This window comes from Peromyscus maniculatus, chromosome 1, assembly GCF_049852395.1.
Source record: "Peromyscus maniculatus bairdii isolate BWxNUB_F1_BW_parent chromosome 1, HU_Pman_BW_mat_3.1, whole genome shotgun sequence".
Classification (NCBI taxonomy): Eukaryota; Metazoa; Chordata; class Mammalia; order Rodentia; family Cricetidae; genus Peromyscus; species Peromyscus maniculatus.
Genome location: NC_134852.1, coordinates 89286839 through 89783670, shown reverse-complemented (window position 1 = coordinate 89783670; position 496832 = coordinate 89286839). Strand labels below are relative to the sequence as shown.

The window sequence follows — 496832 nt, the reverse complement described above, 5'->3', positions numbered from 1 at the left end:
GGGAGGGAGAGGGTCCCGGGGACTTGCTGGCCAGAACTTGCCAGAACTGTGAACTCTGGGCTCTGTGCTTAATGATCTTTCTAGTGCAGAAGCAGCCAGCACACTCCAGCTTCCTGCCTCTGGCTGCTGGCAGAAGAGTTGACCACCAGACGTGACGATGCTCACCCAGGAGTGGGGCAGACAGACGTGACCTCTGAAGGGAGGACAGGTTCCACTTTTGACTTCAGAGGGGGACAGCGGTGGAGTCTCCTGAGTGACCAGTCAATTTCTACCCTGTATTTCCTTTCCTCCACTGTCCTGCACATTCCTTTCATTCTACCCTTGGCCCCACTTTCTCCGGGAAGTCTTCCCACACCGCCTCAGCCACCTGGTACTTCTCCAAGGACTGACTTCATGGGATCGTAGTCTGTGCAGAGATCTATTCCTACTTTGAATATACTCCATAGATGACCAGAAGAAGGCATGTTAGAGAGCAATTTGTTATTAATTATTTACATTGACCACATGCTCAGGGTGCTATCGTTGGCTTGCCAGTAGTGATTGTTTTAAAGCTACCACTCACTGTGTGCTGAGTAGCTCAATATATTATGTCTAGTTGCGCTCCTCTCTCTCTCTCTCTCTCTCTCTCTCTCTCTCTCTCTCTCTCTCTCTCTCTCTCTCTCTCTCTCTCTCTCCCCCTCTCCCTCTCTTTCTTTCTTTTTCTCCCTCCTCCCTTTCTGGTGGAATAGAGTTATAGAGCTGTCATGATTGTCTTTTCAAATGATCATCTTGTGGTTGGAAGAGCAATGATAGTGAACCACACTGAATGTGTTAAGTTCGGGGGCTCTTCCATCTGAAGGCCCCTGAACATGTAAGCCATGAGGGAAGGGTTTGTTTGTTTGTTTGTTTGTTTGTTTTGAGACAGGGTTTCTCTGGCTGTCCTGGAACTCAATCTGTAGACCAGGCTAGCCTCAAACTCACAAAGATCCGCCTGCCTCTGCCTCCCAAGTGCTGGGATTAAAGGCATGTACCACCACAGCCTGGTTTGGGAAGGTTTGATAAGGCATTCAGCTCTCTACAGCTCTAGGCAATCTGCAGAGCACTAGGGGCTGGAGAACCTACATTTAAGGTTTCTTTTCTTTTTTTAAAATTAATTTTTAAAAAAATATTCATCTATTTATTTTACATCCCAGCCACAGCTCCACCCATCCTTCCCTGTTCTCACCTCCAATTCCCTCCCTTTCCAGGCAGGTCTCCCATGAGTATCAATAAAACATGACATATCAAGTTGCAATAAGACTGAATACCTCCCCCAAGTATTAAGGCTGGGCAAGGCGATCCAGTATGAGGAATTAGGGTCCCAAAAGCCCATAAAAGAGTCGGAGACAGGCCCTGTTCCCACTGTTAGGAGTCTTGAGTGGACAAAGAGACTGCTGAGCAAATGCTATTGCGCTGTGGTCTTCCAGCCCATAGGTGGAGCTGTTGGACCCCAGGAAGTCTCAGGGCCCAGTTGCTAATGATGGAGATAGCCTGGGAGGCAGGTCCCAGTTCACATCTATGAATGAGAAGGCTCAGCAGTGTTCATACAAAAGGACCCTGGAAACAACCTAAATGACCACTAAGATGGGTTTGGCTAAATAAATTATGATACACCCATATAATAGAATGCCATGTAGCCATTAAATGTTATGGCATAGATTTATGTCGACTGACAGAGAAAGATATCTCTCCATATATTTTGTTGAAGGGAAAGCATGCCTCAGGACCATATATATATATAATTATCCCAGAGATATAAAATTGTGAGAGAGAGAGACAGAGGTGGATAGATAGTAGGTTATCACCAACACTATTAACATCGACTCTTTAGATAGTGTGAATTTTGCTTTAACCTTAACAGAAATGTGTGAGTTTTTAAAATAACAGGTTTGTATTATCTTTACCATTGGGAAAAATAAGGTTGATTTCCATTGGATGATTCATAAACCAAAGCATGCTGAAGGTCTCCCTAGTGTCCCCCAAAGATAGACCCTTCAGAATGTAGCCTTCTCTGAGGTCTCATGCATGTATCAGTGGCCAAAGGAGTAAGGACATTTGTCGCCAGCGTTAGAGGCATATAAGGCTGATGAGAGCTGTGCTGAGATAGTCCCAGGCTGCACTTCTCAGCCCTGGGTGCATCCTAAGAGGTCCAGCCGAGCCTTGGCTACACATCCACTACATCCCCCCCCCTTCCTGCTCTCCCTCCCCATCCTCACCCTCCTCCTGGTGTCTCAGCCTTCATCTCCACAAATTCTATTCAGCCACCAGTCCCTGAACTTTCTAATTGAGATCAGGGATAAATATAGTGGGGAAGGCAGGCGGGAGAGGGAGGAGGCTTCGTTTTAATTTGCCACATTTCCCATTAATAACAACTTCTAATTAAAAAGTCTCCATCTCCCAAGCCCAAGTCCAAGAGAAACGTCTCCTCAGGTCTGTCTGACTGGGACCTTTGTGCCAGTGAGTTCACCGTGCAGTTTTCTGGACCAGCTGAGCCCTCATTGTCAAAAGCCATAATTAATCTGGGTGGGGGGGATATATCCCTAAAGACCCTAGTCCGTTGCTATAGTCCTCCAAAAGGGGCCACATGCCTTTTTACTGGGCCGTGGTATCTGCTGATATTTTTGCTGGAGCAGATCTGGCAAGGATGAGCCACAGGGCAGATGTTCAGGGGAGAAGGGAGTATTTCAATGTGGTTGAAGCTTCACATTTAGAGCGTCTACAGGGGCAGAAGCAGAACTACGGAAGAGGCACCTTGTTCTGTATTATTCTAGGATGCATCAATGTCATGTTCTCTTTTTCTCTTTTCCCAGAATCTCCTCTTCAGAGACTCATGTATGTGGTGTGTGTGTGTGTGTGTGTGTGTGTGTGTGTGTGTGTGTGTGTGTGTAGAACTGGCTGTGTTGCTGATGGAGAGCGATGGCCGTTAATAGTCTAAGACAGTGGGACATGCCACTTAGTATTGATCTAAACACACTTTTTTTTTTCCTCAAGAAATATTTTAATGTCTTGGTTACTTGCTGAACTGAAGGAAACACTCTGAACAAACCACTGTGAATAAATGAAGGCTGAATGAACAGAAAGATCCTTGGTGAGCTTTCAGTCACTTGCACCCTCCTGGCTCCTCAGCATCTCCACCTAGTAGGGGGTGGGTAGCATGATCTCATATCTAATGCACCCAAACACAACTTATGACCTGTCCCTTCTACAGCCTCTTCCATCTTCGTTCAGAAGTCTTAGCATGCTTCTCTGGTCTTCATCTTGCATGCTGCCTGCCTCAGCCACGGGGCATCAGGTGGGCTCTACATTCAAGATACATCCAGAATCCAGCAGGAGTCTCCCTTCCTGTGTTGCTGGGACCCCAATCAGCATGGCACGGCCATCATCTTTCTGCTCTGGTCCAGCCGGGCATTGCTGAGTGACAAGGACACAATCTGAGAGATGCATCACGGGGAGATTTTGTCATGAGTTTTCAGTTACACAATCCTAGACGGTATAGATCAATCACTCAATGCGGCATCTTGATGCAGTCGAGAGATGTGCTAAACACAAGATGGATGAGGCTGCGACGCACGCCAGGACTCTCCTACAGTAAACTCTTTATACACATGCATCCATGTGTATACAAGGAGCATGCTAAATGGATATAAAGAGTACGATGTAGTAAAAACAAAACCAGTAACAGGGGTAGATGACTATTATTGTTGTGACTTATGTACTGTATATCACTGTCTATTCATGAATGACAGTGTGGTGGGTATATTTCTACCAGCATCACCATATACATACATCACCTTGTGCTATGACATTCAGTTAGTGACAACATCATTAGGTGGTAGGAATAATTCAGATCCATTATAATGCTCTAGGACACCCACAGAATATATGCTTGTTCTTGATCAGAATGATACACGGTGAACCCTGCATTTCATAGATTCCTAGCTGTACTGTTTGCTTCCACATTCGTTCTTGAAAGTCCAATTTTAACCCAGCAGTGGGAGGGAGCCATGTAAAGCATAATCAGGTGGTGTTCCTCTTTTGCTCAGACCCCCCCCCCCAGCAGCATCCCTCCTCACTAGAGTGAAGCCTGACAATTCAGCAGGCCTGGGGGTGAACCCTGAAGCCTGATGGCACCTCACTTTCTCCTACTCATCCTCTAGCCTGTGTTCAGCCAGCTGGTCTACCTGCCATTCCTTCACTTGGGCCAGACACATCCCTGCCTCAGGGTTCTGGTACTTTCTCCACCTCTGCTTGGCAGACTCTTCCTCCAGTGTGTATCTCCTACAGGCGACCTTCCAGTCAAGGTCACTCTGATCACCCCACTTAGCATTACAGCTCTGTTCTACTCCCCCAAGCGATCCTTCCCCTGCTTTATTTTTCAAAGCCCTTGACCTTGCTGATTTTTTTCTTTTCTTGTCTATGCCTCTCTCTAAAACCACTGGAAGGTATGTGACATGAGGGCAGAGATTTTTAATTTTTTTTTACATCTACTTTGTTCAGCACCAAGAACAAGGCCTGGGGTACATGTAGATACATGTAGAGTCATTTGTTGAATAAAAGAACAGAAGTAAGCTCAAATCAAGGCTTGCCTTCCTGGGAAGCCAAGCAAATGAGTCCTGGCACCCGGGAAGGGAACAGTCCCCCTTAAAAAAGGACAGGGGTGCGATCAGTGGGACTAGAGTCCCACTGAAATCTAGCTTTGTCGTTTATGAACCACATGACCCTGGGTGTTTACAACTCGTCTAAGCTTCCACTTGCTTCATTTAGAAAATGGGGATGATAATAGTGTCTCCCTTGGAGGACAGCAAGCTGGAGGCAACTGGAGCAATGGCACACGGTACTTACCAACAGCCCGATTTATAGAAAGTGAGCAGGAAATGTTAGCTACAAGTAGAGCGATGATTTTGTTGTCAGCTGAAATAGTCAGTGGATCAGCAGAGCCTGTTGATGGTGAGGAGATGAGTGTAATCCTTCTCTGTGGAAAGTGGACTTAGTATAAAGAAGAAGAAGGAGGAGATTCTGGTCCAGGCCTTGCAGTAGTGCCATTTTGGAATCACTCTTAATAAACGAGTATCAGAGAACCCCAGCATTCATCTCGCTCTGCTTCCGGACTACAGAAACAATGTGAGCATCTCATGGTGGACTGTATTTCCCTCAAACTATGAATCAAAATTAATCTCTCTTCCTCCCACCTCTCTCTCTCTCTCTCTCTCTCTCTCTCTCTCTCTCTCTCTCTCACACACACACACACACACACACACACATACACACACACACACACCAGAAAAAAGAAGTGAGCATTAGTTAATGAGAACTGTTAAGTGCTATTCCTCATGGTGATCATTGGTGAGAGCTGGTTTGTTTGGCAAAGCTCTGAAGAAGTTTGGCATAGTGTGGACTGGCAAACTTATCGGCACATAGTCAGCTATGTAAATATTTTGGGCTTTGCAGGTCTCTGCTGTAGCTACTTAACCATTGTAGTTTGAATGCTTCCAAGAGCAAATAGGTGTATTTGTGTTTTGGTAAAAATGTATTTATAAAACAGTTTGGAGGGCCAGATTTGTCCCCAGGGCTGTGGGCTGCTGACCTCTGGTTCATGGAATCCTTTCTAGCAGTTGTTAAAGGAACAGGTGAAATATGTGAAAGAGGAGCGGAAGTGGGGGTGAGGGATGCAAATCTCTCTCTATCTGGATGTTGTTCTCTTTAAAGATGTTTAACCAGCCAGGGCTTCTGGATGAGCCTAGTGGAAATGACTGCATTGAGTAGAAAACTATGAGTCTTCACCCACAGATTTGTTTGAACAATTCTAGGGCAACTTGGCAGAAACATGAGAGGGTATGTTCACATGTTGGATAAGTGGTTGATTCAGTTTGTAGGGACCTTTAAAATCCCTGTTTATTGGGATATTCTAAGGTATGAGCCTATTGACATTCAGGAAAACAAAGTCACAGATCTGGCATGTCTCCAATACTGGGTCATTGAAATTTGCACACCCGAGGACAATTTTACTTTCTAATTTTATCACTAAGCCTATAGTGTCTATACAGCCACAGGTGAAAGCCAACAAGGATGCACTGTCAACTTCACTTAGGGTGTAATCCATCTCTGTACTCATCTGGGTCTCTCATATAGACCAGACACTCACTGTCAGCTGCAGCCACCATCCTACTAATCAAATAGCACGAAGAATGTATAATTCATTTTCCATTTAGACAATAATGGCAAACATCTGGCACAGCAGCCTCTACTCCGCTCACCTTTGTGTATCTGAGAACACTGCTAATTGATCTTGACTGTCGTTCTTTCTGAACCTTGGCCTCACATAGGTAAGGCTTTGGGATATTTATAGTAGTAGGTACTGGGTCGGCTGCTTAGTTAGAATAAGATTGAATGTGATATCTTAGTATGGAGGGAAGTCATTAGGAATGCTAAGACCTGAACCCTATCCTACATCCCAGCATCTCAGAATCCCAGCTTTCTTCACAATGTATTGCTCCAGGTAACAATCAGTTTGCTGGAGTTTACTAGTTGATTTAGAACATTCAAGTGCAACAGTGTACATTTTTATAACCTTCTAGAAGTTTACTGGAGGACCATAAGCAGACTGTTGGTGATAGAAATTCCCAGCATGCTGCCACAGTTGGGCATGGTCCTGCATACCCGGTGGGACACCTAGTCATTTCCAGGTCAAACGTCTTGTGTGACCCAGTACCCTGTGGCTTTATGTGGTTGCATAAAGTGCACAGCACAACCATGTGATCTATGCGCATGTGTAGAGTAGCCACGTGGGCCTGTGTGCACAGGTGCAGCTCAGCCTTTATAAACCAGTGCCATGATTCCCTGGCCCCCTTCACACACGTGTCTTTCCACAGGCTTGTGCACATCTGTCTCTCTCCTCATCTTAATAAAACTCATTAGTGGATTCTGTCGTGTTTCGTGACTTTTCCTGGCAGGGTAAGAGCGCCGTTAAAACCCCACAGTTGGTAGCCAGGGAATCTCTACTTTGTACCCTGATCAAAAAGACTCAATAGGATGAGATTTCTTACCATCTTTGACATCATAATTGATGATGTAGTTCAGTGGTGGAGCACTTGCCTAGTATATGGGAGGCCTTGGCTTTCATCCTAAGTATCCCCAAATCTACTACGACATTGTAAAAAGATACATACCGGAAGTGACTCAGATCATCTAGGTATAAGCACACCCTAATCCAGGTGCTAGAAATTGTGGTGTGACTGCCTCTTTCTGAATGAAGGAGGAGTGGAGGGGGAGGGGAGTAGATGGGAAGCAGGGGGTGAGGATCCTAGGAGGAGAGAAGGGAGAGGAAACTACAGTTGGTATGTAAAAAATAAATGAAAAAAGTGATATTTAAATAAAATAAAAAATAAGATATCCTATTTAAAAAAAAAAAGAAGAAAATACGGTGTGATAAGTTGGTGACAGGGATTCACCAGACATTCTCCTGAATACCTGGTCCTGCCCATCTGTGTTTACAATCAAGTGGAGCCGGAAGGCTGAAAGCTTGGGGGTGGGGGTGGAATTCCTGTGACAGCAGGAGAGTGGCTGTATTAGCCACGTGACCATAGAACACACTGGACGCGGGATGGAGGAGGCAGAGCAAGGACAGGCTGTGCAGTGTTGGTTGAGCTCGGCTGAGTCCATCTGGAACATCCTTCCGGAGAGCAGAGCAGGCCCCAGATATGAAGACTCGTGCAGTAGCATGGGAACAGTCAAGGTCCTGTCACGGAAAATGGTGCATAACATCAAACCCCAGAGGTCAAGGTAACAATATCAGTGGCAGAGCAGGCAGGTAGACCAGCCATTGGTAGGTGGTGTTCGTATGGTGGAAACCAGGAACAGCATGCTGATTAAGGAGTGCAGTCCAGGAGGAAGGCAAGAAACAGGGAAGGTCTATGTCTGCCTCTCACTCAGTTCCAATGTGAAGACAGGACTCTAGCCTGGGGTTTCTCAACCTGGCTTGCTGATGTGCTGGACCAGATCACTCTCCGTGTGGGGCTGCCCTGTGTATGAGCATTCCTGGCTTCTATCCTGATGACCAAGAACCCCAGGCATTACAAATATCTCTGGGGAGCAAATCACCCCAAATTGGAAATCACAATATAGTTTCTTGGACTGTGGTACACAGTGCATGTTATGGATTCAGACAGTAATGGGGGAACCTGTAACAAGTGGAAGAGGCATTTGGCTTTAAATGCCCCAGGCCCAGAAGATACTCTCTGGTCTTCGAACTCAAGATCCAGGATAACCCTAGCAATCAGAACTTGCTTGGGATGCACACCTGCATGGATGAAGCAGTGATTTCAGGACCAGCCCTTGGACCTCTAGTTTCACAGGTGGATGAGAAAGTGTGGACCATGAATCCCCAATATGGAAGAAGGAACTGGAAAAATGACAGTTTTTCTTCTGGAAAAAACAAGCCAGCTTGGGAGTTAAGTCCCTGAGTCATAGAGGCAAAAGACATTCAGGCTTGGATCAAGGGGGATGGACTTGTATTTGAGCTGGGTCCTGGAGGCCAAGCTGCTTGGATCTCCTCATCCATAGTGTGACCAACCTCACATCCTGCTCTTCTCTGCACAGATGAGGACAGACCACTTTTGCAGCTCCCCTTCTCTGAGGCCAACAGCTAGGAGCACACCCACCAGCTAATGGAGCTTTTCAAGGAGGTACCCAGCACAGTTCCTTACCAAGCAAGTGGGTGATTTCAATTAAAGGACCATTACCCTGAAACTCTATCCAGCCCCAGCTCCCAGCTGCCAGCAGGAGGCCTTTCTTTTCAGGTCTCAGGCCCTATTCTGTGGTTACAGAACAGACCTTTCACTGGGACCCATTGCCTTCGCTAAAACACAGCAGATGCTGCTAATAAACAAACATATTGATCATACAGATATGGGATGTCAGGGACTTAATTCATGAATGAAGTGAGCTTTAAGAGTGCCCAGAGGGAGCTGGCTCCATTTAAAGGGCCAGCAGCTGCTTGAGTCTTCTTGAAGTATGCCCTGAGACAGGCCAGGCGAGGATCCTTTTCTCTGCACTTTGTCTGTCCTGTGGCAGTGAACCGGAAAGTTCTGCCCATGGATGCCACCTTACCTGGCATGCTACCTTTCTCCCTGGGGATCTTCTCTGCAACATGGAGCTTGTTAGATGAAAGACTGGAGTGGACTGGTTTTCCTGCAGAGTTCGAGCTGACCTAATGTAGTGGAAGAGAAAAAGGAAGGGACTTTCTCTAGCTTCCCAACCAGGCTCCTTACCCGACAGATAGTATAGCAGCCCTCCATCCTAGCAACCAATCTCCACCAGAAGCAAATAGCCACATGTGGTATTTAAATTCTAGTGAAATAAAATGAAAGAGAATTGAAAATTTCTACTCTTGGTCACTTAGCTGCATGCAGCCACCATATGACTATAGAACATTTCCAGGTCTGCAGAAAGTCTTGTTAGTTCTATCGTTGGGGCTGTATGAAAAGAGGAAAGGAAACCCACTTCCATGCAGTTCTTGAAGTCCTTGCCGTTCAGTGAATATCCATGGGTATCACAAAGAAGACTCCTAGGCACAAAGACTCTAAAGCCCTAACCTAGACCAACTGAGTCTGAGTTTACAATTGGACAAGATCCTTGAGTGATCTGTGTGCACTCTATAGTTTGGAAAGCACTGCTTTAGACCTGTGTTAGAGAAACTTGAAATAATGCTTGAGAATTAAATGAGGCAATCCATGAAAAGTGATTGACAGGACAAGTCAAGAGTGCCTGATAAGGATGACTCCTTCATCAATGTCTCTGCAGAAAGATGGAAAGACAGAAGTCTGCTTTTGTTGCAGGTCCAGTGTTTTCTGGGTACCCAAGGGTGGAACTTGCTGTTTGTTAGTATTGTGGAGACAACATATGAGGTCTAGAAGGGGACCTGCCTCTGCTCTGGGCCCGTGTACATCTTATGCTTTTCCTCAAAGCATGAGCTGGAAAATCCTTAAAGCCAATAGCTCAGAGATGCTCATCAGCTGATTTAAGTTCCACATGTGAGCAAGGAGGAGCTGGGAATCTGCATTAAAACCTTGTATAGGGTCCGTGGTAAAGGTGTACATACACAGACGAGTGTGAAGACAGCTTAGTTTCATGCACTGTGGTGAGGAAAATGGTATCTAATGGTGGGAACCAAGGGGCACCTGCCCAAGGGTGGGAGGGTGCCAGGAAGGCTACGTCAGATGAGAGGGTTACTTGGCAAAGGCTAGGAGGCAAGGTTCTGGTGTGCATAGTGGGCAGAAGTGACTTGTGAAGTGAGAAGGGGTGAAGTTACAGGATGAATTGGACCTGCGGGGAACCATTCATTGTTAGGTTCTGCTGGAGTACAAAGGATGAGGGAGGGTTGAGTGGGAAGTGGGGGTGGCTGAGGTTAGGAGTGGACAGGAGTTCAGACTCAGGATTGTATCTGTCATGGTAAAAAGCTATCCTGTTTGGAGGAAGTTACCAAGGGGGTTTAGGCAGAGGAACTGGGAGACTCGATGTGTAAATCAGAAAAAATGCAGGAGTCACTTTGTGGTGGAGGCGCTGGGAAAGAGTTTCTCACTAGTCCAAGGAGAAAGGGTGCGAGCATGCACCCTACAGAGGAGTTGATGGGAGAGCCTACACTCTTAGGAAAAGCAGCCCTGTATCAACATGTCCCCTATGTGTCCCCTTAGTTTTCAACTGGGGTTATATTCAAAGGCTGGAGTTCAAGTTTACTTGTTCTTAAGTCTTTCTTCACACGGTGTGAAAGTCCTCCAATCCGTGAGATAGAGTGAAAACAGCTTTTGAGGACATTTTGTTGACTGATGTGCCTTCCTTATTACTTAAGTCAGAGCTCCCTACTTTTCTCAAAAGGCCAATTTTAAGAGCTTGTCTGAAGAAATTGGAATAGGAACAACTGAATAAACAAACCTAAAGAAAAGTAGAATAGTATTAATAAAGATAAAAGAAGTAATGAATAAAATGAAACACCAACATACACTAGGGAGTATAAATAAACCCTAAAGACTGTTCTTTGGAAAGACTTGTAAAGTATATGAATCTGCGTTGAGTGTCTGATTAAGGGAAAGGAGAGATATTAATAAGAGAGAAATCAGTGATGGTGTAAATTAATTTCCTTAGCAAGATCATTGGGAATAAATTATAAACACAGTACTTGAGACTCAAGAGCCTCCAGTCTCCTTCCTACACTGGTAATGAATCTGGAGACTCCAATCTACACTTAATCCTCCATTCCCTCAAGCTGGAGGGCACCAGCAATCTTTCATTATTCTCGTTCTTCTTCCCAGACTCAAAGTTAATTTGTATTTTTATCATTATTATCGACTCATATTTAATAAGTGTTTCCTCTATATGCCAGACACTGCTAACTATTTTGTATAGATTTTATTTTAATCCTTCCCCAAGTCAAACAGGTGAGAAAAGTCAAATTTACTATGATGAATTGATTTGGACCAGACCCCCATATTTCCAAGGGAGGGGTCGCTTTTGTATGTGTGGAGATTACTTCTTGGGCTGGTACATTTCTGTATGGTTTTACTTACAACTCCCCCTGCACAATGCCATCCTGTTCCCGAGTGTGTGCAAAACTCTTAAAGGTGCAAGCATAGGACCAGGGCTTCCACTTTGGTCCTAGTATTGCCATGGCATTCTAGTAATGACCTTGTCCCTTAGATGCCAACTCAGGGAATTACAGTTGTTCCCATCATCTGGAGTTTGTCTTTCAGTTACTTGCTGTTGACTGTGGCCAAAAACTATTGAATGGAAAATTCCAGAAATAAATTAATCAATTTTAACTTGTACACTATTTTTAGTAGTATAAAGAAATCTTGCTCTAGCTTGCTAATATCACATTCAGAACGTAAGTGACCCCTCTGACCAGTGTATTCACACTGTGTATGCTACCCACCTGTGAATCCCTGAGTAGCTCTCTTGGTTGTTACATGGGCTACTGAGGTTTCTCAGTTCATACATAAGTAACTATTATCAGAGTCACCTAATATGACACTCCAATCTCTGTGTCACTCATCTCATTTCATCTCATCACAGAGACATCATCACAGGAAGGGTGAATACAGTACAATACAATATTTTGAAAGTAAATAAAGACTACATTCATATGATTTTTATGATTGCAGTGAACTGATCTAGTCTTTTACTTGGTTTAGATATTAAACTTTATCATAGGATGTCTCCTGAAGAATGACACCCAAGGTTGGCCTTTGGCCTGCATACACATATACCTTCACACGTGTGCACATACCTCCTGAACACACACACACACACACACACACACACACACACACACACACACGCACACGCACACGCACACGCACACGCACACGCACACGCACACGCACACGCACACACACCATTATAAAATACATTAACATAAGGAGGTTGGATTGAGCCCACTTTGTTATGTCTTTGTACATGCTTGTTTTCGGCCCTCACCCCTAGGTCAGACAGCCTTGGCACTCAGTGTCAGTAGGCCTGGGTACTGCTGTACTGTGCTTCCCACTTGCTTGCATGGGAGCTCTGTGTCTCCCTAAATAAGCAGAGCAGGATGCGAACTACCATTGCAGGAAAGCATGCATTAAAGGTATATTGCAACCCTGGTGTCTGTTCTAACCCTCACCCCATTCCGGCCTTCTCTGCCATGGCCCTCTCCACGGGGTCAAAGTGGACACACCTACGGGGATATAATCTCTTGCCTCACCGGATGGATGTTCAGAGCCCACTTCTAAGGAGCATTCATTTATATGCCCTTCATCCTTCCCTCCCCAGATTGCACCCAGCAGTATGGGCACACTCGGCCCCAAAGGGTGCTCTGGGTGTGAGAGAGAAATAGAGTTTGTTTGAATTTGTTCATTCAGATCACACACACACACACACACACACACACACACACACACACACACACACACAGAGAGAGAGAGAGAGAGAGAGAGAGAGAGAGAGAGAGAGAGAGAGAGAGAGAGAGAGGTTTAGAATCTTTTTTTTTTTTTTTTGGTTTTGTTTTTGATTTTTTCAAGACAGGGTTTCTCTGTGTAGCTTTGCGCCTTCCCTGGAACTCACTCTGTAGTCCAGGCTGGCCTCGAACTCACAGAGATTCGCCTGCCTCTGCCTCCCGAGTGCTGGGATTAAAGGCGTGCGCCACCACCGCCCGGCCTGAGAGGTTTAGAATCTTATGAGAGACTTGTAAACTGCTTTCCAAAGTGTCCACACCGATGTGTTTCTGCTGGTAACAGAGGAGTATCAGCATCAGCTGACCCTAGACTCTGCTGGCACTGGGGTTGTTAGATTTCTACATTGAACCTAGAATCTTGTACATTCTAGGCAGTACTCTTTCACGGAGCTGCTTGCCCAGCTCAGCCATTTTAATTTTAGCCATTTCAACAGGTGTGAGGCGGCATCTCGTTGTGATTGTGTTTTGTGTTTTCCTAATGACTAATGATGTTGAGGATATTTTCCATTCTCTCTTTGCCATCTGTATATCTGCTTAGGTAAAATGCGTGTGTAAATATTTTGCCAGTCACAAATTGTGTTTGGTTTCTTACTATTGAGTGTTGGCAGTCTGAAAAATATATATTCTAGATCTATTCTAGTCTGTATCAGGTGTGTTTTTTATAACGGCAGGCAGGCCCTCCATATATCTGCAGAGTCAACCCCTCTAGGATTGAAATGTCAGGAAAAATTATATCTGTATTAAACATGTACAGATGTGTTTCCTTGTCACTTCCCCTAAACAATAGAGTGTAGCAGATATTCCTGTAACATTTATGTTCTGTGAGATGTTGTAAGTAATCTAGAGATGGCTTACAGTACATGGAAAGATATGTGTGGGTTCTGCACAGACTTTACATCACTCGCTTGATACAGAGCCTCTTTGGATTTTGGTATCTGCAAGGGATCTTGGAACCCATCCTTCATGGACACTGGGGGACAGCTCTACCTCCTCCCAAATACTTTTGGGACATGCAAGTGGCTAAAGATAAAAGCAGAAAGTTCTAGGCAGCTGATATCAAATGTGGCTTCACTGGCACATGAATTGAAATGGAAGACATGGAAATGTGTACAATTATGAAAGAAGAATGAATAGCATAAAACCATGGTTCTCAACCCATGGATCATGACCTCTATGGGGGGGCTGATCAACACTTTCACAGGGGTTGCATCTATGATATTTACATTATGATTCATAATAGTAGCAAAATGATAGTTATGACGTGGCATCAAAAGTAATTTTGTGGTTGGGGGTCACCCCAACACGAGGAACTGTATTAAAGGGTTGCAACATCAGGAAGGCTGAGAACCACTTGCATAAAAGGAGGAGATGGCTTAAGATTGGGCATATAGGAAGCACAAGCCAGGCAGACCAGGGCGTCCTAAGTGATTAAGAGGTAGCTGACAAAATTGTAGAAGAAATTCCAGGAAGGTTCTAGGACAGGAAAGAAAAGGGGAAAAAATGGTGGTGGTGGTGGTGCGGGGGAGGGGACATTTCAGGAAGGGAATGGCCAAGAGCTTCAGCTACTCTCAGGAAGATGAAGACAGAAGAATATCTTTCCCAGACTTAGCAGCCTGGAAGTCATCATCAACCTTAGCAAGAGCTGCTGACAAAGAGTGGGAGCGAGCCTGGAATTCACATCACAAGGAATAATACAGCCACATGGGCGTTAAAAGACAGAAATTCGGAAGCACTGGGTAGTGAGTAACTACCACAACAACCTCCACGGAAGAACTCTCACTGTCTGTCCATTGCCCTCCTTCATTAGCTCACTCAGGGACCTCTCCATGGTCCATTAGCCAAAGACAACCTTTCAGTCAGCAAAGGACTCTAGCACACTCTCAGAACTCAATCAACAGTTGGTTGGTTGCTCAGTCTGCAGAACATATTGGCAACTGAGTGTCACTGCTAGAGAGGAAACCATCTTGGAATGAGTTAAGAAAGGTTTGGTAAGACAATGATAAACAACAGTTTACTATAGAGCCTGACTTCCAGAAGGAAGAAGAGAAAGCTAGGGCAAAATCTGGATGCCATGTCTGGGGGACTTAGCTCATATTTGTTCCTTTTGTAGCTGAAGGAGATACTTGAGTTTGTTTCAATGTGAGTGGAAGAATCTCCATCAAGCAAGCTTGCACCAGACAGACAAATCTAGTTTCTGTATGCATTGTGTTTATAAGATCTTCAGTCAAATCAGTGAGTCTAATTAATTTGCACATCCATCTGAAGAACTCAATTAATGCACATTGTTTCCAAGTGAAAGATTGACTCTGAGTGTCTTAACGTTGAGTTTCTAAGTCTCTCAGTTTGAGGACCAGATTCTAGACTCCAATGAAGTTATTGATCTATTTGCTCCCTTGGGATACCCACTGACCTTCAGTTAACCCTCCCTGGCCATATTCCGACTTTCCATCTGCTGTATCATCTAAGCATCCCAATTTAGATTACTGCACAATTTCCACACCATGATAGCTAGTATGTTAATTTGACAAGATCTCTTCCAGGCATGTCTATGAAGTCATTTCTAGAGTCACCAAGGTGGGAAGACTTGTCTTAAATGTGGGAGACACCATCTCATGGGCTGGAGTCCTGGACTGAAAGAAAATGAGAGAGTAGACTGAGCACCAGCATTCATCTCTCTCCACTTCCTGGTATCAGATGCCATGTGACCATCCAGCTCATGCTCCCGAAGCCATGCCTTCCCTACCATACATGATGGATTGTATTCTCAAACTGTGAGCTAAAATAAAACTATCTTTCTTTATGTTGTCCTTGTCAGGCATTCTGTCACAGCAATGGCAAATTATAAGCAAGGAAGGAACACACAGAGAAAACTACAATTTCTCCCTGCTGACCCTGGAGATGGCCTTGTAGGTCAGTAAGCATCAATAGGTCACAGACTCTACCCTCAAGGACTCATCCTGTAAGATATAGACAAGACAGTGTTCAACCAACATGAGCAAATACAAAAGCAGACTGCAACACACACCATCATAAGTATGAACAGTACATTGGGAGCTCAGAGCAGAGTAGACAGATTCTTCAGGGGTGACAGTCACTATCCACAACGTAATCTGACATCCACCTCCCTGTCACTTCATGCACCTTTACTCACAGTTCACATCCAAGAAAGCTGCATCTGGAAAAAAGCATCTCTGGACATCTCTTTTCACCTATCCAGCTGCACTGGGCTGGGATTGGGCCAAGAAAGTACTGATCCTAGAACTTTAGAACCCAGCTGTATCCTCTTTCCTTTAGATCAGGATTTCTTTTTTTTTTTTTTTTTTTTTTTTTTTTTTTTTGGTTTTTCGAGACAGGGTTTCTCTGTATAGCTTTGCGCCTTTCCTGGAACTCACTTGGTAGCCCAGGCTGGCCTCGAACTCACAGAGATCCGCCTGCCTCTGCCTCCCGAGTGCTGGGATTAAAGGCGTGCGCCACCACCGCCCAGCTAGATCAGGATTTCTTAAACTTTTACTGTGAGACCTCTTTATGCCTGCAAAGTCTTTGTATGACCTTGGGCATGTAGGCATGTAAAACAGGCATACAAATAAGACATTTACTGATTGTAAGTCATAAATACATTTATTTAAGTAATTCTTTGATAAGCATGCATTTTTACCATTTTAAGAAAACAGGAACAAATTTGTAGATTAACAAGATGATGTGTTTGTTTATTTTTGCATAGAGAATTAAATCCTGGTTGAATTTTTCATGGTGCTGGCTATAGAGTACCTTCAGTGGTTTTTGTTTTGTTTTGTTTTGAAATGATCAATAGTTCTATTTTATAGTCACCAATGCTGAGAACACTACTTTATGTGACTACATAGTACAAAATGGTATATTTAGATCTATTTTAGAAATGATTGAAAATTCTATCCTAATTCCAAGCCAAAATCCATTGGATGATTTTTATTAGATGGAACTCAAGTCAGCAGCGGTCCTAACAATTAAACATTCTAATACAATACAATCCAAAGACATACAAATGTGATATTTAGATACTGTGAGATGGTGGTAGGAAACTATTAAAAGACATTGCTTTCCACAATTAAATCATTATGTTTCTCTAAGATCAGAAAATTTCTCTGTACAGTAAAGACACTGTGATTCATAGCATACAATATCTCAAAGCTGAACCTACGTGCTTCAGGTAGCATCTATTGGTGCTGAGTGGCATGGTGGCTTGTGTAGTACATGGAACGCATGTGTGTGTTCAAAACCAAGACTGTAGTGAAGTCACAGAAGCAATATGGGTAAGGGCTGCCAGAAACATCTCAGATTCATTATGTGTTCTATTTTGAGTTATTAATTTTTTGGGGGTTGTTGATACTCAAGAAACTTTGTACTGTTGCCAAATTCTTCACAACCCCCAAATTCAGTAATGTGAATGGGGTCATGACCCTCACTTAAGAAGCAGGGCTTCAGTCTCTCAAAACAGAAAAGGCCCAGCTGCCCAGCCTCTGAGGAAAAATTCCTTTGCATTATGAGGTTCTACATTATTGACTATGGGCTTGTTAATTACTGCAGTTGTATCTGGAATGTTCCTCAAAGGTCTGTGTGTTAAAGGCTTGGTCCTGATCGTGGCACTCTTGAAAAGCAGTGGAATATTTAAGAGGCAGGGCTTAGTGGGAGGTCTTGGGTCCTTGGAACTGTGTTCTCCAAGGAGATTGTGAGATGCTGGCATCTTTCTTTTTTGTCCATGTCTCAGCCACGAGGTGAGGGTTTGTTCCACTATGTGCTCCCAGCCTTGATGCACTGCCTTACCATTGGGTCAAAAGCAATGGGGGCCAATTGACTATGGACTGATACCTACAATACTGTGAGCCAAAATAAACTGCCCAGCTTCTAAAGGTGACTGTCTCAAGTACTTTGTAACAGGAAGCTGATTGACACGTTTTCTATTCCAGGATTCATTTTCTAGCTCCTCTCAGAAAGTCTTTCCACTACTTCACTTACTAGAAATGGAAACATGTGAGCTTAATTCCTAGCAGGGCATTTTGATACAGAAAAAAAAAAATGTTCTTTGTCCCAAAGGGAGCCACAGGCACTTTTTAACTGAATTTTCTCTGGACTTCTTTGTAGCTTTCTGCTTATGTTGACTCACAAATTCTCGAGGTTTCCTTCATTTTTAGGATGGAATTACCATCATGTTCCTCAGAGAACAAAGAAAGCTGCTGTACTTCATAGAGACAAAGGCATCTTCCAGCTCTGTGGACTTAAGGGTCTGTCCTTTGTGGTTTGGCCTGAGCCAAGGGACACCCAGAAACTGCCATATCCATCACCCACATGAAATAGCTGTCCATACATGATGCCATCAGGGAGGGAGGCTACCATGGTCTTACAATGTTTCAGATGCAAGTTTACAAAATGAGCGTTCTGAAGACTAATGCTTCCTCGACATTTTTAACCTTTCTGTATAATGCTTCTGCACACAATTTAGAGATTTTCATTTTATAATCAACTGTTCTTATTGTGCTCTTTGTGAAAAAACAAAACAACAACAGGAAGCTACAGAGAAAGAAGTGGGATCCGGCATTTATTAACACAAAGAGTTTGGGGTAGGGTGTAGGAACAGCCCTGCCTTGCCTAGATTGCTATTGTCCTGGAGGATGGGGTTAGCAATTGAAAACCCCAAGTGGTTGCTATGGAAGAGGAGTGCTTCTCATGCTACAAATATGTACCAGATATATGTGGGCAAAGCAGCTGTCTTCGATTACCCTTGTATGCCCTGAGAACCTCCATTGCCAGTCCAGGGGAAATGGGGAACCTCCTCCCACACCAGAGTTTTAAGTCAGAGAAGCTAGACATTAAGTCCAAGTTCAGTCAGTTACCTGGTGTCTCATGTAGAAAGGAGGGTACAGCACCTGTGTAGTACTCAGAGGTCAGAGACTCATGGGAACTGTACACATCAAGTTGATGTAGTTCATGGTTGTGTGGGGGCTTGTGGCCAGGAAAGTTCCATGTAGGGCTCCATGCAGCGCATATGGTGGAAATGTGGGGTGCTGAGGTTGCGGGGCTGGTAACCCGAGGGAACCAAATCCAATGTAGCAGGTGCACTAGGTGCCATGATTGCAGTTGAGACCCCCAAGTGCTTCTTCAGCTGCCTTGGGCAACTGTAGCCTTATGTGACCACACTTGGATGAGTGAGATGTCCAGTCTTGGCTTTGAGGTGTCCATGATCAGTTTTACCAAGCTACAGCAAGTATGCATGTGTGCACCCCCCCCTCCTCCAACATACCCCCAAACACTTGTATTCAGCCTTACCTCACACTGTTTTTCAAAACTCCAGAGCAGGGAACTTAAACCATCTCCAGGGGAAAACATGGAGATCAGGGGTCAGGGTCCTCACTGCAGTACTGAAGCTCGTTCCTTTCCACTAGTCACACCACAGTCCACCAACACCCCCTGGTGTGAGGGACAGAGCAGGCTGAGAGACCCTGCCCTCCCTGGCTAAACTCCTGGTACAGTGGTTTCTCTTTTGGCTCCTACAGACCTGGACAGGAGTAGGGCGAGTAACTTGTCTACCGGGTCCCTGGTGATGGCCAGGAGTTATCACTAGAGATCCTCAGTTTTCTTCTGCTGATCTGTGTCTCCTGCCGCTTTTTACATCTTATTTGTAACCCGTGTCTCAAGAGAACCAAAAACAGAAGAGACGCGTGAAGGAAGAATGCTGTGAAAATAGTGGCCGCTTCTTGCTGACCAGAGATTATTCATGAGGTTTGAGCCGTTGGACTCAGGATTATTTTCATTTCCTACCTGCTATAAGGAGGTGAGGATAGGGTAGGATTAGGTACTGGGGGTAGGGTGGGGACAAGGACCTGCAGGGAGACCTCAGAAACCTGGGACAGCATTGAATGCTCCACAGAGGCCTCTATTTGCCCTGGGAAGCATGCTCTTCTTCTTACATGCTTTGCTGGTGGGCATGGGAGTACATCCTCTATGGTGCCATCGTTGTGTCTTCATGGATGGTGTCCTCTGACCTGGGCCATGACACTCATTACTGTTCAAGCTCCAGCTGTGGTCTGCATCACTGTGTATCTGTCATGCCTGCCTGCGGTGGGGGTAAATTTTATGCCTAGGTAGCCTTTCATGTTCCTTATCAGAATTTACATTCAATCTTTATGCAATCCTAAAACTTTAAACTCATTGTAGAAGTATTTTCATGTGTCTAAAAAAAAAGGCACTCATGCTCAATTTTACATGGGTAAATGTCCATTTTACCAGGTATGACAGACATTGATGGTTGCCCACATAACAGACATCTTTGTACCTCAAATATTTCCTTGTTGGCCTTTTACTCTAAGTATTAAAGATGACATTTACCCACCTTCCCAGGGTCTCTCACAGACAATAGGATCTAGCTTTTGCCAATAGGAAAATTTGCAGGGGGTTGGTGGTGCTGAGCAAGAGTTGCCTCTTCGGTTAACTCACACTTAAGGAGAAAAGGTCTTAGTCTTAGAATGAGTGCGGTTGTGTGAGGATATGATACCTCAGTCATCCTGGGACCATGAACAGACACGTCTTAAGAAATCTGATGGTGAGAGGAAAGTAGAAGGACTGAGGAGCCTGGTTGCTTGGTAACACTGTTGAACCACTGTGTGGGGACACCTGAACCTAAGGCCATCACCTTAGACTATTTGCTGTTGCCCTGACTGAATGTTACAAACTGGGTAATTATAAAGAAAAGGAATTATTTGCTACAGTTATGGAGGCTCGAAAGCAGAGGATCTGCATCTTAGAGGGCCTTCTGGATGATGTAGACTTTTAAGAATTGCAAGGTGGTGCTGGGCATCATGTGCTAAGGCAGGGGTCCTTGGTTAGCTCTCCCCTTTTTATGTAAAGCCACAATTCCATTGGATTAGGGCTCTACCATTACGACCTCCTTTAGCCTTAATCACTGGCCAAAGGGTCCACTCTCCCATATCATGGTTGGATTAAGCTTCTTCCCTATTAATACCTACTGTGATGATTACATTTCACCATGTGGAGTTTTGGTGAAGATGTTCAAACCACAGCAGTGGTTAATGCTGCGCTTGGTTAATTTTTATCAGCTGCTCTACTCTATGCAGATGAAAAACATCTTCGCTGCTGCATTTATCCTTCCACCTACCATCAAAAGTGCAGTCCCGAGTGCTGATGCGAAAGGCAAACTGAGCATTCCCTTGGGCTCTTGTGCTACTTTCTTGCAGAGAATTGGGGACCAAAAAGAAAAAGCCTGGAGGGTTAACTCAGTTCTTGAAGAGAAGTGGAATGGGTTCACACAACCAGGTTGTTGGACCTAAAGTTATTCCTGTGTGCTGGGCACCATGGGGGTGGTGTGGGGTGGTGCTGGTGGGGTGTTACAGGACTATTTTCTTAAAAAGTGACCAGAGAGTACCCCATGCTCATCTAGAAGGTACCCTCAGAGTTTTAAAACACCTATGAGATTCCTTTGGTCTGGATCAGCTGGCTGGCTGGCTGTTTTTGGCTCAGGTTCCAGCCAGGATGAAGTTGCAGTTGGCAGAGTTCAGAACCCACACAGGACCCAGCGGAAGTCTGCAAAGGCTTAGCTGAGGTGTGGCCTGACACCATTGGCTAAATTTTGATCTCTGCTTTTTAAATATTTTATGCTGTCCCTGACTTCATTCCACCTGGCTAAGAAAAGTTGCCTGCGCTGTGCTTCATCTGCCTGGGCTCAAATTACCCTTTGTGGAAATACCCTTGGCCAGGACAGGTACCCGTCCTGCCCCCGTGTCAAGTGGGGAGCACAGTTATTGGAACTGCAGCATCGTAACTGAAGACACTGAGGCTAGATAGGGGCAGGTGACTTCTCAAGGTCACTGTTTACCCAAAGAGTCTGCTTAGAACCAAGGTCCAATTTAGTACACCCGATATCGCCCCAATCCATGGACTGATTTCACAGAGGCCCTCAAATATGTGCGAGTGTACTCATTGAAAGGAGGGGTGAAGGCAGGCACACTCAACCAACCCTATTTTTTTTTAACCTTCCAAAATCTGGACTGAAGTTATTAGGATAAGGCTTTAAGAGCTTGGAGGTTCTCAGGCAGAGCTAGAAGAGGTCTTCACATTTTCATGAGTTTATCTGTCTTAGGACCCATTTTTATAAGATGATAGTGGGTCTAGGTTGGTTGATGGAAGAGTAATTAACCTCTTGTGGGTTTGGAAAATCAGACCTGGTGGATGGTGTACATCTAAAGCTGTGCCAACCTCATGATTAATTCTGGGGTGATTTTCTTTTTCAAGAGCCAGGCCACAGGGGGGCTTATCGAATCTTCTTTCCTGTTTGAGTGGTTTACAGGCTCAAATAATTCAAGGCCCACTGTCATTCTCTGTGTTTTGTAGGTCATTCACGTGAAAATTTAAAGGCCAGTGAAGCAATCTGTTTGCTAGGGAAAGAGTGGGCTCCATACTGTGGACCCTCTCCTTAAAGAGTCCTCAGGGGACAGGCTGAATGCTGAGCCACTATAATAACTTACTCCAGTGTGCTCTGAATACAGACGGCCCCCATTTCCCTGGGCAGTGTGTATGTTTACCCCTCCGAACAAGCGTGTTCTATGACAGCACAGTGCTAGCCACAAACTCACCTGGAGCCGGGTGGTGGTGGGAAGTGCAGACTGTGCACTTGGGTCAACCTGGGCTCTAGCTGTAACTATCAGCTGATTGTCTAGAACTAATCACTTGCCCTTTCTGGGGCTCAGTTTTCACATCTGAAAAATGAAAATAGATATCTCAGTCTCTCTACGTTTTATTAAATAGTAAGTGAGATCATGGGCCTGTCACAGTACCTTCACGAACTCCGAGTCCCGTTCTTTGTTTCCTTTTCTTTATCATCTACTAACCACGAGGGGAGAATTTGGTTCTAGCTTCTAGCAGTCAGTCTGAACTTCTGCTGTCCGCCTTCGGGGAAGACTCCGCACAGAAAATAGGGAAGAGCTGGTGAGATAACTCAGGGGCAGAAGCTTGCGGCCAAGCCTGACAACATAAGTTCAATCCCTGGGACCCACATTCTAGTATGAGAGACTATCTCCTGTAAATTATTGTCTGACACACACACACACACACACACACACACACACACACACACACACACACACGAATAAAATGTATTAAAAAAAAAAGATGCAGGGAGCCAGGAGCTTCCTCAGTACCCTGTTTAACCCTTAAACAGACACATCTGCTTCGCAGCAATCAGCAATCACATGGCTTTCTTTCCCCAAAGGGAACCTGCCTTCTGAGACCTTTCTAGGTATTAGGTAAGGATAGTAATAGCTTCCAGTTTTACTACGTGCCAACTCGAGTTCAGCATTTTATGATCATTCTTACCACAAGGCTATCTAGGAGGTGGGAGAGAGAATCCTCTGAAGGCTAAGGGTCGGGCCTGAGGAAGCTAGTTTAGGCATCCATAGTTGCACAGTGGGAGAGCAGGACACAGAATGGAACCTGGAAACAGAGCTCGCTCTTAATCAAGGGTCTTGGTAAGTCAGAAGGTCTAGGTTCCCTTCTCCACTGACCAAGCACATAGACATAGGTCGCAGTTACTGTCAATACTGTCATGGCATCGATAAGGTATGTTTTAAAATTTTATAATACAGCACAAATTCACCCAGAAGCCCGTTAGGAATGTAAATTCTCAGGCCTTCCCCTAGACCTGAAGGATCAGGCTGGTGGGTAGGCTGGAGGGGACTCTGTTTCAGCAGGGCTCCTGGCGACTGCAGAGGGAGGGAAACATTGGTGTGGGAGTTTCTGTGAGATGCTGAGCATGTAGCCTTGTGGGGCGGGGTGTTCCCTGATTGGCTCAGCCCACCGGCAGCTGCAGGAGGGTCTGCAGCACTGAGAATTTTACAAGGCCTCTGCTTCTTAGAACTCCAGGTAGACCTGCTATCTTGATGAAAGCTGTTGTTTGAAGGAAGAACCAGGAGCTTCATATTTGACTGGGATACTCCTCTACCCCTTTCATGCAGTGACGCTGGCAGCCGGCACCGCCACGTTCTGAAAGATTTAAATACTCAATTAATCAATGGAATATTCCATTAGTGGGGTAATCAGTTGCCGTTGCCCTGATCTATAGTTACATCTCAGCTGGGCCTCACAAATTGATTCCTGATGAAGTTCTAATTGACTGGACCATCTGATAAAAGGCCAGTTGGAGTTTATTGAAATGGCCAGTGAGCAGTCCCTAGGGCTGGGGCCTTCCTTAAGGAGAGGCAGGGGTGGGAAACAGGGTGGAAGGGCGTGATTTACGCTGGGGTCTCGCTCCATCTTCCCTCTGACACAGGGTTTATGGGTCCCAGGTGAGGGATGAGCGCTCGCTCACAGCTGGAGTGTAGGGAGCAGATAGCTGCCTTGAGCCCATCCCAGCTTGGTGGCAGGTGGCCAGAACAGGATTTACCCAGAAATCCTTAGGGCTACGAGAGTTGAATGTGCTTAAGAATGACCCAAAGAACTTCTGAAAAATGTACCCAAGTCTCAGATACTGACTCCCTGGGTCTGGGGGAAGGACTCAGAAGTCTGCATTTGAACACATGCTCCAGAAGTTCTTACGTGAGTGGCCTCCAGACTTCACTTTCAGGAACATTGCAACAGGAGCTGGAGTGTTAAGACACTTTCTGAGGATCCTGGAATGTTTTAGGCTTTGTACAGGGACAAAGCCTGTATGTGCATGTGCCCTGTCAAAGAATCCAGTTCTGAGTGCCCACAGTTCGTTTCGCAGAACTTTTGACTCCTAAACGATCTGCATTCACAACTAATGATTCTGTCTCCACATTTTGATTAGTCACAGACTTGTATAGCACAGCATGCAATTAAGACAGTGTTTGTTTGCTCCATGCATTCAGTTGCTCATTCATTTATCAGATATCTTTTTAAGATGTGCCAGGATGTGAGGATATTAAAAAAAAAATCGAGTGACACCAGGCAAACCCATGGATCCCAATTTTAAGGAGCTTATACTCGTGGGAGAAGAGAGGCAGAAAAACAATGTGGTGTTAGAGGTAGGTACAGGATCCTACAGCAGGCCAGTTAGTACATCTGCTGCAAGAAATATATGATACCCATTAGCTTTTTAAAAATTGAATATAGTATCTGGAGTCCTAGATTTCTCTCTCTCTCTCTCTCTCTCTCTCTCTCTCTCTCTCTCTCTCTCTCTCTCTCTCTCTCTCTCTCTCTCTGTGTATGTGCAAGATGTGTGTGTGTATGCATGTTCATGTGGGGACCAGAGGTCCATCTCAGACAACGTCATTTCTTAGGCTCCATCCATTTTTTAATAGGGTCTTTCACTGTCCCTAAGGCTCTTCAAGTAGGCATCTTCGGCATCCTCCTGTCTCAGCAACTTCAGTGCTGGGGTTACAAGTGTGTACTTCCATGTCCTGCTTTTTTTTGGTGGGTTATGGCAAGTGCTTTACTGGCTGAGCTATCTCCCTGACTCCGAAGGCTTGCACACACTTTGAAGAACTTCCTTCCCTAGCCCACAGAGTCCTAGGTGTCATTTGGGACTCCCAGCTAAGGATAGCCCTGGATAACCCCTGTGTAGGGAAATGGCTTTTATTAGCTTTTCTTGCAGGACCCGTAGACAGTGAGCATTCTTAGGGAGACTAGATTTAGATATAAATAACCCAAAATTTAGTGTGTCTGAAAAAGAGGTTGAGCGTGTTCTTATTATGAGGATAAGTTCACTGGTGAGTGTCCCACAAGGGAGGGCCATGATCCAGTTCCAGACAGGCCATTTTCTTTTCCTTTCTCCTCTCTTCTCTCTCTTCACCATTTCCTACTCCTCCTTTGCCTTCTTCCTCCCCATCTCTCTCCCCTTTTTCTTCCCTTTTAATACACCATGTTTTGTTTACACGCAGCTTTAATTTCTGTTTAGATACAAATGCCCAATGTTCTCTCTTTGAAAATACATTCTGGTGTTGTGGATGATGTGGAAAATACTTCAGAGCCTCAGAATGTCCTGCCCTGGCCCTGGAGCTATTGGATGTTTTAATTCCTTTAGACGTAGTCCTGCCCTTCAGTGCCACAGCAGCATTTGGGCAGATGGAACTCGTCGTGTGGTTTAGTGTTTAGGTCCCACATCCTTTGTCATGATGCTTTGCTTCTGACCAAACCTGCCAACTGGGTCAGAGCAGGGCTCCAGCCATGCTTTCTCCCTCATTCACCATTTATTAAGTGGCTCCTGGGTAAAACCAAGGGAGGTATGATTCATACTAGGAGTTGGATCAGCCTTCAGAGACCCCATAGTCTAGAATAATGGCACCCCCTCCCCATGCCCCTCAAGTGGCCATAGGTTTCACCTGTGGCCATCAGCATAACTAGAGGGGGGATCTGGCTATGCACTGAAGAGACAATCTGGAACAGAGTAGGAAGGACTTCCTTTGGATTCTCTTCTGATTTTCTTTTATTCCTACCCCTTTTCTTTTAGGCAGGGTTTCCCTACCTAGCCCAAGCTGGCCTTAAACTCCCTGCCTCAGCCTCCCCTGTGCTAGAGCTATAGGCTTGCACCACCATGTCTGGTTCTCCTCTGATTATCTTAAAGTGGAAGTGTCCGTGTGGAATCAACTCACTTTTAACATCCCCCCCCCCACCATGGCTCTTCTCCCTCTTAAGGAATAATAGCAGATCCCAAGCTCAGAGCCTGGCATGAGCTAATGAGTTTTGCTGGACTTACTAATATAGCAAGCTTTTCATTGTATTTATTTTCTATTTACATCAAGTGTGATATTTTATATTTCAACCTGGCTGGCCATGAGGTGCCTGGACTTGCAGTCAAATACTAATCTGAGTGGTTTTATTTGGGGGGGGGTGGTATTTCTATAGAAGACTAATTTTATTTGTTTGTTATTATTTACTTGTTCATTTAAGACAGGATCTTGCTAAGTTGCCTGGGTTAACTTCAAACTCTCTTTGTGGCCTAGGTTAGCTCCAAACTCATAATCTTCCTTCCTTGGTCTTCCAAATGCTGGAATTACAGGCATGCACCATTTTGTCCAGCTCTAATATGGACACTGAAATCAGTGAGGGGACCCAGCAGAGCAGATGGCCCTCTCACACGAAGGTGGGCCTTCCTCAGCTGTCTGGAGGCATGAGGAGAACAGCAGGCTTACCCTTTCAGGAGGAGAGGGTATCCCTGTGCAGTGGCCCCCAGCTGGGGTGCTGGTTTGTCCTGCCCCCCTGCTTTGAACTGAGTCTCCAGCCTTCTGGCCTTCAAATTGGAATATCCCCATTGGCTCTTATGGGTCTCAGGCATTTGAACTTGGATGAGAACTATCTTATCAGGTTTCCGGCAGCTTGCTGGCTGATGACCTGGGCACTTGTCCCTCTCCATAATTATGGAAGCCAATTCCTTAGAAGAAAAATTTTAAGCATGCGTGTTATTGATTCTGTTTCTCAGAAGGACCCCTGATCGTACAAAATAATGTAGTGCTCATTCATCTATTCACCGTACTTAGTCACAGAAAGAGGGGCCTCCTTAAGGAAAGACAGTCAGTAAATGACCATGGAGGTCGTGTATGATTTGGGTGAGATGGGCTTGGGAAAGACACAGGTTCCAGGAAGTGAGCCACAGACCTGTCCACAGTGAGGAAGCCAAGGAGAGAGGCAAGGGTTTGGGGGCTCAGTAGCGTGCTTGTCTAATAGGCACAGGGCCCCAGGTTTGGCCTCCAGGGGAAAAACAGACAGAAACAGAACAGCGGCCCTTCGTTCTCCCAGACCAAGAAGTGAGTGGGGCACAGTGGACAAGGCCTAGCGGCCAGCACTGCGTCTCAAGTGTTTGGGACAGCTAAGTGACTGGTGTCAGGATGTCCTGACCACTGTCCTCAATGGCCTCAAAATCTCAGCAGTTTAATCCAATTAAAGGTCATTGCTTGTTCACTCACATTTTGTTCTTCGTGGCCTGGGAGGGGCCCACTCTGCTCTACGTCTGGGCTGTGGTCATCAAGCTCCGAAGATGTGGTTAGTACAACTAGCCCTGGATTTTAAGTTCTCTTTTATCCTAAGTAATTTAGATTTAAGTAACTGCTGTGGCCAGTAGCTACCAGATTAAACGGAGCTGCCTAGAGCCCCATTCTCATTAAGGATGAGTGGGGGAGGGAGGGAGTCAGAGGGAGGGGAGCAAAGAGGGGAGGGGGAGAAGAGAGGGAGGAAGGATGGGAGGAGAGGAGAGGAGGGGAGGGGAGGGGAAGGGAGGGGAGGAGGGGTGGGGAGAGAAGGGGAGGGGAGAGGAGAGGGGAGGAGGGGAGGGGAGGAGAGAGGGAGGAAGGATGGGAGGAGAGGAGGGGAAGGGAGGGGAGGGGAGGGGAGGAGAGGGAGGAGGGGAGGGGAGGGGAGGGGAGGAGAGGGAGGAGGGGAGAGGAGGGGAGGGGGAGGAGAGAGGGAGGAAGGATGGGAGGAGAGGAGGGGAGGGGAAGGGAGGGGAGGGGAAGGGAGGGGAGAGGCGAGGAGAGGGGAGGGGAGATCTGCCCAGGAGGATGTGGCCTAGATGTGAAGTACAGACATTCTCCACTTGTTCCCATACACTTATACACTTTTGGGTTTTTTGTTTTGTTTTGTTCTTTGGTTGTTTGTTTTGCTGGCTCCGAATCCAATCAATGGCTGTACCATGTTCCCCTAGAATAAGTCCAGATGAGTGCTAAGAGGATAGAGGTTAGGGGTCTGATGAGAGTCTGGCAGAAGAGACGGACAGCGGTGTCTAGTGATGAGCCACCTAGAGCCACACAGGCAGGTGCCATAGGACAGGTCTGGGCTACTGGCCGCTGAGTCCTAGTCCTGTCACTGGGGTTCTCAGAGAGGACTCTTTGCTCTGGGTAAAGGAAGTTGAAGTGTGGAGGAACTGGACAGGGAATACAGCTTCACCAGGAGCTTGGAGAAAGGTCAGGGTTTCAGAATCCAGCCAAGCAGAAAGATCCCTCAGGGAGCTGCTGCATATGGGTGTGGGTGGGTCACTACAGGCTCCATATACCTCCCCTCCCTTTGCAGTGATCCAAGATGAAAAGGTGCTTAGAGGGCAGAGGGCAGAGGGTGGCCTGGAGGGAGGTACAGTAGGGAATCACACGCATTACCCCACAGTGAACCCAGCAGCCAGGAAACTACTGTGAGCTCTGGGACAGTCGGCCACTCATTTGCCTGACGACTGACTCAGCAGGCATTTGCAGGACCTGCCACCATGGGGCAGGTAGACAACAGGAGATTTGAATGCAGTCACTTCCATGGTGAGACAATCTGACACCCTGAAAAGCCACTTCACTCTTGGCTATTTTTAAGCTAACAGGTGTATAAACCAGATCACGTCATCCCATCTGCCTAGCCATCCCCGGGACAAGTCTCACCCCTCAGTGAGAATCAGGGATGGGATGGGAGTTGGAGGAAGGCAGGATGTGAGTTTTTTTTTTTTTTTCTGGGTTGAGGGGGATGAGTTTAATCAGCTTTACCACCAAGACCGCAATCAAGGTAGCTGCCTGAAATGTCCGCTTTGTGCCTGTCATTGTGTGGGCAGTTCTGTGGAGGAGGTGGCACCTGAGCTGGGCTTTGAAGGCAAGGTGAGATTTGACAGGTAGAGAGGGGGTGGGGAGGGCAGCCAGGGCAAAGGATGCAGGATGAGTAAACTTGAAGGGAGGAGGCATGTGGGTGTGTGCACAGGGTGGGCATAGGAGACCGACTGGCTAGGGAACATGTGGGTGCTGCAGAAACTGCAGTTCCACGGGCTTGCTGGGGCCAGATCAGGGGAGGTCTTGATGGCTGAGGGAAATTATCCTGAGGCAAGATGCCCCTGGAGGTGTTTCATGCACGGCGCTGACTCCTTCAGCTCTGAAGAGTTAAGGGCTGGGATGTGGAAAGCCAAGTGGTGTGAGACACGACAGGCTGGCCAATCTGGACCAATTATACTGGTCAAGGGAATGGAGAGGGCTATTTGTGTATATGTGTGTGCACATATTGTGTGGTATATCTGCATTTGTACAGTTAAGCGTATGCATGTATCTGCGTGCACTTATGTGTGTGCATGTATCTGCTCATGTTTCTCTGTGTGTACATGTGTGAGCAATGTCAGTATGGGCATGTGTGCACTTGTTTGTATGCAAGGGTCTTTGCATGTGCCTCTGTGTGCATGTGTGTGAACACACAGGGGAAGTTGGGAAAGGCACTAGGCATAAAAGACTGCAGTGCAGGATTTGATTTAATAACTCAGCAGACATATCTTTATGTCTGCTCTGGGCCCGCTCAGACATGCCTGGCTCTCAACTGCGCGGATGGGTCAGGAAGGGGCAATCTTGTCACCATCTTTCTCTATCAGAAAACTCAAGGTGTCTGCTGCTGCCTTGGGGGCAGAGGTAGATATTATTGATTTCTTCTAAAACAGCAACCTCCCTCTGAGAGACTGGCTGCATGCAGCTGGGATGGAAGTTGCATGATTCTTGGGCCAGGACAAAAGGTTCACCTCAGGTTGGTCTCCCTGGAAGCCACCAGTAGGCCTGCAGAGTTGAGGAGGGGCTGGGGAGAACCCAGAGGCAGCCTCAGTGCCAGCCTGCTGAACACACAGCGGGGAGCAGGGCAGGCTCCAGCAGCTGCCGCCGCGCCTGGATGCCCCATCTGCAGCATAAGCCCTATGGAGCTGGGGTTAGGGTATATTACAGCCCCACCTGGGGCAGTTGTGCTTTTCAAGGGGTGCTTGGTGGTTCAACTTGAGTCTACGACAGCACCCCGTTTCTTTACTATTACCAGCTGGGGGCTTGGGGAGGGAGATTTCTTTTCTCAGTCAAGCCTTTCCGTCTGGAAACAGCATAATTTCAGCACCGAGTAATAGATTCCCACATAGGACTGAGGAGCTGACATTTCCTCATTGAGCGTGTTTCTGTAATGGTTACAAAAATCTCTCATTCCCACCCTAGCTAAAAGCCCAATTAGAGAGAGAGAGAGAGAGAGAGAGAGAGAGAGAGAGAGAGAGAGAGAGAGAGAGAGACCAATTAAAGAGATTTCAAAGAGGGGGGGTCTTCAAAGTATTTGGTTTTCAGAATCTTGATTTGTGTGTGTGTGCTTGTGTGTGTGTGTGTGTGTGTGTGTGTGTGTGTGTGTGTGTGTGTGTGTGTGTGTAGGACGGCAGGAAAAGGCAGTGTTATCTCCAAAGGGTTTGTCTCCTTGCTCGTTATATCATTATACACAGGGAGACAGTAACAGAGCCTCCTGCGTTCCCTGCCTGCTTCCACGTGAGGGGTAACAAATGTGGGGGCTGGGCTAGAGCAGCCGTTCTCAGCCTAGCCCGTGGGTCACGACTCCTCTCAGGGTCTATTGACCCTTTCCCAGGGGTCCCATATCAGTTATTCTGCATATCAGATATTTACATTACGATTCATAGCAGTAGCAAAATTGCAGTTATGAAGTAGCAACGAAATAATTTTATGGTTGGGGGTCACCACACCATGGGGAACTGTATTAAAGGGTCACAGCGTTAGGAAGGTTGAGAACCACAGGGCTCGAGCTACCCAGGTACCTATCCCTAGACTTTCAGTGGTGTGGACTACCCACTGATGAGCAGGGAACGCTTTGCCTCCTGTCTCAGCAGCAACCCCTCTGCCTCCGAGTCACGACAATAAACCTACATCTCCACGCCAGTTCTCACCAAGGACCTGAGTGCCTCTCCCAAGGCTCCCTTTGGTTTTCTGCACCCGTTTCTCACTAGGTGGCCTAATAAAAACATGAAAATTGTGCTTTGACAGTTTCCCCCTAGCCTAGCGCTGCCCTGCCTTGCTGAGAATCTTGCCCAGCCCCTCGCAGCTTCAGGAACTCGTCTGTAAAATGGGAGAATAATGGACATTCAGTTCCAAGAGTTGCTTCAAAGGCCAGTGGGTCTCCCTGGGGCAAATGACCTTGGAAACGGTGGTCCAGTGAGGCAAGGACACTTCTCTGGTCTGAAAGAACACGATGGATCGAGCAGGGCCGACACCAGCTGGGTTTAACACCGAGGAGTTATGGGCCATGGAGCAAGTTATTTCAGCTATAGGCACTTCGTTTTTTTCTGCCTTTAAGGAATGGGGGTAAGAAAAGCACCTAAGGCGCAGGGTGGTGGTGGTGGTGGTGGTGGTGGTGAACGAGACAGTCAGTGTGCAAGAACAAGAACTAACACTCTCAGGGCACTTCGTACGTGGGAGGTGGGGTTCTCCCTCTTTCCACGTGGGCCAGTTGGCTAGGCTGACAGCCAACATTTACGGTGCACCTGTGGCCAGACAGTTGGAACCAAAGGGGGAAGGGGGCGGATTTGGTCTCAGTCTGCCCAAGTTACGGCGTGCAGGAGGAGGTGGGATGACCAGACACCCTGTGAAGCGGGCTGTACGCTTCGGGAGTGGGGCACACGCTGGGGGGAGGGCTTGTGGTCTCTGTGAGGCTCCGAGTCCAGAAGGAATAAGGAGGGGTTAGCTTCTTCGCGGGGCTGGAAGCAGCTGTCAATCACCTGTGGGACTCAAGGCCCTGAGCAGGGAGGCTAGACCGCAGGGGTGAGATGAGGCTGTCTTTTGAGGGGAGTCTGAATGGAGAGGCAGGAGCATACATTTGAGAACTGTTTCCTTGGCTACAGCTTCCAGCACAGAGGCTCTCCTAAGGAGCTGCTGGCTGCCCATGGCTTGCAGGTCCCGGAGAAGGGCAGGTGGAAGGGATTCCTCTGCCAGGGCCGCTGGGCTGGGCCTCCCCAGTTACCCTCAGACAGACCTTTTGTTGTGGGTATCTCCTTCCCTTAACTCCCCCTCCCCAGATCTGCATTCCAGAGCAGCCTGGCATATGGATAGTCTGCAGGAAGTGTGTGTGAGGGGGAGTGGGGAGGGTGTCCAGCTCGATGCATGTCACAGATGCCCACAGAGAGCTGGGGAGGATTAGAGCGAATCATTAATTGTCATTAATATGCCGGGGCTTGACAGCCTTGGGTTTATTTTTGCACTGAAGCCCAGACGTGCTTTGCACATGTCCCCAGGTTCCGGACTCTAGGGGAAAAGAGAAAACTGGGTGCAGTTAGCATCTGTCAGGTTCTCTGGGGCCTTCCAGGACTGGGGAAAACCATGGCTTCTGGGGCCCCTTGGTCTCCTTGGCTTTCTGCTCTATTAGATCTTTGCAGAGCTGAGATCTCCATGGCTGGTTAACTTGTCTGCCAAGAACCTTGGAGGGGTGTGTATGTGTGTGTGGGGGGGGTGTGGTGGTAGTGTGCGGTAGGGGGCAGTCCAGAAAGAATATGAATGGTGTCAAGAGGCAGGTCATTATCTGAAGGGTTAAAGTGCTATCAAGAAAAACACTGTGTCCAAAAGAAGATGTTTACGGCAGGTCATTTGTACAGACTGCTTTCTAAAGGGCTTCATGGGTCCTGGTGGAGTTCTGGATCAACTTTCCCTTCAGAAAGTTGTTGACAACCTGGATTATTTTCTTGTTGCTGGTTTTTGGTGGGTTGTTTGTTTGGAGGCAGGGTCTCAAGCAGCTCAGGCTGTCCTCAAATCTTTGATGTCATTGAGGATGACCTTGAACTCTAATCCTCTTGCTTCCACCTCCCAAGTGCTGGGATTGCAGGCATGCACCACCAAGCCTGATTTCGGGGCTTGCCTGTAAGATTGATTTTGTAATTCTTGCAAGAGGCTGACATCTCTGGCAAGAAGATCTGACTGAGTGCTGATGAGGAACCCATATTAGCCAAGGTTGTCCTAGGGGGTGACAGGTTGCACGAGGTCAGTGAAGTTCAGGGAGCCATGAGGGCTGGTGCTTTGCTCTGTGTTGGCACCCATGAACGAACCACGGTCCACACAATCGGAGCCTCTACAAACTGCTCTATTAACAGAAGCAGCCAGGACAGCTCTCCCAAGTGACATAGACCCTGATGTCCCTCGTTTTCAATGCTTGTGCTGGCGTTCCCCACATCTACCTTCAAAGCGGCAGTATTGCATCTCTCCATAGCTTTCTTCCACGGCACACCTCTCTGTTCTCTTCACCACAGCGGGGCTGAAAAGCCACCATTTGGATGTGTCGTTAGTTCTTTCTTTCACACACTTGCATTTGTTCGGATGCAGAGGTTCTGTTGGGGCAGAGACTTGACGGGAGCTGGTGCCCTCTGAGATCCCTCTAGGCTCTAAGGCTCTCAACTGATGGTGTTGTGTTCTGGACCAAATTGTCAACCTCCACTCAACGTCCCTACCCACCATCTGCTTACGTTCAAGGCTTAGCCTCCAGTGTGACTATATTTGGAGATAAGGTGTTCAAAGAGATAATTGACATTAATAGGAATCCTTAAGGTGGGCTATAATTCATTATGGCCCATATAAGAAGAGATTAGGATAAAAAATAACACACACAAGGGGTGGGGGCATATTTCCATATTGGTGTGACAGGCCATAGGAAAAACCAACCCTGCTGACACCTTGGTCTTGGACTGTGGCCACTAAAACTGTGAGGAAATAAATTTCCATTGTCTAAATACCAGTGACTGGTATTTTGTTATGGGAGCCCTGGCTATGAAGACACAGTGACCAAGACATTGGAATAGCATTGAGGTTGGTGGCCATTGCCATCTCACCTGGCCCAGGTGGAGAAAGTTGCTTAGTAATGTGAGATGTAATGGTTGCATTGATCTTCCCTTTCCTCTGAGCTATATGCTTAGCTTTTCCTCCTTTCAAGTATGATGCTTACACTCAAATGCCACTTTTTTTTTTGCTTGCATTCCTGGAGAGAGTCTTTTCCATACACTGGGATGAGTTTACTGTGACTCATTTGAAGATGAGCGCCGATGAAGCCAAGCCCTACAGATATCTGGAAGTCCCCGCACGCATGTGGTTTGCGGTGGAGAGTCATGAGACCTCTACGAGGGTCACTGAAAGTACTAAAACTACATGACTTTATCTTGGGTCTCACTTTTCTTATCTTGAACCAAAAAGGCAGGACTAGACCCAGGGATGTCAAGGAGGTTTGCCAGTTGTAATTAATTTATTGTGGTTGCCTGATATCCACAGGGGAAAATGCTGCTTTGAAGGGTCCCGGAGAAGGGAGGGAGGACGTGGGTTGAGTATTTGTCCTCTTAGAATGAGATGGCTTGTAATGTCTCCTTTGCCTTTGAGTTCCCCAGATGCCTTGCTGATCCGAAGTTCCCCTACACCTTGGATCAAAATGTGCCCTGGTGCTGGATCTGGCTGCTGTTTTTCTGCTGCTGTCTTGGACCCCCCCACTCCCACCCCCGAGTTTTCCATTGGCTCTTCCTCCTTACAACTTCACCTAGGCCTGTGCACATCCAAGCTGCCCTCTTACTGCTGTGTCTCTTCTGAGCTCTATTATTTAGCAACCCATATATGCCTGCATCCGGTGACCCCTGGCTGGGATCTAGCTCTCGAAATTGGCTTGCTCTGTGGCCAATGGTCAGCAGCCCACATCAGATTGTGAACTAGAAAGCTATTTAAACCCACTTGAAGTTCATTCTCCCTGCAGTCCAATAGAGAGGAGGAGCCTGGAGGTTGGAGTTTCTGTTTCAAAGAAAAGAATGTGTGTGTGTGTGTGTGTGTGTGTGTGTGTGTGTGTGTGTGTGTGTGTGTGTGTTCCCCTAAAGAAAGCATTTCAGATGCTCATGAGGTGAGCGTATCTATTTTGCATGCACTATAATTGTTCTACCTAAGATGAAATATGTTATTTTCTTAAATAAAGCTACAGGCAGTTTATTAGCAGGGCTAATTAACCCACAATCAGGCACCGACTCACCTCTAATCACAACCTGCCTGCATTCTTCACAGGCAATGTGCGGGTGCTACAGCACTTATATTTATAAATATGTGCAATGCAATATGAACTATATTTATGGGGACAGCATCAATTTTTTTAGCCACAAAATCTGACCTACCTAAAACAGATGGCGAGAGAACTGGACTGCTGGGCAGGGGAATGGAGGTGGAGGCCCCTCATCTCTACCACAAGTCTTTTTTTTTCCTTCAACTATTCTTTCTTTCTTTCTTTCTTTCTTTCTTTCTTTCTTTCTTTCTTTCTTTCTTTCTTTCTTTCTTTCTTTCTTTCTTCCTTCCTTCCTTCCTTCCTTCCTTCCTTCCTTCCTTCCTTCCTTCCTTCCTTCCTTCCTTTCTTTCTTTCTTTCTTTCTTTCTTTCTTTCTTTCTTTCTTTCTTTCTTTCTTTCTTTCTTTCTTTCTTTCTTAACTTTCCAGCCTGTTAGGTGGTGTTTCCTCCTGGGAAACATTCCTGGATGAAAGGTTGCTTTGTGCATTGTATGTTGCAGTCTGGCTCCTTCTAGAATTCTCTCAATTTCTCCCTAAAAGGGGAAAAGGAGGTAGTGAAGTTGAGGGATGTCTTGTCCATGGGGAGATTGATTGTGGAAAGTGGACAGCTCTTCTGGGGCTTTGGCAAGGTCAGAGTTGAGGGTTCTTCAAGTGTGTAGGAGACTCTGCCAGTACTGGCAGAAGTGGTCTCATTGGTGGTAGATGGCACAGATAAGATTACAGTGTGGTGGTCAGAGACTCAGGGATGAACATGTCTTGACCTGACAATTGTGAATCTTCAGGCTTCAACATACTGAATGGGAATAAGGAGCCAAATGGAATGAAGAGCTGCTTTATTTGTAACAGAGGGGATTATGCCAGAGTCCATGGCAAAGACTGACTTACGGTCTAAGTGAAAATTTTAGGTGTTTACTGTGGCCCGCAGAACAGAGAGGGAATCAAGAAAGGGCAGCCAAGTCCCAATGGGATCTTCTGCCTAGAGTGGATGGAAGAGAGAGCTGAGTGTAAATGTACAGGAACCCAGTGTGCCTGGCTCAACTGATACTCTAACTGATGTCTGGACCAGTTAGATTTGGGACAGTTGTGAGGCAAGTAGGGAGGAAAATGCTGGAGGAGTAGAGTCTTCCAGGAAACAGCTGCTGATTTGAGGAAATGTGGGGAGGAAAGAGGAGGAGGCAGGCCAGAATCAAGGAAATCTGGAAAGAGAGAAAAGGAGAGGAGGAAAAACAAAAAGAAGAGGAAGATGGGAGGGGAAGAGGAGGAGGCGGAAAGAGAGAAAGGACAGAAGAGATTCAATATGTGTCAGGCAGTAGGCCAGACACTTCACACACACTGATTCAATCAACTCTTCAGTTATTTATCATAGAACATGTATTTATTTTACGGAAATGGAATTAGGACAAAAACTCTTTTAAAAAATCAGTATATGAGCTCAGCATGGTGGGACATACCTGAAATGGTAGTACTCAGGATGCTGAGGCAGGAGGCTGATGACCAGCCTGGGCTATATGGAAAGTTTCAAGCAGGCTGGGCACATAACAAGAAATCAAACGGCAGGTCCATGTCAAATCAAAACAGAACAAAACACAGTTCAGCATGTGGACCCAGGTTCATCCGACTCTTTCCACCTGCCATTTTTTCAGGTGTCCACTTAGGTGGGCCATGTCTGCTTGATTGGTGAATAATGAGGGACTGGTTCTTAATGCAGTTCTAACTCATATTCTTGTTCTTCACATCAGTGGGGGGAAACTGACCTGTCCATTCATCCAGGAGAGCCTCCAAGGTCATGGAATCTTGCTATCCAAGCTGAGTCCTTTATATGAGACCCAGTTAACATGACCCACGTTAAAGAGGAATGTCAGATGTCCTTGTTTATCACGTACTAAGCATAAGCACACTCTGTCCATGGCTGGCTTTAGTCAAGAGGTGTTCTTGTGGGGACAGGTGAGAGGGTGTGATCTCCAGCCTGTGCTAGAAAGGGAGGCTCGGTCTTGGTCCATTTATATCAGATGTTTGTGCCAGGTTTTCCCTTTGTCTTCTGATAAGCTTGGATTGATATATTGAGAAGCAGGGTAAAGACCTCTTTCCTTCATGTGGTTCATTTGTTTTCAAGGTCAGGACTGGAAGCTTGGATTAAAGCTAGGTGAGGGTAAGCTTGGAGCTAGAGGGTGAGCCTCAGATGTTGGGGAAGCATCTGCAAAATTCTCACCCCAAAGACAAAGGCTAGGCAGTCACACAGTCATGCAGGTCAGTCACACAGTCACACAGGTAAGACTAGGTAAGCCACTCAGAACCCAGGCATGGCTAGAACAAGAAGTATCTTGTCAGACTAAGTATCTGAAATGGGAACTGGTCCCTCAGGAAGAAGCTGTGACTATTCCCCTTGCCATACCTGCTTCACATTTTTGTTTGTTTGTTTGTTTGTTTTGTAGGAGAGTCAGGAAAAGAAGCTCAATTTTTAAGACCAATTTTATGCCAATAAGACTTTATTTTCTGAGCCAAAGATTTTCTGGGCAGCACAAACACGAATGATGAAGTGTTCCAAATGACCATACTCCAAACTTAAAATTTCATTAGTTGGAAATGTGAAGTAAGGGAAGTGAATTGCAACCATATTAATTTTGGGGTCCTTTTGAATATATGGTGGTTTGAATGGCTTCCTCATTTTCAGTTGGTGAAGCTGTTTGGGGAGGTTTCAAAGGTGCAGCCTTGTTGGAGAAAGCATGTCCTGGGGGTGGGCTTTGAGTTCATAATCTCACTCTACTTCCTCTCTCTCTCTCTCTCTCTCTCTCTCTCTCTCTCTCTCTCTCTCTCTTTCTCTCATTTACAGTTGAGAATCTGAGGATCTTGTCTCTCTCTTGCTGTCATGCTTACCTTTCTTGGCCACAATGGACTCTTACCCCCTGGAACTGTTAGTACAAACAAATTCTTCCTTCCATAAGTTGTCTTGGTCATGTTTGTCACAGCAGCAGAAAAGTAACTAATACAGACCATTTATGTCTACTTGTTTTTTTTGCTGGATAGGATTAGCATCTGATTCCTGGTTGCCTATCAGAAGACTTTTCAGAGGGACCCTTACCAGATGTATGAGGAATGAGTAACCCAGAGGGGTTTTTGTTGTTGTTGGGTTTGGGTTTGTTTTTTGGAGACAAGATCCTATGTAATTCAGGATGGCTTATATCTTACTATGTAGCAAAGGATGACCTTGAACTTCTGATTCTCCTGACTCCACTTCCAGAGTGCTGAGGTTACAGGTATGCACTAATCAATGGTAACTGATTTATGAAGTGCTGGGGATCTTATCCAGGGCTTCTTGATTTCTAGGCAAGCACCCAGTCAACTGAGCTGAATGCTCAGGCCTAGCCCAGGACTATTAATTGACTCAGGGTGGCTAGTAGGGTGCTGGGCTTATCCCTAAAAACACAGATCTCTTCTTTCATCTTCACCCACTTGTGAAGTGAAGCAGACAAGCTGGCCATCTCAGGAAGAAATGAAACACTCCAGTGAGTAGGTGTGCCCACAGAATTGTCCCAAAGGCTAGGATGGGGAGGTGGAACTTGAAGACATTATAGTGTGTAAAATCCACCACCACAAAGGTGCAGTTGCTGTGACTTTGCTCAAACTCACAGACAGTGGGACAGTGACTGCCGGGGCTGGGGGGAGGGAGGAAGTGGAATCAGTGCATGGGAGTGGAGTTCCTTTGCAAGGTAAGAACATTCTTAGCATGGATAGTATAGTAGAGAGGGATGGCACAGCAGTGTGAGTATATTTAACACCACAGATCTGCACGCTTAAATACCGTTAAAATTGGAACTTAAAAAAAAAAGAAACAACTATGTTGCCTAGAATAGAGCCATAAGATCAAGAAATCCTACTGTTGGGTACACAGAGGAATCTGTTCTAGATGCGCCTGACCATAGGATAATGATGATTTTTAGGGGCCTGATTCTTAAATTTGAAAAGTGCTGGTGAAATAGTTTCTTTTTTTAGAAAACAAAAAAAAGAAACCCCCAAACTTTCTCCCAGTTCCCCGATACAAAATAGAAAACAGAGAGATCCCAACTTAAGGGGGAAATACACCAGGCGAAGTCACAGGTGTGCAAAGCATGGCCTTCTGTGTCTCCCCTACAGCTACAGATGTGTGTATCAAAGGGGAAGCCAATGGCACCAGATGAGGCCGGACACCTGAATGGTCACAAGAGCATGCTGGGAAGAGACATCCATGAGATGTGTGTCTCTGTCCCTTTTGCAGAATGGGTTTCATTAAGTCCGTGTCTTTGGCCACCAGGAGGCAAGACTATGATGCCTAAGTTGCAGGCCCCTTTGGCTTTCTGAAAGATGTTCTTGGCATCAGCCCTGACCCAAGTCATCTTGGAACTTTCTGTCTGGCCAGTGTCTTCCCTGCTTCCTATATAAAGAACGAGGCTGGAATGTGCCAGGGAAGAGCTCCTGTTCATTGGGTAGATCTGGAACATCTAGACGGATCAAGATCCTACTGGTTTCATGTGCCTGAAATCAAACTTGAAATGCTTTACACCCAAATAAAACATATTAGTTTATATAGACTAGAGTGTCAGCTTGCTCGAGTGGCTCCAACCATGCTACCTGCCCCCTTTTCTCCTCCATTCTCTTCCTCCACAACATAGTCCCATTCACTTGCTCTTTGTGGAAGGTCCTTTTCTTATGGTGGTCCTTGGCACCATTCTGCCACAGCATCCTTCTGTCTAGAGATCAATCCCAAGTTTCTTTGTCTCAATAGGCATTGTCCTCAAGCCCATTCCTAAGTTACCAACATGCCCAGGGCTGAGATACCCTGGAAGAGTTGTCTATTTCTGAGCATGAGGGATCTATCATCCAGAGCCATGGGCTGAGCAGGATAGAGGAGTTGGTCCTGGGAGAGAAAGCAGGTACTGTTACCAGATAGGAAGTGCAGGTAAGTTGCCCAACACACCTTTTGTAGGAGCAGCTTATAGATAGAGGGTTTATTCTTACTTATCATTGGAGAGTATAATTCATCATGACAGGAAAAGAATGAGGTGGCTGGTTGCAGTGAATCTGGAGTCAGGAAGCAGAGGTGAGCGCTGACACTCGGCTTGCTTCCTTCTTTTTATTCAGCCTGGAGACCTTGAGAGACTGCTGCCAATATTTGAGATGGATCATCCCTCCTCAGTCAAACATTTTTGGAAATGCCCTCACAGACATGCTCAAAGATGTGTCTTTGAGATGTGAGAAAGGCATGGGAAACTACCCTGGGTTTAGGACCCTGCTGAACCACCCTTTCCCATGCTCAGTACCCCCGGAGTTGGTGACCCCATTTCAGATCATTTAGTATGTGGCCTGTGACTGATACTCTCTGCGGATGGGACCTCCAACATCTTTCCCTTTGAATCCACTTGTATGCCCTGGCCCACCAGTCTCTCACACAGAGGCTACAGGGATGGTGCCCTATTTTGGAAAGCTCACCCTTTGGAGATTTCTATCTCACTTCCTTCCCCTTGCCAAGATTCCAGGCCTTCACCTTTTTTATTCCCTTCCAAATTATTTTCTTCGTTTGTCAGGGTCCCTGTGGTGATGTGTGGTGCTTGTCGTTGGATGGTGTTGGTTTGTTATTTTCACCCTGTTCTGTGCCCTGACACTTCCCAGAGGTGCGGGCACATTCTAAAATAATGATCTCCCTCCAGCCTAAGGAGCATGCCCCTCTGCTGTGGTGTGAGCAGCTTTGGGCTGGAGGAGGGGCTGGAGATTTTTTTTTCCCCTCCCAGGGGCTAATGAAGGTGGAAAAGGTCTGAGGGAGCAAGTCAAGTAGAGGTGTCTACACCTCAGAGGTCCTGGCCTGAGTGGCAGCATCAGGTTTCACCCAGGTGAGCTTGAGGTCACAGTAGGTCACTGACGAGTCCTTCTGGACCCCGCACAGTGAAGCGGGGCCTGTGTCCACCTCTTCCTTGGGGCTACTATTGGCAGAAAGTCATGCCCATTTTTAGCCTCATGTTTCCTCTTCACCTGTGCTGTCCGATTGTTCCACATCCAGGACCTCACTCCGGGGGTTAAAGTCTCTAAATTCCCTTCTTTAAGGAGAATAGTTGAGATACTAAGGGATGAAGGAGAAGTCTCCAGGCAATGACAAGGGGCAGGAGCATTGCTCTCTTGAGATAAATTTTTTTCCTGTGTGTCCCTGGAGGGGACCTGTTTGACCCTGGACCAGTAGCCTCTTCCATGGTCAGGCCTCTCCCACTGACAGCCTTGGCTTTTCTCCACCAGAGCCAGAAATGTAATTTGCAATGATTTCCCCTGGCCTGAGCTGAGGCTCTCTTGCCTTGTGTTTCTGGCTGCTGCCAAAGTGGGCCCTCCCCTTCCAGTCTCCTTTCAGATTCCTTGGATAAAATTGATTCTCTGTGAGTCTCTCACTGTGGTACAGCTCAGAGGAACGGGGCCAGCAAACTGTCTCCCTCATCTGATGAGCTGTGTACATTAAGCCCGGAGATCTATGTGTGCACCTGTGAGTGTGATGTACATGGTCAAGGAAGGTATGGGTGCTGGGGGGGGGGCGCAGGGGAGACCGCTCCCCTAACAGAGAAGAACTGAGGTTGCCTTTAAAGACACCTGCTGAGTTCCTCCTAGTGCAGGTGACAGCCCCCTGTCCTGGGGCTTCTGTGTGACTCTCCCTCTCCCCTGGGTACCGAGGGGGCTGTTTCTCTAGTCAGAAGGGTCAGGAATAGTGGTAAGACTTGGATTCCAAACGGAAGTCTTCTCCTCTCTTCCTCTGCATTCTTCGGTGGCTTCAGCTGAGTGTTACAGTGTCCATGTTTTAGCTTCCTTTCTGTTGTGTGCCTGTGTACACCTTCCCTGCAGTGGGATCCTCTCCCTCCTTCTCTCCCACCCACCTGTCCCCTGTCCAGAACCTGACACAGCCTGCTGCTTGTCTGGTTACTTTTCATTCAAGGCCAAGTGGTCGTCTTTTCTCCAGGAACTCTGTGCATTTCCCTCTCCAGCAAAGTCCCTACTACTAATATGAGTCTACCATCTCAAGTCATTGGGCTGGGTGGTGAGGATTTGGTGGGGTTATCACTCACTCAGGATGTGATCTAGAGCCAGGTTGTATTTTGTTGTCACTTTGCTTGTTAGCCTGGTTTCAATAAAAAAAATCAGATGGCCAACTGTATTTGGTCAAGGTTCATGTAAACCAGTAAAAGTCAACAACCTTATTTTTAGCCTCAGTACTCTTCTTTCTGAAAAATGGAACATGAAGCAATATGTCTAAAGTGACAGGTACAGTGACAGGCATATAGTAATATCCTTGTTCCTAGATATTTCTCTTCCTTCATTGAAGTGTACCATTTCCCAGTGGGACTCCAAAACTCCGGAGAGTAGTGACTGGATTCAGTTATCATCTGGTCCCTAGTTCCCAGCCTAGAGCTTCCTTCAGGTTAATGTTCACCAGTGTGATTTGCAACCTTTAATCTAGCTCCTGCTAACTTCAAAGGGGCTTTTTTTCTCATTGCTTCCTCTTCTATTGATAACATCTGCCCCAAACATCTGGTGTCCTAGAGCAGTGTCTCAGTTTCTCATACTCGCCACTGCTGCCATCTTGGGCTGGGTAGTCCTTTGCTTTGGAATGTGGGCAGTGCTGTGCACTGTAAGACACGGAACAACTTCCCTGGGCTCCGGGAGAGTACAAGTGGTACTTGTCTCCCTTCCCCCAGTTGAGACACTAAATAGTTTTTAGACATTGCCAGGTATATCCTGAAGGATAAAATCACACCAGGTTTGAACTACTTCCTCCTTTTCACCTTACTACATCCTCACCACCCACTGGAACACAGATCAGCCATTAGCTTCTTGGAGAAGCCTTCTCCAGTCCCCATAATCTGGTCTCCATGGGACTCCCCCGATAAATCCCATCTCTTTCTGCATGTCTTGTTCTCCCGTTCCTCATCAGACTCCATTACAGTCGCCTGTTTCTATGTCACTATGATCTGTTGTAATATGACCTCAAAGACAGAACTAGATGGTTCTAGATAGTTATTCACCTCTTCATCTTCAGTACACACTGTAGAGCCTGGAATATAGTAGGTTGTCAAAACATGGTGGAGAATGAATGGCAAACTGCATGGACAGAGGAACAGGCAGGCAAGCTGACAGATACATTGTATATGTAGGTAGATGGGAGAGTAGTTGCAAGGACAGGTGAATAGAAGGATGGATGAAAATTATGGATGAATTAATACATAGAGGAATGAATAGCTGCATATTTTGATGGGTGGGTGGGAGGGTAGATAGGTAAGTGAGTGAATGCAGAAATAACTGGGTGGATAAATAAGTGGGGCAGATGGGTAAATGGATGAATCATTTGATGAGTAGGTGGATGGATGAACTGGTAGAAGATGTATATATGATTTTTTGAGTATATGGATGTATAAAATGGAAGGTGGAGGGATTAAATTTATGACTGAGTCAATAAATGACTAAATGGATGAACTTGTGGTCTGATGAATGGATAGGAGGATAGATAGTGAATGGGTGAATGGATAGATGGATGTATCTGTTATATTAATAAATTGGTGGGTGGATGAATGGGTGTGTAGGTGAATGGAGGTATAGGTTGGTAGATTTTTTTAAATAAGTTAACCCTCTCAAAGGGTGAAAAGAGTTTGTGCACAGATAAATGAGCAGACAGAATACAGATGAATCGAAGAATGTGTAAACAGCCAGTGGGGGAGCGTGCATCTTCCTGAGTTTGTGTCCTCACTTGCACAACCTGGAGGGAGAAACTGAGTCAGTGTGTGTGGGTGTTCTGAGGATCTGGATTTATGAGAAGTCCAAAATTCCAACTTCACATTTATAAATGATCCTTCCATGAGGATCATTTGTTCCTTGATCCCTCTGCTGTGGTTTGACTGAAATGTCCCTCACAGGTCCCATGTTTGAGTACTTGGTGGCTGGTTTGTCGTGATGTTGGAGGAAGTTGGGTGATGTGGGGTCCTTGCTATAGTCAAGCCCTGCTTTCAGTTTCCTGGTTGATTTCACTTAATAAGCAACCGCCACGTGCTTCCTCCTCCCTAGACGAAGCCCTCTTCCATGCCTTTCCCATCATGATGAACTGTAAATCTTGCATCATGAGTTCAAATCAACCTCTCCTTCCTGAAGTTGTTTCCATTGTGTATTGATGATAGCCACAAAATGTAACTAATACATTTTTTTCTTACATGGGGCTAAGATGGGCTCTTATAGATTTTTGTTGTTGTTGTTTTTATTTTTCATTTTTTTGTTCCATTTTAGGGATAGAAATTGAGCCATGGAACATATAAAAAAAATCAATGGATATGGGATGCTTTCCCCTGCGCAAAACATGTACCAGTCCTTTGAAGATAGAGTTCAAGACAGCCTGGCTAGGGTCTGGCCAAGTCTTATGTGTAGTATCATAGACAAAGGCTTCTTGAGGTGACTATGAGCCCAGTTCTCAGGGTCCAAAAGTTTTGCTGGGATTTCTGATTCTACAATATCTAGCTGGTGGTTCTGGGAAAAATACACAAGCATCTGTACTTTAGTTTCCTCGTCTGTGAAATGGGTATAAGACTAGTTCTTACATGATTGATGTAATAGTGAAATAAGATAGCATATAACACATGAACAACATAATGTCTGTATCTGCCTTTCACTTCGTGTCTTCCTTCTTCTTCTTATTGCTCTCATTAGCATCTTGGTCATCCATGGTCATGTTCATCATCTCATCCCCTTCTTATATAGAGGACCTGTGCTTGCTTGCAGAAGAGCAGAATTTAGGGACATGTGAAGGAGCACAGTTCTATCCTCCCCACAATGCAGACAAGGATTAGAAGATAAAATGATTCCCCAAGACATTTCAGGTGAGGAGTGAGGCTCTTATGTCTTGAGGGCCCATATGTCCCTATCTATGGTTCTATCCCTCCTGTCCTGAGAGTCTTTGTTGTAGTGCTCTGCCTGGGAACTACTTCTCCCCAGGGGGAGTGTTTATTCTGGAGCCAAAGACCCTGATGGAACCCTTTGGGGCCTCTATGGAAGTGCTAGGTGAGGTCTTAGCTTGTTTATTTCTAGATCATGCTGTCAGCCTTCCAAGCTATCAGCACTCAGTTGCTCATTATTCCTGAATTGAATGAGGTAGCAAAGTCTACAGGACACTGGTGATCTATTGAGCCTACCACAGTCACGAATGCCTGATCTATAGAACGATGTCAATAGGTTGACTTGAGAACTGAAGTCCTGGGCACAGTTCTTGATTCCATCATGGAAGTGGTTCAGCAAGTGTTCACTTCCTTTGCTGTTTTGAGAGGCAGGGCCTTGGAGCCAGGGGTGGTAGGCCAAGGACAGTCTCATCTTTTATTGAGGGGACAACAAACAAACAAACAACAACAACAACAACAACAACAACAACAACAACAACAAAAAACGAGTGCTGAGGGCTGATCACAAAGAGGAAAGACAGTGACTAGGTGGGTTCTGGAAAGGCCAGCAGCTCAGAACACTGCCCAGAGCTGTATCCAGAGTGCCACTGCCAGTTCCTGGGTGCTATTGCTGCTGGAGACAGTGTACCTGAATAACCAGGCTGAGGACTGGAGGTGGTGTTAATCTGTTGGAATCAGCAATGCGAGGCTCATGTCCTTGTGCTGTGCAGAGCTGGGCAAGGAGATGTTCTTAAATTAGATTCGGAATGCAAAGCTGGGGTCACACCTCAGAGGATGGAGTCAAGCAAGGGAGTCCCTTCAGCTGGCATGCGGGGTGGCTCTCAGGGTTGCCAGGGAGCTGTCAACTCTGCCTCCATTTACAGAAAGCAGACAGGAGACCTGTGACCTGGAAGGGACCCATGATTCAGCCAGGGACCTCAGCCCCTGGGGCTCTGGGGCTTGGAGCAAAGGCCCATTTATCTTCTTGGGGAGGGGCAGGGTGAATGAATGAGTCCGGGGAGGGGACGACCAGGCTGGGGACAGGCAATTAAAGCCTCCTGAACTGCCAGGCTCACTGATGCGCATCCTGTCCTCGCTGCATCGTGTCCCTTCTTTCATTGGCTGCTGAGTTATAGCAATTCCAGCACCTTCAAGTGGCCTGGAGAAGTGGAATGCACAGGCAGCTTCAGGTAGCATGGGAGCAGCTTAATAATACACGTGGAGGAGAGCCGTGTCTGCTCCCACTCACGGCCATTTCAGACAGCCAGGACTCCTCCAGGGCCTTCTCCTGAGCATACTGTCTTGGCCTAGGGCTTTTCTCACCTGCCAAAGATGTTCCTTTATGCATCCGTATGGCCAGAGCGTGACAACCTGAGGAGGGGCTTGACGCTGGCAGTTTTAATTCAATTGCTGAAAGTGTCTGATTGGTGGGGCCCGTTTGAGAGCGCGAAGATAATTTTGACTTACGGCTTCCAATCTTGAAGGTGATCTAGGTCCGTTTCTCTTGCAGCCATGCGCATGCTATTTTGTAGGTAACTGAATTCAAACAACAGAGGCCCCTGGTTGGTGCACTGATGCTGTGGAAGGTTGGACCATGGGAGGCAGGCAAAACACAGAGAGTTCTTGCGACCCCGATTGCTGATCACAGGAACTGTTGTTGACTCTTTGTGCGAGGCATTGGTCACTTGAAGGGGATAAAACACAACTTGCCATAATCCTGCAGAGTATGGCCAGATCCGAGATGGTTGGTCTGATATATGGGGACACTATGGCTGCAGGCTAAACCTGCAACCGAGGAGAGGCCTGGGAACCCTCTATGTGGACAGATCCCAAAGATGGACATGCGGCCCCTCATCTATTAAAAGAAGGGTGTGAGAGGCTGAGCCGCTGGTCCCCTCATTGGAGGTAGCTGTCTATCCACCTAAGGGTCCCCACTCTCTGGGCTGTGTTGACACACACAGAACCGGGCCTTGGGGGGCTCGGCTTGAGCTGTAGAGACTCCCAGAGTTGGCAGAGAGTTTAGAGATGGCTGGCTTTCCCCCTCTAGCCTCTAAGTGAGGAACATGGATGCCTAGTGTGGAAACACAGGATGACGAGCCAGCCAAACTGAATGCAGACATCTTATCTTGAATATGAGGCTTTAAAGGGTCTTTGGAAGCCATGAAAACAGCATGTGGATTTTCTTGGGAAATGGCGTTGTGACTGTGTACACACCAGTGAGGCGCTAGTTGGAGGGATTCATCTCACAATGGCACACAGGTCTGAGGTCCAGCTATCCCCAGCATGAGGATGGTGAGATGAGTTCAGGATCACCATCTGCCAGAGTGGGAAAGGAAGCCCCGCAGCTGATGTGAGCCCCATCTATACAGCTCTCCAACCTCTGCCCCCCCCCACTCCTGCCTTGAAGACATACAAGGCCCCAGATGAGGAGATATGTTTGTGGGTAGACCAGAGCTCTTTTGTTAAGCAAACACAGTAGCCCTCCATTTAGCAGAAATAGCTCCGGAGCGAAGAGACATAGGGAGTGTGTCCACAAAGCCATTTGCTGTTTAGGTGTCAGAAATAAATTTTACCACTGGAGTCTGCAGCATCTGATTAGTGAATTATTCAGTTGGGATATTGCGTTCCCTCTGACCTCATTAGTAACCCTGAGGTGAGAGGGGTGCATTAGAGTAACCACCAGGCTGTCACGGAGGAGCAGAGTAGAGGCATTAAAGTGGATTAAAGTGCTTTACCAAGAACTACGGCACAACTCATAAAAACAGTGCATTGTTAAACCAGGGCTCAGCAAATAAACAGGCAGACGCCACCGCTGTGGGGGAGGGGAAGACATCAGAATGGTGGGGAGGGGAGCCAGCAAGGCGAGGCTCTGTAGCAAGGTGGGCAGTTCTTCCTGCCAGGCTCACGGCATCCTGAGGGTACCTGGAGAGTAGGCAGAGGTATCTTTTGTCTCCCTTCTGTTACCCGATTCCCTGTCCCCTTTGTCCTCTTGGACTGGAGAGTTGGCACATCCAGAGTCAAAGTCTTGATGAACATCTACTGTGTTTTAGCTTCCAACTAAAAAATTCTTAATGAGACTGCTTGCCTCTCCAGATGAGAAATAGACGCAGCTAAAGGAATGAGAGAGATTGATTCCTGGTACCCACAAAGCTGCAGCTTTCCTATCTACCTTCCAAAATGAGTGACTCTCCCACCCAACTGTAGCCCCTGCGTCTGGAAGATGAGCCAGAAGTGTCGAGTGGACCATGGCTTAAAGCAGGCATGGCGTGATAGGTGGTTGTAATGTTCAGTTGTTGTTCCTGTTACTTCCAATGAGTTGACGTCTCTTTCCATGACATGGGATGTTGCCCGTTCCAGTTGCTGTTCTCAGACCAAAACGAGGCTAACTAAGCTACCTCTGGGTCTGGTACCCTAGTGAGTGAGAGTGAGAGAGAGAGAGAGAGAGAGAGAGAGAGAGAGAGAGAGAGAGAGAGAGAGAGAGAGAGAGGGAAAGGATGGTTCTACTCCTGCCTCTGTAAGTGTAGGTCTCTCTAAGCAGCCTGTCCTTTGCTGTCCCCTGCTTTAGGGGAGCAGAACCTGGTGCAGAGGAACCCTGTCTTCCCTCAACAAGAACGGTTGGGCTTGATAATCAGGGCATAATGCTGCAAGCTGCTATCTAAGCAATTGTTATCAAGACAGGAGAGCCCAGAAACTCATGTCCACTCATCACAGAGCCGCCCTGGCTGGACCACGGCTCACTGAGCTAAAGATGTTGGGGTCTGCTCCTTGCTGACACAAACGGAGAAAGCCAGGGGGGATGGAGAGCTGCCATGTTCCAGGTCTGGAAGGAGCTGCAGAGATCAAGGTGGGGCTGAGGGCACCTCATCTTTCCTTTGTTTGGGGATGGGGCTCCTGGCTGGAGTTCAAGGCTGTCCCCGGAGACACAAGCCCCCAGTTAGTGGCTGGTGGGTTTGTTTGCTCAGCATCCATTGCAAATGGATGCTAAAAGGCTTTGTGGTTCACTGATGGTCATGCTCCTTTCCAGACCATCCTTCATCCACTTCTTAGTCCAGCCACAAACTCTGCTGGCAGCTCCCACTGCTGCCCTCACTGGACGCTGGGTCCTAAACCCTATCTGCTCACAGCTCTCCAATCCTGTGATGTTGAGAATTAGAGCCCTTGCCCTAGACACTGTTTTGGAGATCCTCTTCAAGGTAGGGTGCTTCCTGGCCTTCCCTCTGAGTTCATGGTAACTGGATAGAACACATCCATGTGGGAGCTTGTAGGGTTCAAAGGAAAAGTGTAACACACACACACACACACACACACACACACACACACACACACACACACACGAGGTTAATCGCAGAGGAAAAGCAGACACACACCCAAACACGGGGAGGGTGCCATTGGGACGTTGGGAGCTCCATTGTCATTTAACTTTGGATTTGTGACTGACATGTGGTATCTGGTGTCCGTTCTCATTGCAAACAAAGGTCAAACATGGAACGACTATGTCCTTTTACAAACAAAGAGTGTACTTTCTGCAGTTTGAAATAAAGGTGGAGGAAGCCGAAAGGATTTCTTAGATTAAGATACTCATCTGCATATTTGATACAGCACAGATAAATGTCACAGATGGTCACTTTTGTTATCGTTGTGACAGGGTACCTGATAGAGGCAACATCAGGAAAGGAGGCCTGATTTGGGGGTTTGAGAGCACAGTCCACGGTGGGGATGGCATCACAGCAAGAGCCAGTCTATGTGTGGCTGGCGGCGAGAGTGTGAGTCAGCTGATCACATGGAGTCACATCAGCAAGCAGAGAGAGAGGCATGCTGATGCTCAGCTGTCGTCCTCTTTTTCATATCTGGTCCAGGCCCCCGGTGTATAGATGATGTTACCTTCATTCAGGGTAGGTCTTCCCTTTCTCAGTTAGAACCTCACTGGAAACACCCTCACAGGTATACCCAGAGGTGTGTCTCCTAGGTGATTTCAAAGCCAGCCAAGTTGACAATGGAGATTAATCATCACAAGGAACCTTGGGTATTTTGTTCAGTGACAGAACCCTGTCACAAAGGACCATGTGTTACACAATTCCATCTGTATGAAATATCCAGATGACACAGATTCAGAGACAGATGTGGCTGTCAGACAGCAGGGAGGGGACTTGGGGATGTTCTCAAAGGTGATGACTAAGGAATGTAAAGTTTCTTTTTGAGTGATGAACATGTTCTAAATTGACCACCGATGGTTGCCCATCTCTGTGATTAGACTAAAAGTCACCGAATTGTATACTTTAGATCGCTGCCTTGAGTGGTGTGTAAATTATATCTTGATAAAGCTGTCAAAAATCATCTACACATTTTTGTCCCCTGCCAACTGGTATTTTTTCTTTTTACCCTCTCCCACTGAAATGGGTACCTTTTCAATGACTCCTGGTGCTCTCCCCTGTATGGGAAAAGCCCGTACAATACATTCACTTTTGTGCTTCAAATGCCCACAAACCACCAGGCAAGTTATAGAAGAAATGAAAGAAAAGAGGAAGGAAAAGATGCCTGGGTACAAACCCAGTGCCACAGAAAGGTTAGAATTTGAAAGTCAGGCTCTTCACGTAGTACCGAAAAGTGACGCCTGGGCAGGAAGAGAGGAGAGATGCATGCAGGTTCTTGACCAGTGTGGACTCATACCTGGGTCTCTTCTCTAGAGACCTCTTGCAGGAGTGTCTGAAAGTCAGGCATGTGGGCAGACAGGAATTCCACCTGCCATTGATGCATCACAGCCCACTCCAAGTATAGAACAGTAATTTTACTGTGCTCATGGACCTGGAGGGTTAGGAATGAGGAAAGAGCATCTTAGGGCTGCTTCATGTCTACCCGACAACATCTGAGAGCAGACAGAGGCTGAGGGTGAGGAGCTGACCAGTGACAGACTGGGATTACCCCAAAGCTTGTTGTTTCCATGCTCCATCTACTCAGATCTCAGCTGGGACACCTGTATGTTTCCTCCTGTGTCATTTATTGGGCTTCCTTATAGAGTATGGGACTTAGGACCAGGGAACAAGCATACCAAGACACGAGCTGGTCTCTAGGTCATTTTAGAGCCACACGGTGTCACTTCTGCTGTAGGCACAAGATTTCATCTTTGGAAGGGAGGCGTTTCAAAGGCTTATTATGAAGGGTATGTGGGGTAAAAGATATTGCTGTGGCCCTCTTTGGAAACTACAGGATACTATTGGGGTGATAGGTAGCTTTGTCTTAAGCACTGTGCAGAAGTAGTAAGCCATCAGACCTAAACGGTCCAGACAGAGTAACACTGAATGCTTTGGTAGCAATCCAAATGGACAGATGGCTGACAGCATCCCACACTGTCTGTCCCTGCGTCATGTCTTGACTTAACTTAAGGCCCAGGATCTTATGGAGAACGGTGGTCAGGAAAGGCCCCAGAAGGACTAAGGTTATATGTCTGCCAACTAGGCAGAAGGGAACTCAAGATTGGAAATGATAGGGAGCTTTATGTTTGCAAGTGTCTTGCACTCTTGGACTCCGGGGCCTCTGTGCTCATTCTGCATTCACTCATCTCTACAGAGAAGGAGCTGAGAGATGAATACCTAAAAGTGGGGGTAGGATGAAGGGCAGTCAGGTTCTTCCTCTGGCATGGTAACATGACTGCACGGGGGTGCACACTGTGGCTCTGTGCCTGGAAAATGCTGAAGCCCAATGCACACGAGTTGTCATTCTCATTCTTGAGGCCAAGTGACAAAATCCTGGGTCCGGAGCTGGAAAATGGCCCAGTCGAATCCAAGAGAGTGGTCCTCCAGGCCCAAAGCTTTTCAAGGTTGTCTGGAGTTGCCAATCTGTTCCTCGGTGCATAAAGACAATCTGTGTTCACTTCAGTGTTCTCAATGAAGTGTTATTTGGAAGAGACATTTGGCGGAATCTGGTGACATTTTTCATGGTCACTTCAGGTGGAGGAGGAGCTGCTAACATGTAGAAGGTAAGGTCCATGGATGTTGTTAAAGTTGTCCTGTGATGGGCAGGGCAGCTGACCACAGAGATTCATCCTGCTCCAAATGTCAATAGTGCCAAGGTTGCCATGCCCCAGGCTAGATGTTCCTAACAAAAACTGACATACAAAGGTAATTTTGGAAACGAGTGTCCACTTGTACTTTCTCTGTCAAAATGGTATCTCTGCCCTCACATTGGGGCAGTGACAGTTTTTTGCTGTGTTCTGGAGGGAAGTCTGGCCAGACAAAGGAGTAAGTGGGTGATAGTTTTTGCTTTTTGCAATCCTGTGATGTGTGTGTGTGTGTGTGTGTGTGTGTGTGTGTGTGTGTGTGTGTGTATCACCATAAAATCTGTGATTTATAGACTAAAAAAACCCAGTATAAAAGTGAGCTTCATGTACTGGAAAGATATGGTTTCTTGACAGGCGAAAGGATGGTGGGACTCATATCCAGGTTACTCACCTTGGAGCCGTGATAATGACTTTGGAGAACCTGAAAAAAGAAAGTTCTAGCATGAGCCATTGATGTTGACTCAGAATGGAGTTTCAAAAGAGATCAAAGACCAAGAGTGGGCAGAAGCTGCAGGCAAGGAAACAAGACAGTAGTGTGTGTTGGGGACAGGGTGGGGGGTGGGCAGCCAGGGCTGTTCTATGCCCCAAATGGGAGCTGGTAGAAAGGACTGGTCCCCATTGCAGATGGGAGCCAGGAGGTGAGAGGTGAATGATGGGTAGCTTTGTGGAGTTCAGCTTAGACCTACAAGTTGGGAATAGACTTGGTTTTCCTGGGACCTATGAAGAAAGACAAAGAAGCCTGGGGAAAGGATGTAAGGGGGGAGGGAGAGACAAGGCAGATAAGAGAGAGAGCCACTGCAGACGGACAGGAGGAAGAAGGGGTGACTGATGGCTTAGCAGAACTTGCTTGCATGGAAGATTCTGTTTTGTTTTGTTACAGTCCTCTGCACAGACCCAGTCAAGTAGCTTTGTACCCTAGACTGGCTGGCATAGGCAGGTTGGCGTGCCTGTTGGGTCTCCTTCAAGACAGGACATGGGAGGAAGTACAGGGTAAAGCAAAGTCATGAGGACAAGACCTGGCAGAGTGCATGGAGCAGGGCTCCCAGCCGCCAGCAACCCGAGTCCATCAGGCAGACTGCAGGAGCACCCCACCAGATAACCCTTCTGAGTTCAAGGTTATTGCTGTTTCCCTGTGTGGCTGACACACACGTCTGAGGCACACACGCCACCCTGACCTCCCTAGGAAAGAGGCTGCAGACACCCCTGTTGGTCCCTTGTCAGGACTGGGAGCCTGTGCATGGGTCGGGAGGGGGCTGGGGAAAAGGGGATGGCGGCTCTTGTTCCTGCATGGCACTTGCTATTTCGGACCTACTAAAAGTCTGTTCCTCATGGATCTCCGCTCTGATGAGAGTGACAAGACTTCTCACAGCGAGCTCTTTACTTAACCCCTTTTGCTGGGCCATCTGTTCAGTACTCTGAGGAATGCTTCTCCTCGGAGGAGCCATCAAATTATTCAGGCTCCTTCCCTGGCGCAGACACTGCTCTCCTCCCAGCTGCCCCTACCCCACACAACCGAAACGAAGCCACTTGCCCACATCCTGAGTGACACGGATACTTGTGTGTGTGGTGTGTGTGTGTGTGTGGGGGTTGTCCGTGGGCGAGCAGATCATGGTTGAGCAAAAAACACGGGAGGTTCGGTTTGGTGCTCCTCCTCACTGTAGATTCCAGCTTATGCTTCAACTCCAACGCCTCTCCTAAGACTGGCTTTCAAAAAATACCCTCTTCCGAGAGCCGTGGTGCCTCCTGCTCTCTCTCGTTATCAGCGAGGAGGACCTGCGACAACCACTTGCTACCTCATAGTACACCCTGGGCCTTCTGGAGCTTGGTGTGGAGTGTGGTGGTACAGAAGACTTTCCCCTCATACGTTGTCAAGTTCTTATAATTTCTAAAGCTTCCTGAAGCTTTAGCTTGGCCATGTTTCTCTCGATATGGCTAGCGCTCCGAGCAGACCTAGAGCAGCGCAGCAGATGAAGAAGGCACTTCCATCTGCATCATCCAACATGATGGTCACCAGCCACCATGCCTACTGAGTTCTCCAGACCTGGTTTGTGCTAGAGGGCTTGTAGTTTCAATTTAAGTTGAACTCAGTTGCAGGAGACTTAAACTTAGCCTCTGAGCAGCGGCCGCTGCTGCTGCTGCTGAGACACCTAGGAACAAGCTAGAGGGGTAAGGTCTGAGGATCCACACCAGAATGAGCCCTTGGGTGGTTTCCAGGCAGAACAATAGGTGATAAGTAATGATCCCGAGCCAGGTCTTGGGAAAGCCCCAGCCCCTCTTTAGACACCTGGCCATCTCTATCGCCTGGACTTAATGGGAACCAGAGTTCTTCATGGCCCAATCTTCCCTTCAGGTCTGGGCCCCTTGCATCTCAGGCAGGGAACCTGCTTGGTGCTTGACTGGAGCATCGTCCCACACCCTCCAGTGCAGGCATCAGGCTGTGGGAAGTTTTGAATAATGAATGCAGCCAAGAGGGGGTGCTGGCTTTTTCCATTCACTCACTGAGCGCCTTCCCCAGTGGGTGAGGCACACAGTCATCACCCACTCCAAGAGCAATCTTCCCTGGGTGAGAACAGGCCCCCTGCCCCCCCGCCTTTCTTCCCTCGCCTACAGGAGGCTGAGAACTGGCTGGGGGAGGGCTGCTGAGCCATGCCTTGGAATTCCAAGCAAGGAGCCACAGTGACAGCGGCTAAGGTCTTTCTCTTCTTGTTTTCTAGCCAATATTTATTGAACTCATCTTCCAGGTGCTGTGCTAAGGGGCATGTGTGCTTATTTTCCACTGGTCCTAGGAGGTGATAGCAGCCCCGGGTTTTAGAGGAGAAGTCCAAGGCTCAGAAAAGCTATGTGACTTGTTCCAAGCCAGCAGCCCATCTGTTTGATCTCAAAGCCCGGACTTTTACCAGAAGTACTGTCCTCTCCTGGGTTTGCAGAAGGGATGGGTGCCTTTGGGATGCTTTTGGAGGAAGTTAAGAGGGAGTAGGGGCCAGGAGGCCTGTTGGCTTCTGCTAGTGCTCAGGAAACTGTCATTGAGTAGACATTCGTGAGCCAATGACTCAAAACCGAAGGATGCTTAATCAAAGTTTAGTCTGACATATGCGGAACTCGGGGGAGACTCATTTAATATCACCTCATGCTGAAGCCCTCACCCCCGTTCCTTCCCTCTTGGTCTCTTTCCAATCTGCCTTCACCGCCATCTTCAACCAGGAGGAGCCAGAAGCAAGCTAAGCACCAAGAAAGGCATTTATTTCCTTATTCCAGCTGTGATCGCGGAGCCAATGCAGGCTCCCTGAGACCAGAGGAATGCCAGCCACTGCCCAGAAGCACCTGGGTGCAGAGTTGGGACCTGGTCTAGAATGAAGGTGGTCTCAGCCCTTGCCCTGCATGTGACTGCTTCCTGGGACCTTGAATCCGTCTCTAGTAAGGCTCAATGCAAGCCTCCAGCACACACCCTCCTATGCCCATTGTGAGTGGTTGTGACCCTCATTCGCTGGCCTGTGCTTCTTGTCTGCTCCCTCCCTCTCCTCTGCCCTCTCGCTGTCTCCTGCACACAGGTTCCGGCCTGGATCTTACTGTTCACGTTAGTTCTATGTTTGTTTTTTGCCCCTGCTGGGGCATTCTTGTCACCTTTGGAGGTGTCCTTCTGTCTTTAGGTGGAGAAATGAAGGTCCTGTAGCTGAGGAGTACGCAAACAGCCAGGCAGCCCTGACAAAGGGCCCTAAGGAGTCCTAGGGAAAAGGTGGCCGCTTGGCCTCTGCTCTTCTTTTTGTGGCCAGTAGGTGGTGCTAGATGCTAGCCCAGGCCCAGCTGGGGCCTTGGAGGAGCTAACTGCTGTTCTGGCTTACAGGAAGACCACTTCTGCCAGACGTGAAGAAGCTCTGACTGTATGGACTCGGGAGCTGATTCAGGACACTGGAGATGCTACCAGTACACAGTTATTTCTTGTCACCAAGCCTGGCCGCCCCTAGCAGTTGGTGTCCCTTTAGGAGCTGGAAAGCAGGAGGAGGGTGGAACTGGGTAATAGACTTTTTCGTTTATCCTCGCTAAAACATGACCGCTTCCAAGGAGGAATAAAGATCCCTTCCCTCAGGAGCTCGGGACAGGCTTTATTCAACCCATTTGAGCAGTTAGGAAGGATAGAGAGACAAACAGACAGTTGTTCCCGGGGCTGCCCTTATCAACAAGGTGAGTGGGTTCTTACAGGTCATTCTACAGTCTGCTCCTGAATCCTGCACGCCTACTGGAGGTCTGGCACACAGTGTGTGCTCATTAAACGAATGAATGATGGAGTAAATGAGTCCGTGGGTGGATGAATTCAGATTTTTCTCCTGGATTTATCCTCTCGATAGTTAGGAATGCAACCAGTCCCTCTGCCTAGGGATTTTAGGAGTGGCCTGATGGGGACAATCAACCTCGGAGGCCATATGTAGCTGTAGCTCTGACCTTCACAGCTCTCTGTTGAAGGGACCTCTTTCTATTCACTTCCTGAACATCTATTGAATGCGCACTATGTACTCGGTACATCTTTCTAAACCCCCAAAATCTCCTGTCTACACATATGCCTCCTCAGGTCACAAAAAAACGAGGCGTGGTATCTGGCTGTAGAGTTCTGGGGTGTTGGCTTAGCTCCGCGGGCATGCAGAGCTTGGGAAAAATGGGTGGACTTTTGGGCTTGGCCAGTGAGAAAATGGAAAGACAGCTCTGTCTGGCAGGCCCCGGCCTGGCGGGTCTCAGTGCACATAGCCAGTGTAGACAGAAGGGAATATTATCTAAGCAGGCACACGAACAAGCATTGAAATGGCTTTGCTGGTATTTTTTCCTTGGGCCAAGACTCAAACTCTGTGGAGTGCGTGGTTTTACTGAGGGCTTGAAGGAGGCAAGGGGGTCAGCACTGTGGCTGACGGAAGTGGGAGGGGCCAGGTAATCTGTGTGGTCCTTAAACACCTGGAGGCCAGTAGACTGAAGAGATGAACCAGTGAAGCGCGGCGTAGCTGGGATAAAAGCAAAGTTCTGTCAAAAAGCCAACGGTGGGAGGGAGGTGAGGCTTCCCAGCTGCCCATGCGAAGACCCCAGAGAGAACCGAGCTTCAACCGTGAGAACCGAGCACCACAGATATAAATGAGCGATGGGGGAGCTCAGAGAAGAGCTGCGCTCCGGGCTACTCTGGTCACCCACTCTTGGAATGTTCTAGAGAACTTCCTCGGGATTTATCTAGTAACAGCTCATCCTGAAAACCTTCACCTTGTCCCTTCTCCCTCTGTTTATTTCCAATCTTTATGGCTATCCCCCAGCTTCAGAGCTGTCTTTTAAATGGCACGGTGTGCTGAGATGAACGCCACCGCCGAGGGGAGCAAACAGGACAAGGAGAGAGTCACAACCAGCTCACGGGAGAAGCCACCCGAGAGCCCAAGCTCATTATTCCAGAGAAAACAAGACCTGGAGCAATTCCGCTCATGTCGAGATGAGCACTGAGCAGATGCCATGTGGTTGGAGAGGGTGAGGTTCCCCAGAGATCTGCAAGTCCAGGATGGGGGTAGGGGAGGGATTTGAAGTTCCCACATTTCCTTCCCAGCCTCACAGACCCAGAGCAAGGGCTTCTCTCTCTTCTGTAGGCTGGAGCTTCCTCAGGGCCACTTAGCTGTAAATTCAAACAGCTGTAAGGGTCAGTGGCCTTATAGCCCCGCCTCTCCCCCTGGCCCTGTGGGGCTGTACCTAAGCTCTTCACTGAGCTCTGATGGCTCATTAAGCTGGATTCCCTTAGGCCTCTGAATAAGAGCAAGGCCAGCAGCAGAGCTCCAGTGCTCTTGGCCCACAGAAGGCTACAGCTATGTTTCCCTCCTAATCCCTTCCCAAGAAGAAGGCAGGCATCCCGGGTGAGCTGTGTTACCTTGAGTGAGTTAGCCAGCTTCTCCAAGACTCAGCGTAGATCCCTGCAAACGAGTGACAGGTCACTTCCTATGCCATTGGTGGGAACCATCCTCTCCTATCGCAGTATGAGGCCCCGACAACCAGAGGGTACAGAGGCTTAACCCACCATGGGCCTATAACCTTCCTCTCGGCAGAGAAGGTCCCTGGATGTGGGACCTTCAGTACTGGAATATAGAAAGTAATGGGCAACCCAGGACAAGTTGGTTACTTTAGCTAGGGTCCCATCTTTCTCCCGCCTTGTCTCCTGGCCAGGCTCGAAGTTGACCTTAAGCTAAAGACATCTGAAGACAGATGTTGAGGATGAGTGCTGGGATTAAAGGCATGCGTCAACACCGCCCGGCTCTCCTCTGGAATTTCTTATCAGTCTTTAAATTAACCTGGCATTTCCTATCTGTTTATACTACAGTGGAATCCAGAACCCTGGGCTGTGCACTGCAGGGCCGAGGAGGAGGAGGAGGAGGAGGAGGAGGAGGAGGAGGAGGAGGAGAAGCTGCTATATGCTCAGGCTGAGTCTGCAGTCCCTGTAAATACTCTTGCACCTGTGGTCTCTAGGTACCTAGGTCATGTTCTCACAAACACCCTTTCCACTAGGATAAAGCTGGCGTTGAGCTTAGTACATTCCCATTGACAATGTCGGATGGCATCCGGAGACAAGGACCATTCTGCCACACAGGCCTTCACTTGAAGACTGGATCCAAAGCTCATCCTGCTTGTTTTGCAACGTCTACCTCTGGGACCCAATGAAAAACTTATCTGGGAAGGAAGTGGGGGGTGGGAAGGGAAAGAATAGGAAACAGTCTTTTCTGGTTTAATTTTTTGGGTTTTATGCAATGTCTGTGAGATAGACACACCCAGGGAACAGTGCTGGTTTCTGAGCTCTGTGGAAATGCAGCTCCAAGAAACTAACATTTTTTGAAGGGTGAGAAGCAAAAATACACACTATTATCTTCTGAGCCCAGGGAGGTCTAAACTCTAGAAGGCAGCGAGGCGGGCAGGAGAATCTGGGATGAGGGAGTGCTTGTCCAGGAGATGAGATAGCCCGGGCTCTTTTAGAGGTGGGATTCTGAGAGGTGGTGACTGTGGGGGCCCAAGTGCAATGATGTGTAAAGGTGAGGACAGAGGGACATGAGTGGCTAGGTCCCAAGTGTTTTGCACAAGGGTGAGTCTGTTGGCAGAGAAGGCTGTTCAAGGGAGTGAAGCTGAGTCCTGGAAAGTGCTGGCATTGGTACTGGGGCTCAGTTTGGAAGTCTTAGTGGTTTTGAAGCAGGAAAGGGTCAAGGATTCCAGGCACGTTTTGACAAAATGTCAGTCCCCAGACTTCTACCTCTTGCTGTCATTCCATTTTCCTTCTTTCACAAGGAGCTGGACTGCTATGGATATCATTCTATATAAATAAAACACTGATGGCCAGTGACCAGGCAGGAAGTATAGGCGGGACAAAAAGAGAGGAGAATTGGGGAAACAGGAAGAAGGAGGAGAGACACTGCAGCCACCGCCAGGACAAGCAGCATGTAAAGACTCCAGTAAGCCACCAGCCACGTGGCAAGGAATAGATTTATATAAATGGGTTAATTTAAGATAAAAGAACAGTTAACAAGAAGTCTGTCACGGCCATACAGTTTGTGAGCAATATAAGTCTCTGTGTTTACTTGGTTGGGTCTGAGCATCTGTGGGACTGGCAGGTGAGAGAGATTTGTCCTGACTGTGGGCAAGGCAGGAAAACTCTAGCTGGACCAATCTTCCCCCATCAGAACAGCCTTGTCCTTCCACACCTGGAGGAGGAAGTCCTGACTTGGCCCACGGGAGGCTTTAGCCATTGGCTCCCCTCCACTCCCAGGCTGGGAGCAGCTGAGCCCCAGGCCAGGGCCAAGGCTAGAGTTGGCTGTTCTGTTCTCTGTTTTGGAAAGAGTCTGCTTGTCCATAGCCCTAGAGCAGAAAGCTCAACCTGGCATCTTGGTCCAGGAGCATCACCTCCCACGTCCTCCTGTATCTTCCTCCCCCTTGATGGTGCCTGTCTTCCTTTGTGCTCCTCCCTGCCTGTCTCTGCTCTCTCCTGGGCATCACCCATCATCCTTCCTGTTTCTCCCCACTCGTGTGTGTGTGTGTGTGTGTGTGTGTGTGTGTGTGTGTGTGTGTGTGTATGCATGCATCTGTGCATCTGTGTAAGTGTACATTTGTGTGCACATGTATACGGATGCCAGAGGTCAACTTTGAGTGTTGTTTCTCAGGAGCCATTCACTTTTTTTTTTTTTTTTGGTTTTTCGAGACAGGGTTTCTCTGTGTAGCTTTGCGCCTTTCCTGGGACTCACTTGGTAGCCCAGGCTGGCCTCGAACTCACAGAGATCCGCCTGCCTCTGCCTCCCGAGTGCTGGGATTAAAGGCATGCGCCACCACCGCCCGGCTCACTTTTTTTTTTTTTTTTTTAAGCCAGAATTGTCCATTAGCCTAGAGCTAGGTTGGCTGCCTGGACAATGAGCCGGGGGATCTATCGTCCCTGCCTCCCCATAGCTGAGATTACAAGCATGCATCACCATGTCTAGCCTTTTACATGGGTTCTGGGCATCAAACTTAGGGCCCCATATCACATGGCAAATGCTCTGCCCTCTGGACTATCTCTCCATCCCCCAACTTGCTTTTTAAACCTGATAACAGAGGTCCTTCTCTCCCCACCCTGCCTCTGCTGGGTCTCACTGCTCCTGGGCCATCGGAGAGGTGAGACTTTGAGTTCCAACAGACCCTTCTTGCTGTGTAACCTCAGGCAGGCAGCTAATCCTCTCCAGGGATCTTGTTCTTCACCTAGGAAAGAAGGGTGACAATAGGGACCTCACCACACAGGAAATGGAGTCTCTTAGCACTGTGTCCCCATCAGCATAGAGGACTGAGCTGTCTTTGTTCTGGGCTTTCCTTTCCTTTTCCCCCTCTCAGTTGTGGGTGAGAGGAGGGTCTCTGGGACTTCTGAGGAGGCCAAGAGCTTCGGCTAGGAAGTAGGGGGTGGCTTAGTGGTGTGATGCCCCTTGCTGGGCCTCCTTGGATGCTGCTAGGTTTTCACATTGCTTCTGTGTCTCCCTTCCAGAATAACAAGGGCATAAATCAGTAACTGTCAGGCCTCGTTTTCACCCTTAGGCGGATAGCTGTCCGGCAGACAGGCTCCATAAAGCCAGGGTGGGTGATGGACTGGGACTGATGGGAGCCATAGCGCTGTGTGAGAAAGGGCCAGCATTTGCTATGGAGCCTATGTGTGGCCATCTGTGTCCCCCCTGGTCCACCTGGCTTGAAACTAGACACTAGCAGGCAGGTGGGTCCCAGGGTTTTCTTCCTAGGATGGCAGGCTTCCAGGGAGAGACTACACACAGTGGGGGCTGTCCCTTGTCCTCTTCTTTCTGTGGACTTGCATTAAACAAAGCTAGCGGTAAGAGAGTCGGCTAAGAAACCAAGTGGTGTCACGGGATGCAGACGAGGTAGTCCTCCATTGCAGCCATTGCCTGGCGAACTTGGGTGTCTCAGAAGGGAGGAACCTTCAGAATGGCCCAGCTTAATCCCAGCTGTTTAATTAATTACAGAAAGGTTCTCGCACTTCAGCTTAGGCCAGCCTGGAACTCACTATGTAGCCCAGGCTAACCTCAGCTTCCCTAGTGCTCCAGATGGTTTACTGGAATGAGCTAACACTTCCAGCTAAAGCCGATTATGGTATAGTTAAGAAAAATGCCACCCATATGAGAGCAGACTTAGCCACCAGGGTCTTAACCCAAGGTGGCTGGCACAGGATAAGGAGCCTAGCAGATGAAGGAATTAATGAAAGAAATGAATGAATGAACGAAGAAGGTTGCAACCCTCTTGGCTGTTCCCAGTGACAATAGGTCTCTCCATATCAGAGGTGATGACCTTCTGGTCTCCTATGCTGAGTCAGTAGAACCCACTTCATTTTTGAGACAGGGTCTCATGTTGGCCTGGAACTCACTATGTGGTCAAGGATGACCTTGAGGTTTGATCCTCTATCGACCAAGGGCAGGGATGACAGTGAAGTACCCACCACACCTGATTTGTACAGTGCAGGTTGGAACCCAGGGTCTCAGGCATGCCAGGCAAGCACCGTACCGACTGAGCCACACTCCTAGCACCCCAGTCTGAGTTCTACCTGGCCTTTGTAGTTGCCTGGGCTGTTACACATTCCCCTCTGGTCCTCACTGGGTCCATCTGAGAGGAGAGTTGCTGAAACTGAAAGGATATTCCAGTCCTGCCTCAGTTCAGCTCCAGAGTCAGCTGCCGGGAAATGGGAAACGGGAAGCTTTTCTGCCCATTGGTCCTCAGCACGCAGTCAGCAAATTGGCCATCCTTAGGAAAGGTCAGCTGAATCAGGCCCCCCCCCCCAACCTGCCCCCACCAAGAAACGTGCTTGGTATTTTTAGAAGCCTTTCAAGCTCCTGAGCTCAGCAGGACACACTTCGAGCCTTTGCCCATCCAACCCCAGCTCCCGCTCAACCCCAGGGCAGCCTGGCCCAGGCCAGGCTAGCCCCTGCCCAGTTCAGCCCAGACATACTTTCTCACAGTTCAGGCAAGTTAGCAGAGCCCGCTGTGTGAGAGGAGAAGCTCAATCCGGAGAGGCCAGGGGGGCAAAACCTGGTATCCTTTAGACAGTACGATATGACCTGAGATCCCATCTACTTCAGTTTTATCTCAGTTTGTCACCTGGTCCCGAGAAAGCCCTGTCCCCCCCCATATTATTCCCAGCTGTGCCGTGGATAAGTCATACCTGCAGAGCCATTTAGAAGAGAAGCAGGATAAACAGAAATTCAACCAACAGTCAAAAGTGCTGTACTCTGCTGAATTCTGGGGAAATTCTTGTAAGGCCTGGGCGAGGTTGTGTTAGAGAATTTTGTGTTCCCTTGAAAAGAGATACTTAGAGGGATGATGTCATAAAAACCTGTCGTGTCATAAGGCTGTTTTTAAAGGAGGTGGCTTTCCATTTGAGGAGGGAGGTGTGTGGTCTGGGAGGAGCTGGGAGGGCTTGGGACATGAGGTTCTGAAAACTCTAGCCAGACTCTGTTACTTCTCCTTTTTAATAGGTGGGAGGGATACTGGAATAGAAAGAAGTTTTTTTGGCTCTGGTCCTCCCTAGCTGGCCTTCAGGACATCACTTAGTCATCTTGGGCCTAATTGTTTACCTATAAAATGGCAGGGATGGAGGAGAAGTTTGAACTAAACATACTCAGAAATTGGTCAGTTTCCACGGAGGAATGTGTGGCAGTTTCCCAGAGTTCTTCAAAGGCACTGGGATCCTAAACATGGCTTACAGCTTTCAGGGGATCCTGTTTTGTCCCATGAAGAGGTTTCAAAACATTAAGTTAGGTCAAAACAAAATGATCATATTTTACAATGGAAGGAAACACTTTTATACATCTAAAAAAGAAAATATGAAGCTTTAGAGACGTTTAATGGCCGCTGCCGTCCCTCCCTAACCCCTATGTCCTTTTCGACCATTGGAGGCTTCTGGTTGGAAGAGTCGGAGAACCATAGGGTTTGATTAATCTCTAAGGCCTTTGAAATGTTACTGTTGTATACTTATGAGATATGTAGTATTATTATTCCTGTTATTTTTGATATGTGTGTGGGCAGGCAGGGCTTGTAATAAACTGACCTCTTAGAAAGGTTTAATACTTTCTTGGCTCTTCTTGGCATCTCGGGCCTGGGAACCGCCAGTCCTTAGAAATTGAAAAGGAAGTGGAGGGTGGGGATGGGAATGAGAAAAGTGGGTGTCAAGGAAGTGGGGTTGGTGTTTAAGTGTTCTGTTCTGTAATCCTTGTATCAGTTAATGGGTTAAAAATCATAGCTTCTAATTCAGTCTGGCGGAGGGAAATGAATATTCCCTGATCCTGACAGCCTCTCCTAAGTGTTTCTCTTGCCCCCCCCCCTGTGCTGGTTAATTTTCTTTCTACGGTCATAACATGCTTGACAAAAGCAACTTGGGACATAACTAATGCTTTATTTTTATTTTGGTTCGTGGATGGAGACAGTACTGTCCACAATGGTGGGGAAGACACGGCAGTGGGCAGGTGAGGTGCCTGGTCACATTGTGTCCACAGCCCAGAAGTGGAATATGATGAACGCTGGTTTCTGCTGACTTCCTCCTGTTTTCATTCATATTAATTCTGGGCTGCCAGCCCATGGGATGGTGCTGCCCAAATTCAGGGTGCGTCTTTCCCTCTCAGTTATATCTCTTTAGCAAAGCTTCTGCAGACATGCCCAGAGGCCTGTCGTCTAGAAGATTCCGAATCCAAACAAGTTGCCCATGAAGACTATCACACCTCCAGTGGTCATTGTCTTGACCCTGCACACCTCTTGTACACCTCTCGGCCTGCGTCTTCCTCCCTGACCTGCACCTCCAAATGTGCACCCAGCCCCGTGTGGGTGCCCCTGCCCTTGTATACAGCTTCCTCCATACCTGCTCTCTCATGCTCACCTGCCCTGCCCCACACTTGCAGAGTGTCCTAAGGCCGGAGGCTCCCAACACTCTCAGTGCATGGCCCAATGGGCCACAGGTGTTGAATTCGCTCCCTCCCACCCCCATATTCACCATCTCCCTGTCACTGCCCAGAGCCTCCCCCGGGCTTCAAGCACACACTTGTTCACCTCGAGTAAGAGCAAAAATAAGCTCTCTCTGGAACCTGTTCAAAGGCTAATGCGCCTCCTCTCTTCATTATTGATTTGTTTATTACAGAAGCTTGGGTAGGATATTCGATGTGGCTGCTGTGCCAGGGCTACTTCAACGACCCTTGTCCTTTGCTGAGAGCAAACTGGACCGCTGGGATCTTGGGAAGGACTTGCTGGGGCGCTAGGGAAGACCCACCCATGGAAAAATCTAGCTTGTGTTCCTGGCTTAAGCCTACACTAGCCCTGGTTCCATCTGGAGATCACAGCCAGTCTCCCCATCTTCCCGCCTGCCTTTTCTTCCCTCTACCAAAATACTTGCCGTGGGGATACAAAGAGACAGTGCCCCTGAAAATCAAGCCGGTGCCCCTTTTCCTTCCTACCTCACTAGGGGGCAGTTTAATATAGGAAGTGATTCTACTGTCTACAAAGACCTAGGCTACAGCCTCCTCTGATAGCACATCAGCTGTGTGACTCTGGACAAGTGACCAAGCCCCTCTGAATTCACTTCATTACCCATAAAGCAAAGCATCTACGTGGATTCAGTGACATCGTGCACATAAGGAGTGCACATATAGGAAATGTTGCACACAGAAGTCTGTCACTGCTTTGTGATTACCATTGTCACCATATTCAGTGTCACCCATCATCCTGCCCATCTCCATCTCTGAGGCCTCAGGATCATAGGGATGATTTGCTAGACCTATGGCCTAGGTCACCTCTGGATGACCCCACTATATAAAACACAGCAGAGCAGTGAGCCCCAGGGAAACTATGAACTCCGAATGCAAATCACTAGCTATGAGTAGCTGGTAGAGCTGTTTGGACATGGGTCTCCCTGTTCCTCCAGCAAGGGCTGGACAGGGGAAAGGTAGCTTGTGTCGAGGGCAACAGAGAAAGTGTCTGTCAGAGGGCACGGTGACAGTGGGGGAAATCACTCCTGGACTGTCTTTCTTGAGTCCTGAGACTGATTTTTGTTTTTCAAACCTGGAAGAGGGTATCCAAGAGGAACATGCAGCGTCCTCAGCTCTGAACTGTCACCTGGCTTCCGCTTGTTGGACGAACCCATGGTGCCTGCAGCGTATGTTTCCAGGCTGGGTATCTGTGGCCTCCTTCTCAAACTACACATCTACCAGCAACCCTGGGCACTGACCAGGCTCCGGCCAGAGCTCAGCAGGGCGGGTTCACACCTTCTCCAACTGACACCTTCTCTCCCTTCCCCATCCCCATCCCCGAACTCCCTGGGCTGGGCTTTTTGTTCCCTGGTTCTCAGGCTGTGCAGCTGGTGCTGTAGGCTGGGGAGGGGGTGGAGGACGCAGCAGAAAGTCTGTGGGAGGGAGCTGTCTCTTAGTTCCAAAGGCAAGCATGGCTGTAGCTGCCCCCTCCTCCCAATATGATGCTTCCCCTAATTCCCACACTGGTGTCTCAGCAAATAAGGTTAATTCCTCCCCCTGACTTGCTCATGATAGCTACTTAAATGTGCGTACGCTGCTCCTAGTAATTGTCAGAGCTGAAAGAAAATTAGAGCAGATTTGGTGTGTTCATATTTTTGAGTCCCCGATCTGTTGGCAAATATCTGGTCTCTGTTTCTCTGAGCCTGAAGACCTTGGGCGTCATCTCTTCAGTCCTCAGAAAGCTTGGATTCCTTTTCTGCTTGTAGAGGCAGAAGCCAGGATGGTTCACAGTGAGGAGGAAGGGTGGTTTGGGAATACCCTGGTATGGGGGCCACAAAAAATAGTAAAAAGAAGGGAAGAGAGGGCTTTGATGTGTGGGATTCTGAGTCGGGCTGATTATGCATCCTTTGCTATGCAGCTTCTAAACTACATTGCAAGGAAGTATCTGTGAATGATAGCTGTGGGCATGCTCATCAGGTGGGAAAAGGTCCAGGTCATCAGCTAGCAGGCTCAAGAGCTGCAGTTTGGACTGGATTCGCCTCGGGCTGCACACACTGGAGCTCTTCTCAGAGGGAAGAGGGGTGAAGCCTGGTGAACCGAAGCCTTTTCTTTGGCTCTCCCTGCCTGAGCAATCATCGGGTACATGAAGAGGTGGGAAGTGGTTAAGGAGCAACAGGCTAACGGAATGTGCCGAGGTCTTAGTGTCCACGGCCTGTAAGCTGGGATCCGCAGCTGCCATGTGGCTAGGGCTCATTTTCATGTGTTAACATCTTGATCCTTGCCGTCACTGGTCCCCCCCATGTTACAGAGAGAGGGGAGTGTCAGATCAGAGAAACAAAGTTGCATGCTCAGGGTGACAAGACCCAATATGTTTGTGCCCAGGGCTAAGTGAGCGGATTAGTGTAGAGCTGGGCCTGAAAGCCAGTGTTCTATAGCCTGAGCCAAAGGCTCAGGGCCAGGTCAGGGGGAAGGTGTGATACAGACTTCTCAGTGGGGAGCAGGTGCAGAGAAGGTCAGTTGTGGGAGGTGGTGATGGCAGAGCAGGAGCCTGGGAGCTAGGCAGGGGTGGGTAGGGTTGGCAGAGGAGCACAGCAGGGTGCCGTGAGGACCCCAGGAGTCAGTCGGGGAGGGCTGAACTGGAATGCATGGTTCAGAAGAAAGCGTGGTCTGTTTGCAGCGGGTGAGGCGATTGCGGTAAGGATGCTGCACCTGGGCTGTGACTCAGGATCAGCCAGGGAATGACCAAGGGTACTGTTCCCGAAGCTGCTCTCGCCAGCCTTCTCCTGGCTCTGAGAACAGAGCCCCTGAGCTTTCTGATTCCAGAAGCCCCTTCACCTCGTCATGGTGAAGTCTGTCATTCTAGGGTGAGGGAAGGGATGGGTTCAAGGCATGCTACACTTTTCAGCTCCTAATTGCTCATGTAGACCTACACGAGGTTTCAGGCAACTAAAGCTTCCATCCCATCAATGTCTATTCCCTTCCCAAATGCCCATTCTGGGGATAACAACAAGGTAGGTCCTGAGAAGACACAGGAAGCCACGGGTCCTGCCCCTCCTGATACTTAATGTCCAGAAGTTACAGAACCCTCCTCACAGGTGTGTGGAGAGATGGAGACATGCAGGGGTGCAGAGCAATTGTCCACTTATCTATGCCTGCAGACTCCCCTAGCCTGCTTTGAGGGGCTTGGCCAGGCAGAGATTTTGGCAAGATTGTGAACCCCAGGAAACTTACATGTCCAAGTCTGGAGTAGAAGGCATATTCCTTCGGGGGTCAGGAGGGCACCCAGACTTCTATTTTTCTCTTGGTTTCCTCCTCTGAAGAGTAAAGACTTTATACCCCTGGATGCCCTTGAATCGAATCAACGAAGAGGTAAATTGCTGGATGCTCCTAGGCAAGCAGCATGTCTATAACAGAGAGTGGGTAATAGTTACTGAAGCTTCTGGACTGGCGTAGTAAAGCCCTTAGGAGCCCTCAAAAGGGGCATGCAAAAGTCTGCACAGTATGTAGGGCAGGCATTGTTCAAAGCACCTTACTGCATTATCGCATGACCACCTCGTGAGTTAAAGATGATTACAGAAGTGGAAACTGAGGCATAGAGCCTATGCTCCAGACACTTAGGGGAGGTAAGTTCAACTCTCATGCAGTGACATGATGCTATATTTAGTCTCTTTATAGATTTCGCCTAATTGGGTCCCCAGAGTCAGATCACTTGAACTAAGCCTGTGGGACTTAAAGCCATTGAAGAACTTGAATGCATTGCCACATCCAGAGTGGGGAAGATCTCGAAAGCTGTGATTTTGAAGGAGAGGGAAATAACTGAGGTACTCTGCTCAGATCAGAGGCAGGTGGGAGGCAGTCAGTCCTGTGTCTTGTAGAAAAGATGGTGGGTTCAGCATCAGTACCAGAGTGGAGGCTTGAGAGAGGTTGGCTTCATCATTTCAAAATGAAGACCATCCAAGGATATGGCTGATTGAAACCAAGTGGGAGGTAAAAGTTTGGGTAATACTGAACTTCCGGTCCCTGTGGATGTTCAAAGCCAAGCAGGGGTGGTCTGGGAATGGGAGTATGCTGCTGGGGAAATCCTTGTACCAAGTGGGGTGGCTCAGGGTGATGTGGAGGTCAGTAACCAAGATAGGCTGTTGGTCTGACCTTCAGGGTAGGCAGACCAGTGGTACAGGCTCACCCCAGACTTTATAGCTGAAGTTCTCTCCTTGACCTCTGACCTTATGGATAGCATTGCATGTTCTCAGCCTCCCGCCACTGGCATCTTGAGTAGCCCTCATCTTCTGGCACAAGATGAGTTCAGTTACTTCCACACAGCTCTTGGGAATAGCAAGTTCTTCAGAACTCAGTCTCCCACTGTCTTCTCAGATGCTCCTCACTGAAGCATCTCTAGCCAGCTCTCACGGTTGCCACTCAGGACCACAGTTCCTTTCCCAGCTCCCACTTAGAAACTGGGTCCTAAATCTGCTCAAGCTAGAAAATTATGCAGCATAGCTCCTCGATTCAGACAATATCGTAGGAGTAAGACATAGTGGGTGGATCCGCAATACTTAGGGTCTGGCCTGCATCCCAGAAATATGGCCACTGACCCAGAAGCGTGGGTCCCTTGGAAAAAAGGATGCGGCAAGGTGAAAAAGGTGACCAGTAGGCCACAGGTGTCTGCAGTGAATGGAAGTCCTGGAAAGCAGCAGTTGGTGGGGCCAGCGTGCCATGTCCTTTGCTTCCTGGATTTCTGCTCCCTTCCTAGGTACAGGGGCTTTGAGACCCTGTGAATCCCTCCTTGACTGTCAAGCAGAAGTTTCAGGCATTCACACCTCTGGAGCAGGTTCCTTTAAGAAAGAGCCATACTCTTGATTTCTGTAGGTTTATGGAAAGTAGAACTGCTGTGCCCTATTAGGCAGTCCTGCCTGGCCTATGTGTTTGAAGACTTCCTTGGAGCCTTTGGAAGCCCTTGGGATCTCCTTTAGGCCCTTGCATCTGCCTGGATGTAAAAGCTTTCCAGAGCTTTATATTTTGTACAGGGCAACAAACAAGCAAACTTTGTTCTTGTCTCTTCTTGGTCAGCGGGGGGTGCACTGGTGAGCTTCCTCATTTAGGAAACTCCATCTGGCAGCAGAGAAGATGGGGACAGATTAGCCTGATTGTCTGGATGCTGAGATGAGTCATATTTCCAAGACACAGAGGCCACACACTGGGAATTCAGGATGATATGACAAGTCATCCTTCGTTGTCAACCAGGACATTCTTTTTTTTTTTTTTTTTTTTTTTTTTTTTTTGGTTTTTTCGAGACAGGGTTTCTCTGTGTAGCTTTGCGCCTTTCCTGGAACTCACTTGGTAGCCCAGGCTGGCCTTGAACTCACAGAGATCCGCCTGCCTCTGCCTCCCGAGTGCTGGGATTAAAGGCGTGCGCCACCAACGCCCGGCAACCAGGACATTCTTAGCAAGATGATGAGATACTCCAAATGCTCTGGGTACCTGTTGACTGAGAGTCGGGCATCTATGCCAGAGACCTTGTCCTAGTCCCTTGCCTGACTCTGGCTTTCTTGGGCTGCTTTTCTGTGGGCTATGGGAGGTGCACGGGCAGTGAAAGTTCAAAGGTCTCTGTGTGTGCACACGTTTATGTGTGTGCACAGAGTGTGGGTGCATGTGGAGTCCAGAAGTTGACGTCTCATGTTTTCCTTGATTGCTCTCTACCTTAGTTTTGAGACAGGGTCTCTCATTGAATCTCTCTGGCCAGCATTCATCAGAGATCCTCTTGACCCTTAAAATCCATTTTTTTTTTTAAAATATGGGTGCTGAGCCTTCATCTTTGTGTGGTCAGCCCTTTATTGATGACAGCCATCTTGCCAGCCCCAAAGTTCTGTTTCTGCGAGCACCCCAGATACTCAGCTCATTTTATTCTAATTGGATGCTACTGTGAAGCCACATGGAATCCTTCTTCCTTTCCAATGTCCCTTCACCCAAGGCTCATGTAGAACCAGAGATGACTCAAGCTGATGACTCTGAAGCCCCTCCCCTCATGCTGTCAATCACCTGGGGAACTTCTTAAAATGTTCCCTTCACAAAGTCTCTGGTGGGGCCTAAGCAGCAGTATTATCTCAGTTTTTCAGGGACTGTGGGTGCACCAGTTAGAGGAGAGCAAAGATCTGGTTCATTGTGGTCATTTCATGGATGTGATAGCTGAGCCTCAGAGTGTAAGTCCATTTGTCCAGGGTCATAAGTAGAACCCCACTTGAAGTACATCTACATTTTTTTTTAAAAAAGAGTCTTTTTCATTTTATGCGTTACTTCCGGAGCAGGCTCAAAGCTCCTGCAAGACCCTAGCACCCTACCTTAATCTCACCCACTGTCAAGAAGGAAAGACCTCTTGTCCAGTCAGGGTCCCTTACTTCACAGCCTGAATTTTCCTCCTCTGAAGAGGTTTCTAAAGTTTTGTTTTTAATCCTGACTTATGGACATCTACCCTTCTTTGAAAGAAGCGTTAAAAACTATCTCTGTCTAAAAAAAAAAATGGATAGGGCACTCTTTATAATACAACCATGTTTTGCTCCAAGCTGGAACTCAGTTAGAGCCCCTTGGGGAGTCCCTTCTCTGTCTTGCCTGCCTGGGGTGTTCTGGAAAATGCTCCCTGGTCCTCCTCTGCTATGTCCCGATAGAGGTCAAGCTCCAGTGTGTTGGCTACCCCTTAGTCTCCCTGCTTCCCAGAGAATCCCAAAGTCACTCAGAAAGGCACTTGGAGTGTCAGGGAGAGTCCCTGTGGACAAGGACACCAGGGACTGGCTTGGGGCCAGTAGGAACTGGTTTGAGAGTCTAAGGCTGTCTCCACTCTGTCCCCTCCTGCTGGCGGGAGGGCAAAATGCCATTCTGGGGACAAGGCCATCATGGCGACAGGGTGTAAAAGTCTCTTTGAGGCCAAAGGAAGGCAGAATGTAACGGGAAGTCGGGGAAACTGCCTTTTATAGGCATGTTCTTTTCGTTCCCCCCTTTTCATCCAAGTTTACTCCCTGCAAAGAGTGCCAAGCAAGACATCGGGTCCTTCGGTCGGTGGCACCAGGGGCAGGCTGGTGGCACCGCAATACCCCTTCCCCCATCTTGCCTGCAAGTTGCATGACCTGCATCGGAATCCACAGGGGGGCGGGGGAGAATCCTTTCAGATCCTGGATGCAGTTGAATTCAATGTATTTTGCTTCCTCGCCTGCCCTCACCCAAGCTTGGGGAGGAGAGCGCCGCTTTCTTCTGCGTGTGAATGCTGTAGTGTGTCTGCCTGCTCGGACTCCCCTAACCCTTTCTTCTCCTTCCCCACCGCAAAAATCTCAGGCTTTCTCAGGAAATAGCTCCCATTTGGCATATTTACATTTTATTTTTATTAAAAAAAAAATCCTATAAGGCTAAAAGCAGGGAATATACTTCTCTCCGGACCGGGTCTAAACTTGCCTCGAAGGCTGCACCTGTTTTGCGCCCCTACCAGGAAGGGGTGTTTGTGGGGAGGGAAAGAGGGAGGTTCTGCGCCCCCAAATCCGGAGAAAGCAGCCCGCCCGCCCCCTCACCCGGCTGCCAGCTCAGCGCACCCGAGGGCTGAGCCCAAGAAGCCGGCCTCTGACGGTGCTGGCGCGGCGCTTGCCAAAAAATGCCCTTTGCATCTCAATTTCCCGGCCGTTTCTTTGGCTTGTACCGCTCGCCCAGGGCCACCTCGGTTCTCCAGCACAGTCCTGCAGGCACTCCTTCCCCCCTTCCCTCCTTCTCCGCTCCCTGCTTGCCCAAGGCGGAACCCAAAACGCACCGCCAAGAAGGAGCAGTGGGCACGGGGGCACTCAGCGTGCCATGTCCCGCAGTCCCCTCCCAAGCCGAGCCCAGCTCCCGGGACTCTCGATTACCCAAATGAGTGTCATTCAGATCTAGGCACGTCTGTGGCCGGCGTCCCTGGCTGCCTCCCTCGGGTTCCTGTGCGCTCCTGTCCCCCGTCACTGTTCGCAAGCCTGCGCCCCTCACCCAAGCTGGGGAGCACCCAGGGTCACCTCGGCCGCGCTCATTTCGCTTCCTCCCGCGGAGGAGATTGCAGCAAAACCGGGCAGCACGAGGGCCAAAAAGTGGAAGGGAGAACGCCTTTCGTGTCGCGCATCCAGCTTGCCAACTCTCCCTCCCCAGCGCCGACCCTCGGAATCCCAACTGCAACTTTTTCCCTTCCGTCTTGGTTTCCCCTCGGCTGCGGCGAGCGGTCGCGGGGCCGCTAGGCGTGGAGCGGGCGGGCAGCGGCGCGGCTGCGGGTGGCGGTACCGGCGAGAGCCGAAAGCCGGCGAGTGGGTGGGTGGGTGGGGAAGCAGGAGGGAGAGGACGGGCGGGGAGAGAGAGGGGTGTGGGGAGGGGAGGGAGGGGGAGATTCCGCTCTCCTGCCTCTCCCAGCCCGGGCGGGGGGCGGGGGAGGAGGCCGCGAGGAGGGAGGGGAGGAGGGAGGGGAAGAGGGAGGGAGGGAGCCGAGGAAGACGCTCCGATAACCCGTGCGTTTCGTAAGGCTCGGAGCACTTGTACATTTCTGCAGGCGCGTAGCGAGCCATTCGCGGCGGCTGCTGCAGCTCTGACTGCATCTTCCTCCTTCTCCCTCCCTCCAGCTCCGCGCGTGTGTATGTGAGTGTGTGCGAGTGTGTTTTGCAGGTGTGTCCGTTTTAATTCTGCCCAGGAGGTGGGACTTGGTGACTTTAGCACCATTTTTTCTCCTTTTTATTATTATTATTTTTGCCTTCCCACCGTCCGTTGTTGCAACCCTGCAAAGTCTCGGAGTCGGAGAGCGCGCCTCATTTCCAGAGCTCCTGGACCCCGCAAGACGGCGAGCGCCGAGCCGGCCACCATGCCCGGCAGACCGCGCCACTAGGCGCTCCCCGCGGCTCCCACCCGGCGGCGGCGGCGGCGGCGGCCGCGATGGTTTCCGACGCTGAAGGATTTTGCATCTGATCGCTCGGCGTTTCAAAGGCAGAGGCCCCCCTCCCCCTTCCCCCCTCCCTCGTCGTCTTTGTTTCCTTCCCCCCCTGCTCTCCCCACTCCCCCCACCCCACCCCCCTCTCCTCTCCTCCTCCTCCTCTTTTTTAGAAGCAGCGATCGGAGATGGATGTCTCTCTTTGCCCAGCCAAGTGTAGTTTCTGGCGGATTTTCTTGCTGGGAAGCGTCTGGCTGGACTATGTGGGCTCGGTGCTGGCTTGCCCTGCAAATTGTGTCTGCAGCAAGACTGAGATCAATTGCCGGCGGCCCGACGATGGGAACCTCTTCCCCCTCCTGGAAGGGCAGGATTCAGGGAACAGCAATGGGAACGCCAGCATCAACATCACGGACATCTCAAGGAATATCACTTCCATGTAAGTCAGGCGGCCGCTGCCCAGCCCGCCCCCCCCCCTCCACTCCACGCCCCAGCTCCGCGTCTCCCTCTTGCCCGCCCGCGGCCGGGGAACCGGCCCTGCGCTCCCCAGCTCGCCTCTGCTCGCAGCCTGCCGGGCGCGCGTCAGGCTCGCCCTGGCTCGGGAGATGCTGTAGGGCTGCGTGTTCCAGGTGACTCCTGCCCTAGCCAGGCGTGATCGGATGATGCTGGTGGGTACCTCTCCCTGGAGAGGACCCTTCCGGGCGGAGGGCACCCAGGGCCCAGCTCCTGTCCCCGCCTCCACCCTCTTGCCGGCTCGGCTCGTTGTTTCGAGGGTGCGAATTGGGTTCTTTGCCCCCCACTAAATAGCAACAGTTTGGCCACGCTCAAGTGGAATAAAGTAGAGGCGGCTCGGTTTCCTGACAGGCGGTGGCAGATAGCGGCGGCAGAGGCAATGCTTAGCTGAGGAGAGGTGACAGATAGGGACTGCTCGAGAACCAGTCGAGATTTTTTTTTTTAACTCTTTCTTTTTGGAGACAGCAAAACATGCCAATAAGTAAACAAGTTGGGAGCTGGCTGCTCCCGAGGAGACTTCGGACGTGTTCAGGCCGTCATGGACGTCTACCTCTTTGCTTTTCCTTTCCCCCGCCGCCCTCTCCAACCCCATTTTGGGCATTTCCGAGACATCCCCCCCTTTTCCCACCCTCATCTGCATCTGGGCGCCTACAGACCCTTTCCTGGCTTGGGCTTCCGTAACTGCCCAGGATAATTCTGAGACAAGCTGCTGGAGGGAGAAGAGAGGAGGACCCGTGTTTTGGGAAGGGGATTTCTTCCACAATTCTGCGGTTCTGTTTGTTTCAAAAATTGAACTCTGCCTGGTGTTTGTCTGGTTTGCCCCGTGTGAGTGGGACCTGCGGTGGCAGTGGCGGCCTGCTCTTTTCTTGTTGTGTTTCTTTGGTAGGGATAGGGGCCAGAGGCCTGGGAGGGAGAGAACGGAAGAGCTCAGGCACCGGGAGCCTGCACAGCCTTTCTTGCATCCCTCAGCCAGGTGACCACCACCCCTCCTACCCTGCTGCCCTCACTCCCACCCCCCTCCCCCAAGGGTGTGGATGGTCCTGGGATGTTCAGAGGACACCTCATTGCTTTTTGCCCCAGGGCTCCTAAAGGATGGGTAGGATGGTGGCCAGGCTCTGAGGGAGGCATTTAGGGTAGCTCTTTGCCTTGGGGACAGATGAGAGTGAGAAGGGACTCAGTGTGCTATGGACACTGCCCTCTCAGTGTCCACCTTCTCTTTGCTCCAGCCATTGCCTCAGCGCTACAAGCCAGAAGGATTTGCGGTCTTGTTCCCTCCAGAGCCCAGCAGCCTTCCTGGTTTAAGGGAGAGAGCTTGGGTTCTTCCAGCTTACACTTTGAGGGAGATGAACAGCCCCAGGAGATGTCCCTGACTCCCGGTCCAGGAGACGAGCCTGACCCATATCTTAGCTCTGCTTTTCACTCCTTACCACCTCCAGCCTGGCCAAGGATGACCAGATAGACAAACAAGGGGCAAGGGGAAGGGAGAGGAGGACCAGGGACTTCCAACATCTCAGAGGATGCCTCGGGCAGGCAAGGTCTGGAGGGGGATTGTCAGGGAAGCTGGGACCTGGAAGTGCACCCTCTGGGGGCCCCTGGGTGGAGGGAGTTCAGTGGCTTGTGCTCAGAAGCTGGGCATCGGGATTTTAAGGTAATTGGATGTGCCAAGGGCTGGAGAGTTTGGGAGCCGGTGAGCTGTGTCTGGTTTGTTCTCTGCTCCAAGGATGTGTATATCTCTGGGAACCCTCAGGGAGGCAGGGTTGATCACAATCACATAGGCTCTTTATGGTCACACAGAGGTGTCACATCTCTAAAAATGAGGCTTGGGGAAGCAGTTCCGTAGGGAAGGGTGGGATTGGATTTTCCTGGAGACACTGGTGGCAGGAGGGGACACAGGTGGCCCCTTGCTCCCTTCCGGCATTAGAGGATCCCAGGAAAGTGTCTGTGGCAACAGGCGCAGGGAGTGGATCAGGAGCCTCTCTCTGTGTGTGTTGGACTCTAGCAGGCCATCAGGACTCTCCGAAATCCACCTGACACCACAGAGTGAGTGGTAAGGGAGGTCAGAGGTCAGGGGTTGGATGACCCCTTCTCACCCCATCTTTCCCCTAGTGTCCTATTATGTGTGTGTCTGGTATTGACTAAACTCAAGGACCTAGACTCCCAGTCCAGAGGCAGAGAGCCTGGAGGTGGGAGAGGAGTCAATGCTCGTCCAGGAACAGACATGCCCTTGTTCCTATCTTACCCCTTAAGAAATGGAGGAATAAGGGAAAAGGCAGCCTTTCCCAGGCCTATGATCTGACTCTGGCACTGAATACTGGTATGCCCAACATATATCCCAGGCCCCCAATCCGAGGCCTACTGGAAGGGGGGGGTGCTTGAAGACAGGAGCACAGGGCAGGGGAGGACCCAACCTTAGTGTGGCCTGGGAAGGTGTCCTTCAGATATATGTTTCTAGAGATACAGGGTCAGGAAGGGCACCGCCTGTTAGCCTGGAGCTCTGGGTGATGGCATGAAGCTGGACAGATTCTGAGCCCGGACAGACAATGTCTCTGACTGTTCTAAGGTATCCTTCCTCAGATAGTGAACTCTTTGTGTTGAGTTTTTAGACAGACAGGGTTTGTTTCCTAGCAGTCCTAGTTCTCCTGTGGTGCCCATTGGAGTGGTGGCTGTACCCATCCAGAGCTTTGGGTAGAAGAGACCCTACCCCCTTGACCATCCTGTTAATATGGGGAGGAAACCAGCTGCAAGGCGTCGGGGAAGAAGTGTGGCTTTTGCCTCCATCCGGTCATAGTCCAGCTGCTCCAAAGAACGCCCTCCCCCCCCCCCCCCCGACCCCCTTCCTCCCTTCGGGTCCCTTGCTGTTCAGAAGGGCAATCTCTTTGCTGCTGTTGCTCTTAATACACCATAGACGCATCCAGAAGGGTCCATGGGCGGCCACACCCAATCAGGCTCTGACAACACAAAGGCGGGAGGCGGGGTGGTGGCCAAGATGATGGGTTGCCGAGGCTGCCTCCTTAGGCCAGGCCTACAAGATTGCTTTGATTTGGGATAGCGTAGCCTTTGGATGGTGGAAAGAAGATGGAGGTAGAGAGAGTGGTATTGTTGGGTCAGATGTTCTTGGGATTGGATGCCTGGGCTTGCAAAGACCATGGACTCTTGGCTGGGGCACTGAGCCGCCATTTGTATGTCCGCCTCAACTGCCACATGGTTCCAGGTGTTTGGAAGGTTTTTAGGTCCTGTATTTCCCTTTCTCTTGGAGACTGTATGCTGACCGAAGGGTCATCTGGGGGCTCTTCTCTTTAAGCTCCTTGGTCTTAAGGACTGAGGTTGGTGACCCAGCCTTGACAAAGGCCAGTGAGAACTGGAATCCTAGCTGAAGCATGAACCAGGCCCTAAAGGCTCCAAGGCCCCAGTAGTTGGGCAAAATGTTCAGAGACCAAGGACTGAGGTTAAGCCTGAGAGAGATTAGGCAGAGTTGAAGCAGGCCTTGGAGGTGCGATTTGCAAGAGAAGAGTTATAGAGTGATTTCCGGGGCGGAAGCTGGAGCCTGGGCTTTGTTGGTGGTAGGATTTCATACTGAGGTCAGGCTGTTGGTGGGTGTCAGCATTTCCCATGACCTAGAAACCTCGACTCCAGTATGCCCAGCAAGCTAAGCTTTCATAGTACACTCTGGGGCCAAGGACATCAGTTCTGAGGCTACCTGGAAGCTGAGGACATGATAGTTTGGACAAATCCAGTGGAACCTTGGCTGCGGCTTTAAGAGTGCTTGTGTGGTGGTCCCAGGAGGGCTGAGCTGAAGTCTTGGAGACTCCTTAGGGTCCTGCAGCTGCTTTCTTTGTCTTGAAACCCTGATCCTGGCCCTGCCAGACTCTGCCAGCTGATCCTTTATGTCTGGAAAGGATGATGGTCCCACTCCAGATGAGTCTTGGGTATGTGGTATGTGAGTATCTATGACCCTTACCATTAGGGTCATGCCATTTCCACTGTGACCTGGGGTTCCCATCTCAGCCATCCATCAAGTGGCTCTTGCAGGAATCGTGTGCCTTTGGGGAACAGTGACAGGCTAGGAGTAAGAAAAGAGCAGGATGCAGTGAGTTATAACCTGACTTTTCCCCATCTGCCTTGAGATGTCCTGGAGGGCTGCAACCACTCAGAGCCTGTAAATCTAACCATGAATCCAGGCCATGGGTCAGAGTGTCCCTTCCAACTCGGACATCTGCCATCTCAGCGCCAGGAAACATCCCCCAGGAGGCTTAACCGGGCCTCTTTTAAGGATCCCTCGTGTGGGACTGTAGTGACTCTGTGATACCACCAAGAGGAGGGCATAGGCCAGTTCACACTGGCTGTGAGCCACTGTTATTTCCCCACCTTCCTTTCCCACTTCTAGAAAAGTCAGGTTACCCAGAATGTGCCAGAATTTGTGACACAGGATGCATTTTGTCATCAGGTCCCTAGTCCAAATGCCACACTTCAGACTGTTTTAGGGTCCCTGGCCTTTCCTCAGAGGTTGGACAACTGACCCTATGATTCCCATTCCCACCCCTGGGCTCAGGCCTAGGGGAGATGTCCTTGCAAAGATATCATCCTTTCATTGGAGAGAGGCCGCCACTGTGTGTGGGAAAATATTACAACGTCTATCTCAAATTATTCTTGCCTACAACAGGAGATATTTAATATTTAATACATGGATTGGAGATATCTAAGCATATAATAATTTAATAAATATGAGTGTTTGGGGGTTGCAAGATAAATTTTTTATCGCTAAATCACGCATAATCAGAACAACATGGCGCCCTGGTTGTGAGTGGAGGGCTCAGAGCTGGAGAGAGGCTTGGACAGGAGAGGTGATTTGGCTCTTCCACTCAGTGCTTTGATGAAGGGGTTTGTTAACTGGTATGGATAGATGGGACGTGAGATAGGACCTGGCTCAGTGTGCACAGGGCTCCTCCGCTCCCTATCTCCATTTCCAATGCTGCCAACACCCTTCCCGTCGATGCCCTTTGCAGTGGCCTCCGCTCCATGAAGAGTCCCACTAGCCATTTTCATCAGAGACCCCAGTTTGCTGTTGTCGGCTTGTTTGGCCAGAGCTATCTGAGTTATATAAGCAGAGCTGATTATTCCCATTTTACAGATCCGTCCAACAAAAACAAGGACAGAACCAGAGTCTTAGGTGATTGAGTTACCATGGAGTTTCCAATGGAAAGAATCAGAGGCGTTGGAAGACCCCACAGCTGTTGCTCAGTGTACCTCTACTGCCGGTCTGGTTCCCATGGCTCCATTGCCCTTGTGCTGAACCTTTAGCTGGGTATCCTATGCCCATTTCTCTAAAGGGAAATGCGGAGGATTTTCCTCCAGAAAGCTCTTTTGACCAAAGAGCAGCATTACAGAACCACTCTGCCCTGAGGGACTTGAAGAGGGTAGCTGAGTGGCATGCATCTGCCTGATGGAGATTATGTCACCCAAATCTGTTGGTGATCGGCTAGGATGGCTCAGCCAGAGTCCATGGTCATTCTCTGAGCCATACTCTGGTCTCTGCTTTGGAAAATATAAACACTTTCTGGTGGCTGGGCATGGGACAGGCTTTTTACTGATGGTTGTCAAGAGGGAGAATTCAAGCGGTCCCCTCCAGCAAGAGTTCTCAGGAGTCCTCCCTAGGGGAGCCTCAGAGTTTCTGCTCCTCTTGAGTGTGAGGTAAGGCTCTGTAGAACTCCGAGCTGAGGGGCCTAGAAGGCTGTAAGCAGGCCTTCCTCGTGTTCTCAGGGGTTCATGGGCTTGAGAACCAGGGACTCAGCTGAGTTTCCCAGAATGTGGGGGACACTTCTTTTCCCAGTGACGCTCCCAAGTGCTGGTATGGCCTCCTGTACTACCTTGCCTCTTGTTTGGGGGACTTTGTCAAAGCCAGACCCTCCTCCATGCCTGTGTCTCCCTCTGGGGCAGTGTTTCCAAATTCAGGGTCCCCAGAGACAGCAACTATGTGAAGCTGGCAGCCCTAGGGCTCCTTGCTGCCCGCAGCCCACGCCAATTAGAAATAAACTCAAGGAGGGCTCCACTGAGCTATCCATGTAATAGCTGGGGTACAGGGCTCTCAGCAGGTTTGGGGGGTCTCTTTCCCTGGCCTTGACTCCTGTCTCTGGTGCCTTTGCCTGGCTAGTTCCACCACAAAGGGCCTGGTTTAGGGTGGTTGAAGACTCAGGATTCTAACTCCACGCAGGCATCATCAGACATGGAGGTCTGGGCAATTTCTCTTTCCCACTGCTCTTCTCAGCCTGGCTTCTCTCTAGCCCTGGACAAGTCCCTTTGCTCCCCTGGGCCTCAGTTTCCTTATCTCCAAGATAAAGATAATAAAAATTAACCTAGGATAGCATTGTTAAAACTCAGGGTCCTGTGTCAGCCTGATGACGAGAAAGCTGTCAATGCACTATCACTAACAAGAGCCAGCTCTTACTGAGTGTTCAGTAACTGACCACAGCGTTAAGTACTTGATGACTGATTATAGTTACCATTTATTCAACGCTTACTCGCTGTTCCAACCCTGTGAATTAAATATACATCAGTCCTGTTTACAGATGGGAAAACTGAGTCTAAAGAAGGACCTCGGTTTCACACAGCCAGTACATGTTTAAGCAGCCTGCCATTTAAATATTAAGTTTATTGTCTATATTCTTCTGTATGCTACGTGTACATACATGTATGTGATTATATCATAGATATACAAATACCCATATGTGCATATTTTACTATTGTGAGAAACTAATAATAAAATAAGAGGATTGACATGGGGGGTCAAGGAGATCCTCAAGGCTTTATTTCATATCCTTCTAGTTACCTGGGTGGGAACTGTCCTGGCTGGTATTGCAGGGAAGACCAGTGGAATATAATGAGGATGATATTTCAACAACAAAGCCAGACAGAACTCTAATAATGGAAATGGAGGCTTTGGTTTCTCCTGGTCTGTTCCCAAAGTTCTGCCCTCTCTGGAGGTTGTGTCCTGACCCACCCTTCTTCCAGGCATCCTTGGCTTCCCCACATTGTCCTGGCCTCTGAGGTCTACCAAATGCCACAGTAGCCCAGGTGCAAACTGAGGCTGGCAGGGATTCAGGAAGCTGCTTGCTGGACAGTAACCATCCTCTCTCTGAGTTGAAGCCTGTCATCAGGACAATATTCAAGATGCTCATGGCCAGAGAGCCTGGCTAGGGGCAGAGAGGGCTAGGTAACTTCTCCTAGTCCGAGCTTTGGGGTATCAGAGCTGTCTTTGGAGGCAAGCAGAAGGTGCTTGGTGGGGAATCTGAAGGACTGGTCAGCTGGAGTTGGAAAGCTGATGTTGGGAGTGTCATTCCTGGAGGGGGGATTCTGGGTGTTCCTGGGCCTTCATCTTGCTGCTTCCACGAGAGTCTTCACTCCCTTCAGCTCCTTCCTCTTGCTGGACTCTCCACTGTTCTCATTCATAGATGTGGCGTCTGTCCCCGCTAGGGATAAGCCATGACTGTGAGAGATGACTACCACTGTCCCCATGGAGACAAGCTGGAGGGTCCTGCCAAAGCATTGCTGGGCAAACCCTTGCTGCTGCCTCTTGCTTGCACGGATTTGCCATGTCATAGAACATCTCTAGCCTCAGTTTCTACCCTTGCTCTGGGGTCATCTAACTCTCTCTTTCCCATAAGGTCACCGGGCATCATTAAATGGGTAGTGTGACTGACCTCCTTTACAGGCTCTATGATCAGACTAGTGCCCTGCTGGTTGTTTCTATTTCTAGATGACTCGGGGGGAGGGATTTGAATTAGGGAGAAGATCAAGACTTTGAACCATAAATCAGGGAAAAGGAGGTGGGGAATAATTTGGGCTAAATCCAATTTTTCAGGGGAAGAACTTGGCAGACAGATGAATTGATATGCTGCAGCCCAGTGAGCTAGGAGCACAAAGCAGACAGGGATGCCGGGCCTTGCTGCCCATTGGTCTCCTCCCCTTGCCGCCTGATGTCTCTGCACCAGAGGCTCAGGGATTGCAGAGGCAGGAAAGATCCTGAGTTTCCCTGGAGCAGGAGAAAGGCAGGGAGCAGTTTTAGACTCGAAGTCCTAACGGCGGCTGCGTGTAGCAGTAAATTGTGCTGTGCGTGCGTATCTGGGGGCGTCTTTGTACACGCACAAGTGCCTCTTCTGAGCGCTCCCTGCACATCACGTCTGAGGTTTCTGTAAACAAACGTTAAAGCCGCCCTCTTCCTGCTTTGCCGAGATTGTCTGTGTGTGTAGACTCCTGATGGCCACCAGAGGGCAGCATGATGCACGTGTCGATCCTTGGCTGGTGGTTTCACTGGGAGAGAGCCGGAGCTGGGATGGTGGTGGCCAGTGGATTGCCAGCCTGGGCTTTTGGAACCTGCCAGGAGTCAAGGGGTGAGCTTCTGGCTGGGAGGGCTTCTCTGTATAGCCCGCCCTATTCTCGCTCTATCTGTGTGGTCCAAAGATGTGAGGCTCCCAATCTGGGTATTTTGGCTCAGGAGTCACAAGCTCCCTGGGAGGAGGCTGTAGGGAGCCTAGACTAGAAGGAACATCCTCTTCCCACCTTATCCAGTGTCAGAAGCAGCAGCAGCAGCAGCAGGGAGCATGGTTTTTGTTTGGGCGATGGAAATGAACTAAAGGGACATATGTTCCTGCCCAGGAAAATCCCGGGCTTGATGGGGACACAGAAAGCTGGCAGAGACACAGGAGTCAGTGTCTTGGAAGAAATAAGCTTCACACACCCCTTCCCTCAGGCTGCTTGATCTGCTGGCCTGAGTGTGAGCACAGCTTTCACCCTTCCCTGCCCTCCAGCTTGAATTCGGCAATTACTGAATGCCAAGTTGGTGCTCAGTAAACATGACACTCTCTCTGGTGTTTTCCAGAGATGGGAGCTTGGAGTTGTTTGTGAACCCCTCTGGATCTTGGGTGTGCTTTTCCTGGATACAGGAGTGGGTATGAAAACATCCCTTTGTTAGTGTTTGCCTGCTGTGAGTGAGACCCCCTGGTCCTTCTCCATTCCAGGCAGTCCTGTATTTGAGCAGGAAGCTTGGTTTCCTGTGCTCACAAGTCTGTCAGTGGACCTTGTCCCCGGCTCTAGAAGCTCTAGATTGTCTGTGCTGAACTTGTGGGCCCAGGGCCTGTCTGTGTCCCAAAGGCCAGCCCATAGCTGCCTGACCCAGGGACACAGATGAGGTCCTCTTTCTTGTGACCCATCTTTGCCCAGCAACTTCTTTTTGACTGTTTTTTTTTTTTTTTCAAGGCAGAGCCACTGAAAAGCAGGAAAGGGGTGAACGTTTATAACATGCTAACCTAGCTGGAGTCCTTTACGCGGACAGCCGTGCATGGATGGCAGTTACAAAATGAAGCTCCTGATTGTGACCTTGCCACTTATCAATGGTGACCTGCACTGGTTATTTACACTTTTTTTTTTTGACCCTTGGTTTCCTTATATGAAAGTGGTGCTAATCAGAAGAGCCCAGAGTGGCTGTAAGATTGCCGTGAGCACGTGGATGGGGCGGGTAAGGCTCCGAATGCGCTTTCTTCGCTCCCATTTTCTCCCTCTTCCAGCATAGCATTTCCAGAGCGGCATCTTCACAAGCAAGGATATTTTCATGCCCTTCATCTGTTCTTCCTACTTCTGGTATTTCCCACATCCTGTTCATTTTACATTCCCGAACAGATTCATCTTCTCTTCGGGGTTCAGTTAGAAGGGTTCCCATGCCCCCAGCTTTTCAGCTGTTCTTTTTCCCCTGAGAGGCAGCTCAGGGTAGCTGATCCAGGAGATTAGGGGCTTCGCTCAGTGGACTTTCCCCCTTGTGTTGCCTTTGGACCCAGGCAAGTCACTCAGGTGTTGTGAGACCGTGTCCTTAGCTAAAAGTTGGGCCAGGTGGGTTGTGAGGTGCCGCTGACTGGCACGTGGAACGGGTGGGAACTCGCAGGAGGTGGGGAGCAGTGACATTTGGGGGGCTCTGGGAAACATGGGTTAAAGGATGTTGAGGGCAGCCGGCACGTGTAAATGGCTGCAGGAGGCAGTAGGAGAGAGCCACCATGGCGTACATTTTAGGAAGGGGACAAAGTAGCTGAAGCTTGTGTCTGTCACCAGGACGAGGAGAATATGGTTCCTACTGATACGTCACCTATCTGACCTATGGAGTGTCAGAGTGTGCCAGGCAGAGTCTTTCCCCCTGCCTACCTTCTCCATCTTTAACCCCAGGAGTTTGGATGACAGAAATGGTCGGCCAGATTAAGTTAGGAGTCCCTAGCCTCTGGCAGATATCGCCCCACACGGCTTCGTTGCTGTTCTTGCCCTATATATCATTTGGCATTCACTTATGGATTCCCTTTTGATTACTGTAATGAAATCAGCTTGCCAGCCACGGAGGGGCTCCAGGACTTGCTCTGGTAGGAAGAGTTTAGGTATTCAGTGTGGTAGGAGTAACCCTAAATCCCAACCATTATCCGTCAAGTATATTCGCTCCAGTTCCATGTTGAGCCACAAGAGGGCACTAGACCACGATTTCTGCTGTGTAGGTGCTATGTAGTCTATTGTGATTGCTCCTTTGAGAAAAGTCTGCACTGCACCTGGTCTCTTCCCAGATGCCAGCAGCTCTGAGGTCATGACCAATCAGCTCGATTTAACCACAGGTCACTGCACTGACAGAGGTCTCAAGGGAGGTCTATTTGTGCAGTGCAAAAAGGTCACTGAATTTGGTGTCAAACTAAAGGTTCCAATTTGTGCTCTCTTTGCTTGTTTAAATGATGAGTAAAGTTAGTTAGTTTTTTTGTGTACCATTTTTTTTTCCCATGTGAAAGGTAAGGTGTTACCGGGAGGTGTGCTTGGGAGCAGCTGCCGCAGGAATTAAATTGCACGATGTGTGGAAAGTCTGGAACATGGTGAATTCTCAGTGACTGACCTGTCTTTTTCTGGAAGAAGGATGAAGTTAGGTCATAACCCAGAAATCCCGTGGGCCTGATGGGGTCATTTTATCCCCTCTTTCACAAATATTCCGTGGTTCTAATATGCTGGGGGGAAGCAGCGCTACCCAGTGGCTGGAATGGAGAACAGCAAGTATTGGGTAGGTGTTGGGTTTTGTGGTGATATAGGATCCAGAGGATCCATCACTGGGATTTGTATTGCTTTAATTACTGGGTTCTGTGGGTGATATGCTGAGGATGTTAGTAGCATGTCGACAGCTGTTAGTGGTGTTTCTTGCCTGGACCTGTAGGAGGAAGTCACAACTGGACTAATTTTATTGTCACCAATCAATCCTGGTACTAATGTTCAGACCTTTCTTGGTATTTCCTAGGGTCTCTCTCTCTCTCTCTCTCTCTCTCTCTCTCTCTCTCTCTCTCTCTCTCTCTCTCTCTCTCTTTCCTCCCTCTCCCTGACCCCTCAATAGTGAGTGTTCATATTTTTGAGGCGTTTTAATATGTCTGGTTGGCCTTGGCTAAGAGATTGGAGGTCCTGTGGTCAGTGACTCTATCTGGAAAATGGGGGCTGCTCTGGTTGGCTAGAAGGTGCTTCTAGGCTGTCTGTATATCCTTTGCTGGGAGTGTGTATGGGGTGAGATGGGGTCAAGTAAAAACTGTGTATTGATCACAGCTAAATCTCAGGTTCTGCAGGTGGTGCATACAGCCTGGAGAAGGTAGGGCCTTCTCTTAGTAAAGGAATGGCCCCGAGGCTGGAACTGGGGTGTCTCTGGATTCTTACCCCTCTTCACCTCTTTATGTATGCACCTGAGACTCAGGAGGGAACGTTGGCAGGCAGGCAGGCGCAGGAAGTTATTTAATATCAGCTTTGCTCCAGATTGTGTTTCTGACTCCCTGCCACCTCTTAAGTGGCAGTCATTTTAACAAATGTGGCGAGAAGACACTGAGTGGGAAATAACATGAGGGGAGGGGGGGAGGGGCAAGGCTACGGGGGAGAAGGAGTCATATTCCCTTGGCAGACACGTTGTCTCAAATGCACTCTGGAGAGAGTAGCATGGTCGAGGAGGGAGGGCCCCTCATAGCCCCTAGGAGTAAAAGGAGGACTATCTGGAAGTGTCTGGGTTTTAGGATCAAGGGTCCCGGGCTGTAGCTCTCCCTTTTTCACGGAAGGTCCCTGTGTACTATGGAGGCTTCTGGCTTTTGTCCTTGGGGTAGATGTTGACAGACAGGGATCATTTTCCCAAGGACAGTTTTCAAAGTACATGGCAGACTCAGCTGATGGCACCCGATGTTGACACTTGGGCCCACTGTGTGGACACTGAGCTGGGGCTGGGCACAGACTGGGTGGTACCCAGGTGCCTGGCACTGACCTTGTTGCCCTAGCAACTGGGCTATGGAGGAAGAGTGGACAGATGTGCCAATAGAGCGCGCTCTGCTCTTCCAGTGGCAGGAAACAGAAAGGAGGGAGTCCACTATTTGTCACCCCAGCCGCTGGCACCGGTCACAGGCCTGACAGGACGCAAAGCCCTGGGGTGCAGCTCTGAGGAAATAAGCATTATTTTTCCCTCTTGGATCTTAAAATTAGACAGATGATCTGTGGCTCTTCAGAAGGAGGATCACATCTAATGAAAAGTTCAAAGGAAAGTGTGTGTGTGTGTGTGTGTGTGTGTGTGTGTGTGTAAATATGCATTCCCTGAGGTAGAGAGGGCATAATGTTCCTAAATGGAGATTTAGACATTCTCCACTTACTTGCCGCTGGTCCTTTGAGTGTTGGCTATCAGTGTTGTGAGATACCAGGTTGGGACCTCTTGGCTGTTAAGTTGGTCCATGGCCCCGCTGTTACCCACAGAAGCCCCATGGCATTTTAGGAGGACAAGGAAGGTGGGTTCCGTTTCTACTGTTGTACTCTGTATATGTGAAACAAAGTCTAGAGACAAGAGGTTTGCTTAGAAGGCAAACCCCACCCAGGAACCTAGAAGGAGAGAGGGGACATGACACCAAAGACCTGTGTGCTCTCCGGTGCACAGACGTCCCTGGTGCCTGTTTATTCACTTGTCTGTATGGGTATTTTCTCAGCAGGGGCTATTTGAGGGCCCGTGAGGGGCCAGCTGTTTCTGTGGAAGCCATGAGGAAGCAATGCAAGGGATGAGCAGACACAGTCGGAACTGTCCCTGCCATTTTAGGACGTGCAGGACTGAGCATCAACTCTCTAGGTCCCGTGCCTTTAACCCCTCGACCCTGCCACTCTGGATCTACCTTAGAGGATAGGAGATGGCCAGAGGTGGCACAGCACATCCTCTCTGACCCCCAGGGCCAGGTTCCTGAAGGAAATTCCATCAGAGAGTGTGTGGAGTCGGAAAACCAGATGGGTGGAGGTGAGTCTGGGTGGGAGGGAGTAAGAGATGGGTCTCGTGTGCTCTTGAAGAATAGGACTCCAGCTTCCTCTTCTAGCACCCAGGTACACTCTGTAGCCTGAATGAACCTGACCAGTCCCCACTGTCCTCCAAATCTTAGTCCCAGGGGAACGGGTCTCCCGACCTCTATCTAAGATTATCTGTGGACTTATTTCCCATCCTTGTGGACATAACTGTCTAGTCTTTCCTGATCCCAGAGCCCCATGCCAGGACTGTGACTGCCAGGCCACCAGTCCAACTCCTGTCCTTGGTACAGGCTAGGCCACTGTGTCAGGCTCCACTCCAACACCCTCTGTGGCACATCCTTGTCTACCCAGGGGGATCATGGGACAGCTGATGTTGACATGGCTCCTTCTGCCCTGTCCCTGAGGAGTAAAGACCTAGAGACTAGAGCAGGCTCATTGCATGTCTCCAAGCTCTGCAGAAGACTTCTCAGGTTGGTGATGGCTCATGGACCTGACCCTGGATGTTGGGCGTACCATTTTCATTGCTTTCCATACTTCCGTGGGTCTTCAGTTCTATTCTCCACTTACTGGAAAAATCTTCTACGAAAACTTGAATTTGTGCATAGTGGGAGTGACCGTGTTCCATGAGCAGTTCTAAGGCCAAGGGTCCTCTTAGTTCAAGCCCTCTTCATGACCATGAGAGCCCCCTGAGACAGGTGTTATTACAGATGTGCACCCCTCCTCTGAATAGCTTGGGATCTCAAGTGCTTTGGATCTCAGGCTGCTTTCAGATTTTGGAATATTTGCATTTCCATAACGAGATATCCTGGGGCTGAGACTCAAGTCTGAACATGAAATACATTTATGTTTCATATATGCCTACTACACATAGCCTGAGGGTTATTTATACTACATTTTTAATAATTTTGTTCACGGCCCAAAGTTTCATCTTGCAGAATTTTCCACAGCTGGTGTCAGGTTAGTGCTCAAAAAGTTTAAGACTTTGGAGCATTTTATACTTTACATTTTTAGATTAGGAGAGAGAGAGAGAGAGAGAGAGAGAGAGAGAGAGAGAGAGAGAGAGAGAGAGAGAGAGAGAGAGAGAGAGAACATATGCACATCTTTGTACATAGGCATGCAGGCTTTCTGATTCCGAACATTAGCTGCTGGCCTTTGCATTGTGGGGGAGCACAGGCTGCTGGGCCATGGCCCCACTTGGACTGTGACTGTTCACTCACATGGCTCTCAAGCTCTACATTCCAGAGTGGCTCAATGGTGGGTTTACATTTTACCTAAGACTTTCATGAATAGTTTCTCAAACTGTTAGAAGTCTTAATGCCTCCCTCGTCAAAGAACACCAGCCTGCTTCCCAACACATCCTGACACGACTTGACATGATGCCAGGTTCCTTCACTTCTTTTCCTTTCTCTTGCACCCTGAACATTGTACCTGGCTCCATCTTGACCTTGGCCCACATTCACTCACCTTTTCCCACAGGACGACACTTGACCTGAACTCCCTTAGACCTATGTGGTCCGATGTGTGTAGCTGAGGAATAAAAGAATCACTGCATTTTACAGAATGCCCCTCCTCATTTGAGAAGCAGGCCAAGTCACCGTGTAACTGCAGTTCAAGGGGCTCTGTTGACTCCAAATTGTCCCCAAGATAAAGACTGGAGTTCTGCCTGCATTTGGAGCCTTTTGGGCTTGAGCACATCTCTCCAGTGTTTGCCTCCCATGATCCTCTCACCGGAGTCCTTGGAGCGCTTGACCAACCTGACCATTCCTTCTCTATTCCCAAACATTTTCTACCCAAAGTCTTTGGGTCTGGATGCTTCTCTTGACTAATTGGTTCTCTGGCCTTCCTTCTGCTCTCTGGGCTCTTCCCATCAGTCTGGTCTCACCTTCAAGAATCTCTTTGTTCTCCAGCCCCTGTTTGTGGGTTAGTTTTTCCCTCTGGTCCCCGGAGCACAGAGTAAGAACAGCTGCTGTTTGTCGACCGCTTTCTGTGCACCTGGCACGGTTCATGTAGTAGCTCACTTAATCAACGTCGTAACCACACGTGTGAGGATTGTTCTCACGTTACAGATGAGGAAGCAGGGACCAAGAGAGACCCCCACTGCTGGAAGGCTACAGGTGTGGGTGGCTGTGGAGGTTCCGAGCCAGGCTTGTTGTAGAACCTGGGCTCCCACATTTATTGTAGCAGCAAATGTGAAAGCAAAGTGGTGGGAAATAAGCTGAGACATCACCAGGTGACATTTGAATCCAGACGTGAGGCATGTCACAGTGAAATGATGGACTTCCGTAGTAAAGAGAAAACTTCATTGTCCATAGAGTAACACAGCAGTCTTTCACAAACAATGCTGATTAAAAACCACTACCTACTGTATATGTGTGCTGGCTACTTTTATGCCAACTTGACACAAACTAGAGTCATTGGAAAGGAGAGGACCTTAATTGAGAAAATGCCTCAATAAGATCAGGCTGTAGATAAGCCTGTAGGGCATTTTATTAATTAGTGTAGTAATCAATGGGGGCAGGGTCCAGCCCATTGTGGGTGGAGCCACCCCTGGGCAAGTGGTCCTGGATTCTATAAAAAAAAAAAAAAAAAGCAGGCTGAGCAAGCCATGGGAAACAAATCAATAAGCAGCTCCTCTCCATGCCCCTGCATCAGCTCCTGCCTCCAGAATCCTGCCCTGTTTGAATTCCTGTCCTGACTTCCTTTAGTGATGAGCAGTGATGTGGAAGTGTAAGCCAAAGAAACACCTTTCTCCTCAATTTGCTTTTGGTCGTGGTGTTTCATCATAGCAATAGTAGCCCTAACTAAGACAATATATAAAAGGTGATGACTGACAGCTACCATGTGCTACTGCTTGTGACCACAGTTACATGGTAAAAGGATACACTCACTAACTCAGGAGAAAACAGTTTCACAGCTGCCTTGGTCTCCAGCCAAAGAGAGGAAAGCAGGCTATACTCAGGGTCTGAAAGTAATTTTGCCATGTTTTCTTTTAATTTTGTGGTGCTGGGAACAGAACCTAGGGTTTTGAGCATGCTAGGCAAGCATGCTGCCATGGTAGCTCTATCCTCAAGCCCACTTTTCATTTTTTATTTTGGAACCAGGTCTTACTCAGTTGTCCAGGCTGGCCTGAAATTCACACTGTAAGGCTGGCCTTGAACCTGGAATCTTCTTTCTTAGCCTCTTGAGTAACTGAGATTACTTTTATGCTGAAAAACCTGCCTTTTCATTATGCATATTTTATCTTATTTTTTCCTAGCACCCAACAAATGGCGATGTTCTAGGTGATAGGTAGGTAATGCTTTCAATGTATAATCCTTCCTTTTGCATATCTATTAAAATAAAACCATAGAACCTCTAAGCAATAAAAATATTACACCCATTGCATTTGAAATTTAAAACAAAAGTAATATTGAAATCAGTTATTGCTGACAGCACAAAATTCTACTGCCTAAGTAAGTTAAATGACAGAAATGTGTTTTCCCACGGTTCTGGAGGCCAGACGACCAAGATCAAGGTGTTAGCAGTGCCATTTCTTCCCCAGGTCTCTGTCCTTGACTTGTACACAGTCACCTTAATATTCTCTCTCTCTCTCTCTCTCTCTCTCTCTCTCTCTCTCTCTCTCTCTCTCTCTCTCTCTCTCTCTCTCGTTTTTTTTTTCTTCCAGGCAGGGTTTCTTTGTGTAGCTCTGGCTGTCCTGGAACTTGCTCTAGACGAGGCTGGCCTCGAACTCATAGATCCTCCTGCCTCTGCCTCCCGAGTGCTGGGATTAAAGGCGCGCACCACCATACCTGCCCAGTGCATGGTCTCCTCTTGTGTGTCTGTGGCCCGAGAAGGAGGGAACAGGCATATCGGCATATCGCGTAAAGCCCAATGAACTTGGACTTCTCCTAGAGTTGATGATATGAGTGTCAGCTCCGGCAGGACATACCTCTAATCCTCTAATACCTCTAAGCAGGGTGCTCAGGTGTTCAAGGCTAGCTTTGGCTACATAAGGAATTTACGGATGGCCTAAACTATATGACAGAGTTTTGTTTTGTATCCCAGTAATCATCTTGCCTCAGCCTCCCATATCTGTCTTTATTCTACTTCCCTGATGTATTTCAGAGAAATGGTAGATGTCAGTGAATGCTGCCTAAAATTTGAGCATGTATATGTCATTCAACTAGAGCCCAATAGTGTTGGTGGGACCCACATCCTTCCAGATCAAGGACATTACTAAACCCCCAGAAAGTTCCTTCATGTCCCTCCCAAGTCTGTCTCTGCCACTAGTTTCTCAGAGGTGACCACTATTTTGAGCTTGTCAGCAATAGATTACTTATGTCTGACCCATAGCTTCATACAAGTAGAATCACATACTTCACATTTAGCAAGAATGTGGTGTTGAGATTCACCCACGTGCTGTAGATAACAGTATTGAATTGCTTTTTATGGCTTCATAGTATTATACTGTGTGACCAACCTGAGTTTATCTGTTCTGTTTTTGGAACCCGTGGGCTGCTTCTAGTTTTGGACTCGTGGCTAGATCCACTGTGAATATTCTTGCGTGAGCCTTTTGGTGAACATATGTTTTTTGTCTCTCCCAGGTCATTTTCCAGGCATGGGAATCTCCAGGATGTATGATGAATGTGTTTCACTTTCTAAGACACATTTCTAAGGCCTGGCTTGGCCTCTTTCCACAGGAGTCCTCCCAGTTGACATACAGGACAGCTTGTGGTTGAACTGGGTTAGGAGAGGCTCCTTCATGCGACTCCCAGTGACTCTCTCTGACTTGCAGATAAGCTGAGGAAGGCAACTCTGCTCAAATTCACCCATCTGTAAGGTGGCCGAGCTGGGATCCATTCTGATAAAATTCTGAAAGTATTGGGAGCACCTTTCAGACTCCCAGCCCAAGATACACTGGTGTTCTTGGAGCCCATTGGTATGCTCTGACGCTGGGAAGCCAGGGCCAGGCTGGCAGTGGGCGCTCCTTGAGGGCTGTTCCCATGGGGAGGAGTGTTCTAGCCTGGAAGTGCACATCTCCACTTGGAGACCAAAGCTGGATCCCTTATGTATCCCAGAGGGAAGTCAGACGGCTCCCCTGGGCTAGTGTCTCCTTCTTCAGTAATTTAGTTGGGAGTCCTGTGGGAAGGGCTGGGAAGCCTCAAAGGGCTTTTCCTGTTAAACAGGAGGTGGTTTCCTTTTTATCCTAGGAGATGGGTATCACACACACAGGCTGAGGAGAGAAGGGCAAGGTGGGAGGGATTCCTAATGAAGGTCCTCGTCCTCGGGTAGGAATGTTTCTGGATGAAGAGACAGCTAAGCCAAGACCTGGAAAATGAGCAGATGTTAGCCACACAGAGAAGTCAGGTGAGATGGGTGTTATTTTAGGTAGAAGGACCAACAGGAATAAAGAGAACCCTGAGGAGCTGAAGGCAGTCCATCCTGGATGGAGAAGAAGGGAGCAGGCAGATCATGCAAAGCCTGCTGAATATGGGCTTCTCATAGAGATGGTGGGAATGCCAGGTTTGGTGGCACTTGCTGTAACCCAACAGTTGGAAAGTAGGGGGAGAATGATCAGGAGTTTAAGGCTAGCCTCAGCTACATAAAGGGTCAGGCACCAGTCTGAGCTTCATGAAATTTCTAAACAAAAAGCAAAAGAAATGATTGTGAGACATTTGGTGCATGGGGTGGGCTCTTGTTCTGTCTGTCTCTAGCCCTCTAGCACTTAGATGGACCTGGTTAAGGAAGTGAGAGGATAAACCATAACTGACCAGAGCACCTGCTGGGCATAGGAGGCTGGGGGCCCTTTGGAAGGTCAGGGAGGCTGAGGGACATCCTGGAGTCCCTAGAGGTGATGTGCTAAGGGGTGATGCCTATTTCCTCTTGGCTGGAAGACCAGGCCATGTGGGATAGTCAGCGGTCCCTACCTGGTTTGTCAACGCATGGATGTAGTTTAGAAAGACTTAGCTCCATCTGAAAGGTACCTAGGGGCATGGTGACAGAATTCCAGCTCAGGAACACTACTTGCTAAAATATATTTGTTTATTCAGAGATTTAATTAACATGTTTAAATATTAAAGAGTAAACACCGTGTGTCTAGTGGGACTCAACATTTACCAACAGGAGTTCTGGCTTATTTAATTATTTGTGTTTTCCCTGCCCTAAGACTCAGGTTTCTGGCTTTGTTCTAGGGAGGCAGTGGCCAGTGCAGGTCTCTCCCAGGGAGCCCAGGGAGTGGGAAACTGTCAGGGGTTTGGGGAGGGAGAGGAGGAGGGAAAGCAAGAGATGTTCTCAAGAAGTGGAGCTGTCCAGACAAAGAAACTAACATCCTGTATTAACTGTATAACAAAGAGAGAATACGCTTTGAGGTCTCCAGAGCAGGTCCAAGGTGCAAATTCTAGAGAGCTGGAGACAGCTGGGCATCCTCTGTTCAGGGCAAATCTCTACAGCAGGGGAACTGGAAGGTCTTGAGATAGTCTGATGAGATGCCAAGTTGAGTTTGTGTGGATTTTGTGGAGGCATCTTCTCCCCGTGATCCCTAAGGAACCTGCAGGCTGGACAGTGGCAGGCTGGACAGTGGCAGGCTGGACAGTGGCTGGCTGGACAGTGGGCTGGCTGGACAGTGGCTGGTTGGACAGTGGGCTGGCTGGACAGTGGCTGGCTGGACAGTGGGCTGGCTGGACAGTGGGCTGGCTGGACAGTGGCAGGCTGGACAGTGGCTGCCAGGCTGGTGCCTGGAGAGTAAATAGCATTGCATCATCCCTTGCAGACACAGGGAGGGAAGGACCCCAGCCAGAACTGCAGGTAGAACTCTGAACTGGAGGTGCTTTGCGACAGATCTGCATTATAATATCACCGCGGATGAGGTCCTAGCCGCGGAGAGATTACACCCGGGGTTATTTATTGGCAATGTGCTCTATGGTTTTAATTTTTTCTTTTTGCTTATTCAGGCTTTAGCTCCAGAGGAAAATAGCCTGGGGTGGCTCCGAAATAGATTCTCTCTGCCCCATTAACTTATTCAGTGAGTTTAATGGTCCTTTTTCCCCTCAGCCTTGAAGCCATCATTAAGAGGCAGAGATTTATAAAGCAAAGACTGAGCTTTAGTCAAACTTTGATTCTGGGCCGGGGGAGGGCAAGGGGTTCAGGCAGCCCGGCACCCTCTGCCCTGATGCTGTGGGAGGACCATGACTCTGGGCTTAGTAAGGGTTAATGGCCTTAACTTTCCTGAACTCTCAAAGGGCAGGGTTGCCATGGATTACTCTGAAATGGCTCCGCAGGGCTTGGAGTTGAGTGTCTTCTGGTCCTTATCAGGATTCTGGTCCATTTCTTGGGATGTTCCGTAACTCGTCTCAAAGCTTTGGGTCACCATCTGCCAAGGGTCAGTGTAGAGAAAATCGACTCCTCAGAAGTTACTCATGGAGGGACTTAGCTTGTTAGCAGAAAGTTCCTTTCAAATGAAGTGACTAAAGACTAGATTCCTACCTTACCACTGAGAAAATGGCCAGCTAGTCAACCTATTAACCAACCAACCAACCAGCAAAAAACAAGCAAAAACACAATAGACTAAAACCCTGAGTACTGCATGGTTTGCCAAATTTCTCCAAACTTTGGTTCAAGGCATGTAATTATTGAATGAAGGTCAAGTCAAATTAGCCCAACTCGCAGATGGTCAATCCAGTTCAGTCCAGTTCACTGCACTTAACTTCCTCTATATTTGTGCATCTGTAGGGTGCAAAGCACCCTGCTGAGGACACAGCGCAGGGGTGGGGTGGGGTGGTCCAGGCTGATGAGACAGGTGCACCTGCAAGGGAAGAGATTGCCATAGAGCAATACACAGTAAGGTGAGGTGGCAGCTTGGGAAACCGAGGCAAGAGGTGATGTCGCTGTGAACCTCGGTGGGTAGGTGGGGTCTGGGTAGGGAGGGAGGTGAAGGAAGGCTGTTTTAGGGGTAGGCTGGGTGGGATTGAGGAGATGCAAGGTCCCTGTTTACCTGAGAGTAGGGAACCTGGAGGAACTAAGAGAGCTGACAATAAGTCCCCAGATTCACTTGAGGATGGGCCGAGAACACCAGGCTTAGCCTCTGTACCTTGCTGGCTTAATGACGGGCGTCATCAGCGAGTTGGCAGATAAATCTTAACATTCAAGCAGTTTTGTTTTGATAGTTTGTGAATGAAAACAAACAAACCCAGTGGTGAAAAGTAGAAAATAGGAAAAGAAATCACTCATATGTTCAGAAACACACACACACACACACACACACACACACACACACACACACACAGAGAGAGAGAGAGAGAGAGAGAGAGAGAGAGAGAGAGAGCGCTTTGTGTACTCATTCTAGAATCAACTTTACTATGAAATTTAATGGAAATCTATTAGTTTGTGCGTGTGTGTGTGTGTGTGTGTGTGTGTGTGTGTGTGTGTGTGTGTGTTTACATGCATCCAAGCAGATGTTTTTAGTTTGTATTCTCAGGATAATCTGTAGCACCCCGTGGACTGAGGAGGGGGGATGTAGATACAAGTGGAAGAAAGCTGCAGGCCATTGCAAACCCCACGGCTGGGTTATGTGGGCGGGGGCAAGGTGAACAGAGCAATCAATCAGTCAATTCAAACAATGCTGATTGTATGTTGATGTAACAAAAAGCAGCATCATGGAGGGCTGTAATGAAAGAAAAGAGGAGCCATCAAGCCTAGAGCATATGGAGAGAACTGTGCCTTCTGCTTTTGCGACCCTGAGTTGCTGGTATTTGGGGGAGAGGATTAGCATGAAGCCTAGGCATGGCTTGAGCAAGGTGTATTGTTTCTGATTGGAGACCTTCTTAGTGAAGTGAAGGGTCACCACAAAGAATCACCAGGGTCGGCTTGTTTGAGAAGAGGCGAAAGACTTGGCCTTGTTCTGGGAGCTCCTGGCAGCCTTCTTCACGGCTGCCCAGTCAGCTAGTCTTTCCGAGGCCACGGGCTTCTCTTGTGGGAGCTGCATTAACATCAGCTACAAACACTTCTCACCTTCATCTGTATTTGTAAGTCCCTTCTGCTTCTGTGTCCACTCTCCTCTGGCCCGTCCTACAGGTAATTCCTGCCTCTCTTTTGCTGCAGGCTTATCTCAGTACAATTGCATTGTCAGGTAGTATGAAGAACCACGGTGTCAGTGCTGAGGAGAGCGGAAAGAAGACTGGGTGATACATATCACCCATAACTCCAGCTCCAGGGGATCCGATGCCCTCCTCTGGACTTTGAAAGCATCTGCACTCTTGTGTAGTGTACATACCCCCACACAGACATACACACATATCCATAATTAAAAATAACAAAAAAACTTGATCTTCAACAAAGAAGACTAGGTGTCACCTAGTTACTAATAATGCCCAGGAAAATTAAAAGGATAGTTATTTACCTATAGTCACATGATTTTCGAGGTAGCTGTTTACCACCTTAGGAGGAAGGCTGGCAAAACTGGATTGGTTCATGGTATGAAGAAGGTAATATCTGCCTGCCTATTAGTGGGTTAACAGGGTTATTTCCATATTAGTCAATCTTCCATGGTCATGTTCTCTGAATCCAAAATGACTCATATTTTGGAGAGGAGATATACTTTGGAAGGATCAGGGTTCCGGCAATAGTCTTTGAGTTATCATGGAAAACAGAGCATCATCTACGGGGATCCTCCTCATGAAGAGTGACTTACAGTGTGGGGATGACTATGACACTGGAAGGGACGATGTAACTAACAGCAGCATCACTTTACACCGGGTGCTGTGTACCTAGAGCTATGCTGGGCATCTGCCATTCTGTGGCTTCGCGAATTTAATGAAATCACAACCGATTTCCCATTTTATAGTCTTGCATGCCCAAAGCCACCCAGCCAACATCGATAGGAGAAAGGGAGCTTAGGCAGTCTGTATCCAAAATCTGTGATTCCGCCCGCACACTGCCAGTCTGGGCTCTCTCTGTCCTCCTCATCCCGTGTACTCTTGGAGGTGGAGGAGCCAGTGCATGCTACCCAATTCTGCACCCCAGCTGCGTTATAATGTGGTTAGATTTTCTAAGCTGGAACAAATGTTCCCGATGTCGGTTCAATGAGAAATTCTGCTCCATGCTCCCTGGGCTACATTGATTTATTCACCTCGAATAGAATAACCATGTGGTGAACTAGATAAAATATTTGTACCATTGATTGCTTGATTTCGTGCAGATGGGAGGTGGGAGTGAATAAGTGCCCTAGGCAGGTGTGTAGAGACCAGCTAGGGCAGGAATGCAGGGCTGCCAGTTCCACCAGGGTATTGTCTGTTATTTGCAGGTCTGACCCTGACTAGCCACTGGCTGACCCCCTGGGGTTCCTTTTGACAGTTCTGGTTACAGTTTGTGTTAGCCATGAACCAGGGTGTTCTCTTTTGGCTGGAGAGTGCCCAGGACGTCTCAGTGGAGAAGGATATAGCCCTTCCAAACATTGTTGCAAGGTCACATGGAAAATGTTACAATAAAATGAGTGGATGGCACATGCCTTTAGTCCCAGCAGTTGGGAGGCAGATGCAGGTGGATCTCTGTGAGTTCGAGGCCAGCCTGGTTTTCAGAGTCAGTTCCAGGAAAGGCTCCAAAGCTACACAGAGAAAACCTGTCAAAAAAAAAAATGGGTGGCTTTCTGATTACCAAACCACTCGATAACATCATAATAAAATATAGGGAAACATAAGGAGGGCAGACCAGCTTAAGATCAGGCAGATTCTGGCGCATGCGTGTGTGTGTGTGTGTGTGTGTGTGTGTGTGTGTGTGTGTGTGTGTATGTTTACATGTATCCAATCAGATATTTTTTTCCCATTGATAGACTGCGAAGTTGGGTAAGCCTATATAATCTCACTAAATGTTAGTTTCTCATCTGAAAAGTTAGAGGTGAATGTGACATGGAGTGTACAGACAGGCTTGTTTTTCCACTGCAGGTAACTGAAAACTGACTCTGATGGTTGAAATGTGTAAGGGCTTATTATTGCTTTTTTGTGATGAAAATTGGACAATGTGGGTTTGCTGATGCTGGTCCAGCAGCTCAACCATGTCATGAGCAGTGTCAGTGATTTTCTTGGTTTTTCTCCCATCGTTGCCAAGTGGCTGCACCTAGTATGTCCTGGTAACAAGCAGGCAAGAAGGGGGAGAGGTAAGGAGTGAGTCCCCTCCGAAGGTAAGAAGCTCCTGGAGGTGACCCAAGAGCATCTGCCCCCCGGATGTCTGCACACGAGCCTCGTGGTCCACGCTTGGTTACCTCTAGCTGCCTGAAGGGTTGAGTGGATGGCCACGTTGCTTTTAATGTCAGTAGTGAGGCAGGGGGATGCGAGGTGAGAGAATGGAAGTGGGAGGGGTCTGTGCAGGTGCTGCCCCATGGGATGGAGGGCTTATTGGCTGGTGTGCAGGCTCTCCTTTTGATGATTTCGTGGAAGTCACGCAGAGTAAAAGTCCATTCTAATGACTTCATTTTAGTTAATGACCATTGCCAAGGTCCCATTCCCAAAGTTACATGCTGAGCTTCTGGGGCTTGGAGTTCCGCACAAGAAGGTCAGTGAGAGGTTGATAGGGAAGCAGTGTGTTTTGTTGTTTGTTTGGTTTTTGTTTTGGTTGTTGAGACAGGGTCTCACTCGGTAGTCCAGCCTGGCCTCAGTCTTTCAACCTTCCTGCTTCCGCTTCTTAGGTGAGTGTCACCATACCATTTGGAAATGAAGTGTTTTTTTTGTTTTTGTTTTTTTTTTTTTTTTGTTGTTGTTGTTTTTTTTTAAAGTATGCTGGAGACATAGATGTGTTTGCGATTGAGGGAAGAAGGCATGTTAGGAGAGAGCTAGAAGGAACAGAGTCAACTGGATGAGGGGGGCAACATGTTATAAAGGAGCTGGAAGAGAGGGTGAGGGCCACACACTGAAGCTGGTATTTCCTGGAAGGCCAGGACAGGCTGCACAGCTGTGAGGCTAATGGTAGGTTTTGAATGAATGAAAGGGGCAGCTATTATCTCTGTAGAAGGGAGGAAAGTGGGAAAGGTACGTGTTTGTACTTTAGACAGAAGAGGCATCTCATGCTCCATGTCCCAGGTCTTTTCAGTGACCTGGATGGGAGATCTCCCCAGGTGAGGCAAGATAATAGTGGAACAGAAAAGATGGCCATCTGCTCACATGAGTGTGGGCCAAGGCATGGGATTCAGTGGAGGTTTCCATCAGCTGCAGGTGCAGCACAGCCCAGGGTCGGCTCAGTGCCCCCAGAGTGTGTCGGTCAGGATAAGGTAGGCAGACAACAGAGGAGGAACTTCTGAAGATGGATAGAGCCCTTGGCTCTAGACCAGTCTGTGCCCTAAACCATGAGACTCAGATGGCTTTCTGAGAAGTGGAGGTTGTGAGTGAGGGTCAGCCCACCTTGTGGGCTGTTCTACTGCATGTCCATCCAGCCCCCATTGCTGAGCATCAGGGGGCTGCCTTGCAGCCTGCTCGTGGCCTGCTCTTTTTTTATAAAGCCACACTATCTAGTAGGCACCTCTGAGGTCCTACCTTGGTGGTACTCCTTTGGTTGTGGCCCCTCTGCCTGAGCCCAGTGTTTACTAGTGGCTATATGTGTGCATATGGTGTCTAGAGATCTATGTATGTCTTCCCGGACTGCTCTTCATTTTCCTGTTTGAGACAGGTTCGTCTCCTGAACCAGGAGCTTACCATTATGGCTTCCTAGCAAGCCCCAGGGATCTAGCTGTCTCCAATTCCCCACTGCTGGGATTACAGACACTCCCTTTGCTTTTAATTTTGGCACTAGAGGATCAAACTCGGCTTTTCATGCTGGTGAGGAGAGCACTTTACCAAAGGAGCCATCTCCCCAGCCAAGGTTTTGTTTTTGTTTGTGGTTTTTTTTTTTTTTTTTTTTTTTTTGGTGTGTATACAAAGATGGTGTCTCTCAGGCAAAATCCTGACTCATATTGAAAGGCATGGCAGTGGGCTCAGAGACAGACATCTAGTAGGGTGTCTTGATGGAGCCCCTTCAGTTTATCATGAGTCATTTCTCTTGGTCCCTGCTGGCATTGCCCCCTGCCCCAAGGGCATGGTCAGCTGACCACTGCCTTGTGCCAAATACTATCTTTCTCGTATCTTTTTGCATTTAAGTGAAAAGAATCCCCTAACTACCAAGGAGGAATAAAATGGAGATAATTACGGGAAAATTAAAAAGCAAACATGATCAAAATCGTCAGCTTTTCAGAGTCCCTGTGCTGGTGACGCCCTGTTCCCCAGAGGGTCGGTTTAATTCTCCACCTCACTCCACAGAGCCCCTCTTTGCTCCCAAGACAGGACTGTGCACACCTTTGCTGCCCTGACTGCTTCTGTGGTGCTGGCATAATTGATGTAGCGGCCTCTTTAAAGAGACTGGGGCACCTCAAGGTCAGCGCCAAGTTGAGCTTATCAGACTCACCGTTTCAGCTCCGAGTCACTTCTGGTGGGCACCTGTGCTGTGTGTTCCTGGGCCTCAGGGTAGATAGCAGGCTGGAAGTCATGGTGACATTTGTGGTGGTTGCTGATTATTGGAGTCTTAGTATGCTCCAGGCCATGCTGGGCACTGTATGGAGAGGATCCTCAGGAATAATTACACATGTCAGAATTTAACCTCACTATTAACTCCAGTGGGCTGATAAGGAAATTGAGGCTCAGAGGTTTGTTAGTCCTTTAGCTGGGTGGTAATAGAGTATTTGGACCCAGCTTGTTCTGGCCCCAAAGAACGGACTATAGTGAGCTTGTCTATGTGCACTGGGTGTGTTATCTTGTGCTGGGAAGTAGAACCTTTAAGATTCCTCACCATTTGGAATCCAGCCTCAGAGTCTGCTGGCCAGCTTTCCTTCTGGCCTCAACTTGCCCTCTAGGTTAAGGTCTGGGCTCTGGGATTGCAGGAATCACCCTCACTTTGCAGTGAGAATCACACTCTGCATCTGGGTTCTTATCCTCAGACCCAGTGCTCATACAGGGCCCTTCTCACCCTGTCCCACTTAAGGCCGAGAATCCAAGACTATGCTTTACAGTTCCGACCACCAACTCTGCAGGAGCATCTTTGATCACCCCAGGTCAGACCACAGCAATCTCCAGCTTCAAGGTGCCCTGTGAGCCTCCTGGCTCATGTGAGCATGGCCTGGTGGCCAGTTTTGTGTCCTATTGAACTTGCATCTCCAAGGAGTAAGGGGATGAGTGCCACCTGGTTGTGTCTATCTGGTCTGCAGTTTCACCCCGTGATGCCTTGCCTGGCTCCCTTGGTGTTCTTTCTGTTTTTGCAGGTGCCATTTTTTTCTCTGGTCCCCACTCTACTGAGTCTTAACGCCTGCTTTGCTAATGCCAGTGCCACTTTCAATAGCCCATCTAATTCTTCTATTCTTCCTATCCTACGATCCAACAAAGTTGTACTATCAACTTTTCCTGTCCCTGTGACCAGATTCCTAACCAGAAGCATCTTAAGGGAGGAAGGGCTGATTTTAGCTCACAGTCTGAAGAGAGGCAGTCCATCATGGCCAAGAAGGTGCAGCCTCAGAGCGCTCCATGGCAGCAGAAGCGTGTAGCTGGGATTCCTTACATCTTCTCACCTTGGAGGACCAGGAGCAGAGATGGGACAGGCAGCCAGACTAGACTATAAAACACATCTGTCCCTTTCCCTCCAGCAGCCCACTTCCTTTGGCTAGAGTCCATTTCCCAAAAACCACACATTCATACACGTGAGCCTGCTGGGGAGATGGGCTCCCCTGTCCGAGACCATGGCTATAAGGTGGTGGTACTGCCCTCGTCCTAGGTGCCCTGACGCAAGTCGGCCTCAGTCCTGCTTCAAGGCACCAGGGTGTACCCAGGTCCTGCTTTGGGAAACACGCTGTGCATCTGCCTTCATTTCCATGGCTTTTTACTGTCCCGTCCCTGATGCGGTCTTTTGCCTGCCAGCTGCTCCTTCAACCTCACGTCACGTGGGTAGAGATGAGCTTCAGGGAAGAAGGGAGCGATGAGGCAGCAGGGAGCGCAGCTGTGGCCAGCACTCATGCTTGGCCACTCAGGCCCCTGAGCCCTCCCTGGTGGCTTTGATACGACACTTTGCCCTGACAAGCTGGTCAAGGACGTTCTACTGGGTTGAACATGGGGAAGGTCACTGTGGGCCCCTGGGCCCATGTGCTGGGGGTGTTCTGGGAGCTGCTAACATCTGCTTTGTGCTGAGCCCCAACCGCTCCCCACCTGCAGCTCTGGCCTGGCGCGCACGGTGGGGGGGGGGGTATTAAGGGAGGCAAGTGATTTCTCTCTGCAGCTGCCTGCCCTCCTGCCGGTCTCCATCTCCTCTCCCCCTGTTCTTCCCACTTCCTCTTCCTGCTGGTGTCACAAACTGGATGTGAGCTCAGCAGACGCTGCTCGCTGCTCGGTGAGGTATCCCGGCATCCCATCCTCAAAGGATCCCGGGCGTCTCACTGCAGCCCGTTAGTCTCACTCAGCTGCTACCTGATGGTGGGATGTCTGCTGAGCCGTGAAGCCTCTCTTGTCTGTCCTCAATATGATCATCGGTCATTGCTGAGGCTTGAATGTGAACCCCAGAGTTCATGGGTTGCAAAGTTAATGCCATATGCAGCAGTGTTAGAGGTGGGACCTTTAAGAAATGATAATGTCATGAAGGATCTGCTCTCATGAATGGATTAATACTGTTATCAAGGAAGTGAGTTAGTTATCTTTGGAGTGGGTTCCTTGTAACAGGGTGGGTTTGGCCCTTTCTGCCCCCCCCATCATTGTCTCTTTTTGTCCTTCCGCCTTCTGTCATGGGATGACCCTATCAAGTGACACTTCCCAGATGCTGCTGGTACCTTGATATTGGACTTTCCAGATTCCAGAGTAGTGAGACATCAATGCTTTCCTAAATTACCCAATTGTGGTCTTGAGTCACAACAATGCCGAGTGATGAAGACAGCTGTCAATAACGGCAGTTAGCTCACAGGGCAGTTGTGCACAGCATCTGGCACCCCATTCCTAGGATGGGGGAGCTCTGGTTACTGCTTAGAATGACTCTTTCCAGGAGCCGTAAACTATGCCCAAGAGCCCATATGCAGCTACCTTTGGCTAGCGGTAATGGCAGCCTTACACAGTTAAGCCTGACAGCTGTTCATCTTAAACAACCTAAACATCTCAGGCAAGTCTTTGAGCTCTATGTGTATTGGTTTTCTTACCTATCTGAAGCATAGTTCACAGAATGGCTACCTGGAGTCTATACCAAACAGGACAAGAGTATGCCTTGTAGATGAAAGTGATAGGTAAAAATGGGGGGTACTGTTTAAAAAAGCCTCATAATTGTACTGTTGAAAATTGGTTTCAGGTTTGTATGTACAGCTTGTAGAGTTTGCTTTAGCTTGATTTCTCTGGCTGTGGTTTGCTGATGGCAGATTTCTGTTGCTGTTTCCTGATCTGTAACATGAGGACAGTCATGGAGCCTATCTTGAAGGCTTCCTGTGAGGCTTGAGGATGAGTTTCATGGCAGGCAGGCCCAGAAGGAACATGGAATGTAGTCACATGTCAGAGTTGGGAGGCAGGGTCTCTACTGCCTCCTGGATTACAGTCTCTAGAGTTCAGCTCTGTGTTCCAGTTGGTTAAGTCAGCCCTGGCAGCTCCCCACCCTCCATGGGGTGAAAAGTTGACTTTCTGGGACTCCTAGAGAGAAGAGATTCAGATATAAAATAAGGTGTGCAAGAAACCCTCCTTCACCGAGGGACCTTATCTCTCTAGTACCACATAAGCCATATTGATAAATTAATCTCATAGTGTTGGGACCAAACAGCCCTGCAATTTTTCTATTGTTCAGCTTAATTGGTCTCTACAGCTGTGCCATTAGCTTGAGTTTGCTGTAATCTAGTCAGAGCCTGGGGAGCCGTCAGATAAGATGCTCCCTGACTTCTCCATCCCCGATCCCTGGGTTGAGACTCGGTGATCCCCATCTTACCCCTCCTCCCCGTTAAGATTGTGAGCTTTAGTGTGGTGAGCTCCTCATTGAAAAAGCGAGCACCACACCTGGGTCAGGCCTTGGGCGTTCATTCTTACTTTTGGCCTTTCTGACATGTGTTCAATCTCTTACGTTTTCTTTTTCTTTTTTTTTTAATTTGTTTAAAAAAATAAAATTCTAGTGACATCAGAAGATATTTAAGATAAAATAATAAGTGAAGATAAGCTAGCTTCCAGGTGTCCACCCACCCACATCTTATTCAGCAGGAATGAAGATGAAGATGGGTATATATATATATATATATATATATATATATCCCCAGTGCCTATCCTCAGGGTGGTTAACTTGGGGAAAGATGATTGCTAGTGACTTGAACTTTTTTAATATATATTTTCATTTCCGTAAACTTCCTATGAGCCTGTCTGATTTTAAAGCTAGGAAAGGTGTAATTGAAATCAACCACCTGGAGTCCGCCAACTATCCCTGATAGTTTCTTTATTTGTAAAAAGAAATGGCCGGACTAACTTCTGACCTCCGTTTTGGTATCTAGAGGAGAACTGATTAAAAACACCCTAGCCCAGGGGTAGGACGACATTCTTGGTCTAGACTGGGGTCCAGGGGCTGCCCAATGTCCCACAGGTAAGTGTCAGAGCCTGGATTCCACTCCGTCTCTATGTGCACACCATGGTATTTCCTTGCCAGGTTGGTGGCCTTTGAAGTCCCTGGTGCCCTACTGGATAGAAGGAGCCAGATCTCTTTTGCTCCTTCTACCAAGGAGTCATTCCTCCTTGTCTCCAGCAGGAACCCTGACACAGGCTTCTCCTGAGTGCCCGCCCAAACACTGTCCCTTTCCTGGAGTAGCTCCTGTAGCCCCGCATGTGGCCTGGAGTCACGGCCCTTCCTGCCACCGTGGCAATCACTCCGTGTCTTCTTTTCCTTTCATTCCTTTTATCTTATTGCATTTTGGTCTTCTGATTATATCTTCCTTTAAAGCGAAGCAGATTTAACTGTGGTCTGACTTACTCAGGGATCTCTGCAGGCATTTGAAGCGCTCTCCTCTGGATAGTAAATACCTTTTCAACCTGGCTGGTGGGAGCAAGGCACGGGTAGAGGAAGGTCCTCCAGGCTTGGCATGCAGGTTTGCTAGCCGGAGCTGCATGACCTTGGGTTTGGCTTCATTGTAGCACAGGTATAGAGACTATGTCCCAGACTGATGCGATTGATATACCTGCTGCCTGGCTGGGTCTCAGATGGCCTCAGTGTGTTATATACCACCCGTTCTTATTCCTTCCTTTCCAGTGCTGGTTATGAAACCCAGTGTCTTTTGCATGTCAGCAAGTGCCACAGTCCAGTTTGGTTCTACTCTGGTCCCCTCAACTTGCCCGGAAGCCTGGGGAAGTCACAAGAGCTCCAGTCTCCCCCTGGCACACATTGCTTTGTAAATGCCCTCCAGAGTTGGGCCGATATGGTCTGGGTTTGGTCAGTTTTGTTCAGGGAGAATGTCAGCATCCAGAGTCTGGCACAGTGGGAGGGAAGCAGGCAGTCCTGTGTTCTAGACTTATGGCTGGCTCCATTGCTGATGACCAGGGAAGCCAGGAGGCCGGGGGATCCCACCATAAATGACAGCATTCTAGCTGCTGCCTGAAGTTTCTCTGCCTGGCCTCTGTCTCTGGGTGTTAGGGCCTGTCAGTTACTGAGCATCAGCACATGGGTGGCTGCCACACAGCTGGTTGGAGAAGAAATAGCTTAATTGGCTGTAGGTCAGAGGGATTTCAGGCCTCTCCTGTCTCCTTCCACTGGCTGTTTATCTGTGATGTGCAAGGTCCAGCTGAGTTAGTGTGCCTGAGCAGGTGCCGTCTCACATAGGTGAGTGTACCCAGACCCTCTACAGCCCTTCTCCCATTCAGGGCTGTCTGTTGTTTACAAATCTCCCATCAGTCTGTGGTAAAGAGGTTGTCTGCTGTCGTTGCTAGGGCTGTTGCTATGGCATCTGTCACTCAGGCTGCAATATGAGAGAGACCAGGTGGGTGATCTCATGTCCTTTTTGGTACAGATGGTCTTCCCCACTGGGAAGGGGAAGGCCTCACTGGGCGTATAGGCTGGGCTACAAACAGGTGGGTTTAGATGAAAATGAAGAATTAGCAGGGTAGGGAGACCTGGCATTCAAGAGCACACAAGAGCTAGTGTGGGGAGAAGATATTTTAGGGGGGCAGCAGATGCAGATTCTGGGGCTGGTGGTAATGTCATTGAGCTTTTGGACTCTTTGGGAGACAGCCTGTGAGGTACAGTCAGCGTGGTCACCTACCTTTACCTGGGGATAGTGTCTCTTAGGGGACCCTGGGCCCTGCTCCAGACTGTGATCCTGGGTCAGAGGCATGGGTTCCTCCTGACAGGTGGTGGTTAAAACTCAGAAGCCTCCTCCTCTCTCCTGCCCCACTTACTGAGTCCCTACTCTGGCCTGGTCCTGAGCAAGTGCTCTCCGAGTCTTGGAACAATCCCTGTAAGACAGAGGAGGAACTCTAGAGTAGAAAGACCCAGTAAGTGGTGCCAGCTCCCCAAGCTAGTCTGTGGCAGACATGGTTGAAGTCCAGGTCTGTCTGACTCCACAGCTTCCATCTTCCTCATGGGACCATTGCTGGGTATTTTATCTCTGGGGAGGTTTCTAGGGAAACCATGTAGATGGTTTCTCCATAGGAGACCTCACTGTGGTACTGTCCTTTAAACTGAAGCCCGGTGGTTCCCTGCGCTTACAGGCCATCAGAGTTATATTTTTGAACACACACCGACTTCAAACTCTAAGCGGCTGAGGTTGTCTCATTCTCCTGAGTCTTTGGAGCCCTCCCCAGATCCGTAGTTCTTATAGAACATGATTTGTAGACGATGACAGATGGGCACGAGCGGTTGGCGGTGGGGGCAGAGCATCAGCGCTAGCGTAGTATGGGAGTGAATGTGTATCGTCTGTGCTTAGCGGGTGACTGAATCGGGAACAGGGGATGCAGAAAGAGAACAGGTTGCCGGGGCTCTGCTTGCGCTGGGGCAGGACATCTCGCTTTGGTTCATCCCTGGTGCCAGCTGCTCTCTTTTCTCAACACCCAAGGGTGATACTCTGTTTGAATTTGGATTTGTCAGGGAAGCTGTGAACAAATTGGGATGTTTTCCCTCTGATGAGCTTCCATTGCCAAATTTCAGAATGACTTCTCGAGCTGTGATGCCAGACAGCAAACACACTGCTTCTTGGGTGTCAGGCACAGGGGACAGAAGGAGAGGTAACCCAGATACCTTGACAGAGTGACAGTTTCCTCTGCCCAAGACTGATCTTGCTGTGGGTCTGTGAGTGGTGTTCTCACTCTTCAGGTGTGGAGAAGCCAGACACAGGAGTCAGGGGAGTAGGGAATCCTTCTAAATGCTACCTTTGTCCCGCCCTGTTGTTGAGTGCCTCTCTGTTATTACTGTGTTCGTTTGGCACTGGGCATGGGTGCCACCCTTCAGGTGCTGACTTGCCAGTGGAAGGCAGACCTGCACCCCACTGCTCATGATGTCAGGGTGGCAGACCCACATTCTTCCTCCTAAGAGCTGGCATAGTGGGGGAGTGACCTTCACCTGGGAAAGAGAGAAAGTGCCCACCGTGGGCACAGTTTTTCTCCTGCATTTCTCTAACTTGGCTGGATCCTCTATCTTTTCCTGGACCAAAGAGTTCCTCATGGTAGCCATGTCCCCTGAAAGGCAGCATGGCCCAGTGACTGCATGGTCAAGGAGTGTCCTCCCACAGTTCATATTGTTGTGGATTCTCTTGCTAATAGTGTCTTTGCAGCTGTCGGTAGTTGCGATGAGGTTGTACAGTCCTGGGACAAGTCCCAACCCCATGACCCAAGTCCTCATAAGGCCATTAAAGACTCAGACATGTGCATAGGCATCTCAGACAGAGAGTGGAGGGAAGCAGCTACAAGTGTACAAGAAGGATGGACAGAAGCCACGAGGAGATGGGAGGAGCAAGGGACACGGCTCTGGAACTCTGTGAGGGAGCAAAGACCCTGCTCACACTCCAATTCCAGACTTCTTCAGAACTGTGAGATCCATTCTGGGCACCCCAGGAACCCACGTGGGGTTCTAGGGGCATGGATGCTCGGCCACATAGCCTCCCTTCAATCCCCATGGAGCTGAGTGACCTTAGAGGATGCACATTGACTCCTCCAAGACGTTTTTACGTCTGTCAGTCAGAGACGTTAGATGGTTGAAGTCACTCAGTGAACATATAGCATTTATAGTGCCTGGCACACAGGAGGCGCTTTGCATTTGGAATTATTATTGCAAGTCTTATTTACGCACCTGCTTCTGAACCCAGAGCTCCCCTCACACCAAGTGATGCTAAGTTGCCAAGTTTTGTATCCGGGCTTTGCAGTCTACTGTCCCTAGAGAAGGCAATGGACTGTTGGGTGTGTAGGCTACTGCTCCTCATATTCTTGCATCTGTCCTTGTATCGCCTTTCATTTAATTCAGATTCCAAGGATAAGAGGTGAGGGAAGTTGGATATATTTAAGAAACTGGCCTGCTTTCTCTTTTTCTCCCCTCTCTCAACATAGCCCAGGCTGCCCTCAAGCCTTTGAATCTCTTGGCCCCTGCCTTCTCCCCCTGAGTGCTGGTATTACAGTTAAACTGCTTGCTACCTCTGGTTTACCATCATTCTGGGTCTCAAACCCAGGGTTTCATGCATGTTAGGCAAGCACTCTGCCCAACTAAGCGACACCCCTAGCTGGGGCAGTTTTCTCCTGGCCAGGAAAGAACCTTAGGGCTTTGAGCGACTCAGACCTGAGGGGGTCCCACCCAGGTTCCTCACCTGTAACATAGGAATGATGATGCCAATATCAGAGGCCTGTGTGAACATGCTGTGAAGGACGATGAGGCCCAGGTAACTGACTGGGAGTCAATGTCTCCTGGTTCTTTACCATGTCCTGGGAATGGCAAGGGTCCAGATTGGAAAGACAGCTGTGTGGATCTGTGTTGGAAATAGACATATTTTTACTGTGACCCAAACTTAGATAGACAGAGACAAGTAGCCCTGGTGTGACATCAGGTGCCCTGGGCAGGGTCTACCATTGCCCTACCTTGCTTTCTCATGGGTGCTTGTGTTGTGATGGGATGTCTAAGGTGTCTCTGATTTAGCCTGGGGTGAGGTTGGGGGTCACATCTCACCCCATGCAGGGCATCGGCTTTTTCTATCAGATTGGCTTGCAACAGAAGCCTCTGGAGGTGTGTTGGTGTTGTCCTGCTCAGCTCAAGACAGCTGTGGGGGTGGGGCACAGTGTAGGGCAGGCAGCCAGGGTCTGGTGCAGCAACCGAAATAACTTCGATGAAGGTAGCACCAGCAGGGGAGGTGGGAAATGCCGAGAGAAGGCAGGTTGGGGGGCAGCCGGGCATAGGTTCCAGTGTGAGAGCACAGGTGGTCATGAGGCTAATCAATAGAGAGGTGGCTGTACACCACCCCCCCAATGACAAGAGGGTGACCTTTACCTGTCTCTTGTCTATAGTAAAGGCTCTCAATGAGGTGTTTGCACCTGTCAAAGGGGCAGGGGCCCGAGCATTAGGGGACCCGGGAAGATAGGAGCTGGGTGGGACCTTTAGGGGTACTCCATGCCTGTTTCTTTGGATTCTTCACCTTTGATTCACGTGTTATTTTGGATATTTAGAAAGTAATGCATCCGGGCTGCATTTCCTTAGCTTTATTCTACAAAATTGACTTTATTGAATTACAGTTTAAGTGTGTTCAGGATCCATATAGAGTTGATTAAGAAAAAAAGATCCAAACCATTCATTTGGAGCACATTTCTTTCTCTCACAGGAATATAAAAAAATACATTTTCCACAGTGTCACACACAATCTTCACACGAGGATCTACGTTATTTAGATGCCCTTCTGGATTTAAGGACAGAAAAATGTTTATTTCTACCGATGACTTCGTGTGACTCCATTTGTTCCTCATTTCACTTTAGCTGCCAGGAAACCTGCGGGTGTCAGTGTATTCTCGAGTGTGAGTGTGTTCTCGGTGCTTTATGACAGGGACGAGTTTATTACGTACTGCGGTGGACACGTACCCTTGTTCCATTTTAACTGGTCTGCTTTGCTTCCAACCCCCCTCCACTTTTGCTGTTTTATGTATATGTTACATGTTCTCTCAAGTCCTCTAAGCATAAGCAGAACTCCTAGGTATGGACACCAAATAATTAAAAATATATATTCAAACCACAGCTCAAACGGAATGTTTATAACAACATACTTTTAAATAATAATCAAAAGGTGGGAAAACCCAAATGCTCGTTATCAAATGAGTGGGTAAATATGGTACTTTTTTTTTATATAATGGAATATAATTCAGCTGTGAAAGGGAATAACATTCTGATTCATGCTGCAAGGTGGATGAACCACAGAAGTATCCTATTCAGTGACATGTACCAGATACACAGATTCCACTCATGCGAAATACCCAGGACAGGTAATCTTATTGTTTCTAGGATAGAGGAGAGGGGAGACTGAACACTTAGTGGATATGGGCTTAAGACTGATTTGAAACTAAAGAGAACTATTGGAATGACATTGTAACTGTATTTAAATGCTACTAAATCTTAAACACCATAAAGACTAATTTTCCATTGCATGAATGTTGCTGCAATAAAAAAGGAAACTGTGCCAAAATATTTAAAAAAAAAAAAAAAGATTGGGGCTGGAGATGGGACGTGGCTCATTGGGTATGAGCACTGACTGCTCATCTAGAGGACCCGTGTTCGATTTCCAGCGTCCTCATGGCAATTCACAACTGGCTGTGACTCCAGTTCCAGGCACTCCAACACCCTCTTCTGGCCTTAGCAGGCACCAGGTATGCTCAGGCATTGGACATGCATGTGGGGCACAGACATGCATGCAGCCAAAAATGCTCACACATGTAAAATATTTTTTTAAATTATAAAAATACTTTTTTTTATAAGTGAGTGTAATATAAAAAACTAGAACAACAATAATAAACCTCTCAGAATCTGTGTTGGGGCCCCTGCTAGCTTGGGCAGAAGGGGCAGCCCCCTTCCCTCATTGCTACGTGTCTGTCTCAAAGCTGCCCTCCCTTGAAGATGGCCACAGCTCTAGTGTCATCAAAGGCCACAGGTGTGGTAGAGGCTGTCTTGGGCTGGTCTCTCAGGTCCTCCTGTCATGAGCCTTGTATAAATGGGTGTGTTAGAGGAGCTTAGTGATGCCGGCTGGCTGTGTGAGAACAAGCTTCCCATTTGCCTGTGGCTTCCACACAAGCGAACTTCGAAGAATTTGTAAGTGACTTAGTTTCCCCCAGGAGGAGCTGGCAGGGGGTCTCCAGTGGCACTGCCCAGATGAACTCTCCCTGGCTAGTCTGGTCAATTCCTAGTCACACAGTGAAAATCAAGAGAGGACTGTAGGAACTGCTTGAGATCAGAGCACACAGTGGCAGCCCTTTCATGTTTTTTTTTTTTTTTCTTTCTTTCTCGAAACTTGAGGCTGGTATGGTTTGCAGTTTCATTTTATCCCAGTTTCTCTCATCCTCAGGGTGCTGCTTTGGAATCACCCTTCATCTGTGACTCTCTTCCCTCTGGGAGCGCCTAGGCAGCTGGTGCAGTTAGGTGGTCTGCTTTACCCTGGGCTTTTCTGGGCCAGGAGGAGCCTCTACCTCACCATGGGATCCCTCCAATTCTCCCCCTTTTTTCCTTGAAGTAATGCACCCTGAATATTGGAACCTCACTGCACACAGGGGCCACCACAGGAAGGAGGGAAGGCTGTTAGCAGGCAGAAGCACCTGTTTGGAAGCCTTCTCAGGTTCTGAGTGGATAACGTCTGAAGCGGCAAGCTTTGCTCTGGGCCAAGACAGTTTTAGACAGAGGGAAAGAGATGAAAGACGTGCCCAGCAGCTTCTGCCAGAAGCCCCCAGTGAACCTGTCATTTGTCTGTGAGCACTCAGATTCAGTACTGCTACTCAAAGTCTGACCCGGAGAAACTACGTCTCCCAGGCTCCTTTGCCAGTGGGAGGGTCTGTCCAGTGGAAAGCGCTGATGGAATTATGGGAAGGAGGAAGGGAGAAGCCCAGTAGATGACACTCTGGGTGTCATCTGGTATCTGAGTAATTCCTGTTGGTCTTAGTTGCAGCCTGTTTTGGGCCGCCCCAGTTGATTCTGGTTCCCGGTAGGTAGCCTTCCTTTTGTCGATTTAGCTGATGGGCTCCTTGGAGCTGCTGTCTCTGGGCTGGGCTGTGGTTTATACCTGGCTTTTCAGCAACTCTAGCACGCCACTCATTTACCATCAGATTGTCTCCAGGTATCACGGTCTCCATTTCCCCGAGAGGACTCTGATAAGGCTCATGGTTTTGCTGTGATATCTGTCAGTAGCAGAAAATGTCAACTGGGGTCTGAGCAGATGGCTTCGTAGGTAAAGTGCTTGCCTCGCAAGCATTGAGGGCCCGAGTCCAATCCCCCTAACCCATGTTAAAAAAAGTGTAGTAGCATGCACTTGTAATCCCAGTGCTAGAGAGGAGGAGACAGGGGGATCGCTATAGTGTGCTGGCCAGTCAGCTCTGCTAAATTGGAGTGTTCTGGATAAGCATGAGAGCTCCTACCTCAACAAACAAGATGGAGCATGATTGAGGGAACCAACTAAGGCTGACCTCTGGCCTCAGTACACATGGAATGCCATTCACATGCACGCGCATTCATCCAGTACCCTCTGAAACACATATCAGAGTCACCAATTCTTTGCATGTCCACCTTCCCTATTAAGCACCGGGAGTGCCAGGCAGCTTCTTAGAATTCAGAATTGATAGCTCAGCATCATGTCACTGTGACCAGTTAGGGAGTCTCTGCTTGTCCAGAAGATTTAATCTGTGACCTATCTAGAATCATAGACAGTACCAAATCCTCCAGATACTCTGTTTTTTTTCCTAGTCATACACACTCATGAAAGTTCTATTTATGAAGGTGATATGATGAGAGATTAACAATAACTCATAATAAACTAGAACAATTGTAACCATATACTGTACTATATTTACCTCTCTTGAATTGACAAGGGGTAATACAGTCCCTGGGTGATGAGATGCAGTGAGATGGATGACTTAGGCATGGTTGTGGTGTTAGGTCAGCACAGAAGCATTGAGCATGAGCATTATGATGTGCTACTGTGACAGCCAATCCCATAACCTAGATGGTTATGAAAGAACTATCAACTGTATAGTACATCAGAGAGCCTTGCTGGGCTTGTGCCTGGTCTGCTGAATGTGCTGAAGCCCTGACAGTGTACCCAGCAGGAAGCAACACTGCTGCTTCTTCCCCAGCAGCTCTGACAATGAAGCATGATGACATGTGTGTGCTCAGGCTTCTGTCTTCACACCTGGGTAGAACTGACGTTCTGCAGGAACTTTTAGCACCTTCTGAGGTGTTCATGGAGTGCAAAGAAAAGGGTATTTCTTGGAGAAGAGATGATAACTTCCGACACCAGTGAAAAATCTGGTAAAGTGTGAAAGGGAAGCTCTATGAAGGATCACCAAGAACCAGGCCAGCCGGAGATGACTTGGTGGAATGCATAGCATCAGAAACAAGCTGATCACAGGACAAGTAGAAATGATCAAACTGGACTTTCCTGCATTCCCACAATGTGTTACAGTTTATTGTGATTTTTTTCTTAGGGGCTTGTTTGACCATCTAAAGAACTCTATAAAACAGTGCTTCTCCTCAACACTAGCTTTAAAATATTTACATTTTATTCCCCCCCCTTTCTGCATGCATGTGTGGTTTGTGTGACTGTGAACATGCATATGTGCCATAGCATGAATGCAGAGTGGACAGATGACAACTTCTGGGAGTGGATTTGCTTCTTCTACCATGTGGGTCCTGGTCATCAGTTTTGGTGGCAAGCACCTTTATATGCTGCACTGTCCAGACCTTTATAATGGGGTGGAGGAGCTTACCGGAGGGAGAGGAAGTGCAAAGGAAAGGTGAGAAACCTAGAAGACCAGGTTGCTGACAGCAGCAAAGGGTTGGGATCCAGAGTGACCACAGGCTTACCCACAGGCCAATCTGTTGGAGGACCTTTCCTCAGTTGAGGTTTCATTTGTCCCAAATGATTCTAGCTTGTGTAAAGTTGACTTAAAACTAGGCGGCACAGATAGGAAGTCATAGGGGTGTGTACTTCAATGGCAGCTATGGTGAACAACCAGATAGGATTTATCCAGGAAGAAGCTCTGTGGAGAGATGAGCAACCAGGACTTCAGGAGTGTCCCATCAAATGGAACTATGGGGAGGGGTCTGGGATATTTGTCCTGTGATCTCCCATAGGGGCCCTTCGGGTTATGAGATGCAGATCTTGGATACTATAGGTCACCTAGCATCATAAAATAGGAGGCCCGAGGGTCAGCAGTGAGGTCCACATAGTATCTATGCTAGGAAGTTCTCATGGTATTAATGGTGAAGAATTCCTAGGGAGCAACAAGCCTCACTGTTGTGTTTGCTAAATTGTTCTATTACCAATAAACCTCGAGAATCAAATATTGGGGTGAAAACCTTATAAATCAAAGAAGCAGAGGAGGAGCAACCAGCTGACCTTCCCCTTCTTACCAGAGACCTAGCCAGCACCTTTTCTCTCCAAATGTCCCAGATGGAAGACAGCGTGTGAATTCCAAGTCCCTCCCTTCTCCTTCCTGTCTGTCTTCTATCTGTATTACTGGCTTCTCTATGGCTGATTCTGGTCAGCTAGTTGCTGGCTCTGACCCCTGATTCAATGTTAACTTTATTAACACAGTCTAGGAGTGGCACAGTGCGATTAAATATCCCACAACTCCTCAGTGGTTGAACTCTGAAGATGAACAGGAATGCCTCGTCACTCCCATAAACAGTTGTCCAGAGGGGATGGCTGAGCACAGGTTGGGTATGAGGAAATACTGACTCACTCTTTGGGTCCTTTGAGGATCCCTCTTTAGATAACAGGGCACTCTGTCTATGCTGCCAACTATGATTTCAGACTCTTCAAGTCCCCAGGCTGGGACAGGAGCCATTTCTTCCAAAGCTGGAGAGAAATGGCTGCAGGGAAAGGCAGAGAGGCTCAATGAAGAGACATGTCAATGGTGGGTGAGGTTGGGAGACACTGAGCAGGGCTTCCCAGACTGGTAGGGAAGAAACTCTGTCCTACCTCCTTGTTGGGGTGGCAGTCATTGTAGAGCACCTGGGTGGCAAGAACCAGAGGCCAGGAGGAAGGTACTAGCTGCTTGGGGGAGGCTGGGGAAAACCATTCAGGAATGCCTGGAAATGTGATCTGTGAAATCCTGACTCTTTCCCCCACGTAAATGCAAGCATGGCTTTGCACACTTTAGGAATCCTCATGGAAGTGTGCTACCTTTTGCAAAGGAAGGGGGTGGGGTAGTGATTTAATGCAATATTCCCATTTGTTCCAGGAAGCTGCTTTTAAGAGCTTTGTATGCTGTATGCCAGTGTTTTTTCCAGGAGCTTAAAAATCAAATCCTCTGGGGACAAAAGGTAAAATTTGACACGGTGGTGATTCTGGCCTGGTGCCTTAAAGTGTTGGGACCTCTAAAATATCCCTAGTGGTCATGGCTAATCTCTCACAAGTTCAAGGCCAGTGACGATCAAATCCAACATTTTATGTGCTGAGCAGGAAGGTGAAAGCCACCCTGGAGTCTGCATGGGATGAATGAGGACTGTGTGTGCTCTTTAGGTCCATTATTTACTGTCATGGCATCTAAAGGTACCTAAGAGCCAACAGGTTGCTGCCACAGTCTCCACAAGGGGGAAGGTTATTATTTACTGTGTTTTGCTATTTTTCATCTTCGGGGAATCCAACAAGTTCTGTGCTAGTATGGACTTCTGAATATTGAGTTGCATATAGTAGGGTGACTTACTCAGCCCCAGTGTGCTCTCACATACCTCATAGCCCAGAAACCGGGCACTGGAGAATCATGGAAGGCAGGTGTCTCCAAAGCTACAAGTATAGATACTGGGCATTTTGCATCCCCAGGACCTGCTGATAAGGATGAGGAGAGAGATAGGAACAGCTGGCCACAGCTGTTGGGCACATCCTTAGGGTAGCCACGTTCGCATGTCAACGTGATATACCACAGCCAGTCAGGATGTCAAGGTGTGGGTCTGATCAGAGCTGGTCTGGCTGACTATAGGAGCCAGCATATGGTGAATCCAGGCTCTGATGCTGTGAAGCTCAAAATTAATAATGTGTGATTCCAACAGCAGGCCCGTTAGCCATTAGCAAGCTGGTGGTGAGGACATATATACCAGACTTACATCCATTTAATCGGAAAAGGATACTATGTGCTAACTGGGTTGTGAAGGCCCCGGCTGAGAAGTTAGGATTTGTGCTAGAGATCTCAGCCTCTCACAGCAGTGCCAGTTAGGCACCCCTTCCATACCAGTGAGGTGTTAAAAGTGAGCATCCAAGGACTGATCCGGCTTGTGGGTAAAGTGAGAGAAATCCCTCCGGGGGTACCAAACAGACACCAGGATGAAACAGCTGACATACAGTTGTGCTTCCAAATGAACAAATGAAGTACCGTTGACAGACACTTGAGGCTTGCTAAGGGATGAGCAGAGTTCTCCTGCTGAAGTCAGCCTGGTTCCACCAGCCCTTCCCAGGCTTTGGAGGTGAAACCACAGGGTAAAGATACCCTAAGATGCTAGATGGGTCAGGAAGGAGGAAACTGAGAGAAGGAATCCGGCCCCCCGGGAAGAACTTCATGGCACGAGCAGCTGGCTGTGAGTAGGCACAGAGGCTCATGGGAAATGCTTCCACTCCCTCTTAGTCAGGTATCTTTTGTGTTGCTTTCTTTGGACACATTGTAGGGCAGGAAAGTTGTTTGCAGTGAGACCTGAGCTTGCTAGGGATAGTCTGGTCTGAACTCCCCCCCCCATTATAGGTTTTCCTTTTCATGTACTCATAGGGGGATGCCGCCCATTCTGAGGGCACTGAACTTCCCTTTAGAAGGCATGTCTTCTCTGCCCCTTCCCTAGACTCCTCGAGTGAACCTCACTGTGGCGGGTCTCAAGGTGAGGAGCACCTTCAAGGGCAGAGGCCAAGACTGAGTTTCCCCAGTTTCCCAGATGTCGTAGTTACAGGAAGTGGCACCACCTCGACCGTGGTGAAGTCTCTGTTCTGTAGAAGCAGAGGGCCAGCTCAGCCTCCGGGCCTTGGGAGGCTCCAGCAAGCTCCTGACCACAGCCGTACATCATCCTCACTGCCTCCGCTTTTCCCGTCCCACTGTGGATTCCCAAGGAGTGCCTCCACCCCCACCCTTCCTTTGCCAGTTCGAATGATTCCTCTAAGGATCCCAGGGTGAATCCTGCAGCTCAGGGAAGGAGAGACAGGGCAGCATTCATGCTGCATTTAGCAAGGACGTTGAGTCAGGAGCCCTGCTTGACGTCGGAGATACTGAGATAGAAGACAGAGCCCCTGCCCAGAGGCTCTGAAGCTGTACAGGAAAGATGGGCCTGCTAACAAGTTCAGGAGGACATCTGAGTGTGCCGTGAGACACTTGGCGATCTGTGTGGGCGTGGCATTGCTGGCACACCAGTCAAGGCTGTGATGTTGTTTAAGCAGCCAGCTACCTTCACAGCGGTGGCGGGTAAACCCCTGCAGCTGACTGTACTCCGGACTTCAATCATCGGCTCCTCCTTGCTGCCTCCACACTCCACCCTCGCTCTGTCCCTTGATTTAGGAACAAAGCTTAGGAGGAAACCCTGGGGACTCTGATCCAATACGTTAGGCAGTCTGTTTTACTCTGTGTTGGTGCTCTACCAGAGATCAACTATTTCTTGAAGCGAGTGTGTGTGTGTGTGTGTGTGTGTGTGTGTGTGTGTGTGTGTGTGGTCTGTCTGTCTGTCTGTGTGTGCATGTGTATCTGTGTGTCTGCCTGTCTGTCCGTGTCTTTGTGTCTTTGTGTGTGTTATATGTGCTCATGTTGGAGGTATCTATGTGTGTATGTGGGTGTGTTTACATGTGTGTGCATGAATATATGGAGGCTGGAGATCAATTTTGAGATTTGTCTTTAGCGTGCTCCATCTCATTCTTTGAAGCAAAATCTCTTATTGAACTCAGATCTCATCAATTTATCTAGACCAGTTGGCCAATGAGCTCCATGAATGAGCCTGTCTCTGCCCCACCCCTTCCTGAAGTACTGGGGCTACGGTTTTTGATGCGGTTTTGATGTGGGTTCTGTGATCTGAACTCATGTTCTCATGCTTGTGTGGCAAATATTTCATAAACAGAGCCAAATCTCCAGCTCCTAAAATAACCTTTAAGTATCTATCTATCTATCTATCTATCTATCTATCTATCTATCTATCTATCTATCGTGTGTGCCCATTTATGTACACATGTGTGGAAGTCAGAGGACAACATGCACGAGTCTGTTTTTTCCTTCTGTCTTGTGGGTTCTGAGACTTGAACTCAGGTCATCAGAATTGGAAGGCAAGAACCTTTACCTGCTGAGCCATCTTGACAGTCCTAAAATAGTTTTTTTTTTTAAATTCTTTTAAAGTGGCATATATACAAAGTAATAGGTTACATTGTTATTTTTATACCAAAGTGTCATTATACTTTGCATCTCTCTCCGCTACTGCCTTCCCCAGATAATGCCTATCTTAAATATCAGCACTGTCTTCTATGACAGAGGATTTTGTGACCTGGAAAGGGGGTCCCAAGAAAAACTATAAGGTAGGAACATCTGGAATGAATTTTGAAGGACAAGGACCTAAGGAGTGTGTATGTCAGTGAGCATGTTTTTCTCTGTTTTCTATTTTTCTGTCCCTTCACGTTGAACTTCAGCCCACTCCCAGACCTTGGACAGCTCTCCTCTGCGTCAGGATAGAGCTCACTTCCTCTGGATCCAGGCTGGGACTCCCTGTGTGGTCTGAACACTTGCTGAGCTGAGCTGAGTACAGAAGTGCCAGAGACAAGAGGGCAAACAAAATAAATAGAATGCATCCGTCTTTGTTGTCAGGGAATTTTTGCTCTCACAAGGGAAGCCAGGCAAATAATGCAGAGACTCACAGGTGACAGGATCACATTCGTACATCAGCAGCCACACAGAAATAATTCCCCAGTAATTGGAGGGTGAGGCTGGGATCACAGAGTGACTATATCTGGGTGGTGATGGGTGGCTTGATAAAAGCTTAGTGGAGAGGGGAAGATGCGTGTTATCAGAAGCCCAGAAGATGTTCGGCTATGCAGAGATTCCCTGAGAACCTAAGGGCTGGCAGGATCAGGAGCATAGCCTGGAGGGACCATCCACAAGCCAAGTCTGGGCAGCAGGTGCTTGTTTGGCTAACATGTAAAGGGGAAGTTGGGCTATAATCGGGGAGGAGTGAAGGTTGGTGGAAGTGGACAAGGAGGTGCCATTGCATTCACATCACAGCCTCTGCAGTTACTCAAGAGTCACCATAATGGTTGATCTTTACTGTCAACTTAAATGAATTTAGGATCACCTAGGAGACTGGCACAAGCTACCGTGGCAGTGATGTTTCACTGAAGTGCACAGGCCCAAACTCGATGGACTGAGCCTCCTGAAACTGAGTTCCACGAGAAGCCCTTTCCCTTTTCAGTTGCTTCTGTTGGTGTCGGTGCAGTGACCACAAATAGCAAGCACAGCCATTCTCCCTTGCCATGGTGGCCCCGGGCCCTGACTTCGATTCTTGTGCAACCCATGGGTCACTTTTCTTTTGGGAAGAGACAACAAACGTTCTTTGAGCTCTAGCATATTTAAGATGACACGCCGAGACCAGGACCATTTAAATCTGGCTTTATAATGCCTGCAGGAGTCTTCACCACTGTTCCTATTGCACAGAAGGGAAAACTGAGGCCACAGGAGATAACCTGGCCAATCAGTGGCAAGCGGGGGAGTCAGGTCTACCGCTGGTGCCAAAGCCCATCAAATTTTCACCACACCAAACTTCTTCAAAAAAATCCGTGGAGGAATAGGCTTTGGGCAGGCTGATGTCTCCGTGGACATAGGCACACCTCCCCTAGTGGCTTGATTTTTATGTGGTGGAAGGTGTAGGAAGGAGCAGAATAAGAGTCACGAAAGCCATCACACAGACCCCATTAGTCCCACCCTCCACTTCTCTCAGCTGCACTCTGGATCTGCACTTCAAGAATCTCTTCAGTAGTGGGAGGGAGGGTACACAGGGAACTGGAAAAGTCGTCACTACCCTCCAAGGGCCTACAGCTCTTTATCTCCTTCCTCCTCCTCCTCCATTACAGATTTTCCCAACATGTTTAAAGCTTCTCAGTAGAAATTCTGGTTTAGTGCGAGTTGTTTGTTTGCCATCAGGGAGGTCTTAAGCCTGCCAGGAACATGTTTGATGCCATTTTGAGAAAGAGGAGCCTAGAACAGATTAGAACATGACGACAGGAAACTGAAGGGCCTGCTAAAATATCACTCTCTGCTTCTGAGCAGAAGAGTCTCTTAGACACAAAGACAAAATAAGTCACGTGCACAAGGAAGGAGATTCTGACAGCACTTGAATCTAAGAGAAAAGATGTCAGAGAGCCCCTTGAATGGAGGTGATTCATAGATGGTACTCTCTTTGTCTCTCCACATATTGTGACCATGGCAGACATCACTAACTGATCATCACATATTCTACCATAGATTCGTAGATTCCTGAACACAGCACTCTTGCTAACTCACTGGTATCGTACAGATGTTAAGTCTACTTCCTGCTATACTGTGTAAGTCAGAGGACTCAGGACAAGGATTTGGGAGAATCCTTTTGGGTTCAGAAGGTTAAAAACAAACTGTTGTGTTCCTATTTGCTTTTTGGAGTTGAAGAGGGTACATGCCATGGTAGCAAAAACTGCAGGACAGGGAGCAGGCAGGTTAGGCGTGAAGAGCGTCAGTTCAGAAGTGGAATTAATCTCTAATCAGGGAGTAACTGAAGTCATGTGAATAAGAGTCCATTTCCAAAAGAGTGAACGTATGGGGGAAAGAGCAGATGGCTTGTTGCTGGAGGAGAGGAAAATGGTTTTGGTGCTGGAGCTGGGGAGGACAAAGGTCAAAGAGCATCTCCTTCATTGGTGAGGCACGAAGTCCATCTTACCAGCTCCCTACATGGAGCCCTTTGGAACCTCCAGAAGTTCCAGACCTTCTTCTCTGATAGACTACAGAAGCTAATGCTACTTTCTTCCCTTTAGATTCTGGATGAAAGTTAGTGTCTCTTGAAGGAGGTGGCTTCTGGGACCACCTTCCTCCTGCAGGCCTTGTGTGTCGCTCTTCTACCCAAGTCGATCCCACTTGTTCTGCCTTATAACTTTTCTCCTCTTTGGCCTGCTCGCATCCCAGCCTCATGTGCGCAGAGCAGAGAGCCAAGAACCGTGAATGGCATCGTGTCTTTCTGATGGTTACCTTGACTAATCACTCTGACACTTTCAGGTTCTGGGATAATTATTCTTGCAAAGTCAAGGTCCCCCCTTCCTCCCAGTGACCTGGAATTACCCTCTAACAATGAAAATGCCCTGAGCTCTAGAGAAACTTCTCCACATTAACTCCGAGACACAGTTGCAGTGAGAAAATCTACCCTTTTAATGGGGGGAAATATTGCCCTCGTAAGTCTTTATGCAATGCACTTGAGCTTAATGCTCACTTACCAATTTGCCTTTATAACTTCCATATTGAGTGAATTAAGTCCTCCATGCGGGTAGTTATTAAAGAAGTGATAAGTGCTTTATAATTCAGTAAAGGGTGGTCTGGCCATTTCATATTTTTCTAAGGAAATTGACTACCTGAAAGCCAGTGCTCTCAACCCCCGAGGCCACCTGATCTTAGGCTCAGAGCTCATATTGTCTCATTTCTTCCCAGCCAGCTGCTTGGACCAGAATGAGACTCCTTCTTGTTCAGGCATTCTTTTTCAGGACCCACTGAAGAAGAAGAAGAAGGGTCAAAGTCAATGTCTGTGCCCTGCCACTGGCTCTTTTCTGTCCTGATTCAAAGCTAAGATGTTTATCAGGGTCTGGAGTTTAATGGCATGGTTGACTCCCATCTGCATGCCAGGGTCAGTTTCCCAGTGCCACATGAATTCCAGGCTCTGATCCCAATGCATAGGCATGGTTTTCTCTATGTCTTAGTCTCTTCAGGTAGCTGGAAAAGATGCTGGTCCCCATGAAGACCTTGGTAGCCATAGCCTTTTCATGATTTGATGCAAGGTCATGTTCTGAGGAGTAGCAATCATTTATTACTTTATATTGTCTGATACATGCCAGGACCTGGGCTGCTGTGGGTTTGATAAGGAACAAGACTAACAATTTGTCTGCTCTCCTGGAGCTCACACTCCACCACAAGAAATCACATAAGTGAGGGATTATGACTACTGGGACAAAGGAAATACCTAGAGCAATATTGTTCAACCTTGGTGCTATTGACATTTGGGGTTGGAAAACTCCTTGCTGTGGGGGTCTGTCCTGTGCATTGTAGGTAACTACCCACTAGATTCTAGTGCCACCTCCCAAGTAAATGCAAAATTATCACTAGGCATTGCCATATGTCCTTAGGGAGACACAGCCACCCTGGCTTAATGGTTATTCATCCAGTAGAAGGTTATAGAAAGTGATTATATCGAGACCATGACTAGAAAAAGTACAGAGACTAGCCAAACTAGTGGAAATGCATGAACTGTGGACCAATAGCTGTGGAGCCCCCATGGTACTGCACTAGGCCCTTTGGATAAGTGAGACAGTTGTTTAGCTTGAACTGTATAGGGAGTCCCCCAGGCAGTGGGATTGGGACCCATCCCTGGTGCATGAGCTGGCTTTTTGGAGCCTGGTGCCTATGGTGAGACACTCTATACAGCCTTGGTGCAGGAAGGAGGGGCTTGGATCTGCCTCAACTGAACATACCAGGCTCTGCTGACTACCCATGGGAGACCTTGCCTTGGAGGAGGTGGGAATGGGGGTTGGGGTGGGGAGAAGACTGGGGGGTGGGAGGAGGGAGGACAGGGCAATCTGTGGTTGGTATGTAAAATGAATAGAAAATTTCTTAATTAAAAAAAAAGTGATTACGGCTAGGTTGGTTAGGAAAGGCCACAGTGGCACTGACATTTTAGAAGACTCTTCAGTGGCAGGTTGGCTAAAGGAACCAGCAAATACAAATGCCCCACTTGAAGGAAGGAGCTTGGGGCCCTGGAAAGAAAGGCAGACATCACTGAGGAAAAAGGCAAGTGAACTAAGAGGGATCTGTTCGAGCTGGGGAGGAAGGGGTATGAGTCACACCACCTAGCACATTGTTGGCCTTCGTGAAGTCTGAATTTTATCACAACTGCCAAGTGCAAAAAATAAAACCACTGGAGGTTTGTGTACTCCTTTGCTTATGTCCAAATTTATCACGAGTTTCAAAGTACTCATGCAGGCTTCTGTGCAGAAGACAGATTTGCTCAGGCTGAGTGGAAGCGGTGGCCACGTTTTAGAGGGAATGGTCTTTGTGAGAGACAATGGTGTATGCTCTCGAGGTGGACTTGCTGGTGGCTTCGATACTGAGAGGGGAGGGGTGGTGGAGTTCTATTTGTACAACTGAGTGGTGCTGATGCAGCTTACTGGGATAGAGAAAGTCCCGGAGTGGAAAGTAAGGGCTGCCATTGGATAGGATAAGTTATAACATGCAACCTGAAGTAGGAAAGAAGTGTGGCTAGAGGCTGCCATGGAGGTGGCATCATCTAGAGGGGGCTTCTAGCCAACCACCTGGCTGAGATCATCTTGGCCATGAAGGGAACAGGTGAAAATGAGAAACTCAGGGTTAGACCCAGCAGACACTAACACTTAGGGATCAACAAAGGAGGCTAAGAAGAAATGTCCAAGACTAGATAATAACCCAGGGGATTGTACAGCAAAGGATAACAGAAACAATTTGTTTTAAGGTAAAGATAGTAGTCGTGAAATGCTATGAAGAGACTAGGTAGCCAGACAATGGTGAAGAGTCTGTTGGAGTCATCAACATGGGAAATAGTGACAGCCTTTTCAGTGTGGTTCAGACAGCTTCATGGCTGTCTTCTGGCTTCTAGTTCCATATTGGCTATGTGTATGCCTGCCATATCTAAGACACTCAGCCTATGCTCTCAGCCACATCCATCTTGGGGATTGTCAGGGTACTGTGGGGTCAGACCTGAGCTCTGGACTATTCAAGGGGTCAGGCATTAGGGCCATTCAGGTAGCCAGTATGGAGGCCGTCTTGTACGGAGGTAGGGTGCCCTCCTGGAGGCTGCCCAGGTATGTACTTACCCTGAGGCAGCTGCCCTTGTTTGAGATCCTGGAAGTAAGTGGTAAACAAGACAGATCCAATTGCTGTTCCCATGCATTATGGTCCACTGTAGATGCCTTTATGACAAAAATGTAATAAAATAATCAAATAAGACTGCTTCACGGGGCTATTAAGGCCACAAAGGACACAAACAGAGCTTGTGCCAGAAGACTGGAGGAGAGACAGGGGGTTGCGAGCACAGAGACATAGAGGGCTGGCCTCTCTGAGCATGGGAGACTTCAGCGGAGACCTGGAGGGGTAAAGGAAGCAGGGATGTATTCCCTGTAGAAGTTCCAGTTGGGAATGCTCTTGGTTCAGAGAAGGGATGGAAGACAGGCCAGTGTGGCTGGAGCCAACCTAACAAGGGGAGTGTGTCCAGAGGAAGGGCTCTGCTGGCATGCCCATGCAAGGCCTTGTGTGCCATGACAGGATGCCTGGGATTGTTGCAATTGTAGGAGGAAGCCATGGAGGCTTTGATCCCTCTGGCATATAGACCGATGAAAGAAAAGAATGAAAACAGGAAGAGGCTGGAGGAGATGGTGGTTATTTGGCATGCTGATAATGGGCAAGCTGGGTTCAATATCCTATAACAGCCCAAAAGACAGCAGTGGGAACAGGTAGATAGGCTGGGGCAGGGAGGGCAGACTGGTCAGGGGTTAGGATGGAAGAGTCTGAACTCCAAAGGGAACAGGTTGACTTGCAGGTAACATCTCACTCTGTGGAGTTAGATCTTTCTTAGTGGGTGGGGTGGCAGGGAGGTTGTGCCCTTGATCGTTTCTTGTTAGGACACAGCGTCTCAGCACCTGAAGAGCACAGGTGTGCACACATACATTCCTTATTCCTGGCACGAGCTTTGGAATGGATCAGGAAGCTTGCACAGATGCTGTCTCTCCCATCTGTTCTCCTAAGGAGCTGAATGCTCTTTTCTGTATCTGAAGGCGGGTCCCAGATGTGGGGCTGGCTTGCCATGGAGCCTGGCATGCATATGCTTGTAGGCTGGTATCCTAATGTCTTGGCATGCTGGAGTTACCATCTCAAACTACTACCCCACCCCACCTGACCCGCCATGTCCCTGGCTCTCAGGCCTGGTTCTCCAGGCATCTAATTCCCCAATAGCAGCTGTTAAGGGGAGGGGAGCTGGTAACTCCACTAGTATGATCCCAGGCAGCTCCTCCCCAGCCCCCCTTGGGGCCTGAACTCCATGGAGCTGTTGTTCTGGAAGATTTGTTTATAATACTAAACATATCAGATAATTGAAAGCTAATGCTGCTGTCTGGATCACTACACATAATATGCTTAGGTAACAAATCAATTTCCTCATTGCCCCGTAAGTTTCTGAAGTCAAATAAATGCATGACAAATTGTGTATGTGTAGAATCAATCTCTCTCTCTCTCTCTCTCTCTCTCTCTCTCTCTCTCTCTCTCTCACACACACACACACACACACACACACACACACACACATACACACAGATGCATGTGGGTTCTAATGCTGACTCATTAGGAAGTGGACTTCCAGGCTCATTTCCCCAGCAGCCAACTTACATTTCAGGTCAGGCAGGTCTTCCTCTTAGAACCAGACTCAGGCAAGTTGATGAGAGCCCCAAGACTATCTGGGGACACACTAGAGAGTAGAGATACCTGTATATATAAAACCTTTGTTTTTGAAGTTATTTAGTTTTGTGTTAGAGGAGTGGGGGTACACACACACACACACACACACACACACACACACACACACACCACCTTCTTTACACCTTCTACACCTTCTGCTTTCCTTACACCTTCTGTGTTAGAGGAGTGGGATATATATATATATATAATGTCACAGAGAAACAATGATTTCAATTACCTTTTGCCAAGAGGCCAAGCCAAGAGTTGATACAATAAACATAATAATGGTGAGCACTTAGGTGTTACCAGGTAAACATGGATTATGACTTCACTTGGAAAACACCATTTATGAGGTAACTTCAACCATCTAGAAAGAGTAATGAAGCAAAGAATAAGTATCTACCGTGTGTGTGTGTGTGTGTGTGTGTGTGTGTGTGTGAATTTTTAAAATTTTTTTGAGATCCTTTCCAGATCTTATTTATTCCAGATCTTACTGAGCATGCACTTCCACCATAAGTAACTGGACTACTTGATCATGCCCTAGCAGTGTGCATTTACTCTTGAGGACAAACACACTGCCCCTCTAACCCTCATACTATCAGCTTTCCATAAGGACTGTAGAGGCTTGAGTGTCTGGCCTGAGGGCATCCAGCTCCCAGCTCTACAGTTGTTGCCCATCTAGGCTGGACTCCCTCCATCCATCAGCCCTAAGCTACCATGCTCCAAGAGGCTGCAGAGGAGACTGGCCACAGCACATTGGAAGGAAAGAGGCTGCTCCACCTCTTCCTCACCTCCACTGACTCCCATCGTGCTAGCAAAGAAAGAACCAGAAAAGTATTAAAATGGATGTGCCCTTCAAATCAGAAATCACATGGGGGAAGGGCCGTCTGAGGCAGGGGAATGAGTTCTGTCCACTCGGAGAAGGCTCTGAAGGTATCAGGGTGTCAGAGTCCAGCAGACATTGTCACTGTGCTGTGGGGTTATCAAGAGAGTGTGACTTGTGCTCTGTGTGCTGGGTTTGAGACGTCTGGGCGATATGGACTGCCTTTTCAGGAGAGGAAAAAAGATGTAGCAAGGAACTTGACAATGCAAAGGTTTTATTTTAAATTTAGTTGTCTGGAAAATTTGGTAATGAAGAACAGCTCATTAATAGCTGTGTGAAGTCACACCAAAAAGAACAGCAAAGTGACAGGAAGGGAGGGGAGGGAAAAGGTTGGAAAAGGGGCAGAGCTGGTCCTATTGTGTCTGTAGGAAGTGTGATACCAGGCCCCACCCACCAACTTCCTGCCTTGCCAAGTATCCAAGTGACTAGGAAATTTTGGCTGGGGGAGGGTACCCTGACCCTCTTGTGGGCTTCCTTACATCTTAGTTTTCTCTAATTATATGGCAGCGGATATCTCCATGTTCTAGAATTTTCTGGATAGAGGGATACAAACATTAAATACTGGGATTATAAATGACGCATGACATGTTTTTAATTAAAATATGGACCACACAGTCTGTACCAACTGATTTTCAGATTCTCGGATGTTGCCCGGTCATTTCCACATTGGTTCAAGTGACACAGACAGAGGAAGAGAAAGCTATGGGACAAAGTATCATCTGATTTATTCTAGCACAAAAGGGCTTTGTATCCTCAATTAATACTTAGCTTGTGCTTTGTCATATTCCAAAAATGGGGTCTGAATCAGGAACCCTGGTCCTGAGTCTCCAGCATTTAGAGATGCTACTGTGCATTTTGGAGAGGGGCTATGTTTCTCACTCATGCTATGTGGGAGACTATATAGTCACTCCTTGACTACAGTCTTCTAAGCCCTGTTCCATGAGATCCATCTTGACTCCATTGGAATTTTCGAGCTGCATGTATAAGCCTGGTCTGGCTCTGGAAGTCTGTGTTGTCATGGATCATCCCATTTTTGTCACACTCTCTGGAAAAGGGATGTGTACAAGGTCCTGGCAGAGTGGTGGTTCACAGTTTCATGAAGAGGCGATGTGAAAGTTCGGGGGCCGGACATTGAGATGAATGTGGGAAAAGGCTCTTGGCAGGTGGATATCACCTATAACTCGTTCACACCCCTGACTTGAGAGGGTCCTGAGAGCCATGGCTTTTCAATGTCTCTCCTAGATGCTTTGGTGCAGAAACAGGCTTTTTGTTTGGGGCCACAGACCCCTAGTGTTTGATGCAAAGCAGTCATTTTCAAAACTGATGTTTTAAGCCATGGGACTCCAACTTCAATGACAACTTTGGCAGGTGCTTTATATGATAAGGCAAAGGTCTTCCTCTTAGAGCTGGGGACCTCTGGGGCAGACATTTTGCTACGGTCTGTCCTGTGTTTCTCTGTTCCCTACCCACCAGATGTTAGTGTTATTCTTTCCCCAGTTGTGACAATCAAAACTGTCTGAAGATAGGGACAACTGTCCCTTGGGAGACAAAGTTACCTCCTCTTGAGGCTTTTGCTGTTAACATCCTAATGTGGAGGCAATTAACATAAGGTAAGGGAGAAAACCCAAGTACAGCATTTTGGTATCTCTCTACCCTCTCCTCCTTGTCCTTGATTGGAACAGGTGACACTGGGGGACTGAAGGACTGTGGGTCCCCTACTTGTCATGCATGCTACCACCTTCCCAACACCACTCTGAGAGCCCTCTTCCCTCCCAACCCCACAGCAGGCTTTGCGAGACATCTGTGGGTAGAACCAGTCTAGCTCCTATCACGAATCCCCCACAGGCTTTATTGAGGCCCTGACCTTCCTTTAAAAATGCATACTTATTGAACTGGAGTACCCAGAAAAAGTGCCAGACATGAAGAACCCTATGTACCGACACTAGGTTCTGCCCTCCCCACTTGGCATTAACGAACCCATGCCAATTGTACTCTTACCTCATCTCCTTCACTTATTATACTTTGTAGATCCAGCCTTTTCTGCTGAAACTTGTGGCCTTCTGATAGCAGCCAGCAGTTACCATAAGTGACCTCCCTTGTTTGGTACCAAGCTGTGAGTCATGGAAGACTTGGCAGGCCCTGGCCAATGTCATTTGCAAATGTCAAGGCTGCACCTTCTCTGGCACGCTTCTCCTCTGTCCTGCTATCACCCACCATGGGTGTTTTGTTTCTTTTAAAAATATGCTTATTTAAATATACATTTATTTTTGCAGCTGCTGCTGCTGTTGTTGGTAGTTGTGTGTGTGTGTGTGTGTGTGTGTGTGTGTGTGTGCCTGTGAAGACAACATATTTATCAGAGTTAGTTCCCCCTTTTCATCTTGTGTATTTCTAAAGACTAAATTCAGATCGTCAGACCCAGTGGCAAATGTCCTTTATTTGGTGACTCACCAGTTGTTTTCCTAGAAGTCATAAATGATAGGTTTCCTGTCCTTCTACCTTTCTGCCATAATGGGTCATTAAAATCAATGATGACCCTACTCTTCTGCTTTTTTTTTTTTTTTAAAATTAATTATGGCCAAGAAATGACAACTTTTAGCAGAAGCATGATTCCATCTGTACTCGAAAAACAAGGAAAGACTTCTCATGTAATCCCCATGGTTTGTGTCTTCCAAGGACTGCTATGTATCCAGTCCTACAAGGGCTCTTGTTTGTTGTTTATTTTTAGTATTTTGCGGTACTGAGATTGAAGTTAGGGTTCTCAGATAATATTGATGAGTAGTGGAGCTGTACCCCTAGTCCCAGGAACACTCCACCAAAGATACTCCTTCAATTTTCATGTCATTGTTACGAGGCAGACATTTTCTTACCCCCATTTGACAGCTGAGAAAAGAGAGGCACGGACAGGTGAAGTGGCGTGGACAGGGTGTCATTGGTGGGGTGTTCCTGGGGCTAGGATTAGCATTCTGGCAGCCTTGCTCCAGGCAGGGGTTCGCAACCCTTTTTTTCTATAAAGGGCCAGAGAGTCAATCCAGTCCTTGCAGGCCATACGGTTTCTACAGTGATGATTCAACTTTATAACTTTAAAGTAGTTATAGATGACAGTGAACAGATATGAACACAGAGATGTACATTTCATCTAATACTTAGCAGTCACAAAGTTTGTTTTTCCTTTGATTTTTTTTAAACGAAATCTGAAAATGAACCTCAGTTTTGAAGCTATGTGTACAAACTGTGGGCTGAGTTTGGCCCCAGCCCGTAGTTTGCTAATGACTGTTCCAGAGGCCTGGCCTCTCACCACTCTGCGATGTGGCTGCAGTACTGCTGTTCCCTGACTGACGAGCCCTCAGAGGCAAAAGGGGACGCTGGAGGATGTTATTTAATTTCCGGGGTGTCGGGGGTGGGGGGGGAACGCCACACAGATGCTTCACACACTTGCCGCTTCTCAGTGTGGGGCAAGTCCAGGAAGGGTCCGTTTGGAAGCATAAGTCACGAAGGCTGAAATGAATGAAGTTTCAGGACACAATGACTGGCATCTCTACAATCATCAAAACACATTTATGGAATGCTAACGGGGCCAAGAAAGCGATTTCATTTATTTAAACAATTTGATTGATAGCTCCTTGTTGGAAACAGAACCGTGCAGGAAGGTGGGCTCCCATGAACGAAGAGCATGCTGTATAAACACTGAGATCTACTTGGTATTTGACATGGCCCGTGGCCCAGGAATATCTACTGGAGAGGCTCAGTGGCACAGGTGGTCCTATTCCTCTTGGCTTTCCTTTGCAGCTGAAATGTTGTCAGCGTTCCTACCGTGGTGAGACCAGGGCATGAAAACTGCCTTGAAACCATGAGGCTTCCAGAGAGAAGGCGTCAGAATTAGAGGCCAATGCCAACCTGGCCACCTGGTCAATGTCCCCAACAAATGCCAGTGTCTCTGGCTGCTCCACAGGGGCTCTGGGAGAATGTGTTTCCAAATGGGCTCTTGGCATACCTTGCCACTGTGCGGCTCTGAAATGCTGCCAGAAGTCCTGGCAACCGCAGGCCCCTTGCCTTCTTGGCTCCAGCTGGACTGGGTGGCAGATGGCGGAACCACTGGTGTGGTCAGACTAGGGAGGAGCTGTCTGGGGAAAAGTCGATTTTCTGGCTAGTGTGCCTTAGGTAACTGCATTCTTTACTGAAATGGTACTGAGACTTTTTGTATATTGCAGCCTCTGGATACTAAGGAGAGGGAGACAGGTTCCAGGAGTGTTGGGGTGGATTATTTCCCAAGATCTTCTGGTACCCCATGGAAAGTCATCTTTCTTGCAATATTAGAGTAACAAAAAGGTCTTGGTAATGAACAGTACAGGGGTTTTCGACTTGGGCACTCCAAAATCAGCAGTGAGGAAATGCTGGTGCCTTGTCAAGGAATTAACAAAAATTGGACCCATACTCATGACAAGCCTTCTCATCATAGCAATAGTCTTGAGTTTCTTTGTTTTGAGCTGGAGTTTAAGCACTGGACCCATTAAAACTGGTTTGTGTCTATTGATAAAGAACTTCAATTAACAGTGATTTTTGTCTCTGATTAATCTTAGAATATGAATTAATTATTACTTAATAAGAGTTATCTTGCTGGACACAGCCCTCTTTAAAATCGAGATCTCTTGAGGGAAAGCTCTAGATCTCCATGATGGAAGCAGGAGGAACTGCTGTGGTATGGTACCTCTCCTACAAAGAAACAAGAGACAGAAATTGGTTAAAGTGCTTGCTTAATGTGCACTCAAGTCTCAGCGATTTGACAGAGCTTGCTTCCCAGAGTTTCCATGTTATACTCTTCATACCACTCCTACCATGGGTCCCCTGAGTCGTTAGGGGGCCCCACCTCTGGAGTGACTTTTCTGCCCAGTCCAGTCTGTTGGTTTTCTTGAGCTCCAGATGGAATGGACTGTGGTCATGCAGATGGAGTGGTCTGTGCCCTGGTGGGTCCATGTGCCATGTGTATGTCTTTCTCCTCATCTTGTCTGCCCAGGAGTCATGCTCTCAGACAAGCCACACCTCCCTTCCCCCAAGAACACGTCATTTATGTTGTATTGCTGTGCAGGCATTAAGAAAATAAAAAAATAAAAAAAAAAAAAAACAGAGTCTAAAAAGAGCCTGACCCTAGAAAATCCTAAATAGGAACAAGAAGGAAGTAAATTGAATAAAAAATTTGGGGAATGGATTTGAAGTGTTCTGGAGTGAGAGATGGCTGCTGAGCAACCATCCTCAGGCTACGCACTTAGAAACTGTGAATCCTTCATTTCCGTCCATCCAGAGGGAGAAACTGAACTCAGAGTTAATTGGTGATTTGTCAGAAGTCACGGCTCCTGCTCCAGGCTTCAAGCTCATGTCTGACCGTAACGCTGGCACCCCGCCCCTGGATGCAGTGCCCTGACCTTTCCTCTCTTCCTGCAGACACATAGAGAACTGGCGAGGCCTGCACACACTCAACGCCGTGGACATGGAGCTCTACACGGGACTCCAGAAACTGTGAGTACACTGGGGTGGCTTGTCAAGGAACAACTGGGAGGCTGCCTGTCATCTTTGGTGGTGAAGTAGCAGTAATCGGAAGTCTTCTGTCTCAGTGTTTTCCTCAGGAATCTTCTTTGGGGATGGTTGGCATCACCCATCTGGGGATCGTCAGGGGCCACCTTAGTCGGTACAGGCCTGGGGGTTCCCTGAGGTTAGGGTTTCAAGGCAGCCTTGCCTCCGTGCCTGCTGGGATCGTGTTCTTTCTTCAGTCCCGTGCTTGGCACAACCCTACACCCCATCCCCAGGGTTCGATTCTCACTCACTGCTGGGGTCAACTTCAGTGCTTTAGACATGGGGGAGTGGGTGCGAGAGGAAGAGACACAGGAGACTGCAATCTTCTTGTCTCTGGAGTAACAGGAGCCCTGATCCATAACTGCTGGTCAGAATGGGGAGTGACTAGCTGCCATCAATGATTGCTCATATTCCAGTCTCCACCTAGTTCACCAAAGGAACTGGGCTCATGCCTCTCACTGAACCTCAGTCGGCCATCTAGGGTGACTAGTGATGAGGAGAGCTACAGCCCGCTCACAGGGCTTGTCTTCCTTTGGCTGTAACCCCTGGGATTTTGCTGAGCTTCTTTTCTCTCTGCGTAGGACCATCAAGAACTCTGGACTCCGGAACATTCAGCCCAGGGCCTTCGCCAAGAACCCCCACTTGCGTTACATGTGAGTAGAACTGGATTTTGGGAGAAGGTGGGGGATGCATGCATGGAGATAGCCTTGGACAATGAAGCTGGCTTTGATATTTGTCGTCCTCGGCCAAATCCTCTTACTTTCTTAGGCCTCCAGTATTACCTCCTTAGCATGGGCATTTGGGATTTGGTCATCTCAAAGGTTTTCAGTAGAAGGAATCCAGGGCTGAGTGGGAGAATCTCCAGGCTTGCAAGTTTGTACCTTTTTTATAATGAAATTTTCAATTTTATGGGAATGTAAATGACAGGGACTTACTGTGGACACGACTCTTCTGGGAGTACGTGTAGGATTGCTGGTGTGTATATGTGTCAATGTTGGGGATTACTGAAAAAAGGAAAGCAAGACCAAACCAAGTATAAGAAGAGTCTAGATTCAATACAGAAGGACTTTGAGAACTGGAAACATTTGCACGGGTCTTGATGTGGGATGAAACAGTGGACACATGGTCATGGGCATATGCCTCCCTCGCTCTATGTCTCCTTCTTGCCATGGAATGGATCCTTTAGGCAGTGGCTCTGGACAGACCTTGCAGGAGTGGAATCATCCACGTGGATGCTTCTTCTCCAGGTCTAGATCTGGGTAGGTAGACTATGAGATTTGGAGGGAGGACAGTCAGTTCTTGTGAAGCAAGGGAGCATGAAAGAAATTCTATAGAAAGTGAACAAGGACAAGACATTTGACAGCTCTGCAGGGGTAGACTTGTCTGGGCCGGCTCTTCCCCAAGAACAGCCTTGTGGATCTTCAGTGGGTATACCCCAAAGAGCAGAGGGTATGCACGGACTGGATGGCGTGGGCTCTGATGCAAGTGGGATGGAAACAGAGGTGGACTAGTCTTTCTTTGAGCCGCTGTAGTTGGCACTTGATAATAGAAGGCAACTTGCTGGGTAGAGATCTCTTATAAAGAAGAAGAGATGGTAAGGGATGCTATGAAGAAGCGGCACACGGGGATGCAGGGGTCAGAAGAGATCCTGACCAATTGTGGCTGGGGAGTGGTTCCTTTTTGAGGAGGTCTCCGCTGTACTCTCAGGTCTGTGCATTTTGCCAAGTACGAGGTGAATGGTTATTTATCTCTTTCAGCGACTGCTTTGTGTTGAACTTTCTTTCTTCCCTCTGGAAATATCAAGCTCCCTGGCCACTGCCTGGGGCCCTGTGTACTAACCATGGGGGACTGAGACCTCCCTTTCAACCGCCCGACTCAGCTCTCGCTCCCTTGCCCTGGTTTATGCCCTGTGGCACGATTCTCCCGATGTGTGGCACGATTCTCCCCATGTGTGTGTTCTTCGCAGCCGTCGGCCTAGCTGCAACCAGAGAAGGGCCTTGGACCAGATGTTCCAGGTGTTTATTTTATTGGGGATTTGAGTTTCATTGTAAAATGTCCCAAGGGGAAGAGCCTTTGACCTCTGAAAGGTCTCCTTTTTCACAACATCCAGAGCGCATGAAACCACATGTTCATGGCAGATCAGGTGGGGACAGTGGGGGCTGTGAAACCACGCGACAGTTCCAGCTGACTACTGTTGTGCGAGGTGTAGCCGCTGTCACCAGACTTCCTGTTTATTCAAGATGAACCGAAACATCAGCACCCACTCAAAGGGCTCTGCTAAACACAGCGGGGACCCCCGAGGAGCTTGAAGGTTACAGGCAGCAGAGACCACAGGGTAAGGTACACAGTCTGCCTCATCCAGGGGTTTTATGAGTGAACTTTGGCCATTTATGAAGCCACACCCCAAATCCCTACTGAGTGAATTTCCCGGCAGCTTTGGGACATTTTCTCCTGGCAAACGGTCCAGGTTTCGCTGCTCTCTCACAACATCTTCTATTTCTGTCTTCTAAATGCATTTACAAGTCTTCAGGCCCCAGCTGAGCAATCACAAGGCGATCACTTACTCCAACACTAATTGCCAAGCCCTGGCTTGGCGGCTATTTCTTACATTCTCCCTCCTCCCCCTTTTTAAAGGGGAAATGGCTGAGAAGATGTTTCTTCTCCCCTCTGTCCAGAATAAGAAGCAGGAAGTGATATTCTTACCCACGTCACCTCAGTCATCTGATGGGGGCAACACAACTGTCCCTCATCTCTGAAGCTGTCCCTGTCACCAGTATAATTAATTCTTCCCCACATCAGAAAATGAGCCTATGATGTCAAGGTCAAATTTTGGCAGCAAGCATGATGGGACATCAGCACCCTAGGGTTTCCTAAAGTCTATGAGTGACTGCGTCCTATTGACTGCTTCAGTTTTCTCCTCTCTTTTGCTGGGTATGAACAAGTGAGATATTGGTGAATGCACATTCAGAAAGACCGTTCTGAAGGGCTCGATTTTATTTTTAACCTTCTTGCTTAGATCAAGGAGCCTCAAGGGTAAGGACTTTGCAGCTTGGTAATGGGAACATTGGCTTGCTGAGCTGTAAACTGAGCATAAGGGCAGGGTCTGTTTTAGGCACAGACTACATGACTGATGTCCCGTACGGCTTTTAGCCCAGCAAGTAGAGTTCAGAAATGATGCTTACTGATGATAATGTGTTCTGCTGTTGCTGATCCCAGGACCCAAAGGGAGGGACAAGATGGTCTCAGTGACTTCCCTGACCTGTCTTTATCCTGGCATAACTGGATTTCTGTTCTATGCCTTCCATCTACCCTATGCCTGCAATACACCTGTTTTCAATATCTGCCATCTGCTTTCCTTGAATATGGATGAGTCAACCTGGATACAATTCTTTCTTCTCTCTCCTTAGTCCCTTCTGCTCTCAACTCTATGTAGACCACTCTAAGTGATGCTCATCCCAGGTAAGACCTCAGCAATGGATGAGTCCAAAACTTTCTTAGTTCTAAACGTTTAGAGGACACGTCTATGAACATTGAATGAGGATGATCCCCCAGTCTTCTGAGACCCGCTTCTGGAGCTGGTTCTTTTTTTCCCCCTTTAAGAAAGTTGTTTTCTGTAGCATAGCTCACACACAAGTTGGATCTCTGAGGGGGTGGTCCTCCTTAGCAGAGTAATGTGGATGCCGTCTATGAACTGTTCTCCAGTGATGGCGTTTCCTTTCATCTTAGAGCACTTCCTGGTTTCCAGGGAACCTTCACGTACTTCATCTCCCAAAGTTCTCATCGTCCTCCTGGTGGCTGGTGTAGTAGGAAGCTTTATTTCATAGGTGCAGGGAGAAGAGCCGAAATAGAGGCTTGCCTGGGTTCTTGGGTTCTCTTCCCAGGAATCTTCCTATGATACCTACTGTTAAGAGAGCCAACAGCAACAACACACCGATCAACCAAACCAGCCCTGCCCCCTCCCCGCAAAAACCTGAGATGCTTAGCAAATGACAAGTCTCGAGGGGAGAGGTTGCTTAGCCGGTAAAGAGCTTGCTGCATTTGATCTTCAGAACCCATCTGAAAAAGCAGGTTTTGTAATCCTGGCACCGGGGAGGCAGAGACAGGCTTGTGTTTCCTGGCCAGCCAGTCCAGCGAGATCAGCCATCCCAAGCCAGTGACAGAGCCTGTCTCATGAAAACCATAGAAGTGGCTCCTGAGGAAAGACATATGGAGCTGGCCTCTGGCCTTCACATGCACACAGGTGTATGTACACACAAACACACGCTCATGCACATACACGAGTGCACACGCATACTCAAAAAAACAAGAGGGAAAGGCTAATTAATACTCATTAAGAATTTACTATGAGCCAAGGAATGGACCTAGAGCTTCTGCAGAGTTGGGCTCACTTTACTCTGCCTAGTGTCTACCTGAGAGCTCCTTTGTCCCCATTTCGTAGATGAGCACACTGAGTCCCACAAGACACTGTTGGTTTCTCCTAAGGTCCTACCGTAAGCTAGTGGAGGAGTCAGGCTGAGGATGCCAATCCCTTTGACTCTGAAGTCTGTGTACTTTCTCACATCCCCCAGTGTTTCTCCCCTCTGTTTTCTTAGCAAGTACTTCTGATGGGAGGGATGCAGGGTCTTTAAAGTTTTATTAGAGAGCCGCAATTTCTCCCTGGAGATTTAGCACCATCCAGCCTCAAAGAGCTTGCTTGAGAAAGCTGTTTAGTTTCCTTCCCTATTCAGGTCGGATCCTGTACCAATGGTTGCATTACTAACTGAATATCTTTATTGTGAAAGATTTCTTAGCATCAGCCTATGGCCTACTTATTTCTAAGAATATTGAATGTAAGATTCCAGCAAGCCAAAAGAATTTCTTTATTCCCTCGGAATTGGTTGTGGTGGGATCTCTCATGTTTAGTTGCTGTAAGCAGAAATTCGCTGGATCTGTTCAGCTGGGAATCCTGGCTCCCTCCCGGCTGCCAGATATTAGGGCAGGATAAGGCTCGAATGCCTGGATTTGGTCAGCGGTGCTTAGGTGGATAGGGATAAAGGACATGGCTGGAGGCCCCACCCTCCTGGGCACTGGCTGGACCGTGTGCAATTCATTTCTCCTCAGGGAGCAGGGATGAAAACATGGAGAGGCTGATTTATTATGTATTACAAATCACTAGAGGTTGAAATAGCCCGATTTTGGACTCCAGGCTGATAGGCTGATATTTTAATAATAAACGTTTACCTCCCTTCCTGCCCCTTACCTCTGCACTTAGACTTTTTTTTCTGAGTCTCATTGGGGTTGGTGACTGGCACACTTGTCCCCTTACTGCCTCCATGCAAGTGACCTTCCTTCTCTCTTCTGTGTGGAGGATGCAGCCATTAAATACTCTGTATTACTGATCATAGTGGACCAAGGGCTTTGGAGGGGCAAACCTGAGACTTCTACTCACTGATGCTTGGAAGGAAGTATAAGATCCTCTCCTACTTACATGACGGTTCTGAACCTTCCGTAAGACAAAGCACACAAAAAGCTGAACTCAGCACATTTTGAAAGGCTCAGTGCCCCCTCCCCCTTTGTGGGCTGGTTTCCAGTTTCAGAGATTACAGATAGTTAACCTGGAAGAGCTGCTAGAACCAATTCTCCAATTCAGATTCTTATCCCTGCTCCCACCCTCGCCTCTTGGCTCTCTGTTCCGTAACCCCATGTGGGTGGCTAAATCATATATCAAGCTTAGCTCAGCCAAAGTGGGACTCTTTGTTTGGTTTGGTTTTGAGACAGGATCTCGCTGTACTGCTCAGGCTGGTTTCAAACTCAAAGTGCTCCAGCCTCAGCTTTCTACAAGTTGGAAGAACAAGCCGATCACAAACAGCCCGGTTCCACTTCTCACAGCAACATTTCGCTCTCAGTAAAGTTGTAAGGCTGATTTCTTCCTTTGTTTATTTATATTTTGAGACAAGGTATCTTGTAGCCCAAGATGGCCTTGCACTCTTGTAGCTGAGGCTGGTTTCAACTCCTGATCCTTCTAACTCCCAAGAGTAGGCCTGTGAGTGTGTGCCCTCATGCCTGGCTCAGAGTGATATTTTAAGCACACAGATTCAACAGTGCCACTCCTCTGCCTAAAACCCTCCAGTTACTTCCCACGTTATTTACAGTAAAAGCCGAAGCCCTCACTATGGTCTCAGGGTTCAAGTCATGGCTCCTGCTTCTGTCTATTTCCCTTGTGTTTCCTCCCTGCTTTCTCGGATGTAGCCTTGAGCCTTCTGTCCCTTCCTGGACATGCCAGGCTCATCCCCCACCCTGTGAGTTTTTGTATCTGCTGATCCATCTGACCCAGAGACATTCCCAGCCTTGATCTCCATGTCTAATCCTGCTCACCATCATTTTCTCTAATATCACTTGCCTTTTCAAGCTTTCTCTGACCACTCAAACTTAGTGACCATTCTTCTCTTTACAAACCTATCACTTTTTATTGTATCATGTGGCTCGATCATTCCCTTGGACTTTTTTTTTTCTTTTAACTACTGGCTGTTTGAAAAATAACCACTCAGTCATTTGTGTGACAGTTTACATTAGATGTCCTCTACCAGAAACTTCTGTGGCATGGAGACTTGGTATTATTTGCTGCTCTGTACCTGGTACCTAGGACAAGGTGAGCGGCTCTCCTCTGCCTTGACCACTCTGTGGATAAGAAGATGTCTTGACTGATGAGTCTCGCCAAGATCTCCATGTATAAGAGCAGGGCCAAGGCCAAGACCATGCTAGGTGTGGCCTTCTTTCCTGCACATTACCCTACCGACTTGGATCCTGTCTTGCCATCATCCCTCAGACTTCTGTGTATGGCAGAAACCATTGCAGTCCAATTTAAAAATAAGGATATATGTGAATTACTGATGTTCTAAGAATGTGGGGGAGTAATTTAACATCAGAGAATTGCTTAAAGTGTATGAAGCCTTGGGTTTGATGCCCAGTGTTACAAATGCAACACAGCATACTCACCAAACCAACAAGAACCAACATGAGCAAAAACTAACACTACAGAGTCATAGCCAACAGTGCCCCCCTGCAATGCTGGGCACAAATGCAACAGTGCAGTGCATCTCTGAGCATCCTTATCTCAGCCTGCTTAGTACTTCCACCAAATCTCCTGCATGAATTATTGCCTCTCACTAAATGTCATCACTAAGGAGATAGTGTTGATGAGCAGGTGAGAGTATGTGTTTTTGAGATGGACTGATTGAGTTCGGATTCTGGTTTGGTCCTATGTATATATCTGAGTGTCCTGGGAAAGTGACCTTACCATCTTGCTTATCTGTGACTCATTTTCTCATTTGGAAAATGGGGAGAATATGTTTATTAGCAAGATGAAACATGTTAAGCCTTATCAAGCATTAAGGAGAATGTCTGGCCCATAATGAGAATCAGTATAAATTGAAAAAAATTGTTAGTTTTTGATTGACAGCGTGGTGGTCAGTCTCTTGTTATGTGACTTATAAATATGTAGTGAAGCATGATTTAAGAGGTCTCCATGTCCCCTCAAAGTGCTGCACGCTGCAGACAATTAATCAACAAACAAGGTGTGCTTCCTGTCCTTAAGATTTACCAATGTCAAAACAGTGGCACCTATTTTTATTTTAACCTTTGGAGAGAGTGATTAAAGCAATAGATTTTACCCCAACATAGGGGAATGAAGACATAACTTAGTGACTGTTTTCCTAGTTTGTAAATGACCCAGTGTTCAATCCCTTTCATCGCCAAAAATAATATAAATATTTATCCTCGGAGAAACCATTTTCCCACACATAGACATAAAGTTTTCCTGCAAATTTCAGAGCTGTTCAGACTTCCTTTACATATGAGCTAAGAGCTCCTTTGGAGGGTGTCCCTGAGAGGGGCACAGCTGAGCCATTTAAAGAATAGTCTTCCTGTCAGATGTGGTGGCACGCCTCTGCAATCTCAGTACTTGGGAAGTGGAGGCAGGAGGATCAAGAAAGAAAGCACTTGTCAGGCAAGAGGAGTAGAGTTCAGATCTTCAGAATCCACGTGGATGCCGGGTGGGCACAGCGGCTAGCCGGTAACTCCAGCATCGGAAGGGGAAAGCCCAGAGCAAGTGTGGGAGACTTGGATCTTGGTGAGCTCTGGGTACGACTGAGAGACCCTGTCTCAAAGAATAAGGTGGAAGAGTGATTGAGGAATGCTCTCCAACATCCATCCCAGGCCTCTGCATGTATGCACTCACATATACATGTATACTGGCATACACACATATGCTTACACACATATGAACTCACACACACATATTTGAAAAGAAGAAAAATGCAAAATAAGGGATGTGGAGTTACAATGGGCAATACCTTAAGCTCCAGCCCAGCCAGGGAAAGACTGTCTTAAAGATCCAATCAACCAAACAGAAACAAGAAAAAGAAATACACCAAACTCAAAACTATTCCAGACTTAGAAAATGACATTTTATAATGCAACATAAAAATGTTTCTTTATTTACCATTTCCACCATTGTCAGATAAGTTAGGGATATACTAGGTATGGTGGCTTTCTTGGGAATAATGAAATTTCTCTAAAATTGATCACACATTGTAATTAATGGATTACATAGCTGTGTGAATATACTAAAATCCTTTGAGCTGTACACTGTGTGTATCTGTATGTGTGCATGTACATGCATGCATACACACACAGACACAGACACAGACACAGACACACACATAGACACACACACAGACACACACACAGACACAGACACACACATAGACACACACACAGACACACAGACACAGACACACACATAGACACACACAGACACACACACAGACACACACACAGACACAGACACACACATAGACACACAGACACAGACACACACATAGACACACACACAGACACACAGACACAGACACACACATAGACACACACACAGACACACACACAGACACACACACAGACACAGACACACACATAGACACACACACAGACACACACACAGACACAGACACACACATAGACACACACAGACACACACACAGACACACACACATACACACACCCACACACCCCCCACACACACCTTGTGCTTTTTCTTGGCAGAAGCTTCAAGCATTTGCGTGAGGGCCACTGTATCTCTTTTCACTCTGCTATGGGGCAGAATACAGTGATGCTCCAAATGGAGGCTGCTCCATTAGCCAGAATCTTGTGGGGAAGGTGATGGGATCACACCACAGTTGAACTTCCCTGGTCATGTAGTGTGAGAGAGAAATAAACTTTGATTGTGGTCACTAGAAGATGAAAAAGAAGATCCATACGTGACAGTGTCTCTACTCTGTACCCGAAGTAGATGGGCCACCAGGAACCTGCCACACACTTGGTGCCTTGATGGTTACTACATGCCTACCTCCACTATGCAGGGAAGAAGACCAGAGAGGTGGGGCCCTCTTCCAGGGCCAGCTTTGAGCCTTCTCTCAGTTAAATATACAAACTAGCAGATAATGAGCAGGCTACAGCTCTGCAACATTTGACATGCTGCCCAGACAGCTGCCATCCTCTGTGTCTTCCCACAGAAGGTGCTGGAGGACCCTGGAAACCTCAGGGGTTTTGGTCAGAGATGGTCGGAAGTGGAGGAGGTGATGTGGAGTCAGGCCTTGGAAGGGGTCTGGGTCTGGGTTAGTGAGAAGCCTGCTCAGGGCACAGTTGCTGCTGCCATGGCTATGGATAACCATATCCACTTGGACTTCCTCCTAGAGCTGTTTAGACATGTGTTTCTGCTTCTAGGCTGTTGTGTCTGGCCATCAGGTAAACAGAAAGAACTGCCAATGGAACAGGACTTGAAAATGGAGCCATTTGCCCATGGGATAGGATTTCCACAGATTCCCTGAATTGGGAAGATTGAGCCAGGACCATACGCAGTGGTGTATCTGAGTGGTGGCCTGGAGAGGAGCCAAGTGTGGGAAGGGGACTCATGGGGATGGCTGTCAGTGTGTGAGAGGTACTGTTGAAATGTAGTGGTTCTGGGCAACTCTGCCTCACATTCCCTTGCTTCTCTCTACTGTGCTGTGATCTTGGATAAACTGCTTAACCTATTAAGCCTGTTTCCACACCTCTAAAATGAGGCACTATTTAGATGACCCAGTCTTGACCTTACAGCATTTCGGGGAAATTCTTTCTGGAAGAAAGGTCTGAGCTGGGACACAGCTGGAACCACAGGGGGCCAAGGCCAGAGGAAAGCTCTAGTCAGTTTGTTTTGGCTCTTACTGGCTGCCTTCTACCCACCTATCTTGTCACTCCGGAGGGGTCAAGCATTCCAATCCAATGACTTCCAAGGGTGTGGCTTCTGGGAACCCCTGCTGTGTGCTGAGCTTTTGCTGATGCACTTTATATGTCATCCTATGCTCATAATTGTAAGTTCATGCAAACCACCCTCCCCATTTTACTCATGGCTATCTGAAGCAGAGAGAGGTTTAGGCAACTTGCCGAATTCCATCGCTACCAAATGGCAAAGCCAGAAGTCAACCACAGGTAACCAGCTTCTGGGACTCTAGGGCCCGTTCTCATGATAGCCTCGTTCCATCCTCTGTTCAGCCTTGGCATCAGTTCTCAGGACTCGGCTAGAGAGAAGAAAGGTGATATACCGCCTACTCTAGAACGGGCTCTGAGGAGGGAAGGTCCACGGGAGACCACCAAAGGAGCACCTGTGGTCAATTCCTGCTTCCTACCTGGCCACGGACAGGGTGTCTGTAAGTGGACAGTGCCTCTTAGCTTCCTAGCTGGCATTTTGGGGTCCGTTAGCAGTTATTTACACTGGGTGAATGCTCTGCAAAGAAAAAGATGCTCAATGATCAATGAGGGGCTGTTCTGTGCCATATGGTTGCAGGAGCCCCGGACTTTCGGCCACTCATTTCCAGGGCTGATTTCTCTCCCTCCCTCTTCCTTGGACCCTGCCCCAGGCAGGTCCATGTCTGTGTGTGCTCACCCTACTATAACATCTGTGATGGGAGATGGGAAAAAGGAGTGCTATGACCCCGTCCCATTGTCCTGTTACTTCAGACCGACCTGTGCATTTTGGGCAGCTGACTCTTCCCAGTGCAGTGAAGCTGTGTGACCCCTGGAGATGGGTGGGGGACCCTTTGTTCCTCCCACAGTTCAGCTCCTGTGACACTTGATGACACGGAGCACATCTTTTCTCGTTCCTCTTACGCAGATCATCTTACAGAACCCCAGATCAGTTTGTGCTGCAGAACTCACCCAACTGCAGATTCCTAACTTGACTTTCTCAGCGGCTACACATTTATCTGCTGCCTGCAAAGACCGTCAGTTCCCAGTCCACTGACACCATTAGTCGACTGGGCAATTGCCTCTCCTGGGGCCTTGGGTAGAAATCATTCCTTGTTCCCCAGCGAGGCAGGTGGCAAGCTTCTTCAATTGATTTTCTCTCTTCGCGTCCATTTGTGTCTCTCCTGCAGTCTCCTGTGGTCGTGGAGACTCATGTCCTCCCTGGTAATTTCTCTGTTTACTGTTTTCATGGTCAGCATTCTGAGCCACTCAGGGCAGGACCATGGTGACCCAGATAATGGGACCATGGACTGCTCTCGCTGGCCCACTGCATGCTTACCATATCTTTTCACACAGTCTCCTTAGCAGAAAAGCCCTAAAGTCACCTTAGAAGCTGTCCTTCCCGATTTCAGGCATCTCGGGGCTCAGGATCTCCTGAACCAAACCATTAAGGCTTTTCTTATAACCTTTTAGTGTTGAAATATTCAGTCTGCTGCTGAGTAAACACTCCGGCCTCTGGCCTGCATGGTTCCAAGCCTTGGGGGTTATACAGTGTGTTCATATTTTCTAGTCTTGATTATTCTCAATAGATTTTCCTTTCTTTTTTTCCCCTCCCCTAAGGCTTCATTACTTCCCATTTGTCCACATCTCTTTTGTCCATTTCTCTTGTTAAGGACAGATTTAGAAAATGAGTTTAGTCCCTTGGCTGTTTTGGAGTCATCATTAATTTCAGTTCCACTTCATCCTTTAGCAAGCTGGCGTCTCACGTCTCCTCCCTTGTTTCTTTCTGATGAATTTGCAGAAGCCTCCTCTCCCCCCTGGTTAACCCCTCTGTCTCCGAGGGACTGCCTTGGTCCTGCAGAGCTCCTGCCTTTCCTGGGTGGTCTCTTAGGTAATCCAGCTGCTGACACTGCCCTGAGCTTGAAGGGCCCTAAGTCTCTCAGAGGCGTTAGCCATGCACTAGCCCCGACTGACTTCGTCTCTGGATGCAGATGTGGTCTCCCTCAATGCACTCTGACACCAACATGAGAAGCCCAGCCCAGACCCCAAAGCACACCTGCAGAAAGGCCTGTCTCTGCAGCGATGACAAGCATCCCCAGTGATAAAGACTGGGTCTCCTTAAAACATGCTTCCTCAACATTAAGAGAGTATCTGAAAAGTAAACAAGAGGGACTGGAGGATGTGAAAATGAATGAGGTTGTGAGCCTTGGGTTAGCCATGTCTCACCCCTGTCCTCTTATCATCTTGGCTAAAGAACCCTGTCCTAGGATTTTCCTTGAAACACTAGGGATTAATACTAGTCACAGGACACCCTCTCCTGTGGCTGCACAGCATAGGAGCTTACTCAGTGGTATTGCCTCTATCCAAAGCTGTTTCAGAAGTTCAGTCCTTGTTAACCTCTACAAGGGCTTTGAGGCTCCTCTGGGATTCTGACCATGTTGTGTGTGTGTGTGTGTGTGTGTGTGTGTGTGTGTGTGTGTGTGTGTGCAGTTAGTGGGTGAGGGAAGTAGACAGTTATGGTAGGGATTTTCTGGAGCCAGGTGGGTGCTGTTCAGGTCTTCTGGAATATTTTCTAACACATGCATCCTTGACAGGTCTTAAGAGGTGTTGGTGCAGTTATTGTCATGGAGAGAATTGCACCAATGTGTTATTGTCATCCTAAAGGAGGGACTTGAGACAGAAGAGTGGGAGGTAGGGACACAGAGCTGGATGTAGGATGTAGAATGTATGGTTGGTAGTTGAGCATCCATGCCTGCCTGCTTTAGTTCCCTTTTCTCATACAGATGTTTCTCCTTAGTCTGGTCATCACACCACCTCCAAGTTTACAACCCCATTTCTTTTGTGTGGCCTTTCCTGTGATTTCTTTCTCTTCCTAGGATAACACTCATCAGATTTGCTAGCCTATGCAGGCTGAGGAGGCTGAATTCTTCAGGGGACCATTTAAGGTCACCTACCTTTCTCTGTGTGTTGGTAGAGGGCATCTGCCTTGCTTGGGCTGGGGACTTTACTGAGAGTTGAGGTTAGTTGGAGGAGTCACTTACGCGTCAAGAATTCCAGAGTGACAGGGGCCCAGGAATTCTTGGGAATTTTACAGTGGACCTTTTGGGAGCTGGAATCTTGAATCTACATCCTGAAGTGTGGATGTTGGTCCTTCTGATACCTCTCATGCCCTGGTTGATGGTTGACATATTGTCATGGGGAATGAAGGAGTATAGACCTACTCTGTCAAGAGTGAGCAAGTGGCTCCTACTCTTCATACATATCTATAAAATGGGTCTAATCTTATAGCTGTCACTCTCCACATACCCCAGGATCACTGTGACGATGGAGTGAACAGTGATGGAAAGGAACTTTGTCAAGCACCCCAGAGGATATCTTGGGGCATGCTGTAACCTATGTTCACTTTGGGGGAATAGGCATGTTGAGCCAGGGAGTTGCCCTTCTTCCTGGGCCTTCACATCTTCCTGTGAGCTCAGTGATCAAATGTAGAGATTATTGCTGCATGTGCTGTCCCTTCCTTATCACAGCACATAACTCTAGGGAAACTTGACTAAAACACTTTGTCCTCTTATACTTGGCTAAAAATGTTGATGAGTGTGTGTTACTGTCTCAGTTTGAAGATCAAGTTTTACAGAGTTTGAAAAGAATATTGCTGATGAAAATGACATCAACCTCATTCCTGGGGACAAGCTTCTCCCTTCCCTAGAACCTGACATTTAGAAGTTGGTGCCTTTGTGCTTTAGAATACTACAAAGGCTACTCACAATAGTCCTTGGAGTCATGGGGTACTTTTTTGAAATATGAATGCATTAATTCCCTCCAAGGACATCTATTGATGTTCTACTCTGCTTAGACAAAGATGCCAGGATGTTTAGGTCATAGATTTCATGGAGAGAGTTTGGAGTGGGAGAGGACAGTGTAGAGACAGTTAAGGTACAATGAGATGAGGACTGAGATCTCCCATATCATTTAGCAAAGGCAGATGATATATATTTTGGGAAGAGGAGAGTTATAGCAGCGATCGCCTCCTGGAGTGATGACAGGTATCCTTAAACCCATCAGTGTCTGGGACTTGGCATCTGCAAAAGAGTTGATGCAGGGAATGAGGAGACTAGCTCTAGGTAGAGGACACTGGATGCTGTATGTCCAGAGACACAATGCGTTTGTAGGACCACATGCCTATAGCACGACTCACCATCATTCTGCAATGTGGCCCTGTCTTAGTCAGTGTTCTACTGCCATGAAGAGATACCATGACTATGACAACTCTTACAAAGGAAAATATTCAATTGGGGCTGGCTTACAGTTTCAGAGGTTTAGTCCATGGTCATCACGGCAGGAAGCATGGAGGTATGCAGGTAGATGTGGTGCTGGAGAAGTAGGTAAGAGCTCAATATCTGAATCCTCAGGTAACAAGAAGAGAGCAGAGACTCTGGGCTTGGAATGGGTTTTTTGAAACCTCAAAGCCTACCCCCATTGACACACTTGCTCCAACAGGGCCACACCCACTGATCCTTTCAAATAGTGCCCCTCTTTGGTGACCAAGTATTCAAATCTATAGGCCTATGGGGGCATTCTCATTCAAACCAGCACAGGCCCCAAGGACAATTTTGCCAGAGTTAGAATCTTTGGGAATCAGTTATTTTTCTCATTAATTTGATAAAATACCTGAAAGCAGCAACTTAAGGCAGGGAGATTTATACTGGCTCATGGTTGAGGGGCTGCAGTCTGTCATCTATCATGAGGATAAAAATGCAGCAGGAAGTAGCTTCAGCTATAATGTTAGGAGCCTGTGGCTTGACTTCTTCCATCTGGAGATACCAGGAAGCTCAGAGAGAGAGAGAGAGAGAGAGAGAGAGAGAGAGAGAGAGAGAGAGAGAGAGAGAGAAAGCTAGTGTCAGCTAAAACCTCAAGGCCAATCCCACAGTCCCAACAACTCACTTCCTTCATCTAGGCCTTGTCTCTCCAAGGTTCTATAGTCTCCCAGAATAGTACCCTGAGCTGGGGACCAAGAGATCAAACACAGGGGCCTATAGGGGACATTTCATATTCAAACCATAACGCTTTGCTTCTCAGGTAGACGCTGTGATCTGATACCTGCTTACTGAAGCAGGCAAACTCTTCACTTTTGAGCACAAAGAGGACTCAGGGCTGCAGAAGAACAGAGCCTCCACTGTTATGGCCACATCTGGTGCCAGTCATACGCATGTAGCATCTCTGTCCCTCCTTCCGCAAGGACATATTGGTGCTTCCTCATCAGAGATCCAGCCTGTCTCACATTCAGTTGCTTTAAGTGTCATGGCATCCTAAAGGCTGTCCCTAGAGTTCTCTCTCTCTCTGCTTCAGCCTGGGTGGCCTAAACATTTTAATACCATCCTCCTAAACGTGATTCTGATGTTCTTAAGATATGATCCAAACCCTCTGACTCAGTCTACAAGGTGATTGCCTGGTCCGTGCAGAGACCTGGGTGGGACAGCACCTTAGAAATGCAAGAGGGTCTTGGGACCACCCTGACATTTGCTTCTGCTTTTTCTGGTGCTCTCTGGGCTGGCTACCCCAGGGCTTCCCAGGTTCCTCAATGTACTTATGCTGCTTCTTTCTCAAGGAATAGCCTTTATCTGGGTTCTGCTTCCACTTTAGGATTTTTCAGTCAGCCCCAGCTTGCCTCAGGTAGTACCCACATCTTCAGGTTTCATCTCCAGGCAATTGAGTAGGTCCAGAAGGCAAAGGATCTGAGCAAAGCTCCAGGGCAACAGAAAGTAAGTTGTTCAGTGTATCCTGAGCCCACTGAACTGGACCTGACTGAAGATGGTGTTGGTTCCTCTCAGAGCAGGTCGCCAGGAGTGCCCGTCCCACAGGGGAGTTAAAATGACCTTGGTGTCCCCACTCACACCAATATCTTCCTAGAGTGAAGGGACACCTAGAGTTTTTGTTTTATTTTGTTTTTTCTTTTGTTTGTTTGTTTCATCTGTCCGGTCTCTGGTGAGTCTGTTTGTACTCTGAGTAGGCAGCTCACATCTCTGGGTGGCAGTGGGACTGTCCCTGTGCCTTTCATCCCAGGTACCAAACATTCCCCCACAGCTCAGAAACTCCTCCTGACGCCAGGAAGGGTGGTGTTTGCTAAGAGCAACTGTGTACTCCTTATTTATTGTGCGGAAAAGAAAACAAATTAAGCCCTTGTAATTATACAGTCAGGCGTGTTCTTAAATAAAGCTTAAGCAGTCAGAACTCCATTTAGGATATTAATAACTGCGTGCCTGTGCCCTGAGCCCCCAGCTTCTCTCTCTCTCTCTCTCTCTCTCTCTCTCTCTCTCCCTCCCTCCCTCCCTCCCTCCCTCCCTCCTTCCCTCCCTCCCTCCCTCCCTCCCTCCCTCTCTCTCTCTCTCTCTCTCTCTCTCTCTCTCTCCTCTCTCTCTTTTCCTGGCTCATCCCAGCCATGTCTGTTCCTTCTCTCCTTTGTCTTCCTCTTTGGTGAAGACCTTTTCATAACCCCCAGCCAGCTGCAGAAAACCGGGTTAGCTGATCCAGCAGCATGCAATGCCCATTCTGGACCTTGCAAAGATTATGGATGGTGCATCTGAAGAATTTCATGGGTGGGGGGCTGTGCTAGAATTGTTTTGTCCTGCTACCGCCTCTCTCCTTTTGGTTCGATGACCTGAGTATTGGAACAGAGCAGAGCTGGGTTCTGTTTCCAGCTAACTGCTGACCAGCTGGGAGACCTTTGTCAACTCATCTAATCTCTTTAGGTTCTTGCTAGCATTGTGTCCCTCCTAGGCTTTTGTAGGGTCCTGGGGAGGGGAGGGGATACATTTGGATTCCTGGCGTATAGTGTGTTTGTTTCTTTTCCATACCTCTGGGTGAAGCCCTGTACCAGAATTCTAGGGAAGTGTCTTATTTCCTTTGCTCAGGATTCACACTTTTCACTAATGGACATCACCTATTCCAGACCCCTCTTAGATATGGTGAAGAAACTGCGAAGAATAGGTGCATCTTTTGGGGGGCCCTCAAAAGGGCACAGGGCAAGCATCATCAGTGATGCTGTGTGGTTCTATTCTATGTGCTGTTCTGAGGGTCTCCTTGGCATGCTTCCTTTAGTGTCCAACGGTTAATTACTTGAGTAACACGCTGCCTTAATCAACAGGCTGCAGTGCTTTATAAACACATGTCCCAAGGACCATCTCATTATATATGCAGTACTAAGATGAAGTAGCAATTACTACCATCCCTGTTTCATCAGGGAGGAATCTGAGTGAGTGAATGGCTGAATGCCACATAGCTAGAATTAGTGCAGTGTGTATAGGGACCTGGGCTTCTGACTCTGAGTCTTGTGTCTTTTCTGATGCACTGGGCAGTTTCTTCGGCTACCACCAACACCTAGGAGGACGGTCACCTGCTTTCTAGACTTGAGCATCTTGGTGTTGATTCAAGACTTGCCATGGGGTGGTTGCCACCTTGCTCTTTCTTTCTGTTGCTATTGCATGACACAGAAAAACACATAACAGTTTTCAATGGTGATATTATGACAGGTGAGCAATTGCTGCGAAGTAGTTTGAAAACACTGAAGGCCAATTCAAAGTTTCCATCAGGCAGTTACATGAATAGCACAGCAATGACAGCTATGGGAGGCAGGTGACAGGTGCTTAGGAAACAACTCCCTGTGCTAGCTCCTTGGGGCAGGGGAGAGAATTGAGGACACTGAGGTAAGATCTGGCCCAGGCGGAGTTGGGGTGTTCAATGTAGTTGGGAAGATAAAATTAGCTTTCTTAAGCTAGTGACGTAAACATATTACCATCTGTTGGATGGTGCTGACCGTTGCAGGCAGAGAGATTCTTGTACTCTGGAGATTCTGGGAAAGAATTCAGGAAGGGCTAGGCTTGTTCATAGAATAACATTTGTAGTAATGTATAGCAAGAAGGAGAGAATTAATGGAGAGTGTGTGTGCACATATCCACAAGCAACCATGGTGGGAAGCCAAGGGGTTGGGGAAGAGACTGTGTCAACTTCCTGAAAGTGTCTTCCAGGCTAGACACTTTCCCAACAATAACTGCAAATACCTGGCACTACCCCTGTTCTACAAAGGAGTACCTGGTGTGTGTGTGTGTGTGTGGACTTTGGATATCAGAAAGGTTAATTTGCCCATGGCCACACAGCTAGGAAAGATGTTTTTTTATCTGCTAAGGTCTGCTCCAGATCTCATATTCTTTCTGTTGTGTCTGATGAAGAGATCAGTTGACCTCCCTAAGCAGGACCAGGAATCCAGCATCTTTGAGCACAGGAGTGTTATGATATTTTTTCCTTTTGGCAAAATCACTATTCTTGTGCCCACCCCCACAGATTCAGCACCATGGCCAGGGCTCAAGCCCAACCCCTCCTTTACCTCCAAGGTCTCAGTGCACACCTTCAGGACACAGGCTCTCAGGCTCCAGCCTGGTCTTTGTCACCCCTTTGGCACCATCACAAGCTGCTGGTGGCTGGCTTGAGTCCTTAAGTAAATATTCCCACTGTGTATGTTCAAGAGCCGTTTACATATAGTAGACAGGAGCATTGGTCTCTGTTTGCCAGCCCCTCGGGTGGGATGCAGACCTGCAGGAAGCAGGGGACAGCCCAGAGTGGGTCAAGGTTGTGATGTGGGATCCAGATGGACTTGCACTGAGGAACAGAGTAGGGCTATTGGATTCTGAAAGGTTGTGGGTCCACCATGATCTTCCTTTCAGGACCAGCTCTCAGGGTGAGCCTTCTGTGTTCCTCCTGTTAAGTGGGGCCTGGAGCAAGTGAACTTGGCATAGATTCTCCCCCAGGCATGGGCAGAGGAGGCCAAACTATGGGAGGGGCCCAGCAGAACTGGCTGAGTTACATTGTCCATAGTGATAAACTTTCTTCCTTCTTGGAAGGCTTTCATCTACATGCTACAAAACAGAGTCCCAGTCTGGAGATTTAGACATCTCCCAACATGTGGACATATGCATGTACACACACACACACACACACACACACACACACACACACACACACACACGCACCCCCCCCCACACACACGCAAGCACACCCACACAGTATATTGGCATGTGCATGCTGTGTGGATTTTGGAATTAAACACAGTGGACTCAGGCCCTATTTTAACATTACCAGCTTTGTGACCTTGAACTAGCTACCTCACCTTTAAGCTGCAGATTCTTTATCTGTCAGATGACAACTAATCATTATAATAACACGGACCATAAAGTGTTGTCAGGAAGAGTCAATGAAGAATTATCTTTAAAGCACACAGTAGTTAGTGCCTAACAAGGACTCAATAAACGTTGCTCGTTATTTCGATTTCCCTGAAAATGATTTCTGTATCCCAATTTTCTTTAGTTTGCTCTCATGATTATTGTTACTGAGTATGGGAAAGTCCCCATAGCAGGGAAATGATTAGCAAGTTAATTAATTGTTTTCACTTTGGTACAAAGTTCAAGGTTTTAAATGAAGTTGAGATCAGCCATAGTAGAGCAGGAAGAAGAATTATCCCAATTTGCTATCTTGGTCAGTGAAGATCTGACCATGCCTGAGTACATACTTTCTTTCAGCAGCAATCGTGACCAGCATACAGACGTCCCTCTCCTCTGTGCCAGGAACTTTATGTCAGAACTGTAGTTCATATAGATCTCGATGTATATGGTCACACCGTGATGGCCAGCCCATGAAATCCTGTGTTCTGTTCTCTGTCCTTCCTCATTTCTTTAAGTTCAATTCAAAGTGCCTTATGTCCAGAGCTGAGTGTGGTGTCACAGATCTCTAGTCCCAGGATTTAAGGCAGAGGCAGGGGAACTGCAAGTTCAAGATCAGACTAGAGATCCCTTCTGGAGACTCTCATAACAATAACAACAACGAAACAACAACAACAAAACCTCCCAATGCCAAACCCAAAGCAAACAACCAAAAAGCAGGGTGGAGCTGGGGATGCCAGCTCAGTCGACACAGTGCTTGCTTAGGCTTGGGTTCAATTCCCAGCACCATAGAAGGCTGGCATGGTGGTGCATGGCTGTATCTCAGCCCTCCAGAGGTGGGGGTAGGAGGACCGGAAGTAGCATAGAATTGTTGGTGATGTAGTAAGTTTAAAGACGGTCTGGGATACTGTGAGACCCTGTCTAAAAGACAAAAACAAAAAAACAAACAAACAAACAAAAAAAACCAAACCAAACCAAACAAGAAACCAACAAAAACAAAAAAAGTCCTCCCAAATTCAGTTGCTGTTCACTTCTCAGCCTGAAGTGAAGAAACAGCTCTTTGGTAATGTAACCAAGCGAGGTAGGGGTGGATCCTATGTTCCAAATATTCAACAGGAGATGAAAGCGTTATCTCGTTTCTCTCTTGCAAGTCGCCCTGGAGCCGCCATGGAGGAAAAAAAAATGGACATTGCTTTTCCCAAACATTTTTGCAGAATTGGGCAACAGAGGCCAAAAGCCTGTGCTTGGTATAAATTACAGAAAACAGTGGTGTAATGACATTGTTTGGTGAATAAATTAAAGCCCTGAGTCATGAGGCCACTCACAGAGAGAGCAGAGAAGTATAATTAAAGGAGAAAAAGAGGCTATCAGCTGACACGGGGAGCCAGGCAGGGGTGAGGCGGGGCTGGTGGGGAGGGCAGCTCCAGCTTAGGTGACAGGTCATGGCTGCTTCTTACAGTCAGGGAGGCTGAAGAAGGAGACCAGCCCTTCCCACACTCAGGAGACAGTGAAGGGAAGGAGAACGCCAGTGCCCATTAGACCCTGTGGGCTTTAGAAGGAAGGACCTCTATCAGGTCTCATACTCTGTAGTAGCTGGGAATTTTTCTTGGCTAAGAGAGCTCCAGTGAAGATAGATGGGACTCTGGGGTGTGGGGATGAGGTCAGGGGTGGAGCTGGGATTTTTATGGAGTTACCAAATTCAGGGAATAGTTTTCGGGGGGGGGGGGAAGGGGGGGATGGGGGACGGGGCGTTTCTTGTATTTGCTGGGGGTTCTTCTTGAGAATGCTCTGTGACTTTCCTGTTCTGATGATTCAAATACAAGCATTCCAGGGCAAAGATACCTGTGTATCGGGGTGCTGCAGCCAGGTTATCACACTATAGGACCAAGAAGGAGTGGAGACCACAGAGAGAGTGTAAATTCGTGTCTGTTGTGGACAAGACCTCTTCTGTGAGTTGTTCTAGAAACACAGTGAATGACCAGATTGGTGCAGAGAACCATGGCTCGTTCACCCTGTACACCCTGTGACTAGCATTTCCTAGCCTGGAGCAGCTACCAAATGAGAATGTGCTGAATTGTGGAGTAAGGAGAGAAAGCCTTTGTGTACAGAGAAAGCAGGATGACACTAAAGCTTACTGTTCTAGAGAGTTCACTTTCCTCCCTTGTTCATAGAGATGAGCCAGCACTTAAAAGAGCGTGTGGCACAGAGTAGGCACTCAATGAATGGAGTGATCTTACAGCATGAAGTCCAAGTAGGACATGGGTAGTGAGAAGGAAGCTAAGACAATGGGATTCCAGGACAACAGATGTGAGCTGGACTGTTTGGGCAAATCAGGATATGTGGTCTTCTGTCATTGGTACTTAACTGGATGCATTACTCTTGTGTCCTTGGGGCTAGGTAGAGAACATTCAACACCTAAATCTCTCTTTAATTTTCATATTTTGAGCCTGAGTTTTACAGTGTAGTTCAGGCTAGTCTGGAACTTATTGTGTAGCCCAAACTGACCTGGAGTTTATGAATACCCTGCCTCCAGCTCCTGAGCACAGGGGCTTACAGGTATGGATTACTGTGCTTGGAGTTATCTCTGTTATATTTTTTATTTTATGTCACTTTCATGCATGCCTGAGTGAACTCAACAGACATTTACTGAAGACCTTCTGTGTTCCAGATGTATTGATAGGCATTAGGGGTCCATGTACACAGAGAGAAGACCTGGATTTAGACTTTCAAGGTCCCTTTCCTCTAATGGAAGCTAGATACTTTCTTGACATGCCTAACTTACAGGGATGGATAAAGTGCTGTGGGAGCTGTTGGTGGGGAAATCTTAGAGGTGGTGGCCAGGAAAGGCTTCCCAGAGGAAGGTTGCATCCAGGAGTCACAGAAGAGGATCGAGAACTTGGCAGGCATTCTGGGAGGAGCTAGAGTGTCAAGCCTTGATTCCCTCAACACTACATTTCCAAAATACAAAGGCTAGGATGGTGATCAAGATGGATGCATGTTTGACCCCCGGACCACAGGGACTGATTGTTATCAGATGTAATACCATAGTATCCATCAGAGCTGTTATTATGGAAGATGGCAGCATGAGGTCAAAGTCTGGAGTGGGAGGCCCTGCTGCAAGCATAGGGTTTTGCATTTTAAGTGTCAATCCTGGCAGAGGCACTAGAGGAGATAGAAAAGTTTCCAGACCAAGAACCAAGAGGAAGTTGGCTGTGATGCTTTCGGTATTCCTTACACCATTCAGTGATGCGCTGCCTAGCATCCCTGGACAACTTTTCTGCCTAGGCTAACAGAAGGGCCACTGAGCTGGTCAAGGCAGCAAGAGCCATGTGCCATGGTCGCAAGGACACAGGTCTCCAGAGTCTTCCTGGAAGTGAGAGATGGGTGATGAGAGAAAGGAGACAGGAAGCCCTAGGAGGAAGTTGGGTTTTGCTTAGATAAAGCCCATATGCCTCACTATCCAGGGCTTTCCAATGCAATATGAAAATGTTCCTCATTATTTTCCTTGGATGGGTTTGCTATCCTGATGATATTAATTATTCTTAAAGGTCAACAGCGCTCTTTCGAATCCCCTTCTGTTCTATCATGTAATCAGTTAATTAATTGGAAACCATTTAGCCGCGTCTGCTGAGTGAGCTTGTGTAGTGCAAGTTTTCTTGTTTGGTTGCGCCTGTGACGATGGCTCCCTCCTTGTGCCTGTTTCTCCCAAGGATTTGGAAACTAGAGCGTGGGTCCTCCCTTCTCCCCACCCTCTCTGCTGGTTGATTTCCATTCATTCACAGTTGTCTTTCGAGGTGTTATCAATCAGATTTTCCTTTTGTGCATTCCTTACTGGTAATAGTCCCTTACCCCTGAGTGCCTGTCAGATGACAAGGACTACATGGGGTGCCCATACATACTGCTTTATTTTGTGCTCACTCCCTAACGTGATAAAGATACTCCATCCAGTTCAGAAGAGAGGGCTAAGACTTAGCATGGCCAATGGAGCTGTCCAAGCATCATAGATCTATAAGCAGGGATGGAGTCGGCTGAGAGCCTTATATCCATGTTTGCTACAATGCTGGTGTTTCCTCCTGGACACCAGGGGAGGAGACTTGGAAAGATCTCACTTACAATTCCATCCCTGGGCTCTGCGTTTGACAAGACATGGCAGCCCAGGTTTTCTTTATTGGGCTTTCTTTTTACTTTTCTGCTGTCTCCAAAACCTAATGTGTGTCCCAGAGCTGAAGCAGATATCCGTGCTTGTGGATAGGAACAGTGTGATCCTATCCTGGAGGTGGTAACAGCTGAGGGTCATGTGAAGACCAGAAACAAGAAGTCCAGCAGCACAGTGCCACCTCCTCCTGCTGCTCCCAGGAAGCAAGAACCCCAACTCTGAAGCCAGACAGCTGGGGTGTTGTGCCCCTTTGCAGTTGCTTACCTGGGATCAATTATGTGCATCCTTCCTTTCCTCCTTTATACCCTCCCTGATGTCTGTCCTAGGGCATCCTGTACCTTCCTGGTGGCCTCTCTCGTGCTCTCTAGTGCATAACCCCTACTTTTATCTTCTAGGTCCCCAATGCATGCAGCTCACAAAGGTGTCTTTTCTGGCGGAGTCCCCGCAGGCTTTCAAAAAGGTCTCCAGATTCTGGAAAACTCAGGGGCTGAATTTGGAAAAACAAACAAACAACAAACAAAAAAGAAAACCCCCCACCGTGTGTGTGTGTGTGTGTGTGTGTGTGTGTGTGTGTGTGTGTGTGTGTTTGCACTTGTGTACATGTAAGGAGGGAGCAGGCAGATCCTGTCTGCAGATCCTCTGGATGGCGAGGCCTGAACTTGCTCATTTTGTTAGCTTTCAGTGCAATGACAGCCCTTTCTCCGACTGCCTAGTGGCACCATCCAATCGGGCATCCTCCTCCAACTTTCAGATGAGGTATGCCAAATCCCCTTTCCAGTTATTAACAATGACATTTGCGCCTAGGAGCCTGTGCAGGTAGTCTTTGGCTCCCAACAGGGATCTCTTTATATCTGGACACATGTCCCAGGAGGTGTATCCAGCAGCCCAGTGTATGATCTCTCAGCTTTTGAGGGTGTGGACTTGATTGGAGTTCCAGTCAACTCTGGGGGTGGGGGGTGGGGTGGGGACCACCAGATCAGTGATTCTCTAAGTGTAATTCTAAAACAGGGATATGCACATTCCAGGAACCTCTTAGAAATGCAAATTTCCTCCCATCCTACCTACCTATTCAGAGACTCCCTGAGGGTGATGCGTTCTTACTAGCCTCTGGGTGCTTCTGTTAGCCTCTATGAGAAACCTTCTAGGGCCTTCTCTAACCCCACCCCCACCCCCACCCTGTGTTCTCTCCAGGTTCTCATCTTGAAGGAGAACTTACATGCAATGCTGGAGAACCAGATCCTAAGACTGAAGCCCCAAGCAGCTTTGCGCTCACAATTTTAACGTTTGTAACACAGTCGTAGATTTTCCTTTAAACTCAGAGGTGGACACGAGAAAGAGGGCAGGTGGCTGGCCCTGCTAAAAGGAATAGCTTCTCCACCTGAAGTGCAGTGTGCTCCTGCCAGGTCGTCCCGCACAGTTCTCAGGGCTCAGGTTTCCAAGGGCAACAGTTTCCTCTTACACAGCTCCTCCCCAGCCTGGGGCGTGGCCCGCAGGACCTTGGCTCCCTTCCTCCCTCCATAGAGAGAGAGAGAGTTCCCTCCTTTGGCTGTGTAGGATTTCTTGATCTTTCCTTCAGAGGCACTGCTGACCATATCTTTATTTTGTTCTGGTCACGACAGCTTTTGAATTAAAAAAAAAAAAAAATGAACGCACGTCATGGATCATGCGGAGCTCCTTTAGGGCTAGGGCCTTGAATGCCCAGCATGTGCACGACGTGGGCGGCCCTGGCTGAGAGCCTGAGTCTAGTGCTTGCCCCCGCAGCGCAGCGCGCCTCTCTGGGGTTCCAGAGAGCCCACGTGCTTCGCGTCAATTAGCTTTTGGTTAATTTGAAAAGAAACTCGGAAGGAGCAGAATCCCCGAGAATAGCTCCAGGAACACTCTGGTCTGGTATGAGGTAGACAGTGTGAGGAGACAAAGCTGTATGGAATGTCCTTTCTCTGCTTTGCACAGGGCAGGGATGTAGACTAGGGGTATCCGGGCTCCACCCACAGGCTCAGGGGGCTATAGTATTGAAATGCTGCCAGGCACCTCTTGGAGAAGCAGGCAAGCTAACTGCTGCCTCATTAAAGTGCTTTTCATATTATTTTATGAACTTATGTGTTTTTACTACATTAGATGATGTGTGTATGTGACGGGTCATGGCCTGGGCCGTGCGTGCGGTATTTGTTTATTGGGCTTGGGCCTGATCACTAGAGATGGAACTCTTTCAACTACCTTGATGTGGGTATCAGGAGGTGGGGCACTTCCTGACCCCACTTTAGTTCCCCTTTGCTGGATTATCTTGGGACATTTTCCTAACCACTAGGGTCTTCATTTTCCTCTCTTGTGTCCGGGCTCCAACACCAGTGTGTCCAGTCATAGGGAAAAGAGGTCTGCACAGGCTGGGTCTTGGCCTTCTGAGTGTACCCTTCCACTCTCCGACTGTGTCAACACAGAAAGGCATTCTTACCCCAAGGGAACACCCTGGCCAGTGGGCTCAGCTCTGGTCCTGCTGGCCTGTCCCCTTGATATTCTGGCCAGGCTGAAGTCATATAGGCAACTTGGAATGGAAAGGCTGAGAGGTGTGGATTGCCAGCCATGTCAAGGTTGTCCTTGAGTCCCCTGGCCAGAAAGAAAGACCCTCTTGTGGATGCCAGAGGCAGGGAAGGGTAAAGAGGAAGTGCTCCTTCATCCTTCTCAGAAGAGTGATTCATCTATTTTTGGTGGGGCCAGACTGAGAGTGAGTGAGGGTGAGTGTTCACATCCATGCTACTGCAAACCTGCTTGTGAATGTAGGTTTGTTTGTGTTTGTGGTGTGTGGTACATGCATGTGGTATTTGAATGTGTGCAGTGTGTTTATGTGCTGTACTCGTGTGTGTGTGTGTGTGTGTGTGTGTGTGTGTGTGTGTGTGTGTGTGTGGTGTGTATTTGCATCAAAGGGAGGGGAAGGGTTCCTCCTCACTGCCCTGAGGTCTCAGAACCAGTAGGTAGGTGAGAGAGGGAATTGGGGAGACGCAGAAGCCACATGTGCTGCAGCTGGGATTCTTTGTTCCTTGGTCCTCTCCAGTGCCCTCAGAAATTCATCTCTTCACATGAAGACGGAGAGACTTCTATTGAGCACTCACTGGGCTCTGGTAACTAGAAAGGGGGTAAGATGCAGAGAAAATGGTTCTTGGCTTCCGATGAAAACAGTGTGCTGGGGGTGGCAGTGTACACACAGCTGATATCCAAAGCTGACAGTCTGAGATGTGGGCAGTGGACAGGGCCTGTTCAAAATTCAGTCAGGGGAAAGAGGAGGCAGAGAGGATGTCAGACTGGCAAACACACGCTGTCTTGGGGGAAGACCACAGACTATAGGATGAGGAACAAAGGTGTGAAGGGGGCCAGGAAGTACGAGGTTCAGTGGTGTGCTGGAGGAGGGGTAGGGTGCTGTCAGGAACAGATAGCATGGGGTACCAGTCTGTTCACCGTTAGTTTTCAGGGCTAGGCATGGGTGGAGACAAAGGATGGAGAGAGCTGGGCCATGAGAAGGAACAAGAGGTTGAAGTTTTCTCATAGACATATATGAATGGAATATAAGGTAGATTTCACACTAAACCAAGTGGGCTAGGCCTTCTGGAAGAGTCCAGCTCTCGGTTCCTGGGTATGCAGCCAGGGTCCTACCCCACATTACTCAGCATGTGCAAGACCTGGTCCTATGCTTCCTGCCTTGAGCTTCTCTAGCCTGTGGGGATGCTAGAAACCACTCAGTGAGGTGGCGCTGGGCAACAGGACCTCTTTCCTCTATAAAACAAACTTCGTGACAGCTGGGTTTGGGGACAGTGTTGTCCCGGCTTGACTTTGTGAGCTTGTGATTACACTTTTCCAGCTGTTGATGGCGTCTCTCTACCGAGGACTTCAGTCAACAACTGAGTTTCACAGATGGTGTAGAATTCTGCCTTGGACATCTGTGACTGCTGAGCACTTAAAGGGTGGCCAGTCCAAATTGAGATGCTCTTTGAATGTCAAATGTGCATGGATTTCAAAGACTCACTACAAAAACATAATAAGAATGAAAAAATATCTTAATGGTGGTTTTTGATACTGATTATTGGTTAAATTGATGATGTTTTCAATATATTAACAGTTCTTTCCACCATTTAAAATCACATTAATATGAAATTTCAAATGGCATATGGATCTTGTGTTTATCTTCTGTTGAAAAGTGCCTGTCTAGACTAATGTGGTAGTGTATACCTTTTATAGCAGTGCTTGGGAGCCTAAGTCAACCTGGTATATATAGTGAGACACTTGTCTCCAAACCCACCCACCCACCAACCAACCAACCAACCAACCAACCAAGTAACCAAGAGCTGGAAATATAGCTCAGTTGGTAAAGTACCTCCCTTGTAGGTACAAGGACCTGATTTCAACTCCAAGAACCCCAGAACAAGACAGATAATTCATGGTTCTAATCCCAGTGCTGGGGAGGCCAAGGCAGGAGGATCTCTGGGAATTTCTGGATGAGCAGCCTACCCTACTTGTCCAGTTCCAGGCCAGAGAGACCATGTCTCAAATGAAAGATAAACAATCCACGGTGAGAAACACTTGAAGTTATCTCCACAAGCATGGACACACATGTGCAAGCACACCTATACACATATGTGCATGCACGCACACACACACACACACACACACACACACACACACACACACACACACAAAGCAAGCAGGAAGGGAATGAAAGAAAAAGATAGAAAAGGAGAAAATTCCAGCCCAGGACAGAAGTTGTTATGCTAGAATTTTGTACTTATGGGCTTTTGTTGTATCTGTTTGAATCCTCTGTGCTAATGTGGATGTAACCTGTATCAGTTATCTGTTCCTGCTATAACAAATTAAAACAGTTGGTGATGTAAGGCAATGTAAATATAGTATCTTACACTTCTGTGATTTAGAAGTCTGCAGTGGGTCTCCATAGTCTAGAATTAATGTGTTAGTAGGTCCATGCTCCTCCCTGGACACCCTTGGGAGAATCTGTTTCTTGATGTTTGCATTTTCTAATGGCCATACACATTGCTCGACTCACACCTCATCCTTCACCTTCAAAGCCACCATCTTATCCCCCTGTGTTTTGCTTCCTTGGCTAATTTCTCTCTGCTTTCTGCTTCCACTTAAAATGCATATTTTATTAATCCTTTGAGAGCTTCATACATTTTGATCACATTCACCACCTCTCCAAATTCCTCCCAGATACAACCCTTATTCCATACCCACCCAACTTTGTACTCTCCTTTTCTTTTAAAAACTCATTCAGTCCAGTAGTGCTGGCTATCTATTCTTAGGTGTGTGTCCATCCACTGAAATGTGTTCCACCCTTAAACAAAACTAATGATCCTCTCCTAGCAGCTACCATTTACCAATAGTCCCCTGGGGCTGGCTGGGACTCAGTGACTATTTCCCATGCTCTTCTGGAATTTTGTGTGGTTTGAGCTTGCACAGGTCTTGTGTATGCTTTTAAGATCTATTGTGGTTACATTTGGACAACAAAGTAACTTAGGGTAACTTCCCAGTGTTCCCTTCACCACCTCCACAAAGTCCCCTTTATTTGGAAGTGAACAGCGTGTATCACAGATTCTGGATGTGGGTATCTTTGGAAGGCTATTATCCTGCTTAGAATATGGCCATAGGCAACACAAAGACAAGCAGGAATGGCTGCTTTCCAATAAAACTGCAAAAATAGACTGCCAGCCTCCTGGCTGGGGCTTGCTGAGTCTCTGTCTGGGACTGCCTTCTCTAAGTATATAAAAAGGGTGTTGCTTTTTGATGGGTGTGCTAAAGAGAAGGGTCTGTGGTCCAATAAGTTTGAGAGACCCAGTAAGCCAGATACTTCTGGTTAAGATCCTGAGAAATTCTGTAGTAAATAAGCCTTTTTGATTTTGTAAAATAATATGATCCCACTCTCCCATAACACTGGTGAATATACTACACACTTAGGTTCTCAGGAACCCACCCTTGGAAACTCTGACCTAGCCCAGCAGAGGGCAATTTTGAGAAAGCTGCCTCCAGTCTCCTGATGTAAGGTCAAGACTCCAGGCACGTCACTTGAGATTTGATTAGAGAAAGCATTTTGGCTTCATTAAAGTTCATTAAATGAGCCATCCAGTGTAATTTAGCTGAATAAAAATGGCTCAGATGACTTTAACCCCCACCCCTTTTTACAACAATTTAATTGAGGGAAAAGCAAATACATCAGTGATGTAGAAAAATATTTCTTGGCCTTCAAGAGGAAGCTTGGGCACCAGCCCCTATTTTCTTGTCATGGGCTCTGGATTTTGAGGGGATGGAATGTGGGGTTCCCTCAGTGCTGCCGTTAGTTAGGTCCTGGTGATGAGGCACCCCTCCCCCCTCAGCATATAGAAGTCACAGAGTCAAGACCACACAGGGTGTGAACTCCTGGTTCTTGAGCAAGTGGTCAGTGGAATGTCAGCCCCGTCTTTCTCCCATGATTTTTTTTTTCTTCTCAGGAAACCCTATATGTGGTTGGCGCTACAGTAGGGGATCCTCCTTGTTTGAATTTCCTCCTGTGCCCTCAGTCATTTTAAAGGAATTCCAGTGTGGTGTGTCACGGGAGGTGGATGCTGTGGTCTGAATGTTGGTGGTCCACAGATTCGTTTGTTGAGCTCCTCATCTCGGGCGGGATGGTATCAAGAGGGACACCTTCGGGAATGGGATGAATGCCCTAATAAAGGAATCCCGAGTGAGACTTTTCATCCTTTCTGGCATGGGAGCTTAGAAGAGCCTATGACGAAGCAGCTGCCACAAGCTGCCACTCATCTGCTTGCCCTTGGACCCTTGATCTCCCAAGAATGCACAGAACTATGACAAACACATTTCTCTGGTTGGTAAGCTCCCTAGTCTATGGTTTGTATGTGGGTATTTGCATACTTGTGTATGCATAGTTTGTGTGTGTATGTATGTATGTGTATGCATACATGTATGTAGAGGCTAGAGGGCAGTCTCAGGAGCCTTGTTTATTTTTTGAGCTGGGATTTTACATTGGCCTTGCTGGCCAGTGAGCTCCAAGGATCCACTCTTGTCTTCTCCCCCAGTGCTGGTAATACAAGTGTGTCTTACGAGGCCCAGCTTTTTTACATGATTCTGGGGATCGAACTCGGCTCCTTGCGCTTACACAGCAAGCGCTTTATTGACAGAACTGTCCCTCTGGCCCCTAGCCTGTGATATTTTAGTATAGCAGCTCACACAGATTAAGCCCAAGACCAATTAGCTCTCTTTCATGTGGTGGGAAAAAGATACTGAGACGAAGAGGGCAGACAGATGGTAGGGAAGGTGTTAGAGCTTAAGGAAGGGAGAGATGCACCCTTCAAAATCTGCCTCTGTGCAAGAAGTAACTAAGGTTTGCCTTGTGATGTTTCCGACTGGCAAGCTGCAGCCTAGGAGCCATGGGATTGGGAGGGGAGGTTTCTGGGTAGCAGTGCTGAGTGCGCAGAAAACGGGTGATGCATGGAGGAAATGCCCTTCAGTAGCTGCAGAATGAATCCTCCAGGAAAATCCAGCAACAGCAGAATCTGTCTTTGGGATGCGAGCTGAACATCTTTCTGCTTCTCTGTTTTTCTGTCTCACTAATCTTTGGCAGGAGGAGGCCGGGCTATACCTAGGGGGTTAACAAATGGACCAATAGAAGATTGGATATCAGCAGCTGGAACTTGTCTGGGAGACTGGTTCCTCAGTGTGATCCTGCACATGGAGGGCGAGGGATGACAGAAAACCGTGGCTTGGAGTCCTTCCCAGACTATAGTGGGGCATTCAAATTGGTTGTCAGGGCCTTGGGTCAAATGAAAGGGCCGAGGACAGGTGTATTCATGTTCTAGGCCTACCATGACACGGCGCTATAGTTCAAGTGGCTTCAACAATAGACATTTATTTCTTCACAGTTCTGGAGGCTCAGGGCCCAAGATTGAGGGTCTTGCCAGGTTTGATTTCTTTTGAGGCCTCTCTTTTTAGTTTGTTGGTGGCTATGTTCTCCCTGTATCTCTCCATGGTCTTGCCTCCGAGTGTGTTTATATACACTTCACCTTTTTTGTAGAAAGACATCAGTCAAGTTGGATGATGACCAACCCCAATGACCTCCTGTAACCTTAATCACCTCTTTACAAGTCCCAATCTACAGGTCTCTAAGAGCATTAACTGCCTTAGGATTGCAACATGGACATTTATGGGGAAGGCACCGTTTCAGGCCATGACCATAGAAGTCCAAACCTGAGCTAGAGGGGCTGAGATGATGCAGAGGTGGTGCGGCCATCTAGGAGTTGGAACGGGAGCCAGCTGACAGACAGAGGGGTCTGTGATGTTGACGTGAGTGTGGAAGGCGGTGAGTGGTTGGCTGGGTGAGTGGTGCATGGGTGGAGCAGACTGGTTTAACAGCACAAGGAAGTCAGGTGGGTTCCTCAGCTACCCCTGACGCAATGGAACAGGAAGACATGCTGCCCACGGAGTCCGCTTCTGTCAGTAGAAGTACTGCTCCTAAAAGTTAGTCCTGCTCTTAGTCCCGGAAGTCCACAGGCCTCTGTCTTCAGGATCTCTGTTGATGGATCTTGCTGTCTCCCCTTGAGGTCTCAGTGCCCAAGTATTAAGGGCCACACAGAAGAGCTCCTCTGCTTGGTTTCTTCTGGCAGCAGGGTCCATCTTGCTGACCCTCTCATAGGGTAACCGGCTCAGACTAGAGGGTGATAAAGGATTCCACTTCTGCTAAATAAAGATGGGTGCTTCCCTTAGGAAGCCCCATAGGCTGCTTCACCAGGGGACCTGTCTACCAGACAGAGTGGCAGATTGCCTCAGAGGCTCCCTGTTTCCTGCTTAGTTAATGCAGGGAGGGCCATCTCAGTCCTATCTCTCCACTGGGCCCAGAGTGTGGCCATATGTGTGTTGGATCTCTTTGATTTCAAAGCTCCTATCATTACTGTTTATTACCTCTGGACCCCAGAGTCTGGCTGGGAGGGAGCCAGTTGTGCAGGACCAAATTAATGGCTTTGTTTGGGAGTCTCAGATGAGATAGGGGGTGGGGAGACAGAGGAGAGAGAGACAGAGACACAGAGAGAGACACACAGAGAGACACACACAGAGAGAGATTGGATTTGGGAAAGTGTTTGATGCCTCATTTCATAAAAATCTCACTCTCCAAACTGATTCAATGGTCAGATGGCTTGGATACTGGTCATTGACCCAAGCAAAAGCCAGAGGCAGGTGACAACGGATGTGCCAGGGAGGAGGCACCAGGAGGAGGCTGCATGGGGCTCCGAGGCAGGGTGACTCTTAATTACACTCTTGTCTGATGAGCAGCCTAACCAGATCATCAATAACCACTAACAGATGGGGACAGGTGAGGTGTCAGCAGGAAGGAAAAACTGGGCCGGCGCGTTCTGCCCATCTGGATGCTAATGTCCATCAAAACCCCGGACCTCGGTTTTCCCATCTCTCCTGTTTCAAGGGAAGGTATAAATGCCCAAGAGGACAGGGTGGCCAGAGGCATACCCTGCTTGTGTTTGTGATGTGTATGTTGGTCTCTAGACCTGGGTACTTCTATTGTGTGTCTAGGGCAGTGCTCTGGGTACAGCTGTACCGGTTACACACACTGCATATTTCCTGGGACTTTTGCAGCAGTGTCCTTGTGTCTGGAAATGTATGTGAAGGTGTGTATATGTGTATGTGGACAGAGTGGGTGGGCTGGAGGTGAAGCTGCACCCCTGTGGAAGAACAAAAGCTCACACTCCTCCTTACTAGGTGTCCCAGGCCCCCAGCCGCCGGTCCCTTGTAATAAGGAGGGGATAATGCTATTTCTTAGTCTTTATTTGCCCAGAGTGCCTATGATTTTCTTTCTTTCAGAATCCAATTTTCTCTTGACATTTCTGCCTGATGTAGCAAAGCATGACCTTTGTAAGAGGACGTGGCTGGCAGCCTGCTTTCTGCCTGGGGCTCCCCAGAACTCCTGGAAGGCTTGCTGCCTGTTCCTTTCTCGGAAAGGGGCCAGGTTGCCTGGTGTACCTGGGCCAGTCCTGCCTCTACGATGGCTTGTTCCTAACAGTAGCCGCCTCCTACCAGAGCTGTGCCTTATCAGGAGCATGCTCCTCCAGGCTCAGTGAGCACGAGGTCCCTGCAGGCTGCCAGTGCCCAGCTTTTTGAAGCATGGTTTTTGTTCAACGAAGCACTGAAGAAAACCAGGCAACTAAAGGTGCAGCCCGGGAATCTTTCCAAATTTCTGCCAGGATTCCCTCACGAATTTGGAAGTTTAGGAATAGTTTAAGTGTGTGTGTGTATGTGTGTGTGTGTGTGTGTGTGTGTGTGTGTGTGTGTGTACATGTGTAGACATTATAGGTAATGTCAGAGATCAGCCTTGGGTGCCATTTCCTAGGAGCCATATATAGTTTTTTTTTGTTTTGTTTTGTTTTTATTTTTGGATACAATCTCTTATTGGAATCTGGAGTTCTATGATTAGGAGAGGCTGGCTGGCTGGCGGTCGCTGGGGATCCACCTATTTCTACCTCCCCAGTGCTTGGTTTACAAGCTTGTTCTGCCATGCCTGGCTTTTTATGTGTATTCTGGGACTCCCTCTCAGGTCCTTATGCTTACACGGCAAACATTTTACTGACAGAACTATCTCCTCAGTCCCCATTGTTCAAGGTTTACTCCCAAGGATGCTGTTGTGTATAGACAGCAAACTGGAACAACAGAGCCAGTAAAATGACTTCTACCTGGGTGGTCCAAGCACTCAGATTTGTTACAACATCACACTGGCTAGCAGCAGTGTAGACCCAGGGACTGGTACTGAAACCCGTGGCCTTTGCTCCCAACTTGTGAGCTCCAAGGCTCCTGGTTATGTTTGGGCAGTGACTCTGTGAAAAATTTCAAGATCTATTGTGCTCCTCTGAGCACAGGTATTTGCTTTGGGAGCTTGCCCTGGGGGTTACCTTAAATGATCTCAGTACATTTCCTATGGAACCCCATTTCTTCTCGTAGGTAGGTAATGGTAGAAGTTTGTAGGAATAAGTCACAGGGGCTTTGTGAAGCAGACTACAATGAATGGCTTAAGATGGCTCTTTATGGACATGTGATATCACACCAGAACTCCCAACCCTGTAGAGAGATGTGGGTCTGCTTGGGCCCATGGGATCATCCTGGAGAGCTCTTTGTGGGTTAAAGGTCCTTAGGCAGAGACAACAATAAACACAGGGAAGAGAACAGAGCAGCAGACTTTGAAGCTACCTGCATGTGGTCTCTTTCCTTTCTACAGTGGTCCCCTGTACCCTTAGAGTTGGGTTGCTTTACCAAGATCATCATAAACTGTCTTAGAAAGTTAGCTGGTTTAGGACAGTGTAGGATCCAGCCATCTTATCACAAATAAGCCTCATCTAATGAAAAATGGGATGCCCTATTTCTAAACTGTTCTTACGTTGGAATATCTGTTCTTGTTTCCTGATGAGCACATTCTCAATTCCATAGGTCTCAGTATAAACACACCTCTCCAATAGACTATTTGATTTCACTCTCTAGGTGTCTTACAGGCACTTCAAGCTTAATATTCACAAGAAGTGGGGTGCTCTTCTGTTAATACATTAACTTTTATTAATAGCTAGATATTACTTGTATAAATGATGGGCTTATTGTGACATTTTCATATATGCATATAACATATGAATAACATATAACATATCCATCTGTCATTACCTTCTCTCGACTTTCCTCTGTTAGCTGATCTGAGAGGACCATTTTGGCCCCACTGCTCAAATGTGATCTGTTAGTAGGCTTCTTCATCTTATTAAATGCCTCATTAGTCACTAGTATATTAGTGACTTTCTTTGTTGTGTGACAAAAGACTTGACATAAAAATTTAGGGAAGAATATTTTGGCTGATGGTTTGTTGGTCTCGGGTCCTCAAGCATCACATCATGGTGGTGTGTGGAAGGCTGTTCACTTCTTGATAGACAGGAGGCAGACAGTCCTACAAGAAGGGCCTGGAGGTAAGGTATTTCCAAGGACTCATCTCTGGTGATCTACCTCCTCTACGTGGGTCCCACCACCTAATGTTTTCATGACTTCTCAAAATGAGGCCACCAGAAAAGCATTCAAAATACCTATCTTTGGAGGCCATTTCATATTCTAACCACAACACCTATCACTCAATTCACCCTCCTCTTTTCTCAGAGCTAGCTGTGGGTTCTGATGGCATTACCCTGAGCACTTATCTTGAACCCATCTCTCCTCTTTTTTTTTTTTTCTTTTCTTGCTTGGAAGCTACGTAAGGTCCCCTCACTATCCTGTCAACTTTCAGTCTTGGTCTTCCATTGAAAAAAGTGGTACTTAGTTTATGATACATTACCACTAAGAGTCACCCAATGCTTCCTGTTGCTCTTTGGAGTAATGCCAGTCTCCCCCCAAGGTCTGAAAATGTGGCACAATCCCTCTTCTACTTATCCTCACTCTCTGTAACTCTGTTTCTGGTGGGGCTTCTTCCTGGCTCTCAGCTCATTATCATTCTTACTTTTCCCAGGTCCCATGTTAACTATTCAGAAGGTTCTTCTCCAAGCACCCAAGTAAAGTAGCCCCACTCCCAATTACCCTTGTCATTTTGTTTAGACGATTCTTTCTGCTTATTCATTTGTAACGTGAAGACAAGGTTCCATCATGTTTGTTAGACCTCAGCATAGCCTGTATCTGACTCTTCTACTTGCTACAGAAGTCACCTAAATATAAGTACACATGGAAGCGTGTGTGTGTATGTGTGTGTGTGTGTGTGTGTGTGTGTGTGTGTGTGTGTGTATAAACAAAAGTCTGTGTTTGCATTGTTACCTACGTGTTAAATAGATACACATATACACATGTTCGTTTGTGTATGGATGGATATTTATCTAAATGGAACCAGCACTGCTGTCCATTCCCATCAGCAAATGAGTGCATCATTCCTGGGTTGCCACTTGGTTTCTCCCAGTGCCTAACTACTGCTTTTAAGGGCTGTTATCACATCAAAAGTTGTTTGTTGAGCCTGGCAAAGTAATAACCGTGGGTGTGTTTCTTTTATTCAGAAGACTAATGGCTGCTCCCTTCCCCTGTACATCCTAATGAGAACAATTAAATAGCCATTAGGAGAAGAGATGTGTGAACAAAGGCTGATGTCTTGATCTCTGGAATGGGCATGTGTTCTTGGGGAGGGGTGAGTGAGAAGAATTTATAAGGAGCCTAAAGACTTCCTTCCTGTGTGGATGTAAAGGATGCTGTGGGCTTGGTTATCGCCAGAACTATTGTCTAGAGGAGCTTGCTTCAAACAGGCTCCCCGAGCTTTTATTAAAGGGCAGCATGAGGAGTAAACAAGAGAACCGTATTGTATTGTTTCTTAGATGTGTAAAACCTTACCCTTGAAAAGGCTTCAGCATCCCCTTCACCCCTGCCCCATGGTCTCAACTACTAGCAGACATATCATTAGCAAAATAGGGTGAAGAAAAGGGAGCACACAAAGCCTGCCTCCAGATGACCAGGTCCTCCATTGAGGGCCTTCCTGATGCTGGATCTGCCCTTTAACTATCTCTTCGTTTGTCGTTTTTTGCAGAAACTTGTCGAGTAACCGGCTCACCACACTCTCCTGGCAGCTCTTCCAGACGCTGAGTCTTCGGGAATTGTAAGTTCGGAATTGAAGACTCTGTCCAGGTGGCGGAGTGCTGGTAATGATTGGGTGGGCAAAGAGTGTCAAGCATTGGAGTTACCCGGTGGCTGGGCTGTTTGGGTTGGATGGCATTGAGCATACCATGTTCAGTGACAGTGATGTAACCCCATCCATGGACTTGGCTTGGGACGCTTTTACTAAGCACACTCTGTTATATAAGACAGAACCTCATCTTCCATCAGCTTTTGGTTTTGTGATCTGCAGGTAACTAGCAGTAATAATTTTAATACTTATAATAATAAAGATATCAATTGATTTCTAATAAATAATATTTGCTATACATAACTTTGTAGCTTTGTTGGGTATGCTTTTCTTACATGATCTTAGATTTACCATAATAAGACTCACGGGTGGTAGGTATAATTTTCTGCATTTTGTAGACTCTAAGCCCTAGAAACCCACTCAAGAATCAACTACAGTTGCATTGCTAAGGACTTGCATAGTTGATACTTGGGCATGGCCTTCCAGCTTCAGACTCTATGGCCTTCACAGTGCTCATGATGTCCTATCAACTCATTTGGCTTGATGTCTAGGCATTCTGAGCATGGGAGAGGGCATATATTTATTTTATCTGCGTGTGGACTGCTTAGCTTTGCTGCATTACAAGGCTGATTGATCAATGCACTCCTACCCTAGCCAGCCATTTTGTGAAAACAGATGTAGGCTGGATAAGTGCGAATTCGTGACCACTGCTGGAGACTGGAGAAAATAACTCATGTTGCTGTGTGAGTCATCAGGGTCATCTCTGTGCATGAAGGACAGTCTATTATGTTGAGGGAATAAATCAAGGAACAAATTGAAAATGAATTGAGGCATGGATGGAGTTAGGGAGTCTGAGTTTTAGAGAGAGTGCTCATGTGTTCCTTTTTACTTTGTGACTCAGATCCAAATTCCTTGGCTGTGATCACAGTGTTTACTAGGAAGTAAAGACCTTGGACCTCTGCCTGGGCTATGGGCCTTTCACCTTCTCTTTCCACCTGCCCAGACCTGTGTTCATGAATAAATTATAACTTTGGTTTTTCAGACCAGCTGATAGAAATGAGACTATTTATATCCCAGTAACTCATTACCCTTTACAACTTTGCTTATTATCCTGTCTTTGTGGCCCTACTGTGTAGTTGAAGTTTTTTTTTGTGTCCTGCCCAGTCCACAGCCATCAGACCCAAGTAAACACAAAGAGGCTTATATTAATTAAAACTGCTTGGCCATTAGTTCAGGCTAACTATTGACTAGTTCTTACACTTCAACTCAGCCCATTTTTGTTAATCTGTATGTTGTCATGTGTTTCATGGCTTCACCTGTGTGATATTACACAACTGCTCACATGATCCTTCCCAAACCTATCCCAGGGATGGACAGAGAGAGACTATCACTTTGAAGGTGTTGCTAACTGGGCTTCGTGGTAGTCTCAGAACTTGGAAGGTAAAAGCAGAAGGGTCAACAGTTTTAGTTTAGTCTGAGCTACATGAGTTACAGGCTGGTCAGTCTGGGGTGCACAGTGAGACCTAGTCTAAAAAACTGGACAATATTATTGTTTATTGCTTTCCCTTCTTAGAATTGTGTCCCTCCCTGCCAGACTACTGCTCTGATATTCTGGTATGGGTACCAGTAGGCCTAGTGATCAGAGTTCTTAGTCTTATTTGGTAGAGTTCTTGATGGACACCAATAACCTCTGATAATAGCTAAAGGAAGGTAAACAAATTTGTGTTTATAAAACATTCTCCCAAACAGACTATGTCACAGATCTCTAAAGTAAGGGCTGTTGTACTTACTGTATTCTGTTCATTCTCACCTTGAACTAGATGTAACTTAACAGAGGACCTTAGGGGTACATTGGCATGGCCACTATAATTACTACTATCACTGATTTCCAAACTATTCCTTTGTGCCGGGCACCATGACAGTAATCTATTAAATTATGCATACTATTTCATTTAATCCTGAAGACAATTTTGTAAGGTAGGAATTCTCACAACTGTGCCACCTGGGAGGACACAGCAATGGAAGACTCTCATTTCAGGTCACCCATTAGATAAGCAGTAGTGTGCAGACTCAAAGCCTGGGTCACTGTGCTTAACTGTCCTCCACTGTTTTCCAGCCTATTTAATTCTTCGAAAAGTGTGTGGCCATGAGTCTTTGCTAGCTTTCTCTCTGCATCAGCTACGTTTCTCATTGCTGTTGCATGGGTAAGTTATACCCTTGCTTTGTCAGACCAGTGGGTAGAAGTGAGACTGGATAAGACACCCTTAAGCCCTTAAGAGAGGAAGGGTCTGTTAGTTCACAACTCGAGAGGGTATTGCCCAGCATGTGAGGAAGTCACGGTAGCTGGAGTGTGAGACAGCTTCCGTAGTGAGGAAGCAGAGAGAGAGAGAGAGAGAGAGAGAGAGAGAGAGAGAGAGAGAGAGAGAGAGAGATATGAATGCCAAAGCCCCACTTACCCTTTCTCTTTTTCTCAGCCCGGGACCCCAACCCATGTCATGGTGCTGTACACATTCAGGGCATATCTTATCTCCTCAGTTAACCCTGTCTACAAACTCCTTCACAGATAAACCCAGAGGTATGTCTCTTAGGTGATCCTGAATCCAGTCAAATTAAAAATGAAGACGAAGCAGGTACTAGTTAGTTTTCTGTTTCTGAGAAAACAAAAACAAAAACAAAAAATGCCATGAGCAATGCAACCTACAAAAGGAAGGATTTACCCGGGGCTTATAGTTCCAGAGGGATAGGAGCCCATCGCCAACATGGCAGGGAGCATGGCGGCAGGGTAGGCAGCCATGATACCAGAGTAAAGCAGGAAGCCAAGAGAACACACTGGGGATGACAATGGGCCTTTGAAACCTCACCCTACACCAATGACACCTCTTCCTACAAGGCTATACCTTCTAACTCTCCCCAAACAGCCACCAGTTGGGGGCCACACTTTTAAATGCCTGAGACTTTTTAGAGGGGGCATCTTATTAAAACCACCACAAAGCCTAGTGACCTCAAAGGGATTGGGGGCAGAAGGTCTGTCATTTTGCATCTAGTTCTTCTACGATCTCTGACCCTTAACATAGGGGAGGCCAGAGACAGTGTGCCCCAAGAAGATGTCAGGTCTGCTAGAGGCTGAATTATTGAGAAAATGTTCAGTGTTCTTTCTAAGAAACCGGTGGATGTGAAATCAATGGTGTGCTGCCCTGGTGACCTGCTTCATGGAGATTTAGAAACAGTTGTTCTGTGGATATATATTTAAAGAAAATGTCACATTTCTCCCAGAGGATCATGGGATTCTGCATTCATCTTTGCCTGGGATCAATATACCGGTGAGCTAGATGTAACTTATGGAGGAATGAAGACATTTCTTGCAGAGTGAGTCAGTATGTGAGTGCCACCATATCCAAACAGTATTTTATTTCTGTCATAGTGTTAAATCAGAAAAAAATTATATTGGTGGATGAAGAAGCCCCTCTCTAAGGAGCAATCTCTCTGGTAGGGGTCTGTTTTTTGAGGAAGAATTGAATGTTGAAAGTGGAAAATTTATCTTTGGGCTGGAGGAGGCTGTGCATTGGCTCTTAGCTGTGGCTATGATTAAAATCCAAACAATCGCTTTTCCTGGCAAATGGAAGAGGGGGTAGGATTTTCTTGTCTGCCTTCTTGATTAGTCTGCATGGCACCATCTGCCATGAGGCATCTAGACTGCCAGGGTCTGCTTAATGGAGCCTGTGGGATGGGGCTTGGGGATGTGTCCGGTGTTGTCAGGAGGAGTTTTGGCCTTGTAGGAGAGGGACTCAGTGTGCTATAATAGCCAGGGGAGGCACAAGCCAGGCGAGCGAGGCTTCCAGGGGGTTTCTGCAGAAGCAGACAGGTAAAATGGGATATTTAGCCATTTCTTGGCACGTTTCCTTCTTCCATAAAGGCTCCTTTGAGGGTCTTTGCCATGCCCCAACCAACCTCTCCCCTCCATCACAATCTTGGATGAAACAGTTGATACTACAGTTGACACAGTTGAGAATCCTCATTAGAAGGGCTGAGTATGTACTGCATTCCATCCGGAAAGGAAAAGAAAGGCACTCATTGAGTAATGAGTAGATACAGGGTTTTGGCTCATCCCTGAAGCTACTCTACAAGGGAGTTGCTATTATAACATGTTTTGCAAGTGAGGGATTCAAGCCTAAGCCAAGTCAAATAACTAGGACCAGATCACATAGCTGGCGAATTGGTAATCTGGAGACCAATATTATCATTTTTAGGATGACCACCACCTGAAGGCAATGTTTCTGAAATCCATTTTCTTTCATCCCCTACATTAGTGCCGTAAGCTGAATGCTCAACATATCCTTCTACAAGCCAAGATGACTGGCTCTCCTGATTGGAGCCGTAGGAAAACCCAAATCATCTCAGAGCTCTTGCTGTATGCCAAGACCCTTCTTCTACTTTTATTTTTGTGAGATTGGAGGGAGGGCTTTTGGCAAGTGCCTGATTCAGTGTCCCTCCAGCTCAGGAAGTGCCCTTCTTACTGAGCAGGCCAAGAGGATCTTCTGAATAGCCAGCAGAAATTCAATGGTAGATTTGGTGGCGTCTGGCTTGGCATTGTGCTGTACTCAGGAGTTTCTGGTTAAGGCAGGGTGCTACTATTTTTTTCCCCCTGAAACTGGAACTAAAATCAGAGCATGATTCTGAGAGGTTGTCTTCTAGATAAAGGATGAATTAGGAAGAAAAGATGCTTGGGTTCTGAATCCCATGGTACCCCTTAGGCAATGGCAAGGGGTACCAGAGATATATCAGCCCACAACATAGAAATCCTCCAGAAACACTCTGAAAATCATTAATACATCTTGAGCAGGCTTCTCTTAATACCCCGCAGGCATGGAGCCGATGAGATTAAAATAGATTGGAATATTTCATTTTCTTAAAGCAAAGTGATAATTACCTCTGTTATAATTTGCAGATTTAATCGACTTGGTTAGTACTAACTCGGTGTTGAAGAAGGTTGGGCTGACCCTGGCACTGCCCTTCCTCCCAGTCTTGGCGATGATCATTTTGAAAGCTCTCAGACAAGACACCAAGCAGTTCCATCACCAATGCTATTGCTGCTGTGGTGATTCCTGCTTTCTTTATGACTCCCTTTTAGTCCTCAAAGCATGGAGACACAAAGCATGGAGAAACAAAGCATGGAGACACATGTTAGCACCAATGCAGAGAAACGATGTGGAACACATGCATCCCCATCTTACAGATTTTTAAGTTGCTGGCAGTCCCATTTCTTCTAGCTGCCTTCTCAAGTCACTGAAGACCTGGGGACTTCAAAGCAACAGAAATGTTTTTGCCCACCATTCTGAGGCCAGCAGTCTGAGTCAGGGTGTCATCAGTGCCCCTCTACTTTCTGAGGCTCTGGGGACTAAGCTTTCTTGATGTTGCCAGATGCGGCTGCTCCTGGTGCTTTTGGGCTTGTGGCAGCCTTCCTCGTAGCTTTTGCCATCTTCTCTGTGGCCTCTACCATCTTCTCTGGGGCCTCTGCCATCTTCCCCATGGCTGACATCCTTGTCTCCTTGTTCTTTAGCCTCTGTACTCTCGCTACAGATGCCAGTTTTTGTGGGTGGGTTCAGGGCCCACCCCAAATCAGGATGATCTCAACCCTTCATCTTACCTTGATCCTGTCAACAAAGCAGGTCATACTCATGGGTTAGGACTTGGACATAGCTCTTTGGAAGGCACAGTTCAACCCACTGCTCAGGACAACTGAGTTAGCTCAGCTTGCGTCTTTTATTTATACACTTTTAACACAGTCTGTTATCTTGAGGGGGCCTAGGCTATGCCCTTTGTCTGGTGGCAGTGGCCTTGCTCTTGCTCACGTGAGTAACCTTCCTCTTTTGCCCAGCCTGGACCCAGGATTGTACCTGGCAGGGCTGATGGTACAGAGGGCAGAAGGCGGCCACCCTAATGATGACTGGAGGGAAATCAATGTCTTCTGAACACGGAGTCATGGCTTTGGCTGATCCTGCAAAGTGTTTTTTTTTTTTGTGTGTGTGCCTGAATGAGGCTGAGTTAATCTGTGGGAACTCCCCAGGGCCCTGCGATTAGGCCTTGGGCCATCTTGAGGCCAGGGCTGGGCACCAGTAAACTGTGCCCTGAAGCAGTTGCTGCTGTATTATTCATGGGACCTTTTGCATTATTGATGGATAACAGAGCAGGACTCTAAGCTTGACCAGTCTGCCCCACAGCTATGTTGAGACTCTTCTGCTGAGCACTGATTGTATGGGAGAAGGGAACTGCAATATCCAGTTTAGAACTAGGACTTTTGTGTCTCTGTGTTTTGCCAACATTTTTTTGGAGGGGAGTGTGTCTGGACATAAAGGTGATTGTGGATTGGATCCATGGGACATGCAGGATGCTTCTGTTTGGAACTTTGGCACTTAAAATGCATTTTGCTAGGTGTGTCTTCCTAAAAGGAGAAGCCTGCTGGGTTCCTGTGCAGTTTCCAGCAGACTCGGTGAACAGCAAGGCACCAGATCTTCAGGTACATCCCTTCTGCTGGACCAGGCTATATAAGCAAAGCCTGGGACAGACAGGATGGGAGGATATGATCTGTTACTGAGTCAGTGCCCAGCAGCATCTGTGGCACATCCCAGACAGTTCAGCTGACTCTCTTGCCAGCCTTGGGATACTTTGGCATGATCTGCCTTTTGGGCCACTGAGATGCTGGTTTGTGCCCACACACGGAGTCTAACAAGAGGATGGACTGTATTATGCTCTATGTGGTTTGAGGCAACACCGCGAAAGCTCCTTATTTGGCTAGGCTTTTCAACGCAGGTAAATAATTTGTAGTTTTACATCTATTTAATAATGAATGGCTGCATCTTGTCAAGCGAGCAGCTGGGGAAATCCACGCTGACCTGGTTCAGTTTGCATATCTTGAGACATCTGGACTCTCAGTGCTGTTCCGTGGGGTTACCGGGCCTGTCCTCAGGTCTCTGCAAGGAGAGCCCAAGTCTTTCCATTCCAAGGCTATCCTCTTTTACGTAAGACTCAGCACTGATCTTGATTTTATGCTTTTCTACGAATGTCATCAGATGTCCCTACCTTCTCTACACTGCTCCCTTGTGAAGGTTAAACAAAGTCATGTGTGTAGGACACTAGGACAAGAATAGTGCAAATGCTATTGTAGTTTACTCTTCGTGGGTGCATGCATGTGAATGCAAGTGCACACTATTGAACGTGCAGCGGAGGTCAGCCTGTCATTTCCCAGGTGTCATTCAACCCGTTTTATGGGCCAGTGTCTCTCATTCATCCGGGACTCACTAATCACTAATAAGCTCCAGAGATTCCAGTTTGGCTACCCCAGTGCTAGGATTCTGAGTGCTCACCACTGCGCCTGACCTTTGTACCTGGGGTCCAAACTCAGGTCCTCATGGTTGCACAAGCTGCCCTTCACCACCTGACCCATGTTCACATCCCCACACTCTGTTTTTCCCCATTTCTCATTTGCATTTTCCTCTTCTCTGTCTCATTTCTCAGCTACACAGGCATCTTACATAGTTCTGAGTCCAGCTCTTCAAAGGCTTCCTGGTTGACCTTTCCCTTTCTTTCTCTGGGACCTTGACCTCTCCCTTCCCTGCCCTGACTTTCATTCTTGCTGTCTTCCATCTACTCATGTTTTTTCCTCTACTTTCAACCCAGCGTTTCTTCCGACTGTTATTTCCCACCCTCTGCAGACCAACACCCCGTCTTTCCCACTGCGTTTCCTTCCGCTTCACTTTTCCTTTCCTCTGTCTTCTGCTCTTTCCTTTCTTCTACTCCAGCAGCATACAAGGCATGCCTTGCTACGTTTGTCTTGTCTGTACAATGCTTGCTGTCTCTCTCCCCAATTTCTGTCGCTGTACTCCAGGGCCTTAAATGGTGGACCAGGGGGGACCTGGGGCACAGTCCCCAAAATCCTCTCAGGTGAAGGTAGAAGGTGAGGTCATGTTTACTTTCATAACAGCCCCGAGACATCATCGTGTATCCTTTCCACTCTTATCCTCTGCTGAGGGGACAGTGGAGCCCTCCAGAGACTGCATGGCATGAAAGCCAACACAACCTTGATGACCAATAGAGTCTGTAATAATGTATTGTGGTGCTGTCCATATTCCTTAGCTTCAGTTTCTTTTTAATCACTTTAAAATAAAAATATAATCACATAACTTCTCTCCTCCTCTTCCTCTCCCATGATCCCTCCTCACTCCCTCCTAAACTGATGGCCTCTTATTTGTGGTGGTATTGTGTTCCCAAAAATATGGTACACTCTAATAAACTTATCTGGGGTCAGAGAACAGAACAGCCACAATATTAAATATAGAGGTGAGGCAGTGGTAGCACATGCCTTTAATCCTAGCATCTAGAGGCAGAGATCCACCTGGATCTCTGTGAGTTCAAGGCCACGCTGGAAACAGCCAAGCATGGTGACTCACACCTTTAACCCCAGGAAGTAATGGCAGGAGGCAGAAAGGTATTTAAGGCATGAGGACAAGGAACTATAGCTTGGTTAAACTTTCAGGCTTTTGAGAAGCAGTTCATTTGCAATCCATTGGGATAAGGACACAGAGGCTTCCAGTCTGAGGAAACAGGATCACTTGAGGAATTGGTGAGGTGAGGAAGCTGTGGCTTGTTCTGCTTCTCTGATCTTCCAGTATTCACCCCAATAACTGGACTTGGGTTTGCTTTTATTAATAAGACTCTTTAAGATTCCTTCTACACTTATTCTTTTATTACTATTGTTACATATATAGGTATATGTACAAATATATAGATATGACCTGCTGAGTCCATTTTTGTTATGTGTATGTGATTTCAGGTCTGACCACTCTCTAGTCGATAAAAACTGGGGAAGAGACTCATCCCTAGGAGAGGCTAATTCTCCCTCTCTCTCAACAGTCGTTAATTGCCTGCCATTCTTTGTCTTGGGATTAGACCTGGTGAGATTCCCCCCTTTGCTTTAGCATGTATATCAATATTGTCATTGTTCAGGTCTTGTTTAGGCAGCCGTTTATAGGAGACGAAACCTCACAGCAGACTTCCTGGTCCTCTGGTTATTATTGTTCTGCCCCTCTTCTTCAGTGGGCCTTAGGTGTAGGAGTCACGTTGTATGTGTGTCTGTTGGCTTGGGCTCTTCTTGATCAGTGATTTCTACATTGTGTCTGGTTGTGGTTTTCTGTAATGGTCTCCATTTGCTGTAAAGAGAAACTTTTTTGATGAGGAGTGAGAGCTATATTTATCTGTAGGTATAAGGAGAGTTTTGAAATGTAGTTAGAATTCGGCTGGTCTAGTAAAATAAGGGTAATAGGTGCCCTAAGATCTATGCCCTCCCTAGTCCCAGGGAGCAGGCTATGCTTCTTGTACTAGGCAGGATTTCCTCTGTTTGGTGGGCCTTAAGCCCAATTAGACAGCTGCAGGTTACCACCAACATGTGAGTGCCAGCCACTATTGCACCTTTAGGGATGTCTTGCCATGTTGATCATTGTTGAGACTGATAGGCATCACAGCTGTCTGGGATTATTGGTTGATTCCCTCCTCTAGTAATGTGCATAGAACTTTTTGGTATTATGTCAGACAGATTGCAAGAAGGAGACTTTCAGGCTAGATCAGTGATTCACAGCCTTCCTGTGACCCTTTAATACAGTTCCTCATGTTGTGGTGACCCTCAGCCATAACATGATTTTATTGTACTTCATTGTAACTGTGATTTTTGTTACGGTTATGAATTGTAATGTAAATATCTGATTGCAGGGTATCTGGTATGTGACCCCCAAAGGGCTCATGACCTGCAGGTTGAGAACCACCGGGTTAGATCTAGCTCTAATAATCCAAGTCCTGGGTCTTATGTATGTGATGTCTTCCACAGTAGAGGCTTACCTTCAACCTCTGAGAGGCAACCAAGGCCAACAGCAGGAGTTTGGGGAGTCCCTGACCAACAACTCTAATGGGTTTCTCAGGCCTGTTACTGGGGTTTTGATCAGATAGTCTGTAGCTCTTGTGGGGAGCATTGTCAGCACAACTTTGTCATATATATATATATATATATATATATATATATATATATAATTATTTTATATATATATATATTATTTTAGGTAGATGTAAAATGATATGATTCCTTGCTGGGTGTTATTTGCCTCACCCCCCTGCCGCCTTCTGTTGTATTAACTCTGCTGCCGCTTTGCAGTTACAGCTTTCTCTCCATTTCTCCTGTCCCCTTTTCAGATCACCTCTATCCTGTTATTCCCCCTTAAACTCTTCCCTGCCCCCCTACATGCCCTTTTAGACTTTCTGGATTTCTTCAGGTACTCCATGTTATATACTCCCATCTGAAGATTTGGAGCTAGGAACCACAGATGAGAAAGAACATGTGTCTTTTTGTCTTTCATTATAATCTTTTATAGATTCATCAGTTTACTTGCAAATTTCAGTTTTCTTTATAGCTGAATAGTATTCCAGTTGTATTTATATATCACATTTTCATTATCCATCCGTCGAAAGACATTTAGGCTGTTTCCATTTCTTAGCTATTGTTAATAGAACACCTTTGAACATGGCTGAGCAAGTATCTGTGGAGTAGGATGTCAAGTCCTTTGGGCATATGCCAAGAATAGTATAGCTAGGTCACATGGTAATTTTTTTTTATCTAAAAAGATTATTATCTATTTTAGAGTGGTGTTATCAGCTTTATTCCCACTAACAGTGAATGAGGGTTCTCCTTCCCCTACTAGTGTTTTTTGTCAATAGTTTTGTTGATTTAGCCATTCTGACTTTCTCACCACAGGGGGACAAAAACCAAACAACAATAACAACAAAAAAAACCCACATGGTCACTTCAATAGATGCAGAGAAAGCCTTTGAAAAAACCCAACATGCTTTCAATACAAAAGCCTAGAGAGAGTAGAACTGGAGAGAACATACCTCAACACAGTAGAAGGTATATATGTCAGACACACAGTTAGCATTATCCTAAATGAAGACTAACCTGAGACAATCCCATCTATGTCAAGAGTAAGAGGGCTGCCCACTCGCCCCACACCCTTCTGATATAGTACTCAGAGCACTAGCTGCAGTAATAAGGCAGGAGGAAGAAATTAAAGGGATACAAATAGGAAAAAAAATCCCTATTTGCTATTATATCCCTACTATATTATATATGATATTACATGATATGATATGATATGATGATATATAAAAGATCCCCAAAATTCCATCAGAAAACTTTTAGAAGCAGTTAACAGCAAAAATAATTTTAGCAAAGTAACAATATACAAAATCAACTTATAAAAATTAGCAGCCTTTCTATATACCAACAACAAACACACCAAGAAAGAGATCATAACACATTCAGATTTACAATATTCTCAGACAATAAAGATGTCTTGAACTGAGCCCAAGAACCAAGGAGTTCAGTGAGAGAATTCTTCAATGAAAGCTTCCAATTTCCAAAGAGATGAGAAGGGTACTAGAAAATGGTAAAACACCCTGTGATCAGGGCTCAATAAAATTATTACTGTGAGAATGACCATCTTACCAAAAGCAGGGTACGGTTTCTTTTTTTTTTTTTTTTTTTTTTTTTGGTTTTTCGAGACAGGGTTTCTCTGTGTAGCTTTGCGCCTTTCCTGGGACTCACTTGGTAGTCCAGGCTGGCCTCGAACTCACAGAGATTCACCTGGCTCTGCCTCCCGAGTGCTGGGATTAAAGGCGTGCGCCACCGCCGCCCGGCTTTTTTTTTTTTTTTTTTTTGGTTTTTTTGAGACAGGGTTTCTCTGTGTAGCTTTGCGCCTTTCCTGGGACTCACTTGGTAGCCCAGGCTGGCCTCGAACTCACAGAGATCCGCCTGGCTCTGCCTCCCGAGTGCTGGGATTAAAGGCGTGCGCCACCACCGCCCGGCAGGGTACGGTTTCTATGCAATCCCAAGTCAAAAACCTATAGCAGTCTTCACACGAATAGAAAAAACAATCCTAAATTTTACATGGATTCAGAAAAGATCCTGAAAAGCCAAAACATTTATGAGCAAAAAGAACAATACTGAAGGGATGACTCTTGCAAATTACAAAGTATATTATAGAGTTATAGTAATAAGAATAATATGGTACCAGAATTAAAACAGACATGTAGACTAATAGAACAGAATAGATGACTCAAATATGAATACTCATAACAATATCCATCTGATATTTGAAAAAGAGCCCGAAATGCATATATTGGAGAAAAGACAGCATCTTTAACAAATGGTACTGGGAAAACATCCAGTCCACATGCAGAGGAATGAATTTATTCCTGTATCTACCACTCTGCAGAAATATCATCTCCAAGAGGATCAGAGACCTGAGATTTGAAACATGAAATGTTAAAGCTGCTAGAAAAAAAATTAGGCAGCACCTTACAAGATATAGAAAGGGATTTTTTTTTTTAGTAGAACTCCATTAGTCTGGGAATTAAAGCCAGCAATTAACAATAGGATCTCATAAAACAAACAAACAAACAAAAAAGTTATGTGTGAACAAAGAAAGAATCAATCAAGTGAAGAAGAAACCCATAGAGTGGGAGAGAGATAATCTTTGCCAGCTATATATCCGGCAGAGGATTAGTATCTACGATGTACAAAGAACACGATATAAAAACAACAGTCAAGAAAATAAATGACCCAATTAAAAATGGGCTGTGGATCTGAACAGAGAGTTTTCAATAGAAGAAAAAAATAGCTAAGAAGTATCTCAAATGTGTTTTCCATCCTTAGCAATCAGGGAAATGAAAATTAAAACAACTTTGAGATTTCATCTCACCTGTCAAAATGGCTATTTCAGTTTCTAATATAGTAAATAACGGTAGATAATACCCACAGGCACAAACACTGTTGGAGACACCCAGGAAAAGTTGAAATGTGGACTGGAGTTAGGAGAACAGAGGTTCAGGAGCATGGGTCCGGGTCCTACCAGCCAGCCTCGCTGATGCTCGAGGTCATGAGTTAGAGAAGATAGCCCACCAATGGCGAAAGATAACTCCATTCCAGGACACTGAGTCTGAATTTCAGCATTGCGTTGGTTGGATTCTTTGAGAAATGCACAAACCACACAACTGTACGTGCTGACCCCGTGCTTATAAAACATTGTAACTGGTGGCCCAAGCTCCAGATCTTAGCTTCAGTGGTTTCCTTACCTCTCTGTGGACAAACTCCAAACTCCCAAAGTGCTGGTAAAGCTCCTATACCACTGACTTCTATTTCCACGTCAGGGGCTCCTGGACATGACCTCTATGCCTTGTGACCTTTGCATTCCTTAATGGCTTCCCTCTACCTCTTCTCTTAGTCTTCTTGGTGAGAGCCCTGGGAGTCAGGGGAGTACTGTGGGTGGCCCCCTGGGCTCTATCTACAGCATTTGCTCAGAGAAGAGGCAATGGGAAGTATAAAGACAGGTTTGTGTGATGGCTGGAGCATGGAGCATGTACATGTTAGTTAACTCCTCATGTTAGTTATTTTTCTCATTGCTGCAAGGAAAAAACTGACAAACGCAACTGAAAGAGGGGTTTATATGGGCTCATGGTGGTTTGAAGGTACATTCCATCACGGTGGGGAGTTATGATGATCGGAGCACCAGATGGCTGGTCACATTGCGCCCACAGTTAGAAAACCAAGACAAGTGGTGATGCTCAGCTTGCGTTCTCCTTTTAAGTCAGTTCCAGCTCTCTCAGTCTACCCTATTCAAAGCAGGTCTCCCCTTTTTGTTTATGCCCTGTATATCCAGAGGTTTGTCTCCATAGTATTTATAAATCCGGTCATCAAGTTGACAGAGAAGATTAACCGTTACAACCTTCAGACATTATTAGATGGACTCCCTTGTTCATCCAGGGACAATACTGAATACCTCTTAAGATTGCTGTGAGAAGCAGATGCCCAGTAAAGGTTGGGTCCCTTCCCTTTCCTTTTCCCAAAAGAGCCTGAAGAACGAGAAGCCATGGATGCTCACAGGCTAAGAGGATGATAAGCTGTGTGGCTGTTTGTGCATGCTACCTGTGCTGACCTACTCATCAGGAACAGAGTTTCTCTCTCTAGTCCCCACTCCCCCTTCCCTGCAAGCTGACAAATGCTGATGCATGCCTAACTATTTTAGAATTTGCCAGTTGTCAAAAATACCCAGTGCCTTTCCTCCAGGTGCCAACGGATCGATCCCCTCAATAGACCAGAGAGAGAATCATGTTCCCCTAATGGCCCCGGCATTCAGATTCAGCCTGTGCTCTTTGAGAGTTTGGGGGATTGATTAGCACTGTTCATCACTCTCCTAATAACCTGATGGAGGAGGGACGTGACTTGTTCTAAGTCACAAGGAGAATCTGTGGGGAACAAGGGCTTTGGACTTGACTTTTTCCCATCAGCCATTCTTCTTCACTGGGGTGAATGCTCCCAGAGGACAAGGACTGCCTTACGCATCTCTCTATTAACAGCATTCAACCACAGCCAGATACAGAACAGGTGCTCATTAAGGAATCATTGAATTCACGAAGGAAGAATGCTGGTCTCAAGATGGGATTGGAATATGTCTTGGAAAGGGCTAACTGCCTACTCCCCCAGTGAAAATGTGTCTGGGGATCTGTCTTAGGTATTGTGTTTGCAGCCATGCACAAAACAGGCTACATCTCTGGCCTCAGCGGAACCCATTTTTTTTCATCTGAGAGGACAAAGAAACAAACTTATATGAATATTTAAAGTGTTATGAAATAGTAATAAATTCTAGACAGGTAAATGCAGCCGGTGAGTGGCTGGGCTTTATTAGGACAGGGTTGTAGCGGCTTTGTTATAGATGGTAGTCAGAGAATGCCCTACAGTTTCTTAATGAAGTGAGGGGAACCAGTCTTGCAGATATGTTGGGAGAGAGCTTGGCTGGCAGCGAATAAGAGAGCAAGGGCAGAAGCCCTGAATCAGGTCCAAACCAGTCATACTAGTGAGCTTATACATATGAAGATCAGTGTGGCTAGATGGGGCAGGGATGGGGCAGGTGGTGGTATGGGTGGATAGGGGCAGGGGTGAGGCAGGAGGTGTTGTGGCTGGATAGGGGCAGGGGTGGGGCAGGAGGTGGTGTGGGTGGATAGGGGCAGGGGTGGGGCAGGAGGTGGTGTGGGTGGATAGGGGCAGGGGTGGGGCAGGAGGTGGTGTGGGTGGATAGGGGCAGGGGTGGGGCAGGAGGTGGTGTGGGTGGATAGGGGCAGGGGTGGGGCAGGAGGTGGTGTGGGTGGATAGGGGCAGGGGTGAGGCAGGAGGTGGTGTGGCTGGATAGGGGCAGGGGTGAGGTGGAGGTGACATCCCACGATGTTGGAGAAGCACAGGTTGAGATGGCTTTGCCGATGAAGGGGAGCAGATAGGGCTTTTAATTCCAGGGAAATGGGAAGCCATGGGGAGGTTTTAAGAAGACGAGCATCTCAACTTGACAGATGTAAAAAGATCTCTTTGCCCAGTGATTTAAGTAGGGGCAAAATTTGTATTTTCAGTGAAATTATTACTTTTGAAACTAAGTGCATGGACTTAATGCTATTTATTTATTATTTGTTACTTTTATCATTCTTTTGTGACCTCACTTAACCTCCTCTTTTCTTTACTATTATTATTTTTATCTTATTTTTGTGTGCATGTGTGTGTGTGTGAGTGTGATGTGCATAAGTGTGTGTGAGGATGTGTGTGCACCTGTATATGGATTTCAGAGGCTGCTATTGAGTGTTTTCCTTGGTTGAATCTGGAGTTCACCAATTCCAGCTATTCTGACTAGTGAGTTTGTTCTGGGACTCCCGTGTCTCTACCTCCTGAGGGCAGGGATTACAGGTTGGCCTATAATTACAGGTTACCATGCCCATTTGGCATTTACAACATTTTTATAGGTGCTGGGGCTCCAAACTCCCATCCTTATGTGTGATTGTCAAGCATTTTACCAGCTAAGCTACCTCCCCAGCCCCCCATTATTATTTTTTAATTTTTTATTGGCATATATTTATTGTACATAGTGGTGGGTTTCATTAAGATAATTTATTTCAAGTGTAACATGTGTTTGACTATATTCACTCCCAGATGCCCTTCTCTTCCTCCTTATCCCCCCAGCTAGTGCCTTACTCTCCTTCCTTCTTCCATCCCTCTGTCCATCAAGTCTGTCCGTCCATCTGTCCTTCCATCTGTCCGTCCCTCCCTCCATCCCTCCTTCCTTCCTCCAGCTTTCCTTCTACTTTCATTTCTCTCTGTCTTGTCTCTCTGTCTCTGTCTCTGTCTCTCTCTCATGGTTTTATGCATCTATATGAAGTCTAGGATCCATGACTGAGAGGAAACATGGTGACTGTCTGTCTGAATCTGGCTTATTTCATGGAGGAGCCGCAGGCGCCTGCTGGCCTCAGCCCTGGGAGGGAGCTGGGTCATCCACCGTTCAGGGATTCCTTCCCCTCTCTTCTTGCCCACAGGAGACTGGAGCAGAACTTCTTCAACTGCAGCTGTGATATCCGCTGGATGCAGCTGTGGCAGGAGCAGGGGGAGGCCCGGCTGGACAGTCAGAGCCTTTACTGCATCAGTCCTGATGGCTCCCAACTCCCTCTCTTCCGCATGAACATCAGTCAGTGTGGTGAGTGAGCAACTGTACTGCCTCATATGGCCAGCATTCCACACACCACAGAGAAGAGGTTGAGCCTCAGGCTGGCCCACTACAGGTCTCCTTCCCAGCCATCTCCAGCCTTGACCTCTGCAGTGGGTATGGATCAGACTGACCTTTCCTCTTCTTGGTCAATCCTGTCTTGAGCCAGATGTGGGAAGGCTGGTCTTAGGAAAGAATGCTGAAAGGAGTCATGTGCCATTCCCAGCAGATCAGATTCCCTTTCTCTCTGAGTCACCTGTCAATCAAACGTGAAGGAACATGTCTTCATGTGCAGCCTCTGGTGTTCCTGTATCAGGAGCTTCCAAGCTCTTTCTAGAGCACCAGCTTCAATGACCAACCAGACACTAGGGAATGCAATCTCCAGTTCCCACGGGAACCTGACACACACCAATTTGCTGAGACTTAGTGCCCCCAGTGGGTTGAAGCTAGACACTTGGTTGCTAGAATGGCATTCTCTGAACAGGTGTACCACTCATACCCTGCTGTGTAGGAGCATCCCACTGTATATGCCTCTGAGGTCTACAGAGGAGGGGCTGGGAATCCGCTGGGTTTATAGTCGTTACTTTTCACATTGATCTGACAAAATCGATTTAAAGAAGGAAGAGTTTATTTTGGCCCACAGTTCCGAGGGTATAACCCACCATAGTGAGGAAGTCACGGCTGCATGAGGGGAATTTGAGGCAGCTGGCCACTGTGTATCCATAGTCAGGAAACAGGGAGAAATGAATGTTGGTGCTCAGCTCACTTACTTTTTCCTTTTTATTTGGTCCAGGCCCCAGCCCATAATATGGTGTCTTCCCACCCTGGTTAACCTAGCATAGATATTCCCTCAGGCATGCTCAGAGGTGTCTCTAGGTGATTTTAGAGCTCGTCAGATTGGTAGTAACCATCACAAGGTTGTTATCACTCGAACGCAAGCAAGTTGAACTGGAGTTGTCACTGGGCAAGGCTAGAAGTGCCTGGAGGCAGAGCTCCTCTGTGTGCTGTTTTCTACCTCCCTCTCCTCTCTGTCCTCCCAGATCTGCCCGAGATCAGTGTGAGCCACGTCAACCTGACTGTCCGAGAAGGAGACAATGCTGTAATCACTTGCAATGGCTCTGGCTCCCCCTTGCCTGATGTAGACTGGATAGTCACCGGGCTGCAGTCTATCAACACCCACCAGGTAGGCACCCTATGACCAGGCCCATCAAGAGGTAGGGACCGAGCATCCGTTAGTTATGAAGAAGAGGGGGAAATTGTGATCCTGTCTCTCTGGGGAGAAACCTACAGACACAGATTCTATCTAGATGTAATGATTTCTGGTCATTTTGATCTTTGCTGTGCTGCTCAGCTTTCTGTGCTTTGGTTTCTTCTTTTGCAAAAAAAAAAAAAAAAAAAAAAAAAAGACCCAATTTTACCATTTTCCACCCAGTATTAACATGAGGATCAATATGAACTGCTAAGAATCTGGAACATGGTCTGTGTGTTCCCGCTAGCTAGACTTCATTCACCTTTTGCTTGATTTCTGGAGGTATTAGGGCTTAGAAAAGGAAGCCATCCTTGGATAAATGGTTTGGTTATTATCTTCTGATTGGGGTTTTCAGACCAATCTGAACTGGACCAATGTGCACGCCATCAACTTGACCCTGGTGAACGTGACAAGCGAGGACAATGGTTTCACCCTGACGTGTATTGCAGAGAACGTGGTGGGCATGAGCAATGCCAGTGTTGCTCTCACTGTCTACTGTAAGTGCATGTCAACATGGACGACAGAGAGGGACCAGGAGGAGGCTGGGGATGGGGCAGCTCCATGGCTAGGGTTGATCTAGAGCGCCGACCCCGGTCTTTTAACAAGGGCAGAAAGGCTGTCATTAGGCAAAACTGAAAAAAAAAAGTTCTTGGCTAATAAACCCAAGAAAGAATGTCCTTGTCCCTCAGTGGATGGTGCGCGTCTGCAATTCAGTTCCATTTTCAAGGATCTCTTAAGTTGGCCCTTTCTACCTTTGGCATCCCTGAAAGGACTCAGGAGGAAAGCTCCAGCTAAGACGGATCCAGGGAGCTTAGATAAAGAGACACAGGTCTCTCCCGATCGATTGGCTGGTGGTGGGAACTCTACTCAGCCTTTTCAGAGCAGGGTGAGAAGTGGGATCCCCATCCTGCTTCCTAGAAGGTTTCTTCAGCACATAGGAGACTCTGTGTCCTCGATATCAGCTTGCTTTTCCCCACAGACCCTCCACGTGTGGTGAGCCTGGTGGAGCCTGAGGTACGCCTGGAGCACTGCATTGAGTTTGTGGTGCGTGGCAATCCGACACCCACGCTGCACTGGCTGTACAATGGGCAGCCACTGAGGGAGTCCAAGATCATTCACATGGACTACTACCAGGAGGGGGAGGTCTCTGAGGGCTGCCTGCTTTTCAACAAACCCACCCACTACAACAATGGCAACTACACCCTCATTGCCAAGAACGCCCTGGGCACAGCCAACCAGACCATCAACGGCCACTTCCTTAAGGAGCCCTTTCCAGGTGAGGCATGAACACATTTCTCCTGAGAGCTGTGGGGTGTAGTTTGAAAAAGTAAGCAGCACTAATGACCACAGCCACTGAAATAACTGGGCTCTCACTGGGAAAAGGGAGGCACCATCTGCACCTTGTGTTAACTAGGATAGCCTCTGTTTTTCATGACTACTACAGCAACCTCCAGAATTTCCCCCCAAAACCTGCTGGTGCATGTAAAGATGTCCTGTATTATGGTAGATAAATCAGGGACTTTAGTGATGGATGATACGGTACAGACTCTTGACCCAGTGTTTTACCTACCTAAGAAGGCTATGCTGAGCTTGGCGGTGTGCTTTTATGGAGTCTCCATCTCCTCAGCTGTGAAATAAACACAGGTGTGAGTGCACTGCTCCACAAAGAGTTTCACGGCTTTTGAGTGAGTTAAGATATAGGCTTGGTATGTGAATAATAAATAGCTCCATGACTCTTCACTGCAGTGGACTTCGGAGTTGGTCCAAGTCAACCGCACATTTAACACATCGCTGTCTCAAAACCTCAGCCAGCTAGTCAGCAGCAAGGCTTGCATGGGGACTGGCCTCCAGGGATGGGCTCCTTTCTGCTCTTGTTCCGTGGTAACTAAGTGGGGGAAGCAGAGGATGCTACCAGATACTGATGGTGAAAATGTCACCCTGACTACAGTTAATACTTGCAGTCGTGGTTTTCAAGGTTCTTAAGACAAGCAGAGTCAGCATCACCTGGGAATGAGTTAGAATTCAAATTCTCAAGCTCCCTGAGCTCTCTTGAACTCAGCTCTGGGTTGAGTTCTGTAGAGATGGATTTTCAACTCCTTGGGTAACTTTGACCGTCAGCTACCATTAGCAATTGTTGGCAACTCAGCCCCAGGAGGAGGGAAGGAGTGGGGAGGGAACCCCAGAGAAGCTGCAAAAAGAAAACAGCACACCTGAGACCTTTCCTCAGACCTGTCCAGTGGTTCAGGATGGACCACTCTGTAGGGAAGTTTGCTTGTTTTATGAACCTTTGTATTAATGGATGATGAAAAGGCAGTGGCGGAAAAGATGGGCCAGCCTTGTCAAGCGACAAGCTATCTCAATGTTCAGAAGAGTAAATTATCTGGAAGAGCAGGCAGGGATAACCTACAACCCTCTCAGCTCAACCTTGTGCCGACAGGGTACTGGCTGCAAAGGCAGTTTGTGAATCTGCTCTTTTTTGTTGGCCTGAGAATGTTAAGGAATCTTATTTATCATGTGAATGTCTCTCTCATTCCCAAGCAGCCAAGTGCTGTGGTTAAGAGCCAGATCTCTGAAGCTGGGCAGATTTAGGTACAAGTCCCATCAGTGATTCTTCCAGATGGGTAGCCCAGGGTGCTAGGGTGGTGCTCTGTGAAAGGTGGTTACTGCTTGATGCAAAGCTTTCTGTTCTTTGAGTTCTCTCTCTCTCTCTCTCTCTCTCTCTCTCTCTCTCTCTCTCTCTCTCTCTCTCTCTCTCTCTCTCTCTCTCTCACACACACACACACACACATACACACACAATTGTGGTTAATATTAGTCCACAGGAAGGGTGCTTCTTGGAGAGTTATTGTCTGGGGCTGTAGGAAGCATATGCATCCACCTATTGCCCAGTCCTGATCCTGCTGCTCCTATCCTTGTCCCAGCCTGTGGTAAAAGTCAGAGGAAGGACAATTCTTATTATTTCTTTTTCCTGCACCAATGTGTGTTTTCCTGCTAAGTTTAGAGAATTGCCAACATGTCACCATTTCCTGAAGCTCACATGCTTCCTGCATGTATGCATGCTGCCTGGCTCCAGAAAAGGACTTGGTGATTTCTCTTCAAAATCAGACTGATTTTGAGATGACAGGGTTCAAACATTTGGCTGAAATATTTGGCTTCTGGAAAAATATTCTCTAATAAATGGGAGCCCGCTGAGAAATATAAAATAAGTGGATACTGTTGATTAATCTGGCTCTTCTCTCTTTTCATGCTCCGAAGCCTATGCTAAAGCCCCCCTTTCCTCCATTATTCCCCAAGCCAGATCATCCCCACAACTATGCAGACAGACAGCAAAAAATCCAGCCAGACAACAGTTACTAAAAATGGGCCTTTTCTGATGGACTCCACAGAAGCCACCCTATTCTCTGTAAATAGTTATAGACAAAAGCCTACTGGTTCATATTTAGTGGCCTGGTGGCTACAGTTCCTAAAAGGGCTTGACCAAGGCTCTGGGAAGTGGAGGACCATGGTGAATGAATGAGGGAATGAATGAATGAAGTAGCTGATGAGCCAGCCAGATTTGTTCTTGTATTTCAGGGCCTGGCAGGCTTGTGACAGGGGGGTTGGTGTTGTGGTGAAGTAGCTTCCAGAGGGATTGGCAACAGCACTCTCGCCTGAGAATTTAGGTAAATTCTCAGTGCTGGGGCCATGGTTCAGTGGTACAGGATTTGTTTAGAGTGTGTCAGTGTGGAGCTGAAGGTGTGGCTCAGTGGTAAAGGATTTGCCTAGAATGTACCAGGGCCTGCTGGTTTGGTAGCAGAAGGCTTGCCTATCATGTGTGAGGCCCTGGATTCCATCTTCAGCAACACTGTACACTCCTTTAAGACGCAGGCAGACCTTTAAGTCAGAAACTCTGGGTTGAGGACTACCAGTCCTGATCTGATTTCGCTTCACTTTGAAATAACTCGGGCTCTTAAAGAGCAAAAGTTACAACACACTGCAAAGATCCTTCTTCTACCCTGCACTTGTCCTCCACAGATGTCAGTGTCTCATTCAGCCACAATACGGTGTTCAAAACCAGGACACAGACGTTGGCTTAACAGTGTTATCTGAGTTACAGACTGTTGACATGTGATCAGCAGCCCTATCAGTGTCCTGCATTTTGTAGGATCCCACCCAGGATTAGACATCTAATTTAGTTGCCATATCATAACCTCAGGTCCTTTGATTCTGGGATAGGTCCTCAGTGATCTTCTGAAGAAAAGTTTCTAGTTGTTACAGACTTCATCATATTTATTTCTTATGATTAAATTCCAGTTCTACATTTTTTTATCCTTTCTTTTCCTTTCTTTTCTTTTTATGAGAGCATTATGAAAGTATTTCTCCACCCTTCTGGGTCCATCCTGTTGAAGAATGCAGGGTGTTGATATGGCTTATCAGTGCTGAGGTCAACTTTATCACTTGGTCAAGATGCTGTTTGCCAGGGTCCTCCACTGCACAGTGACCTATTTCACAATCACAATAAGGATTTGAGAAGGGACAAATAGCTCGTTTCCCACCATCTTTTCATACAGTAATTTTAACATTCGTTGATGATTCTTGCCCAAGCAATCATCACTGTATTATTTACCAGATGATAGTGGTTTCTGTTTCCCTCCTTCCCTTTATTAGTTGGAATTCTACTGTGAAGAAGAGCTTCTCCCACTCATGTGTTCAAGTATACATTTGTATATATAAAGGACTTGTGGGTGTTTTTTTGCAGTTCATGTATTTGTTGTCTGGATTTGTCATAGTAAAGTGGTATAGACCGGGTATCTTAAATAGCAGAAATCCATTTTTAATCATGGTTCTGGAGCTTGGGAATCTGAGACCAGCTGTTGCCAGGCTTGCTTTCCTCCAAGGCCTCTCTCCTTGGCTTGCAGATGCTGTCTTTCCTGCCTCGTTCCTTGGCCTCCCCTCTGAGCACATCCACGTTCTAATCTCTTCTTATCTGGACCCCAGTGGCTTCATTTTCACTTACACACCTTATCTCCAAATACAGTGACATTCTGAATACTGGGGTTGCAATGTAGTCATATGGACTGCGGGACAACACAGTGCAGCCCACAACACACCATGATTTCAATTGTTTTGTTGCTCAACTCATCAAATGTTTCACCCGTGTGTCACTGCCTGCTTTCTCTTCCCGGGACCACATAGCTTTAAGCACTTTCTTGGTTTTTGGTGCCACAGGCTATCCCAAGCACATTTTCAATTTTCCTGTCCTATCTATATGAAGTAGTCCATTTTTAAGAAATCTTTATTCCTTTCAGTGGAGGATGGTGCCAGTCACCTTCTGATGATTCCTTCCGTTATGTGCTCAAGTTTGAGCAGTACTGGTAGAGTGGTTAAGAGTCCAGCCATAGATTTAAATCAACTTCAATATCTTTTTAGATGAATGGTATTTAATTAGTTAATATCTGTAACTCTGCTTTTTGGCCTCTAAGAGATTATAAGGCTTGAACAGCTTAGCACCTGAAGCACGGAGAATAGCTCCTGGCTCATAATTAAGGCTCAGTGAAGGATTAGCTTTCATTATTGGGGGAGGCATTTCTATAGGTCAAAGTTTAGATAGCACATGTCCATATGAATGATAAAAAGATTCTAGGGGGAAGAGGGTCTCCCAAACTTCTCAGTGACCTATCATATTGAGGGAAGGAAGTTCATGTTCGGCTTGTAGCTGGAGCTGCTCTGAAGGGCTATCTCCAGTGTTCTAGTGGCCTTGAAGGAGGGACAGCTGAGGACAGGGATGTGGCGAGGGTCTCAATTGTCTGCCTCACCGTGACACCAGCTTGGTTGTTAGCTTCCAGGTGGGCCTCCTTCTTTGAGACCAGGAGCTGTATCTGTCAAGCCTCCCTTTGGAGGAGTATCCCCTGATACTTTGTGTCCCTTGCTGTGGGAATGGGGAATTGTGATCATCAGGGAGATCACAGCTAGTAGGTTGCTGTCCTATACAACCCCTGACCCTTTTGTTATTAATCTATTTGTTAATTACTTCTTTGTTCTTTTCCCCCCAGAGAGCACAGATTTCTTTGACTTTGGTAAGTCTCCTTGACTTTGGGTTGGAAACTCTTTTGTCTTGACAGTTTGGTGACGTTAAATCCAGATTGTCCTCTTGCCTAGTCCGTGTTCCCAGTCCCTTGGCAGTTGAGGGTGTTAGTGCATTATTAAAAGGAAGAAATCCTAGGCACACTTTTCTTGCATAATTGCCCTGGACCACAGTTTCTCCTAGAGAACCACCAACCCCCTCGTTTCGTACTGGGATTAAATCCAGGGTTATGCAGTATTCTGCAGCTGAACTATATCCCCACTTTGCCCCACTCAGGGCGTTTTCTAAGGTCTGACCATATTTCCAATTTCGCTACCTGGCTGAAAAGGGTCTGCAGCAGGTGAATGATAGGTTTCATATGAGATGATCATGCCCCATTGATCATCTCAGTTGTTCTTACAGAGAAAATGTAGAGCCTGTGAACTTGCCAGTGTTTCTCATCTGCCTTAAGAGATGAAGCATTTGGCCAGAACCTACCTCGGGTAGGACTGTGATTTCTCAGGGGCTCCCATGTCCTTGAACCGCATCTCTAAGCTCAGTTGATAATGGAGTTGAGGGCAGGGCTGGACCATTCTTGCAGGAGTTTCGCTTTCTTTTTTGATTACTTCCCTATGATGGGAGCAGCAGCAACCATTGCCATTTTTGCCCAATTTCAGGCCAGAAATGGTAGAACAACCCTCCGTAGGGATACTCTGCCTCTTTGGCACAAGCGTAAATACTAACCGTGACCCCTTCACTTGTTCTTAGTCATTAAAAAAAAAAACCTCATAATCCCACAGGTGTCCCTTGAGAACCTTCAAAGCTGGGGCCACTTCTTGCAAGGAAGTGATTGTAGATAGAGGATGACCCTCAGTGGCGTTTCCTGGTCCCTTGAATGTTGTCCAATTCCAACCACCATTGTGTTCTGACATCAGTGTCAGGGGAATGGCTGGAGGGCTGTTCGTTGAGTTGTGAGCCTGGATTTTACTGAGGAGTTGGAGTGAGAGAGGAAGGGAGAGTGGAAGAAGTTCCCTAAGCAAAGGGGTAACAATGTCAGTGACAGCTGCTGTTGCTGTTAAAATCTTCCTAATCCCCATGCTAGCCAGGATTCCAAGCCATTTTTTCTCATCCCCCTCCTGTACTTTCAAGGTGCATGCTGCTCAGATTGTGGGGTGTTCCCCGGCATGGGGCTAGGAAGTGGGGTAGAGGTCTGCACTCCTTTGAGATTTTTTTTTTTGGTAGCACTGAGGCAGGTAGCTGTACTGGGACTCACTCTGTCTCTGGAGGGTGTCTGCTCAGCTAGGGGGGTGGCTCTAGGGACCTGCTTCCCAAGGACAGGGCAGGCCCTTAGCTGGGGCTTTTGGCTAGCAAGCTAACTGCTCTCCTTTCTTTTGTATCATTTTTTTCAGAGTCTGACGCAAGCCCCACACCTCCCATCACTGTGACCCACAAACCAGAGGAAGACACATTTGGGGTAAGTTACTTCCTGATTAAGAGGAAAATACTGGAGGGTAGAGTCATTTTCAGACTTCATCTGAGGTGCTAACTTCTCCACATGGTCTCTCACTTGGAGCCTCAGTACCAATGGGAGGAAAAAAAAACAACAGTGAGGAATGATTTCCTTTGAGTTTTTTTTTTAAACTGTCCATGTTTGATGGGAGTATCTCATTGTTTGAAGAAGCCTTTGAGGATCAACTCCAAGCCCCACGGCCAGGAAGAGAGCAGTTTGAAATTCCCAGTCTGTTCCAAGCCAGGCCCAGCAGGCTTGCAAGGCCTACTGACTGGGCAAACCTTCTGCAAAACCCCAGATTACTCAGAGAATCTCCTTGGATAGGTTTTCCCATGCCTGCCTCAGGGTCTGAGGTTTTCCTGGGAAGAAGCAGAAAGGCGTCTGTTGAGTCCAGAACTGTTAGACCACTCTGAGTAGAAATACTATGAAAAGGTTTTGGTGGAAAGATAGAGAATTTACTTACTAATTAAAATTTACTTACTAATTAAAACAACAGACCAAGGTTTCTCTCAGCTTGGTATTGCAATTCTAGAATCAGGGAACTTGCCCTAATCCAGCTTATTAATTTATATTTTTTTAAATAAAAAATTTTAAGATTCTCTTAGAATCTCATAGACTACTTCTGAAGCCTTTACTCCAGGGTTGCCCAGTAGTTTGACATGGCATTGTCATATGCATAGGTGTCCTGGGGTGCACGTGGCACGTAGGCTTCAGGTTGCGCACCCCTCAGTAGCAGAGGTTTTAGAGGACCCTCTTCTGCCCAAACTGGTTTGTTCTCACTGGGTGCACGCATTACTTTTGAGGCTCCGAGGCTTCCGGTCCCTGCTCCTGACTGTCTGTGTTTGGCTCCTTATAGGTCTCCATAGCAGTCGGACTTGCTGCCTTTGCTTGTGTTCTTCTGGTGGTTCTCTTTATCATGATCAACAAGTATGGTCGCCGGTCCAAATTTGGAATGAAGGGTAAGGTGGCACTTGTTAGTTTCAAGAGTTCCATAGTGGGAGCATAGCTCCTTTTCATCACAAGACACTGTTTTCACTTTCGTGTACCCTCAGAGGAAGCCTCTGGTCATTGGATCTCAGTAGCCCTGGTAGAGACCCCCTATCTATACCCTATTCTGGGTAATTATGGACCAAAGACTGTGTTGGGGTCTTGGGAACCAAATAGGGATGCTGAAAACTACTGGTTGCTCAGATGGATGTGTGTGATGAGGATGGTTTGAGACAAATGTCAATTCTCTTCATTAGTGGCCGTCTAAGGGACTCTGCATTTGAGGGAGTTTTTTCTCTTGTCTGTACCTATCTTTGGAATCTTGTTGTGACTTAGCACAGTGAGAGGGAAGGTGGTGAACTCTGGTATTGAAAAGCTGCCCGTGCTGCTGTATCTCAGCACGGAGCTCTCTGCACAGAGTCCTGGAATGGATGCCAAGAGCAACACAGCTTCTAAACCTGCTGGCGGGCTTCCATGTACAGAGTATTCGACCCCGCTATGGCAGAAGTGGAGGGCTGGGATGTGGTGCTCGGCCAAAACTCCTGTGAGGCGTCTGGCATGAAAAGGGTTAACATGGTGACTTTGCATCCCCCTAGCTGGGCTCAGAGATGTGGACAAATGATTGGAAAGAAACTGGCTACCATGGGTTCCAGAACTGAAACCTTAATTTCAAGATGTCTTCCCAGCTGGGGCTGTCATGCATGGCTGATGTTGGCAGAGGTGGGTAGGGAGGGAGAGTTAAAGATTACTTGGGCCACATTCATGCTGATGTTTGCTGGTGACATTATGAAATCCACAAAGACGAACTTCCAAGGCTTTAATACTGGAAGCTAGTTTCTGTGGTGGGTGTGCCGACTTTGGGGCTCAGGGATTAAAACACGAGTGACACTCACAGGAACAGAATCCCACGGATTCATATGCAAAAGTAAATGTTTGAGGGACTGCACATGGTGAAGGGTTGAGTATTTGTCCATAAAAGGAGCTAGATTTAATTATATTCTCAAGATTCTGGGCATCCCTTAAACATTAAGAGCACTGGCATCTAGGAAGCTACGCAGAGATGACTAGAGGGTTGAAATGTGGGGCCAGATAGACTAGTCTTCCTGGAGTCTTCTGCCTCCGAACTGTTTGCTTTTGATGAATTTGAACACGTCATGGATGAAGGCAAGCCAATGTTCCTTTTCTTTCTTGGCCTTCCTCTCTTCATCCTTCTCTCTTTCCTACTTCCTGCCCCCTCTCCTTCCTCCTCTCTTTCTTGTTCCTCTCCTTTCCTTCAGTCTTTTCTTTCTTCCTCTCTTCCTATTTTGGGGGAGTCAGGATTGAACCTAGGGGGCTCACCCATGGTGGGTAATTGTTCTACCTTTGAATTATATCTCCAGTGTTTGTGAATAATTTGAAATATTTTGACCAAGAGAAATACATATGCTGGTAATTTCCAAAGAGGAAATAGGTTTTTAATGGCTCAAACAAGTCCAGACTACTCTTAGGCACTTTGATTGAAGACACTTTTTCTGCCAGCACTTACCATTTGTCAAGCAGAGCTCCAGGGGTTTAGATGGAAGGGCTGCTGAGGGACTCAAAGCCTTCTGTCTTGGGTAATTCTTGGGCTCTTGGCTATGGGCACTGATGCTATTTTTTTTCTGCAACTTTTCCCTTATCCTCTATAAGAAAGCATCAGGATGTGGACCAAAAGGAAGAAGGGGGCATTATTGTTCTTCCCCCAAGGAGGCACACCAGCAGCTGAGACCCTGAAACATGCTTGGCAGTGATGTGAGAGCAGATTTTCCCTATTAATTGTCATCCTGTTTCTGGAACAGTGTGTCCCATGTTGGATGGATTAGGCAGCATCCAGGGCGGTGCCTCCCCTCAGCTGTCCTCCGCATCTCCCATCCCTTGATCTCCTTTTCCAGGCTGAGCTGCCTTATTTAGTCCTGGTATGTCAAGGAGGATGTGTCCCCATAGGCAGAAGTAAAACATCTCCTTCTCTAAAGTCAGGCATCTTGAAGCTAGGGGCAAATGAAGAGAGATGGTGTGATCAAGACTGACTATTTAGAATCTTGCATCTCTCTGATCTTGATCATATTCCATTTTAGTTAGATTTCATCTCATTTTAGAATCAATAAACAGCGGGGTGGTGGTGGCTCATGCCTTTAATCCCAGCACTCAGGAGGCAGAGCCAGGCAGATCTCTGTGCGTTCAAGGCCAGCCTGGTCTACAGAGTGAGATCCAGGACAGGCACCAAAACTACACAGAGAAACCCTGTCTCGAAAAACCAGACCAAAAAAGAATCAATAAACAGTTACCACATGCCACAAATAATTTTGGTCTTTGGTTGTCAATGAATATATCAGTTTCTTTCAATTTTAGTTGCTATGACCAGATCACTACCAAGATTTTTTTTTGATTCATATTTTGAATTTCATCATGGTTGGAGGGTCTGATAGAGTTCACAGTGGCAGGAACATATGGCTGGGGCTACTTACCTCTCAGCTCCCCTTGATGGAGAGATTAATCACCTCTTTTAAACATTCGGACCGTGGGATGATGCCACTCATATTCTAAGTGGGTTATTCTTCCTCAATTCTTTCTGAGACGTATTTACTGACACATCAAAGATGTACCTCAATCTCCTAGGTGATTCTAAAGCCAGTCGAGTTGATAGTAGAGCTTATCACACTGAGTATCCAGATCTAGGGGAGGGGAGTGACAGCATGTGTACTGGAAGGCTCCCAATTCTGCCTTAGGTGAACCCCGTCTCTTTACATAACACTCTTTTTAGGCTTGAACGTTTCACATCTGGGTGAGAATCCATATTCGCCTTTCGGCTTTCATACAGTTGCTTACTTTCTCAGAGCACCTATTTCCTTAAGTGTAAGTTAAGAATACTACTACTTAGCTATGGGTTGCTGCATGCTGTAATTTGTAGACAATTGATCGTGTTAGTTAGCTCCCCATGGCTGTGATAAAATACTTTAGGAAATCAACATATTGGAGGAAACACTATTTTGGGATCGTGGTTTGGGGGACTTTCAGTTCCCTGACACTCGATCCATGTGTAGGTGCATGGAGGGGGTGCCTACTCACCTCATAGTGGCGTAGAAGCCAAGAGAAAGACAGAGGAGACTGAGATCTCAGTATCTATTCAAGTCATATTGCTAATGACTAAACTTCCTCCTCCTAGGCTCGACCCAAACAAGGCTCTGCCACTTCCCATTAGTGCCACAGGCTGGTGTCCAAGCCTATAGCACATTGTCTTTAAGGACACTGGGCTCTACACCCGAACACTGGCATAGAAAGGGTTTCCATGTCTTCGATTTCCCTCTTATTTCTTTTCTTGATGTATTAGTCTTTCCAGACCCCTTTTAACGTCTTTTCGTGAAAATATAGCCCCCTAAGACTCCATCATGAACCTCTTTGTTTCAGACAGTATGCAGTAGTAAAAATGTCCTTATTACACACTGCCCACAGTGCATTCTCATTTTTTCCCCCTCACATATCATCTGTCTGTCCTCCTAGCCCAGGAGTAACTTATGGCAGAACCCATCGATCACTCAGCCCAGCATGCCAGAAACTTCTTGCTGCATTTGACGGATGCTTGAACTTAGAAAAGAACAGCATCCGTTTTATGCATTTCATTTGCTGTGTTTTTTTTCCCTGAAGGTCTTACTGTGTAGCCCAGGCTGGACTCTAATTTGCTATGTAGTCCAGGCAATCTTTGAATTAATAATCTTCTTGCCTTAACCTCTCAAGTTTTTGTGATCTAATAGGCCTTATTTATATTAGTTTTAATCATTAAAAATCAGTTTATTAATCTGCAAAGGGCTAGTCTGGGCTAATTTAGAAATCTAGGGACTTGTGGAGTGGAGGAGGATTGGAAGATGCTCACAAACAGTTCCTGCCATCTGCACCTGAGGGCAACAGGCACATAGATGTGGAGAAACAATTGGAATGATCTCCATTATCTTCTGAGAAGTAAGATGTACAGAAAAATACAAAGATGACTGAATAAGCCAACACTCACATTCCTACTATTCCAACTATTCAGCATCTGATATTTTCATTGAATGTTTTATTCTTAGAACGGATTAAACATGGCAGATACGAGGAAAACTATGTTAACTACCACATCTGCCCTGGTCCTACCCTGTTCTCATAGGAGGTAGATATTGGCCTGGGCCCAGCATGCATTTGCCAATTCTCTTGTCTTAGTTTCCCTCTGTACCTTTTCTTTTTCATGTCTCTGTGGTTTCTAAATACCAACCCTTCTGCCAAGGGCCATTCCCAAACAAATCCATATCCCATACATGGCCAAATTGGCAGCCACTGTGTTAAATGATAACACTGTCTTAAAGGCTGGTAACCAGTTCATTTTTTTGTATTTCTAGGTACATGTGTACTTACACATATAGACATATCTATAAATAACCACATGCAGACTTAGATGTGCTGTATACTTGAGTACATTCACAAAAATGCATTACTCTGTATATTTTACTTTAAATGCATAGTATTTCTCCAAGTCACCTGCCTTCTGCCTTCTGACTCACCCGGTGTCTCAGAACTGCCCATGGACTCGGGTGGACACCCACTGTATGAACGATGAGCATCTTAGCCAGATCTTATAGACATGAACTGAAAGTGTAATGTCTCTAGCCCCTCTTTACTACCTTCCAACTCATCCATCAAAGTCTTGGCCTGGGAATGTGAGTGCATCTTCTTTTGGAATCACAAAGGTTTTTAAATGATGCTGAGCATACGGCAGGGGTTTCTCTCTGCTACTGATGAAGCATAGTGCCTTAGCCTGGCAGGGCTGATCTGTGAAGTATCTGTATGGCCTGGGATGGTACCAATCAGACAGACCTCCTCCTGGAGCACCGCCCTGCAGGAACCCTCTCCCCACTGAGCTAGGCCTTCACTCTTTGATTGCTAAATCCTGGGGCAGCCTAGCTGGGTGAGGGGTGAGTACTGTGAGGCTCGGGGCAGGAGCTGTTTATTGGAAGCACAGAAATATACAAAATTATTTCAGAGTTTTAACTGTAATTATGTTGGGCTAGGTGCTTGCTGGCCTGGGAGGGAGAGTTCAGAATTTATGACGAGTTCATCCTCATGAAATAATTTAAAATTAGATGTTAGAAGACTGGGACTATGATCTGGCTGGGTTCCCACATCAGAAGACACCGTGGCTCAGAAAAGGGACTCACTTGTTTTGGTTGTTTGGTTAGAACAAGTTGGGTTGAGAACCCCCTACCTACAGACTCCCCCACTTTTCAGGGCAAGACAAATGGCCTAACTCCTTTGTGTCAGCTCTCCTATTGTGAACATTCTCAGTGCACCTGGCGTCTTCATGTTACATGCTTTTTAGAACAAAAGCCATAGAAAGTACTAATGTGTCTGAGCAATAAAAACCCGCACCCTCTCATTTCCATATAGGGTGAAATAATTTTGAAAGGAGGGACTGTGTGGCCTTTGGCTCCTTTTCTTCATGACCACTTGAAGATCAGAGATGACTAGGGCAGTCAACTCCATACTTCTTGGCTTCCTCATATGCCCTCAGAGTAAACAGTTGAAAGGTTTCATAGAACCGAAGACAGATTTTTGGCCTTATTAGGACAATGCCCCCATTGTGTAGATGAGGAATCTGAGAGCTGAGGAGCGCAGTAAGAAGTCAGAGCCCAGAGCTGCCTAGAGCACTTGCTTCCTTTGGACTAGGTGAGTGCGAAGGAGCTAGGAAGGTCTGGGGAATGCAAGCAAATGGTGAAGAGATCAACTTGAGTCTTTCCATGCCTCATCTAGTTATCTTTGAATGCCATTCTTCTTGGACATGGCTTTCAAAACCGTCTGTTAGGAACTCTATCTGGTCAATCTGGGACATACCTGGTTTGGGGGGACAGGTAGGAAGAGGAGGAGACCATGTTTTCTCCTCCTGTACACATCAGAGCCTATGGACTGAGGGAAGCTAGAAGGGAAGGCAGAGGGGAGTCAAGAAATGTGGCTTGGACTTCCAATGATGCCTTAAGTGCCGCATCAGCCGGCTTGCTTTTCATCCCAGCAGTGAGATGTGTGCCTGTGCCCCTGATGGGCCCGTGGGTGAATGAGAGCTGTACAGGACTGCTCCATTGTAAATTAGAGTTGCTTAATAGGTGCTTAGAGTAAAGTGGTTGCCTATTGGATTATGATTGGGAAGTATTAACATTTCCCCCATAAGCAGATGGTAACTATCCTCTGAGCGGATGGTAGGATCATGCCAGAGTCTTGATTTGGAAGGACTCACTCCTGCCAGAAGATCTTGGGAGCTGCTGTTACAGGGAGTGTTGTTGCCATTCCTCTGATTTAACCACTCAGTTAAAGAGGAATTAGACTCGTTGGGGGAGTCATTTCTGGTTTTTTTCCCTGGTCTTGAGGTATGGCACTGAGAAAGATTTTCTCCAGGTGGATGGAAGTGGAGATGGGGGAAGGGACTCTTAGACTCTTAAGCTCGATGCACTCTTGGCATTATTTCTCATGGGATACCATGGCCATGTGTCTACTGCTGTGCACACAGAGCAGGGAAATTGGTGTAAGGAGAGTATGTGGGGACATATCATACGTAGGAGACACTGGTGGAGGCTTTTAGAGGGGGCCTGGACCCTGAGTGGACATGTCACTGATGGTATGGATTCACAGTTGCTTCCTTTGCCACAAGACATATACGGTTGTGAAGTCTGTTTAACAGGGGATTGGAAGCTAAGAGCTGTGCGTGGCATAAACGGAAGCAGAGAAGGAGTCGGTTTTCCTGACTTGCTGTGATGTGATATGCCCAGCCCTTCATAATGCTTGTTTTCTTCTTTTACTTCTTGGCCTGTATCCATGTCCAAATTGACATGTGCAATGGAAGAAGGTCACCTTGGCCCCTGCAAGAATCTTGCACTTAGGTTTCTGGGCCTGGGCCTCCTTATATAAGGTGACCCTTTGGACATGAGTTTGAGGACGCCTTTCTGCTTTGCTTCCTGCTTAAGTTGTCTTCTTATGGCCTTCACTTTGTCCTGAGGAGTATCTGCATCCTCCTTCCTTGTTTTCTGATACTTTTGGAGACCCCTTAATTGACTCTTGGCATTTGGACATGCCTTAGTTCACTAGGTTAGGTCTGTGGCTAGTCCCTTCCCTTCCCCTGCCTGGACATCACTGGGAAGGTTCCAGACAAAGCCTTACTCTGCTTGAGGACTAAGATCTAGACTGTGGTGCTCTAGAGCTTCAAGACGGTTGGAAGGGTAGCATGTGTTGTTTTCTGGCATGCCTTTGCTGCCCTGCCCTTTGTGGGGACTCTTCAGGTGTGCAGTGAATCGTCCCAGGTTCATGGTCATCTTCATGGTCATCCCTGGTTGTGCTGAGGCCTAGCTGCTCCATATTGCTCTTGCCTAACTGTCTGGGACTTGGGAGTCGAGTGTTCTCCAGCACTGGCTTTTGTACATGAAGAGAAATCCCTGGATGTGGAGTGTGACACAAAGTGTTTTCCTCCAGGGATACCTGCCGGCTGCTCTGTTCTTGGCAGGCCACTATATCCTGTTCAGCTGTGCCAAGGATAGCCAGTATGCTTGGCTCTACCCTCAAAAGCTATTGCCTCTCGGATTCATTTAATGTTGGCAGTACCGTGCAGTGCTCTCTAATCCAGGGCATTGTGACTGGCTCCCATAGGGTTAACAGGCTTTAGATAGCTTAGTTTCGAAGTTCTCAACCTTTTGTCTCCAGCTACTCCCATAGCAGATGATGGTCACATGCCTTAAGTCTGTGGGTGTAACCTGGCTCTCCTAGAAGTCTTGGGCTCACAATAATTTTACACCCAAGAAAAATATATCAGAAGACGTGTTAACAAATGGGATTTTTTAGAGCTAGGAATGAAAGCAACCTCATGCTAATTTTTGCTCTTAAAATATCCACAAACTTTTGCATTTTATTATCTATCAAATTCATGGTGATATACTCACCACACTAGTCCATCCTACTGAATATGTCGTGCCATGGTACCAAGAGGGACAACCAAGAAGCCCGGGGGCTACTGATCTTGACTTTCTCATAGTGTTCTTTTCCCAAGATGTCCTTTGCCCCTGCAAAGTCAAGTGACAGAAACTGCTCCAGGAGACCCCCACCTCTATTCTCATGGCCCTTTCTTTCTCTGTGTGCATCTTCTCTTGTGGACCTTGGGAGTTTAGTTTGCCCAGAGGAAGTGCTTGGCTTTGGCTAACGAAAAACTGTCATGTGGCTACAGTGTCCACGTCTGTGTTTATGCAGCCCAGTCTCCTGTGAACTCAGCTTGGGGACGTCCAAAGGAGCCGCAGGCCGCAAAGCAGGTAGAGCAAAACAAGGGCCGGTTGGAAAGCACAGCTTGGGATTAGGGAAAAAAACAAAAAACAAAAAAACACCAAAAAAACAAAACAAAACAAAACAAAAAAATCTCATGCTAATAAAAACCACCACAGAGCCAAGGGCTGCAAATGCTCCCTCAAGCTCCTCTGGGCTCCTGTCATCATGCTGCACACACACCATGCTGATGAGCAAGATGGGGTGGTGGAGAAGTGCAAGGAGGTAGGACCTCCTTCATCCCCTGTCATCCCCTGTACTTCCAGCATCCGGATGTGTCTACCACCTGCTGCAGGTCCAGCTCTTCCAAGGGAAGTGAGCAAGAACCCAAGTTGATCTGTTCCCACCTCGTGCTCTCAGAAGGCTTAATGACACCCTCTCCATCCCTCACTAGCCTGTATGCTTAGAGAACATCCAATTGAGTTTCCATTGTGCCTACCTCTTTATTCCCTTCCTCGAATAAATGGTACACCCATAACCCAGAGAGGGATTCATTCACTGGCTTCTTCCCCCAAAGCACCAATTACCTAATTTGTGAGGCACAATGGGAAATGTTCAAAATGTATTAAAATTCTAAGCAGCTGTAGCAGAATATTAAGCCCAAGTGCAGGGCTTTTTGCATGTCGAGTCAGGTCAGTGGGTGTGAGACCAGTGATGCTCCTCTAAATACAAATTCCAGCATGGCTCAGGCCCTGACTTCTTTATCCTTTCCAGAATAGTTATGAGGGAAATTATATTTCCATGCTCCATTTTAGAAACAGAAGTAGGAATATCAGCTGAATTTTCACCTCTTATTATAATAGGGTATGGGGGACATTGAGCATCTTTTAACTACCTGCTATGTGGCAGATGTCAAATGTATCTCTTTTTAATTTTGTGTGTATGTTTGTGTTTATGTGTGTGCATGTGCACTTGTATGTATGTGGGGGTCAGAGGTCAACCTCAGGCACTGTTCTCAAGGACCTGTTCACCTAACTTGGTGAGACAGGCTCTCTCAAGCAGGCTAGGCTGGCTGGCCAGCAAGCCCCAGAGATGTGCTTGTCTCAGCCTTCCAGTGCTGAGATTATAAGTACACACAACCTTCCTTAGCCTTTTCACATGGGATCTCGTGATCCAAATTAGACCTTCATTTTTGCATAGCTATCACTCTACCCAATGAGCTGTCTCCACAGACAAATATGTCTTATAAGGATATAGTTGGTTTTGATTTCCATTTCAAAGATGGGCAGTTGCTTAGTGGCCAACATGCTCAACTGTATACCTGGTAAGTTTCAGGGCAAGTTTTTAAGTGAACTCACCCTCGCTCAGTAGTTCTCAGGCTTAGCAACACATTTTCAACTTTGGTGAAATTGTGTAAATACTAGAACCTAGGCCAAACACAAGGTTGTTAAAATCAGACACCAGCATTCCTTTTTAATACAATTGGTAATTTTAATATCCATTGCAGAGCAGGATGAGGAACAATAGTTTGAATTCAAGACACATCTGCACATTTCACTAGTTCCCCAGGTCAGCTGTGTGGTCCACACATCTACTGATCTGACCATCTTGGAGCTTTTAAATGTGCAGACGCTTAGGATCCACCCCACAACCACCTTATCAAAGCTGAGGAATGTAAGGGAGCAGCCTTTTCTTTATGGGATCCTGGTGTTTGCCAGGGTTTGAGAATCAGCATCCTCGTATCTCTATGGAAATGTCAGATAATAACATGGTCAGTGCCTATCAACCTTTAACGTGGGTATGAATCTTAGGGAACTCTGTGCACCTTGTTATAAAGTGGGTTCTGACTTTACAGGTTTGGGGATGGGATGAAAATCAGGCTTTCTGTAGGCTTCCAGAAGACTCTGTCTTGAGGACCATATCCTAGCCACAGGGGCCAAACCAGTGGTGAATGAATGCATCAGGCCTGGGACCTAAGCAGTTAGGTCCCTTTCTCTGCTTTACATTTTTTCTTCCTGTGTGTCATTTTTTTTTTAAAGTGAATCTGCCTCAAAGGTTTTCTGACTGTAGGGTTATTTAAAAAAGTCACTGCATCTACAGCATCCACTTCCTTTAAATAAATAAACTTCAGTCATTGCCTAAAGCAATGTCTACTGTGGCCTTCTAGGTTCAAAACCTCCACCTTCTTTCCTGTAAGGATACATACGACACTGCATCTGTTGATCTTAGTGACCACGGTGAGGTCAGTCAGTCCACACTGACATTTTCCACTAAAGAGGGAGCTGGGAGCCGAACCCCAAGGAGGCCAGCGGGCAGGTGACAGCCAGGCCTTCCCACTGGTGCTGCTGGTAAATCACTGCTTTCTCTGGAGAGTTTGCTGTCCTGTCTGTTCTCTTTCCTGAAACTCGTCATGATGGTGGGACGTAGTAGTCACTGTCCTTGTCACTGTAACAGAATCTCCCAGGAAAACAGCTTAAGGGAGGGAGGGAGGATTTCTTTTTTCTTTTAATTCCCAGGGCCTATGATGGCAGGGAAGGCAGGGTGGTAGAGGTGGCCTGTGTGGATAGACTGGGGAGGAGGGGACACAGAGAGGAGAGAGAGAGAGAGAGAGAGAGAGAGAGAGAGAGAGAGAGAGAGAGACAGACAGACAGACAGACAGACAGACAGACTTAGAGTATATGTATACACACACACACATATATATATACATACATACATATATATTTGTACACACACACATATATACATACATATATATATATATATGTGTGTACACACACACACACATATGGCGGGAGGGGGGGCATGCGGAGTGCCAAGCTCTAAGACCTATTCCTCCCCCAGTGACTCAGCCTTTCAAAGCAACGTCACCATCTGGGGACCAGGTGTCCAAACACAAGAACCTGTAGGGGGACGTTTAACCCTCAAACCACAACAGGAGGCTACTGGGAACTGCAGCATGGTCTGGAGAGGATCAAGGCAGGGCTTTACAGGCCGAGGAGGCCCCCGTGGTGGACTTCCCAGGCATCCCGCCAGCTTCAGAGATGCTGTCCTTGGTAATGGCAGGGATCTCATTCTTCTCGGTTCTGCTGCCCCCGCGGAAGGTATTTGCACTGGAAGCCTGCCTGCCCTCTAATGCGCTGTGGAATAAGAGTTGTACAGCTGGCCAAAGAATGGAATTGTTTCTTTATCAATCCTGGGCATGCCAAGCCTCTCTACCTGACAGGCATCTTGAGTTCAAAGGGGCCTCTGTGCATTGTGGCTGGCTGTGCAAACCTGTTCCCAGGCAGGGAGAGAATGTCAAGGTCTGTCTACCTGCCAGCGGGTCTTGACATGCAGCCCCGAAGAGGGTGCCTGGGACGTTCCAGAAACTCCTTTTCACTGCCTTTTAAAGTGAATCTTTCCAAATAAATCTAGTTCAGTGTGTTGGCTTTGGATTACTTGAGGGTTGTAGGGAGGGGCGCCCTGGCATTGACCTGGGCTCTAGGCGATGTGGGCAGGGTTTGAACACTATTATTAGCCAGTATATATAGAAATGGCTCCAACAGTACCAGTCTTCCATCCATGCTTGCTATGCAGGGGTAAATGCTTGCCTCACTGGGCTGTGTACCTGGCTGCCAGAAGGCAGCGGGGCGGGGGTGGGGGGTGGCGCGTTCAAAGGACACTCAGCTTGCTATTGCTGAGTGTGAAATGGGGAGTGCTTCTTGAAGGGGACTTGGTAATTTTTATTGAAAAACATCATGAAAGACCGAGTTCCAGGGCTGGACTTCTGAGAATTTCACCTAAGGTAATGTTCACAAATAGGTGACCATAGTCATGTGCACAGAGGTTTGCCGCATTGTGAGTAATGGAGCAACCTTGCTAACAGTTCCTTAGATGGCTAACAAGAAATGAATGTCTCAGTATATTACTGTTTACACATATAGTACAATACAGTCAAGTATGCGTGTGTACCAGAAATCAGTATTGGTGAGATCTTCCTCTATGACTTGCCTTTCACTATTAATTAATTAATTTTTTGAGACAGGTCTATCACTGAGCCCACAGTTTGCCAATTTGGCTAGGCTGGCTTGCCAGTGAGCCTCAGAGATCCTCCTGTCTCTGCTTCCCAAAGTTGGGGTTACAGGCATGTGCAGCTGTGCCTGTTTGTTTTGTGTGTGAGTGTGGGAGATCTGAACTCAGTACTCATGCTTAAATAGTGAGCACTTTACACACTGAAACCTCTCCCCAGCCTCCAGATGTCAGATGTTTTTATGTACTACTTTAAATTTATTCTTTGAGAACTTTATGTGGGTATACTTTTGTTGTTGTTGTTGTATTCACTATCCTCCTCACTGCCTCAGACTCCACTACAAAACTTTCCCAACATATATTCTTCCCAACTTCATGACATCTTCTTTAATAATGATTCACTGAGTCTAATTAGTGGTGCCTATAAGCACATGGATGTGAGGTCATCATCTGGAGGGTGGGCAGACTACCAGTGGCCATACGGAAGAGAACAAACTCTCCTTCCTCTAGTGGCCATCGGCTGCCAATAATGCTTCAGCTAAAGTTGGGACCTCATGAGTCCTGTCCTTATCCATGATGGAATTTTTGACTGTTTTGATCTTGTGCAGGTCTTGCACAGCTACACACAGCTGCTGTGAGCTCATGAATGCAACGGCCATGTCCTCTCCAGAAGACAACATCTCACCAAGTTCCTATCTGTCTTCTGGCTCCTAAGGTCTTTCCACTCCCTCTCCTGTGATATCCCCTGAGCCTTGGGTATGAGAATAGATGTATCATTTAGGGATGAGCATTGCAGTCACTTTTTCTGAGCAGTTCGATCATTTATGAATCCCTGTATCACCCACTGCCCACAGAAAAAGAAGCTTCTCTGCCCAAGGTTGAGAGCAACGTAAATATACGGGCATAAGCATAAATATTAAGAAGGGAGTTTGCTGATGGCATGGCCATTAGCAAACAATAGTGGGTTCTCCTATGACTCTTAAAAGAGAAAAGCCATTGGCTCTGAGGAAATTTTACAGTACCAAGCATGAATTCTGTAGAGCCGTCCTCAGATCTACTCAGAAAATGGCTACTCCTGTAACAGTCATACCACCATTACACAAGAGACTTCATGTCGTGAAGTCTTGTGTTCTAGCCAGCAGTCAAGTGCCGGGTGAGACCAGTGATATCATTTCCTTCCTAGGAGTCTTCCTAATGCCCTCTGGCACTATGGAAACAGCTAGTAGGGGAAATGTTTTATCCTGCCGCCAAAATGTGTGATGTCTTCAGTTGTATCATCTAGTCATGGTGGAAAGCCAACAGCTGTGTCAACAGCTGTATCTAGGATCTCTCTCTGGGCCTTCCTGACCAATAATTCCCAGGGAAAGTCTCCCATGCTCGAGACATCAATTTTTAAAGATAGATTTTTTTTTTCTGAGATAGTCCACATGTACGTGGCAAGAAATTCCTCCTTAGTCTAAAAGAAAATGTAGTAAAAAAATAGTTTAAGTTTCTTCCTAATTTCTTGCCAGGGAAGTCTTCCCTAGTCTGAGATTCTTTTGGAGATGATCAATGTAGATACCAGTGTAAGTGATTTTCCCCATTGCTTTTACACAAATTCAAGCTCGTGTTCACATTGTTCTATGCCACATTATCTTTGCTAACAATCTGTCTTTGAGACGATTTCATTTCAGCGTGTAGAGATCCTCTGCCTTCTATTTTTACAGTTGCTTGCCAGGAATGATGCTGTTGAGTAATATTTATTGACATGTGAAAATGTTTACGATACATTTCCCTGTTAGAAAAGACTGCAAGCCGTTTCTCTAATCCTATTTTGTTGTTGGAATAGTAAAATAAAGAGCAAGTATTTTTATATGTATATCTTGGAAAAATGCAGGAAGTGTCTGGAATTATAGTTCAGAATATAAACAATATTTATCTTTAGGTAATGGCATTGTGAATATATATGTATATACATACATATATATATACATATATATGTCATTTATTTATTTTCTTCCAAGTTTTCTATATTGAGCCTTAAAAACTTCAAACACCAATAAACAAACAAAAACAATGACAAAAACAGATCTGCATCTCACAAGGACATCACAGTCCTAGGATGATAGTTGTGCTTCCTGATTGATTAAAAGCACTGACCCACCTCTCATCCAGAGCACCCTGCTCCTTCATGGGGTGTCATTGAGGATCATGGAACAGACACAGGTATCTCATAATGTGTCCTCAGTCACCAGTGGTAGTGGAGGAATGATTAAAATACTGGTTCCTAGGCCACATCTCCTGAATCTGAGACTCCCATGTAGGCCCTATGAATGTACTATCTTCAAAAACACCCAGGGTAGCTTGATGCTTATTAATGTTAAAGAGTCTTTGATGTAGATCAAGAGCTGGAAAGCTTTGTCATGAAGAGCCAGATGGTGAATGTTTTAGACTGTGATGGCCCTCTTGTTTTAGCTGTATCCACTCAGTGCCCTGGCTATTGTAGAAAAAGAGTTGTAGACAACATGTAAATAAATGACTGTCCCAATAAAACTTTATTTACAAAACAGGTGCCAAGTCAGAGTTAGTCTGTATACCACTTTTACAGGCCCTGGTATAGATTGAGCTGCTAACTCTTTTACAAATTATCCAACAGGAAGAGGAACCACCAAAAGCACCTTATGTTTGACAAAGAGGGCCCTGCTATAAATAACTGCCATTAATTAAGGGTTCCATATGTCTGGCACTTTTTAGATATAATTTAAACTATAAAGAAGCTCTGTACAGGTACCATTGGTCTATTCCAGTGAAGTAAATGAGGCAAATAATGTGATGAGCTGGAGTTTGTAAATCATTAATGCTTGTATGGCCAATAATGGTCATCAGTTCCTGTGGCCGGTGATAGTTGTTGGCTTGCGTTGTCAGTAATGGTGATCAGTTTACATGGCCGGTAATGGTGGTTGACTTGTATGATTAATAATGATGGTCAGCTTGCATGGTCCATAATGGTGGCCAGTTACATGGTCTTTAGTGATGTTTACCTTGCCTGGCCAGAAACAGTGGCTGGCTTGCATGGTCAGTAATGTTGACCGCCTTTTATGGCCATTAGCGGTTGTGTTTTTTTATGGTCAGTAACAGTGATGGGCTTGCATCCTCGGCAATGGCAAGGCAGTTAGCTTGCATGAAGACTTGGAGAGGGAAGTTGTACTTTTATAGTCCTGTTTGCCACTGGTGTTTAGGAAAAGATTTTAAAATCTGTTCCCAGGCTATTAGGCACCCGCAAGTCCCTCCAATTCCTCCAGCTAAAGAAGAACACATGTTTGTGGGCGTGGTGGTGTCACATGTCCTGAGATAGCTCAGACAGACTAGCTGGGTTCTGGGAAGTCCTGGGGTCTGCCAGGTGCTCTAGGCAGGGGTCTCGCTGAGGTGGCCTAATTCCTCCTCTTGAAGGGCACTTTCCTTCTTCAAGGGAGTACTGTTACCACAGAAAAGGCTCTGACAATTTGCTGGACAGTCCTGAGTCCTTCTGGTTGGAGTCTCAAGTCAAGCACTACCATGCTAGTCTCTGGATTCTATGTCCAACAGAAGACTTTGCATGGGGACCAGGCCAGTTTCCATGTGATCTGTGCTAAACATTCACCTGCTCAGAGCCCATGGAGATAGGATAATTTCTACCCTGTATTCAGATGGTGCTGGAGCAGGGTGATTGACAGCAGCAGGCAGCAGGTAGCCTTTAGTTGCCTGGATCATCACTTTTCTGTTCCCCATCACTTCCTGTCTTAACCTGCCTAAGCTTCAGCCATGTTATGAGCCAAGGAGAAGCATGGAGATATCCTTTCATCTGTATTTACCCTTTGAGACAGCTGGTTTTGCTTGATGGGTTTGCCAGGCAGTAGTAATATGGGTAATATTGCTCCTCCCCGCTAAGGTTATCCTATAAAAACAGAAAGCCTGGTATGCCTTAAGATACTGATGTATTTCATAAGATCTTGCAGACTTGGATGAACCGAGACAATGGTTATAAAACAGAATCTGGAATCCAGTGCCTGGGACAGTATGATTGCTCAACCATGTCATGGCTAATTATATAATTATTACCTTTATTGGAACAACCAGGTGTCCCTACACTGAGCCTCTGAGGTCAGCATCTTCATCCTGGTTTTCACAAATGAGACACACTGAAAGAAGGGTCAGCTGATCTCCCTGGCTCCCAAGCCACATGCTTTTAGCTACTTCCCATGTATTATGCATTTTAAAGACAGACTGTAAGAAGACCAAGGGCTACTGGGATCCTTGGCGAGTCCCCATCCAGGGACCCTTCGAAAGTCCCTGGCATATTGTTCTTCATTTCCCTCTATCAGCCGAGTACCTCCTGCCTGCTTGTAAGCCAGTGGCAGACTCCCCAAGCCGACAGCTGCATGCTTTCCTGTTATCAGCTAATAAGCTGCTTAGCCAGCCTCAGGCCGACACTTGATGGCAAGTTAATGGAGACTTTCGTGGTCTTGTTCCTTGCCCTTTCATCCATGCTCCCACCCCATTCTCCTCCCCCTTTCATTGCAGTACGCAAGCAGTTCTAGTGCTTCAGAAATGACAGTGACCACCCTGGCAGGGGCCCCATTTCCAGATTCCAGCAGAGGCTGTGTGACTCTAGCCATCTGCTTGGAAAGCCTTGGGGAGCCTTGGCCACTGAAAGAGGCAAACGAGGCAGGTGCAAAACAGTCACTTGGAGAGATGCCTTGGCTAAAGTGTTCCGAAGGATGCTTGTGAGACCCCAATCCTACCTTTTGCATCTCAGTGTGTGTCCAGTAAGCTCGAGGTTTAGGGGTCGTTCTGATGCCCCTTTCTCTTCAAATGCCCTCCTGTCACCCTCCCTGCTCCCCTACATCACCTGGATGCCCCCCATTCATGTACCCTCCCGAAGTTGTCCTCATCTGCACATCTCCACCCCTGTGGTCTCCCAAGAACCCCGCCCCTCCCCACAGTTTTCTAGCCATTCCTCTGGTCCTGGCTGCATATGTGTGTTCTCTAGTCTGCAGCCTTAGTCCCTATCATGATTGTGTGTGTGTTGTGTGTGTTTCGAGACAGGGTTTCTCTGTGTAGTTTTGGTGCCTGTCCTTGATCTTGTTCTGTAGACCAGGCTGGCCTCGAACTCACAAAGATGCACCTGCCTCTGTCTCCCGAATGCTGGGATTGAAGGTGTGTGCCACCACTGCCTGGCCCTATCATGATTTTGTAAGTGGAATCAGGCATGGCCGTGGTGCAACCACACTCCAATGTACTCCCAGCCCTTGGGAGACAGTAGCAGGAGGATTGCAAGTTTGCATCCTGCTTGGTCTCCATTGTGACTACCAGGCTATTGCAGGCTACAAAATGAGACCCTTCCTCAAAACAGCAAAAAGAAGGAAGGAAAGAAAAATAAAGGAAGGAAGAAGAAAGATAAATTGGTCATGTCTTACCACCTGTTTCATCCCTCCCATCCCTCCCCCTGCTTTTAGGAGAAAAGAAAAAGTCATGGTCTTATCGATCCAGGCCTGGAGTGATCTGACCCTGACACATTCCTACCCTAACTGTGCCCTGGATTTCTTCTCCCTCAGTGCTTCAGACTCTCTCCCCGAGTCTCTCACACACACCTTTCTTCCAGAGTGCTCTGATTAGTTATCCACAGGCCCCACTGTATGGTCAGACTGTCTCCTGAACACCCAAGACACAAGTGCACACACCTGTGAAGACTGATGTCTTTATATGCAAAACCACGGAGATCTGGATTTCTTTGTTGGACCCAGTTTCCGTACTGCTGCGAGGCTGTGCGATCTGGTATATTTCCTTGTTGGGATTTGTGAATGGGCTGACTGATGGGAGCAGGGCTCTCATCCAACACTGTTCATTGATTTCCCCTTGTGAGGTGCCTCGTGGACAGAAAGATGCCAAGACTGACCTGCCTTTCTCTGAGTCCCTGCCATGTCTATCCTGCCTTCACCCAATGTCTCCTTTCTTCACCCATCACTTTGTAGGATCTGGTCAGTCCTGTGGCTTCTTCTTCCATGCTACACCATTAAGAGTCAGATTGTTTTCTCAGCATGCTACTGGTGTTCATTCCAGCCTGTCATCAAGTGTTCCTGGGGTTCTAATCGCAGTTGTGTTTCTTGATAGCTGTGGGACTTGTGGTGACTAATTAACCACCTGAGTCTCCATTGTCCTCAGTAGACAAACGAGAGAGATTGTCTTTAACACACTGAGTCTTGGGAATTAAGTGAAACTGTTCATAGAAAACTATAAATTCTGTTTCTAGTCATGTAGTAATTACTCAGTTAATGTGGTTGCGGTGTGTGTGTGGGGGGATATGGCTTTTTGTTATATTCAGAAAAACCATGTGTAATTCACAGGTTCCATTCTGGCCACTGTTCACATCATTGGCCATAAACAACTAGGACATAATTTTAAAATTGTAATGAATGGGTCATGCTTCCAGCCAGTTAAATCAGGACATCAGTGGGCAGGATGCAAAGCATCAGTAGTTCTGGAGCTGCCCAAGGGGTTTGACAGACACACAAGGTTGCCACCCTTCACTGCGGTCTCTGCTGCCTTGTTTTGGCAGAGTGCCTCTTGGGACTTAAAAAAGATGGGAAGGACGGGAGGATGGAAACACAGTGGGAAGCCTCTCCCTGTGTCTGGCATTAGCTGCACATTCTGTGTTCTTGTTTGATTTTCGCCATGAACTTGTGACACGGAGTTACTTCTTTGTTTCTAATATCAGGTAGCAGGTGGTTAACCATGAAGGACCAAGAGGTAAAGTTGGATCAGGGGCCTCTCTCCCTTCATCTTGGCGGCTTCTCTATCTCTGGCAGCACATCCCTTTGTGAGGTGACTGAGCACCCGGTTATCACACCTTCTGGGTGAGGGCTGGCTGCCACGCCTGTCCACCTGCAATGTTCAATGACCCAGCCCACTTGCTGCTCATGGGGCCCTTGCCAGCCATCTGCCACCTGTTCCTGTACTCTGGATTGTGCTGTTTGCTTAACGGAGACACTTTAGTGCTCTGCAAAGGCTCCCCATGGCTGAGGGACTAGCATTTCCTGAGTAGAGCGAAGGGCATTGTTGTTGTTGTGATTGTCGTCAATTTCTAGGTTTTTTGTTGGGGTGGGAAGAAAGGCATAGGGGGCACAAGGAAGAGAAGATTATTTTTTGCCTGACAATAGGAGAAGGCAGGGGTCAGTGTGAACAATCTACAGTTGAGAGCTTTGCCAACTTCACTGTGTGTGTGTGTGTGTGTGTGTGTGTGTGTATGTATGTATGTATACAGGGTTTCTTGCTACACACACACACACACACATACACACACACTCACACACACACATATATATGCAACAAGAGACCTTGTTAACAGAATAATTCTAAGTTCATAGGTCTGGGGATAGGACCAACCTGGAATTCAGCATCTCTTACAAGCCCCCAGATAAGTCTAATGCTATTGGTCTACCAGACATACTTGGCTTACCAAGGCTGTAGCACCCAGTGGTTAAGACCCTGGGACAGTGTTACAGGTATGGTGTAGACATCTGGGTTTTAACCTTGGCTGTTCTCTCAATTCATACTTAAGATATGTTTTGAACGTCACCTTACTTTTCCCTAAATGGAAGGGTTTTGATTTAGTGGCTGCCAAGGTCAGTTCCTTCAGTTGGAGAGCCCAGATCAGAGACTGCACAGTGAGTAGGGATGGAAACAGGTGGGGTATGGAAGATGTCAGAGCAGCAGTTCTCAACCTGTGGGTCACAGCCCCTCTGGTAAACCTCTATCTCCCCAAATGTTTACATTATGATTCATAACAGTAGCAAAATTACAGTTATGAAGTAGCAATGAAAATAATTTTATGGTGGTGGGGGTCACCACAACACGAGGAACTGTATCTGTATTAAAGGGTGGCAGCATTAGGAGGGTTAAAAACCACTGCATTAGAGTATCCTTTGCATAAGTTAGCTATTGCCCCCCCTCCATCATTAGGTCTTGGTGTTGAGGGAAATAAGGAGTGAATTTCTTCTGTGTTCTGTGCACAGGAGCAGCTTAGGGTAGACTGTCAACTCCTGACAGGTAAGGGAGGTGGCTCTCACTCAAACACTGGCCTTTCTGAAGGAGCAGTGCATTTGGAACTTGAGATTTCTTCCTTCTCCACTGAAGGTCTTCCTCACATGGCACAGAGCACTGGGAAACTCAGATCTGTAAACTGCACCTTTGTCCTTACAGCACAGATTTTAAAAGATGGTGTCTTTTCCAGAGGGTCCTGCCTTCTCCTCTCAGATTGGATTCTCTTTACCTGATACCCTATGGGTTATTAATTATCATCTCCTGATGCTGTGATGGTCAGTCCCTTGTTCATGTATCTACTTATCCACCTGATATTGCTCTCTGCCTTGGGGGTCTCACATTTGTTTTCTGTGGGGTTCCCCAGTTGCTTACCGTTCTCTACATTATAAAGAGCAATAGCTCTTTTGGATTTCCAGGCTCTAACTATTTCATGTCTAGCCTTTCCTTTCCTATAGCTACCTGGGAATTAGTGATGCCACCAGCAAACTGTATTTGGAGAGTTTAGGTCTGAGATTGTGAAATATTTTGATTTCAGTATTCCATACTGTATATGGGCAGGTTTTCTCTACCCTTTCCAGTCAGAAATCTCTATCTATGAGTGGCTAGGCATTGTCTTTCTGTCTGTGATTGTTCTTGGTAGAATACAAAAGGGCCAAGATTGGAACTGAGAGGAGATGAGTGACTTCCAGTGCTGGATGTTGCCCTGCCTACCTTTCTCTTAATAGCCTAAGAGTCCTGGTGTGCGTGTGTACGACGTGTGTGTGTGTGTGTGTGTGTGTGTGTGTGTGTGTGTGTGTGTGTGTGTGTGTTATGCTTCTATAGCACTTATAAACCAACAGAAGTTTTTAATATTCCAGGTCAGATGGTAGTCCCAGGAGGGCTTATGGCTTTAGTTTTTATTTTGTGTTTTATAGATCAAATTCCATAAACTTCATTATAGAAATATCTGGAAAACAGCAAAGAAAGCATCAATAGTAATCTAATTTTCAGAGATTACCACTGGGTAGCATAATGTGCATGAATATATACAGGCAAATATTTCTATATGTACTCACGCCTATACAACTGTGGATCTGTAGCTAAGTATCTCTATTCACATACATATTTTACACAAACATTTAAATGAAAATGGTCTTGAGACACGCACAGTTTCCTGACCCATTTTTTTCATTTAATACTTCTTAAACATCTTTTTCTGCTATTCATAGGCCCATCTCTTTAGCCTTTTCATTGCGTTGTAAAGGCCCATTTTTCTTTCTTGCTTGCTTTCTTTTCATGCTGCTTGTATATTGTACCATTTCATCTGGCTAATTCAGAGCTGAATCCGTTCTCTCCGAGGCTCTATGGCAAGGGGGCAAAGTACACATTTACGAAATGAGAATGAGCATAAGAAAGACATAGGCTGTGCCTGCTCAGCTCCCTCTGGGAGTGTTTCAGCTCGGCTTTGTCCAGGGAGCATAACATGTGGGAGTCTTGGCAGAAATGGAGCTAACCTTGTCCTGGTGTTAGCAGTGGTAGCTGCTATAGCAATCAACTACTGTGGATCACTTACTTGGGAGTATTTATTTGGGAGAAGTCTTGAGGGGGCATACACTGCTATGAACAGGTACCACTGGAGAAGTTGGATGGTCCTAATGAAACTGTGTAGTCTTGACAACAGAGTTCTTGAGCACATGTGTCTGCATACCAATAAGATCCATCAGAGAAAGGTGGATGCACTGAAAAGCAGCATTGTAGACATCAAACCTGGGACTGGATTTCTAGAGTTGAGGTTTTCTTTGTGATTTGCTTAAAATGTTCATCAGCTTTCTGTTATCATAACGAATGCTGGAGGTAGTCAGCTTTTAATAAAGGGTTTATTTATATTCATGGTCTTAGAAGTTCTAGAAAGTCCATGATTGGTTGGCCTCTTGATTTCAGCCTATGGCAGTATATCATGCTGGAGGAGTAGGCCTGAGCAAACCACTCACTTGGCCAGGAAGTGAGGAAGAGAAAGAGGAGGAGACTGGGTTCTCCCAGTTCTCTTTGGGGGCATGCCTATAATGACTAAAAGAGCTCCCATTGGGCTCCACCTCTTCAGGGTTTCCCCACCATGACCTAATAGCACCACACTGGGGAACAACTCTTTTCTGTGTGGACCTTTGGGAGACTCTGAAAATCCAAACTATAATGGTGGATACAGCTCTCTGAACCTGTTGTTGCCTCATCCATAAATGTGAATGTAACCCATTTAAGAGGACATGGAGAGAAATAAGTGGAACCATGAAGCATCTAGCACAGTGACTCTCACATTTCCACACTTAAATATATCTATCACTGGCATATTTTTAAGGACCTCATAAGTAAGAAAAACACACAATTCTCTCTCTCTCTCTCTCTGTGTGGCCATTCTCACACCAGTATTTTATTGTCACAAGGTACCTTATTTCAATAAATTAAAAATATTTGATGGTATTGAAAAGAACAGCTATAAAAAATAAAATAACATGCCTTATAGAATTATTTGCCCCAATGTCTGTGAGAAGTACATGGAAAAAAGACACATGCCTGCTCAAAAATGCAGAATTCTGTTGTAGAATATTATTTTAAGATATGTTACTTTTGTTTATGTTGCATTTGTTTAACTCTGTGAAGCTGTGTTACTTTGCCTGTCTAAAAAACCTGATGGTCTAATAAAGAGTTGAACAGCCAATGCAAGGCAGTGGAAAGGATAGGTGGAGCCGGCAGGCAGAGAGGATAAAGGGAAGAAAAGGAAGGAAGGAGAGAGAAGAGGACGTTTCCAGGGATCAGCCACCAAGTTACACAGCAAGCCATGGAGTAAGAGTAAGATTTACAGAAGTAAGAAAATGGGAAAAGCCTAGAGGCAAAATATAGACAAGATAAGTTAAGTAAAACTGGCTAGAAATACGCCAACCTAAGGCTAGGCATTCATAAGAATAAGCCTCCATGTGTGATTTATTTGGGAGCTTGGTGGTGGGTCCCCCACAAAGACCCCCAAAAGAGTAAAAACAAACAACAGATCCCCAAGACAAGCATGTGCCAGAGTCTGGGCAAAAGACTGTCTAGCTGGCAGCAGGGAGACATAATTCTTCTGCATCTGAGACTAAGAAGCTTGTGACCTGGGCCAGTCATCTGTCTTCTATGAGTCCCATGACAAAATAAACAGCTGTTGGGCTACCTCACTGTCAGAGTCTCTTCCAAACCTCTAGGACAGCAGTGTTGGTTCAATGGCCCCTTCTTGAATATTCCCTTTTCTCAGGGAATATGTTTCTGAGATATCAAATGCTCACAGTTGGGCCAACATTCATAGTCTTCAGGAGAGAAAGCAGTGACCTGGACTTGACATTGTTGAGTATGGGCTGGAGGATCCATGGTAACAGCTATGCCCATGGCCTCCCTAGAATAAGCTTTCTCTCTAGAAGTGTCTCTAAGAGTGGTACAGTTTCAATTATTCATGAAGATCCTTTGCAGTTACTTGGGAAGTAAATGGAGTCTTAGTAATAGCAGCTTGTGCATCCTTCTCCCAGTTAAAGTCTATTGAGATGTCAATCTGCTGAAAACACCAGGACATGAGACTTCAGTGCTAGCCACCAAGCTAAGTGAGAGACAGCAGAGTCCCATCTATCTAAGCGACAGTTAGTTGACTTAGAGGAGCAGAGTGAGGGTGCTCTGTCTTCTAAATGTAAAAGGACAGGTGAGAACCGACCTCCTGATGTGACCTCTTAGCCCTTCAGGGAGACTGTTGGGCCCCGTTGCTCTCCTTGCTGTCTCTGCCTGTGCTGGTGAGATAGGGACCACCTTTTCCTCCCTGCTCGGTGGTCAATTTCCTTGAGTTCTATTATGTAGAGCTGACCAGGGAAACGTGAGACAACAAGACAATACTGGTGCTCAGACTTCAGAAAGCACTGTGAGAATGAAGACATTCAGGTAATGGACAGGTATTGGACATGGACACACACACACACACACACACACACACACACACACACACTATTTGAAGCCACTAAACTTTAGTGCTGATAGTTGGAAAGTGGTACCGGCAAGAAGCTGTCAAGGGCAACTCACTGCAATTCCAAACACTGAGCTGATGACAAAGTGAGAAGCCAGCAGCTGTGATCTTCTTTCTTATGAGAGACTGTGAAAGATTACCACATGACAAGGAACCAGTGGCCAAACATGAAGACATAATCTTGGATTGTGATTGGGAAGACCATGTTTGCCTTAATACAATGTACATCTTCATTAGAAATAGTAGAATGGTTGAAAATACCTTCTATGTTAAAATCTTAACCAGGTCAGAGCTTACAGAATATCATGCTTCAGCTTTTCAGGACATATCAACATATAACAACATGTTGCCATCTTTCCATGTTAGAGGTGTATGCTTGCCATGGCTCCCCAGACCTTATTACATTAAAACCAGCAATCTTAAATAATGTTTGTAGTTAAGACATTCTGTAAATTGGTACTCATCCTGCGTCAGGATCAACTCAACTGTGAGAGGAAGAATATATGTGCTCCTCCATATGTGTGGCTAACTGGGTGAGGATGGGTCCCAATACACAATGTTAGACTCAAGCCAAGTCAGGAACATGGCAAATCTGAGTCAGTGATCAAGTGTACATGGAAGAATATCTCTGTGTTGAATTGTCAACTGATGTCTTGTGGTGTCCACACTGCCTCAGATAGTACCCCTGAGTTATGTCTAGAGTCTCCTTTCAGAGGCCACTCCTACAGCTTGCTAGAATTTTGAACCGGCTTGATCTTGTGTAGGTATTTGAGTGGCTTTGAGTTCACATGTGAATTACCTGTGTCATTTCCAGAGGTGAACATTTCACAGGACTTGTCTCCATCCTCTAGCTCTTACCTTCTTTCCACCCCCTCTTCCACAATGTTGCCTAAGCCTTTAATGGGGTGGTTTGTCTAGATAGTCCATCTTTGGCTCAACACTCATAGTAGCTTATTCTCAGGTACTTGAACGTTTATACATCTCTGCAAGAACTACTGCCTTCTGGAGTCAAAAGATCCACTAATCAGGGATGACAGCAGCACAAATCTGTGGCTACAAACACAAATTGAAGGGAGCTTGACAACAGGCGCATTGAACAAATAGCATGAATAGGTTCTCTTTTTGACCTATGACTTCCCTAGCTATAAGCTTTGACCATGTTTACAGTATTAGGAATAAATTCCCTTCAGGGCAGCAGGCTTCAAATGCAGTCAAGAGATTGGCTGGTTACCCACATACCACCAGTCTTGCCACTGATGCACATCTTGTCTGTCAAGTCAGTGTTTAGCATATAGGGTCCAGCACTGAGGAAGACCATTGACGTATTTTCTTCTTCAGCAGCATACACATATTTTCCATCACTATGAAAGCTAGCCATAAGAGAGAGCTTAGTCAGTTCAAGATTGGCTTGTTTATGTCCTACAGCGGATGTCTGTTGTATCTTCAGTGACAGGATCTAGTTATGGTAAACAACCAAGAGCAATGGTAATAGTCCGAGTGCTTCTGGGGCCTCTCTGACCAATAAGTGGTAGGAAGGTAACCTGTTCTGCCACTGAGATTTTCATCTAATAACCTACTAACCCTCACCTTCTGGGAGAAGCGTTGTTCAACCAGATAGGATACTTACCCTCTCTTCAAATTTATGTATACACATAGTTTTCAAAACTAGTGGGGTTTCATAAGGCTTCTCATACACCCTTAGTTTTGGTTAAATCAACCTTACCCTTCCTTTTCTCCACCCTCTTGCTTTCATTTTGCTTAAACTTTAGGCTCTCCCCCCTTATACTTCCATATACCAGGGAAGTTCTACTACTTTTATTATAATTTTTACTTAGAACACAAGAGCATTCATTCCCATGTAGCTTCTTCATATACATTTAAGTTTGAATAACCTTGGCCTTTCTGCCTCTTTAACATACGGACAGAAATGAAATTGATATTTTTCTAATCTTTAGAATCAGAAAGCTCATGTTTTACTTATTCTCCTGGCACCAGGAGAATAGATAGCCACATGTCTGTCCTTCCTTTCTTCCATCACTTACCCATGGCCATGTCTGTCTATAGGATTTAAGGAATTGGGTCATGGAATAGTGATGACTGGCAAGGGTGCAGTCTATAAGGCAGGTCCATGGTTGGGAACACAGGTAGGAGTTAGTGCTGTGATCTTGAGGCTCTGACTACCTTCACTTGGTTAGATTTGTCTCAAGTTCATGTCAAAGTAATCTGAAAGTCAAATGAATGTAGATATTGATTACACATAAAACATTTTTACAATACCCAGTATAGGGGCTGGATAAATAAGTAGATACAACTTGGATACAGGCAAAGTTGATCCATGGCACTAACCACCCTATTTTTGAATCTTTTTTAAGATTCCATGTCCTGTATCTGCAAAATAAAACTATAGTATCTGTAACAGGGAGTCGTTGTGAGGATTAAATATATTATCATCCATGTAGTTTTTAGTCTGTGCCTGTGTACTTACTAATAGGTAGTGTTGGCTTTAGTCTAACTGGCAAAAACTATGAAACACTCTATCAACCACAACTAGAGGGTGGTTATATTTCTATATACACAAGCCTTTTGTGTTTTGAAAGACTATGAAAGACTATAGGATTCCAGAAGGTAATCCTCTGTGTAGAGGTGGGCCATCTACCAGCAGCTAACTGATTATATCAATTGAGATCTAGCTGCTGTAGAATATTCTTGGGGAGTTGTCCGGGAACAGTGAATGCCCTGCTCTGCCTTCTGCCTCCCTGCATCTCCAAGAAGGATATGTGTGTGTGTGTGTGTGTGTGTGTGTGTGTGTGTGTGTGTGTGTGTGTGTGTATGTATTATCTATATCTATCTATCTATCTATCTATCTATCTATCTATCTATCTATCTATCTATCTATCTATCTATCTCTCTCTATCTATCATCTAATCTATCATCTATCTATATCTATTGTATATCTATCATCATCTAATCTAACTAATCTCTGTTTATGTTATGTACTTGAGAAAAATGGTGATTGACACATTTCTTTATTTTTATGTATCTGGGTGTTTTGCTTGCATGTTTGTGTGCATACTACATGTGTAGTGACTGCTGAGTACCTCAGATCCCATGGAACTGGAATTATAGAGAGTTATTAGCAGCTCTTGTGAGTGCTGGAAATCTAACCCTGGTCCTCTGGAAGAGCAGCCAGTACTCTTAATCACTGAGCCATCTCTCCAACCCTTGGTGACATGTTCTTAATGGAAACTTTAAGTTTCTTTTTCTTTTGTTCTTTCCTGGCGTTCTATGTATATAAAGGTGGGGGTGGGTGAAAGTCTAAATCAGGAAGCTTATTCAGGTCTGGTGGCTCATAAGGAACCAGAAGCACCCTCCTGAATGCTTCTTATGATGGTGCCACAACTAAGAACTGGTTCCTGATTCCCCTGTTAGCATCTTCTTTCTATTGCATTAGTAATGCTGTTGTGTAGAACCAAGGGAGATGCTGGCCTGAGCAGAAATAGAAGTCGATACGGTTCTGGGTAAGGTCTTGTTGTTTGATGGATGAAGACTCCATCTTCTTTCTCCTTTCGTCGTCATCTTCTTGTATGATGAATTTCTAATCTGTTTGGACAGAGCTTCAGGCATGTTTTCTTGGGCTCATGGGTGTTAAGGTCAGTATCCTTGTGTGCTTTTTTTCTATGCCCTTCTTTTCTGACATAGTCTGGAAGGTGTTTCTCTCTGTCTTACTTCCTTAAGCCTTCTGTCAGATGGGTAGCTTAGCTGAGTCAGCAGCCATGGTGGTTTGAAAGAAAATGGCCCTCAAAAGGAGTGACATTATTAGGAGGTGTGGCCGTATTGGAGCAGATGTGGTCTTGTTGGTTAAAGTGTGTCACTGTGGGAGTGGGCATTTCTATAACTGTAAGGAAGCCACCCCAATTAAATTTTTTCCTTTCTGAGAGTTGCTGTGGTCATGATATCTCCCTGGCTCAGCAAACATGACAACATTACCTCCTTTAGTTCTAGGTTTTTTTTCCCCTCTTAGATTTTTACACCTAAATTTCTATCTTTCCTAATTCCATCTCTTCCTACATTTATTTTCTTCTGTTTTTATTTTCTTTGTCTTTGTTTTGTCATTCTTTTTGACTCTGGCCCTTAGAGATTTCTCCTTCAGGAATTGATGTTCTCTTTACATCTTCTTCTATATGATCAATAAAGATATTAACATACTCTCTAGGCTTCGCTCCAACCTGGCCATAGTATGGCCACTTGTGAAGGCCTCTGCTCAAGAAAATAAACTGCACTTTATTCTAATGTCTCTCATTCAGCAGATCTTTCCACCCAGGCTTTTATCATCCTTCATGGTTCTCATGTGAGGCTTGTGGCAGGTGCATGAATGCCTCCGAAGATAAGACCCTGTAAATAAAGCCTCTGATCCTGTGAATGCTGAGAGCTGGCAGCACGCAGAGTCTAGCCAATTTGGATTAATGTTTCCAGGGAGATTTTGGAAGATGCCACGTCATTCATCTCTCTGAAGTCTCACTCTCTCATCATGCCTCCGGTCTCCTTGGCTACTTGCTTGTTTTAGTCGATCAGGAAGAGAAGTCCCGTCTGTGGTTGGCTGTGATTTGCTCCTTATAAACCCCAGTTGCTATTCCGTGCCTGGCAGCCACTGTCCATGTTTAAGCCGTGCTCCTCGAGTTGCCACATCTCAGAAGCAGCTTGAACTAGATTTACCTTTGGTCCATGTTGTCAGAGGGAAAGATAATGTGGTGAAATGGAAAGACAGGGCAGACTGATGCATTTTCCCAAACAAGTGCCCCCTTGTAGCTGCTCACATCGTAAAGAGGATGGTCATTTACTTTGTCCTCTCTTACCAGAGTGGAAGTAGAGACAACCAGGAAATTATCCTTGACCTAGAACCCAAGTCACCACTGTTCACATCTTAAAGCACTTCCTGACAGCCCTTTGTACATATTTACATCTTTGCTTTTCCATACAATTTTATCATTGTCTCTGTATTATTACATAATCACAATTTTAAATGATTACATGGTATCCAGTCCAAGTAATGCAATCATTATGATTTTATTAGTCATTTTAATGATAAATTCTGTTATAAATAACAATGATGTGAATGTCTTTGCACATACCATTTTCTTATAGCTTTTTATGGTGTGTCTATCTAATTTTTGCAGTGCTCAAGAATAAACCCAGCACTTGGCTTACCACCGAGTCACATCTTCAGCATGCAAACAACTTAGATTCCTAGGAGTAGGGTTAGTACTTTAAGGGAGATATGACTACAATGCTTTATAGGGTTTGACCAATCAACAAAGCTACTCTCAGCCTACAAATGTGCCTCTTCCTCCCTCCTGCATTGGGGTAAAATAATTCTCCCCACTCAGTTCCTATTACCCTGTCAGTTGCTCAGACAGACCTAGAAGTATTCACAGGCACTCTGCATTCTCTTCTGCTATGTTCATTGTATCAACAGTAGTGGCAATAACATATTGCTATCAGACACATTCCTGTGACTAGCACTGTATAGTAGAAATAGATTTACGTTGCATGTGTATTGTTAAATTTTCTAGCACATGTATTAATAAAGATAAGAAGAAGTAGGTAAAACTAATGGTGTTTAAGCAAACACATTCAAGTTATCATTCTTTCAGACTGTGGCACTTGCCACATAACAGGTGCTCAGTAGCCCTGGGTCACTGGTAGCTGCAGGGTTGGATAACACAGACCATGAGCAGTGGGCTAAAGCTCTGTCGAATTCTTTCATCTCTCTATTAATTTAGTTGTTAATGTACTTCACTAGTTTTTTTCTGTCTTCATATTGGTTTATTGAATAGCAAGCTCTGAGATGAGGCCTTGATTGTACAGGTGACTGGTTGGGAGGTGACCTCAGAAAACAGAGGAGTCAGTGGAAAAGACAGAAGCTGAGGGAACCAAGCAAGGGTATGATAAAGAACAGCTTTTTCTTGAGGGAATTTAACTTTGTTGGGGACACCTGAGACAGATCTCAAACTGCTCCCCCATGAAGGTGCAGGGACTGGAAGTCTATGTCCTGGCCCTTCTCCTCTATTTATTATGGGCTGTTCCAGCAGTATCAACTTTGTCACACTTCTGGGTTGTACTGCTAGGAGCTAAGCACTCTTATGGTGGTGGAGATACCTAGTAAGCAAAGGAGAAAGATGCAGGTCTTTCAGGTATCACAGAGAGGAGTGGGTGTGTGAGGCTGCCTACATTATCCCCTGTGAACCCAGCGAGGGGTTTTCTTGTGGTATAATGAGAGGGGGTCTTCTTGAATGCGCGTTGTTCCAGCCCAGGTCACTCCCAATCCACCACAGGAGATTCTGTCTGTGACTGTAGTTTAAGCAGCAGACACTGATTCTGATGACTGAAAATTTTGTTGAAGACTTTTTAGACGGAAACCTGCTGGCCAGGCTTGGGAGCAGGGGCATGCAGTTTTGTTCCATGACTTGGTAAGCTGTATGTGTAGTTAGCATCCTGTTGTAGAGCACCCACTTAAGAATGGTCTAGGGTCCTCTCTTAAGGGACAGAGAGTGGGAAGCAGCCACCATGGCATCCCTTTGGAAGGTCACCACCTAAATTAAAGTCCTGTTTCTACTACAACAAGGGAGGAAAGAGGATTTCGTGGTAAGAAAGCAAATTTCTATTAGGGAATGAATGCTGGACAGCTGAATAAAGACAGACGACCACTCTAGAAGGAGACTGTGTAAGGCTGTGCTGGCTGGTGGCCTGGTTTTGATAATGCAATCATTATCCACCCTGGGAGGAAGCAGGGTGATGGGCGTGTGGGTGGGACCTCTCTGTGTTATTTTTGCAAGTTCTCGTGGGTCTATAATAATTTTGATACCATTTCAGTAAAAGGCTAAGAAAAGGAGAAAAGGAAAGGAAATGGGGCTTGGTGATGCATATTCATTTGGAATTAAATTTGGAGAAACTGGGATATTTAAAATTCACCTTTATACTTATTATGGGGGTGAGCCTCAAAAGTACCGGTCACCAGGGCTTAATCTTCAGATGTACCTCCACCAGCCCCAAAACTGAGACAGGGAAACATCCATTTAATTTGTGTTTTTGCTCTGGCTGATTGGTTTTATTGTTTGAAGTTTATATTAAAAGGTATGGTGTTGGTCTGTTCCAAGTGGGTTGGACAGAAAACGCGTCTGAACGGTTCAAACCCTGCTCTTCTCCTACTGACTCTGGACAGATTTCACTAATGTGGACATCTGAGGGTTGGCAGTGGTTTGGTGGGATGAGCTCCCAACTAGAGGTGATCCATTCCCAGGGCTCAAGGAAGGCTCGCAGCATCATTGACAGCAAGCTGGGGCCCAGCCCTCAGATCCTTGAAAGGTACTCAGCCAGCTGAGGCTTCTGGGAGGGAGGAGGTGAGCCAGACCATGTTTCTCGAGACTTTCCCTGAAAAGAGCCACTGTTTGTCTGTGTGGTTTCCCAAACAGAGCCCAAGCTCTCCAGTGTGACTGCTGATAGGAAGACAGTGAACGCCCCAGGGAATATGAGATGCTCTCGTTATTTCTACAGCTGCCGAGTACTAACCACTGAGTGCCATCACTTTGTATACAGCCACTGCTTCCAGATAATGGGTACTGGGGAGCCACCACTTGTATAAACAAGATGTATAAAACTCCCACCCCATTCAGCTGTGTTTCCACTCATCGCTCTGTAATGAACACTTGTCCAATCAGATGGCAATAACCAGTCTCCATCCATCCTCTCAGCAATAACCGTTCACAGTGTTAGAGAACATGAAGCCCTGTTCTCCCCACATCTAAGTTATTCTCTGGGAGTAAACTCATATCCACAGAGCACTGGGACCTCAGTCATTTAGTACTTCAGTTCCCCAGGGCCCTGCCTGTAAATCTGTGCCCAGCCCAGGCAGGGAGAACCGAGGTTCACAATGTACATGCTACTGTTCCAAAGAAGGCAGAATACTTTATTAATATGATCGCATTCTTCCTCTAGGCACTCACTGAAAGTTGGGAGGTAGGTGTCTGCAGATGCTGTTCAATGATTTGTCTTTGTCTTGTGACATCTGACAGTGCCCATTTTCTTTCAAAGTTTGTGAGAAGAGGAGCCCACTTGAGGCAGGAGAGAGAGTGCAGTTTCTGAATTTGATCCCTCAGAACCCACAGAAAAAGGGGTACTAGTGGTGCATGCCTGTAATCCCAGTGCTGGGTATACAGGAAGTTCCTTGGGGCTTCCTGGTCAGCCAGCACAGCTGAATCAGTGAGCTCTGGATTCAGTGGGAGACTCTGTTTAAAAAAGTGAGGCTGAGACTAATAGAAGACATTGAACATTGACCAGTATCCTTCACATACATACCTGTACACATGCACAAAGGGACGTCAACACACACACACACACACACACACACACACACACACACACACACACACACACACAGATTCCATTTCACTAGTGTTTCTGCGGGCTTTCCAAAGAACTACAGTGTCCCCGAGGAGGAGGAGCATGGGATATGCAGGCAGGGAACGTCCCAATGAAAGTCTGATTTATTTACAGAGCGATCCACTGACACTATTTGCCCTCCAGAGCCTCAATCCCACCATGTACCGTGGTCATTCCATAAGCAACAGTGATGTGTACAAGATGAATGGAGAAACCTTAATTTCATAGCAAACCCCACCAAGGTCCATGGAGAGCACTGAAGGGGTCCTCACTGGGCTAGGAGTCAGTCCCCTGACTTCTAGTTCTGGTCAAGGATGCCCAGAGGGATTATTCCCTCACTTCTGTCACTCTGGGATTCGACCCCACCTTTGCTGTTATTGAAACAGGGCTTTCACCTTAGAGGTGTTCCAGGGCAGATTAGCCCAGCTTTTAGACTTTGGGATTGTTTCAATGATGACTTTTCCTTGTGAGCTGTGTGAGCTGGGGAAGCCTTCTGCCTTTGCAGCAAGTTGGGTTTCCTTGTCTCTTTGGTGGACAGAAACGCGGTTACCCATGAAGATGAGAGAAGGTGCACCTGTGTGAGTAGAGAGTTTAGCAGCTGCCTGGCACGCAGTAGGCCTTCTTCGAGCAGGCCCCGATGCTTTCTTTCCCTGCTCTTCTGGCATGCCGCACACACTGATAGGCTCTTGGAGTTGGAAATGGTGGTGATGTGAGAACCCACTCCCTATTCCCTTTCCTTTTCTTCCAGTCCCCTCCACACGCTGGCGGAAGAACTGATTTTTTTTCTACAAGAAAAATATATTTGACTTTGTGATCCAAACCGAATTTCCTCCATGCCACAGAATGCTTCTCCTTCTGTTGTAAATTCCTTATGGGGGAAAGAATGTTCCCACAGAGGCAAAAAAAACACATTTTCTGGAGTAGCCAGAACAATGCATTAAAAAAAAAAAATAACAAAAAAAGGCAATCAAATCCAAATTCCGGGAAGCTGTCATCACTCCCTCCCAAGGAAAAGAGAGTCTTCACAGTTGTGATTGAATTTAGGTTCTTGCAATGGGAGATTATCTCGGATTATCTGTGTGGCGTCCTAGTGCAATCATAGTTCCCTTGTCAGGCAGTGGGTGGTGAGGTGACCGTGCACAGAGGAGGAGGGAGGCGGCAGGCAAGGGTGGAGATTAGACGGGCCTGGCTTTGAGGAATGGAGTGATAGCTAGCGTGACCAGCCAAGGATGCCAAGTCACTAGAAAGCTGGAGAGACAAGTTACAGGTTCCGTACGGCATCTTCAGTGCGAGTGCTGGCCTGCCTGCGCTTGCATTTCAGCCCATCAGTTCTGATTTCTGAACCTCCAGCACCGTGGGAAAGGAGAGTCCTGTTGTTTGAAGCCACAGAGGTAGTGGGATGCTATGGCAACCACAGGGAGGGGACATGCCTTTCTCTTGTTCCCATAAAGCTCTGGTCAGCCATGCTTGGCACCTGCTTCCCTTCGGCTGGTTATACCTGGTCATGTGTGAACCCTGGGAGCAGAGGACAATTGCTCTCCCCCCTTACCGGAGGTTCAGTCAGGGTCTCACTTAACGGCTAAGACTTGACACAAGTGCAAGTGTTGCTGGGACATTTTATAGTTGGTGACGAAGGAAGCTGTTTTGATTCAGCTCCGGAGCTTTGCGGCTATGAAGACAGTGCCTTGGTGGCAATATGAGCTCAGAGGCCATGGTAACTGGCGTCCTGGTCCATCCCTCAAAGGAAGACGCTGTGGCACAGCGTTAGTTGTTGCATTTCAGCTGACATGCCCACTTCAATGGCTTGGAGAAGTGGTGGTTGGTTGGTTTGTACAAATGGGCACTGAAGCTGGATCTAGGCTCTGGGTAGAGCAGAGCCTGGTGGCCCAGGCTCCTGTGCTTGGGGATTGCGGTACCTATGGAAGGGAGGAGGGAGCTTTTGAGCACTGATTCTTATTTCCTTTGGCTTGATGTAAGATCCATTATGAGACAGGATGAAAGTAATTTGTTATCAATATTAAATGCCAACTTTTGCAGGTTTCCCACTAATAAATTAGTGCAGATGAGAAATGTTTTCATTAACTCACATTCTGATGTGTGTTGGTGAGTAGGACAGGGATGTGCAGTTTTACTTAGCACACTGAGAACTGATCCTAATTTGGGAACACTTGTTTGGTGTGTGTTGTGAAAATAAATAATCCAAGCTGGGTGTGGTGACACAGGTTTGTCAACCCAGCTTCTTAGAGGGTGAAGGCAGCAGGGTTACAAGTTCAAAGCCTGCCTGGGTTATGCAGTGATTTCAAGGCAGTATGGGTAATTTATGGAGGAGACTCATCTCAAAATAAGAAAAGTGAGAAAAGAACTGGAAATGTAACTCAGTGTTAAACACTTATCCAGTATATACAAGGTCCTGTATTCGACCACTAGTTCAGCAAGGAAAAAAGAAAAAAGGATCACATACCCCACCCTCCAGGGAAAGACATAGATAAAATGCTCACAACCTTCCCCACTCTTGTGTCCCTGCAGACATTACTAATTGATCACAGCACGGTTAGCCTTGGACTCAGGCAATATCCCCTCAGTGCTTTAGTTATCCAACACCAATATATATCAAAACTTACACTTGTGCCCTTTCTGCTAATTCTTTTCTCAGCCTTAAGATGGCCCAAATCTGTCTTAATTCTCAGCTTGTTTGTTGGTCTTTCCAAAGTCTCAAATTAGGCTTTCGGTTAACAAGTGCTCTTGACTGTACCTGTTCTAGGCTTTCCTGGGAAAGATAAGCTACAGATAGTAAAACTAGCTCCTAATTCACCATAGCTTCCACTCCAGACTGTAAAGCTGTGACCAACATCCAAGGAGAAGTCTGATTTTTCACACCTCTGGCCTCTGCTTTTTCTCTGGGTCACAGGGCTTTCAGGGGAGTTGCAGGGATTAAGTTGTGAAATCAGGAGCTCTTCTGAGATGGATGCTGACTGCTTGTTTTTAAAGGTGTGACTTTTGCTGAAAGGCCTCTGATGTGAGTCACCATGCACCAGGCTTCCCCACCCAAGGCGCAGGAAGAGGACTCAGGTTACTTCTGTTCCAGAAACCATGTACTTTACACTGCTTAAGGTTGTCTTTGCAAACTTATGTAGGAGAGTGCTTCTGGCAGGAGGAACACGGGGTACAGAAGTCCAAGGTGGATCCAGCTAGTGAGGCAAGAGATGAAGGACCTGGAGGCTGGCGTTAGCTAACTCTGATGACTAGACAAGCTTGCAGGAAGGTGGTCAATGTTCATCACTGTGTAATCAGGTCGATTGTTTTGTTACAAGTACCAAGGGTTCCCACTCATGGTGCTTTTGGTGTTGAAGACCAAAGGGATCTATAATCATGTTGACATTTCAGGAAATACTGAAAATCACAAGAAGAAACAACAGTCACCCACTTCTCTGCCATGCATTGCTTTATGTAAGTGTAACCAGACTTCTACTATGTCAACCCTGTTTATCCAACAGAATTTTATCGAGCGTCTATGTTGTGCCAGCGACTATTTTCCACGTGGCGGACATAGCAATGAACAAAACAAAGAAGTTTGCCCTTAGGGAGAGCTCACATCGAGGCAGGAAGAAATGATTAACCCAACAAATAAACAAAATACATCAGATGTTGCAGGGTGATTATGGGAAGGGAGAAATAGGATTGGGGCGGGGGATGCCATTTTTAAATAAACACACCAATGGAAAAGGTGTCCTCTGAGTAAGTCTTGAGAGAGGTGAGATAGGGAATCATGTAAATGTCTGGGGAAAGCATTCCTAAGAATGGGGACTGCTGGTGCAAAGGCCCTGTGGTTGGAGTTTCAGAGACCAGCAAGGGCAATGTAGGTGGAAAGAAGGACATGAGAGAGTTCTACAAGATGAAACAGAAGGTTTATGGGGGGCCAGATCACACAGGACCTTCAAGGCCATAGTAACATCTGGCAGCTGTTGATTTTGGAGAAATTGGGACCTATGAAGAACATAACACAGGCGAAGGAGGGGCCGACTTTGTTCTAGAGAGGGCAATGCTGGCCTCTACCAGAGGTGTCAAGCACAAAGGGCCTGGGTGGTATAGAGAGGTCCACATGGTCCAGGGATGCAGGTTGTTGCCTGTTCAGTTCAGTGGAATCAAGAAGCGGTTTCCACCAGAGGAGTGCATCTTGCTCAAATGAAATCCATCCCAGGGCCCTAAGGCTCATGGTGACCCAGCTGGTTTTGTAAACCATTCTTTTCTTCTTAGTAATATGTCATGACCATCCCCTCAAGTCTTTAAAGAGTTTCTGACAATGGGCTTTTAAATGTTTGGACAGTATTACATCATTTGGATGCGCTGTAATGTGATTAATTTCCTGTTAGACATCTCAGTGATTCCCCGTTTAGAAAATGTGCCGGCGGACGCCACTGCGTATAAATCTCCACACACATCTCACAAGATGTCCTTGGGCTCGGTTTCTAGAAATGGCATGGTTGGGTTGAAGAGCATGCATTTTTATGATTCTTGCTATTAAATTATCCTGTAGATCACAGAACTGGGGCCCAGGAAGGAAGCATGACTGCTCCCGCCCCCACAAAGAGTGTAGCCAGGAAGTGGCTGGTGAGATATGGAGCGGGAACGTTGGGCTCCAGACCCATCTTCTCTCGGTCACACTACAATAGGGACAGCCCAATTTACAGGTGTTAACAATTCATCCACAGTCACCTGGGAACACTGAAAATTCAGGATCTGAGGCTTTGACTTTACAGATGCTTATGAAGCCAGCTCTACAATCATGGTGAAAACATCTACATTGTTGAGCTAAAATGATTACCTCTTTGGCTGAGATGACTCTCCCCTCCTGGGAGACTCTGATGGTCAGTGCACGGTGCCTCCAGCTCTCACTCATGGTTCTGTTATGCCCAAAGTAACCTCAGTATGGCCTGGCATTTTACCTGCCATGTTTCTGTTCCCACTGGGATCCTTTTGACCCCACTTGGAAGGGGGTGTGTTCTGTGGCCAGCATTATAATTCCCAAGGCCAAATGGCAACCTCAACTTATTTCTTGATGGTGCCTGGAGCAAGAGGAACTCTGTGTGGGTGACATGGAAAGAGACTGAAGCCTAGATGGACCCCTTCTTGAACTGTTGCTGTGTCCCCGGGAACCTTCCCAAGCCTAGTGAGGAGGAAGATCTCGGTGAGTGGCTGAGCCCTGGCGTCTCCCTGCTCTCAGCTTCAGAGCTCTGTTAACTTCGTGAAAGGGAATCAACTCTCAGGTCACACATGCGTTTCCTGACTCCTTTGAGTGGCCACTTGGACTCTGGGGTGCTTGCCAGAATATTAAAGGTATTCTTATATCACATAAACTCGTGTGTGTGTGTGTGTGTGTGTGTGTGTGTGTGTGTGTGTGTGTGTGTGTGTGTGTTATACTGCATGAAACTCTCTAACGCAGGGATGTCTGTTTCTATTCAGGTCATTGAAATATGAATACGCTCAATAACAAATGTAGAATATTGGAACTGATTGGGAGAGCAGAACCTGGAAGGAGGCCATAGCCTCTGGAAAGCTGCTCTCCTGGCGCAATAGGCAGTAAGCTGCATGGGGATTTTAGATGAGGACCGAGTTTGGCAAGAAGAAGATGGTCGGTCTGTTTTCTGACTTCTCTCTGGCCCCCACAGGAGTGGGTAGCATGATGAGAGGCCAGCCTTAACGTACCTAGTACCTTTGTGTTTTTTTCCAGTGGTCCAAGGTGACCTAACTCCCCCGACTGTGAAGAGCCTGTGCTTCTGTTGGCCTTGCTAGGACAATGGTTTGAGCATCTCTATTGGGATATCCTATGGGAGCCACATAGGGAACTCTAGAGCAATGCTGATATGCGGACCCTACTCCTGGAGATTCTGGTTTCATTACTCTTCAGAGTGTATTCCAGGACTTAGAGTCTTTACAAAACCTTCAGGGCATTCTCACATGAAGCCCCCTTTGGGCAGGGATCACAATGCAGTGCTATCTGATAGGATTATAACGACAGTCACACATGCATGGTCAAGCTTTATAGTAGCCATATATTAAAAAATAAACAAAACAGTAGAAATGAATTGCAGTTGTGTGCTTTGTTTAACTCAGTGTATCAAAATTATTACCACTTCATGTTATCAAATTTAAAAATCAATGAGATTATTTAAAAATCCTCTTTTTCCCACACTTGTTTGTGGGATCCAGTATGCTTTTACAATGACAGCTCATAGTGGTTTGGACCAATGACCTCTGAAATACTCAATAATCACACAACATAGTTTATGGCTGCAAAGCTGAACAGCAAAAGCCTGGCATATAACAGGTGCTCAATAAAAAGGGATTTGGTCAGAAGAATAAAAAGGGAAGCAGTTGTACCTATAACTGTGATGCTGAGCAAGGGCTGCGGGCATTTAGAACAGTGTGCTTGGCCAGCAATTCTCTGCACATAACAGTCTTGCTTAAGACTCAGGTATCTTAAACCAACTCCATCCCGGAAGCCTTCACAGCCCAGCTGTCCCACTCCCGTATTTACTCCGTGTTCTTGTTAGCAATCTTCTTTATGCCCTAGGCTCATTCTGCCATTGTCATCATCGATGTGACAACCCACTATCATTCTGTTCACCCATCTGTCTCCCCTGTGACCTGCATGTGTCTTTAGGCTATAATCATATCCCCATTAATCTCTGTATCCCTTCAGACCAGCACAGTACTTACCTACTAGACGGTAGTATATTGAAATAATAAAAAGTGGCATGGTAAGATGAGTCAAAGACTCAATTGCTTAGAGATTGGTTTTGCAGGTCCAAACAGCCAGGGCAGATTTTGAGTAAGAGGAAGAGCTGCCCTAACTGCATTTTTGTGGTCTACCTATTAACATGTCTCAGTCAGCTACTGCTACAAAATGCTTGGTAACAACCATCTTCTATGTTTTGGTTGCTTCCAAGAAGTGTTTGTTCCTTGTTCTGAGGGCTGTGGATCTGCCAGGATCTGGGGAGTATGACTCAGATTTTTCTCTGTTTTTAAGTCTGTGGTCCCAGCTGAAGGGGCATACTTTTTTTTGGGGGGGGGGCAGATGATCCTGGTGCGAGAGGATGTGCGGAGCATGCTGTACCTCCCCTGACTGCTTTCATTGATAGCTTTCTCTCTCATCTCTCTTGTGTTTCATTGCCTAATGCCAGTCAAATAGCTCAGCCTGAAGTGAGGCTGGGAGCGAGCAGGAGGGGCGTGGACACTCACTGAGTGATTACCTACCCATTGGGGTGCAATATGCTTCCCCAGCCATGAATGATGGTATTCCCACCTCTGAAAAACGCATCCCTCACTTTTCTAAGCCCATGGCAGTGATGCTGGATCTCAAGCCTATCTCTGTGTAGGAAGAGAAGTGGATAAGGGTTTTGTTGGGCAGAGCTGCTTTGCTACACTGATGTTATTGCCACTGTATTTGACCTTGGCTGCTTTGCTTGACCCCTGTTTGACTTGGTGAATTGTTTAGCCCAAATCAATTCCGGTTTGGCTACTCTTGCTCTTTAGGAAGACAGTCGGACATCATAAGATTCTGCGATAGAGGGGCAGTGTCTAGACTCAGATATGAGTGTGCCTAGGTGGTGGCTCTGTGCTTCCATGTCAAGGAGGGGATTTGGCTTGGGGGCCTCTGTCGTACTCCTAGGATGCCTTCTTTAGCTGTGCACCTATTGTCGAGTTGTCTACGTGGAAAGCTGGTTAAGCGTAGACACTCACTCGTTCATGGTCTCAGTTCCCCTGGGTTAGAGGCCAGAGGGTAGAGGCCACCTTGGTACATTGCAGCTGCAGAGCAGGCTGGACAAGGTGCAGGCAGTGGGAGAGTTGGGGATGAAATGGAATTTGCAGCAGGGCTACCCCTCCCGCTCATTCGGGCCTCCCTAGTTCACTGCTGTTCTGGAGACTTTGCCAGAACTTACTATTGAGCACAGACTAGGAGCCCCGGGTCATTTCCAGAGGAACCTGCTTGGAGCCGTTCTGTTTGAGGAAAGATGTGCCTTCTACTGGAGCAGAACAGAACTCCTGGCCTGCTTCCCTTCTCTCCTGCAGCCTGCAGCCCTCTGTGGTCCCTGGCTGTGAAGATCTGAGTTTTTACCTTGAAAACAGCCCAATTCTCTCCTTCCTCCAGGCCTTGTCTGGTCAGCTTTGGCTACCTGTAGGACCTTGATCCCCAAGCCTGGTGTCAAGGGGTCAGGGGCACGGGTCTCCTTTCACATTGGTTGGGCTCTTTTGGGAAGCAGGAGGCTTGAACCTAGTTTGAACCTCTGAGGGCTCAAGTTCCTTTTCTCTTGGCACAGTATCATTTCCTGTTTCGAAGAAAAAAAACTCGTGGTTTTAAGAGCTTTAAAAAAGGCACTTGGACACGAAACAGCTCTTACGAAACAACATGTTGATGAGTTAAGTATAAATGAATCAGAGACATATGGATTAAATTTCCCTCGCAGTCCACAGGGGCTTCAGAATGAAGGGGAAGAGAGTTTGTCAAAGTGTGTCTATCTCTGCCAGGGTCCAGGATGGAATCAGAGACTTCGGAGAGGCCAAGGAAGCCTTACCCACTTCCCTCCACCCACCCACCTCCACCCCCCGCCCAGCGATAAAGCTTAGAGCCAAGGATGGAATTGCAAGTCCTCGGATTGATTACCACCTTTCTAACCTCCAGTCCTTCAGTTCTTAGTTGAATTGTTCCCCTCAGATGTCTCCCATGGCTTGGCTTCAAAAGGGGATAGCCTAGTGTCTGACTCCTGCAAGAACCTCGAACCTGCTGGAGGTGGAAGAGAAATTAGCATGAACTCCACTAACACGGGGGTATTACTGTCCTCTCCTTGACTGTGAACTCTAGCTCCTCTAGACTCAACATGTCTTAACCTTTCTAGGCAGCAGATGTGTGGCTGTTCTAATGTGGCTCTTAGAAATACCACTTTCTGGTAGCCAGGAGGGCAGGGCAGTGGGGGTGCCATGGAAAGCCAGCTGCTTCCTTTCTGGATCTCATGGATTGCATTCTCACCGTTAGGAGAGAGGCAGAGCTAGAATGGCTCCCGGGCTTGTCCTGGGCAGGGGGAGGTTTGGCTTTTCCCACTGTGAATTCTCCAGGCAGCCCAGAGTGCATTTGCCTTGGCAGTTTTACCCATTTTTCTCAACTTTTGGCCAACGAACAGAGAAGAAACCTGGCTGGAGAGACCCCCCCGTGTATCCTCTCAAGTTGTGCTGTTGTGGTTTTGTCTTAGAGCACTTTGGGCTGGAGACATTCACAGGTAACCCTCTGCATAAAACAGACCAAGAAGCTTCATCAGATGAAGCAGGAGATGGATGGCTCGTCCCCAACAAAATCCTTTTCCAGTTCACACCCCACCCAAGGGCACCATAGGTCTATTTGGAATGTGTTTTAAAGCACAAACAGTACTCCAGAGCGGGGCTCATTAAATTCTTTGGTGTTTCCTGCTCGCAGAAAATGTAATCGGTGTCTCATGGACGTTATATTGACAAGAGAAACCAGATACATGAGATGGGATTCCATCTAAGTGAAGCTCAAAATGGAGTAAAACCAATAAACGCTGATGGATGTTGAGTAGTGGGTGCTGAGACAGTGACTGGGAAAGGAGCTTGAGAGAGCTTTCCTGAGCACCAGGGATGTCACATTTTAGACAGGTGGAAGTGACAGACATGAACTTTGCGCATGTGACTTTTTTTGGGGGGATGTACACTTACGATAAAAACTCTTGGTGGTCTTATTGTAATTTTTTCATTAAAAAGCCAAAACAATTTTCAGCCCTCCCAAAGTCTAGGGTATCACTGTCCGGCAGGTACCTGAGCAGTGACATAGAGGCTGGGGGTTGAGATTTTTGCTGTAATGGTGAGGCTAATTGCAAATTCAGCAAGGCCTGGGAAAGGCCACTCTTGGAGAGAAAATGGTGGGCTTCATCAAAGCAGGGCTTTGGTGATGTAGATGGACATGGCAAACCTGGGTGAGTAGGGTTTGAATAGCCTACTCACTGGGAACAGATAATACAGATAGAAGGAAAGGGGTAATGTGAACCTGCCTTGCCTGAGGGACTTCTTGCCATCTTATTACAGCAGGTCTATCTACCACAGCTGCTATCTCCACAATTTTTATAACAGGGCAGGAGAGAGGAATTGACACTGGACCTCCCTCACCTCCCCATCCTTTTTGATTCAGAGGAACTTGGCATGCTGGAGACACATATGAGGTCAAGTATCTGTGACCAGCCTCTAGGCTTCCAGAAAAATGTTGAGTGTTCAAGAAGCAGTGGAAGATTTCTCAAAGAGATAGGAAACACAGTCAGTGGGATTAAGGTATGTGGGCCTGGATAATGTATAGCGACAGTTCCCATTGTCCCAAGACACTGATTGGTAGAAGGATGCATGCTGGGCTACATATCTGGCAAGTGTGCTACCCTTTCATCCTCCCTACCCTGTTCTCCATTTCTCCTCCTCCTACTGAGCCTGGGCACTAGCATTGGACCTAAGATGCCATCTCATTTCTACGGTCCACATGTGGAGACAGGTTCTTACAGATTCTCAGCCAGGTCACGCACACTTGTGCATACCCAGGTCAGGGGGCACAGTTCAACAATCTTTTGGAAAGCAGCTTTCTGAACAACCTGAGCAGCTGCCCATTGCCAATCAGGGCCAGCAGTGAATTCTGCACAGCCCTGCCTTTCAATTCCCTTTCTGGCTAATTCATCCCAGCTTCCTTTGAAGTAGCAATTCTGGCAATGGGGCAGGGTCATGGTGACAGCTAGAGCCATCGGGTGTCACACACTACTCTTCTGTTCCAGAAAGAAGTCTCTTTTATTTTTGGACTTGATTGTCTGGACAAACACTTCCAGTTGTACCTGTTTGTGCCCACTTTCCTTATCCAAAGGAGAAGCTAATTTTCTCCACAATGAGACCACCAGTATCATGCTTGTCAGTACCATTCATTGCTGAGGAGAGCTAGTCTGGGACCTCGCTTCCATCTTTCTGGGGTTTGGCCTCAACTGCTCCCCTCCCAAGTTTGCTCTCCCAGGCCCTGGGGTTGGAAGAACCAAGTCACTGAGGGGTTTAGCCAACCCTACTGGGACTTTTTCTCCATGTTTATTCCTCAGGCCTCCTATGGTGACTTTTAGAGCAACCATTTCTGGTAAATTGCCTTTGGGATCGAATGAATTCTCAAAAAGTTAGCATGACAAAGATAAACAGAAGGCAGGAACATACAATTCCCAGCACTAAAATGAAAAGGGCAAAATGGTTAATAAGCATATGGAAATTTGTTCAATTGAAGTAGGGATCAAAGAAACAGTAATCAAATCAGTTACAAGATTCTGTGCCCTATATTGAATTGGAAAAAATAATAAGGAACAACAGTTTGATGTAGGGAAATAGAGGCCCTAACGTAGGAAAACAAAATTGGTACAACTTCTCTGGAGGGCTGCTTGACAGTATTTCCCAAAACCTTTAAAGCAGATACTCTCTTTGACTCAATAGTTCCACACTGTGGCATTTCTCCTACCTTAAGGAAATCATCAGAGATTCTCACAAAGTTCACGTACGGGGTCGTGTAGTGTAATGATGGAAAATTGGAAGTGATTGAAATGCCCAGCAGTAAGGAATCTGTTACATAAATCATGATTCATTCAAGTAATGAAACACCATGAAATCATTAAAACACGCCAAAGAACAATATTTAATGGCACGTAAAATATTTACAATATTTGATACATAGAAAAAGTCAGACTGTAAGTCAGTATATTGAATACAATCCCATTTTACAATGACATAAAGACATTCATGTGGGTACTTGGGAAAAACCACTGGAAAGAACATGCTAGCCATTTAATACGGTTATTTCTAGGTGTGGAAGTGATGGAGTGGCTTTTATTTCTTTCATCTTGCCATTTGCAAACTTAATTGCTTGCAATTTAGATTGGTGTGTGTGTGTGTGTGTGTGTGTGTGTGTGTGTGTGTGTGTGTGCTAGAAGTCAACGTTGGATGTCTTCTAACTATTGCCTCTCTTCTTTAACTCAAGGGAGGGCCTCTCACTGAGCCTGGAGCTGACTGGTTTGGTTTGATGGGGTAGCCAGCAATCTCTAGGGATCCTCTTGTCTCCTCTTCAGTGATACGATTACAGATGAATGGCAACTGTGCCCAACGTTTTATGAGCATTCTGGAGATCTCATTATGTCCGCATGCTTACGCTGCAGACATTTTACCCACTGAGATATCTCCTTAGTACACCCCTCCGCTACCTTTCGAGACAAGGTCCCACTGTGTGACCCATGCTGGTCTAGAACTTCCTTTGTGTCCTAGACTGAGCTCAAACTTGTGGTGGCTCTCCTGCCCCAGTCTAGTGAGTGCTGGGAATCATAGGCATTAGCCGCCGTGGCCAGCTGTTCCCAGGTATTCATGATTGACAATTCACTGATGAGTATCTTTTGCCAATTTTCCAAAAGACTTTTTTTTTTTCATTGATCTGTGTGTCACTTCAGGGTCAAATGGCTTATTTGATAAATAAATGTGTTACTTTTTAAATTAAAAACAACATGAAGTCATCTAAGGACTTCACTGCAGGGTTTTTTTCCCCCTTCAATAAATCCTATCACTTGGTCATGTGTTCCTGGTCTGATAGGCGAGAGAACAAGGCTACCGCTTGGCTTTGAGACAGGGGTTGTGGGTGACATAAGGTGTGTTACTGTTTTTCTCTTTGTACCCCCTGATAGCAAGAGGCATCCTGGGCTCCTTCTTTTGCTTCAGCGCTGGTGACTGGTGACTGATGGAGGTGGGGTAGGAGGTGGGGTAGCGAGAAAGGGTCAGTTGCACACCAAGGACCTTCTTGCTGTGCTGACCGTGATGGCAAGGGCCTTCTTTGGCCTTGATATCCCAAACTTGCTTTATCATCTGAGCCCCTATTGTGACCCACCAGAGAAGATATGTGTTTTTTTTTCCAATTAAAGTTCTCTGCCGACAGGGCCTTTCTGTGTTACTACACCATCTTCCTTAGATCCTCCAAAAATGTACTTCTATGCTGGGGACCAAGCCCCAGTGTTGAAGGTTGAGCTTCTGCTGAACTGAACTGAATCTATTTGTGCTTAGGAACATAGCTTCAGGCAGGGTGCCTATTGTTACTGCCTTTCTCAAACCGATGGGAATATGATTGGGTCCATGTCGCTCTGGAGGTCCTGGGTACCCCGCTAGGTTACTATTCAGATTCTTCAAGAGGCTGTGTCTGTACCACTTACGCTGATGCCAGCTGTCCTGCGTGCTCATTGAAGCCGGTGGTACTCAGCGCTGTGTGCTTGGGATGCAGATTTACCAAGAGTAAAGTTGCTAGTGACAGTCCAGTAAGGGAGTTGGTTCCAGGAATGTGGGGAGCACATGCTGGAAGCAGGGCTGGCTTCCAGCCTTGCTCTTTGCACAGAAAGGTTTTGTCTTCCTAATTGTTGCCTCCTCCCCATCATTACTTATGAGTTGTTGAGTGCCCCTACTGTGTTCAGCACCCTGAGAGGCACAAGCCAGAAACTTTGCAGGCTGATAGAGCCAGACAAATGACTTAGGCACGAACCACCTTCCTAAGAGGAGACGCTTACCTCTCTAAGGCGTCAGCTTTCTCAGGGTTTTGATTTGCTCGTGGCTTTCCATTTTTAAACTCGTCTTGGTAGGAGTGGAGACAACTTGGTGCTGAGGGTGAGGGTGTGGGAAGCAGAGGGCTGGATGGTGTAGAGGAGGATGTTGGCTGAGAAAGGGCTTTGGAGGAGAGATGGCATTGCAGGAGGCAGCTCCAAGCATGTGGTTCGTGACTCCGGATCTGATGTGGTTGTGGAGCCAAGACAATGCCGAGAAGCAGAAACTAGAAGGCAGCGGCCCAGTGAATAGAGGCAAGTACAGGATAAATGGGCCAAAGCCAAGGCCAAGTTTAGCAACCGTGGGTATTGCAGAAATATTTGTATGCACTCAACTTCACGAATTTAAATAACCATTAGTAAATACCCAATCTTAGATGGATTCTTTGCTAGATTTTAGAAAATGGTTTCATGTGTGCACTTTGGAGACTCAAAGTCCATGTAAAGAGATGCACTGTGTGTGTATGTGTGTGTGTGTGTGTACATTTGTGTGATCAGGTGTACATGCCTATGCATGTATGTCTGGAGTCGAGGGTCTGTCATGGTGCCTTTCAGCTAGGCTGCCAATCCCTCTGTTTCCCTCCCCCTCCCCAGCACTGGGCTAACAGACACTCATGGCCATGCCTGGCTTTTTTATGTGGATGCTAGAGATCCAAACTCAGGTTCTCATTCTTTTGCAGGAAGCTCCCTTACCCACTGAGTCAGGCACACAGGCCGTCCTCACCACTGTGAATGCTTGTATGATAAGTTGATAAGATTTTGGTACCCCTCTCTCTGGTGTCTGAAGGTGGAACCCTGTCTACTTTCTTCATGCATCCCCCAGCCTGAGGGCAGTTGCTGGCATGCGATAGGCATTCAACAAACAAATGTCAGTTAAGTCAATCAGGCCACGAATAAAGAAGTCACATAGAGTGCTTTAGAGGAGCGAGAGGCATAGTGTAGAGTCAGGAGAACCCACAGAACTGCTTTATGAGGCTCCTGAAGAAGAGCAATGGACAACACACTGAACTCCTCACACCTTGGAAGACAAGCCCGTGCCTGTCTAAGCTAAAGGCTTTACTCGTTACTTCGTACAAAAGTACAGTAGACCGTCTTACTTTAGGTGAGGAAACTGGGGCCCAAGGAAGCAGGATGCTTTGGTCGGCAGCTAGCAGGACCAGAGCTCTGATGGCCCCTCAAGACCGTGCTTAGCATTTCCACTTTATTATCGGCAATCATTGCCTTCAGTTCTTGAAAATCAATGGGAAATTCCAGCTGAGTGGAGGAAATTGAGGGGGGGTACACAGAATGTTCTCTAAGATAGGAGACTCCCCTCTGAGGGGGTGCTAATGAGGACATGTGGAATGGTCAGTGTGAAGTGGCTCTGGTGGATTTCTCTCTGGGGACAGAGCAGGGCTCCAGAGTCTCCTGGGGCTCCTCCAGGGCACTTTCTATTAGGACCATTATGCCGCTAATGGAAGTGACAGGGCCTGACATTTGGGTAATTAAAACATCCACCGACTGAATAATAACTTTTTATTGACAATCATACTGGTGAAGGCAAAATTAATTTGATTTTAGACATCCTAGCCATGGAGTCACTTGGACAGGGGCCAGAATTATGTGAATAGAGTTGTTGATCCCATGGACGGCAGCGAAAGCTCTCAGGTGGCCTCATTTAGGTCAAGCGTGAAGAAGCCGGTGTGGCCAGACCCATTGCCAGGACACTTCGGTCACTTAGGTGAGGGGTGTGGACAGCAGGAGCGTTGTGCTGTGAGGTTACTGCTGTGGCTGACTGTGCTGTTTGCCTGTGGATTTCAGACATGAGCTCTAGACAAAGTTTTGGGGGATGCTGTTCAAAGGAGACTGAGGTATTTCCCAAACAATAGGGTGTTAGAAGATGACCATGCAAGGTGAGGAAGTTTTAGATCTAAAAGGAATTGTGCAGGGGAGCCCACATGAGGAAGAAAGGTGTCAGGAGTTGATGGAGATGCCCTGAACCCTCATCAGCTCATTCAACTCCAGTAATCACTCAAGGCATTTTTTTTTTGTGTGTGTGTGTTTTAAATACAACAGAATGGGTTCTAAGAACTAAGGATCTTCCCTATGAACATACAACTCTTTTAAAAAATATTTGTTTTCTGGATAGATATAGGGACACACACATTCTTCACAGTTGGGTAGCCAAGGTAGGAGGCTGTGAATTCAAGACCAGCCTTGACTACCCAGTGAGTTCCAGGCCATGGTGATGAGAGTCTGTCCCCAAATATTTAGTTTTTTTTTTAAAGGAAGATTTACTTCCAGTCTCCGTGTACAAGTTCTAATCCTGGGGAATCGTCATATCAAGATGAATTTCTTTAATTTGATGGCTGAATGGGATGACCAAGTAAATCAGAGATTTTCTTTGGTCAAACCCCAGGAGAGCCATTGATGCCATCCTGTACGAGCAAGGGATGCTGGTAAGCTTGACCAGGAAATGAATGTTCACTGCTCTGTTCTATGACCAGGGCTTGGGCCAAGAGTCTGTCTCCACATCTCTCATAGCTTGAGTCATCTAGAGGACAGGGATCATCTTGAAAGTGGAGACAGAGACACATCCCTGGTTTCAATGTGTGTTTTCCAATACAAGGACTACTGGCCCTGTGTGGTTACTTAACTTAATTAACATCAAGTAAAACAAAATCCAGCTTCTCAGTAGCACTACCCATATTTCAAGGGCTTAATCACCATGTGAATCTAGTAGATGCCATATCAGACAGCACCAAACACTTCCTTCATCACAGAAGTGGTAATGGGAGCTGAGTCAGAGGTCATTTGGCTCTTGCCAGCAGTAAGACAAGAGTGGAAACAGTGTTTGCTTCCAAGCTGTGTCACTCTGTATGAGATCCAGTCAGCCCTCTATGTCATAGTTTCTGTGTCTCTGGATTCAGACACTTTGGAACAGAAAAATACATGTATTTTAAAACACACTCTATCTATCTATCTATCTATCTATCTATCTATCTATCTATCTATCTATCTATCTATCTATCTATCTAGAGTTTTTCTTGACCATTGTTTCCCAAACAATATAATAGAGAAACTATATACATGTACATAGTATTTACATTGTGTTAGGTAGTATAAGTAATCTAGAGATGATTTACTATAAACAGGAGGATTATACAGGTTATGTAAGGTACTCCACAATTCGCAGATGAGATCTGAACATCTATGGATTTTGGAATCCTCATATCCTGGAATCCATATTCTCTGACTCAGGGAGATGATACCAGTCTCTTTGAGCCTCTGTCTTCTCTTCTGTAGAATGGTATGATGGGTCTATTTGGAGTCCTTACATCATGGTGGTACTTGGTCTAGGGTCAGTGTTCATCAGAGGCTGGTCCCATTCTCATGTGACAAAGACAAGCCCTGTGTGGTGTCTTTTTCCTTCTACTAGACTTTCAGTTAGTAAAATTTCCTGAGCCCACGTGTCTTTGTACTAGTGAATCCAGGCTTCTTTTAGAATAGCTAATACTCAGAAAGAAAACAAAAAGAAACATATTAAGGTACTGCCGTTCCCCTATTTCATAGGAATGCCATTCTCACATCACCATTTAAAGCCTCTTTTTCCCCATCACAGCGTTCTGTCCCATCCCCACCCTGTGCTGACATTTTCAGGTATTTTCTCCCTTTTACCTTGTTCCCATTTGTCCTTCCTGCAAAGATAACAAATTGAGATATTTAAGTCCTGTGCTTTGTTAATTACCAACAGACTCCACCATTTTGGACCTAGACAGGCCTGTTGGAAAGTACTCAGAATTTACTTTGCCCAGAACCCTTCCCTCCCAGGGGACAGTTGTCCAAATACAACGTGGGTGTGAGTCACTTGGAATTCCTGTGACACATGTCTTGTGTCTCATCTGAGCAGCAGATTCAGAAAGCCTAGAGTGGGCTTCTGATATCATTCCTTATTCGTCCCAATCGATGCTGATATTGCTGGCCCAAGACCACACTCTGAGAAACACTGGTATCCTCATTGCAGTGGTAACTTTGGGATCTATCATCTATGCAACCAAAGCCTGTCTCCCCTCACTGTGAAACTCCTTGAGCCTCTGTGTTCCCATGTGTCAGTTGAAGCCAAGGCTTCCAAGGTTCTTGGAAGGAATAAAACATTTAATAGCAAGTGCTTGAGTCAGTTACCATTGCATAGCTATAATTAGGTACCCAGCAGAAGCAACTTGAGGGAGGGAAGGTTTACTTTGCTCATGTTTCAGAGGGCTCATTCTATGCTTGCTTGGCCATGTGTGCTTGGGCAGAACTTCATGACAATGGGGGCATATGGTAGGGAATCATCTTCATCTCACTGTGGACAGGAAAGAGAGAGACAGGATGTACTCAGGGGGTAAGGAAACGCTAAGGATTCTCCCACAGGGACATCCATCTTCCCTCTAGGTCTTGAACCACTAAAAGCTTCAAGAAGCTCCAAAATGGTGTTGCTACCAATAGGCTAAGCCTCTAGCATGTGAGGATTTTTTTTTCGGGTGGTGGGATGGAATGCCTCAAATTATTTTCTTATCCTCTAAACATGAGCTGCCCTGACTGGTCCACAGGGAGGTAGCCAGGAAACAGCATGCATTTGCCAATCTATGGCTTCATGCTCCCTAATCTAGATAGACTGCCCACCTCCTGTTCTCCATACTTTCAGCCTGGAAGCCCTCACCAGCCCTTCCCATGAAGCTAGCCAACAAATCTCCTGGATTTCAAGGGCTTTCGCCTTCTCACTTCTCACTGCCCCCAATTTTCCAAACAAATTGTGTGTTGACCATATTGCAGATAACCTAGAACTTTTGGCCACTTTGCCTAACTATGACTAAAACCAGTTAGAAAGAAAAGAGAAACAACAACAACCACAACAACAACAAAAACAACAACAGAATATAAATGAAATGGCAGCTGAAACTGATGAAAAACTTGGGAATATTGATCTCCTACCTTCTTCAATAGAAAATTGCTCCTGTGACCCAATGTACTGTATTTTGTTGTGTTTTTAAAAGGATTTATTTGATGTGTGTGTGTGTGTGTGTGTGTGTGTGTGTGCACTTGTGTGTGTGTGTGTGTGTTTATGTGGTTGTGTGGGTGTGTATGTGTGTAAGCACCTGCCTGGGCAAGTCAAAGGACAACATATGGGACCCAGTTCTCTGTGTGACTCTCGGGTACTAAGGTCATCAGCTTGGTGGCAGAGGCCTTCGCCACTGGAGCCATCTCACTGACCTAATGTCCTATACTTTAATCAACACAGAGAAATCCAAACCCACACCAGGGTTTAGCCCTTCTAGATGCCTTTATTCTGGCTCTCCTGAAGTTAGGTGTGGGTGGGTGGGTGGGTGAGAGGGGCTGGGTTGTCCAAGGCCTGTGAGGAAGCTTTCTAGGACTCTCCAGGGATGGAGCAGCTCCAGAACACTGGAAGCAGGGCTCCGAAGCAAGATGGAGGGATCAGGATGGACACAGAGTGGCACGCCTATTCCGCCTTCGAGCACAGAGCTTGCATGCTCTGCAGTCAGTTTCAGAGGCACCAGCCCTTTCTGGGCTGTGGGGCTTGTGCTCTTTAGGCTCTCCCAACTTCATATTTCCTACCCATATAATTGTAAAATGAGGCTAGGAATGCCTAGCTTCCGAGGTGTGCTGTTCAAATTAAGTGAGATTGCATTCCTAAGATTAGTCAGCCCCGAGCCCGTGACAGGTGCACTGTCATTACACTGCCTCTTCATCTCCGCTGATCAGAGGCACCGACGCAGATGTTCTGAGATAGGGGTGATGCTCTCAGGGAAATTGCTTTGCACCAACCCGAACACTTACCTCTTTGACCTTCTGACCTTGGCTGTCCTGGGCAGACTCAATGGGAGAGTATCACAAAACAGAAGGGACAGGTTGAAATCTTTTAAGCAATAGGCCCCGTGGCTCCTTGGTTTCTGCCTATATCATGTGCTCAAGCAGGAAGTGAGCTATGCAGAGAAGACTATGCTGCTGAGCAGTTAGTGGGAAGGAAAGAGGTGCCTCTCCCTGGCTCCTGGTGGGCCTCATGCGAGGCCCTAGGACCTTGGGTGCAGGGAGGTGTATGCAATTTCTAGCTCATCTGGTCTGTGACTTCACTGGAGTCACCTCTTGCAAGACTGTTATCCATCTTCTGGGGGCAGCTGGGAACCAGGGAGAATGAGTTAGGACTTGAAGAATACAGTGGGATCACACCCTAGTCAGATTGTTCTTGTGGCAAAAAAGAAAATTATACTGCCCTCAAGCTAATGTCTCTTTTTATCTATTTCTTGATTGTATTATATATATATATATTTGCTAGAGGTTTAGAAATCTTTCTTGGTTTCCTTGTTATCTGGTTATGCATTTTCCTCTTGGGTGCTAATTAAAAATGGTACCTAGGTTGAGGGGCATCTAAGTTGTTTCTAGGTTCTGGCTATTACAAATAATGCTGCTATGAACATACACAAGTGCCCTTGTAGTATGATTGAGCATTCCTTGGGTATATGCCCAAGAGTGGCATTGCTGGGTCTTCAGGTAGATTGATTCCTAATTTTCTAAGAAAGCGCCATATTGATTTCCAAAGTGGCTGTACAAGTTTGCGTTCCCACCAACAATGGAGGAGTGTTCCCCTTGCTCCATATCCTCTCCAACATAAGCTGTCATTAGTGTTTTTGATGTTAGCTATTCTGACAGGTGTAAGATAGTTACTCAGAGTCATTTTGATGTGCATTTCCCTGATGACTAAGGATGTTGAGCAATTCCTTAAATGTCTTTTGGCCATTTGAGATTCTTCTGTTGAGATTTCTCTGTTTAGTTCTGTAGCCCAGTTTTTGTAAAGGGCATCAAGATCATGATGGAAAAACCTACAAAGGCAACCAAACCAAGCTAGTGGGAGATCACGAACTTAAGACCAACAGTGGTGGAGCCTCCATGGGACTGGAATAGGCCCTCTGCATAAGCGAGACAGCTGTATACTTTGGTCTCCTTAAGAGACCCCCTGGCAGTAGGATCAGGACCTGTCCCTGATGCATGAGCTGGCCCATTTTTGGAGCCCATTACCTATGGTAGGACACCTTGCACAGCCTTGATGCAGGGGGAGGGTCTTTGACCTACCTCAACTGAATGTACCAGGCTTTGCTGACTCCCCATGGGAGGCCTTACCTTTTTAGAGGAGGGAATGAGGGGTGAATTGGCAGGGAGCGGAGAGGGGGAGCGGGGGGGGGGGGGGGGCAGAGACTGGAGGGTAGTGGGAGGAGGGAAGAGAGGGGGATCTGTGGTTGGTACATAAAATGAATAAAAAATTTCTTAATAAAGAAAAAATGGTACCTAGGTTACAAGAAGCATGATTTACTGAAGTCCAATTCAGGCCAGAGACATATTGCTGTGATCTTAGTCTGGGCGTTTGCTCTGAGCAGCCCTTTTGGCCCCAAGTGGATATTGTACAAGTCAATCAGCTTGTGTTTCACTGTGTTAGGGGAAGAGGTGGGATTGGAGAGAGGCTGTCAATGGTCAAGAAAGGGAAGGATAGATAGTGGAGTTAGGATAGATAGAGCAGAAAAGCACATCATGGATTAGGGCTGATTTGGGGCCATCTGCAATCAAGAAGCCTCTAGACAGGAGATTCTCCAGTTGAAGGGTTCTAATGTAATGTACCACTTCTGTGTTCCTTGTCACATGTCTCTGCCTGTCTCATCACTGCTGACCCTGAAATGGTCCTATATGTGACCCTATGGCTAGACAGTATCCACTATTGCCGTGCCCTTTTCTAGGTTTCATATCTCTGTTTGCATACTCTGTGGCTCAAGTTGGGGGCTAAAAGGGAAAGGAGAGAGATCTTTCTGTGTTTGTTCCTTAGCTGATCCCAAGGAAGAAGACAAGGTTGTCAGACCCCAGAGTATGTGACACTCCACAGATCTCCTTCTAACACTTCCACTTGTCTGTGGAGCAGCATTGCCCACTAAGGTCAGTCTTCTGTTGAGTCCATCAAGAGAGTTTCATGTGCCTGTTGATGGCCTATGCTATAGAATAGCAGCAAAGGAAGAATGAGGTAGGCAGAAAAAGCTGCAAACTGGCTTGGTGGCAGCCAAGGCTGTGACATATTCTCTGGTCTGGTAGTGAATACAGTTCTTCTGTGGCATTCTGGGTTTTTCTTTGGTTTCTTAAGCTTCCAAACTGTGACCTGTGAATCATGACTTCCTGGGTACAGAGTGTGCCAATAAGCGGCACCATGGATTTATGTGCTGCTTGAATGGCAAGATCCCTGGCCTTTGCACCAAGCCAGCCTCCCTCTGTGAGGTCAGCAACAGCATTTGGATGCATCCTATGTAGATGGTGAAACACCAAAGGAGAGGATGAGGAGAGGCAGATGGAAAGCTATAGCAGGCATCTGGCAGCTTGGAAGCAAAACCCTGCCTGTCCTATGCCAACTTCCTTCATGTTGTGGCCCCATCTGTCTCTAGTCCTGTTAGCATAGGCCTGGCCACCTCTCGATCTTGAGTGGCGCCATCCTGCTTCTTGCTGCCCTCATCTGCACCATCACACTTCTTCAAAGTGTTCCACACATCCCTCAGTCCCCCTGACACCATTGCATTATCTGTGAAATCCAAAGGATTTACATGCACTACTGTTCTCTGATGAGGCCGGTAAGCTTGGTTAGCATGTTTTAAGGCTTTCCCTCTGGGGAAGCTTGTAGCTGGTTGGATATAACTCATAAGAACTGAGCTAACACGGAGAGTTGGAGGAAGAATCCCAAGTCTTCAGAGTTCTCTACCATGAGCTCAGGCAGCCTCCTTCCTGATGCTTTCCTCCTACATTTCGATGCCGTCTGGGCTTGAGATGGCCAGCGGAACTTGCCCAGAGGTTACTGTGGTAGATCTCTTTCTGCGTGGTCATCCTAGAGTGTGTCATGATTCTGCCCTGAATCTTGAAAGCTGGCCTCATGCTCTAACATGTGAGGCAGTGCTGTGGACCCTTGACACTCCTCATCTCCATTAGTGACTGACCCTTTCTTTCTCATTTTAGCCACACAATTAGCTGTGGCTTGGCTGGTCCTGTGGCTTGGTTTCTATGGTCCAGATTTGTTCTACTTCTCTCTTTTCTTCATTCCTTATGTTACCTTTTGGTACCCTCTCTTGACTCCAGTCTCTTGGCTCTCTCTGCTTTTCCATTCATACCACCCATGACCATCCAGTTAGCGGTCTCTCACTAGAGCCGTAGACTCCAGTCCCCAATCTGCTGTTCTTGCTCTGCCTGCTTTGATAGCCTCTGACCTGCTAACCCACCATAATGAATTCTTTTTCTTTTTCAGTGCTAAGCTACTAAGTAGGAACAGCCCCAAACCCCCATATTCAGGTTCAGTGTCTCCTTTGTGGGTTCAACACTCAGACCCCCAGAATTCCTGCTGTTTTGTAGGAAGTCTTTGATTTAGCTTCTGTTAACAGCTCAGTAGCTGTTCCAATTCCCCTTAAGCCTTAAACCTCAGCATTTTAACTCTTACTTAAATACCTTTAAGACTGGGCATCAAACTCAGGACTTTATGAAATGCTCTGAAAATTGCCTCCCCCACCCCCACCTACTTAGTTAAATACTTTGCATACATGATTGAGGCTGATCTGCTCAATCCTGGCACTCTCAGTGTTCTTCCTTCTGACCCTGTGAACATCATCATCATTCTGTGTCTCTCATCTCTCACATCACTTAAGAGTATAGACAGGTTTTTTTCATGAGTTAAACAAATACGCTATTTTCTCTACTTTGGAGTTAGAGATGTGCCTATTGGGAAGTGTTTATGCTAAGATGGCCACAGTTTGCAAGATATTGACTGTAAAACCAACCTGCGTTCAGTGTCAGACAGTGAGGAGGACAGCAGCCGTTTTCATTGGTAAGCATGTACCTCATGTCAAGTCCTGCACCAGGTTCTCCTCATGTAATCTTGGGCACAGATGATGAATTAGGGTCCCACAGCATTTTTTTTTAATCTTACAGAGAAGCAAAGTGACTAATATAACTGCAATGAGCAAGATATGGGGCCTGAATCCCAAATGTGTCCTTAGGGTCTTCCCACTTTGCCTTCTTTCACGTGACACGCCTCACTGCTGGGCTTACCAAGTAAGAGTAAACTTGAGCCTACAGCCCCCTCCCACATCCTCTCTGCCCCAGCACTTTTTGAGCCTCTGCTTTTCTGCTGAACAAGCATGGCTGATCTGACCCTTCACGAATTGAGCTGCTGAGCACGTGTAGAATCACGTCGTGCTTTTAACTGCAGGCAAAACCCATCCCCCTGGGAACTGTCCCAGTTTAAGGGTATATAAAAAAAAAGAGGCAGTCATGTTAAAATAGAGATAAATACTATAGACACAGAGAAGACATGGAAATAGATCCTGGGGGGATGGTAGGTACCCTATCTAAATAGATACCAGAGATAAGTACATGGAAACCATAGATAATTATTGTAGGGAGGTATGCTCCATGGGAGGTTCTCAGGATAAATATATCGACTCTGTGGATAGTAGAATAATATGGAGGGTGTGAAATGAAGACGATGTGTGGGAGGCTATACGACTCTGAGGGGCCGTGCTGAATGGGACTGAGCCCTTCAGTGATGTTCACTCAATGGAGTTGATCCAAGTGAGGGTCTGAAATACGTAGGCAGACTGCAAATTCCCAGAAGGCACCAGGCAGCTTATTGGGAGGAAATGTGTGCAGAGGACACATGAGACTTGAGAATGAAGCGGAGGCAATGCAGGCTGACCTGGGAGATGTGGCAGGGCTGAGTCCCATAAGCGGACATGGGTATGGAAGGATAAGTGGATTCCAGAAGGAAAGAGTTCATTAAGAAGTGGAGCAAGGATCTGGATCTGTTTTACTGAAGATGTTCAATGCTCCAGTCCTGCGAGCTTTCAGAGAGGTGTGCACCATGATCACTACCCTAGTGGTTGAGAAAGCTGAGCGGGCTGGCTGCACTCCATTGGGGACTTATGTTGGGAGATGGCAGCTTCATATAACTCGGAGAAGATTTGTCCCAAGGTGCTACTGTTCATTGATTTATCATGGTGATCTGTTGTGATAGAGGATTGGTCAACTCTACAGCCAGGGAGGGTGAACTTAGGAGAGGCAGCTGCTTGCTTGTGCTTCTCCCCGCTGTGGGTTGTTTTTGTTTTCCCTGTACAGCTAGGGAATCACTTGAAGGACTTTGTAGCTCTGCCAGTCACATCTTCCTGGTGGTGCTGTATGGCTACAGAACAGTGGTTCTTAACCCATGGGTCACAACTGCTTTGAGGGGCGAACAACCCTTTCATAGGAGTTGCATATCACATATCCCTCATATAAGATATTGACATTATGAGTCATAACAGTGGCAAAATTAGTTATGAAGTAGCAAGAAAAATAATCTTATGGTTGGGGGGTGATGTCACCACAACACGAGGAACTGTATTAAAGGGTTGCAACATTAGGAAGGCTGAGAACCACTGCTACCAGAATTTTCATTCAAGGACACTCAAAATGGGCAGAAGAGGGCAGGGAGCAAGTGTAGCAAGACTGTGTCCATCTGTTTTTGTGCCTTCAGTTGGTATTTGAAGTAACAGATGAGGGTGGGGTTTGATGGCATTGGGTGTGATTTTTATCCCCAATAGTAATTTATCAAGGTTGGTAGATGGAGTGTCTGCCACCATGGGTGGGAGGGCTCTTGTCTATTGTGATGCTTGCTTATCATTCTTTTATGTGGTGTCTGAGACTCCCACTGAGTGCCTTGTCTTGCTCTGGGTTGGGCCAGAGACTGGGAGTGCAACAACAGTCTGGTGTTCACCTCCATGACTTTGATCTTAGAATTATTTCTGTTAAAAGGCCAAGCTGCAGTTCTTTCCCCCCAGGGAGCAAAAGCCCAGGTAGTTGTTGCTTTTTATGTCACTAGTTTTTGCCTTCTACACATGATTTAGTTGCTGTGGTCTTATCCAAATGTCACAAGGCCCAGATGTGCTTTCCAGGGCTTAGCCTTGACGGTAGGTTATTTTGGCAGCGTTGACTTCCCTCTGTAAATCAGGATCTCCCTCTCCCTCTCTTTGACAAATATGATGGTGATGTGATTCATGAGGTATGAGAAGGACCAGACAAAGAGTACACTGGAGAAGCTCACCAATCTACAGCTACCCATTAGAGAGTTTCAGGTGGAATTCAACAGAGAGTTAGCGGCACAAGTCCTCTAGTGAGTTAAAATTCCTGACCTGTTTGTAGGCAAGAGAGCTTTCCATAAATAAGATGGGAAACAGTTCCAAGAACACTTCCAATAGGAATTTGGCTAATCAAATCTCTAGCTGGACTTGTCCCCAGAGGATTCATGGGAATAAAAGTCAAGGGGACAGGAGTCCAGATGGCATCTGGTAGGGGTATAGGCTCTGCTGCAGTGATATTCTGGGGTGTCTGCCCAGTCCTGGCCGTCTGGAACTCCAGGCGTGAGGGAGGGTGGCCCAGTGAACAGACAGCCGCAAGCTACCATCTGGTTATCAGGCAGAGCCTCAAACCACCTGATTTGGGGACAGAGGCCATATGGTCTTCTCAAGCTTCCACCTTGCTTACTCTGGTCTTTAATTTTAAAGTTCCCTGAACTGGAAACAGGACTGAAAAGAAAGTTTTCAGCTAGAGAGCCAGCAGCCATGATTAGTGTGGATTTATTGCTCTCCCTAGTGATGGATGGTCACACTGATGCCCAGGCCTCTGATCCACTGGACACAGGATGACTTCCAAACTGGGAAATACTGGATGCAGGGCAAATTTGTCTGTTGTCGAGTAGCAAGAAGCTAGGAGGATTTTCTCCTTTTGCCACTATAGAGAAATATGCTTGTGCAGCTTGAGTCGGTGCCTGTGGAAAGGACACTGTGGGCCCCTAGGGAGGGTAGACATAGTCCCTTTGTTTTCATAGCTCCCTGATTCAGTACAAAAGCTTGATAGAAAGCATATGTCATGAAACTGAGAGTGTGTCCAGCATTGTTGACATCAAGAGAGGCAAGACGGAGTCTCTGCATTTAAGGAGAAATATATAATGATCACTGCCATTTATCGTTCTTACCTCCAAACTCTTGGGAAACGAGGGAGTGGCATTCAGTGTAGCCCATGCATGCGCACACAGTGAAGGGACACTGAGTTCCAAATGAAGTAGCGACACAAGTCAGGAACGAGACTGGTCATAATAGCAGAGAAGCCCAAACTCCTTTTAGACTTGTGTTTAAGGTCCTCCTTCCTTCTTGTGAGTTCTGTCATTGTCTTGATTTGGATGTAGAACTCCACTGGGGTCTCTGACAACCTAGGAGCTATGGGCACAGAAGCTGGATGGAGTTCCAGCTGTGTATCATGGAGAAAGTTCCTCAGCCCTCTATAAGCCTTGGTTTTTTCATCTGTAAAATGGAACTGACTCTACATGTGGGACCCTAGGGGTGTTGAAATGGAACAATGAATATGCTCTTCCTGGCGTTTGAAAGAAAAAAAATACAGAAAAAGATCAAGAGCAGAGGGTTTAGAGATGATGGATGTAAAATTGAGAGCTGGAGGAAGGGGATGCACAGCCTCAAAGGTCTGTCCAGAATATCACTCGGTCCATCTCAAGTGTTGCAAGGTAGCTGGACTCACTGCCTTGGGTTTTTAGGGAAATCACCACGTCTTGGGATTTCCATAGTAGATCACCGCAACTTGGGTGGTTCACAACTTGGGAAACGTGTTCTCAGAGCTATGGGGTCTAGAATTCCAAAGTAAATCACACTAGGGCTCCACTTTCTCCAAGCAGCTCCTGGGTAAAGTCTTCCCTGATCTCTTCCAGCTCCCAGATGGCTCCCTGCTCCGTGCATTTGTGGGCTGTGACTACTGAAGCCCTGCTTCTGTCTTCAAGTGACTTCTCTGTGTCTGCATCCTTTTATTCTCTTATAAGGATACCTCTTGTTGGATTTAAATCTCAACCTAATCCAGCAGGATCTCATCCTGATCCTTATTATAACTACAAAGATACTATTTCCAACTAAGGTCATATTCCAAAGTTTCAGATGGACATATTTCTTTTGGGGCCAGAGACATTATTCTACCAAGACAGAAGCAAGGGGGTTGTTTTTCTTTTTAACATTTTTAACATTTGTTTCTTCTTACCTGCAAGTAGTCTGGACTTTCATGACAATGAGCAGCTCATCCATCCACCCACCCTGCCAGTGTGAACTTGTTGACCAGTGCCACGTGTGAGACCAAGGCTGCACCGGGCACAGGGCTATGAGAGAAAATACAAGTATCCTGTGAAAGTTAGGGGCTGTTAGTAGCCATGCTTGCTGTGCTGAGAGGACCCCCCCCTTTCAGAGGAAGGTGGGTGGGCCACCAGGTGAGGACTCTAAATAGCTTCTGTAGCTTCCAGCCAGGCATCTAGGAGCCTAGTGGAGAGACTCTGTGTGAATTGGAGCTGTCTATTAGACCTCCTGAGAGAAGTGGTACCTGGGCTGAGTCTTCAGGGATGTACAGAGTCAGTGAGTTAGAGAAACTCTTTCCAGATCTTGGGAAGTTCTGAAAGCAGGAGACTTGTGGGAACAGACTACTTAAGAGCGCCAACAGCTCTGTCTGGCCATGGTGTGGTGGTAAGGAAAGCAGCGTGAGACTGTGCAAGCAGATCTGTCTGCTCTTCATCCTTGCCACCAATGTCACTGAGTCTAGAGTACCCACTGAGCACACTACGGAATTCCTGGCATTGTTTTGATACTGCACTTGAATTGTTCTTTATGTCAAAGAAAGAGAGTGCTGACTTTCAGGCTGGTAGAAGAGCTAAAGTGTACAATAATTTTCCTAATAGAGTTGGAACCTAGTGCTGAACCCCAGCCCAAGCATTTTCTGCCTGGGTAGAATAAGGAGGTACCTGGTTTTCTAGATACTTTACGTCGTAAAATCAGGGGAAATAAGAACTTTTAAAAACCCAGGATTCTGGACCTGGAGGAGAATGTGGCTTTTGGAACAGGGAAAAGTGCTAATGCCAACCTTCAGTGGGGTAAGAAAGGGGGTTCCTCTCTCCTCTGATAAAATGATAATGAGATCAGCAACAGTAAAGACAATGACTGGAGAGTTAGTTTGGGTGTAAGTAGCAGGAAACACCCAAATAAAATCGGCTGTAAAATGAGCATGTACTTCTCTTTTGTGAGGAAATAGTTTGGACAAAGGCAGTCTAGAGTTTTCAGTTTGGCCCTGTGATCATCGGAGCCTTTCTGGCTTGGGACTCCGCTATCTCTGTTCTGTTTCCTCTTGGGGTAAGTTGGCAGCCAGAGATTTAGTCATTAAGCCAATGCTTCAGAAGCAAGAGGAAGGAAAGGCCTCCTCCATCCTCTGAAAAGGTTCTGTATCCAGCACTTCTTTGATGTCCAATTGGCTAAAATGAAGCTCAACCATAAGTAGCTATAAAACATATTGGGAAATGAAATCTTTATCTCTAGAAGACATGTGCAGATAAGAGTGGGATGAGGATCGATAACTGTTAATCTAACCAGGGAAGGCTATTTGTGAAATACTTGCTGTACAAACTACTTTTATCCTTACAACACACCTCTGTGGGAGATATTTCTACTGTCTACCTTCTGTATCTATTGCCTCTCCATCTGTGGACTCTATCAATCCCAAATCAACTTTATTATTTAAAAAATCTATCTCTATGGAACATGTACAGTGTTTCTTATTATTCTCTGAACAATATTGTATATCAACTTTTTATATGGCATTTACATTATACTGTACTAAGAGTCATCTATAAACGAGGTAATATCTATAGGAGGATATTCATGGGTTATAAGGAAGTATGATGGCATTTTATACTAGCGATTCCAGCATCTGTGGGTTTTGGTGTCTCTAGGACATCTTGGGCTCAGTCTACAAACATTGAGAGATGGCTGTTATTATCACCCCATTTGACAACAATGATGGCCCTGGTGCTGAGAAAACAGAGCTCTTACCATAGGAAAGAGGCAGAGCTGAGCCTCAATCCCAGCTCTGAGTGTCTCCAAAGACTGTATCCCTTCTCAGCCATTCCAAGAGAGGATTCCAGAACTTGGCCTCGAAGCTCTGGATCCAGCCCAACCTTTCCCGATATCCGCTCTGGCTGGGTTTCACCTCCCTGCCAGGCACCAGATGAAGAAACAGGAAATGTGAAGGACGACAGGCTTAGTGAGCCCTGGCCCTGTGGGAGAGAGAGAGTTCACTGCCTGTCTTCTCCAACCAGGCCCTTGTCAGGCTGAATGTGGACTTTGGTTCTGGGGCTGGGGCTTCTCTTTATCACCAGATGGTGGCGCTGTTTTGAGCAGCTGTACATACTGTGCTCTGAGCCCTATAGGCTGATTCCCCAATTCCTGGTGGGTGAAGTGGTGATCTGGGCTCCTTTTCATTTACAGAGTTCAAGTCCTTCAGCAGTGGGAAGGAAACAGGCCTGGCAGGAACTCAATAAGCTTGTGGAGTGTTCAAACTTGACCATATTCCCCTTATTCCAAGTACAAATCACATCGTCAAGTAAAAGTTAAATTTATTCGTTTAGTTAATCTTTATTAAAAGCATCTCTAATGACTTATTGATTTTTTTATTAGAGGAGGAAAAAGGCTCACTTTCTTGGCAAGCAAGGGGATTACCTGGTGCCAGCTTGGAAAGCTGCTCAAGAAGGGGTCCTGTTTTTGAAACATTAAAATAAATATTTTAATGCAAAAATAAATAAAGGTACATGAATAATGGAAATGGACAAGCACATTAAAAACAACTTTTTTATCATTTAATAACCATCACTTCAAAGTTAAAAATAAAACAATATTACAAAGGATGTGGAAGAGGAACATTGTGACCCTTTGTCTAATATCACTGTGCAAAATCATCTACTTTGGTGGTTTGGGAATGTGGATCACAAATTTGAAGAGGATACCAATAGACAGAAGCAAATATTCTTGAGCAAAAGGAAGTTCTTATTCGTGGGTATGTCTTTGTCCTTTTTGCTTGTTGCTCAAACTAGCTTTTGAATGGGGGTTTTTGCTTCTGATTCTCCTCAACCTGCCTTCCATTCTGCACACAGGACTGCCCTGCCCCACACCCCCACACCCCAGAAGACTCATCCAGGGAGAAGAGGGACTGTTAGCCCCGGCCCTCTCGCTGGGTCTTCAGTCCCCAGAACAGTGCCTTCTGTTGCGTTTTGCTAAGCGGCTCACCCTCAGTTTATCATCTCGTTTAGACTCCAGTGTAACCCTGGAAGATGACGGTCAGGGCTGATGTTTGTGCCCTTACTCTTCTCATGAAGAAACTGAGGCTGAGAGCGCAGGTCGGAGGCTAGCCCTAGTCTCTCTGACTCTCGGGAAGGTTCTTGGTCTTAACTCCCTGCTTCACAGTCACACCCGACACCTGAAATTTCTGATATGTTTGTAGCAGTGGCTAAGGAGAGCTGGGCATGAGTATGGAGGTTCTGCCCTTGACCAGGTGCCTTGGTATATTCCTGCCAGGAAGGACCTGATACTTCCTAGAATCTCCTACCATGGTGTGCATAGAGGAAGACAACCATGTTAACACTTGTGCAACTGTAAAGAACTTCATGTAAGGATGATGTCAGGGGCTTGGGTCGCAGCTATTGACACAAGCCCCTCAGCTGTCTCTGGGCTTCAGGTTCCTCAATTCCAAGGTTAAGATATTGGTTGTGGACAGCATCATGTCAACAGGATTCCTGGGAGTATGAGTGGAACAATGGACCGGAAGGTCTTAGCACAGGAATGGAACGATGTTTCAGAACAGTTGGTATTTTATGCTTCTATGATTATGATCATTTGTGCACAAATTATAGACACTATGAGAATACTGGTCTCTGGATGCTGAGTTGAGCTAACATACACTACGGTAGATACAGAATTTGAAGCATCAAAAGGATGCTCTTATCACATAGCCCAGGTTAGCTTTGAACTTGCTATATAGCCCAGACTTGCTTTAAACATACAGTCTTCCTGCCTTCCAATTTCTGGATTATAGGCATATACTGCCACTCCCCAATCTATAAACCTCTTAAACATCCATCATGGCATCATTCCAGTTGAGCCAGGAGGGCTCCTGCAGGTGGGTGTGGTGTCCTTGTGTGGAAGCTGGCTTGCATTTACTGACATGTGCTGAGCCTCCTTTATGGGGCTATACAACATGCCGTGAAACAACTCCCTCTTGGCTTAGTGCATTCATGTGCTGCTGAGGCTGCCAAGACAGAGACTGCAGACTGGATGGCCAAACAGCAGAGAGGTACTTCCCCCACAGTCCTAAGGGCTGCAGCTCTGAGGTCAAGGTTGGCAGGGTTGGTCTCTACTGATGCCTCTCTCCTTGACATAGCTGGCCACCTTTTCCTTTTATGTGACTCTGTTTCCTAATATCTTTCTACAAGGACGCTAGTCACATTGGTTAGGATCTATCCAGATGACCCCACTTTAGCTTAATGATTGCTTTAATGGCTGGTCTTATTCAGAGTTACTGGAACACAACTTTGGCTATGAATTTAGGCAGGCACAGTTTAGCCCATTAGACTTAGTGTGCCCCTTCTGCATCCCTTACAGCTCAGAGCAGGGCACATTTCTTGCAAATATGGTGATACTCTGGGAAATGAGACAAGTTCCTGCTGGCAGGTCCTTCTGGCCATGTTGGTTGAGGTGCCTTGGGGTCTTTGCCCCCAAAAATGTGCATGTGTGGAAGCTGTACACAGAATGGAATGTGTGAGCCAGGTGCAGAGTTGTGTGTGCAGAAAGAAAGCCTATATTTCTCCAGGACAGTACGTGCTGACCCAGGCTTGTGTCTGCAATGGGATTTGTAGATGACAGAAAAGAACAACCATGAATGAACATGTAGAATGTGTGTGAAGCTTGCCAAGTGACTGTCGCAGCTCAGGGGATGAAATCATTTCACATGCTGGACTTTTGTCTCCCAGCAGAGCCACCCCGGATCTATCTGAATCACACAATAACTGGCACTGGAGGGAAGAAGAATCCATTTAAATGAACAGCTTTCTAATTTATGAGAGGTCCTGTTTATTCTGTCTATATCTGGTGTCCATCAAACTCTTGAAGTGATGTGAGCCCCCTTTCTGTTCTCTGATCCCACTGCCGCTAGAGTGTGCTCTTTTTTTTAAAGCATACCAATAAAAGGTCTGAATTGGAGGGCTGTGTGTGTGTGTGTGTGTGTGTGTGTGTGTGTGTGTGTGTGTGTGATAGAGGCCATACCCACTTTGTGGGCTGCAGTGTCTGTCTTGTAGCTTAGCATGATTAATGTCCATATCACTGGGAGGCAGCCAGAGCCCTACATTTCTCTCTGTAGGTGCAGAGGAAAGGGATGGGGGGAATCTTCCCAGACAATTAGACCCTCCCCATGTCACCATCCTCATCATGCCATGTACAGTGGCCTTGGGGTTTCTGGAAACAGACATATCTCTTAGCTTGCCCTCTCAAACAGGACCCTGCCTTGATCTTTTCTAGCCCTGTGACTTTTGGTCAGGTTGGAAGGAGGATGGAGGAGCTGGAGACAGCCATGTCTGCAAATGCAGGGAAACTGCTGGGTCAGCTGCAGAGCACTGTTCTCAACCATGGACACTGGGGCAGGATGGAGGTTGGGCTTCTTTGGGCCAGCACTTTGGAAAGAGCAGACAGAGTGTTATGAGTCTTTTGAAGCAGGAGAGAGGCTCAAAGGCTTAGTTAACACTGTTTCACCTAAGATTTTCACTGTCCTTTCATGTTTGGAGGGAAGCTATCCAGTCCCACTGATGATAATAACCTAATACATTCCCAATACTTGTCAAATATTAATTCATTTAACCCTCACAGTAATGTTCCCAGTTTGGTTGCCAAATGCTTACCATTTGGTAAGGGAAGCCGGAAAGGTTAAGCACTCCCTCCTACCTCCACACACAGCAAAGGCTGCTAGGCCAGCAGAGGAGAAACTGATCAGAGCGCTCTAGTCATATTCTGTTAGCTCTTGTATTCTCCCACTGTGCCATGCAGAAAACTCTTTCTGCCCCTAGCAACCCCAGTCCCTGAAACTCGCTCCAGACCTTGTCAAAGTCCATAGCCCTGGGCTGTGCTTCCTGCCATCTGCTGTCACCTTGCAATTGCCAGGCAGTGGACTGGGCTTGGAGAGCCTGTGAGATTGTACCCAGGTTGAGTGAGCATTGCCACACTAAGGCTTCTGGGGTCTGAGCATTTGATTGGCTGCCTGACTCTGTCCTTTCCTTTCCCTGGGCAATGATTGGCAGTATCAGCAGTGGGCCAGTCCCCCAGAATGGCGGAGACATCTGTGCAGCACTGTTTCAGAGGCAAAGGAAGAATAAGACAGAAGAGGTCAATCTCTCTCCCCCAGAGAGATATGGAGTGATTCTGAGGTGCCTTGAGGATGTACAGGAGGTCACCCAGCGGCTGCTGTGTGAGCAGGCCTAGGTATAACTTTGACCACCTGGAGCTGGAAGTTGGTTATAGTTTCTAAGGGCAGTGTGAAGTGCTGATATGGACAAGCCTGACACATAAGATGCTCCTCGAAGCTGAACGTGACAGTGAACCAAATTACACTCACTTTTCCCTGACAGCCAGCAGGAATGTCTGGTCCCCTCTGCTGTCTGAGGTACTGAGAAACCCTCCTCCCTCAGAGGCTTCCCATTTCAGTCATACTTCTTTATGCCTCTGAAACCATGCGACACAAGTCATTGCTTCCTTGAGGGTGACACCATAAGGGACTTTTCAGCTATCCTATGCTAGTGAGGAAAGGATTTCCCCATCCTCTGTGGAGTCACCACAATAGGAAAATACCAGCTCTGGGATGGAAGGGCTTTCTCACAGTCTCTTTCAATAGGGAGATTTTTCAAATCATGCACGGACATGATGAGGTCTGGTGGAAGGGAGAGAATGCTTGAATGATTTGTGGCTTTAAACACACAGTCTCCTTGTCCTTTTCGAAATCTGTGGGAGACCATTTGAGTTCATGCCATGATTGAGTTCTTCCCAGCCCCAAATTATGATCAGTGTCAAGCTGAAGCAGTGTGTTGGTTCGGAAGCAGAACGAAGGCTCCAGGGCAGATAAAAACCTATATACAAATTGCCAACTATAGGTAGAATATTTACTGTATTTAATTTCCTAAATTTGGTCCCTGAGCCAAAAAAAAAAGTACAGAATTTTTATCATCTCCCTTCATCTCCAAACTTATGCCCTAAAAATTTACTTATTATTAATATTTAAAATCCATCACTCTGTATGAATCATTGGCTATACGAAGACATACACTTCCCGCTCTTTCCATTGCAGACACACATTTCTTCCACTCTGTGCCATGTAATCAGGTTCTGCATTAACGATACATCCATTTATATGTGTGTCAGAAGTCTGAGCTCGCAGCTTCTCCCTACCCTTGTCATAACTCATTTGTTCGGCGGCACTGTGGCCCAGGGGCTGCCACTCCTGTTTTTGTTGTCGTTATTTTTCTGCTGCCAGCCTTTTCTCCAGCTTTACTACAAATTACGTCTTACTTAACCTATATTCAGCCATCATTCTGCTGCCAGGGCACATTTGCCAACTGCGGGTTTCCCGAACTTTGATTGGCTCGTTTTAGTCGTGATTGGGTTGGATGAGACTAGTCCCTTTCCATCCGATGCTCCTCTCCTTGTCAAGGCCACCTGAATTCTGAGCGTGTTGCACCTGTCAGGGAGGGGAAAGTATTGGCTTTGGATTTAGCAGTCCTCATGGCTGCCCTGTTTAAATGTCTCCCTGACCTGGGTTTTCGCAGCAGTAGAGAATACAGTGTGCCTCAGCGCTGGATGGCTGCTCAGAAATTCTGAATTCTGATCTTGGTTGATTGGATGGTCTTGAGAAATTCCACTGGCGCTTGGTTTCACCACTGTGCAGAAGCATCGTAGTGCCGCAACTATATAGAGAGGAATGAGGGACCAAATATCAATGTACTTAGAATGCTCAGTGCTGGGCAAACATAGTGAGGGTGATGATGGTGTTGGTTTTAAGGTCATTAGATTGATTGTGTTTCCTATTTCCTGTTATTAAGTTATCCTTACAAGATTGATATTAGAAGTTGAGCTTAAGCCCAGTTTTAATAATTAAGAATTGCTTTACTTCCTAGATAGACCTGCCACTGATTCACCAGTGGCACTGGTTGGATGTGGTCACTGAAGACGCCACATGTCCCCATCTGTCTACTCCACCCCCTTTAAATATTTTAAGCGGCAAAAATCTCCTCTAATCTCTTCCCTATGGAGAGATGGGGAGGGCTGCGGAGGGATTGTTGGCAAATGGCTTTGAGCTCCTCTACAGAAGGCCAAGTCCTGGGTCTCTACCATGGGGCCTGGGATTTGCACTCTAAGCTCCCTGATGCTCCACACTCTTGAACAAAACACCTTCCCGGGATCCTCTTCCAACTCAATGCTTTGTAAAGCATTGGGCTCTGAGGTTAGACAAAGAGGGATTGAAAGCTCGGCTGTATTAAGTTGTATATTTTGGGCAAAGGGATATAATTCTCCAACCCTCAGTTTCTGTTTCTATAAAATTGTGAGGTCAAAAGCACCTACTTCATAGAACTGTAAAATCAAATAAAACATGCAAAGAGCACAATGTCCAAGATGTAGCAGGCACTTCCTAAATGTTCGCTGCTGTAATTGTTTTCATTCACATATTTCAAAGGTGAGAGTAGTTCTGTATATCCAATGCCACCGGAGAAAACTGATTCTCAGAGACACTGGGACCTGTATCCATAGGTGTGCTTGGGGGTGGCGTGGGATTTGCCACCAGGATGTTAGTTACCAAATACTGCACAGAAACTCCAGGCCCAGCATGTGAGGTGCTGTCCATTTCAGTGTTTCCAGTCATCTGTTGGTTCCCAGCATATTGGATGCCTCTGAAGTACTGCTTATTTTGCATTACATGTCTTTTCTCTCATGGAGCCTTCAGCTTATGGGTCACCTAAGTCCATTACCAGCTGCAAGACATGGTAATCTTTGTACCTGCTGCAGTGTGGTTTGGAGCCAAGGAAGAGGAGGCACATCTGAATGGGCCCCAGGTTGGGTAAAAGCATCACTTCATAGAGGAAGTGGCTTGAGCAGGGTCAGTAGATGAGCAGAAAGCCCCATCTAGCTTGTATTAAGTTCTCTACAAATGGTAGCTATTAACGTTATTATTTAATGCTTTGCTGACAACAGGGATTCAATATATTTTTTTTTTGATTGACTGATTGCCTCTCTGCAGTATAAACAAATGAGGAGTGTTTTATTATTACCGTTTCATTTTGCCCTGTAGGGCCTCAGGCTGGTGCTGAACAGGGCTCAGTGCTCCATCTGTCACGGAGGCAGGGCAATACCACTACATGTGAATTATCAGCCTAATATTTCCTCCCTGACATGCAGCACAGCACAGAGGAGAGCAAGTCCCCGTCCCCCATCAGCTTCCTGGAGGGAAAGTGCGGTTGCAGGGAAGAGAACTCATGACCAATCTCCAAAGGATATGAAATGGGATTCTTATCAGCTTGGGTAATCACAAAATCTCATTTTGATTAACTATCCATATACATACTTAATATCACCATGAATGGCTGGGTTTATTTAGGTCCTACTGTGTGTCAGGCACTGTACTGAGTATGTTAAACCTCACAAAAACCTTAGAATCTCACCAAGTTGGTTTTGTGACCTGTCCATTATTCAAATAGAGAAACAAGACACATAGAGAAAAACAGCATGTTTATCTGAGAGCACAAAGAACCTTGGATTTGAACTCGGTGAGTCTGTGCCATATTCTTATCCCTAACCAATGTAGCTTCTAGACTTACTACATGTTATAAGTTGGATCCATGGCTTTGCTTGTCAAAGTCAGGGTGTATTGTAGGCATCATGGGTTATAGATGTCAAAGTCTGTTCCTGACAAGAATTTTTCATGAGGTCCAGCTATCAGTCCCAGTAATGTGCTGACACCTCACACAGCTCCACACTTCTCGTTAGTAGGTACCAGGGCTCCTGTCCATCTCTTAGTGTGGTACCATATACTGATTTTGTGGGCCACACATTTTGCGTCTGTTAGTCCCTCTAGCTCTTATGAGCCATCCCATATGAAATCAGCCCCCATAATCCTCTGCCCCCCTATGCTGTCCTGCTATTCTTTATGCTATTAATCCTGGACATAGATTTATCAATTCTGTTATCCATCATCGGTTGCCTCTCTTGTCTCACAAGACAGGGGGGCTCTGTTTGCTTCTGCAGTCTCCCCAGTTCCTCAAGCCATTCTTAATACACAGCAGGCTCTGAATGAATGTGGGTGGGCTCAGGCCAAGTGGACATTTGGGCAGCTGGACACTTTAAGAGGCAGGCTTATTGTCCCAGCTTTACAGATAAGGAAACCAAGACTCAGAGAAGTTGAAGACTTCAAGTTATACAACTAGCAAGGCTCCTGTACTTACAGTAGATACCCTCCTGGGTCCCAGAATTCTTTTTATTTTCAGCTCCTTGTTCTTAAAATACTTGGGAGTCTGACAAGCAGTTCGATGGGTGAATGCCTTCCTTGCTGCGACTCCATGGCCTGTCATATCTTCTGGCAAATCTCTGCACACATGGTTTTCCTACCCAAACCTTGGTCTCATTACCCAAAGATTTTTTTTTTTTACTTTTTTGTCTTATTCCTCATTGATTTATTAGCATAAGCCATTTTTAGCTCACTATTATAATAAATCTATTAATTCCTAGTGATTACAATCAGCATTAATCACATTTAACCTTACAGTTATCACACAATGCAAGGCTTGCAGAGGAGATTCACTTTGGCTGTGGCAGCCTGCAACAGTTCTGTCGGTAGAAGTCTGGGTGCCTCTTTAAGGGATGTACTTGGACTTGTCTCTGTTGGGCTTACAGCTGTGGTATAATTGCCCAAAGACTAGAAAATTGACTCTTAAGACAAGAATTTCCATGGATCTTTCTACTCTGTAGCTTTGTATAGTCAGGCAAGTCCTCTGTTCTCCCCTGAGCCATAGGGAGGGTCATGTTTTCACCCCTTTGTTAAAAGACTGAGTGATGGAACTTCAAACACTGCCATTCTCTTGCCTCTCTCCAGGTTATGATGGGGAGTAAGGGGACCCTTGTTCAGATGCTCTGTACTTGTAACATGCTTAGTACTTCCTGTCCCTGCTCTTTACTTCCTGCTCTACTCTCTACTTCCTGTACAGCTCTGTACTTCCTGTCCCATTTTTGGAGTTGGAAATATGTCTTGTAATTTATTGTGTGTTTACCCTTTGAGCAAGGAAATTAGAGAACTTTGTCCACCCGCAGAGTCAGACAGTGTCCTTTAAAATACATGGGTAGGTGGGGGACTGCATAGAAGTCCATGGTAGCTAAGAAGAACTGACCGATGTTCCAGTAAAGCCTCATGCTTAGAGCTGGAATGGAGCTCATTTCTCATTGGCATCACCGAGTTCTGTGTCTTTCATCAGAGTGGGGACATACTGCCCAGTTCTCACGCCCTAGCACAGGACACACAAGTGCCATCCTTAGTGACTCTTAATACAGTAAGAAAGGGGCTAGCCCTTAGATCAGTGATTTGTGTGTGGGTGAGAGTGCCAATGGCAAAAGCCTTGAGTTACCCAACTGCTGTTTCCTTTTTATTAGAATTATTATTAGTTCACATTTACTGAGCACTTACACCATGCCAAGTGCTTTCCATAAATATTTTATTTAACCCCAACCATAGCCTGATGAAGCAGTTACTATTATTCAGCCTATTTAGAGACAAGGAAAGGGGTGCTTAAGGGGGCTAAGTGACTTGGCTAAGATCATTGTCACTAATAGAAGGGTGGAAATGTGCTGGGACTCCACTTTCGCTCGTGGTGAGCGCAGCTGATGTTTTGGTTAAGAGGGAGAACAAGAGTCCAGACAGGCTTGTTTCCTTGTAAATCTTCTTCACTCACAGAGGATGAGAACTGGGAGATAGAGACAACAGAGGTGACAAGAGACGCTTGGTCTTCAAAAGTGCTAGAAGACTGTGAGTGGGACTGTGGAGAGGAGGCTTGGGGAGGCTGCAGTGAGTGGGGGAAATGCACGTACTCCTGGGGAATGTCCACTTGAGAGATGAGCTATAACAATTGGTGTGTGTGTGTGTGCCAGAGCACTGTCCAGCTGAGACAGAGGCAGCCCCGTGGACCATGTATTGGGTAATTAACAAACAGGTCCTGTCACTCAATCAATAGTGGGAGATGTGATTGGTTAAACAGTTTGATGCTGGTGGGTTTTTAAGTTACTTGGAGGCAACATTCAGCCTGCATTCATATTTAACTAATGGCAGTTTTATATGCTGAGAAAATATGAGAAGGCATACCCATGTCTGGAGGATAGAGGATTTTCCATAAAGAAAATCCAGTTTATTTGTGTGCAAATATATGTTGTATCATTGGTCATTCAATCTATTTGACTAGACATTGAAAAGATGCATGTTTCAGATCTAAACTGGCAAGTCTTCCACGTATAGCTTATGAACTGAGAATAAGTTGGGAATGGCTTACCAACAGTCAGTCATGTTTTACAATATGCCAGTTATGAGCTCAAGTATTGCAGTGTGGTGACTTTCAGTAACGTTATCTTGGTGACCCAGTGGTTCTTACACTTGTCAAGGTGGCAGGAACTTGAAGGAGCTCATCACATTACTTCCACAATTGGGAGAGAGAGAGAGAGAGAGAGAGAGAGAGAGAGAGAGAGAGAGAGAGAGAGAGAGAGAGAGAGAGAGAGTTTTTGCATTTCATTGCGTAGACAGCTCTCTCCACTTTTTTATAATGATTCTTTGTGGGTTTTACATCATGCATCCCTATCCCATCCATCTCCCCATCCCTTCATATCTGCTCTCTGCCCTTGCAACTCCCCCAAATAAAACAAGCTTGAAAAGAAAAACCAAAAACCAAAGCAACCAAACAAACTCACATAGAAAAAAAAAAAGTCTCGATGTGGTAGTGTGACACAGTGAGTCACACAGTATATCCTGCAGTCCATATATCTTTATTTATAAATATTCTTTGCAACCAGTCATTGGTCTGGCTCGAGGCCTCTGTTTTCTGTTACACCCTTAATACTGGGCCCTCACTTGGGTAACCTCTCGGACTCCTCTTGGATATGCAATTGTTGCCTTGTGTGGTAGAGATTCTGCAGCTTTGGGTCTTTAGATCCGGCCCCTTCACATGCTCTAGAAGTTCATAGATGAGGTGGATGTTGAGGTGAGCCAATCCATAGTCCTGGTTCTGGGCCTGGGTGGTAGCTGAGTTGGTCAGCCTGCCAGCTTTCCTTCATTGATACCAACAGGGCGAGCTCTCCAGCACTGGCCCGGCTAGTTCACCCACTGCAGCAGGCAGCAAGGAGTGGACCCAATTCTCCTGCTCCCGTGTCTTTGGTGCCTGTTTACCCACCCACACACCACCAGGGCCAGCTCTGCTGTTTTGCCCAGGTCGAGGTGTATGCGTGTGTATGGTGGGATGTCTTTCCCTCATCCATGACATCATATGGCCAACAAGTCTGGGGGCAAGGTCAGCTCTCCTGCTCTCATGCCCTCAGGGCCTGCTCACCTGGGCCCCCACCAACAGGGTCAACTCCTGCTGAGGTGCAGGGTCCATTGCTCTGAGCTTTCTCCACCTTTAAATAAGTAAGGATCCCTTTTGTAGCTCATGGTACTAACTACAGAGGGCAGGGCTATGCACCTCAAGTACGGCAAGAGAATTCCCAACATGTATGCTCACAGACTAACCTAATATACACAATTCCTCATTGAGGCTCCCTTTCTAGGTGATTCTACATTGTATCAAGTCGACAAAAATCTCCACACCATATATGTGTCCACCAAACTTGGTTTACTGTCCATTGCTTTCTCTGGGAGTTCTAAACATGTTTAATCATTGATTTTAGCCCTTCAGTGATTAGTGGAAACTTTCACTGTTTCTAGTTCCTTTGCCCCCAGCCGCTCTTTCAAACGGTTAGTGACCTTAGCATACTCTGTGCTGAACTATATTGTTTTTAAAGGGCTGCTATTTAAAGGCATCTTGGGAGGAATTCCCTGATTCACACATTTGCATATTGGGGCAGTGTTCTGACTGTGTTTGGGAAGTCAGCAGTTCCAGATAATACTGAAAACAGCCTCTTTACCAGAGTTGAAATTATCCAGCCAAGGCTTGCTACATCCTGATATTTTCCATATATCATTTTTGCTTAGTTGGACTGCTTGGGTCAAAGTCAAGATTAACCAGTGAATATTGGAGTTATCTAACCCCATAACTGCACTCATGTATTCTGCAGGAGACACTTTAAAATAGCAGGAATTTTCTCCTCCGTTATGAAACATGGTGGGGGTTTTAAATAGAACACCAACAAGCAATATTGTTAAGCAATTAAAAAATAATAACGCACACCGGCTTCAATGGCTGTAACCTTACAGGCTCAAAATTGGGTCTGCTGCCCTGGGAACATAAGTGCCTGAGAAGTAGAGAAGATGCACGGTGAATCCCAGGGTTTTAAACATACCAGGTATGCAACAGGAGTAGCTTAAGCATAGCTGACATGCCCTCTGCATGTAGTCCCTGTAAGTGGGAGACATGACTTTCTTTGTTCTCTCTTTAGCCTCCCGATGCCCTGCACTGCCAGCTACAAATCTGTTTGTGTGCTTCTTCTACCAAACACAGAGATAAAAACAATTTCTCCCTTACCAGGTCTCATAAAACATCCTCTGCCAATCCCTCTGTTGCTCTTGACACCAGTGACATTTCATTTCCCCGGTGTTGTAGGTTAGTGCAAAGTCACGGTTGACCTTATAGGAGGCATTTGAAGCCCCAGGAAGATAAAAGTGACTGGATCCCAAGTGCATGTTGTTGTACTTAGAGCAATGCTAGAGTAAGGTCCTGGATTAGAACTCAGGACCCTTGTGGCATCCATCTGTTGCCTTTGCTTTCCATAATAAATCTCTGTTCCTGCTAGGATGATTTGACTTTTACAAGATCTTGATTTCCATTTTAATAATCTCAAGCCTTCCCTTGACTCTGCAAAGGAATTAAATTTAAATACGTAGTCTACATTTTATCTTGACATTTTCTTTAGAAGGCAAGAACAAGAAGGAAAAAAAAGGCAGGGTAGATATTCAGTTTTTTTCATCTTGAGGGCAAACTCCTATTCTGTGGAAGTTTTTATTCAGATCCTCTTGGGACATGTGCAGGACCAAGGGCTGATTTTGCAAGCCTCCAGGCTCTCTGGTTACCCCTAGAGACACTAGGAAAACCTGCATTCCATATCCCAAATCTCTGTGGAGATCATACCTGTGTCAGCATTAAGCGATGTGGCTTAGAGATAGTCTTGTCAGTCTAATTGATCTTGAGTCATTGCCTCTGCTGTCAGAGCTGTCTGTCTCCTTACCCATAATCCTCATCACTTTGATAGCCCGTTAGGAATATGGGACTTGGCCCAGTCTTGCCTTCATCCAATAACATTATGAAATTGATACTGACACTTCCATTGGCACTAATTTCTCTAAGAGATTGGAGCCAGAGGACAAGTGGTTTAGCTTCATGGCAGTTAAGCTTTCCAAGTAGATCAAGATGGCCTAAGATTGATTGACCTGTACCCTGAGGAAGGAGGGAGGGAAAAGAGCACATGGGAAGAACAGGGAATGGAAAATCAATGCCTGCTTCGTCATCATCAAGTGATATTTATTGACTGCTTGAGAAGGACAATGTCCTATATGGATATTCTGAAGCTGCATGCTTGGCTTCACTATAGTCAACTTCAAAAGAGGATTAGGAGATTAGGATAGACTCATGTTGCCTAGAGAGGCACACTGGCTTACTTCAGATGCTGCCCTCTTGAGTCTGGAGTCTAAAATGACACTTGAGTTAATCTCTTCTCTCACATTTTGCTCTCTTTTACCCACTGGTGACCTAAGTTAGAATGGTCATACCATCATGCCAAAAGAACCCTAAGAGCAATTAGGCTGAAAGTACTGAGCAAGTCAGGGTGCAGGACCACCCTCTTCTCAGTAGAACAAGGCCTATCTGTCTGGACTGGATGAGCAGTCACTTTTCAGCAGGGTTACTTTCTCACCTGAATGCCCTTTAGCTTAGTGGATGTGTGAGGAAACAGGCTTTTGATGAGGTGATACCATCAGGGTGAGAGATTTTTATAGATTGGCTGATTTAATACTGTTACCTGATCTGGAAGTCAGTGCAAGAATAATACTATAAAAATGATTGCAGGAAGCCAGAAAATTGAAGAATATGAGTTTTGATATTAGATGGTTAGATCTTTGAAGTTTTCCCTATTATAGACTCTCCCTCAGACACCTTAACCCTTCCCCACTGAGATATCGTAGTACACCCCTATCTATGACTTTACTTTTTGTGGTTTCAAGTTTCAGTTGGAAAATCTCTACACAAAAATTCTAGGAATAGCAATTAGATTTTACTTATTTAGTTTTTTTTAAAAGACAGGGTCTTATTATGTAGCCCACACTGACCTCTAACCTCAACCTGTTGAATGCTGGGATTACAGACATGTGCCACTATTCCAGGATATTGTCAGATTTTAAATTGCATATTGTTCTCAGAACTGTGATGAAATCTTACACACCCTCATTTTCTTTTGCCTGGGACATGGAATCATTTCTTTGTTCAGTGTGTCTGTGCTTTATACCTTACCCACACGTTAGTTATTAATAGCCATCTCTGTATCAGATTGACTATTGCTGCAGTGTTTACATATGGTTTGATACTATTTGCAGTTTCAGATGCCCCACTGACGTCTTAAAATGTATTTTCCAAGGATAAGGAGGGACAACTGTATTCAGTCAAGTTTCCAATATCCTTGAAGATACCACACTGAAAAATACACAGTCCCTACGAAAGATGTTTATTTGTTTATTTATTGGTAGAAGAAGCAATGATGGGATTATAAAGAAACAAAAACACAAGCCATATGTATACAGCTGATTAAGGAGCTAGTATTTGTTCATGTATGAATTTGTAAAGTTTCTTGTTCAATCATGCATATTTGTGAGCATACATACCTGGGTTTCTAGCTTGGTTATGAGAATTTGATGGTGGGCATGCATGTAGCCTCATTGCCTTGCCCTGTGTGACTAAAGAGGCTTCCTGGGGCTCATGACAATGGCCATGTTGGCTTGGTAGAGGAGCCCCTGGAGGAGGAGCTGGGGCAGCTGTGTAAACAGGAGCAGGTACTTCAGTATATAAAGTATGCCTTATGAGGGGAGAGATTACAGAGCTGGAAGGATGCTCTTTCGATTGATTTTGGTGTTGTATTTATACCTCCATACACTGGCAATCGATTGACCTCTGCCCCCCTTCCTGCTGCAGTGCTGTTTGAATGAAATGAGTATATCATTTTTATGACGTATCTATGAAAGGGATGAGCAAGCCAAGGGATTAATAGATGCTGCTGAGGCTCTTTCCCAAGTGCTGTTCAGATGTGTGGGAGAGGAGATGGCAACCAAGGTTCAAGGTGCTTTGAAAGTGATGCCACTGAAGAGGGGGAGATATGATCTGTGTGTAAAGGCGAGGGAAGGGCACTGGGATGGTGCCCTTGTTGTAGGAGGGAGGTGTGGGCAGATGAACCTAAAGGCTAGGGCATAGTGGGACTTCGGATCAATCTCTGAGCTACCTTCCTGTGTTTCCTTCCCATCTATGTATCTTGTTGTATCTGGAACACGTGGAACATGAACACCACCACATACACTTTTCCTCTTCCCATAATGGCTTGCATTTCTGCCTCAATCTTTTTTCAAAGCTAAACCTGGCTCTTCTTATTTTATTCCTTTAGTCTCTAGTTCAGGGTCTAGCATATGACACAGCAATTGTTGAACATAAGAACACCAAACACTGATGTACAAGGTTGATATGTATGTTGGACCATAGTGTTGAGGGTCACATATATGATATGGGCATATTGCTACAATCTCTGGAAAGTGTGGTGATAGTTTAGAAATTTGTCTACAGGGAAGTTGTCACTGGGAGCTGAATGGCCATAGTTTGAATTCCCAACTTACCCCACCTTTATAGCCATTCCTGCAATCCTCTTACACCTTGTGTCTGTCACCGCTGCTCAGATCCAGGTGCTGAGAGACAGATAGATGGGAGGCATGGTTCAACTGTGTCCTGTAAAAAGATAAGTTGAGGTCTTAACCTTTGGTTCCTTATTTGGAAATAATCTCTGCAGATGGAATTAAGACATAAATTAAGACAAAGTGATAGTGGAGAAGACTGGGTCCTAAATATCAGTTGACTGCTGGCCTTCTAAAAAGGGAACAGACAGAGACAACCACATTGGAAAATTCCATGTAATGAGAGCAGAAAGCCACGTGATTCCACAGATTGGAGGACAGCGCCTTCAAGTGATGTGCATGCCAAGGATTGCTAGCCAGCTAGAAGAAGGCAAAGGGGGCTTCTATCCTGGGTCCCAGGGAGCATGACTGGTCGTCTCGTTGTAGGAGGAGCTCAAATGCAGATTTTCTCCAGTGTTTTCTCCAAGTGGAGTGTTTCTCATGAAAATCACAGCACTAACCAATGGCATAACTCCTTCAAGTGAAATGTCATGAAATTGTTCTGAGACATGTCCACAGGAGCATCCTGGCCATGATTACAGGGTAGAGAATTGCAACCTGAGTCTTGAGACTGGCATGTACCCAGGGTGGTCGGGACATCACTGGGCCTTGTTAGGTAGCTGAGTCTCAGGGATATGCTGATTGACATGAACAGATTCCAGTGCCTGCTCTGTGGGAATCTAGAGAGAACTCATTGGTTCCAAGCCTAGTAACCAATGAGAAACTCAACCCTAGAAGTCCAGGCTTTGTGGTATAGTTTTGTTGGAAATTCACAGGGTTGACTTTGGCCTTGCACTTCTACAAGGCACTGCTTCCTAAGTCTAAATCCATTTTACTTTTCTTGTCACGTGTATGTGAACTCGGCTGTTGAAAATCATCTGTAAGATGCACGGAGATGCAAAAATTGTGACTTCCTCCTGACAACAGCTTCTACGAAGACTCCCTAGGTGGGGAGTCTCTGTAACCCCCAGAGATGGTACTTTGGGGCCTTGAGGTGCATGGCCACCTCTTATTTTCTTCCAGAGGAAATTTGATGTGATCTCTAAGCAATAGACATGTAGCCAGAAGACTGATTTTGCCTTGACTGTATGGCAGTTCACCTTAACAATTATTCCTCACTTTCCTCACCTGTGGATTGGGACTGTCATGCCTATCTTAAGCATGTCTTAGGGATGTGGTAGCCATTAAGTCCATAGATAGGAAAAGGTTGTGAGCTAATAGTGTTTCTATAGATGAATGTTTCCCTCGATGGAAAGAATATGCTTGTTATTGTGGTAAGAGTCTGGGCTGGCCGATTTCAGGTTCTTTTTTTATCTTATTCCAGTTATTGAGGTAAATGAATACAGATTGCAAAGTAGAAGCAAACTTCATTCAAAAGCAAAATGAGAAGACAGATAAGAAGTATGTTGTCAAGAGTGACAGTGGTCCACTGAGTGAGAGAGTACTTAAGGACCTTGATTTTTTGGGACTTCCTCTTGGGGTGTTTAAGAGGAGGAGGGGTTTTGTTGCTAGGGGCATAGAGCAGGTGGTCCTGTTTTGATTGGCAGGCTTGGATTACATAAGCATTTGCTCACGGTGCATATCTCTTCCCATGATGCGTCTCATTTTAACCATTTGTACACTCAATTATGCATAGGTAAATAGTGGATTCACCCTAAAAATTCACCTAGACATTATAGTTTTCCTTTTGTATATACACACCCAACCCATTCAGGCCAGATCAACACATCTCCCTTGGTTTTTAAGACATGTTCTGGGACATGTTTAGAATGGGGTGATACCAAAGGGTTATTAAAGGGAGTAGTAACTTATTTCCATTATTCAAAACAGATGCATATGGGGATCCAAGATTGTCAATAGCTTCTAGGTACATTGTCAGGGTGTCTGTACAGTGCATGCAGGTTAGGCTCCTAGGTTGTCAAAATGCATGGTTAGAATAGGTGTGTGCATAGCCCTAACCAAGTAGAGTCCCACATTGCTAGGTTATTCCCACTTCAAATTTAAATGCACCAAATCAAAGGATCCTCTGGTCTAAATGGCCTGTGATTTTGAGCTGCCCGGCCCCCACTTGAGATTCTTAAGGACTCTGATATATATCTGTCCAGCAAGAATGTATTTCTACTAGGGGAAAATGTCATTTTTGTTTGACATGAGGTGATATGGTCTGTGCACTGGGCAAGCTGAGTGGGAATGCTTAGGATGCTGAGGGCTTAGAAGTGAGTTTACTGTCTCTAAAAGGGCTGCAGAAAGCCACTGGGCTTTCATGATTTCCCTCCAGCAATAAATTCAGGCTTGTTTCCAGTCTCTTAGATTTAGGGCCCATGTCGTTTGGGAATGTTTTCATTCTGGACCTCACACTGAGGGTGTATGAGAGCGTACCTTGAGGCAGGGAGAGGAGAGATGAGGAAAATCGACTGTACAGTCCTAGGGTTCTGATTTGGAGCACGAAACTGTTACTTACTAGTTGTCTGACCTTGGGCAGTTGACTTCATTTCTCTGATTCTATTTACAGGGCCCACATTACTGAGTCACTGTAAACATTGTGTGAGATGGTATACACAGGGAGCCCAGTGTAGTGCCCGGAGTCACCAAGTGTTCAGCAAGCACTCACTATTGTTACTTGGATTTGTTACAAGTGTTTTGAAGGCCATCACTCTGGGGAAAGAAATTGGATTTTCTACAGGTGGCCATATGTCAGGGCATCGCTCCACATGTGTTTGAGAATACTGTGAGAGAGCTGCCTGGGTACGCTTTGACTTCGTGTGATGACCTTCTCCTTGGGAAGCCCCACATAGCCATGCCTGTTAGGCTCCAGGTTTCTCCTAAAAAGGGTTTTCTTCCCCCTCAGCGTCCATTGTCCGTCTCTTCTTTTTAACTCATCAGATCTCACCTTAATTTAAAAGAAATTCCAGCTGAAACCAACCAGGGTCAACCAGTGGGGTTCTGAAATATTAGCACTTCCACTTGCGAATGAAGAAAATCAGAGACATCTGGGCTCAGCTTGCAGGCACGGAGGCTCTTGTTCTCTTTGAGGACGGGCATACAGTTTAGTTAGCACAGAAAGCAACATGAGAGAATGGGTGAGGGGAGCGGAGACGATAGTGATTCAACCTGGCTGTGCCCACTGTGCTGGAAACTCAGGTGATGTTTCCTTACACTCCAAAAGTCCCCAGCTTGCAGGGGCAGGGGAGGTAGAAATAAATCTTTATGGGAAATAAGTACTCCATTTTGGCATACTATTAGCTTGCTGAATTTTGTTTGCATGTATATATATGTGTGTGGTGTGCATGTGTGTTTGCACAGTATCCAGGTTCACTAGAGGCCTAAAGCTGATCTTGAGAACCTTCCTTAATTGCTCTCTACTTAATTACAGAGTCTCCCAATTGGACCCAGAGCTTGCCTATACAGCTAGTCCAGCTAACCAACTTGTCCCGAGAATCCCTATATCTGGCTTCTGAGTGCTGGAATTAAAAACGGCTGCCACATCCAATCAGCATTTATGAGGGTCATAGGGATCCAAACTCTGTCCCTTGCAGAACAAGTGCCTTAATGGCTGAGCCATCTCCAAAGCCTCCTTTCTGAATCATGTGCAGTAACTACAGAACAGTGGGTAGAGCTGAATTAAGAAATGTTCAGACTTGAGATAGAAACTCTTTATGGGGACTTTGGACAAACAACACCAACATTTTGGATTCTCATCATCTTAGATATGTAATTGTATGGTAATTATTTTCTTCCTGTTGTTGCAACATCTGCACATTGAGTCTTTGGATGAGGCTGACTTCACCTTTCCTCTAGGCTGAAAGCATCTCTACATTCTGTGAACCCTGTGCTGCTGGCCATTCTCCTGCCCTTGAATTTCCCATTGCTTCCAAAGGCTACAACTTGGTGTCATAATTTCTGGGTCTAAAGTTGCCTGGGGAGAAATGTGAGTTTCTTTCCTGTACAAGGCAAGCTCTGGGTCCAATTGGGAGACCCTGTCATGTATCTGAGCTGGGTTAAGATTGGAGCTGGAAGCTGCAGGCATGGTTCAGTGGTAGGTTACTCATCTAGCATGTACAAGACCTCATCTCATCTCCAGCATAACACCCCCCACCACACACACACACACACACACACACACACACACACACACACACACACACACTGTATCTGGGAAAGACACAGTGGCTGACCCACCATAACTGCCCCATTGTCATAAGCAGATGCTGGGGGCTGGGCTAGCCTAGTGGGATAAACTCAGACTTGGAAAGCAGATAGACCTGGCTGTATCCACTGTTTATTAACTGGGTGACCTTGGGCAAATTATAAAACCTTGAGCTTCAATTTCCTCAGCCGCATCACAGCGGATAAGAGGATCAACCCCCAGGGCTGGTTGCGATGATGGAGTGAGATAAGGAAACCAAGCTTTTAGAATACTGGGTCTACTTTCCCTTTCCTTAAGCTTGTTCTCGGGCTGGTTGATCAGAGGCATCATTTTCAAACACCAAGATATCTCCAGGCTCCGAGGGCTGTGAAGCATGAACAACGCCTTTGGTTCCTGTAAGAGCTAGGAGGGAATTGGAGCCAGAGAATAAAGCTTATCTTTTGGGAAATGCTTCTGGGAGAGGGGCCGAGCCGTGAGGGGGGCATGCCTCCGTTGGGCAGCCTGCAGAACCCCATGTGTCCTAGAGGTCACTCTGGGCAATGTCTGTTCCAGATGCTGGAGGAAGCAGAGGGGAGGGCCCAGTGGATCTGGCTAGGAATTGAAGGCAGCGACTTGTCCCCAGGAACGCTCTTGGGCACAGCCTCTGTTCACTTGGCCTCTGTCCCACATCTGCCAATAAAAATTAAGAAATTGATTTTCTTTTGTTTGCCTCTGAGGACCAGGCTCTTTTTTTATGAGATGGTAAATGGAATCCCTCTCTGAGCATGGCTGGATTTTTAATTGTGTTTGCCATGCTTTCACTTACTCCCTTTTATGAGTTCCTGCTCCCAGATTTGTTGATGTGGAACTCTCACACACCAGGGACATGTCAGTGTTTGATTTTTATCAGTGGGAGAAGTGTGAGGTTTTTTAAAAACTCATTTTCTTAATCCAAAGGTTGGCTTGTTTCCTTCATTCTGACACACTGAGAAAGCCTGAGACCCATCCCAGCTTCTTTTACTTCTCACATCCCATCTAGGTGGTCATCATGGTCTCTATGTATGGCTGGATATAAAAGCTCACCTTTGGGGCAAAGAGCAGAGAGGAGACATTGACAGATGAACTGCATCATTGGGAATGGCATACTTACCATTTGAAGAATTACTTTTGTAGTGGTGTGTGTGTGTGTGTGTGTGTGTGTGTGTGTGTGTGTGTAGGCTAGAATTTGACCTTAGGTGTCTCCACTATCATTTTTTAACCTCTTCATCTTGAGACAGGGTCATCCTTTGAATCTGGAGTTCACTGATTGACTACACTGGCTGTACAGCAAGCCCCCAGGACCCTCCTATTTCTGCCTCCCAGTGCTGTGATCACTGACAGACAGACAATGGGCTTTTTATGTGGGTGTTGGGAATCTTACATTGGGAATGTTAGGCTTCATGCTTGCCCAGCAAGGACTTGACCCAGTGAACCACCTCCCTAGTCCTTGTAGGAGTATCTTCAAGATGGAGTGCAGCATGCAGATGGTCTAAATAAAAAGACTCAAAGAATACATTAATTGTGGAGAATGGAGATTCCCCCCCCCCCAGAGCTCAACAGCTTAAACCAACAAATCTGTAGCTCCCAGATACACTGCTCTGTATTAGCCCCACTTAGGGACTCGAGGTGACTGGAACTCTGTCTCTGCTTTCCCAAGTGTCAACACTGGGAGAAGGAAATGCTTCCTCGTGGAAGAGCTGTATCCTCACTATTGCTCACTATTACCTTCTGTAGGATCAGAGGAGGGTGTTTCATGCCTTCCAGCTGTGCGGAAAACTGCAGTACCTCCAGTGTCTGGAAAGACTGGGCAAATGGCTCTCACCATGGCCTCAACTCCGAAAAGGGCTTTCAGAGTAGGGAGATGAGGTTAGCCTCCCTTTGCTCCATGGAAAGAAGTTTAAGGATAAAGGAAAGAACACATAAATAAGTGGAATATGGATCTACTTTGCAGTTCAGCTCTAAACTTGACTGATCAGAGCTGTCTTTCACAGGTGGGCCCAAGCTTGTAGATATTTAGCTTAGCTGCACTGGGTCAGGTGTCTTATACTCTACACAGGCTCATGTGTTCACACCACACCATGCTCTGTCTGTGTGTCAAAACACCCCAGAGAAACTGTGAAGGTACCAATTTGACTTTCCTCCTCCACTGCCTGTGAGCCATGCTAGCTCCCTTTCTTCCTTTGCCTCATTGACCCTAAGACAGAGCTTCCCTGGAGTCATCAGAGACTTCTGATGGAAGAGCCCTGCACCCGTGGATCCTCCTGGTGACCAGCAGCCCTGGCACTTTCCCTGTGATTGGAGTTCTGCCTGCCTGGATAGGAGTTCACCATGCTGCAATACTGTGCCCTTCCCAGGGGTTATATCTCTGAGAACTGAGATCTCACTGTGGAATTATATAATTGTATATGTGTGTGTGTGTGTGTGTGTGTGTGTGTGTATGTATTTCATATGTCAAATCATATATATATTTCACCCCCAACCCAGCTCTGTACCATAATTATGTCTGTTATGGAAATGAAGTGGGAGAGGAAGAGACTGTCCCTGGAGAGACAGTGTGGAATAGCCTTTTGGGAAGGATGCCTGTAGCCTTCCAGGTTTCCTAAGCAATCTAAAAGTTCTCCAATATATGGAATAAGACCCATAAAGCTCTGAAAGCAGGGGGTAGCAGCAGAATGGGAGGAGAAAATGGGGAGTGAGTGTCTGAGCTGACAGATATTCCCCAGAGGGATACCCAGAAGCTTGAACTTACCAGAATGACTCTGAGGATACTTCACGTTTTATATCAGAGCTTTGCTGTGCAATCAAGAATGGATTTGTGACACTGGTGTCTCTGTTAACAGTTCATAGGTATACAGTCTTTGCATGTGCATATATGTGTGTGTTTGCAGCACGCTTAGAAGAAGCCAATTCAGCTCTCTTTTCCCGCCAACTTTAGATGTGGGCAGCTTCAAGAAAACAATGGCAAGTTCTACACGGAGCAAAGGCTTTTTTCTTTTCTTCTTACTGGTCTCCTTTAGGGTACCTTAACAAATTCTTTGCTTCAGTTACTAAGGTGAGAAGAAATACTTGCTGCCCTGATGGAACACAAGTCTGTGGGTTTCCCCCTGAATGGCATGAGAGCCTCCAGAGTTGGAATATAAATTGGCTTCTAGAATGAAATGCTGGTATCTCCACCCATGAGTCCTAACCTATTACCAGAAGAGTGATTATAAATATGTTTTCGTGGGATGGGGAGACCTGACTTTATGTAGTTCTGGGGATTGAAGAGTCTTGTGTGCTAGGCAAGGGCTCTACCACTAAGATGCAGCCCTGGCCTCTTCTCCACTTTGAACTTTATTTTGAGACATGGTCTCATCATGTAGCCTGGGTTGTCTGGAAATTCTCCACCCTCCTGAGTTTGCCTCTCCAGTGCTGGGAAGGCACCATGGTGCCTGGCTGAGAGAACTTTTGTTTGGCTGCAGTGTTGAGGATCAAAGCAAAGGCATTGCACCTGCTAGGCAGGTGTGCTGCGCTGAGCTACGTACTCTCAGAATAGAGACTGACTTAAAACATCATTGACTTTTCTTTTTAAAATAGTATACCACCCCCAGCCCCTTAGAGCAGCTTTAGGTTCACAGCATTGAATGGAAGGCACACCGGCCTTCCCTATTACCCCAGCCCTTACATGTGCATACCTTCTCCGTTGTGAACACAACCCACAGTTACACCATGGTGAACCTGAGACTCACCTCGTTTACCGGGGACCAGAGATGCTGTGGACTCATGACTTTCATTTCCAAGTAGACCCTATGTTGCTCTGATGCTGTAGACGTATTGAGAGACTGCTGATTTCAGCCACAGGCAGGCTGCGGTGGCAAGTCTTCTTTCACATCCTTAGAGTGATATATATATATATATATATATATATATATATATATATATATATATATATATATATATATATCCAGTTTATTGGCTTTTATTTTAGAGTGAGGATGACTAAGAGGACCTTGGGTGGTGGACAATGGTTTGATGCTGCCATGCTCTCTTCTGGGTGTGGACATAGTTTCATAAGACTATTTGGCAGTGCTGGTAAGATGTGAAGATGAATTATCTGTAATCTCCCTGAGTGTGTCTAATTAGGTGGGTCCCTCCTCTCCCAGTTCTCAGGGTCAAGAAGAACACCTTTCAGAAGTGTTTCAGGCTCTTGCCACCAAAGGCAGCTGCTCATGGGGAGGACAGTGGACCAGAATTCAGCAGGTGTCCTTTTGAACAAGTATATTCCCCACAGTCTTCTCTTGCAGGGGCCAGTGCCAGGTAATGGTTCTGGGCACTGGCCTTGGGGCCAAGCTATGAGTGTGAATTCTCTCACGGCTTCTGTGTGGGCTTCATGTCTTGGAATAGGTCATTGCTCTATGCCTTCATATTTCCATCTTTAAAATGGGGACCGTAGTGCCAGCAACCTCACAGAGGTGTTCCAAGATTAAAGGAACTACAACGATAGAACTTGACACTTCAGAAGAACTGGATAAAAGCCATTGAAATTTTTCCAACTCACTACAACTAGCCTTTTCCTCTGACATTCTGTGAAACTCATCTCTGTAAGGCCAACCTCCTCATTTTCAAATGTCAGTTTTCAGCCTTCATTTTTATGTATCTTTTTAATTATTGTATTTTATTTTATATGCATGAGTATTTTGCCCTCATATATATCTGTGTACTGTGTATGTGACTGGTGCACTCAGAGGCCGGCGTAAATCCTGAACCCACCACTGTTTCTACCCTCTGTGCCTTCATCCCACCTTCCTGTGGCCTGCTCTGCTTTTCTTTTGCTTGTCTACCCCCTACCCCCTTATAAGATGAAGTCCTTCCTTCTGACCTTTCTGGAAAAGGGAAATGTGAGGTCAATTTTTACATATTGGAAAAAACACCTCTCTCTCTCTCTCTCTCTCTCTCTCTCTCTCTCTCTCTCTCTCTCTCTCTCTCTCTCTCTCTCTCTCTCTCTCTCTCTCTCTCTCTCTCTCTCTCTCTCTCTCTCTCTCTCTCTGTGTGTGTGTGTGTGTGTGTGTGTGTGTGGGAAGAGCAGGAAGGTACACTTGTTTATGCACTAATCACACTAGGATCTCAGTAGGTAATTGGGGGAGATTGTAGAGAAAATTACCATACATTTTTCTTTTATTCTCTTCCTCTCACTCCTGGAGCTTCTTTTAATCCGTTGTTTCATCTTGGTATGGAAATTTACTTTTTCTTGCTTAGTTTTAACTCCTTCCTTTCAGTTTGATTTTTGGAAGATTTTCTTGACTTCTTGAGCTCTTCATTGACTTTAAGATGTTGGTGACTGACATTCTCATAGACCCTTTCTTACCTTTGAATTGTTCACCCCTTAAGTATTGCCTTGTTTTAGAGCTGCAATGTCCTATTTACGTCTTTGAGACTATTGATTTGTGCATTGGCTTTTGGAGTCTTCTTTGTACTTCGCCTCCATTTCCTTCAGGCCCCCGCGAGCTCATTTTGCTTTCTTTTGGGCAGAAACTCTTCTGAACTATCTGGTGGTTTTGTGCACAGCACTGTCTCTTTATATTTAGGAAGTGAGCTCTGGAAAGTTGAAAGGATTCCACATTATGTGCATGAGGTTGACGTGCACGTTGTCAGTTTCCCTGTGAAATGATTCCAGGGTGGATTTTCATCAGGAAAAGCAAAAAATGTCAGCATCTGGAAGTCTTCTTCCTGACTTTTACTTTGGAAGCAACTTCTCACATCCTCTAGTACTGGGGTGAGTGGCTACTGGGAAGTGGTAGGCAGGTTTGTGCACAAATGTGATTGTTCTAGAAACAGGAAGAAAGGGCTCAGCTTCATGCTTCATCCAAACCCTCTCCTGTGTCTTTTGATTCAACTTCTGTAGGAATAAATGGCTCCTCTTGTGGGGTGAGGACAAGGTTGTGGACCCAGGTGTCTTGTTGAGGCAGGGTCTCCCTGCCCTCTTCCTGTGCCCCATATCTCTCATACTGTGAGCTCTTCTGGACACCCTACTCCTGGTATACCTGGTTCCAACAGGTCATCTGCCACGGGGACTCTCTTATTTTGCTCTGAGTCACTGTCCTCCTTTGATATGTTTTTCACCTTCCCAAATGTTGTTGAAATGTCTTGTTTATTCTCTTCTCTTTCTCTTAGTGCTCTAATATTTCTTCCTTTCTTTTGTATTTTAGTGAAGGTTTGGGCGGTGGCTAATAGCAGGGCTTAGTGTTCCTCATTTCACTGCAAGTCACTATGAAAGTTTTTCCAGTGAGTTTCTGAGGAAAGTGTTTTCCGGACCGCACTCCTTTTTGCAAGACAGGTGATTACTCTGGGCGCTTGGGCAACCACTTATTGCCACTTTTGCACACGGTCTCTAGACGCCATCAGCCATTTGTCACGGGCTGGAATAAGCCTGCCTGTGCTGACGGAGTGGAATCCAGGGTCCGCCGTTTGCATTTACCAGTCTTCCATTTAGTTCTGCCTCATTGGCGCTTCACCTCACTGTTTGATGGGAAATATTCTCTCCATAAACTTCAGTAAGATGTAATGGATTTCTGCAGTGGAAATATTGTTCAAGCTGCAAAACCAAATCACAGCAGGCACTTTGTCTGGGGACCCTGTGTCTAGCAAAGCAGCCATTTAAAACACCCGTTGTAGGAAGTCACACACAGTCACAGCTAATTCCCTTTACAGGAGTTTTATTTGTATGCATGGGAGAAATAACACCACCAAACACAATCATTGTTCTGCTAAGATGGCAGCATTAATTATCTCTGTCAACTTGTGCCTTTGAGTCACCTTCCTCGCTGGGTTTTGTCTTGGGGTTGGAAAATGGGGAGAATGGGATTGGTGAAGATGTAGTTGGTATGCTTTGTAGACATTGGGACAATGTGGACATTTCAAGAGTAGGCAAGCTAGGCCAGCTACCACCAGAGATATAGTCTAATTACTGTCACTTGTAAAACATGGTTTAGATGAGGCTCAGAGCAACACTGAGTGAAGGAAGGCCATGGCAGAGTCCAGTGGAAGCCATATCATACCTCTCTGGAAATTTGATGGCAATGCTGAAGGTCATGGGGCCTCCAATTTCCTATTCCCAGGTTCTGGGTCATGGCTATACACTAAAACACATGGAGAATTCTTAATACCCAGGTGCATCCCAGACTATTTCTGGGGTAAAACTCTGTAGTTTTACGCAGCCCCCCCCAGTGTGTGTGTGTGTGCGCGCGCACGTGCACGTGTGTGCATGCATTTACGTAGGTGAGAGGTTGACACGGGGCTCTTCCTCAGTTGCTTTCTGCCTTATTTTCTTTAGACATGATTTCTTACTATAGCTGGAGCTCTATAGATAACCAGTAAGTGCTAGGTATCCCCTTTGCTCTGCCTCCCCAATACTGAGACCACAAGTGTGTACCACCATACCTGGTGTTTTATGTGGGTATTGGGGACATAACTCAGATCCTCATGCTTGTGAGGCAAGGATTTTGCCACCTGAGGTTCTCCCCAGCTCTTCGATAACAGTGATTTTTAGTGCTCCAAGTAGAAGAGGAATGAAGAGGAACAGCTACTTCTAGGTTCTGTTTTTAAGTCTTGTTACTGCTGCATAAACAAAGAAACATGAGTTTTATTACTTTGAGCTAATTTGGGCTTGGGGAGAAATTAAAAATGATTCATGTAGTGGTTATTTCAATTCTTTTTTTTTTTTTTTTATTTTGGAACTATTTCTATGGTTGAGAGTCCGTTATTTTCAAGGACGGGAATTTGACTTGCATTGTCTAAGGTCAGAATTCAGGGAATTTGGGCAAAGCTTATTAATGGACTGGACTCTTCTGGAAAATATGGTGGTAATACAGTGAAGGGTCTGTGGGCAGGGCTGAGTGGATGTGACCTCACTAGGTCCTGTGTCTCTCATGGTTTGTGCAGGTCCTGTGGCTGTCATCAGTGGTGAGGAGGACTCAGCCAGCCCACTGCACCACATCAACCACGGCATCACCACACCTTCCTCGCTGGACGCTGGGCCGGACACAGTGGTCATCGGCATGACCCGCATTCCAGTCATTGAGAACCCCCAGTACTTCCGCCAGGGACACAATTGCCACAAGCCAGACACATGTAAGTAATAGGATTGGATGCTGTCCCTTTTTCTGTAGGGGGTGGTATGGAAGCAAACCATGTCGCTGGGGTTCTGGAACCTTCTAGGGTAGCCTCCCACTTTCTAGAAGACCCCCTCCCCCCTTTGTCTTTAAGCACAGAGAATAGCCCGGGCAAGGAGATCCCAGTGGACAGAGTCCCCAAGAAAGGGAGAGCAATAGGTCTAAGTTTAGTTCCCTCTTTAATTCACCTAGCTCATCATAGACCTGAATAGGGAGAGGTGCTCCTGTAAGGCAGGGCCCACAAAAGAGGCTGGTCTCCTCTGCAGACCCAGCCTAGCTGCTAGAACCCAGGGCCTGGCTCTGTCTGCACAGCAGCCTCTGACGTCATCAGAAGCTCCACCCAGGCCTCCATGGGAGGGGAATGGAGTGAAGGGCAGTGAGTACATTTGAATAGAAACGTCTCTCTAGCTGCCTAGCCCAGTCCCCAAATATGTACTCCCTGGAAACATTCCAGCTCAAGCTCTAGGAATGCCCCCTTCCCCACCCCCATTCCTATCACATAGTGCACCTATTTTCTCTATGTCTCTCATCGCCTGTTGGTTACAGACACTCTCCTTCTATTTCGTCTGAACCCCACTAGGTTCCCTCTCAGCTCCCGAAAGCTGTGGTAGCTTGTCCCTCCAGCCAATAGTGTTCTCCCTCCTGCATCCCCAGGCTCCATGGACCCAGTAATCTGAATGCACAGCGTCTCCCCTTCACACTGCTCCTGCCTCCTAGGGAATGGTCCACTGCTCAGGAGAGTACAGAGATACCACCGGGGAGCAGGGATGCCAGGAAGGGGTCAGAGTTACCTGTTAGGGAAAGGCCTCACCATACAGACAGAATACCAAAGGCTGTGAGTGCCCCATTCTAGCCTCCAGGATTCCCACCAGTGGGTTCTTTTCATGTCTCAATCAATCTGGGGTAGGCCTAGGAAAAGGTGTCTTCTGGTCTGGCTCATCCCCTGGTCTGAGCTCTCTGTACTTGGGTCATACTCTTCAAGGCTCCTAACTCTTGCTGCTCCTGCTGGGACTTCCAGCAGCAGAGTAGGTCTTGGGTCATCCCATCAGCCCTTGCTTCCATTTCTCTGGCTCTGAGATTATTTAGTGAACATGACCACGGTGAGAAGGATTGGGCTAGTGTCAGATCAGAATGTCATTTGCCTCCGTTTCTAGAATCTGCACCAGTGGTTTTCAAAGGCTTCCTGTGAATGTCATACAAAGGATACTTGGGTTCTAGATCAAGGTTGGCCATAGGGAAAAGAGACGGTTTCAGATATACAGTGTGCAACTGTGCAAAGAACAGCCTGCTAAGTGCTGGTCTGAGGTCAGACTTGTCCCCTGGCTGGAGGTAGCCAGGAAGGACACTCTTCTGCAGTGTTCTTTGGCCATTGCTGTTTTGAATATCTGTGTTATTCTTGTTGTTTGAGGTAGTTCTTTTCCATAAAGTACCTGTGGATGGTGAATTAGAAAACTCTGAATGCTTGCTCCTTAGAGAAAATAGTGTTAGGTTTCCATGAGCCTCAGCTTACAATATTTTATCAGCTAACCTGTACATAACCTTTCATGTTGTCTTTGTGTTTTTGTTCAAAAACACCTTACTTAATAGTAATGACTGACTCATTCACATGCAACTCAGTAATGACTGATCAACACCGTCTTGTACACATACTTCTCTATGAGACATATGGCCACGATCATCTTGTGTTTGGGATCATGGGATGGTATTTCAGAGATATGCTTGGAAGCCATTTTAGAGTGGAATTATCAACAAAAACACCAAATGTTAAAAAAAATGATGGTCTGGAATAGACCACTCAAAGAGTACACTTGTCTATTGTATGAAAATTGGAACAATAATTTTAAAATATGTTGCATGTGATAAATATAAACAATTTCATCCTGCCAAATATAAGTGTGCATACACATCTATGTATATACAAGTTTAGCCTCTATTGGAAATGTTCATGTAGAGAAAACACTGGTTTCTGGAATGCAAAGGAGCTTTAATAACCAGGCAAATTCGCAAGTACAGAATCTTGACTGATGAGCATCACTGCATGCACGTAGAGGGTGCTCTGGACTCTTGGTACAAAGTCTCTGATCCTAGAGTCATATGTGTTCCCTGGAGCTTTGGGTACGATGCCATCTGCACAGCTACAAGACCAGGGTGAACATGTCATGTGGGAGGAAGGGAAGTTTCATTTGAGATATCAGGATCTTTGTCCCCTGGGAACTCAAGAGCTGTGGAGAAAGCTCTGGGACTAGATGCATGTCCTTGGATGTCACTAAAAATCTCGTAGCCAAGGAGCCACCGCACCAGGAAAATTGAGAGCATGCAGAGAGCCTTCCTTCTGGAGCTTGTTCTGGTGCATGAGCCAACACAGCCATCTAGGGAGCTAGGCAGCTTCTGTGTAAGCAAGTAGAGGTTAGTGGGGATTCTAGGTTTATTGGCAAAGACTTCAAGTTGGAGAGGAGCAAACAAAGCCTTATCAGAGGAAGATCACAAGTTGACTCCAATTGTCGAAGCCCTGTGACAGTAGGAAAAGTATCTTTTTTTCATGCGGCAGTCCATTTTGCCCTATCACTAGACAGTGGGTAGCTAGTTAGTTTCAGAAAACACATATGGTACAATAAGTACTTTGCAGGAACATTATAACTGTATTTGGCTACTTTTTCTTGTGGCTCCCACAAAAGGGACAGGAAGGCTGAAAGGTGGTGGGGTCTCTCATTCTCAAGGTTTAACCAGTCAAGGGAACTAACTCTATGACACAACCCTACGTACAGTAAGATGCCATCATAATAGTTGAACCACCTGTGCTTTGACACATTAATAGACAGGAGCCTTTACAGTGTTGTATAAGAGTGGGGTCACTCTTTTGGAAGGATAGAGAGAAGCAGGGAATTAAGAGAGCAGATTATTCATGTGGAGGATCCTGGGGTTTCCTCCACCGGCTTCCCTTCCTGCTCCCTTTTTGGCATGTGTCACTTGGGAAGAAATTGTGGGGACTTCAGAGCTTCCAAAAGCTGCAGGCATCACTCCTCAGCCTCTCTAGCAGTGAGTCAAGTGTAGAGTGCTTTTCCCCCTTTATTCTTGTGTTACCATGAGTCATGAGACCTTTCCGACTGGAATGATTAGGATGCTGGTTGGCTCCTTGCTTCTCACTTACTATCTGTCTTCAATCTGGTCCACAGCATTTTTCATCACATGTCAGGCTGCAAGGATATTTAAAGATCACCTGGTACCAACCCCTTATCAGATGCTTGCATCCCCTCACTTATGTTCCCAACAAATGCTCTGCATTTGACATTGTCTTCATTCTGAATTGATTCAGCCTTTTTAGGGATGCTGAAAGACCTGAATAAAGGTGCACCTTCTTGGCCCTGTGTACCCAGCCTGAGCCTAATAAGCTCCCTGTTACTTGTATAAACATTCTCTGATTCTCAAAAGCACTAGAAAATGGATATAGCCCTCCATGTCACAGAGCTGAAGGTCTTGGGCTATACCTTATAGAATGAGACAGAATCGACCTGTCCAAATGGATCACTAGGGAGATGGTGAAATGTGTGTATAGCAACACTGGGATTGTCTTTGTGAACCTTGTGGGCTGCAGTAAACTCATTCCTTGGAAGACCTTGGAAGATCTTCAGAGTTAGGCTTCTGATCTGTCCCAGAGGTTGGGGAGAGGCATCCTGGTTGTCTTTGAAGCCTTGGGCTCTCTGTTTATCACTTTCCTTAGAACCAAATGTCTGTTGAGAAAACAAATTCTTTGGGGGAGAAAATCTGCTTCCATCTTCTTCATCCCTTTAGTCTTCAGGTGTCTATGTCTGCTTCTGTTCCAAAATAGTGTTCCCACTTTCCCAGGGCCAGCACCTCACATTCCTGCAAACAGGAATGTATCTCCATGCCTGGTACCTCCTTCCACTGCCCTCCTCCAAGACTGTGTTTGTCTGTTTCTTCTTCTCACCATGACCTCTTGTTGTGCCATGATGGAGCTGCATGTCTGCTTCTTAAGCCACATCCCCAGGATATTCACTACCCTCTTTCTTTGATCTCTTTGCATAGCTGGACCAGGCTCCCAAGTCTCTCTTCTTAGCATCTGTGCACTATGCTGGGAAGACGTTAGCTTCTCCATCAAACACACATGTAGGATGGGTTTGTTCCAGGCATTTTTCTAGACTCTTGAAAAATGAAGGGAGGAGATACATATTGCTGTTATGCTCTCCAATTGACTGCCACCCATAGCTAATTTCTAAGACCCCTTGCTTCCTAGAACCCTTCCCTCCACTGTGCCGTGTACACTCTGTTTTGTTGTTGCTTTTGGTTGTCCAGCCTTTATCCTTTCTTTCCAGACTGGCCATCATTGTCTCCTAACTGCTACCGTAGTGTAATTCCTGTTGTGAAATAACACACACCCCTCTCTGTATAGCATCGTTCCATGCCATTTTCTTCCTTAATATACTATGTTATAATGAAACTTCAATTCCAGCCTCCTGTGAATCCCTCCCAGACTCACACTATGCCAACATGACTTTTCCTTCCTTGCTTCTTTCTAATCCATTGCTTGCAGCCAACACCATGGACCAGTCTTGAATGACTTTTAATCAGATTCTAAGTTCTGCTGTTACATCTCAAATAAATGTTTACTGTTTTCCAATCACAGATTTTCTAATTTTCCCACCCTGTGCATATGCTCACACTATGTGTGTGCACATGTGCTCATGTGTGTGCGTGTATGTAGAGGACAACTTTAGGTATCACCCCTCAGACTCCACTCATGTTTATTGAGACCAGGTCTTCCCTTGACCTGAAATGGGCCAAGTATACTAACTGACTGTCCAGTAGGCCCTGGGGACCTATGTATCTCCACCTCCTCAGCACAGGCATATTCTTTAGTTTCTACTAAATAGCATAATACTAAGGTCAAAGAAGACACTAAATGACATTTGTCAGATGGTGCTATAGTTTGGATCCTGAATGTTCCCCAAGTCCCATGTGTTGGAGACTTGGCCTCAGGGAGGCACTCAAGAAGGCACTCTTGGGAGGTGGTAGAAACACTGGGAAGCAGGGTCTAGTGCAAGTCTTAGGATATTGGGGATATGCCCTCAAAAGGGATTGAGTGACAGTCTTCCCTCACTTTTTATTCCTCCCTGGACATGAGGTGAGTGATTTTGTTTCCAATATATTCTCTCTACTGTTGTCACCCAAGACCTTGCCAGAGCCCTAAGATCAATAGGTCCAACTTATCCCAAACCAGGACCTTTTCTCTTTATAAGCTGATGATCTTAGGTGTTTGTTACAATTGTGAAAAACTGATTAACATCGATGGCTCATAACCTAGGCTCTTTAGCAAGGTTGCTGATCTGTAACCTCTGAATTTCTGTACCAAACATTGAGCTGGTGTTTGATGTGTTTTAGCTTAGGTGCTGAGTAACTAGCTTTCCAAGGGAGAGCCTGCTACCCTATTTTATAGATAAAGCAAGTGAAACTATAGGCTTTGATGGTTTGCCCTAGATCACGCAGAGCTCCCAAAATTGAGCCTGGAATAATACAGACAACAACAACAAACAAATAAGAACCATGGAACCCAACACCCAGCTGTATTCATCAAATCAATTACCTAGAATTCTAAGGACCCTACAGTCCCAATACCTCTTGAACTTAGGGAGATAGCTTGTTGAGGAGTAAGGACAGTTTCCGTGTAGGGTGTTCAAGGTTGACCAAGGTTCTTATAGTCATAAGGCTGTGCCAACATCTGTCTGGCACTTATAATCTCTCTTATCATAGACTCAAGATCCTAAGGGACCATGGTGGCCTTCAGGTAAGGTAGTAGGGACTCCTGGCATTAAATAGTTTTTCTTTCATAGAATAGCTTTAGGTTTACATAAAACTTGAGCTGAAAATAGAGTTCCCACATGTTTTTATTTACTCCCTGTTCTCATAACAGCGTGCCATATTATTAAAGGTGAGATGAGTGTGGTTCATTTGCAATCAGTGATAGCATTGTGATAATATTGAGGGATTATTGTTAGCTAAAGTCCACAGTTTTCAGGAGAGTGGCCTGTTGGTGTTTGGCAGTTCTGTGTTCTGCTCTAAAATCCTCCATCTTCCACACTCCCACTCCTAGCAACGCTTGATCTCTGAATTGTTCCAATTGTTTGTGGCATGCCTCCTCTATTTGTCATATGGTTGGAGTCACAATGAAGCTAGTCTTCCAGCTTGGCTTCATTCACTTAGCAGTATGCCCCTAAAGTTCTGCCATATCTTTCAATGGCCTGATAGCTTATTTCTTTTCAATACTGAGGAACTCTCCATGTTCTGGATGTGCCACACTTTTTCACTCACTCATCTACTGAAGGACACTGGGTTGGTTTGCTAGAGCTCCATAGCAAAGCACCCCAGACAGGTCTGCTTCACACAACATGAATGTGTTGTCGTAGTCTGAAATCAAGATGCTGGTAGGGTGTTGCTTTTCCTGAAAGATAGAGTGGTCCTTCTGAGCCTCTTGGCATCTGGTGGGACAGCCAGCACCTTGACTGTTCCTCAGATTGCAGATGAATTACTCCATTTATCTTCATGTGGTTTCTAACAAGTACAGCAGGCATATTAAATTAGGGGCCCACTCTACCCCAGTGTGATCACTTAAAATAATTATATCTGCAATATCCCTATTTCCAAATGAGTTCACATTCTAAGGTACCAGGAATTAAGGCTTCAGGATAACTTTTTTGAAGTGGGACAATTTTATTTATTTGTGGCTTCTTATTTGGAACAATAAAGCCACATAAACATTCAGGTGCAGGTTTTTATGTGGACATAAGTTTTGAACTTACATGCGTAAATAACTAGGAGTAGTTGCTGGATCATATGCTAAGAATATGTAGCCTTGTAAGATACTGTCAAACTGTCTTACAAAGTAGAGGCACTAAGGTAGTTAGTTTTTGGTTCCCATTAGACTGGCTTCTGCTGATCATCTCCTGTCTCAGATCCTCTGTGGGTATGCATATGCCTTCTTTGCCTGCTTCCTGGAATGTGTTCTACTCTGAAATATCCAAGCAATGGATGCTTGCATAGTTCTTGTGGATGTTTACACAGACTAATGTATGCCACTCCCATCTGGTCATTAGTCCAAGGCCAGTTGGTGTGCTCATGTCAGAACTGGCCTCTCTGCTTCTCATTGTATTCATACTTTCAGTGAGTGTCAACAGAGTTTGGTGAGTCTTCCCTTGTGGGCCAGTTTCAAGCTCCTGATTAGCCCTTTTCTTTCAGGCATCCACTTTCTTTTCTTCTTTGCTTTTTCTGCAGTCTTGCCAATGTCTTCATTTTCCCCATGTGCCACTTTCAAGCTGGCCCCCATACCAATTCCAATTTTCCTTGTGAGTCTCTCCATGTTGAAGGACAGGCATGCATTTAACCTTGACACCCCCCTGCCCCCGCTCCCGGATGACTACTTTCATGTTCATTCCCTCTATCCATCACAGGTGACCTGGAAGCTCTCCACCTTAGATCTTCATAGCCCCTCCCTCTCATGAGATTGCCAAAATTCCTTTATCTATTGGTTTCCCACAAAGTCCTTTTCTCTTTTGTTTCCCCACTCAGTCTCCAGACATCTACTGGTCTCATATCAAGTGCAGAAGCTGGGGCTAGAGTACAAATCCAACACTTCTTCATTCCTCTTCAGCTACAATACACCTGTTTGGAGGCCTAATTCCTTCTCATTTTCCCAAGACAGCTTCACTATGTACTTTCACACTCCCGCCTATGAACTTTCCACACAAGCAAATAGGGCCAAAGAGGCTCAGTCTGCAGCCTTTTGGGGGGTGAGTAAGTGGCTTGCCTCCTCCTTTGCTTCTGGGATGATTAGTCACAGAGCTTGCCTTTTCTGGAAGAGGAACTGCCGGGGCTGGTTTCCCAGCTGCAGAGAGGAGCGCAGAGCCTGTGTGTGCAATGCAGTATTAATAGTGCATCTGCATGATATAGATTTCTGTCAACCTTTGTACTAACAAACATTGCTTAGCCCAGGGTAATGATGGGTGTTTATTCCCCAGCCACTTAGCTCGGCATCATGGACTTGCACATGAAATATGGAAAATGGGCTTCTTTTTTTTTTTTTTCTGGGAGGAGCAGGCCCCTCCTAGAGCCAGTAGCAGAGGCCACAACAGCAGCTGCTGTTCCAGAGGCACAGTGTACCTTTCTAGCTTTTTCTTCTGCAGAATCTCAAGCTGGCCTTACTAGTGGCAAGAAGAGGATCTGGTTACAGGGCTGATCTGGGAGCTCCCTGAAGTATGCAGCTGAGAAAGGAAGGTTACCATATGGGAGGTGCTGCCTTTGGTTGATGGGGGAGGTGACACAGGCAAGATGTGACATGGCAAAGGATGAGACAGATGTGGAGGTGTGGGGTTCTGATGTTCTCCTCCATTCTTATGCTGCTTGATCTTGACAACCACCCTTAGGGGAACCATGGGTTGAATCCTGATGAGGGCAAGACTGACATTTCACTGTTAGACTTTGTTACTGGTTGGATCTTCCCAGGCCCAGATTTCCAGGCAGTGGTTCATAGAACATTTTAAATGAACGTAAGCTAGGATTGTTCATCTCTGATTTTCCTTTCATCCTATTTTCAGGTCTAATTAGGATATTTAGCAGTTCTCTGAGAATCCTGTGATGCTAGGTTTGATACATCCAGCTTCCTGTCTTTTTTGGAAGATCTGGAGAATGCCAGGATGGGACAGCTTGGGAGTCAGGGGAGTTAAGTCCTGTGTCTACAAGCTCACGTTCAAATACACTCACACATTTGTCCTGAGGCTCTCAACCCCTAGAGAACAATTGAAGCTGGACACAAACTCCTATATCTCCCAAGTATGGTATAGATCAATCATACCATTTTATATTAACACCCTCCCCAGTCCCAGGACATGAAATTAAATAATTTCACTTCCCCCAAATGATTTGAAAATTCTAAACATATCTGAACAGGCACACAAAGTTTTAACTATCTGGCATAGGGAGACTGACTCACATTCATCTCCTTGGGCCAAGGCAACCTACCTTCCTGTTGATAGCCATGACCTCCTCTGTTCTGTACTTCACGGCTATAATCACATACTTAAAGTTAGAAACGGCATGCAGTCATGCTAATTAAGTAATTAGGTATAATTATGCTCACTGTAAATACACAGTAATTGGATAAAAAATGTACTTGGGGGATAAGGATGTACTTCAGGGTTGAAGGTGAAGAATGATAAGGTCCTTGGTCGTCCTGGAGGGATGTCATCTCATGGTGCAATGTGAGCCCACAGAGAGCTGTCCCCAGCAGGGGCAAGTACGTAGGCTATGAAGTACGTCTTTTGTTTCCTTTCTAGATGTCAGGTGCAGAAGGACTACCTCTCTTCCTGGTATGTTCTGGCCTAGGGAAGATTAATTTCCCTTCTGCGATTTTTCTGGCTCAGAGTCTCTCAGTGATAAGTTTACTTTTCTTCTTAACCAATTTTAGATACAGTGTCTGTATTGGCATGTTTATGATTACTATTATTATTAATAATTACTTTTGTATGTAAGTATGGGTGTAGATATCAGAGGTGGATATCGACCGTTTTCCTCTATCATACTTCACCTTGTCTTTTGAGACAGGGTCTCTCACTGAACTCAGCATTAGCTAGGCTGGATGAACACAAGTGACTGGAGATCCACCTGTCTCTACCCCTATGCACCCCAGCTCTGCTCTAGAGTTCCAGATGGGTATGACGGTGCCTCACATTTTTATGTGGTGCTGATGATCCAAACTTGGATCCTTGTGTTTATGCAGCTGGCATTTTACTGACTGAGCCATCTCTTCAGCCCCGGATTTGGAATTTTAAAAGGTGATAATTCGGAACCAGTTGAGACAAACAGACAACAAACAGCAATCCAAAGATGGGCTTTATTTCTGAGCTGAAGATGGTTGTTTGGACTTCAAGCCAATAGGGGCTTTTTGATGCCTTTTCAAAGCCTTGAACTTGTGATACACAGACAGGTATTGAGGCTGCTGAGCATACACTGTTCATCCAGTTGCAGTAAGGGTCACAGATTGCCTCTATTTTTTTTGCATAATTCAGAGTCTAGAAACTGCCCAGGAAGACTTCACACACAGGGAGTTCTTAATAATCTTGCCTAGACAAGAAATGTGATAGCTGATGATGATCTCAGCCTTGTCCCTCAGAAAAATCCTTTGCCTTTCTCAGTCAGTACCATGGATATAAAGGGAAGGATGTGGGAGTTGCCTCCTTTGTCTCTAAGAAGGCAGAAATACTCATTTTAGGAGCAGAGCTTGAAAATCAAGAAGTGTCTACAGGACTGGAGAAGAGATATCTCTAGTTAAGATCTTGCTGTGCAAGCGTGAAGACCTGGGTTCAAGTCTGTTGTCAGGCCCGGCTTTGTCTGCCTGCGACCCCAGCCTTGTTGATGGAGACAGGAGGATCCTGGGTGCTTGCCGAGATTTTGGATCAGTGAGGGACAGTGTCCTAAATGAATAAGGCAGAGAGCAGTAAACTAAGGCCCTGGGATCCTCCTCTGGCCTCTGCACGAGTGCACACAGGTGCATGCATACACCCTCCCAAACACAAAAAAGGAGGAAACAAAAGATAAAGTGTTTTGAAAATTTTGCTTCTTTTGAAAAGCAATGAAAATAATGAAAAGCAAAGTTAATCTACTTTTTAAAAGAGCAGGAATCATCTCTTCTTACTTTCCTGGTTTCTGTAGTTATTACAGTAGAAATACTCGCATCTGAAGGTTTGGAGCTACGATCAGATGAGAGAGAGGTGATGTTTGTCTTTATGGGTCTGGGATACCATGATCAATATGATCTTTTCTAGCTCCATCTAATTACCTGAAAATTTTATGATTTCATCACAGATGACTTGGGAAGTGTGAACTCCTAGCTATGATGAACAGTAATGGTGTTCATGGTGTTCAGCTTGATTATAGTTATCATCAAAATGTCCATCTCACATGGCTAGATTCTGTAGAAGAGGAAACACATGTTCAAATGTGTTCATTAGTTTTGTTTTTTAAAAGTGTTTTTATTTTTAAAAAGCTAGAAAAGTAAAAGAGGTTACACCCATCCTTGAGGGCAGCAGGACTTCCATCATTAATTGTGGTCTTATTAGGGTTCTCTTTCCGTAAGATCTATCCAATAGAAAATGATTATCACTTCCACTATTTCTACTACCTGAGAAGGAACACACATCATCTAAATGGGAGGATGGGAAATGTGCCAAGCAGGCCAAGATGCTCTTATTCACCTTATCCTCTGTTCCTGGTGCTCAGTAACTAAGAGCTGGAGATCTACTCTCTCCTTGGCCAGAAAGCCAGGAGTCCAACTGTCTTTATGTCTTTCTCCAACTTCCTTTAGTTCAATATTTCTAAAATCATGCAGAGAGGAATGCTAACAGATTATTTCCTCTTCAGCTCCCTCAAATTCCATGGTACAATTAGTTTGGGAATACTTATTACATAAATTTCTTCCTATGGGATTCTTAAGTCCTGAGCACTAAAATAATTTCAACGTTACAAGAAGGATGTTGGGCTGGGTGGAATGACCTGTAATCCAGCACTTGTGAAGTTCAGGCAAAAGGATAGAGATTTGATGACACCTTGACTCAACAAACAAATAAAAATAACTTTGGACCTTCAGTCTTCCCAAACCCACAACACCATAGAAGGTGAGTGAGCACTTTGCCTGTCACTGACCCTGTAAATAAGAGCATGCAGTGGATAGGATTCTGACCGACCTGGGATTCGGTGTCTCATAGTTACCTTCAGGCAGATGATGTAACACACTCTGAAAGTGCCCAGATGGGCCTGACCTCTTTTGGTACAGATAGTCTCACATTTCTTCTTAAGCTTCTGGGAGGGACAGAAAGAGGCTGCATTCAGTGGGAATAACCAGAGCTAGGATGTGGCACTCTTTAGGATTCCAGGCAGAGTTCACAGGAATCAGGAGTCATTTTCTGTTCTGTGATTAGGAGCGTCTGAAGACTCTCCAAACACAGCCTGTCCCCCTGATTAGGAGGTATTGGTTATAGCCATATTTTCACTGTGTTCCTCATTTCTGGGCAGATCTGACATTACATGTGGGAATCTCGTAAGGAGAAGGGCAACTAAAGGTACAGGTGCCATCAGGACCACTGTTTCAAGACCACTGTGTGGAAGGCAGAAGCACATGTTCCTTTCTGGAAGGAAATATGATGATAGTCTTGGCATTGAGTGGCCAGATCAAGCTCTTGCACTTGAGAGAATAAACTTCACTGTTGGTCACAGTGGATCTTTATTCATCAGAATAGAAAGTGATATGGATGTGGGTTGTCCTAGCCTACCTAGTCAACCATTATTTGACTGTGGCCAAGGCATAGACCCATTGTATGTTTTAGGAAAGAGAAGATAGTCACTGTGGTCAGTATCTTATGAGATAAACTGCTATGGGAATTTGAAAATCCCTTGTCAACTTCATGTAGTTATCACATATGTGATTACCCTCGCTTACAATGATTATTGCAAATTTTGCTAGGAATATCCTCTCTTCCCCAGGTTAATGCTTTCCAAAATGTTAGGACTTCAAAGTTTATAGTTATTTTCAAAGAAGCTAGGAATCCCTGTTTGCCCTCCAGCCACTTTCAACAAATCTAAGGAACAGTGCTTTGCCACCCAGATCCTCAGCCACAGAGATATTCTTAGGAGTCAGGGCCAAAAGATGTCTGCCATTAGGGCATGATTGATGTAGGTGAGCATACAGCTCTGGCCAGTTTCTTTTCAGGTTAATTGGAACTGAAAAGCTATGGGCTCAACTGGAAAGCACAGAGAGATTCAGGAAGGATTCTTCTGTTTTCTTGAGTCTTTGTTTTACTTCCTGGAAGCTCATCTCTCCCATACACATGTGTGGTACTGTCTATGTGCAGTGAACTGAGGTCTCCTGGACCCGTGGCAGCATAGAGGCTTCTAGGACCAGGATTTAATACCTGTGACTATATCTTCAGATGCTAATGCATATAGCCCAAGTCTTGTTGATATTGTGTACATCTCATATTTTGAACATTGGATTATATTGGTTAAGATTTTTTTAAATCTAAATCATAGGCAGTTATTCTCCACTGGGCACAGATAATAATGAACGTGATAATTATTTAGATCAATTAAATAATTAAGGAAGGTTCCAAGTTGGACTCTAGCTCTGCTTTATTGGGATTCTTTTTCCTATATCATTGTTTGTTTTGATGTTAACGCCCCTCATTGTTTGAGATTGAGATGCTTTTTCTTTTCTCTGTCTTTGGGAAGAATTGTGTCACATATTTATTCTAAAACCAATCATTCCTAAGCAGAATGGATGTACCACAAGCAATTTAGGCTCCTGAAGAGTCTCTCTGAGTCTGAAAATGGAAGTCATTTCCTCCGAGGTGTATGCCCATGTGGAGGGAACTAAACACCTCCACACAATCAAGATTCTGCCAGGAGAAGATGATAGTAACCATTAGAGACGATAGAAGTTCCCTGGTGCCCTCAGTGAATAGAATGTGTGCTCACCACATTTAAACCATGCTGATGCTGCCCTGTTACTTCTAGGAGTAAGCAGGAAGGAACCCTTTGAGGGACACATGGCAGAAAGATGAGAACACTGACCCCATGTCAATCTTATTCCGAGTAACTGTCCTCTTAGGGAGTGGTCATTTATGGTGGCTGTTGTCACCAGTTGGGCCTGGCGGGTTGAATTAATTTCAGGGTGTACTTATATACCCAGGCAAGGAAGAATGTCTACCCTTGAGTTTAACTGGAACAGTTGGTGATTTTCTGAGAACTGTTTTAAGTGCAGTTTCTGGACAGTAGGTAGGAGTGAGTGGACAGTGAAGAGTGGGTCAGGAAGGAAGCAATGAAGAGCAGAGATATCAATTCAATAGACTGAAATCCACCTGAGGGACTGGCTCCGAACTTAGAAGTTCATTACCTCCAGAGTATGACCTAACACGTACAATGTTTCCTGTTGGTTGGCAAATGATAATCTACATGTAATGAGTTAGCCATAGCTTAACTCTTAGGAAACTTTAGGAGGTCAGTACTCTGGCTGTCCCCATGTCCTAGATGATGTAACTGAGGCTCAGGGAGTGACATGCTGTAGTCTCACAGCTAGAACATGACAGAACTGTGGCATACACCATCTTTGTCGCAGTCTTTCCTTCTGCATTAAATTAACCAGTAATGAAACATAGTGATTCCTACCTTGACGAGGAGGGATTCTCTAGGAACTCAAGAAAGTTGAGGCAATTGTTCAAGGACACTTGGTGGTCAGATCCAAAGCTAGTCCCAGGGATGTTCAAGTTTGTCTCTTCTAGCTCAGGCCTGATGGCTGACCTCCAGTTCACTTGCACTCATCTTCTGGAGACAGTATGTTCTTGGAGGATTGCAGATCAATGCTGTTTGGGGTAATGTGGTGTCCACTTGGAAGCAGCAGATGATAGTTCCCTTTTAGTGTTCCTGGGCTCCCACGGGGCCCAACACCGCCTTCACTGCTGATACAGTCAGGTGCCTGTGAGGGAGGCAGGCTTCCTGGAAGGTGAGCCCCACTACAGATGGACAGTTGAGGAGATGAGAGAAGTACTGTAGAGAGAAGAGATCAAGAGTTCTCAGACACATTTTCTTCTTTCTTGCCTGGGTCTCCTTGGATCCTGTTCCCGGTGGATGTGTAGTTAATTTGTTCCCTCGATGTGACCAGGCCTCTCCCTAGGCACTGCTTCTGTCCCCAGACCTAGAAATGCTGGTGATACAGCAACTCTTCCTGTGGGATTCTGCTGAGTCGGGAGGCCCTAATGCCACCAGTAATGAAGAAGTGTTGGGACTAACCTCCTAATGGCTCATTGATTGGTTGAATTATGCTCAGTGTAATTCTGAAAATAGATTTTAAATATGTGCTTGGGGATTTGTGGGGATTTGTTACCGAGGAGTTTTAACTCAGTCGTGGCTGATTTGACAAAGACATCAACACTAAGCGAGAGCTTGTTCCTGGACCACAAGGTTTATCTCAGCGAGTCCCTGCCCCAAAGCCACTGCAGGGGTCAGAGTGGGAGTGTGGGGCCTGGTGTAGAATGGTTTCCTCTCTTCATGTATACCTCTTGACAGTGGCCTTGAGAAGTTCCACATGGTTGCACTAATCACTCAACCCCCTTGTGTGTGTGTGTGTGTGTGTGTGTGTGTGTGTGTGTGTATGTGTGTGTTAGTATGGGCATGGGTGTGCTAGTGTGTGAGTGTGAAAGTTAGAGGACCTCAAGTATTGGTCTATACCTTGTTTGAGACAGGGTCTTTCTTATTCACTCTTTTATATGCCCAGCTAGCCGGCCTATGAGCTTCAGGCAATTCTGTCTGCCTCTGATTTCTAGGTAGGGGTGCAGTGGGATTGTAGAACGTTGTGCTACTGTGTCTAGTGTTTATGTGGCTTCCGGGGATCTGAAAAGAGGTCATCCAGGTTGAGTAGTAAGCATTTTATCCGCTGAGCCACCCCCCTGGCCCCTCTCTCTTAGTACTTTTAAGGTGGAATGAAGACATTGTATACACTGGAATTTCCCTTTTATGCTTACTGAAGTTAAGGACAGCAGAGGTTGCCTTTTCTTGGTTCCAAGCTCTCACCTGTCTGAAGCTGCCAATCATTGGGAGAAATATAGGGAAAGCTTCCTGGGGGCTTAGCCTATTAGCCTCTGGGATAGTTGAACAGTACCACACCTGGCAGTCCCTGGATCCAGGCTGCCTGTGGGGGGCATACACCTCAAGAGCTCCTCCTCAGGAGCTGGACTTTGGCCACATGTTTCTTTTGGTTGACACCAGAGTAATTTGGATGTAATTGAAAAGTGAACAGGAACCCTTCTGTGAGGGGGCAACCATCAGTGTACCATGCACTGAGCTCTCTTAACATGCCTAAAATCAATCACACTCTGCTTCTTCTCTCTGTGTCTAAATGGAGCTAACATGTTTTCCACTTTGGGTACAGGGTGGATCAGAAACAAATGGAGCTTGTCGTGTGTGAGCCTTCTGAGGAAAAGGGGAAGTTAGTGTGATATTGCTTTTCTAAGGGGAGATTACACTCTTCCATTTTAACCTCTGTCTGAGAGACTACAGCACCCTCCCCTAGGGTAATTTATACTCAACCAACCATTAGAAAAAACAGCATTGTTAAGGAAGGGAGGGAGTAAAAACAATACCTGGAAGAAAAGAAAAACAAACAGAAAAAAAAAAACAACCAAAACCAAAACAACCCCCCCACACAAAAAAAATTCAAAAACCAGCACTCTGCTTTAATAAAGAAATTACTGACGTTCTGCATTATGAACTGTATTAATTTTTAATGGCTGAGAAAGGAGTTGATTTATAATGCATCCTTCCCGGCTACAGAGCCTGTCCTCAGCTAATAAATAAATGACAGGTCTCTTGTATTAAAAGTATCCGTCATTTTACATTGTTGGAATGCAAATGGTGAGAGGCAGTGAGGGAGAGGCCCCAGGGAGTAGCGTGCCCTGCTGCACCCAGCTGGAAAAGGCTGTGCCATGCAGCTTAACCTCGGCAACTGAATTGAATGCATTCTTTCCTCCTGGTTGCAGCAGAGTGACCCAGATGTATCTCCCTACTCATGTGGTCCAGGAGAAAGTTTGCAAAATGGGGTGATGAACCATTTAGCGAAGATTCACTGTGCAAGTGTAATGTTAAATGAATGTTAAACAAAACTGTCTATGGCTTGTTCTCGCACATTCTGACCAAGGGGCCTTGGGGGGTTCCCCATCAGGTTCCTTAAATGTGGCTGGGATGACTTCTTCAGCAGTTTGTCCTTTGCTGACAATAATCTGTGACTCCCAATTGTGGTTTTCCTTTCTGGGGGTTCTCTAGAAAACAAATAATCAAACAACACTCAGTGTTTGTGTTTGCTTTTGAAAGGATATATACTCATTGTAAATATTGGAGTGGCATCAAAAAGGTAAAAGGAAGAAAATATGAATTATCCCAGACATTGCAGCCAGTGATGCATGGCGTAATGTGTTCCAGCCTTGTTTTCTTCATACATACATACATACATGTAAGTAAATAACACAAATCAGACATGAATCAATGTGCACATGTCTCATATGCAAAGACGAGACCCTACTCTGAATATGGTTTTAAAGTCTAAATTTGTCATTTAACGACATTTCATAGACCTTTATTTCCAGTCATTAACATCAATGCAGCTGGGCTGAAGAGATAGTTGGTAAAGTGTTTGCCTCGCAAATGAGCGTACCTGATGCCTTGTTTATAATCATAGTACTGGGGAGGTAGAAGCAGGCAGATCCCTGTGGTTCCCTAGCCAGCCAGTCTACCCTACTTGGTGAGTTCTAGGCCAGTGAGAAATTGAGTCTCCTCCCCACACTCCAAAAAAGAGAAAGACAAAAAACCCCACAAACAAATAGTGTTGGACAGTGCCTAAGGAGTAAGGAGCAACTTGAAGGCTTATCCCCTGGCTTCCACATGTACACACATGCAGGTGCATGTGAGCACACATGGGTATCCACATCCACACGCACATGTACATTCACATATATACAAACATACAAACGATGCAGCCATTTTTAGCATCTATATGTGTGTGTGGTTGGACAGGATCCACACGGGAGTCATTGTGGGGCTGGCAGCCAGCCAATGAGGATGCACCCTTTTGTTCTTTGTGACAATGCCAACTAAAAAAATAGTATATGTGAAAAATGAGGGCAAAGGATAATTTTTGTGCAGAGCATCTAATTATGGAGCAACTACTGCGCTGTAGGGTCAGTGCAGGAGGCTGAGAGATAAACAGAGTAGGCTTCTACCCCAAGTGATGGAGTCCACACTCCATCTGGAGAGACCGTAAATAGTTCCTGGAGCTACACGCATAATGTAATGTGTGTCACAGAGACCCACAACTGAAGGGCTGAGTGTGCTTACAGAGCAATGGCTTGTTTAAATTAGAGGAACAGAGGTGTGGGTGAAGGATTCGAGGGGGAGGGAGTATTGGAACTAGAAAGCTGTGGAAGATTTGAACAGGCTAAGTTGCAAAGGAGGCACCTGTCAGGTCATGACAGCAGTAACTGGAGGCAGAGCAGTGGATGGTATCAGGGCTTTGGAGATGGAGGCCTGGAGGTCAGGGTGACTCCAGAGGAACCTCTGGTATACATGGCTCCTATAGATGTATGGAATCATTTTATTAAATAATTATGAATTTATAAGATTTGTACTTAAATAGCTCAAACCTGTATTTATCACAGTGCCTATTACTGGTCTCTTAAAAGTAGGTTATGATCTGAGTGGGGGAAAAACAAAAAAGGAGCACTCCTTAAGACAGATGATGGAGCAGCTATATTTCCAGCACTCAGGAGACTAAGGCAGAAGGGTTGTGAGTTCAAGGCCATTCTGGGCTACTTATCAAGAACCTATCTCAGAAAAGACATTTTTTAAAAATACAAAGATCAAACTAAGTAGGTTATTCAGACTCTGAAGCACACAAGGAAGACCCTTGCTCCAGGGAGGAAGGAAATGAAATCCCCCCTGGATACACCTTTCATCACAGAGACAGTACTCAGAAAATGAGACTTAGCAATCTCTGCTAGCAGGTCCGACTCCTGATTTATTTATATTGCTTCAGAGGCCTATGAAAATGGAAGTTTGCCTAGATTTTGAAACTAGTATTTCTGTCTGTTCACACAGAAATTTATTCCTCCATTTGTTGTGGACAGTTCTAAACACAGATAGATCAATGCTTTTGGCCTTTAAAAAAACAGAAAATAGAAAGCTTCTGAGCTGGAAAGGCAAAAGCTTAGGGACCATGCCACAGCACAAAGCCTGCTCTCATGTCGCAGGAACAATAAGCAAGGCGGAGTCCCAGAAGCTGCTACTCTTCCAGCACTTGAGGAGTCTGTATTGTCCTGGTGTTGAGAAGTGACCAGGCAAGGTCAGTAGTATAAGCAGTCACTTATTCGGAAATATGATCCTCACTTGTATTTTGGACCAAATACTCACTTCAAATCTTGGACCAAAAATTCTTCTAGCAATAGGACTTGGCTAAGAGACATTTTTATTCCTGCTCTTCCATACTCTTTCACTGAAGTTCCTTATATAACACAGAAAGTTTTTCTTAAGCCTGAAAAAAAAAACCCACCCAAACCCTAAGATATCTATAGATGAGGAAATAGGGCCAGACACATAGTTTAATGATATTAACCCACATACATGTTTGGAGGAAGAGACAAATGTAGGACTGGAGGCTCTTGTCTCTTGACATTTCTCACGTCTCCTGAACCTGTAAGTGGAAATGCAATCTTTTCATTTCCCCCCAAAGAAGTTGATTTTGTCTGGGCCATTTAATAAGCAGCGTCTGACAAAAGTGAACTGTCTGGCTCAGGTGCAGTAATTGCTACAGAAATTGGTTTTAGAGTCTTTGGGGAATTCTGTGGTTGAACCTTATCAAGTACAGTTTGTTCCAACACTTCTACAAATTTTAAGGCCCTCAAATAACTCTGTCTGTTTGGAGCCCTTCTTGGTTATTTTAGTAAGTTTCAAGGGACACTGCCTCTCAGCTCCACCAGCTCCTGGAAGACATGGCATTACTATCAATGTTTCTTTTGGCTTTGTGACGCCAGACTCTGCTGCTGTTGGAGTCTTTGAACATGATCTCAAGTCAGTTACACTTGCTGGATCTTTGAGTAGTGTCTTATTTCTTAATAGCATTCAAAAGGAAGCAAGCTGGTAACTAAGCATCTGCTTGATGCCCATGTAGCTTTCAGGCTACTTACTTGCTGCTGGCAGACCACAAAGGGATTCGTTTCTACTCCTTTACTTCTCAATGACTTCACAGGATTTATAGTTGATGGACAGCACTTGGGGACTCTTCCTGCATTGCATTGTTTTGTGGGAAATTGATTGATAGTGTACAACAAAGAACATGGCTTCTTACTCAAGGCTTCTTAATCAACTATCCCGGGTTAGTGGTCCATTCCATGTAGGGCCTTGTGCCGGAAAAGCACCGGGTTTTCATTCCACACCTTTGCTGTCTAATCATTCCTTGATCCAAAGAAGGACACTGTCAGTAATCTTAAGCTATCCACTATGGAAATGAGATTACTTTGAGACAGTGCTTCTGGAAGCCAGGTCCCCAGACCAGAAGCATCACTACTACCTTGGATCTTGTTAGGAATGCAGATTCTCAGAATTTGCTCCAGATTTCTGAATCTAAGTCTCTGGATAGTGGGCTGCACAAGGTGTTTTAACAAGCCACCTCTGCCTGGGGATTTGTGTGTATCAAAGGATGAGAGGCTCTTTGTAAAGTATTTGTGCTCCTTTGGGAAATTCCTTTGATCTAAGATAGTTGATGAAGTTGGGGTGTTTGAGTTCGATTGTTGATAGTATATCTTAAAAAGGATTTGTCTTGTAGACATTTACTGAGTATTTAAGTTCTAGATTCTATTGCATGTGCTGGGGACACAGGCAAGCAATGGTCATCTTGATGTAGCTGCTTTGATATGAATAGAGATTTCTTGTTGTTGTTATAGTCAGATAAGCCAGAACCCTAACTCTTTCCCCCCCTATTGTCTTGGTTCAACCTGTGACTTCTAGGTGGTTGCTGGGTACCTCTAAATGGAGAGGTTTGTCAGGCTTGGGATCAGAGTATTGTAAAGGGGGAAATGGGATTGGAACAGGGTAGGGTTGAACATCAACCTTTGAACAGTAACTAAGTCATCCCTTTGAGTCTCCTAGGATTAAGGAGGTCCTGGGTCTTTGAGTCTTTGAGTGCATTAAATGAAGTGAGAGGTACTTGCAACAGCTGTCTGCCCCGAGGAAGCTGCTCCTAACTTCTAGCTTTGAGGGTGGTATGATAGTCCTCTGCCTTACTGACTGTCATTTGTGCTTGGCATTTGTGATGACATCACCTGTAAATTACACACTCCCCTCCGTGGGACAGTGCATAGTAGGAAATGTTTCCCTGTGTCATCTGATTTGACTCCATGGCTGGCTGGCTGAGTGGCAGCTTCTGGGCAGATGTACCTTTAATTATGACTTCTCGGAGGCGACCACCAACTATGATCCAGTCCTGAAATTTCACTCTACTGTCAAGGTCAAGGAGGTTATTTTTGTTAGAAAATACCAGATTAGGAAGAATGTAATCATGATTCCCAAATGTTCTGAAAGTACATGCACACACCAAATATTCCTTAATGTATTGAATTTAGATACATCTAACCTCTTCTTGTACAAAATGAAATAAGCATATTTTGTAATTCCTTCATAGATTTATGAATAGAGGCACATTTTAATAGTTTCCCCCTGCTAAACTGTTTCAATTCTTCTGTTTTGAGTTTTGTAAAGCAAGCTGGAGGCTGAGCTATCTTTTGGTGAATACTTCCTAATGAATAGGAATTACAGGTGATAACAGAAGAGGCAGCCCAGGTGGAGAGGAGGGGGCAGTGTAAGCAAAGGTGTGGAGGTGCATTTTGGGGGAGACTCCGTAGTTCTGAGTGAGTGTATGGTGAGGCAGTATAACGGGTTACCTGTTGTATTTAGGGATTCTCAGCCATTTTCAGTACACATCAAAGAATAAAAATGTGCTCTTCAGATAAGCTACAGATTTGGAAAGAACAGAAAGCAGAACATTTGGCAAACAAGAGGGAGTTTTTTTTTCCCCCTCATGAGCAGTGTGGGGGCCACCATGTGTATGATGGTAAGAACTCCAAGCTAAAACGTTGAGTCAGATTCCAGTAGCTGCTATTAACCCACCATGTCTGTTCATGGCAAGTTATCCAGAAACACCACTGTGTGTCTTCTCTGTAGAGTACAATTAGACCTGCTTGCTTTCCAGGTTATTTCTAATATGAAAGTTCTTTGGTGTGTGTGTGTGTGTGTGTGTGTGTGTGTGTGTGTGTGTGTGTGTGTGTGTGTGTGTGTAAGGCAGGTGTAAATTCCATAGCATAGGCAGTAAAAATACATTTTGTTCTTACATTTTTTTTTAGTTTTGCTATTGGACCTTAGGTGGACAAAAATAATGTGTGTTTTTAGAAATAAAATATTTTTCACATTGTTTATTATATGGCATATAGGAACAAAACCTATGAGTAATATGAGAATATCTTCAATATATTATTCATTGTGTGCAAAACAGGTATGGTTTTATTCTTCTCATCATTTTCTTTTCCTGCCAGGAAAAAAATAATATTACAATACCTTAGAAAAAAGAACTGCCAACTTAATTGCACATTTCTTTCTCTTTTCTCCAGAATATTTATATCTTAAATCTTTGTTACTGTTGTTATTTTAAGATAGGCTTTCTTTATGAAGCCCAGGGTGGCCCTGAACTCACAACCTTCTTGTCTCATGTGCTGTCATCATGGGCATGTACTGCCATACCCAGCTTAGAAGCATTTCTGAGGCTGTGAATGAGTTCTGAAGACATGGAGTAAGAAGGTGTAAAGGCAGTAAAAGTTTTCAACTAGAACACTGGGTTGGGGCCTAGTATTAAGAGGAAAGGGACAGAGGAGCTGTTGGGAAAGGCTACAATGCATCCAAAGGTGGATACTTTGCAAAAGGAGAAACATATAGATGTTGGAGGACTGGACAGAGATTGGGCAGCAGGTCTAATGAGAAGTTCTGCCCTCAAAAGGCTGAACTGAGTGGGTAAAGGTGACCTCAAATTGACAGGATTGAGAGGGACCTGGTCCAGATGACCAGACCATAGACAAGAAAAGGCAGACAAGAGGGCCACACCATCTTCGACTCCTATATCTGAGGGAAATTGGGGGCCAAGCTCTATGCCTGATCATTTGGAAGACTTCTTTCCAAACCATAAGCCCATGATGTAGAAGTGCCTCATACAACCCTAGGGCCATGGATCTCCATGTAAGGAGATCTGGACTTGAGTGCTAACTCCAGCTCTAACACTTAAGCTTAAGGGATTCATTTAGCTTCTCATCTTTGAATTGCATCTTACTGTTATTGGAAGAAAACAGTTATAATCTAGCAGCTGCAAGGCCATGTAGATTATACTAGTAGTGTGTTATTTGACCAATGCAGAACATGCCATTCTTATAAAAAGTGAAATTCGGGCATGTTCCCATTAAACCTTTGCATTTCATTTCCCTTGAAACAGAAGGACCTGGAAACACTGGATTGTATTCTTTCACATCACTTAGAACGTTCCCTAGACAGAGTTGATTTCTGCTCTTTGCTGAAGCCACTTTCTTTACTCACTGTGTTACACGTGATTTCTCGTATTCATTTACACCACTTACTTAGCCTGACTTTGCCACTAAGTTACTTAACTCTTTTAAGTTGAATACAGGAGAAAGGTAAAGTTTTTAAATATGGTTATACCTCCATCGACTGAATGCCAGCTAATGCTAGCAATAGTATCACTGTCACGAGCATCATCCAATGCAGTCTCAAATTTTTAACCAAGTGTAGAATTGAAGTACTTGAATATGTTGCTGATGCTGTGTTTTCTCCCAGACCTCTTTAGCTAGTCGTTTTTAATAAGTGGGCAATGGGCACTTTATTCTCACTCAAAAAATGTCTTCTGTCTCAAGAGAAGCAGACAGAAAACAAAGCTAAAAGTCTGTTCTTTAGCTGAGAGTTGACAACCTTTGGACCCAAGAGGAGGCTAATCTGTGGAGTCTGGGACATCTGAGCTGCTACTAATGGAAAAAGAACCTTCCAGCAGGGAAAGGGAAGCGGGTGGTGCCCATGGAGGTGGGTCTTCTCATCCCATTTCCCGGTAGTGGTCAAGATACTATTTCAGTAATTGATATGACTTCATGAATAATGGAGCAAAGATCAAAGGGATCATAGCATCTGTTTAATATGAAGATGTACTGGGGGTGAGCCCTGGCTACTTGTCACTGTAACTCCACAGCCTCCTAGAATTTTGACTTCCAAGACTGGAATAAACAATGAGAAAACAAACTATGCTAGAGTCCTATAATTTAAAATAGGAAGCATTTAACAGGCACCTGACGTCATACTGAATTCTCTGAAATCCACAAGTTGGAGACTCTCATGGGTTGTCCTTGTTTGAAACCATGTGTGTGCTTGTGTTCAGCTGTTCTTTGTTCTTCGTGTGTGTGTGTGTGTGTGTGTGTGTGTGTGTGTGTGTGTGTGTCTGTGCTCACTTGTGTTTTCCTATCAGCCTCAATGCTAAGATTACAGATGCTAAGCCAACTGTCACACTAAGGGGATGTTTGATTTTTTTTTTTCAAGTCACAGAATGAGGCTATTCTGTTGGGTAAAGCTTCTTCATTCACCCCTCATTCCGACCTGAAGCAGTATGAGCTGTGTGGCTATGGAGGGCTGCTGTCCCCAGACACCGGCACTGCCCTTTTCATATGACCTGTGGCTACATGTGAAGATCTCTATCATTTCCCTCTCCATGGGCTCCTGGTAGGGCATAGCATTGCACCAGGTGCTTCAGCAGAAAAGCTGCCTCCATCACTAATCTGAAAAGCACTTTGCCTGGAAAGACACCTGAGACATGTAAGATATTAATAGCTGCTGAAGTTCGTCCCTCTGCAATTTAAATCCCTTCCCTGAGTTACATTTTATGGAGGGGGTGAGAGAGGAGGAGAGAAAAGCCTAGGATAATTATGAGAGGCTGTGGAAAAATATTTTTTGGCTGACTGGAATATTCTTGTTTTACCACCCACCCTTGTGCCTACTGGATTTGGTAATGAGGATTTTTATTTTCTTCCTTAAAGTCAGAGGCTATTTTGACATCTATGGATGCTGTAAATTAGGTACATTCTGAAGATCACTGGTCCTGTAAGGAACTCATATAAAAAAGGTCTCCTGTTCATAAGTTAGGGGGAAAAAAGTTCATAGTATCTGCCTCCTAGTGAGCCCTCTTGCTTATTAATACATTATAGGGTGGGGGGAGTCTTTCCTATAGAAACCCACGATGTTCTTCTTAACCTTGAATTTCCTTATGTAATTGAAGATAGATCTTTTGAAATGTATTGCCCTCTGTCTGGAGGGTTACTAATAATGTTTCAGGGTGGGAAATCTGAGTTGAAGGGAAATGGGGCATCCATGCAGGTAGAGGTCCTGACTGTGACTGTGGTAGAAAATGTGGGTGGCCTCAGTCTCAAGTCAGCAAGAGGGGGAATTTGTCTTCCTATCGTCCTTCTCTGGGACTCTGTCAGGACATTAGGTTATAGAATAAAGAGACATCAGGCGTTCTAGGATTTTTGAAAATACCCAAGAGTTCATTTTAGAGTTGAACCATTGTCTAGAGCCAGGTTTGAGGTAACCTGTTTTATTTTTGGATGCTAAACTTTCTTACAGATAGAGATGAATATCACATAGTTGAGATATGATATATGAAAATAAGACAGTAGACTTTAGATTTTTAGGGACAATCTCATTGTCATACCTGCTACTAATGGAGTCACTGGTGGCTGTTTGGAGCAATCATCAAGAAATCCTGTCCCTATAAGGCTTGTGTGTTAGGACAGACATCTGAAGTGGTGGTCTCTCTGGGAGGATCAGAAACATTTAATAACCTAAGGGGAAAGCTGGTAAAGTGCCTGGTTCTTTGATGGGGAAACATAAAGTTATATAAAGACTTCTCCTGTGGCACCAGAATGCTCAGAACACCAACTGAAGAAAACCAGCGTGACCACCAAAGAGGTTGTTTCTTAGTGTTCTAGGAACCTCAGGCCAATAGAAGGAAAATGAGTCAGGTGGAAACCTCTGGACTTACCCAAATAGAATTTCACATTCCCAACATACATATATTCTTACACAGATTATTCAGGGTCTTTGGGGTATGTTTTTCCCAGTTGTAAGAGGATAATAAATGTTACTTTGCTACAATTGGGAGGATTGAAGGTTTTGCTTGTGGAACATGTAATGTGGTGATGAATTCTGTCCATGACCACTGCTGCTGGCTCAGATCTGGAGGAACTGAATGGTTGTGAGAGTATCGTGTACATGGGTCAGTCCTACCCCTGGTTCTACCACTCTGGCCCTGTTTATATTCACCTTGTTTTTCAAAGTTAATTCTTACCCAGGTTTAATGTCTGCTCTTTCATATACTCCTCACACCTGTTAAGTTTTTCTAATTTTTTCCTCTTTCCTCAGCCTTCTCTAGATTTTTTTCCTCCTTTTTGTGCTCTGGAAGGTAGTAGTGTACACATATTCCCAATTGCAAATGAGCCTTGAATTTTTACAAGGAAAAAAGGCCATATATTCTTTTCTCAGTAGTTTGGCAGTGTGTTTGGATAACACTGGCCGTGTACTTGTATTTTGAGCCAGCATATCACATACTAAGACCATATCTTTAGTGAATCCTTTCCAGTATGTCCCAAGACTCCTTTCTAGATACAGGGCTTGGATTTTTCATTGAGGAAATGTGATTTTCTTTTCTTGATTAAGAGTTAATCTGTCAGAGAGAGAGAGAGAGAGAGACAGAGAGAGAGAGAGAGAGACAGAGAGACAGAGAGACAGAGACAGAGAGACAGAGAGAGAGAGAAACAGAGTTGATCTGTCCATTTTTCTCGCCATCCTTCTTCTGTTAAAATCACATGAATAAAAGGAAACTTTGTTCTTCCTGTACTTTATGCCTTTTGTGTTTATATGCTGTTGACCATGTGTGCTTAAGATCAAATGAAAACTAGAGAAACTCTGATGCTGCCCTTTTGGGAGGTCATGGATGCCAGGAAGTGTGTGGAAGAGGGATGTACCAGGAAAGCTGTAAGGGTGAGGTGTAGGGCTGTGACCAGGCCCAGGGGGGCTGACAGCAATGCTGAGAGGCAAAGCGACAAGAGAGAATGTAGAACCCCCCTCTCTGTTCTTTAGAGATGTAGTGCCCTGTAGCAAGAGATGCTACTCTTGATTGTGAGAGAATTTTGACTCTGCTTCTGGCAGTGATGCTATGTCTTCTCAATTACCATAGAGACTTCCATATTAAAAATAGCCACTGGGCAGAACACTAGTGAAAAAATCTAAATATATCGCGGCAGCAGTTGGCTGCCCACACCTTTGAGCCTATTTACTCCTTGAGGATTTTCATCAGAAAGTGTTTATTCCTCCGTATGTCACACTGGCTCAGCAAAGAATGAATTCCTGGTTGAAAGGCGTTACATAGTCCTCTAGCTTCTTGGGGGAGCAGAGTTTGGTGGTAGTCGGGTAGGTGCATGCTAGCAGTACCCCACGTGAGTTCAAATCTCCATTCTGCTCACTAGCCACTGTGTAGCATCAGAGAAGTTACACAACCTCTGTGTATTATGCCTTCTCAGTAGAGAAGTTAGGCAAATAGGGTCTTATGGTTTTAGGAAAATAGATATGAACAAAACTCATAATAGTGCCCCGTGTATTACTTGCCCATAGCACATGCCAGTTTCAGTGATTTTCTTTTTGGCTTTCCAAAGTATAAGGATGTAGTTTACCTTTGGGGCTTAGACTCTGCCTGTGGACAGTTTAGTTAACAAGTTCAGAGTGTTGCTTCAGAGCTTAGAGGCTCAATTTGTCTGTGTCTGGTTCTAAGTTAGATCCGGAACATTCTGTGTGTGCTCACCTATTTCTGCTTCAAAAGCTGTTCAGTAGTTAGTGTTGAACTGACTCAGTGGAGAATAAGTTAAATAATACAATGATTTTTTTTTCCCTCTCCCTTTGCAGCTCTCGTTAATGTTAGGTAGACTCCAGGAGTCATGTGCCCAGGTATTGCCTTTCATAGATTTAAAGTCTCTCTAGTCTTTGAAGATTTTGCTGAATGCTACATGAGAGTTTGGGGTTCACTGAAGGTCTTTTTGAGCTTGTTTGCCAAGCCCTGCTGCTTCTTCCCCTGGCACAGAGAGCCTGCCTTTTGCTCTTCTTTGTTAGTATTCCCTGGTTCTGGCACAGCCGGGGTTTCACATAGTTGACTGTACTTGCTTATTTGTTATTGGATTTTAAGGACCTAGATGGTATGATTTGTAAGAAGTAAGCAAGATTCAAAGGAATCTTATTTATCTGGGTTTTTAAAATACAACTTGCCAGGTTTGGGGATTGAATCCGTCTTTACAATTTTCTTTGTATTTTGAGATGACCAGTGAATGTTGGCACCCGTCTGCCCATTTCTTTGCTTTCCTACTCTAGGATCAAAAGTCTACATGAAGCATGAATGCAGAGACCTCAAAGCCTTCCCCAATGGCAGGTCCTGGTCTGGGGCAGATGGGGATATTGATATGTCAATTAGAGTGAGGCTGAGCTGTTTTCTGTGTGCTTCCCGACCACCTCTGTCACTGGGGTGAGCGTGGGGCACAGAAATGTGATTGCAGAGTCACTGTTACCATAAGGGTCAGTCTGCCTGGATCCTTCCTTGAACAAGATCTTCCATTATTCATCCTCAATGGAACTTAAGGCTGTCCTTTGAAATTTTAAAGTAGTAAAAAATTTCCATGTCATCCTGAGTCCGTGATAGCCTGAGGAACAGAAAAAGCTCCAAGATGCCTCACTGAAAGATTTTGATTTTGGTGAGAACATAGTCTTCCATAGAGAAGAATTCCCTCTATACTACCTTCTCCATGGACACTGCCAATAATGAATTCACAACCTCCCTGGCTCATTATTACATCAGTTTATGAATATTTATGCTTTTTATTTTTATCAAAAAGTATTTTCATTTAACAAGTGGTATGTATGTATATGGGCAAGAATTTAGTATTGTTAAGATGGCAACACTCCAAAAATTGATCGAAGATTTAACACAGTCTCTATGAAAATGTAGCCTGCCTTTTTAAAAAGATAAATCTACACAGCAGCTCTAGAATTTGTATGGAAATCGAAGGGACTCAGAATAGTCTTACAATCTTCATAAATGAGGAAAATATTGGAGGGTTTAACTCCCCAATTTCAAAACTTATCACAAAGCTATGATAACTGAGCCAATATAGTATTGCCATAAGGATAGACACGGGAATCAATGGAATAGAACCGAACGTCTAGAAATAGAAAATGTGTACATTTGTGATCTACTGATTTTCAATGAAGGCTTCAAGATAACTTAATAGGAATCGAATAGTCTTTTCAACAAATGTTGCTGGGACAACCAGATAGTCACATGTAAAGGAAGTTATATTCCCTATCACACATCATGTAAAAAATTAACTCACTGTTAATTTAAGATTTAAATATAAGAATTCAAATAATTGAAATTGTGTAGCTTATCTCTGTAAACTTTGAATAGGCAATGGTTTCTAAAAGTCATGCTGGAAACATGAGCAAGAGAAAAATGTGTTCACTGGGAGCTTTTTTTCCCTATACTAGTATAAAGATATGAAATTCGATCCTCAGAGCTCATGTCAAAAGCTAGGTGTGGTGGTGAGCATCTGTAATCCCAGTCTTGGGGAAGCAGAGGCTAACGAGTTTCTGAGGGCTCACCGGCCAGCCATTGTAGCCAGTTGGTGAACTCCATGTTCAGTGAGAGGCTCTGTCTCAAAAAAATTAGATGGAGAGCAATTGCCAAAGACACTTCATATCAATCTCTGTCCTACACACACACACACACACACACACACACACACACACACACACACACACACACACACGCATACACACACACACACACACACACACGCATACACACACACACACACACACACACACACACGCATACACACACACACACACCATACACATGCACACACACAGGTACACACACACACATGCATTTGTGCATCTCCCCACACATTTTTATATACATACACACATTAACACACACAGACACAAAATTAGAAGTAAAAATAAATTTTGGAAGGGAAAGCTTTTGTATTTCAAAGGACATCACATACAAAAAAGAGAAAAAACAACCTATAAATGGGAGAAAATATCCATATCCCACATATCTGATTAAGAAGCAGAATCCAGGGTACTTAAGGAACACTCAAAACTAGGTAAAATGACATCTAATAGGAAAACATAGGCAAATAATTTCAATAGACATTTCTCTGAAAAAGAGCTACATATAGCAAATAAACAAATGATCCAAAGTACAACATTACTAGTTACCGAGAGTACAAATCCATACTGATCTATTACTCTAGAATAGTTGAAGGGGGTAATAAAAGTGTTGATAAGGAGGTAAGAAAATTGAAACCTTCAGTATTGCTGATAGTAAATAGTCTGGCATTTCTTCAAAACCTTGAACATTAATTTATAATCTACCATGTCTGTTTTTAAAGAATTGAAATCATGGCTTTTATGAAAAATCCTGTGTGTGAATGTGCATAGCAGTTGTTAAGAAGAGCTTAGAAGTGGAATCAATGCAAGTATGTACCAACTGAAACACATTTTACCGACTATGGTATACCTATACAATGGAATATTACTGAAACATAAAGAGGACTGAAGAAATATGATTGTCTTGGAAACATGACAAGAGCTATAAGTTAGATGTAAAAGTCACATGTCTTAGTATTCCATTCTCATGATTTGTCTAGAATAAGTGAATTCATAATGCAAGAAAGTAGAAGAGAACTTATTATCAGGGACTGAAGGAGAGGTGGGTGAATAGTGACTATTAGTGGGTGTGGTTTAAGCGTGTGCATGTGTGTGTGTGTGTGTGTGAGAGAGAGAGAGAGAGAGAGAGAGAGAGACAGAGAGACAGAGAGACAGAGAGACAGAGAGGTGGAGCCAGAGAGATAGATAGAAAGAGACAGAGGGAGAGAGACTAGATGAAAATGTTAGAGATTTACATGGAGGTTTTGATTGAATGACCGTGAATACACTAAAACCTACTGAATAGTTCAGTTTAAAAGAGTGAAATTTATGAAATGTAAATTACACCTCTAGGACAAAACCTCTCCTAGTCACTGGTCAGTTTGGAGAGATGCCTGCACTTGAGCTTGTGTGAGTCTCTCTTGTGTCACTTGAGCGTTCTCAAAGGACAGGTGAGGAGCCAGCTTCCTAACAATGCAGGACTGAGTACACAGGCACTGGGCATTTTCTAAGCTGTGGACACATATTGACAATTGTGTACATATTCACATACACATGCCAGTGTGTGTGCATATGTACGTGTGTGTGTGTGTGTGTGTGTGTGTGTGTGTGTGTGTGTGTGTGTGTAGGTACACATAAGTCTGGAGGCCAGAGGTCTATGTTGAGTATCTTCTTCAATTAATCGTCCACCTTATTTTTTGAGGCAGGGTCTCTCACTTGTCCTGGAACTTGCCTATTTGACTAGACTCATAATCCAGCAAGCCCCAAGAGTCCTCCTGTCTCTGCCTAGGATTAATTACAGGTGTGCACAGAGATGCCTGGCTTTTTATGTGAGTGTTGGGGATCTGAACCCAGACCATTATCTTTTGTGGCAAGCACTCTACTGATTAAGCCATCTCTCCACCCCCTAAGTGTCAACACTCAAACAATGAGTTTGAATATATTAGTCTTTGTCCTCTGACTATTAGCTGCCATCTTCTCCTGAATCTAATGCCTCCAATTCTATTCCTGTACCACCCCACAAGCAGAAGCAGAGACACCCCACACTTTACCATTTTAACACCAAAAAGGCTGAACATAAGAAGAGTCTTTACAACTCTGTTCAAAGACAGATAATTCCATGGGGGAAAAATGACCTAAATCTGTGGGTCAGGAGCTGATTGTTAAATAAACATTTCAATCAATATTCTTGGGTGGAATCTCAAAGAAGATAGTGTAAATGTGTCAAGCTCTATGAAATCATAAAATGCATTGTTCAAATTTCCATCTCTCCTTTTATGACAAGGGGCATTTGTTTTATCCACCAAGTCTCATTATCTTTCTGTCTAAGTTTGGAATTCCACGAATGCAGGTCTTAGTAGATCACAGGTTCTGAATGAAGTGTACTATCCAGTCATGCTCCTCCACATCAGCACTGTGTGATGAGGCTTGCATAGTCTTCCTTGGCAAACGCCTACATGGCTCAACACACAGGAAGTAGACTCTACCAGAGGCAAGGAAAAACCATCTGCATCATTTATTGCATGATGCGCCATCTCTGCAAAAAACATTTTGAGGGGTTTTGTAAGAACAAACATGGTAGTGCAGCAAGGTGAATGGAAATGTTTGAAAATATGGGGAAAATAACAAAATAATCACAGAAAATAAAACTGGTGGCGAGGTTAGATCGGAGAGTACCAGTAGCAAGAGAGGGCTACAGATCTGACTGTGGGCATGGTGATGGCCAAGCACGGTGATAGGCATTGTAAGTTACAGGTTGATAGTAAAGCAAGACTATCTTTTCTAGGTGTCCGAAAAGTAACTTCTCCCCACCCCCGCCCCCCCAGCACTTTACAAAGGACAGGGTGAGGATGCTGCAGCCTGCCGGCACCATAATAATAATTTATCAGAACATCATTAGGAGTGTTCATTAAAACATTCTTTGATGCCAAGCCAACAGCTTTATGACCAAACTCATTTTGTGGAGTGGAGGTTTGCGGGTGGAGGAGAAAAGCTGTCAGAGCACCCACGGGGTCTTGACACACACTGTCTGGAAGTAGAGAACCTTGGGGAAATCTAGTGTTGAGGCTAGCAGAAATCACCTTCCTCTACTGCAGTGCGCCACATCTGAGGCTCTGTGACTTGACGTCTGAGGCCAGTGATGCTCCCCCTCCTTCCTAGCAAGGCTTTTCTTCCCAGACTTATTGGAACCTGATTATGTGAGGCAGTAAATCATTGAAGTCCAGAACAAATCTCGTTTGACGTTTTTATCTTGACTCTTCTGGGGGCCTTTAATTAGCATGATTGCTGTGCCGGCGATTGCTCCAGCGGACTCCATGTTGCTCATGGTTGGCATAATGGCTATTGAAGTTTCTCTAGTTACTATTTCTGGTCATCTAGGAAAGTCTCTGATTAAAAGTAATTAAACTCTTTAATGGGGTATAATAAGGGACTGTTAGTAGTGAGTTTACATGAATTTAAAAAAATGCATTAGAATATGCTTTCATATGGTTCTAAAATTCTCACTCCTAATAGTGTGATACAGGTTGTTTGCTGCTGTGGCTCCCACAAAACCATGGCACACAGAGCCTCTGTGTGGACACCCACAGCTGGCACAGCCACTGGCCCACAACACAAGCAGCCAAGGTGTCCGTGGCCACGTTGCTCCCAGTTTGGTTCTCCCAGTCATAGTAAGCAGATGTGAAATTCTCTGCTGTTCTGTATGGTTTATGGGCTTTGAGCAGAATTAGTACATGTGGCGGTTGAAAACACAGGACTGGTTAGCACGCATGGCCCTACATCAGGTCCCAGAGTACAAGTGGCAGTGAAGCATGGGTTGCTATGTAATGCTCCCGTAACGCATGTTATAACGACAGTTCCTAACTGGGGTGATTCTGCCATCAGGGGACATGTGACAATGTCTGGGCACATTATTAATGGTTACAGTAGGATGTGGGAAGCTATTACTGTCCAGTGAACAGAAGCTAGGTCTATTGCCAAACATTCTACAAGGCACAGATCAACCTCCAATGGCCATTAATAACCCAGTCCATGATGTCAATTGTGCTGACATTGAGAAATGCTTCTCTGTCAAAGATGACTTCTATGTATTGTGACAGAAATGCATAATATCTTCGTGAGAGAGAAGGTATGGAAGTTCTATTTGCATTTTGCCAATTAAAATACTAAGGCTTTGAGATGTAGTAATGGGGCCATATCATCTGACTGATTGTTTATCAATTTGCCATTATTTGTATGCATTGCATTACAGTATGATGTAACCTTTGGGCCTCTACAAGTGTCCTAAAAGGGTGCAAGTCTTATCAATATGCCCATGCTACAGCTTTTCCAGGCTTTGTAAATAGGAAAGGTAGTACAATTAATTATGTGTCTTCCTCCTAGGAACCAAGAAACACCCCAAAATTGCTATGGTAAGGCTTGTTTCATGTTTAATATTTGGGAAAGAGTAAGTAAGGCCTTTAGAGTGGGCAAGAACACAATTGCCTTCACAGTCTGAAACCAGCTCAAACCTTCAAAAACTTTGGGATCTTGGTATTTGCACAACATGTGGCATGTGTTTGTATATGTGAAATAGGGAAGGGGTATGGGATTTGGAGTGAAAACACATGATCAGCCAATCAACATTCAGATTTCAAGCAATCATCCTGCCCTTCACTATCTAAGTATCCTGTTTGTGCGTGTATTCAAGGCACATACTTTCCATGACGTCTCAGTGTAGTGAAATACCAAGTCAGAGAAGGCTGCACAGAGCCCAGAATTCATTGTTCCCATGCTCACATCGCCATTGCCTGGGAACTTGGAAGGAGCTGTAGACTAGGTGGAAGAGATTCTACACAGCTCAAGCCACTGTTTTCTTTTCACTCCATTGTTTCTCACCTTGGCTCATGCATGACTGTGTGGTTACACACTGCCAGCAGGTCACTTTTGGAATCTGTCCAGTGAAGTTTATGCTGAGTGTGGCCAGGAACTGACATGCGCTTCCTGAACCCCCTAGGTCCTCAAGTGCAAGTGGCAGCACAAAGCCCCTGCTGGTATGAAACTGCAGCACACATGTCACACCTATCTGCAGTCTCTGGCCTCCAGGGGAAATATAACCACCCCTATAATGCAGATGGGAAGGCTGAGCTCACGACGATGTTAGTTGTACGTGACCACCACCTGAAAGTGTGACAGAGAGTTCACCCCTTTAACTGTTACCACATCAATCATAGGAGTGACATTTTACTCTGAGCTCCGCAGTCAAGACAGCTGTTGGCACCCCCATTTACCAAAAGAGAAATGGGCCACTGAGCATTGGATGTGTTGCCCTCTCTTTATCTGCTGCTGCCTGAAGTAGCAGATGTGTTTAGGATGATAGAAAATTCAAAGAATACATACAAAGCACCAAAGTTCCTAACATAAACCAGGAGCAGCCTTGGTTCTTCCACTGGGTCTTATCAAGTCGAGAGAGCAGGCTCTGGGCCATAGTGCTCAAAGCTGGGAGTTGCCAGAGTCTTAAAGCCCTGGTTTAATGTTCCTAATACCTATTCTAAGTATTGATAGACTTAGGCTTGCAAGCATGCACTCTGCGGTCTGTGCTGACTTATCACTGGCTCCTATGTGAGTCCTGCAATGTTATTAATGGTCCTATTGCTATTCACACTGGAGAATTTTGGGAAAGAGTCCCAGACCCTATTTCCTCTTCCCCCTTCTACATTTAATCAATTGTCAAGTTTTAGATTTGCATAAATTCTGCCTTTGGCTTTCTCCACTGTCCTCCCTCTGGGTTCTCCAGTAATCTCATCACTGCTGTATTGCTTGTCCATTCTGGTACAGCCACCTTTAAAACCAAGTGTCAGCAGCTAGAGCCCACAGGTCCAATAATGCCTGCTGTCTGTTTTCGTGGAGCTCTCCAGCTCAGCTAAGGAGGGTATTTACATTTTTAAATGGTTGGACAGATTCAAAAGAAGAATCATCTTTTTGAACATGTGAAAATTACATGAAATTCAAATTTCAGTGTCCATAAATAAAGTCATCTGGAACACAGCCACTCTCATTCACTCCCTGTTGCCTGAAGATGCTTTCGCACTGCCATGGCAGAGCTGAGCAGTTGCAATGGAGACCGTATGGCTCACAAAAGCCTAAGATATTTATGATCTGGTTGCTTGCCCCCTCTCTAAGCAGCCCAGCCCAGCTCAGCCCCTGCTAGTCTTCTTTCCTTTTCCCTTTCCATTCAGTCCGGTCCATGCTCTCAAGTCACACTCTCTTTTCCATCATTCAGGACTCATCCATTGCCCAGACTCTTGAATGTCTCCATTGTCTGCTCCAAGTTCGTCAGCTCTGTGGTCTCTCGTCCCATAGCATTCCCCTGAAGGAGGCTGGTTCATTACTGCACTTAGCTCCCAGGAATGCTCCACCACTCATCCTGAGCTATATTTAGAATACAAGGCCTTTCCCGCTGTCTTCTGGTTGTCTCCAGCTCCACTGTAGCACCCTGTGGATGGAGGTGCATGGTGTGTGAGGGTAGTCTGGTGAATTTGCCTACACAGGATCTTCTTGGGTCACTCTATGTATGGTGTGAGAATTTCCATGACTTTCATTCTCACAAACTTACACAACATTGCATGTTTTTAAAAGCAGGTAACATATTTCAGCATCTGGAAATTGTTTTTTATAACATGAAGCAGACAGACCATTACCATCAGTCGAAGATACATTATTTCATCTAAATCTGCCATATTCATGTCTATATCTATTGACCTATCATGTATCTGTCTTCATTTTTTTTCTGCCTACCTATCAGTCTGTCAGTCTTCCTCTATCTGTTTATTGATTTGTGCCAGTTCCTGCTTCTAACTTCTCTGCACAGTGTAGCTGCAGCACGGTTACATGATCAGTGATGTCTTGTTTCTAGATGATTCATAGGTAGTTCCCTACACAGTGGTCCTGATTCACCTACTAAGCCACTTCCTATTTCTCACTCACTCCTCTTTAATGTTACAGGAAAGTTATAGACCTTTCTTTCCTGGGAATGTAATCCCTCTTTGGGTTTTCTAGAAATGCTATAACAAAGCACCATGTTTTAGAGCAGAAGTAATTTAATATCTCATAGTTTCAGGGAGGAGAAATCCAGTGTGTTAGCAGAGCCATGTTCCCATTAAAGGTTGAAGGATCAGATCCATTCTAGCTCTCTCCCAGTTTGTGATGCTTTACCAGCAGTCTTGGGCATCTCTCAATTTGCAAATGTCTTACTTAGATCTCTGCCTTCATGCTTATATAGTATTCTTCTTATGTATGTTTCTGTCTGTGCCTCCCTGTGTCTGTGTCTATCTCTCTGTCTCTGCACCCCCCCTCCGTGTGTGTGTGTGTGTGTGTGTGTGTGTGTGTGTGTGTGTGTGTGCGCGTGCATGTCCAAATCTCCCCTGGCTTATGTTTTTTATAAGGAATCAATCTATAGTGAATTTATTCCATGCTAATTACTTCACCTTGTTTCAAAACAAGGTCCCATTCTGATGCCTTGGGGTCATTGCAGTTGTACCAGTAATCGCCTTCTACTTGCTGCGCTTCCCCATGCTGTACCCCTACCTGGCTTTGGAATTGTGCCCCCATACCTTCCTGTATCTCTCACCTAATCTTCCTCCCACTTGTGATCATAGGATTGTTTTTTTCTCTTATTAAATTCCTTAACTGTGGGTGGGTACCTCTCTAGATGCCACTTATATATTTCTACTATCACAATTATTTGTCATTGAGCCCAAGTGAGCTATGAGGTTCTCATTTTTTTTTCTCTTTTTATTTCCCTTGGCTTCTGGAAGGGTTGCTACTCAGTTGTTTGCAAATGTTCCTCCAGGAACCTTACAAAGGTGCTGCTCTCACATTCCTGGCACTAGATTTTAGGATTCTTTTGCTAACAAGTTTCTCTTCCATGTTTTATGATTCTGTCTCCCTTTCCCCAACTACACGTTTGTGGGCATAGGAGGCCTCCAGGATGTGTCAGTTATGTAGAGGTTTGGAGCACACTGGAAGCAGGGCTTTGAGGGCCTGGGTAGGCATCTGTTTCAAGTTCTGTAGCTACCACAAAGTGCTGAGGCTCTGGGAACCTCATAGCATGGGTCACACAGGCCCTCTGCAAGCAGATAGACATAATGAAGCTACCATTTATTATTATTTTTATTTTGTGGTGCTGAGGATCAAACCCAGGACCTTGTACGTGCTGGGAAAGTGACCCACCACTTACCTGCAATCCTAGCCCTAGTATTCCAAGTTTAAACTGGGTCTTTGGAGAGACTGTAACAATTGCACCTCCAAGATGGATATTGTTTCTGTCTGTGTATGTCCTCATTGGTTTTTAAAATAAAGGTCAAGGGAAAGGCTCTCTATAAATGTTGTTACTGACATGTATCTGGTAGATCTCCCTTCCCTCTTCTTCCCCTTCTTAGTCATTTTCATTAATTTCATTGTTACCTCTAATCAAGGGACTCTGGAGCCAGTAAAGCAATGTATAGGTTCATGCTATTTAATTTTTAGGGCTGTCAATTTAGAATGTGCCAACAATGTGATTCTATTATCCCAGGCCCTGTTCTAAGATAATCTGCTTAAAATTGATACCAGCTAGGATTTGGACTTTATTGACTACATTTTCTGCTGGACTCTGGCCTTGGCCTCTTACTGACCATATCCTGCACAATATGGCCATGACTCAAGAAAAGTCAGGCCTTCTGGGGTACCAGATGGGACTTGAGGATTTTGGTTCTAGGGTCACACAATCAAGTTGGGAAAAGGAAGTGCTGATAGGAAGGAACATTTTTTACATACCTCACAGAGTTATTTTGAGGCTAACATAGTAATCATTTATGATCCCTAAAATTGTTTTCAAATGTCAAGATAGTAAAGTAGGATTGGAGAATAATATGATATATTGTTACATAGATTCACATAGAGACAGAAATCAAATCACATGGTTCTGCAAAACAAGTCTATTCTTTAAAAATATGGCCCATCTTATAGGAAACAGAAAGGTTTAATTTTTCTTCTGCATATTATGCAGAGCGTTTGAGAGCAGAGGAGCTGAGATGAGAAAGGCTGGCCTCAAACCCTGGTTCTGCATTGATTAAAGGGAGCCTAGGCGTTAATTATCGAGCCCTTCCAATTTTAGTTTTCCCATCTACAAACCGGGTGCCATAACCATTCCCACATCATGGGGATTCTAGAGAAAGCGTATGAGACATTCTATGGATGACATTAACTCATTGCCTGGGCAGGTGTCAATGACTATAGATGTTGATTGTAGAGTTTTATTTATTTGAAAAGCTGATTGGGAATTGAGAAGGAAACATGAAAAATTTTATTATAAGTGTATATATTTTTCAAATGGTTTCAGACAATAGAACAAATAAAATAGACATTCACAAGTCACTGTCAGGTGATCTAAAGAAAATGATTCTAGATGATTTAAAGGTTGAACAGGAATTGGAAAAGAAAAAAAAAAAGCTTTAAAATAAGTGGCATTCCATGGAAGTGAGGACAGAGGCTGAAACGTGCAAGGAGTGGCCAGTTTAAAGTTCAACTGGACCAGAGGGTGTGAATGGGGGAAGAGAGGATAAGGCTGGGATGGTTGCTGAAAACAGGATATGGTAAGGCTGAGGTGGAAGCCCCTTCTTATGTGTATGAGGTGATGCAGGGGCACTTTCTCACAGATAGCTCCTGAAGAGGGCAGTAGATTGTTGAATGTATTGTTTTCCTGATACAATTAGATAATGATATGAGATGAACTGATATAATGAATGGAATCTGGGAAACGTGTTAAGAAGCCCCTTAAATAGTGACCTTAATGTAGGAAGGAGTAGGTGGTGAGAAAGCATGAGAAGACACTTGGTAAAATGTGCCATGTTTCAGCTGTTGGCCTGAGTGCTTTTATTTTTCTTATAAGAGCCATCTGTGAAATAAATAACAATATCCTCATGTAACAGAAGGGAAATTAAGGCTCAGAGAAATTAAATAATTTACTCAGGGCTTTGAGGTCACATACAATTTGTAGGCAGTAGAGAACAGGGATTTGAAAGCCAGGTCAGTCTGTCTCCAGATCTTTGTGTTCTTCTTTTCCAAAGTGGGGATTGAAATGTGTACATGAAATATTACAAAATAAGCATCTGAAACCCAACAGTTGATTAAATACAGGAAATAAGGAAGACATTGACAAGAAAGGAGGATAGCTCCAAGTGTTTGTATCTGGATGATTGTAAGGGTGGTGGTGACTTTAAATGCTTGGCTCTTCAGACATGGAGATTGATGTTGATTGGTTGGAGCTTGAGAGTCTGCATTTTCCGAGATCTCCTAGTGCTGCTGCTATAGATGCTGCTGCTGCTGCTGCTGCTGCTGCTGGGATTATTGGGGATTTCACAACAAAACTTTGAGTATCCAAGGGTCAGAGGATCCTTGAGAAGCTACCACAGAGAAAGAAGGACAGAAAATGACCAGAGTTTTGCACCGTTAGATATTGGGGAGTCAGGAAGCCACACTGTGCAGCAGGATCAAGTTGAAGAGGAATGGAGAAATCTGGTCATGGAGTCAACATTGGTAATGTTCAAAGTTTGTGTGTGTGTGTGTGTGTGTGTGTGTGTGTGTGTGTGTGTGTGTGTGTGTGGTCTTTTCTATGAACAACTAGAATTTGCATTATGGAAAGGAACATGTGAATATTTATTAATATTCATTAATATTAGGGTTGGAACTAAATCATGAGAAATCTTGAAACTTAAATGAACTAAGGAAGTAGGATGGCCCAGAATGGAATAGTGACGTGCAGGACATTGCTTTATCACTTATTAGGTTAGAAATTTGTGGCGTGGACATGTCAAAAGGTAGAGGTGACCATTTATAGATTTCTGTGGGAAAAAAAGGAAATAGAATAGGAATGACTTAAACTGCTGGGCATACAGATAATTACAGACTGGATGGAGTCTAGGGAACATGCTAAGATGTCCCCAAATGGTGACCCTAAAGTAGGAGTGGGTAGTGAGAAAGCATAAGCATGGTGGAATGTGCCATGTTTCAGCTGTTGGCCTGAGTGCTTTTTTGATGGGAAAGGAGATTGGATGGAAAGTATCCAAGAAAACGGTTAATTTTGTTACCAAGAAATGCATTTTTTCCTTTAATGCAGAAAGAAAGCAAAATGATGGGGCTTTGATCCAGATGGTACAAGTTCATGCTTAGTGTACCTCCTCTGTACCAAATACATAGCAGTAACAGAAAACAGGAGACATGGCTGGCCAGCAAAATAATTGAATAACCTTGTGACCAGAAATGGTACCAAAATAAAAGACGATGAGCAGAGGACCATTTGTTCTCATGATGTGATCAAAGTCTAAAAGAAAATATAATGGCAAATGTGTATTTATCTCTGGAGGGATCTTCATACATGTACATGCTTCAGATTGCCCAGAGACCAGAAGCCCCTTCTCCAAGCCACACACTGGAGACAGAGAGTACTACATGGAATAATGGCACCCCCCAAATAGAATAATGCTCTCCTCTCTGGAAGCACAGCTAGTAGAAAATTTTGAGCCTTGGAGAGTAAAGGGAGAAGGGATGACGATTCTTTTAGGCAAGGCACTCTCCTTGTTGAAGGCTGTTGAGCTGTATTCTGAGTATTATCCTGGAGGGGCTCCAAGCTAATATGGGGTTTTGATCAAAAGCTCCAAAAGGCTACCTGGAAGCATCATCAGCAACAAATTAGAAAATACAGGAGAGCAGCAAGGGCAAAAATGTAGATGAAAATTGGAAAAATTTCCCCATTCTCTAGGAAAACTATAATGTAAAATTCTGAAATATGTAAAATATCCAGTGATAAGGATGGCTATTGACTGGACTTTCATTCAAAAATCATCTGTAAATCTTAGCTAATACAGTATGACAAGAAAAAAAAGACTTGGAATAAGAGAGTTGACAGTCCTCATTGTGAATGGTGAACATTCAGTCTATACAGAATATCAAAGGGTGTTTGTATTTTTGGTGAGCCTAGCCTTTAACAGCTGAGCCATCTCTCCAGCCCTCAAAGGGTATTTGTAAATGAACCGTTACAACCTATTAAGGTGTTCTGAGAAATTGATAAAACATAATACATAAATGAAAATAAATACATTTCTACCCATACACTTCGGTAACACCAGCACCCAGGAGGATGAAAGCTAAGGGCTACAAGCCAGTCTGTACTTCATACTGAATTCCAAATCATCCTAAGCTACATAGTAGGACTCTATCTAAAAATCAAAACAATGGCCTGTGAAATAACACAGCAGGTTATGGGATTCGTGGCAAATTTGGTGACCTGAGTTCAATCCCAGAAACCCACATGGTAGAAGGAGAGAATTTACTTCTAAAGATTACCTTCTGACCTTCATATAAATACCATGACACATGCCCTGTCCCCCACAAAACAAACCAGCAAATGTTTTAACAACAATAACAAAAGTATATTACATAACACAATCAAAAAATTTAACTTACAACAAATAACATCTGGCAAAAATTAAATAAAATGAAACATATACATTAAAAGATAAAAACACATTAAGAGATGTGCCAACTTCTATATTTTTTATGGGATAAATATAAGGCAGTAATGAATATAAAATGAGTATATGGGGCATTCTAAAAATATAGGCCTGTACATATAATGTGTATATAGGCTGTAGGTTTCATTGCTGGCACTACAAGAAAATGAAACAACAATAATAGAATAAAATTAATGAATGAAAGCTACATACAGCAACATAAGAAAGTGTCCTGTTTTGCTGAACATAGTGATACACACTTGTAAGCCCAGCACTTGAGAAGTTAATGCAAGAGGCTCAGGAACTCAAGGTCATCCTTAGCTATATAGCTACAGTAACTAGAGAGTTGGATGCATAACAGAAAGGAATAGGAATCTGATTTTTTTTGTGTATGTCATTGTAAATTAGTATGCAAGGAGAAACTATTTAATAAAATAAAGTAACTTATATCAGCCACAAAATAACTAATAATCTGAGTGAAGCTTCAAACAAAAAAAAAGTTTTTTGTTAGTTTTCACCAAGCTTCTTATTTTAAAGTAGTTTCTGATAGTCAGAAAAGTTCTAATAGTCGATGAATTGCCTTGTGTTTCGCTTTCATTAAGACTCTCCCACTGAAATCATCCTCTATTATCTGGAGACATTCATGATCACTAAGAAACCAGTGCTGGTACAGTTCCATTAAGTAAAGGCAATGTTCTTTCTGATTTCCTGATCCCCAGCCCCCAGTGTCTTTTCTCTGACCCACACTGCAGTTAGTGATCTCTCTGGCCTCATTGGTCAGGTTTTATGTAGACTTTCTATCACTTTGGGCTTATCAACTGGAGTGTTGGCTTTGAGGAAGGAATAATGTAGAGACACAGTATTACTCCTTGACATCATGTCAGGATATACACTTACAACAATGGGATGTTAGCCATAATCACATGGCTTGGATATTTGCCAGGTTTTTCACTGTAAAATTGCACATTTCTCCCTTTTCTTCACACTTTATTCACCAAGAACAGCAGGTCCCATGTCCTTGAATGTAAAACCCCCATGTAAAGTATTTAGAATTCTTCAGTATCAAATATAGCCATTTAATAAGAGAATATGGTTTGATTTTGAGAAAAGAAATAGTCCTTAGAATAGATTATAAATAACATGAAATGAAAGATTAATACATTTGAGCACATCATTATTTTTTTTGTAGCCTAGTCTTGTTTGAAATTTGTTGCAATTCTTCTGCCTCAGATACTAGAGTGCTGGTATTACAAGCATGTACCAATACACCCAACATATGACTTCATTAATTTATATCCTTAAAACCTTTGACCTCTATACAAAGTTAAAAGACCATCAGTAGCCTAAGAGAATACACTCCAGTGTGTGCAGCCAACAGGGGATTTGCATACAGAATAAATAAAATTTCCTACACATAAGAAAAGGGTAACACTCATGTTTCTACCTTAGAAATTCATGTTGAAATTACAAGGTAGTATCTATCACTCTTCAGTTTGGAAGGACAACTGTCCAAAAACATCAGGTATAGAATTACAGGGCAAACTGTTCATCCATTTAGTGATTACAGTAATGTGAGTTTTATGAACTTTTGGAAAATATTCAGCAATAGAGTGAAGTATTTATATAATCCAAAGGAACATCCTCAAAAGATGTGCCTCTCCAATGTTTCTGTGCACAGGGATCACATGAAGAGCTTGTTAAAATGCAGATGTTGATTCAGCGATCTGGAAGTACCTTTCTTTCCACCCAATTCCCAGCTGTTGCTAAAGCTGCTGGCTCACATGTTGCATCTGAGAAATGAGGCTCTAGGGTAGAGATAGTAAATGTGCCAATCTGACCCCTGCTTACTTTTGTGAATGAAGTTTTTTTGAGGAGATGTTTCCTGTTTCCTGTTTATCTATAGCAGCTTCCAGGCCACACTGGCAAAGTTAAGTAGATGCAAAAGAACTATACAATATCCATAGCCTAAGATATTTTTTATCTGGCCCTTTACAGGAGAATTGCTAACTTTTGTTCCAGAATGTTGCTCTCACATGTGTATAGACTTTTGTTATAACAATTTTATTGTGACTTTTTTGAATAATAGAAAATTATAAAACAACTAACAGTTGATAGAATTAGAAAATAATTTGTAAACTTAGCACAATGAATGCCATCAATTAAAAAAAAATCAATAAATGGAGGACTGAGGATATAACTCAGTGGGAGAATACCTGCCTACCATACAAACAGTCCTTGGTTCCACTTCTGGCATCATAGGAAAATAAAAATGTCAATAAAAACAATTAACTAAATAAAGTTAATAAATGAAAACTAATGTATCAATACCGGAAAGCATACTATCTTGCTGGGTTTGGTGGGACAAGTCTGTAAGCACAGTATTTGAGGGGGTGAAGAAGGATCAGGACTGTTACCTTTGTGTTGCAGAGGAAGAATACCCAACAGAAAGCAGTTGAAGGGATAAAAGAATCTACTTTAGCTTACAGTTCCAGAGGGCTAGAGTCCATCAATATGGCAAAGTCATGGCAACAGTTAGAGAAAGCACAGATGCTGTAGCAGGTAGCTGCTTGATCATATGATCATACTTCTGTTCACACACAGGAAGGAGTGAGTGAGAGAGCGGGTAGGGGTGGGGAGGTGGGGGTGGGTAGGAAAGGGAGTGAGTTTGTACAATAAAAGCCCACTCTCAGTGATACACTTCCTCCAGCAAGTTTCCACCTCCTAAAGGTTCCTTAACCTTTCCAAAGACAGCCACTAACTGGGGACAAAATATTCAAATACAGGAGTCTGTGGGGGACATTCTTCATCCAAACTATTACATTCTTCAGGTATATACTAGCAAGTTTGAGGCTGGCTTGACTACATGAGACCTTGTCTCACAGAACAAAAATCAGTCTCATTTTAAAGTTTAAAAATTATGCAAAGCAATACTATAATGTGGCTGTAGGTGGTACATAGGTAGGAGTGTCTGTACCAGTTATCTACCTCAGAGTAGTGGTTAGCTGGGGTGGGGAGAAACAGGGTGTTAGATGCACACAGGTGAGTTCCTGGTCATAATTATAATAAACTATTTTCAAAAGAGCTGAAAAGAAGATACCAAAGGATTAAAAATTGTTGATGCTTGGCACTAGGTATAGAGTTTTGATATTCTCTACACTTTACTGATATTTTAAACATTTGAAAAGAGTCCAAAGAATCAAGAAACAGGAAAAAGTATACTTAATGTAAAAGATATTTTGAAGTGAAGGAAAGAAGGGCGGATGGTCTATTAATACCTGGGGTTTTCTTTCCTTTCAATTGATCAAGAAAAAGAGATACACAACAACCTCATGTTATCTTCCATATAGCAATTTTTGAGGATAGTAGAGATATTTTATGATATTACTCTACAGAACATGGAGTTTTTGGCTCTAAAAGATGACTTCATTCATGTCAGGGATAGAAGGGATTTTACCTGCTGGGGGGACTAACAGTTCACTCATGTAAGCCAAGATCAGCCTATTGTTGGGATAGTCTTATTAATGCCAAGGACACTATTCCAGTGTCCTTTTTCCTTTTATGTGAAGCTCTTCCTATTCTCCCTAGGAATGAGCTGAGAGCTCCAAGATTCTCCCAGGATGTCTGCTTATATCTGAGAATCTCAGGGTTCTCAACCTTTTTTGCCTTTTCCATCTGACTTCCATGAGCATGCCAGCATGAGGGAACAGCTTAGCCTCAGCCCCTTCCTTCTGAGCCAGATCCATACAACTGGAACCAGATTTGGCCTTGCAAACCAGTAGGCCAGGAAATCTCATTCTATACTTTCTCAGCAGTATTGAGGATACTTTAGAGGAAAGGGTACCCTATATTGAAGCCAGGGGACTGTGTTCAGTATTCTTCCATGAAGCACATAGCAGGGATAGTGCAAGCTCAGTTACATCTCAGTGTCCCATAGATGCCTTTGCAACACGTTTATTATGATAGTGTATATACCCCAGGAAATACAACAACTGTAGTTAAAAGCCAAAGGACTGTTTTTCACACACCTTATTTGTATCAGGCACCGTGGATGACACAATTGCCACATTCACTTCTGGAAGTGGTGTTTTTGGTGGCCCCCCAATATGTTTTCTTTTGTCTAAGAATTAATTACATTTATTTAATGTGTGTTTGTGCACGTGTGTTTGCGCATGTGTGTGTGTGTGTGTGTGTGTGTGTGTGTGTGTGTGTGTGTGTGTGTGTTTGCGTGTTTGTCAGGGTACATATATAGGGTCAGAGACCGACTTGTATAAGTTACTGTTCTCCTTCTGCTATAATGGTCCCGAGGATTGAATTCAGGTCCTTGGGTTTGGATGCAAGCGTGTTTACCTGCTGAGCCTCTTACCAGTCAAAATATATTTTCCTATTGAGAGCCTCATTCCTCAACACAGTACCCTCCTATGCATACAGCTGTGTTCCTGATCGGTCTCTTATCTTTGAGATGACAGGTTTGATCTTCCGCTATAGAAAGACTTTCTTTGTAATTGTCAGTCATGACCAGAGAAAGGATCAGTTTTGTTTGAAAGGGACACTTCGTGAGTGCTGAATGCCATTCCCTCCATGGTATTCTTTAATGTACAGGCATGGCCTAATGACTGCCAAGTATCAGACTCAGGTGGAAAGACTGTTCATAAGTGAAAGTATGGAGGAGCCCACAGAGTGGTAGGACATGGTGAACTGGGAACCACACAGCTACTGTTTGCCTCGGGTGATTATTACTGTGTAGAAATATTGGTTCAGCTTTGCCAGAACCCTTAGGTTTTTAAGACAAGCTACAACTAGTGATAGTTTAGGTATGACATCTAAATTTGAAATGCCGGAAAGTAAAACTTTGAAAACGTTTTATGAATTCACTTGTTTGGGATGGGAGTAGGAGAAGAGGAAGAAATTGAATGGCGGAGGGGGGATAATATGAGCGAGAGAGAGAACACAAGTGCAGGTCTGGGGCCATTTGTAGCCTATGGGCCAGGCTTGCTAGCTCAAATTACAGAAGGGGAGATGAGTTTTAAGCAATCTAGTTTGCAGCCAGCAAGACTAAGCTTTGAGACTTGACAACTTGAGCCAACACTTCAGGACTTTGATTGAATTTGGTTACAGGAGAAGAAAGATCTTAGATTCCGAAGAGCAACTGCCCTAGCGAAGCAAAGGTCCAGTACGACACAGTCATAACCCATAGTCCCCATGGATGTTGTGGTGATTCCCTCCCCACGCATTTGGAGGAGACAACACCTAAGCAAAAAATAAAGCAAAGAGACATTTACATAGGTAGTATGACACAGTTATAACCCATAGTCCCCATGGATGTTGTGGTGATTCCCTCCCCACACATTTGGAGGAGACAACACCTAAGCAAAAAATAAAGCAAAGAGACATTTACATAGGATGAAACTTTTCTTCAACCTTGTGAATTCTCTGTTCACATGGTGGCTAGGCCAGGACACTGAACAGATCTCCCTCAGCAATATGCTTGGCTTTCCCACTCTTTCTGCAAATATGACTGTCCTGAAAATTGCTCCTCTAGCCAGACTCCTTATTGCCTCCTCCTCATAGGCTAGTTTTTATCCTTCCTTGCCTGAACTCCAGGAAATAATACCAAGTGTGGTTAATGCCAAGATGGAGTTTGGGATTCCTTACTGGAAGGCCCCAATCCAAGCAACATGTTCCTGCCAGAGTGATGGGGATCCAGGGAAAAGCTAGTGTGTGTTGTGTTGCTTGAGGGAAGTGGCATGGCATGGGACTATGTGGATCTCTATAGAAGGAGTTTGTGAGGAAAGAAACCAGTCCTTTGTTCAGGGATTGCTGGAAGGGACAGGTTCCTCTCACTGGAGAATGTCCTGGCTTGCCTTTCTCTCTAACACCTATTCCTAAGAATTGTTTTTCAGCAAGGGGTCTTATTTCCAAGTAGGTCATTTCAAGTATTTTTAAATTAGAAAAATCTGGATTCAAATTCAGATTGCTATAAAATTACATCAGACAATTTTGAAAATATGATTGAGTTAATGCTATACAGTTTTTAGGATATTGGAGGATAATCAATTAACTGTACACAATGACTGACATGATAATGAATCTTTGGATTCCATGGTGATCAATGGTATGTCTGCTGATACTTTGCTCCAGGCTTTCTTTATCCTAGATCTGCTGGAATTGTAGTTCAATAACATTTTACTCCTTCTCACTATTGGAGAAAGAAGGGGAGGTGGCCACAAGAATGATGCTCTGACTATGGTAGGGTAGGCTTCCTACCAGAATTGCCTTGGCTTCTGTGTCCCTTTTAATAAGAAGCTACCCAGGACCTTAACACCAGAACACTATGTATTTCAGTTCGTTCTTGTGATATAACAACTCTAAGGTGACAAATACATTTGAAGAGAGAGGATAGGAAAATTATCCTAAAATAAGAACTTCATGAGTAGGCTAGATAACAAAGGGGAACAGAAGGAGAGGCCCCTGAGCTTCCAATGTTAGAAGCAGAAAATGTGGGCAGGAGACACAGGAAGATGCTCGCCACTACAGATGCTAGAGAGCGGATGGCTGCTAGTCAGTCTGCAGGGTAGAAACCTCAGCCAGGAAGAGATGCTTGGGGCTTATACAGATGTTGGGAAACAGAGAGGTTTGAGGTTCTGGGCTTCATTTTGTATTTTGCACAGTCAGGGGAACTAGCCTTTCCTTGCAGCTGAGGATACAGAGGACTTGGCCATGCAGATTTAGTCTGTTCTTGGTTCATTTGGGGGTAGGCTCCAAAACCCCTCACTCAATCCTTTGGGTGCTCCACATCCCTTTCCTCCTCTCCACATCCCTTACAACTCCCTTTCCTTTCCTGGAGTGATCCTAGAATTTCTGGCTGGCTTCTCAGACTTTGACAATCCCTGATGTCCAGGCTCTGTTCTGAATTACTGAGGGTCCACAGTTCCTTCATGCTGAATGACTCTGGGAAGAGCCACTGACAGAAGTTTTTTGTTGGGCCACCTGTGGGCAAGGCCTTCTTAGGGAGTGTTTGCCTCTCTCTAGCCCTCTTTCTGCCCATCTTGCCTTCTCCTTACATCTCCTGTGGTCCAGGACTTTGCCCTCTTCTGAGCATATGTCTTCCCTTCATTTTCTGGGGTTGTTATGAGGAGTGTGGTGGGGGGGGGGGCATGCAGGAGTTTGGAGTGGTGCCTCTCATGCTATCAAGCTTCAGCTTTTAGGATCTTGGAAAGGCTCCACCCGGGACAGAGTTCCAGAAAAAACAAACTTCAAATCCTGGCTCATATGAGAAAATGTTCATGTTTACAGAGGCAGCTTTAGGGACCTTGGCAAGGACTGAGGCAGGTTTGGCCCTGGTCTGTAAGGGATCTGACATGGAGGCTTCCTCAGCCCATGGATATTGCATAGTCTCTAGAGGAGAACTCTCTCTCAGGAGCTACAATGATATCACCTTCATGAGGCCTGTAGCCTTAGAGTCTCCACAGAAACTGTAACTTTTGTTGTTCTGAAGGTTTTTACCCTGACAATGACTAGAGAAAATGGGAGGAGCCATCCCCTTGTCTCATCCTCAGCCCCATCACATCACTTCCCTCCTGGACATTTCTTCTGTGGGATACACAGCTAGAAAGGGCATCTTGGGTCCAGTAGAATCATCTCCCAAGTCATAAAACTCCTCCTCTCCAACTCAGAAATGGCACCCAGGATATTTACAATGGGAATATTTGGAGGGTGTTAAACCTAATCAAGAGAATGACTAATGGGAAAACAGGTTAGGAAAATGACTGGGCAGAATTCATGGTGATGGCAAATCTTTCTTCCCTGACTCTAACTTGATGAATTTGATAATGCCACTGTGTGATACGCAGGAAAATGATTAGATTTTATACATAAAACGAATCAGGCAAAGCAGTGTGGATACAGGCGCTGGGAGCACTTGATTTCTGTTTCTGGCATTGTGCATTTAAGAAGACTTCCCCAAGGTTTTGCACTTGGGGTTTAATACTGACCATTAATCCCGCATATCTGCCTCTTCTGCCAGGGGTCTTTTCAAACATAGACAATCATGGGATATTAAACTTGAAGGACAATAGAGATCATCTAGTCCCATCAACTCACTATATATATGAGGAACCTGAGGTCCAGAGTGGGGATGTGTCTTACCCAAGGTCGCATGGTGAGTTGCTTCCTTTGACATGTTTGTATGAAGAACCCTCCCCTGCCAGTTTTGATTCTTAAGACCCAAAGACCCATAAACCCCCATGCATCTCAGAAGACTAGGGTATAACGAGGTGTCCAGGTTGGGATTAGTACTCAAGTCCCCTGAGTGAGAAGAATCTCTTTCAGGGGAGGATGCTTCTTTAGGCTAAGGTAAGGGATGTAGGAAAGCCAGAAAGGGACCATGACCTAGGAAGAAACAGTGGTATCATAAACCTCCTCAGAAGGCTGCTCAAACTTCTGGACATTTTGTCCTATCCTGTCACATGTGAGATCCCCTGCTTGGGGTTCAGCACAGAACAACTATCACAGCTCATGGAAAACTGACATTCCTCTTAACATTATATCATGAACAAAGGAGAGACCCTCTATTTTTATAAACTGATTTCACTTCCTGCAGACAGAGGTAACAAAACAGCCAAAATGACTCGTCCCTGCTTTGCTCATATTGTGTCCTATGCAGGGAGAGTGGGGGAAGTCTCAATACAGTTGAACTCTGTTTTAGCCTCTCCCCACCGTGTATGCTCAGTACTCAGGGACCATGTGCCCTCTCCATTTCTGTATATGGTTTTCATAGAAAGATGGGGTTTCTCTGTTCACTGACCCCTCCCCCCACATAAATAGGCATTTCTACAATCTGGGATTGAATGAGCAACCCTTTTCTGGAGTTTGATTAGGAATACCCATATCTCTGAACATCCTAATTCTGTCCCTGGATATATGGCCAGAAAGGAACCAAGCTGTCATAGAAGTTTCCTCTTCTTGAGGTAGCTTATGACCTTGTGGCCAGCTGTGTTACATACTCCTTCATAATGTCTCTAGTCCCTGTAAAACGTGGAATTATGAGAACATTGAGTTCTCAGCCATCATTTTCTATGCCTTCCACAGCCCTGGCAATATCAGATGAGAAGTCAACAAGAAAAAGAGTATAGGTTTGGAGTATAGTGTTCCCTACCTCCTTGTATAGTTGAGAGTGCTAAGAAATTTATTTCTTAGAATTTGACCCCTAAGGATATCGAGGTCTGGTAAAGCAGAGCCTTCTTCTCCACCTCCCCTGGGAATAGTAGTGTGCACCCACACCCCTTTTCCTGTCTCCCCAGTAGCTTATTGTCAGGGTTTCTTCCTCCCAGAGACAAGGTTATAGACCAAGACTCTCTTCGATGAGTCTGTTCTCCCTCTTTCCATGACAGTCCTAGGCCAAACTCCCAATGCAACGTCAATGCTCACTCCCCTTTCTCAGTTCAGTCAAGTCCCCAGCAAAATGGAGTGTTTCCAGTTTCTCTGAGCACGCTTGCTTTAAGTTACCCCCAGTCCCTGTCCTTCCCTTCTGCTGGCGATTCATTTTGGCTATTCCCAGTATACATCTGTAGTTATAGCTCTAGAGTTCCCCCTTTCGAGTTCCCTCTCTGTTTTCCCCTCTTAGTTTTGCTCTTCTTTGGGGGTTTTGGTTTTTACTTTATTTTGCTTTTTTCTGTTTTTCTGTTTTTTTTCTTTTTGTTTTTTTATAGGTTTCAGAGAAATTATGTTGAATCCAATAAGCCTTTCCGGACATTCCAAGCCTCTTAACCATGGCATCTATGTTGAGGATGTCAATGTTTATTTCAGCAAAGGACGTCATGGCTTTTAAAAACTCCTTTTAAACCTCCTTGTTCTGATGTCACCTTGGTAGGATGGGCCCTCTGAGAGGTTGGAAGCTCTAGGCATTGTTCTTTTTGGATCCAGGGATACTAAGCAGAAACTGCATGAGCCACCAGTGCTCCAGCACCCTTTACCACCGAGATGGGTGTGTATCCCGTGGACCACTGGCAGGTTGCCCCCCCACTCCAGTCATCACTGTGTTCCTTTTTCTCCGAGCCTCCGAGGCAGCTCCTGCCAACATCTTTAGAGCCAATAAAGAGAATACAAACCCAAGCACCAGGAGCTACCTTTTAAACACGCTAGCCATTCTCTTGACCCAACCATCACAAGAAAGCCTGATGAAGTCCAGCCGCATTCCAGTCTCACCTTCCGACTTGGAAGCGTGGGGTCTCCATGCTGTCCTCTCAGTGATCTCGTCGCCCTGCGCAACCTCCAGCGGGGAAGAGTCACAGAGGACTCTTAAGCAGAGGTGGAGACGGCGCGGTAAGAGGAAGGGGATCCAGGCCCAAGTATTGGCTGCAGATTAGGTCTCGGAGGGAAGAATGGAAGACAGTCATTTTGTTGGTTTATTTTTATTTTTGTGTGTATGTGTGTGTGTGGAGAAAAAAAAATCATGCTTTTTTTTGTTTTGTTTTGTGGACACACTTGGCCCCTCCTCCTTCTCTCTGGAATGGCTCACACTGAGTGCAATGTTAGAAAGTTCTTGGGGAAGAGTTTATGCTGGCTCTACCTGGGTCACTAGAGCTGCAGTTTCGACAAGCATTGGCTACAGGAGGTCTTGCCCGTGAATTGGCCATCCTACTAGGACCACAAGGGACCAAGGGAATCAGGGACCAAGACCCTTCCTCCTAGCTCATGATCTCGGGATTGGCTCTCTCCCCTACTTCCATTTATTCTTGACTCTGAGAACTTTTGGAACCCAGTGGAATCATCATGCCACGGTCAAGATGAACTGAAGGGGAAGAGACGTAAGAGCTGGCCTCCTCCAGCCCCTCTCGTGGCACCGATGGGCTGTCATCCAGGTCTCTGGATACGTGCGTTCACTGTGCTTGCTCTCACTCCTGTCTTACTCCGTAGCCATCCTCTCCCAAAGAGGGGTTGTTCCCCCATTTTCAGCTTGACCCTCTGGGGAGAGGGAAGGGGTTGATAGTCCTTTACGTGATAGGAAAGACAAATTTTCAGAGCTCGCAAGCTTTGCCGGGTTGGCTGAAGTATTGGCTGGGTGAATTTTGGCTTGGCCCAGCTCTCCCAGTTCCATGGGTGTCCTTGTTATGGGAAAGAATATGGAGTACCCCAAGTTCAGTTCTTGAGACAACATGGTGTTTAGTAAAACCAGTCTGTTCTGGTGTAGTGTTGCACAGCAGTTGGAAGACAGATATATTCCCTAGGTTATATTCCCTAGGGCCTGCAGAGGATGGTTCATCATGTCAGGTTCTCAGACTGATGTTATAGGTACTTCTGTGGGGGGTATATAAGCACAAAGCTTTCCAAGTTCTTTCCCAGGACCTGGAGTGGCCTCCACAGCGTCACTTTAGGTTCAGGGTTCCTCAAGGGCCCCCAGATCTGTAGTTGTCCAGTCCCTCCCACCACTGCTCACCCTCCTCCCCATGGTTCTCTGTCGAACTCTTCCCCATCACACTCAGATGATCCCTTGGGTTCAGGTCTCCTCCTGAGTGTGGCTTTAAGGAGTAAGTTTGAGGATGATGTTTTTAATTGTTGTAAATCATGACCTCATGTCCAGCCTCCCAGGCTCCATCCATCTTTTACTCTGCCATCTCTTCACTTTGTGCTTTGACAATGGGGCGTTGTGTTTCCACAGAGACTTATAGGAGTGTTCAGTGTATAGTTTCTTAATAAACACTTTATTTTCTAATGAAATGACTGCATCAGACCTCTTATTTGGAAGTTTTACAAAGAATATTAAAGATGTAGCAATCCCAGGGCCCCACAATTTATTTCCCACTTTGATATCATGTTGCTATGGACGTTTCCAGCACAGTTCTGCTAGCCAGAGGGTTTTGCAATGTCCCATTGGTTGGGTTCATGGAGAATCCTCAAGGTACCTCAGATTCCTATGATAAAATGCTTCTTCATCTTATTAGGCACTCAGAGAGGTTCAGTGGTCCAACCAGGATCACATAGCATGATAAGCAGAAGCAAGATTTAAACTCGATTCCTGCAGGCACCACTGGGGCTACTGATACCTTTGGAGTATCAAAGTACCTGGGGAGTTTTCTGCTGTTTGAGAAACTAAGACTTGTGGAGGTATTTTCTTCAGAGCTGATATACAAAGGGATCTGAGAGTGGGGCTGGGGGACCCTTTCTCTTTGATGTGAAAGCAAACCTGTGGGGTTCTCCCTAGGATAGAGTAGTTTTCTATCTTTTCTGTGAACTTACTTAGAATAAGATTAATCTCTGAGATTATAGGCCAGTCTCTTATCACTGAGAGACACTTGACATGCACATATATACAGACATATCACACGAACACCCAAACTCACTTAGGTTCAGCTGTCTTGGCAGGGCTCACATGGGCTTCCAGAAGGTGGAGGAAAAAGAGCCCCTGGGTCCTATTGAAAGTCAGAAGCCGAGGTGAACCAGCATTTCTCCCTGACCAAGCCTGGATCCTGGTCCCCACCCAGTCCAAAGGCCCAAATGCCTTCTTTACTTTATATTCGCTTCCTTTTAGAAGGAAAGCAAGCAATATGTAAGAGAAACAGAGAACAAGGGCTGGAGAAAGGATACTAGGTGGATGTGGACCCTTCTCTGGGCCTCATTGGGGCTTGCTGGAGCTCCGTTACATAGGAAGCAAAGGAGAAACAAACCAAGGTAGGTGGGATGTGTGACATTGTTAAGATGAGATTGGTGCCTCTCTGTGTGACCTCCCTCACTTTATCTCCTGCACAAGTCTGCTTGAATCCTTCCTGCCCTCGATGCAAGTCTGTGTCCATAAGAGTAGCCTGCTATACGATAGAGGTTACACTAACTCCTCACTTTTGTATATTCTCAGTGGTTCCAGGATATCAGGGTTGGGGCAGAGATACCTGATATTTGGGACTATCCTTGGGACCAAGGAAAAGTATGTGAATTCAAGGAAGAACTTTGGTTTTTCATGCAAGACATTTAAGCTCTGTGTTATCTCATGCTCAGAGCCTGCCAATGCACAGCCATAGATAGTGGGTGGAAATAACCCCCGAGAAAATGGGAGGGGACAGGGCTTTGTCAGCATCAGCCAAGTGGAGTGAGAGACCTTCTTATATATCAGGAGGCAAGAGGAAAGGATAGAGCTGTGGGTTTGTTCAGTGGTTCAGGGGCAAGAAAATAAGGGAGTATTTTCTTTGTGTGGTAGCTTCTATTGTGCCTGTGAAGTGTGAGGTAAGGTTCTGTACCGTGAGTGAGGAGATCCAGTAAGAGTTGAGATGATATACAGTGGTATTGGCAGAGACTATGGTGAATGCCAGGGAAGTGCAGGAAGGTGGCTGGGCAGAGGAAGTACCTGTCTGGTCTCAGGGCCTGTCATTTCCTTGGATTCCTACTAGGTACTAAAGTGCCATGAAATTCTCCCCATTAAGCCTTGGGGTCAGGCAGAGCTGGCACAGGGTACCCCCAGAGCAGAGCTCAGTCCAGAAAGGCGGCCGTATTGGGTGCTCAAGAGTGTCACCATCCAGACCTGCAGTTTCCCAACCCTCTGGGTTCAGAGTTCACTGGCAGATGTTCATAGAGGCTTCCTTGGCCTTAAGCATATGGTCTGGTCCTGTGATATTTTGTGGTAGAGCTCCATGCCTGGATGAGCCCAATATGTTTGTCAGGTACTTTCTGGTACTCTTTTTATTATTATATTATTATTATTATTATTATTATTATTATTATTATTATTATTCTGGAGGGATATCTGAGAGGTGACAGTTGTGTGTCTTGGAGACTGTGGAACTCAACTGCATGCTGAGTGAGAAGGTTATATTTTCTGGACACCTGTAAGTGCCAGTCTATACAGATTGTGCATCATTAGGCTGTGTGGCCAGGTCATGGAAATAAGGGCTAAGTGCCCCGAATTAGGCTCACAATGGAGCATTCACAATCATCGCTTTGTTTATCATAGGAAGCACCTACTCAACTAGAACTTTCTACCCGTGAGAAACTGAGGCTCAGAAAAATTCCGTAACCACTCAGGGTTTCCATAGCTTGTGACCTGTGACATCGTAGGGTATGCCTGAGCTCAGAGTACTCTTGGTCACTCTTTCGTCCCCTAAAGCAGCCTCTTTTCTGCTCCTGGAGGCTTCCCCATGATAGCTTCCTACCCTCCACCTCAAGATAAGATCCTTCAGGCACTATCCCTAGCTTCCTTCTGAAACCACATTCGGAGATCTCCTGATGTGTTGAAACTCTGCCATGTGATTCTCATCCAAGCAGAGACCAGATGCCAGGCAGCTTCAGTTTGGAAGCTAAGAAGGTAGTCTCTGGGCTTCCCAGTCTCTCCTCTCTTGAATGGGACTTCCTTCCTGGCAGCCGAGTTCTCCACACCTCCATCCTCACCTCCACCTCTACATAGGTGTGGCAGCAGCAGCAGAATACTAGGCAGTGACACCTCCTCTAACTCTAATTTGACCCAGTTCCTTCAGGCCACAGTCAGGGTGGAGCAAAGATCAAGAGTCTCAGGTACAGCCGTAAGGTAGTCCGTCTGTGAGGGTCCCGTCCCCTGGAACAAGCGCAGAAGTGGGCAGGATGAGTTCTTGTTGCATAGCTCTCCGAACTAAGCTAGTCGTGGATTAGGCAGAGTGGAGCCTACCTTCCTTGGTGCTTGCTGACTCCTGCACGGACGCCAGACTTGCACACAAGGTGTTTAACGTGACTTTGATGCCAAATGTGAAAGGAAGGTAGCAGAAATGAAAAAAAAAAAATGGGATAGTGAAGAGTAGGCCTAGCTCTCCTGAGGCTTCTCTGGGAGACCAGGGGAAAATTCTTCAGCTTGACAGGAGAGGGAGAGAGAGGCAGACTAGAAACGGCTGGCCCTTTAACTGCATCTGCAGTGTCCAGTGCTGGCCTCGGGCTCCACTGCTCTCCTCTGCCTGCTCTACCCACCTGCTCCACCCCCGCTCTTTGACGCTGGTTGATGTGGGGGAAGCTACTTGCCTCGGGTTTCCTTGGAAAGCTCTGGCTCTGCATTGTGCCTCTAGAAATCCTGTGGTTACCACCCCCTCTACTTCCCACTTCCCAAGAGAACCTCAGCCTCGCTCTGACAGCGTATTTTCAGAGCTAAATCAGATTCCTCCTTCAACCCTACTTGAACTCACAAGTGACTTGAAGGAGATGCGTTAGCAGCGGGTATGGTTCTGAAATGACATCAGGATTCAGAAGCCTGCTTGGGCAGGATCTGGGTCCTCTTACTTTGTATACAATGAGTGAAACCTCTGCAGAGTGACCTGGCCTCGTTTTCTCCTTAAAGGACAACGTGACCAGGAAAAAAAATATTTCTGCATGGGTGGTAGAAGACCTGTGACCTCTCTGCCTTGTGATCCTTTTCCATCTGGAGGACGGCTCCCCCTAAACATAAAATAGCTTTGAGTGTGCTTGCCAGAGCTCGGTCTTCCTTGCGGACTCTCTTCTCTTTGTAGGGGGATATGAATTTTTGAACCCTTGCTCAAATTTGCTGCATTCTCCAGGCTACAGGAAGCAGAGGGCAGGAATAAGGAGGGCCATCTGAGGGTTAAGCCACTGATGGGCATAGACTTGGCTCCTCTGACAAGTAGAAGTGAGATGTGCAGGGTGAGCTCTGTGGAGCGCAGACCCCGCCAGATCATAAAGGAGGCTAATGGCACGTGTGTGGAAAGCCTCCTGCTCAGGCCCGTGGCAGACTTGGGGCTTTTTGGAGTAAAGGCAAAAGGCAGGATTATGAGTTCCTGGGAAGCAGCTCGAACTTGAGAAAAAGCCATAACTGACAACTCTGGTGGGACTTCTAGGCCTTCACACTGGGAAACACACGAATTTGCTGCACGTGAGCAGAAACACCCCTGGACTTTGCATGATCACTGTGTTAACTCCTGACCCTGTGCAAATCATAGTCCCTCAAAGGTTTTTCACCGTAGAATGGGCTCCGCTTTGATGAGGCTCAGTGTATAAAGATGGGTGTGTGGCGTAGTCAAGAACAATGGACCCTGGATATTCTGAGATCCCAAACCACGGAGCTCTTGCTTCACCCCTTGACTAAAAGAAAAGTCAAATAACACCTGTGGGTACAGAGGAGGGGTGGTCAAGATTGCCCACTCAGCCATGGAGAGAGTCTGAGAAACAAGGGCTGAGGCTGCCAACAGGTATGCATTCCAGAACTGTGGCCGCCAGGACTGCCTTCAAGTGTGTCATAGCAGCTGAGAACACACCGCCAAGCCAGACTTTGGTAAGTAACACCAGAGAAGGCCTTTGGTGGGGACCTACAGGGCCAGCTTGCCTCTACAGCTCTCTTTCCCTTTGTTTCTGCCACTTTTATGCTGTTACCATGGTAGCAAAATGAAGCTTGGTTCTGCCTTTGGGAACTGCATTGGAGCAAGTGGCCTATTTCCCTTAAAGAGACACTTTCTTCCCTCTCTTGATTGCACAGTTCATTCTCCAGCAAGAAGGACAAGGACCTAGGCTGGTAATGGGTAAAGTGACGTCAGTGCTGTCAGATATGGCCTGGCAAGCTTCCTTTTACAGACTTCTGAAGAGCCACCAACCTTCTTACTCTGAGAACACGTTAGCTTTGCTCTGTTTGTGTCCATGTGATGTGCATGGGGTTTCTTACTCTGCAAGGTTTGCAATAGCAGCTGATGAAAACTCATGAATCCTGGTCCCCCTCCCAAGTGGACTCCTCAGAGAAAGAGGAGGTAGACGACTGGAGAGAGGGGCCGTATGTATCCATATGTATGACTTAGTCTCACACACTCAGGTGCTTAACGTGTCCTTGAGTTTGATGATAATAGGATTGAGCCTCTGCAAGAGGAGGCTTTCTGAGCTTGCATCAGCTCTCTTTCTCTCACTGGAAGTCTTTCTTGGAGGGGCAGTCTCCAAAATCTGCCCTCCTGCTGCTCAAGGCATGACCCGAAGCCTGTGTCCCACAGGCCAACCAAAGTGTTCCAGGGTCCTTCCTTTCTCAAATAATCCTAGGAAGCTGGAAAATCCCATAGCACAGGCTGGATGCTAACTGAATCCATCTTGTGCATTGTGTGCACATCAGTATTGTTACCGTCCCTTGTCACAGGGGAAGGAGTAAATCCGTAACAACTCTTGGGAGTGTTCGTCTCTGAAAGGTCAGTCTGGCTAAGAAGGCACAGCCAAGACCTGTGACACTCTCTGGACGTTCCCACCAGAGGGCCACAGCTTTGCTCAAGTCCTTTGCTTGAGAAGAAGCTGATAAAGTTGACCGGGGAGACCTGGAGTCTGGTCTTTCCTAGTCAGTGGGCACCACGGGGAAACACCATCAATATAGATCCAATATAGATTGGAACGTCATGGCTAGGAGATTTTAAATTCTGAATCTGTGTCTAAGTGATCCACAAAATGTCTCAATCTTTATGGCCCTTAGTTTGGCATTTCTTGTGACCCTAATAGGCATTTGCTGCTTAACACCCCTGATGTCAAACAGCCAACTTGGTTATGAGGAAGACCAAAATGGCTACCATAATCATTTTATGAGGTCAGCCGCCTTGACAAACTGTTATTCCACACGAATGGGTCAGTTTTCTGGGCAAGGCTTCAGCAACGGCAATATGGCTCTCGCTTAATTTGGAATTCCCAACTTGCAGAAAAATCATTTTTCTCATTTCAGCTATTAAATAAATGCTTTGAAAATCATGTGCCCCCCATCACTGGCTCCGGCAATGCTCCCCTTAAGTCTATCAGATGCTGAAGACTCATCCGATAACTTTAGAGATTGTTACACGGCTTATCGGCTCTTACGGGTTCATGGTGTACGTTAGGATATTAAAGGCTCTGAGAACCCCTGCTGTCAATCAACCTTTTTGTTCGGCAAGTTTTCCAACATAATTGAACATTCTTCACTTAACACCCATTAATACATTCCACACACATACTTTAGGGAACACTGGTTATTGTGTGGTCACACGCTTTTAAAAGAGAACTAAGCAGGATGCTTCATCGGCGACCCACTGATGTCAAAGGTATCATCGAAGGACCACATCTCACATCTCAACCCACCAGGAGGCTCGGCTCTCCCAGTGGTAAGTCCCTGCACATAGGAACCCGAGACTTCTGCTCTAACGTGGGCCACTCTCATAGACTGATGTCACCTAGTGGTAGCACCCAGAAATGACGACGGGAATCCCGGTCTCAGCCATGCCACTAAGCAAGTGACCTGGGGTAAGTAAGTTAATTTTCCTTGTTCAGTATTTGTCTCAGTAGCCAGCTAAAGGTTTACCGACACTCATGTAGAATAGCCTATTCAACAGGAGCACTGAACGCCATGTCCCAATGAGCCACTGCTGACTCCTGGCAGGGGACACATTGGGTGCTCTGGTGAACGTCTTGGCCAACGAGGTGGGAAGAGTGAGAGAGAGGGGCTGTGTTTGTGGGTAGGGATCAGCCTGGTTCTCGGGGTAAGGAAGGAGGCCGGTGTTTGGGTTTTAGCAGGCCCTTCCTGTCACCTTTGGACAGGGCCAAGAGGGACTTCTCAGCAAGATTTTCCAACTTTGATTTCAAGAAGGCAGCGCTGCCTAACAAATAGTCTGAAATGTCAAAGAATAAATGTTAAAGCTTGAGAGGTCGTTCCCCAGGGAGTTGCCTGGGCTGGTGAGGGAGGGAGGGGAAAGGGAGGAGGGAGAGAAGGACACAGCAGAATCCTCCACATAAAGATTCCAACTTGGTTTTGTGATATTTAAGAGAAAAGAAAACTGAATTATTTATAACATGGAAGATGGAACACAGGCTATAGATGAACGACTGGCCTGGGGATGGGAGCTCACATGCCAGTATTTGCCTGGTGAAGCTTCTTTTGCCGTTGACATCCTATTGGCCATTTTTTGAGCTGCCTACTGGAATTATTATTACTCTGCAGAACACCCACATCATCTACTATAGAGGTTGGAGGAGGCAGTTTCTGGAAGCAAGTATTACAAAAAGCGTGGATGTCTTTCCCTTCAAGAGCTGAAACACATGACTGGGAAACTCCTTCCCTTCTTTCGGCTTCCAGTCTGTGCTTCTCAAGGCAGGGATTCAGAAGAGCCCAGCTCCAGTGTGAATGGGAGCCATCTTGGTCTTGGCCTGGGCACCAGCTGTCAGTGTAGATCCAAGAAGATGAATTTCACCTTTCAATTGTTTCATCTGAAAGATGATGGAGACAATTATCCTATGCTCCTTCTGGGAATGTCAAGAATACCACGTGTTCAAAATATCTTTGTTCGTTGGGGCAGGGACAGGAGCACAGACTACTAACCTCTATATTGTATGAGGTGAAAATGATGTTAAAAATTTTTTTAAAGGAGAGATCAAAGGTGATAGAAAGGTTGGTAGCAAAATTGGAGGGAATGGGGTCTCTTGTTTGTTTTAGTTAGTGATGCAAAATATGTGTAATGTGATAATTATACCTTGATTCTATAACATGGGTGGTTTAATCCATCAAAGAGTTCAGTTAAGAAAAAAAAAGGCAAGCTTCAGAAGCTCACTCTTCTCTTGACACCAGCGTGTCCTCTGTCACTCCCCTCATAACTCTTTCTGTGTGACCTTGACATTCAGAGACAGAAACAGAACCCAATTGTGGACACTTTGGGGTTGCTGAAGTGAAGCTACTCCAAGTACAAATCAGATCACGAGTGGACCTCTACATAAACAATACTGTGTTTAGGATGCTTGGATTTTGCTGAAAATAGCAATACTTCTACTTTTTCCCTTAGGCTTGTTTTTATCCACCTTGATGAACCTAGAGAACATTTTTTCAGTTAAAATGTCACAATGACACTTCTGCTAGAAACTCTGAAATGCACTTATTTTTATATCCAGTAACTTACTGTAGTCCCCAGAAAGGTCTTCCAAATAATTTTCCTCCACTCTGTACTTTCTATGACATAGAAATTTAACCCAGCATCCATTGACACAGTGCCTTTTATACTCTTAAAAATTATTGAACTTTTGTTTATGTGTGATGAATCCACTTTTATTCCCTGTATCGGAAATTAGAACTGGGGAAAATGTGCATAGCCAAGAATGTACACAAAGCTCTCAGAATGATGATATCGCCCCCAGAGATGTGGGAATGTACAAGAAGGATTTCACGTATTACTAAGAAAACTGAGCAGCTCTGTCAGCTTGTAAAATCCCATTGGTAAGAGCAGGGACAATGAAGAGATGGAGTTGAAGAGAAAGAAGCCATTGTGTATTATAGTTTTCATTACAAACCATGTTTGGATTTGTCTAAGGAACATGAAAATCATCAGTGTGCTAGGCAGCCCCTGTACAAGTAAGTGTAAGTTTAAGGATGCTAACATCTCCCTGATTTTCTAGCCTGGACAGCTCAGTATAGAGGTTGGACTACAACACAGGTTAACTCTGTATAGCACCCAACACATCTCCCTGAAGATACCTGTCTCATCATAGTTTGTGATGGGTGACAGTGCCCATACCTCTTGTGATAGATATGTCATGTATATTCTGGAGGTGAGATCTACTTCGAGATAGTTGTGATGAAGTCTTTGTTACTAATATTTCACAACCTCACTAGAGAAATAGGGTCTCTAAGAATGACTTTGGGAGCTCAGCGATACAGTACTTACCTGGCATGTGCAAGGTACTGGCTTCTGTCCCTAAGAACAGAGTTTAAAAAACAGTATTTTGGGGATCCCAAGATACTGGTTCACTAATTCATCTTTTAACCATTTAGGGGAATCTTCTCTAAGCTGTACACTCTGTTTCTAAGTGAAGGTGTTTGTAGTCTACTGCAGTGATTTTCAAATGATGGATTATTTTATCCCCCAGGGAAATGTGCAGAGACATTCTTGATTGTTATAAGTAAGGATGAGTGGTATGCTCTACCAGCCACTGCACAGAGAATTAGCCAACCCAAAGCATTAACAGTGCCAAGATTGAGAAGCTCCAGTTTCATAAGAATGTAGGCCAGTATTCCTTAGTCTTGAGCAAGGGAGACTTCTGTAGCTCTTGGGACTCTGTCTAGCTGCCAGAGTCCAAGAGCCATAGGAAGTGACCACCTGGAGCCTGTAATCTGCACCTTTAATTGATAGCACTTTAGCTGCCTCTCTTTCCTTACCAAAGCTCTTCCTGGTGTACTTCCAGGATCCTCTCAGACTCTGAGAGGTATTCCCTTGTGAGAATGCTACACTTCAGATGGGCATGCCAGGGTTAGCTAAGGGACCATTGTCTGTGGGTAGTGGGATGTGAGGGTGGTGTGATTAACGGAAAGCACAGATACAGACTGAATGTGGACATGTGTGCATAGGAGGCCTATTTAGATGCAGGCTGGAGATGGGGTCTTTGAGGAGGGGAAAAGGCTAGGGGTCAAAACTTTGCATCATATGTCTCATAGCACTGAAAAACCAGAGTCCTTTGAGTATGACTTTAAATTATACTGAAGATATGTTTAACAGGGGTATATCTTATTTAACAGTATGTTAGCCTGATGTATACCTTCCTAATCTTTGGACACCTGAGATATTTGCTTCTAATTAATAAGGGGTGGATCCTGTGTGAATAAATGGACAATTGTGAAGCAGTATGATGAAACTGTAAGAGATGTAAGCCCTGAGGAGGAACAGCTAGCTTACAAGTGACATTTAAAAAGTTTGAATGATTTTTAATTATATGTATTTATTTATGTGTGTTTGCATGTGTGGGCACACCATGCTACTATGTATATATGTGGAGGTTAGAAGACAACTTGTGTGTGGGTCCTGGAGATAAAGCTCATATCATCAGGCTCGGTAGCAAGTGCCTTTACTCTCTGAGCCACCTTACTGGCTTCTAAATGATATTCTTAAAAATACTTAATCATGACATCTATTTGCAGCTGTGTAAGTAGAACGTGCAGTTCACCCATAATCAAACGATCAGTTAAGATTTACATGTTTCATCATTTAAAGAGCCGCTGGTCTCCTCACACCCTGGGAAGCCTGACCCCATTGCCATGCAGCTAAACACCACGGTCCTTTGGTAACCCTGGACGGACTGAGGCGGATCTTCTGCCATCTCCATGCTTTGGTAATGCTCGTACAGAGTCATGCCCTTGTCAGGTTGCTATGGAGACTGATCTCAGGGTCTTTGCAATGGACTGGTATTTGGTGGAACTCTGTGGTTTTCAGTATGCTGTGACCAACATCATAGGGGGTGGGGGTGTCTGTGCACTATTGCCTCCATTTGTGGACTATTGTGAGGGAATCTGTCTGTAATAGAGTGGTAAAGACACTGGAGAAATTGAATGGGAAAGGTTTTTTTTCCTACTCTTAATAACAGTGTGCCTTTTTCTGATTACAAAAGTAATTTATATTCACAGTGGAAAATTCAGTGAAATACAGAAAAGCATACAAACACATAAATTATCTACCATCTCATCACCCAGAGACAACACCGCTAACATTTTAGCTTTCTGCCTTCTAATCTTTTTTATGTACTTATTTAATTATTTAACAGAATAAAATCATTCTATGTGAGCATGCACACACATAGTTTCTGATTTTTTTCTTTTAGAAGATTGCTTGTGTGTGCTGTGCTATTTATCTTTTGTAATATTAAAAATTTGTGTATAGGTAATTTATTTACCTATGGTTCAAAAACAATACACCTTACAAAGACTTGTGCATGAATGTTCATAGCCTCATTTTTTTTAACCAGCAAGAAGTGGAAAACACCAATGCCTATGACCCAATAAAATGATCAAAATGCCTATTGTGGGATACCACAGACAACAAAAGACAGTCAAGTATTGATGCATGTTGCAACATAAATGAACATCAAAAAATGCCAGGTGAAAAAGGAAGAGCACCTGTATCCAATGTCAGGCATACTCAAAGCTATAGAGACAGACATTAGCTTAGCAATCATCAGGACCTGGGGTGGGGACAGAGATGAAGGGCAAATGGACCAGAACATCTCACTAGGTTAATGAAATGCTCTACAACTGGATTATACTGGTGACTATTCCACTCAGGGGATTTACTAAAAGTCATCAAATTTTGCATTAAAATGGGTCAATCTTATGGTATGTACATAATGCCTCAGTAAAGTTGATGTAAGATATGTGAAATAAAGTTTATAGATATGAACTTAATAAAGTTTATGTATATAGTATGTAATATATAAAGCTTATGTAAAGTATACATAAACTTTATTAAGATACTGTACTTGCCTCCATCTTCTTTTTTTGCAGGATTTTTATGTAAAAACTAGGAGCCTTGTCCTTCCTACACTTGGTCCTCACCTGCAGGCCCGTTTCCCATTACTACCAGCCCCAACTAATGCTCTTGTGTGTCCCTGTGAATTAAATACAAGCAATTTAAATCTGGACAAATATGAATACATGTTCTTAATTTTCCCTGTATTTAGCACAAAGGAAGTTGTAGCGCACATACCACTGTGTACTTTTTATTTCTTGAAGCTCTTGCACTTCCTATTGTATTTTATTATTCCTATGATTTTAGAAAAGTTCTTACTCTGTCGCCCAGGCTGCTCTTGAACTCATGATCCTCTGTCTCTTCCTCAGAGTCCTAAGTCCCAAGGTTATAGACGTGGGCCATGACACTGTCCTTGCTTTCTCATGTTTGAAATGTGCTTAATCCATCATCTTGAGGTATAAGAATTTATTTCATCTCACTGTAGTCTTTTGCCCTTATAAACAAGTATAATAGTTTAATCCTCAATAAATATGGTTATATTTAAATATGCTAGTCAAACAGACCCAATGGCACCCCCAAATTCATTGGTATATCTATTTTATATACCTAACTCATATAATGACTACACCTGTGAATACAGTAATGAATTCTCTAAGAGCAATCTATGAGAATGAGACTCTCCACAGTCTCAGTAAATAGGAATTCTTCCCTCTTCCCCTTACTCCCTTCCTTTCTTCCCTCTTTCTTGTGTCTTTTCTATGTAGACCAAGCTGACCTCAAATTCTCATCCCTTTGCCTCAGCCTCCTCAGCGCTGGGATTACAAGTCTATACCACTGTGCCTGCTTCAGTACACACCTGGATAATGGATAATAAGTCCTCTGTGTGGACCGTATTTATTACATTATTCCCTTGTGTTTGGAAAGCTGGGTTATTTTGTTTAAATGTTCAATTCTCTGAGTAACAGGTATTTGGATGCTTTTGGAAACAAAGCGGCATGAGGGAGGGGCCTTGGTGGCAGCTCCCCCCGAAGTGATGCATGTCACTGCATGGCTGCATTGCAGCCAACTCCATTGCAGGTAGCTCTGCATGTTTATATTGCCCAGGTAGGCAGGTATCCAGTGGATCGGCTTATTTGTCTTCATGGTGGCATACTTAGAAGTAGACCTGGGGACTGGCACATGCTGAATAATTTCTTCACCATAAAGCTCCATTGCCCACCTAGTTCCACTTTCTTCTTTCATCACAGGGTCTCACTGAGTTGCACAAGCCTCTTCTCTTCATGGATGCTTAGCTATGTTTTAAAAGAAGCTGCCTTAGGAAAAGCTATCTCCTCCTGAAACATGGGGGCTTTGGGATCGAGGAAGCAACACTGGTGAATGCAGCTGCCATTGCCCTTTCTCTGGTGGCTTTAATGTGTTACCCACAGTCATATAATGTGAATGATACTGTCCTCCAGTAGCTCTGAGGGCCAGAGACTTAACACATTTTAGGGCTGAAAGTTCTGAGCTACAACATGCAGAAATGTTAATGAGATTCTGAGTGGAGTCTCTAATCTCATATGGTGTGCAGACAGTTAACTAAGCACGATGCTTTGACTTTCTCGGGGTCAGAATGACGTTAGGAGTCAGCCCTCTTGCATCCTGACCCCCTGGCCTGGCCTTTAAGCAGTCAGCCTCCTGGGAACACATTGGGTGGGGCATGGCAGTAGAGACTGAAACGAGCTATGAAAAGAGCATGGATAGATCCAGAGCTCAGTGTTTCCAGACAACCCACCAATCTGGGATGGAGGCAGGGAGGGTCCAAGCCGGAAAGAAGTCAACCAGCTGGAGAGAATTCAGGGAAATAACAGGAGAGATCCCTGTTCTGTCAAGATATCAATTGTGAGATTATCTAAAAGCTTTTGAGGCCAAGCGATAGCCATGTTTTCTCTCTAGCAGCTTCGTGGTGACAGCAGCGCTGGGCTGTGTGTCTAACGTGTCACCTCCTTTCCCTAACAAGGTTCTTAAGTCTCTCTTGGGGTGGGCATGGAGAAAACAGAAGGTGAGCAGGAGAAATGCAGCCTCCCTTCTTCTGACTCCTGGACTCTTGTCAACCGGAGACGCAGTCCTGGGAGGAGGGAAAGCCTCCACCCACATTAAAGCAGGTGATACAGAAAGATCCTCAACAGGTGGTGACACACATAACCGTAAGGAAGTGGCATTAAGGATCAAGATCTGGTAGCAACGGAGGAAAGAAAGAAAGGCTGGGCTTAGGAGGAGCATTGAAGTTAAAGTCAGAACTTGCAACAAAGTCACACGTTAGGTTGTGGTAGGTGCTTGTGGGTTCTAAGTTTCCTGGAATTTCGGAATCTTGGCAATAATGACATCTCTCAAGATAAACAAACCTCTGCAGTCATGCACAAGTTGTTAATGGTGGGGTTGGCCAGGCTAGCTTTGTGAAGAACTTGAAATAACTTGTGCTGAATGAAGTCTAAGAAAAATTAATCCAGGTTGAGCCTTAGGAATAACTAGTTAGGTGTGTTGATGAATACCCGTGATCTCAGCACAGGCAGAGGTAGGTTGTTACCAGTCTGAGAGTATTGTGGGTTACAGAATTTAATTCTGGGCTATACATGACCATATAGTGAGACCTGTCTAGTTCCCCCACAAAAGGTTCTATGTTGAGTGACAGGTGGACAACTATGCCAATGGACTGAATCCATGGAAATGTGGTGTAAGAGCTGAGGACTGAGTGGAGACCGAAGGCAGTGGGGTAATGCAGGTCTATGAACTCTACATCATGGGTGGAGACAACACAGGACCCTGCACTGATTTCCAAGGGAAATTGGGCCTAAGAGCAACCATGCTTTTATCCCATAGGCATAAAGCTGGTGTGAGAGAGGAAACTCTGGTTTTGAAGATAGGTGAGTACTAGGTGAGTCAGGTAGCTGGAAGAGATTGGAGACCAAAGTTTAGAAAATATTTTAATCTTGGGTGTTGGAAGAATGAAGGAGAAACACTACGAATTGATCTCAGAAAAGCCAAAACAGTGAAGATGACATATAGAACGGAAAAGCAAGATAACTGAGGGAATTTCTTCCCAGTCCTCAGCTCACTAAGCGTGAGTCAGACTGTCTGGGAGAGTTTTGCTGTGGTCCTCTGGGGAGGAGATTCTGAGTTATTCTCATTTACAAAAAAGAACCAAACAATCCAATGAACAGACATCCTTTCATAGAAGAAAATATCTATTTTCTACCATTATGAGGTTTGGCTGGACTCACCTTCTGGCTGCATTAAATTTTGGCTGATTTCACAGTCAAATTTTGAAACTACTTTTTGCGTAAGAGGCAGTTGAGGAAATGCAAAAGGCAGTGCTCTGCACCCCAAATTTCTTATCCTGGTGAGCTATGGTTCTCAACCTTCCTAGTGCTGTGACACTTTAATACAGTTCCTCATGTTTTTGTGACTCCCAATCATAAAATTATTTTCATTACTACTTTATAACTATAGTTTTGCTACTGTTATGAATCATAATGTAAATATTTATGTTTTCTGATGGATTTGGGGTCATGACCCCCAGAGAACCACTGCTGTAGAGGATTCCACCTGGTGGTTTGGGAAGAATGTGCTGGTCCCATACAAGAATACTTCACTATGTGAAGCTGAATATGCATGCCTCCATGCCTGGCCCTTCCTAGCTATTAGCTGGGAGGAGGCGTTACCTATAATTACAATGTGCTTGGAGACCTTTGGGTTGAACTAATGGATCTTTATTTGCTGGTGCTGGTGCAGATGCTTTAATTGCAAAGATGTGATCGAGATCTAGTTCAAGGATAGAGCTTTGGCATGAAGGAGCAGGCAGATGCACAGGGGAGATGGAAAGCCTCGGGTTCTGCCTCCCACTATCTTTAACAACATTTATGTGTTTGCTCGTGGAATCTGTGCTCCAAAGACTGTGGTCTTAAGTTCAGTGTTAACTCAGGGTTGTGATTACTCTCCTGCTGGGCGCTGCCCTGATTTAATAACTGGCACATCTGCTTTCGTTTCAGAATTTAGATCTGCTGAAGATGCCACCATCTGGGCTGATGCTGGATCCCCAGCCCTCACCTCATGTTCCCAGCCTGTGTGTAATGATAACAAGGCTATGAAGCAGTCATTCATTTGTCCGGCTGGTTCAGTGTTGATAACTGTTGTGTTGCAAGTGCTGGTGGAGGTGCTGGGGGTGTAGCCCCCGTGGAGACCACAGACAGACCAAGCATTCATGGACATGGTCCACTGAGGGGACTTAGTGACAAATAATAAGTTGATAAATAAGCCAGCAAGACAGTTGTTTGACAGCAGTAGTGCTAGACCAGAGGATTGGCGCTTCACCGGGTTCTAAGTGACTTCTTTTGAATGGAGAGTTGGGTAGTGAGCAATAGGGACAGCAAGAGGCTGCTGTCTGGCTCTGTATGTCGCGCTAAGCTTAGAGTATTTGAGAAGAGAAGGGATAGGATGGAGGGGTGGTGGGTGAGGAGTGTATCTCAGTGATAGAGTGATCGTGTAGCATGTGCAAGGCTCTAGCATCAACCCCTAGCACTGAAAGATAGAATATGGAGGAGGGAGGGAGGAGGGAAAGGAGAAAGGGAGACAGAGAAGAGAGATACACAGGAAGACAGAGGTAGGAAATGTGGTTAGAGGGCCAGGTCTGGTCAAACCCTATGAGTAGTGTTTTTTAATGAATTCCGTTTTTATTCTAAACTCAGAAGAAAGAATTACGTTTTTAACTATTTTTTAAAAATTATATTGGTTTGCTTACCATGGTCCAGAATGGGAGATAAAGACTAGGAGAGTGGAAGTCCAGCTAGGAGACTGTGGGCCAGGAGAGGAACCCTCACAGCTTGGGTTGGGATGGCAGTGGAATGATGGGGACAGCTGATTCATAGCGGATGTGGACATCTGATGGGTTTATTAGTGAGTGTGGGAGTCTTGTGGAAAGAGCCATCACACAAGAGCCATGGACCTGAGGTTATTGAGGGAATAGGCTGCCACATGCCACACAGGGAAGGCTTGGAGAAGGTCAGGTTCATGAGTAAAGACCATGAGTCCTTTGGCCTATGTTACATATGAAAGTCCATTACATACCAAACAGATCTGGTAGGGACTGGGATAATGATGAATGCATAAGACAGATGGCTGCTGAGAGTCTGAGAGCTCTTCCTTGTTTAGACATTTCTCACAGCCTTCTAAGGATGATTAAGGCTCAGGAGGCTGAGGCTGACTTGCTCCTCATGACATACCTTCAGAGATTGCTTTCATTAAGGGACATCAGTGTGCAGGTTGTCTTAACATCTAGACATGTTTGTGAGTCTTCATCCCATTGCTTGAAACTTGCCTTTGGTGATCTGTTTTGTGCTCAAAACACCACGCATCTGCAGTGCAGGCTTTCTCTTGCAGCAACATACATGACCTAATGGTGCATCGTAGATCTTCCTCTTCAGAGTCCTCCAGCTACCTCAGCAGCAGAGTCCCCATGTTGCCTTGTTCCCCTTTTCTCTTCCAAGTCTCCTGAGTTCTCTTGACTCATTTCTCCCCAGAGAAATCCAGTTACCACACTTCAGTGCCCAGAGCAGCTCAGTGCCTTCCTTACTCAGCCTTGTGCCTGCTTTTGCATTTACACAGACTAATTAATGCGCTCTGCTACCCAGTGGAGCCTACAGGAGCTCTGAGGCCCAGTAGGAACTTACTGGGAAGAGTCTCTCTTCTCTGAAAATGTGCTGACAAGGCTAGGGGTATAGCTTGGTGATAGGAGGCCCTAGTTTATATTCCCTGTACCTTAAAAACAAACCAACAGAGAGAAAGCCCAAGAATAATATGGCAACCTAAATAACACTAAACATGGTGATAACTATCTTGTTTATTTATTTTTGAGACAGTATCTCATGTATTCCATGCTAGCCTCAAACTTTCTACGCAGCCACACATGACCTTGAACTTCTGATACTCCTCCCTACACCTCCCCCGGGCTTGGATTACAGGTGTTTACCCCCATATTTAGTTTATGTGGTACTGGGTCTCATGCATGCTAAGCAAACATTCTATCAATTGAGCTACATTCCCAGGCAGACAGTTTCTTATTGCTGCTGTTGAAGGATGACAAAACTAGAAACTTCTCATCTGACTGTTTCATGCAAATCATCTCACAAAGACATTTTTTACATTTACACATAAAGCATTTGGGACTTAAGGAAGGCAGATAGGATACCAGACAGATGCCCTGGAATGTTGATCATGGGAACCACCACATGGCATTGGAATTTCTGGGTGTTATGGTTTAGATGTGAAAGACCCTACAGGCTTATATATTTGACCACTTTGTCCCCAATGATGGCTGTTTTAGGGGGTAATAGAGGCTTTAGGATGAAGAGTCTCCCTGGAGGAATTGGGTCACTGACTGGGACTATGAATTATAGCTTGACCTTGGTTCTGGCCAGTCTGTCAGCTTCTCCATCTTCTGGAGCAATTCAAGCAAGCAGCTTCCACAGTCATGTCCATTGAGGCACCGTCTCCACCCAAACGGACTGTATTCCTTCAAACCTAGAATCAAAGTAAATTCCGTTAAGTTATTCTTCTCCAGCTATTTGGTTGAAGCAACTGGGCAAGTATCTAATGTTCCAAGTGACTGGTCTGTTTTTTTTCTAGACCAACAGGAAAACCAGACTAGGAGAGTTGAATTCCCTGTGCCCCCATATAATGGCCAGCTTCTGGCACACACTTAATCATGGATTTAATGAGCATGCAGTCCCTTGGCCACATGACAGAGTCCAGATTAATGCCCTCATGTCCTTTACTATCAAAAATGACAGCTATTTTGAGCTGGCTCCCCTTTTGTCTAGTTTGGCCATTGTGGGGATTTGGCTAGAGTCATCAGCTGTACTTATCAGGCATGCTTAGAACAAGGGTCCCTTACAGACTTTGCATGCATGGACATCTTCCAGCATTCTATCTACCTTTTTAAACTGAGTCTCAGACATGGAGCCTCTCATTTGCCATCATGCTATTCAGCCATTCCTATGACTCCAAATGCCTATGTAAAGGCACTCACCAAAATCACCCAGTGTGACTTCCTCCTTCTGGAAGCTCATCATCTGTTGCTTGCTGCCCACGAGCCTCCTTGAGCCGTGCTCATCCTGAGAAACCCTGACCCTATGTGGTGTGTAGCTTATAACATACATCCAAACAAAGGGCTCCATTTGGCAGCTGAGGCCTGGGGCAATCAGAATTATTTACTGCTGAAAGTGGCTTCGTGGTTCAGGTGAGCATGGGGTGCAGATGTGTTCTTGGAGGAGCTACAATCTTTGAATCTGCTCTCAAGTCTGTGTCCAGGTGTGAAGATGAGTGAGCACCTTAGCCTAGGCATTCACTTAGTGCCTGCACTGTGCTAAGTAAGACAGTTCCAGACTAATAATAACTCACTTCCCTACAAATATCAGCAGTACTTAGCGCTTTTTCAGACCAGTCATCTCAGAGAAGTAAAATCCCCAGAGTCACACAGCTAGTTAGTGGCAGGCAGACCTGTGTGTATTAAGGCCAGAGCTGGGGCCTTTGCCATTCATGACATAAGCAGGGCTTCTCTAGCTTCTGCTGGTCCTGTAACATAGGACCAGAAAACCACACTGGTCTGGCAGTTCATGGTTCTCCCTGCCACACTCTAGCCAAAGAATTGTGAGTGATAAATGAAGGGACTTTCAAAGAGAGAAAAAAATCAGGTCCCATAAGCTTGCTGTGTCTTGCAGAGAATTTGCTCATGTACTTATAGATGGCATTGTTACATTGGCTCACATGTTTTTAACAGTGGTTAGGCTCAAGTACTGCAGATAGCATACCAAGGGAAAGCATGGCATGACCCTTCATGCATCTTAAGTTAGTAACAACAAGAACTGTACAAACTCCATTTCCCAAACCCTGGCCTGTTCTGCACTTTGTTTTAGGGGGTAGGGAAGATTGCCCCATTTTGACTCATTTCCAGCCAAATATTTAAATCCTTCCTGATTTTATTACTTGTGTTTCCTAAAGCCTTCTGCCTAAGTCAGGACCTGGAGTAACTAGATATTCATGTATGTTGATCCAAAAATCTCAGACATGGGAAAGTTAGGAGGAGATCCTTGTGGCATTAATGTGACATATTTGCAGGAGGTAGCCAGATATGCCAGGCCATGCAGCTGCTATACTGTCTGTGCTGAAAATAGGGAAGTGAGTGATGGTTGGCTTATAGAGTAACAAGATGGTGTAAGAAGTAGCTTTTCTGACATGTCCTTTCATTACAATTAGTGAGGAGACTGAGAGGGCTGGGCAAGGATGCCGTGACTGAGGGTTGCTCCCTCAAGTGTTGGCAGGAGAAGATGAGATCAACAGTTCAGGTCTCAGGTCCTGTCTGAATCCTGGTATAAGTTTAAGGAGCTCTTCAAATCTTTCCTCCACTGTCAATAAAGATTGATACTAGAGGAACAGAGTTGGGCAAGGATGCTAGGAAGAGCTTGTTTTCGGGCGGAGTAGAGAAAGTGGAATGGTCCATGGTCGAAGGTAGCCACAGTGCATCTGGAGTCAAAGTTGAAAACTTCCAAGGCAGTTTGAAGGGGTGTGGAGGCCCATCTGCAGAGTTAGAGGGCAGGGCTTTTCCTAGTATGTCTGAGGTTGGTGTCTCAGAGACACAATCTTAATTCTTTAGAAATTGGTCAAGGGTGTCCAGTTAGAGATTGGCATCTGTTAGCAACATGTGCCTGGGGGGTGTTCAATGGATATTTCTCTACATTCTGCTGACTGTCAGTCCCAGGAGCCTCTTGACCTTCAATTTCTAGAACCTTCCAAAGAACTTTAAAAAAAAAAACATGATATGGATATCATCCAGAGTCTAAATTTTTATATGCCACTCCATTTCTTTAAGTGCCAAGAAAACTATAAAGTGGTGATTTCTGATCCAAAGCATCATTTATATAAGCATTTACTAATGACCTCAGCCAGTACCAGGGAGGTTGCAAGCTTAGAGTTTGGTGAACTTGAATAGATTTAACTTAAGAGTAGACAGAGAGATTTCATAGGTCAGGTGTGCGTGTGCGTGTGTGTGTGTGTGTGTGTGTGTGTGTGTGTGTGTGTGTGTGAAGTGTTTGGTAGAATTTAGAATCATTGGCAGTGGGGGTGGGGTAGGGGGTGGTTCAGGAGACAGGCCAGAAACTCATCGACCAGCGTGCTTAACATCTGGTGTGGGGAACTTTTGGAAATCAGCTCAGAGGATGTGGTGGGAAAACACCTGGCGAAGCAAGTGGGCTTCAACAGGGAGAAGCAGGGATCCAGCTCCTGGAGGCCGTGCGGAACGAATCTGCTGGCTGCTCCAAGCTCAGGCTGCCTACGCCCGGGGCCTGTGCAGAGAGACCCACAGGCTCTCTTCTCTGACCTTGTTCCTGTCATAGGCCTGGATGAAGTGGATGAGGGCTAGATTAGGGAGCTTAGAGAGGGCAGTGGTGGGGAGTGAGGTGGTAAGAGGTACTTAGCTGAAGCCTTAGTGTAGGATTGCCGTGTGGGGTAGGGAATGGAAGCAGCCTCTTCTTTGGAAAGGTCCCAGCATAGACTCCCTAGGCTCCCTCACGGCTTCTACAGTCTGGATCTTGGCCTTGGGGCTTCCAACAGAGCCTGATAGAAGGAATATCCAAACCTTGAAGTTATTTGAAGGAATCTTGGCTAGAAATGAAGGGGTGTATGCAGGGTGAGCCTGCAGAGGCAAAAAGCCTTTTGTCCTGATGGGCGAAAGGAAGCCTCTGTTGGGGCTGAGCCGAGCTGGAAAGAGAGGTAGCAGTCAGCCTCTGGGGCAGAGAGAGGATGTGGGGATTAGCAGGTGAGACATATGACCATCACGTCTTCATGCACTTGGGGGAAGACAGGAAGCTCAGGTCTGGATGACTCAAACTGCCAGACTGTAGCTCTGCTCACCCACAGGGCAAGAACTCTTTCTAGCCAACATGCCTATTCCCCAAGAGGTGACAGCTGCCTGTAGACTTTAAAACCCTACTCCAGAAGGGTAAAGATGTATCTGTGCTCAAGAAAGACTCTAAGGATTATGGATCCCATGTGGACATACTAATTCGTGTGGAAATCTTCCTTTCCCCTGCTTCTCCCTTTTTGGTGGCCTCAGAGCTCCCCTCTATGAGCAGAACTAATGTAAAACCTCCCCAAAGAAAAGCCATCAAAGTCTCTAAGATGAGGTGCCCTGGTCCTTGCTGGGTGACCTGTTTCACCTCCTAGTGCTATGTATAAAACGTTACCTGTCATTAAGTTCACAGTTCAGGGGAAGAGCAAAAGTGAGCAAATTTCTTTAGCCTTGCAATTTTCTTCCAGAAAGGGGTAAATGGATGTTATACAGACCAGGCCTGTGTCCATCAGTGGCTGGAACTCCCATCCCTCCCAAAGAACCCAGTGAAGTCACATCAGAACTGAAGCTCATCTTGGCTGAGGACATCGTTTCTCTTCATTACACAACAAGGATGTTTGGAGCTTCTTTCTCCAGCTGTCCTTGAGTTGGTCTTACATAAGAGAAGGCAAACTAGATAGAGAGGGGTCTATGCCACCTCATTTGACGTTAAAGACAGACATTCTAGAGACAGCAGAAAGATCTTTTAAAGAACAAAGAAAAGAGAATGTGTCAGGAGGAAAACATCGCCCTAGGGGAATGGGTGGATGTTTGCTACTGGAAGTGGGGGTGGGCTCCCCAGATAGAGAAGTGTGTGGGCTGCCAGTCACTAGGAATGTCTAGAGTTGTTATCTGTGGACCTATTCCTACATTGTGAAGGGGGCTATAAAGAAACAGTCTAAGGATTTTGGAGTCTAAGGATTTTGGTCCAGGTTATCGGAGTTTTGAAACTGTCAATTCAAAACTATGCTGTGTTGGGCATGGCAGTGGTCACCTGTCATCCCAGAGCTCAGGAAATGGAATCAAAAGGAGCTTGGCTTCCATGGCAGCCTGAACTACAAAGGAGGTCATACCCCAAAAAGCCAAAATAATCTTAAAATTTAAATTAAAAATAAAGATTAGCTCAAAGGACTTGATGCTATAGACTAAGATCTGCCGGACACCTCTGCGCTTCCACAGTGTGCACCTTTTTCTTATCTCATTTAAAGATTCCACAGCTTTGTGTAGGGGAAGCATTATTGCTGTTATTATTACTTCTGTTTTCTAGGGGAGGAATCTGAGACTGAGACAGGTACCATCATCAGGGAGGACCATTGAAAGGCTAAGCCGAGTGGAAAAGGGAAGAACAAACTGGTCTATTTTCTCACTCAGTACATTTCAGTTGCTTCACTGTGTACACATAATCTCACTGCCTTCTCCTTGAGATGGAGATTTGCTTAATGTCACCCATGAAGACATTCAGGCTGAAGATGGCACTATACAATGGATGCACTGTCTAGTGCAGTTCTACACAGTGCTACCTCATCCCAAAGACACGTCCTTTGCCACTTCCCTTACTCTAACACGATGTTTATTCCCATCCCTTCTTCATTTTTATGCTTGGTATTCTATATTGGGATATATTGTTGCCTATTGAGACAGGTCTCATAACACTATTTCCTCTCCTTCCTGTGAAGGGACTCCATTTGCTCCCATATCCAAAGAAGTTAATAGCTATAAAAAGGCAGTGGTGGATCCCAGAAATGGATGCTTGTGGTCCTCTGGTCTGCCCTTCTTTAGTTTGTCCTGATCTCAAGATTTCTTGTTTGGAAATCAAGACTCCAGGTGCCCAGAAGTCTAGATCTTGGTCCAATACTCTAGAGCAGGAAGAAATGACTATGAAATAATTTTGCCCGGTAATTGCTTGTGAGAACAGGACCTCACAGGAAAGACTTTTAGGGTGGAATTTGTTGCCTTAAAGGGGGGTGGGACTGAGGCAGCATCTCTGGGCAGCTGCTGGAGCAGAGGAGCCTCTGGGAAATGGCAGGGTGGCATGGACCCCTTGAATGAGGGCTTGTCATCATCTCATTGGAAAGGAGCTATCCAGGCTAGAAGAGGGAGGATGTAAGGAACTGGGTAAGTCGTCAGAGAGACAGATTCCTAGCTAGGGCCTGAGCTTCATCTTTCAGCACCTAGCTTCTCAATTCCAGATGGCTTTCCTTGGGGACTTCCTTTGCTCTTTACTCTTGGCTCCAGCCGCCAGTGCTTAATGAGAGCCAGAGGCGTTCTTGCCCCAAGAAGGGTCAACACACCAAGCCAACAAGGACGTGGGTGTGCAAGGGCAGGTGTGGTGTGGTTATGGAGGTGATGGCAGGAGCCACAGCGTCAGTGGATGGTTGTCCTCACACAAGTGGAGATCGGAGGATAGCACCTGGGAACAGGGACACATCTGAACTTCAGCCTCCCTTGCTGAACTTGTGGCAGGAGACGTGAGTTGGAAATTGCCCCAGAACAGACAGTCCCCTTCTGATCCTCTCTCTTCCCCGAGTCCAGAAACAGCAGGGTGTCTTATGTATGCATTCCTCTTGGTAGGAACACATTGTCTTCATGTCCTATATTACTGCCTCTAGTTTCAGGGTGTACATGTACCCCTGGGCATGACCTATGTTCCCCGTTCCTCAGCAGACCAGACCACAGAGGCTCTTTGTTTGGAAGTCTGAGGTGTTCAGAGGTGATTCTCACACCTGTCCTGGTTCAACAGAATCTTTATTCTTCAGGCAAGCCTGGGAGTCAGGACATAAATAAGTCTGCTCTCTGGGACTTGCTGGATCCCTTCCCACCCTCATTCATTCCTTTTAACCTACTCCCCCAACTTCCCTTCTTCCTTTCTCTTTGTAGTGTTCTCCCTGCTTACATCCATGCTTCAGATGGGACTTTAATTTATTCATTTGCTCATCAAATATTTAGTGAGTTCCTTGTGTATACTGGGCGCTGTGCTAGGCTTAACTGATGGCCTCCAGTAACATATGACAGTGGCCTCTTGACTTGAATTCTTTGGGGGATGCTTTGCAAAAGCATCCAACTGCAAAGCTGTGAAGGAAGCTCGGGCCTCTGGAGAGGATACGCTAGGGCGGGCTGTAGGCTGACAGCAGGAGGATCTGCGTTCTTAGATAAACAGTACTGAGTCAATGTTTCCTTAGGGCAGCAACAGCAATGGACGGTACTGGTGTTCAGTGGCACCATATCCCCATCTCCATATGACTGTTAGCTCATTTGCTTAGTCATTTTAAAAGATTCTACAGAGTTCTCCTCTCAGCTTTCCAGCCTTAGAAACGTGTTCTACAAAGGTCCTTGCTATTCCCTCCAGAGATCTTACTCTGAGAGTGGAAACCATCCAGGGACTGCCTTGTAAAAATTGTTATTTGAACAGTTCTACCATGCTGTGCCCTTGTGTCTGTCTAGGAAGAGGTGGCTGGGTTAGCTGCAGACCATAGCATGAAGTCTGCCATTAGCCAGGGAGATGCTCGTATATAAGATCACCAGGAACATCTACTAGTCCCCGGAGAGACACAACCAGAGGGCCGGAAGGAAGGTGGGGGCAGGCCTGTGCCAGCAGCAGCAGACATGCCTGCCTGCCTGCCATGGTAAAGGCCGGGCTCCTGCCCTCCTGGCAGAGTGCTGCCCCTCCGTGATTTAGAGCTGGCCCTCTTCCTTCTGCCGCTTCTAAAACCCACAGTTGGAGCTCCTCAAATGTTATTCTTTCCTGCTTAAAGACATTCCATTTCATGTGTAATTAAATGTGTGATATTGAATTAATGTTTTCTTCTGAGCCTTTTTGGCAGCCTGAGAGTCTAGGGTCTGGTTAGTGCTAAGAAAGAACACACTCTTCTCAGAGAGCTTCCTTTCCTCTCCCTGTCCCCTTGTCCCCTCTCTCCTGTCAAGAATCTCCCCGTCCTTCAACAGCAACCCTGGGGCCTGGCCCCTCTCTCTGCTCCTCAGTGGAGTCCTAAAGTGGGGCCCTCCAGTGCAGTTCTCTTGAGACACGAGCTCAGGGGTGGGCAACGAGCTGGCAGAGACAAAGTCTCTATGTCTTTATGGAGGCCACCACTCTTGTCTATGTAGTGATGCCAGCTCAGAGCAGAGAGCCTTTCTCTGCCGAGGGGAATGGGGCCTGATGTGGCTGAAGAATGGCAATTGTCTGCTCACACATTCTCCTCACTTTTCCACAGCTTTGTTATCTATGGTTTCAGTTACACACAGGTAACTGCAGTCTGAAAGGATTACTGTTTGTCCCGACTCTCTCAATATACCACACTGGCTCACTCATCACTGCATGTTATTATAATTATTATATCATGAGTATCATATATAGTATTATATATAATCTATATATTATAGATTAGACTTAACCATAGCTGTGCATGTACAGGAAAAAGCTAGTTTCATATTTCCACAGGGGCTCTTGCAATTTCTCCTTTGTGCATAGGGGGCATTACTATACCAGACTTTGCAGTTTGACAGACCACCTCTGATAGCTAAGGGGTCTTGGGCAGGCCTCAGCTCCCTCTTCTGGAGTATCAGAAGAGCAACAGGCTGTATTTCACTTTAGAGCCTTATAAAGATAGATGGGGAGGCACACGGAAGTGCTTACTTAGTCTTGCATGGACAGGTGCTCAATCAATGGGAGCTATTTTTACTGTTAATAAGGGAATAAGGAATACCGCAAAGTAAAAAGAGACAAGCACAGTGTAGAATAGGGTCCATGAGAGAAAGGTCCAAGAGGCCCTGGCAATAATGCCAGGAACCAGCTGAGAACTGAGTGTTAAAGGGGGCCATCCTTTGGGGTTGAATTGGGGCTGGAGGCTGTTTCTGAGCCTCTTATACTCCAGGGTTCAGGGATGGATCATGCATATGTCCCTGAGGACAATAACAGCTGAAGGTCTTCTGTGTGTGAATTAAGGAGCATGCTCCTTTGAGGGGTCTGAGTTTGTAGCTCCACGTGCGGCAGTCAGGATCGCCATAATTCAGAGTCACCGAACCTGAGGATCTGGTGTATCTCCACTGATAAACGCCCGTCTTGAGGAGGAGGCTGTCTCTGCCTTTTGATGTCTTTATTTCATTGTCTGGCCAATCTCCTCCCACAAACTATTTTTGACTCCAATGAAGAGGAGGCTAAATGTTGTGGTGGCAGGCTGGGGCAGACTGGCGGTGACCCTGAGTCAGTGCCTGCCACCCCTGAGCAACCGCAAGCCGTTTTGTTTCCAGAAGACGATAATTATCATCCTTCCTTCAATTTTTTTCTTGAACCCGCTGCTTTGTTTGCACATAGGCTGAGCTTTTAGGAGATGTAGGTCTCACAGAAAGACACAGAATCACACATGTGCTAAATGTCAATTATAGTTCACATTTTCTACTAACTCTATCATCTGAAGAAACTTTTTATATGTGTCTATGTGTGGGCACATATGTGGAGGCGATAGGCATCATTGGGCATCATTCTTCAGGTGACCCCCACCTTTTGAGATGGAGTTTCTCATTGGCCTAGAACTCCCTGGTCAGGCTAGGTTGGCCGGATAGTAAGCTCCAGGGATCCTCCTGCCTCAGCCTCCCCAGCACTAGGAGCACACATGTGTGTTGCCACAGTCAGCTTTCTCCAAGTATGTCCTGAGGATGGAGTTCAGGCATGAGCTGTCTCCCCAGGCCTAATATCTAAAGTCCGTTTTCTTAATTGTTCTGCAAAGTTACTACCCATGTGACCAATTTACAGATGAAGAACTGGAGGCTTGGAGAGAGAATACAGCTAGGAAAATGACAGAGCCAGGATTCCAGTAGTGTGATAATTTTAGTGGGTTTTGATCTTTCTTCATCCCTGGGCTACAGAGCTGAACAGTTTCTGGCTCCCCTGTCTATGTGAACAGAGATGTGACATTGTCTCTTATTAGTCTCTCTGGGTTCAGCCACATCAGATCATCCTGAGTAAGTAGCTGGGTAAGTCACAGCAGGAGTTTCATAAAAGTCTCTCTCAATACTATCAACCCCCAATCTTGGATAAAGCAGCCTAAGCAAACAGACAACCAACAAAGCCAGCCAACCCACTGGCCTCTCAGGGACCGGAGTGCTTGAGGCCAAGCTCGCTGTAGATCTGGGAGATTCCCCCTGAGGTGAGTCTCACACATGGAACAGTGACTCAGGTCCCTACTGCAGAGGGAGGATTCTGGAAGCAGCAAATGAAATACAGACTCCACATTGGTGTCAGAAGGGTCACTTGCCCTGTGGGAACCAGGGGATCTACAGGTGGCTTCTGGTGGAATCCCACCAGGGGCTCTCTGGAGAAGAGGAATTTGAGGTGAGCCTTGCCAGAAGATCCTAGTCACTGTTTACATTTCCCGAGACCCTTCTCCATTATATACCAGCCCCTAATCCCTCACCAGCCCTTACTTAATGGAAATAGGACATTTCCCCCACCCCCCATCTGCACATTTCCCTGTCTTTTCCTCCTCCCTTCTCACATCCCAAAGCCTGATCTTCATGACCTGGATGCTGCCATTCCAGCCAGCCAGGCAGTAAGGAGACTGATACCTTCTTCTCTTAGGAGAAGCCATCACCTTTTGGCTTGTGGGTCAGATGGCTTCACCAGCCACAGCTCTGAGCAGCATGATGGGAACTAAGAAGAAGCAGAGAAGGGGCCCAAATAGACATGTAGAGGTCAGAAATGAAGCAGTTCACTCCAAGCCAATCCTTGGGGCCCCTCAATTCCACACTCTCCCCCATCCATACACTTCCTAGAGCTTGGTGGGTTCTGGATGGTGTCCAGTGGGAGTCTCCTGCTCCTGCCATTGGGACAATGTTGTAAAAGAGTCCCAGAATGAGCAGTGTGGGAGAAAGAGTGGATAGAAGAGGATTAACATTTGGACAGGACCCTTTTGGTGACTATAGACTAAGGGCAAAGTAAGGAAGGGCTGCTTGATGGAGAGGAAAGGACAGAGGCTCAGGAATCCCCACAAGGAAAGGCTTTTCTTGGCCATGGTTTATCTCTGAATTCTGAAGGGTAACACAGATCTTTATTTTATCTGTGAAAGGAGTGCACTGACTCTCAGATCCTTAGGAGAACGAACACTGCCCACCTTGTATGACTGGCCACGTGCACATTCCCTGTGCTTTATTTCTCCATTTGTGAATTCAGGGAAAGAACAGCTGAGACTGCATTTTGGAGTCCAGCCTCCTTGGTACATGGGAGCGTCCACATGGAAGGGATTTATGCCATGCATTTGGCTTCTAGTCAGTGTCTCTCTGCCAAAGTTCCCCATTTACCTTGTGGGGCTTCTTGTCCCCACAGCCAGGAATTCATTCTTTATTGGAGGAGGATTTGGGGTGGGATGGAATCTGCCTTTATTTCTGGCTCCTTCTCCTGATCCTAGCTCTTACCACTTGACCAGGGATAAACACACATATTGATCTTCAATTCCCTTTACTGTGAAGAGAAGAGGATGAAATAAGGAAACTTTATTCTGAGCCATTGGGCATTTTCTTGTCCCTAAAAGGATTCATTTGCATGTTTAACCAAAATACTTTGGCCTGTGGTAGGCTCTAGCCTGCCTTGTCCATGTTCCTGTGGAGAGTAAGAGAGTGAATTTCTCACAATGTGCTCACCTGCCCCCTGCCTGGTTCAAAGCCCTCAGCTGCCATGCTCACATCACCACCAGCAGGAAGTCTTCAAAAGATGCTAGGCTCTCAACACAAAGGTGGAAAGCCATTCCCGAATGAAACTCCCACTTGGAGCCTCTGAGTCTTTCCAAGCCCTGGACTCTTGCTGTCTAGGGAGGGAGGGGGGAAATAAGGGCTTTCAGACATGACCCAGGCTTAGCAGCTGAAAGAGGGAGTCCAGCTCTTTTTAAAGCTCCCCAGTTCTCATTTTGTACCCAGTATTGCTGAGAGCGGGAAGTCCTGAGGAGAACTAGCTCAGAGCTGAACTTAGCGACCACTGAACATTTAGTGTTGCTTTGCCTTTGTGGAGGGGTTTCTAAAACACAGGAAAGCCAGAGAGGCTTGGTCTCCAGAGCATAGGTAGGCAGCTCAGTCTTTTCAAACAGTTGACTCAGCCTAAGCCACATAGCTTGCAAGGGAAAGAGGGGCTTAGAAGCAAATCCAAGACCCATGACCTTCTCCTGGTCTTCTGGAGATGAGGTGTGATTTACCTGTTGGTAGGCATGGTGCTTGTTAAGTCCAACGTGAGCAGGCAGCTGCTTTCTCAGTTAGCTAACTCCTCACTGCACAGAACACACCATGTTCCAGTGGTCCTCAACGTGTGCCTCCTGGATCAGCAATGTCAACATCATCTGGGAACTTAGAGATGCCCATTCTCAAGCCTCAAGATGGATGCGCTGGGTGGTAATCTCTGGGGTAGGAGCCCAGCAATCTGTTCTTAACAAACTCTCTGGATGATTTTGAGGGGACTGCCCACTGGTAAGTGAGAAGGAGGTTGGGATCGGGATCTGCGCACATACTCAGCTTTTCCTCAAATGGCTAGCTACTCTGGCACATCTTTACATTCTAGATATCACGCTGACCTCAGCACCTGGGGGAGACTGGGGTAGGCTTTCATTTCATCTTCTTCTAAAATAATACTAGTCATGATGAAAATGATATTTTACCTTATTTACAATTTAAAATTCATTTATTGTATTACTTTCCTGGAGAGAGATGGACCAACAAACATCTGTTCACCTAAGGTAGGATAAAGATAACACACTGAATCCAACTTGGCAAACAAATGACTATCAGAGTTACAGGAATATGAATGACTCAAAACCAGCTGTATCACTGAAAACTCCTACCTCAGCATGAGTCAAAAACCGTATCAACGGAGTTCTCTCTCAGGTAGCCTACTGCATGCTATACACATTAGCACCTTTGATGACCATGTGGAGCTGCAAGGATTATGTGTGGCTAGAGTAGGAGCAGAGAGGAGGGAATGGCTGAAATCTCAGGTGAGAGTCTGACGATATCCCCAACCCCTCTATAAGGGTATAATAATAAGGCTGCTCTCTCTCTCTCTCTCTCTCTCTCTCTCTCTCTCTTTCTCTCTCTCTCTCTCTCTCTCTTTCTCTCTCCCTCCCTCCTTCCCCCCTATCTGTGCATGCATATACATGTGCACATGATATGAGTGTGTATGTGGGGCATATGCTTGTGTAACAGTGTATGTGTATAGGTCAGTGGACAGTCTTGGTCTTGGTCCCTACTTTCTTTGTTTGAGAACAGGCCTCTTGTTTTGCTATTTCATATACCAGGATGATTTGCCCACAGGCTTCTAGGGATACTCTGTCTGCTGCCAGTCTCATCACAGGAACTTAAGATGAAGTATACAGCTACCACAACTGGCCTGGCTTGCCCAGCGAGCGCTTTATTCACTGAGATGTCTCCTTAGCCCAATAGGCTGATGTTATGAGTCACAGTCATGGTGATTTCAGGATCACAATAGTCATGTGCTCCACAGAGGACAGAATTCCACAATACAAAAGTTTATAGACTTAAACATCCAGCTGCAGGAATAGACCCATTTTATAGATGAGGAATGTGAGACCTGGCCCCAGGCTGGAGAGCTGTCTAACCAGGACACATCTTCACTCCCTAGCCTTGCAGGGCTCCGTGTGTCATCACTAGTCACCTGGGGATGCCCAGGCAGTGGTGAGAAGAGGACTTCCCAAGAGAAACCTTGACTTCCCATTTTTCCCCAGTGATACTTTTTAGCCTTACTCCCCCCCCAGGCCAAAAATATACCAGTCTTCAGAGGCTACAAGATATAGACAGGGAGGCAGAGCAAGGAAGAACTTTGAGTAGCTGAGCCGTCTCTCCAGCAGAGGAAACTATTTTCGTCCATCTGTTGTTGAAGACTGCCTGTAAGGAGAAAGGAAACAGGGGTGGGCCACTGTAGACCCCATGAAATATTGAACTCTGATAGGGAAAAGCAGTACCCAAGCCTACCAAGGCACTGGGCCGAGCTTTTGAGCCATGCTCCTGCCGCTGTCACGTGGCTCCTCACTGTGGGGGCAGCCTGCCACGGTTCTTCCACCTTCAGCTTTCACTGTTCGACAAGGTCACTGGAGAGGATCTTCTTTGCGGGCTTGGTGACGTGCTTCATAATGTTGATACAGGTATTTAATGGGCTTTACCTATTGAACAATTCATGCAAAGGTCGGCGAGTAATCTCCACCTCACTCCTTTCATCACCAGCCCCCTGCCTGGACAATTCCTTGGTAGCATTCTTTCCAAAGAGGTGGGAGGGCCGAGGTCACGGCTCTGCTCTCTCCTGGCAGACACACTTTAATTATGTTGCTAAATTAGCAGAACCACTGGCAACTCTTCCTTTGCACAGACCCCAGTTCTAAGGCTGTCTTTGAAGTTGCCATTTGTGATCTCATTGGTTTACTTTCTCTCGGAGGAGCAGTACTGGCCAACTAGAGATTTTTCTGAAATAATTTTAGCTACCTATGAGTGTTTTCTATCCTGAACAATGTGCTGTTGGGCTGTGGGTGTGTAGGTGTGTATGTGTGCATATGTATGTATGTGTGTGTGTGTTTGTACATGTGTATATGCATGTGTGTATCTGTGCATGTGAGTATATACATGTATGTACATATATGTGTATGTATGTTTGTGTGTGTTTGTATGTGTGGGTGTGCATGTGTATGTGCATATACCTGTGTGTATATGTGGCTATGTGTATGTGTGTATGTTCATATGTGTGGGTGTACATATATTTGTGTGTATGTGTGTATTTGTATGTGTGTACACATCTGTGTGTGTGTGTGTGTGTGTGTGTGTGTGTGTGTGTGTGTGTGTGTGTATTGAGCACATGTTTCTAAGTTTCTCCCAGGCACTAAGCCAACCTCTTAATCTGAATTATCTCATTTCTTCACAAGGCTTCAGTGAGAGAGGTATTCTTGTTAATCCCATTTTACAAATGAGGAATTGTAGTCACTGGGATTAAATAGCCTTCCCAAACTGAAAGCAGAAAGGATGACAAGGAGTCAGGATTCACATCTGATTCTCAACACCATCCTGGCAACCTTGGTGTTTAAAGAGCTGCCAGCAGCTTACTGGCATCACTTGGGGACTTGCTAGGGATGCAGATTCTCTGGCCCACTGAATCAGAACCTCTGTCTTGCCAAGGCGCCCCAGTTCATGTGCAGTATCACAGGAGGTGGAAGCAGCCTGCATTCAGTAACATCACTGACTCATGTCCATTAGCTTTGGTCCTCATCTCAGAAAGCTGTGTAGAGTAGTCAGCAGCCAGTCTAGCAGAAAGCCATGGTTTAATTCCATGTCAGACTTCACCCATAAAGAAATGACAATCTCTATGCCCAAACTGGGATGTGAACATTTGGCTCTACCCACTGTGGACTCAGAAGCACTCGAGATTCCTGTTGTCCTGATGGATGACAGAGCCTGACTGTCTGTCCCCTTTGTGATGCTTCTACAGATGTCCAGCACATCAAGAGGAGAGACATCGTGTTGAAGAGAGAACTGGGTGAGGGAGCTTTTGGAAAGGTCTTCCTGGCTGAGTGTTACAATCTAAGCCCCACCAAAGACAAGATGCTCGTGGCCGTGAAGGTAAATCCTGGAGCACATGGGCAAGCAGGGCAGGGCCAGTGGTGGTCCTGTGAGGTGGAGGGCCATGGAGAAGGCGGTGTTGAACTGGTCTCAGACCCCATTAGGGACCCTTGGTCCAGAGTCAGTGAAGCTTCCAATAGACCAAACATGACTTTGGTTTTAGAACTGCAATATGTAATGGGGCTATGCCTGGGGACAACTTCTGCCTGTGGAAGGCTCTGACTGAATGAGGATCTTTGGGTCACTCTCTTCAGTGAGTGATCATATGCCATTTGCCCTAGACAGACATTTGGCCAGGTGTCTGGAGCAGAGCTGGATGGAAGGGGTTGTCTGATGAGTTAGAGGAGTCCCATTTCAAAGGTACTAAGACATCACAGGGTTTAGAGGGAGATAGGGTTGGGGTGGTCACAGAATTAGCACCTGGAACTTGTGTGGGTGAGGTGTGGGGCGGGATACATTCTAAAATTCCTGTTATGACATCTGAGTGCAGGCCTCAAGAATACATGCAGAGGGCAACTTCAGTTACAGAGGGACCTTTAGCCCAGGACTGTGTGCCACTGGGCTCCAGGCAGGTTTGCAGCTGCAGATGGATTGCCGGAGAAGTGTGGAAGGAGCTTTGTTCCCACCATTGCCCTCCTCCAGCCTGGTTCAGCAGAAGGCCTTCTCTCTGTAGATTAGTGCTTGACAGGTCTTGATATGTTCACCAAACAAGTGGTCAGGTAGACTCCCTGAGGCTTGGAGCCATACTATAGAGTCAGGAGAATGAAGTGGCCTCCTTTCATATGCTCAACATGTTCTGAGGCCATAGTGGAGTTTGGATGCTGTTCCAGAATGACAGATGACCATAGAGATGGGAATGAGAGACATGGCCAGAGAGAAAGACACTCATTGGGACCTCAGAATGACCCCATCTTTAGTGCTAAATAAGCCTGATAGAAACTCCATCATGAAGGCAATTTATGCTTCTTTGACTTTTGGGTTTCTGCATCTACAGTCATTGGTGTTTATCTGTAGGTTATCTCTGGCCACAGAGGGTGAACCATCTGACAGATACAGACAGTGTAGTTCAGAGTACCATCTGGCGTGGGTGTCAGAGTGAGAGCTTGGATACAAATCCCAAATCCTTCACTGATCAACTACATGGCCTTGGGCAGAACATAAGGTGGACTTTAATTTTCCACTCTGAATGATAGGAGTAATAATATCTCCACCAAATGCTGATGACTAAGTAAATGCTCAACAAAGAGCAGTAATAGGTTTTTTTAAAAAAATAACTATTTATTCCTGATGCTGACAACACCAATGTATTTAGGCACATCATGTATGACCCACCAAGCTTTTATTTACTATAAAGCTTGCCAACATTTTTTTCCTTTAAAGGACCAGAGACTAAATCTGAATATTGCAGTGTTGGAGGCTGTGTACTGCTGCATCTCTCAGCCCTTCCTGTGCAGCGGGAAGCAGCACAGACATCACATGAACTAGCATGAGTGGCTGTTTTCCAAGACAGATATTTTACAAAAACAAGCATCAATAGCTGATCTCTGTTTTGAAAATAACTACCTTAGACCATTGCTCTATGCAGGGCTGATGATTATTGTTACTGTACATTCTTGGAATGAACTTGAATGTCTTGGACAAGGCTGAAGAAGAGGTTTCTAATTCTGTCCTTAACCTCTGTGTCTGCCCTGCTCTGTTACGTTTAACGGGTAGAATGACACTCATCAACTGGCTCTCCCAGTGTCTGTCTGGGAAGTAGCAAAGGAACCAGATTGGGAATTTTCAACAGGAGGTAAAGCAGTGACTGAGAGCCAGGGGTCTCAGGCAGGTTTGTAGAGTGTCTGGCACAGAGAGGCACTTGCCAGAATGCGTGATGCAGAAACAATGTGTTTCTGGTTGCATCCTTTCCAAAGGGTCTCCTTCTCCCCATGGGTCGGGGAAGCTCATGAGTGCTCTGGAATTTGACACCATTTGTCAAGCAATGGAGCTGCCTAGCCTAGCCTGCAGCCCTCAGAAGAGTCTCATGTTCTCCAAGACCACCCAGGAGTGGGAGTTCCCTGCTCTCTGTCCTCTCTGTAGTCTCATCCTTGGCAAGCCTTTCCCTTGTGTTCTCATGTTGCTGCAGGGCAATTCTGTACTTGTGGGGGACACTGGCAAGCATAGACCAAGATTAGGTTTCCTCAAAATTGGGTGTGGGCTTTCAATCTGTTGGTAAGTTTTGTTTTTTTTTTTTTTTTTTTTTTTTTTTTTTTGCCCAGCAGTTAATATATATACAAATATATACAAGGGTATGGCAAACACAGCCTGTTTTTTAAGGTGCTTGCAGTCTGCTGGGAAGCCAAGCAAACACCTACAAAATACATGGAAGACAGGATAAGAGAGAGCATAGTCTGTGTATATGCAAGACATTCAACTCCAGATGCTCCTAGGCCTGCAGGGGGACAACTTCTCAATACTCACCATAAATTGCAAATATATTTAGGCAGAGCTATTTGTGGTAGGTAGCACAGGCCTATAATCCCAGTACTGAAGAGGCTGATTTAAGAGGATTAGGAATTTGATTCTAGCCTGGGCTACGTAGTGAGATTTTGCCTGGAAACAAACAAACAAACAAACAAATAAATAAATAGATAAGCAAGCAAGCAAATAGTCATTCATCATCTCCTAGCCATGCATTATGTTAAAGAGCAATGCTTGTCTTCTTGGTTATCCCATAGTGGACAGGAAACTATAGCTCACTGCTGCCATCCTCTATCTTACGAGAGAACCGAATCACATTCAGCAGCCTAGGGAAAAGTCAAAATTCTAAGCTCAATGTCAGATTTCTACTGAATGTATTTTCTTCTCACCATCAGATGTCAGGGATTATATGTAATACAATTCATAGTTTCAAACTGGTGACGTCACTTTTAAATAGTTGTTTAATACCCAGTCCATGCACACAGCATTGGCACCCAAGCAAACTTCTTGTTTGGCACATGGGAGACACTTTCGTATTTTATATATATTATATGTGCAATATATATACACACATCTATGTAAATATGTATGTATACATATACATGTGTACACACACACACACACACACACACACACACACACACACATATATAAATTTTCCCTTTCTCTGTCACACTGTGTTCTGTCCTGAGAGGTCCTCGATGCTCTTCCAGTACACAGTGCATTCCTGTACTTTAATCTGTTTAATTTTTCTGTCTGTGGAGTATTTTTTTAACCTTAGTGACCATGTGGTTTATTTCCAAGACATCCAATTGTTCCTAATTTTTGTTCTTTTAGCTTTCTGTCTTATTTATCTTTGTTTTTTTGTCTATATTGGTGGTTTTTCTTTTTTTTCTTTTTCCCCTTTTGAGATGGGATTCTACTATGTAACCCTAGCTGACCTGCATTCTTCTATGTAGCCTAGCCTAATCTCAGACTTGTGGTAATCCTCCTGCCTCTGCCTCCCAAGTGCTAGGATTATAGGTATGCATTACCATGCCTAACATACATGTATACTGACCATACACTTTGTTTATTTGCATGTCTGTTTGCCATGTGTGTATACACAGTACCTGAATGTGTGGAAGCCAGAGGACAGCTTTCAGGAGTTGATTCTCTTCTACCACATTAGTCCATGGGACTCAATCCATATCTTCAGGCTTGATGACAAGTGCTTTTTCCCTCTGAGCCATCCTGCTGGCCTATATATTGTTGTTTTCATAAGAAGCAATTATTTCTTCATTTTCTTGGAAAATGTCCTTATTTCAAAATAAATATGGGTCTGGTCTGCAGCAATTCAAGTTCCTGTTTTGACAGTTTTCACAACTTGGATTTAACATGATATTTCTTTTAATACATCTGAGCCTCGGTATTTGGATTTCTCTGGGATTGGAGGCTTGTTTTGATCTGTGTGGAGTGCTCCTGACTCCCAGTTATAGTGATTTAAATTGGAGCAAGAACTGGAAGCATCTGTGAAACATTCTGAGGAGAGAATATCAGGGTTTTAGGGTGGTGGTGGTGGGGGGTAAATGTAATTTTATTTGTCATTTACAAAGTTTAACACAGGTTGTCTCAACGTTCATACTATTGGTAGAATGGGATAATTCAGTGTTGGTAAGAGCTCTTGATTTCCTTGTATAGTGTTTAGCAGCCTATTTTGGTCTCTGTCCAGTAGGTGCCAGCCCCCATTGTAACAAACAAAAATGCCCCTGACATTGCCCAGCACCAGTAGAGCATGAAGAGCACACTTAGCATTAGTCAATACACCTTCAGTAAAAAGGAGTGATCTTAAGGAACTACAGCAACTGAGGAAAGATGGGAGCAGAAGAGGTGGTCTTCCTCAGAGAAGAGCCAAACGGTCAGCCCTAAAAACATACAGACAAGTAACATAGTATGAAATCAATAAGTTACATTTGGGGATATGTAGGTGTACACACACACACACACACACACACACACACACACACACACACACACACACACTAGCAGTTGATGAAAAAGAGGCCAGGATTTGAAGGAGTGTGGAGAAGGGTATATGGGAGGGTTTGGGGGGAAGAAAGGGAAGGGAGAAAGGTTTTAATTAAAATACAATCTTAGAAATAAAGACAAGAGGGAACTCAAACAAAACCTTACCCAAAGCAGTGATCTTAAAAACTGTAGCAGTGTTTGTAAAGTAGTCCACTAATACTTAACTCTTTTGTTTAGAACTGACTTGCATTTCATTTTAGGTGACACATGTGATAGTCTTGGCACTGTCAGGCAGCCACAGGACACTTGGTAAATTATTGGTAGAACTAGATCCTGATTCCTCATGGTCTCACTGCTGCTCTTCCTTCCATGCTTGGAAAGGGGCTTTTTAAAAATCTCTGCTTTTTACTGTTTTCTCAATTTTCCAGATGATTTTTCTTCCACTGCTAATTGGTTTTAGTCATTTACCTTTAGCACATCTTTGCAAAGTGTTCATCACCATGGGCTCTATGGAAACTGCCTGCTTCCCACTCACACTTACTTGTTTTTTATGATATTTCATTGTATTAAGCGATCACATGATCAAGTTTAACTCTCATGAATAAATTTGTGGGTAATCATAGTCAATTCCTAGTAAACACCTCTTGGAGACATAAGCATCTCTATAGGAGACCAGAGTTGAGGGTTCAGGGTCGCAGGGCACCAGTCAGTATGCTCTGCAGAGTTGATGGGCAGTACCAAGTCAGTGGCCTAATTACATCTCTACAGCTCTGTTGGAAGTCTTTATGACCAAGAGGACATCCAGTGAAAAGGTCCTGAGGCAAATAAAAGCTCAAGGGTACAGAAGGGCTAGTGAGATTGAAGCACAATTAATGAGGGGGACATGGAGTTGGGACGAGGAAGTGGAAAAAGACGGGTCTGGCTGACATCTTCAGTCCATGACTGTGAAGAAGTTGGGATTTCATGCCGAAGACAATGGGAAACGAGCGACATACGAGAAAGGGGCATCTGTTCATGCGGTGACCACCCATCTTTGTCCCCTGTCACTCTGTGAATCTCAACAAGGGGAAGTGACAAGAGGTGTTTGAGAGACTAAAATAAAATGATTTTCACAATTAAAACTAGTTGGTTGGATGTATATGCCTGTGAGTGTATGCTTGGACACCTAGGAGTGTGCGTATTCCTGTGTGCATGATAAAATGGGCTTCCGGATATTAATGAAATCTCAAAGATAACATTCCCTGAAGCAGCTTCTCCCCACCAGAGAAAAGGCAAATGCAAGTTAGCTGTTGACCAACGTGAAGATGTCAGCTGTCTGGGAAGGGTTTGGGCTGCTGAGCACATCTGTTTCTGCCTTACCTTGTCCTAGTGAACAGCCCGGCTCAAATCCTTGCTCAGGGCTGGAGTTCTCATAGGAGCTGGTGCATGTGGAGAACAAGACCTCAAGGGAAATGTCCCTTCCACCAGAAGGGAAAAGAAGACAAGGAATTAGTTTCCAGTTCTCATTGCCTGTGCTTATGATACAAAGCACCCAGCCAGGAATGTCCCCAACTTCAGGCTCCATGGCAAGACCCTCTTCCTTGTGCCAACGGCTGGTGACTATGATAAGCATCAACTCTGTCCCATGCCACTTCATGGTGACCCATTTTGCAGTTGCCCAGCAACCAAGGAAGTATTGGATATAAAATCCCATGAGTGGGGCCAGAGAGCTTTTGGCCCAGTTTCCCTCCCCATTATTCTCCTGTCATCTCTGTCCCAATTGCATTAATCCCTGGGGACTGTGGCCACTGACAGTTCTGGCCCCCAGTTGCTACACCCCTCACTTTGACAGTTACATAGGAACTTCAGGTTTGACCCACCAGCTGGAAAACCCAGTGTGAAGGAAGAGGGAAAGGGTGTGGAAGCCGTGGAAACAGCAGCTGCATTGTGCTCCATCTCTCAGGAGGAACTCTGTCTGTCTTGCAGTTCAGGGTGCCAGCCTGAGGGACAGACCCTGGGCTGCTACTGCTCAAGGGCTGAGAGCAGAAATATCCCATGGCTGCCACTGATGTCGGGGCTGTGGGAGAGAATGATTTAAAGAGATGGAGAGAGGCCATTTGGCTGCCCCCAAATCTGATCTACTTTTCTCTCCCATAAATCCAGTGTTCACATAAATCCTCATACTCTCCCATCCCACCCTTGCTGGGTTTCTCTGTTGTTTTTTTCCCCCGCCTCTTCCTCATGAAAATAAATGAGTCATACTCGGTCATCTTGTGCCCATGTTTTATCCCTTGTAGCTCAGGGCTGTGGCATGGAGGTGGGTCACCAGAAAAGGTTATTTTCCCCATGACACATTGGCTGGCAAGTCTTTGTTCTGCTATCAGGTGGCCATTCCAGATATTCATGGGTCTCCCCCAGAGCTGAAGCAGTCATCACATCGAGTTATAGGTGTTGGGAGTAGAAGTTGTGGCTGAGTTGGCAGGATTCTTGTCTAGCATACACAATGCCTTGGGTTTGACCCTCAGCAGTGCATAAGCCCACACATGGTGGAGCATGGTTGCAATCTTAGGACTTCTGAGGTGGAAGCAGAAATTCAGGGTCATTCTCACCTGTGTGGCACAAAACCCTGTCCAAAAGGAAAAAAAAAAAGAATTAGGTCTGGTAAAAGTAACTTTCAGTGTTTTTGTCAGTCAGCCATTTAATTGAAAACTTTTCTGTTGAAATCTTTTACATTTTGCTAAGAAGGGAAGGTGATGCTGGTTGAAATTGGGGTGGGGCTTCAGGTAAGGAAGCCACACTTGTTTGGATGGCCCTGTAGGCCCTGCTCCTGACATCTGGGGTACTGTGAATCCCAGCAAAGGATTGCTCAGGTCTACTATGCTTCCCATCATGTCCACTGTGTGAACATGGGCCAGTTCTCAAACAGGCTCGGCTTCAGTTTCTCCAGCTACAGAAATGTGCAGTGGGGGAACTAAAGTGGTGGACAGCTTTTTCATGCTAAGCATCCATCATCCCTGATTTGTGCTGGTTCCTGAGAGGCTGGAGAAGCATACTCGGCACATCCTTTGCAGGTTCATGCCACTGCAGTTTGAGAATAAAAAAAAAAAAAAAAAAAAAAAAAAACCTGTCAGATTTCAACCCTGAGGGCTACAGCAGATAGAGGAAGAGCTCTGGCTAGGAAGGCCTTGTGGCACTTCCATGGCAGGCCATTTTGTCTGAAGCACCAGGAAAGGCCAGATATGGAGCAGAGAGTTCAAGCTAGTCTCTAGTCACTTTAGAGTCTCAATGACCTGAGATTAGCTGGCTGGTTTTATCCTTACTTCTTGATTACCTAGTGCTCATGGCTTGGTGCATTTGCCTTGTGACCTTAAGGCAATTATGGGAGGTTCAGAAATGTGTAGGCATACCTGCATAGGCTTCTCCTCTAGCATAGATGGTCTTTACTTTGAACATACCATCCTTCATTTTGGACAATATTGCCCATCCTTAGGATGGCTGTTCCAGACTGTTTTTTTTTATAGTTGTCATAAGCACCATGAACAGAAGCAATGTGTAAAGGAAAGGCTTTAATTCATCTTACCAATGACAGTCAATCATGGAAGCCAGGGCAAGAACTCAACTTCAAGGCAAGAGCTTGAAGCAGAGACCATGGAGGAGGATGCTCACTGGCTTGCTCCTAAGCTCATATGCAGTTATTTTCCTTACAAAACCAGCTGCCGAGGGATGACATCACCCACAGTGGGTTGGACCTTCCAGCATCAATCAATAATTAAGAAAAATGCCACACAGACACACCCACAGGCCAATCTGATAGAAGTGATTCTTGAATTGTCCCCTTCTTCCTGGATGTGTCAAGTTGACAACCAGGACAACTATCACAGTAGTACTCTGCTCCCTGTCTCTTGTATGTACTAGATATCTTTAGTTTTGGTATCACACTCCCCTTCTGATGCTGAAAACCCCACCTTGGTATTGTATACTCTTTTTGCTGTATTAGTCTTTATAGAATAAGAATGGTGAGGTCTGTCCCAGAGGTCTTCCCTCTGGGTCACACTTGGGCTTACAATCCCTGTGGGGCAGAGTCACAGCATCTTGGTAGAGTTGCTCCCATGGGCCTACCACCTCATCCTGCACTGAGACTTAGTCGCTGTTGACCTGGTCCTGTGTGCATCTAAGGCTTCCATCTGTCAACTGCAGCCCTATCTTCCCCCAGAGCTTCTACTAAACCTTTGGTTGGTGACTAACCAAGTGCTACCTCTCCTCTGTCAGTGCAGCCTATTTCACCATTAAGACACAAGGACTCCAAAAGATAGCATCGGGGCATTGCCTGACTTCTAGAGTGTGTAGTGATTTACAAAGATAAAGCAATTGGGGTGGTGCCGTTCAGTTTACTATACCAGAGGGAGTTGTTCTTTAAAGGGAACTTTATGAACAGGGGTCTTCCAAGTCTTCCATCTCATAGCTTTGTTCCCTGCCATTAATATTGAGGGAAGCTTGCGGATGGATGATAAGCATGGGTTGAAGTCACTGGCCAGAGCCTGGGATATGGGGTTCTTCTTTGATATGAATCAAAATACTGAATGAAAAGGGCTTCAACAGTGTGCTTCGCCTTTATGTTTTAAAATAGACTGTATTCATTGTGGTCCAGAAGGATGTGGTAACAGGTTTCACCAGCTGGAAAAGATGGCTCTCTGTTCTCTGGTTGCTAAGAACTGATGTTGTATGGTTCTCAGGCCCTGAAGGATCCCACCTTGGCTGCCAGGAAGGATTTCCAGAGGGAGGCTGAGCTGCTCACTAACCTGCAGCATGAACATATTGTCAAGTTCTATGGGGTGTGTGGTGATGGGGACCCACTCATCATGGTCTTTGAATACATGAAGCATGGAGACCTTAACAAGTTCCTCAGGTAAGCAAGAATGAACATGTTTCCCCCTCCCTTAGTCCCACTGAGCCTTTGGGGTTTTCTATGTGGCCAGAAGTCATACTTGCTGGGAACTCAAGTCTGAGGATAGCAAATCGAAAGCACTGCCCTTCTCTTCCTTCTTTTCCATTCTGTCTGTTTGTCTGTCTCAATCAATCATCTATCTATCTATCTATCTATCTATCTATCTATCTATCTATCTATCTATCATTTATCTATCTATCTATCATCTATCTCAATCAATTATCTGACTATCTATCTATCTATCTATCTATCTATCTATCTATCTATCTATCTATCTATCTATCTATCTATCTATCTATCATCTATCTATCTATCTATCTCAATCATCTGTCTATCTATCTATCTATCTATCTATCTATCTATCTATCTATCTATCTATCTATCTATCTATCTATCTATCTATCTATCTACCTATCTATCTATCAATCTATCCATCTATCTATCTATCCTATGTTCTGAGATTCCAGGTGTGTATGCCTGTGACTAGTTTATGTGGACCTGAGGATGGGACCAGAGCTGTATGCATGCTAGACAAGTACTTTAATAACAGAGCTACACCTCTAGACTTAACCCTTTCATTCATATGTTGCCTCTTTTCCAGCTGGACTTAGGTTTTTTTAATCTACAGTGAGACACCTATACTTTTCTTCTTGGCTCCCAGATGGACTGAGAAGAAGAGTAAGGCCTGGGATATATCCTGTGAGGATCCCAGGTTGAGACACACAGCCCTGGTTTTAGGGCTACCTGCTCTCTTACCCCAATGTGGCAAATTTCTTAAGTGTCTCACTTGCTAAGTGAGATTAGTATGTTATAGCCTTAAGCCAGCCCCCTCCCCCTACCCAGATACTTTTTAATGATGAATGTGAAGTTATCAAATTATAAACTCATCAGAAAGCAGAGGTGATTGATAAAGAAAGGACATTTTGTATTTAGGTAAATTCTACTTGTCAGCATTCAGACTTTGAGAAAGGAAAGGGAAGAGTCAGACTTGACAGGAGTCTTCAGATAGCTCCTTATGAGTCAGGTTTCCAAATAACTGCCCTAGAGATACTGAGAAAACCCACTAGATTCTCTAAGTCTCTGGAACTTAATTTCATAATGAAATTGATTCCTGGAGAACTCAGCCCTTAGCATAAGAGAGATGGGGGCTTATCTTAATTATAAATGGATAAAGTTATAGCTGCTTCATGGAGTTGGTGTTAGAAGCATTGTGTGGCAATGTGTATATAATGCCTGGATGCACTTTACAGGCAGCTAGGTACTGAACCAATGGTGGCTATTGTAAAAGTCGCTACTACTATCATTACATTGTAAGAGCTACAAATCAAGAGTTTCTGGATGCTACCTTGTTTCAGTATGCAGAGTCTTCCTCACCTTGTACTTCCACTCTTCTGCCCCATTTCACATCACATCCTATTTTCCAGAGGTACAGCTGATTTTCCAGTCCGAAGTGCAACCAGAAGGGCCCAACAAAGCTATCAGCTCCTGTGTATCTCTTTATACCAAGGAAAGATGAGGAATACAAAACAGAGGAGAGAGAAAGGGGGGAGAATCAGGAGTAATGACTAGGGCAGGAGAAACACAAAATTATAAGAAAAGAAAACACAAAACAAAAGAAATAGTGTCTTATCATTGTGGTGGACTACTTGACAAGAGGCCACTTAAGGGCAGGGGGATTGATTTTGACTCAGGTTTGAAGGGATGCAGTTCATCACAGCAGAAGACATGGTGCTGGCACATGAGGTCATTTCATATCTGCAATTGGGAGTAAGAGAGCTTGGACCAGAAAGAGCTTGGGTTATAAGCTGTGTGATACCCCCACACCAGTTTTGCTTCTCAAGGGTTCCTCACTTCCTAGAAAACCAAATATTCAGAAACACAGTCTCTGAAAGCATTCTGTATTTGAGCAGTAACAGATACCCATGGCAAGAAACTGTGTGCTCCGAATCACTCACCTCTTGATTCTCCATGGCAGGAATGTAGGAAGAAATTTAGTGATACTCTTGTGTCTGTCTTTGGAATCTCTTCCTGAAGACAGCATGGGGAGTCTATTCAAGTTAAGGTCAACAGTCTCTCCAGGTATTTTTGTGGCAACTACTACCCAGAATCCCAGGGGATGCCCAGATTCTCACCTGTCTTCCTAGGTTCTGTTAGTCAAGGCCAAGCTTTTCCAAAGCTCTAGGTTGAAAGCCTGGATCACACCAACCGTTGCTAGGAGCTGGCTTACAGGCTGCTCTCCCAAATGCCCCCCCCCCCTTGAGCCCTGGAGTCAGTTCTGCCTGCTCGCATGTTTCCTGGTTGGTGGAGTTTGGGACTGGCAGGAGTGTATCCTGGTATACCAGAGTGGGAACCAGCTTCTTGATGAATCCCCAGCCAGCTGATGCAGCTGCTTTCCTAAGGAGGGAGGGGGCAAAGCCCACCGAAGACGATAAACAGAGTGTGTTTCTATTTAATGGCGCTTTTCAGTGGAAATTGGAGAAGCAGTAAAGCAGGCTGGGGCCTCGCTGTACACCAGAGCTCGTTGGTGCTCCACTTCATAAATAAGGGCCCTGGGTGTGGTTATGGCTCATTGGCTTTCTGCAGGAAAGAGTGAACACTAAAAGTGACCGATCTGACAGGGCAGGGTGTTATCATAACACCAGACAGGCTTGAATTTAGCATGGAGGGAGTGTTGGGCTCCCAAAGAGTCAGAGGTTTGCTTCACTCTGCCTTGCTTTTGGTGTTGCGAAGTGGTTAGGAGTATGGAGCAAGCCCCCTTGCAGCTAGGGGCTGCGGACTGACAGGCAGTCCTGGGAGCATCCGCACTGGGAGCTTATCAGAAATGCAAATGAAGGGACACTGCATAGCCAATCAGAAATCAAAGGGGTGAGGCCTTAAGATCTCTTTAAAATCCTTCTTGATGCCCCTTTTGGGAGCTGCTGCAGGACTCTCCCTTAGAGTCACAGATAATAATTCCAAGGATGTCTCTTGACTACCATATAGTTATTCTGAAATATCTAGGACTTTGGTTGAGCTTTCTAATCATTTTGTGCCTCAACTTAAGAAAATCAGGGTAGAAGGATTAAATGAATGATTTTAAAACTATCAGAGTAGCGCTTGGCCTATACACATAGTAAGGGTTAGTGGTAACTTTATTAATTACTCTATAGTGAGTACCTAGCACCTGGGAAGAACCTATGTGGTAGTTAGTGAAAGAGAAGGTTTGTCCCCTGTTAGGTTTGAGTACATTTGTGTTATATTAGTGGGGATTTTGTAGTTTCGCCCATAGACATACTCACTTGATATAATTTGGGAAGATAGAGACAGGCACAGTTAGCCAGGAAAGGGGGTTTCCTTCATTTCTGCAGGATGTTCCAGAGCACTGAAGACCACCAAGACTTTGCCTTTGATCTGTTGAGTTCTCTCTGCTCCATCTTCTTCCCCCCCTCCTTGTAGGGCTCATGGGCCAGATGCGATGATCCTCGTGGATGGGCAGCCACGCCAGGCCAAGGGGGAGCTAGGGCTCTCTCAGATGCTCCACATCGCCAGTCAAATAGCCTCGGGCATGGTGTACTTGGCCTCCCAGCACTTTGTGCACCGGGACCTGGCCACCAGGAATTGCCTGGTTGGAGCCAACTTACTGGTGAAGATTGGCGATTTCGGCATGTCCAGAGATGTCTACAGTACTGATTACTACAGGGTAAGTTGACTTTCCCAGCTGCAGGACTCAGTTGCCGAGCTAATGCCTTGCTTACATGTCTGTCATTGTCCATTAACCCTGTCACTATGGTGCACATGTATGCACACGCATGCTCACATATGCACTCAACAATTATCTTTCAGCCACTCCTGCATCTTGGCATATCAGCTTATTATTATCATGGCAGGCCATTCCTCCTTCCTCTTTGACATTAGGCAGGACTCTGTCTATACATTGCAATAACCTGCACATTATGTTCTTACTGAATCACTGTTCATTCTTTGTGTAAACAGAGTTGAATACCTATAGCTATTTGTTCAAATGCACACCCAGACAGTCTAACTTGGTGCTACATCAATAGTCCATCCTATCCCCTAATGTAGCCTCACTCACAACATGTTTTATTCTTGAAATTATCTCATGATTATGTGAGGGTGATCTCGTTTCCAAGGATAGATCTTTCTGGAAAGTGGAACCCAAAGTAAACTAGAAGTGGCCAGTATACTACTAAACTTAATCTTACTGGCTTTGGGAAATGAGAAAATAAAGCATCTTGTTAATTTCTGGCTTTGGACAAAGCATGACCCTACAGAAAGGCTGATTGTGAGGAGGTTCCATTTGCATACAGTTACCTATCTCCTGCTCCAAGATCTTATTTTACTTTGTGGGGAATCTCCTCATAATAGAACACTGACTTTTTCTATGTTCTTATGGCAAGGCTAAAGGTGAGTGGCCATGAATGTCACTTTTCTTAGAAAGAGAAACATGGGTACAACTTGATGCCCACAGATGGGGTCATGTCTGCTAACCAATTGGTACACACCTCTTTCTGCAATAAGGAAGATTTATGTTGCCCATAGTGGCACTCCACCTGGGATCTCCGGAAATGGGAGGTTGAAGCAGGTGGATCTAGCGTTTAAGGCCAGTCTACACAGAGATACCTTGTCTCAGAAAAAAAAAAAAGGAAAAAAAATTAAAATATGGAATACTTGCTTCGTCACTTTGACTAAGGCAGGAGTTTAGATTTGTGGTCTAGGAGACAGAAGGACAATATTGTGGAGCAGAGAATGTCTTCATCTGTGACACTTGAACAACATATACCATAAGCCATGGAGCCTATGATAATATAAGAATATTTCTCCAAGTTCCAGAGGCTCAGGCAGCTTCCATGTCTAGTGAAGGCTGGCTCCATGGTTCATAAATGGTCTTCTTGTGTTATCTCATGGTAGATAAGGCAAAGGAACTCCCTAAGGTCTCTTCTGTGAGATCACAAAATCTAATGAAGGCTAATGGTCTAATGACCTCTAAAAAAATTCTCCTTCCAGTCCTAAGGGCATTTTACTGCTAAGAATCAAATGTTTGTTTGATCTTGGGGACAAAGAAAACATAAACTTTCAATTTGTAGCAGGAGCATGGAAGCCAATTGTTTAGTCATGATAACAAACAAGTAATCACATTGTGAAGTCTGACGATCCTGTTGCCTGAGCTTGGTAAACCAGGAGGGTGGCATTCTGGGCTGGCAAGGACATACTTGTTAGATTTATTTGGATGCTCCTGGTGATGTTGTGGCTCATGATTGATCACTCAGGTATCGGTACCGATTTCTCAAGGAACTTCACTTTAGTAACAGTGCAAAAGAAAGTGGAATGTTTTAGAAATGCCATTTATGACTGCAGAGTGGCTTACATGGTTCAACGAAAGGATGGCAAATGATGTACTACCATGAGCACACAGGAGGCTAAATAAACCAGAGCTGGTTAAAGCAGAGTATCCCCAGCAAACTGGCCAACTTTAGCCACCCACACTACCAAGCATCCCAGACACAGGAAGGGGAGCATGGTGTAGCACACCCACAGGCTGATGGTCAGAGAAGACCTATCAGGATGTACCAAAGCACAGTCTTTAGCATCTAGACCCTTCTCCCCACCAGGCATATCCAAAGCCTGGATGTGGTTACTAAGCAAGTCATGGGTCATAGAGCCTAGCTGAAGTCATTTAATTGCCTTCCACTCGACATAGGAGGGCTTTCTGTCTCGCCTGGCTAACCTCAGATCTATAGTGGTGCTGATGAAAGAAAGGGATGGCTTACTGTGTTTTGTTTGTCTGTTTCTGTGCAGGGGAGATAGTTGGTCATAATTTCCTGGTCTCTCTGGACTCTATCAGGCCTTAGAAAACCATATCAGACCAGAATATACAAGCTGAGCTTTGAAACTGGCTTCCTGGATTGCTCTTAATATTTCTTCTTTGGTTTAAAGGTTAATACACACACACACACACACACACACACACACACACACACACACACACACACACACAAAGAAGCACTATCCAAATGGTATGCTTCAGCTTTGTTTTCACAGCCCTTAGCTTCCGTCTACTCTTGGCAAAGTATCCAGGAGTAAACCCATCTCATTTCTTTGAGTGTGAGGGCAGATTTAAGGAAGTGAGGTCAATGGGAATTGTCCAAAGTCCAGATATCTTGAGTTCTCTCTTCGTGAGGTCTAAGTCAGGTTGTTAGCTGAGGCTTAGACACTTGAAAATGTATGTCTTTGGTTCCAAAGAAGTATGAATTAAGGAAGGATAGCTAGTTGAGAGAAAGGTCAGCACTGCTGGTGGACTGTATCTACAGTGGCCACACTCAAAGATCAGATTGGATCACCTCTCTATACTTGTTAACTCACCATGCTTGATGTATGCTTACACCCCCCGACCCCAAATCTTTTGAAAAAATGAAAGGCAGAAGTACATATGCCTGAGGTCACACACACACACAAATGTCCCTAAAGTCTCAGCCCCTTTGGAAGACATTGATGTTACTAAAGAATTCTTGGATTTGGAGCTAATGTCCGCTCTGTTCACTCTCTAATGTTTAGTCACCATCAGCACCATGTGCTCACTGCCTCCCTTCAATTTTCTTTTTTGAAAATTAGGACAAAAATATTTACTCAGCGGAGGTATGTTTATGTTAAGCAAGTTAGCTTGTGCAAAGAGCCTGTAATGCAACACTTTCTAGACAAACTATTGCCTTCACGGCCTCCTCGGCACTCCTCACACCCAAAACAAGAATGCTGTGGAGATAGTCTCATTCCCAGATGAGATTCTTGGATCAGAAGGAGGAACTCCTGACCACTGGAAAATAAACTAGACTCATAGAGCTGCCCCAAAGGAGTAGGGTTAAGACAATCACCTCAAGGAAAATTCCTTCCTGAGGTTTCAACTTCCACAGAAATAGTGGGTCATCTGCGCTGCCCTTCTTCTGGCCAGCGTTTATATGCCCTTGCTTCCAAATCATAGAGCTATGCCTACGTTTGAGAGATTTATGTAAGACCTTTTTGTTCAGTATACACTGGCTAAGGCCCCAAGGAATGTGGTGATTTATCAGACAGACAGAACACCATGAAGGATGCTCTCTGTTAACCCAGGTCAAATTTGTGCCGCTCTACTATCCTTGATTACTAGGACTAAGAACTTGCTGACTACTCACCTTGGTGACTAATGCAGATAAACACAGATTGTGTGTGTGTGTGTGTGTGTGTGTGTGTGTGTGTGTGTGTGTGTGTGTGCATGCACATGTGCATTCATGAACATGCCTGTGTGAATGTATGTAGGCATCTGTCAGCCTGGGTTTGCTTGCTCTGTGAGGACTCTGGAGTGTACACAGGAGGTCAGGAGGAGAGGCAGAGATAAAGTCCTTCTTATATTTTTCCCTTTTCATTTTTAATTTCTTGAAACAAAGAGGCGCCATCTGGCTCATACATAAGTGGTATGCAAATGATTTACAAAGGTGAACTGCCAAATTTCCTGTTACACATTTAGATTGAAAAAACAAACATGCCCGCATCAAAGCAGTGGAGCAATTTCTTCTCTTCTTACAACGGGCTGGATGGCAGCCACCTTTTCCTCCCGTGGCTCATTGATGCTTCCAAGAGTGCCTGTAAATGGGCTTTGACAAAGGCTAGTTTGCAGATACCATGATTCCTTTCTTAGATCTTCAGAGAACTCAGAGAGATTGGTGATCAGATGTCGAGTTCAATAAAATCTCAGACATCCTGAAGAGAAGTAGGCTGAGACTCTAGAGCAGACATGTTTTCAGGTTTATTTACTGGGGAAGGGGGCAGTTTACTGAGATCTGGAAGGGATAAGAGTGGAGGGGATAGATGCTATGATCCAGAGAGAGCCCAAAGTAGAGTTGTTCTGTTGTTCCCTGTGCTTAGCTTCATACCTGGTATTCTGTAGAGTTAACAAAATTATCAGTGAAGGACCAGTGTGTGTTCAAGGTTAAGCAGGAAATGGATTAGACCAGACCAGGAGCCCACAGGCATTCACATACCTACTACCACTGTGAAGCGATCCTTTGGCGATCATGATCAAGCATTTTCTAAACATGTAGATGTAGCATCTGGGAAGAATGTCCTGAGGAGGCAGGAGAGTTGTGATCTGGATTGTCTGAGTCTGGGATGTGTACTTTAGGTTAGAAGTGGGGTTCTAATCATAAGGTAGGTCTGATAGCTGGTAATATGACAGGAGATTCCAAACTAAGAGTTCTGGGACCAAGTTCTCAGCAACTCTTGGGCATGTTAAGAACAGTAATCCATAGAACATGACAATAATTTAGGGCAAGATGATCTGGTAGCAGAATAGTTCACTCTACAGGAGTCACAGTACTCCTGACAATGCTGAAAAATGGTAGGCTCTCTGTTTGAATCTCTGCCCCTAAAATACCTGTATCTGACCTTGGGTAAGTTATTCATCCTTTTTGTGTTTCCAATTGTAAAATTGGGCTAATGGACCCCAATGTCTGCATTTACTATAAAGATTATGAGTTAATATATTAATATATAAATACTTAGTATATATAATATATGTCTTAGGATGATAAAACAGCTTAATAAATATTAATTACTGTTACTATTGTTAGAGCTAAAGTACAAATGCCTTCTTTATTCTGAACAAAGAACTTAACAAAGGTCTTATCTACCGTAGGTGGATCACTGTAACAAATAGGTGGGAAACACACAACAACCCAACACAAACAGAAGCTCATTTCCAGGTCATATAGTAGTATTTACAGGTGCATTTTCTGGAGGCATAGCACTCCACCACACTGCCTTGCAGGCTGGAGATCTGTACTTTGTCTTAGTTTCCCTAAGCACTTGTGCCCTTTGTACGCAGCTGGAATGCAAGAGTAATGCTGTTAATGAACATGGACTAGCCATGAGGTCATCACTTCCCCTCTTAATGGAAGCAAGTCCTATGACACCAAGATTTGTAAGGGAAGTTGAGAAATAGAGTATAGCAGTATTTCACAAGGAAAAGAAGTTTCTGGTGGGTAGCTGACCATCTCAAGGGGGAAGAAAAGCCTATATCTCTTCTAGCATTTTATTCCAACAACATATCTCATGTCTGATGATATACAAGGAAAGAGAGAAGAAGAAGACATCCTTACTTCTGTTATTCTTCTTACTCTGAATGCAAACTATTTATGCCTTGTGGAATTTCAAAGCCAGGGTGGAGGTTGGCCCACCTGTCACAGAGGTGCTTTGAGTCACTACCATGGAGAGCAGAAGGGTAAACTCACAATGAACCACATCCAACGGAACAGGCAGGAAAGGGAAGGATGTTTGACATCAGTAGGACCCTCAGTTTAAAAAAAAAAAAGTCCACCTAGGGCTGGAGAGATGGCTCAGCAGTTAAAAGCACCGGGTTTTCATCCAGAGGACCCAGGTTCAATTTCCAGCATCCACATGGCTGCTCACATGGTCTATAACTTCAGTTTTGGGGATCTGATGCCTTCTCCTGGCTTCCCCCAGCAGCATGCACACAAGTGATGCACAGACATACTTGCAGGCAAAGCACTATATAAAATTAAGGTAAAAATAATGTTTAAAAAAACACATGTAGGAAATAAATGGAGAAGAAAAACTGATGACAGAAGCTTGGTTTAAAAATCCATGGCAAGCCGGGCGTTGGTGGCGCACGCCTTTAATCCCAGCACTCGGGAGGCAGAGCCAGGCGGATCTCTGTGAGTTCGAGGCCAGCCTGGGCTACCAAGTGAGCTCCAGGAAAGGCACAAAGCTACACAGAGAAACCCTGTCTCGAAAAACCAAAAAAAAAAAAAATAAATAAAAAAAATAAAAATCCATGGCAGTGTGGAGGGGGGTGTAGAAAGGAGGTGGAGAGAGGGAACAGGAGAAGAGGGAGGGGAAACAGTGGATGGTATGTAAAATAAATTTTAAATAATTAAACAAAAATCAAATAAATTCATGGCAGCTGAGGAAGAAGCCACAACATGCTTCAAATTCTAACTGATCTCCACTCCCCAACCACCACGAACTGCCTAGTGTGGGCATAGGTCCTTGGCAAAGCCCAGGGAGACTCACCGGTTGAGGGCTCACACATGGGTTTGAGAGATTCTACAACATGCTGAAATTATAAGAGTGACTCTCATTTGGTTGTTTCATTTGATTTTCATCTTTTGAAAGCTTAGAGCTTTCCAGAGAATCCTAAGGAAGTTTCTGACCCACTGACTACTGTAGCGAGTTTCTGAAGAGAAAACAGGGGTCCAGGACTGCTCCATCTTGAAGGCTGGGCCAGGTAGCTAAGCTGTTATTGTAATTGGGACCTGAGGCTAGAGAAGGGTCTGGCTTGACCTGAATGTGCTTTCCAGTTTTATAAGCAATGGGAATGATGGTGGAATAGCAAGTCCCCTGAGGCTGTAGCTCAGGGTTCTCCGTGTTTTGACGACCTGTTTCTTATCCTTAACTGAAAAGACCATTTGATGAAAGTCGACCAGTTAACAGGGTCCCTATGAGAGTGTGCAGTCTATGACATGGCTTGTCATTTACTTTTACCTTTAAAACCCAGTGGTGGTAGTTAAAGTCAACTGACTTTCATAATCACAGGATGACATCATGTTCCCTGCTCAGTTTTGGTGTTTTGGGAAGCCCATATACCCTTCTCTACTGCCCAGATCATGCATTCTGAAGCCACCGAAGAGGAGGAGCCAGGATGAGGACCCTTCTAATGTGTGCTTGAGTCACAAGCTGTTGTTCTTGGTGGTCTCACTGGGCAGCCATAATGGGCTTCCTCATATGGGTTCTCAGATCAGGCATCTCATCCCTACTCAGCAACCTGGGTAGACTAAAGACCTTGTCCATTAGAGGCAGAAATTTTGTTTTCTAGTTTACTCTCTGATGGGAGCTGGTCCTCATCAGAATGAGCAGTCTTCATGCTTGGTCTTAACAAATTAGACAAGTTGTTCCTCCAGAGGTAGAAATAAGGCTAGGAGCTGCTGAGTTTGGACCATTACTCAGTCCATGCCACTTTAGTTGGAAACCTACCATAGAGTGAGGGAATCACTCTTCCTCACCTGGTATATTGAGTGGGAGTAAGAATACCTGATGTCCAGATAGTAGGGAAGTATTAACAACTGTGCAGGCAGGTGTTTGAGGGATGCTGGATTCATTTGAAGGGATTTGTCACTGTGGTTTTAGGCACTGGGTTCTTCTGGGTAGACTCAGGAAACCAAGGAGATTAAAAAAAAAAAACTGTCAGAAGATGAGCCCCTCATGAGTCTTTCTAGTGACCAACCCCTGTTGCTGAGCCTGATTATTCCTTGGCTGCTTTGAATCCATTCTGTTCCTATTTATACAGAATAAAAACAATGAGGATTTGTGTCCCATTCTGTATCATTTTATTAGCAGTGATTTTAGACCCACAGAAAAGTCACAAAGGTGGTAGAGTTCTCTTTTGCCCTTCATCTAGTTTTCCCAAGTGGTGTTGGGCTGCAGAACCACGGCACCTTTGTCAAAATAAGAATTAATAGTGACATTCATTATTTATTAAACTTCTGACTGGATTCTCTCAGTTCTCTATTATTATTCTTGTAGTCCCAGGAGCCCGAGATACCATATTGTATACCACCGATTCTTAGTCGTACTGTTGCTGTACCTTTATGGGGGCTGAAAGTCTAGGAAACAGGTTATGAGATGCTCTTTTGCAACACCAAGGTGCAGAGTTACTGAGAAACCCTGTGTTGAGAGTAACTACATTGTGACTCCAGGTACAGAAAGATGTCCTTTGGGACTGTTCAGTCCTGGCCATCCCAGAGGCCACATGTGGACAAGACCAGAGTTAATTTTCTCTGGCAAGGTTTGGAATAGAAGGCTAAGGGACAGCAAGGGATCTAGATAGACTCCCAGTGCCTGGGTTACCCTCTCCCTGCATCTGTTCATTTCTTCAGCTCTTTTATCTGGTGTTTAGGGTTCATTAGAAGCCGTGGCACAGAGTGGACATCTCCGCAGGCAGGTGCTGTGATATACTTATTTCAAGTGAATTTAGAGAAGCAACTTAAATGTTAATGCCTATTAATCTGCACAAAGCTGCCAAGAGAAAGGAACACAAAGGAAAGGATCGGTAGCTAATTATAGTAGGCATTACAACCGTACTTCCTTGATTAAAGCCAGTGGTTCTGCACACTCATTATCTACAAAATAACAGACATTTTGGAATATAGACATCTACTGAGGGATGAAGGTGTTATTTAGGACACTTTAGTATCAATGCCTATGGTGTGTCTTTTGAGATATCTCATCTACCTGTCAAATCTGGAGTTTGGTTTGTGGTCCTATACTTCTTTTTTGTCTTTTGTCTTCTGTGGGGGTACATTCTTCATAGAATGGTAAGAGTGAGGAAGCTGAGTTCCTGTCCATTAGGAGGGAGGTGCAGCCAAAAGGAGAGGAAAAGGCCAGATACTTCATCCTCTGCTATTGCTTTGACTCCCAGACCAAACATGTTCATTTTCCCAGCCCCCTTTCCTCTTCCTGGTGAAATTAGAAAACTACTTTAATTTTGGAAAAGGGCCTTTTTCTATAACTACCTAGATCTGGTTTCGTGACTGAGGTTTAACTTGGAGTGTGCTCTGTTCTTCAGGATATCTAAGATAGTCAGCTAGTAGGCAAGAGGACTGGATACATGAGAAGGATTCCTGTATGTTTTCCAGGAATTGGGATTACCTCAATCTTCCTTGCATTTATACATCCTCACACCTTCTTCCTTCCTAGACAATTCCATACTTTGTTTCAATCCGGTGGTAATATCGGGGATATCTACTGCAGCCCAAGCATTCTATAAAAGGTAGAATTGAGCACAGGGAAGGCTTTAGTCGTTTATGCCTTGGGATACTGTGGCATGAAGATACATAGTGACCAGAAAGTTGAACTATAAACAACTGGACTTCTACGTGTAGGAAAGTTGGGACATCTCCTTCTCAGTGGCCTAAAGAACACTGTCCTAGGGAGAATCTTTCCATCTTTGATTATGGGTACTTTATACACTACAGTGATGCATCAGAGGATTTTTCCTTCTCATGGAGCAGGAATAAAGTTTGGTCATGAAGTCATTTTGGTGACATCAATTTTTAAATCAGCATCCTTGACTGTTAGCAAACAGGGGTGAAGTCAGTGCTTTTTTTGCAGTATTTTTTTCATAGCATTAAAACCTCCCCTCTAAATAGAACCCAATAACACAGATATGCAGACAGAAAGTCAAATACACAGGACATTAGGAATCCATCTTCTTTGATTTGAGTAGCTATTGATAGACAGTCCTGGGCAGCCATATTTATATTAGGGTATACTGGTCCAGGCAAGGGACCATGAAACTCTGTACCACAAGGAACAGAAGAGAATAGAATGTACCACTTGAACATTACTGAGCCTCAGAAAGGTAACCTGAAGGCTCCAGCTGAGGGCTCAAAGCCATTGCCATATTGGACGATAACATTAAAAATGAGTAACTGTAGTTGTCGGTTAGGATACAGTTTTTTTTTTTAATTCATTTTACATATCAACCACAGATTCCCTCTCATCCCTTCTCCCGCTCCCCCCTGCCTTCCCCCTTTTCATCCCCTCCTCTAACAGGGTAAGTTCTTCCATGGGGGGACTGCTCCTGGTACATTCAGTTGAGGCAGGATCAAGCCCCTCTCCAATTTATCAGAGTTGAGCAAGAGGGATTATATGAGCAAGGAGGGCCAAGATTATGATGGGGAAATCTACAGAGACAACTGAACCAAGCTCAAAGGAACTCACGAACTTTAGACCCACAGCTGTGGAACCTGCGTAGGACCAGACTAGACCTTCTGCATACGGGAGACAGTTGTGTAGCTGGGTCTGTTTTAGGGGGCCTCTGGCAGTGTGATTAGGATCTATCCCTGGTGCATGAGCCAACTTTCTGGATCCCATTACCTATGGTAGGATACAGTTTTAAAAGTGCATCTTTTAGGCCACCCAGTCCCTTCTGTGTCCCCAAAATGTTAGAAACAAATGAGAAAATGCCAACTCCTTCAACTTTAAAAAAACCACAAGGCCAGAGGGAGCCTTAAATATTCTCTCTCTCTCTCTCTCTCTCTCTCTCTCTCTCTCTCTCTCTCTCTCTCTCTCTCTCTCTCTCTCTCGGCCCCAAACAGATTGGCATTGGCATCAAACCAGGCAGATGGCCTGTTAGCGTTTTTTCAGGGCTTCTGGAATTCCTTCCTCAGGTTCCCGCACTTACTCTTTCCAGTTGTGGCAGCCCGATGTGATGACCAGGGAGCAGCTGAGGTTTCCCTAATTCTTAGCACTTTTTAGAAGTTTGATAGTCTCAGTTATCTCTACCCAGAATTCTGTATGTTTCAAGGTAAGTCTGTCCTCTGTCCTCAGTGGAGAAAACTGATAGAAGAAAATGACATTATAGCTACCTAGAAAAACTGAGAAAATGGGGGTGACCAAAACAGCCCTGTATTTTTTTTTTTTTTTTAGGTAACTGGTTATATTTTGTTTATCTTGACCAGCAAGAGAACCAGTGGGGTGAGAACTATGCCCCTGCTTGGCCTGCTAAAATGATGTTCTAAGGCAGTTTTCCAGTGATCTGATGCAGTCTCATGTCTCTGAAAGGTTGAAATCTGGCTGCTCTCCCCCATCAAGGAAGGTGGGATGTGAGTGGGATGGACATTATTATCGCTTGCCTGTCTCCATAGGGACAAGAGAGGGAGGATGCTCCAGCAGACATTTCCAAGAACAGGAGGCATGTTTTATTGAAGCCTGTTCTGATGAGGGAGAGCTGGCTGCAGGAGACCATGGAGTGTAGTGCTCAACCTCAGGGTTCTTGCCCCATGCCTGTTGAGGGTGGTAATAGATGCAGTGTAACAGCCACCATTCTCCTTCCCAAATGCAAAAAGGCCTTTTGTTTACTGAGACCAACTGAATATATAACATACAAAAACACATAAATTTCCATACCAATATCTTCCCTACCAGCTGTAATTAAGATATTTGCATGTAAAGAGAACATTGTATTCCCTTGACTTCTTCCTGGTAGGGAATTGTGTTTCTCTCATAATCCACATAGCTCAAGAATATGTGAGTTGTCTGACAAAGCTGGAAAAGGAGGAGGAGGAAGAAGAGGAGGAGGAGGAGAAAGAGGAGAAGGAGAGCAGGCAATTTGGTCACTACAGCAACTTGGCTCTGCCCTCCCTTCCCCTACATTCCCAGTCTTAGCCTATCACCTGAGACGAAGCTGAAGGTAGAGAGATTTGTTGCTTGAGGAAAGGTGGGCAGAACACCCACTAAATCCTAAGTCAGGCTGTGCTCCTTTGAATCTTCAAGCTCCCGCTTAGAGCTATGCGACCTCAGGAAATGTACTTAAACTCTCTAAGCCTCAGATCCCACATCTGAAAAAGAAAGAAAAAAGGAGAGTGAGGGAGAACAATTTCTTCTTTTGTGTGGATTAAATAAGATAATGTATGCAAATTGCCTGGTACCTATTAGGCACTCAATAGATGGTTATTATCATTCCATGTAAGTGAATAAGGGAGAAATTATATATAAGAAATTTTAAATAAGTTACATGCCAAAGTATTTCCTATGATAAGTCTTTGGTGCTGGATCCTCAAATTAAAGGGGAGAAGAATCTACTTGAGAAAACACGGAGAGAGAGAAAACAAAACCACTCACCACGCTAGGACTTCAATGTTCAAGTTAGTCTGTTGGAAGGCCAGAGAGGAAGAGGAACCATATCAGGCAGTGAGCAGCTTCCTTATTGTGAGATTGCTGGCTTTGACCAAGTACGGACTTGCAAGCTGAACTGCAAACTCTTCTGAAACAGGGCCCTATTCTCCAGGCTTCATGTGCTGCCAGTCTCTTTCTTGAATATTTTAAGGTTGTGTGCTCTGGTGCCTTGGGAAGAGAACCAAGGCTGACTGAGATCTCACCTTCATTCCCCTTAGCATTTGTAGTGTGGGGATCTCTTCTGCTCATTTTCATGCATGGCATGATGTCATAGACAGGGAAGTTTGTGCTGTGTTGAGTGGGTGCAGTTGGTTGTTCTGCTTTGCCCCCACTGAAGGAAGAGCCTACCTAAAGGCAACACTGACACACTGATTAAAAAGTGGCACAGGATTAGTGAGTGAGTTGGGTAGGGATGAGCAGGACTCCATCTCTTTTACTCTGTCAATTACCTTGACACCTTTGACTGAATCTTCTCCACTGATTCACATGCTTCATCCTCTCACCAGGGTGGATTTTGATTTTTTGTAATTGGTTATTTTCTTTCTAGTGGTTCCATTCTCAGCTTCCTACTCTCTCTCTCTCTCTCTCTCTCTCTCTCTCTCTCTATATATATATATATATATATATATATATAGTCTTGACTCATTTTATGCTATATCTCTGAGAACTAAGTTCCTTTGAAGACAAAGGAACTTATACCATTCTTAGCACAGATTTTTCACAAGAGTGCTTAATAAAATGTTTAATTTTAATAATACATAATACCATATGAGATGTTTTAATGGGTAAGTAATAATGTTTCTACTGCCTTAAGTATTATTAAATTAGTCCTCATGGGTCTGCTTGACAGATGTCAATGGTCAGTTTGTGGGATCTCTGGGAAGGTGTGTGTGAAAGGGGGCTCTGGTGTCGTAATGACAAACCAGTTGTTTCATATTCCCGACCAGTGGCTAAAACGTTTGCTTATGAGTGAAGAAGACTGAACGAATATATCACATTGAATAAAATGGGCAGGAGACTAGATTTAGCTAAAGGATAAATCATTGGTTATTATTATATGACCAGTTTTCAAAGTCTATATGACCAAAGCATTCACAATTAGTAAGGCAGTCTATATGAGAAGCCAGATTATAATGAGACAGAGAACTCAGAGCAAGAGAAACAGGTGAATTGAGTATTTTCCTCTATGCTAATTTTAAAGGGACAAACTGGATTTTATTTAGTTTCCAATAATTGGGAGTTGATTTATTTATATACTCTCCACTGTTTTCTGTGTCAGTGAGCAGCCTTCATATTTAAAATACATGAACCTCTTGGTTGCTGATAAATTTTATTCCCTCAAGACCAAGTAGTATATACCCAAGGTGTGGCGAGCCTATGTCAGATTACAGCTCCGAGTGACTGGTAGTGATTGCCCTGAGTAGGGTGATGGGCCCTATCTAGGGTGGGAAAAAGGTATGTCGTGATATCCAGCATGGATTTGCAAAAGAGATTGGCAGTGTCTGTGTCCTGTTGTTCTCAGGCTTGGCATTCATTATCCCAATCCGTGCTTTCAATTCAGGGATTGTTCTAGACTCCGTAAGGCATTCTCTGGACATGGCTTTTCACAAGTGGAGGGGCACCAGTACAGGATGGGTGTGAGCTTATTGAACATTCCTTCATTGAAGGAACACATACAGAGCATGGAGTTTGCCAGATGGACCTGTATGACTGGGGTTCATTTAGTGTATTTGTCCAAATCTATAGATGCTAATATCCCAGTGTCCTAAATTATTTGGTTAAGCAGTTGTTTATATTTTAGGACATATGCACAGCAGAAGTAGTTTGCTTCTGGGTAGATCTGATACTGTGCTTCATGTCATTGTACTAAGGTTTTCAATAGTCAAGTCACGTGTGTCTCTGCCAGCTTAGTGCCACCAATTCTGTGCTAATCTGTATTCGGTTACCGGCACTGTTTTAGGCATATTTTTATTTTAGAGGTCCAAGACTTGCGTTTCGGGCTCCTCCCAAGCAGATACATTTGTTAATAATCTTTGGCTGTTGTCACTGCCTTGCCGTGTTACTCTTGAGTTGAACTATTTCCCTGCAAAGCCACTTTCCCTATGATTATTTCATAAGAATCTTTGATCGATCCTTGCTGGAATCTGAGCGAACCATCTGCCATGGCAAACTTGTGGAATCCTGACTTGGAATTAAGCTGGAAGTCATCTTGTCAAGGCTGCTTGACAGATGAGTTAACAGACCAGGACACTGGCAGAGAGAAAGGAGAAAAGGAGGGAGGGGAAGATGAGGAAGGAATTGTCAACTGCATGCATCTGTTATTAGTAGTAGAATCATGACAAAAGCATTGGCCTTCTTTCTGGAAGATTTGATGTTCATCTCTGATGACCATTGCAGTATGTTACGTTCACTGGCTGGTATGAGTATTCCACTTTACAGACATATAAACTGAGGCTCAGAGATTAGTTGGTAATCCCCAGGTTTCACAATAAATGGAGGGTAGAGTAAGGTTAGTTGTTTTGTTTCATAATGAAAGTTTGCTTTGAAGAGATGGGAATTAGCTATGAATACAGTTTTTAAAGAGCATACCAGTACAGTATGATCACCATGAGATAAGTTGGAATTTTAAGGTGGGAGTATGATTCTATATTAATACAATTCCATGTGCTTTTTTTTTTCTAATAGAGTTTTGTGTCAAAGCTATTTCAAATAAAGGAGGTGAACTGTAGCTGGAGTTTTCCTGCCTTGTCCAGTTAGGACAAATCTTTGTCACCCGCCAGTCCCACAGCTGCTCAGACCCAACCAAGTAAACACAGAGACTTATATTGCATACAAACTGTATGGCCGTGGCAGGCTTCTTGCTAACTGTTTTTATATCTTAAATTAACCCATTTCTATAAATCTATACCTTGCCACGTGGCTGGTGGCTTACAGGCGTCTTTACATGCTGCTTGTCCTGGCGGTGGCTGCAGTGTCTCCCCCCTCAGCCTTCTGCTTCCCAGAATTCTCCTCTCTCCTTGTCACACCTACTTCCTGCCTGGCAACCTACTTCCTGCCTGGTCACTGGCCATCAGTGTTTTATTTATATAGAGCAATATCCACAGCAGTGAACAGTTGGCAGAGCTGCTATAATAGCAAACAGAGGCCTTAATATAGGGATCTTGGGCTCTCCAGTATACTAGCTGAATAAACAACAGCAAGAGAATTGATCCAAGTGTGGTCCCAAGCTCAGTGGCAAGTAAAAGATGCTAGAAGTAAGGAGTGTTGTCTTAATATCCATAAATGTTCTGTAGGAAGTGCTTATTTTAGTGTATGTTTATTATGAAAATGCACACTCAAGAGTGTCTGATAGCATGTTTTTGGTTGAGGTGTCTTCAATGGCAATGACTTATTTCATTAAATTTGTATCCCTTATGCCCAACATTATATATATGTATATGATAGGCATTTTATAAGTGTTCATTTAATGAAATAGAGCAGGAGATAGACATACTTCTTAGTGAATGATCTCCATGATGCTCTGCAGCTTTGGTGCTGGAGATAATAAATGAGCAAAAGGCTAGACTTCAGTAAAGAGATGTTCTGATGGGGTGATCCTCTCTTATTTTTGTGTGATAAATTCTTTCTGCCTAATTTTTCTTAACCAAAAGTGTTAGTGGGATCAGCAAACTCTAGAGATATTTGAGACTTGAGGATGGCGAAGGCCTTATGTGAAAATTGAAGGTTCTGGATTGTAGGGAAGTGAATTCTTTCTCCCCACATGGTTTCTAGAAAATCCACACACGTGCATTTTAGAAGTGTGACAAGGGGACACATGCATTGGACATGAGATTGCAGTTGGCGACTGCAGAGTTTTGCCTTCTTCTAAGTCTGAGATGCCAAGGACCACTCTATAATAGAGATTGCTGAGATGTGGCACTGTAATTTAAGGACTCATTATGCATGAGCAAAGAACTGTCAAGTGTGTATTTCTGTGATGCTGAGAAATATTAGAGAAAATCCACCCTCTCCATATCTCCAAATTCATAGCTCTGCATTCTCTCCCACATCATCTGTCCCTTGACCTATCCCTAGCTCAACCCTCTCTGCAACTATGCTTATTCTGCTCAAACCTTTCTCTCTCATTCTACTCTGAGTTTAATTTCTTTTACATTAAAGAAAAATCTTTGTTTAACCTTTTGATGCTTTCCAACATCCATTTGTGTTCTCTAGTACTGAAATGCTTTTTGTTCTGATCTTACCACATCATGGAATATGACTTTTGAGGGTTGATAATTATCGTATTATGCCCATATTTGAATGTCTTTCCTCAGGGGTAATCCTTTCTGAACTATCGAATGCCATTGTTAATAACAGCCTCATTTCTTTCCCTTTCTCTGTCTCCACCATCTACTCAGCATCATATTCCCAATTAATGGCTGGGTGATGTCTTACTGGTCAATATTTCCCCCTTTCTGGTCATCCTTTGCCTCTTTCATGGATTTATGTGTTTCTCTTTATTCAAAGTTCTGAGGTAGTTAGTTGAGAGCCCACAGGTTTGCATGGTTAGAACCCCATGTTGCTTTTATGCTTCCATATCTTTTCTCTATGATTACTACATCTAGAAGCCTCCTCCGGAGGGATCATTGGTGGTTGAAATTTTGCTTATTGGAAATAAACTCACCACGGCCACTGCCACCTCTTCAAATAGTACTGTAGAGTAGCATGTTAGCATACATGAAAGCCCCCTCGGAAGGTTCTCTAAGCAGAATACTATTTGAACCTCTCTGGGCCACCTTCCTGCTCTGTCTGGCTTCACAGTATCTTGGTGTCCTCTGTCCTTTGCAGGAGGCAGAAATCACCCTAGGTAGTCCCAACGATTGGATCCACGTATATGCCTTCAAAGTCAAAGCCTTTTGCTCCCCATGTTTCTTCACCCCCAACCCCTGCTCCTTTAAGATCCTCATGTGAATCCTCATTTCTCATTTCCAAATCCTCATTTCCAAAATCGCAGTCTGTGCTCTGTGGTCTTCTTCCTGAGCCTGCCAGGGAAGTCCTGTAATTCCATCCAGCCCAGCAAGCTTGGATCCTGGTTCACATGACACAAATGCTCAGTGTCCTCTGGCGTCATTGGTGAAGCCTGTACTAACGAAGTGCCACAACTCAGAGGGTGTCAACAACAGAATTTATTTTCTCACAGGTTGGAGGCTAGAATTCCAAATCTAGGCACAGGAAGATTTGACTCTTTCTCAGGCCCACCACCTCCTTTGTCCTCACAAGATCTTCCCTCTGTAAGTGTTCAGATTTCCTCTTTTTGTAAAGACACCAGTCATATTAGATTAGTGCCCAACATAATGACCTCTAAAGCCCATGTGTCTACTATGGACACATACTAGAGAACTGGGACTTAGAATTCCAACATAATAAATTTGTGTGGGGGACACAATAATACCTTCTCTGTTTAACCATCCAACTGCCCATCTGTCCACTCATTTTTTCCCCCTTCACCCTCCTGTTATTTCTTGCTGTCCATCCCTGAATGCCATCAAAACCCACCAGGTTCATTTTATGGTCACCCTAGGATGGTTTTCTCAGCCTCACCCTCTGGGTTTGTACACATGGACTTCCTGCTTCAAAAACATGCTTTGCCAAACTGCTTCATCCTTAAGGGTTTCCTTTGCCTCTGGCTCTGTGGAGAGTGGGGCTGTGTGTGTCTCTTGCCCTCTGCACACAGCTCTTGACCCCAGAGGTGATTAAGAAATGTCAGTGCTACATTACTGTGAATCCTTCCTCAGAGATAGCTTAGGCCCGTCCCCTACATTTTAGAGAGGGATATCAAAGGAAGTGAGGTTTGGCAGGTGGGGTTGGAGAATGCAAACACTGATTCTGTCAACAGCTGGAGGAGGAGGGTGACAATGCCCCTGCAGGTGACACCAATGCAAATCCTGTCCAGCCATCTCCCCTACTTTCCAAATAGGAAAAGCAGAAAGGGGGGTTAGGAAGCCCTGGGGATGGTAGTAAATTCATGAAGTTTCTGCTGATACAAAAAGAACAAATATTCCTTCAGGAGCTTTGGAAAAAAAATTCCTTTTCTTTGACCTAATGGGTTGAGAATACTAGATAAGATGCACTTCCTTCCAGAGTGGTAGTGGCTGGGGTGTTAATCCTGTGGAAAGGAGAACTGACCCATTGGAGGAAATCCTCTTGAGTTTTGGTAGCCCTCAGAGGCAGACAGTCAAGTGGCATGGACTAGGAGTAGAATTATGGTGATATGTCCTTTGGGTTGTGTGCGAGTCCTTCCCGAGTGGACTCCTGAGTAAGGTCTTGTGGACAGACAGTCAGCTTTTCTGTCTGGGAGCGTGGGAAAGAAGTTTGGAGGCTGTGCTCTGCAGACACATCTATTCCATTAAAGACAGGCCTGCTTCCCTTCTCTCCCTGCCTCCCTCCCGGTCTACCTTCCTCCCTCTTCCCTCATCCCTTTTCTCCTCTCTCCTCTCCCCTGCTCTCTCCCTCATTCACTGTCAGGAAGGGCCATGCCAGAAGGGCCCATTCAGCGTGTCGTGGCAGCAGCAGAGGCTAGCAGCACCAGCAGCTTCCACAGTGAGTCTGGATTTTGTTTTTGGGGCCAGGGGCTGGACAGGGCTGTCCACACACTGACAGCTTGCAGGCTTTGGAGAGGAACTTCCATGTGTGGGAGGCTGCGGCCAACTTTGTTTTGACTGCCTCCTCTCATGGGGGCAGCATTCAACTTCCATGGAGGTTCCCTGCCAAAGGCACTGGTGTGCTTGTGATGTCTCATGGGGACACAGCATGGTGGGGGTGTGGGGCCATGATCTGCTAAAAGTAGGTGCACATCCTGACTGAGGTGGCTGCCAGCAGTTCTGTCCAGGCCTGTGTGTTGGTGGAGGTTGGAGGCTCTGCATGGATGGTGGTTTGGCTGCTTTCTTGCATTCCAGGAGATGTGGTCTTGAGTCTTGCATATACTTTTGTTGTCTAATGCTCAATAAGGGGCTCCCTTGAGGGATATGAGAATACCATAAGCAAATAGGCTGATGGGTTATTGAGCAGGAGGTGTGCACTTGCTCTCAAATGAATTCTGATCTAAGAAGATACTGATGTTCAGGACAGTTATTAAAGGACCACAGTAACTGAGTCATCTGTGTATACTTGTGGGAGATTTCTATTTATGCTTTAATGCCTATGGTCATTTCGGGGGAGAAGATGGACATGCTTCAGTTCCAGTAGAGGGTCCATCTGTCCTGCCTTGGGTCTCAGACTACGTCAAATGGCTTCTTGCCACTTTTTGTCTGCATCTTTCCCATTCTGTTTCTAGAACAATCCACAGAGTCACAAAATTTATCAGGCCTTAAAAATCAAGCAGAAGCCTTGCTTGTCACCCCGAGGAAGGTTCTCTCCAGGCCAGATGCTGTGTTTCAGCACTGACGGGGTGTGATGTTGAATGGAGGAGTCCCCATTTCTAATATGCGATTCTCTGCCAATGCTGCAGTCTCACAGGCAGGTGCCTGGGAACACTTTGATGATTTCATTCGTTTCCCTCCTGATTTGGTTAGTGAGGTAAATTAAGCATAGCCTCCCAGGTTCTCCCAGGGCCTCAGTTTCACAGGTTTCTCCCTGACACTACTACTTATAATGGAATTAAGGTTCAGGTTTTTTTTTTTTTTTTTTTTTTTTCTTTCTTGCCAGCCTTGTGTGACACTTGCAGGCAGAATGGTTACAAGAACTCAGGCTCTTCTCTTTTAAAAAGTCACGTGTTTTCAGTGACATTAGGGTCAAACTATTGGTTTTAGGAGCTGACAAGTTTTACTAAAGTGTCACATGGATCAAATGTATTAACTCATTTGAGCAGTTATTTATTATAAATCAATTTGTGTGTACTTGATTATCTCAACTTGGTCACTGCTAGAGTGAAAAGAGAAGCTATTAATAATTAAACAGGAACAAACAGCATCCATCTCAATCTTCTCCAGTACATTAGGACAATCATGAATAGAATAGGCAAAAATCTCTGCCTCTAATTAGGAAAATCAAAGATAAAGTTTAAGGTACAGAGAAAACTAAGGAGTGCCAGGTCCTTAGGAGAAAAATAAGGAAGAGAAGGGACAGGGAAGTGTGATCTGATGTTGATAGTGGTGATGATAGTGATAGTGGTGAATGTGTGTGTACACAAGCACATGCATGCATGCATACCTGTGTGCATGAATGTATGTACAGATTTTGGTAGGGGGTCAAAGCAACTGAGCTATTTAAAAATGATAGTACGGATTTTATTTAAGTTCTCTGAGCAGGATTTTCATGGCTTGGATAATTTTTCTGAAATAAGTCAGAGCTGAAAAGTCTGAATCCAAATGAAGACATAATAAACTTTAGATAACAAGAAACAGATACTTGGTGGCCATGCATTGGCAAAGCAGGCTTTGCTTGGTAGTTAGCACAGCTTTCATGTGCTAGAGACGTCACTAAGAGGGCATCAAAAAAGGAATAACGCTGATTCATTTGTTTTAAAGCATCTTTGTAGAAAGTCCCTTAATTTGTGATTTACACTGGCCATTTAGGATATCCTAAGGCCTCTCTTTCTTCCTTCTGGTGGCAGAGGGAAAGGCAACTTGCATTTGACGATCATCTACTCTAGGTCAACACTTGGCTAGGGACTTTGAATTAACTTATTTAGTTCACTCTGTTCCTGCAAAGATATTATCACAGTCCCACTTCAGGGATGAGCACACAGACATTTAAACACAAAAGTAGAGAAGAGTGGAGCCAGCATTGAAATCCAGGTTGACCAAAGTTTGAAACCTCTACATTTATCTGTCAGTCTCAGTGGGCATCCTTGGGTACCAGTTAGCATGAAGCAGAGAAAGGAAAGGACAGAAGGACTCCCTAGGGTATCCTGTAGTCCTGTGTATATTGTAATTTGCATGGCTGGGTCAGGAGCGATTAGTAGATGTGTTGGGGTGATGTCCTTGTTGTTGCTGGTCATGCATGAAGGCAGAGCAACATCTTCTGCTTCTTCATGTTGTGTCTTTCTTAGGAATGGGAATGGGCCTGGGAAATTCATTTTGGAAGCATGTAAGCAAGTCTTCCTGTGTGGTGTCCATGTTAAGCAGAGATGAAAGAGTAACCTTGGTACAACAGGGGTCCTGGTTCTCATGCACGTTCGAAGGAGGGCCAGTGCATGGTATTTGGGTGGGGAGAATGCATGCTGAGTTCTAAAGCTGTACAAAGGTGCTGTTGATGGGGGTTGATTGGAGAGTTGAGTTGAAGATAGTTCCTAGTTCCATACTGCCTTTGTGAATGGAATCCACAGACTTACCTCATCTGATTTGGGGATGCAATCTGCGAAAAGCAGGTGTATCTGAACCACACCTCAGATGTTATATTCACATTCAACAATATCAACCGTGCATCTTTGATTCTGTTTGCAATGTATTCTCATATATCTTCTAAAAAAATTATCTTGCTTTATGCATAAGATGGACTCTTGAGGTCCCACAGTCTCCCCACAAAAGTCGCTATTTATATACATAAGACAGACCTGATATAATAGAGGAAATATGTATTTTAGGATGTCACTATCCTTCCTCAGTTTTCTTAAAGGTTACTGTACCTATAATGTTATTGTTACCTGAACTTCTAGAACCTATTTATCCCAGGATAAGGGCTCTGCCCATCCAATGGTAACTAATCTTTGAACTCCTTAGCATTTTGCAGTATGATGTCCTGAATAGGGGTCTCAGGGTATGTCAAAGTATGTCTTTTAAGTTTCACAGGAAGTTCCTTATATATGGAGAGAAATTGTTCCTTACCTTTCCATTCCTTTTCCTTACCACCCCAATGGCAGCACTACAAGATTGTATTCCAGCCTCTCAAGTACCACTCACTGTTTTCATCCAATTACTAGACTATGGCTTCCCAACAACACCCTGGTTCTTCACAACTTATGAGCTATTGCATGATTTTGTTCTTCACCCGAGAGCTAAAGAGAAAAGCTTTGCTCATTCTCCTTTCTAGGATACTTCTGTCTGACTTATGGCTCTGAGTTCCTTCCCTGGTAGAATAGGAGCAAACTGATTACCTTTTCTTCTCAAACATTGACCCCTCTCAGCATTGGTTGACTTCTCCCTTCTGTATCTGTGGGGCTCTGTGGAGTCCCAGTGGGACTGGAGGAAAAACTGAAATATCTAGTTCTAGTCCTTCTTTGGGCTGGTTATCTATGGCCTATCCTGCCACTCAGATGTACAGGGCATGCCTTAAAGTCTAAGTAGGGGTTAGTCACAGTTAGAAGGGCTACCGCCTCTTCAGACAGAAGGGTTAGTTCCCTGGGTTCTTTTCTGGATAGGTGGTCACCCCTTTAAATGGCAATTACCCTTGGAGATTCTGGTTCCCTTAGACTTTTGCACTGTGTTAATGTGCATAGAGTATCTCAGAGCCAAGCAGGTCCTTAGAACAGGATGGTAAGAATTCCTTGGGATGGGGTTGGGCTCAGGCCTTCAGGCAAAGGATGTGTAGGAGTCCCTCAGAAGATGGCAGGGGGGTTCTTGGCTATACCATCCAACACCGCTCACAAGAAGAGTTGCCTCAGTCCTTGTCTTCCCTTCTTTGATTGGAACTTGACTTTCAAAGGTGGTCAAGTGCATTTACTCCTGTAATTGTTTTTAGAAACAAATGGCTCATAAGAAATCCATATGTCTGGAAGAATTGTGACACCACCTCCATTGGGTAGACCCTAGGGGTGGTGAGTTCTGCTGTCTCTGTCTGGGCTGGTGCCTGTCTCTTGCCATCAATAGTTAATTCTGCTGATGATTATTGCTGCCTTCTTCTCTCTAGCCACTTGTGGTTAACCCTGATGGAAAATAGAAATCCACCAAGACCTCCAGCCAAATGCATTTACATGCACCTGGCTGAGGAAGCTGTCACCCTGGTGGTGATTTCAGATGCTAGCATCATGGTCACATGTCATGAACTATCACATGATGTCTTACAGATGATAAAGCCCTGGTGTATGGGTCTTTCCATGCAGGGCACAAGGTGGGTGAGAGGAAAAAATTGCTGTTCTGCATTCATTAGGGAAGCTGGTTTCTATGTGACCCTCTACCTTCTACCTCAATCTCTCTTCTTGAGTTCATTTCTAAGAATGAGGCATTTGATTCCAGACAAACTTGTATTGAATTTTCCAGGGATTCTTTTAGCTATAAATGAGAGAAAACTTAACTCAGAATCCTTTAAACAGAAAAGACAACATGACACCTTAACAGTAAATTCAGGAGTAGGATTATTTCTGGTGTTAGACCAGGATTCATGTAATGGCACCAGATTCATTAGATGCTGTTTTCTCTGTCCTCTTCCTTCTCATCCCTATGTAGGTTTTCTTCTCATTCCTCCATTTGTTTTCCCTCTGATACACACTGATATTACAGAAAGAGATGGTGATGGGAAATAGATGTTCAAACATTCAAAGGTAACATAATTTGAACTGTGTGATGATAGATGTTGCTGTGGCTGAACAGATTACTGGAGACCAATGTGATCAGTAAGGAAGCTTTGCCTTTCCCAGAAATGGCTTGGTATAGGAATTCAGCTGAGAAGCCATCAATATTGCCCCTGCAGCTAAGCTGGGAGTTATGCAGAGAAAAGTCAGCATGGGCAGACCAAGGAGGCAGAGTCCAAGCCCAGCTGCCGCTTCCAGTCTGTCTATGAGAAGCATAGGTTGCAATCTGGTGTCATCTTTATGAGGGCTGTCTGGGATGCCATGAACTCTCATCTGACTTCATCGCATCTGCTGATACAGATATTTCAGCATGAAAGTCGCTCTTCAGCTTCTATGGGGGTGTTTATAGAAATCAAATTGTAAGCTATCTAACACGTTTTCCTAAATCTACTACTCCAACTCGTCAGTTTGCATGCTTTATACCATCTTTACTAAAAAAACAAGCAAACAAACAACAATAACAAAAAATCTTTACTGGTCAGTCTTCCTTCAAGTTGGAAGTACACTCAAAGATATTGATTATTAGAGTCAGAATATTTTAGGCTTATGTCTTACATCTCCCTTCCTTCCTTCCTTCCTTCCTTCCTTCCTTCCTTCCTTCCTTCCTTCCTTCCTTCCTCCCTCCCTCCCTCCCTCCCTCCCTCCCTCCCTCCCTCCCTCCCTCCCTCCCTTCCTTCCTTCCTTCCTTCCTCCCTCCCTCCCTTCCTTCCTTCCTCCCTCCCTTCTTCCTTTTTTTAAAATAAACTATCTAATCTCTTTCCCCCTTTCCTCTCCTTCCTACCTCTCTCCTTTCCTCCATGCAAAGTGGTTGGTAATAATCATTTTAGATCTCAAGAGGGTGAACAAAGCCATGCATCTTAATTCACTTACCATGTCTCATGTGGCTGTGTAATGGCTCCCAACGTTGCTATTCTGTGGCCTTGTTCGGCCTTGTTCACTGAGACAAGGGCTCTACCTCTGGCCTCAAAGGTGAAATGCTGAAACTATCTTTTTGATCTCTGTTTTGGTGGGGGCCAGAAGTTTTGAAGGCTCTCTTCCTGGAGATCACCCACTCTAGTACTTAGCCTGGCTCATTTTGGGGGGACCCGCTAGATGACCTAGGAAAAGACTTCAGTAGGGAAGCTTTTGAAAACAGGAACATGTGTGAAAGAGTAGGATTGTGTTTGGGAGAGAGGAGAGCTAATATCATCCAACTGTGATTGCTGGCTTAGTGTTTAAGACTTTCTCCTGTGTTGATCCTGTGAGCACTCCCACCCACATCCCCCACACCCCCGACTTCTGACCTTGAAGAAGAAGCCAAGAGGCAGAGCTTGTTTCCAAAGGGAGAAGGTGTAACCCGCAGCTGCAGGCCTCCCCTGATGGCCTGGAAGGCCACATGCTGCATGGAGGCACTGAGCTTCTGTCCCTTTCATCTGAGACTGCCTCCCGCTCTAACTGCAGAGAGGCCTCCTGGGATCCCGGTGCAGAACAACAGGCTGAGTTGAAGTAAGTGGGCCCCAGAACTCTGTGCTTCTCCCAGGGCAGGGGGAGCATCCTGAGGTTATTCACTCTCTGCTTCACTGGAACTTTATGTTTTGAACCAGATGATACCTAGAAGTCCATCGGTACATCCCCTCCTGAAGCCAACCAGTTTATAGATAGGGACGCAGGAGCCTGTAGATGAGGCAGGTAGTATGATGTAATGTTGGAAAGGAGGGTCTCCAAGGTTGGGCTCTTGCTCTCATGGGCTTGTCCACATATACATGTGTGTGTAAGTTTACACACACACACACACACACACACACACACACACACACACACACACACACACACACACACCTCTATAAAAATCAGACTGCCAAGGCTGCAAGTACTATAAAGGATCTTTGTTCAATGCTCTTTGCATACTGATTTGGATAAATAATTATGCTTTGGACAAATTCATGTAGTTTCTGAGCAGAGAAGAATTTTAACACCCCCCCCCAGTCTAATACATCATTATTACAGACATTAACATTGAGACTGAAAGGAACCCTAGGCTTCCAGAGACTTGGGGTGGCACCTAGTCAGGACTGTGACGAGATCTCAGGTGACTTGAATGCCTTTCCTTCGGATTCCAGGTTTCTGCTGATGCTGTGCTGCCTCTCTTCTAGAATGCTGGAGATGTCTCTGGCCTCTGTTAGGGTAGCGTGACTGGGTCAATCAATACCCCTCTCCTGGAATTTCTCAGGGGATGCCTAACTAGGGACTTGTGCTGAATAAAATAGTCATGTACCAGCTTGTGTTGATAAATCACTCTGCAGTTCACAGAATACTTTAGCTGCCATTATCAGCCGTCTTCAGGCTTCCCCGAGAATGCCACTCTTCTATTTTTTTTTTCCTAAGCTGAATTCCCTCCTTTCAGTGAAGATGAAGAACTGTGTCTACTGCTTTGTGTGTGTGGTCCTGCATGTGAACTCTTTCCTCTTAGGCTGTGAGTATCCATCCTTTAGGATGAAAGGATTTTGTTTCATGACTCAAAGAAGCATCCCATTTCCACTGGGCAAACAGGTGCATTTTAGTTCACAAGAAAGCTCTGGGGTATGCAAAGTTCCGATGTCCTGAGCCTCATCTGAGCTGCTCCAGCAACCATCAGCGAGGCTAGATGGGGCAGCCAGGAGTTTGCCAAGGCCTGGCTTGCTCCTCATATCATCCCCCCTCCCTTGATGCGCTTCCAACTTTCCTTAGCCTGGGGATGCAGCCATGGATGACAGGTCTCTGCTGTGATATGTATTGTTTACTGAAGTAATTAAAATATGCAAAGTGCTCCCTGTCCCCCCTCCCCTTTGCATTTCCCTATCTCCTTCTGGCATTTTCAACTGGCAGTTAATAAAACACAAGGGGGGCCCAAAGGCTCTGGTCTCCCTCCAGCTAAAATGACTAATTTGGAGTGATCTGGAAGTCGTAGTTCTTACCCCTGCCTACAGCTGTACCTTTCTGCTTGATCTGCTGAGCCTGCAGTACATGACCTTACTGGAAAGGGAAAGGCAGTGTCCAGAGAAAAAAGGGAAGCAAATGCCTGGCTTGCTGTTTGCATCAATGCAAAATCAGTAAGGACTTCTCATCTTTCCTCAGGGTAGCTTTACTTTGAAAGGGCTGCAGCCAAGGACACTGGGAACTGATTCCCTAATTCAACCTAATCTCTACCATCTCTGGCCACCAAACATGCCCACCTACTTAAATAGTAGAAAATCACCCACTCACTTAAATTATCTAAATGCCTGGCTCAGAGATTACTCTATGCAAACGTATGTACAGTCGAGCAATAGACTGACACTCCCACATCTGCTCTATAATCATCACTGTGACAGTTCTTTGCTAACATATATTGAGAGTTCCCAAGCTCCACACACCCTACCCAAATTTCCATGGATTGTTCTCATTTAATCCTCATGGTAAATCTTATTAATATTTAACATATGGACAAGCTAAGATTTCAAGAGGTAAAGTGATTTCTTGAGGTGACTTGGCAATGAGTTTGTGTCTACACCATGATATTATGCCATTCCTATCTTGAGGTCTACTTAGAAGTTTGGCAGCTCTTTCATCCATCTTTGGGTTCTGTTTCTGCATCCATCAATTCTTCTAACAGGAGATCCTGCTCCTGTCCAGGGGCACTGAATAAAGTATGCAGGGTTCTGAGTTTTCCAGAATTGTCAGGCCTTGCTTCGATTTATCTCTTCTCTAGGTCCAAACACACAACTGCTTACTTGTCTCTCCTCACCCAAGGCAGCATTCAGGAGCTCCTGGTCCTGAGAAATGAGTGATATACAAAGGCACTGTGTTCAGAAAGTCTTCACAAGGAATGAAGAAAGACCACAGTGGACATAACCTCTTTGTAAGATGGCTTGGAAGCAGACAGCAATGATACAGGTGCCTTGCTACTGAAAGAGATGCATTTAAACACTGCTCCTTGGCTCTTGTCAAGGTAGCTGCCTGCTGATGGCCATCCTTAAATGTTCCTTAATTAGTCCCAGGCCCGGAGGTGACTGGGATTGGGGATTAAGCAGAAGCTGCTTTGTCTGCTTCTAACGCAGTAATACAGGGCCCAACAAGTTGCACAGGCCTCTCCTAACATCCAGACATGACTTCTGTATGACAGACCTCCCAAATGGTGAGTTAGGAGGGCTAGAATTGGATCTTGGAGTTAGGAAAGAACATCAGTTAGGAAGGTCACCTGGTCCGGGTGTTTCAGCTAAAGCGGAGGAGGCAGGCAGGCTCTCATCCTGAGTTTCCCTGGAAACGTGCTCTCTCTGGGTCATGAGGAAGACTATTGCATGGATTGTTAAATAACTCTTTTCCCTCATGGCACCTGTGGTATATATCTGTTGTCATTTCAGATTCCTATACAGTAAAAGTAGTACCCAGTCGTTGTAGTGTACACACTTGTGATTTCAGCATGTGGGATGCAGAGGCAGGAGGGTTGTGCCTACACTATAGAGTAAGTTCAAGGCCAGGTTGGGCAACTTAGTAAGGCCATTTCTTAAAATAAAAACAAAAGCAAGTGAGCAACCAGCAACAAACAAACAAACAAACAAACAAACAAACAAACAAACAAACAAACAGGCATCACAGGCCTGGGGTCTAGCTCAGGGTAGAACATATACTTAGTATGTATATGGCCCTGGGTGCATACCCTTGGGTAACAGAAACCAGACTTATAATATCTGATTCAAGAATCCAGTTCCTTTGTTTGAAGGTAAGTGTGATAGTCAATGATAGGAGTTATTATTGTTGTTACGAAAACCAGAAATGGAGTCGATTCCTGGCTAAGTTTGCCTTTTGAATAAAAGACTGTTTCATAGTTCAGTTCCTTTTTCTTTTTAAAGTTTTAGTAACTTTATCTTATATGTATGAATGTTTTGCCTGCATATGTATAGACACACACACAAGCACACACACACACACATACACATACACATATATACATACATACATACATATATATATATATATATATATATATATATATATATATATATATTTACATTGCATGCATGCCTGGTGCCCATGGAGGCCAGAAGAGGGCATTGTACCCACTGGAACTTGAATTAAGATGATTGTAAGCCACCATGTGAATGCTGGGAACAGAACTCCGATCTTCTGCAAAAGTAGCAAGTACTCTTAACCACTGAGCCATCTCTCCAGTTCCTCCTAGTTCATTTTCTTGAAGCCGCTCTTTTTAATTTTCTTTGATCTCCTATAATAGAGCCTCTCACTCAGAGCATGGTGTCATGGGGCCTGGCCTAAAGACAATGCTGTGTATTCTAGCTAGCTCCAGTCATGTCTTCTCTGGGACTCACTTTAGCTGGCCTTCCTGGGTACCATAGCCATGCTTTTCTTCAGACATCCCAGATGCAGAGATCAAGACTGGTAGTCATGCAATTCCTGGCTGCTCCTCTAAAGTGTGCCTAGTGCTTCCTGGTGGCACTGTCTTGAACTTAAAAACCCACAGAGAGAAGGGCTTGGAGTATGGTGATGCATTCTTTCTTGCTGATGCTCTTCCAGTGACTGATGGACTACCTTTCCATCCCTGATCTGGTTTCTCATCCACTATGGTTGCCTCACTGTTGTAAGGGCTCACTGAGCAGAATGTCTAAGTCTCTTTGGGAGATGCTTGCAAGGAAGATTTAGATTCAAATCCTCATGCATGTATGTTTCTTCTTTCATTTACTACCTCATTTCATTTGGGTACACGTTGTGAGTAGGTGCATTATTTTCCTCATTCCACACACAAGGGTGTAAGTCTTCTAGAGGACAAACATGCTATGGTTACTCAACTGGTATATAGCCCCTGCTCAGTTATACATTATTCCTCTGGTTGCTTTGGGTCCTCTGCTTCCTGAATTATCATACAAATTTTCAGTATCACTTATTGTAACTCATGAAGGGCAACAAAATATTTAGCCAAGTAAAACTTTGTTTGCAAGAGATGATTTGTAATTTGGCCCAAATCAGTGTGAATATAAACTGCAACCTAACTGCTGGTACATGAGCATTACAGGGTAATTAAAAATATCTAGGATCAGTCAGTGGACTGATTTGCCTTCCTTTATTTGTAGTATTAGTGTGCACATTTGAGGTCTAGGTGGCTTCTTTGGACTCCAGTTTGATCTATGAGTTTGAGCTGAGTTGAGACCTCCAGTTTTGTTCTGTGAATTGAGTTCTTTGAACATCTTAGAAATTTTGTTTCCATGAGAAGATTTCAGTGCAGCCAAGAGGCTAGAGTCAAGGCATCTGGAAAGGAAAATAAGGGCCAAGTCTTTTTTCATTGCAATGTTTGCTCTCTCTAATACATAAATATACACATTGCTTGGGTACACTGAGGGACAGGGGGACTTTGAATGGATGCCAGCATTTAGTCCCGGTTTAGGAAGGGAAGGGGGAGAAGATGTTAGAAAAGGCGTGTATTCCTGGAGCACCCATATAAGAACTTTGCTCCTGGCGGATTCAGCTCTAAGTAAGAGACTTGGGAAGAATCACAGTGGGCTTATTTTTCCTCTAGGCTCACATTGCTAAACAGCTTGGCTCTTAACTCCTTGTAGTTTTGGAAGACTCTGAGGACTTTTTCCTAATCCAGGGGCTAGAGGCTCAGATGCAAGACAGCCTCTCCTCTGAGACTATACTAAATGGATGCCGACTGCATAAACTGTCACAAAGCCCTGCTTTGAAAGAGCTCCACTCTAATGTCTTTGTAAATTTTCTCTTTGTTTTTCCTCAGAACAGTTCCAAGTACCTACTATACTTGGGGCCGAGATCTTCAATTTGTCAACAACAAAAAATGAGAGGATAGCTTGCAGCCATGCTCTTGGGAAGGGGGGGGGTGTAGATGAATTTCTAAATGGTCTTATTAAATAAAAAACATGGAGCCAGACATATGGGTGAAAGCCTGGGAGAGATCGGGGAAATAGGGAAAGCCACAGCTAACCTTACCTCACCAACTCTGCGGCTCTCCAAATGCCGTGACTTCCTGTCTACCCATGCCTATATGCCTTGCTGTTCTGCCATCTGATTTGCTCTCTCCGTTCAGCTACATCACTTCCTCTTCCTACCCAGCTCTGTCAATTGCTGTCTGTCTGTACAGACCTCCAGACTTCCATGGCTAACTAGCTTTAGAATTTAAGGCATGTGCCACCACACCTGGCTCTGTTTCCAGTGTGGCCTTGAACACACAGAGATCCTGCCTGCCAAGTGATAGGATTAAGGGCGTGTGCTACCGCTGCTTGACTTCTTTGTTTACTTATAATGTCTTGTGTTTTTTTCCTCTGATCTCCAGGCAAGCTTTATTTATTAAAGCACAAATAAAATATCACCACATTTCAGCACAAATAAAATATCACCACAGGGGAGAGGCAAAAGCAAGTCTGACTTCACAATTCTGAGGTGTAGTGTCACTGTAAAGAAGTCTCGATCTCTAGTGCCGGGTCTCCCTGGAATGGGAGCCAGGGAGTTTCTATCATGTCAGATAGACATGGAATTTTTAAGTGTACGTTTAGGTATCATGGTTTTAAAATCAAAATAATGTTTAAACCAATCTATCTTCATCCACACAAACTGAAAAAAAAAAAAAAAGATGGCTTTGCTCAGGGACTTGAAGTCCAGCTATAAGCAAGAGACAAAAGATAAATATATGGATTAGCTACCCTTCTTGCTGTTGTGATGTGGTGGTTTGAATCAATTGGCCTCCATAGGCCCATGGGGAGTGGCACCATTAGGAGGTGTGGCCTTGTTGGAGGAAGTGTGTCCCTGGGGGTGGGCTTTGATGTTTCAGAAGCCCAAGCCAGGCCCAGTGTCACACTCTCTTCCTGCTGCCTGCAGATCTTGACGTAGAACTCTCAGCTACCTCTCCAGCACCATGTCAGCCTGCATGCCACCGTGGTTCCAATCATGATGATAATAGACTAAAGCTCTGAGCTATAAGCCAGCCTCAATTAAATGTTTTCCTTTATATGAGTTGCAGTGGTCATGGTGTCTTTTCACAGCCATAGACACCCTAAGACAGGCGACAAAAATACCTGACAAAGGCAAGTGAAGGAAAGAAGGAGAGGCTTATTTTTGCTCATGGTTTGAGAGGATGCCATCCAAGATGGCTGGAAGTCATGGCTGTGGGACTGTGAGCTTTGCTTCTCTGCTGGTTTCTCTCTCTCTCTCTCTCTCTCTCTCTCTCTCTCTCTCTCTTTCTCTCTCTCTCTCTCCTCTCTCTCTCATTCAGTCTAGAATCCTAGCCTGTGAGCTAGCATATCCATATTCAGGGTGGTCTTCTCTTAGTTATACTTCTCTGGAAGCATCTTCACTTCTAGGTGATGCTAAACCCAGTCAAGCTGACAATGAAGATTGACCAACATACTATAGGACCAAACATTAAGCTTTGTATGACTCAAAGTGGGGGCAAATTCACCAGAATGAATTTGTCACACTGCCTGTTGCTAGAGTTTTCCTGCCTTGCCCACAGTCAGGACAAATCTTTGTCAACCGCCAGTCCCACAGCTGCTCAGACCCAACCAAGTAAACACAGAGACTTATATTGCATACAAACTGTATGGCCGTGGCAGGCTTTTTGCTAACTGTTCTCATAGCTTAAATTAATCCATTTCCATAAATCTATACCTTGTCATGTGGCTGGTGGCTTACCAGTGTCTTCACATGCTGCTGGTCATGGCGGCAGCTGGCAGTGTCTCTCTGCCTCAGCCTTCCGCTTCCCAGAATTCTCCTCTCTCCTTGTCCCACCTACTTCCTGCCTGGCCACTGGCCAATCAGTGCTTTATTTATTGACCAATCAGAGCAATTTGACATACAGACCATCCCACAGCACACTGCCTTTCTTCTGGCCAAGATTTCCATGTCTGGAGAGATGTGTAGAGTAGTTTCTAAGGATTTCTCCACCCTTGTCTGGAGATGTGTAGGGTAATTTCTAAAACTTTTTCCACCCATGTGTGCTCAGGAATTATAGCTTCAGTGTCGTTTCTTTCAAACCTTCCATTCTGAGGACCTTAGATTTAGGAGGCAGGATTAAAGTGATACTCCAAATGACACCTGGAGAGAATGTAGGCTTGTTAAGGTGAGGGTGGTTGTCCAGGGTCCTGCCCAGTTCAGTGGAACAAAGAATTGTACATCGTGGAAAGAAGACCCCTCTCAGACAAGAAAGGGAAATGGCACAGAGAGAGGAGCCACTGTTAAAACTGTGACAGCTAGAAATCTGAGGTGGGGGAACTTGAAGGCAAGGGCCCTGACCAAGAGTGAAAGTTGGAAGATCCTGGATACAAAGTAACAGTTCCAGATCCTGAGAGCTCCCACAGAGGGAAAAGTAAGTTACAGATGAACTCGGGACTAGAGATGCTCCACCTAGAGTAGAAGAACAAAAATAACAACCATCTTCAGCCAGGCCCTGGGTGTTTCTCCATTGCACAGACTTCCTCCTTCTGTAGTAGTTACAATTTCTTGGTAGGGATACAGTTGTGGGAGCAAGAATTGGTTGGGGATTTAGCTTAGTGGTAGAGCGCTTGCCTACCAAGCACAAGGCCCTGGGTTCGGTTCTCCCCTCTGAAAATATTAGCCCTTCTTAAAGGGGACAGTCCCTGTTTTCCAGATCACTCTATGTTCCACTGCCTATGCCACTTCAGGCTTATCTAGTGAATGAATTAATGATAGCAAATGAATTAATGAATTAGTGAATGAATAGATGAATGAATGGACTGGGAAGAAAGCCAAACAGCTGGTTAAAGGAAGTACAACAGTTGGGTAGAAGCCTGAGATGAGAGAGGAGCAAAGGAAGGAGGAAAGGCAGGAGCTGGGACAGTTTCAGAATGGCAAATTAGTATTGCTCGAGCTCTGAAAATCTCCCATGTTCATAAGGAGGGAACCGCTAAGGAGCCCAGCAGCTGGAATAAGTAACATTCCCAGCAATGAGTAGCACTCATTCCTAAAAGGATTCTAGTGGTCTGAAAAGTTTTGAAACTGTTAACAAAGCTAATCAATTGATCAACTGGTTTAGAGTAAAAGCATTTGTTTCCATTGTCTTGAGGCAAAAAAAAAAAAAATGGAAGAAAACTTTAGACCTTTCTTTTATATAAAGTTATTAATTTCAAGAAATGCCCAAGGGAGTATTCATCAACCTCACATGACAAGAGCATGTCCAGAAGGTCTGTGTCTGTGTCAGCGTCTGCTACTGTCCTCACAAAGTGCACCATCTATACATTAAGACATCCCATATCCCTCCTCCTGATATGTGAGTGTGTGTACAGATGGTATTGTCTGTGTAACCAAAACTAGTGTGCATACTCTGTATTTGAAAACCCTAAACTCCAGAGCAAGGAGGAATTAATTTTAATGACTGTAGTGGTGGCTACTAGGACAATAGTAGCTAGTGTCATGTTCAGTGTGGTAGCTGTCCCTGGCTAATGTATTTCTGGGACATGGCAGAGCAGGATACAAGAGACAAAATCTACTGGGGCAGTGTTAAGTGTTAAACAGACTTCTCAGGGGATGAAGAAGATAGAGGTTGACTTTCTATTTCCTTCTTAAATGTACATGGGTATTTTTCTCTGTGCTAAGACATGCCACTAAGAAACACTAAAACTGAATTTAAAAAATAGTGTCTTCCATGAGTGGCAGTCTCTTGATGATTAGACCATTTGGTCATAAACATACATTTCGAAGTTTGAACAATTCTTTGCATCCAATTCCTCAAAGAAGATAGGTTGCCTTATTATGTCCTTCCCAAAGTCTGGCTTGACCCATTTTCCTTCCAAACAGAGGAAGTTTGAGTTATTTGCAGAAATACTCTGCCCTATAGATATGCATTTACTCTTCTTTGCTGGGTCTTGGTCTATCTTTTTGGAGTACAGGTTACTGTGTCTTGTATCTAGTCAGAGTTTGTGAGGGTAGATGTTTTCAATGTCTGGGTGAGAAGAAGGCATCTGTATGCTTTGGTGCCCCATTGTCCCTGGAATAGACAGAGAGGCACAAAGATCTTCTATAGCCTAGCTGAGTTTCTCTTTGACCTACAATAATGGGCTCCCTCTAACTAGAGCAAAATGAAAATGGAAAAACACAAGTCCTTGTTCAGGAGCTACATGAAAGCCATAGGGGAAGACTTAGGAGGTCTGAGAATTCCCTGTAGTGCATAACATTCTACACTCAAGAAGAACTGGGGCTGGGTCACCTGCAGCCACCCCACACTCTGCATCGTCTGCACTATGTACTTTGGCCTTTCAAGGATGCAGCTGAGACTGAGGACTAAGGGCTAGAATGAAGGAAGGGTGCTTGGGTCTTAAATAGACACCTACACTGGTTAGCATGCTGCTCTCTCTCCACCCACGTCTTTTCTTATTACCTCCTTTTGGGAATGGGTCAGTCAGAGACCCGAGGAAAGACAAGAGAGACAGGACCTTTCACTTTTGCATGGAAAGGTTCCAGACCTAAGTGCTCCAAACTTTTATGATCCCATAATAATTTTGGAAAACTTTGCATGCCCCGCATACATTTAAAGTTGTCATTGGGAAAACTTCTATATAGTTGGTTGCAATCTTTTAAAAAGTTGCAAGTGCTGCCTTCATTTCCAGAATATTGTAAACATTGACATTAAAAAATACATCATTCCTTTAATGCCTCTAATGAAGTTTAAATACCAGAGCAATTTGGTACAGCATCTATTTAACACATGAACAAGTTCTTAAACAGCCATTTTTACATGGCTCCTCTTTTTTCTTGAATTTATATTTTCATTTCAGTTACCACACTGAATTTTATCTTTATATAATTTATTTTTATGCTTGAAAGCCCTTTATTGGCCACTCTATCATAGTTTGCTGTGACAAAAATGTGTGTGAAGATTTAAATTTAATATTTAATGTCCAGTGACCATAAGTTTTTAAATGTTACGAATTTTTTTTGGAATGAGCATCTCTGCAATTATTAGTAATGTGCAGAAACAGGCAGTAGATCAAAATAATATCTATATACACCAGCTTTTGATGACTCTAGAAGATAAAAGTAAAATGTGAATGGAAATTTATCTCCTCTGTTTACCAATTTCCACATACATTATTAATGAACTTATTTATTGTTAATACAGAGGATGATTCAGGATCAATTCTATCCAATTTTTAATTTTTTTATTATTTTATGATTATTATCATTATTTGTGATGCAAGAACCAGGATCACAGCAAGGCAACATCTGTGAAGGAAAGGGATATTTTTTTCCTATTGACATGTGGCTCAAGTCTTTGAACTATTTGCCTGGGCTGCATATTGGTCTCTTATCAAGGATTATTTTATTTTTTATCTCACATGATAACCTTTTAGGTTTGTTTTTCCTTTGGGTTTTTATTTTTTATTATTATTTTTTCATTTAGTTATGTTTTGGAATCGGAGACTCAGAAGGCAAGAATTCGGTTCTGATCACTAGAGGTCTTGCTGGACCATGGGGAGTTCTAAATTCAAATTCAGAAAAGGTTCCTGTCAGAGTTGAGGATCTGCAAAAACACCTCAAAACTGTGCTCACTGAGGACATGCTTTAAGGTCTTCACATGTCTCCGAGCTGTGCAGACTCAGGTGTGCAATCACAGGAGCAGGCAAGGTTCTTGGTGTCTCATGCTTTCCATGAGAGGAAGTCCAGGCTCTTCTGTCAGTGGGGGTTGACTGGGTAAACTAAGCAGCTGGCATACACACTGAGTCCTGTATAGCTATACAAGGAAAGCATGAACTCTTGTTAAGAAAGCAAAGCACAGAACAGAGAAATTAATTTGAATCAATATGTGCCTTTGTAAAAAAAAAAAGGGGGGGGCATAAACTGGACCAAACCCAAATTGTGTTGCATAGGAGGGTGAGGGTAGGGTTGCCTAGTGGCAAGGGCAGTAGTAGAATAAGAACTGTAAGTTATGTAAAAGGATCTTGCTTTGTGCTTTTGAGATTGAAACTATGTTTCCATTTTTTTTAGCAAGATCAACAAGTAGTGATATTAAATAAGTTGGAAAATGAAAAGCAAAAAAAATTTTTCTAAAACTGAAAAAGAAATAAAATAGGAAGTCTATTGATGTAGTGACTTTGAGGGGCTAAGACACAGCTGCACTTTCTGTTCTTCTCCAGTCAGTGTCTTAAGGGCAGAAGGAATTCAAAGTAGTGTAGGGGGGTTGATGTTGAAACTATGTACATAGTTGTAGCACAATTAAGAAGTGAAACAAATATGTTGAGAACAATTCAATAACGTTTTAAATTCTAGAAATCAAGATTTTTAGCATAAGAGGAAAATTACAATAGAAAGTCAAAGGAAGTCAAGCAATCCTAAATTTGAGTGTGGATGAAACAAAATCATAAAGTCATGATGTATTTTTCCCTTTCAAAAAAAAATGATTCCTTGGCTTTGAATTTCCCACTATAAAGACTCAGAAGTAATGACCACCCTAGTAGCACTGAGCACTCATATTATGAGTCATATTATGGTCCCAAAATTCCATTGTGCATGAAAAAGATGCAGAGATCCTTGGAGAAACAGCAGCTTCAAAGACTCTGACATGAAATGTACAAGAGGAGCCCAGAATATTCTTTCATGTCAGAAGGGAAGGTGTGATCAAAGACTGATGGGGTTATACGAGAAGAGCGAGGCACAGCTTTCAGAGGTTTCCATTGGCCAACGATGGAAGGAAACGAGGCATCAAAAATAGCCACTGCAGCGGACCAAAACACTTCAAGTGTGTGTTTAAAAAGGAGCACGTCCTGGAAACGTTCTTCAGAGGCAAAGCCAAGCTCTCACAGCTGACCCTTGGAGAAGGCTGCATCTGCTTTTCTTATTACTATCACCAATGAACGGCAAGCAGCGACTTAAGGGAGGAAGCACTTATTTGACTCACGGTTTGAGGGAGTATAGCCCATCCTGGAGAGGAAGGCATCGTGGAGGCAGCTGATCACATTGTGTTAGCAGTCAGGAAGCAAAGAGTGTACAGGAAGTAAGGATGGGGTATTAAACCTGAAGACCAACTTCCGGGGATCTGCTTCCTTCAGCAAAGCTTCTTTTCAACCTTCCAAAAGTGCACCATAAGCTGGGCACCTAAGTGTTCAAATACACAAGCCTATGTGTTCCAACCACATTTCAACCATAATGCTAGGGGATGAATTCAGTGTTCTAAAAACTAGTAAATAGAGGGAACTAGTCAAGCAGCCATCTTGCCTCACAGAAGCTGTAATCAGTACAATCACATATGAAGGGAAGTTTTTATTTATAGATTTCCTGCTAATATATACAGAAGGAATACTATAATTAGAATGTCATCCTTTTGAACCACTAATGAATTAATAGATTTTGGCAATGATCATCAATGGCTGCTAAAGTCCACTGAAAGTGGACTGTATAATGAATGATCAGACACAATCCACTGATCATATAAAAGAGACATACTTCATCTCCCACCATGTTTCAGAGGAAGCACATGGCAGCATTTATGAACTTGGCTCCAATCATGACTGTAAATACTTGATCACATATAATCAGGTGTTAGGAATATAGAAGACCTAGGAGCATGTGAAGTGACCCATGGGAATATAATGAATTAATCCAGAATGTGAGAAGTTGGTAGGTCAAATGACCCAAGAAGAATATGAGAGCAAAGACAACAATAGATTGAGACATGAAGAAACATCGCTAAATTAATCAGACTTTAAAAGAGTGCTTTTTTTTGCACACACACATGCACAGGCATGCAAAACAAACAAACAAACAAAAAACCAAACCAAAACAAAAAACACTGAGTGGCATTTGATGCTAAGGAATTGATGGTATTTTGGTAATTCTTCAACATATTAGAAAAGAGTCATTGTCTCATTTCTGTTATTCAAACAAATGTAGCTTCCAGTTTGCCTCTCCCTTTGAGTCTAATTGAGTGCTTCTCAGAGTTTATCTGTAAAAGACACCATAGAAACTCTCATAGGTTTTTGTAAGTAGCAAATCTATCACAGTGTTAAGGTGGTTTATTTTGCAGCTATTCAAGTCTTGGTCCCTGCAGAATGAAAGCATCTCTAGGCCATATGGAAAGAGGAACTCCAGTGGTGCAACCCATTAGCATGTGGTACTTACATGATGATATGGCAATGTGTGGGCATCATGAGTGTCATACGTCTTTACTCACAATTGTATAATCCACTGGATTTGTGGAAAATCCCAGGTTTCTGTGTTTTAACAAGTATGGCAGACATTCCTGAGAGGTGATTATAGATATGAGTCCTATTTTTTTTTTTAGTAAGAAGGCTGAAGCTCAGTCAAGATAAATTATTTGCCCAAGGATCTGTAGGTAGAAGAAAACAGAGCTCTGTTCACTGAGGAAAACTGTAGCTACCAGGTCTTTTTGCTTTGGGCCACACTCACAGGTAGAATACATTGGGAAAGCATTGGAGGACAGAGCAAGAGCTTTGTGGTACACAGGACAGTGAACTCATTCATACCCTTTAGAGGAAGGGAGAGACCAGACGGGAGGAGGGGGAAAGAGAAAGGGGGCAATGGGATACAGTTGACATTCCCATGTGGATCTGGAATCTTGAGTTGTCAGCTTTAGAAAAGAAAAACACAAGATACCATGTTATAGTGTAGCATCAGACAAACCCATGTTCTTAGTCATGCATGTGTCCTGTGTAGTATTCGTGGCTATAACTTAGTTGTTTTAAGTTTAAATTCATCTGGGTATCTTGCACTTTTATTCACAGCCTTCCTGATATGGGAGTGACACCATGAGAGCCTTTAGCACCTTTTTAATGGGTAATGGGTCAAGTGCACCCCACTGCAAAGGAACAGAGTTACCAGGAAGCTGCTTAGACAGAAGGTCCAGAGGAGATTTCCTTGCTTTGTGTATGTAGGTTTGGGAACAGTTGATGAGTTTCCTTATAGCTCCTTAGCTGATGAATGACTTCAGAATGCATATCTGAAGCTTGAGTTGCTCACCTACCTGGTATCTTTACTAGGAGTCTATTCCTTCAAAATCTTAATGGTTTCTGGGTTTAAAGAGAATTTTCTGTAGACAGTGTGACTCATACTGTCTCATGTTCATCCTCATATGTCTAAGATGATGGTTTTCATGGGGAACAGACTTAATAATTAAAGAAGATTCATATTCTTAAGTCAACCTACATGGTGGTCTAAGAAGCAAAGAATCCCAATGAATCCTGCACAGACTGAGGGACAGAAACAAAAGAACAGGTCTTAGGGACCCATGGCCACCTAATTTCTATAGACTAACATCTAAACCCAATGAGCAAAGCCTCTCCTAAGCAATTCCTCCTTCTGCATTTCCTAATTCCCAACTTCGTTGATCATGCGGGTGTGTAAGAGGGGACAGAGGAAAGGAGTGATGGGGCAGTGGAAGGCGTCCTACAGCAGACAGGGGCTTCTTCCCTAGCAATTCATTCCAAGTTTTGTTTTCCTACATTTTTTTTTTCTAGAATCATTCTTCAGCATGTTTCCTGGACCTTATTAGTTTATGTTACCCCCTTTTCAGGGTTTTGTTTTCTCGTTGTGAATTATTAGACCACTACTTGTCCCAGACTGAGTCTTCTAGTGATGCTGGAAGGAAATCAATATGGGTTCTTATGGACAATAAAGGAAGTTACATTTACTATAATTGTCCAGGAATATGTGGAGATGTATACAGTGAGCAATTATTGTATCATGTGTACATCTCCATATTTAGTGATACCTAGTAGGTTTTTGTATCCATAATTCTGAGGAAGCCTTGTTGTTTAGTTCATATTTTGAAATTGAAGAAGCTTAAGTTCATAAAGGCTAAGTACTCATCAAAAATCATACCAAAGTTTAGGGTTTCTTGACTTCCAATTTTTGCTGGTTTTGCCATGTTATCAACTTTACTCCTGGAGGAATGTAGTATAAATTTCACCCACATTGGTGCTGCTACTCCATGAAAGTCTTCTGAAGGGAGCCCCTGTGACTAGTTATGTTCTTCTGACAGTTGTCTGCTCAAATACTTAGGCTCATCATGGTTTACACCCAGCACTCTTGAATTTCTTCTTTTCTGAACACAGAGATTTCAATTTAAAACTTTCTCTGTATTGTATATATATAAAAACCCACCAACTGAGACACATACTAGCATCAAATGGAGGGTTCCATTATTTAAAATTATATACCCAGAGTGATGTATTGGTACATTACTGATTTCTGTTTGTTTTCACTCAAGAGACCAGATGAGACAAACCATTCTAGCATATTCTATCACAAACATAATTATTTTACAAAACTGATATTTTTATGTGTACTTATGTCTGCTGGTTTCTGTCTGTCTAGTCAAATATTTGTGTTTGATTTTATCTTGGAATTTTAAAATGTGATACCCAATCATTGTAAAAATTCACACACTATAGAAATATATATACTAAAATCTGGAACTTCCTTACTTCTGTCTCTATAGAAAACTATTGGTTTAGTAGCTTCTGGACCCTTTCATATCATTCACTAAATTACACACTATTACTATATATTTGCTTATGTTTATGTATTTCCAGTTTTACATAAATGATAATAGCAAACTATTTATGAACGAGCTGTATTTTACTACATTTATTGTCCTGCAGATACTTAACATATCAGTATATGCAGCATTTTTACATTCTGTTATAGTCATCATATATACCTTTAAAAATGAATATATTCTGCCTCCTTTAGAAACAACAAAAAAGGGCCTTGAACCAAATAATTTTACCTACACACAAGACAATATTCTTGAACTACTTCTGAAGTGAAGTCGATGGATTCCAGGGCTCTTGCAATGTCAGTGTGGACAGATAAAGCAAAGACTGTGCCCTCAGAAGCAGATTCCAGTCCCACCACTGGCATCAGAGCATCAGGTCTCACACCTCCAACATCAGATAGCAACCGTTCTTTTCCCTTTTTATCAAATGTCATTAAAATCCATGTCTCTGCTCTTTGACTTGGCATCTCTCCATTCGTTTGTGGCCATTTGTAGCTATTTTGTGGCTCGTCTGCTCTTAGTCTTGACTCATCTGTCTGTCTGTTTGCTTATCTAACTATCATATGGATTTTAATTCCTTGTCTGTCCCAGCACTGGGGAGGCAGAAGCAGAAGGACTTCTGCCAGCTTGAGGCAAGCCTGGTTTACACAGAGACTTCCAGGCCAGCCTGGGGCTGCTTAGCAAGACTATTTTACAAAAAATTATTATTATTATTATTATTAATGATTATAATAATTTGTCTTTTACATATGTTGCAGGTATTTCTGTCACTTGTCTTTTAATTATGAATTTTGTCTTTGATATTTAATTTTACAAAATTGTGTCTATAAATTATATCCTTTATGACTTTTTAAGTGTATATCAAGTAGGAAGGTCTTCTGCTCCTGAGGTTATACAAATACCTTTGTAAGTTTTCTTCTAATATTCTTATTGTTTTGTTTTTTATGTTTAGCTCTTTAATCCATCTGGAAATGATTTTTGTATATGGTGTGAGGTAGGTATCTAAGTGTATTTTTTAAATGATTAGTTCATTGTCCCAACACTTTAATTACTAACCCATCATTTCATATATTAAACTCTAGTATTTATACATGGTTCTGTTTCCAGGCTTTCTATTTTGTTACACTAATATATTGTCTATCCCTATGCTAAACACAGGGTATTCATTATGTAGTGCAATAAAATGTCTTGCTATCTGATAAAACAAATCCCCATCATCGTTCTAGCTCAAGTCTTTAATTAAGCAATCACTACTCTAGATAAAGTTGAATTCATTTTGTCAGTTTCCATAACCCATTCCATAGGAGGTTTTAAATTTTATATTGCACTCAAATTTTCATTGTATTTTAAGAATGAATGAGAGACTTATTCCACCAAACCTTTTTTTAGAGAAAATGATAAAAAAAAACTTTGCATTTATGTTGGTCCTCTTTCGTGTTCTTTTACCTGAACAGACCTATACATCTGAAGCTGAGTTATGTCTCAGATTGTTAAGTGCTTTGTTGGTATTATGCAATTTTATTTTCAATTCTTTTTTGAGTTACTATGGTATTGTTAGTATAGTTTGGCTATTGTGTTTCTATATGGGTATCTTACTGAGCTATCAAAGTTTCAATTTCTTTTTAGTTAGTTGTTTTGTATAACATGCTGTTCCCAGACAACAGACAATTTTGATTCTTCTGTTTCAACATTTCATTATATATTTACTTTTTAAAATAGATATTTTATTAATTCTTTGAGAACTCTTCATATCATGTGTTGTGGTCATATTTGTGCCCTGTAACCCCTCCCACACTTATTCCACCTCTCTACTCCTCAAACTTTGTCTTCCTTTTTTAATTTTAATAACTCATAGATTGACTTTGTTCTGGTAGTGTGTTCATCCACCAAATCTCCATGACACCTCAGTCAGGAGTCGGGGCTCATGAACTTCTCCCCCCTTCATGCTAGAATGCTGATGCTTGGTCTTGTGCAGGCAAGCACAGCAGCTGGGAGTTCATGAGTGCCTCATTCCTGTAATGGCCAGAAGACACTGTTTTGCTCTGGTCATCCCTGACCTCTGGCTCTTACAATCTTTTCTCCCCCTCTTCTTAGTGGTCCCTGAGTCTTGAGGAAGGGGTGTGATACAGATGGCTAAGCTCTCAAAGGCACGTATTCTCTGCAGGTTGACCAGTTACTAGTTTCTGTGTTAAGTACCAGTCGCTGCATGAGGAGACTTCTTTGATGAGGTTTGAGAGCAGCACTAATCTCGGCATAGAGAGATACGTATTTAGAGGCCATTTTGGTATTATATCCATTTAACAAAATAATTACTTTGTTGCATTGCCTAGGATTTCCTGGACAGTTTCACAGAATCAAGGAAATGATGTCCCTTCTGTGCTTCTTAGGTTTTTCAGACTTTGTGACGTTTATCTCATTAAATAAAAGTTTTCTTGGCCGGGTGGTGGTGGCTCACGCCTTTAATCCCAGCACTCGGGAAGCAGAGGCAGGCGGATCTCTGTGAGTTCGAGGCCAGCCTGGTCTCCAAAGCGAGTTCCAGGAAAGGCGCAAAGCTACACAGAGAAACCCTGTTTCGAAAAAACCAAAAAAAAAAAAGTTTTCTTCCTTACTCATAGATTAGGAATTTCAATCAGAAAACAGTACTAGAAAACTTTAGTATCTTTTGGAAGAATGATTTTTTTTCCTTTCTTTATTTTTTAATTAGACAAATGGAACAGTAGATTTCCTAAGGTTATTATTTTGATACATTTTGAATATGATACAATAAGTTATTTGGATTTGGTAATTATATTTAGAATAGAAATGGCTATATCAGTACATATAGATAAAATCTCTTTATCTGTATTTGTATGTTTGAGGCTCTGTGTTGTTAGACCAGTTCTGCTTTTAGAGAAATTTAAGCCACAGAGAATGGTTTGAGAAAGTATTTATGCTTTTTACATTGGAAAAATACAGATTAGAAAGCCTTAGTTGACTTCATAAATAAGACTGCCTTTTTATTTTTATCCTATCTCTATTTTATTTGCTATAATTTTAATATTTGTTCTCAAATTTTCTACATTTTTTTCAGATTTTCATTAATATTTTCCAGTAAATCAGTCACTAAACTTGTATTTTAAAAATTGATGATTTTTAATTTTAGCATTTTACAGTTTTCTCTTCTATGTTGCTTATTAACCTTGCCAACGATTTTTGTAACTTTGGAAGACAAGCAATTCATTATGTAGATCAAGCAAGAGTTTTGTCTTTTTCATCTCTGTTTGTTTGGATTTATACCAAATCAGTTTTGTTTTTAAATTTTGTCTTTTTATTTATTCCTTATTATTCTCAATGTAATTTTTTAGGGTTTTATTTTCTTTCCTAGTTTGGTTATATATTAATTATTCTAAAACTACTTAAATTCTACATATTTTTCTAAAGATTACCTCAGTTATATTCCATAGGATTCAATGAATAAGACTTGAGTTCATACTACAAAAATACTTTTAAATATTATTATTTTAATTGCTTCCAATGAACCTTTTAATAGATTACTCCTTTGCTGTTATTTATAGTTTGCTTTATTTGGTATGGGAAATGTTTCTTGTTCTTACCTTGTATTCATTTTTTTCTTTGAAATTTCAGATGTTCTTTGAGGTTTTATATGTAATTGAAGTGTGTAAATTAAAAAAAATTAGCATGTATTAGTTTTCCATTGTGGTGGCTTCATCAGTTTTTATATTTTATATTTTGTTCTTTATATGTGTAAAATCTCTGTATATTTCACATAGTGCTACTGTTGTATCTGAGTACACAAGTTCATGATTATCATAATGGTGCATTTCTTCAACTTTATATAAAACATTCAATTTGGAATAAACATGACAAGCCTTTTTAAATATTAAGTTGCAAAATTCAGGGTTTCACATGAGAAAAAACACAAAATGTCTAAAAAGAAATTAATAAAGGAAATTTAATTGGCCATACACATCTGCACAGTGAATATGCATGCTAGCTTGTATGCATATGTATATGTGCATAGTATGTGCACATATGGCTGATTATGTTTGATTTTTATTCCATGTACTTTCACTGTTTTATTTTCAATATTTTTTGTAATTTTGTTTTAAATACAGCTTTTCTAAATAATGTGAACCACTGATTTTTTTAACCTAAATTTTCCTCCCATGTTCGAGGTAGTAATAACACATTTATGCTTACTGTCCACAAGTTTTAGAGTTCACTTCCGTTTTGTAATTCTTGTTCATTAATGCTGCTCGCCCCCTTTGTGGTGTTTTGTGTAAGATGAGAGATTTTGATGTTGTGTTCCCGAAACTGGTTAGGAAGCTGCATGTCGTATTTTTCATTCTTCTAGAAGCTGCTTTAAGTTTTCTGCAAGCATATTTAAGTGTAAATTGTTATGATCAATAATCAATTGGTATCTATGAGTGCTTTTCTCTCCTCTCTTAATGATAAAGTCTTTATTGGGCTTTTAATTATTTCCAGATCTACTCTTCTCTCCACTTATGTTTAAGATTATGTGGAAATTTCATTCCCAATAATTAGGTTAGCAGTAGCAGCAGTGGTACTATTAACATTATTGGTAATATTATTTACTTTGCTTCCATTTTATAGGAAGCCCTTATTCGTTATTGTATTACCTTTAGCCACCAAATTAGCAAGCATTATTTAGATTTAAATTGCACTCTTGTGGTGTATCTGCTCTATTGTTGTGAAACTCAAGTCATAGCATATCTTACGTTCCTTTTTTTCTATTCTTCTAGTATCATCCTTTGTCAATTTCTGGTGACTTTGCTTTTACTTTATTTTCTTTGAAAACCTGTGTGTAGTGAAGAGTCCTGATCTTTGCTTCCCAGGTGGAAACATCTTGCATTGTCCTTACAGCTGACACAAAGCTATGCTGATTTCAGAAGTCTCAGGTTTTGAGTGATTTTTCTACACATCCTGAAGACTGGTTTCTTCTAGGATGTTTCCAGGAGAAGATACACACTACCCTTTTAGATATGAGGTTTTCATATCTTTTGCCATCTGCTTTCCAATGCTCACTGTTGATGTCCACCCAACTGGTCCATCAGGAAAGATGACTGTGTTAACAGTTTATTAGGACACATACACAGAACTCCTTTCTTTTCTAACCAACAGCAAGCACTTTCATAACAAATTTCACACATTAGCTGAAAGGTCCAACTTCTGATGTTCTGCTTAGTAATGATGCAGTTCCTTCCTGAGTTTTGAATCGTGTTGTGAATTTTCTTTCATGTGTGCTAATATCTCTAACCCAGTGGTAGTAAATATTTATGCGGTTTTCCTCTCAGTCATATTGCAAACGTTTGCCCTTCTCAGTGACTTTCTCTTACTCTTGACTCTCATAGGTAAACACACAAATAGCCAGTATCTCTTCAGGCTAATTTTAAAGACTATATCCTGTGATGTATCTTACTAAGCATTTTGAAGACTATTCTTTTTATCCATCCAATTTCTTATTAACAAATGGGCTTAGGGGCTTCCAGAAGTCTCCATCCAACATGAAGCATGGATCCCAAGTTGTGATGAGAAATGTGAGAGCAGAAATTAATAATCTACAGATTAGATGTCCATAGTGTATTTTTGTGCCTTGATCACCTTTGTCCAGGTGTCTGACTCAATGTCTGTGGCCACTATTATACTTGGAGGCTCACACCGGTAATTCTCCTGGCTTCCTCCTGGAGTTTTCTTTAAGAAACATTTTAAGATTTTATTCTAGTATCAGACTCTTATTTCTCTCTCACTTTTAGTTTTCATGCTCAGTGTTAAGAAGTCTGCCTTCTTCCCTCAGGTCTGACCTATAGCTGCTTTCAATATAATGTTCACTGATGTTGGCATCTCCATTCACCTATGAATTCAGGTTGCCTAAAGCATGGCCACATTAGGATCCAATGCATGGAGGGTACATTTATATAAGAAAGGTAGAGACTTCTGGTTGATTCTGTCTATTTGGTAACTTTATGTGCCTCTGTCTTTACCTGTTTTAGGTGGGAGGACACACCATGCTCCCCATCCGCTGGATGCCTCCTGAAAGCATCATGTACCGGAAGTTCACCACGGAGAGTGATGTGTGGAGCTTTGGGGTTATCCTTTGGGAGATCTTTACCTATGGGAAGCAACCATGGTTCCAGCTCTCCAACACAGAGGTAACAAAGGGACAGGTCAGGATCTGGTTTGGGGGAAGGCTGATAATAGAGATCACAGAGCAGGAATTGCATGTAGTGTACAGAGAGCTGGGCTATGGAGGGAGCAGAGTGGATGCAGGAAAAACCAGGAGGAAAATCTTAGTGGAGGAAAGATTGTAACTAAAGAAAATGGGTATAACTGTCAAAAGAGCATGAACTGGAAGTCTAAATGGAGACATGAGTCAGGGTTCTGTTTGTTCTGCTACACATAAAAATAACAACATTCCATAAATGTGCAAATATGCAATCTTGTTAACTGGTAGCACCAAGGCCTCACAGAGAAGTATTGAGAGCCCTGGTGCAAGGACCCACTTAATACAAGTTCTCCTCTTTTCCTAAAAGACATAATTTGTTTTATTTTTTTATTTGGATGTATTCAATATTGTGAATAAATATTAAATTATAATTAAAAAAATAAGAACATTTCACTAAGACAGAAAGTGAAAACAAAGAGCAGCTGAGAAGTGTTCTATTGTGACATCTTGTGGAAACACCCCCTACTTATGTCTACAAAGGCTTGAGCTACCCCAGGCACAGAGACACATGGATCCCTAATTGACTGAAAAGGCCAAGTTCAGAGTTATGTGCAGGTGTTCAAGAGTAAAATAAACCAATGACAGCACAGTAATAGATACTTAAAAATTTTCATAATTTTAATTTATAATGAGCTAAAGTAGTAGATAATGCATTTTAACATTAACTAACAATTACCAATAGGCATTTTTCTAAGCACCTTAGGTGCAGTAACAGTAATTTTCACAAAAACACCCCTTGAGCTTTTGGACAAGGAAAGGGGGGTGGTATTTGGCATCTTGGAAGAGACTGGGTGTCTTAGAGTACTAGACAAGGAGATGGCTTGGCTTGTGGTTTTAGGAGTTTTCTATTTCTAAATGACACTGAGATACATCTCAAGTACGTGCAGAATGTAGCCATGTTGAGCCAGAGATTCCTCACGGTCCACAGACAGCATGGGTGGGGCTCCTCAGCAGCTGACTTACAGAAACGCCAGCTTTTTGGTACTCTTTTTTCTTGTTTTGAAATCATCAACACTGAAACCTTTTTATATTAAAATCTCATTCGAATACTCAAAAAAGTATTTTTCACTTAGAAGCTATGTTCATTTCCATTCCTCTATGTCCTGACCTGAAATTTAATTGAATTTCAGAGACCAAAAAAATAAGGCTGGGGATGTGGCTCGGTTGGTAGAATACTTGCCTAATGTGCATGAAGCCCTTGATCTCCTGTGCCACATAAATCAGGCATGGTGACACCTGTCTGTAATCCCTGCCCACAGGAGATAGAGGTGGTAGGATCAGGAGGCCAAGGTCATCCTTTGCTACATGTAGGTTTGAGGACAGCCTAGCTCAAGTGAGACCTTGTCTCAAAACAAAACAAGGCATTTCTTTTTATCTGTGATATCTTACTATGCAGGTATACTCAATGGGGCCTGACCTCAATTTCCAAAGTAAAACAAAGTAGAACAAGCACTTTGGTGGACTTATAGACTAAGGAAAGAGTGTATATAGAAGCTATTTGTTGTGGTGGGTTTTATTTAAATTGGTACTGTTTTCCTAGGGGTGGGACACACACATTTGCACATATAGATACATGTATATGAACTTATATTCATGTAAATACACACATGCATGCATCTGGGCACAACCTCTGTGGTATTTGGTAACCAAAGAAAGAAGAGTCCTTGGATGGATGTGCTGTTGGTGTTAGCAGAATCTTGTCATGGATCCCTAAGATGGCTAGAGCAGCTGATGGGGTGCTTGTGGCCTCTTCAAAGATGGTAGGGCCCTACCCTTGAAAGCAGGCTTTCTTACCTCAACTACTTCCCTTGCTCCATCCACAGCAGCAACAGCAACAACTAGGTACTGGCAATCACTGGTGATGGGCTTAACTGTGGAAGTCTACAGCCTGGGTGGTTCTGCTTTAGAGAAGATACCAGTGGGTGCTGTAGCTAGAGTTTTCCTGCTTTGCCCACAGTCAGGACAAGTCTTTGTCACCCGCCAGTCCCACAGCCGCTCAGACCCAACCAAGTAAACACAGAGACTTATATTGCTTACAAACTGTATGGCCGTGGCAGACTTCCTGCTAACTGTTCTTATATCTTAAATCATTCCATTTCTATAAATCTATACCTTGCCACATGGCTTGTGGCTTACCGGTGTCTTCACATGCGGCTTGTCATGGTGACGGCTGGCAGTTTCCCTGACTCAGCCTTCTGCTTCCTAGAACTCTCCTCTCTCCTTGTCCCACTTACTTCCTGCCTGGCCACTGGCCAATCAGTGTTTTATTTATTGACCAATCAGAGCAATTTGACATACAGACCATCCCACAGTAGGGTGCCTTTGATCTAAGCATAAGCAGCAGCTATTGCAGTTTGAACTGAACCCTTCTTCATGAAGGTAGAGAGGGTAGAGGTGAAAATGGGGAGAGGTGTGATACCATGGTAATCATAGCAGCCAGAGACTTACCAGGTTGGCAAGGAAGCAATCCCAATGTGCCATCACAGACTCCACAGTGAGTGGGAAGAGAGAGGGGCCAGCACAGTGAAGGTCATTCCAGGTCGGAGTAATGTGAGGTACCCAGACACTGGGGAGAAGGCCCTGCTCTGCAGGATGCAGCGATAGAGGGGCAAGGAGAAAAGGACAAAGAGCAGAAGAGGGAAACAGGGGAAGAAAGGAGGAGAGGGGTGTTCTCACCCAATAAAATACATGCTAATGGGGAAGACAGGGCAAACATTTGCTCAGATCCCAGACTACAGGAAACTCTTGTTTGCTTTTTTATCATCACAATCAAACTTCAAATGTAGAAACCCAAGCTTGAGGTAACTTGCTTGAAGTCGCACAGTGCTAAAGTTAGATAGAAGTTAAAAGAAACCTGAAAATTAGACGAAATTTTGAAAAAATTCACATATTTCAGTTTCAGTAAAGAAATGTCTGGCCTCCCAGAAGAGCCCAGGGGGACTGTTAGGAGATGATACAGTGTAGTGTCCTGGATGGAATCCTGGAATATAAAGGAGAAGAGGTTAAAAGCTAAGGAAATGTGGATAAACTATGGCATTTGGCTGGTAATGGATTAACCAAATGCAGTGTGTGCTATCCTAATAGCAGGCAGATGGCAGCTCATAATGGGAACCATACATAATTTTCTCCATTTTTCTTTGAACAAAACTTTTTTAAAAAGAGAGTTTATTCCCTTGCTATTGTGAACAATGCACTCATAACCATAGATGTGCAAGTGTCTGTGGTGGGATGTGAGCCCTCTAGGTACATGCCTGGAAGTGGTGTGTCTGGGCCATCTGGTGACAATACTTTTTGATTCTTGAAAACCATCCATGTTGATTTCTAGCCTGGCTCACAATGTTTGTCAGTTTGCGTACACAGAAGAGTGAGTATGTGATTTGGGGTATGAAGCTATAAAGGGGGTGATGGGAGGGAAAAAGAGGCACCACGGGAAACCTACATGAGGACACTTGGGATGTGAGAGCAGAAAGGATGGTGTGGAGGGGGCAGAAGTGTAGAGAGTGGTATCAGGGGGAGGGACAGAAAATGATACGAAGAGAATTAACAAAACCAAAGAAAACCAGAATGCCAGGATGAAGCTTAATACTGCATTTTCTAATTAGAAAATAAAGTCTAGTGTTAAAATTAAGGAAAAAATGGGGGAAATGCGGTATTACACGTGAGAATACACTCAAAGTACAATATACTTGTATTAAAATGTCCTTATGTAACGTAGTGCTGTGTAGAATGGCTACACACCAATGGGAAAGTAAATAATTCTTTTAAAATGTATCTGGACTGTGAGTGTAGATAAGTAGTACAGAAATTGCCTACTCTTGAGGCCCTGGGTTCAATTCCCGGCATTTAAAAGGAAATGTCTTTGAGTAATTGGAATGGAGCTGGAAAGAACGTGCCTGGGTCTCCTGCACCTTGCAGCCATCCCCTCAGTAGAGTACTTTTTTTTTTTTTTTCCTTGCTGCATTGGTTCCTTCTGGAACTCCAGATCCCAGTCTTTCAGACGAGGGTGGCGAGATCCTCTGAGGTTAATTGACTTGAAGTGGCTGGCCACCCAGGTAGCAGTGACTCTAGCAGCTCACAAAGAGCTATGGGCAGCCGAGGAAAGTCGGGAGCAGGAGAGGTGCTCTTCGCCAGGGAAGAGCACCAATTGGCTGCCAAATGGTCAGCCCTGAAGACTCACATTCAAATAATGTTATACGAACTGAGAAGATTATATTTAGGAATATATCTGTATATCTGTATACATATATGTATCTATATGCATATAATACCAATTGAGGGGAGGAGAGGCCATGAATTTGAGTGAGATTGGGGAGAGGTAGATGGGAGTTTTGCAGAGAGGAAAGGGAAGGGAGAAATGTTGTTGTTATAGTAGAATTTTAAAAGTGCATATCAATAAAATACTTCGCAAAAAAATCTTAAAAGAAATGAGACAGGTGATTCACTGCAGAGAGGAGGGTAGACTTTGCTGAGCAAAGGTCCTATGCTCAGAAGCAAGTAGGATGGTTTGCACAGAGGCTGTGGCTGGGAGAAGAGCTTGCTACAAATGGGAACCAGTGGCTAAAGGATGGATCAGTGGATGGAGCACTTGCTGTAGCAGCATGGCAACTGGAGTTCAGATCCACAGAACCCAGACAACACAGGCAAGCAGGTGTGGCAGCTGCCTGAAATCTGAGCAGAAGGCACGCACAGCTGGCTAGAGGAGTCACTGGAAATGGTGAGTTCCAGATTTAGGGAGAGACTGCCTCGATCGAGACAGTGGTATTCAAGCAAGGAAGGCACACAATTTCAACTTTGAGCCTCTACAATGAATATATACACACATTCGTGCCCAATTACCCTCTCATGTGAACCCACACAAACACACATGTGTGAACATGCAAACACATGCACAGATGCATAACACATATATTCACAGTTAGATGAAAATAAATGGCAACTAAGAAGAGACAGGTATATAGGAAGTAGACAGGTATGCAGGGAGCATACAGGTATGTAGGGAGCAGACAGACAGAGCTCTATAAGTGGTTTTCAAAATCACAAAAGCTAAGATGGTGGAGAAAGGGTGGTCTGGATCCAATTTCTATAACAAGGTAGGAGAGGAATGCTACTCAGGCAATCCAGATGTTAACCAGGACTACAGAACTGTGAAATAAAAAGGATAGGTACCAGTGTGGAGTGGAGTCGGAGTTCATGTGCTCTGGCCCAGCAGGTCCAGCACAGAGAGCAGCAATGAGATCTACCTGCACCATTCATCACCCCTGCAACATCTGCCTAGGCAGAGAAGAAAAGTAGGGCTGCCTCCTAACCTGGCTGTCAGCCTGTGTGTGTGGCTCTATATGTTTACTCTGATGAGTAAAGCTAATGTCTGTTACTAGGTAGGAGTCCCAGGACCAAGGATGAGCTTTGAATGAACTTCTGGATATAACTTCTTTATTCTTTGCTCTCTCAGGTCATTGAGTGCATCACCCAAGGCCGTGTCTTGGAGAGACCCCGAGTCTGCCCAAAAGAGGTATATGACGTCATGCTGGGGTGCTGGCAGAGGGAACCCCAACAGCGGCTGAATATTAAGGAGATCTACAAAATCCTCCATGCTTTGGGGAAGGCCACCCCAATCTACCTGGACATTCTCGGCTAGTGTGACTGGTGGCCAAGCATTTATACTCTGTTGCCTCCTCTCTCCCTGCCTCATATCCACTTTTTCCTCATCTCAACTCCTTTCTTCCATCTTTGACTGAACCGAACATCTTCATATAAACTCAAGTGCCTGCTACACATACAACACTGAATTTAAAAAAAAAAAAAACAAAAACAAAAACAAAAGAAAGAAACCCTGTAAGGCAGTTTGACATATATATTTATATATATAACTATCTATCTATCTATATCTACAGAGAATTACCTTCTCTAATACATAGAGACGCTGCTGATACAGAAAACCATAAGACATTAACAACTGAGAACATTTTAAATATTATTATTATTAACACAAATGAAATTCCCTTGACTTAAGCTGTAGCCCATGCTTCTTCAGCTCTGACTTTTCAGAGCTCTTCGTCTTGACTGGCAGAGAGAGAGAGAGAGAGAGAGAGAGAGAGAGAGAGAGAGGATGGGAGGAGGCATGGTGGTATACAACCATAAATGCACATGAGTGATCCCTTGATGATGCTTGGCAAGGAGACAATTCTGGAAGTCCAGGCCCTTTGGAAACATCTCTGGTCTGCCTTGACCTTTGCCTCCACTCTTTTCCTCCTCGTTGGGACAATTTTCTAATTTCTCCATTCTACAAAATATACAGTCCTGATGCTTTTGGGAATCGATGACGACACCTACGAGCAAATACTGAACAAATACCAACACCAGATCACTCAAGAGCAAAGCCATCCACGAGCCACTTAAACACCGAATAAGTCAGGGTGGGGGACTCCGGGAAGAGCAAACCCCAACCTTCTAGATGTAAATCACCCTCAAGTTCCTTCCTAGGTTTGGAGAGGTTTGATCCTCTGAACCTGAAGAACTGGACTTGATGGATTTTAAGGACCGAACCGAGGAACTAAAAACCACTGAAGTCTGGATCCTCTCAAGGCACTGCCTCTCATCTTTCCATCACTGGGAGGACTCTGGCCCGTCATTTCACTTTCAGGCCCTTGGGAGTCTGGAGGTTTAAAGTCCACATTCTCTAGTGTCATCTGCTAATGTGGACACAGCAGGCTTCAGGGTATTTGCTTATTGGCTTGTAGATCATAATTAGGCACCCCCTTGGGTCTCATTTCTTATCTTGCTTCCCCCATATCCTGAGGTTCTATCAAGTCTTGGGTAAACCCAATTGTCAGGGAAGGAATCCAGGTGAGAGCCCGAGGCATGTGTGTTTCAAGAAGTCAGACCCTGGCACTGGCAAAAGTCAGCAGAGGAGAATCTACTTGGCACCTGTGCTGGGCCCTTGGCATTCTCCTCACGTTTTAAGCCCTTGGAAGGATTGATGCATCTGCCTTTGAGCTGCTGTGAAAAAGGCGGGGACTGAGAAATCGCTTTGTGGGCTGAGTGTGGGGGGGAGGTGGCCAGTGTGGTGCGGCGGCTGAAGCTTCTCTGGAAGATGTCCAATGAGTGACCAGTGCCACAAACTTGGCATCTTAATGAGGACCAAGAGCTGCTGACCAGGGAGTGACAATGAAGCATCTGGGCTGGGGCCAGTCCCCCAGGCCTGAGCTCCCGGGGCATCACTGCCTTTCCCATCTATGCTGCTGAGGACTGCAAGAGAGAAGGTCTCTGGACAGCTCTCAGACACAACAATGAAATGCCCCCAGGGAGTCAAGAGCCTGGCCACACCGAGCCATCCTGCTGAGGAGGAGGGGATGCGCCCTTCGTAGGGTACCTGTCTCTCCAACTCATCCCAAGCACAGAGCTACCTAACAGACTTTTTTCCTACCAGAAGCTCCCAGGAGTCACGGACTATCACTTCCCTTTCCAGCTGAAGAAACTGTCTACAGCCTGGATATCCTGGCCAGCCCAAGGCAGCTGAAGTATGGCAACTCTGTGGCGGATTTAGGACTGGATTATGTGTTTGTGGTTTTACTTTTTTTTTTTTTTTTTTAAAAATACCAACAAATGTTTTTATTCAAATAGAAAAGAGCCGTGCTCAGATTGTAGCCATGGTTGGGATTCAGGTATCAGCAAGCCTGCTTAGCTGGACTGGGGAGAGAGTTGGGCTAACTAGGAATTCAGTGTGGAACTTCTTACTCTGCTGGGTACCTGGCCCCTGAGGACATCAGGGAAAAGCTCTTTGGATTGTTCCCTTCAAAAGAACTCTTTGCTATTCTGTGGCAATTACTTCTTTATTACTCCTTGAATCAGTCCACCTGAGGCTTTGGTCTCTGCTGGGGAGATGAACATTGGGTGGAAGTTTCCATTCCAGTTTTAATCTGGATAACTAAGGGGGAGACATTCAGGCAAGGAATGACTGGGTAGGGTGAGGAGAAAGTGTTTTCTACTTAGAAGTGATGTTCCCAGATCTAAAGGCTTTGGGGCAGAGGGTGGCGTGCTGGAAGAAGTAGAGAACTGAAGGAGTTTAGAGCCTTAATGGGATAGTTGGGAGAAGGGACAAGACTGAACTTGCTCAAGTGTCCTTGTGTTAGTTCCATGAGCTTCCACATTGGCATCAGGGGCACCTCCTCTCAATGCCCTCCATTATCAGCTGCCTGTGTAACAGTAAGAGAGAGGGCAATGGAGTTAGGAGGGATGCAGAGCGGGACCAACCTTCTTACTATCCCGGCAACCTCTCTGTGTAGATTTTTACATGTGGACCTTGGAAAGTTGGAGAAAGGGCTCACGGTACTTCGGAGGGTAAGAACCTGCAGACCAGCCTTTGGATAGTGAAGTGTATTCTAGGGCTTTGGAGTATGCAGAGTGTCTTACTCCTCCTGTACTGGCACAGGACATAGACGACTCACTTCACTGTGTCATGCTTTCCTTATGTGCAAACTAAGGGGTACCCTTATTACGTCCCCATCCTATTCTAGCTCTGAATTTTTAGCTTCTAACAGCACGGGGTCACTGTGTCACTTTTTTTTTTTATCAGCATCACTCTGGGATGCCTAGAAAATTCTCCTTTGGCCTTGCACGAGCAGAATGCGGTTGTCTCTGAGGACATACTGTACTTGGGCTGGGGTTGGTTCCAGTAAGTCAGTCTGATCCTCTTTTTCCCCTACGTCACAACATGCAAGAATTTAAAGTGTCTGAGACTACTTCAGACTGGGGTGAGGGGGGCACTCTGTCTCATTCCCTACCCCAGCCTTCCCCTAGATCAGAAAATTGATATTGGTGGTTTATTTATTTATTATTTATTTATTTATTTTGGAAAGAATCTAATGTGGTCGGTCCAATGAGTCTAGAATTGACATCCCATGAGCCCATGTAGCCACTGCCACCTGCTTTATCCGGCTTTCTACATAAACACATCTACACCTTTGAAGGCCATGCCAAATTGATTTAGCCCTTAGCTTGAAGTTAACTTGACTATGAGCACTTGTGAATGTTCCAGGGAACCCATGCTCATCTCTGTGCCCTGTCCCTGTCACCTGGGCCACTCCTGGACTAACAAAGGGTGACTTGGATATCCATTGTAGAGCGGGGTGTCATGGCCAAGGGTCCTTTTAGTTATTTGCTTTGGGCATGAGCTTGATGCTCCTTTCTGACTTACTTCGGCTCTTAACTGTGAGTGGTTGTCAAGGGTCACTAAGCGTTCGCTAGTCAATAGACAAAGGACTTTGGGCTTCCTCCACTCAGCAGATCATGCACAAGTTATTCCCAGAGAAGACTTTTCCCTGGAGGTGGAGAGCCTCCATTTTTTTCTGGGCGTGAGCTGAACAGTGTTGTTCATCTCTGGTGACGCTTACCTGGTGGAACACACTAGTGCAAGTACTTCTGGTGCTAACTAGGACAGAAACCAGCGCCCAGTGAAGAGCTTCAAAACAGAAGTAGGGTGAGTCAGCCATGCCAGAAGAGCACTGCATACAGCCGGAAGACCCCTGAGAGCCCTGCCTCTGTGCTTGGCTACCTGTGATGTGATTTGGGCTAAATCTGCATTTCTTTGATTGTCCGTCTTCCCGCCTGAGGTGCATGGGGTTAGACTAGGTGGACCCTTAGTGTCTACTTAGTTTGAAAGGCTATTTTGAGTCCCACCTACTCCTCTGTTCTAAGGTTGTTTGCTAGAAATGAGAGATGAAAATGGAAGGAAGGCAAGGAAGGAAAGGAACAAAAAAATTACTGTTGACAAAAACCGACCGTGAAAGGAAAGGGAAGAGTATTTAGTGGCTGGTATGGTTGAGGGACACTGGTGCAGGATCCAGGCACACAAGTCGGGAAGTCGGTGTTTGTGTTCTTCAGGGGAGTCTACCCTGCTCTACCAGCCATCTTCCCGACTTCACATGCCCACGTTGGCAGAAATGAGTCTGGAATATGGAGACAGTCCTGCCCACCTCCCATGAAAAGCAAGTAGTAATCTGGACTCTGGGTCTGAAACCAGTAGGTTTTTATATGTACATGCTTTCTCTTTTACGTCCCAAAATAAGACTAGTGGCATATTTTTTTCCCTTTTCTGAACCAAACAGCAGCAGTAATATCTTTATACTTACCTGAGAGTTTTTGCAAACTTTGCAATTCTTTGCTTCCAGGGGAGCATAGAAATATTTGTAGATGATCAGTCAATGAAACCAGATTCCATGAGTCCCATGAGACAACCTCAAACTCCAGTGTCTGCTTTAGTTGGGCACCAACCTGATAAAATGCACAAGGTGTTTACCTCAAAGCTAAAAATGTCACCTTGAGCTCAGACCCTGTGAGCTGTAGTCACTCAATATGATTTTATTTCTTCAAGATTCACATGTATTTGGTACCAAATAAATTGTTTCAACCAATACTTAACAGGGCTGGAAGGGGAGTTCCGAGTTTGGGCATCATTATTAAACACATCAGTTTGGACTTCAGAACCTGTTGGAGGATTGCTCGAATATTACCAGGGAAGCATTCCTTTTCAGCTCTAGCCATATGCACGTCATGTGTTCTAACTATCCACTCGATGCTCACAGAGTCACAAAAGCCTCCCTGGAATCAGCAAATCAGTGAAGTTTGGGGTTCTCTTTGTACTTTATGTTTCTCCTGGATGAGAACTGCAGAGCTGGACTGGCCTTGGAGATATTCAGGAACATCCCAAAGGGAAACTGGTTATCTCATAAAGTTTGATCATCTGATGCTCCCCATACTAAATTATATTGACAATAACATCCGAACATCTCAACATCATCCCTCCTGGTTTTCTGATAACTCATCATGCAGAAACCCTTTCTACTTAAATGTTGTTTGGGATTTGTTATTGGAGTTACGGGGTGGGGGGGGGGCAGATGGAACCTCCTCCAGGAGGGAAGAGAGGACCTGAAAGGAAAGCAGCCGACTGTGCTGTCTGATAGGCACATGTGATGGTGGTGGAGGAGGTGACAATTTGTTTCAATACACTGGGTTGTCCTACCCAGGGCCCTGCATTTTAGCTTCTGAACAGGGTTTCTGTTTTTCTAGTGCATTCTCTCCAAACACACGTGTGTGTGTGTGTGTGTGTGTGTGTGTGTGTGTGTGTGTGTGTGTGCAATAAGTTTTTAATGTACCAACAGAGACACCTTTCTATGAGATGTGGACTCCACCTGAGAGAACTCGGAATTCCTTTTCTTTTCCTTCTTGTTAGCAATATTAAATCATATAAAATCATGGGTTTCCTTATGATACTTTCAAATATGTGAATCCTTGGAATTCCTTACCATAGTCATAGAATTCAGATTGCCGTTCCTGTAGGCGGCTAGGTTCCAACTTTAAGACAAGGCCTGGTTTGATATTTGCCATAAGAATGCTGTCTTAAACCAGCAAGTAAAATTCCGTCTTTCATACAGAGGTAAGATGGTAAATTCTATTAACTTTTTTCCCTGATCATCCAGGAAGATATGGAACTCCAAGATCTAAGCACAGAGTTTTCAAGAGATATTTATAGTCCACAAGTAGATGCTTTTAATAGAAGATGGATTGAGATAACACAGAAGACAAGGAGCCTACAGAACTCCTACTTCTGAGGCGCTTCCAGGCATTTTGATATTGCTTTCCTTTAGTATCTGAGAGGATTCAGTCTTTTCTCATTTTCGGCAGTTGGAATTTAGACCTCTTTCCTGCAAGAATAAAGGTAGTGTGAGAGCCCAGCTAAGCACTGTGTAGTCTAGCATTCCTTTGGATGCAGTATCCCCTTAAGTGAGTGAGAAATCACACGTTCAAATCCAAATCTGGTATTTATTATTTCATTTAAGAAGCATTCCTAGGAGTGTGACTTTTAAAAGGAACTAAGTTTATATTCTCTGGAGTAGTAGGACCTACTCAATTTCTCCCCTTGGAGATTAGTCCGTGTTCTGTCTCTATTTCTAAGCTGCCTGACACTTGCCTGGTGCCCTTGACGCTACTTCTGGACAGGAAGAGAAAGCCTGGTCCAGTACTGTGACTTCTGCTGCCCACAGGAGAGGAGTACATTTCAGTAAAGAGTTTCTTCTTTCTGCTTTTTCATTTCCCCCTTTTTCTGGGTTCGCATTCTCTGGCTTCCATGAGACAGAGGGTCTGGATTCTGACAGTCTGAGAAAGTCATAATATGAGGTGAATCCCAGGACCACAAACAGTTTGGACTTCAAACAGTGAGAAAATTGGCGCCGAATGATTCGGCACACAAGGCAGAAAACTTTCATTTCCTGCAGGCAGGATGGAATTGACTGTTATATTAAGACTTCTGAAGGAGCCCTGCCCTGGAGTAATTTCAGTGCTGTCAGACAATGTTGACATCTAGATTAACCTCTGTGCAGTGAATTTGACTGCACAGCTCATTGAGATGCATGTGGCGTGTCCCTGTAAATCCCATCTGAAACCCTTGGTGGCCCACCCACAGCAACCCCCTCTTCCGTCTTCACCTCCTGATCTCACAGTCCATGAACTTTTAGCCTCTGGGAGCAAAGGCACTATGGCTGGGGTCTGACCCTCAGAAATGGAGTTTTGACCTTTCTGTGAGCATGATATAGTCCTGCCTCATGTTTGCTGCTTGGTCAGAGTGACAGCTCTTGTCACTGTATCGTTTTTCTCCCAGAGGAGACGGCAAATCAAGGCATGAAAGCCATTCCACTCATGACAAACAATTTTATGACTGATCTAAAAGTGAAATGGTCTACAGAGGAGCCAAGGGCCCAGAGTTGGTCCATCTGTATGCTTCCAGTCTTTCAGGTTTCAAGAAAACAGCAAATGCAACAAGGTCATGACCACAGATGAGGTGGGTAGGGTCTGGCGGCTGGAAGGACTTGTCTTCTATACAGGTGTTTCCTCTGGTCCTTTTAATAAAGGCATCCCAGACTCCTACTCACCTGGCTGGGATAGCGCCTTGTAGGAAGCTCTGAGCCCTTCTTGCTCATGGCATGATGCCACACTGAGATCCCATAGTTAGATGAAACCTTTCAGATAAGGTGGCCCACATCAAAAGTACATACATCTCATGCATCAAAAATTCTGAAAAGGGACCTTCAGCTTGGTCCCAGCTACCTCCAGACTCTGCAAAGCTACTCAACATAATCCCAGGCATTTCTGAAAACACACCTCAGGACTTTAGAATACCCTGCCCAAATCTGAAGAACAAATTTCTCTACAGAATCATTGAATCTGATTCTCCTTCAAATTATTTTTCCTTCTTTGCTTCTTTAGTATAAGTAGTGGGGATCTCTTTCTATATTCTCAGATACTTCTTTAGGAAGTTTTTAGCCAAGGACATTGTGTTTATTGACTAAGAAAATAGATTTCTGGGCTGAGCAATATAGCAGTCACACAGAGGAAATCTTGATGACTTTATTTAAAAGCAATTATCAGAGCTGTGTTTTGTTTTTCTAGCTTCTCAAGCTGACGGAGAACAAACCATATTCACCCCCTCTGTTATTTGTCATATGTATTCACTTCCACATAGAAGTAAGCGCATGCATGCAAATGCCTGGGTAATTCTATTGCATCTAGACCACAGTGCCCCATTTGTGTTTCTTTCCTTGATCTCAGCGTGTGTGTGCAAATGAGTGCACCACACGTGTGGTTTCCTCACTGTGCCTCATCATTGTTTGTATTAGCAGCACAAAGCCTATGACTTTCTGCATTATGAGTTATTTACAAAGTTGAGGCTCCTTTGATGGAGAAAAAAAATACCCAAGTTCTCAAAATTTTCATACATAAAGACAGGACTCCTCCCCTATCTTTTTTTCAAGGTTAAAAAAAAAAAAAACACCAAACAGACTGAGCCTTGATTCTGATTATCTGTAATTAATTTTCTGGGGGAAGGGGTATCAGATTCATCATAAATATTATGTGTAAAGATAAATGTGAATGAGTTTATGCTGACTATTGACCTAACCATTGGCTATAAAACTCAAGTGTTCTAGTGGAACTGTGGCATGCAGTCCTTGGGACACAAGAAGAGAGCTGAGTTAGGAGCTGAGAGGCTGGATTATAGGGCGTTTGTCTGGGCACCTGAATGAATATCAGCTCTTAACTGAAAGCAGGCAAACAGGCTGCAGACTGCTCTCCCTCAAACAGCAGTGATGAGGAAAGCCGCTCCGTTCTAATCTGTTGCTCAGGTTAGTTCCTGACAAAGCATATCATAGCCGGTATTCCCTGAGAGCACATCTGCAGACATCCCATTCCAAAGGGCCAGAGTCGTTTGTTTGCACCATATGCTCAGTTTCTCACTTACAGCTCTCTCCGAACTCTAAATCTTATCTGTCTCCAGCTCCCTACCTCACCTTTTAGAGGCCAGGCTCTAAGAGCTCTAGAAAGTGGAGGAGAGTCTGGGTGTCTGATCTCTTTAGCCTGAGCATGTTGTGATTTAGTCTGGGTTTCTGCAGAAAGAAGCAAGCTGCTCTCCCAGCCATCCATCAGTCTCTTTCCAGCTCCATGGACCAAATGATTAGCGCTCATTAGCGCCTCATCAGTTGCTTTGGCACAGGAGACTCTGGTACAACCGGTCTATTATAAGGCCCCAGTCTGTCTTTTTGAAGTCATCTCATCCTTCTGGCGTGCTTAAGAAAAGCAAGCCTTCCTACAAGCATGTTTTCCTTCACATTTCTGTCTTGTTTCCTGGCTGCTGAATATTCTAGTAAATGACAAAGTACAGTTTTTCTTTTTTTCTAGTCTACTGTGAGCAGGGGCCGTGTCTCCCCATGGACCAGAGCTCTGTGTGTCAGCCACGGTTTATGCAGTCTTGGGACAGTTAAAAGAGTGAGCCACAGATTTGGTGGAGGTGATCTTTATTGTGATGGCATGAGAAAGGTTTGTACCTTAAGAAAGGAACTGAATCAACACACCGTGGAATGGCGATGGAGGAGAGGTCAACTGAGGATCTGGGAAGCCAGACTTTCTAGTCCACACATCACTTCATATCAACAGATGTTTTAGCTGTTCCAGCAATGGTTCTTACAGACACAAATAGCCACATCCACTAGTCAAAAATAAATCCATCATTTCTGACGTCTGACACAACCACTTATTTTTTAAAATCCTATTTTTCCTCATGAGCTGGAGAAATTGCTCAGATTCTATGAGCACTGGCTGCAGTTCCAGATGAGCTGGATTTGATTCCCAGCACCCACATGGAAGCTTACAACCATCTGTAAATCCAGTTCCAGGGAATCTCACACCCTCTTCTGGCCTCCACAGGCATCAGACATGGAAGTGGTGCACAGGCATTCATACAGGAAAAACACTCACACACATTAAAAACAATCTCTCCCCTCTCATAACTCTAGACAGCGTAAGCATGTTTCTTTTCTTGGTTTCTACTAATATCTTCATTGTGATTCCCAGGTTTTTAATTTTTTTATCTGCATTTCCTTAGGAAAGAGTTGATGGTCTATTTTAAGTTCTATCTATGAAGAAATGTCAAGACAGATGCAAAGTGAGGGAGCAATGGAGCCAAAAGGTAGAGGTCTTATGAGCCTTTATTTCTTTCTGATCAGCTTCTTGCTCTGTAAAAGCTCTGCTAACAGCCTCTTCCCTGCCATTTACTGAGGATTATCATGAGCAATAGAGTCAGCCCTCAGTGGTGTCCCTAAGGCCCCATGGTTGTGAAAGCCTACTCCTTGGGCAGCTGGCGCTATTTGTGGTTGAAACGTTTGACTTTTTGGCTGTGTTTGAGGTACACCTTCCTTATTCCCTCCAATGGTTGGTTTCTAAAGAGTTAGTCATTAACCTTTTTCCACCTTGAATCATCAGCGCATATACAGTAATGGAAAATATGTTGCAATTCTACCAGCAGAAAGGGATGTTTTACCCACTTAGTAGGGGTGATCTGTAGATTTCATTTTCTGGCATGGAACCCTGGGACATCTTGAAGCCAAATAGCATCTTCTCTGCTTTAACTCCTTATTAACTCATTGCTGCTTTGAAGAGGTGCTGTAGATTTCAGAATAATGCCTGGTAAAGTAAGACTGCATTATTTAAACAAATACTAAAACTGATCTTGCAGGGAGATTGAGGGTGATAATGATCTTGAAGCTTTCTAGGGACTGTGGTCCCCACAAGGGAAAGGCAGGGATAATCAGAAGATGGAGAAAGCTATCCTGGTGATGACCAAACTCAAGGCTTCATTTTCAATGGCCCAGAGCACAACAGAGAGGTTCCAGAGGGACTCCTGCTGAGGAACATGTCTGGCTGAAAATGAAACCCCAGACAATAAATCCTGAGGCCAGATTGCCAAGGTTACAGCAGTGAAGTCATTTACAGTCTCTAAAAAATGTCCCAGGTGTTTGTGATGCCAAGCACTATTTTAAGTTCCTTGCTACGAAGACTACTTGGAAAGTGAAATCTTTCAAATGTTATTTCCCTTCAATTTCCAAGTAGCCATCAGGTGTGATATGTCTGACAAAATGTTGTCTGTGTGTTGTGAAAGGATTTTGACCACTCATGAGAAAAAGCAAAATAAAGCCGAGTACCAAGAATCCTGAGAAACTCGGAAATGTTTCACTGGAGTTCAGATGATCACATCTTCTTTTTTCTTTTGACCTTGGGCTTAGTGTTCGTTTTTCTGATACAGGAAAACAGACTTTCTGTTCTAGACTTCTATCTGAGTGATTTTTTCCCCCTGCCATTGTCTGCCAGGCAGAAAGCACCCCAGATTTCTTTGAAATGAGAATCCAAATTGGGATATGTTTGTAAATTGTGGTGTGAAATTGAAGAAGGCAAACTGGTTTGGAGTGGTGTTTCCTAATTCTCTTGGATAGGACATAGGCTCTTCTAAGCTTTGCTAAAGCCTGCTTGGAACAAATAGTTTCACAGTGTGACTTCCTACAGACATGACTGATAAATTAAATATCTCAAAGGTATCATTTAAGAAGTAAATTGATGAACATGGAAAGTTTGAGCTAATACGCTAACAGGAACAGTAAGAACTTACTTTAATGATTGTTTTCATTCCCTTCTCTGAAAGTTTAGCCTTTTGGGGGACCATTGGGACATTTCTTTTCCAAGGCTAGCAGAGATTGATTATAGTTCATGTCTAAAAGCAAAGGCTCTCTTGAGCCTGCTGGGGTTGGAGGTAACCCCAAATGGCCCATGTTATTTTTCTGATACAAGTACCACAGCAACAGGAGTCTTCTTGATTATGTGTTTGGATCCTGGTGGTTTGCACAAGGGATTTGTCAAATTAAAAAGAAAAGAAAGCAAGTTGGGGCAAGAAAATTCTGACTAAATGTGGAAAACAAATCAGTTCTGCCAGCAGACATTCCTGTACTATTCAGTGAAGAAATACATTCTCTTTTCAAGATGAGTTTTACTTTTTGAGGTATGTGTGCTGTGCTGTGTGTGTGTGTGTGTGTGTGTGTGTGTGTGTGTGTGTGTGTAGGTGGAAGTCAGAAACAAGTATGAAGATGTTGTTTACACATTTAGATGTTCTCTTGAGCACAGTAAAAGCTCTGTTCAGTTTCTTGGAACATGACAATAAAATTAGGGTTACAGAGGAAATAAAGGCTGGTGTTTTAGAACAATGTGAAATAGTCTCTAAATATTTCTTTCTGAAACCTTCAGTCATAGCAAATCAAGTCACCCTCCTATTTGTTGTTGATATCAGGGCAAAATAGTCAGTGCACAATCCCTGCTGGTCCTATTGCTCTATCTGTCTGTGGGCCTCTCTTCTGAAGGCATGGAATCCTTAATTCATGCCAGCATCTTGGCCAACATGGCTAAATGATGAAATTGCTTAGACAGTGTAGAGTAAGCTACCCCATGTAGATTTTTGGCAAGGTGTTAATTCTTTCTCATGGGCATTAGGGTTGTTTTAGAGGTTTTTTTTTTTTTTTTTTTTTTTTTTGCCTCAAATGATATTCCAAGTGATTTGAAATACAGTTTGAGACCTTTCACCTAATATTAACCTCTGTGAAAGGACAATTTAGTTTCACAGTAGTATTTGGCTTTGCCCATCCCAGAAGTGTAAATTCTGCTGTGATCTTTGCTGTGATCTTGCTATAGGGTTTCAGCACCAGGGACAGCAGTCATTTTCCTCATATGAGGTCTAGTCTGGTGATTGGATTTCCAGACAGGAATTTTTCCATCAGTCCCTACCCATTGAACTTGGAAGATTTTATTCTTAAGTTTTGGTGCTTATGTATTTAAATTTTCATGATCCAGGTATTACTGCTCTAGTTGGAAGTGTGAACCTGGGAGGGAGTGGAGCTGAAAAATGAGTTGGACTGAAGTCTCATGCAATAGCCAACTTTATTCAGAGCACCAGACAATTTATATTCTGAGGTTATTCTGAGGATTAAGTAGGGTCATGGACAAAGTTCATGTGAGTTTAGGCTGTATTCAGCCACAAGGAGAGCTGGTGCTTGGAAACATCTTTGAATAACAAACGTAAGCAGCAATATGTAATCAATCTGAAGCAAATCTACTCGTATTTACTACAATTGGGAGGGCCACAAAAGCACATTCCAAGAACAAACCATGTTATGGTGAAACATGGGTTACAAGACTTTTGCCTTGTTTCCTTGGGGTTATCTCACAAGCTCTTAAAATCCTCCTCAGACAGCTTTTCATTCAGGGACTATGTTCCAACATCAAAATCCAGGAATAGCTTTTATTCCCCCGCCCCCTCCCGAAACTGATATAGCTGTTTCTGCCATATCCTTGGCCTGCTCACAAAGTATAGACTGTGACAGTCAGGTTTCCCAGAGATGGGAAAGACTGAGGTACCAGTGGTAGAAATGCTTTGGGGCAGGAATCCCTTCCTTATAGGCACCCTAGACTTGCAAACTCCTATAGGGAATACTACTCATTGACAACCACTTCTAAAAAAAAAAATAAGCATTGTGTTCACAATATACAAGGCCATGGTTCATTGGTATGCATCCAGAAGCAGTAATACCCAGCAATGGAGCTGAAGTTCTGACCTCTGAGGACAAAGAAGGGTCTAGCAATGCTGTCATCAGGTATTTTGGAAACTTGTGGAAGGCTACTACTTTGAATCTTGGCATCCAGTTTTTAACCTTGAGTGCTGTTCAACAGCTCTTTTTGCCTTAAATATTCATGGTAAGATTGGAAGTAGCTCCTCATGGCTTTCCCCATGCCTGTCCAAAGGAGACACTGGGAAAATGGGAGTAACAGAAGCACATGTTGTCACTATGCTTTGTGATCATCCAGTTTTCCTATAGCACAACAATGCATAGGTGTCACCACAGAGGTAGTACAGTCTTCTGTTGTTTACTTGGCATCCTCCTTGGGGCCCTCTCTCCAAGATGGTAACTGAATAGCAGCTCTTTCCTCCTCCTCCTCCTCCTCCTCCTCCTCCTCCTCCTCCTCCTCCTCCTTCTTTTTCCTTTTTCTTCTTCTTCACAGGTGTTACACAAAGTCCATTTTGGCTGTCTCTGAATTATCTGAGACCTGATCAAGCTATCATTCTTTCTAGCTCCCCTTTCTCCTCGTCTTTTAAATATCCTTCTTTCCCCCTCATTATTACTTATAACAATACATAGTATTTAATGATAAGAGACCATGCAGCATTCCTTTTAAGGATAGAGAAATAGTCAGGCCTCAAAGGAGCAAGTTCAACAGGAATGGGATGTTTAATCTTGGGGTAAGTTGGGGGAGGGGCGCATCCCTCTTCCTTCCTTACCTTCTTAAACAGTTCCATTCATGCTCACACTTGTCACACAAAGAGGACAGTTGCCTGCATTTCTCTGGGTGGCTTTCATGGATACAGAGTGGGCAGGTCAAAATATCCTCTATTTGATTCTGTTAAAACAGGAGAGCTTTGTTTTCTATTTTAATCAAGGAAGGGTCCTAGTAAAGGAAAGATATGTACAGAAAAGACCAGCTATAGGAGAGATTCATAAGAGAATATTTTCTATAAAATGACAAAAGAGCTACAAACTCATCTTTCATGGGATACATGACTCCCTGGCAGGCAGAAAGGTAGTCTGAGATGAGCTAGAGAACAAGCCCCTTTGATGCCTCAGGAGGAACAGACCAGAATGAAACCCCAGCAAGGTTCTTGTACTTTTTCTGGAAAAAAATTCTTCAAAATTTCAAGGGCACATCTAGTTCTGCCTCTTCAGAGGCCCGCTCAGTGCTACTTCTGAGTTCTCAAGGCAAGTGCCCTGTAAACACCAAAGTCTTGCATTTTCCACTCTCAGCCAGCAGTGGCTATCCTGAGTGGAATGTTTTTCCCTTCCTTAAGTGAAAGGGACTTGTTTTCAGGAGAAGTGTCCTTTAAACATCCAGCTAAAACTGGAGGTAATTTTTTGCATGAATGGCTTTTTACAGCTAGGTCTAAAGCAGAACAAAACTTGTATTAAACTAAGTGCTACTTTACATATCTTATTTCAAGGGAAATGAAGGATTTATTGCCGTGTAAATGATATACACTGATTTCTTTCCTACTGGACATTACATGTCCCTTTATCTTTAGGCTGATGTTGTGCAGCAAACTTTCAATATCTGGAAAATCAGCTGGTACCTACTTCAGTGCACTAGCAGGACATTATGTTCCCACCGAGGAATTTTGCAAATGAAGTTTGGGTGCTGATGCAACTGATTTCCACCCCACCCCTCATCCCTAAGCTTTCTGTACTAAATATCTGTAAAGTGATTATATCTTGTCTGACCCCATGTGTTTGTGTATATTTCCCAATGTTTGTAAAACTATAGTGGCAATCTGAAGGGTTATTTGTTTTTGTGGCAACTGCTGAACAATGGGTGCGGCCTAGGGGACACATGTGGCATATGTACGCAGCAGTATTGGGGCCAAGAAAATGTACTCACTGAGTTTGAGAAGTGGGGTGAGCAGCAATATGGCTTGGCTTGGAGGATGTTCAAAAATGGGTAGAGTGTTGCCAAGTTATTGTTACTTGCTGAAGAACTTGATGAAGCAGAGTTAGGATGTGCTCACCCAGGTCTTAGATTGCTTATATAAATTCCAACTGACCAATCTTCAGCTTTATTTTTAACAGAACTATTCTTTCATGAGGCTCACTCTATATTCCACAGGCTGATGGGAAATGCCGATCATGCTTGCTTCCCATGATTGGATTCCCGAGGAGCTGTTAATATAGCAGACTGTGGTGTTAGATACACTAGGATTAAGTCATAGTGCCCCTTCCTTGAGAAGTCATTCCTTCCATTATTTTCCTTTCTCACAAATTAATTCCATTGTCTATGCTAACTTTATTTAGATGTGTACAAGCATTAGAGAAGCAATCTAGTTAAAATGATGGCTGTGTTTACCTCTGGAGAACAGATTCATAGTCTTATGCAAAACTCTTCCAGAAACTTATCTTTTGTGAAACAGAGCAAAATCAAAACAGAACAGAGCCAAGAGTAACTTGATAAGATGGCAAGATGGCCCCAGGGTAGAAAGAAGTGTTCTCAGTTGACAGGAAGAGTTGTGTTGGAAAGGCAAGTACTCACCCTTCTTCTAGTCCTACCCTGCCTCCCTTCCTCCTCAACCTCAGAAGAAAACAGAAACTTATTTTTTTAAACTGTATTAATAATTTATGTTTAATACAAAAGGATGATTTAATGGTATCACCAAAGGTCATATCTCTCATTGTGCATGTCCTTCGCTTTCAACCCCATACACTCATCCCATTCTTCACCCTCACTTCCATCCCAAGGCAACTGTGTGTCTTCATAAAAACCTATGGGTGTTGGAGTTACATGTGGGGGTAGACATTTAACACCTGACACTAACAACCAATCATTCTTCACTTTTAAGTGACAATTATTACAATAAGGAAAACTCTTTCCTTGGTTTTTGTTTGAAATCATTTTATACATATATATGTATATATGTGTGTGTGTATGTATGGACACATGTATGTATATGCACATGTACATGTATATATGTATATACCCATCTCAATATAAATATACCATATGTGAGAGTTGTAAATACTCCTTGGTCATGCATCTGTCTTCCTCATAGTATCATATCTTCAATGTTATGTTAACGACTCCATTTATTGATTGATGAGATCATGTGTAGACCTGTATCCTCCTGACATAGTTTATGTAGGGTCTCTTCTCAAATAAAGTATAAAACAACAATGCCCTTGGTTTAATTGGAATTATTGTATTGAGTTTAAAGGTGAGCAGAAATTCGGGTAGATTTGAATATGAGCAAATACCACAGCAACAAGCATTATCTTGAAAACTGCTACCCTCTTTTGTTGATATAATATGAATATTGGGTTGAGATGAGTTTTTCAAAGCCACATACATATGTTTATGAGTTGATTCAGGGCCCAAGAAAAGGACTGAATCCTAGTAGCTCTGGATCATGATGAGGACCTGTTTTTTTTTCCTACAAGGTATGTTCAATACCTCTCTTGCAGTCATGGAGGTTACCAATGTGAGATAAACTATGTTCTCTTAGCTCTCCTTTACCCCAAAGATTTTACAATTCTTTTACATAATTACTTAGTGGTCTATCACAACCTATTTTCAGTAACTTCTCTTAAAGGTATTGATTAGTTGTAGGAGAGAGTGTGAAGAAGAGACACTGGACACACAGAAAGTAGTTCCACTGACCAGAGTTCAATGGAGATGAAGAAAATTGCAAATGTTTTTCCTTATTGATATCACTCACATTTTGGAGTAGTGATAATTCTTTTTTTATTTTTGTGGATGGCTTTCCTGTTCATCATATGATATTGTTATAAATGCATTTGTATTAGAAACATTAGTAGCCTTCCTCTTCTTGCTAAATGTGTGCTGATCAAAGTGTCTCCAAACACTTTCAAAAGCTCCCTGGGGTAGGGATTGACCCAACTGAGAGTCACTGGTTTAATTGTTAGATCTTATTTACTAATCATTATTTATTTAATAATCAAATAATAAAATCCAGGGAATGTGTGAGCTCTGTTAAGTCCTTCTGGAATGCTGATTGGCCATACTTCTGAGTAAACTTATTTCTTTTTTTAATATACAGTCCCTTTCAAAGACCATCACCAAGAATGCAGTTGTATCCCATAGTTTCATTTCGGGCAGCAATGAAATTGTCTTCCTCATCTCCATGTATTAAATGTACTCAATCCTAGATTATCTGTCAATTCTATTTAAAATGTAATTAACATATGGTTAATACTTTAGTGCCAGTGCAAGAAGACAGGCAAACCCCTTTTCAAGCACTCTGGGAAAGGTGCTGGCACACCAAAGGGATAGAATGTATTGTCTTTTAACTGTTCTGTCACATTTTCACCTGGCTCTTGACACAGCATCACATAAATTATGGGGTCATAAATAGACCCCCTTGTTTGCTTAGAACATACGTTGCCAGTAAATAAGTTCCTTTCAGTGAATAACTCAAACTTGAAATAAATTTGTCTAGGAAAAGACTAATTTTTCCATACAGCGATGTGAGCATAGTGTGTATTTAGGTTACATGTATTGAAATGAATTGGATTCTACATTCCCCACTGTCTGGATTACATTTAAAGGGTTACTGTTAAGTTGCCCTTGAACATTATTCATGGAAACATTGAGTATATAAAATCCTGAGCCATCTGGTGGCATGGGAGTTATAAGGGCAACACAAATCATCCTGGAAAGTGACTGAGGTGCAGTGAGAGATGGTTATTTCCAACTCCACAAGTGGGATGCTCAACCTCAACCTTATGTGAATTCCTCCATGACCTCTATTTGTCATCTACTTTGGAATCACAATCCAAGGGCCTGATAAAAGCAAAGAAGTCTAGATCTTCTGTGTCTGAAAGGTCCTTGATCAATATTATTCAATTACTTTCCCATTGGCAGGATTCTCAGGTGAGCAAAGTTAGAGACAGCCTACTGAATGAAAACATTTTCCAATGCCACAGAACATGGCTGATAAAGCCATTTCATTAAGACAACATAGTCCTAAAGCATCAGTATCCCAGTGACAACACAGAGATGTAATAGCCTAGCAAAGATACTTTAGAAATAGCAAGACTCACTTGGAACCTATGAGAATGTGGACAGCAGATGGACCTGGAAGGTGCTCATGAGGCACACCGAAGTTGATATCCAAATGAGGTTCATGATAGCTTTTTTTTTTTTTTTTTTTTTTTTTTTTGGTTTTTCGAGACAGGGTTTCTCTGTGTAGCTTTGCGCCTTTCCTGGAGCTCACTTGGTAGCCCATGCTGGCCTCGAACTCACAGAGATCCGCCTGGCTCTGCCTCCCGAGTGCTGGGATTAAAGGCGTGCGCCACCAACGCCTGGCTCATGATAGCTTTTTAATTAACTAATTAGTTAATTTTACAACACTACTACTGTTTCCCCTCTTACCTCTCCTCCCAGCCCCTCCTCCCATGTCCCCTCTTCCCCTGCCTGCATCCACTCCTCCTCTGTTTCTATTCAGAGGAGGACAGTCCTCCCATGGATAGCAATCAAACATGGCATATCAAGTTGAAGGTTGGACAAGGCTGCCCAGCATGAGGAGTAGGGACCCAAAAGCTGGCAAACGAATCAGAGACATCCACCCGCCTCACTGTTAGGAGTCCCACAAGAAGACCAAGCTATACAACTGTAACATATATGCAGAAGGCCTAGGTCAGTCCCATGCAGGCTCCCTGATTGTAGTTTCAGTCTCTGTGAGCCCCTATGAGCCCAGGTTAATTGATTCTGTGGGTTTTCTTGTGGTGCCCTTAACTTCTTTAACTCCAACAAGCCTTCCTCCCCCTCTTCTGCAGGATTCCTTGAGTTCTTTCCTAATGTTTGGCTGTAGTTGTGGCTGAATGGTTAAGTCAATGGAGTAGCTGAGATCTTGAAATGATGCAGGGATGAATACCTAGGACAATTCTCTAGTGTTTCACCAAACAGTATTGGGCTCCTTTACCCTGAGCCCTGTTGTGTTCTTTGATCCTTTTGGGATACTCAAGGTTATCTGGCTATTAACCAGGTAGATGTTCTATTTTAGCCTCTTTCCCCTCCACCACCAGTGTTCTGAATTATTCAAATCACCAGCACAGGGCTCAGCAGAGGGTCTAATTACTGCCCTGCTTGCTGCTTGCTGAGGATCTTCCAGAGCCATGGAATGGTTTTAAAACAGTTTAGTGGGGGAAAGACACCCTCTCTGTCAAGTTGCATTGGAATCTCAGTCTCATTAGGGAAAGTCAGATGTTGTAGCTGTGGAAAGGGCATCTGCAGGATGAGGCCATCTTCTGATTTGATACCACAGGCAGAGATAGCCAGGATTCGGGAGAGAGCAGTCCTTGGACCAATCCAGCTCTTTTGTATGATTGTCTTAGTCATAGCCACTTTTTCCTAAAAAGTTTGAAAGCATTCGTGTCTTCCTTTGAACATTCATGTTCAAACAGTCTTTGGGCATGGATTCTAAGACATAATAGAAGGATGCTACAGAAAGAGCAAGATGCCCAGACATAATAAGGATTGCTCATACTTAAGTCAAACGTCATTATTGGCCAATCCCTCTCTTAAGTATTCCATGTGAGTTAATCCTTCTAATGGGGTCAGATGCTGATAATATTTTCATTACAGAAATATATTAATCAGAGATTTGGATAACATGTCCAAGTCTATTCAGCTAAAGCTGAATCAGAGTTTGAAGCCAGCATTTGGGTTTAACACATGTGTTCTTAATCAGCACTCCATACCTCCTCTCCAAAACCACAATGGAGAGTTCAGCATGGAAAAAAAAAATGAAAAGGACATACAGTGGGGAATATGCATCTCTTTTAAAATATCCGTCCGTCCATCTATCCACCCATCCATCCTTCCAATTCATGTAATTGACTTAGAGGTGAATGCAGAGGATGTACTAGTACTTAAGATGGAAAGGGTTCCAGGAGACTTTATCTACATTTTTTGTCCCTCCTCCCTGATCCACACTAGGTTTTCCTCAGTAAACAGAAGACAATGTGAATTACAAAGTGCATGATCACCCGATATGCAGAGAGGGCAAAGGAAAACAGAATTTCTGTCCACGAGGTGAACAGCGTTTGATAGAGAGATTCCCCTAGGCTTCCCCTGGAACAGAGCCACTTCCCCACTCATTATGTCCTTGAGCTGTGCATAATAAGTACTAGAGCTTTGGAATATACCTTATGAGAATTCCCTGGAAGCCTTGGCTTTCTCTTGAATTTTATTCCAGGAGAGAAGCCAGAACCCTTCTCTTAAGCCATTTTGCACACATTGACCTAGAGAGAAAAGTATGCCTCAATCTAGGCCTGACACCCTTAAGTCACTGCCATGGGGACACACTGGAACTGCTCACTTCCTACCTCTGTAAAACGCAACAAACCACACTCACCTGCAACAAAATGGAAAACCCCACTGGCAGCTATGTGCAATGGGGCTGATCATAAACGTGATTTATGAAGTTAGTTCGTTTACTGCCTCGGATGCTAGCCCCAGCTGCCAAGAGTTTGACTGACAATTTCTGTTTATTTATTTCTCACTATATAATATCTGACTTCACATTATAAATTCTTCTGATTGGAATTTCATGGCACCTGCTCTGGTATTTATTGATGGCATGTTCATTGGGGACTCTGCCCCTTTGGAGTACGTGCGAGGCTCTGAGCCCTGAGTTGTGTCTGTAATGGTGAGGTTCAGGCCCTGACATCCCCATTGTGAGGGAACTTTGCTATTATCTCTCATGCCTCATGGTGGACATCTCTCTGTTTTCTAAATATGGTGACTTGTGACTGACACTTTCTGTGATTTAAGTAGTAAAAATAACTGAATTCGACCTCCAGAAACCCTATTTAAAAAAGCCAGTTCTGGTGGCACTTGCTCATATTCCAGTGCTGGAGAAGCAGAGACAGGCAACGCTCTAGAGCTCAGCCAGAACACATAGCCTAAAGTACTCCCTAGCCCCCAGAGACAACCTCTCTCAAAGAGCCAAAAGCAGGGTGGAACGCTCCTGAATTACGCCATTCGAGGTTGGTCTCTATTCTACTCTGGTATTTGCACTCACTTGTACACACATGAAAACACTTGGGTCCCCTCACACAAGCATACACATATAAACATGCACACAAGAAACATCAAAAGACAAGAACAAAAAAATTGAAATACATTATTGTTTGAGCCCTGGAAACTGGTCTGGAAATGTTGTGGGATGACATGGAAGTTCCAACTGGATCACAACCACCTTGCCTTCCTCTTTCTTCTTTTTCAGTCTTTCCCCAATCACTAGTCTTCCCTGAAGTAGGGCTAAAGATCACACAGGGAGAAGAGGATTGACTCGGTCATCTTCAGGGGGGACCACTGCTGTGTTTAACTTTCCCTCATTCAAACACAGAGAAGTGAGCATGAGAAAGCTACTCTGGAATGTCCAAGAGTATTTTTCATACTAAATCAAGAGAGGTCAAGGGTTGACGAACCGACTCTGGGAAAGGAATGGTGGTATTTTTCCTTATCTTATAAATGTAATCCTCCATTCAGACATGTCTATTCAGAAAAATATTCTGAAAGAAATGGCAATGTTTTTCATGGCTCAGTGTGTCTCACACAATTTCTCGTCTTCTTCAGAGAAGCGAGGCTACTTCTGTCCCTCCCACTGTTTGTCATTTCCAGCACCTTCAGTCACAGCTCCAACTCGCCCAGGTGCGTGCTTCAGCGGCCATTGTCTGATCGGACCCCTGCAGTCCAGGTGTGGCTAAGCTGTAGAGGAGCCACCCTAAACATTCCATCCCATTAGGCCTCTCAACCTTGTCCCTAAGAACAAAACTGTCTCTCCTTGTCCAGGTTCGCATATCAGGCACCTCAGCAGACCCTTTGTGCCATTATGTCAGCCTAACGGCAGAGTAAGTTTTATTTTTACTTGGTATTTCCTATGGGAGAAAAAAAATTTTTAAAGAAAATAGATTTCTTCATAGTGCCTTGCTTCCCGACTAGGAAAAAAAAATAGCTCTTATTCTCCCCATGTCTTCCTTATTTATTAACCAACTGAGAACCTTAGAGAAGTTATTTAACTCCTCTGCATCTCAGTTTCTCTTGCATGGAAAAGGTGCTTAGTCATGTCTACCATTAGAAGTATAAGACGTTGTTAGGAATATAGGATGATGTGAAGATCTGTCCAAAATGTTTAGTGCAAGGTCTTACACCAAAGGCCTGAACAAATGGTAAGGCTCACTTATTATCACTGGCTGTCACCCTCCTCTTCATCATTATCGCCACACTACCATTAAATCATCATCATCTGTATAATCATCATATCATCTCCAAAGTGGTCTTGACGATCACTGATAAGAATGTAATGTTGTCTGGACTTGACTCCTTGACTACTGGGTGGTTTCTGTGTGGAGGTAGGCTCTCAGGACAATAACAGTACTGATACTACATTATTGATTTGTACCTCATGAGACCAAGCCCTTTTGAGACCCATGAAAGAGAATATAAAAGAAAACCCTAGCTTTCATATTTTTGCAAGCATTGGCCAGATTCTGTCTATCTCTTCCAGTTTCCTCCAGCCTGGTCACTGCTATTTATCTCTGACTATCGCACAAGGAAAAGGTCATCAGCAGCCACTCATAATGACCCATTCCAGAGCTTTAAATATAGAATGAGTTTTATAATAGTAAAAAATGGTCATGCTACCAGAATATGAGCAGTTGAAAGAGATAGGGAAAGGTAGAAGCTACCATTTTAGGTTCATTTGCTGGTGCTTAGGTGAACTGTCTTCCTCCTGTTTTACAAATGAGAACATTGAATCTCAGTGAGGTTAATTAACATGCCAAATGGCACCCAACTGGTAAATGGCAGAGGTAAAAAATGAACCCAGGTTCATCTGCTTCTGAAACCCACCCTATTCCCAAGTTGTTTTGCTGCTTTTACAAACTGACAAAGACTTCCAGGCACACATCTTCACCACAATCAAATATACAGTGCAGTTTGCTGGGGGATATCTTGGACAAATAGGTGTGGGCTGGTTAGATGGATTTTCACAGCAGGGGACTCCACAGCTACCACTGGGGAGGATTGTTGGCCATGAGTCCCCTGGGCAGCTAGAGGGGACAGAGGATATGTCTCATTAACTTTCTTTCCAATGGTTTCAACCTACTGGATGCTGGCAGAAATCCTTAGTCAGATCTTTAACTCTCTTCCCATGAGGTATCTTTATGGGTCTTAAGTCATGAGTTGTGGTGCCACCATGAAACATTGAGAACAAACACAGGAGTGTGGAAAGTGGGATTGACTTGGTGGCAGGTCATTTTATCCCACGGACAAGTGTCTTACGTTGTCAAATTTGCTGGCCTTAAGTTGGGAGCTTATTACCAGGATAATCCATCCTACTATTCTGAAAGGACAGCAGATAGGCAACAATTAGAATACCCAAACTGTGGTAGCTCTCTACTAGTAAGGCAAGGGAAATATCTTTCATTTTATAGCATCCATCACCAGCTTCATCACTAGCGGGGCCTCTGATCCAAAGCCTGGGTCCAGTCCTCTAGCAACTACGATGAAAACTGATATTCTCTCTTACTTTCATCCAGGTAGAGTTAGAAGGATGTTCCTCATATGGGCATTTATATAAAAAGGGGCAAGTGAAATGCACACTTGAAGGTAAGAACAAACAAAGCAAAATGAGGGAATGTTCCCATGAAGGACAAAAGATCCAGTAAAACAAAACAACAAGCAACACAAAGCAGAGAGAGGAGTGCAAGGTGAACAAGGTAAAGCAACAAGCAGCGATTGAAGACCGAGGAAGCCACAGAAGACAGTGAAAGTGCTGCCCCCAAATTGGCTGCAATAACAATGTGGTCAGAATAGATGAAACAATTGCTTATATACACAGCCATTCAAAAAACTTATAATTTCACTAGCCATAACAATGTTGATGATAATAATGAAAATTGTTATTTTGTAATACATATTAGTGTTATGCCCATGTCTCGGGGACCCCCAAAAGGCCACCACAGAGACCGAATCCTGAATGTAAAAGCAAAGAGCCTTTATTTCAAGATCCAGGGCTTGGTCCCTCTGTCTGACGGTGTGGTGAGCAGAGAGCCCTGAGCCCAGGCAGGGTAGGGTTTTTATCATAGCAGAAGTTGGGGTGAGGGAATTTCCAGGGTTCAGAACCGTGATTGGCTGACATTTGTCTAGGGGTATCCGTAAAACAAAAATAGGTGTGTGCCAGACTCAAGGACATCTGGCCACATTATCTAATGGTTTGGGAATGTTTGGGATGTTAGGTACTTCCCCATCCATGGGTGGATCCCTGGATGGTGTCAGCTCTTGGCTTTTCCTGGATCTGGGTGTTGCCTGCCAGTAAGCCTGTCACAGAAGCTGTGTCTGGACCCCTAAGCCTGTCATGGCAGCTGTGTGGTCAAGCTGTTTTGGGACCCCCCCACAATTAGCATTATTATTATTACTATTAATATATAAACATTAACAAAACATAGCTTAACATTTTTGTCATCGATATTCTGCTGTGTGGTGTCTGTCTTTGACAGGTATTATACTCATTTTGAAGACAAATTGTTAAGCTTGGAAAGTTAGGAGTTTTATTTGTTTTAAATTGCCAGAACCAGCTACTAAGGCAGGAATTCCAAACCTTTGCACTGTTGATACCATGGAATACATAATTCTTTGTTGTGGAAGCTGTCCTGTGAGCATGTGATCTGGCACTAGAGTGCACCATTATAAGATGTACAACAATTTTTGGCTTTAACACACCAGGTGCAGGCACTGTTCCCTAGTTAGGACAATAAAAATGCCCTTGGACATTGTCAACATTGGCCCCTATTGAGAACTGCTGTTGTGAGAAATGGAGCTGGATTTCAAACCCAGTCTACAGGCATTGGAAGGCCAAGGGCACCATGTTGCTTAGGAAAGTCGTAAATCAAGAGGTGCTTTCTGTATATGAATTGTAAGATTAAACTCAAGCACAAAAATCTCCCATAAAAGGGGAAAGACTATGCAACCAATTTGCTAGCAAGAAGCACACATGGCTCTGAGGCATTCCCCTACGCTGTGAACTCCAAAGAGTGCTTGTTATTGGCCATAAAGCCTGGGGAGTTGGTGTGGATTTTATTCTTCCTCTCCATCTCTTAAAATGATGTTAGAGAAACTGTGCACTGAAGAAAATGCTGAGATTTGCAGATGAGTGACCAGAAGGATCACCGAAAAGCTGAGACCCTGCTCATTAGTGCAGTTCTCAAAGGCAGTAAAGCTCATGAGGCTTCTGTTGGTTTCAAGGCTCCTTTCTGTTTGGGGACAGATCCAAACACACTTTAAGCAGGTCTAGTTCATGGCTGGGACATCAGCCAAATAGTCCATCAGAGGACATTTGCACCCAGCCAAACCCTCCTGAATTCCAGTCCCTACCGGGCAGTCCTTTTTCGCCTTCTCTATTTCTCAGACTACAGAAAAATGGATGGCACAAAATTCAACCAACAAATTTCTGCTTGAGAAACAGAAATTTCAGTGAAGCTGGGAAGAGTGTCAGAGCAGTCATTCACTCTGTAGGGAACATATCAAAGACCTTGTTTTAATTGTTAATGTTAAGAATGAGCTAGTGAAACAATGCAAAGATGAATATATATCTTAATTTATTTTCAGTTGCTATAATTGAATAGTACAGACTAGGTAATTTATAAAGCATAAAGATGTGTTCTTCTCACGGTTCTTTAGGTTGGTGTTCAGGATCAGGAATCTCCATCTGGTAAGATTTTTTTTTTTTTTTTTCTTGATGGAAACTCTCTGAAGAGTTTCAGGATGATGCAGGACCTCACAAAGTGGGATGGAGGAAGTTTACTAATGTCTCTTGCTCTTCTTAGAAATCCATTAATGCAACCTTGAGACCACTATCAATAATAATATGTTATGGAATATGATAGCACTATATATTTTTATAGTATGGGTTATGAAATAAAGACAAATGGATAGATGCTGGGTATGTAGATAAATCAAAGGAAGAAATACACTAGTTCTGTCACTTTCTGAGAACCAAGCCTAGAAGACAAACAGAGGAGAAATTTCCTTGGATATGAATGAATTTACAGAACAAAGTGAAAATAGAATTTAATAGAAGGAACTTTGTAGTAATATGGTAGACTGAAGGAGAAAAAATATTATCTTAAGGAGGTAAGGATGCAAAGAGCAGAGCCATGTCCCTTCAGGAATAATAAGTTAATAACAAAAAGGAACATAGGGAGCATAGTTGAAAATTAAATTATTGATGTTGAAGGGGTTCTCAAGGAAACTATAATATATATAAGGAACCATTGTATATATATGTAACTAGGCACAAGATAGGTATCAAGGAAACTATAATATATATATATACAGAACCATTGTATATATATGTAACTAGGCACAAGATAGGGATTAAAGGCAATTTGTCTTGGGTGAATTAGTGACTACTAAGAAAAGAAAGCAACAATGGAGTAGAAATATTTGAAGATGCAATAAAAGAAAATTATTCTTACATTTAAGAAGAAATTAATTTATACAGTGAAAGGTTAAACTATGTTTTAAGAAACATGATGACATTTCTGCCTCAAGCATTACAATAAGAAAATTGTATTAATTCAGAAATTAAGAAGGCTGAAGCGATTAGAAACAAGGAAGTATCCATCTATTCATTCATCCACTCATCAGTCTGTTCCTCTAACCATCTTTGAACTCTGACTTGGAAAGGAAATAGGATACTGTTGCAAGTACGAGATACATACAGGCTTTGGTGCTTTACAGACTTGGGAATGCATTGCACCTTCCCCTTAACTGGAGGTTCAGTAGACAAGTCCCCTAAAGTTAGTCTGTGCTTTCCTGATATAGAAAAGAGAACAAGCCTATCAGTCAAGGTTGACGTGCATTTGTTATGTTATGATTGGAATAGTACCTAACGTTGAACAGCCTCAACCCATTCCAGATTTTTTTACTACATTACTGCTGATCATCCTTGCCTTCCCAACTACCCGCCATCCACCCACCCACCCATCCATCCATCCATCCACCCACCCATCCACCCACCCACTCACCCATTCACCCATTCACCCATCCATCCATCCATCCATCCATCCATCCATCCATCCATCCATCCATCCATCCATCCACCCACCCATCTATCCATCCAATCCAATCCATCTGTCTACACACCTACCCATCTGTCCATTCACCCAAGATGTTTTTACTGGACAAGTGTTTCCTAAATGCTAGTAACATGTTCATGTAAAACTATACAGAGTCCACGTGGCAGATGGAGTAAACCAAGAAGGATGGGAAAGGGAGGCAATAAAGCTTCAGGACAGGCGATGCCGAAATTTCTGCATAGCAGTCCACACAGCCATTCATTAGCTGCTCATTTTAGAGGAAATTTCTCAATTGCTGCTTGGCTCCTCAGTTCTTAGTTGGCCTGTCAGAGTGACAGGATTTCTCTGAGATCACAGGAGCCAGTTGAAGAATGTAGAATATTAATTTCCTCCCCTCCTGCCTCTGTTCTGACTCCCACCCTTAAGTACTCCAGCTCTTTATCATGGCTTTGAAATCAAGAAAGACACTTTGGAATTCAATTAATCACACAGTTGCCACAGCAACGAAAACATATAAACTTGAATGATTTATACACACAGAAGGCACTTCAGAAAAGAATAAATTTAATCCCACAGCTGGGGATGAAATAGTTTGTCCAATAAGAAAATTGTATCCTTTTCAACCGGATGACAGATCCCCAGGTCTTAATGTGAGGTGGGGGAGTGTTGAGCTGGAGGGAGGAAGGCAGCCCCTGCACTTCTTACTCTCACACTCACATCAGAGGTCAAGGTTCATCCTGGGGTTATGCAGAGCACTCGGTTCTTCTCAGAAGTTATCAGTGCCCAGAGACCCAGCAACTCCAGGTGTAATACTTAGCATTATTCCATGAATTATAGTAATGCCTCCAGCGAGGTGTGTGCCTTGCTTCCTTATGCTATACTTTGGGTTACAATGGGTTATATGCATCCATGGATACAAATCTGTGATTGCTTTACCATCAAAGTGAGGAACAAGAGGATTTAGATATGCTTAAAAATCAAGAGAGAGGTATCTAGAGAGAGGGGGAATAGGGGGAGGGAGGGAGAGGGAAGGAGAAAAAGAGAGAGCAAAACCTTCAGATGAGGAATTTTATAATTTCTACTTTACTCTTTTACTCTTCCAAATCCCAATAAAGCCCAATGTACTGCTGCACTGTGTGTCCTGACATTTTAAATGTGGCTCAGCAGCTTCTTGGATTGTGTTAAGAGTTACGGTACTTTATTTCTGCTGTAAGAGAATGCTCCATCTCTCCTGGAAATAGGCATTGAAAACTGAAGCAAATGGCACCTTGAAATAATTATCTTTGACTTTTCATCTCATTTCCACATTTTCCCACATTCTTTACAATGACCAAGAATAGGAGCTTCTAAATTATCTTTCAGTGCACACTAAGCTGAACAGATACACGTGTATTTACTTACAAAACATACACAACCACAGCTAGAGATCTCTATTCAGTGCTGATAAAAAGAAATCTGTATATTTATTCTGGAAAAAGATATATTGACATTTTGGTGCCTTCGAAACTCAAATGAGTTCTCTTGCATCCCACTTGGGGACTGTTGAGTTGGAGGGATCTTCATTGCTTCATGAATTGGGATGATATAATTGGGATTCACAGAACAAAGTTTATTTAACTTCTAGCATAAGATTCTGAATGTCAAAATGGGAGGTTATGGTGAGGTTAGGTATAATGTGTTCTGTAATAAGAGGCTGGAAAGGAACAGAGGAAACATCAGGTTGAAAGAAGTCCATTACAGAAAGAGCAGAGGCTATACTGTCCCTGGTGTTCTCTGACATCTCAAAGCACTTGAGAGGAAAGAGGAAGGGACACACACACACACACACACACACACACACACACACACACACACACACACACACACCTTTAATTAATTCAAATGACAACATGCAAACTACACATTTCTCTGTGTATATTAGCTTTTATTTATTTATTTTGGAGTGCCAGGAATCAAACACAGAACACAGTGCTTGCTAACTGAGTGTTCCATCACTGAGCTACATTCCTAGCCTCTATTTATGTGTACATGCAGAAGTGCTTGGGGGTTCAGAGTCAGACATCTTTGAACATTGTCTTCTCATTGAGATTGAGTTGTTCCATGCTTGGAGGAGGATTTTGAGTAAGGCTAGAGGGAACCATAATAGAAGAGATGCAATGGATGCCTGGAACAGCCAACCCTGTCTCCTTGCAACAGAGTGAGCCTCAATGACAAACAATAATTAAGATATTGATTTTTATAGTTTTGTGATTAAATACATATAACACACTATTGGAACTATTTCTAAGTGTATAACTTGGTAATTTGATGACATTAAATACATCCACAATGTTATGAAAATACCACCACCATCCATTTCCAGAACCTTCTTATCACCCCAGACAGAAACCCAATGCTCATTATCATTCATTTCCACTTCTTTTTTTTTTTTTTTTTTTTTTTTTTTTTTAGTTTTTCGAGACAGGGTTTCTCTGTGTAGCTTTGCGCCTTTCCTGGAACTCACTTGGTAGCCCAGGCTGGCCTTGAACTCACAGAGATCCACCTGGCTCTGCCTCCCGAGTGCTGGGATTAAAGGCGTGCGCCACCACCGCCCGGCCTCATTTCCACTTCTTGACTCAGCCCTTTTACCCACTGATCACTTTGTCTTTGCAGATTTGCCATTCTGGACCTTTCTCAACAAGTGAAACTAGGCAAAATGTAGCTAGTCTTTTGTGAGACTTATTTAATACAGTGTTTCCAGTGTTTATCTGTTCTGTTACATGGACTACCACCTCATTTCTTTATATCTCATAATATTCTCTTGTGTTGGAAGAGCTTTTGTGTATCTTGTGTATTTCTTCAGCATCCACAGTAATCACAATACGGTGTAGACATTGAATCAGACAGCTCAGCCTAGTCACAGTGTCTCAGATGCCTACCAATTCTGAGCATCTGATCACGTCCCTTAAATTCATCGAGCTATATATATTTACCTTTTAAAATGAAGATAATGGTTATTGTCAGGGATACCTGGTCAACTAAGTCAGATGTACTGATTTTGAATGTCCCAAGTACACAAGGAGTGTTTTGATTCAATTCTTCAGACACTATTTTGTTGTGTGGTTCTAGGCATCAAACACAGGACCTTTCCAATGAACCACACCTCTTACTTCCTCATAAACATTCTTAATAAGATGAATGCCATTGAGATGAAAGGCTTATGGGTAGTGTAGGGTAGACCCAGTCTCGGTTAAGGCAATAATGCTGGTCCCACACCCATTTCCCAGTCTTACAAGCTGCTTCATCCTTCATAAATCTACCTTGTCTCTTCTGTGCATTGATAACTACAGCCTTCTAATCCCTTCAGCAGATAGTTTTATGTGGGATGCTGTCAGAGTTGGGGACTGGCAATGACAGCTTAGGTTCTGCTCCAGTAGACTGTGTACACTTTGACACAGAGACCTGTCTCTTGCTGCTATATACTAAGCCATCCCAGGGACAGAATCCTTTAGGCCAGCTAGAAGGCAGTTATTCCTGCTCATGTAATGGTCCATCATCTGTTGGCTTTCATCCATCCCTGACTGCAGTCCACAGCATACCCTTTGACTGAGGCTGTAAGCTCGGGAAGAGTGCATCTTCCAGACCTGTGCTACACTGAATGACTGACCAGGGTTGGCTAGACCCTGCTGGTCAACAGATGACCCCTGCCCTTCTGCTCTTTTCTTTCACAATAGCTCTCTTATTCTAGGTTTTCTTGCTGTGGCCTATTGAACGTTCTTTGGCCAACTGCAAGCTATTGTGCCTTTCTGAGACTACCTCCCTCAAAGCCATCTGAGACTCAAGCTACTCCCCAGTGAATAGAGGGCTGGTTGTTCTATCTAGTACCATGAATAGTTGTGAAGAGATATGTTCCTCAGATACAAGGAGAGCCAGAAGTAGGGTGAGCTATCAGGGATGGTTGTTGTGATTCCAGATATAGGGAGGAGAGGCAGCCCACCAGACAGAGCTACCTTGGGAGCCATTTGATGGAAAAGAGATGGTATGAAGAGCACTTTCAGCAAACAGCTGACCCAGTGGAGTAGGAGAATGTGCTGTGAAAAAACCCTCTGGTCCCATGAGTGCCGAGAATGGTAGTCAAAGCATTGTTCCTGGATATGTCTATAGGGTGCTTTTGGAAAAGATTTCCATTTGAATCAACAGGGCTTATTTAAAACAACAACAACAACAACAACAACAACATCTTCTTGCCCGTTGGGCAGAACAGTGTACAGGCAGATGAGAAGAGAAAAGATAAATCCATTCTCTTTTTTTCCCTTCTGGATCTTAGACCCCATTCTTTTCTGAACATTTCACACAAGAAGCCATATTCTCAGGCTTTTGGGCTCCAGGATGTATACCAATGCCCTTTGACCTTGGACTGAAAATTATATCATTGGTTTACACAGTTCTGAGGCTTCACAACTTACACCCTATTCAATTCCCTCACTCTTGAGCTTGTAAATGGCCAGAGGCTTTGCAACATCCACAGTCCTGTGATCCAATTCTCCCAATTAATCTATTCTTAGTTAGTCTGTCTGCCTGTCTTATTGATTTTATTTCCCTTTGGAATTACAAATAATTCATTTACTCAGCAGCCCAAACTCTCCATGAACCCAGGGCCCCAAGCATACCTGGACTTGACTGAGGTTAAGAACAAAGCACCGGCTGAGGTGGGTGACTGTCTGGTATGCTTGGGTCTTGAGCAGCAGTTCTCAACCTGTGGGGCACAACCCCTTTGCAAGTTGAAAGACCCTTTCACTGGGGTTGCATAAGACCACCAGCAAAAAAATGGATATTTACATTGCAATTCATAACAGTAGCAAAATTGCAGTTATGAAGTAGCAACAAAAATACTTTCATAGTTGAGGATCACCACAGCATGAGGAACTGTATGTATTAAAGGGTCAAAGCATTAGGAAGGTTGAGAACGACTGGTCTAGAGGATTCTAAGACACACAAGAGGATAAGTGAGCATTTGCTGAAATTAAACAACTTATAGTTAGAATCTATTTCATCACAATCTCATTCTGATCAACCTTAATCCAATTTCCAACCAGCATTCTCAGGTACATTCATTCAGAATGCTATGTTTGAAAGTGCTATTATCCAATAGATGCTGGGTAAATTCCTTATTTATATGTTGTTTCAATGTTTATATAAAATACATATAGTATACAATATTTCATAACACATATAGTTACATATATCATATTATGTTCACATATTATTCATTTGTAATATAATATATTTTCAATAAAAATTCTGATCCTAATTTCCTCATAAGGCCAAGAAGAGACCTATAAGAAATACAGGAGTGAGAAATCTTATTTATTGATATTTAGATTTTATTTAAAATTTCTGCATACATTTTAGATACTCAATGATACAAACACAGAGAAATGGTTACTACAGTCGTAGGCTGAAACATCCTCCATGTCACATATTTATCTTTCTTTCCTCCTTTTTAATCACCTTTTTGGAAAGAACACCTAAAACCTATCTTCACAGTAAACTCCCAATATGGGATAAGATGTCATTAGCTGCAGTCCCTCTGTGGTACGTGGAGCCTTTTTCTGTAACCTCTGTCCTTCGTTTATCTTTCAGATGCTGCATAGAAGTTAGGCCAGATAGTATTTTTATTTTTATATCTGGCTTCTGGAAATCACCGTGTCCTCTAGGTTCAGCTCTGTTCTTTCAAAGGGCAAGGGTTTTTGTTAAAGCCTAAATACTACTCCATTGTGTTCACCCCGTGATGGGCTTAGTGCTCCATCTGCTGCTACAGCCTCCAGTTGTCCCTGTGTTTAGTTACTGTGAGCTTTGCTGTGTTTAGGGGGTGAGTTTGCAATTTCTCTGGGTACCTTTCAGAAGCAGAAGAGCTGAGTCATGCAGCAGTTCTACGTTTTCAAAATCTGTTAGGATCAGTATCTGTTAGGATACTGCTTTTCTTGGCTGGCCTGTCATCGTTCATCCTTCTTACCAACAGCATACAAGGATTGCTTTCTCGCCAGACTCCCCAATCCTGTAAAGCCTTTCCAGCATCCATGAGAAGATGTTTCCTTGTGATCTCTCTCAAATGAGAGGAACACCTATACATACTTAGTATGGAAGAGCTTCTATTTTTTTTTCGTCAGCTCTGGGTATCAAGCTTACACAGGCTAGGTAAATGTACTATTGAACTATACCGCACCCCGAATTTAAAGAAAAGGAGTTATTAATGTTTTCTCTTTATTGAATTGCAAGGATTCCCTGTACCTCTTTGGCAGCAACTCCTTGTTAAATATACAACTTGCAAGCAATCCCCGCAATCCATAGGCTTCCCCCCCCTTTTTTTTCTATTTGTTTTTGTTTGTTGTTGTTTGTGCTTTTGGTTTCATCATCAACAGCCATGTCAGGGACCTTTTCGTAGCTTTTCATTTAGGAGTGTCGTGGTTCAGATCTTGTTTTAGGCCACTAGAAATGGGAGGCAATTCTACAGCCATCCTGCTGCGCCAAGAATCCATGGCGCTCGAAGGGGAGACAGTCCATTGCCCCTGTCTCCCCCTTGAGATCATTTGAGCCCACGGCTTCTCTGAATGTCGAGTTGCCACAGATGCTATTTGTCACCCGGTGCTTGGCAGGTCACCAGGAAGTGGCATTGCTTCCTCTCCCCACTTCAGAAGAGCAGTTCTGCTTTACTAGTCTGGCTCTCTGAACTGTGCAGAACAAGCTTCATGAATAGACGCACTCACCACCGGTAAGTGAATTGAGGTAAATTCAAAGACCTCACTGTGAAGTACCCCTCAAAGAGAAACAACAGGATCTCAAGTGTCTCCCCTTGAGGTCCAGAACTATAGAACCAGTCAGACAAGGGCTACATGTCCTAGGAGGTCCTTTCCTTAGGAAGTACATGCTAGTGAAGAATCCTAACAAAGTAATTGTCTTGGAGGATGGGGTGGGGGAGGGAGGGAGGTGAAGCAGCTCCAAGAGGGCCCAGGTTCAACAGGAGTCAGGGCTAATGAGGTCCTTTGGCTCCAGGCCAGTGGCCAGCTGCCTTGGGGTCTGCAGATACTAAGTCTTGTGAAAGGAATCATTGCTCTTTAAGAAGGCCAAGATGGGTGAGTACATGCCAATGGGCAGCCATTAAAGGTGGCTTCAGGTCTCTAGGCTAATACTGTGAGGCCAGCAGGGGAGCTGGTCACACTCCAAGGCCCTCAGGGGCTGCTTCCTGTGTGGGCATCACCTCATCGCACAAACAAATACCACTGGGGCTTCCTTGTTTGGGTTTGAAAGAAAGCCACAGACAGTGATTTTGATAGTTTCCTGGCACAAAGAACATCCTCACAATGCTTTATCTGCACTTCCAAAATCCATCAAGCTCAGAGAATGGAAACTTTTTTCCTAAATTAATTGGAAGCAAAGCCTGACCCGATGTGAACTTATTTGGCTGCAAAACTTGACCTTATCTGGTGTGAGGTTACCTAGGTAAATGTGAATATTCATGCTTTGCTGTAGGAATGCTTACCTGTTTGATTCCAGGTGCTGTTCAGCCCTGGCAGAGGGGTGTGGGATGTTCAGTATATGTATACATTACCTTCTTGAATCGACAAAGCTCTGCCTCCTGCAAAAGCACTGGCCCAGAGATTTTCAGAAGAGGGCTTTGTAGCAGGAAGGGACCCTACAGTTCTCCACTCCCCCAGCAGCATCAGACCTTCTAGCTGTCTGCTTTACCTATTGGCTTCCAATTGTAAGGAAGAGAAGATGCTCAAGTAACTTCAGAAGAGGAGAGATGACATCAAAGTATGTTCATCGGCACTGGATGAAGAAATAGAAATCATGAATGGACAAAGCTTTGTTTTGTTTCCTTGCTTCTCTTTCCCTCCTCCCCTCCCATTCCTTTTCTTCCCCTTCCTTTCCTCTCCTCCCCTGTCTTCCCCTTCCCTCCGCAATCCTTTCTTCTCTCTGGGCTTCTGTTCCTTTCTTCCAGTGGGCTTCTCCGCTTATGAAATTGTCTCGTGTACATCTAATCATAGATACTTTCTTGAATTAAACATGCCTTTTGCTGCCATGTACTCCGTCTTTCTGTGTGGTCCAACTGAGCAAATCGAGGCAACTTGTTGCAGCTTGTCTTTTCAAGCTGAGTCTGAGGAAGAGTCACCGTGTTCGCTGCTCAGCCAGGAACAATCAGCTATGTCAGATGAGGGATCACATAACGAAAATCATGGCGGCCTGTGTTGGAACCTTGAGCAAGCTCTGATGTTTTACTTAGAAGGAGCTAGGCCTGGGCAGGTTCCAACAGTCTACCACAGAGTCATTGTGAAAGGATGCCAAGTAGGACCAGAAATCGGAAGCACTTCAGAAAGCAGTAGTCCATCTGTTTGCATATATTTCGTTTGTCAAACTCCTGCAGATGCTGAAAACTATAGACCTTCCAGCTGCCCTAAGATCTCTGGTGGGAGCCAGTGGCTCCAAGACTCACTGCAGATGCTCCCTCTGCACCCTTGTCAGTTCCCAACCTGCTGCCCTGCTATCTCCCACAATGAAGGGAAGTGAGACCACAGCAAATGTAAAAGTGTTTCCTCTATACAACAGGTGTTCAAAAAATTTGTATAAATTTTGTGCATACACACACACACACACACACACACACACACACACATATATATATATATATATATACACACACACATATATATACATATATATCTCCCAAGCGTCCGTGGATAACAATGTTGCAGTGAGAAAATGTTTTCTTAGGTTCCACATTCCTACAAATTGAGTCACTTAAAGAGATGGGAGTGTGGAGCTGGAGAGATAGCTTGGTGGTTAAGAGTACTTACTGCTCTTGTAGAGGACCCTGGTTCAGTTTCCAGCACCCACATGGTGGCTCACAACTGTCTGTAAGTCCTGTTCCACAGGATCCAACCCTTCTGATCTCTGTGGGTGCAGGCATACATGTATGCACACACACACACACACACACACACATGCACACACACACTCACACTCACACACACACTTATATATTTAAACAAATGAGAGAGAGAGAGAGAAAAGAGTGTATGTGTGTGTATATTAAATTTAAAAAAGGGAAAAATAGAAGTGTGTGTGTGTGTGTGTGTGTGTGTGTGTGTGTGTGTGTGTTATGCACATGTGCAGGTGAATGTGGATGCCTAAGGTTGATGTTGGTATCTTTCCTTAATCAGTATCAACTTTTTTTTTTTTTTGAGGCAAGCTATATCACTGAACCCAAAGCTCATCCATTCATCCAGGCTTGCTGGACAATGAGCTGAGCTTCAGGGATCTACCTGTTTCTGTAACCTTCCACAACTCCAAGGCTGGTGTTATAGGTAGACATCTAAACTCATGTCATCATGCTTGCTCCCTGGCATTTTACTGACCAAGCCGTGTTTGCTGACAGTTCTTTAGGAGCACGTGAAGGAACACATGAAGGAGCACGTGAGGGAGGAGGAGGTAGCCCTTCAGCATGAACATGCAAAGTGCAAGGCCAAAGACAAGAAGGAAAGGAGGGTTGCCAGATCCCATGGAATCTGGTCCTGAGAGATCCTCTGCCTACTTTCTTAGGAAATGACAGACACAGGAAACAGTGAGGCAGCCAGGGTATGAGCTGAGCTAGGTCCCTTCTCCTACCTGTGAGCTGAGCTAGGTCCCTTCTACCTGTGCTGTGGAAAGAGGACAGAAGGAGAATCCTCACTGGAAAGAGGGAGTCTTGCTGTGTCAGCAAGAGCTGTTTAAATAGATTTCCTTGCTGGCAGGGTGCTAATGAGGTGCGAACACAGGGGAGGAAGAAGGAGGGGGCTCTATGGGAAAGAGAGCTGATCTGAGCTCTTCAGGCTTCAAAGGAGTTGAGTTAGGACCTTGAGGAGGGAGCCTCGCCCACCTGCCCTAAGTCAGTCTCTCTTAAGAGAGCTGACAGAGGCAGTATGTAGGTTCAGAGAGGACACCCTCTGGTTCTATCTCAGGACTTCTAAAAGAACACTCCTCCTTATTCTTTAGAAGCCAAAGTGGAAGCCATTATGTTCTGGATCATCTGAGTCTTTGCCTGAATACAGAGGTTCCTGCCCTTATGCCTTGTCCTGCCCCCTCCCCAGCCCCCCAACATCACACAGGTGGGTTTGGGGCCAGTCTCCCCCCAGAGGTACCCTGCTTTCTGGGCTATCACTCCTTTGCCAGGGAAGCTAGCAAAGACATGCGCTCCCCAGCCCTTTCCAACTGGATTGCAATTGTTTTAAAATTATCTGTAAATTTCTCTCCTAGAAGACTAGCTTGACACCTTTGTTTATGTCTCTTCATTTTAAAGAGAGAAAGAGTTGGCATCTATTAGATCAAACTATATGAAAGTCTCGGCTTTGTAGGCCAGAAACGATTTTATATGGGCAGTGTCACATAGTTCAAACTAATACATCTGTCTGGAGCCGGGCATTAGGCTGGGTGTTCTCAGGATGGAGTGTGATGCACTGGCTAGAAGGATTGCGAGGATGTAAGGACACACACTGGGAGCAGGGCTGGACTTGGGAAGATTAATCAGGATGATGATACAGAGCTCGTACCCAGTGTACTAGCGGTAATGCTTACTGAATCCCTACTGTATCCCATCATATGACATTTGCTTGTGATCTCTCTATGCTGGACTTTGCATGGCACCCCCAGGAGGTATTCATGGTTTAAATGGAAACCTCAAGGCATGGGGGAGTTAAAGACAGGCCCAAGATGATCTGCGGGAAAGCTGGAATTTGATTCAGGCAGTCTGCCTCGGTGGCTGTAATGCCTCCTGTATCTTCGCAAAAAGGAGGAACTCTAAGTGGGAGGGCTGTCTTTGAATCTTTCACCTTTGCCCTGTCTCTTCCCCATCCGGCCTATAGGAAAGTCCAGGCAGGGAGCCATGCTGCCAAGCCATTTACACACTAGGTAGACTTGTGTTTAGATACCAGCCTTGCCTTTGGCTATGTGACCTGAGGAAATGAAATCAACCCACACAAGTGGTTTGCCCATTTTGAAAGAGAAAATTAAGAACATAAATTTAAAAAATGGGGCTACACAGGTATGCCTAAGGAGGCTGTTGAGACAATCCCTACATTAGGAACTTCCTCAGAGGAGTTAAACTTATTTATATATCTGTTAAGACCCTGTTGAACGGGCTGGTAAGTTGGTAAGAGAGCTTACTGTTCTTCCAGAGAACCTGAGTTCAACTCCCAGCAACCACATTGGGGAGCTCAAAACTGCCTGCAACTTCAGCTCCAAGGATCTGATGCCTTCTGGCCCCCATCAACATCTTCATAAAAGTGGTGTACACTTGCCCAGACATATAAATTGAAAAATATAAAGGAAAAAGAAATCTTAGAGAAAAATACCTTATTATGAATTTGTGCTCCATAAATATGTGTTGAAAGACTTGAGCAGTCAAGAGAGTGGGGAAAAGTATGGTGGCCTGGGGAATGTGGAAGGTGGTGTGAGTAACTAAAGAAGAGGAAAAATTGGGAAATAAATGTTAAGAAGGGAGTGGCAGAGGGAGGTAAAAAGATGGGGCTAGCAACCCATTTAATCCAGGGAAAGTGTTGGCAATTACCTGCTACTCAGTACAGCAGTGGCCCAGACACATACTTTCCCACATCTGAGTTCTCAGGAAATCAGGTGGCTTAAAACAGCAGGGTTTTCCAATGATAGTTCTGGAGGATAAACATCTGAGATCATGCTGTCAGCCGACCATCCTCCCTCTGAAGTCCCTAGGGAAGAATCCTCTGTGGTTTCTGCTGCCTTCCCGTAGTCGTCAACAATTCTAGCATTCCTTGGCTTGTGGTAGCTTAACTGAAATCTCCGCCTTGGGGTTTCACTTGGCCTAACCCTTCCATGTGGGTCTATGTTTGAATTTGTTTCTTCTTCTTTTGCCTAGTCTATTTATTGGTATACATTAATTACACATGATGATGAGTTTCATTTTCTTACACGTTTGTACACGCCTATAACATAGTGTGGTCATATCCATCCCCATCACTCTATCTTGTTCCCTCACGCTGTTGCTAATTCCATTCCTCTTCCCAACTAGTCTTCCTTCTCCTTCCACATCTTTGTTTAGTTACCTGATGAATTTAATTAACTCATGGAGTTGTTTCAAGGAGCATTGGTAACTTACCAGTGGTCATCACCACTGAAGAAAACCTGACTCCCCCAGCAACATAAATTGCCTATAGATCCTTAAGAAGGAGTGGGCCTTCTGAGTCCCTTGGCATTCCATGTAAGACAGTGGTCATTGGAGTAGAGAATAGCTCAATCCATATGATTTCATTTTACTTAACTATACCTTTGAGGCTCTATTTTTAAGAAAGATCACAGTCATGGGTTCTAGGTACACATGAAATTGAGTGAATACAACCCAGCCCAGTATAATCAGGGAGTCATTATCCTAGTGTAATAGAATTCAATCATTGTTTTCATTCTCTTAAGTTTTACATTTGGGTGAAGGACAAAGTCATGCTATGTAGTCTGGGCTGGCCTCAATATCATGATTCTCCTACCACATACTTCTAAATACAGGAATCATAGGCACATACCACTACACCCTGGTCAACACATTTATTATCTGTTTAACTGAGGATAAATATTGAATGAGTCAAAGTCCTTCTTTAAAAGGACTCCACCAACTAATTGAAGAGACAGAGTTGTCCATGAGAAATCTCAGTAGAAGTTTGTAGACATCGTATTGGGTATTATTCACATTGTCTTGGAGGAGGGACTAACTCTGCTGTGAGTGAACATTGGTTAGGGCAAAGTTCCTACAGAAGAGATGTTATAAATTGTATATACAATTATCTTAGGCATCTGTATTTGAACCTTTGGTCCCAACGTGGGCATTGACTTGGGAGATTATAGAACCTTTAGAGGTGGGACCTAGCTAGAGGAACTGACCATCTGGGCAGGAGCCTTGAGGTTTATAATCCAGTCTTGCTTCCTGTCCAGCCTCTGCTTCCTGATCCACTCAGATCTGAGTGAGCTTCCACTGCCACAGATGTGAGCTGTTCCCATCACCATGCCTTCCCCATCATGATGACCTGCATCCCTTAAAAGAATGAACCAAAATAAAATTTCACTCCCTAGTTGCTTTAGCCAGGTGTTTTATGAGAGCAATGAGATAGGTAAGTAATGATTGTGTTACATCAGCCCTGAAGAAGTCATTTGGGAGGTTCACATGCTGGGCAAAGGGGTGGAGATATTCTACATGACAGGGGTGTGTACAAGTGCTGGGCTTTTAAAACTATCTTTTATGCTCAGAGGCTCAGTTGGTTCTTTGGCACTGATGTTGAGTTGGGGTCCACAACCCACCCACATGCCAGAGGCGGGGAGTGACCGGCTCTAAATGCAAATGATGGTTCACATAGTGGTGCCAACAGCTTGAACTGTGGACAGGGAAGTAAATGTCCTAGAAGCATCCGGTCCTTAATGATGGTCTTTGACTCGATTGGCCTGGTCTATTATCCTGTAAAATAAAAGACGAGAGGCTAGAAGGGATATGGTCATTTGGTTGTCATAGTTGAAGGTATTTAGGTGAGAACAGTTTCCAAAGTTTTCTGTAAATGATCAAACAAATAAATGCTAGATCATCAAACTTTGATTACTTAAATATATATGTACAAATATAAATTATATATATCTACATATATCATAAAATATACAACCATTCCCTCCAGAAAGCCTGATGGTGAAAAGGAAGAGTCCCAGTACCATACAGGCCAATTAAACGGTAGTTATTATTATTATTTTATAACATAACCACCAGTTTTTGGCTTAACCAGAAGTTTTCACAGTCTTGAGTTTAAATAGTAGTCATCTAATAACAGCCTCCACCACAACAGCCTTCTTTCTTGGGTGTTTAAATGTGCTTTGATAGGTCACAGTTGCTTATTTCAGGGAAAGAGAGTAAAACCATAAAACCAAAGCATTAAAAGCCAACATCAATTAAGGACTAGTGAGAAATGAAGAGGTATTAATGCTTCTTGGGAATTATAGCAGGAGAAAATGTGATTTTAATAAAAAGAAGAGAAACAAAACCCTGTCTGTGTTGGCTATTGACTTTTCTTCCTCCAAGGATGCTGCTATAGCTACCCCTCAGAGAAAAGCTGTTCACGGAGATTTGAGCAGGAGGCCTACACCATATACAATAACACATGCAGTTAGTTATCCAGAAATTCACCTTTGGAGTAAGGGAGGCAGAGTGTCAAAAGAATCACAAATAACAACATTGGCATCTCAAGAACCTTGACTCTGGTATGCATGTTGGCTAAAGGAGTCTTGGCTGGAATTTATGACATATGGGAGCTATTTTCAGAATAGGTAAGTTCTTGAATACCCTAAACACCATTTGATCATCACCTAATTACCTCTTAAGAAGTCTGAAGGTACCATGGCATTCCCAGATAGGATTATTCCAGAGTAAGAATGTATCTTCACTCTCAACATGGGATGGAATAAGGGGAAACTAATCAAATGTGAATCAGATTGAAAACCCATGTGTTCAAGTCTTCATGTTGCTCTCTGGATGGATTTGGGTAAGTACTTAACCCCCCCCCCCACACACACACCTTTTAAGTTAGTAGATTGAATGTAATATTTCCTTTGTCTCCTCCCAGGTATGAGGTTTTCTGATCTGAGACCAGACACATGTAAGGTCAGAGGTGTGCATGTGGAATCCCTGACCTGGGGCTGAAGCTTGGCCCCTGTGGGCTATGCTTACCTATGACTGCTATTGTGGTTGCTGGCTAGAATGGAGACATAGGCACCCTGGCTTTTTCCAATTTTAGGACTTGGGAAACCACAGATAGAAGTCAGATAGAAAAGGGTGTAAGTGCCAGGGGAAATGTTATTGGCAAAGGGGGACACGTAGACTCATGAAACTTGAAACTATAAGGCAAGGGCAAAGAGGCCTTAAAACAAAGTCATGGCATCAGCAGGCCTTGCTGAACTAGAACCAAAGAAGGAAACAGGCTTTCTCTTGAATTGAGATGGGCTTAAACCCTTTCATATTCACTTGCTTCATGAACTTCCCCAGTCTAACCTCCTGGCATCTCAATCTATAGCTCTCTCTCCATTCTTTATCTACACACACACACACACACACACATACACACACACACACACACACACACATTCTCCAGATCCCTCCCTAGGAGTTCTCAAATTTGTGAGTTTCTGTATTATGTAAATGATGGTATTTATTAATGGCAGTCCTAGAAACTGTCCTTTCCTGTGATGCTCCATGGTACATGGGTGGAAGAAGACCTACTTTGAATTATCATGGACTTATTCCACAATCAGGAAGAACTAAGCTCCTTTTCTAGAGGCAGCTGGTAGAATACTGAGAAAGCTAAAGGACCCCCACTACCGGTGTTGGGGACAGTGACAATAGACAGGCTATCAACATGCTGCACTTGTGAAGTCTCTACTCTTCTCTACTTTGTGCCAGGAACATTGCTTGGTAGATCACATTTGATGATCGGAATGTCAGGTGCTGTATTTAAACTTCTCAATACCACAAGAGTTTTATTAGGAGAAAAGGGTTACACTTGTTGTTGTTTTGTTTTGGGTTCTTTTAGGGTTTTCCTTTGCTGGGGGTGGTGGCCATGAAACATAGGTTTAACCAAGTAAAAGTTAAGGTTAAGAAAGTTGTTACTCTACAAGATAAAATGACAGGTACAGGAGAATGACATGAAGCATTGGCTCCATCACAGAGGAAGGATGGAGAAGAGTTGGGAAGGCCTTGTGATGTCTGGTCATGCTGTTATTAGGGCCATGTTCTTCTTCCATAATGTTGCTTCTACTACAATGGCTTCCAAGGGGGAAAGTAGTGATGCATCTTGTCTTGCAAAATTCATATTCTAACCATGTCTGGAGACATCTATGGCTGTCATAACTAGGGTTAGGAGTGCTACTACATCTCTGGGTAGAGTTCAGACTAAGTGTGATAAAGCTCTACATTGTACAGCACAAAGCCCACCCCCAAAAAATACTAGATCCCCAGCAAAGCAAAGCTTGAATAGTCATTCTCCAATATCACGATAAACCTACAGGAAGCTGATTACCTATAAATCAAAACAATGAGCAGCATGGAATGATGACCCTAAGGGTACAATAGTGGTACACATACTTTGACACTAACCAACAGTTCTCTAATTGGATTTAAGACTTAATCAACAAGAGGGAAATCATACTTGGTACTGAAAACCTAGTCAACTACTAGAGGCTAGTAAAATCCTGGATCTTGGAGGAGAACCTACTACCACCACTTTACTAAACAGCATAATCCCTAACTAGATTCTGAATATTTGTTCCTATCCCTGCAGATAAATGTAGTCCTCACCCCTCATCAAGGAAATTTCTCTTTGCAACATATGGAGAACATTACAGAAGAACCACAACCAATCAAAACATAGAGTTGAGGCGTTCAGTCCCAGTGGACACATCCACAAAACAACTCCCACATCTGAGGATCAGGGGGCACTGTAGAAGAGGAGGAGGAAAGGTTTAGGACCCATCAGGAAGTTTGAATTGAGACTGTGTCTTTTAGTAATGTCATAAGCTGTACTCATAATGTCACACCAACATGGCTGCTTAAGTGTAAGCTGAACAAATACAATAGTGAATAGGCCAAAGTGAGTAGAAAAAAAACCCCACAAAACCTCAACTCTACACAAAAACTATAGACAGCTAAGGAATTCTGAAAGTGGGAGAAATAATCTCTCCCAGTGAAGAACACACCAACTGGTTATCTAATCCTAAATGGTCAGCCCTGAAAACATGCATACAAATAACATTAGGAAGAGCAAGCAGGTTATATATGGGATATAGATGTAGGTGTATAACAATAATTAGTGAATAAAGAGGCAATGAATTTGAAAGAGCAAGGAAGGGTATATGAGAAGCATTGGAAGGAGGAAAGGGGAGGAAGAGCAGATGTAATTATGTTATAATCTCAAAGATAAAAGAAAGAAGGAGGAAGACAGGGTACCTCCCAACAAGGCTGAGGTATGTGAGGGGAGGAGAACAGCCACAGCTTGAGCTATGGATGTCCACACAGCAAAAGGACATAGAAGGATTACAATGCAGGCATAGTATAAGAGGGGATTGTGAAACCTAGGTGGTCTCTTTGGTTCCCAGAACATTCAGGACCATGAATTTTCACTACACGTTCCGTTCCCTTCCCTGTGTGGTGGATAGGCGTTTGTATATCTTATAAAAATAGTGGCCTTTGAATGTTGAACAACTTAAGGACACTGTTCTATCTTTACAAAAATCTTGTAAATAGGTCTATTAGCCTCATTTTACAAGGGGAAAAAACCCTGAGATTTACAACATTACAGTGGGTAGGAGACCACAGAGAAAGTTGAGTTGAAGCTGGGATTTTTCTCTGGCCTAGCTGACACCATGCTGGAGTTATCCACTACTCCACAAGTTCTTCAGGCACTGAGGAAGCACTTCTAGGTCCACTAATGGGGCCCCAGGCAGACATCCATTTTGAGCAATCATCTGGATACCAGCTTACACATGGTGGTGAGTCCCCAAACCATTTACATGGTTGGCAGACTGTTAGGACTTCAGAAGCATTTTAAATGAGGTTATTAAGTTGCAGGTGCTTATGGAAAAATCACATTAATCTTACTATGAAGTTTAGGTGAAAGAATTATTTCTATGTCCAGTTCCCTTCTTTTCTTCATTCTGTTGATTAAATTCTCAGCTTCATACAGTTAGGATGCTGAAGTGTTTAATTTTTATGAAATGACAGTTTCTGCCAAGAAACAGAGAGGAGGGTTATTTTTCTGTGGGGTGGTGAAGGAAATTATGTGTGTTGGTGGAAGTCAGGGCTTGAGCCTAGTGGGCTGGGCCTGGAGGATCCCTATTGAGAATCTGGAAGGAGCACCATTGAGAATGCCCAGACCCAGAGATGATGCCAAAATCTAAGTTTAGAGTGGAAACAAACAGGAAAATTGCCCAAACAACTAAAACCAACTTTGTGCTCTCTCCCATGGAATTGATATAGCTAACAGTTTTTCGAGGCTGATAATGTCTTCTTTACAGGGTGGAAATCCCAGGTTCTGTTCTGGTTATGCATATCTACAAAACACTCTTTGGTCAATAATACCCTACCTCCATTTTCCACAATAGTTCAATTCTTTAATTTGTTGATTAAAAAGATTAAAAAATATGCCAACATTTTCTATGGCATTTTGAAGTGAATGCTTGTTTTATACAACACAACACCAGCAACAAACATTGGCACAACTATGGTACACATCCCAGGACACTGAAGCTCTCTGTCAGTGAGTTGCGCTGGGCCACCTTCTCTCCTGTTCACACTGGGACAGCAGAGCCTGCATGATGAGAATACCCTCATAGATGTCAGCTTGGAATTGTTACCTCTCTTCCCTTCCCCAAGTTAAATTTGGGTTGTAGGACCTACAAGTCAAAATGGCTTATCTGTGTGGCTGATAATCACACAACCAAAGCTATATGACTGTTCCCAAACTTTGCTTCGTTTGAATCCGAATGAAAAACATTATCAAAAGAAAAGAGTACATCTCGCAGGTTCCAGAAATCTGAGGCACCCTCAACTCCTCCTTCTCTCATCTTCTGCCTTTCTGTACTGTACTTCAAGATTCCTGACCCTTGGCATTGTTGATATGTTTTTGTTGTAGATTTCCTTGCACTGTGAGATGTTTGTATCATGCTTGGTATAAACCTACTACTACTACTACTACTACTACTACTACTACTACTACTACTACACACACACACACACACACACACACACACACACACACACACACATATAACATCTTCCCAGTAACCAAAAGTGTTCCCATACATTGCCAAGCATTCTCTGAGAAACAAATAATCTCTAGAGAATGGACCTCTGCTGCCAGAGTATTGTGCCGTATTTGAGTCATGAGACCTAAACCCTTTAAACAAAAGCTTGAGATTGCTGGAGGTTTCAGGCCTAAATTGAAGCCTCATGGTATGTTGGAAAGAATACTGAACTTGGAGTGAAATCAGGGTTTGATTTTAACTTCATGTATTAATTAGACGAGCTAAATTCTTTTCCTTCCAACTACCCTCACTGTGCAATGTAATGACATTGGCTTTCCAGGTCTGCTGTGAAGCTTAAAGAAAATTATACAGGTACAGCTCAAGCTCGGTGCCTGATGCAGAGAGGGTGCAGGAGAGAGCTGCGTTAGAACTGGACTCATTTGACTGGATGAATTGCCTACTGTCTTCTTTGTTTCCAGGACTGAGCAAGACAAAACTTCTGCGAAGAGTGTGTGATGTTGAAAGAACTAAAGTAGTCAATTCGAATTATTCCTATAAAAACATGTTTTAAAATGGAATTGAAAATTGTAGAATCATGGAGTCTTAATGATGGAAGGAAACTCGGGAAATTCAGTTGGCTACATGAAATCGGGTTGTGTGATGTGTGGGAATCATCGGGGTGCAGAAAGGATGGTCTGACTCAAATGCACCATTCAGTCCTTGTAGTGACAATGCCTTGGCCTTGGTACACATTTAAATAATGAATTATAGATAGCGTGAGGGTGATTTACATCACAAGGGTGGAGGGAGATCATTTGGAATATGTCCATCCAACCCAAGAAGCTCTTGGGCCAGCACTTCCTCAGATCTTCAAGGGGAAAAAAATGTAGCTTACGTTGTCTAGGGAGAGAGGCTTTATTTTGTAGACACAAGTGACACTGTCCTGAGCTGGGATTCTGGGAATGAGCCTGGCTTAGTTTGGTATTGAGGTAGGCTTTCATGCTCTAAGGTGGTATTGATTTAGGCAGCTTAAATGGCGAGACTGAGTCCCAAGCATTCACATTGGTGGACAAAAGGTGCCAAGTGGAGGCAGAATATTGCAGAGTGCATGAAGAGGATGGAGCAAAAGAACATGGATTAGGCAGATGCAATGAAAGTATTACCTGGTTACTTACCAGCTGGGTAATGTGACATATTAACCCTCTGTGAACAGGTTTGTGATGTTGTCACTTGTGCCATGTTCTGAGCCTTAGATATATTGCAGACATAGTAAGTGTATTAGTTCAGGGTTGCTAGAACTGAACCGACAGAATGTGCGCGCGCGCGCGCGCACACACACACACACACACATATATATGTAACGTGCACACACACTATATATATACACAGCTATATATCTATATATCAATCTCTCTCTCTCTCTCTCTCTCTCTCTCTCTCTCTATATATATATATATATATATATATATATATATATATTTGTTACACTGGTTTATACAACTGGAGGCTGCATAGCCAATAATGATTCTGTGCATATTAGAAAAGGAGAGGACTCAGTAGCTGTTCAGTCCACAAAGCTGGGTTCCCGAGAATATGAAGGACCAATGATGCAGCTTCAGTCCAAGGCAGTAGCAATATTATCACTTACTCAATAAGGATCAAATTTATACAAATTGCTTGTCCTCTCTCTTCTAGTTTCTCCCATCTGGGCCTGCTACATCCAGGGTAGGTCCTACACATCACCTGCTGTGCCACATGCCAACTATCTCTGGAAATGTCCTCACAGATCCACCCAGAAGTGAGCTTTACTAATCTCGGAGAGGTGTCTCTCAATCCAATCAAGACTAGCCATGATAGCAAGTGACACGGTGTCCTCTACATAGTAGGGACTTTATAAATAGAAATTCCTAATGCCATTGTTGTGACTTCAGTGACTGCTTTTTGAACAAGAAAAATGACATTGTTTGTTCAAAACACTGTTTTAGTCTTACCTATCAATTTTTTTTAATATGAAAGATTTTGCAAATTCATTTAGAGGAACACTAGTTTAATTGCATGCTTAGCAGGCAGCTTTCCTAAAATGACCCATATGCCTGACCTTGGGAACTGAACAGGGAAATCTGGGACATGTGGGCTCAAAGCAACAGCAACAAAAGACCGTGATGGAGAAACTTTGAAGTCAACTTTGCGGTGACCTAAATCTCATTGGCTCTCAGCACCTCACTCAGTACAGCACTCCTCTAACTCTGGTTTCTACCTGCAGTCCTCCTGTCAGTGTCTCCGGATCCTGAACAGTAGAGAATCCCTTTTACAAAGACTTTTATCTCCCAGAAGCGAATCGCTCAGCCAGCGAGCGAGCAATAACAGATGGATTGGAGGTAAACTGGCTCTCCATGTACAGCTGATTTTTTTCAAACTGACTACAGTTTATTACTTTTGAGAACTATAATTGACTGGTTCTGTCAAAGTATAAAATATCCCAGGCTCTACCTTCTCCTTTTATTGTTGACAGAAAGACATTTTTCAAGTTCCAAATATGTCTGATTCGTAGTTTTTCTCTACCATTCTTCTTATGAATTTGGAGGTATAAGCTAATGCTTAAACATAGAGCAAACAAATAGATTCTGACTCACTTTACAAAGGCAAAGGGCACGGAAGAGAAAAGACCATTTTTGTTTGAATTTATTATGTTTTGGGAGCCAGCAGGAATTTATGCCCTCATTTGTAGGGAAGGTTCTAGCTGGGATTAGCTACTGCAGCTGGGACTCTACAAGATTCAAACATAGGGAGTTTGAGGATCTGGGGACTCCTTTTTCCCTAGCATTTTATTATGAAAGATTTCAATCATGTAGCAACGTTGATTAAATTTCAGTCTTCAAGAACACCCTTATATACCACGTTAAGTTTATTCCATTAACAATTTGATATTTACTTTATCAAATTTCCTCTTATCCATACCTCTATCCATCTATGAATCCGTTTCATTTGTGGCTCATTTCAAAGTCAAGTGCAATATTAGTATACACTCTCATAAATATTTCAGCATTTATGTCATGATCTCTAGTTCAATATTTGTTTACAGTATTTTTCTCCTCTGAAATCAAATTTGCCTACAATGAAGTGCATCAATATTGAGACTACATGGATTTTGACAAGTGCAAACCTTTCTGAAGTACAAATTTCTGTAAAGATACTGAATTTAGCCATCACATAGAAAGCTCTCATGCCAGACTGTCACTGTCCTACCTTCCACAGGTAGCAATTTTATTCACTTTTCTGTGGAGATAACTTTAGGTATTTTCACACCATGGATTAATTTTGTTCATTCTTGGAATTAAAACAAATGATGCCTCATAGTAAGGATACTTGTATAAGACTTTTATCATTTAGAATAAGGTCTTTGAGTTTCACTCATGGTGTTATGGGGTATCTGTTCCTGTTCATTGCAGAGTATTAATTGTGTGACTATATCTCCATGTGCTTATCCACTTATGTGTTGATGAATCCTGAGGCTACTTCTACTTGGGAATTAGAACAAAGGCACATGTCTATATCTATATAAGTTTGCTATGTACAAATATTTCCATAAGTCTTAGGCAAATACCTGGTAGTATAATACTGAGTCATATATGCTCATAAGAAACTGACTGACTTCTCCAAAGTTGAATCAGTTTATATTCCCACAAAGACAGTATGAGACTTCCAATTATTCTGCAATCTTGACAGATTTGGTTGTTCCTCATCTTAATTAGGATGATTTTACACACACACACACACACACACACACACACACACACACACACACACACAATATAATTGTAGTTTTAATTTGCATTTTCCCAATGGCCAATGACTTTTTCAACCTGCTTTTTTGCTCATGCATACATCATATCTTGTAAAGTATCTATTAAAATCCCTTTTCCACATTCTAACAAGTTGTTTATCTCATCATTTGTTGCAGAGCCCTTTGTTTTTAGAATGACAGTCTATATAGACTCATATATGATATAAGAATATTTTCTCAAAAGCTGTAGCTTGTCTAGGAAATTCCAAAATGTCATCTTACGATAAGAAAAAGTTTTAATTTTGATAAAATTCCACTTACTTTTCATGAATGACCATTGCTTTCTGCTAAGAAACCCTACCTGTATGCCTTTTCTTTTACAGATTTCTCCAAAAGCGTAATTATTTTATCTTTCCATTTGTGCCTCTGATGAGTCTTAAATGACTGTTTGTATGTGGTATGGGGCAAGAGTTGTGGTTCACTGATTTTCACAGGAAAACACATCTAACTGTTCTGGCATTATTGATTAAAAAGACATTTCTCTCTCATTAAATTATTCTGATACATTTGTCAACTATCAAGTGACAGTTAAGTAAAATGTCAATTCTGAATTGTTTCATCTATTATCTTTGCGAAGTATACAAAGGTTCATTTATTTGATTTTTTTATCTGTAAACTCAGATACTCTAGCATTTTTTATTAAAATAATTTTTATCAGTGAGTTGCTACAGTATATTCATTAAAATCAACTAACCATGCACATATGAGATGATTTATAAGTTTTATATTTTGGTCCTTGGTCTATAGAAGCATTGGTTATTTTCACCACACAACACAATTATGGAAGCTTATGGTAAGTTTTGAAATCAGGTAGGAATAACCATTTCCATCCTTGTGTCAGGATTATTTTGAGTATTCTACTTCTTTAAATTTTCCCCCCTTAGATTTTAGAAACAGCTTGCTCATTTCTTCAGAAGTTGTCTGGTAAGTATCTGATTGAGAATTACACATACAGATCAATTTGGGAAGAAATGGCATCTTAATAATTTTGCTCTTCTGATACATGAACATTGACATCTTAACATCCTCTAGTCCCCTTTAATAACTCTCAGCTTCTTTATGATTATTAAAATTTATTAAAATAAACCTTGTATTATTACAACTGGAATTTTATATTCTGTAGTCTATGTGTAGTTAGAATACAAAAGGCAACAGACTTTTGCATATATCTTTCATTATATGATGGTACTAAATTATTATTATTATATGATGGTACTAAATACAATTTGACTACATGGTTTGTAGATTCCTTTAGATTCTGAATATAAACAATCTTACCATCTATCTTTAGCTTATCTTTTTTTCTTGTGTTTATTTTTTTCTTGTTGTAGTGCAATGGCTGTTTCCAACATAATAATTTTAGAGAAGAATATTCACCACTTCATTAATAAATGTGATGCTGTTGGTTGCTTTGTAGAAACCCTTTAGGAAATCATGGAATTTTCTTTCTACTTTTCTATGAGGCATGATGTGAATGGAAGCTGAATATTCTTTGTACCAAGATTGGGAGGCTATTTCTTTCTTATACTCTCTTTTCTAGGACTTCCTCTCTTGTACTCCAAACTCTTCTCACCATGGTGTTGTTAGTTATGAAAAAAACACAAGCAACAGAGAAAGTCATTTGACTCAATAAAACCCCAAACTGTTTCAAAATACAGCCAATAAAATAAACAAATTCTTGTCAAGTTTACTAAATGAAAGCTAGATGTGACATAAATAATAATTTGAGTTAGAAGGAGAAGACAGTTATGATGAAACTGAAAACTTGCAAATGAGCACAAACTGTCCTGTAAATATAGATACACTACATATGACTTTTCAAGAAAATATAGATTACCTCAATTGTCTTATGAAATAGGCAACACAAATAGACCGGTAAAGATAGATAGAAGACTAAAGACAAAGATTTATCCATACAAGCAATGTAGGGTATAAACATCTCTGCAGATATTGTATTGAAATCATTAAAAGGAAAGATAATTTCCAAACTATATAAATTCTCCTGGAGTCATCAGAAAATGTAGAAAGCTGGACAGCTCATTTAAGATTCTGTTTCGTTTTAATGCCCAAACATCATAAGGATAGCCATGAAAAACAAGGCAAAAACAAAAAAATACCAGAGAAGAAGGCAGTTCAATATCATTTGTGAAAATGACACAAACACATTCAGCAACATATTACCAAAAATATTCCAACCTGTATGAAGGGATAATTTGCCTTTACTAAGAAGGGACTGAAAATGTAAAGGAATTGTCTATGTAAATCACTACACAGATAGGCAAAAGGAAAAGTTGTTTGCTAATCCCAATTTGAACAAATTGTAGTACTTACTCTAATTCCTCATCCATTCCAAACAAATAAAAATCTTTTTAATCTATGGGACCCCCTTAGATAATTCCTTACGAGATGAAGGTGCCAGGTGGAAACACCAACACTAGGGTTTCAGACAGTGAAAATAAAGGAAGGTTTCCACGTAGGAAACACAGAGACAAGACTATCCTTTCCAGTGCCGACCATGTAATTTACTCATACTACTGACAGACATTCAAACTAAGTAAGAGGAGTTCGTAATATGATTCAATATCAACAGGCACAAACAGGTAGCTGAATAAGAATACACTCATTGTCAGAACTGCAGGGTGTTAGTGAAGGTTCTGAAGGAAGTTCAGCTTTTCACGGCATGGGACAAAGTCATTCTCAAGGACATAAACAAGGGGAGACAAAGAGTCAAGGCCACTTCATAAAATCTGATGTCCAGGAGAAATGTGGGCTATGAGCAGTTTCAGATCCCTTATGCGACCAGTGAAGTCTGAACCTTGGGACCCCCCTCCCCAGACTCCGAAGTGATCTAACTCTGTACAGACAGGGTCATATAGTTTGGAGAAAATGACCTACATGGGAATTCCAAACTGCTTGTCCCTTTCTGTTCTAACTTTGACTTTTGTTCAGTGTTGGTAGAGAGATCACAGAGAAGCTCAGAGTGGACCAGAGAGTTCAGTGTCCGCTGTTTGAGACTGAGTGACCCTGTAGTCTTAGAAAGAAGTGATTGTGAGCCCATTCATCTTGCCCACTGCTTTCTTAGCTAGAACACAAAGGGACAGTGTTGAAGCTTCACAACATAATTCCACTGATATTTCTAGGATATCCCCCCCCCTCTCTCATGCTGTGTGTAGTGTAGACACTTGTTATTCTGCATGTGTACATGGGTGTGGGATATGCGTGCATCTTTGTGCACCTGCCTAAACAAAACAAAACAAAACAAACAAACAAACAAACAAAAACGCCAAAAGTCAATTTCGGTTGTCTTTTCTGGATGGCTCTCCAAGTGTGTTATTTTTAAGGTCTCTCACTGAGCCTGAAGCTCACTCATCCCTTTGACCTCAGAACATTTTTCTCACCCCACCCGGTGCATGTAATGTTGGGCTTCCAGACTCACATCCCTCAGCCTGGCATTTGCTTTTGGATGTGAGTTCTGCGATGGAAGGGATGTGAACTCAGGTCTCACATTTTTTTTTTTTGGTTTTATTATCATTATTATTATTATTATTTTACAACACCATTCAGTTCAACATAATAGCCACAGAATCCCCTGTTCTCCCCCTCTCGCCCACCCCTCCCCCCAGCCCACCCCCCCATTCCCACCTCCTCCAGATCAAGGTCTCCCCCGAGGACCGGGATTGACCTGGTAGACTCAGTCCAGGCAGGTCCATTCCCCCCTCCCAGACCGAGCCAAGTGTCCCTGCATAAGTCCCAGGATTCAAACAGCCAGGTGCCAGGTCAGGTCTCACATTTGAGTGACTGAGCAACACGCACTTCACTCTCTGAGCCTATTCTGCAGTCCTAGTTACAAAATTCGCTTCAAGTTAGAACCGCTTAAGCAAATGAGATGCAACATTTATCTGTTAAGTGATAAAACTTGAAGCCATTTTTTTTAAGCCACAATTTGGAAAAATATTTTGGGATCATTAATAAAAATTAGAAGCTATAGGTTCTTGATCTAGATGGCTCCAAAATGTAGTTTATCACCTTTGAATGTATTATCTCATCGTTTTCTCTCTCTTTATCTCTCCCTCTCCCTCTCTCTCTCTCCTTCCATCTATCTATTTATCTATCTATCTAAATTTTTTGAGACAATCAGATTGTCCTTGCACTCTCTATGTAGCCAAAGTTGTTCTTGAACTTGTTAGGATGTTAGGATCCTTCTGCTTCTCCCTCCCCAATGCTGGGATTTATTTAGTTGTTTTATTTGTTAAAATTTATTTATTGAAAAACATAGCAAGAGTTCAGAGGGGGAAAACAATAATATATGAAACCAATACAACAAAGAACTATAAAAATAATTCAGTTTCTGTAGTCCTTGAAAGGAAAAGGAAAACAAAATTTAAAGTTAATTATAAAAATTACTAAATTTTTTAAGATCAAGCATAGTATGAAAAGGAAGTGATGTATTTTCAACACAAGTTATGAATTAAGCTCATAGATTGATAATCCAAGTGATGAAGGTCAGAAAATCAAAAGAACATGCTAGAAAATATTTATATTTATTAACATTTGACACACTATGCTGGTATCCACAGAAAGACAACCTCCAAATCTGTCAATTCAATGAGACTATTGACATGAACTGATTGGCAGGTACTATCAGTTCAGAAGGTCACAGAGTCACAATGGCATGAGAGAACTTGAAATGTTCTGCAACCTCACTGCTCAGGGATGAGTGAACTTAGTATGAGAGGATTTTCCAAATCTCAGACCTTTGCTTGACATTTCCAGTAATGAGGTACGGTGCTGCTGAAAGATGCTTTGTAAAGCTATCAATAAGAAAAATCTAAATTTTAATTATCTGTGCTGCAAGAAAGTCTGAACAACTTTTTTATTCTCCCTGAAGAAAATATTCCTAAGGTGCTGTCATGTGAAGACAGTGATAAGCGAGTGTATGATACCAACACGGAGGAGAAAATCCATGGAGGTGTGTCAGTTAATTTATATGGATGGGGTCTTATTTTCTCTGGAGTTTGTGATGCTTATGGTATTATCAAACTCTTTTAAATGTGTAATTGGTTGTGTTATTTCCTCATTCACAGTAAACATCCACATTTCTATATACTTCCCTATTATTTTCTAGCACTTTGTTTGTTTTTAAAGAGGATCTTGGGAGGGGTGGAGAAAGATCTTAAGGAGTTGGGGTAGTAGACATGGCTTCCATGAAGTATGAAAAGGAAATAGGGGAGGAAGGTTTAAGTGGGGAGGGAGATGAAAGGATAGGACAGAGGATGGGTGGGAGTTTAATGAGCTTAACTGAAGTTACTCTACAAAAAGGATTATGCTCTTTCCAGAAGCTATGTTTGCCAAATAAAAAGCCCACAGCCAGGTATGGGATACCATTACTTTAGTTGTAGGTCAGGGACATTCCAGGATTCTCCAAACAATACAGGCTATTGTCATGAATCTTGGTTGCCCATCAGAATTTGAATGTAAGTTTCTCAACCTGCTGCTGAGAATACTATATACTTTTGTCGTAGGACATGGAGAGATCAATCTGGTATAGAATTGGAAGCTTCCTCCAGGTTAGCTTTCATAATATTGGAAGGTGCTATATAGGCCACTGGGAGAAGAGGTCATCTTCAGTCTTATGTAGCTGCGAAGCCTGTAAACTACATTAATAATAATGCATGTAATAATGGCATGAATGTTATGGGAGTAATCAATTGCTTTCTCAGTGGATTTAAGGACTGCTTCACAGAAGAAAACACATACTTAGTACTGTAAATCTGACCAAGAAACCATGGTTAGGAAATCTCATAGGCTCCACAGATGAACCCACTACTATTAATTTGCTAAGCAGACACAGTTTTAAACTGACCTCTGAATATGTGTTTCTATACCTATTAGTTAGTACAGTTCTCAGTCCTTATCAGAGAAGCTTCTTGTTCAGCAGATGGTGGTTAATGAAGAAACTCACAACTGGCCAAAGTGCAGCGAAGAAGTGTCTGTAAAGTGCTCAGCCATAAATGGTACATCCATATCAGATCACTCCCCTACAAGTCGCAAGGAACATCACAGAAGAAAGGAAAGAAAAATTACCAGAGCCCAAGTTAAGGAGGACCAGGTCATAACAATGTCTTCTGGACATGACAAGACCACAGGACTGATGCACTCATGAACTGACAGCAACTGTGGTTGACTACATAAGACATGCACAAGATTAAGCCAGTTAACATTCCAACATGGAGGGGGGGAGGGCTCACAAGCTTTCACTGCTAGCTGAGGAGCTACTGATAGCTGATGGCTGCAGGGGAAGAAGAGTCAGTTTCCTTTGAGGATTAGATCCCTGATGGGTCTGGGGTAGTTAGGAGACGTTGGCCACTGGGAGAAGAGGTCATCTTGACCTCTTTATATTATAAATGCAATTAGATTCAACGTCATCAATTGACATTGAATACAGTGAAAACAC

General features: G+C 45.0%; 1 protein-coding gene and 1 long non-coding RNA gene across 10 annotated transcripts; one reads left to right on the top strand and one right to left on the bottom strand.

Annotated features, from left to right (window-relative positions):
- Positions 1-51439: 51439 nt before the first annotated feature.
- LOC121829569 (uncharacterized) lies at positions 51440-63528 on the bottom strand. 2 transcript variants are annotated; one of them, XR_013042530.1, is made up of 4 exons: positions 63396-63528; positions 62781-62905; positions 58605-58647; positions 51440-53144 (listed from the first exon to the last, which is right to left on the bottom strand). It is a non-coding gene; the product is annotated as an uncharacterized LOC121829569 (long non-coding RNA). The 2 variants fall into 2 exon arrangements; XR_013042529.1 differs by lacking the exon at positions 58605-58647.
- A 10093-nt stretch (positions 63529-73621) lies between these two features.
- Ntrk3 (neurotrophic receptor tyrosine kinase 3) lies at positions 73622-440379 on the top strand. 8 transcript variants are annotated; one of them, XM_015996205.3, is made up of 19 exons: positions 74206-74531; positions 133064-133138; positions 133774-133845; positions 170385-170453; positions 186924-187081; positions 188131-188273; positions 188695-188836; positions 189319-189615; positions 194372-194395; positions 195792-195856; positions 196749-196851; positions 287469-287657; positions 374210-374340; positions 383520-383692; positions 387167-387410; positions 405959-406033; positions 429377-429418; positions 434436-434594; positions 440118-440379. In XM_015996205.3, the coding sequence occupies exons 1-19, from the start codon at positions 74284-74286 to the stop codon at positions 440301-440303; spliced, it is 2595 nt and encodes an 864-aa protein (XP_015851691.1). In that variant the 5' UTR covers positions 74206-74283; the 3' UTR covers positions 440304-440379. The 8 variants fall into 8 exon arrangements, with proteins under 8 accessions (XP_006970104.1, XP_006970103.1, XP_006970106.1 ...); XM_006970041.4 differs by lacking the exon at positions 405959-406033 and having other exon boundaries at positions 73625-74531; XM_006970042.4 differs by lacking the exons at positions 405959-406033; positions 429377-429418 and having other exon boundaries at positions 73622-74531.
- The last annotated feature ends 56453 nt before the right edge of the window (positions 440380-496832 follow it).

Excerpts from the sequence above, each read along its gene's own strand:
- Ntrk3 (XM_015996205.3), top strand. The coding sequence starts at position 74,284 with ATGGATGTCTCTCTTTGCCCAGCCAAGTGTAGTTTCTGGCGGATTTTC. Across the intron at positions 189,616-194,371 it reads CCTTAAGGAGCCCTTTCCAG|AGAGCACAGATTTCTTTGAC; the intron begins GTGAGGCATGAA and ends TTTTCCCCCCAG. Across the intron at positions 434,595-440,117 it reads TCCAGCTCTCCAACACAGAG|GTCATTGAGTGCATCACCCA; the intron begins GTAACAAAGGGA and ends TTGCTCTCTCAG.